Raw genomic sequence first — 576,716 nt, 5'->3', positions numbered from 1 at the left:
GTACACAACAGGATCCATTAGTAATGCTAGATACCTTACAAATGTGCAATTAGCACGAGGAAATGCTAAGCTTTTACTCCAGAAACCTTTCAAAGCATCAAACTGCACATAAGAGTTCCAACTCTTACAAACACAGACACAGTCAAGTTTGTGGGACTAAATTCATTTGCAATGAATGAAGCAGAGGAAAATGCACTAAAAATGATGACATTGTGTAACACGGGAGTAAACAGAGTCAAAAATCAAAACTTTAATGTTCCCTTTCAGTCGATTCACTCGGTACAACACATAAGTATGGGATATCACGCCCTCGCGTGTCCTGGCTGAAGAAACCTTTATTCACGCCTTTACGGCAGATGACGTGTGATGACACGCGCAAGGCCCCGCCCGCACATATAGCCGCTGCCATCACCGTCATCCCTCAGTTCTTACGCTCTTCACCTCGCTGAGAACACCTCTGCTGAGTTGGGCTAGCTAGCTACTGCTAGTTAGCTCCGTTGTCTGCCAACTTGAACCTAGCTTAACTGCCCCTGTTGGTGTTAGCCTCCACCGCCCAGCTGGTGCGTAGGCTGCCCGCGGAGCGCTATTTTCAAGTTTTTCTTGTGCAGCGTTTCGCTTTGCGTTTTGGGAATGGACTCCAAACCGAAGCGAGCAAAGCAGAAATCTTCTGTTCGCCCCTGTCCTCAGGGATGTGGTTTCTCTTTGCACGACAGCGACCAGCACGATGCCTGCCCTGTCTGCCTGGGGATCGTCCACGCTAGGAGAGCGTTGACGGAGCCCGAAGCTTGTGCGTTTTGTCGCCAGCTCCGACGCTCGACCCTGGAAAGACGGGTGACGTTTGTGGAAAGAGTGCTGGGACGCTCGGCTGTCGCACGGCATGACCCTCTTCTTTCCGAGTCTGGAGCCCCGGCTTCGTCCGAGTCCGAAGACGAAAATTTTCAGGTCGATGTCCCCGCGATTAGCTGGGCTGACCACATGGAATACGTTGACGGGTTAGCCGATGACGGACCGGAACCATGCAGGAGCGCTGACGGGCTTCAGCCTGGGTTGAAGCCCGCCAGCGCTCCCCAGGAAGACGATGACGTGCTGGACATCGGCCTGGACATCCATGGTTTGTCGGAGGATGAGCAGGAGAGCTCATTGTCGACCCAATATGCCGCCGCTGCTGCGCCGGTCGGCCACGATGACACCTCTCTTTTCTCCCTGTTTCGCCGTGCCGCTGAGAAGCTGCAGGTGGACTGGCCCTCTCCTCCACCAGCTCGGAAGCCGTCGCGGTTTGCGGGTTTTTTCCTTCCACCGGAGCCCGCAACGGCCAAAAACTGCCTCCCCATGTTCCCAGACTTTCTCTGCGAGCTAACAGCGTCATGGGACAAACCTCTGTCTACCCGCGTCACTGTGCCCGGCTATGGACAGTACATGGAATTGGACGGCGCCGAGGGAGCTGGTTTAGCTAACCCACCCCCTATGGAGCCGTCTCTGGCTGCTTATCTGGCCCCGTCCCATAACCATGGTGTCGGTGGCCCCGCAACTCTGCCGTCCAAGCACTGCAGATTCTCGGCCTCGCAGCTGGAGAAGATTTATCGGGCTCAGGCCGGCACCGCTCGAGCCATGAGCTCCGTCACCATGCTCCAGACGTACCAAGCAATGTGCCTGGCGGAGCTTGGATCGCTGGTTCCGGAGGACAGCCCGCTGTCACCTCTTCTTAACGAGGTTAGAGTCACCACGGATTACATCCTCCGTGCGTCTCGCTGTGCAGCGCTCTCCCTGGGCAGAGGGATGGCTTCGACAGTGGTGGCGCAGAGGCACCTGTGGCTGACCCTCTCCGACGTCCCTGATAGAGACAGAGCTGTGTATCTGGACGCACCAGTGTCTGCGGCTGGGTTATTCGGACATTCACTTGAAGCCATTCAGGCTAGATTCGATCTGAGGAAGAAGCAGACGGAAGCTCTGCGCGACATCATCCCCAGACGCCAGCCCCAGCCCAAGCCCACTGCTAGCTCTCACAGGCCCGCCGCTCCTCTGACAGCTGGCAAGAGACCGGCGCCCACTGCTGGAGTGGGAGGGCCGCCGGCGAGAGCACGTACTCCGGCCCGAGCTCCACGCCAGTCGGCCTGGGGCAAAGGCCCTCCCCCGGGCCCCCGACGGGACCCGACGCCCAGGAGGAAGAAGCCTCAGCCCTCCTAGCTGTGATTGCGAGTGGGGAAGGGATCCGGCAGCAGGGAGACGCTGCTCTTACCCCTCTGTTGCCGCACAAGAGGTGCCGCTTAAGTTCTGTTCAGGTTGTCAGCCCCAGAAGGCGCTGCACTTCCCTATCGCGGTCTCCCAAGCACATAACCCCTGCACACGGTTCAGATGTGTTGAATGTTCAAGCGGCCACATCGAGTGTTCCCGCTGTTTTTCATTGTTATGCCCCGGAAAAGGTGCACCCAACAAAATGTATAAATGTACATGTTCCCATGTTGCAATCAATAAAGAGTGTTGTTTACTCTCAAACAATCTCAAATGCTCAACCTGCAGGCGAAATGAGCCAGGTCAGGCAGGGGATGCAGTCCCCTGCAGACACACTGGGGGGCGACGGCGCCCCGCCGTCAGTGCTGCAGGCCAGCCGGCTGGCTGCTCACTTCCCTCAGTGGCGCGCTTGCGCCCCCTCTCCGTGGGTGCTGCAAACCGTTGCCATGGGTTACCGGTTGCAGTTCCGGGTCAAGCCGCCTCGTTTCCAAAGAGTCGTGAACACGATTGTCAACCCCGAGGCAGCCTTGGTACTCAGAGAGGAAATACAGGCGCTATTACAGAAGAGAGCAATACGGGTGGTCCCCGCTTCGGAGACGGACAAAGGTTGGTACAGCCGTTATTTTGTCATTCCGAAGAAAGGGGGAGGGCTTCGTCCCATCCTCGACCTGCGAGTCTTGAACACGTACCTGCGAACGTACAGGTTCAGGATGCTAACACTCAGACAGCTCCTGAGTGCAGTCGGCCCGGGAGATTGGTTTGCGACAATCGATCTAACAGATGCTTATTTTCATGTCGCTATACACCCGAAACACAGGCAGTTTCTGAGGTTTGCATTCGAGGGCGTAGCCTACGAATACCTAGTGCTGCCGTTCGGGCTGTCGCTCGCTCCCCGCACCTTTACGAAATGTGCCGAGGCAGCGCTAGCGCCCCTCAGGAAGAGGGGCATCCGCATCTTGGCCTACCTGGACGACTGGGCTCTCGTGGCTTGCTCCAGAGAACAGGCGGAGACGCAGCTGTCGCGGGTTCTGTCACACATTCAGACACTGGGGTTCTCTGTGAACTTTCAGAAGAGCTCGCTAATCCCAGGTCAACAGATCGCTTTTCTCGGTCTGGAAATATGCTCTCTTTCCAGCCGCGCACGGTTGTCAGAGCACAGAGTGGCCGCGTTTCATCGCTGCCTCGCTCAATTTCAGCTGGGACGCAGACTGCGTTTCCAGACGATATTGCGCTTGTTGGGCATGATGGCATCTATGATCGCCGTAGTGCCGCTTGGGCTGTTGAAAATGAGAGCGTTTCAACGCTGGACTCTCTCTCACCGTTTGTGTGCTTCGCGTCACCTCCGGAGGAGGCTGCCGGTGACTGCGTCTTGCATGCTAGCTCTCCGTCCTTGGAGGGAGCCCGGGCTACTGCACCAGGGCTCTCGGATTGGGAGGGTGTTGTTTCGCAAGGTGGTGTCCACAGATGCTTCCCTAAGTGGGTGGGGAGCGCTGTGCGAGGGTGCGTCAGTGAGAGGGATCTGGTCCGCGGCTCAGCGCCAGCTGCACATCAACCACTTAGAGCTGTTAGCAGTGTTCTTAGCTCTAAAGCGTTTCCGTCCAGTCCTGCAGGGCCAGCATGTCTTAGTCAGGACGGACAATTCAACAGTGGTGTCTTATATAAACAGGCAGGGAGGAACACGCTCTCTTCCCCTGTTGCAGCTGTCTCGCTCTCTGCTGTTATGGTGCAGTGTTCATTTTCTGACTCTAAGAGCCACCCATGTCCCGGGCCACCTGAACCTGGGGCCGGACCTTCTCTCCAGGGGGGGTCCTCTGGTGAGAGAATGGAGGTTACACCCTTCAATAGTGGCTCAGATTTGGGATCTATTTGGCGAGGCGCAAATAGATCTTTTTGCTTCCAGGGTGAATGCTCACTGCCCCCTGTACTTCTCCATAATCGACCACGATGCACCCTTGGGCTTGGACGCGCTAGCGCACCAATGGCCAGACGTGCTCCTGTATGCATTTCCCCCAGTGGAAATGATATCTCCAATTCTGGAGAGGGTGCGTCGGCATTCCCTCTCTCTGATCCTGGTGGCCCCTTGGTGGCCCGCGAAGTCGTGGTATGCAGAAATAATCAGCCTGCTTGCAGCAAGTCCTTGGCAGCTTCCTCTCCGCAGGGATCTCCTCTCTCAGGCGGGGGGGGAAGTGTTTCATCCGCGCCCGGATCTGTGGCACCTTCATGCTTACCTGCTGAGAGGTTAAACTTGGTTGCTAAGGGTCTGCCACCTAGTGTGGTAGCGACGATTCAGAGCGCCAGGGCCTCGTCTACTAGAGGCTTGTACGCTTACAAATGGCGAGCCTTCGAGCGATGGTGCCAGGACCGCCACACTCTCCCATTTCAGTGCTCTATTGTGGATGTTTTGACATTCCTGCAGGAGCTGTTGGATAAAGGCCTTTCGTTTTCGACGATCAAGGTTTATTTAGCGGCTATATCTGCTTGTCATATCGGTTTTGACGGGGTGACACCAGGTGCGCATCCCCTCGCCGTGCGTTTTCTGAAAGGGGTTCGCCGGCTGAGGCCCGTGCTTAAGTCCAGTGTCCCGGCTTGGGACTTGTCTTTGGTGCTGGAGGCCCTTTGTGGCCCTCCGTTTGAACCCGTTGAGTCGGTAGATATGAAACTTCTTTCGTATAAGACCGCATTACTTCTCGCTTTGGCCTCGGCGAAGCGAGTGGGGGACCTTCATGCGCTGTCTGTGCATCCTGCCTGCACACAGTTTTCTCCTGATGGCCGCAAGGTCGTATTGCGTCCGAATGCCGCCTATCTTCCCAAGGTCATGCCTGCATCTTATAGTTCAATGGAGTTTGAGTTGCTGAGCTTTTGCTCCCCTCCTTTTGAATCTGAGGAGCAGAGGAGGGTGCATTCTCTTTGTCCGGTGCGTGCGCTACGCACCTACATTGAGCGCACTCGGGATGTGCGTTTGTGTGACCAGTTGTTTGTCTGCTTCGCTAATCCGAATAGGGGTAGAGCTCTGTCCAGACAGAGGCTGTCCCACTGGATTGTAGAAGCTATCTCGCTGGCATACAGCACCGGAGGTTTTGCGTTGCCCCACGGGGTGGGAGCTCATTCCACCAGGGGGATGGCGACCTCATGGGCTCTTTTTAGAGGGGTGCCTGTGGCTGATATTTGTGCAGCGGCTAATTGGGCGTCGCCGCACACTTTTGTGCGGTTTTATCGGTTGGACGTTACAGCCCCTTCGGTGGCTCATGCTGTCCTTTCTGCTGGGTCTACCACTCACTAAGGATGTGGTGGTCCCGTTCCGGTTCGGTGGCTGCTCTGCGGGGCGTGTATATAGGTCCCATACTTATGTGTTGTACCGAGTGAATCGACTGAAAGGGAACGATTAGTTATGTCTATAACTTCTGTTCCCTGAAGGAGAGGAACGAGGTACAACACAGGGTGGCCCCACTGAGCAGTTGGCTCGGTGAAGAGCGGCTATCGAACTGAGGGATGACGGTGATGGCAGCGGCTATATGTGCGGGCGGGGCCTTGCGCGTGTCATCACACGTCATCTGCCGTAAAGGCGTGAATAAAGGTTTCTTCAGCCAGGACACGCGAGGGCGTGATATCCCATACTTATGTGTTGTACCTCGTTCCTCTCCTTCAGGGAACAGAAGTTATAGACATAACTAATCGATCATCACTGCCCTCCTCTGAGTTTAAAAAGGCATTACGGCTGAGAAGAACCCAAACTGTCACTTCCATTAATAAAAAGCTGCTAAATTAAGCCACTTTTGGGATTTTCATTTGCAGTCTACTGAAGGACAAACTCACCCACACACAGCTACAGAAGAGTCATTTATTACTCCATTAGAAGAAATACAAAGATGGCAGAGAAACTCTGATCACATTAGTCCTCTGAAAATACAGAAATACCGAATGCTGCTTCTTGCACGAGGAAAATCCCGTCATCGAGATGAATGGTGACTACTGCAGAGTAAAAGGAGAGGGGAGCCACCGATGGAGATAGCTGGCTAGTTTCAATTTCTAGATTCACATTTTAATTTGCTACAACCGGGCTATTGAAAACATGAGACACCAAAGTACTTCTCAAAGCAGGGCCAAAAAGTCCAGCACTTTGAGGTTCAGGGTCTTTATTGTCTTTCTGGACAACCGCACAGATGCTCTTGAGGCTACGTCACAATTCTCCTAGCAACCGTTGCCCATTTCCTCACCGGATGAGCGCTAATAATAGCCACATTCAAGACATAACAATTAGGTTACAGCACTTGTACTGGACACGTCAACAGGTGAATGAGACGATGACATAGTGTAGTCAGCTAATCAGCCTCGTCTTTCATTAAACAGTAAATCAACTCAATACCAATTGTTTCCTTTAGCTCTCTGGCCGTGAACCTGCCTTAGTTGCCCAACTTGAATTTGATAAGCTTAAATTTTAAGTTGCTTGTTGGTGTTCTGTGGACTCTGCTCTCTAGTATTGCTGGTTCTCCTCACTCCACAACCGGTAAATTTATATGACATGTGATTAAGTTAGCAGAGGTTGGGGGGAAAAAAAAACAGAAGCAAAGCATGGTGTACTAGTTGAATTTGCCCTGAGCTCCACCCACCACTGACAACAACAACTAGACAGCCTGTGACAGCTCTGGGCATGACAAGACCCAGAGGTGAAAACGAGCCTATCAATCCTGTCCACTAAGCAAAACCAAATCTCATAAATACTTTTATATTTCCTCCAGAGGATACAGTTTTCACTAATAAAGTAATCCACATTTGATATAAGACACATTCAAGTACTTCCATTTACTTTGAGGAACCGATATTTAATTCAGAAAGCCATGAGAGCTCCACGAGCGGTGCCTCATGATTTTTCAATGTGCTGTGTGTGAGCTGCAGAAGTGCTGAGGGTGTGTGTGCGAGTGTGTTTGTGTGTGAGCTGCAGAAGTGCTGGGTGTGTGTGTGTGTGTGTGTGTGTGTGTGTTTGGTAAAGTCCAGTCCTTGGTGCGTTTCTGTCCGGTCTACATTTGGCTGAGGAAATGAGCGCGTCCGTTGTCTTCCAGACGGCGGGTGAGGATCTCGCAGCCGGTTTCCGTCACCAGCAGGGTGTGTTCGAACTGAGCCGAGCGCTTCCCATCTCTGGTCACCGCCGTCCAGCCGTCTGGCCACGTCTCATCTTGCCAGCCACCTGAGACATTACACACACGCACACGATTTCTGACTTTGGCTTACACAAAGTCAATTTAGCAAAGTCGACAAAACAAAGCCTCTGAGCTATGCAATGACTCACTGTTTACCTGTGAGATAGTTAAAGGTTTTAAAGTGTAATGACCCATTTTGGAGCCTGGCTTTACACAATTTTACCCTGTAAGAACCTGTTAATAGTCTCAGCTTTGCTCAGTATATGCTCGACTGTGAAGGTGATTTCTGAAGGCAACTTGGTCATTTTGCTTTAGGATGAGCTGATTAGATAAAACAATTTGGTTTCTTCAAAGGCTTCTGTTCCTAAAAACCAAGCAAAACACCATTTATGGTGTATTATGAGAACTACACTGCAATAAAGCTGCAAACAGAAACAAGAATTCCAATGTTTAACTTGACATAGTATTCTAGTTTTAGTCGCTTGAACTATGTAGTTTGCAAATAGTCTAATTAAGGCAGTTTTCTAACATATTCATTTGATCTATTTCTGTAAAGATTATTATTCATACAAAGGTTACACTCACCTTCACATATCATGGGCTCAATGGTGAACACATGGCCAGGCTTCATAACACCAACTGCTTTGTTTTCTGGGAAATTAAGGAGAACATAAATCATGCACTTTTGAGTAATTAATGCTAACACATTCAGCGCTAACCGTGGGAGTTACTCACTGGCATAGTGCGGCACATTGGGAGCCGTGTGGAAAAGTCTGTGGATGCCGTGGCCGCAGTAGCTGCGCACCACGGAGAAGCCGTTGGCCTGAGCGTGCTTCTGGATGATGTTACCCAGCTCTCTGTAGCGAATGCCAGGCTTCACTGAGGAAGCAAACAACACAGGGCTTAGTTTATTTCCTGAACCACACACACTAATGTAACTATTTGACATGGAAAACGATGTTGTTTCTACGTCAATGTTTCAAAATGTAAAGTATTTTCCTATTTCAGGTTTACAAAGGTAATGTTGAGTTTGCCTTCAGCAGTCAATTGAATATCTTTGACTATTAACTGGACAAAACAAGACCTCTGAAGAGGCTGTGGGAAAAGAGGATCTGCTTTTATTTTTATTGCGCAGACCAGAAAATAAAATGTGATTAACTGATAATCTTCCATAATGCATGATGTTCCTCAGCAGATGGTGCATCCCAGTTGCCCCGCACATGTAGATAATCAGAATTTGCAACATCCTGGCCACTTTAAGGATTGCAGTTCACAAACTGATGGGTCACTGAGGAATGACCCATCAATTTCGACTTGCTCTGAAATGTAAGTGCTCTCTGGTGGCCGAACTCTGCTAATTCTTGTTATTCAATGACCTCAATATATTGATACCAATAATCCCAATAAGCTAATACTGGCTGATTTAGCCAAAGCTGTGTCTTTGATTAAACAAGGGTAGATAACATAACGTCCATCACATCAACACAAAACACCACCATCACTGTAAAATGTTAGAAAGACAGAAAGTGAGCCTACCAGAATCAATGGCTTGCATAAGGCATTCATACGTAGTCTGAACCAGTTTCTTTGCTCCTTCGTCCACCTCTCCAACAAAGAAGGTTTCGTTGAGGTCGCCATGGAAACCATTGTGGTACACAGTGATGTCCACTGCGTGAGCGTGGGAAGACAAATATGTCAGGACCATTGTATCAGATGACAAACTGAATTCTTTTATGTTTAACACAAAGGGAGCAATATTATGAATGACCTGCCAAGAGCAGTTAATAACAGGCGCTAGCAAGTTTTCAGAAAACACGTATCCATTTGCAAGGCAATACAAAATATCCTTTTATTAAAAAATTGCTGATAAAATTGGAAGTGCCAGTTTGCAAACTGGGACTTTTCCCCACTTGAGGAAAAATATAGACAGCAGAGAATCTGACTGGCAAAGCCCCACTGGTAGAGGTTAATGAAACTATTTGTCTTGTTGGGCCACGCAGCGAGAGATGAGTTGTTGGCAAGTACTCCATCAGACGCTCTGAGGGGAGTGGCGGATAGAAGACGTCGCCTTAGCAGAAATATTCATAAAGAGGCTAAAATTGGCCAAACTCCTGCTGATACCATTTCGGGATCTCGGTACAATCATTTGTCATCCCAATTCCCCTTCCCCCCCTCACCTCAAACATTTACCAGTATACAAACTCAAGCATTCACAGGACTTTGCTAGACATTGGGAATATGAATACATTTTTAAACACTGCAGTATTAAAGTTCCCTGGAGATTAAAGCACATGATGGCAGTAAAGCAGGAACAGATAAGAGAAGACATGTGAGGCAGTGAACGCACCATTGAGGATATCTCCTTCTTGCAGGGGTCTTCTGTCTGGGATGCCATGGCAGATGACTTCGTTAACAGATGTGCAGCAGGATTTGGGAAAATTGTAGTAGTTGAGAGGGGAGGGGTAGCAGTTCCTTGCTAAACAGGCCTGTCGGGACAAAGTGTGTATGTTACAGAGATGGCAGCAGTGCAACAACAGAGTACAAATGTAAATGTATGACAAATATCGAAGATCAATAATCCATTTTAAAGGAGTTCATTTGATATATTTAACAGTTCAAACCTAAGTGCTTACGTTGCTTACATGCCTGGCGCTGACATGTGGATGAACTATAATGAGCCATAATGCGAGTTTGTGTTTAGTGGATCCAAAAATGAGGCATTGTGTCTTGTTTCAAAACAACGCACCAGATGTACGGCGTGGTCAATTTCTTCTGTTGTAACGCCTGGTTTCACCATCACGGCTGCAATGTCCAGAACTTCTCTAGCCAGCTGCAAATAGCACACATGTCAAAATCGCACTGCAATAAAAGGTAAGCTAGAAATGCACGCCTTGAAAGCAGACAGTCAATACTGATTGCTACCTTGCATACAACTCTCATGCCCTCAATGTCCTCGGGGTAAAGAGTCTTGATCTGTGACGTCCCCTTCAAGAACTGCTCGGACTCAGACATCCCTACGGGACGGAAACAAGGACAGACAACTGGCATCACTCACACGTCAATACTCAGTGAAACTGATGAGCTCATTCAGCCAGGATCTTGCAATAGCAGCTGCTGTCAGTCTATCAATTTCCAGACTGTCACTGCTGGATTTACATTCTCCTGATTGATTTTGTTTTTCCATCACAAGTGACAACTAAATAAATCATCTGTTACTGAGAAGGCATTGTCATTCATACTATAATTTTAACAGTTACACTGCAATTGGTGCAACTGTAACTATTACCCCATGCAAGAATATAGATACTTAAATAAAGGCAATCATGTTAACCCATACTGTCCTATGAGCTTTACCTTCAGTTGTCTCTGACTCCTCGCAGCTTCAACAAGTTACAGTACACAATTAATCCACCTCTAGACCATCAGAAAACAGTGATTTAGTTTCAGTAAAAACCACTGTGTAAGAACAGGGAACATCTGGAAAAATAAATAAAACACTACTCTCTATAGCAGAAGGCAAATCTACTCTCAGAAAGCCATGGCTAAAGTCTAAGCCCAGGGTGCGCTCTCATGAGAAAAGTTTAATCACTACAAACAGGTATTCCTTGTTTTAGGACATGAACGTTGTTTTTGATATGTCAGAGGAATAGAACTACTGATGGTAGCACAGGAGTGCCACCTGGTTTAGTTTTGGTACTTTTAATGTGAAATCCTTGTGATGTTTAATTTTTTACTGCTTGTACAGCAGTATAAATCTGAAAAATAAACTCACCTCAGGTATGACCTCATGTATGATCATGAGGACCGATAGTATATTTAAATCCAGTACAAAACCAAACCATCTTTCTCACAATATCAACAAAAATCACAAGTGTAAAAGTAGAATTGCATCAGATTGCAGTCTGTCTATTAGTTTGCACTGGTGTTCTTAATAAAGAGTCATGAGTGCATATCAAGCTGAACTGTTTTGATATTTTGCCAGCTTCAGCCCTAAACATCTAACAAGCATCTTGTGCTGCTATGAATAACTAGCCACTCCTATAAAGACTACACTACAGCTTCAGCACCTGAGCAGAGGCATGACACTCACACCGTCGGCTCAGAAGAACAAAGCTCGGCAGCTTCTGTTATATGGAGAACAACAAAAGTGCAGGTCTCAGTGCAGCAGGTCAGCTTGGTAACGACCGATCCAACAAGAGCCCAACATTTTAATTGGACTGCAAAATGCATACAAATATCTGTTGGTCAAAGCACCCGTGTCATCAATAATTCGCTGGTCCATAATTTATTAACTCGACCAGATGAATGCTGGATGAACGTGAACAGTTGCCTAGCAACACAGACATGAGACAGATTAGTGTTTGAATCAAATGCTGGTGTCCTTTTGACCTGAAGAGGCCACAGTGTGACAATGGAAATCAATTGGACTTACTAACACTTTGATACACCTGTTCTGAGAAGAAGCGAAGTATGAGAAAAGGACCGTGTGTACATTATGTTTTCAGAATGAAAATCACTGCTGAAAATGCTTGTGTTCAGCCCTGAAGCGGGACCGAGCCTGAACTAATAAGAGGCCTCTATCAGGAATTTTTCGGCCTTTTCCTTTGGAATGTGCAGCTAGTTGATGTGTACCGGCTGATTTGAAGATGCTCACTGTCCACATTTGAGTTATTAAAGAATCCCTATTTACCAGTAATAATTTAAATCCATTGAAACACTGTCCTGAATCAATTGTACTTCACTCCCCGAATTGGCACCACAGGAGAATGAAAGGAGACTGTAACCATGACTACCTGAGTGTGGATCTATGCAGTCAGATGACACGGATGCAGAGGTTGCCATGGCTGCAAAAAAAGAATGACTTGCCCAGAGAAATAAATGTAAAATAAGGCAGGTTAGAGTAATCTCAGCTTGTGATAATTTACATAAAAGAAACAAACTGGTGATAAAAAAACACAGCGTGACAGCAGAGCTGTCAGCAGGTTGACTTTTCCCTGCAATAAATCCAACACCAACGAGGGAGAGAGATCACCGTGAGATATTACAGGGACATTAGAAAGAAGACTATTCAAGTCCGGTTTGAAACACCAGCTTAGAAATAAAAGGCATCAGTACAGATGTGCCTACATGATATTCACTGATTTCAAAGTGCTACATCTCCAAAAGCTGAACTGTGAAATTATATCCATATACTGTATGCAGCAGCTTTAAAACGAGCTGCACTAAGCACAATACTTTGCCCATGTAGATACATTTAAATCCAGATTTACTGATTGATCTTGACAAGATCATAACAAGAAATATCAGGTTCTGGATTTAAAAACAGTCCAGTGAGCGCTGTGGGAGAAGAAACGATTAATCTATCAGTGAATGTTTAAAGGTTTAGTCCACACTTTTTCAGCACCCCTAAGGAGTGACTACTGAGCAACACAGCAAATCAAGATGAGCTGCTCCTCTGTTCCACCCCACTCTTAAAATCCTGATGAAGTCAGTATGTTGGAAAGGCTAAACAACACCATCAGCTAAAAATAAGGTTAGAGTCTGGAGATGGACTTTAGGAAATGGTTTAGGAATCAGACTTACACCAACAAGGAAAATCTTTTAAAGAGCAAGGACAGAAGCAATACAGAATGAGAGTATAGCCATTGTATCTCAGGCTGATACTCACTGAGTCAACTCAACTCCACGTGTAACTGCAGGATTACATATTTCTTGTCAGCGAGTAGGGTCTACTTGTGAGTAACATGAATTTCATCATTAGAAGTTGAAAATGATGCACAAATCAAATGGTCTGTGCCCAACCACATCTGTACAATAAGGTTACTAAGTAGCTACAGCATGTAATGTAAAATGTGTTCTGCCCATGATGTAAGAAAAAGAACGTAGAGGCTCATATGTGAATTTATCCTTTGAGTGGACTTGAAAAGACTAGAAACAAGTAAGCAAACATAATCCTGGACAAACAGTGAGCACACATCTAATTCTGCATCTGAATATAAACCATGTGATATTAATTCTAATGCATGAGCTCAATCGTAAACTGGTTGTTGTGGCTGAACGCGGCACAGTTGCCTCACCATATTAAATATGCCCACTTAAGCAAAATTAAAAATGAACAGGTGACAAATATCTCGATAAACTGCTGAATTTCAATTATAGCACAAAACTTGCTGATGTGGCTCTTCATTACCCGCCTGTTCAGACTATCCTCTGTGTGTACAGATCTTTAGCTGACAGCACAAGACGTATCAGCTTATCTGTGCATTCATGCAAAAATGGCAGAACATGCATGCATGGATGAGTGCATTGTTCAGACAGAGACAGAGACGGGCCTTCAACAGGTAGCTCTCAATGCTCATGCATGCGTTACTAAATCTGTGCCATTAGTTTCTAACTCATTTATTGTGGTAATAATGAATGTGGTCTGGACTTTTTCCCCCACTTAGCTGATGTCAACACATACTTACGAAATGACATATTAGTAACTTATTTGCCACTAAAATACCAATGAACCCATCAGTTATGCAGGTCAAAGTCAGGTTAAATATTGTAATATTTTCAATTTATACCAAGACACCACAGCTTATGCTCATCATGTCCCATGCCCCAATTTGAGCTAGGGTTGATTTCTGATTTATCAAAAGTATGAAAGCCCTGAATGAATCCTCTTACTTGTACACAGTACCTCTGATGAACTGCACTTTCCTGCACAGTGTGACATGCCAAAAAGGATTTACAGCTTAAAATGAATAAATAAATAAAAAGATCACTTCTGCTGGAACAGAAAGAGATCGGGTTACCTCTGGGATGATCAGCATAGTCAGGTCTTTGGATGTCACCTGGCACAGGTCTCATGGGAGTCTACAGAAAAGGCCAGAAGAAAGACAGACAGGTTAACTCAGCGTGTCAGTGTTTATATAAGAGAATCCTTGAAGCAAGTAACAAAATGTAGCATTTCCTTTTAGTGTCTGTTTGATTTCCATTCATTTGAATAAGGTAAATACCATAAGATGATTCTTATCTTTATGCTTGAGCTTGTACCTGTTTCATGCTGTGTTATAAATCCAATGCACCCCACCACCACCAGCCCTTTTTTTTTTGATGCACCGTTCTGACATTAGTCGGATATTAGTCTGATCCTGATTCAAAAAGCTGGACCGGATATCAGTGTCAACGTACTGATGTATTCAGTTTAATTCTGGCTTTATGTGCATTTACTACACCTCGCATCAGTAGCAGTGGTACCAGAAGACCTAACACATCTCACGGGAAGCTAGCAGCAAAGGATCAGCAGTGTCTAGATTCTCAGATGTCCTAATCCAACAGCTTTTGTCTGTATGTTGGCAATAGTTTTTCACACAAACTGCAGCCAAGTGAGATGACACGACTGAAAAGTTCAGATGATGCTTTTCCTGTTGGCTTCGTTTATTCCCCTGATCTGTTACAATCTGTGAAATACTTGTTGGGATGATTTTATTACATGTAGATAACTCAATGTCATTTCACTTCACCTTTTATGTGTACACCTAGTTTATCTTGTCAGCAAGACAACTTTACACGCAATAACCAATGCAATGACCATCAACTAGGCTTAGTAGTGTACTGAAGCTGGGCTATCCATACCATGCCATGTTTGATCCCCAAAGTCCAGTTTGTTTGGCTAGTGCAGGTTAATGCAGTCCTATATAGTGGACTGTAGCTGTTCTGCCTGCCCGTTCATTTTTCATTACTTACCAGAGGGTAGTGAGGGCGTAGTTTTCCTGTGTAGCGGTACCCTGGCCATGGGTCTGTGTTGATCTCCTTCTCCACACAGTTCTTAGATTCATTTTGGTTCTTCTCTTCCTCTAAAATACAAAAGAATATACAACATACACATAAAACAACTCACAGGGTGTCTGAATCATCTGGCACAAAGTACAGAAAGAAGTTTCACCAACTCGTGACTCTAAAAGGACACGCATATGTAAGGGGTGCCACCTCTCAGCTTTCTGAGCTGCAATTTGATTGACAGAGGAGTCTTAAAAGGAAGCTGTGAATGATTTTGATCTGTGGTAATGGATATGTGCTGCCTTAGGCTACGTCCACACTAGCCCGGATAGATTTGAAAACGGCGTTTTCGTCTGAAAATGCTCTGCGTCCACACTAGTGTTTTCAGTCGTTTTCACAGAGTTGTGCGTTCACATTGAAACGACCGAAATCACTTACATTCCAGTCCTGCGCAAAAGCGAGTGAAAATTAAAGAATTTGAAGAAAAGCTAACAGGAGCATGTACAAACTTATATTAATCTTTTTTAGGTCTGTCAAAATTGAGACCAATCAAAACAACTGCTGTGCAATGCACTCAGCTATCTTTGTTTAATTGGTCACATGACTGCATCACATGACTAAAATGCATCATCATTTTAGGACGTCTGCGTTTATGAGCATCCACACTGCGAGGGGGCAGCTCAGTTTTGAAATGTATGCGTTTTCAAGACGCTGTGTTTTTCCTTGAGGAAAATGCCGTCTCAGTGTGGACGGGAGGCCAAAACGGAGAGAAAACACATTAGTGTGGACGTAGCCTTAGAGTTGGGTCATCTTGCCATGCGGGTGTTTCTTTTGACAGTCACGCTTCAGTGTGGTTACGAGTTTGATGAATGAATTTGCTGAGACTTAGATTTCATGTACGTGGGAAAATTAGCGATGCAGCGGGTATAATCAGCATTTTTTAGTTTTAGGTTTCTTTTGGTTCAGACCTGTTTCAAATTATGGTTATCAAATAGTGGTTTTTATTTTGTGTTGGAATTGTCTGGTTTTTGCAGTCACTAATTTGACCTTGTCCCACTGTCCTTTTTGATTTCCTTGTAGCTTTCATTTTAGTAGTAGCAGTAGTTACTGCATCTTGTAAGGACTAAATAACTTTTTATTTCCATTTTTAGAAAACCTCATTAGTTTGTTTTGTGCCACTTCCTTGTTTCAATCCACAGTATGTAATGTATAGCTCTAAATTCTTAACAGTACTTGTTTGTAGTGTGTGTACCCATGTCTGCACTGACTGCAGTGTTTTCAAAGTTATGGTGTGATCACTTGCAGTGCAGTGATATATTTACACTTTTCGGTTTTCCGGGTTTAGTTGCAGCTAGGATATTACAGGACCATATTTGAATGTAGTTAGTATAGTCTGTTATTATTATAAATGTGTTTCTTTTTGTTAGTCTCATTTTATGATTATAGTGTTACGTCATATAAGCTAAGCATCATGATAGCACAGTGGTAGACAGTGCCCAATTGCACCTACTTGCTTTTTTGTGCAGCAACTTGTGAGATGCCCAGCTTCCTTTAAAACATTCCTGCAAAGAAAAATTATTATCATTACTGTTACAGCACAAATTTTTCAGTGAAGTCCATATCAACAATATGCAACATTCACACGTGATCACAACCATATAACCCAATTATAGTCAGCTACAACTGAAATTTGGGTTACTTTACTTTGAGAAATAGCAGAAAAAGGATGGCCTGCTGCCATCGGTAAAGGTCATCTTATTCGCTGATTTGCAAACAGAAACCATCAAGGCCTATAAATCAGCGTGGACAGTTAATGGCACGGAGTGGAAAGCAGAGTCTGGCAGCAGAACCAAAACTGCACTCACAGCAGAGCCCTTTAGGGTCAAATACCTTTGCACTACAAGATCGTGTTGCTGACAGTGTTTATTACTAACTATTTATATTTTCAAAGCTTTTTCAGCTTTTCAAAGAAATCTTGAGAGATTTTACTCAAAATTCTACTGATCATTCTAATCCAGTGTATGCAGCTACAAAGGAAATATCCACGTGGTATAACTGGTAATTAAAACACAAATGGCGTACCAATGTGCTTGTCACTACTCTAAGCTGCCAAACTTCTGAAAGAAATGTGTTTGCATACTACATGTAGCTCTTCTGATTTCCAGCCAAGTAGGAGACCCAACGCATAAACACTCCATCTTTAAAATGACACATTTCCTACAGATGTTTGGTCTCGTGGGAACCAAAGAACCAGGATGATCTGTCGGGCTAGAGTTGCGTGACATATCACTTTACAACTCAAATGCAAGTGTGTGCAACATACTGCATCACTTTATGTGATTCCTACACAATAAATATGACTTCATAAACCGTTTTACGTTAGACAACTTAACACCAATTGGCCACAGCTATTATTTTGACAAGGGTCGTTACATGACTCATTTTAGCCATAAGTTAGCTAGCTAAGCGTTTGCCCTCGGCCTGGTGGTTAGCAGGTAGCACCAGTTACAATCACTGGTTGCATTATTTATCGCCACCAGTCTGTGTGCCACTATACAACTAATAAGCATCCGCAACGTTCACAAAAAGTTGCGCTTTACCAATAGATTCACGTACACACAGCTACCTAGCTTGTCAGTTAGCAACCTCGTGATAAAACAGAGGGCCCCGGCACGCGGCACCAGCTCACATTTAAAGCAGACAAACCGGGAAAGCAGAAGTACCTGCGAGCAGAAATAGGAACCTTGAATACCAAGCTTGATACATGTGGGGCACTGAAGTTTGGCGTCCTTACTGCAGCCCTCTGTCTCACACTCCCTTCTAGCCTCGGTGCTCGCCATGCCTGCTCCGTCTGCACAAGGGGTGGAGTCGACGACAAGCAGCCAGCCGGCGCAGCCAGCCAGTGGCAGCTGCATGCACGGCGCATGTCCGCAGCGGGACCGTCACGTTGCATAGTTCGGTCCAATCAACAGAAACTTTCCTAACAGAGAATTGTAAGATGGCGACCGCCGAACCGGTGAGTACTTTCTGTAAAGAACACATGAAAACATATGAGGGTCTTCTCGCTTCGATTACAGGGCGGTGTCAACCGTAAACTTCACGTACAACTCTTAACGTTAGCCCGTAAATGCTTAATGAGCGTTGTTGGGGCCGCACGTGTTGTTTTGAGTACTTCAAATTTGTCTTGGGTGCCACGAGCGAGGCGTAAAACAGGAATGCTTGTGTGTGGAAATCTCCCAACTTTCAAGCTGACGTTACTGCTACCAATCGAGGCAAGCACATTAACTCTCACCTGAAAACCAGTCACTTTTAGTGACGGACATTGCGCAGCGGTGAAGTGAACCTCCAAGAAATATGTGTTTATTAGAGGCACGTGAAATCATACCTTATATCCGAGGAGGACTTTATGTAAATAAAAATCCAGCTGTCAGAATGGTTCGACACATGACCTCTGCGGTCCGCCGTTAGCAGTGCTGTAAGCTGAGGTAAATGATGTAGAAGCACAGAGGGGATTCCTTATTTGTATTAAGTAATTTTATAGTTAATATTAGTTAGTCTTTGTCTCGCATCATAGTGAAATGTGTTCCAGATGTTCGTAATGGATTCCGTAAACATCTGCTTCCGTCACGGAATTTAAGTCGATCTAAGTTTCGTTTTAGGCTATAATATCAGTTTCTTTTTTTAAAAATGGGACTTCTACTAGTGGAAACAAGTAAACAAGAGGAAAAACCAGAACTCAAACATGTTGTTTTCAGTTTTATTGTATACCTTATATTAGTGTTGAGCCTCCATCTATTTTTTTTAGGAAACTAACCCAAGTCCTTCCCAGCCTGATGAAGATGGAGCTGAGCAGACCGGACAGGAGATTGTGAGCCCAGAGGCCTACATCAAACACCCGCTCCAGAACAGGTAGAGACCGCAGGTTTATGTAAAGCGACCCAAAGTTTTCCTTCAAGCAAGTCATGACACTTTTGGTAACACCTCAGGACGTTTATTTGATGAGCTGTTCTACAGCGTTATTTAAATTAACTTTAATTTCAGTGGTTACCAGTACATAAAACCTGCATGTTTATATACTAAAAAAAGAAAAAACCTAGAAAACCTGTTGAATGCCCCCACAAAGATTTCTGAAAACGTCTTAAAAACTCCCCCAGTCTCAAAATTTCTTTATCTCTCCAGATAAAAACCAAAGATCAGAATTACTCGTTTAAATTATTTTATGCCAACACTTGTTATCACATTATTGAATAGTAATTAATAGTATGGCTTGTCTGTTAAGGCCCAAATAATATATATATAATTGTTGCCTCACTTCCTATTACCAAATCGTGTCCAGTGTGTGTGAGTCATCTGTGTGATGTGTTTATAGGCCTGTAAATCAGTACTGCTTATCAGCTGAAGTTAAAAAGTCTGATAGTTTGTTCGCCTCCTTGCTTTGCATAACTGTTTGTTGTTATGCAAAGACTGTTATTAAAGTTTAAAATTGTATAATAAAGCCTTAATTACTATTTTTAGAATAGCAATTAGGCAGGCTTTGGTTTAATTCAACGGAATTAAAGTAATTTTTGTCTAAGTGGCTTGAAAATTGTGCTTTGGAGGCAAAACAAAACAAAAGCATTTCAGTTGCCATTCACATAGGACATGCCAGCATCTTATCACGGTCAGTAAGAGCGACCGCTTGTGTGTGGGAGTGGATAAATGTCAAGATGAAAAGTGCATCAAACTCCAGAGAAAAGACTGGTGACCTGTGTCAGACTCATGTTTGATCACAAGGCTCAGTTCGAGAACTGAATGACCGTTTCTCCTCATGGCCGAAGCAGCCGCTCATGCAGAAGTGAAAGAGAGACATGAATTGACCACTCACTGAAAACAATGAGTGCTGTGTTTACGGGAGGAAGAGGAGCCATTTACACAATTTGTCTGCATGATAGAAACATAAATAGAAGAACAAATGCAAATGTGTTTTGTTTCCAAGATAGATTTTGATGAGTTAAACCAATTTTCATCTTGATTGAAGACAGTGTCTAACAGACTTGGCAGTCATAAAATGTCATAAATACACATTTAATAATTAAAATATGAAGTTATCTCAAATGTGTTTTTGATGGATCTTCAGTGTTTTCATTGATATCGCACAGCTAGGATTTCCAGATCATATGACTCTGTCCCACTCAACCCCCACCAAACACACAATTAGATAATGCAGTGGAACCGCATCATTAAATCATTGTTTGTCATTTACTTTCATGCTGAGTTTATATGTACAAAAAATGGTAACAGCAGGACAGTTAGATGAGCTGATGTAACAGTTGTGGCTTCTGTTAAATGCAAGAGTACCCAGTGCTTAGGCTGGGGATCAGTTTTGGCCCTGCAGGCCCAGGGCTGCAGTACACTCGTGGAAAATCTCACAGAAACCTCCATCTTTGGAAAAGGAAAGATCAAACTGTAAAGCACCTTTTCGGGTTTTCTCCATTTATTTATTAAATGGTAAAAGGACTGGCTTATGTATCGCATTTTTACTCCAAGTGAGAACTCAAAGCAGTGCTTTATACTATGCCTGTCAGCGTGTTCTAACGATCACACTCATACACACACTGATGGATGGATCAGGGTAATTTGTGCTTCAGTATCTTTCCCAAGAAACACTTTGACATGCAGACTGGAGGAGCTGGGGATCAGTCTAGTATGAAACAGTTAAAAATCCAGCGTACAAGCGCCGGACATTAAATTGATGCTGCTTTGCTGATTAAAGTGGTATATCCCATGATATTGATGTTCAAAGTTCATTATTTAAAGAAAAAAAGTAATAAAAAGGTAAGATTTTGACTTTAGATTGTGACACTTTGAGTGGGTGTAAATTATTTACAGATTTTTAACAGAGCTTAAGCTTGTGTTTTTCCATCACTGAAAATTTAATGTGCGTAGCTCACGTAGGAATTCTAAAGGATCAAAAGACTGGGAAAAGTTAGGTGACTTAAAATGCCAGATTTCACCCCACCACCATGGACTTACTTTGTATGACTTCACTGGATAGTTGTTAAAGTTACCGTACCAAGAAAACCAGCTGATTCTGATGGGGTCGTGGGGTTCCACAGCCAGTTGTCTAAGTCTCAGAACAAGATTATTCATCTTCTTATTGTATTAATATGCACATTTGGACTTTTGTTGTGCATTTCATCACAAGTTTGGTCTTAAATTACCCCCTAACCTGTAGACAGGTTACCTGGTAACCTGGTAAATACACAGTATGTGACAGTAAATATAATTGATTGATTGCATTTTCTTAATTAAAATCTGGATGATTCATTGATAAAATGGAAAAACTCATATATAACTCTATATATATGAGTTTTATTAAATTGTACCTGTATCCATGTATTTATGCATGCAGAGCGTCGGATTCAAGCCTTTTTTTATTTCCCCACAGTAAGACTGTGATTGTCTGTGATGGCGTGGTGACCTGTCCAGGGGGGTTCAGTGTTTTTCCTCTCAATCCGTACTTGGATACTTTCCAAGTACCTTCTGTGCTGAATACAAATAAGCCGTGAATGAATATTTTATGCATATTTAAATTCCACAAGGGTCTTTATGTCCAAAAGGGTCAAATATAAAAGCCAAACTCGACTGAGATCCAGTCAGCTAAAAGAAAAGTTGGCTCCTAAACACTTTAGTGGTGTCTCACAGCTCATTTTGATGAGAAGGTAAATGCTAATGGCTAAATATCCCAAAATATTGACAGTGGCATAAAGCATCTGAAACGGATTAATGTTATTTGTATTGACAGTGATGTGCATTTCTCAGTTTTCTTAACTCCCACATTGTTTTCAGGGTCAAAGGGTGATTGAGCCTGTTGAAGTCCATGAGAGGGATCGTGTAATGTATTTGGCCTTAGATCATGGCCTATAACTAAACATTCAAATGTCTGATAAACAGGTTCACTAGAAAAATTCACACAACGTTCTAATTGCTCATCAAACACTCTGCTCTGTGGATTTAGTACAGCTGAAGATATTTGGCTTATTATTCAGACCTTATTTGGCTCATATTTGGACTGTGGGAGTCTGTCTGCTTTAATTCTTTATTAGTTTAATTTTTTTGCCAGCCTGTTGCTGAGTTATTAGAGAGTTTAGTGTTGAGCATTTGGGACAAGCATCATCTGCATCTCGTGCATCCATACGTTGCTCATTTGCCCAGAAGTTCTGTTTGCCTTTGTTTACATTGTGTGTGTAATAATAGGCCTATTATATTTATGCAAATTTTTGTTTTCTGCTTAAAACAACAGATGGTCTCTGTGGTTCTTCAAGAATGACAAGAGCAAAACATGGCAGGCCAACCTGCGACTCATCTCTAAATTTGACACAGTTGAAGATTTCTGGGCGTAAGGAACGATAAATGTCTGGGATTCTTCTGTGCTCTCACTGAGAAACAAGCTGTGAGATACCCTGACTATATAATATGTTGTGAAATAGGATTTTATTAATGCTTTTCTGTCTTTATTTCAGTCTCTACAACCATATCCAGTTGTCAAGCAACCTAATGTCAGGCTGTGATTACTCACTTTTCAAGGTATGTTTGATTCGTTTACCTTTTCTGGACAAAAGCAGTGAGTGTTGACTTTAAATGCACATACATTTAATTAAATTGGGATTTTTAGTGACCTTTGCTTGTCAGTGTCTTCTTTAACAGTCTGTATTTTAAGTAAAAGTCTTCCAATATTCTCAAAGTTACATGTAAAAAAAACTACATAGCATCTTTTTAAGCTGGTAAATGTCTTTACATAGATATGAGATATGGCATTTGTGCTAGTTTTAGTTGTTTTGAGATACTAAATAAGCAAATAAAAGGCCCGAGGCCTCGTCCACATTTGAAGTACAGGAATAGAGATCAGTTAAATGTTTTAAACTGATATCCTATTATTATTTTAGACATTGTAAAACAATATCAGTTACTCCTGTACTGAAATTGACTGCTTTGAGGGTCTGTCCCACAGCCCACATCATACCCCTCAAGGCAGTGGTAGTCCAAACACTGAACAGAAACAAATAAAGCTTCTGCAAACAGAACAATGCCTGACTGAACTGCCAAGACAAGAGTTCCAGTAAAAACAGCAGCATCATTGCTGGAGGGAAGGGAAACAAGAAAAAGCCAGCTCACAGCCAGGAGAGAGAGGATGAGTTAAAGTGGAAAAAGAGTACTGGACTCAAGCCTTTATGGAGGATCACACCAGTGATTATCAGTCATCATCTGTACAAATTTACATTAAGGAAATCTTCTGGGAAATAAAAACCTATCTGGAAATAGGTTGAAGGTGAATCTTTAAGAAAAAGGTGTTTCAGCACTCGCTGTATACACGCTGACTTTTGATATATTTTCGTTTTTCCGTCGCAAACATATAATGCCTAACTGTGGGAAAGATACATTGCTTGCAGGCAACGTTGAAACCTCGTTCTTAGAGGCTGCTCGGGATGTGTGCTGACAATTTGAACTATCGCTGCAGGATGGCATTGAACCCATGTGGGAGGATGAGAGGAACAAGCGTGGCGGGCGCTGGCTAGTTACACTCACCAAGCAGCAGAGGAGATTAGACCTGGACCGCTACTGGCTGGAAACTGTAGGTTTGACTGTGCTTGTGCTCTTCATCCCATTTCTTAAACCAGTGACAATAATAATCATTTCTCTAACCTCTCCCCAAAGCAGTACATTTATTACATGCTGGCAGCCATAATTAGTTACACCATGTTATCATTACACTTGTTGCCTGCAGAAAGGGGTGATTACAACTAAGCGTATCTTTCAGAGCTGAACCGAGCTCAGATTGATTTCATGTTCTTGGCAGCAAATGTGCGATTGCTGTGAGTGCGTGTTGAGCTGCAGGTTTGAGATCACAACCTGGTCAAATGAGAGCAATTGAAAATTGGTTTGCTTGCTTGGTGCTAACAGCGAGCGATGCTCAGCACAGATGCAGGAAAGAAAAGAAAAACATTTTCACAAGCTATAAAAAATATCACCGGGATGTTGGAACACTTATACTGTGTTGAATTAATACATATGGCCACCTGGGGCAGCAGTGAGCGCTACAATCAGCAAGTTACCACATATTATTTCTAGGCAGGTTTTTAAATGCGATAACTGAGAACAAGGTGACATATAGTCTTAAAATTCATACAATAGATGCAACTACTAAAATGTTGGTGAATTTGAATCTCAGTGATGTCGACCTGGAGGTTGAGGTGACTAAGATTCAAATCTCAAGGTCAACATCAGAGATCGTTTTCAGATAATCTTGTGACTTCAATAACTTAAGAAGGGCGTCGCCTAGGTGTAAAAGTTCACGAGTTTAAATATCAACGAGAACCAGGCAGCATTTTAAATCTCGCCTGATGAATGGCTACTGCCTATATGGCGCTGTTGGCAGTGCAGAGCCGATTCTTCCTTGGTGCCATTTCAGCAGGTTTTAAGATCTAATCTCACATAGCTCCACAAAATATAAAATTTGGGGTAATTTCAGTGGGAAGCCAGTTGCAGCGCACAGCATCTGCATTTTTTTTCTGCAGTTTTTTTGCAGTAGCCCCGCACACAGCCACATATTTAAACTGTTTCATCATTCAGTCTGCCTTCTTTTGGTTACCAAGTCCGTGCCTGCTTTTTGGCCATAGCACCCCTGTAGGTTGTAGATGGACCACTGACTCTGCATCTGTGGGAAAAGCGTAGTAGAGCCATCTCAGACCTGGCTCCCACACAATCGCTCGTGGTTAGCAGCAAATGTGTTTTGCAAGAATATTCTCCATTAGTCATTAAATTTGACAGGATCCTGTTATATATTATACAGGCCTGGATCAGGGCCAGCGGAGATCCAAATTCAATTTTTAAATTTCTTTGTAAGATAAAAAATATTTAAATACTAGTTTTAAAATTAACATTCTTTGTATCTTTAAATTTTTTTGCAGTTTAAATCCTGTAGGATATATTTATATATACCAGTGGTTCTCATAATTTTCACAATAAGTACCACCTCATAAAATATATGGCTCTTAATGTCGGTCATAAGGGTGGTACTTTAAAGTACAGTACTATAGGCCTGTTTAACACCCTATACAGTTTACACGAGACAATTTTCTTTCTTATATGAATGTTATTTATTTTAACTGTCATAAACGGGATGTGACAAGTGATAAAAATAACAACTGTACTGCAATAAAACATCCACAGCAGATGGGATATCCAATCTTTAAGTGATGATATGATGAAACCTGCTTCTGGGTCCAAACTACTCTGAGTTTATTAAGGCTGTTATGTTTTTAACACGTTTTAAAGCTTTGTATCTTGTTCTATTTAATCTCAACAAGCCCCTGAAAATAAGTCAGTGATCACTGTCGGCCTGTCTCGGTTTTTATCGTCACTATTCAAAGGCCTGTTTTTAAAACCTTACGATGTCACTAAACCTCAGTCATGCGGCAGTATATTAATGACAAACCTCGTATTGTGGATGGATTATCTCAGTTGTTCTCCTGACTGAAGTTTGGTCCGTTTACATCAATACGTCAATTTAACTTTTATTGAGTGGAAAAAAGTTAGCGTTCATCCTCCAGCTTCACTTTGGCTACGTTCACACTGCAGGCGAAAGCACATCAAATCAGATTTTTTTTTTTGACCCTATGCGACCCATATCCGATCATGGTATGAAAGTGTGAACGGCACAAATCCGATACTTTCAAATCCGATCTGGGTCACTTTCGTATGTGGTACTGAATCCGATACATATCTGATGTTTTAGAAAGCGACTACTGTTTGATGGTCATGTCGCATTAAATCCGTCTTTTACGTCACTGACACAAGACAGACGCCAATTATCAGCGCCAGAGAAGACATCGCGAACGCTTCCTGGCCATCCGGTGAAACTGCTGGGAAGACAACGTTGGAGAAACGTTAACATTTTATTTGTACTGCATAATCTGCAGATTCTGACAAATATCTGCAACTATCCTTTGAAGCACCGCTCCTCTAAAACAGCAATAAGGATAATTATTAGGTTATTTACATAATAATGTAAATAACAAAATAACTTAAAGCAAAAATTGGGGAAACGTGAAGTCCGAAGTCTTTATATTAACGGCCATCAGTCAAACAATATTGTTTGCTCTGGGTCTAAACAGAGCGAGTTGTGTGTGACGTCTTCTTTTGCGCATGCGGCCGCTTTGAGCGTTCACATTAGAGCGCGTTTGCTGTCGCATTTTATTTGTAGTGTGAACACGCAGACAAAAAAATCGGATTTGATCAAAAAATCGGAATTGAGCATTAAGACCTGCAGTGTGAACGTAGCCTTTGTTTATGTTATGCTAACCATAGCTGTGTAGCTAGCCACCACGTAGCACATCATTTTAAACCAGCTAGCCCAACTTCAGTAACCCTACAAACGTCACTGCTGTTTAGGTTTCTGGCTTCATTTATGTTGGACGTGATAGCAGAGCTGTACGTTTTAATTTTTCAGAAATCCCTCAATCAGAACATGGTATATTATTTAATCTTAAAAAAAATCTTTGAAGACTTCCCACGTATCACTAGAGGGAGCCCACGTGCCACCAGTGGTACACATACCACAGTTTCAGAACCACTGATATATAGGATAGGATTCACTTATAGTATATAGGGTGAATCAGTGGGTTATTCACATTACGATTTTATTTAATAGGATAAAAACAATTTCTTCTTCCAAAGCTGGAAGAACTCAACTCAGGTAAAAGTAAATTCTTACTAAATTTCTTGCTGTTCTGACCTGCCATTGATCCTGAACTTAACTGAAGTGAAATATCAGAAGATCGGTTAATGAAAAAACACCAAGAACCCTTTAATGTTCTGCTGTGATGATCAGGTTTGTGACTAAAGCTTTGGGTCGGCTGCAGAAGTTTTTCACATTCAAACAGGGCCGAGGCAGTCTGAAGATATCGAAGGTGTCAGAACAAAATGTGTTCAGATACTGCTGAAATATCACACTAGGATTAAGTAGTAACTTTGGAAATAATAATGTCAGCGTAAAATGCCACCAAATTCTATGTCGTGTCACTGATTTTGAAAAAGCAGAAATCCTTAAAAATGTCAGCTCCCCAGTAATGAATACGACAAGCCTCAACGACCTCACTGCCTTTTCTCTTGTCGCAAAGAATGAGGATTTCAAGTTGCTGTCAAAATAAAGATGTGATTCATTATGTCAAGACAACAGCTTTTCTTCCTCTGCATCCTCTCACCAGCTGCTGTGCTTAGTCGGAGAGGCCTTTGACGACTACAGCGATGATGTCTGCGGAGCCGTGGTCAACGTCCGCACAAAAGGGGATAAAATAGCCGTCTGGACGTCAGACTACGAGAACCGCGAAGCTGTAACGCACATAGGGTGAGGCAGATCAGATCGCGGTCTGTTTAAGTATTCTAAGCACTGAAGGCCTCCTCAGCATCTTACGTTGTCATTTCGTATTTCAACAGGAGAGTTTACAAGGAACGCTTGGGGCTTCCCGTGAAGATGACTATTGGTTACCAGTCTCATGCAGACACCGCTACCAAAAGCGGTTCAACCACCAAGAACAAATTTGTTGTTTGAGAAAGCCCTTATGTGCCTCTTTTCATTTTCTTGTCTTATTTTGTTGTTGGTGCACATGTTTACTTTGCTGCAAAAGACTCTGCGGAATGCAATCTGGAAGGAAATAAAGAGTTCATGCCAAATGTTGCCATAACCTGCCCAGGAACTTATACTATAAATGCTATGGAAAACAGATGAATGCAAAAACTTCCACAAACACTAATAATGAGAGGTATTAATAGTGGATGTCATTTAGAGTGCTTCATTTTGTACTAAACAAAATCGTTCTGATTTTATATTTTTATTTTGCGAATGGCAGGGAATCAGAAAATGTATATTTCTCACCTGTTTTACAGCATCGTTGGTTTGGCTGTAATCCTTATTTTTTTTTTTTTTTTCTTCTCTAATCCTTATTGACATTAAACTCTTTTAATTTATTATATTAATTTGCTTGCATATTATTAGAATGTTAGACCTTCGTTTTATGCTTTTTTTTTTCTTTTTTTTTTGCCTTGAGCCATTGCACGTAATCCACCTTTTTAAAGTGTTTCATGACATATATTCATTTGAGTGTTAATATAATTAAAACATTGGTTTTGCAATTATTAACTGTTAAATTGTGGATTATTTTGTTGCTTTCTGTAAGTGGTACATTCCTTGTTATAAACGCTTTACTAATTGACTTGTGGTGATGCTCTATTGATGGACACTGACTTTTTGAAGTTAATTTATCAGCAGTGGCGGGCAGATCAGCCGTAAAGTAAAAAGACTAATGTAGATATGATTATACTTAAGAAAAGAGCACTTGGTGTGAAATCTGGCTCTCCCTCGTTTTAAGATCCCTTAAAATGTCAGTAAAAAACACTTGTGAGAGAAAAGATTAGTTTGGGAAACGCGGCGTCAGTCCATTTCCACCAGAGCAGCTTTCAAATGTCACTTCGCCGTGACAAATATCATCACGTTCTCGGTGTTCTTCTAATAAAGCAGCAGGCGACGCTTCTACACGTAGATCCTTCTTGATCTGATGAAGCTTTAAGTGGTTCTTTAATGAGGTCCCTGCTGCAGTTCTGGTGGTAACCTTTAAAGCCCAGCTGTTTATTCATGTAAGATCCTTTACAAGCATGCACTTACATGATAAACACAGTAAGTAAAACATGTAATAATGTATTCTGTTTAGAGCAGATGCTTCAAAATACCTCGAATCAGTAATTCGTCTGCACCAGTGCAGCAAAATGCCACAGTAACTTGACAGATTTTTGTACTTTTAACTAATATGTAAGATTTCTATGCTAATAAAATGCTAAATAACTTAAAAAATCAGATACAGCAATTAAAAAAAAAAAATCTATTGTAAAGATTATACACAACCACAGTAAACGACCTTGGGGCAGATTCAAGTGATTAAATCTTTCAAAGAATAAATGAATAACAGAATTTACAGGTAGTTAGAATAAAAAAATGTCTGAAATGTGCTTCAACTGGCAAATTTGGGAGGAAAAAATAAAGACAAAGGTTAAAACTTGTTCTAACATAATTGAAGGGCTTTAAGTGTCATCGATCAACGGGACTGTAAGGTCTAATAAGCCTTTGGAAATCCATTCCAACAGACCGAGTCTTAATATGTTCTGCAAAAGCTGAAATCACTAAGAATTGATCAGCCTTTTAATACTGCATCGAGGCCAATAGTTGTTTTTTTTTTAAAATGTAAGAAACATCTTCCTAATTTCCTTTTGTCAAATTCAGATTTGCGGTGTCTCAGAGGTGCCTTAATGGAGGAGCTACACAGGGGGGATTAAACAGGAGATAATGGATTTCAGTCCGTCTTCAGTGTGCTGTGTGGAGTCTGCACTGAGCTTTTAAACACAGCTGCCATTAGTTGCTTATCAGCTGCAGTATAGCAGCTATAGAAAGCATTCAGACGTCTTCACATGCTGAAGAGGTCTATTGTGTTGTACATTTCATTTTAAGTAGAGAGAGTTGTATGTTTTCCTCTCGAGCTACGCTGAATAACCTTTTACCTTAAATGTAACTGAGTTGGAGTGGATCATTTTTGGCTCAGTTTTTCTTTCCCTTAGTTTAGTTTACCTGTTGTTGGTTCTGCACCCCGTAACATGGTGTTCCCACCATCTCCATCCTAAGGACTGTGATAACCAGATAATAAGCTTGAATTGGGCCAAACTATTCTTTCATTGTGCTCTGAATTCTTTAAATACTGTCTCTCAAATCCCAAAGTCCAACCTGGCTGTCATTTGCGTTTTGCTAAGAGTGGCTTCTGTCTAGCTGCTCTGACATAAAGTGATGAATTGAATGAAATGGTTTTCTTTCCAGCCCGTTTTCACATCCCTGCTGAGGACTTCTGAAGCTCGGTGAGTGACTTGTTCACCTTTCTGACCAAAGCCGCTCTTGTAAATTGCTTAATTTAGCCAGCTGCAGGAGGTCTGGTGGCTCCAAATTTCTTCAATTTCACAGGTTTTGTGGTAACAGTGCTCTTGGGAAAACCTTTAAAAGGATTTAAAACCCTCCCTGTGAGCTATGGCTCACCACGTGTTTGCCTACAGAGACTTGGATTTCATGGCTTTAATTTGTCCTGGCATACAGTGTGAGTTGTGGGACATTCACAGGTGTGTCGCCCATCTCTGTCCAATCAGTTTAGTTTGACACAGCTTCAGTCATGTTCTACACTCATCCCAACGATAGTTTGGTTTTTAGACATCATGGACATAGACAAATATAACACTTTTATTCTTTCTGTAGCAAATTGTAATAAAAGCAAGCCTGTAAACACAAGGCTACTGACATGGTCACTTTATTAAACGGGGTTACGGACTAACACTGGCGCCAATGAATGCAATCAATGTAGCAAATTGAATCGAGCATAATTTTCTCAGTCTCCAGTCTGCTGCAGGGGCCGCCGGGCCTTCCTGTTTCCCAATCAGCAGCACTTATCAAAATCCCAAAGCCCCCAATGTGAGACAAGGGTCACGTCAGTCAGACAGAAGATGTAGTCCAGGCGGGGAAATGTGAAATGAAGGCTGAAATGAGCAGATTTCAAAAAGGACAAAGCGATTTTGGAGCCAAAAGAGCAAAGAGCCAAAACATTAAATATTGTTACCGTGGAAATTTTACCTAGCTGATTTGTTTTACTGCGGCTCTGAGTATTCCACTTATGCCACGACTGCTGGCAGGTTTTAATAGGTAATCATTTCACTGCTGTCCATCACTTTACACTGGAGGGAGCTGCAGCCCCATTTAACTTTAAATTGGTGTTTGTAAGGCCAGTAGGCAGTGCAGGCAAGGATTTGTTTACAGCCCTAAGTCTACATTGTTTTAGCTTTCATCTTTAAAGGCAGTGGTTTAGGAGCTTACCGTCGTGTGGATTGCACTGCTGTCAGTCTGGGTGTTTCCTATCTCAGGCTTTGATGGCTGCAGCTCAATTCATAGGAAAAAAGAAATTAAGTTATGGCGCAACATGAGCTGAAAGAGGCATTGTGTTTGTGCAGAGGTGAAGAGGAAGTTTCAAAGAATGAGCAAAAGCAGAAAACATGAAAACACAACTTTTTCATCTGCTTGCAGGACTGTGAGTAAAAGCTCTCACGAGTAGACTCTCATAGTGGCTGAAAAGCAGTGCACAGAAACAAACGCCGTCCATAAGACTGAGCATTTAACATCAAAGAATTGTATGTTGCCAGAAGCTATAATTAGGACATAATACTGTGTAATACCCCACAGCTAAAGGATTCAAGGAAAAGCCATTTGTGAAGCTCAACTATTTATCAGCTTTCCATTCTCTAGACGGCTGATCAGTTTTCCCAAGGGCCCATTCGAGTCCCTCATTTATCTTCATGTATTGTAAGGATCAATGGCGGGATTTGTTAACCCAGATTAAATGAATGAAGGGGGTAATCAGACAGGCAGTTAGCCCACTTTGTGTGATCGAAAACACTTAGACTAAATTGAAATCCCAGGCGCATATATTTAAAATATATGTATCGGCACACTATCACAGAAGCACACAGGACACAGCCGTGCAGTGTAAAGCAGTTATTGCATTGCATCGTGAGGCATTTAGTATTGATCCAAATAACTCCCTGTGCACCTATTTGAGACCGAGTCCTGACAGCCCACTCAGAAGAAACAGCATATTATTTCCATGTAAGCTTCACTTTGCTGGTGCTGAATGCACTGTAGGATTGATTTGAACATTTCATTGATCACCTTTACGACACAGGTCTGAAGAGCGATTTTCCTTAACTTTCAAATATGAGATCCCGAGGCCTGAGGATGCTTACTGGTGCTCTGAGGAAACAGTGGGAAAATGTCCAAGATTTTCCAAACTTGGCCTGCCAGCAGGTCTTAAGGTGGGCTGGAATGGCCTTCTGTCACCTTCAGTTGATTAGTAATTCAATCTGGCAGGTGGTTAGATACAATGCAGGCCCTTACAGCTGATGTCATTCGGACAGTCAAGTCACCACATGGTCCCGCCTGCACACTCGCTTTTCTCTTCTTATCCTTCTCACGCGTGCAGATGTCAATATATTTGTTTGCGCTGCGCTTCAGCAGACGAATTCTACAGGGTGGCTTCTTTCAAGTAGCGGCTAATTTCAAAAGCAGTGTTTCAAACAGCTCAATATACACTCACTGGTCACTTCAAGGGGGTTGCACCCCCTTTTGCGCTCAGAACCGCTTTAATTTTTCATGTCATGGATTCAACTTTAAGATTTTGATCCATGTTGGCACATTTGCTGCAGATGCAGCTGTGTGATGCATGATGCCACATGATGCTGCGGGATCCACGATGCAAATCCCCTTTTCCACCACTTCCCAAAGCTGCTCTACTGCTGAGGCCGTTTGAGTACAGTGAATTCATTGTCGTGTTCAAGAAACCAGCTCGAGATGATTTTGTGCAGTTGCCAAACACTCACAGGAGGCTGTTTGTGTGGAGTCTGGCACACATCGAGCCTTGCTAGCAGAAGTTGCAGTATTTATCAGAAACAAACCAAAGTCAAACAAAACTTCACTCTGTGAGATCAAAGAGAACAGGAGAAGAAGATGTGTTGATGTGAGGTGTTGCTGAGAATTCTGGTTATTTCAAGAAAATATTTTATTTTAAGAAAAATGTCAGTACTGGGGTACAGTTTACAGTCACTTTCTGTGGATTTCTGTGGTCACAACTAGGTTAGGTCCTGGGTGAGAGCAGTGATAAGAGAGAGACGCTCTTTAAAAACTTATCTTGTGATGAAATCAGCAATTTTTTTTCTTTAATTTGACTGGATATTTTGTATTTGCACTTAATTCAAAATAAATTCCAAGATAGCTGACGAATGCCAGGACCTCTAGAAGGGATTTGGTAGAAATCATCAATTTGAACTCTCACTTGCCAAATTCCACCTTTATATCAGCTAGGAGTGGGAAAGCAGCCATAATGGCTTAGACTTGGAATGATGGCCAAATCTACAAAGAGCGGTGAACGTCAGAGCAGCAGCAGCAGCACAGGAGATGATTATAGCCTGTTCACAAAGAAAATACACGCTATTATGTGACACATTTCTATGTGCGTCATCAGCCTCTTTGTTGGTTAGTTTAATCATTTTTCACATGGCTGTTTTTCTGCAAGAACCTTTGCCCTTTTCTTCTTTACTTTGACATCTCTGATAATCAGTTTGCATTGTGTTAATTAACACTGATTTGTTTCTTTGATACAGTGGTTTGTCGGTGCTGTCCTCAGGACCCACGGAGCTCCTGGTCATCTATCTTACCAGTTGGTTAATTGCAGTTAATTGCATTCACCTGCCATCGCAGGTGTCAAATAATCGCTCATTAGATGCCTGGAATAAAAAACAGCAGGGTTGTGAAACTGCAGGATGGAAAAGTACTGGTTTGAAAGAAGTGAGGAAAAAAAACTTAAAAGGTTATTTCTTCTAAAAGAAGTGGGTCAGTCAATGAGCTCGAACACTTTCCAAACAACTTCAAAATAGCCAATCGATAGAAATTCTCATTAATTTCAGCCGTTCGTTCATCTAACTTTCAAAGGAAGGCAAGGGTTTCACACAAACAGGGGATAATTAATGCTGCCTTTTGTGAAGTGTTGTGGTGTTTGCACCAGCAGTTATGCATTAAATTGGCTGGTAATAATAACCCCTCGTGCACTGTCTGCATCATTCATCTGTGACAAATGAGCTCAAGAGATTCCGTGGTCATATTTCATTTGTTTTCTCAATCCAGTGAGGTGAATATTTTCTGTTTTAGCATTTAATTTCATAATGCTTTATTATACCCACCCACAGTCTCCTGGCATAACTGTGGCATGGCTGAGCTTCCTGCTGTCAGCTGAGTAAGTGTCGCTTTCAGCCACATGGGAAGAAAAGCAGGCAAAAGTCCGATTTGTTAATGCGACTCACGCTGCGTGCAGGTGCAGGAAGAGTTTAGTTTTCTATATATATACTGCGACCTAAGACAAAGTTTGATTTTCATAAAGGTCTCAAAAGCAGATAAAGAGAACCCAAACAGGCGAATTAAATGAAAATATTATACCCTGTCATTTATTCCATATATCAAATAATCAGATGTTACATATCTGTTGAAAGCTGAATTCAGAATGTGATGTTTTTCGGTCACACGGATTGCAATGGGCATCAGGGCTCTGACACCTACAGGAGCTGCCATGAAGTTCCCGGCATACAGTTCTGGTGCTGATGTTAATGCCAGAGGAGGTTTGGACCTCAGTGGTTAGTGAAGCAGAGCATTGCTGACTTTTACTCACTGGGCGCCGTTAGGACTCAGCAACCGTGCTCTGTAACTTTATGTGGTTTGATACTCTGTGGCTGAGCTGCTTTGGTTCCTCAACGCCTTTACAATAATAACACTTTCAGTTTACTGTACGATAGGAATGAAGAAATGTCATTAACTGACTTGTTGTGGGAGTGGCATCCTACGTATTACAATACTACTTTTACAGAGTGCATGGTTAGGTGCTTGATTTTATACACCTGGTAGCAGGATGGAAAAGATCTGAATTCAGAAATTAAGAGATGTGGCCCAACATATTGTCCATGCAGTGTATGGACAAATTTCAAAACTAAATTTAGAAGAGCTGAAGGCCTCTCTTCCATTGGCTAATCTTTCCTAATGTGTAACCAGGAGAGCACTAACCGTGAATAGTGCGCAGGGCAGGGCTGCAAGGAGAAAGTCACTGCTCGTCTACAAAGATCATGTGGACAAGCAAAAACCTCCCGTTTGGAAAAAGAAAACCACTGAATAGTAGCATGAGAACTATATTAGTGGACAGTTTATATCTGTTTTGATGCATCTATTTCTGGACTGGTCATCATCACTGATGGAGAAATGAATTCTGATTATACCAGCAAACTCTAAAGGTCAGTTGCAGGACATTTGTCTGTGAGCTGAATTATAAGATAAACTGGGTCATGCAGCAAACTGACAACGCTCAACACAGAAGGCTTCTACTCCGTGAAGAATGAATGGTATGGATTAAAACTATAAGATTATAACCCAAGAAGTACCTTAGGCAACATTTTCATGTGAGGAAATCCACCATCATCCACGAGCTGAAGCTGTTCTGAACCAAGGAATGAGTTTTTCCCCAAAGCGATGCACAGGACTGGTCAGCATTTACCACAAATGGCATTGTTCTTTAGATGCAAAGGTTAACATTGCTTTTTCCTCTTACAGAAATATTACAAAAGTAGCATCGGATAATATCCCTCAGTAAATCAATTTCAAAACACAAAACTGTCACAACCCTTTCAAACCAGAAGTCAGCACACTGAGTGTTTCTGCTCACTCATCACGCAGATAGAGAGCAACGTTAGCCCTAATTCAGTGTTTAATCTGCCACTCTCCTTTTACCTCTTATTACAGAATATTCAACTTTTTTTTTCCCATTGACCAGGCAAACTGTGAAAACGCAATCACCACATTTCGGATTTACATCTCAGTAGACTTTAAATAAAAGAGGACACCATCTTATATGCATTTCAAAGAATGACGCCCTCCTTGCACAAGTCGTGCACAAACAAGACATTTACAGACAGCAAACAAAGAGTTGTAGTGATACTTCAAAGCACTGACACTGTACTGCATACATGCAATAAAAAGGTGGAAAGTATATTATGTTGCCTGCAGCAGTCTTGGGGATTATATAATGTATAAGCCAATACTTCCCTTGCAAAGACTAACAATATCATTGCTGCTCTTGTAGAGAACAGAGATATCCTTCAAAATACACAGAGCTTTCTTTTTATAGATATGTGTAGTGGTATGTAGTATTTAGTAATATGACAGTAAGTGCTTCTGCCAGCCTGCATATTTATTATGAATACCCCTAAAACAAAGCCACAACCTTCACATCATTACACCGTGTCATCCTGGAGCTGTGTTTGCCTTTAGTGGATTAGTACACATTAATACACATTAAACACACATTTTATTCATAACACAATGCGCTGTGCAGTTATCTTGTACCGAGTCTCTTGATGCAGTGTTTGTTTAATAAGGACATTTACATTTTTAAAAAAATATATTCAAATTGCAGCTTTTCTGCTATTATTTTATGCTTCGAGGACTTTGCAGTCACTTGCTGCCTTTGTGTAGCACAAAGTGATGCAGCCTCCGACTATTCAACGCCCACCTCGGAGCCACTTGTCACTTCTTCGCGGCTGTTATCTCTCAGTAATTCCCAAACAAGTGCATTTGTGCAAGACTGTATAACGTTGTGAATTGACTGTGCATCATAAATCGGCTTTGTGATTTTGTTAATTGCTCCTCTTGGTTGTATGCAGCACAGAATTAAGCTTGAGTTACAAAACTACAGCTGGAACTATACAAATCAGGAGCTTGAACAGTTACAGTAACAGTAATCACTGTGGTACACGCACTAAAAATGGTAAATGGCCTGTATTTGTATAGCGCTTTGCTAGTCCCTAAGGACCCCAAAGCGCTTTACACAACCTGTCATCCACCCATTCACACACACATTCACACACTGGTGATGGCAAGCTACAGTGTAGCCACAGCCACCCTGGGGCGCACTGACAGAGGCGAGGCTGCCGGACACTGGTGCCACCGGGCCCTCTGACCACCATCAGTAGGCAACGGCTGAAGTGTCTTGCCCAAGCAGGCTAAAACCTCGGGGCACTAATGGCCCGTTTCTAGCTCTGTGGTCTGAATCCTCGTCCTCTCATTACTGCTTCCATATTCTCGTATACCAGGCATTGGTGGTAAAGTGATTTCATTACACACGCTGAACACTCTGCTGCTTGCTATTGCAGGAGGTTGCCAAGTATTTGCTACTCCCTCCTGCCCAATTTACCTCCCACATGTCAGTAAAGATGGAAGGAAGACTGCAGTGTTCCTTTCACACCCTGCTCTTAAGTCGCAGGGGGCTTCGGTGGTGATAAAGTGGTTAATATTCATGCCTACTGTGCAAACCACACATGAGCCCCTAAATTCAGACAACCTTCCCTTTTTGCAGATTCTGTATTAGTAAAAAATACAGTATCATAAGTGCTTTTTATAAAGTTATTTATTCTTCTATGTTTTTAAAGGATGGTCTTAAAACCTTGATGATGGTCTAAAGCATCTTTACATTTTTACATAGGTGTTCTTTTCATAGGGATTGAGATCTGAGGTGATGCTTCGTTCTGTGAGTGGAGAACTGGACTCAAACCGTGCAGGTAAAACGGTCCCACAGCATAACAGAGCTGTTGAATCTTCTCACTGTAGGAGTCAGTGATTTGGTTTTTTCCTTATTACATCATTTATCTGTATATGTCACCCTTAAGCTCTTTCCCCTAATGTTTCTTATTCATATTCAGAACAAGGGCACTTTTACATTAATGCCCATCACAGCTTCCTTATACCCCTCGCAGGGAATAAAGCAGGAGATCACCGCAGACTGTGACGTAGGTATGAGGAGTTTCATTAAGTCTCAGATCTGTCCTAGATGATCCTTATCACAGAAAAGTCTTTGTTGTTAAGTTGTGATATGAAAGCAAGTCCATAAAATTCTCATTTGAAATTTGATTAGTCTCACACTCAGGGTCATCATTTCATCCACTTCTGAACAATTTTGAAGATGTCTCTTGCGTCGGACCTCAAAAACCGCCATCCTTCAACTTGATTTTTATTCTCGGTGAGTGGACAAAGTTGACAGCAACCGCATCTGGAAAGCGTCCAGGTGATGCGATTGCACTTGTTCAAAAAGCTTCTCCACTTTCAGCGTGTTCTGAGCTAGGACGAGATGGCGAGTTGGCATGCACCACAGTTCAGATCATTTCCTCTTAATGTTGAGTCTCAGACACCTGAAGGCATTGCAGTCAAACCACAGATACAGTGTCGCCTTTGGGGAGCAATTCATGATGGATGCTGAGGTTGTAAATTGTGGCAGGGAGACATCCAAAGGTCAAATAATCCTACCAGCACAGTTTAAGATCACCCTTTTACATCTTGTGTATTTGAATCCAGTTTACTGGGGAGTAAATTGCTGGCATTATATCTTGGTTTGGTGCAGTTACTGTCTGGAGCCTCATTACACTCTTGTCTTTGTAATCTCTTGGCTCTGGCTTCCCTTTCACTGTAGAGACATAATGGTGTGATCCGTCTTCTCATCTTTACAGGTTAAGGCAATGTCCTAATGTCATTAACACCTCAACCTAAAACAGACGATGTACATCGGCCGTGTCCATTCCCATCTTCACTTTTTTTTTTTCAAACAGTAAGAGCACTACAATTTTAAAATACAATGAAGCCTATTACATGCTTCAGGTGAGAGTGTTTCCTGCTTTTAGGCTGCTCTCCTCTGCTCTCTGTTTCACCTCGTGTATGTGCTTGTGTGACACAGCAGTCAACTCTCACACGGAGATGAAATAAAAGAAGTTCACATAAGTTTAAATTATTTGGGAGGGACTGGCTGATCGTTGCCAAAGTGCTCTCTGCTAGCCCGTTTTTACTTTCACTCTCATCCCTTTAGACATTTATTTGCAAAACCAAAACCAGATAAACTTGGATTACAACACAGAAAGAGAGAGTGTGCCTGTGTTCATCGCCTACTAAAGACAAATTCACTTTACTGTATCTTTATATGGCAGATTTGTTTGCTGCTATAATGTTCAAACTCTCGCTTGTATAACCTTTAAAAGAGACCAAAAATAAATAAATAAAAGTTCTTCCCAAAATGTCAAAGTTAAAGAAAGTAACCACAAGGTCACTTCTGCACCCATTAAAACAATTTCTATGAGTCTACAGTATTTTGATGTTACTGAATGTCAAATAACATTGCTTTTTTTCTTCTTCTTTTTTCTTTTTTTACTCAGGAAAGTCCTATTAAGATCCAAAATATCTGTGTGTTGGGTGTTTACTTCAGACCGTGACCTTTAAGCAGTGGCAATGCACAAGCTGAGTCAGTCTCTGGGGAACTGCAACAACGGTGGCGCAGCACATCAGCTGGAGGTGCTGCTGTTTGTTTAAGGGTGACCTGTCACACAACCTAATATCTAAGGCCTTATGCAACCCCGCTGTAGTTCATATGATCACCTAGAGACTGGTCAGGCATGAGCTACCTCAGTGCAGGGCAGATGGACCTGTGGAAGGTGTAAAGTTTATATAACTGTCCCACTTCATGCCTCACTACATGCAGTTTGAGATTCGTGTTGACAGTTGCAAAATGTGCACCAGAGAAGGAATGAATTTCTCCCCGAAAAGTTTCTATGTTTAAAGCCGCCCAAGAAATGTTCACAGCACTGGTGTGCTCAAGCATGACCCTGTTTATACCACATGACATCCATGTACTCAGTACCCCATAATGACACCAACCTTGTACAAGCAGCCTGGTCCCAGGGCTGGCACAGACGCAGAATACCTTTGGCATGGCGAAGTCAAGACGGCGTGGTTGTTTTCTTTCAGGCCTCAGAGATGAGACCAAATGGTGTGCCTTCTGTCCCTGTTGTTTCTGCCTTTCTGCACAACCTCTGCATGAGTGCGGGCGACATTTATGATGTAAACCAGATGCTTGTGACCCTGAGGCTCCATTGCTACCAGGCTCTGGGACACGGGAAGAAGGCTGTGTTGAGAAAAAGGAAACATCCTGCACTTGGCGGTCACTTAGCCCCTTACATCTTTTAATAAGGTTTATTACTTTTATGCTTTTAAATTACACAAGAGGTACCAAGCTTTTTTTTTCTTAATCTCTCCCTTTAAATAATACAGTCCCCATCCTCCCAGTTTTTAACCATTTAGTTGTAACCAAAAAGCTGCCTTAATATATTCACTAAAATGCAATGTATTTTACTTAGTCCTACATTACATGAGTTTTTTGTGTCTTTTTAACTACTCTATAATGAGTTCTGGGCAGAACTGGAAAGCCAAACAAATTAGTATTAATTCAGAACAAATTAGACGATTGTGAAAGTGACTTTTACTTCATGATGCGTAATTAGTGTCATTCGGATCCAGCTGTGTCTGCTTGGCGTATATGAAATAGGTTGTCACCCTCAAATTAAGTTTACAATCTCCTCATCTGACCTTTTGAGTCAGATTAGAAAGAAAGAAAATTAAAATGTCACATTCCCTATGTTTTCATCACTGGGGATATTACAGTGGAAAAATATTTCCTATTTATTAATCAAAAATGTCAAAATGCAAATTGATTGTATTTACAGATTTATCTGCATTTGCTGGCTATTTTGTTAGATACACCTTGCTAGTACTGTGTTAAGCTCTCCTTTGATTTTAGCTGCCTTAACTCTTCATGAGATGGATTAAACAAGGTACTGAAAAGTTTACTTAGAGATTTCAGTCTATGTCGACATGATAGCATCACACAGTAATTGCAGATTTGTCAGCTGCACATATGAATCTGTCATATGACTCTAATTCATGACTGTGGAAGCAGAGTACGGTGAACTCATTTGTTCAAGAAAAGACTGAGATGATTTGAGCTCTGTGACATGGTGTGTCATCCTGCTGCAGGCATCCATCAGAGGATGGGTCTGCTGTGGTCACAAAGAGATCAACATGGTCAGCAACAGTAATGCTCGTCTGGTACTAAATGGCTCAAACAGCGCCAGTAAAATATTGGCCACACCATTACACCATCAGTATCCTAAATGGATGACAGGAGTCAGAATGGATCCACGCTTATATGTTGTTTAAATTTCTGCTATCCAAATTTTGAATCATAAATCAAGACTTTTTAGACCAGAAAAAGTTTCTTTTTCACTGAAGGAAGTCACACCCAGTATGGTCTCCTGCTGCTGAAGCCCATCTGCTTTAAGGTTTAACACGTCGTGCATGCAGATACACTCTTCTTCTTCTCTTACTGGATGTTTTCTCCTTTCAGATCATTCTCTTTAAACGTGCAGAAAAATCAGCGCTTTCTGAAAAACTCAGATCAGGCCATCAGCAACCATGCCAGGTTCAAAGTCACTTAAATCACCTTTCTTCCCCATGCTTGAACTTCAGCAGGTCATTGGATTGGCTGATTAGATATTTGCATTAATGAACAATTGAACAGGTGTACCTTAATAAAGAGCAAGTCTATTTGCTGTCAGTTAAAAACATATTCACAACATTTTTGAAGGATTCTGCAATGACATGAGTACACATTTATGAATATTTACCATGACAATGTTAAGTCTTTATTTATCATGTATTGATCAAGCAAGTTAAAACTTTCTGTTCAGTCTCTGCATGATACACAAACAAGTTTTATATGCAACATTTATAGTCTTTACTCTGCTACCTCATGCACAATTTATTGGAAATTTAGTCTTAAGGCAAAGCATTAAAAGCATTCTATACACACTGTTTACCTGTTTAATGTTTAATGTACAATATAGCTGTGTTTTCCCAAATGGGATCTGCCAAATGTTAGCATGACACAGACATAAAAATCTATTATTTAAATGGTTGCAAAAGGAATAAAAACCACTTACAATAAAGAGCACAGGCCTGGGGAAGCTTCTATGCTTGAACTAAATTATGTTGTCAGTGTGCTACATGCTCGCATTGATCAACAGGTTGATAATTGGTAGGTCATTTGTTAATTACCAATAAACACGGTAAGTGCAGCTCCGAGAGAGATGAGAACTTAAATGGATTTGTCATAAAAATGAACGTTTTATTTCTGGAGGGATGTTTGAACTTCAAATGAAACATGAATGACTCCAGCAGGGCAATCCAGTCTGATAGTTGGAAAGATATTTCCCTCCAAACCTGAAATGTCAACCTAATGGTGACTCTGAGTGAGTGAGTCTGCTCCATCCTCTGGGAACAATGCACGTCTGGACAAAAATGTCAAAGTAAGCACTCAAATAGTTGTTAAAACATTTCAGTTTGGACTGAAGTGTTGATCTGAGTGACTTACTCTGCTAACCATCCGCCCCCTATCATCCCCGGAGTCACGGTGATGGCATAAAAATATCAAAAACGAAAACACGGCAGCTTTTTGTTGAGGCTGTGCAAACAAAACGGAGGTCAAAACTGCAGAAGAAATGAATGTTCTATGAAAGCGAGAAAGACCATCAGCTCATTTATATAATGTATGCTACCATAACATACTGTATGCTTTAGAGCGCACTAACAAAGTGATAATGCTGCAGGCTTTAGACACATGGCAACACAGAGATAAAGGCAGCATAAATAAATACACAAGCTTAATCTGTATGAATTATTTCTGTGGGGAACAAACTGTCATAGTTGAAGCTGATTTAAATTCCTGGACCCTGCTATAAGCTCTTAAATCAAAGGACTGTCTTGAGAAACGCTAATGGAGGGATTACCGCCCTGTACTTAACATGATTGTTTTGTTTTTCCCTTTTTAATTGAGGTTCAGTGACAGAGCTCGCTAAATTAGAAGTTGGAAGTTAATGTAATTAAAGCTACTTTACGACAGAAAAAACTCAGAAATATTTCATGTTGACACCACGAGTAATGGAAGTGTAATAAATTATGGAGCAATAAAAAGTGTAAATGGCTCTAGACGTTTCAGATTGTGCTTTATTTCTTTTGAAGCATGGTTGCCATAGATGCCAGAACTGTGTCTGCTCCTCTTTGGTCTCCGGTTCTGTCTTTACTGTTTCTATTTTGGTCTCGCTCTCAGTCCAAAGTGTCAGGCGGCGCAGGAGGGAAGTAGCAAGCCAGTCTTTCACCACAGGGAGAGAAGTGGAGTGCTGGCTTGTCTCGCCGGTACCCCATAGAGACGTTAGCCCCACAGGTACATGCTAATGAAGACAGTGAAATCAATATTCCTGCCATCCTCCCCACAGCGACACACATGCATAAATTTGTATTTCTGTACTTGTGGGAACCTTCCATTGACTCCTGTTAGTCCCCATTTTCAGACCTGAAAGGTGAAATAGAACCTCGGGTAGATTGTGACTGTTCAGGGTTACTGCTTTCGGAGCGCCTCCAAAACTCAGCAATTCACTGGATGTTGAGCAAAACTTTCTTTTTTCACTTCTTTGTTTGCAAATTGAATTATTAATTTGTTCCTTTTTTATAAGCAGGTCAGGCTGTTTGTTTTTGCTAAGCTAACTCTTAGCAAAAACACTTGTTGCTAGAGAGAAGCCAAGCTGCCTCATGCTACAGTCACAGTCTTGATAACAGCGGTTGGAGACGGCTGACTTTTACATTGTTTCAAAGATGGGAAGCTGGTCGGTGACCACTCACAGACCAGGTGATTAAAATTGCATTAAGACATTTTATCTCAGACTGACTTCAAGTTAGCAATTCTATGCAGTCTGAAATGATGTGGCAATTTACTGTGATACACCAGCAAAAACTGAAAATGTGTCATCATCTGCATACACAGAAATACACATTAAGCAGAAATTCACATCGACTATTTGCATCTTTAGATCTGAAACCAAAATTCCTTCACAAATAGTGACAGAGTCGCTGCAGGACAGCAATGTAACTGCAAAATGACATAGGCGCTCGGCACCCCTGCTTTTATATAGGAATATAACCTGAATACAACCAGCTGTCAAGTTGAGTTGAATCCCCTACTGTAAAGAAATACATCACTGATGAGCTGCACTCATCTCTGTTGACTGACTCAGATTGATTGCAGAGTGTTTGCAGTCAGTCTGAAGCTGATTGCAGTCTCAGGGCAACCTGTGCAATTGCTTTGCAGTTGAAAGTAAGTAAAATAGCCACAGCGAGATATTGAAAAGAAATGAGGGTGTGAGCGAGGACCAGAAAAGCTTTTTTAATGAATGTATATGTAACATGATAATCATTTTAAACAGAGGTTTGATCACCTTTCGACGTGAAAAATCGTAAACATTTTTTCTTTTTGTTACTTTCGACTGTGCAACTTTGTATGTCAGGATGAAGATGTCTGTAAGAAGCACTGCTATATTAGGCTGACGCTTCAGCCACACTTTGACAGTTAAATATTGTGACTTTCACTTCATCTGAGCACACCTTTACAGACTGGGTCATCTGGATCATTCCATGTAAAGAATGAAAAAGTAGAAAAAAAGTTTCTACCTTCCCTCTTTTCTCCACTGATTGTTTTTATTTTTTGTGTAAAAGCAGAATGTTTAATTAATGTATGTCAGTTTTATTTTGGGGTTTTTTCCGGGGGGAAAAAAAGGTTACCCAGTCCAGCACCTGAAACCTGAGAAATGTCATAATTCATGCTTTTATTTCCTCTCAGTTTGATTATCGTAATGGTGTTTCAACAAATTTCAACCAAACTGCTCTACACTGACTCTACACTGGCTGACCATTTAATTTAGAGCTGATTTGAGGGTGTTACTGTCTGTAACACTGAGTCTGCGGCCCAGTGTTTTTGTGTGTTTTAGGTATATTCTTTGATTGTTGTTATTCATGGGTTTTGGTTCTGCTTGTTATAGATTTTGTTCTATGATTTTGGTTTCTGTTATTTTGCTTTTCTCATGTTCCTCCTCGTGTCATGTCTCGTCTCCTTGTTTCCTCTGTCTCTCTGGTCAGTCAGGTCTCTGTGTTATACTTCCTGTTTTACTTTGACGGTCCCTTGTCTCATGTCAATGTTTCTAGTTTTGCTTCTTTTGTCTTGTTATGTCTAATTAATCCCAGCTGTGTTCCCCTCCTGTCTCCCATTCCCTGATTACTCCAGCTGTATTTAAGCCCTGTGTTTTCCTTGCTCTGTGTTGCATTGAACCCTCACTGTTGTGTTGCTCTCTGCTTGGCCCTGGTTACTTTTCCTAATTCATGTTTCTTAGTTTCTAGTGTCCATATTCAGGTTTTGGTTTGCTTTTTGTGAAGTTTATTTCTTATGAAAACTTTGTCCAGCATTTAAGCTGCGCTTCGAGTTTATTCCTCCATCTGAGTGTCCTGCATTTGGGTCCTACATCCTGCATGCCACACAGCACCAACCATGACAGTTACCTCTTACTTTTCCTGACTGGACTCCAGAATATATATTAAAACTACTGTCCTAGACCAACCAGTGCACAGCCTGAGATCCTCCGGCACAAGTCTGCTCACTAGTCCTACCTCACACTTAAAGACAAAAGACAATAAAGTGTTTGCAGTTTGGGATGGAATGACCTGCATGAGGAGCTCCAACTCGCTTTATCAGTCTTCTCTCTTATATCATTGTTAAAGACTCATTTATATGGTAGCGCTTTCATATAAATTTTATTTTATATGTTTGACATTCTTAACTTTCCATCATTTTATTCTTTTACCTTTTTAAATTTGATGTTAAACTCTTGTTTTCTTAACCATTGAGTCACTTTGTTCTTATTCTTGTTTTATCGTTGAACTTGAGTCTTGCATGGCCTTTTGTAATTGCTATGCTAATACATAAAATGTAACCAATATAATGACTATTATTTTTAGATTCATGTTTTGCTAAAATTTAATTAACTATAAATGTAAAATTAAGTGAAGCTCAGCATTAAGTGAAGATAAATTACTTTATCTGGTCCTAAATATAATCTTTACTTTTAATGTACACCTGGGCCCAAAATAGTGACATATAATTTTTAAACAGTTTTTGTGGGAACATTTTGTCCTCGCAAGAATAGTAGTGTAAGAAAACACTCACAGTTATTTCATATCTTCATTATACCATCTGAGTCGGCGGGGTCCCCCGTGACTAAGCTACAGTGTGTCACAAAAGATTAAAATGAGGGAATGATAAGGGGAAATGTGGCGCGTATGAATAACAAAGGTAAAGGCATGAATGGATAGAAGGTGATTACAGATTAAAAGTCTCACAGGGCAAAGCAAAGAAAGAAGAAATGAGTGGAAAAGGGGGAAGCGGAGGTAGAAACACAGATCCCACAGGCGCTCCTCGTTTTCTCGTCCCATGCTGTGAGCTGCTGTTCTCTGGTAAAAGCAAAATGATTAACTTGGAAGACTAAAGTCCCACCATACCCAGCGGCAAGAAAGCGCAATATAAAATGGGACTTCCTGTAAAAACTTTCAAAATTAAATCATATGAGGAAAAAATTATTACTGTTCATTCCAGGTGTGAGGATCATCCAAGAGGCACGCTGTTGCTCTTGACTTCTTAAAACCCTGATAAGCTTATGTAGGAGTCTCAGCATCATCCACCTGTGATGTAAAGGTTTGTTTGCTTCAACAGAAATTGATTGGAGCATTGATTAGTGCCTGTTGTGTAGAAAGCTTTGGAGTTGATGCTAATGTGACATTCTGATCTGATTCATCAAGAATGAGTCATCATCATCGTCATCATCGTGCCTCTTCTTTTCCATCTTCTTCTGTTGAGTGCCCAAAGAATGAAATATTTGGATGAATTAATAAATCCTTCTTTAATTCTTCATATCATAAAATGTATTTTTACTATTTAAAAGCTGGAATCACAACATTTATTTTTAATACCTGATAATATCCTGGATTTATAAATGAGTCCAATTTTGATTTTAACCTCTAACATGACAGGTTGATGTTTAAGCATATTATATTGCATCATTACCACTATTATGTTTCACGTAAAAGAAAACAGATCGTAACATCTCACTTCCACCATAGCTTTGATAAGAAAAGCCCAGCTGATAGAAAGCAAAGAGCTTTTCCAAGTGTTTAAGCACTTTATCAATAATTCCCTCATTCAATGCATTATTTCAATTTGATCTTCTATGCTGGATAAGAGGATAAGTAAAGTGTTTTTTCTCTTTTAAGGTGGGAAACGGAGGGATGGGGGGGGGGGTTATCTGACATACACTGTTGTTTATAGCTTCCACAATCACTTCTTATTATAACTTCCTTGGAGTAGACAAATAGCTGCACATAGTAGTGTCTATATGATGGAAAACATACTGTCCTTTTCCATTATCCACTATGTGCATATCTTAGTCCACCTTAAGCCTTGTTTTAGCTTTTCAGAAGAGGCCTCCTCACCCTTTGAGACCACTAGGACACAGCATTCTTTTGACTTGACTTTTGCTGAATGGAGTCTCGCATTATTTATTAAAATATTCTTTATCTATCATGCCATCTTGTACAAGGCAACAGTTTCCACTTTGTGGGACTTCTTCTCACTAAACAAAGTTTAATTTGGTGCTGTGCTCTGTTTCATCTGCCTGATCTTGCTTTGAAAACAAAGTTGGAGTTTCCACCGTGTGCTTTATACCTCCATGCACTGCCTCCTTAAGTCTTGCACCCAGAATGGTAAATGGCCTGGTAAATGGCCTGTATTTATATAGCGCTTTACTAGTCCCTAAGGACCCCAAAGCGCTTTACATATCCAGTCATCCACCCATTCACACACTGGTGATGGCAGAAACATCCTCTGTGATTACCCAGATTATCATCTGGCCACTTAGCACTAATGCAATGCTTCCCGCCATCACAATGCTACTAAGTCAACTGTAAACGAGATCCATTTTAATAACAGCTGAACCAAGACTGCAAATTGGCTTTAGATGAACAAGATTAAAACCACCACAGGTTCAAATAAAAGCTGCTTCTTTGGAAGGACGTTGTAATAAAATCTGTCTTTTGTACATTGAATATGTACGTTCACTGGCCACTTTATTAGGTACAGCTGATTATGTTCTCAGTGGCAGAAACTAAATCGATTTAGTCATATAGACAAGGTCAAATCGAGCTGTTGAAATTCAAAGTGTGTATCAGACTGAGAAATAAAGATGATATACGTGACTTGGCCAAGCTGACAGGAAGGGATGAGTAAGTAAAATTATCATTTAGGACAACCAAGTCGTGCAGATGAGCACCTCTGAAGAACATGTCTTTGGCCCATTGGAGTTTTGTTGCATCCCTCAACACATCCCCATCTTATGAAAGTTCATTCAGGCAGTATATCTCTCCACGTCAAAAAGTTCAAATCATCCCAAACTGGTTCCTTGAACATGAAAATATAGAAAATGTCAAATGAGCATCTTTGGGATGGAATGGAATGGGAGATTTACATAATGTATATGCAAAGACAAACCTACCAAAACTCTGCAATGTCATCAATATGAACCAAAATGTTTCTGGCACCTTGTTGAAACCACATCACAAAAAATTTCAGCATTTTCAAAGACTGAAAAGGCTGAAAAGGTGTATCTAATAAACTATCCTGTACATTTTACTGATCCAGATCAATAACGATCTAAGTCGAGACTAAACTGCTTCAGATTGCTGACCTATAAATGTATTCACCATTCAGCCAAACTAAATGACAGCTGTTTGGCACAACTGTACATCAGAGAGCACTTTTCAGGCTTTTACTCTGAAGGCCAACATTTAATGCCACTCTGTACACGCTGCTGGCTTGACGCATCTCTCTCGCTCTCTCTCTCCGCGCGCCGTGATCCAGCGCGGTGCCGATGCTTCGTTAAACCTGGAGCCGACTTCAGAAACACTGAGCTGCGTGATAACCGGAGAGGAAACCACATTAAAAAAAACGAAAAAAAGTCTGCTATTTTAAGGTCGTTTTTCCATGGAAGCCAGAGTGGAAGGAGACCAACTCAGAGAGAGGATTGCATTCACAGTCTGTGCAAGTCTGTGTTAAGAGTGTGCGCGCCTCGGACTCCCACTCAGTGATGTAAAACGTGAAGGTGGATTTTGGCATGTGGCGGAGCAGGTAAAAGGTAAGACTCGTGATACTTCATCGACCATTAAATTGTTGTAACACTGATATATATATATATATATATATATATATATATATATATATAAGAGAGAGAGACATATATATTTATATTTTTTAAGCTCAAATTCATATTTCACTTCAATCCGTGACGGACATGAACAAAACCCTTCCCGACTCACTCATCAACTGGGCGATAACTCGCGAAAAAAAAGAAAAGATATTGACACTTGGTTTCATCAGCAGACTATAGGCGTAGTCCCTCTCCGGGCAGGAGGTGTGAGAATATTTTCAGGGGGGAAGGATGCAAGTTATTCAAATAAGTAAATAAATAAATGCGAACAGGAGAGCTGATGAGGTCCCCATGAGGTCTGTGGTGGTGAATGGAGATAAAAGCTCTGCCTCTGTTTTGGGAGGGATGTAGGTGTTGAGGGAAGAAAGGATGCTGGATTGTGATCACACTTTATGTATCATACCGTATGACTGAAAACTCAATATAAAATATAAAAAATATATATACATAAATTTTAAAAGACAATCCACCGCCTGCATGAATGGTGACGCCTGTGGATGTGACTTCTTTCCCCCCCACTTGAGATTGTTGCAGCAAAGAGATCGCATCTATACACTGTCTGACATGATGACACCAACACACTTGACAAGGTGGAGAGATAAAAACCCTCCTGTGCTGCACGGCGGGGGATGACACAAGCTCTGTATGAAGCTGGTGTTCTGCTGTGAGTCAGTGTGGCCCTGCAGCAGAGGAACGCACTGAGGAACACAGTTCTTTTTTTGTACCCCCCTCAGAGTGGACCAGGATCCCTAAAAGCCTGCGGGGATGAGATATAGTGTAGATATCCCTTCATGCGGATGAGTGTTTGCAAAAAACCCTCACTTTACACGCTCCTGTTCTGACCTTAAGTACGAGAAATAAGACTGAATTATAAATGAGTTATGCTCAGCCAAGGGACTCTCCAGCTACTGGCTCTTCTCTGACTTCCGTGGGCATTAATTGAGGATGGCATGGCTACAGTAATTGTGTGCAAATTGAATCTGGCCATTGTTATCTTCATAATAGAGAGCATAGTTCAGGGGAAATAACCAGAAATGCATTTGTAAGCCTTTTTTTAATTACTTTTTTTTTTTAAAAAGGGAACAATACTTTTGCGTTCCAAAATCCAAGGCCACAGCATGTAAGCATTTGTTCAGTGTGCTCACCAAAGTATGGTTTTTAGAAGTTTTCTTGTAACAAATGAATTTAGGTGCACGGAGGACTCTGCTGTACCTCAGGGCTTTCGGCCAGTGCTGCCCTGCTGTATCCAAGCAAGAGGGATGCTAATGGAGGGGTTGGAGGGGGGATACAGGCGTTACCGCTGCAAGATCGAGAGAGAGTGATGCTGAGCGTGTGTCTCTGAGAGAGAGAGAGTGTGGGTGAGTGTGTGGGCATTTGTGTGTGTGAGGCGTTTCCATGGCAACCTGTCAGGGGTGTGTTTGGTCCCGGGAGATAGAGAGAGGGAGAGAGAAAGATGAGACGAGGAGAAAACTATCCCTTGTTAAGGGTTGGGGGGGGAATGAGATAAGCTAATGGGGGGGGGGGGGGGGGGTAAGGTGGGATTGCCTCCGCCCCTCTGTCTTCCCCTACCACCCTATCAACCTTCTACTGTTTATTTTCTCCAACCCTGACAGGCTTCCTTTTCCCTTTCCCTTTCTCACATCTCTAACTCTGTTCCCTTGCAAGGAAATTTCAAGGCTTGCCGTGTCTGTGTCTTGTGTCACATGGGAGGATTTCTGGGTAATAACCAAGTGCACAAAACTCATCTGAGGAAATCACCGCGCCACCACCGTTTTCTCCTGACTTAACTCCCAATCAACCTTCACGCTGCCTCAATGTAATCCACAGCTGGTCATACTTACCATGACTGTATTCTTGACCTCCACAGCCTTACCAATCAAGCTCAGCCCCCCCTGTTTTTGTCCCTCATTGTGGGTGCGCAAACTAATGAGTTAACATCCCACCCGCGTAGCTGCACACAAACCGCCTGGCTGATTCTTGGCACCTTTATTTCCCTCAGATGGTGCCGATAATGGAGAAAAGCAATGCCAGTGTTTGGGTTTTATGCACTGACTGTTAAGCTCTGTCTTACATGTACTGATTCCCTTTATTGGCATTAGTTGGATTACATTAGAAATCCAACTTAAACCAAATGGAAGAATATAGGGATTGATTACATGCTGCTGCAACAAGTGTGACAAGGATTTTTTTCTGTTATTGTTTGTGATCTAACAGAAAATAAGAGAAACAAGATCTAAGGCAAGGCAAGACATAAAAGACATAAATAAAACATAAAAGGGATTTCAAAAAGGCAAAAAAAAGAAAAAGAAGCGCACATGCAAACCAAGGACAGAAGAAAAAACAAAATAAAATATAACATTAGAAACTAAAATAGATTACAGTGCAATCACAAAGTTACACCTACAGATATGATGTGGCTGATTTCCCTCCATCCTTAAGCATGCAAAAGTCAGCCCATTTTTCTTGATCCTCCAGATTTAAATGATGATAATAATTAAAAATGCATCTCACCATTTATTACCAAAACGTCTGTCTTAGTCTAAGTACAGGCGAAAAAATATTCTTTGGCATCATAAACATGAAGCAATAATTTTGAGAGAAATACAAGGAAGTGTATAAAATATTTATAAAGAGAGATATTTAAAAGTGAATATATATACCAATGAACGAATCAAGTAAATTTTATTTGACCAGATTCCATTAAAGCTCAAAATTAACAGTTGATTGAGAAGCAGTTTCATGGCCATGTGAGGCCATAAATTAAGTAGATTAAAATCTTATTATGATTTTAAATGTATTACTCGCATTTGGTAGCAACTTCATGCAAGCGGCCATAATTAGGCAAAAAAGTAATAAACTAAGCCCATCAGTGAGAAAGCAAAAAACATTCAGTGGCTGTTTTAAAAGTAGGGAATGAATTTGTCTTGATGCATGCTCAGTCATCCAGGAAAAGAAATTCCAAACACTCCTTTGATTGCAGCTATTCCACTGGCCACTGATCAATGGTCTTTGATCAGTGAGTGTTGATCAATTGTTATGACAATTTGCAATATAAATGATAAAGAAACTGACCTCACAGCCCTTTGTTTGCCAGTGATGCTAGTTTCAGTCATTGTGCAAATGACCTGCAGTCACTTGGATGAGTGACGAAATGCAATGAAAACGCTGCGACCAGATGAATCAACTTTTCGGGATAAGGAATGAATTGACCAGCTCACTAAAAAGCCTGAGAGCTTGGTGTGGCTGTAGCTGAGGAGGCAGAGCATGTGATCTATTAATTGCAGGTTTAATCCCTGACTGCTGCAGTCTGTATGCCAACTTGCTGACTGACGCATCACAGTTCTGAATGAAATTATTTTTACAGGTTAAACCGAGATTAATTTGTACCAGAATGATGGGAATTAAAAAGTGTGGAGATGGAAAGAAGCAGCTCATCATTCCAAGCATATTACATCATCGTTCAAACATGATGTTTGATTGATTTGATTTTATTGATTAGCATTCAAATATATCAATGAATACAGAACAAAAATCTACCACAAAGCAAGAAAGCATGAGACAAGGCTAATCAAAAGGTATTGGCTGAAGCATTTGCTTATTCAAGATGGCGTGAATGTTGTGTTAGCCTGCAAGGCTGACAGGGTCACAAATTTTTACTGATGATGTGACTGCTGATAAAAGTAGAAGGTACTCTATGTTCAGTGCAAATGGATAATAACTGAAAGCATGCCAAAGAAAAATCAGCCCAAGAGGCAAAGAAAGTGAATATTCTTCAATGACCACGTCAGTGACCTGACCTCAGCCCCATACAGCGGCTTTACAGTGACTGAACCACAAATAAGCAGGAAGTGAAGGTGGGTGCAGTAAAGGCCTGCCAGAGTATTTAAAAGAGGGGATTACAGAAGTTAGTAATGTCCACAGGTTTTAGACTTCAGGCAGTCATTAGCTACAAATGATTTTCATCCAATTATTAAATCCATATATTTAACATTATCTTAGTCTGGCCCATTACTTTGGTGCTTCTGTAATTCCTCCGCATTTATTGCAATACTTAATTAAACCACTTAAGGGTGAAAGTCTTCACTTTAATCACATCTTGGTTATATCGTTTAAAATCGACTGTGGAAAAATGACAAAAATTACGTCACTGACCATTTAGTTATGGACCTGTCTGCGGTTTCCAATGACATTTATACTAAAAATACTTTTATCTAATCAGTTATGGTTTCGATTATAGTTTAAAAATAATTTTTGCAGAAAAGGAGTTTTGGCATCACTGTTACACCAGATCTTTACGCCATACTTGGCTGATTTAGAAGGGGATGTATCGCACCTGCCTCCAAAAGCCACCAACTGTTCATCTGCACACAGATCAGTACCAGTTTTTGGATAAGTGCACTACAAAAATATACAAATATCCCTAATGGCAGGGCCTGTCTGTCTAATCTGGTTGCTAAAAGAAAAGTAGACAATTTGATTCATTATAGCAGGAATTTTTATGATTAGAAATATAATAACAGTGCACATGAATGTATAACTGGCATCATAAAAGAGGTCACTTGGTCAGTTGAAGGTCTAATGTGTTTTGTTCTCAAAATCTCTCATCATGGAGAAGCAGGAGATTTTTTTTTTTGTTTCATCTTGAATCTGAATTAAATATCATCCACGTGGAAGTTTAAATGTCATTTTCACCGAGAGCCCATTTATTGTACTTCCCAAAGTAACAATAACTCAGAGACTGAGCTGAATGAGAGTAAAATCATTTCCATTAGCAAAAACGTCTTTGCCCTTCCCATTGATGTGCTCTTTTAGAGATAATCCACAGTGATAAAAAAAAACCATTAAAAATTATATTCATTGTTATTATCCAGCTACCAGGTGATCTGTTACTGCGACGTGCTCAGGTTTCAACCTTTCCACAGCCAACCGGGTTACTATTGAGGAATTTTAAAGTAATTGTGTAGTTAATCACGGTGATTCTTAATGAGAGCCTGCAGTATGTGTACAGTTTGTCAGAAAATCAATACACCCCATAGGTGTCAAACACATTCTCAGGATATTAGTGCACGTTAAACTGATCATTCTGAAATAACCCATTATGACAACCTAAAGCAACAGATGGCTGCTGAAAGGCAACATTATTAATGCAAGGCAGATTTGCAGACAGAAACTTTAATTACTTAATAATTACCATGTGAATCAGTTTTATCTACACCATTAATAATTGATTAAATATTGTTCAGTTGCCACTTTTCAATCCCAGATGTCAGAGCCTCCAACTAACACACACATGAATTATATTAAGACTTTAAATTTCCAGGGTTTTACATGTAATAAGGTCAATAAGGTTTCCCAGTAACACTACAATAAAAAGCAAATGTTTCAGCTTCTGAATTGTCATATACAGAATGCTTATAGAAGAAGTTTCATGGACTTCAATAAATAATTCTTTTTATTTGAGTAATATAATTAACTTAGGTCCTTTTGTGCAGGTTGCTCTATAATGTTGGAGTTTGTTTCATGTTCACTGTGTTTCACAGTCAGGGAGGAAGACTCTCCTCTCACTTAATCTGACTGGAAAAGGAAGAAGATATGTCAAGTTAAATAAGTCTTCTTGCTGTTTTCTATTAATATCTTCATAGCAAAATATATTCTTAAATTTGAGTTTAAGCACTAACGTTTAGCCCCAGTGGCAAGATTATAAATCTAGAAAGGATAAAGCAACGTGGCATTTATGTTCATATCATTAATAATACAGTATATTTTAAAAGGGTGCCTAGCAGACGCAAAGGTGTAGAATATGAGAATTTTATGTAACTTTTCTTAAGAAAAAAAGGAAATGGCTATAACAAGTGGAAACCAGATAAAAGCCCCCAAATGTTTAGTCAGAGAGATGCGATAAAACACAAATTAGTTTACTTTTTTTTTTTTAACTACCCTGTGCTAAATGGCTCCATATCAGAAATAATCACACTCGATCTTAAAGTACTTTGAGAAGAACTAACTTTATTAAACGGTGTATAAAATAGTTGTCTAATCCAAGGAGTCCCAGATAAATCAGCGAATAATGACAAGAGCCATGACTTCCCACTCCTCTTCTGAATATAGATGTGTCCAAAGCAAGAGGACAGTGAGGACTCTTTTCATATTAAGCAACACATTAGCGATGCAGCGAGCTCCAGAGTGCTCGGTTGTTATTGGAGACGAATTTTTTGTTTGACAGGCAAGACGAGGCCAGTGTGTGGGGCCCTTTTGCTGGAGTGTGATTAGCATTGCAGATGCTGGTTTCTGTAGGCGTCAGTTTCAACAAACTCAAGGTTCCCCGTCTCCAGTGCACGATTAAAATGTAACAGTGATGCGTGGTTAATTCGCAGGAGCAGTATTATGCTGCAACACTCAAAGAGCCTATTTTTTGCTCAGGTGTATATTGCACCTCCTCCTGCATGGGCTTTTTTTGCACCTCCTCTTGCACATAAATACACACAAGGGCTGCAACCACACGAGTTTCTCTGTGCTGAAGTCTAATATGTCTCAAAGCTGCCAACAGCTATTACTTTCTGCAGGTATTCAATATCAAAAATTAATGTGTGAATATGAAAGGGAAATGAGGGGATTCGTGACTTTCCTCGAGAAACGAAGGTAAAGATGAATTAATTTTAGTATTAGAATTTAGCACAGAAAGCAAAAGTAATAAGAATAACCACTGGCATGATCATAATAACCGTAATAATAATTGGGATGATCCACAATAGTCAGTAATCCTCAGTCCTAATAAATAAAGGGATCATAAAAACATCATCTTCGTGTAATTTAGGTCCATTAAGGTTATGACCCTCCCACAGACAACCAGTGTAGTATTGATCAGCTTTAAAGTATGTGATCAATCAAACCGCATCATATCTGTTAGTGTAGACAACAGTAGAAGCTGATTCTTAATGAAAGCCTGCAGCATCGGGGCCATTTATCAGAAAATCAATATACACTATTGGTGTCAACCTACGCTGTATACACACAAACACACACAGTTGGACATGGGTCCAGCTTGTAGTGGGTGTTCTGTGTGTGCATGGGTTGCCATTAGTATAGGAAGTGCAGGCAAAAAAAAACATCATTGAGCTGTGCTGTGTGGCATTTTAAAGACTAATATATTATTCATGAAGAAATTTGATTGTCTGTAGTTTTTTATCCTCTTACACTTCATCATTATGTGTTCATTTGTTCATAGCGATATTAGCTTTGGGGTAGTTTTGGCATACAGCCGGTTTCTTCTGTTTAGATAAAAAACAACCTTTAGATTTACCTACTTTGTTAAACTGCTTTGAAACTCAAATATCCAACTGAATACACGAGTAAACTGGCACCAACTCAATGCTTTTACATATGTAGAATTGGTCAAAGTGACCAGAAGAGTTTCTAGGAGGATGTTGGAAACTCCATAACCACCTCTGGGGTTCACACAGGATGGCCCAGAAAAAGAAAAAATCATGTAAAGGTGTGTGGGATCGTTTCTTGGCACAAATTGGGCCTCTTAGGACCAACTAAGCATCATTTAAATGCCACAGCCTACCTGATTATTATTGTTGCTCATGTCTGCTATCTTGCAGGGGAATAACAGAACATGTCACTGAGTTAGGATCATTTCAAGGTGGTTTCTTTAACACGACATAGAGTTCACTGTACTAAGCAGTCCACACTCACAGTTTCCACATCCTAGTCTTAGATCTTATATAGCACCTTTGGGATTTTGGTGGGATTTGCATCATGAACGTGCCGCTGATACATCTGCAGCAGCCAAAAACCAAAATCTCTGAAGAATGTTTCCAACACCTTCTTGATTTTATGATACGAAGAATTTAAGCAGCTCTGGAAGAGAAAAGAGGGCCCAACCCAGTACTAACGATATGTACCTAATGAAGTGTCAGGTGAGTGTAATTTATAGCATCTTGGTAACCTTTTCACTACTGTAGTAATTGGGACTGTATAACTGTATTATTTAGGAAATTACTCAGAATACGTGGTGTGTAACATACGTTGTTGTGATTTGACAGCCCACGTTCTTCCAAGAGATTGTTCACTTATTAAACAAGACCTGCGTATAGGCACAACCTAAATAGGTATATACAAAAATGTTGCCATGGTGAGCTAGAAGATGCTACAAAGTTTTGTGACATACTGCATTCTGAATGTTGTAAGGGGTTAATTTAATACCAACTGTGAAGCTTTCAAGTAATTTCCATGCGCAAACTAGTGATGGGTAAAATTCAAGTTCCTCCTTTTCTACAGTGAAACATTTTCAGGAATGCTTACATAGTTTAAACCAGACAACAGGAACCAATAATCGATAGCTGTTCTTCCATTCATGCCAATAATGATCTCACTGTAGTTCCATCCTGCAAACTTAATGTATAATATTTTATTGCCTTAATGCAAGTCAGTGTATACTTTACACATATTGTAGCATTGCAGATTGTTGTGACGATTGAATGAAAACACCTCTGAGGTGCTAAAAGTCAAAATGTTTAGAAGTATCTGCCATTCTTGCTGCTATATATAAATGCGCTCAGCTCTCAGCAATGTCAGGAGCAAATAATGGTGCACATCCTTTCCATTGAGAAATGAGAAAACATTGCAACAGGCAGGTCTCTGGAGGACACTCTTGCAAGAGATGCCAGTAAAATTGGGGGGGAAAGCACAAAGAGTTCTTCAGGTTAGTGTGGGCAACCTTCCTCTGGCACTGTCACAAACACAGAGGGAGGCTGACATTAGACACTTCCACGATATGTATTCTCAGGGTTGGGACTAACGCGTTATTAAGTAACGCGTTACAGTAACTACGTTATTATTGTGGTAACGAGCACGGTAACTAGTTATTATGCCAAAATCAGGAACGCATTAGTCGTTACTGGGATTTAGATAGGGTCGTTACTCGTTACTTCGTGTGGTGGCTATCACGGAGCTTCCACAGATTCAGTAACATTAGCAAGTGGTGGAGGCCAGCAGGTGGATGAAGGAAAGGGGACGCAGAAGGAAAAGAGACCGCCGGTCCAAGTGTGAACTGAACTTCAGGTAAGAAGTTATGACCTGCAGTCTCTCTGGGTCAGATATAAACCAAGTTTAGGTGGAGTTTATTTTCGTTATTCTGACTTTTTCCGTACTGCGTGCTAGCTAGCATGACGGAGTTTCTATACAGCTGGGTGGTGCTATGACGTTAATGATGTTGAACTTTATTTTGTTCATAAGTTATTAGAGTTGCAACCGTCCCGCCTGGTATTCAGAGAAAATATTACGCGTTTCTTATTGAGGTGAAAAGGAACAGTTTGTCCCGTAATTCAGCTACAATGAAAAAGACACAAAGCTGGAGTTATTCTGTGTCTTTGCTGCACAGCTGCCTCTTCTTCTTTCATTCTCCCCCCTCCCTCTCCTGTTTCTACTTCAATCATGAAAACTGATCAATGATCAGCTGATCGGCTCTCTTGTTTGTTTATCGCTCACTTTGCGCCGAAAGAGGAAACCAGCCGATGTCGCGGTAAACAACAGCAGCACATTTAAGCTTGATCAGCTATTGTTAGAATTTATTTAATATTAATTTCTCGTATCAGCTGATGTTTGCTGGAGCCACAGCTGTAAACCTGCTGGTCATGATATGGTTTGGTTATCTGGTGAGAGGGAAACATGAAGATGAAACCAGGAGATGTCCTTACTGGATCATCAGAGCTGTGATGGAGAAACAGGTTTACCTTTTAGGTGACATGAATGAGTTGAAGGGAAGTTATGAACTGTTTCTGAGAGACAAATAACACCAGGATCCTTTTTTAGGTAGCTGACAGCTGGTAACTGTGCAGGTGCGGATCTAGCAAAGTGTTGCCAGGGGGGCATGTAGGGCATTAACAGGGAAAGGAGGGCACAAAGAAATACTTTTCTTTCTTATTCTCATTTAAAATGTCTAGCTTTTAAAAAATAATTATGAGTCTTACAACAAACGATTGACAGATTGATACATATATATACCATCAGAACAGTGTACATCACTGTCACAACAGTGTTTATTTTCATTCAAAGGCTTTATGATTTTTCCTATAATGGTGGGCCGGTCTCTAGTCAAAATGCCCGGGCCAATTTTCTGTCCCAGTCCAGCCCTGTATGCAGCTCATCTGCAGTCTGGTGTTGCCTACATCTTCCTATTCAGAAGGCAGAATTTCTGAGTTCTGAGTACAATCGAAAGCACCACGACTGCATTTTTTGTGTTGCATGTAAAAGGCGCACATGACTCTGTGACGTAGGCTAGAATCATGGCAGCAGTCAATGACGGTCCAGGCGTGGGATTTCTCTCGTGGAAATATGCATTATACATTATACATTATATTTTCCTTTCTATTGGTAGGTGGCACAGTGCACTTGTGGCAAGTAAGCAAGCTAGAAGACTGGCAAAGTTATGGAAGAAACACATTAACAAGAGAATTCTGAGTAAAACCAAAGTTACTTTCCCTAGGAACTAGTTACTTTGAAAGTAATGAGTAACTTGAAGTAACTGAGTTACTTTTGAGAGAAGTAACTAGTAATGTAACTAAGTTACTATTTTAAAGTAACTTACCCAACACTGTGTATTCTATATTGTTTATGAGCACAGTTTGTAGAAGCAGCTTTTTATAAAGTGGTGCGTTCATTTACACTTTAGTGCAAAGAGTGATATTTTCCTGCACCTGTGAATTTTTCCGAGCTTAGCTAATGAGAACTTATGAGAAGTTTCAGTATTCAGTGTTTCTCCTGGGTAGAAACAGCCTCAACATTATGTTGCACCATCCAAAGTTTTTAATTCTCTAAACTTGTTAGCTGCTTGTAGGTTAGTAGGAACTCAGTGAACCCTTTTAATTTTTAAAGTAACTTTAAATTCAATAAAAATTCAAGTGCCAAAATTCTGGACTACACTAACAATACACATGAGGCTTTTCTCAGAACCAAGTTAATCCCAACATTCCCAACAATAAAGCATGCCGTTTAATCACAGTGAATCATGCTAGCTGAGTTTACAAGCTGCTGCTGCTAGCATTAGCTCCTAAGCTTCAAACCACTGGGTCATGTTAAACAGCTACATTTTAATGGATGTGCCCATGTTATATACAATATAATTAATTTGTTAGCTAGTCTGCACAATCTCCACACCAAATAAAGATTTATTACCGGTGTGAACTGGCTCTATATACAACAGCAGACACTTTATTAGGCACAACTTGCTAGTATTGGGCTGCCTTCAGAAGTAGCTTAATTCTTTGTGTGAGAAATTCGAGAAGATGCTGAAAACAGTCCTCAGAGACTTTGGCATTGACACGATAACGTTGCAGTTGCTGCAGATTTGCATGTGCATGATGTGAATCTCCAGTTCCACCACAGCCTGTGCTCTGTTTGATTGAGATCTGATGCAGGAAACCAGATTTGAGCTTTGTGCACATTATCCAGCCATCAGCAGCCATCAGAAAATGGGTACTGTGTGGTCGTAAAGGGATGCAATAATACTCAGGTAGGCTGTGGTATTTAAATGATACCCAGTTGGTGCTAATGGGCCCAAAGAAAATATTTTTATTCCATTACACTGAACCCATCAGCCTGAACTGTTGATGCAAGACACGGTGGATCCACACTTTCATGTTGGTTACACCATCTGAGTGTTGCAGGGGACATTGAGACTCATCAGACCAGGTAATGGTTTTCCAGTCTTCTAATGTTGAATTTTGGTGAGCTCAATTTCCTGTTCTTGGCTGACGGAAGTGGCAACCGCTGTGGTTGTCTTCTGCTGCTGCAGCCCATCTACTTCAAGGTTTGACATTTAGAGATGCTCTCCTGCAAACCTTGGTTTCCAATGAGTTACATTTGCTTAATGGTCAGCAATGTGGCCATTTTTCTCTGGCGGCTGGCATCAAGAAAGTATTTTCTCACTAAGAAGTGCCGCTCACTGGATGTTTTCTCTTCTCCTCTCAGACCATTCTCTGTAAACCCTAGAGATGGTTCTTTGGGAAAATCCCAGTAGATTTCTGAGCTACCCAGACGAGCCCATTTAGCATCAACTGCCACACCACATTCAAAGTCACTTAAATCACCTTTGTGTCACATTCTGATGTTCAGTTTGAACTTCAGCAGGTCATCAACTAACACAGATGTTTTTATGCTTAAATGTTTTGCATTGCAACCATGTGATTGGCTGATGAGATATTTATGTTCTCGAACAGCTATACCTTATGAGTATAAATACAACTGGGTTAAAAATGAATTGAATTACTTTATAACACTTTTTAAACACTCTAGATTTTCATGATGACAGGATTCAAACTGATTAGATCATTTCACAGCTTTTTGAATTGACTTATTCCAGCAGGGACCAACAGGAGAGACGAGGAATTAAGTGTGACATAAGCCCACAGCCAGATTCGATATGAGAATATCAGACTGCCTGCGAGCCCTCCCACCCTCATCTCTTTTCATTCTCAACAGTGAGGTCCGTAACCCTGCATCTCCAGGAGTTCTTCCTGCATCTGGCCCATATTCTATCATTAGCTCCCCCGCCCCTTCTCCCCCACTGCCTCCCTCCATCTCTGTTACTGCAAATTCACTTTAGTCACATGTACAGTAAAAATGATAGAAATGCATTAGGGCAAAATAGATAGAACATTGTGCAGGTGATAGAGTATAAAGCCCAGAGGAGTCTTTGAAAGCAAAACAAAATGCAGCTGAAATGAGCAGAGATGGGTTCTAAAGACTTCACTGAAATGGACAACAGAGGGGAAGTGATGGCAAAGGGAGCAGCGCGGCAATGTCATTTCAGGTTGTCAAACTCTACAGCATGAAATTAAGCAAACCAGGTGGGGAGAATGAACGTTAGAGCAGTGGTAGGTGAGGGGGAGCTTGATTCAAATCAGAAGTTTGACTCTTTAATGCAAAGATAAACTGCCCTGAATTCAGGATTCAAAACACAAATGCAGCTATGAACGATGTGCAAAGCAAATGCTGAATCTTTTTGCTTTCATGTTGCATTTTCTGATGCTTTTGCAGCAGCCGGGAAAATAAATGAAACATCACCCTGTGAAGTAAGAATAACGCAGCATCTACACAGTGGATTTCTTTATGAAAGAGTTCAATGAATAGCAAAATAAAAGTCTGGTATAAAAAGACACTATTCACATTATGCTTCCCGAGCGTAATAAATGACACCAGGTGATAGGCAAACACAAATCAAACTGATTTCCTGACATCATATCCTCGGTAATAAAAACAGCTGCTGATTGCCTGTCATGTGTGATAGAGGGAACGAGACCGCCTGCTGTTGCACATTTCAGAACAAATATTGCTCCGGTCTCAGATGGTCAACATGGCTTTATCCACCTCTGTGACAGGACGCGAGATGGCTTTGCTTGAGCGCTCGGTAATAGCACAAATAAAAAACAGTAAGTGCTGATACAGAGAGGTTGTTTGTTCGGTGGTAGAGAACAGATCGGTGCTCCTGGGGAGCACCTGCTATACTGTAGTAACGACCCTGTCAATACGATTGGCCCACAGAGCTTCAGTCTTAATGCACTCACCCGCTTGTCATTATAAAGCACTTGAAAGAACAGAGAGGCCATTATATTCACAGTGTAGCACCAGTTGTGGAGCCCGTGGCCTCTCAGCTGTCCTGTTGCGTGGACACCAACGCTCTGGCTGATCCTCTGTCTGAGAGCACACTCCTTGCCGTGGGGGCTGTTTGGCTGGTTGACGGCCAAAGCCGCAGCTTCAGTGGCTTTTCAGGATGACAGCATTGGCACCACATGTCTGCAATAACTGTGTCCTTCTCTGCATCTAACGCAGAGATGTGCAGAGCTGCCTGTCAATTGGGATAATTATAAGTTTGGCTTGGTGATTTTTTGCTTTAGAAGTATGGGCTGTATTTAAAATATAGAAAAGGCCTTTGGCTCTGCAATCTTTCCAATCTCCAGCAGGAGGCCTTCCCCTTCTCAACTCATCACATTGTATGCAAGTCTATGAAAAAATTGCCCTACTAATCATTTGATTTATGAACTCAGTAGACATTTTCACAATGAATTTATGGTCTCAAAAACTAATTTTTACTTTTATTTAATACAGCACAATGTTCATTTTGTAAATTATGCTCCCATTTAGAGTAAATTTAGTGATAACTGCAAGCACATTCTAGCTATTTGTGACTGACAGCTGCTACCATGTGAGCATGTTTACCTCACTTATCACCTCCTTTAAAAATAAATGCACCCCAAGAGCCTCCAAAATGGGTGACATCTCTGTAGCTGCATCATGCACTTTTTTACAGTCTAGTGTAGCTATGTTCACACGTGCACTGCAGCGCTGAACTGAAAGTCTGTGTGATTCACTGATGTGCAAATAGGCGAATATATTCACAGCTAGCTTGTGGTCTTTCTGAGTGGTGCCTGCTGCACGTTCTGCCCAGGCAGCATCCTCACCTAAAAAAGTATTTTCAGTAGTGTAAACGCTCTGCAGACTTTGTGTAGTTTTCCTGTCTTTCTTCTCCCGACATTGTCTGGAGTTCACGTGTCAACCTTTATTTAGCAATAGATTTGTTTTATTTTTTCATTGAGTTTCCTCACCTGTAATATTTGTGCTCATACGGGGAGGAGTGCGTCTCAGAAACTTTTGTTGCTGAAGCAGTTCTTGTTACTGATGTGGGCCCGAATACATCAAAGATGCCAGTGACAACCACAGATAGCTTTTCATCAATAATTTTCACTTCATCCAACTGAGCAGAAAACTTATTTACAGTGGAAGACAGGCAGAGATGAGGATGACAAAGGAGCAGCGCAAGTAATTTCATTCGAATTCCGTTTGCCTCCGTTGTACCGCCGTGGTGGCAGAAATCTCAGCAGCAGACATCTCAAAGCCTCAGCAAAAAATATGAAAAGGTAGCCAAGCCATAGTGTGAGACAGTGAGTGATAGCGAGAAAGTTTGAACTGCCCTCTCTTAAAAATTCGGAGCCTGTTTTACATCAGAATGAGATCAAAAGTTTTCAGATTTTGGGGAAAATGTTGTCACAATGTGAGTTGTTTGTTTTTTTTAGTTACTGTTACTGCAATGAAGGCAAATTTAATTATGACGTCGTTGCAAATAAATACCACAACTGCAAGAAATTTTACTTTTAATGATTTCAGCTACGCGTTTAGGTGCACCAGGTCTGTCCAGCGTCTTCCCCCGCCACCTGATCCAACTCACCACCAGGTGGTGATCAGTTGACAGCTCAGCCCCTCTCTTTACCCGAGTGTCCAGAACATATGGTCGCAGATCTGCTGATACGATTACAAAATCGATCATCGACCTACGGCCTAGAGCGTCCTGGTGCCACGTGCACTTATGGACACTCTTATGTTCGAACAGGGTGTTCGTTATGGCCAAACTGTGATTAGCACAGAAGTCCAATAACAGAGCACCGCTCGGGTTCAGATCAGGGAGGCCGTTCCTCCCAATCACGCCCCTCCAGGTCTCGCTGTCGTTACCCACGTGAGCATTGAAGTCTCCCAGCAGGACAACAGAGTCTCCAGGTGGAGCACCCTCCAGCACCCCCCCCCCCCCCCCCCCCAGGGACTCTAAGAAGGCTGGGTACTCTGAACTGCCACTCGGCGCATAAGCGCAGATGACAGTCAGGACCCGTTCCCCGACCCTAAGGCGCAGGGAATAAACCCTCTCGTCCACCGGGAAAAACCCCAACGTACCGGCAGCAAGCCAAGGGGATATTAGGATACCCACCCCAGCCCGCCGCCTCTCACCAAGGGCAACTCCAGACTGAGACAGAGTCCAGCCCCTCTCCAGGAGACTGGTTCCAGAGCCCAAGCCATGTTTAGAGGTGAGCCCGACTATATCTAGCCGGTACCTCTCAACCTCACGCAGGAACTCAGGCTCCTTCCCCACCAGAGAGGTGACATTCCATGTCCCTATTGCCAGTCTTGGCAGCTGGGGGCCAGTCCGCCAGGGCCTCCGCTCCTGGCCGCCACCTGGCACACAATGCACCCGACCCCTATGGCGCCTCCTGCGGGTGGTGGGCCTGCGGGAGGATGGGCCCATGTCTCCTCTTCGGGCTGTGCCCGGCCGGGCCCCATGGACTAAGGCCCGGCCACCAGACGCTCGCCCTCGGGCACCCTCCCCAGGCCTGGCTCCAGGGCGAGGCCCCGGTAACCCTATCCCGGGCAGGGTAAACTGTTCCCTCGGTGTCCTTTTCATAAGGGTCTTAGTGAGGGTGTGCTGGGAACGTCTAGCAGAGGCCCCAGTCCGCGAGATCTTCAACGCACACCTCCGGCAGAGCTTCAACAGCATTCCGAGGGAGACTGGGGACATTGAGTCCGAATGGACCATGTTCAGCGTCTCCATTGCCGAAGCTGCTGCATTGAGCTGCGGCCGCAAGGTGGTTGGTGCCTGCCGTGGCGGTAATCCCCGAACCAAATGGTGGACACCAGAGGTGAAGGGAGCCACTAGGCTGAAGAAGGAGTCCTATCGGGCTTGGTTAGCCTGTGGGACTCCGGAGGCAGCCGACAGGTATCGACAGGCCAAGCGGAATGCGGCTTGGGCAGTGGCTGAAGCAAAAACTCGGGTGTGGGAGGAGTTCGGAGAGGCCATGGAAAAAGACTTTCGGACTGCCTCGAAGAGATTCTGGCAAACCGTCAGACGTCTCAGGAGGGGAAAGCGGTGCTCTACCTGCACTGTGTATAGTGCTGGCAGAGCGCTGCTGACGTCGACTGAGAAAATTGTCAGGCGGTGGAAGGAATACTTCGAGGTCCTCTTTAATCCCACTGACACGTCTTCCGAGGAGGAAGCAGAGTCTGGGGATGAGGGGAATGACCCGCCAATTTCCGGGGGCGAGGTCACTGAGGCAGTTAAACAACTCCTTGGTGGCAGAGCCCCTGGTGTTGATGAGGTCCGCCCCGAGTTCCTGAAGGCTCTGGACGTTGTAGGGCTGTCCTGGTTGACACGCCTCTGCAATGTTGCGTGGAGATCAGGGGCAGTACCTGTGGACTGGCAGACCAGGATGGTGGTCCCCATCTTTAAGAAAGGGGACCGGAGGGTGTGTTCCAACTACAGGGGGATCACACTCCTCAGCCTCCCTGGGAAAGTCTATGCCAGGGTGCTGGAAAGGAGAGTTCGTCCGTTAGTCGAACCTCGGATACAGGAGGAACAATGCAGTTTTCGTCCTGGTCGCGGAACACTGGACCAGCTCTTTATCCTCTCCAGGATACTTGAGGGTGCATGGGAGTTTGCCCAACCAGTCTACATGTGTTTTGTGGACTTGGAGAAGGCATTCGACCGTGTCCCTCGGGGTGTCCTGTGGGAGGTGTTGCGGGAATATGGGGTGTCTGGCCCATTGCTACGGGCCATTCGATCCCTATACAACCGTTGCAAGAGCTTGGTTCGCATTGCCGGCAATAAGTCGGACTCGTTCCCGGTGGGTGATGGGCTCCGCCAGGGCTGCCCTTTGTCTCCGGTTCTGTTCATAATTTTTATGGACAGGATTTCTAGGCGCAGCCAAGTGGCGGAGGGCTTTCGCTTTGGTGGCCTCAGAATCTCATCTCTGATTTTTGCAGATGATGTGGTTCTATTGGCTTCATCGGGTGAGGGCCTCCAGCTCGCACTGGAATGGTTCGCAGCCGAGTGTGAAGCAGCGGGAATGAGGATCAGCACCTCCAAATCTGAGGCCATGGTTCTCAGCCGGAAAAGGGTGGAGTGCCCACTCCGGGTCGGGGATGAGTTCCTGCCCCAAGTGGAGGAGTTCAAGTATCTCGGGGTCTTGTTCGCGAGTGATGGGAGAAGGGAGCCGGAGATCGACAGATGGATTGGGGCTGCAGCTGCAGTAATGCGGACGCTGCACCGGTCCGTCGTGGTGAAGAGGGAGCTGAGTGTAAAAGCGAAGCTCTCAATTTACCGGTCGATCTACGTCCCTACCCTCACCTATGGCCACGAGCTGTGGGTAGTGACCGAAAGAACGAGATCGCGGATACAAGCGGCAGAAATGAGCTTCCTCCGAAGGGTGGCTGGCCTCTCCCTTAGAGATAGGGTGAGAAGTTCGGCCATCCGGGAGGGGCTCAGAGTAGAGCAGCTGCTGCTCCACATCGAAAGGAGCCAGCTGAGGTGGTTCGGGCATCTGACAAGGATGCCCCCTGGGCGCCTCCTGGGTGAGGTGTTCCAGGCATGTCCCACCGGGAGGAGGCCCCGGGGCAGACCCAGGACACGCTGGAGAGATTATATCTCTCGGCTGGCCTGGGAATGCCTTGGTATTCCCCCGGATAAGCTGGAGGAGGTGGCTGGGGAGAGGGAGGTCTGGGCCTCTTTGCTTAGGCTGCTGCCCCCGCGACCCGGCCCCGGACAAAGCGGATGAAGATGGATGGATGGATGGATGGATGGATGATTTCAGCTACAAAATGCCTTTTGTAAATTTATGATTTTAAAGTCTTACGCAACTTTGCATTCACTTTACCGTCACTAAACTACTTCTGAATATTTTTTGTTATCAAATCAACAACGTTTTAAGATTTAGTTATGACATAATATCTAATTAGAAATTATAAAAATATTCCATGTTAGGGCAAATTGACTGTAAACACAGCAATCCTAGCCTTGCACACCAGATTCTGCAACACCACACTGAGATTTGAAGGGATAACATGGCTGAGTTTATGTATAAATTGCTGTGTGCAGCCTCAGAGCAAGCTCTGCTAATTTTTAGTAATTTGTTGTCTCTGCATGTTTGCCAAAATAAGTGCATTTGCTGTAATGCTGTAAGAGTCTTGCAATCCAGCTGGCAAACACACCGGAATAAATCTAAGCATTTCACCGTGTAATTGAGGAAGAGCACAGGGTGTCTGCTGAAAGACGGGTTTTCGGCAGAACAAATATTCCGGAGGTGTCTGAATGTTACACTTTGGAGCAGCTGAGTGAAGACGGAGCTGCTGTTGGGACAGTGACAATTTGATGAGAGAACATCCCGAGTTTGTTGCAATTTCCTAATCTCGCAAAATGTGTAAGCTTCCCTTCTCGCCGTGTTTGTCAGCTGCTTTGGGGGTTAATTAGCATAGCGGTGCTGGAAATGGATCCACTGCAGCAGAAGACTGTCCCTTATTTCACACAGTGGACAGACTTAACAATCTCACAGAGACAGCCCAAATTTCAGGAAACCATAAAAGTTATGTTTTGCTAAATACTGTGACTTACCTGCCTTTCTGTAAAATAACACTGTGAACCTCTCGGTTTTGTAACACCTAAATAAAATGAATAAATCCCACATAAAATCCAGGTGTTCAGAGAAAAACTGTATATGGTGTCATATTGTTGACATAATGAGTAAATGCTCTACCAGCTGGAATGAAATGACACTCATTTCTCGCCACTGTGGAGCTGAGAGTTTTGAATCAAAGCACAAGTAATGGCACGTTTTCATTTCAGCCTTATAAAGCTGTCAGCTTCTCTTTAACTCATTATTATTGCTTAAACCATGTGTTCCCTGAAACTCATTGCCCATACAAATGTAGCTACTTTATTACTCATTATTTCCTTTTACCTTGTATCTTCCTGTCACGGGGTCCCCTTCCAGACCTCTCCCGGACAAACACAGGCGTAGTCGGTAAGGTATTAGTGTGGATACTTTATTTGAAACGGCCTCCCCAGTGCCTAAAAAGATGGTTGCAAAGACATAAAACTGAGATCCGCGCTACACAGCCTGTATGTTACAACACACTCCCCTTCATATCCGGCTCGCCGTCTCTTATATCCCGTAACCCCTCCCCCTTGGCGTCACCACCAATTCTTTATTCTAACTTTAATCCCCGTCTCCCTCCCCCAGAATTTCTTTTTCATTATACACTCACAAAACATATACATTGATACAGGCTCTCAACTATTTCCCGGCAGTCTACCCGACTTCATATACCCATTAACGGCCCACGTAATGAGGCCATTCTCATGACGGTCCAGACACACGTGAACTCATTATTTAAACCCCACACCCCCATACCATCGGCTTGCGTCACCCTACACGATTGGCGATCCCCCCGCACGTCTCCCCGACCGACGCCCTTAACAAGTAAGTGGGAACCAAAATCTAGCCACCCCCGATGCGGCTCACAACTTGCTCCTCACCCCTTTTATTCCTCTACTCGGTCGTCAGAAAGATACGCCGCCCCGGGTGCCAAATCGAACTAATGGTGGCGATCTAATGGTGGCGGTGCCATACTCAGCGGACTCTGCCTTGAGACGGGTCACTCCGTCACATCATCCCCTTCCCCCCGGAGGTTGGCGATGTGCGGCAACCTAGAGAGGTAATCCGCCACCACATTGAGTGTACCTGGTCTGTGCCGGATGGTGAACCTGAAAGGTTGCAGTGAGAGGTACCAGCGTGTAAGTCGGCTATTATGATCCTTCATGGACTGGATCCAGGTAAGCGCCCGATGATCAGTCTCCAACACAAACTCTCTTCCCAGTAAGTAATACCGGAGTTTCTCCAGCGCCCACTTAATCGCCAGAGCCTCCTTCTCCACCGTCGAGTAATTGGTCTCCCGCGGCAGCAGCTTGCGGCTCAGATATAGGATCGGGTGCTCCTCGCCCGGGTCCCCTTGAACCAACACGGCTCCCAGGCCGCTCTTGGAGGCATCCACCTGGACCAAAAACTGCTTCTTAAAGTCCGGACTCCAGAGCACGGGGGTCGAACACAGGCAAGTTTTCAGTCCCTGGAACGCCTGTCCACATGCTGTGGTCCATATGACCGGATTTCGTTGGTTCTTCCCCAGTAATGTCGTCAGCGGCGCTGCCATTGTTGCAAACTGGGGCACAAACCTTCGGTACCAACCAACCAGTCCCAGGAAAGCCCGCACCTCCTTCTTGGTGCGAGGCCGAGGACAATTCTGGATAGCTTCCACCTTATCCAGCTGCGGTCGCACCTCTCCTCGTCCCACCTGGTAGCCCAAGTAGCGAGTCTCCTGCCGCGCCCATTCACACTTCGAGGGGTTCAGAGTCAGCCCGGCCTTATGAATTCTTCCCAAGACCTCCGACAAATGCTGCATATGCTCCTCCCACGTGTGGCTGAAGATGACGACATCATCCAGGTAGGCGGCGCTATAACCGTCACAGCCCTGTAACAACTTGTCCATCAGCCTTTGGAAGGTAGCCGGTGCCCCATGTAGGCCAAAGGGCATCACGGTAAACTGGAAGAGCCCGGCAGGGGTCCTGAAAGCAGTGTACGGCCTCGACGTCTCCTCCAGTGGCACCTGCCAGTAGCCTTTGCACAAGTCCAAAGTGGTGATATACTGGGCAGCCCCAATCTTCTCCAGTAAATCCTCAATTCGCGGCATGGGGTATGCATCAAACTCGGAGATGGCATTTAGCTTTCGAAAGTCGATGCAGATGCGTAAAGAGCCACCCTTTTTGAAGATAATGACCACCGGGCTGCACCATTCGGAGCAGCAATATAAATTTGCAAGGAAACCTTTTTCACTTTTTCATTATGGAGTATATAGTGTGTAGAATTTTGGGTTGAAAAATGAATTCAGTCCATTTTGGAATAAGGCTATAACATGACAAAATATGGAACAAGTGAAGTGCTGTGAATACTTTCCTACACTGTAGGTAGTTATTATAAGTAGTCCTGAAATTTCATTTTCCACAAGAGAGCAAGAAAAGGAAGACCGGTACTGGTTTAGCAGTTACAGATCGGAGCCCTTACAGTGACATTTAGACAGTATGGTTCAATATTTTTATAGTATTTTGTAAAAACTCTGGGTTTTATGTGGTGAATGATTGTATGACACAAAACAGGAAGCAGACTGTTTTCCCAAAAAAATACAGCAATTGTTTTTGGAAGGTTTCTCAATGGCATATGGTGCATCAAGTGAAAGCTAACAGAGAAATCCATTCAGAGTTTTTCTTCTATGAACTCTGAAGTAAAAATTCTAATTAAAACAAAATTGTTTAATGGCAAATGCAGTTTTACATTTATTACACCATTCCACTGATGAGATTGAAGCAACCTAAAACATCCCACTCCTGACACCACGATCACTCCAAGCTCCAGCATCTTCTCCACCTCCTGTCGCAGCTTCTCCACCAAGTGTTGCGGAACCCGATAGGGCCGTTGCCGGATGGGCTGTCCCTCTTTTAGCCGGATCACGTGTTCAACCAAGGTAGTCCGACCTGGGTTAACGGAACACAGCGAAGGCGTCTCCTGCAGAATTTTCAGTAGCTCCGCAGCCTGCTGTGAGGTCAGATGAGTCAATACCGGAGACCTTGGATCCGTAGCCTGCTCAGGTTCACTCTGTCCTCCTCCGTGCACCACCCTGGCCATCAGTGCCTCCCTCGGGGCCGAACGGGGCTGCTCCACCCATTCCTTCAGGAGGTTCACATGGTAGGTTTGTTTCGGTTTCTTTTTTTCCGGATGATGGATCTCATACGTCACTGGTCCCATTCGGCGAAGCACGATATAGGGCCCTTGCCATTTCGCCAGCAGTTTACTGTTGGAAGAAGGGAGAAGTAACAGCACCTTTTGTCCGGGCTGAAACTCACGTTGCCGGGCCTGTTGGTCATACCAGATCTTCTGGCTTCGTTGAGCATCCCGCAGATTGGCTTCGGCCTCGGCCTGGTACCGCTCCAACCGCTCTCTCATCTCCAGCACAAACTGCACCACCCCTTTCTCATTTGGAGCCACGGTCGAAGACTCCCACCCCTTTCGAACGAGATCAAGCGGCCCCTGTACCTCCCACCCATAGAGTAACTCAAAGGGGGAGAACCCCGTGGACGCCTGTGGAACCTCTCTATACGCGAACAAAAGAAAGGGTAACCACTGGTCCCAATCTTTTCCCGTGTCTGACACAAACTTCTGTAACATCCGTTTGAGAGTCTGATTAAACCTCTCCACCAACCCATCTGTCTGTGGATGGTACGGTGACGTCTTGATGGCCGAAACGCCTAACTGAGTGTGGAAGAGCTGCATTAACTTCGACGTAAAGTTAGTCCCTTGGTCGGTCAAAATCTCATCAGGTATCCCCACCCGAGAAAACAACTGTATCAGTGCGCGCAGAACATTAGGGGCTGTGATCGCTCGCAACGGAAACGCCTCTGGGAAACGGGTCGCGTAATCACACACCACCAATATGTACTGATAACCCCGACCACTTTTTACTAACGGACCCACAATGTCCATAGCTACCCTACGGAAGGGGATAGAGATGACCGGCAAGGGTTGTAACAGAGCCCGATCCGATTTGCGCGCTGGGCAAGTTTTCTGACACACAGGGCATGCACGACAGTACTTCTGTACATCCGTATACATTGACGGCCAAAAGAAACGCGTACTAACCCGTAAATAGGTTTTTTGGCGACCCAAATGGCCTGCCCAGGGGAGGGTATGAGCTAAATGCAGAATGAGAGGTCTACAACTAGCAGGGATCACAAGCCGCTGGTGGTCCCCATCAACTGCATACAACACATTTTTCTCAACCACAAACTTCTCTTTTCCTCCCCATTTCCCTGTTCCCCCTTCAGGCACATTAGCAAACAACACTTCCAACGTCTCATCCTCCCTTTGCAACACAGAAATATTTTCAGGTACATCCCATTTCATGTTCTTATTGCCCGGTCCCTGGGACCATAGCTGCTTCTCAAAGCGGCGTTGGCGACGAGATTTTCTCGGCCCTTTCGTGCCACCCTCGCACAGACTACTGTCCAAGTCTGGCAGGGGTTGGCATCCCGCCTTCGCCTGGGCCCTAGTGACCACTGGGCCTAACACCTTCATTTGAACATTCCCCGTTTCCCTCCCTTTTGTCTCTGTGTCCCGCTCTTCTTTTTCTTGCAACAAATCCATAAGCACCGGCACATCCATCCCCAGAATAACCTCTACCGGCAAATTCTGTACCACCCCAACAGACAATAAATATGGCTGGTCATTAATAGTCACTGTTATTTCCACCTTTGGGTAGGGATGTTTGTCACCATGCACACATAACACTTCTTCTTGTCGACTATAGTCCACACAGTTCACTGGTACCAAGCTTTGCTTAATTAATGACATAAAACTACCAGTGTCCAGCAAAGCAGTAACCTGCTGCCCATTTACCCTTACAGTTTTATAGCGTTGCCCCTCAGCTGGCTGGACCTTTGTTGGTTCCGCCTCCAGCCGAGGTGCATAGCAGGCCCCAGTGACTTTGGCCTTCCGGATGGGGCACACCGAGGCTTTATGGCCTGGCTGCTGGCAGTAATAACAAAGAAAGTCCTTACCCGCTCCTCGTAGAGTGGATACCTTGGGGGCCCCGGATGGCTCGGGGTTACTCTCCCGCTTCGGCAGACCCGCGGATTGCGGGGACGATCGCTGTGGCGTCCCAGCTGAGCGGACCGGGGCCGCTCCTCTCCGCGCATTGAAATACTGCGTCACCAACTTGGCTGCGGCCAGTCCGTCCGCGGGCTCATGCTCCCTCACCCAGGTCCTCACCTCCCCTGGAAGAACTCGAATTAGCTGCTCCAAAATAATCGCTTCTCCCATCTCGTCCTTCGTATGCTGCTCTGGTCGAAGCCAGCGCCGGTACAGTCCTTTCAGCCGGTAGTACGTCTCGGTGGGGCTCTCCCCAGGTGGAATAATATTAGAGCGAAACCGCTGCCGATACGTCTCCGGGGAAATGTCAAATTTAACTAACAAGGCAGCTTTTAAATCCTCATAACAGTGGGCTCTTTCTTCATCCATTGCGGTATAGGCCTCCAACGCCTTCCCCGCTAGCAACGGAACTAGCCGACAGGCCCATTCATTCTCCGGCCATCTCCAGGTTCTGGCCACTCGCTCAAAGCGCAACAAATAGTTCTCAATATCTTCCCCCATCTGGTACGGTGGAATCTTTGGCCCCTCCGATCGCCTCCACTCTCCGCCCGTCTGGTCGAGGCTGCTTGTCGTTGCCAGGGACTGGCGAGCCGGTTCCTCCAGTAACGACGGCCGGGATTCTCGCTGCCGGGCCGGGGTAGGCAGCACCATCCTGGGGCTACTCGCTGTTACCGTGCTCGGTGTAGCCGTAGCGGCCGTAGTGCTAGCTCCCGCTAACACTTGCCCTGAGCTCTGCTGACTAGCTGAATCCGCCGGCAACAGCGCATTAGGAGAGGGAACGGTCCTCAGCCCCCTGAGTTCTGCCAATAACACCGTCTCTCTCCTTTGCTGTCCCGCCAGGAAGTCCCTCATCATCGCAATCAGTTCTCCATCACGTGCTGCGGTCGAGGTTGTAGGCAACTCCGGACCAATCCTGCCGGAAATCTCCTCCTCCTCTGCTGAAGAAGATGACGCCGGCACTGTGTCCCACGCCAGCTCCTCTGCTGTCTTCTCCCCCGGAAGCTCATGCTGCTGGGACCGCAGCCCTGTGCGCTTCGCTGGGAGGCGCGTTTTCCTCTTCCGACTAGCCATCCCACTTCTGACACCATATGTCACGGGGTCCCCTTCCAGACCTCTCCCGGACAAACACAGGCGTAGTCGGTAAGGTATTAGTGTGGATACTTTATTTGAAACGGCCTCCCCAGTGCCTAAAAAGATGGTTGCAAAGACATAAAACTGAGATCCGCGCTACACAGCCTGTATGTTACAACACACTCCCCTTCATATCCGGCTCGCCGTCTCTTATATCCCGTAACCCCTCCCCCTTGGCGTCACCACCAATTCTTTATTCTAACTTTAATCCCCGTCTCCCTCCCCCAGAATTTCTTTTTCATTATACACTCACAAAACATATACATTGATACAGGCTCTCAACTATTTCCCGGCAGTCTACCCGACTTCATATACCCATTAACGGCCCACGTAATGAGGCCATTCTCATGACGGTCCAGACACACGTGAACTCATTATTTAAACCCCACACCCCCATACCATCGGCTTGCGTCACCCTACACGATTGGCGATCCCCCCGCACGTCTCCCCGACCGACGCCCTTAACAAGTAAGTGGGAACCAAAATCTAGCCACCCCCGATGCGGCTCACAACTTGCTCCTCACCCCTTTTATTCCTCTACTCGGTCGTCAGAAAGATACGCCGCCCCGGGTGCCAAATCGAACTAATGGTGGCGATCTAATGGTGGCGGTGCCATACTCAGCGGACTCTGCCTTGAGACGGGTCACTCCGTCACACTTCCCCAAAGTATCTCTTTGTTTGCTGTGCTTCACACTAGACCGTTTTTTTCTTTATATGATTTCAAGCCCAAAATATGCCTCAGTTTGCGTTAGCATCTCAGCTCTCCTCTCTCACTGTCTCTTTGTTTCGTGCTGTTGCAGGGCACAGTGTTCTTCATGGGGGTTTCCTTTAGAAAGCATTGAAATACTGTCCTTTCATATGCCTCGCTGATTTATTAATTACTCAACACAGCATTTTCACAGTCACAGTTGACATTGAGGATGCATTGGAGTTTCATGCTTGGGTGCAGTTAGCGGTCGCACTGTATGCATGTCGCCCCGGACATGTGCTGTACAACAGAGGGGTGCACCAGTTAGCGCTGTCACCCTAAAGCAAGAATGTTGCATATATGTCTCCCTGCTCGTCTTTGGAGTATCACCCACAGATACACATGTCACGTTAATGAGTGATTTCACAGTATATTAACATGAATGGCTTTCTCTCTCTCTATTTGGCCTGTGATTGACTGACAGCCTGTCCACGGTGCACTAAACCTTTCACTTTGTGACAATTAGAATAGGCCCCGCCCTCCCTGTGACCCTGAATCCATCCATTTGTCCATCATCCATCTGTTCATCATCAATATGCTGATTCCAAGATCAAAACTCCAAGAAATTTCAGATGTTGTAGGTAGCAGATCCATTTCTCCATTCTTTGGAGGCACAGTTTTTTCAGTAATTCACTATGGGAGTCATTAAAGGGAGGATAATTGCTGGAATATTTTACTTAAGAAGTTCTGGTGCTTCCGTTACATTTTCCTCAAGTCGCAGGTCTCACAAGAGAACAGTAAGCAGGCGCTCTGAGACATATGCAGGATTGTACAGTATCTCATTAATCTGTTGTAAAGCACATTAAGGGAAATCTTTTGTAACAAAGTATTTTAATTTCCTTTTTAGTTGCACCAGTTGCTGCTTTGTATTTCATGGTTTAAGCAGGTGACTTGTCTATGAGATAGAAAAGCCCTTCAGTTGTCTTTAACAGGAATATCAAATGAAGCTAAATTTCCCTTCATAGGGAAGAAAGGTTAGTATCATTTCTCCTTCTAAAAATAGGTCTTTGCGTGAGGCTGCCTCATTCTCATCTGCATGCTAGCTCTTGCCAAACCCACCATGTAACGCATGACCTGTTGATCTACAGAAGGCGAGAGAAAACGAATCAAGCTGTTTGCTCCTGATTGCTCTCTAAAACATAAAAATACTGTTTCTGTGAATGACAAAAGTCGCTTTAATGTTTCCGGCCACTTATCAGCCTTAATGGATCACTGAAGCGGAAGAGAACTATCAGGGTGCACTCTGGTTGCATGTGCTAAGTGCACTCAACATTTCTGCACTGATTTGCCATTCTTGGATAATAATTTGCAAAACTAGTTCTCTTTAGTACTTTTGACACAAAGCAATCAATACTCAGTTCTGTTGACTTCTCATATAATGCCAAGAACAGTCATATTTTTTTTCTTGGGGTGTTTTAGAGAAATAAACAGAGAAGTGTTTAAATGTATCCAGTACCGATGGCTAACAGTTATGCCACCCGATACCCAAATATTTCCAATATTTTTTTGATGAACTTTTGTTACTTAAACCTGAGTTATAGTACTGCATATTTTATATTTTGGTCTTATTATAAAAGGTCAAACCAAATTTTGGCATGAGGAAGACTTTGTCTGAGTTTGGGGATTTTATTTTGCTTCGGTGATCTGCCTCCTTGAGAAGTCTACGTGGTCATAAGTTTACTTGTAAAGTGCACTCAAAAGCATTTTGGCTCATAAAGAAAAGTCTAGTCTATTTGGCTCTACTTAATAAAACCATAAGACATTGTGTCTTTTCTTGACTTATAACTGAAAGCTGTACACAGACACTGAAAGAGACTCTCTGACAGAAACATGGCCACGGTCACTGATAAGTGAAGTTGTTTTCATGTTTCTGGGTCTTTGAGTGTTTTGTAGACTCATGATTTGTTCCTTTGGATTTAAGAGATGTTTTATGGTCAAGTTCTTTATTTCTGCACAAAGAATCCAAGGAACACTGCACACCCACATGGTTTCAACTAGCAGGTTGAGTGTAGGTCTGCTCTTTAGCATAACCTGCTTGATTGTCCTTTTTGACTCTAATTAAAAACATAATTTAAAATATAAGCATCAGGCTACATTTAGTAAAACATGAAAACGTATTAGAAAAATGTTTGCTGAGGTCAGAGATCAAGATAACCGAAGGGTTGTTTTCCAATAGAAATCTTTTCAGTAGTCGCCCCCTTCTGGTGATTAGATACAATGCAGATTTTAGGCGTCCCTGCACTGGCTTCACTTTGCAGACCTGGAGGCTGTGTTTATATTTTATTTGCAGTCAATGTGTATAACTAGCAGGCACTTACAGTCCTAGTTGTTGCACAATGACAAACTTCATAACATACTGTCCAAACCTGTTATCCCTTCATCTTTTTGTCTAAAACAACCTACTGTGTGATCTAAATTCAGGCCTAGAAAATTAAAAGGTAGACACTGAGTTGTGTCTGAGTTAGTTTGAGCAGCTGCGACTATTTATTCTGTTTCTTTTAGTTCCATTGATAGAAAATAGATAAGGTGCTAAGGGATGTGTGCCACCTGTAGTCCTCCATCCTGTGTAAAACATGGGCTTTGCTATAGAGGCCACTTTGTCTGCAGCTTTTTATATTGATTTTCTGGCATATACTTGCTTTTTCTGAATGGTGCAATTTGTAAGACTGCTAATGCTGAGACTGCTGAGCTCATGCAAACACCCAGAGTCCACCGAGGGACAGAAATGTGTGGCTTCAAGCTAAAAGATTTTCTCTGCATCTATCTCAGCTGTATGGTCTTTTTTTTACTAGCTTCCCAAGTGCTTTTTGGAATACCAGTCGTTTAAATGAGTACATGAATGAAACACTGTTTAAACATAAAATAGAAGCTCTATCCAAACACTCTGCCTTCAAGTCAGTATGAAGTCTAGCCACTGCATAGCAGTGGAAAATTTCCCTTCCCGCTTAGTAACAAGTCTTTCAAGTGGATATGAGACTTTGTGCAGTGTCTTTGGAATATTCATGCATGTGAATGTGTGCTAGCGAACATTTATGTGGCCCAAACCTGCTCCATTCCCCAAGGAGTTCACATTTCCCAGTCTCTAGCTATGTTTGCAGGCAGCCAATTATGCGGCAGGTGTAATATTGTGTGAAAGCATCCAGTGAGCTCACACAAACAATAATTTGATGCTCTTACATTAAGTCTGCGGATCCACTGTAAACAAATCACAGGAGAAGAGCTTCTCTTTCTGTCACAGGCAGCCTCGGGCTTCTGTCACTGTTGTGGTAAAAATCCACAAATAGTGCACAGCAGGAACGGTTTCACCTAAAGGAGAGACTGAAAGCAGGTAATCTTCTCGTGCTACTGCTAGCCAGTGTTAACTGTAGAACTGCAATCCTGAGGAGCCTGAATTAATGAGAAATCCATGCAGATTTCTAATAGGGCTGTAATTATTAGATAATTAGTCAGTCGTGTCAAGTTCAAATGAATATCTGCATTTTGTTCTGTTGGTGGGATAAATCCAATTTAAAAGATGCCACTGTTGGCACAAAAAAGATGTCGTTCGGTGTTTGTCTCTATTTTAAATGCACATCTATATAGCCATCTGTTGGTCCAGCCATACTTTTTCTTCTTCTTGGCTGAGCAGGAAGTTCCAGATGGAGTTATCCCCCGCCCCACTTTCCAGTTACTCCTGAGTGGTCCTGACACATTTGCAGGTCAGATTAGATATATATGACATCTACAGCAAGTTCGCGCTCTGCCCCAGGTTGCCTCCCAGGACCTGAAGAAGATGTCAAAGAGGCATTTTAATTGGATGCCTGAAGCACTTCAGCTGCCCCAGTCCCCACCAAATGTCCAAACAACAAACTCAACTGTTTGGTCTCATTCTTCTGGTTATTACCCAGAACATGTGGCCATAGGTGTGGGTTGGAATGAAAATCAACTGGTTAAACCAAAGCTTTGTCCTCAGGCTCTGCCTTCTCTGCACCACAGCGGTCCAGTTCAACGCTCAGATTACGCCCATTTCATGCTCCACCTCTGCGTCACTCGTGAAACCAGAGATCCTTAGATACTTAAACTTATTCACTTGGAGCAGTGACTCTCATTCAGCAGGTGAAAACCACTGTGAAAACAACGGCCTCAGATTTTGAGGCGCTGACTCTTTTCTAGACTGCTTCACAGGTTCAAACTACCCCACTCCGAGGTCAAGGTCATACTCAGATGACACCAGCACAACCATGTGATCTACAAAAAGCAGTTGGAAGCTATGCCATGAAATGACCACAAAAAGGTACCAGAGTTTGGAGAACTTTGAAAAAAGAAACCAGTTTACTCAGTCAAAGATCTGCTAGCTCACCTGACTGCTAACGCCCATGCTGTCAATTACCCATTCCCACTAAATGCCCGTGAAGGCTAAAATTGTCCATGCACAGCGCAGTGCCACACTCTGTCAGAGGGTTTGACGAAAATGACTCTTTCCCTTTCACTCCAATGTCACCTTGGCTGTCACACTGACTTGAATACGTTTAGAGCAGGAGTGAATTCTCTAGAGTGGCAGAGGAGATTGCTAATCCGTCAGACTGATTTGGTGACAGGCAAAAGTGCTAATCCTCCCATGTTATTCAATGCCAGTGAGGACTGCCTAATCCCTCACAGAGGGTCTGATGTAAAAAGAGATGACGCTAACTAAACGGCTCTCTAGGAAAATGATCGTAAGGTCTGGGAGCAAGTTCATGCTTCCGGTACTCACTGATATCAACACAGCCAATATTTACTGCTGCTCTGTGTATTTTGTCTAAGTATCGTTTGGATCCGAGCCAGAAGCGTATTAACGTCCTGACAGACAGCCTGTTCCTCAGGTGAAAAGAAATCATCTGAAGCATCGCTGGGATCAAAATCCTGCGAGAGCAGCTTTTCCAGAGTAACTGATTCACATTTAGGCTAATAGCATAACAAATACTGTGAACATGTGATCACCAAAAATCCACATTTCACCTTTTGCCGTGTAAACAGCAGTTAATGAAAAGGATGCTGCTGCGGCGTGTTCCTCTCTAACACTCACAGCCTAAATACAAACTGATCCGAAGCCAGTGAGAACATGCTGCAGCTTGGCACTAAACGTCCGCATGAGTTCAAACATCTGTCGGATAAACTAGCTTTTCAGCATTCGGGCTTTCATCTGATTTGTGTTATTAATAATTGCTAACAGGCAAAATTACTTCCTAGATATGAGGAGCTGAACACAGAGAAAATACCAGGTCCCATGCTGACATAGTTTGTAAGTGGAGGAGACATTCCAGGGAAGGAGGGGAGTGTAAGTTCCAAGACAAAAAAAAGAGGGATGAGAGCAAATTATAATCACAAACCCTCTGGCAGTGAAATGAAAATGAGGCTTTTTTTTAAAGCTATATTAATTATACAGCTGGCAGGAATGTCTTGCTTTGGCTTCAGATACCAAGTGTAAATACAGATGCTATTAGCTGAAATTATGTCTTCCTTAAGATATACTAAAGAAAATTGGGTATGCAGTCACTTAGAGGGACTGTGCTTACTGGAAAGGAAAACTTTCCGTTATCCCCACATCTTTGTATCTGAAAAACCTGCCCTTTAAAAAAAAATGCAACAGTTAATCATATTTTTTTTAGCAGTCTAATGCAACTATATCTTTGTCAGCTGCCGATCTTTATTCGCAAAGACTGAAGACTGAATCTGTGAGTGAATTAATCTTTGAAACCAGCCTCAAAAAAAAGTAAGAATGTTTTTAAGTGTAGTGCATGCAGGTGGGGACAGACCAAATCAAAGGAGCATGCCGACTTTGGCAAATTAGCTTTTTCTCTAAGAGGTATGTTAGAAAATCGATTCAGCTGTTGTGTAAAAATAATAAATACGAAGCTCTTAGCCTTTTGAAAGCCTCCCAGGATTTGGGGGTTTTATCTTTTCTGGCTAAAATTTGAGATTTGAAATAGAAAGGCCATCCATCCATCCATCCATCGTGGGTTCATGGCTACAGCCGCTGAAGCAGAGACCCTCAGACCCCCCTCTCCCCATGCACCTGGGGGAAACAGAGGTGTTCCCCAGACACCGTGAGACATAATATCTCCAGTGTGTCCTGGGTCTTCCCCCATGGGGACATGCCTGAAAAAAGTCACCTAGGAGGTGTCCAAGAGACATCTCACTCTGAACCCACCCTGAATGGACAAACACCTCATCCTATCTGTAAGGGAGAGCCCAGTCACATTTCAGAGGAAGCTCATTCCTGCCACTTTTATCCGTGATCTTACTCGTCACTGCCCACTGCTCGTGGCCACAGATAAGGTGGGAATGTGTATCGACCAGTGAAACGACAGCTCCTCAGCTCTTTTCTCCACAACAAACCTGTGCAACATCCTCATTACTGCAATCGCTGTATGAAGATCCCACGGTACTTGATCAGCTGACTTGTGGCCTTGATGGAGACCTTGGCGGTGTAGTCCCTGGCTGCATATACTGTTAAATAATCTTGCATATTTAATTTAAAGTGAGCCTTATGAGGGAGTGCATGCAGATTCATGTGTGCATTATTAGACACAGGATGGCTGAGCTAATAGTTCAACTGCATTCAAAGATTTTATTTTCAGATATTCAGCAAATATTCTTGAAACTGTGAAACATGGTAAGAATTACTTTTATAAACCGACACTTTACCAATTCCACAGTGAACAATGAAGGATGAGCTGAATTTAAATGGGCTGCTTCATTAGCATTCAGCCTTCAGTTTTGAAAGCTTTAGTGAACACAACAGAGACAAGGTGCAGCTTACTTCTTAAGGTAAATAAAAATGCCTTATTAAAGAGATGCCTTGCTGTTTTCAAATGAAAGAACTTTCCATTGTTCTCATTTCCTCTGAAATCCAAAGAAGCATCTGTTGAATCTTAAATTCAGCGACCGACTTGAATCAATACTTGGGATCGATACGGGCACCATATAATTGCAACAGGCCCCTACTAGGACAGTACAAATGCCTCCCATGAGTTTTGTGGCAAACATAAAGATGTTGACAACAAGAGACCATCTAACAACGATGGGCTCTTTTTCCCTCGTTATTTTTAGAGGTAAGCGATATGTGTAAGGTAAAACTTGACCTTTTAAAGTAGCAGCACCTCTCTGACGTAGTGGTTTAGTGTCATCTGGAATGAAAAGGATTGTAGATTTTCTCTGGTTGAGTAAAACCTGGAACTATATGTGATTCTTTTTAAATATGGTTGCTGGGATTGCGCACAAGTTTAACAGAAGAAAATCCGAACCTCTGCCCCAGCAGCAATAAGCCTCCATGCAAATGTGCCAAAACCTATCAGTAATATAGTCGTGAAACACATTACACAGGACTTGTTTGCAGGAGATAAGATGATTAGAATAGAGAGCAAAAACATTCTGGTGTAATATGTTAAGACAAATCTTCTTTCTGTGAATGAGGAAGGCCCCTATGAACCAGCAGTGGTATACGTCTACCATGAAAAATGGATGAGTTCTACCTCCCAAGACTAAAATTAGACAGAAACCTAATATGGTGAGTGTCCTTCAAGTAACACTCGGATTTATAAGCAACAAGGAAAGAGAGCGAGGGGGTGAGAAAAATCTACTACTCTACAAAACTCTTGCCAGGATAGGCAGGAGACAATAATGCCGGTGGACATGGCGTGGAAAATCAGATCATTATTTTGTTGGAAACCTAAGCAGTCATTGAAATGAAGCAATGAGATATTTGAAGCAATCACTTCTCACAGTATGATTACTGTCCTTCTGCGACGGAGGTAGAATATAAAATGGCTAGAGACTAACGCACAGACCAGTATGAATATTGATGTTACAGTACTATTAGTTACAGAATTGAGTGTCTGTGCGACACATTTGAAAAAGGAGATTTTAAACCGAATCACTTGGAAAGCAGCTAATAGATTGCCTACTTAACTATTTCATTATTTCAGGAAGGACCTTAATGGACTATTTGATCTTTTAGCATATGAGAGAAATCTTTGAGAATCAGTAGAAAAAACTACTTGTGAATGACTCATATTTAAAAGAGCAAGCTTAAGGGCTCGCTCATTTATCAAGTAAAGCTCTTCCATGTATCTGACATGTTTGACTGTACATTAGAAGGCTGAAAATGAACTGTTTTCAAAAGCAGAATGGAACTGCTTTCTGTCAGACGCGTCTGTTATACCAGATTGTTGTGTTATAGTTTTACTTAGATATGACAAGAGTCTGAAAGGTTATTATTCGGGACATTATGCAAATGGTCTGCTACTTATGTAGCGCTCTTCTACTTCAAATCCTCTTTAGGCATTTACACAAGCATCTTTTTGTGCATCTAAGTGCTTTTCTTCTAAACTCCAGTGGATGCATTGGGTCCAACTCGGGGTTCAATATCTTGCCTAAGGATACTTTGACATGCATACTAGAGAAGACACCAACATTTCCATTTGTAGCGACCTCTCTACCTCCTGAACCGCAGCTGCCTGATTGCTCAGTGATCAATTTTTAAGTATATTTTGCAATGGAAGCCTTCAGCCTCAGTCCGACCGGCCTAGAGACCAGTTGCGATCCCCTTGGCAACCACTTGCAATCAAAGCAAGGAGGTTTTTGATGCAGCAACTTTGCGACCAATTTCACTTAGCTGGCGACCACCGTTGAGTCAGACATATACATTGTTCCATATGGATGGATGTCTGCTGGATGTTGTTTCTAGGCTTGTGTCCCTGAAGCCTTGGCTAGTGATCACTGTTCCTCTCAGTCATAAATTTCATTTCTATTTCATGCAGATTATTCTTCTGCCAGAACAAATAATAACAGAAATCTGTGAGATAATTTATTGGCCACTTGGGGGCAGTGCAACCAACTGAAAAATAATAAAATAATAAAATTGAATTGTAAATTACTGTCCCATTTAGAGTTAAGATCCCTTACTACTACCTTATGAATGACAAGTAACCTCATTTGTGACATTTGGTTTCAAAATATCAAAATTAAGGTAGCAAAAGTGCTAAAATCCAGGCTTCACAAGTGGATTTTAATTAGCAATAGGTGAGGTCACAGTGACTACATCCATCTCCTTCATATATAACCAATGACAGCGAAAGCTTTTAAACATACAGCAAAAATACTGCAAAAAGCCTTTGGACCTTTATGACTAGGCTTTATCGGATAGTTGCTAACATTGTCTGTCTTTCATGATGAATAGGTAGCACAAACCTTTTCCTTATTTCCTTTTTTTTTTTTTTAGCATAATGCCAAAAAAATTAAAACAGAGGATGATGGCGACTAAATCACTGAATTTAATTATTTCATGTGAATGCTGAAAATCAAAAGGACTCTTAAATGATCTTAATAAGACAAAAGCAACATTCATACAATGCTACATACACTTTTACACAAAAATGACTTTCCAAGGATTAGACTGAAATGTAAATTTGATATATTTTCAAGAAGAAGCATATCTGAAAGTTGCTGTGCTCTATGATATGTCATCTAAAGAATATAAGAATATAAGAATATAAAGAGGCAGTATGGGAATCCGTTGCCCATCCACAGTTTATAAAAACCACAGCTCTTCCTTCAGTATTTGTCAGAATTTAATCAAATTTGCACGTAACGAGAATTCAGTTTTGACTAACATTTTACAAACAGGGTTTTTGTGTGTCATAGATGGCACGTCAGCCGGTGGAGGAACACAATGCTCACATTATTCATGTCCACAGCATGGACGCTGTGTTACAGCACATTACTGTTTGCATTTAGTCGCACTTCTAAAAGCTGTTGTGCAAAGGCTCTGCACACTCCCTCCCTCTGTCTATCAGTATGAGCAAACATTCACTAAGTATTAACTGGACAGTTCTAAATCCAGAGACTGTGGGGTAAAGCAACATCCCTCGTGAGCCTGCAGCACAGCAGACGCACAACAAGCCACATGGTGGAAGACAGGATACACTGGTGATGGCTCAACAAGCCACAGCTTCAGAGGAAACGTGGCCAGTGGTGCAGAAAGAAGCTGTTTAATTGGCAGAGTTTGGATGCACAGGCTCTAATTAGCCGAGAAGAACACGGTTCAACTTCCGAATCCTAACAGCACCCTGAAAGCTCTGCTGACATTTTGCACTCTGCAGGGTGGTCAGTGGGTGTGCAGAGTGACACAATTCCCAGAATAGAAAATGAATTTGGCTTGTTAGTATTTGTGGTGAATACACAGCGAATTATCATTAAATCGAGCTCCGGCTGCACCGAAGGCAGAAAGCATCAGTAATGCCTTTCTGCTGCTTTTGCTAAATCTCAGCTGTCCTCTAGCTCCCCTGTTTCTTTCTTTGTCTAACGGCATTAGTAGAATATGCAGTCCTAATATTTTGTTAATTCACTGTGTCACAGCATCGTTGCTTGTTGAATCATCATCACCATTTGCACGCACATTTGTTTGTGCATCAGATATGCACAAAAACGATGACTGGTTCGATGACATGTCCTCTCGGGTCAATTATCATGCAGAGTATGTTCCCGCTGATAATAATCGCCTACATGTGAACTCTCCCATGTGAAATAATTCCATTATTCATGCCACTCATACATCTGGAAATGAGCAAAGCAGAACATTTTATTATTTAAGCGAGAAAGCAAAAGGATGAATAGAAGCGCACAGTTTTTATGACTGGTGATCTAAAGTGACAAATGAAAACTTGAAAGAAATACAAGCTTTTTATAATGCAAAAGCAAGAGTAAAATCTGCATTAAAGTCCTTTGCAGGGGTTGTAGTGGGAAGAAAATGATAATGGCTTATTTCCAAGGAGCTGGCTGCAAAATAATTGCAGCCATGTAAATGAATTCAACAACAGACTCACGTTTGCAAGCCTGTGGGAGGAGGAGAGAGGATTTATAGTGGCGATTATTATGCACCGTAACCACAAAGACAACACATGCCTTTAATGTTATATAGCTACCTCTAGCCACACATACTGGCTTAACTGTGCAAACATCATTACCTCAAAGTTGCAGTCCTGCAAATGGTGCTTTTCACAAAACTGCAGCACAACACATTGATTTATTGCACACCTGAGGGCAAAAAGAAACGTGATGGACACGCTGTGTCAATAAAATGCATTATTAATCCACAGATAGTTTTGCAGCCACAGATATTGTATAAAATAAAATGTTTTGGTACGGTCCAATTAAGTCCCTCCCAGTGTAAATTGCGTTTGCTCTGCTCCTGTCAAAGGCCACAGATTTGGTAAGTGGTGCGATAATGAACAGGGATTTAATGGTGCTCATCTTGACAGATGAGCCCGCAGATTAAAATCAACATGTGCGCTGAACATTGCCTGAGTATTACTGAGATCTCGTGGAAGAGCTGCAATCAGTTTCTCCAGCTTCACGCAGTAAAAAGTACATTAGAAGTCACGGTCAGCTCAGGAAAACAAGGGTTTTCATCTAATCTTGTAAGCGTGGCTTTCCTTCACTTCTTCATGCATTTCTGCTTTATGTTCTTCTCTCCCCTCTCTCTCTTTTTTACCCTCTTCTTTCTTTCTCTCTCCATCTCACAGTGACTCATGCATCACCCTACAGCTCCTTTTCGGCTGTCAGATTTTCTACAGTTTCACTGTGACTCTAATCCAATTCAGAACCAAATCCCAAAACGTTCAACCCTGTAGGCTGCCCTTCTCAATGACCCGCCTTACTATTACAATTTACCCAGAATTCTATGGGCTTTTGTATATTTTGCATCTTGAACGTGACAGGGTTGGCTCCAACTCTTTCTAAAAATATTGTAAAGCTCAAAGTGAGAAGCTGCATCTATGGTACTGTATGTGTGCCACTGTATGTCAGCCTGGGTCAGGCTTGTCAGAGCCACAGATTTAAACAGGCCACTCGCAGTGTTGAGTCATATGTCAGTGATGTGCAGATTACTTCGACGCAGTAAATGCTTTCATATTATAGTTCTGGTCTCATTATGATTATAACAGAGGATAATAATCATCCCTTTAACCCTTTACATGCTGGAGGCTTCTGCACCGTGATGTGGCTGTCTCAGTAGCCCATTCAGTCAGGAGGTGGTCAGGTACAGCTGTGAGTCCAATGAGCGTTCCATTGTTTATTTTTTCTCTTTAAAATAAATCACATTTAGCACAGTTACAGCTGAGCACCCGTAGAATAAGTTCTGTGTCATCATGTTTAGTGACTCATTGTTATAAGACTATTTTTTACTCTCAAATGTATAATTAGGAATTTGTTGCTGTCGTTTTCCATCAGGATTATTGGATTTCAAAATTTGGTAATGGTAGAATTTTTTGAGTTGCTGAATTTTCATTAAATGTTTTCACAGTTTAAATATTCAGATTAACATCTGCGTGTACTTTAAAGCGAAAGTGCTTTCTTTCATTTTCCGTTCAATTCGTCCATAGTATTAAGTTAGTGTAGCTTAAAAGTTATGGGTTGGAAAATACTCCCTTTTCTCTTTTCCTTCTGAAAAAACGCAGGCTCGGTGTTACATTTTGTCTATCACATCCTGCACCTCTTCACTGTGGCGAGCTTAAAGTTCACTTTGCACCTCCATCCATCCATCTAACCATTATCTGAGTTCAGATCACAGACACAGCAGTGAACGCAGACACACCCAGACCACCCTCTCCTCGAGCACCTCCTCCTCAAGCTCACCCAAGTCAGCCAAGAGACCCAACCTCTCCAGTTTTTCTCCATAGTGTTTCTTATCTATCGGGACCAAGTTGTAACTGGCTGTATTTGGGAAAATGCAGAGTTTAGAGTTAATGCAACAAATCCACTAACATATTTATCCAGCCGATAAAAATTAAATACCAACAGTTCATTCTATGTATTGGTCTGCACAAATCCAGGTTGATATATATCTGACTCTTCAGTAACCTGGCTAAATTCTTCCGTGTGTGTGTGTGTGTGTGTGTGTGTGTGTGTGTGTGTGTGTGTGTGTGTGTGTGTGTGTGTGTGTGTGTGTGTGTGTGTGTGTGTGTTTATTAAGCCCATAAAGGAACAAGAAAAACTTTTCACACAAGCTGGGTGTTTTTTATAATTGCTTGAAAAAGCTTTAACAAAGATAATGAAACACTGAACTTTTATTCAGCAGTATCGGCCGTATAAATCCACCTGCGTAGTTAAACAACCGGCGTGTCCAGTTTACACTGTTGTTAGCAGGCTACTGCTCTTTTGAATGATGCCTCCAGACGGAAATTTCAACACTCCAACACCTGCAAATTCTAAACATGATCATCTTTTGCATCAGTATCAATATCTTTCGTTCCCTCCTCCCTGAGACACTGGCTTAGGGCAATGGGAAGAAGTAATAATCATCTGTGGGCTCTACTAAAGACCTGTTTTATATTATACATAAATATTCTTCACTGTTAATATAAAGATATTGGTGCTGTTTTAAAAGGTCATGAGCTCACGTTTTTAAATGTGCTGTTAGATGTGTAATAACTGGCAACTGAGTACAAATGTGTTCCTTTCAGTCTTGTTTGTATTTTTTCGTTTCTTCTTTTATTCCTCTGACTCTTTAACATGTTGGAAATGGGTTTTCTTTCCCATCTGCTTTTCACGCCCTCCACCACCTGTCATCGCCTGGAAGTCTGAAAAGCTTTTTGCTGGGAACACTGAGCCTTCATCACAACAAGCTAGTTAATCTCTGGTTAATTCGCACCAGGTGCTACTCAGTATAGAACAAAGTTGTTGCCGCAGAAAACACCATTGTTTCAGCAAAGGCCTCGCTTATTTTGATTAATTATGCCACAATGTTAAAAAGATGTGGGGTACAGTTACAGGATTTGCTGTATTTTTCTAAGAATTTTATCTGTGTGTCTTGGGTAAGTAAGTAAGCAAACTTAATTTAGCATTTTACAATATGTCTAAAAAACCATCGATGTTTTTAATGGTTAAAGGAGTCTGCAGAAGCAGTGCTATATCACAGTTGAAGTCCCACTAGAAATTGGTGTGGTGATCTGAGTGGCTGTGGAGTTACTCTGATAGAAGAAGCTTCTGTGACATAGAGGGCTTCGAATGTGATCTGGAGGTGGATAATGCAATTAACCAGTGAATGCTCTCTTGCAGTTTCACTTAAAAACAGTTACAGTGTCAAAGGTGATAAGAAACAAATCCACTGGTAATTTGTTTTCTTGTGTTTGTGTACGCAGTAGGGACTATATGCTCACAGACCACTTCATTAGTTACAGCTTGCTAGGAGCAGTTTGGACCCCATACAGTCATTAGAGCTTCCTTAATTCTTTGCGACACAGTTTCATGAACAAGGTGCTGGAAACATTACAGATTTTGGTCCCTATTGACGTAGTAGTACCGCACAGTTGCTGCAGATCTGTTAGCCGCATTATCCTGCTGGAAGGACTGGTACACTGAGGTCTGTGGGATGCACATAGTTAGCAAAATTATTCAGGGAGGCTCTGCTGTTAAATGAGACTTATTTGGTACTAAGCGGCCGAAAATGTGCCAAGAAAAAATCCCAGCTTGAACCTTCGATACAGGGCAGCTGGATACACATTTTCGTGCCATTTATGCCAAATTCTGACCCTCCCATTCAAATGTTGCAGTAAAAATCCAAACTCGGCAGAGCAGTCTTTTTAAGTTTTGTGTTGTCCTGTTTTAATAACCTCATATAAATTGTAGTCTGAGTGTCCAGCTTCCAGTGTGGTCTTCCGCTACAGTGGCCCATCTGCGTCAAGGTTGGACATGTTGTGTGTTCACAGATGCTCTTCTGCAAATCTTGGTTGTAACATGGTTATTTGAGTTACTGTTGCTTTCTTGCTGCCATGCAGTTGACTGATTGGATAATTGCATTCACAAGCAGCTGAATATATGCTATATGTAACGTAGAAGTCGGTGTGTGTGGAATGGCAATGTTTCAGAGTATGAATTTTTAATGCAATGGTCAATAGTCAGATCACTAAATGGATTTTGTATTTAAAGACTTCCACATTTTATCAAAGTATTTTCTGATCACTAAGTACATCCTCATCCATCTGCAGGCACTTCAGAGATTCACACACTTTGCCAGACATAACCAAACAATGAATAATGAGTGAGACTGATAATGACCACAGTCCTGTGATTTCTTTTTTAAACCTTTGTTTACCAGGATGTGAAACTCTTTTGTGAGAGTGCCCTGAGCTAAGAGAGGAACCATCACTACCCCCATCTACTCACACATACTTTTAAACATCAGTCACAACTTTTTCAATAGCCAAACAAAGTTTATGGTTGGTTTAAAAAACAACTTTTAACCAAGTTAAAAGTTAAAAATGATGAAAGTTTAATTTAACTTTTGTTTACTACTATTTACCCTTTTGCGATGATGGTTATTAGAAAGTGTGATCATTCTTATCAGTTATCCATTCAGCTATTCTGTGGAGATAAACTAGAACGGTGAGCGGCAGAGTGGTGTTGGGTGTGTGTGGGGGCATCAAACAGACTGCTGGTCTTTAGAAGAATCAAAGCTACATCAGTTTTCAAGGTTATGCGCTTGCACAAATGTTGAAATAGTATTTTAATCCAAGGACATGATTTGGAGTCTTGTGGGAATCACCTTTATTGCACCAGTGTCCGCATGGGAACCTGGACAGATTTTGATTCATGAAGCAATATAGCAACTGTACAGTTTTTTTTTTTCCACAATTTCTGCTTTAAAATGCATAAAACTTTCCTCTGCTTCATTTTTTAAAACCTTTTCTAACTGTGGAGAAATGAAAGCGTAAAACAACAGCTAGTTTACTCCTGATACAAGCTTTAATAACTGACGAGATGGTGCCGTTTCCGTTTGTAGGCTAACTCTCAGAGCAGAGCCGTGGCAGGACCGCCTGACACACGACTCATCAGCACATCACCAGGCCAGTTCCCCACTGCAGCAAAAGAGAAGTGGACTGTAATTATTAAACAGAGAAGCAGGGAGGAAGAGAAGCTGGCGGGTAAGGGCAGACTGATAAATACACAAAGAAAGAAGCAGGCATGTGGAAGGATAATAAGGTAGAGAGACATAGATAGTTACCAGAGCACCAGATGGATGGGAAACAAGACAGGCCGACAAATAGCGAGGCGCTCGGAATGACAGCTTGGAAACACCTTAAAGTGAGCTTGGCTCCACCAGCGGACCTGAATTTCTACCCATACATTCAAATAGTTTGTTGTCTCAATATGAAAACTAAATGAATATGGAAAAACATCACCCCCCGCCCTTACTCTATTCCTTCCTTTTTTCATTAATTTGATTGGCAGACAACACAGAGCGGATGGGAGTAAGGGTTTGTAGTTGCTGTGGCAACGGCCTGCTCTTTGTTAAAGGCTACATTCCTGGCATCTGATGTGTCTGCGCCGCGATCGATAAAAACCCAGCCTGCAGGGACTGATGAACGGACTGGGGCTTTTGCCAGGCAGGACCGCGGAGAGAAAAGGAGTTAGGTGGAAGATGTGTGAACAGGAGGATACGGAGATAAAACAGCAATAGAAAGAAAAGGGGAAAGAAAGGCAGAGATATGGAGATGCGAGCGGTGCGGCTGATGAGCTGAGCGGTGGGGTGAGTGCTGTAAGAAAGAGGATGAGTGAGTGTGCATGGCTCCTTCTGCCTCATCTCAGCTATTTTCTGAACGTCACTCACTTCACTATCAAAGTAAGGTACGTGTCTGTCTGTGTGCTCATCATCTGCTTACCTTGGCAGGATTTTGCTTTGCGAGCTCTGCAAGCAGTGGAAAAGCTTTTCTAAAGGCGCCTTTCATATTTCTCCCATTTTTCCTTGCCTTTATCACAGAGCATTCAAATTTCCACCACTCACAGATGTGCCTTACGTTTTGCACACCTAATTGGCAAAGATAGCCATGAGCAGAATGCAAATACTACTGGTAATGAGGCAATTATGGTCAGCCTCTCTGTCTACATAGCCATCTGTCAATTCAACAACCTGTGGCTGCTCACTGGTGGTTTTTTCTGTCAAAGTCTGTGTCTTTCCGAGCCATGGAGAGATTCGGCTCTTAGAGATAACATTTTACTGTTGAACTCTGCATCCGTCTCCTCATTACCCTGCTGTTATCTATGCTTCCTTTCCAGCCCTGCCTTTGCAGGAATGGAAATTAAGAGCCACATTTCGCAGGACAAATGAATAAAAATGCGTATTTAAATTCACTAAAGCAGCCTCTGAAAATTATTAGTGTGTAATCACCTCACCCGTGTGGGAAAAAAACTTGTGCAAGTGGCCACGTTTGCATTTGTCTCCTTAAACATAATTGAAAGAATTTGGTTTGAATTAACTCAAAATGATTTAACTGAAAACAGTTGCATGCACTGTTATGCAAAGCAGCAAATGTGGCCACGGTAAACACCTTTTGTATAATCGCGAGCTGAGAATAAATCACGTGCACGGCGAAACATGCACAGTGGCTGCAGAGGTGTTAGTCCACTGTGCTGCAAAAATAAAAATGTATTTTTCGAAATACAATAAGTATTGCTGGGTTATTTAAGCAGTACAAAGTGCAATACAAATGCATACACCATAACGAAAAAATAATAAGCACAGAAAAGAAAGAAGAGAAAGCATGTGAAACTGCCATTTGTCACAACATCTTAGTGAAAATTATAGAAACACACTGTGTTCAGTGCAATATTTAACAATAAGTGAGTTGACTCAATATGTCGATCGCTAAATAAAGAGTTGTATATAATATATACTTCCATTCATTGTGTTGGGGTTACATGTGCTGGCAAAACTCTGTAGATTTAATTATGGCAGCAAGCACACGCTGTCATTTCATTTTCTGTTTAGTCTGGATTTTAGTTTGAGCACCTGCCACATGTTCCACTTCCTAACCCACCCCCTCAGACACGCACGCTGCAAAACCAACTCACACACATGCAGCAACAACAAATCCACATGGGCATTCAGCCTCAGTGGACTCTAACGAGGGACATTTCTCGCCATTGGGCTGAAACATCTTCCATCCTCGTAAAACATCTCCAGTTAGCCTGCAACCTTTTGTGCTAACACAGTGATGAACGTTCACATTTTTCTGGGGCTGATATTTCTATTTCTTGCTGTGTCTCGCCCTGCTGGGAGTTTAATTCCCTCATATCCACCTCGCCAGGAAAAGGGACAGTTCATTAAAGGAGAACAGAGTTGGCAGCTTAAGTAGACATAAAGTGTAAAAGGTTGTAAAAGGTTGAAAAATGCACGAAGGCGGAGGAGGGGGTGCAGCCTGAGTGTAAGTGTAATTTAACACATTTCTTGTTCATGTCTTGCAGAGCTTGTTCGTGATGGTGCTCTGTATGCACAAGAAGCTGTGCCATGAAAGAGGGCATCGTGGGTAAAAGAGACATGCGACACCCAGCATCGCACCACTGCCACCTCTTTCTGGGCGGGGCCTTGCTGCTTCTCCTGGCCAGCTCGGTTCTGAGCTGCCCCGCCCGATGTGATTGCTCTGCTCCAAGCAAATCGGTCAGTTGCCACCGCAAGCGCCTCCTCACCATCCCTGAAGGCATCCCCATTGAGACACGTGTCCTAGACCTCAGTAAGAACAAGCTGCGCGTCATCACGCCGGACAACTTCTCTTCATTCCAGCAACTAGAAGACCTGGATCTCAGCGACAACCTCATCAGTGCGGTCGAGCCTGGTTCATTTCGTTCTCAGCTTGCTCTCCGCTCGCTCAACTTCCGCAGTAACCTTCTCCAACTGGTTCCTGTCGGTGTTCTGTCGGGCCTGACCAACCTCACCCGCCTTGATCTCAGCCACAACAGACTGGTGGTTCTTCTGGATCATGCCTTTCAAGATCTGCGTAGGTTGACATCACTGGAGGTGGGCGATAACGAGCTGGTTTTCATCTCTCAGCGGGCCTTTACTGGATTACTCGGACTTCAAAGCCTGACACTGGAACGTTCCAATTTGACGGTCGTACCTAGTGACGCTCTGGCACATCTGCACAGCCTGGTCGAGCTGCGCATGCGCTACCTGAGCATTAGTTTTCTTAAGCCTTTCTCTTTTAAGAGGTTATCTCGTCTCCGCCATTTAGAAATTGATTTCTGGCCCTGGCTGGACACACTGCCTCCCCTCTCGCTGCATGGCCTCAACCTCACAACATTGTTCATAACCAACACTAACCTGACTGCCTTCCCAGGCACAGCACTGCACAACCTACCCTACCTCACGCATCTCAACCTGTCCTACTGCCGCATCCAGCACATCCACCAGGGAGATCTGGGCCAACTCTCACACTTGCTGGAGCTCCGCCTCCAAGGGGCTCAGCTGGTTTCTATAGAGCCCTTTGCTTTTGCGGGCCTCAAATCTTTACAACTACTGGATGTGTCAGAGAACCGACTGGACTCTCTGGAGAAGGGAGTGTTCGCCTCTCTAGACAGCTTGAAGAGGCTTTGTTTGGGTGGAAACCCGTTAGTGTGCGACTGCAGATTGCTTTGGCTGCTCAACAGCCACAAGCCCCCTTCTCTGCAGATTTTGGATGTCCAGCCTAAGTGCAGCGCACCTCAGAACCTCATTGGGCAAACTCTCCAGGACCTCAAGGAGCCTCTGGTGTCCAAGTACATGACCTGCACCAAGCCACGGATTGGACCCAACACCACACAGCTGCTGATGGCTGACGAAGGCCAGCCCGCCCGTCTGAGCTGCATGGCAGAGGGAGCGCCACAGCCGTCTGTGGTCTGGATTACACCTCACAGACGCTATATCACAGCCAAAAGCCGTGGTAGGGTGGAGGTCCGACCAGATGGTACCCTTGAGATCAAGACAGCAGAGCTGCATGACCACGGGGTGTATAGGTGTATTGCCAGTAACCCCGCTGGCAATGCTAGCCTTTCGGCCTCTTTAGCTGTGAAGAGTCTGAGCATTGGGGATAGATCTCAATATAGCAACAGGAGCACAAATAATCTGACAGACTCCAACAGCACATCGGGGAATGGGACTGCACTGTACAACATGACAGACACATTAGACATTAAGACTATCATTATATCTACAGCCATGGGCTGCCTGTCCTTCCTAGGTGTGGTCATCTTCTGCTTCCTGTTTCTGTTTGCCTGGAGCCGAGGGAAAGGACGCCATAAGAGCAACTTTGATATGGAGTATGTCCCTCGCAAATCCAACGGGGCTTCAGCAGAGGCGACGGAAACAAGTGGCCCACGAAGGGTCAACATGAAAATGATCTGAAAACAACGCAGACTGGCACACACCATAACGGTGTTAACGGCACAGTGCACACATATCAGTTAGGGAAAAAAATAAAGTTTTTTCTATGACACAGTGGATTTGTGACAAATGAAAGTCATGTACATTTATAGTGGGTGTCGATATGACGGTGACGTTGTGACAAAGTGGACATGTGACCATAAAAGTGATATATGAAACCGTGGACGTGTTTATATGAAATAATGTTCTCATACAGTACACTGAATATAATACTATAACCAACATATCAATATGGGAGTGATATAGTGTTGCACTAGGCATGTGATTCAGTGGTGATGTGATGAGTAATGATGTTGTCGACTCACCGTGACATCAAGGTGAAGGAGGGAGCCGCCGGGACTGACAGGGGACGTCTTTGCGTGGCAGTAGAGCTATCATCGCTGCAACATGTCAGGACTAAATTGTCTAATACCCATCTTAGCTGCAGTGTGAAAGGTGTGCGTTGTGTTCATGTGTGCGTGCGTGCTTGTATGTGCGCGTGCATCTGTGTGCGCATGTTGCATTCGTGTGTTTCTTTGTGCATGTGCACGCATTGCCTTTCTTGTTGGGTGGAACAATTAAAGCGAATGATGGGGTCCAAAGCATTTTTCCAGGCCTTTTTCTTCTCGTTCGGTCATTGTAACGACACCAACGCCACTGTTGAGTAAAACAGAGGATTATATATGTTTGTATGCAAAATGACAATTAATATATTCAAAAGAGATGCTGCATAGCTACATTATGAAAAGGGGTCATTGTGCTCCTTGGAATGACTTCAACACTGGATAGTTTTTTCTAAACTTACAGAAATGTAGTTATAATGTGAGGCCAGAGCTTTGTCTTTCCCTTGGAGCTCACTTCCCAGCAAAACAAGACGCTTTTCCTGACAAACAGCAGTGGACAATTCTGTTATTGCTCTGGAAAGGCTTCTAGCCATAGAAATGGCATGTTAAACCCATTTTATAACATAATAAATCATTGGAGATTTTTCTGCCAGACAAATCCCCTGATATGATATAAAAGCTAGACACAATGGCAAAGATTTACTGGCCAGTGCCCTCTTTGGGACAAGACACAGTTGAGCTTCGCACATTTATGGGTTGAATTCCCCTTCCTCTCGCATTTTTCTTTGAGCGCATCACTTCAAGCTAGCGTGTCGGGATGCTTCCCAGGGGCTACCAAAAGGTCCTGGGTATTTAATAGATGGAAATTTTAAAGTTGTAGTGGATCTTGTACTGTTTAAGGGGGGGGTTTCCGTTGTTGTTGAAATTGTTCTAAATGTTTCGAGAAAACAAAAAAAAAAGTGACTCAATTAAGGGCAATTCTTTGTAATGCAGGGATGTGGGTGTTAACTTGTGTGATCCTGTTGTGATAAAATGTTCAAGGTTGTATAATTGTTTTCATATGACAAATTTATGGGTATATTTTCAAAAGGAAATAAATCTTAATCATACCCCTAAATCTGGAGTTGCTGTCTATAATATCACTTCTTCATAAGCAAGTAGGCATGATTTTATATGACTTAATTAATGTGATTTTTACTTATTTTATTAGTTTAATATTATAGGAACAGTGTGGCTGATATGTCATGGTGTCAAACATGCACATTTATGAGCTATTTTGGCTCAATTAATTGCACTCTAACATCAGGAATACCGCACAGTGCTCAGCATGGTGGCGGTTTTTCAAAGTTAAAACATGCCGCTTTAATATGCTATAGTTCAGTGCTATTTTTCACATCTGTAGTCAAGCTAGCTGCAGTTGGTAAACCACTTGGGTTTTGATAGTTAACACAAGTATCCATAGCCCCAAGGATCCCTATGGTTTTGCAGATCCTCAAACACGAAATCATTGACAATAAAATTAAAATGAAACAGTTGGATGAATTGTCATGAAGTTTGGTGTTTATGTTCCTTTTTTGACAATCACATTAAATTCCCTAACATTTTAACTTTTAATCCTCTCGAGGCAGGCGTTGCCAATTTGCAACAGTTAAAAACTAACAACCTGATTACCCCATATACAGGTGTCACGGCTGCCGAGGCGAGCCGTGTGGAATTAGAAGGAGGACCCAAGATGCAGGCAGTGGATAAGATGCCGGTGAGTTTATTTATACAGGAGTGAGAAGGCAAACAGGCAAGAGGGAAGACAAAACTAAAGACCTGAACTGGGAAAGCTAAATGACAAACCTGAGATGATACAAAAAGGGATGAGAGGCAGAGAGCCGAGCAGGACACCGAGTAACACAGACGGACACCCAGTAATACAGACAAACCGGCAACAGGCAGGAAAACACACAGGGCTTATATACACAGGGTAGTAACGGGGGAATCGGCAACAGGAGGGAGACACAGCTGGGAGAGATCAGGGCTAGCGAGACAGGGGGAACAAAGCTGCACATACTAACATCAGACAGGAACAAGAACCTTCAAAGTAAAACAGGAAACAAAACACACTTTACTAAGACACAGACTAGACAGAGACAGACTTGACACTGACCAAAGGCTACTAAATGATAATCATAATCACAACAGTATCAGATCATAAATCATAATATAGAAAAACACCAAGATAACTGAAACACCAAGTACCAGAGAAACATAAAGGAAAATCCATGATGCAAAAGTACCAAAACATAATGAACTCAAAATACTGGGTCCAACGGACCCAGAACCGTGACAACAGGGAGTGCAGAATTATTAGGCAAGTTGTATTTTTGAGGGATAATTTTATTATTGAACAACAACCATGTTCTCAATGAACCCAAAAAACTCATTAATATCAAAGCTGAATGTTTGTGGAAGTAGTTTTTAGTTTGTTTTTAGTTTTAGCTATTTTAGGGGGATATCTGTGTGTGCAGGTGACTATTACTGTGCATAATTATTAGGCAACTTAACAAAAAACAAATATATACCCATTTCAATTATTTATTTTTACCAGTGAAACCAATATAACATCTCCACATTCACAAATATACATTTCTGACATTCAAAAACAAAACAAAAACAAATCAGCGACCAATATAGCCACCTTTCTTTGCAAGGACACTCAAAAGCCTGCCATCCATGGATTCTGTCAGTGTTTTGATCTGTTCACCATCAACATTGTGTGCAGCAGCAACCACAGCCTCCCAGACACTGTTCAGAGAGGTGTACTGTTTTCCCTCCTTGTAAATCTCACATTTGATGATGGACCACAGGTTCTCAATGGGGTTCAGATCAGGTGAACAAGGTGGCCATGTCATTAGTTTTTCTTCTTTTATACCCTTTCTTGCCAGCCACGCTGTGGAGTACTTGGACGCGTGTGATGGAGCATTGTCCTGCATGAAAATCATGTTTTTCTTGAAGGATGCAGACTTCTTCCTGTACCACTGCTTGAAGAAGGTGTCTTCCAGAAACTGGCAGTAGGACTGGGAGTTGAGCTTGACTCCATCCTCAACCCGAAAAGGCCCCACAAGCTCATCTTTGATGATACCAGCCCAAACCAGTACTCCACCTCCACCTTGCTGGCGTCTGAGTCGGACTGGAGCTCTCTGCCCTTTACCAATCCAGCCACGGGCCCATCCATCTGGCCCATCAAGACTCACTCTCATTTCATCAGTCCATAAAACCTTAGAAAAACCAGTCTTGAGATATTTCTTGGCCCAGTCTTGATGTTTCAGCTTGTGTGTCTTGTTCAGTGGTGGTCGTCTTTCAGCTTTTCTTACCTTGGCCATGTCTCTGAGTATTGCACACCTTGTGCTTTTGGGCACTCCAGTGATGTTGCAGCTCTGAAATATGGCCAAACTGGTGGCAAGTGGCATCTTGGCAGCTGCACGCTTGACTTTTCTCAGTTCATGGGCAGTTATTTTGCGCCTTGGTTTTTCCACACGCTTCTTGCGACCCTGTTGACTATTTTGAATGAAACGCTTGATTGTTCGATGATCACGCTTCAGAAGCTTTGCAATTTTGAGACTGCTGCATCCCTCTGCAAGATATCTCACTATTTTTGACTTTTCTGGGCCTGTCAAGTCCTTCTTTTGACCCATTTTGCCAAAGGAAAGGACGTTGCCTAATAATTATGCACACCTGATATAGGGTGTTGATGTCATTAGACCACACCCCTTCTCATTACAGAGATGCACATCACCTAATATGCTTAATTGGTAGTAGGCTTTCGAGCCTATACAGCTTGGAGTAAGACAACATGCATGAAGAGGATGATGTGGACAAAATACTCATTTGCCTAATAATTCTGCACTCCCTGTACATATTTTATGAGGTTTTTTTACTCAGAAGTACCACTGCAGGACTTGGTTGTGCATTAGCAACAAAAAGTTAAATTTGAGCCTGAGAGGGTTAAGATCTTTGGTTAATGACGAAATCTAGCAAAACCAAGACGTGATGAAAATGTTAACTATGAAAATCTGTATGCTAACAGTCACATGATGATGCTAATATTTATTTGAGGTGATAAGTATGTCCCAATTCATAGGCCGCATCCTTCGGAGGACGATTATGTCACAGCCAAGCGTCCCAATTCGAAGGCTGCTCCAAATTGATTACCGTGGATTTGAAGGATAGATCAGGTGTATCCTTCGTGGCCCAACCTATCCCAGAATTCATAGCTTTTAGCTGAGGCTCTGTACCATACCTGACCATACCGTACCCTCAGTAAACATTACAGCATGATGTCAAACTAAGAAATATAAATACAGCCCATTTACATTAAGTGCATTACTTATCTAATTAATCTCTTTAACCTGGAGATCCCTGTCAAAGGGTGAGGATGTATCTTCAAATCACACTTTAAGAAGTTCTCACACTTTAATTCACAGCTTGAGTTTTTTGGGCTGCTGCCATTGGGGATATCATTTGTGCTCCTTTTAAAAAAATAAAATAAAATAAACTGTTAACACTTACATGTAAATAATATATATTTATGCCCATATCTATGAATGTTCACAGGTTGTTAAACTCAAATTTCTGACTTTTAGATCAGTTCAGATAGAAAATATTTAGTGTCCTGTTACAAGTAGAACATGCTCTGATAGGTATTTGGTGTTTTATATCCCATGCAGTTTTTGTTGCATCTGTCCCTGCTGTTTTCTGCATGGTGAGATCCAGCTAGCCTTTCTGCTTTACCAGCTGGAAGCCTTGTATTTACCTTCAACACTAGTTGATGCTGGCTTGTTTGTTATAAATTTCTCTACTAAAAATGTCGTCTCAGTGATTTTAAAAGAGAGATTTTACTGAATTAAGAGGAGGTCTGAAGTCCTGCTTTAGGGCAATTTACTGTAGCAATCTTTCTCAGATTGCTGGTTATTGACTAAATGCAAATCACTAGTCCTTATCATCAATCACCAGCTAGCTACAGTGCTAACAAAGTAATATTTCTGTGACCCCAAAATATTTTAAACAAATATACTAAATAAAAGGCTTCCAAAAAAAGAAAAGAAAATTCAACTCTGCTATTAAATTTCTTTCTCACATAGTTCACCTTGGACGTGTTCTGCTGCAGAGTGAATCTGAAGAAACCCCTACACATGACCATGTTTTCATATTCAAGCTGATCTGGTTGTGCAGCACACCTCTGTGTGGTCCAGACTGGAGCTGGAAAACTGCGACTCCATGCAGTTATTTTGCTGCTTACACTGATCAGAAAACATTAAAACTGGGCCACATGAAAGAAAAACATCAGAACTGGGACACTTTGAGCTGTAGCGTGTATGTATCCTAAAAAAGCCTGTAAATTCTGGGAACACGCCACATTACATGACCTGACTCTAAGGTAAGGCGATAACATACATAAGGTCATATCGCTGCTTTGTTGATAACAACAGCTGACATGTACACATCCTCACACTGACAAATGGGCAAAATGTACAAAGTAATGCCAGTTATGCTGCTCCAATAGAAAGCTCTGTGTGTGAAAGCTCACACAGAATATTCAGGCTGCGCTGAGTCCTTATGAAGGCAGGATCAAAGTCGCTCCAACAGGCTTTCATTGTTTCCATTGGAGTTTTCCTTTCACTGAACGATTGCTGTAAACAATGCCACGAAAATGCAATAAATCTGTTACTCCTTCCCTCTTTTCTTCTGCTCAGTAGAGGATTTCCAAATCAGTTCTTTAATGATCTGAGCTCATTACGAGCTGTTAACGGTGTAATTTATATTGTAAAAGATTCTCTTGCTTAGTGATCAGTCAAAGAAACACAGTGTTATTAGCTCCGTTTTACGCCTCTGATTAAAACCAGGGCCATCATTTTCTGCAGTAAATGTACGATGCCAGCATTTTAAGTGGATTAAAACACTTACAGAGTGTTTGGTGCCACTCAAGTAGAGGTTTTCACACGCAGAGCCATGCACTCTTAAATGAATTACTTCGCACATCATAATGGCTCTTTATAAAGAGTGTGTCACCACCTGCAGCTGTACCAAAAGAATGAATGAAATAGAGGTTTTCAAGAGTGGACGATCCAAATTATTGTACAATCTCTGACCTGTTAGCCAGTACTTGAAATAAAACTATTTGTCCCTCACTCATAGCTTTTTTTTGTTTTGTATTTTAGTTGAGAAGCAGATATGGAAGCAGATTGTCAGGCACTTGAAAAATGTTTAATTTAAACTTTCCAAACTTTATCTTTGTTGCTTATGTAGCTGTGAAGGGCTTGGGCTGACTTAATGAGCCATAACTCTGGGGAGAATTGCTTCCACACTCTGAAAAAGTATATTTTGCTTTCATTCAGTTTTAACTTGTAACCAAACTTGACAGGATACAGATTTTCTTTTTTTTTTTTTACTTATTTATTTTTTAAATTGTCCCTGCCTCGGTTGTGTAACCAATCATTATCCCTGCTACCTTTCACTGTCTGGTTCCTCCAGTCAGTTCCTCCTGTGCCGTTTTGATGCATGCTTCACAGTAACACAGATCAATAAGAAATCTGGAGTTTGGTGCACCAGCTCTCCCCAGTGCCTCGAAGCTCGCTGATGATGTACAGACGATAATGAAAGGTCAGTCGCTAATCGAGTCGGTCCGCAGAGATGGCAAGTTCGTGCCACGTCGGACCCCAGAAGACCCTCTGAGACAAAATGTAAAAGTATAACGTTATAGTTTTGATGGGACTAGCGTTGAACTCGTGTAATAGAAGCTGAGCCCTGTAGCTGAAAGAATCCAACTAACACAGCAAAGAAAAAAGAGTTGGAAACAGTTGGAAAACTGATACTTTTCAGGATGTTCAGACCAGAAGAAATTGTTCATTTAACTGAGTAAAACTTAGCTACGTAAAAGATGGAGCCCTAGATTTATAATTGTGTTTACAAGCTCCTAAAGCTGTAGCTTGGCATCTTTGAATGAGTTTAATTTGAGGTGTCCATGTATCTCTGAGGAGGAGGATAGCAGAAGGAAGTGAATATTATCTGATAAGAGGATGAAAACATTCACATGCTGTTTCTGTGACCTTTTAAAGAACAAATAACACATTCATATTCTAACAAACTAATCTTAATTTCATAAGATTTGCTTACCTTAATACGCTTCAGAGTTTACTACTGCAGCTGCTTGATTGTGTATGACCTGTAATTCACCATAATTTTAGTTTATCTTAATGAATTTCTGTTTTGCAGATACTATTTTGTCAAAGGTTGTAGTCCTAGACCACATTACACACAAAGACTGTATAGAAAAATGGATGTGGCTGCCATGGCAACACGCACTGGTACATGAAGTCATGTTTTAAAGCTCTGTCTTGATGATTTTGACAAATACCATGCTGGTATTTTGAAATCTGACTTTACAAGTGAGTGGTGGATCTGATTAAGAAATCTGGTTTACTGCACACTCTCACGGTTGCAACTTGTTGGTTACAAAATAGCTAAAACCTAAAGACTACTTCAAGCTTGCAATGGGCGTATATAACATCATCCTTACCCTAGTGAGACTAGGCATTCGAGAGGGGTTCAGAGTAGAGTCACTGCTCCTCACAATCAAAAGCAGGCTTTTGAGGTGGTTCAGGCATCTGAGTATGATACCTCCTGGATCCTCCGGTGTGATGTGAGGCAGGAATTTTCTACCAGGAGGAGGCAGGTAGAACTCGGAAAGACCCAGGATCTGCTGGAGCACATATATCTCTCCGCTGAGGTCTCAGTGTGGTGTTGTTCCTATATCATTGTAATTGGATCATGTTGGGCCTGGATCAACATCGCAACTGGCCAGTTGCTAGCTATTAAAAACTATCCCAGTAAATCCCCATAATACAGATGTTTTTACACGTCTATTGCTTGGAGTTTCTCAGTTGCTAACATGATGTCAGAGCACAAACTAATTTGCCGTTTTACACTGCTTATCAAAAAAAGTCATGAAAAGTAAATGTCATTTAAATTATTTCTGTTCATGGAGATAAACATGTTAAAATATTCTAGAGGAAATGACGTCAAGTTAAATCGTGAAGAACAGAATACGCGATGGACGTGGTTTTTACGTTGTTTCCTGTCATTTGTGACGAGAACATGCACATTGTGATTTATTTAACGAGTCTGTTTCCAGCGCACTTTCTCACATTTCCTTAAAATGATCAATCTTTTTAACCTCAGCCACAATAATTATTGCATTCTTTTTTTATTCCATGATTAGATTTTTTTCAAAACTCAAATTAAAAACAAGAATGTGATACAAGTGCCACCGTTTTTTGTGAAAATGTAATTATGCTTCATGCTTGAGATAAGGGCATTTTCGCTCAAACTGCAGTGATGGTGAAATCACGCTTAGCACCGGCCAACTCTCGTTTAACCCCGCTCTGGTCAGAGTCGAGCACCACTCATTTCATCTCGGTGGAATTGCCCCATTAAAACACAGCTTGTGGCAAGTGTCAGCGAGAGGTGCACTGTGAAAGATGAGAGCAATAACAGAAGAGAAGCACATCACATTGCGTCAGTAGTCAACCCTCCAGGGAGTGGACTAAATTGATACGTCGCCCAAAGCTCTGGGGGGTAGGAAATGTTCAGTGTGACGTCATTTAAAAGACGTTCTCACCTGAGTTGTTTAAAAGTAGGCAGGGGCGCTTATGAATGGGACACCTGCCCTGCAGGATATTACATGTGTATATAAAAATCACCACTGGGTGCCTGTAGGCATACAGTGAGATTTGCGCTGAGGCCATGGAGGATTACAGTCACATTAGAGATATCCTCTGGGCTTCACTTGTAACCTGTGTGAACACTACAGGTTACAGCTACTGTGAGTGCTCGAGCTGGCTTATACTGCAGTATTGCAGTAAAGCCTAAGCCATAACTTTATTTTAAAAGATAAAGGATGGTCCAAAAACATGACATTTACAAATCTTGTCAGCGCATGTTCACTATTTTTTTTTAACTGCAGTTTGCCAGAAAGTGAAACGAATGATTATAAATGATTAATTTGTGAGTTATGACTCTGTGCCCTGCTTCTTCCCGCTGACACTAAATCACAGAGGAAGAAAAGCAAAGCTAGGTGCTGATTAATTCAAACATTAATTCTCCTTTACAACAAGCCTTCCAGTCAGCTTTAAATAGGCCCATTGTTCAACTGAAATCACTAGACACAATTGTCTTTCCATAGCAGCGTGCTTGTCAATGAGTCACCAATTAATTGGGTGCATTCTGGAGGGCTGGCCAGTGGCAGCTAGTTTTACATCACTCACTTGTATTGCAGATCTGTTTAAGCACAAATATCTGGACTACATGCAGGTTACTGGACTTTTCCTGGTATACTAACAATAGATCTGATAAGTCATTAATTTTCCTGAGATATATCTCTTTAAACTGCAACAAACATCGGGGGCACGTATTTGTCCAGGAAGGATCCACACTGGTCGGCGCTGGTTGTCAGCCAGCAGTCAAAATGATGAGGCAGAAGTCAGCCTCTTCAGGATGAAGAGGTCACAGCCATGCTTAGAGGTTCAGGAGAGCTAATTAGACTGAATGAATGACAGGGGACCTGAGGGGGTAAATGCAATTATCAATAGATTGGACGACAGAGATTTCTGCTTATAAATGCTAACATGTTATAAACCCTCACCCACCTGAAGTTAAACTCAAATATATGTACTTCTTTGTCCGCAGAGTTGAGAAAGCAGGAAGCTTGCAGCACAAACAGCTCTTGGCTCATTACCACACTGCACACGCTCCAATGATAGTTAGTCCAATATGCTTCCTTTCTGTCAGGGAATTTATGGACAATATGACAGCTGCAGTAACTATTTGAAAATTGCCCGCTTGCTAAATGAAATGATAAGCCAAAAAGCTGCAGTGCATCGGGGTAACAAGGATCACCTGCTCCTAAATATATACAACTCTGCCTCAGCAGGTGCTGCAAGATGAGTCGGACTGTCACTTCAAGCATGTCTGCAGAAACAGTCTGAATAATCATTATAGTGTGTTCAGCTTTTTCCCAGAAAGGGAGCAATAACCAGAAGAGATACCGCTCCCGCATGTTTCATGTCTGATTGTTTGATCCGGGATAAAAGACGCACAGGAAACCCAGACGGCTGTCTCCGCTTGGCTTGCTTCCAAAAAAACGCAGTTGTTTGGAATCTACTGGGAGTCCCTTAATGTCTGAGCAGTGTATAGGAAGGATGTCTGGAGGAATTTAAATCTGAAGAAGAGCAGAGCTGACACTAGTGTCTGCAGGCACAATGGTGATAGAAGCAACAGGGGATGAACAAAACCCTAAAAAATTACAAAATAAAAATTAAAAACACATAACGCACGAATCGGTTTGAGAGCTAAAACACTTGTATAAACACAAGTAGGATTAAAGAGGTTGTGATTTAAATTAGTCTGAGATTTATTGCGGAATGAAATAAACTGAATAAATCTGTATAGATAGAGACAGAGATATTCTGCCGGAGGATTCTTCCTTTTAGAAGGGATTTTTTCTTCCCACTGTAGCCAAGTGCTTGCTCATATGAGGTCATGTGACCATTGGCGTTTTGGCTTTATTACTGTAGGGTTTACTTTACCTGGCAGTTTAAACTGAATTGAATTGAATTGGTTTGAGGAAAAATCTGTATTTCCTAACCAGTTGGTAGTTGTTCGGCTGCTCAGAGTCTCTTTCTTTCCTCCCCTCTGTATTGGTTTGTGTATGTGTGTGTCTTGGTGGGTGGGTGTGTTTTTATTTTTGAGAGGCGGAGCATGTTTGAGGTCTCCACCCTGCTTTTCACGCACCTGTGTGACACAGCAAGCTTGGCACAGGGTGCTGCACTAAAACCATTTTTGCGATTCCTTTCTTGCTAGTAGATTGCTGTGATTGCATGCAAACCACAGGTGCCTCTGGCTATCTGCTATCATAACCAAAACAACTGCAAGGTTTTTGGTGTTGCACACTTTTTGTGACCCATTTTTACCAAGGCTACTATTTTTCCCCCAGTTCTTGGTAGTTATTAACCACTCTCCTAGCCTTTTGTGACCAGAATCTGATGTAGGTTCTATCCTCATTCACCCCAACTTGACAGCAGAAATGCCTCAATAGCTGATTTGCTATTGCTAAGCTTCACCTTTGCTAATCCAGGCCACAGAAGAGAAGCTCTCAACTGCGTTTGTGGTGGTAAAGTATGTTTAATGCAATGATCTAACAAATAATGCGGCTTGTCATGCACTCAGATGTTCAAACAATCTGCCTTGTGTGCTACTTTACCAAGTGTCAGTGTGACCCAAGCAGTCGGGGAAGGGACTTTACTAATCATGGGGGCTGGCTTCATACTCCACCCTCATCCAAATATGGGTGGCTCCTGGCTCTAAAAAAGAAGTTGATGAATGCCTTAGATTACAGATTTAATAACAAATAACTGATGATGAAGTGGTGAAGGGCATTTTTGTTGCCACAGCACATTTATGATCACACACTGGTGACACATCAAGGGCACTTCTTATCTTGCACAGGGAGACTTCGTCTGGAGCACCTGGGGATCGAACCAAAAACTTTGTCTGTTCTACCTGAAAGCTAAACTTTAAAGAAAATGGCAAACAAACATATAAAAAGGAAGCAACTCTTTTTGTGTTGGGATTGGACACAAATTGAAAGTGAAGTAGGGGATGTATAATTATCCAAAAGATACGCAATTCTGTGTCTACCTAGTGCATTATACACAACAGTCGAATGCTGCTATTGTTGTCAGTTCTGTTTATGCTCTACTGCTGAGGTATTCTTTCTGAGAAAAGCAACTCCAAGTGCCACTGCCACTTAGAGGGAATTGGGAACAAGTTCAAAGCCATTGGGGAAACTTTGGTCTTGACCCCAGAAAATCTGCATGGGACAAACACCCTTGAAAACCAGCGGGGTGCAAGGAGAAGCAGTATATTCAGGAAGGGTGCAGCTAAAATAGATTTTCAAGTATAGACGTGTTGAACTGGGAAACAGTGCTTTGTTACTGAGCTCTGGGTGTCACAGGAAGCTATATTAAAAGCAACATGAAAGAGAGAAAGTTGGTTAAAGTACTGAAGAACACAAAATATTTCCCATTAAATTTTTGGTACTATAAATTTGCAATCATTCATGGCCAGTTTTAATAAGATTAGAAAGGAATATTTCAGATGGATAGCTCAGGTTTATCCGTTTGGAGACAGAGTGCTCAATGGCTGCCAATTGAAGGAAAAGAGGAAGACCACAGAGGAGGTTCATGGATGTAATCAAGGAGGACATGCAGAAGAACAGGATGAGATGGAGGCAGATGATCCACTGTGGCAAACCCTAAAGGAACTAGCCACAAGAAGAAGGTTCATTTCCAGTTTCCTATTGGCTGCTGCTGGGTTGGAGATTAACGGTCAGAGAAGAGAGCTTCAAAATCTGCTTAAAGAGGCACATACAGTGGGGCAAAAAAGTATTTAGTCAGCCACCGATTGTGCAAGTTCCCCCACCTAAAATGATGACAGAGGTCAGTAATTTGCACCAGAGGTACACTTCAACTGTGAGAGACAGAATGTGAAAAAAAAAAAAAAAAAATCCATGAATCCACATGGTAGGATTTGTAAAGAATTTATTCGTAAATCAGGGTGAAAAATAAGTATTTGGTCAATAACAAAAATACAACTCAATACTTTGTAACATAACCTTTGTTGGCAATAACAGAGGTCAAACGTTTACTATAGGTCTTTACCAGGTTTGCACACACAGTAACTGGTATTTTGGCCCATTCCTCCATGCAGATCTTCTCAAGAGCAGTGATGTTTTGGGGCTGTCGCCGAGCAACACGGACTTTCAACTCCCGCCACAGATTTTCTATGGGGTTGAGGTCTGGAGACTGGCTAGGCCACTCCAGGACTTTCAAATGCTTCTTACGGAGCCACTCCTTTGTTGCCCGGGCGGTGTGTTTTGGATCATTGTCATGTTGGAAGACCCAGCCTCGTTTCATCTTCAAAGTTCTCACTGATGGAAGGAGGTTTTGGCTCAAAATCTCACGATACATGGCCCCATTCATTCTGTCCTTAACACGGATCAGTCGTCCTGTCCCCTTGGCAGAAAAACAGCCCCATAGCATGATGTTTCCACCCCCATGCTTCACAGTAGGTATGGTGTTCTTGGGATGCAACTCAGTATTCTTCTTCCTCCAAACACGACGAGTTGAGTTTATACCAAAAAGTTCTACTTTGGTTTCATCTGACCACATGACATTCTCCCAATCCTCTGCTGTATCATCCATGTGCTCTCTGGCAAACTTCAGACGGGCCTGGACATGCACTGGCTTCAGCAGCGGAACACGTCTGGCACTGCGGGATTTGATTCCCTGCCGTTGTAGTGTGTTACTGACGGTGACCTTTGTTACTTTGGTCCCAGCTCTCTGCAGGTCATTCACCAGGTCCCCCCGTGTGGTTCTGGGATCTTTGCTCACCGTTCTCATGATCATTTTGACCCCACGGGATGAGATCTTGCGTGGAGCCCCAGATCGAGGGAGATTATCAGTGGTCTTGTATGTCTTCCATTTTCTGATGATTGCTCCCACAGTTGATTTTTTCACACCAAGCTGCTTGCCTATTGTAGATTCACTGTTCCCAGTCTGGTGCAGGTCTACAATACTTTTCCTGGTGTCCTTCGAAAGCTCTTTGGTCTTGGCCATGGCGGAGTTTGGAGTCTGACTGTTTGAGGCTGTGGACAGGTGTCTTTTATACAGATGATGAGTTCAAACAGGTGCCATTCATACAGGTAACGAGTGGGGGACAGAAAAGCTTCTTACAGAAGACGTTACAGGTCTGTGAGAGCCAGAGATTTTCCTTGTTTGAGGTGACCAAATACTTATTTTCCACCCTGATTTACGAATAAATTCTTTACAAATCCTACCATGTGGATTCATGTATTTTTTTTTCACATTCTGTCTCTCACAGTTGAAGTGTACCTCTGGTGCAAATTACTGACCTCTGTCATCATTTTAAGTGGGGGAACTTGCACAATCAGTGGCTGACTAAACACTTTTTTGCCCCACTGTACATGCCCTTCACATCATGCATCATCCCACCACCCAGTGAGACAGAATAAGCATGTAAGCAGCAGTCGGTCAACTCCTACGCAAATGCATGTTTGTAACTGAGCCTGTCCAATCACAAATTGTGTGATCACAGCAAAATGGTAGAGCAAGGGGCAGGTGTTTAAAGGGCTCACAGCTCGCGGCATGACAAATAAAGCTTAATGAGCACATGCGAGGCATGAAATCCCAGCACAAACATGGAGAAGAGGGAGGTGCCTTTATGCCAGACAAAAGTGCAGCAAAGATAAGATTCATAAAAATCTTTCCCCCCGCAGTAAATATCTGTGAATACATTTTGAAGCAAATCAATCAAACCTGAAGTGATGCATTTAAAATCAAAGAGGTACACAAGCTGTTCAAGGCTTTTAATTTTAACCCCCTGAACTTGCCCGTGTAATTCATCTCAGAAGTTGCCATTTAGAGAAACACTTATTGATTTGGTTCTTCTAAATACTTTTCTGGTGCTGGCCTTTGTATTGATCTCATTCAATGTTTTGGAAGTTCTGGCAGAATATCACGAGTGAAATCAAGCTTATCATAGCAAGATGATGTCAGAAATGAATGCCTGTGAAACCTCTCCATAACTTTTTATATAAATTGCACTTCCAACAACTTTCAACGTTTACACTTCAGCAAACCTTTGGTGAAATTCACTTTTATTCACCTGAAGTGGAACAAATTTTCTTTAAAGGCTTTCACATTAACAGAAGCCTTGAGCTCAGATTTATTATCCAGACTTTGTCGACATTTTATCGTCTTTCATCATTTGAATTTTAGGTAAATATGCTAGTGCTTTTCATTTTTGTTTGAATTTAGCATAACATGATCACTTCAGCGTTTTTTCCGTTTTTCCAGTAATACCAATACTTGATTCATACTAACATTTACTTTATTATTAGTAGAAGCAGTGTTCTTGTTTTTTACACTTAATTTTTAACTGACAGTTCAGCTGCTTTCAATATTTGTCTGTTTAAAGATTTCAGCTGTCTCTCTATTCTCTATTTTCATACTATAATACATGAGCTTTCTGTGTTCATTGTCTGGACCATCTTAATTTGTCATTTGGTGACTTCCTGTTTTACTCTGAAAGTTAGTTTTCCAATGAGCCTTATTGAGATTTTACTTCCTGCTTTTGTTTCTTGCCTTCCCTTGTAGTGGGTGCAATACTGTAAATGTTGGTAGTGAGCCAATACCAAGTAAATACAGAGACAGTACTGCTGATGCTTTTAACCTATAAAAGTTAAAAGTAGGGGAGAGCTACTACAGATAAGGGGACGGTCTGCTTGCCTTCACCCCGGAGAGAAGGGTTACATCGGTTTGCCCCTCTGGGGACGAGGGTACTTGGACCTGGGATATAGAGTATGTTTGGGGAGCTAGTTTATTGTGATGGTGTTGTATTTATTGTCTCTCTTTTTTGTTTGTTTTCTCTTCTGTTTTGTTTTCTTATCTCCATACAGGTGATCCGGGGTTTTGTTTTGGGTTTTTTTTTCCTCTTCCCCCCTTTCTCACCATCTCTTCTCCCCTCTATTTTTCTTTCTCTCCCTCTCTTTCTTTCATTCTTTCTTTCTCCCTGTCCTATTCCCCAGTCATGTCTGTCCCGTCTGTAACAACAGAAAAGAAAAGAAATACATAATTATAATAAAGGTCGATAAATGGGCCAATATGGCAACTCCATGATGATCCACTTGGTAAAGTAAATCCACTAGGCATCTTTCTTAGCCTTCAGACAACAGTTCTGATGGCTAAAGATCCAAACTGGACAGGCAGAAAAAGTAGGAAAAAAAGTAGGGGAGAGCTGTGTGTCATGATGGGGGAGGCAAGAGATTAATTTAGGGTGGCATGTGCAACCCCATACCACCAGTAGATCTGCCTCTGTTTACGACTGCATTTAAAAAAAAAAAAAAAAAGTTATGTTTGTTATTTAATCCAAATAGTAAATTTTTTAAAATGTATGTGCATTGCACATTAGTCAAATAACTCAAGCTTTTTTGTTTAATTTTGATTCTAATAACTTATAATTGATGAAAGTACAAATTAAGAGTCTCAAATTATTACCTAAGCTCGACCAAAAAAGGGATTACACAGAAATCTGTAACCTCTGAAAAGTATGTTTATTTATACAGTCGGTGCTTGGTTGAGGTTCCCTCATCATGAGTTACTGCATCAGCCATGGAGGCATCTTGCAGCAGTGCTGGGGGGTTATTGATTTGATAGTGGCCTTCATCTCATCTGTATTTTGGGGTTGGGAGGTTCTGATCTTCCTCTTGAGAATACCTAATTCCCTGCGGGGTCCAGATCAAGCGGGTTGGCTGGCCAATCAAGCCTAGTAACATTATTAGTTGTTCAAACTATTTGGTAGTAGTGTTGGCAAGCGTTCAGCAGATGGGAGCATAAAGTGCTCTAAAATCTCCTGGTAGACGCTGTGATGTACGTGATAAAACACTGATGCACCAGTAACACCAGCAGATGACACGGCATCCCGAATTACTGCAGACTGCAGAAACTTCACCCTGGACTTCAAACACCTTGGACTCTGTGCCTCTCCACACTCCAGGACCTTGAGTTCCTAATAAAATGCAAAATTTACTTTTAATCTGGAGAAGAACTTTGGACTTGCGATGTTCTCTCTGGCTCAGCAGTGCCTCAATATTAGGAATGTAACAGCTGTAGCATCTTTTGTGTTGACGTCTTTGCATGGTGGCTCTTGATGCACTGACTCTAGCCTTAGTCCACTCCCGTGAAGCTTCCCAGACTCTTGAAATGATTTTCCTTGATAATATTCCACATTTATTGCTACACCCTTTCCTCTCCAGCTACAACACATCATCGTCATTTTGTTTCTCATAAACGGCTGCGAATCTTCCCAAAGAGACACCAATGGAGCTTTTTCATATCTTCACACTATGTTAATTTCTCATAAATCAAACATCTTGTTATACCAAGAAAGAACAGAAAAGGTTTTACTTGCAAACATTGTCTAAACAAGCTCATTTTCTTTAGCTGTTAAAAATTTGATGTTCACGTGACATTTAGCAGCCTATTATTAATGCGGTTATTACTGGCAGTATTTAAAGCCCCTGTGTTTTGTTCATCATAGCATCTGATGATCAGTTTGAGACACTGTACAGTAGCTTGCAGTGCGAGTCTGCCTAGCTGTCTATTCCAGAATGCTTCTTTTTTTTCAAACTCATTATAACGATTGGCCTGTGGCAGCGAGCCACAGTGCAGCTGGGCAAGAGAAAATGAGTCTCTTTGAAGTTCCCTCTTTTGAATCGCAACACAGATCGTTGTTGTTGTCTTGTTTCAAACCTGGAGCCTGCATTGAAACCATACAAAGAGATTGCGCTTATTATAGCCCAGCAGCCTGTCCATACTTTGCTCTTTTTTAAAAAATTGAAATGTAATATGAATTGACAGGGTCACCCTTTAATAAATATAACAGATCCTCGTGGTCAAACCCGTGTGATTCATCCCTGTTATTTTTCTTCTTCTGCCCATAGTTGCAATGTCTGTTCGTGTCAGTGTTTCATGTTATCTGATCAGATATATGTCACTGTGCACAACACTGCATTCACTAAATATGTACATATTTTTTTTCCGTCTTTTTTTTAACCCAGTACATCTCAGGGAAAGATAGAAGAGCTGGGTTTCAGAATTGGGAAAGCTGGGATTCATGGAGGCCCCAGAGGCTGCTCTGAGGGCAGTTTTGGCCCATTTCTCATGGCCATATAGGTTAGCGAGGAAAGGGCTGATGTTAAACCGATCCTGATGGATGCTGGCGGTCGGCATCAGGCTGCCAGCCCGGACAGCAACAGGAGCCCATCTGTCTGTCTAATGTCAAATGAAAAGAGATGCTGTGCTGTCACTACTCTCAATCACGTCTCCCTGAGAAAAAACAGTGACACTAATGAAGTGAACCACAGATACACAGACACAACCACAGACCCCCCTAACCTCAGAGCTTTAGAACTGATCATTCCTCAGTTATGGTAAGTCCTCAAATAAGGAGGTATTTATTGTGCCTAACAGTGACTTACTGAGACGCCATTAAGAGACTAGATTACCTCCATCAAGGCTAGAAAATGAACACTTTTACCTTAAGGCTCACTTGACAGTAAGTAGATGTCATTTGTTTACATTTAAAATGAGAGTGAAAATATAATGCTCTATTTAGTGTTTTCACAAGACCTTTTTAAAGGAGGCTGCAGTTAAAAAGACATCTCAGTGGTGTTCTGTTTGAGATCTGGTGATTGTGGACACCATCTGAACTTTCTGTCATGCTCAAGAAACTGGTCTGGTTTTTAATGGTTTTTTAAATATGATTCATTATCCTGCTGAAAGCGACCGTGAGAACATGGGCACACTGTGTTCATAAAGCAGGATGGATCAGAGCTTTTATTTTGTTTGCACAATTTCTGACCATATCATCTGAATGATGCACCAGAAATCATGACTCATAACAGCTGGCAACATTTTTACAATCTTTTGCTGTCAAATTTTAGTAAGCGTGTGTGAACTGTAGCATCGGTTTCCTGTTCTTAGCTGACAGCAGTGGCTCCCGCTGTGGTCTTCTGCTGCAGTAGCTCATCTGCTTCAAGGCTTGATGTGCTGTGTGTTCCAAGATGCTCTTTGGGAAACCTTGGTTGTAAGGTGGTTATTTGAGTGACTGTTGCACTTCTATCAGTTCAAAAAACTCTGGCCATTCTCCTCAGACCTCTGCCATCAACAAGGCTTTACCCTCGAGACAACGGCTGCTCAATGGATATTTCATTCTCAGTAAACCCCAGAGGTTGCTTTGTGGGCAAATCCCAGTAGATCAACAGTTTCTCAGATACTCAGACCAGCCATAGCCTATTTTGCACCAATAAACATGCCACATTTAAAGTCACTTAAATCACCTTTTTTCACCATTTTGAACTTCAACAGGATACTTTGACCATATCTACATGCATTAAATTGCTGACACATAAATTGACTGATGTGATATTTGAACACATGTACCTTAAAAAAGTGTCTGTTTTATATTGATGCAAATGCAAAATAAAATGTAACTCCTTTAAAACGTACTAGGAGGCATTTCAAGAGGGCTACTAAGATGAGACTTGGTTCTAGAGTACTCTGGCAACTGAAGAGGTCTCTATCACATATATACTGTCTGTCTACTGTCCCTCATTTTAAATTCATACATAGTCATGTCTACAGTTGTACACAGTTACTGGGTCACCTCACAAAAGGGATCCAACCACTGCAAAAACTTGGGGGAAAAAATCTAAAACGCTAGTCTTGCTGTCAGAATGAAGTGATTTTCATCCATTACACTCTTTATGATATCAAATGACCGACTGTTGTGCATGACATCCATTTTTGGTCCCAATCCAAAGCCAGTGCCCTATGTCTTTGAGATCAGGACAATGTGCAGTCTGAACCTGGCGGGAAGCATCAGTGCAAATCACATTATCACATTTATCAGATTTCTTTCCTGATGGGAGTGATCTCGTCCAGGATGACAATGCCCCCATTCACAGCGTGCGAGGTGCCAGTGAGTAGTTCTATAGTACAAAAACAGTGTGATTCACATCCTACAGCCTTTACAGTGATCACATTTTAACTGAGTTGAATTGTAGATTTTGGGCCAGCATTTTAGAGAGACTTTGCTTTCCACCACCATCGCTGAAACACAAACGGAGGGAATATGATTTGAAAAATGGTGTGTAGCTCTCAACTGGTTTTCAATGACCTTACTTGTTTGTTTTGCCTTCATTTTTTTCACCTGCCTTTATGTTCATAATGATTAATGTAGTGGCGCTTTATCTTTAAATAAATGCCCGGTCAAATGTGGGATGCTCACACTATCATCAGCACAAGGGTCAGAGCATTTTGAACGGTTGGATAAACAACTTTGCTGCTAATAATGTGTGAAACTGTGAAATAGAGTGGTCCATGTTGTGAGTTTATTACGACACATTTAGATAATTGACTGGTGATTTTTTTTTTTCACACTCGTTAAACTGAGGTGTGATGGAGGGGAAAGGCATCACAGACGCATTTGCCTCTTACTCATTAGGGCACATACGGATCAAATGACAGCTGAAGACGACAGCGCTACTGCCTAAAAAGTCTGCTCGCCAAGTTGAGTGATGAGCTAAGATGAAAGAGGAGGCGTGTAAAACTTCAAATAAAGCCTTTCTACTGCCAAAAGACAACACAGTCTACACTGACAAAGCGCTAGTTCTTGCAAGAGCAGAAAAACTGAGGAAGATGGTAAAATGCTGTTTTCATAGACATATAAGATTGGTTAAGCCCTTGCATGAGACCTAACAAAGTGGCTGTTCAGTAGGTATACAACTGGAAACAATAGAATGCTGTGGATACAGTATTAACTGCAGGATAATATTTATATGTCTACTGGATATGTGGAAAAGAATGAATGTAAGGCAGCACGGTATACAGCCTGCGATTTCCCAACCATTACCATGTGATTCTTCTGAATTTATACTCAAAATATTGATACAAAGTATCCTAACCTTATTTAATTGTATAGTAATAATACACTATTAGAAGTGCAGGCTATATGCTTTTTATTTTATGGATATATAAAAAAAATTTGCCAAACATCAGCTTTAGTCTCATTTTTGTTAGCATTAGCCTTCACATAAATAACTGAATGTTTTAATTTCTCTGGAAAACATCAGTCATCTGATCAGATAATAATTAAATGTGTAATTTTTACATCTCTTTCTCTTTTTACAAAGTTAACACCAAAAGTAACATGTTTTTTTAAACTATTGGGCAGGTTCGGCATATTTCAGCGATCCAATGCTATGCTAATGTCTGTTACAAGTGTAATAGATTGGTATTAAATCTTCTCAGCTAATTCTGCTCAGGAAACCAATTAATTTTCTAACTCTATTGAAGGTTTTCCTTTAAAACTCAGCTGACATATAACCAGATCAATGCTTAGACAGAAGGACAAATTTTAACATTAATGGTAATCTAGTTTCTTTACAAAATATCGTAGGCAGAGAGTTATTGTCTTACATCTGCACACTTAGTGTAATGAGGATCAAATGTGAAATCAATGCTGAATCTGAAGCAGCTGGGATGTAACACCTCCTAGAGGAGCAATGTGGGCGACAAACACGATTTTCCAAACCTTGATCCTGGTGTAAGAAAACCTGCAAGTAGCAAAGTAATATTTTTGGGTAGTTGGAGTGCCTGTTTGCATCACTGCAAGGGCTACAATCAGAAAACACATAAAAAGCTCAATCTAATATGTACCATCATCACAGAAGGTGGCTGGCAAGTGGTAATAAGAAAGGCTTTTGTGGGAGACATAAAAAGCCAAACATTTCCCCAAGAACCTTCACATAGTTTGAAGATTAAAAGAATTATAACATGAAGGTAGAAGATCCTGAGGCTCTTCTATGTAAAGCACGGTGCTGAAGTACAGTGCATTAGCATCCTTTTAATTAGGCATAATTAGGGTCAAAAATGAAGGCGGCTCTTAACCTCACAGGTTCATCATCACAACAGAAGATGTTCTGATAACACTAGTTTCATTTATGGACAAAAAAAGATTTTGTATCAATATTAAAATGAAAACTACACATGTACAGCTGATAATCATTGAGAATTTTGTCTGTGAAAAATGAAAAGAGGGGACTGTTGCTCAGACTTAGACAGGAGCTGTTGCTGCAATGCTTTTCACAGACTGAAATCTCATCAGTATAGCAGCCAGGGGGGACACAATTTGGAAAGGCTGTTGATGGTCAGTGACCTTGAAAACTTCAGCTGGAGCCAACTTTTTTCTTTTTTTTTTTTAAAGCTGACTGCTTGGCTGACTGTCCACACATTGTCCAAGTCCGCTGTTGCTGAGCTCCACAGAAAAAGGGACTCTCAGCGATAGGCTTACTGCACACAGAGAGAAACTCTGTGACGGGCCACAACAGAAAGAAACTGACTTCACTGAAATAATATTCAATATTATTAGGGCCAGTTTGCATATATGCTATGCAAATTTATTCCAGCTAGAGGGTAATACAGTCACGACGGTGGGTCTTAACTCTGGCAAAATCAGATAAATTGTAACAGAAACATGGTTGCAAACAATTCTGTTGACTTTCATCAGCAATAAAATAAAGTGTGTTTTTAGTTTTACCTAATGTTTATTAAAATTCTATGTAGTGGAAAATAATAGGACACCAAAATGGCCAAAAACTGTAGCTGCTTTCTCCAAATGCTGCTGTAATAGCCTTGTTTTGTGACCACAAGGTATTCGTTTTATTCAGAAAGAACAAGGAAAATGACAGCTTGAAGACAATTGATCTGTGTAGTTCCACTGACTTCTAAGACATTTAAAAAATGAACAGTGTTAATTGAGCTTAACACTGTTCAGATGTTTAGAGAGGGGTGTTTGGACTGCAGCAAGGATTTTCATGTTTGATGTTACAACCTAAACTCTTCTTCTTTTCACTGTAACCTCACAATTATTGGACTGTAATGACTAAACTATTCCCTGTCAAGCTATTCCCTTCAGGACAGGGAACAGCTTGACTTTGAAAGGTGCAAGCCAGTGCAGAAAAGCTCGATAGACAAACTAGAGCAATTAGAGAGGCCAATGGTTATGAGGTAAAACACTTGAGATCCACTCCTCTATCGATCTGTTGTGACTTAAAATTTATCAGACTGTTTACTTTCGGGTTTTCACTGTGCATTGGGACACTACAGTATAATGTAAGGGAGGTTTATTATAGGATTAGGCTTGGATGAAGACAGCTGCTTACTATTTGTAGTTTGCCTATTACTAGTGTACCCTCTGAGATTTGCACTCCTGAATTGCAACAGAAAACAAGAGGCCACACAAGCAACTGAAAATAGTCTGACTGAGGTGGACACAGAGTATGAAAACTATTACTAGCCCAAGTAAGATAGAGGAATGCATATGGTTAGATGGTGATACGGCCATAGCATTTTAATCCTTAATTGGAATTGTAATTAGTGCTGACTGTTTTCAGGAGCAATTCAGTATCCTAGAGCCATTTAGAGCCAGCATCAGTTGTCCCATTAGAGTCGTGCAAAGACCATTTGGAATAATATTGTAAATTTGTGTGCTTACAGACAAGGATTAAGTGTGAAGGTATCTTGGTTGTACAGCATTCAAACAGATTCCTGTGATAGGGAGGGGTTAACTGGAAAACTGGTCTCTGGTTGTTTGAAGAAGAGAACCTCAGATTTTTAGCCTGCTCTGAAAGCAAACAAAGAATGAGGATGTTTAAAATAAATAATACAGCAATGTTAACATCGCCAGTTCAGCTTGTGGGGTTCTGCAGCTAGAAGATATTGTGCAGTTCACACATGTATAATGAAAGGGAGAAAAGAAGGAGTCAGTAACCATTATTTATAGTCAGCATTAGCCTTGGAGGATGAAATTAAAAGGCAAACACAATGTGTGGGGCCCGCAGCTACATCCATTTGTATGACCAGGCTCCATGTAAATGAATTAAAATAACTCATTTTCTGAAGGTAGCAGCCTGGAATAAAAATGACATCATTGACTCGCTGTAAACTGCCATGTACCGGTCGCTAGAGGTCGTCGTTTACCCCTACCAATGACGTAAGCCTGACGTAGTAGGAAGTGTGCTAACGATCATAACAAAATTGCAGCCAAGCTGCAACTGGCTAATCGTAGTTAATGTAAGCTATGGCACCAACAGGCAAAAATGCAATGACTTTTCATTAACACTGAACGTCTATCTTCTGGAACCGCTGTGGTGTGGCGTTTTCAACATCCAAAACACCGAAAAAGTAAGTTGTATTGATGTCGTTGGCTCACGCTAGTTAGCGGGTTAGCTTTAGTTAGCCTATAATCGAATAAACACTACCTGCATTTCGTTTCTTACGCTCTTATTCTTAAAGTTACACATATTAACTTCCAGTCAAAATGTACGTGGAGATTACAATCTGTGCGTCTGAAGTATAAGGTTGTTTACGTTCTTTTTAAATTGCTGTAACTATTAGACGCCAAACTCTGTTTTAAAAGCTTTTAATTTAAATGTAAATTTGATTGCTGTTGAAATGTACAACTATCTGGCAAAGTAATAACCTCAAGCCTCGAATAAGCTGACATTTCTTGTAAATTCGGCGTGCCTGTAATCAATATAATTCTTTATTTGGTGGGATAAGTTGGCTATATTTCACCTGACCTGTAATCAGTGGGGGATGGAAATGATGAGAACGAATGTTTTCTCTGAAATTAAATCCAAGTGCAAGCTGTACAATCCGAACTTCACAGAAGACCAGGAAGTCTCAGAGGCTTTTTTTGAGTGAGCTTGTAACGTGTGTAGTCTGCCAGAAATCTGAATATGAAATGACCCCTTCTTTTTACTGTTTTCATGAATGCCTGTAGAAAACATCTTTTTACTTTCGACATTGGTCAGAGAAGCAGAAGTTGCTTTGGGGCTGGTCTGTGAAGTGCAAACAAATTAGTTTCATTTCCACTCACACTTTTTTTTTTGTCCTGTACTTGTAACATAAACAAAGGGGTTTCTATGTTTCAGGTTAATTATAAGTGATCCTTGAAGACCTGTCCCAATGTCTTCCGGCTGTCCACCTCAATCACCTGCTGTGGCAAAGTCTGAAGTAGCGGTAGAGGGAGAATGCCCGCTCCTGGCTGCCACCTTTGCCTACTGGGACAATATTCTGGGACCACGGGTGCGCCACATCTGGGTACCAAAGGGTGACCAGTTGATGTTCCTCAGCGATGGAGAAGTAACATTTTTGGCTAATCACACACTCAATGGGGAGATTCTGCGTAGCGCAGAGTGCGGTGCCGTGGACGTGAAGTTCTTTGTGCTGGCAGAAAAGGGCGTCATCATCGTGTCTCTCATCTTTGATGGCGAGCTCAAGGGGGACAAGAACACATGTGCCTTGTCCATTATTCTGCCTCAAACAGAGCTGTCCTTCTACCTCCCCCTGCACACCATCTGTGTGGAGAGGCTGAAGCACGTTATCCGCAAGGGACGCATTTGGATGCAGAAGGTAGCCTTGACTTACAGGCATTTGGCCTTAGTGTGCACTGAAGAATAGGCAAATTATTATTCTTTATACTCATAAAACCTGCCTTTCAGCTTTAATTATTACATTTAAAGGAGTATTAACTTATCTGTCACATTTGTTGTACCCATTTGGGATTTCAGTAACATTGCCAGAATAATAAAATTGTATCCTCCAAACACAGAGGGGTTGCTTAGTTAATTAGGTCTGAGGGATCCTACAGGGGAAGCTAGTGAACAAGTAATAATAGCGTTGGATAGAATGATTTAACACACCAGTAACTGGGAGAGAAAAAAAAACGGCTTTAAAATGCATCACTGGAGTAAACATTCAGTTGGTTGGACCTTTCTTTTGGCTGATGCACTTGCTGTTTTTAGAGCTTTGAGGTTTCCTGGAATACTGAATGCACTGATAAAGTGCTAAAAGCAGTCAAAATCTGGTCAGATTTTTAACCTTGTGTGTCTTTCTATGTAGGTTGGAAACTTCTTGTTCTTTTCTCTCCTTTTTTTCTGTTAATTTTAGGGTTACAATATCATCTCAGTGCTGAGCTTAGAAATTGTCCCAATCATGGAGCTGCTGACCTCTATGAAGACACATAGTGTACAAGAAGATATAGATGTAAGTAACAATTTTTCAGTCTATTAATACCAACTGCACAGTAACTAAGAGACAGTGAAAGATGTCATTCATTTTGCATTAGAAAAACTGGTTGGCATTGTTGGCATCATTAAATTACATTTAAATAACAAAATCAAGACAGAGCCAGTAGTATTTTATCCTATATCATGTTGCCAGTAACTGAAAGGAGCTTGAATTCCAGCAAGTGAAATTAATTGACAAAACATGAGGAAATTGTTTGTCTTTTTGTGGTTTTTCTTGTTCAAATGACTTCTTTTTCCAAGAGGTTTAACTAAACAAGGTTCTCTCCCTGCCTAGATTACCACCCAGTGTGATTCAACACATTTGCTCCCTTTTAATATGCAAATGTAAAAGTACAAAGAAGCTCCCCAGAATCTTTCACTGTCTTTTTTTTTTTTAACCCTCCACTTTCATTACAATGGCTTGCAGATATGCCCGTCAGCACTTTTGTCTTTGTTGTAGGCCAATTTTTAAAATGACTCATTTGTTTCGCTCCTGCTGAGCAGATAAAAGACACGGTGCTAAATGATGATGACATCGGGGACAGCTGCCACGAGGATTTCCTACACAAGTAAGCAATCCGGTACAGGCAAATGGAGACAGATGATGAACAATGCCCATTTAACACCCATCAACCTTCAAATGATGAGTAATGGCTCTTCACTTAGCTGAAGTTATCTCCTGAGAAAGGACGAAAAGCTTAATCGCTCTTTAGTGTCGAGAGTCTACAAAGTCCATTCTAGCAATGAAGCGCCAAATTGCTCAGAGTTGAACAGGATTAGCTCAGTATCCTGTGACGACGACACGAGCATCTGGAAAGTGGAACTTATTTGCTGGGATCTGATATTTATAGCTCAGGCTTTAAGAAAGAACACACTCACTGTGTATTACTTGAAATAATCTCAGGTTTAGAAGTAATCCTTTTTTATGAGCAATCAAACAAGTCAATTCAAAAAGGCTGGAATGTGAGCCGAAGTCGATGAGTCAAAAGGTTTAAGGCCTCATATTTTTAGCGGGGAGGGATGCCGTTCCTTAGTCTCAGTTGTTATTCCTAAAAACTTTTCGTTTCTAATCAGAAGAATTCTAATGAAGCTAATTGGTGCTAATCTGCATGATGTTGTCTCTGTGTTTCAGGGCCATCAGCTCTCATCTGCAGACGTGTGGCTGTTCAATCGTGGTTGGAAGCAACCCGGAGAAAATAAACAAGGTAAATGTGCTGGATTAGTGGCTCCACACAGACGCAGCATCTACATAATTTTAAATGTTTTGAAGCTTGTTGTTATGTTTGTTTGTTAATGAGCCCCTCTTGCACTTCTTTTAGTTTCGCATCAGTATTTTGATTTTCAGTCGGGTTACTGCTTCAAGTCTGCTCTTTTCAGACTCTTTCAAGTTTTCCTCATCTTCCTGTGTTTCATACTCATCTGAAAATGAGCCTGCGTTTTATTTTTTCCCCTCGTCAGTCTCTGCAAAACACTTCAAAAACTGTTATTGCGGTGTGACGCCTAAAATCTATCAGTCGTCCTTGAGATGCTTTTACAGCTCAATTGGAGTCAAGTAGGGAGGCTCGCAGTTATCTAGAGAGGTCAAGATGATGTGTGAGAAAGCATTGTATCAACTTAGAGATTTCAGGGGGTACAAGGCTGTTTCTGCAACATTAAAAGGAACCGAGTGCGCTTTCGCTTCTATCATTCTTTTGTTATCATTGGTAGAGGTTTGTGACCATGACAGTCTTCTCAAATCTGGCCACTGAGCCAAACTCGACTATAAAGAACAGAAGGTAACCGAGAAACTAATTATCTCTGTAACTGAGATCTGGCTGTGCTTTGTTGAGAAGAGAGAGCTTTACTAAATGAAAACCATTATGAAGGTAGCGCTCAGCTACTACTTGATTCTGAGACCATAAGAAACAAAATCATCTAGTTTAATGAAATGAAGACTAAACTGTGCAGATGCTGAGCGTCACCTCATTATTATTGTCAAATGTGGTAGGAGCGTCTTATTGTGTGGATGGTTTCTCTATAAATATGGACGTTGAGAATAGTTGGGATAGAGGAAAGACACAGGCAGACAAATTCAGAGAAACCTGATCCAGAGTTCCCCTCAGGCTGTAGCAGAGGTTTACATTTCAAAACTGACCTGCAGCATAAAAGCATCTCTTGGGAGTGCTGAAAATGGCTGTGCACTCATCATCCAACCTAGGTGAGCTTGAACAATTCTGGCAAGAAGAAGAGTCTTTTTTTTTTTTTTTTTTTTTAAGTGAATTGATTCAAAAGTGAAACAAAGTGTGAAAAACTTAAAGTATGAAAACTTTCTCCATACAGTGTGTTTGAAAAACCACTTTAAATCTCCAGGTATCTGATTTAAAGAAAGATTAGTGGTGCACAAATATAGCAGCTCCAGTTTTTCCCAGTGAATATCAAAAGCACGCAATGCATTAATTTGTAGGTTTCTTGTCTCGAGGCCCAAACTGAACACCAATTAATTAAAGATAAAGCTTTTGTTGCATAAATTCTTCAGTAAATAATCAGACCCGGTTATCTTCAGGCCTCATTAGTTAGAAAGTCAGACTGTGGGTTGATAAATCTGACCGTCTTTTACAGATTGTGCGGACTCTCTGCCTCTTTCTCACTCCGGCTGAGAGGAAGTGCTCTCGCCTCTGCAGGGCCGACGACTCCTTCAAGTATGACACTGGCCTGTTTGTTCAGGGTCTGCTCAAGGTAGCCACCAGCTCTTTCTCATTATACAGTACACTGTGGTTAGAATTAGGATCTGGCTATTGTTTTGTTTTGTCTGCTGATTTGATGTCGCCCTTGTTTGTTGCTCTGACCTAATTTCTTTTTCATATCAGGGACGTAATTCAATAAGACTTTCCCTTTACACTGCATGAGATTCATCTGCTTTGAAACATACAACCAGTGTGACCATGCAAAGGAAAACATGGAGAAGCTACATATTTGGTCATAATTGTGACAGACACAATTTTAGGTTATGAAAGAACATATTCAAAAAGAAGCCTTTACTTAAATATTTCATTTATAATTGAAATGGTTCAGCTTCTCTGTAAGCTATAAAATTAAAGTTTTAGACTCTAAACATTCTTTTTTTTTTTTACTTTTTCTCTGCTCTTGGATCTATACGTCACTGACAATTCCAAATATGGTAATCTCAGGTATATCAGGTGTACCACCTACCTGCTGTTTCAATTTGTTGTTTTGTGTCAATCAGAAAAAGCTGGCTTTAAAAGAAGGAAGACGATTAAAGAAGCGCTACGATGGTTTGTTTCTGACAGAGGATGAACTGAGGGACTGCAGAAAGTCTTAGCATAAGATTAATGAGGATTATTTTGAAATGTGAATTGTGCAGAGCTATTCAAGTCCAAAAATAAAAATAAGGACTTGGAAATGAGTATAATAGATCTGCTTTTATGATAGTCCATGGAAAAGATTAAAGTTAAAGGCGCCAGACACATTTTAAAGCCGTTTTGTGCTCATTTTTTAATGTACAGAAAGTTTAAAAAAATACAAAAACCATCATAGTCATAAAGTCATGGAGGGTTGCTAATGTATATTGTAGAGCAAATGCAAAATCTGCATCTTATACATTACTGAAACTGACCGAGAGAAAAACGACTAAAGCTTCTGTGTTTCTAAAAGTTAAATTATGTATTAAAGCTGATCTGCATGTTGTATCTATGGATATGATTGTTCTTTACCAATGTTTTGCATTTTACTTTTATGTGCATCAGAATTTCTAATATAAAATTTTTTGCAAGCACCGAGTTTAGCTTTTGTGCTCACAGGTGCAAACAGGAGCAACTCTTTCACCTTTTTTCCGCTCTTAGGACTCGACCGGCAGCTTTGTTCTGCCCTTCCGCCAGGTACTCTACTCGCCCTACCCGACCACACACATCGACGTGGACATCAACACAGTGAAACAGATGCCGCCGTGCCATGAACACACATACAACCAGCGGCGCTACATGCGTTCTGAGCTAAGCGCGCTCTGGAAGACGGATAGCGAGGATGACATTCCTCCAGATACAGTCATTCATACTGACGAAACCTTTACACCTGACCTGTAAGTGATACTCATATATGTTGTGTTTTTACAGACGTACTCAGTTAGGCATCATATAAGCCTGAACCTGCCAGCTCTGTAATATAAAGACAGTTTAATTCCCACTACCATTGCGTCACAGATTTGCATTCTTACATGCTCCTTTTGGTGACAACTATAAATGTTCAGGGCTTGTGTGAAAACAAGCATGTAACATTTAAGTTGAAGCTTCCTTACACTATACTTAAAAACCTCTAAAATGAAAAGCACTAATGCGATAACCTCTGTGCTCTTTTTCTTAGGAATATATTTCAAGACGTCATGCATAAAGACGCTTTGGTCAAGTCATTTATAATTGAGGTAAGAATCTAACAAAAAAAATCATCTCTCATTATATATAAACTGCTTTAAGATGAAGATATTAAAGATGTCTGTCTTCGTGACATATTGATATAGTAGCCCCATTAGTAATGTCATAATTAAATGCAGAAAAGCAGTCCTTTCTTTGCTGTCATTTAAAATAAAATAGAAATAATGATCAAATAAGAAAAGGCTCCTGTGGTATGAAATGATTTTCGGTGACCGTATACATTGCTCCGTGCTTTATCTTTCCTAAGATGAACTCATTTGTGACTGATTGTTATATGAGCCAGTCTGCAAAATCTTTCCTGTAATTGCTTAAATAAATCACGTTTTTGCAGGTATGTGTCATCTGATTTTGACTCACAGTCAGCTCTGACTCACAGAGATGAAAATTCAGCTTTCACTCTCCAGCTGTTATGTAGGAGATTTGTACATGGCATCTACTTAAAATATCGGTGAATTTAACATTACACACAGTTTTTTTTGTTTTGTTTTTTTTTGTTTTTTTAAATAAACAATTAACACAGAAAAAATTTGGTTCAGTTTTAATTAGATTTGAGTCATAGAAATGTTCAAGCATTTCAGTTCATGAGCATGAAAACAGAGCAGTCATTGACTCAAACTTATAATTAGCAAAAGCGATGCTGAAGCAGATTTACGGTGTATGCTATTAATTAATACTTGTTTTCTAATCACTGAGTTGCTGGTTTTTAGAGGGTTGTTGTGTAATCACCAATTAGAAGATATTTTTGCAATTATGCCACAGCTTCACTCACAGATGGCTGCATGCAACCACCAGAGCATAGTTGTAATTTTACTGCTGTGTGTATTATTGTGAAGTTAAAAGTGGTCGAGTCACTGTCATAGCTGGTGAGAAAATCCAGATCAGATGTGTGCCCGGCTTTACGGCAAATATTTGAAAGCCGAGTGGTCACACCCCATCATTTGTTCACCTGAGAGTCATCTTAGAGCTGCTGTTAGGAATCTCCCCCCAAGACGGTAGCAACAGCATGATTGTTTCTCAAGGTTAGCACAAAGGAAGGGAGGAGTGTATTATTCTGCTCTTCCAGCAGAGCCGCGGATCCGACTACTAATTGACATCCTGTCTCGTACCCAGGTGTTCATGCTGAAGCCAGGCCTGTCCCTGCGGAGCACCTATCTGGCCCAGTTTCTGCTGCTGCTCCACAGGAAGGCCCTCACTCTGCTCAAGTACATCGAGGACGAAACGTAAGAGCTGTCACTAATAAGTCTTTAATCCAAATAAGAAAAGAGATTACCGTGTGGCACTCAGAGACACTGCACCACAGGAAGATTCAAGAAAATCCCCAAAAGGAGAGCTGATGATTTCCTTGTTTTTAGCCATTGTTTTTGATTCGACTTTGCATTCTAGCTGCTCACCTTGCTTTGACCCACCATCACCGCTGGGCATCCATAAAGCACACAGCAAGAGGTACCCTAAAGCCCTGTTATCAAAATAGTAGTTTCAGTTATTGTTGTCTCCAGGGTTTGGCTGTGCAGTAGTGAGGGTGCAGCAAGCTTGGAGGGACAAATTACCAGAAAGTGGATAATTAGGATCTACGACACATTTGATGAGTTTTAGTGAGGACCCAAATGAAACCAGTCTCAGGGCATGATCGGGTAGATGGACAGTTGGAGAGGAGAGACGGTACCACGATGAGCCCACACCCTCAGAGTACTAAACCAAAACTATACAGAAGGAGAAGTGTCCCTTTATCGGTGATGTTAGATTGAAAAACACAGGAATATAGGCAGCTCAGATTCAGCTGACTGCAGGTGTAAGCCTACACTTAAATCAAGATGAAGAGGAGTGTGTCAAGAAACGCGCAGAGTGGAACATAAGGTCAGGGGAACATGGGGGTTGGCTCTTTGCAGGAGAAGTAGTGCAAAGAATACAGACACTGTTCTGCTGAGCAGGAGGCAAAAAAACTCCTGTGATCAGATGAGTCATCCTTCACACTGGTCTCAACAAGCAGGCTATGATGCATTTCCCAAGGAATCTATAGGTCTGAGTGCTTGTTTTCCCCAAAGTGCTGCTTTTGGAGGGATTTTTTTTTCTACTATGCATTACGTTCACCCTTTTGCCCATGAGCAGAAAGCGCAAACATTGCTGCTGTTGGCTTAAGCGATTACATCTAGAACTCATCTGCATATTGTTATTCTACAACAGGCAGCAATATATATCCCCAGCTTTCAGGGGATACCAGATGCTAGTCAAAATAATGTATTTTGCAACCTTCTACCTAAGAGTGCTTATCTTCCTAATGTGTATTCGCAACATCTAACACATAAAACTGTACTAGTGACATCAGAAAACCTTCCTTAACAGCTGCTATCCTTTCCCCAGGACTGATAGAACATGGAGATTATGTTTTAATAACATAGTCACTAGTAATCTGTTTTCATAATCTGCCATTCTGTTTTGTTCATAGAGTCTGTATAAAGGATGGCTGTAGCAGCAGTGACATATCATCCAATAGTTTGTGAATTGCATGTAATGAAGATGAAGCTTGTCTGCGGACTGGAAACTTATGAGTTGTGTCATATCGTCAACCAAGGCACAAGCTTTACTTTGCAGGCAAATGTTTTCCGTTTCCAGTTTGCGTGGCACTTTCTCCAAGTTTAACTGCGGCTAAGTGATGCAAGTATATGATTAGTGTTTGCAGACAAGTCAGCGTCTTGCCTGTAAACTACTGGCGACTATGGCGACCTGCTAGCAACCGAAGCCAGGGGATCACTGACTGGTCTCTATGCCTAGCAATTCGTTTTGTTGCAACCACTTGCCAACCACTCAAGGAGTAATGATTGTTGCCTCTCGACCAGTAGTTGCTAGATGGTTGCTGACCGGTCTGTTGGCCCATGCGTCTTGGGCGTGAGCATCCATAAACCGTATGTTTTTTTTTTTTTTGTTTTTTTTTCTTTTTTTTCTTTCTTAAATGACATCAGAAACAGCAGTATGCGACATTACGTGATGGCAGAGCTTCAGTTCATCCTTTGTCATTTTTTTTTTTTTTTTTTTTTTAATAAATAGGACAGGGGGAATGAATGAGAGAGAGAGGGGGAGAGAAAGAAAGAAAACCAAAGGGGAGAAGAGACGGTGAGAAGGGGGGGGAAGAGAGACAAAAAAAAACAAAAAAACTCCTGGGTCACCTGTATGGAGAAAAACAAACAAACAAACAAACAAACAAAAACAAACAGAGGAGACAGCAAACAACAAAGAGCAACATAATAATAGAGAAAACAAAGCACCATCACAATAAACTAGCTAGTCATAGATATCAGTATTTACTAAGTAATAAACGATATTGTGCAGCACGCAAGATAGACAGCGCACAGTGTGCTTTGAGGCAGCAGCCAAGAAAGCTTTAGTCCGCGTCTGTGAATACCCATGTGTGCATACCTGTGTGGATCAGCATGCTTGCATTCCAAAGGTTTCTCCATGTAATGATCTGCTAGGGAGTGTGGGGGGGCCACAGCCCCGTCCTCCAGGGTGTGAAGCGGGTATGGAGGAGATCAAAACTCCAGACATCCAGAGGCCCCCAGAACACAAGAGACCATGGAAGACCAACAGAGGGGCAGCCGCGCCACTGTCCCAGTAAGAGCTGAGGAGAGTCCCAGATGAGGGCTCGCCCAGCAGCCGCGGAGCAGAAGTCAGGGGGAGTTGCAGTGACGCGCCCGTGAGCTCCGCCGGCCCCCAGCTGCGCCTGAGTGACCGAGCCCTAGGCCGAGAGGCCGGGGGCACCCCACCTCCAAAGGGGCCCGAGCGAGCCCCAGGCCCCAGGCCCCGACAAGCGGCCGCCAAGGAGTGAGCCGGTGTGTACCCGGACGCCCACCCCCAGACACAAAGAACCACCAACACACCGACACCTGAGGGAGTCCGCCACCGGCAGGGGAAGTGGTGGTGGGTGGAGATAGGCCTCCAAACCTTGGAGGGCCTGAGGTGTCCCCAGAGAGGTGGCATCTGATACCCAACCTGACATATAGACACAGACATACAGGCACACACAGACACAAACATCCATTCCCACCCTCATGCTCTCATATGCACTCACTCCACACTCAACCAACGTAGAGACAGACATAAAGAGACGCTGTACACACAATCACACTCCCCAAGCGTACTCTACAAACCGGGTCTAGGTACCCTTGCCCCTGGAGGGGGGAATTGCACCCAGACCCAGGTGGTGTTACCCTTTTCCCTGCGGTGGGGAGAGGCAGACCACCCCGACTCCGCAGCAGCAGGGAGGCCCCACACCCCAGACCGCAGTCGGACGGCCAACTCCTCCTACTAGCCCTCCCGCTCCAGCAGGCCGCAGAGAATGGGGGTGGGAGAAGACTGTATGTGTGCACAGCAATGGCACGGACACCTGTTAATTGAAATTTTGCTCAACAAACACAGAGCACAGATGTTTTGGACTAGAAAATAGGCAACATTATCTGTCTGATAGTTGGTTAAAAATGCTCCAAAAGATGCCACGAATACAACTGTGGGCAGCCTCCCTGCTCCGCAAAGCTTTCAGGCCTCCTAGTACTGTAATCTTTAAGCCTTTTAATTTCAAGCTAACCCCTGTATAGTTTACTGTTGTCATATAAAGGCCGTTATTGTTACTTTTATTTATGTATTTTTGTACCATGCTATAAACCCACCTATTTCTGCCTCATAAAGTTTGGCATTTAAATATTGAAAGATGGCCGTATCCACTGCGATGTGACGCTTCAAGCTGAGCATTTTCACTGTCGCCATCTTGTTTGTGAGACGAGTTTTTAAAACTAAGGATGCATCTGCATGTGAAAATGCGCTCTTATTGGCTAGTGACTTGTGACAAGTTGCTACTCTGGATAACCCTACATTGCTAATAAGAAGAAATGTGATAAGAACTTTACTCATCCTGAGGACAATTTTTGTGCCTTTTTAAATAAAAGCTGTAAAATATAAATAGAAAGGACAATTAAAAACAAGAGGCAGATTAAAGAAAAAGTGGAAATGTAAAAATGTGCTGTATCATAAATGCTTGGCTAGTGGTGTAAATGGGCAGAAAGTGACAGACTTTTCATAATATTGATGCTGTTAGCAGCAGATGGAGGTAAGAGATGGCAAAAAGCAGAAAAATGAGATAATTGTGTAATCCACCTATCCAGTAAAGAACAGATGAAACTGTCTAAACAGTGTAAAGTACTGTTGAGCACATGATGAGTTTCAAACTGTTTATAAATGTCCCCCCTACAGGATGGGGAGGAGTTAAGTAGTCTTAATAGCCACAGGCTGAAGAGATCTCCTGTAGCACTCGGTCCTGCACCTCGGGGCAATGAGCCTTTTACTGCTTCTGCTTCTGACACTTCTAATGACTGTAATTTACTAAATGAACTTCATGTTTTATTCAGTCTGACCTGAAATAACTGAGTGCATAAAGTCATCAGGAAAATATTTAAAGAGGAAAAGAGCTCAAGAATGTTTTCTGATTTTTATACAATTTGAAGTTTTATTTTCGGGGCTGTTTTTGGAAACCAGAGGAGTCACCCTCTATTGGCCTGAAAAAATGCAGGTTTAAGGCAGTTTTCAAACCCAGAACTTGGTACTACATCGTTTGTACTGTCTATGGTAGAAGTGTGTGAGGACTGGGCGCCAGTTTAGCTCACAGCATGAGCCGGCGACCATAGGCCACAAAGACCAAATGCAGTGGCCTGACCTTGATTTCAACCCTCGACCCTTTGCTACATGTCTTCCCCCGCTCTCTTTCCCCACCTTTCCAGTCAGCTCTCCACTGTGTTATCTGTTGGAGGCACTTTTGGGCCCATCTTTAAAACAACAGCCACTTATTGCTTTACATAAAACATTATTATCAGTGTTGAATTAGACATTTCTCATCTTTTCCAGTTATTTTCCAGAAAAGTTGGAAAGTTGTTCTGTATAACTGGTACCTTCACATTTACTTCACTCCATTTATATTTAAACAGTGGCCCAACTTTTTGAAAATTAGGTTATTTGGAAGCTGCTGAACACTGATGAGTTTGAATAACTTCCCATCTTCCATTTTTACCCCATATCTTCAAATAGTGTGCCTGTATGCGGTGGAGAGCACAACATGTTTGTCCTGTAGTTAAGCAGCAGTAAAATGTGTTTACATTGTGATAGCTCAGCTGAAGGAAAAAAAAAAGATTGATTCACTTTTGAGGCAATTTGTGCCCTTCCTTGAATATAGTGCATCAGAGCTTTAATGCAGATCCAACAAACTGTGACAAAGAGGGCTGAAACATGAATAGAATACATCTTATGCATTTAGAAACCAAAGATTCCTGCGGTGTACTACTCTTTACACCCTTGAAGACACAAATTTTAAGTGCTGCCACACAAGAGTGCGAAAAATGGTGAATGAAAAAATTTTATGACATCTGCACATATGTATCTGCTGGGGGCGGTTAGTAGAGATATGATCTTTTTTCTTCTGCTGAAGAAGTAATTTATCAGAAAGAATACTGAATGCTTGCTTGTGCCAGCCTTTCCAATATTAGCATTGGCTTTTCTCTGCAGAATGTGTTTTAAAAGAACATGATTTATTAATAAAGAGAGGAAAATAATTTCAGCTATAATATGTGTAAGGTGTAAGGAGGAAACTGGGGAGAGGCCGACTTTGTAGCCACACAGCGTGATAAATCTTCAGCATCCTCCCAGAAGGACAGCTTCCCCATCTATGTAGTGCATGAATAATGTTTTTGAGAGGAAATGGTGCAGACATTGCGTTACCTTCACAGGTTACCACAGCTAAACCTCTGAAAGGGCTCTGGAAATTGCATTTTCCTCCCATCATCATAATCAAAACACTAAATGATGTTTTTATGATCGCCATTTGATCCCTGAAAATAATTTCTCGTATCTCTTTTACCTCCCGGCCACAGAAATGTGACACTAGTCCAGGTTGCAAGGTGACCTGGTGGCTTATGGTGGCCTCGTTCCATACTAAAGCTTTAATTAAGGCAGCGCGTGTTTGAAACCAGTACTGAAGCGTTATGCTCACTATATGCTTTAATTACCTCCCCCTTTTGCTTGGTCAAGAAAATAAATAAATAAAAGGGGACATAATTGTATGTCCAGTCACACTCTGATCCCATCAGGCTTATTTCACCCATCTCTGGTTCGTGTCCAGAAGCGCCTTCTTAAGCCCTTCAATTCATCTGAGACTCTAAAGTCCACCATATTCCTCAGGCTCGCTGAATTGTTTCATGCCTCCCACCCGGTGGTGACCTGGTCATCGCTCCATCTGGGCTTGACTCATCTCCTTCTGTGCTCCACAACAGTTGACTGACCTTCCCCAACTCCCGTTGCTTCTACAAATAGTTACTTTGATTTTTGCTCCCCTCCTGTCCAAAATGCTTAAACTGAGTCCAAATGAATTATTTTGAAGCCTACTCCTTCCAATGCATAAAAACCGCCCAAACATATCTCACTCCAGAGACGACACTAACTACACAAGCAAAACCATAATTTGTGGGCTCGTGTGAAAGCATAAAACCGGTCTTGTTTATGGTGCCGTCGACAGCCTGAGGTCTAAGGGCATACTATTTTACAGGTGCCTTGACAAGGCTGTTTATGCTCAGGTAGCGTGCTTTAGCAGCATACATAATTCATCATGGCATGGCATTCCTGTGCACAGCTGCAGCCCGACTAAAGGCTAATGCAAGTCCCCCGACCCTGAGTTTTATAGGTTAACAGTTGCATTATACTTCAACGTGTCCACGTCTCTCTCCGCAGGCAAAAAGGGAAGAAGCCATTTCGGTCTTTGCGCAACTTAAAGACAGACCTGGATCTGATGGTGGAGGGAGACCTGAACATCGTGATGGCCTTCGCTGAGAAGCTGAGGGCCGGACTTCACTCGTTTGTGTTCGGGAAACCGTTCTACACGAGCATGCAGGAGCGAGATGTACTCACGAGCTTTTAACTTTCACTCGCACTTTGTATCGTTTTAGGTTGGTGACTTTGTTACATGAAAGCATGCGCGTTGATGCAAGGCTACCATCATGTGCTGTGTCTGTTTCTGCTTTACTGAAAGAAGTAGTCTTCGCCTTCCTTTTACGCCTTTATCAGACTGATTGTTGCTGCTGTTATGAGCCATCACTATTAAACTTGTGTTATATTATCTTGATCAAGAATACTGTCAGTATGTTTTCAGTAGGCTGTTTCTCTGTAGGATGGAGTATTAGTGTTTTCTCATCCTTCTGTTAATAGAAGATCTGCATTAAGTTATTGTTAGAATTGGCTTAGGTGTCCACCGGGATGTTTACAATTTAATTTAAAATGATATTTATTCAAACATGAGTTATTCGTTTCTTCCCTGCCTGCATCGTGCAACAGCCTCCGCTGACCTTTGAACCTCTGACACTTGCCTTTTTCTTTTTTTAATTATCTTTGTTCAATTAATGTGAGCGGTGTCGATTGCCTGACTTTACAGAAAGGTTATGTAATCAAGGCGCCCATATTTCAGTATGGACAAAGACAAAATGAAATCTCCTCGTAATCCCTCCTGACAGACTCAATGTGTGTGTTTAGTTGCCATTACTGAATCCATTTCCCAGTTGTATGTAAAATAGATTTTTTTTTTTTATTTCCTTCCACAGTAACTGCCTAGTTATTGGATTGTTGGAAATGCCCAGCTTTACTGCAACCCTAAATTTGCTTTTGTCTTAAAATCTTGTTTGCGTGGCTCTGTAATAAGCTTACTCGATGTTGCGCCATATTACATTTTTATTATATTTTTAATCTTAAACTTTCTTTGTACTTGCATATTGGAATTCTTTTTTTATTTGTCTAATTGTACATTAACTTGTGTACATTAGTTCATGAATAATAAAAACAGTAATAACAAATAAAGAAGTATCTGGTTGTAAATCTTTGCCCTTCCAAGTTCCTCAAAAATTAAGGTCTGAAAGCTGAAGGTCCCTGATAGGTTTAAAAGCTGAGATGTTTCGTTTTTCATGCTCCTTAACAAAAACAGCGTTAATAAGTTTCAGCAGTTTTTATGTCAATACTTTTGGTTAATTTTGCAAATGTGTATTTATGTCCAAATGTATTTTACAATGATTAGCTTATCGATATATTTTCATTTTCTATTTCATATTAACCTTTAAAGAGACAAAGAAATTAAACTCTTCTGCAACTGACTGGGTAAAAATCTGAAGCTGAAGCTTTTTAAGGTGTCTGTTCTTGCAGAGGACTTTATCAGCTTCTCATCATAAACTCGATGCTTCTCTTAGCTATGCTGTGCCGTGCCGGGCAACTACTAATATCTGCCAGACATATATATCCCATAAGCTTTAGTGTGGAATTTCACAAAATAGTGTGCAAACACCTGGTGTTCCCAGGAGATGAAGCTGGTGCATGTGCAGAGCCGGTTCTGTTTTGGCAGGATAGTGTGCAGCAGCAGACGTGATAATAAAAAAATAACAATCTGCAGGGTCCAATTATTACCTTTCTTAACCATGTATCAATTTCAGGGACATAGGGTGTGGGGGCCTTCAGTCTATCACAGCTTTGGGCACGAGGCAGGGTACACGCTGAAGAATTTGCTGAAGTCCATCACAGGGCCAATACAGAACGACCAAAAGCATTAATGATCATGTTCACACCTACAGCCAATTTAGATTCACCAGTTAACGAGACATGTATTTGGACTGTGGGAGGAAGCTCGAATACGCAGAAAGAAGCCACACAGACATAAAACGAACATGCAAACTCAACATAGAAAGCCCCCAGCTGACCTGCAGATTCAAACTCAGGACAGTGCACTGCAGGAGGTATCATTCCTGCAGGAGCCTCTTACACTTTGGGCCCTTTTTGTCATACTTTTCATTTATTGACTTTGCCTCAGTTTCTGCTGGAAAGTAGAACATTTGCAGTTCTTGGCATTATTGGATGGATAGTAATGAAATGTCTTGCAAAGTATTACGGCCCCCGATATGCTGGCACCATTAAAATATTGGATTATGACCAATGAGCTTGCAGCTGTACTTGTTTTTAGATCGTTTCCAAATGTGTGCATCATTGTTTTGTTTAAAGCAAAGCTGAATATAGCTGAGAGTGCAATCCCATCTATTGGGAATGTATATGCACCATTGATAGCTGGGGCCTCTCTCATCAGCAAGTTTTACAACTGTGCTTTTGGAAGTGCTCCCAAACATCACTATGATTTTTACTGGCAAGCTCAGTTTGACTGACTGATGACCACGAGAGTCCTCGATGTAACTGAGTGTGCCAAGTGTACTTTAGCCAGTCAGTAATTGATTTCCTGAGATGAAGTGGTTAATAAATCCAAGTTATAATATCAGGCAAAGTGTTCACAATGAAATCTGATACTCTGATGAGACCGAGTGGAGGTCTTCAGTATGCAAAGAGAGCCGCACCGGACCTAAGACCCTGAGAATACACATGGCTGATCAATCAAGCGGATACAGTAAACACCAGTGGGTCTGTGTGTTTCAAGATGTTCTTGCTGAATAACATTAATGACATTTGAATAATGCAAAACTGCTCAATGGTGTCAGAGAATGAGGCCTGAAGTGGAGGCCTTCGTAAGCTAAGTGCAGCTTCTTTTAGATTGGACCATCTTTAAAACTAAAAAAATCTGCTTTTTGTAAACCATTAGAGGGAAAAAAAAGACAATTTTGAAGTTCATAGCCTTTCTGTAATTGCCTCATGCAAGAAAAGTCTAATTACGTGTCCTCTAGAGAGCCTTGAACTGCTGCATGTTTAAAAACAAGAGGGTAATGAAGCAAAAGTGAAGGAGCTGTTAATTACTAATATAGTATTTGTAGCTGCGATACCACGGACATCCTTCAGGAATTCAGGTGAAATAACACTCACAAGACAGGAAAAAGGATTTGTGTGAGATGCGGGTTTCCGTTAAAGCTACGGCAAAAAATAGGCTGGTCTTGTGGGAAGGGCTTGATTGGCAGGGAAGAGCTTTGAACCTGATGTTTGCAAGCTTTGCGGTAAAGCGACTCCCACGTGTTCTTTGGGGAGGCTTTGTTGTTGTGACTGGAGGAAGGCTTGACAACATCCTCTTACATTAAACAATACCCAAGAGTTCAGGCAATTCCTGGAGATAACAAAGAGTTGTGGCCTGTACTGTTTTCTGGTGTTTTTGAATTTTTATTTTATTTTTTAATATAACAGGAATCAAATTGCTTCTTGTTTTTCTCTTTTAGTATTATTATTTTTATTATTGTTGTTCTTATGGCTCCCAGGCTAGAAGCATTTTCATCAACTTAAGGTTCAAATATTATTAACAATTTCATAATATTGGTTAAAATGGAGGAAGCAATTCTCCAAGAAGAAGTGAAGACCAGCATGGTTTAGTTATGGGAACGGAATCTGTCATTATTTCAAAACACTTTGCTACAAAATGATTTAATTTTGCCATGAAATTTTGAATAATATTCATGATCCCTACAGAAGCAAATGTATTTGAATAAAGTGATTACATTTTTGAATTGTTCTAATTTATTATATTTATTATAACTACTTTATAAACAATCTGCTAAACACATAGATTGACTGACACATAATGAACATCGGTATAAAAGTCTAACATGGGAACATGGCAGATTTCTTCGGACCTTCTAATTCACATTCAGAGTCCCTGGACAGGGTACATAAAGCTATACAATACAAGAAAGGTTAAATACATAAAAACATAAAAACAAAAATTCATCACACTAAATTGAATTCTCCCTTTTCAAAATTCTGCAGATACAAAGAAGGGGAAACAGTATAATCATTTAAACTAGCTCTTCATCATGTGAACTACCTGCTGCTTGCTTTTGCAATATTTTTCTTACATCCCCAAACTGCTCAAATGTCAGTCATTTTCTACTGTGCAGATATTGCCATAGTCTATAAGAGCAAAAATATCCAAAGTTAATATAACAACTTGGCAGAAAATTACATATATTCCTAGAGAATGTCTTACTTTAAACATTCTTTGTAAGTTTGTAACAGAAAAATGTTATAAAACCATTTTGGGACCATTTACAAATCTAACGAAGAGAATTGTTGAAAGGTCTGGAAGAATAAATATGAAGTTGTTATAATTCTTTTGACTAAAGTATTTCACCATCCCCAAGACACAGAATTAGCATAGAGGAGCTGTGCTGCTCAACACACTGTAATATAATTTAGAAAGAATTTCTTCAACCAAAAAATCTAATTAAGATTGTGGGACAGGCTGAATGTATAGTGTTGAAGTCTTGGCGTGATCAGCCTACACATTACACTTTCTGTTTTGATGAGATGCCAGGAAATAAAGTATTAGTATACTTCTCCGGAATAGCCTGCACTCAGCTGGCAGTGCACTATACCTGTTTATAACCATCTAACAATGTTCAAATGTTGACTAAAAACACAAGCAATGCTGTTAAAGGTAAATTCAAGTTGATTGTAGTCATATCAGCAACACAGCTGATAGGAAATTGTCTGCCAATTGTTGCCAACAACACACAACAAAGGGTGTAACACATCACTCCCTAGAAGCAGTGCAGTGTATCAGTGTACCTAACTTTAAAGTGCTTTTAGTGCAAGAAGGTAGAGCCCAGATTACAGAAGGAAACAACATAGTGCAAGAAGTGTAGTTAATATTGCAAATACATGATACATGAGTATATGTTTCATGGCATTCTGAAGCAATCTGTGCAGCTAAACTGAATTAGCAGGAGGTTCAGTGCATATTTAAATGCACTGAACAGCTTGAAGGTAGGTACCAATCGTGAAGAGTGATGTTCAAGTTATAGTTCACAAAAACAGAGGACTAGGCAACTGGAAAAATAAAAATACATTAAATTCAATATTGTATTATTATTATTATTATTATTATTATTATTATTATTATTATTATTATTATTATTATTATTATTGTTGTTGTTGTTGTTGTTGTTGTAGTGATTAAAAAATGAAGAACAAATTCAAGATAATGAAAACTAATCCGAAACCGACAAAAATAAAGTCATCATTTATGAAAAATATAAGCATCTCTGATCAGTATGTGCTCTTTGTTTAATACTCTAGCAACTCACAGAGTAATGTGTGTATTATTTTAATGCATGAAGTAATTTTTATGTTACGGTATATCGATTTTATGTAACCAATACGACGTCAAACACCATTGTCACAAATACAATCACGCTGGGAGGCAGGAAGAATGTCTGTCAGCTGTGTGTCACGCTCTCATCTAATTGGTCAGAAGCTGCCTTGGCTCTTTTTTCCTATTGGTAGTTTTTGTGGCCGGTCTCGTCACAACAGGAAGAGATGCTAACTGGTCGTCTGCCTGGCAGGTAAATAGTACACACCGGGGATGCTAGCTGTGGTCATTTCCGACACTACTAAAGGACAGAAACTCCGGGCTAACTGGAGCAAAGATGAAAGCCCATTCTTTACTGAGGATATTAAGGTATGTAAGGAACACCAGCTGTTTTGTTTTGACAGTTCAGAAAAGGAGAAGTTGGAGGGCGCGGCCTGCTGTCATTAGCATGCTAGCTAACCTCAGTGCTAACGTTATGATATTGAGCGGCTCTTAAATTAATGGCTTAATACGTCATTAGCAAAGAAGGAGGCTGACTGCAGAGGACAAATCAGTAACTCAGACTTTTGCTACGAATGTTTAAAAAGAAGATAGGAAGATAAGCTAAATTCAACAACAGTTTTTGTTTGTTGTAGGTAATGCTCAGGAAATTGCTCAAGACTTGGGATTAGCTAGGTGTGTGGTTAGTTTCAGGTGTCTCTGGATTCCAGATTACACTGAGCTGGAGTGAGTAATCGTTTCACACCTGGCCTTCTATAAAATGATGCAGCGATGTCCTTTTATGTATGTCATTACCTCTGTCAACAAAGGCAAACTGACAGACAACTTCCCCATTATTATTTTTTTTTTTTGCCACGTTCGGTTCATCTTGCAGTCCGACATTTATTTGGGTTAAACGTCTTAATTGCTCTTTGGTTACCTGTGTGCGCTAATATAATGCTGATAATCAAATTAATGCACATATTTTGGGGCTTTTAATCTGCCAGTCATCTTAGCTATGGATTCTCTGTATAGCCTTTTTCAACTACGGCAATGGGACAGTGCGCCTCGATTGTTTGTGTACCTTTGTTTTTTTTGTTGTCAGAATCCCAACCACAAGCTAGCATTTATAATCCCTCCTAAATAAAAATAATGATGTTAGGAACAGGTGCATCTGTGGCTGATAATTCATGCCCGCATGCTTATGAGTTACTTTTATATCAGTGAGTATTTTTTTTCAGTCTATTTAGAAGGTTTGAATTGGACATAAAAAAGTACTGTGTAGTTATAACAGGGTTTTGTACTTTTATTTATCCACTAGGATATGAAATTGTAATGAACGCTCAGTGACAGTAGACTCACTAAGTATAGAAAGAGACTTAAATTGCACTTATTTCTTAAGACATCCCAGTGTGTTGTACATTTGCTCATTGTGTAAAAATGTGTATATGTTTATAATGCACCTCTTTAATGAAGAATAGAAGGGTGTCGTCGTCCCCCCCCCCCCCCCCATGTACTGAATTATGCAGTAGTTCTGCTCAGTGTGCCCATTGAATGGTCGTTGGCATGAAAAAGTTAGTTAACATAATTGTTGTTTACAAACTAAAGACTGATGGGTGTTGTTTACTTCAGATGATGACTTCTTGCTGTAATCTAGTCACCATTATGAACCTAAAGTGAAAACACTGAGCTTGCAGAAAACAATTATGAGTCAGTGATTGCCAACGCTGATCTTTCCTGAAAGCCAGCATCTCATATCATGTGCTAGATTGTAAAACCTGAACTTGCCTTACAGGAATGGATACGTAGTCTGGGTATTTCCAGATTACAGTTTTGTTTTTGTTTTTTTGTTTTTTTTAGAAACATATGATTTAAACATCATGATGGCTGATGATCATTCAGACTTCTGTGTTAAATTAATGCTTCAGACAACCATGCAAAATGTGATTTACTCTTAACAGTGTAGAGTCTATGTTTTAGCTTTGCAAGTGGTTATATGTTCTGTGGTTTATCAAGTCAAGTTGATCCCTTTTTTTTTTCATTTGATTTTAAAAATAGCAGCGAAAGTCGTAGTTGTACTAGCTGGAAATGCATGTCAGAATATGGTGTGAGTTAAAGTATTTTAGAGAGGTTTGGCGTTTTAATGTATTAACACTTTGCTTTAACATGAGAGTGTAAATCTCACACCAGGAGTGATATGAAAAGATGAGAGGGGAGAAGAAGTGCTCAGTGCATCATCATAATGTAATGCTATGATGACTTTAATGTGATGGGAACACGATCATTGAGGAAATTGTATGTTAGAAGGAAATTTTTTTTAATATCACTTCTCGATTTAAAAGGGAGCCACTGAAGAGAAGCTAATATGAGAGAAATATAATCTCTCTTTCTGTTCGCTGTTAGTACTCTTTCTGTGTGTTTTGGATATACAGAAGAGTGAGGTAAGCTTTATGATAAGGAATCATGGTAGGCTAGCCAGGAAGTAAGATTCTGGAATGTGGGCAGGTTTGAACACAATGACCTAAAGGATCTTTTGCCCATTTCCTTATAATTTGCTTCAGAAGAGAAACCGACAGCCACAGCAGGATTAGCATCTAGCAGGTCCATGTGAGATCAGAAACGTCCGTTAATTTAAAGTCTGTCAAATGTGACAAGCAAACACATGTAGTTACATGTAGTATCTGTCAGAAAGAAACTTTTAGAAACTGTGTTTTCTGTTGGAAATTGTGCTGGGATTGTTTTCATCTCACTGGTTTTACAGCCAACAATGTTTGGGGTGGATTAGATGAGGATTTGTGTTTGTGTGTACAGTATTGAAGCCTTTAAGCATGGGGTGACTGAGATCACAGCATACACGGGCACACATGAGCCTTTCACCAGCCTCCTGTCACTAATAATCATTGAAGCAAATACAAATAACTGAACGAGCCACAACATGCAAAGTAGTTACGCATTTTCCTAATTATGATTGTGCGTCATGTTATGCATACTGTACTGTACTGTAATGTACTGGAAATATGCATTATGTGACTGGTTTGAAATCTTAAAAAAAAAACTTCACAGTAAGTTAACTATATACTAATAACTAATGCTAATTTTATTATTTTCATGCTTTGGGCTTGCCTGTCTGTACATGAGTCCCAATGGACTCAGACAGTTATGTTCTAATGTGTGAAAATGTCTGCTGCATCTTTGCTTCATGTCTACAGGGATGTGAACTATAACTTGGAGGGATATGACCACAGGATATAAGATGAAACAAGCAATGATCCTTTTGCCCGCCAATCTTGTTTATTATTTCTCTTTTACAGAATCATATTTGCAAATTAATCTGCCAGATTTTGTGATGCAAATTTTATGCCAAATATGATGCAGCCCTGCCAGTGTAGACATAGTGTAGTTCTAACATGTAACTTGCTGTGTCGATGCAGCAGTTTTGATAACGCACATTTATCATTATGTACGACACAGTTTGCAAAATAGTTAAGACACTATAAAATGGAAATAAAAGCAGAAAAGCAAAAAATTTTGACTTATTTAAACTCTATATTAAAGAATTTTAAAGGAAAACATATTAGAGCCAGAAACTTAATTATTATTGTTATTATTATCATCGGGTTTTTTTTTTGTTTTTTTTTAATCATTTTGAGTGTGGTGCAGTTGTGACAGACATATTTAGTGTTTTGCATTATTGCTGATTTTAGCAAGACTGTAAACAGGATCTTAGTTGCTCTTCAGGACTTCCTTTGTTGTTTTTTCACAATGAGTCTAAACTTTTCAGCTCTTAATAAGTCTAGGCATGCAGTTCAGACTCATAACATCTAGAATATAGTTTGAACAAGTTTCAAGCCATTGCCTACAAAAGACATCTGGATGCCAGTATTTCTTTAAAACTTCCAAAGCTTGTTCAGAATTTATTCTTCACGGATGTGCAAAATGTTCATGTAGTGACCACTAATACCATCCCGTGCTTCCACAGATGCTGGCTTTCAAATTGTGCACTGAGAAAGTGGAAGGCCCCTGTGGAAATCTGGAACTCTATGTACCAAAACAGTTCCTGTGATTTCCAAGAATAATTTTAAGTTGTTGACTCACCCCCCGAGGAGGCAGCTGTGCGGATGCAGAGACGTTTCTAAAGGGGAAAAAAAAAGTTTAATCTTGTATTTATCTGCATGATGGTTATAACAAGTCACTATTGATAGCATTTGTCTTTCTCTGCAGTGATGTAGTTCATTGCATACTTAAACATGTTCATGTGCCAGTGAAACTAATTTGACATTTGATCATTTCAGTTTTAGACACCTGACTGCGAGCCTGTAGCCATGGATGGACATGCTGCCAAAACCAATGAAAGCACCTTCCCCAGCTTTGTGGATCTGGATAATTTCCTTACCAAGCATGATTCCAACTTCATCTGGCTTCTTGTTGGTCAGTAGTTAAAATTTTTATGGAGACACTTAATTTGTATGTGTTCCAAATATTGGCTTTGCAGCAGTAAAATTATTTCAGTCAATGCATCTTTATGAGAGTGCAATTTAATTCACTTCACTGCACACGAAGGGCATTTTTTTGGCCTTTATACTCGGTGTTGAATGCATAGCAATGATTCAGCTCAGTTTACAGTACGTTTATGTGTTCTCTTGACATGTTGGACATTTTGCTGTACTGAGCTCTAGGACTGAGTATAGTCCTAGATAAATGTTTTAAAAGCAGGTGTCCTTTGAATTTAAGCTTAATCCATATCTGGATTCAGTCATTAAGGAATATATACCCCATCTTTTTATAGAGAAGAGCAGGTTCACCTGAATTTGCACTAAAGCAGGTGAAATGGAGTGTATATGAATTCCATCTGCATTACCAATTATAGTGCCTAAGGAAACAGAGTACTTTCAGGTGGGGTTCCTAATGTGTTACTAGTACTCATGCTGTGCTGTTGCAGAATTTGACCCAACAGAGATTAATCAAGCATTGTGATTATATTTGAAAGTGTTGGCCTACTAAATTGTTATGTTTACAAGCAGACAGAAGCTTCTGTAACTCTTAAAATTAATTTTACTGACTGAAATCATGTTCTTTCTTTCCCCTTTCAGCCACCATTCTGTCCTGTGGATGGATTATCTATTTAACTTATTACAACTCACGCAACATTGGCCTCATTCTCACCCTCATCATCAACAGACTCTACAAGGATGGCTACATTCACATCGGTGTGTTCATCAGGAGCTCTGTCGCACAGTGATGAATAGGGAGGAGGAAGCGTTCAGTTGAAGGCGTTAACTCAATCTGCTGAATATTTCATGATGAGCCAGGTTCTCTCAGTGATTATATCCACAGCATCTGAGCAAACAATACCAGACTTTCTAAACATGGGTGACACAATCCACAATCCAATGAAACCTTACTTAGTTTTTAGGATGTGAGCTTCTCTTTCAAAAACGCATATCAATTAAACACAAACTTGAACCTGACTGACAGCATGAATGAGAAATGCAAAATGACAACAAAGGCAGCATGAAAGTTTAATGAGAAGAGCAAGGCGTAGTTGACATCTCTTTGCCAACATATGCTGGTACAAACTGAGCAGTCACCCTTTTGTTTGCGATTGACTTTTCTATCCAGATAAAGAGAATGTATACTTTTTACTGACATATTTGTGTCAGGTGTTAAGCAGGTTCAAACATGCCTCAGGTGTGTTTCGCTATCATTTAGCTTCAACTCAATCCTGCATGAATTTACAGGAAGGCATTAGCCTTTGTGGTTCTGTGTGGATTTTTGGAGCGAGTTAGACATTGTCTCGTCAGTCAGTGGAGAGGAATTTCACCAGTGTGAGGAAGCTTTACATTGGATGATAATGCATGAAGCACTCAGGTGCTGTCGCTCTGTTTGCATGAAGTAATTGAAACTGAGAAAGACATGTTATGAGCCAAAAGAGATTATTAACAGGAAATCAAATTCATCCTTCTCACTCAGTGACAGACTCAGACCCACTTGCTGATTTAGATCGTAATTAAGATTGTTTTTGGGGTGTTTTTTCTCTCTCTCTTTGATAAGAGTGAAAGTGCGATTAAATATCCCAGCAACACCCATGCTGCTGTTATTGTACCAGAGCTTTTATAATTCTGTAATTGCAGTTTTGTAAGGCAAGGCAAGGCAAATTTATTTGTATAGCACAATTCAACAACAAGGTGATTCAAAGTGCTTTACAGAGACATTAGAAACGATTAGTTATGTCTATAACTTCTGTTCCCTGAAGGAGAGGAACGAGGTACAACACATAAGTATGGGATATCACGCCCTCGCGTGTCCTGGCTGAAGAAACCTTTATTCACGCCTTTACGGCAGATGACGTGTGATGACACGCGCAAGGCCCCGCCCGCACATATAGCCGCTGCCATCACCGTCATCCCTCAGTTCGATAGCCGCTCTTCACCGAGCCAACTGCTCAGTGGGGCCACCCTGTGTTGTACCTCGTTCCTCTCCTTCAGGGAACAGAAGTTATAGACATAACTAATCGTTCCCTTTCAGTCGATTCACTCGGTACAACACATAAGTATGGGACCTATATACACGCCCCGCAGAGCAGCCACCGAACCGGAACGGGACCACCACATCCTTAGTGAGTGGTAGACCCAGCAGAAAGGACAGCATGAGCCACCGAAGGGGCTGTAACGTCCAACCGATAAAACCGCACAAAAGTGTGCGGCGACGCCCAATTAGCCGCTGCACAAATATCAGCCACAGGCACCCCTCTAAAAAGAGCCCATGAGGTCGCCATCCCCCTGGTGGAATGAGCTCCCACCCCGTGGGGCAACGCAAAACCTCCGGTGCTGTATGCCAGCGAGATAGCTTCTACAATCCAGTGGGACAGCCTCTGTCTGGACAGAGCTCTACCCCTATTCGGATTAGCGAAGCAGACAAACAACTGGTCACACAAACGCACATCCCGAGTGCGCTCAATGTAGGTGCGTAGCGCACGCACCGGACAAAGAGAATGCACCCTCCTCTGCTCCTCAGATTCAAAAGGAGGGGAGCAAAAGCTCAGCAACTCAAACTCCATTGAACTATAAGATGCAGGCATGACCTTGGGAAGATAGGCGGCATTCGGACGCAATACGACCTTGCGGCCATCAGGAGAAAACTGTGTGCAGGCAGGATGCACAGACAGCGCATGAAGGTCCCCCACTCGCTTCGCCGAGGCCAAAGCGAGAAGTAATGCGGTCTTATACGAAAGAAGTTTCATATCTACCGACTCAACGGGTTCAAACGGAGGGCCACAAAGGGCCTCCAGCACCAAAGACAAGTCCCAAGCCGGGACACTGGACTTAAGCACGGGCCTCAGCCGGCGAACCCCTTTCAGAAAACGCACGGCGAGGGGATGCGCACCTGGTGTCACCCCGTCAAAACCGATATGACAAGCAGATATAGCCGCTAAATAAACCTTGATCGTCGAAAACGAAAGGCCTTTATCCAACAGCTCCTGCAGGAATGTTAAAACATCCACAATAGAGCACTGAAATGGGAGAGTGTGGCGGTCCTGGCACCATCGCTCGAAGGCTCGCCATTTGTAAGCGTACAAGCCCCTAGTAGACGAGGCCCTGGCGCTCTGAATCGTCGCTACCACACTAGGTGGCAGACCCTTAGCAACCAAGTTTAACCTCTCAGCAGGTAAGCATGAAGGTGCCACAGATCCGGGCGCGGATGAAACACTTCCCCCCCCGCCTGAGAGAGGAGATCCCTGCGGAGAGGAAGCTGCCAAGGACTTGCTGCAAGCAGGCTGATTATTTCTGCATACCACGACTTCGCGGGCCACCAAGGGGCCACCAGGATCAGAGAGAGGGAATGCCGACGCACCCTCTCCAGAATTGGAGATATCATTTCCACTGGGGGAAATGCATACAGGAGCACGTCTGGCCATTGGTGCGCTAGCGCGTCCAAGCCCAAGGGTGCATCGTGGTCGATTATGGAGAAGTACAGGGGGCAGTGAGCATTCACCCTGGAAGCAAAAAGATCTATTTGCGCCTCGCCAAATAGATCCCAAATCTGAGCCACTATTGAAGGGTGTAACCTCCATTCTCTCACCAGAGGACCCCCCCTGGAGAGAAGGTCCGGCCCCAGGTTCAGGTGGCCCGGGACATGGGTGGCTCTTAGAGTCAGAAAATGAACACTGCACCATAACAGCAGAGAGCGAGACAGCTGCAACAGGGGAAGAGAGCGTGTTCCTCCCTGCCTGTTTATATAAGACACCACTGTTGAATTGTCCGTCCTGACTAAGACATGCTGGCCCTGCAGGACTGGACGGAAACGCTTTAGAGCTAAGAACACTGCTAACAGCTCTAAGTGGTTGATGTGCAGCTGGCGCTGAGCCGCGGACCAGATCCCTCTCACTGACGCACCCTCGCACAGCGCTCCCCACCCACTTAGGGAAGCATCTGTGGACACCACCTTGCGAAACAACACCCTCCCAATCCGAGAGCCCTGGTGCAGTAGCCCGGGCTCCCTCCAAGGACGGAGAGCTAGCATGCAAGACGCAGTCACCGGCAGCCTCCTCCGGAGGTGACGCGAAGCACACAAACGGTGAGAGAGAGTCCAGCGTTGAAACGCTCTCATTTTCAACAGCCCAAGCGGCACTACGGCGATCATAGATGCCATCATGCCCAACAAGCGCAATATCGTCTGGAAACGCAGTCTGCGTCCCAGCTGAAATTGAGCGAGGCAGCGATGAAACGCGGCCACTCTGTGCTCTGACAACCGTGCGCGGCTGGAAAGAGAGCATATTTCCAGACCGAGAAAAGCGATCTGTTGACCTGGGATTAGCGAGCTCTTCTGAAAGTTCACAGAGAACCCCAGTGTCTGAATGTGTGACAGAACCCGCGACAGCTGCGTCTCCGCCTGTTCTCTGGAGCAAGCCACGAGAGCCCAGTCGTCCAGGTAGGCCAAGATGCGGATGCCCCTCTTCCTGAGGGGCGCTAGCGCTGCCTCGGCACATTTCGTAAAGGTGCGGGGAGCGAGCGACAGCCCGAACGGCAGCACTAGGTATTCGTAGGCTACGCCCTCGAATGCAAACCTCAGAAACTGCCTGTGTTTCGGGTGTATAGCGACATGAAAATAAGCATCTGTTAGATCGATTGTCGCAAACCAATCTCCCGGGCCGACTGCACTCAGGAGCTGTCTGAGTGTTAGCATCCTGAACCTGTACGTTCGCAGGTACGTGTTCAAGACTCGCAGGTCGAGGATGGGACGAAGCCCTCCCCCTTTCTTCGGAATGACAAAATGACGGCTGTACCAACCTTTGTCCGTCTCCGAAGCGGGGACCACCCGTATTGCTCTCTTCTGTAATAGCGCCTGTATTTCCTCTCTGAGTACCAAGGCTGCCTCGGGGTTGACAATCGTGTTCACGACTCTTTGGAAACGAGGCGGCTTGACCCGGAACTGCAACCGGTAACCCATGGCAACGGTTTGCAGCACCCACGGAGAGGGGGCGCAAGCGCGCCACTGAGGGAAGTGAGCAGCCAGCCGGCTGGCCTGCAGCACTGACGGCGGGGCGCCGTCGCCCCCCAGTGTGTCTGCAGGGGACTGCATCCCCTGCCTGACCTGGCTCATTTCGCCTGCAGGTTGAGCATTTGAGATTGTTTGAGAGTAAACAACACTCTTTATTGATTGCAACATGGGAACATGTACATTTATACATTTTGTTGGGTGCACCTTTTCCGGGGCATAACAATGAAAAACAGCGGGAACACTCGATGTGGTCGCTTGAACATTCAACACATCTGAACCGTGTGCAGGGGTTATGTGCTTGGGAGACCGCGATAGGGAAGTGCAGCGCCTTCTGGGGCTGACAACCTGAACAGAACTTAAGCGGCACCTCTTGTGCGGCAACAGAGGGGTAAGAGCAGCGTCTCCCTGCTGCCGGATCCCTTCCCCACTCGCAATCACAGCTAGGAGGGCTGAGGCTTCTTCCTCCTGGGCGTCGGGTCCCGTCGGGGGCCCGGGGGAGGGCCTTTGCCCCAGGCCGACTGGCGTGGAGCTCGGGCCGGAGTACGTGCTCTCGCCGGCGGCCCTCCCACTCCAGCAGTGGGCGCCGGTCTCTTGCCAGCTGTCAGAGGAGCGGCGGGCCTGTGAGAGCTAGCAGTGGGCTTGGGCTGGGGCTGGCGTCTGGGGATGATGTCGCGCAGAGCTTCCGTCTGCTTCTTCCTCAGATCGAATCTAGCCTGAATGGCTTCAAGTGAATGTCCGAATAACCCAGCCGCAGACACTGGTGCGTCCAGATACACAGCTCTGTCTCTATCAGGGACGTCGGAGAGGGTCAGCCACAGGTGCCTCTGCGCCACCACTGTCGAAGCCATCCCTCTGCCCAGGGAGAGCGCTGCACAGCGAGACGCACGGAGGATGTAATCCGTGGTGACTCTAACCTCGTTAAGAAGAGGTGACAGCGGGCTGTCCTCCGGAACCAGCGATCCAAGCTCCGCCAGGCACATTGCTTGGTATGTCTGGAGCATGGTGACGGAGCTCATGGCTCGAGCGGTGCCGGCCTGAGCCCGATAAATCTTCTCCAGCTGCGAGGCCGAGAATCTGCAGTGCTTGGACGGCAGAGTTGCGGGGCCACCGACACCATGGTTATGGGACGGGGCCAGATAAGCAGCCAGAGACGGCTCCATAGGAGGTGGGTTAGCTAAACCAGCTCCCTCGGCGCCGTCCAATTCCATGTACTGTCCATAGCCGGGCACAGTGACGCGGGTAGACAGAGGTTTGTCCCATGACGCTGTTAGCTCGCAGAGAAAGTCTGGGAACATGGGGAGGCAGTTTTTGGCCGTTGCGGGCTCCGGTGGAAGGAAAAAACCCGCAAACCGCGACGGCTTCCGAGCTGGTGGAGGAGAGGGCCAGTCCACCTGCAGCTTCTCAGCGGCACGGCGAAACAGGGAGAAAAGAGAGGTGTCATCGTGGCCGACCGGCGCAGCAGCGGCGGCATATTGGGTCGACAATGAGCTCTCCTGCTCATCCTCCGACAAACCATGGATGTCCAGGCCGATGTCCAGCACGTCATCGTCTTCCTGGGGAGCGCTGGCGGGCTTCAACCCAGGCTGAAGCCCGTCAGCGCTCCTGCATGGTTCCGGTCCGTCATCGGCTAACCCGTCAACGTATTCCATGTGGTCAGCCCAGCTAATCGCGGGGACATCGACCTGAAAATTTTCGTCGTCGGACTCGGACGAAGCCGGGGCTCCAGACTCGGAAAGAAGAGGGTCATGCCGTGCGACAGCCGAGCGTCCCAGCACTCTTTCCACAAACGTCACCCGTCTTTCCAGGGTCGAGCGTCGGAGCTGGCGACAAAACGCACAAGCTTCGGGCTCCGTCAACGCTCTCCTAGCGTGGACGATCCCCAGGCAGACAGGGCAGGCATCGTGCTGGTCGCTGTCGTGCAAAGAGAAACCACATCCCTGAGGACAGGGGCGAACAGAAGATTTCTGCTTTGCTCGCTTCGGTTTGGAGTCCATTCCCAAAACGCAAAGCGAAACGCTGCACAAGAAAAACTTGAAAATAGCGCTCCGCGGGCAGCCTACGCACCAGCTGGGCGGTGGAGGCTAACACCAACAGGGGCAGTTAAGCTAGGTTCAAGTTGGCAGACAACGGAGCTAACTAGCAGTAGCTAGCTAGCCCAACTCAGCAGAGGTGTTCTCAGCGAGGTGAAGAGCGTAAGAACTGAGGGATGACGGTGATGGCAGCGGCTATATGTGCGGGCGGGGCCTTGCGCGTGTCATCACACGTCATCTGCCGTAAAGGCGTGAATAAAGGTTTCTTCAGCCAGGACACGCGAGGGCGTGATATCCCATACTTATGTGTTGTACCGAGTGAATCGACTGAAAGGGAACAAAAACAAATAAAAAGCATGATTTAAAATTGATTAAAACAAACTAACTAACTAAACACACACATTTCACACCTGTTCGCGGGATCTGAACCCTTATCGTAAGGGGAGCTACCAGTCCTTCTGTGGATGAGCTACTTTCTATTTTAAATTCCCTGAATTTAAAATACTCTCTAGACCCAGTCTAGACCCAGTTGGGGAGCTACCCAGAGCTCTAATCCCACACCTGTAATGATTCATTTAACTGGTTAAGCTTGAATTGAAGACATTGCAATCAAATCCAAAGAAATTTGCAGGATGTTACTAGTACGGTTTAATAGTAAAACCAACACTCTATGTTGCCATTTTAAAACATGCTTACACTGTTCAACTTTGCCTTTGTGCACAGGCTCCTTCTCCTTCTCTGTTCTGTCAGGGAAGGTCATGTTCAGAGATGTCTACTACATCAACCAAGACATGTCTATCAGGTAATCTGACCGATGTTTCTGTTGTTGCTTCTCCTCCATCCATCCCACTCTTATCTTATAATTTGCATGCTGATTGTTGTTTGTGTGTGTTACAGGATACAGGATGGCTTTCTCATATTTCGTTGGTGGAAAATGTATAATCCAAAACAGAAACAACATGGTGAGTAGAGAAGTATTTGATGACTGCTTAGATTAAACTTTTAAATGCATATGTTAGTCCACCACAGAAAAAATATATGTATATATTGGAAATCTTGGGTTATCTATGTTTGACTATCAAGATGCAACTTTTCTAACTGAGTTAGTTTCATGTGGCAACATCACCTTGAGTTCTGAGTTGTCTCTGTTTTTGCATCAGATCCCAAGGCAGAGACGAGGCTTTACGTGACTGTCAACGGCTTTGAGTTCCATGTCTATAACCGGACTGACCTCTACGCACGACTGCAGGAGACCTTTGGACTGGAACCCACGCTTCAAAGGCCCAAAAAAGATGAAGAGAGGGGGCGAGAGGACAGAAACAAGACACTGGAAAGGTATAACTACGGCATCATCGGGCAACTTTGCTTTTTATCCAGTGTTAAAATTCTTTGTAAGACATGAGTCTTATTTGAAGTTTCTAAGTTGTTAATTGCTCTAGTTGTGTTACCTTAAAATGAAATAAAAATGTCTTTGGATGATTTGTCAGTTTTTAGCTATATCTGAAACAAAAAGAACACATGCAACAGTCTAAATGCTTGTTTACCTTTTAAAAAAAAAGTGTATATTTTGTTTTTTAATTGTGATAACATTTTTGGGAGTACAGCTTTTTATATTTTCTCAGCATGTCTGTATGGTTTCAGTTCAGCAGAACAGAAATGAGTGAAAGAGCACATTCAGTGGTTGTGAATGATAAACAGCTGCTGAAAAAGTTGCATAATGTCACACCCTTTTCTATCTGTTGTTACCAAGTGGATTAGAAGTGCAGACAGAACAGAGCTACTGTCGTTTCCTGCTGACAGTCAAATTAGTTGAACTGACTAGAATCACACCTCTACTTAAAGATTGTGAAACTGTCTTCTGTTTCTTGTGTAGTGTCAACATTAAAGCTGAAAGTCAGGATCCCTCATCATCTTGGCGGTCCCTCATTCCCGTCATCAAAGTTAACATCAGCACTGTAAGTACCTAAGAACATCTCAAAACCTTTTAGAGGCATGTAATACAATTTAATAAAAAAATAATGTGTGTTTGCTGTCTTGTAGGGCCGCTTAGCATTTGGGAACCACTACCTTCCACAGACTCTGTGCATGAACTTTGAGGATGCCTGCCTGACGTATGCCACCAAACCTCCCTCCAGCCACTTGGACCAGTACATGCACATTGTCAAAGGCTCACTGGAGAATGTGCGGGTCATGCTGGTTCCCAGTCCTCGCTACCTGGGCATGCAGAATGACGAGTGAGTTCAAGTCATCTAACAAAGATAAGCACATAAACAGTATTTCTCTGTTTACAGTGTTGTTGATAATAAAACTTTTTACCTCAAAGCATTTTTAGAGGAGTTGTAGCCCAAAAAATAACTCGGCTTGAAGAATATCCTATTTCTTTATTTCCACGTATTTCTTTAAGCATATTATAATGACTAGTGCTAGTTCTCCGTAGTGCTTCTCATCTATCCTGCCGCATGCATATCTATGGTGTGAATCTTAAGAACAGACAGGATGAGACTGGGTTTGTATTTTTCATCTAGTTTGTACAAAACACAAGTAGAAGATTTTTGTTACCTTGGAATAATTTTATTTTAATGACTGCTGTTTTTTACTCAATTACGCTGCCAAGTGAATGTCGCTCTTTCAAGTACACTGAGACTGAATTGCATTGCATTAAAGATCATGGGTTTACAGTATAGAAGAATAGGCCACAGAGTTCCAAGTCTCTGTTTAACATATTTGCCCCCGAATTGTCATTTTGTGAATTTCTCATCTAGACCCCCCAGACTGATGGGAGAGGGCTTTGTTGTGATGCAGTCCAATGATGTTGACATCTACTATTACCAAGATGAACCAGGTAAGCTCATGCATGCACACATCCGCTGAGATTTCTGTGCTAAGACATGAATAACTGATAGCTGCTGACACTAAATGTAAAATTTGCCAGCCAGTATGCTGTCTCTATTAAAGTATATTCTTGATTGTTTTTAGTGCAGTTGTGTATTTTTGTTCAGCCTTCTGCTGATACCCAGGTTTTGACGTTTTCACTGTGTATGTGTCCAGGTCTGGTTCCTGTCGAGCAGGAGAGTGGCGAGGAAGCAGAGACGAGCAGTGAGGATGATAAGCTGCAGGACCTGCCTCCTTGCTGGGGTCTGGACATCGTCTGTGGGAAAGGAACTGACTTCAACTATGGGCCCTGGGCAGACCGGCAGAGGTGAGCACAGATGGACAAAACAAAATCAGCATGAAACCTGAACTAATAGGTTTTTAGAGTACAAGCTGACAGTTGGAGGTATTAGTTTTAAAGACATCTCTGTTTTTAATTGTAGTTCATACAGGTCCTGCTCAGGATTTTGTCACTGTAATACCACAAACTTATTATTGCACACACAGAATTTCCTTGGGTGAGCTGCCCAGACATATTAATCCTGGCTCAGTTATACTTTCAAGCATATTTACAGTGATGTGGTATGAACTGGAGAACTGGAGCGTAACTCCTTTTCATGTGTTGTTGAGCTCACCAAGGCTACCGAGTAAAAGCGTCATCAGCTGCACACCAAGAAGTTGGAGATTGTCTGTGGAGGCCATCACAAAGTACTAGGCATTAAAAATGTCTGCAAGCAGTAGGCTGCGCACTGATGTTGTGTCCATCTCTTTATTGCCTTAAATCTCTGAACATTATGTGAAATCCTTACTGTTCCTGTGTACACATAAAAAGATCTTTGTTGCTTGGTTGCTGAAGTTGTTTTCAGGGTCGTTATGCACTTCCATATTTTAGATTTCATTCCAACTAAAACATGAATGAATGTGTTTGAGATGATGACCTATTGCTCACGAACCAGGAAAGAAATTAAATCCAGCTTCAGTATTTGTAGAGGGCTGGCTTCTGGAAGGCAGCCAATCAAAACTGATTGGGTTTGGTTTTGATTGATGACAGAAAGAAAACTCCTGATTTACTGGACAGTTTAGTTTAGAGATGTGCCAGTAGAAACTGGCTGAAGGGGGGGGTGTCATCAAGTCTTTTATTCTAACACCCCGATGGTATGATTAGTTCACACTTGTAAGTATTTAGACTTGGCTCTATAATATGATTTTACCTTCTTCAGGGACTGTCTGTGGAAGTTCTTCCTGCCTGCAGACTACCAGGCCATGAAGGCAACTGAGGTGGCACAGCCGGGAAAACCCAGGCAGATCCAGGCCTTCGAGCTTCGCATGAACATCATTGCTGACGCCACCATCGATCTGCTTTTCACCAAAAACAGGGTGACTCTTGCTCTCTCTCCTGTCTGCTTTTTTTCCCCCTGCCAAACTCTTTGATCTGTCTTCGTCTCCCTGCTGTTCTCCTCGTCTTTGTCTTTATATCTCACCATGTTTGAGCTATTGATATTGGTTCATGTTTTATGCTTTTTCATATTTTCTTCCTGGAGCAGTGCAGGGATCTTCACAAAGCATGTGAAGTGCATACTAAATAACACCATTAATACACGTTGAATAAAAGCCTAAAATTGCTTGAGTCAGGAAAGATTGTCATTTTATTACATCTTTTGAACACATTTCTCTTCAGATTAGGTGATGTTTTTCTTTCTTGTATTTTTATTCTCTGAAGCGCCCACTCATAATTTGACAGCATGTATGATATTGCTGCTTGCTTTCTCTCTCTTCTGATACATCTTCATCCCTGTTACTAGGAAACCAATGCCATTCATGTGAATGTAGGTGCAGGCTCTTACCTGGAAGTCAACATCCCCATGACTGTGGGAGAGAATGGTAAGTGTGTGTTTCACTGAAATAACAGCAGTAGACCAAAGTATGAGTGTTCACATCAGCAAATATCCCCCTGGCTCAAGGTCAGCCCTGGTTAATGTAGACGCACGCAGCAGTTTTCTCATCATGTAGTAATCATCTTTTACACTTAATAATGGCTGAACTGCTACTGTGATAAGCAGCTTTATCAGATCTCACTAGAAGTTCATTTAAGTGTACAGCGATGGATTCGTCAAGCTGCTTATAGTATGGCTAATGATGAAGATGAGGGTATCTCTGTTTTTATTATTATTTCAGATATTTATTACCATTGATATTCATCAAATTCATTTCTCAATAGGGCTGCCAGAAACGATTATTTTGATAGTCGACTAGTCACTGATTATTTTTGCGATTAGTCGACTAATCAGATCATGCATCTATTGGACATAAAACGTACAGCTTATTGCACCAGCATGCATCTGCTCTTATATAACTATCATTAGCTTACAGCTTTAAGTGTTTAAGGAATGTGCTAACTAAAAATAAAGACAAAATGATAGTTTATTAAATGTTAATTACATTTGCAGATTGTTTCGGTGGAGTTTAATAAACTGAGCCGTCTGCTCCTTGCGATCTAAAATATAACAGCACAGTATATTCTCGAGCATCTCACACTTCTGATAATCAGTTGTCTGCTTGACGTTTATTCAGCTGTGTAAAAACTACAACTTTAATCTCAGCCAAACCGATTTACTCAGGAACAAATAAAATACTGAAAAAAGCCAAACAATAACATTTGTAAGTTATCTAAGTGACATATATGTTTCACCTGAGTAGCGAAAGACGGCAGTGGGTTTGAAAACGATTTGCCGGGAGTCCGGTGTTTTCACTGGCTCTAGTGAGCCTTGAACCCCGGCTAGCTATCGAGCTGGTGGGTAACAGACATCTCCGAAAACGTCGGAGCGCTTTTGCAAATACGTGGTGTCTTGATAAACTGAGCAGATATTTGAGGTTTACACAGCTACATTCTCGCCTGAAAATATGTTAAACTTTACTTTGTGACCCAAAAAGAATAATAAGAGTAATATTAAAACTAACTAGCTGTCGCCATTGTTGACAACTGTTCTGGGCCGCGCTATGAATTATGGGACACAGCTTCTTCTTCGGGGTTTAACGGCAGCTGGCATCCTTGTACACGCAGTGCTGCCATCTTCTGTTTCAGTCAGTTATTACACTCTTAAATCCTACTACTCATTCCTGCATCTTTTGTGATCTTACAAAGCTTCAAACAACGCGTCGACTATTAAATTAGTCGTAGACGATTTTAATAGTCGACGTAATCGTGACTAGTCGACTAATCGTGGCAGCCCTATTTCTCAATAATGTTTAAGTGTGCTAAATTTAATTTTGCAGTTTCTGCTGGCAGTTATTTAATAAATCATAATTTACTTTTTTCCTAAACATGATTTTTTTCTTAAAGTGAACCAATGTAGTAAATTGTGCAACATCCTCCATATAATTTAAATTCAATTTAGGGGCTGTAATGATTTAAACTATTAAAATCTTTGGTACGTTAGTGTGTAGAGTGTAGGTTTACTATTATGGAAATCATTCTTATAAATTGCACTGTAAAAATTCTAAAATTACATTACGTGCACTTTTGTTTTGTGATATTACTCAGCTTACTAAGACCTAGAGATTGTTTTCTTTTCCTTTTTTCTGTAACTAAACTTTTAAATACAAAGTTTAGTTACATAATGCATCTTATTACAACACTAATCTTATGAATGATTTCACAAATATAAAAATAGTTTGAAAAACAAAATGAAGACATTTAAACGAGAGTAAATAACAGTTGTTTTAACTCAACTCCTGCTTCCTTATTTAGTAAATGACTAATCGCTTATTAAAGATTGCTGAATGATTGCCTAAAGTGATCACTTATTGGTGTATGTGAGGTTAACCATGCAATGCTAAGCTGCAACTACTCAGCTCCTCTCTTCTGTGCGTTGCACACAGACTGAGGCTTGCCAACATTTGTTAAGTCATGGCCTGTGAGGAACATTGTTAACAACTATTTGCTTTAGGACTTGTGTAACTGTAAAGTTAAGGTTTTATCATTCAGAATCATTGTTTTGTACTGAGTAAAAAGGACAATCAGACCTGGCCACGTTGAAATCGTAGAGTTGACCATGAACTCCTCTGTATACCAAAGTATTCTAGAGTCAAATGTGAGGCCATCAAACAGCTGGGTCATGCAATAGGACAGTCATTCCCACCACAGTTGTAAAACTACAAGTTAAAAAAGAAAAGAATCAAGGTTGCAACGGCCCAGTCAAAGTTCAGACCTCAGCACGACTGAAAAACTGCATAAACGAATGACAATGAACTAAAGCAACATTATAAAACTCCTCCACAGCCAAACCTTTGTCTCACCTTGAAAGCACCCATAGTTTTTGAGATGTAACGATTTGTCACACAGAGCAGATGAAATTATGTCAGTGCTCACCTCTGTTCCCAGAAGTTAACATAAGCAGCTTTGGTAAATAACAGTGTTTCCAAGAACTTAACCGTAGGTCTAGCTTTTGAAAGATGATTGCTTTTGCCTTCAGGATACTCTCCCACCATCAAAGGTCAGCTGCTTCATGTGGACACCACCAGCAGCATGCAGTACAGGACCCTTCTGGAGGCTGAGATGTTGGCTGTAAGTAGCAGGCAATCAGCAACGAAGCTTTTCATTTGACGTTTTGGAGAGATTCTCGAAAGTTATTACATTTCCTTCAGCATTCAAGGAGAGCGGAGCCAAAGCAGACACCAGTGTTGCATACACACAAGGCGCCTCAAAGGTTAAAATTTGTTTTGTCTTTCCCATTTTTTTATTTTTTAGTTCCACGTGATAGCCAGCTACCCCCGGGTATGGAACATGCCCCAGTCGTGGCAGTGTGAGATTGAGGTGTACAAGGCCACGTACCATTTCATCTACGCCCAGAAAAGCTTCTTCACTGGTGAGCAAGATTTCAGATTCTTTTATTTGGCCATGTGCGTATTGACACATCAGGAAATCCCAAACAATCTTGAAAGAAATGTGTCTACGAGAATCACTTTTTCTTTTCCCTTTCTTTTTTAGATTTGATCCAGGATTGGGCGAGTGACAGCGCCCCCGATATCTACTCTTTTGTGCCGTATTCCTGGAAGTTCAAGATCCTTTTCCACCAGTTTGAGATGATCTGGGCAGCAAACCAACACAACTGGATTGACTGTTCCACCAAACAACAGGAGAATGGTAAGACAGATCCACCGAACAGCTGATGTTCATTTTAAATGAAATGTTTTCAAGAAATCACTTTTAATTTGTTTAAAAAACATCTTGAGCAGTTGTGCTTTCTGGAGGTGCTGCAGCCATTGAGTAACTGTCACTTTACGGGTCGAGCATTCATTCTCGGCAAGTTAAAGTAGTTAAAATGAAATGAAAGGTACTGTACGGTTATAAAAAGATGAGATTGATAGGGCGTTTTAGATGCTTAATTAGATAAGCCTAGAAGTTTAAAAACCTCATACTGAATATTTAGTGCAAATGTGTTTAACGATGTCCTGTACCTTTCTGCGTGTGTCATTTTAAAGGAAGTTATGTGTATTTGAAATAACACAGAGCCTTTGTAATAACAGTGATACAGTTCTACAGTGTGTCAAATAAACCTGCTGTTTATGCTTGTCGTGTCTACGCTGTGAGATAAGTATAAGAAAAACATCCAGGTAGAGCACGAAGGCAATCGACGCTTTAGTACCTCTTTAACGTTGGCAGCTAATGTCCAAGGCATTTTAACTCTATTAAGTCATGATACATCTTACAGTATATGTATACTCTACTTAATCCTAGGAGGACAGCAAACTAATCAATTGCATTATTGATCTTCTATAGTGTACCTAGCAGCCTGCGGCGAGACGCTCAATATAGACTTCACTTTGCCTTTCAATGAGTTTGTTCCAACCACCTGCCATACCCGCTTCAGCTTAAAGGTGAGTGAATCGGTTTATAGTTTATTCCAAAAATAAATATCCAATAGAGAACTATTTTTTTTATGTAGTTGTAAAGGATTTTCTTGTTTAAAAAACATTTCAAAGCAGTATTTTATAGATACAGATTTATTTGCTCTTTACTCACAAATGTGACTCCAGAAGATGTGTAGGTGCATTAATGTTTGCGTACTTTGTCCTCCTCAGGCGGAAGATACAGACATGCGACTTTCCCTGCCAGAGTGCCATCCGAGCCGCTGCCCCCTGCTCACCCTGGCCAAAGACTACCAGAACATGAAGCTGCCCCCAGACATGTTCATGCCGGGGGAGAATCAAGGAGCTCCTCCTCCCAAAGCCGCCAAGTCGAGGTGGAGGAACATCACCCGCGCAGAGTGAGTTAAGGCCAGGAATCATTTCTCTCTAGTTGTGGGGGAACAAAGTGAGTGCGTTAGCAAAGAGTATGATGACTCACCACCGTAACATCTCTTACTTCTGAGGTAAAAAGATAGTAGGTGGTAATTTCAAGTAAGAGTAGCACTAACCTGCACTTTTCATGCTGTGGTCTGATCAGTTGTTGCTGCCATGTTGGTTTGAAGTGACATGAAGTAGACTTTGTTTTAATGGAGCTCGTTTCTACTCAGAAAAGGGACCTTTTGAGAAGCATGAATACATCTTATGCAAGATGAAGCTGCAGTTGTGTGCCATTTAAGTCAAAAGTAGTAAATACAGACATTAAAAATTAAAAATAAGCCTTGCACTGTTGCAGTCATATCTTGTTATTTCATGAACAGTAATTGTAAAAGCGTGGATAGCTTACAGATATCACATCTCGCAAACCCTCCGTTTTTTTTTTGTTTTGTTTTTTTTTTTGTTTTAACCCCCGAGGGTGTTTCTATTCTCGATTTAGGAAATATCACCACTCTTACTTGCATATCTCGTGTTCTGAGATATTTTAGGGTGTCTTGCATGCACATGTTTAAGGGCTGCACATCAAATTTTTAGTGATGTTCAAAGCAGAGTAATGCGCGGGCTGTTCCAAAAGCTTCAGTTTGTATTTCTTGAAGTAGGTGATGGGGGATTCTGAGGTCTCCTTTTTTTTCTTTTTATTTATTTATTTTAGTTTATTCACTGCATGAATTAAGATTTGAATCCAGAAATGGCGTGATACATGTTTTCCTTTTTGTTTTGTTTGCTGTGGAACAACCTCAAAGATTTTATACCCACATTTTTAAAAAGGCAGCAAACTGTTCTTGTCATCAACTGTTATCCTTTTCTCTCCCCACGGAGCTTTGTTTTAATACAGTGCCTCAATTCTTACCTGCATCTGGTCACAGCACTTGTTTCCAAAATGATTCTACCTTCTGTGCAGATGTTGTTTTCTTCTGATGACATAAAGAAGTGGGGTGCTGCTGCTGTACTATCTAAATGTTCTTATATGTGTAAGCCTTACCCAAGCATTGTACTGGTCTGAGGTGGAGAGGAGAGAGCGGAGCGGGAAAAGAGAAACTGCGATTAATGGTCAATCTATTGTTCCGTGTACGGCCACAAGCTGTGGTTAGTGACCGAAAGAAAGAAATTGCTGAAATGAGCTTTCACCAAAGGGTATCTGTGGCTCTCGGTTAGCAGTAAGGTGAAGAACTCGGTCATTCGAGAGGAGCTCAGAGTAGAGCAGCTGCTCTTCCACATCAAAAGGAGGCAGCTGAGGTGCTTCAGGTGTCTGAGTACTATGCCCACCAGATGAGGTATTTCAGTCGTGGCAAACCTGCCCAGGATACACTGGAGATATTGTCTCTTGGCTGTCATGGGAAAGTCTCTGTCCAGTTAGAGGGGTTGGTGCAGGTGACTGAGGAGACAAAGGTCTGGTTAGACTCCTAGCCCCACAAAGATGTATGTATGGATGTGTAGCAAGGTTTAAAAGCTAACTTACCTATTTATCAAGCTTCAAATTTATCTTGTATTGTGATATTTTGTACAGTAAATGCTTTACTTGTCAAAACTCATCAGGTTATGTGTTTTGCTCACATTAGAGCTGTGTGAGATTAGTGTTGACAAACTAGGAATTGAGCCTGGGCTTGTTATGCAAATGTGTAAACCACTCGGTCAGTGGGAGTTTAAAGAGATTGTAAAGATCCTTTGCTATTTAGGCAGCACATGCACATGCCTTGTGCACTGGGTACATGATAACCAACATCCAGATCATTTATTATACATGACCCACAGGCGCAGCACTGTCAGACACCCAATAACCCCCTGGGAGGTTACGATCGAATACTTTCTGAGCCGGCACGCTGTGTGCTACCGAGAAATCAGGCGTGACCTATTTGCTGCGTCTGCTGTGTCCTCGGATGAACGGGTCATGAAGCAAACGATAAAGTGTAAAATCCATCTGAAATGGTGATAAAGCATTATGACTGTGCTCTGAGTGTCCGTGTTTCTCGTCCTTACATCAGATCTGGTTGGGTAGATTGCTGGAGTGTGCCCAACTTTTTGCTTATCATTGACTACACCTGGCACCCCATTTATCCCCAGAAGGCTGATGAGCAACTCAAACAGTCATGTAAGCTAACTGCTCAGTATGAGTTCTTTAAAATCTGTCATCATTGTTTACATTCGTGTGTAGATACTGTTGTTTTACCTCGCTCTGATTATTTTCCCAGTTTCTGAGATGGAGGAATCCATGCTATCGGCTTTGCGGCCCCCAGAACACACCTCAGTGGCTCACACATCTGCTTCAGCGCCCCACAGTCGGGCAACCACTGATCCCTCAGAGCTGCCCCCTGACAGACTTCATGTGGAAATGGAAATGTCACCAGATTCTCAAATAATTCTCTATGGGCCTTTGCTCCGAGCTCTGATTTCCATCAAGGTACCGAAATTCTTACTATGACTTACTATGTAGTCACTGAACCAATTTATTAATAGACACTTCATAACATAAGCACCAAGTAAGCATAAGAGGAATGAAATCATGAAAAAGTTGCCCTTTTTTTTAAACAATTTTCTAATCCCCCTCATATTTTGTTCTCACAGGAAAATTATTTTGGCGAGGATGACATGTACACAGACTTCGAGGAAGCCGTGTCGAGCCCTGTGTTGTCCACTTCTACTTCCTCGGGCCTTGGCTGGTCTCCACTGGGAATGGAAGACAGCGAACATAAAGAAACCTCAGACATCCATCCCCTTGACCTGCGGCCCTGGGACATCACCGTGCTCATTAACCTCTACAAAGTTCACGGCCGGCTGCCAGTGGTAAGACTGATGACACAAGTAGTTGAGAACGAGGGGTGGGGAGCAGAGTTAGTGCACAGAATATGGTTATGAAGCATTTGCTCACTGCAGTGGGAAACAGTCAAGTGTAAGACGAACAAAATAAGCCATTTTTAAAGTATAGTAATCAGTTACTAAATATTGTGTTTTAATTGGTAAAAGAAAAATGGAAGAATGTAAATTTGCATCAGGTAGACAGATTGTATACCTTCGATAATATACATTAATTATCTTTGATCAGTAGGTTTCCATCAGTGTGTGTCTGTGCTGATGACTCAGTATGTTTGCTTACTGTATCTGGGCTCTACAGCACTGCAGCAGCGAGGGTCCCGAAGCTCCATCCGGCTTCTTGGAGCGGCTGTGTTTTGAGATGAAAAAGGGCTACAAGGAGACAAAGCTTCAGCTGCTCCTGTCCCCTGTTCACATCTTTGTCAGTGACAACTACCAGGTATTAGACTCACCTTCCTGCTGACGCTGGGCTCCTGTGATTTATGGAGTTTCCTAAATATATAAGTATTAGACTAGATTTGATTGGTCTTAGACACTTCTAGTCCCATCTTTGTGTATTTCCAGCAAACAATTCTTCTATTTCACTCCCTCTACGCCTTTCAGTGACGCAAGGCACCTGCATCTTAGTGCTACACTATTTTTGGACTCCCAGACCACATTCCTATTTAGAGGGCTGTCCTGCAGGAGAGCACAGAGTTACACTTTATCATGTTAATGCAGCTATAGTGAGTAAACATAAATGAATAACTGAAGTTAAAACAGCATTAGAGCACATCTGCTCAACTTCTCAGTATTTCAGCTGAACCTTCAGATTGTTTTTATACAAGCTAAGATTAAGTATCGTCACAACAGGCTAATTCGATACATTAAGTAGATCTTAATCACTGGTTGGTGAATACTATGCAACTCATGTCTACCTTTGTGGTTTTTAAAATATTTTAAAATATTTACAGAAAATTTATATCGTTATCGGGATGATAGATGTCTTATATTGGGATATGAGATTTTGGTCATATCGCACAGCCCTAGTGTCCACACACTTATTTGTTTTTTTGTTCTTGTTCTTGTTCTTGTTCTTGTTCTTCTTCTTGTTCTTCTTCTTCTTCTTCTTCTTCTTGTTCTTCTTCTTGTTCTTCTTCTTGTTCTTCTTCTTGTTCTTGTTCTTGTTCTTGTTCTTCTTCTTCTTCTTCTTCTTCTTCTTCTTGTTCTTGTTCTTGTTCTTCTTCTTCTTCTTCTTGTTCTTCTTCTTCTTGTTCTTCTTCTTCTTGTTCTTCTTCTTCTTCTTCTTCTTCTTCTACTTCTACTACTACTTCTACTACTACTTCTACTACTACTACAACAACATAGATATACAGCTTTAGTTTAAGAATCTCTGTCCTCATGAAAATCCAAACACCTTTGTCAAGTTCTGTCAAGGAAACAACAGGTGATGATATAACCCCTAAGAAATGTTGGCCTATTGGCAGCCTGATGGAGCAGTAACACAGTGCAAAGTCTGATGTCAGATAAGGAGAGGTGTAAGTCTTTGTTTGTCATGTCCACATGTAAATGCAGAAACTGAGTTTGTGAAAATCTCCACACTGGAAGGTGTTTTTCAAAAGCTGTTTACCCAAATGTGGACAATAAACTGAGACGTCCAGGGTGCTGGTGTAATTTACTTTTCTCATACTAATCACATTTGGCCAAAGTTCTTTAACTTAAGCAAATTCTGCCATTTCTTCACTCTTTCCTTTAAACTGACAGCAGTTGTGTTTTGTAGTATTTTCAGTGCAATTTTGCTATTAACTTGAATTTATTCAGATATTACTTGAAACCACTTAAGTCAAGCAACTATATGGCTTTGCATTTTAATTGAGTCAGCAATAAAAAAACAAACTGACTTTTTTTAAAAATTTAGGCTGAAAGGGCAATTCAGTCCTTCAAAAACCATAAAAGCTGCTGTAGATGTTGCATAATGTGAATCGCGCTTGCTATAGCCGCATATTTACATAAGCAGCTGCATATTGTGCAACTGCACAGAATTTGTAATCTTTAGCTGTGTTAGATCCTATTTGCTGCTGAGTTAATAACTTTCACTAATCCTCAACAGAGAATGTGTTTTCATCTCCCTCCCTTGGCTAGATAATATGCACTCTTTAAATCTGGAATACGGAAAATCTGGAGGCTTATTAAAGAACGTTGTCACAGGTTACACGTTAGGGGGAAAAAAAAGCATCGTGTCATATCAATTTATGATGGTTTTGTAAGTGCAAATCCTTTCTTTTGTGACAGCGTCCCACAGCTGATGGGGTGTTGAGAGACGGCCACCTGAGTCTGTCTGGCCTACAGATGAGGGCCCATGCCATGTTCTCCGCTCAGGGCCTTCCTCTGGGCAGTGACACACTGGAGTATGCATGGCTTATTGATATGCAGGCTGGGGGGCTCACTGGGAGGGTCACTGTTCCACAGGTGTGTGAGTCTGTTTTATTAACTGGAATTAAACACCAGTACAGTAGAAATCAAACCCGCGTTTGCAAATTTTAAAGAAATGTGCAAATTTTTACTTAAAAGCTTGTCAGAGTGTGCTGTGCTGTAATGTTTTTCATGTTTCAAACCCCCGTAATCACTGTATCTATTTTATTTTCTTGTTACTGTTTTTCGTGGTGATTATTTAGGTGGCCAGCATGATTGAGTGGGCTAAGACTTTCCTTTTCCACGTGTTCTCCCGGGAGTTCCAGCTAGAACAACCCAAGCCCTCTGTCATCTGCCAGCACGGTGTTGATCGTCGCATCTGCGATGCCAAGGTGCAGCCAGACAGCATACAATGAAATACTGCGTGATATTTGAGACTCATTTCTAAACACATTTTCACTTTCTCTGCTGTCAGGCTCCGGTTTGAACTAGTTAGCAGTCGTGTGTCTGAATTGCTTACTGGAAGCTGCTAAATTAGATCATTATGGCTGATGGCTGCTTTTTGTGAGATTTGAATGCTGGTCCGAGCTGTCCTTTGTGAAATGAAATGTTCAAATGAGACCAGAAAATAAACTGAGACCACTTTGAGCCTTTCTTTAATGATGCATGACTCAGAAAGTGCACTTTTTCTCACAGAAAAACAAAGTCTGAGAAAAAAGTCTAACCCGTATCTATTTATCTGCTTGGAACAGCTGTACATACACAGCACCATGATGTATAAAATGATGGAACATGTCTCACAAAGTGTCTTGTCTGTATACGAATACTAACAAGGATATTTTTGAAAATGCTGCCTAAAAGCCCTCATTAGTGTCTAAGCCACTGTGTCTACAGGCTGTGCAGCAGTATTTAAAGCATAGTCTAACACTAAACAGCAGCTTGGCTTTTAGTAAAGGTTCAAAAGTTTCTGCTACTAAATGATGGTTGTCTTTCAGTTGAGCTGCCTCCCCGGTCACTGTCGCACATCCGAGGAGCTGAAGTACACCATGACCCGCCTGGCCATGGATGGAGTTGACCTCTTCATTGTCGAGCATGGCTGTGCTGCCAGTATCAAGGTAATGAGCGTGAAAAAACCAAAACTCTGAAGCTATAACTGTTTAACTTCAGAATGTTTCTTTTTCTATACTTTTTGAGGATCTTCTCTGTTTTCTCTCTTCTTCCCCACCTCCAGACGGGCATTATTCGTGTAGCCAACTGTAACCTGCACAACCAGGCAGTGGGCGAGGGCATCAGCGCTGTGGTGCAGGATGTAAACATCCGGCAGTACATTGAACAACAACACGCTGAAGTGACCAGGCTGCAGCCGGCTGGACAGGGTCAAGGTCCGGGTCAGCCGTTGGGTCTCGGTCAGCCGCCTTTGCTGCGACGTTCTGTCTGGCTGGAGGCGGGTGCAGTCAACCTGAACCTCATCACGGCAGATATTGCCCTGGCTGCTGACCACCCAGCCAAATGTGAAGTGCAGAGGCAATTTCTGGAACTGCACGATGCTCAAACCAAAAGGTAGAAGAAAACAAATCTAAGCATTTTGTTTTCCAAGCCACTATTTAAAAAAAGAAAAAAGTTAAATTTGTTTTTTTTTATCTCAGCTTTCCAGCAGTGCGGTCACTAGCACCCATGAGATAAATGGGAGACCAGTAATAATTGCAGGTTTTGGAGAATGTAAAAGCTGACATTTCTTTTCAGAGGGGGACTGACTCACACTTTGAATCACACTCCTCTAGAATGTGTCACTGAGACAGTTGTGAAGCTATTCAACTCATTTACATGTTGTTCATTGTATTTCGTCATTTACAGTATCCTGACTCATTAAACATGATATCAGACTAGAGTTTTGGTCACTTGCTGTGATTCTGAATGGAATAATTAAGAATCTGTTAAGGAACCAGTGCTAGTGAAGTGCTTTGTTTTCAGTCTTATATTCCAGCATGTGTATTATTACTGTAGGTAAATGTTACAGGTACATTTTATTGTCAAGGTCCCAGTATGAATGACTGGATAAAATCAGGCGTACAGCAGGGAAAGAAACCCCCTTTTTTTTTTTTTTTTTTTTTTCAACTAAGAAAGAGAGCCCCAAAACTATTTTTCTTATTTACTCAATTTCTCTTATTTTATTCACTCCTCTTTTCCTCAGACTCTGGTTCCTGTGGCCAGAGGATGCCAGCATTCGGAACAAGCGAAACAGGAACCGCTGTGGCTGCCTCGGTGGCTGCAGGTTCTTTGGAGGTACCAACATGGGGCTGGACTTCTTCAAGCTAGAAGATCTGATGCCCTCCTCCTCATCTGCATTCTCTTCATCCAGCACCGAGTCAGACATGTGTTACGGCCAATCTTTGCTACAGCCTGGGGAGTGTATCATTACAAAGGAAACGCCCAAAGTGGATGGTAAGATTTATTCTTTATTTTCTACTATCAACAAGAGTGACTCTCCTTTTAAGGAAAAAAACAAAGAATAATTGCAATCTTTTTAATTCATAAGCAAACGAAATGGAACCTCTCTGACTAAACAAGACCCTGCAGGAAGAATGCGTTTCCTTTTCTGTCCAAGGTTCGATGACTGAGGGTGTTTTAGATAAGCAATATGTTGATGTACATACATTTTTTAATCCCTCTCATTTAGGAGGGAAGGCGGTTGGACTGAAAACAGACACACACTCTCCTTGTCTGCCTCCTGAGCTGCCTGAGAGACATGGTCAGCAACACCTGAGTCTCCAGGTGCCCCAACGATCCCACAGCTCGGCCTCTTCCTCTGAAGAAAACAGCTCCTCCAGTGCTGCCTTACCCTTACTGGCAGGAGAGAGAGATTCCCCCTCGCCAAGCACAGAGGAACGCGTGTTCCCCATGAATGGCAAAAGCCCTGCTGAGTGAGTAGCACATTCATGCAATTTACTGTGGTCCAAAAATTCTGAACCCCAAATATTGAACTCTTCTAGTTATGTTCATGTATTAGATATAAAGTGTTGAAGTTTTCCCTCTATATATTTCCTGTCATGCCTCCTGAATGCTGCATTTTCCCCGGTTTCTTTGCAGCACCCTAGGGGAAGTCCCAGAAGTATCACCGGTCTCACCCAACAGCTCCCAGGACCGCTCCTCAGTGCGCTCACCCCTCTGCTCTCCTCTCAAGCGTCAGTCCTCTGTGCACTCTGGTCGGCTGGGCAGCACCAAGAGCCTGTCGGCGGCCGTTTTCACAGATAAGCCGCCACCGGTGTTGTCTGGAGGCGTGCAGTTCAGCAGCGAGGTTTCCCGCAGCGATGAGAACGTCTTGGATTCCCCCCATCAGCGTAGAAGCTACGGCTCCTTTCCCTTCACGCCATCAGCGGACTCGAACACCTTCCATCAGTACCGCTCTGCCGACTCCAGCATGTCAGTGGCCGACAGCGAGGCCTACTTCTCCGCTGCTGAGGACTTTGAGCCAATCAGCAGCGCTGACGAGGGACCGGGGACTTACCCAGGACGCAAAAAGAAGAGGAGGCAGCAGATGCAGCAGCCTCAGCAGCCACCGTATCACATGGAGAACTACAGGTCAGATGAGATGATGACATACTTTAGAAAATGGAGCGTGCAATATTCTCCAAATGTCGCTAAGCCCCAGGGAAGCTTGCAAAAGTTCTCAAAGTTAAAGAGTTTGAAAATTTGAGAGCAAGAGCATGGTCAGATCATGTACAAGGTTAAGCATGGGGATTAAGGAGATGGTAGACTGAAGACAGCTCACAGTAACATCAAAGAGTCTCTCATTTCTCCTCTCTAAGAGCAGATGAATTAATGACCTGTTTAGAAAAGTTCTGACCTTGCTGCATTTCTTTCAAAGTGCTGCCCCTTTTAAATAATAATAATGAGCAGTTGTAAAGAATTTGTTTTAATATATATTGTACATGTTAAGATTCAAACTCTGTTGAAATACACCAAGAGAATGAGTGGTTTCACTTGAAGTTTGAAGGTAGCTGGAGTTGGAAGCAAATTCAGAGACCTTTTAAAAACAAGTAACTAGAAGACCTTCAATCTTTACAATGATTGTAAAATGGCTCGATTCAACTATGAGTTAGAATACTTGAACCGTGTTATGCAATTTTTATCTTTAATACCAAACTAGTTGCAAATATCAATGTGTAAAGCAACTTGGCCTGAAGCTGAATACGGTGCAGCTTTATTTTATTACTGCGATTCAATCATGCATGCACGGCTGAACGTCATGGAGGGGATTTGAACAAATGAGATGTTTGATCCACGGCAGCCACTCACTGCAGGTATGTTTCGCAAATTGGATTTCGCTCTCGTTCTGAAACTACCTCCTCATTTCTCTGCTGCCTTAAATTGCCCTCGCATTGATTTCAGCACGCTTTTTTTGATTGATACAGCGTCCACGAAAACATAAATAATCAATTCGCTCTCGTGAAAAGTTTCACTCGTGGAAACTATGAAAGCATAAAGCTGAATTCAAGAGCATAAAACTGCACACGGACGTTCTCAACATTTTGGTTCACAACTAAGCTTTCAAAGGATTTTTGCTTTTAGATGAAATGAAAGACCGTTTTGCACCAAAACACTGACATCTTTTTAATCACTTGACAAATTAATTTAAGTTCTTTTTATTCATATTTTGTCCTGCCACAGCCGAAGCTCCATCTACCACAGTGTTGAGGGTCCCCTCACGTACGTTCTCAATGGGGAGCTGATCACTGAACCACGTCCTCTGCCGATGCCTCCTACACTCCCTCCACTGCCGCCTCAGCCCCTGCCCAGCCACACATCTCAGGCCTCCTTTGTCTCAGCCCTGGCAATGGAGGAGGAAAGCTCAGTGGAGGCAGAAAAGATGGCGGAACCGGGCCCGGTAACTCGACAGCCTCACGTCATGGCGTGTTACCAGAACTACCTAGCCCACTACCAGGTAAATTCTGATGGAAAATTCATTCATCTATAGCCTGACATTATGATTTGATTATTATCCCTATATTTAACTTTACCTCTGCTAGGTCTCAAATTGGTCTGTCAAACAACCCACCAATAAAAGAACCTCAAAGTCTTCGCTGCATCGCCCCCTTGATCTGGACACGCCTACCAGCGAGGAGAGCTCTGGCTCTTTTGACCAGCTCTCCATCCCAAGCTTTAAGGTCTTTATCTTAATAGTATTAGTCTTCATGTAGTGAGATTACTGACTCAGTCCACATGTATTATTTCCTCTGTAATGCTGTTAATGCTGGCATTGTGCCTCTATGTCCATTATTCACTCAGACCATCAGTTTAAGAATGGGCCTGTTTCTTATACATTACAGGTAATAAAGCACGGCCTCTCAGCCAGCTTGCTGTTAGACAGAGGTGTTCAGCTGATGGGTGAGAACAACAGGTATTTGACCTTCATCATTATCAGTTGAAAAATTCTCATAGGAACGTGTGGGCTGTTTTTTTTTTTTTTTTTTTTTTTTTTTGGTTTTTTTTTGTTTGTTTTTTTTGCTTTAAAATCATAGATTTTTCCAATAACTTTTAATTATGAAGTTACTGTATTGCCGCTCAGCTTCATGGCATTGTTTTCTTTTTATCAGCCAGTAATGTGTCAGCCACCATTACTAATTATACTCTACAACACACAAGTTGCAGTCCTTTGAGGTTGCAGCTTCTTCTATGTTTGCTTTAAGCTTTCTTCATATCTCTACAGTACCCCGTATACACCCCTGGATAAGAGGGCCATGGAGAACACAGATGAGGACACAACCACAGATGACTGGTCTCTGGAGCAGCCCCTAGCTCAGACCAGAACCACTGCCATTGTGGAGGTGAAAGGAGCCATCAACGTGGTGCTCACACCTCTTGTGGCTGAATCCCTGGACAGGTAGTTACGACGCTTATCAGACAGAGTTAGCTGGCCTGGAACATTTCTGTTGTCAGGCTGCCTCATTAGCCACATCTCCTTTAGAAATGGGTTTTTAATACTGGTCTGAAAAACCAGATTATAAAGATAATCTCATGACTGCCAAAAAACTCTTTCTCACACTGCACTTTCTTAGTTTCCGGTTATTTTTAGCCTGAGGCTAAGATTTGACCTTAAGCCAGTTTAATCCCTCTGCACAATGAAACTTGGATCTAAAATTCTGCTGACAGAGCTTCAGAGTCTGGTTCTTTTCTTGATTGTTTAGCAGTGGGAATCTTTAGTTTGCCAGAGGCCAGCAGCACTGGGTTGGAAATGTTCTAAAAGACATTAATCACTTGTTCAGTTTGGAGCCTTTACAGTTTTTTGCAGATAGATAAAACTTGTATCAACTCTTTCTATAAAACTAGAAGTTTTCTAATAGCTCTGTGTACTTGGTTTGTTTCAGGTACATCGAGTCCATGGCCCACTTTGCAAGCATCCGACACCCAGCAGCTATTCTGGATGACCTGCACGGGAAAGTCCTCAATGAAGCCTATCAGATCAGCAAATCTACCGTCACTGAGTCTGTAAGTACAGCAAGTCACAGCGCAGAGCAACAACAGCTTAACATTTAAAATGTTGAGAGATTTAATAAAATCTCTGCCTTAGCTTAAAAGTGAGTAGAAGCGGAGTTTATTGCCTGTTGACTCTTGTCCCTCTATTTTGGGTCTGGATCCGCACAGAGCCAAACAGGCAAGCAGGAGCATAAGCTGTCCAAGACGGAGGGCACGACCCCTGGTTCCCTAAACATCTCCCATGGCCAGACAGACCTGTCCGTCAAACCAGATAATGTGAAAATCAAGGGCCTCCAAGCCAACGTGTCCATCCCCAAGGTGAGACCTGTGACCCAGAATAATGAGAGGCCAGTGGCTGTCCTAAAAAATATGCTCTAGCCACAAGGGGTCGGGAGCAAGCACAGAATCATGAGCACTACTAGATCCCTTTATACTGAAACAATGAATATGCAGTAGTTTCTGATTTTAATGTGGAGTATTTTAATAACAGCTTAGTGTTATTTAGCTGCTTGTTTATTATTTTCATTTTACTGTGGAGCTATAGATTTGGAAACATGGCCCTTTCCGAAGTTTCAGACGCCATTAGATTATACAAGCATTTTACAATTCCTCTGAATGGAATGTGTATGACTACTTAAATGACTACTATCATACTTTGTCTTGTTATTCTGGACACAAGTATTTCTGAATGTTTGATTTTGAAGAGCAATGTTTTTCCCACACAGCATTTAACTTCAAGTTGGATTTGTGTTTCTTTCTCTTGTTGTCTTTTATGTGCAGGTGAACCTTTGCCTCCTGCAGGCCTCTGTAGAGGAAGGGTCACCATCTTGCTCCAGTAAGAGTGTCACACATGTGTCTCTAGTGGCACTATGCTTTGACAGGATTGCCACCCAGTTCAGGATGAACAGGTAATGCCTCCAGCTCTTGTCATGACATTGTATGTGTTTGTGTGCTTACAGTCTTACAGTGACTAAGCTTTTTGGAGTGTGTATGCCCGGGGCAAATATCCTCGTTTGACACGCTCGGTTTGACACACTCCATCACGTTTGGTTGTTGGATTGCTTTTAAAAAATAAATAAATAAATAAATTTAAAAAAAAAAAAAGAAAAAAAAAAAATATATATATATATATATATATATATATATATATATATATATATATATATATATATATATATATATATATATATATATATATATATAAAAATTTTTTTATTTTTTTTATTTTTTATTTTTTAGGAGTGCTAGGTCAGTAAGATTTAAGAATTCAACCTAATTCAGATTTTTTTTGTTTGATTAAAAACAGGAGATGTGCAGAGTATGAAATCAACTAAATTTACATTATAAAGATTTTTAACATGCACATTTTCCGCTGGTGCTTTCAGGGGAATTGTAGAAGAGACTCCCAACACCACAGAGCATGGCCGACCCTCTGTCATGTTTGAGAAGTACGCTTCAGCCACTAAGATGCAGCCTCAGTCTTCGGGCTCTTTGCGCTCCAACGCTGGCATCGAGAAAGGCAAAGAGATTGCTGCAAGACTTAATATCCACCGAATCCACAGCCAGCTCCGAGGCCTGGACTCCACAGGTTGGCTTTGCAGAACAGAAGTCTTATTTGAACATCACTCCAACCTCTTTGTTACAACGCTGTGTAACGATGTGGAAAGATTTGCTCTTATTTGACCTTCGCTATCAAGATTCGCTGGATTTTAGCACATGTTGTTTTTATAAGGTTTGTAGCATTTTCTAATAGTTGTGTTACTTCTTCTTCAGCTGTAGATATTGGCACATGTGCTATCACAGCAATTCCTTTTGAGAAGTCCAAAGTTCTCTTTGGCCTGGAGGAAATGGAGGAGTTTTCACTGGTGGATGAAACTGATGCCCAGGCAACAGCAGGCGATCTGGGCCGTTCTGCCGCATCTCTGGAGAAATGGGGCTGGATCATGTTTGAATGTGGCATTGAGAATCTCACAGTCAAAGGTAAGTCAATGCAGGCTCCTTAAACATATATCCTGACTAAGTTTGCTCCTGGAAATCTGAATATTCTGATTTAGATGACGGCTTTTCTGTAGCCATTTATAAATGTGTTACACTTGTTTTGCAGGGGGCCGTCAGTCAGGAGCTATTCTTTACAATGCGTTCGGTGTGATGGGGCGCTCAGACGCAGGAGGGAAGACAGGAATGTCAAAGTCCAACGGTTCAACCGGCTCTCAGACAGGAAGCGGTTATAGTACTGATATGTCTGATGACAACCTCCCACATGATGCTGTCAGTCCAGCCTCTGATGTTAATGAGCACTCAGACTCAGACGACCAGGTGAGAAACCAGAAAGTCTTCTAACCTGTGAAGTGGCTAAAAAAATGAGCATAACTCTGATGGCTTTTTGGTTAGGGTGAAACGACTAATTGCCATGACAGTAAGATATAGGCCACTGCACAATAAAGAGTGATACCAAAGTGGTTCTGGTAATAAACAGCATAACAGGAAGTTTAACCAAAATCATAAACTGTAACAATAATGCATTTGTAAGGGGGTTGAAGGGCAGCTGCATTGAAAAGATGAGGTTACTGAAGAAGTGAGATATTCATCTAAAAGGCAGAAGTGTGAGAAACAGCAAGACACAACATGTTCATCTTGCTTGAGCAGGCAGGCAGAATTTTCACAGCCGACAGGTGTTTCCAGATGTGATGCTTAAATTTTTCTGCAGAAGCATGAAACAGCCCGAGGACCGAAAAGCGAGTGAAGCTGGCAAAAAACGCATCAGTCTGACTTTGCTTCAGAATCAAACACTGTTTTGCAGTGCCATCAGCTCCGATCTGGCAAAAAAATAAACCAAAAAAAGCAAACAGTAGGATCCTGTTGCACCGTTTCTTATGGAAGACTCGCAGGAACAAACAAATGCTGTGAAAAACATGTATCTACAGTTTGTCCCCCACGCTCTTGATGAAGAGGGAGTGGAGCACTGTGCAGGTTCCTCACAGGGGCTTTATTTCTGAAAATAGATTTCAGTCAGAATCATTTTAATGCTCCGAATCAAAGTCAGATAAGTGTTCATTTCCATATTCCTCGCAGGATATGTATCATCACTATAGAATTTATCCTGAACAACTAGGCAACAAGCTAACAGTGTCATAAAAAAGTGCAAAAGCTCTGCTGTCTTTAATGGACAACAGTCTGATTCAGATTTGTTTTGCTCACATGAAAGTTAAAACAATAAAATTAATGTTCAGATATGTGCAAAAAAAAAAAAAAAGTCAAACTTATTTCTCACCCACGAGAAAAAAAGATACAACAACCTTGCATACATTTTATTGAATCTGAAAAATGATCTGTGATAGGAAATGGAGCTCTACATGGAGGAGAGCCATAAATCCATTACCTCCTGTTAAATCCTCTTCACTTCTGCTCTGCAGGACGAAGGGGTCGAATCAGACGACCTGAAGAAAGACCTTCCTCTCATGCCCCCACCGCCTGACTCCAGCAGCATGAAACTGACCATTAGAGAGATCTGGTTCAGTTTTGCTGCTCCCACCAATGTGCGGTCCGCCTCACAGGCCATCTCCAGGTAGGGCTCTGTGATGCCTGTATGACTATACACTGTACAGAAAAGCTGTATTAAAATCACACCAGCTCTTTTCTTTACGTCAGCCACTTTTCATCATCGTCTGTCTGAAGCACGATAAACTGATTAGTCATTCTCTTTTAGTTTTAAGTTGAGTTGTGAATTTCCTCATTATTTAGCCTACTGTGCTTGGCATCTGCACTAGAAAATAAAGAAACAAAGCAATTCTTAACCACTTGCAGTTGCAGGCATATTAATTTAAATGCAGTGCCTTTTAACCTATAAACTTTGCAGAAGTCTGATTATATTTTTGGTTGTAATGAGCAGTGGTTATTAAGGTGACTGTTGTGTCTGTGTGTGTTTATAGGCAGTTGAATCTTCTCAGCACAGCCACACCTGCCATTGGCGCCTGGTTGGTTCCCATTGACCAACTCAAATCGTCACTTCGGAAACTGGACATGGAGGGCACGCTACGTGTTTGTGCAGTCATGGGCTGCATCATGACCGAGGCTCTGGAGGTTAGGAGCACATATGTGTATACATCAGGAGTGTAGGGTCTCCTGGTTGAATTGCTATTTCAAAACATTTTCTTAAGTGACCTTAATATAATGGAAAAAACATTTAAAACAGTTATAATTCCCAGCAACAGATGCTTTTATTTATTTATTTCTCAATCCCCAACAGAAAAAGAGCATCCACATCCCGATCAGGAGCAAGTACAACCGCGTGACCAAACGAGCCCGCTACCTCCACGAGAACCCCTCCTGCATGCTTTGTAACATCCTGCACCGCTACCTGCAACAAGCTGACTACTCCGTCATAGAGGAAGCTACTATGGTTAGTACGAGCCCTTCTCTTCTGTTGCACTGCTGCAGGATCATAACATGATCATGTGTAGTGTAGCCTCAAACGTCTCTTTTCTCTTGTCTTCTCTGCATTATTTAAATGAATCTGTTGTGAGTGTGAAACAGTGGCGCTGATCTCTCCTCTCCTTTTACCCCAGAATGATGGGGTTCCAGCCCTGGTCACTCTAAAGAAAGGTTTGGTAGCATTGGCCAGGCAGTGGATGAAATTCATCGTGGTAACTCAGGGTTTCAAGGCTATTGGTCTGATGAGGCCCAACCAGCTTACCAAACCCAAGGAGCCTCAGCAGAACCAGGGTGACACAATTTTGGGACTGGACAATGGAGCTGCTCTGCAGAGTGACACCAGCGCGGATGGAGCTGAATTTGAATTCGATGCAGGTGGGAAACTACAGCTTTCACAGTGCTAATAATATTGTGAGGCACCCATCTGTTGCCACAGATGGGCTGTGAAACTCTTGACCTTTACTTTGTCAGTGTTTGCAAAGATGTGTTATAGACTGATACCACTAGTTTGCTGAAAGGAGCTCTGGGGTTGAGTGACAGACTGTTCAACCTCTTTAAAGGATTTTTTTTTTCAGAGTTTTATTTTGTGTTGTTATTTTTAAGCCACAGTGAGTGAACACACGATGTTGCTGGAGGTAGCATGCAGCCGCCCCCCACCGAAGGAAGCCAACTCTGGTCCTGTGAGCGGAGTGGAGATCATGAGGAAACTTTCCAAGTCGCATACACACAACGAGTCTGTGCTCAGAATAAAGGTATGAGTTTCGGTTTTATGTCATGCATTCGTATACAAAGCAGGCTGTAAAGATGGACGATGCACAACTGATGGACGTACTTTCTTGTAATGAAAAAAATCTTCAGAGATTGTGGATTTCACACGTTTGGATTGTCGGTTGGATGAAATGAGGAATTTTAGGTTGTCGTGAGAGATTCAATGACTCTCTGAAGAGAGTCATTGTTTTTTGGTTTTATTTTTTCTGACATTTCAAAACCCAAGGTTGCATAATGATAGTCTGGTTTACATAAACACTTTGCAAAGGTAGTAGCTCTCCACTGCAGACTGATTGTGCTGTCTTGACTGTGGTATGAAGGTGATTCTGCTTTTGGAAAGCCAGGAGGGATTAGAGCTTAACACTGAGTGACGAGGTGACATTTTCCTCTCTCCTAAATTAAAGTGTGATGTGTTTATACAGTATTTTTTTTCTTTTTTAGACAACTCGGCTCTTTTGTCTAAAAAGTATTACCTCAGCTTTAGGTTCAGCCATGTTCATAATGTTGCCAGACGAAGTTTATCCCACCTGTCGCTGAACTAGAACGGGCTCTGGCAGCTTGAGGAAAAAATTATATAGTGTGAACACAAACTCCTCTCAGCAATCTGTACATTTGTCATACCCAGGGTTCGCATCCCTACCAGTCGCTGAGCTACACCAGCGGTGACACAGCAGCTGACTCACCCGCCCATGTGAGCCGCGCAGGCCTGCCAGCCAAGGACAGCCCCAGGAAGGAGAGCCTTCTGAGCAACCTGACGGGCAGCTTTCGGAGTCTGCACAATCTGCTGGAGGGCACGCCCCAGAGGAACGAGCCGTCTGCCGCCACCGCAACCAAGAGCAGCTCGCTCACTCGCACAGGTGCTCGCACTCGACTGCTATTTTGTTGTACCGCTGCTAACTGCAGTATGGGGAAGGTTCTGGTAAAAGTCGATCATTAGCTTGAACTTGATTTTCATCACAGCTTCAAACAATCTAGTTGCATTTCTGTTCCAACAGTGACCTCTGCTGTTCAGCAATGTCAGTAATGAATAAACTGCGGCGTGCTCTTAAATCCGCCACCAGCTCACTGTGAACAAATATGTAGAGAGAGAGAGATTTTCACTTAAACCCAAGAAGGACAAAGATGAGAAATAAAAGCTGTAAAAAATAGATTAGAATATGTTTTTAAGGTGTGAAAGTGGGAACATTGTGGAAACACCTCCTTATACGCATTATCCACGTGCTGACTGTAAAAGATGAATTATGCATGAACAGCAGTCAATCCAAGTGTAATGTCGAGGTTTTTGTAGTCTGTTCCGTGATGCAATATACTCTCAATCTCTCCTTGTTTAGGGACAGACATGCTGACTGAGCACCCGCTGCTGTCGGAGCCCTCCTCTGTCAGCTTTTACAACTGGATGTCCAACGCTGTGAGCAACAAGACGGGGGCTGGAGTCCAGGAGTCTCCGGTCAACCGCTCCCAGCACAACAGTCTACAGACAGGTGAGACACAATGAGCTTAATAGAGGATGATTTTGTTTTGCTATATAATGCTCTATTTTATGCATTTTTGTTATGATGATATTGGAATAGATAAAACAATTATTAACATATTCACTCTTGCGGTAACAGTTCAAAGTTTTCTGTAATGTTGTTTCAGTAGCCTCACTGGGTTCTTCTGTCAACCCCTGCTACCAGTACCAACCGCTGCCAGATAACAGTCCAGAAGGAGGTCAGGGCTAAGTAGTCACTGAGTGCTGTGCTGATGGTGTTGTTGAACTAATTAGCTGACTAGCAGCTAGTTTGTGATTTCCCCCCATTAGTTTGTTAGCCATCCAGACCACCTTCATATATACTAGAGAGATATTTTTGATTTATTGCAATGAAAGAAAATTGGAAATTGCATCCCCTTTTTGGTTTGCACGATTTGCAAAATTAGCACAAAAGTCTGCAAAATTCGTAAAAAAAAAAAGACAGAAACCAGTTTGTTTTACAAAAGTATGGCATGCTATTGGAGACTAAAATGAAATGAGAAAAGGCTCTACACAGTTTCTGAAGCCTCAGCTCTGAATTTCTGGCTGTTTGTTTTTTTGTTTGTTTTGTTTTGTCTTTTAGTTTTTTTAAGCCAGATGTGACCTATATTTGGATGAGGGTGGAAGACATGGCCTCCATGATCTTATATGTACGAGTCGTTGTTCTCTTAAAAACTCCATCAGGCTTTACTGTCTCTTGCCTCTCCAAAGTTGTGAATTCCCACCAATTAGAGTGATTAATTTAAATTCATCATGCTAGTCTCTTCTTGTGTTTAGTCTTGTTCTTATAAGCCTCTCAAACGGTTCTCACACCTGAATTCTGGATCGTATCAGAAAAACAAGGCGGGGCCCAGGCCCCTGTTGCCATTTCTTACATGTAGTACACAACAGATATCCAAGTCAAGTGTTCTCACTACTGGAAATGCTCTGTGTGGTTTAGATTAAAATGCTGCCTGGGCATGCAACATCCACTTGGTCAGTGTGAATTCATCATTGTCTCAAAGTGCAGAACACATGTAGGACTGAAATGTCAGTGATGCGACTAAAAAGCGTCCTCTGATGGATGTAGTAGGAGCCGGAGTAAAGATTTTTACTGAGGAAGGATGTAACGATGCCTCTGTTCGGGTAGATAAGGGGCTGTAATCAGGTGTGCCAAGATGAACCCGTATAACAGTTATATATAAGATACAGACAGACGCTCTGCCCCCAGTGTGTCTTGTCTTTTTACCTGTACCACTGGTGCTATTTCAGGTATTTTCAAAACCTTCACATTGGAAAGACCAAATTTCTCCTTGTGGGACAATTAAAGGATTATTATTACCAGAGGTGGGACCAAGTCATTGTTTTGCAAGTCTCAAGTAAGTCTCAAGTCTTTATCCTCAAGTCTCAAGTCAAGTCTCAAGTAATGTCAGGCAAGTCAGAGTCGAGTCTCAAGTCACTGGTGTAAAAGTCCGAGTCAAGTCACAAGTCTGAAACTTTGAATTTCAAGTCCTTTCGAGTCTTTAAAAAAAAACCGAAAAAAAGCATGTTGCAGTTATGCTAAATGTAAATATTAGACCATGTAATTTTAAAATCTGTGTTTTTCTCAACACATGACAAAATAGTGAACTTAGAAAATATACACAAATTGTGAAATTGCACCTCTTTAAAATGCAGCTCAATTAAACCTAGCTCCAAGAATAATTTTCACCGACAGTTCTGAGATAAGCTGCATGTTATTCTTGGATGCGGTTGTAGGACCGGCTTTAAAATCGCATGACAAAAATATCATACACATTAAAAAAAACTGTATCACCAACGTAGCCTGGACAACATTTGCTAGTTAGATGAAGTCAGCTATCTCATCTTAGCATATTTATATGCATATTTATAATTATACGGTTCTTGGAGTGAGTGCATACACTCATGAAGTTTAGTAACTTCAGGTCACTGCAACAAGCCCAGGTACAGTTTACCGACGGATGGGTGCAGGACCTTGAAATGCACCGTGTAGAACGAAAGACCATCGTACGTATCATAAGTTTACCAGTCTCACAAATCGTCGTCATAAATACACATTCCTTAACCGTTTATTAATAGGACCTTTGAGCTCAACGGTAATTAATTAGTAGTGGAAATAATTTCTGGTAGCGTTACAGAAATGTAGCAGTGACAACAATATTGTATGCTGTAATCACCGCACGGATAGGAGGCGGCTGGCTTGACCGCGGCTCACAAATGACGGCTCACTTTACCGCAGTCTGTAATCGCACTGGGCAATTAGTGATACAAAAAACCTGTTTTATCCTGTGAATAAAAGTATATGTTTTTGTCAATGTACCATAATAACAGAAGCGAAACGCAATATTGTGTCAGGACAATTCACTATTTATGCACAATAAATAAAGGAGCATAGCGCGACAATTTCTGTTCAGCGCCAGACTTGCTTGTAACCTATATCACTAATTATGTTATGAAAATGACGTATTAACTACTAAAAAACACTGACCTTCGTGTAAATGCTTGGAGCAGACTAACCTGTGAGCTGGAGTGTTCTGGGACGTTATATTTGATCTTTGAATGGCTGCAATCCAGGCCACCCGTTGCGTCTTTGTTACTTCGGAAACATGGCTCGAACAATTTCTCTTCAACGACGTAATCCGATAACAACCGATCTCTTTACCCGTCGGCTTCCCGTGGCTGTCATGCGACCGGCTATTGCAGTTAATAATACAACAGCTTCTTGACATTTTTGTGTTTCTTTTTATCGCTGTGTGACTGATTTTAATTGAAAGCCTGCGTGCCGCTTGCCACGAGTTCCCAGAATCCTTTGCGGTTCTACCCGTGAATGACGTCACATTTTCAATCTCTATATAATATGCATGTTAAATTTTATATTTGGGGTAAAATATCAAGTCTTTTCAAGTAAACCGGTTCAAGTCCAATTCAAGTCCCAAGTCATTGGTGTAAAAGTCCAAGTCAAGTCACAAGTCTTGCAACATTTTTTCAAGTCAAGTCTAAAGTCATAAAATTAATGACTCGAGTCTGACTCGAGTCCAAGTCATGTGACTCGAGTCCACACCTCTGATTATTACTATTCTATTTTTATGTGGTACTAGGACTCCTTTTTGTTTTGTGAGTCTTGAAGTCTATACACCTCAAGTCATGTGGTAGCCTGTTAGCCTCTCTCAGCGTGAAGCTGTGTAAGAAAAGCTCATGTTGTTTCCTCACTGGTACTTTCCTGCAAAACACACTCTCAGTTTAGTGACCTGAAATTTCTCTTATTCCTCACAACACCGCTCTATCCCTCGCTCTGTTACCCTGTACTCCCACTCATCTTCTAAGCTACAAACTGCAGCACTCTGCATTTTGTTTCACTCTCTCTTAATAGCAGTTTATTACTTGGAATCAGCCATGCAAATGACTGAAAAACATTTGTTACCTTCGCAATTGTGGATACATTTGTAAGTGTGTAATGATCGGATTTGTGCCAAAGATGATTAAGTTCGTCGTTATGTAGTCACCCAAGTGTGAGCCAATGACAGCACAGCAAATTAGCTGCAGCAGTTTCTCACAAACAAATTAAGTAAGTGTGATGTGGCTGTTTACAGTTGCAAATTGTGCATTAAATGGCTGTAAAGTTGCACTTAACGTTCTCTCTTGCTGTCTGTGTAATTCTTTCCAACATGTTTTTTATGAGGAGCTGGAGTGGTAAAGTGCTCTGCTCTCTCACTGCTGCTTGTACGTGTGCCGGCTTTTCTTAATCCACGTGGATCCTAAACCTGCGCTAAACACCCTCAGGTGGGACGTGTAACCTGCCCACCATCCCTTCGGCCTCAGATTTCAACACAGTGCTGTCCAGTGACCAGAACACCCTCGATGGGACCCACTCCCAGCATTCCCAGCACAGCACGAGCCAGGACGACATGGCCGACATTGAAGAGGGGAACCAGTGTCCAGCTGCTGTTCAGCTGGCTGATGCTCAGGTTTGTCTCTAAATCTGTTTTTACACTTTATAATTAGACATGAATTAGTCAGGTAGTTTGTGTGATATCTGCTGCTCACTGATAAGTTTTAGAACTGGTTCAGAAATTGGTTTTTAAATTAGGCTTTTTTATGTTGATGCCGTTAAAGCAGATAAAAGCTAATTCACACTGATTTGCAATTAGTCCGATTTGTTTATCGAGTTAGAAAAAGCTGAATATCGAGCGGGTCTGTTGATAAGGAATCATTCTGTGTTAATATAAATGTCACCTGTCTCATACCGTTCGGCATTCATTGGGCTTTCCATTTCCTTATTTCACCGTTTTATTTTAATTTCATACGCAGATGTCAGACGGATAGAAAGCTTTTAGTTAAGTGTCTACAAAAATATCTTCTTTTCTGTGCGTTGATCGTCTGTTTTCATCCCCTCAGGTTGTTTTTAAGCCTTTACTGAGCTACACAGGCATCCAGGCCCAAGATACCACTCCGCTTAGCTATAAGATGTATTTTGGAGAGCACCTGTCTTTTTCTGGCAACCTCGAGTGCCTCAGAGCAGACATTGCCGACTCTGATACCACCAAGGAGCGCAAAAACAAGCGATCCAGGAGGTAAAACTGTCCTAAAACACGACAGGCACATGTTGCATTACCCATCCCTGCTTTTTGGCTTTTTGAAGCCTTTTTCCTTGGTTTCTTCTCTTAATGAAATTATCTGCTAACCCTTTGTGCTTCTTCTATATTAAGGCAAGGCATGGTGAACCTGCCTCCCCTTGAGTTCAAGCCAGCGTTGCTGATTGAGACTTTCAGTGTGAATGCCGTGGTGATGGAGAAGTCAACCAGCGCTCCTCAGGGCCCCACCGCAGCCCCGCTCTCCTTCCACGACCTCAACCGCCGCCACTACAATACATTCCACTGTGACTTCACTACAGCCTGCCAGGCCATCAGCCAGCGCGTCGACATGGCCCTGGTGCGCCTCATCCACCAGTTCAGCACCATGATCGATGATATCAAGGCCACGCAGACCGACATCAAGCTGAGCCGCTACACCGCCGGCTCGGCCTCCCCGACACCCACCTTCAAGGCCCGGCCGTATCGCCACTTCAGGTCGTCGGACTTCAGCCGCAGCTCCCGTGGAAGCCTGAATGGGGCGGGCCGCAGCGGAACCCAGACTCTGAAGAGCAAGAGAGGAGTGGGTGGAGGATCAGGAGGGGGAGCCGCAAATGCTGGTGGTTTACCTCCAAACGGACCTCCATCGGGCATGGACACGCTGGGAAGAAGGGAACCGAGAGGACGCAGCTCCCTCGGACGCTCAGAAAGACGCACCTCCAAGGTAACGATGATCATGACAGGACAAGATGGGAAAATATCACAATGGATAGAAAGTAATGTGTATATTTTGAGGAGCCAAACATAATGAAGACTTTGCGCAGTAACTGTAAATGGTTGTGATGAAATTAAATGAAAACCTCTTGTGCCTTTTCAACGGCTCTGTGAGGCGCACCTGTCCAGACCAGTAGAATCACTAAATTCACTCAGCAGCTGACATTTCCTCCACACAAACCCTAGAGGGAGCCAGAAGATTATAGGATTTTCTCAGAACAGACAGTAGTATCTTAAACACATCTGTGATGTTTCAGTAAGAAATATTTTTTTGTTTTCAAAAAAACAAAAAAGTTTTTAACTTTAGAAATCTTCTTGCAAACATGTTTGACTTGGTGAAAGTTCTTTTGTTTCAGAAGTTGGAATATGAGCTTTGAAGTTTGAGGCACTAAGCACTTTTTAAATGAGATTTTTATTAAAGTAAATGATGTATGAGATACATTTGAAGTATTTTCCACTCTTGGGGAACTCTCCTGAAATAACTGAGTCACCTCCCTGACACTTATTTCACAAGTGTCTGTTTTTAGCTTTCATTAAGTGGCTCTGTCGTGACAGCTTACTGCATCATAACTATACTGTCAGAGTAAACAACGGGGTAATAAAATAAGGAATGAGTCAGCAGGCCTGTTTATTTACCCTTCAGCCCCACGATGCATATTGTGGCACGTCTACTTTCTGTTTCATAATCTGGAATATTGCGTAATGCCCTCAGGTGTCACGGAAAGGGTCCCGTGACGTGGCCGACCACATGGCGATCCAGATGGATGACTCGGACTCCATCACAGTGTCAGAGCAGAGCGAGCCATCAGCAGAATGTTGGCAGAACATGTACAAGCTGCTCAACTTCTACTCCCTCATCTCCGATCCCACTGGCATCCTGGAGAAAAGCTCCCCGGAGAACTGCCTTTCAGGTGGAAAAAAGCTTCCAGCACACATCCAATTCCACATTTCAGTTGTTTAGCTTAACTGTGTCTTTTTCATTATGCTTTACTCTTCGCTTTATTTTTAGAGGTTGTTACTGTTTTATAATCTGCACACTATGCTCTGCAAATCTGACTGACTTCCTTCATGATCACTGTTTTATAAACACCTTTTCATTCATTTCTCCTGTTTGTGACACGCCTATTTCAGTTTATCCTACTAGAATATTTTACTGCTGTAACAGAGGAGGCTATGAAGTAGTGACCATTCCTTCGGAGTGGGAGGATAAACTTTCCCAATTTAATAAAAAAAAAAAAAAAAAAGTGGTGCATCTGTCATCACCGATTTTATAAGTGAAAGTACAGAAGCAGTTTTTAATGTAACGTGTAAATCTAAATTCACAGAGACGGGACGTCACACCTCAGAGCCGTTCTGTAAAGTGATATTTGAGAATGAGCAGCAGGACCCCAACACGCCCAGCAAGCCTCCCGGTGCGGGTGGAAGGCGACGCAGCCTTGTGAGCTCCGAGCCTCAGCACGTCACGCTCATCGTGTTCGGCATCGGCATGGTGAACCGCACACACCTGGAGGCGGACATCGGCGGGCTGACCATGGAAGCAGAACTGAAGAAGATACATGGAAGTTTCACCCTGAAGGAGAAGATGAAAGGTTAGGCAGGGATTTTGACAGAGATAATGATTTTTCCATCTTTTTTTATGGTAGGAAAGATCCGATATGAAACTTTAGAAAGTCCCAAAGTAGATCGATGCAGGTGTGCAAAAAAAGGGAAGTTCCTGGTCAGTAGAAGTTTGGTTTGTTTGATCTGATCTCTTTTTTGGTGTTGTTGTGCCTGCAGATATTCTGCACCAGAAAATGACAGAGACGTGCGCATCGGCTCACATAGGAGGGGTAAACATCGTTCTGCTGGAGGGGATAACTCCTGACATTCAGTACGTGCAAACTCTCCTTCTGTTCAGCCTGTCGATTAAATATTTTAGCAGCTATTTAAAAAGAAACCAAGCGTTTTAATCGAAGTGCTTTGTTCCTGTCTGATCTTAACTGTATTGATCCTCACTCTCTCTCATTGTAATGTTTTTTTTTTCTTTTTTAATAATTCAGCAGGTGGTAGTGTTTTTCTTTTCTATTAGTTTGAATGTTTTCTTTAAAAATGTGTCTTTTTTTAATTCTTAATCACAATTTTGTAAAGTGAACAACTTTTGCAAAATGTACTCTTATCAAAACAGTTGATTGAGTGTTTAAGTATAAACTCCATAAACACCTTTAAAAGCCCTCTAAAACATGGTTGTGTTAGTGCTCAGTGAGAACTATTTACAGGCTCCTGTCCAGCCAGTTAATTTTATTATGTTTTCTTTTTACTGCAAGCAATTTCCTCAAAAGGTAGCCAACCTAATCAGGTTGCAAGCCTTGTATTTATGCTTTTAGACAGGCCAGTGTGTCTCCACACTGTTTTGATTCAGTTTATTACATAAATAGATGGCTTACTTAAGAAATCCTCCCACTGTGAAAATAAAACTGAGACCTAATACTGTTTCCATAATGTACCTGCACACTCTGCCTGTTTTTAAATTTATGTGGCCAAGACAGTAGCATTCTCGAGTTGTTACTGTGATTGCTTATTTTGGCTCTTGTCCTTTTGACTCAAGCAAAAACAGTGTGCGAAGACAGCAGGTCCCAGTGCAGAAGTAAAACAAAACAATGGTGTCTGACATATCAGTGGCTTGTCAGAAGTTGTTGTTTTAGTGTTGCCTCCTAGATGCAGTTTAATTACGAGTATGTTCAGCTGTGGTTCTCTGAGCTGCCTGAGCTCATCTTTGTGTTTTAACTGCTTTGTTAATCCAGAGCCTTATCATAAATAACGTCTGAACTTCTAAAACATTTTAACAGTACATTTAATGTGAAAAATTGCTCTGACCTTCAAGTTTCTCAAATTATTTTACACTTTCTTCTTCTTCTTCTTCTTCTTTTTAATTTGCTTTCTCTTCCAACTACTTGCCTAGACTGGAGGATTTCCCAACATCTCCCACCAGCACTGCTAAACAAGAGTTTCTGTATGTTTATGCTGCATTTTAGGGGACTCATTAAACCAAAAGCATAACTTCCTTAAATGTACATCCATCATTTGTTTCAGTCATCTGTTTACCACATCTGTTTTCAGTGAGCATTTACAATGATCTGTCCCCATTAATTTTGTGTAAATGAAGCAACTGCCACCTGTGGATTATTGTTGCTGACTTTTTTTCTTCTTCCCCAAAACATAAAATCATCTGATTTCTTTCTCATCTCACTTTTTTTCTTATAAAATGTCAGAAAAATAAAAGCGAGTCAGTGCAGTATCTCTTTGTACCAGTGAGAAGCAGAAAAACTAAATATTTGAGACGCTGAAGCCAAAAAATGGTGTCTCATTATCTATTCAACTTTCTTGTATTTGTTTACAGCATCCATGTTCTCTTCTAATGTCATCAATCTGATAAAAATCTGCAGTCTATTAATATTTAGTCGACACGATATCATTTTCCTTTAGCTGAGCCAGCCAGGCTTGCAGACCGTACATTCTTTGTTATTCATTCATAGCGTCACTACCATAACCGCTCATTACGTCCCTAAAAAAAACAAAAACCAAAAATGCACACACAAATAATTGCAGTCCTGAATTTGCATGGTGTTTCACTGTTTGGTGTCTAACCCCACCTTCATTCATAAGTCTACGTCTTCTCTATGATTGAGTTTTTTTTGCTCCGCTGCTTATTCCGGCTTCCTCTGTGTTTACAGAACGGTGGTCAAATGCAACATCGCCAAGTCTCAGGCCTTGTACAGCGCCCAGCGGGGTCTGAAGACCAACAACGCTGCTGTCTTCAAAGTGGGGGCCATCATGATCAACATTCCCCAACACCCGGCTACGCTGCACAGTATGATGGTCCGCAGCTCCCATCAGCTCTCCAAGCAAATCTCCGACCTCATCCGCCAGCCTTCTAATGCGTACGTCTGCTTCACCTATTCAGCTTTTCTCACAGCTTTTTTTTTCTCCCCACTTCAAAGTAATCAATTTCAAAATGTGCTCAACTTGAAACCATAAATGAATCCACCATCCAACACGTGCTGTCTCTGAAGTGTAATGTTTACTCATTCAGTTCGTAATGTCTACTAAACAGACACGTTACTACAGCAGGTCCACACTGTCGCCCGCCTTTAAAACCTGTGTGTGGTCTGTTTCCATGGTAATATGCTGAATTATGTTAATATATTTATAGAGTTGTAGGTGTGCTTTGGGTATTAAAGAACTTGTCTATAATTTGATTTTCGCTGGAATGGAAGTCAGTATCTGCAGAGTTGTGAAAAATAACACACACATAACTGAATCAAAGCATTAGCAGTGACTTTTCCATGTGCAGCTTCCTTCAACGCAGTTTACCTCATAAGGCTGGGTGGATAAATCGGAGGCGCTGCTTCCCAAATCCAGTCCAGACATTAACATATTACATCATCGCTTGAACATGTAACTATGTAGCACTTTTCTAGTCTCACTGACCAATCAGTGATTTCCACACACATTTATAAAACACTTTACTTTCTACTTAAGCACCGTATCTACCCACACACTGGCGGCCAATTTAGAATCATCAGTTTAATTAACATGGACATTTCTGACTGTGGGAGGAAACCCACACAGCCAGCCACCCTCCTGACAACACAGCACACATAATAATAAACATAAACTCTATCAGTATTCCACTTTTGAACAAAGTCTCATCCTATGGAAGTAATTAAATCATCTGAAAGAAAAACAGAAATATTAACAAGAGGAGATTATAAAAAGAATCAAACACGGTATTGGGGAACAAGGCGGCATTTATAAACACATAGCAAACATTCATTAACGGCTCGCAGTAAAAGAACGTTTAAGAAGGGATTTAAAAGGCGGTAAAGAAGTTGATGGATGTAAGTGGGATTAAGGCTATGTAATACTTTAAAAGCCAAAGTTGCGGCTAAAGTAGAAAGTCATGCAATCCTGACCTCATGAGTAATTGTTTTTATGTTTTTTAACAGCCAACCTCCTAATAGGGAGGACACCCCCACCCCGCAACCCTCTGACAAAGCATCCAGCATCAACCAGACCCCTGTCGAGGCCAACGAGTTCCCTCAGCTTCCCGAAGGCCTGGAGAAGAAGCCCATTGTCCTCAAGTTCAGCGCCATGATGGATGGCATCACCATTGGCGCAGCCCTGCTCCCATCACTGAAAGCAGAGTACAAGATGGGCCGCATGAAGAGCCACGGCATGACGGGTGTGTGAAAATATATCTGATACAAACTTCTGCAATATTTATTTAAAATAATCGTTTTCCTCCCAGCCTTTTGTACCAATTTGCTGAGGTTAATGAGTCATGATATTCCTTCTCTCACCAACTTGTCTTTAGGAGCACAAACCAGTTTCACGTTTGAGTTGCCGAACCACAAACTTTGCTTCCAATCAAAAGTGTCCCCGGTGGACATGTCCCAGCACACTATGTCGCCATCAGCCAGCCTCACGCTGCCGCCGGTTACAATGTCGGGAGAGTACATCATGGAGGATCACGATAGTCACTCAGACCAGGGCTGGGCACCAGACGACTTCCCAGCAAAACAAGGAAACTACCTGCAGGGCAACTACCTGCGATGTGTAGCTGAGGTAAAAAAGTTATAGCAGCAGGTGCTTTAAGTAAAGGCCTGTTGATTTACAATCTGCATTTTAAATCTTTAAAGTTTTGTTATTTGTAACATCTAACTGATCTTTGTGTTCACTGTCCTCTCTCGTACACAGATTGGCTCTTTTGAGCACAACCTGACCACAGACCTGCTCAACCACCTGGTCTTTCTGCAGAAGGTTTTCATGAAGGAAGTGAACGAGGTCATTCAGAAAGTGTCAGGTAATGTAACGTAAACCTTCTGGTTTTTCATTATTATTCTAATTATTATCCGGTCTTTTATCAGTTCCCAGAGTCAGAACCAGACACGGAGAAGCTGCATTCAGCTTTTATGCTCCTTATATCTGGAACAAACTCCCAGAAAGCCTCAGATCAGCTGAAACACTCAGTTTATTTAAATCCAGGTTGAAGACTCACCTGTTCTCAGCTGCATTTGAATAAAGCACCAAATCCACACTTTAAGCTTAAATTTCAAAACTTACATTTAACTACTGATTTTATCTAATGTTCTGATTTTATCTGTTTTGATTTTATATACTGTTGTTTGTTTGTTTGTTTGTTAATTAGTTAGTTAGTTTATTTGCTTGTTTTATTCAATTTTAAATCATGCTTTTTATTTGTTCTTGTTTCTAATGTCTCTGTAAAGCACTTTGAATCACCTTGTTGTTGAATTGTGCTATACAAATAAACTTGCCTTGCCTTGCCTTGCCTTTTACATTTTTAGAGACTTACCAGAATCACAAACACGTTACAGTACTGTATCCTCTATGTGCTGCTGCAGCAGCCGAGCTTTCCTCTTGGATCAATAAAGTTAATCTAATCTCAGACATCTGGCTTTTCCCCACAGCATTCTGTATCCTACAGCTGCTGCTTAAGTTGCTAAAAAAATCGTTTTTCCTCAAATATCAATGCCCGATGCACTGCTACAAATCCACCCTTGTTTATTTCCACATTATTGATAGTATTTTGTTAAGCTCACCAAGCTTGATAGTAGTAGTTTTTTTTTTTTTTTTTTTTTTTTTTTGCCATTTTAGAGAAAAGAATAACGATGGAGGCGCACATTAAAGAGGAAAAGCTGCAATTGAAGACTACAGCAGATTAATACTTGCACATCTGCCTCCGGTCCACATTGCCACAATTCAGCTATGTTTTATCCAGCTTGTGTGTGACCTGTAAGGTGTGTGTGTGTTCTGTTCTGCCAGGAGGAGAACAACCCATCCCACTCTGGAATGAGCACGACACCTCAACAGATGCAGACAAACCCAAAATCCTGCTTTATTCTCTCAGCCTCAGGTTCAAGGTATCTGATGTTCAGTTTGTTTCAGAAATGCAAAATTATTCTCTTTGGGAGAAGCTTTGTGTTGTTTTGAAGGGATGAAACCAGTTCAAGTTTTCTCTGTGGAGATTTTATTGTTGTCTTCGTGTTCACAGGGAATCCAGATGACAGCAACCACTCCCTCCATGCGAGCCGTGCGCTTTGAGACGGGCCTGATTGAGCTCGAGCTGTCCAACAGAATCCAGTGCAAGGCTCAGGCTGGAGGCAGCAGCAGTTACCTGAAACTCTTTGGAAAATGTCAAGTTGACCTCAACCTAGCCCTTGGACAGATTGTCAAGCACCAGGTACAAATGAAATCCTGCACGTATTCTCAAGCAGTTCGTCTTACTCAGCATACAGACACAGAATCCTCACTTCTTAACAGGTCCCGTTCATCCCGTGCTTTATCGTATCAGATGAAGTCAATTCAATTCAATTCAGTTTTATTTATATAGCACTAAATCACAACAACAGTCGCCTCAAGACGCTTTATATTGTACAGTAGATCCTACGATAATAGATGACTATTTGATTCCTTTTCTCACTTTCACTTTAAAGGTGTATGAAGAAGCTGGCTCGGATTTCCACCAAGTGGCATACTTCCAAACTCGGATTGGTCTGCGGAATGCTCTGCAGGAGGAAATCAGTGGATCCACTGACAAAGAGGCTGTTCTCATCACCCTCAACAGGCCAGTGGTTTTCGCTCAGCCCGTGGCATTCGACAGAGGTTAGGATTCCTTTTTTTTTTCTATCTTTGGTGTATAGGTCTTTTAAAACATGGGCTGCATGATATTTAATCTGTGTTTAAAGGTGATGATTTTTCTGACGTTCAAAGTTTCTCACAGCTTTCTTGACTGAAGCAGGATCAGAAGCCTCATTATGTACAATGCAGTACAGCGGGTGATACGTTATCCTTGAAGTCAGACTTTTCTTAACGTGGCAGCTTTATTGTTAAAGTTACTTTGGTAATTAGAGTGGGCATGTCCTTTATGAAAGTGTGTGTGTGTGTGTGTGTGTGTGTGTGTGTGTGTGTGTACACGTGTAATAAAGTTTGGTAAATGGATGTGACAGCTTAAAAGCTGTGACTATGTGAGGAAAGAACACAATGTAATGTGTTGTTGGATCCTTATCAAACCTGTCTGGGATAATTTGTTCCAAGTGATTACGTTTTTGCTTCTTTTCCATGTGTTTAAAAGTTGCTGCTACTAACTGATGTTGCAGTTAATGTAATAAACTCAAAACATCTACAGCTGGAAGCACCTGCTGAACTTCAGCTTCTGTTAACATTTTGTCAAACTCCCATTATACATTATTCATTGTTAGTGTGTCTGAATAATCTGACCCATCAAACACTTTGTAGAAATTTTAGAAACATGTCTGTCTGTTAAGATGACTCCGTCAGTCTTACTTAGTCTGGTTTAATAAGACTCAGACATGTAGCTGACATATTTAGGTGACATTACTGGAGAAAGACTTTCTGTTCCTATTAATGTTGTTGGGTAACACTGAACAATCAACAGTATAAAGTATAGGTTTTAATGTTTTTATACTGTGTAACATTATTTCACACTTTGATGCCAATTCCAACACTGGTGGGTAAAGTGGGCTGGGTGTGTGATTTTATTTAAGCTCTGGGAAAAACAGATTTTCCTTATTTAGATCCATATTTGGAGTTTTTGGTTCTTTAGCATCTCAAAATTTGATATAAATTACTTAAATGACATGTTAGATCTTATTTAATGTTTATTCATCCCACCACTGTGCTCTTCTGCAGCTGTGCTCTTCTGGTTAAACTACAAAGCTGCATATGACAACTGGAATGAGCAGCGTATGGCCCTCAACAAGGACATTCACGTGGCCACAAAAGAAGTGGTGGATAAGCTGCCAGGCATTCAACAGACCTCCGCCCAGGCATTCAGCACCCTCTTTCTGCAACTGACAGTCAATGACCTGGGTATTTGCCTGCCAATTACCAACACATCTCAGGTAATATGCTATGACTGAGTCTCCCAAGTGTCATTGGTCAATCCCTTTGAGCGTTAGATTGTTTTCTTATAAATAATCTTATATATTTTTAAGTTCGGTTTAGGATATAAAGTGCACAACTTATTTTGTTTTGTAAAAGTTTTAATATATGCTGACTTGAAATACACACTTTGAAAAGTTATAAAAAACAAAAATCCCCAACAAGGTGCTCTGCTTGTGGCTCTATGGCTTGCTTCCATCACTGCTGCTTTTTTCAGATCATCCAAATTTGAATGTACTGATGAATCTACTAGTATACTGATCGCTAGTAGATGCCACAATCTGCAGTAGTTTTCAACTACTACAAGTTTTGGAAGACATTGATTTCCTATGTCTGCAAATACTCACTCACCTAGTGTAGCAGTAGGTAAACTGGAAATGCAGACTGCTTGCCTTCAAAGTAAAACTAGTTTATGTTGAAACATGTTGGTTACAGTCATAAGACACTGTCTTTACTTTGAAGGCTGCTGATTCCACCAAGCAGCAGCCAGCAACTTGCAGCAAAAACACTTGCTAACTGGTTAGACAATCCACATTTTTCCCTGGCTTCGGGAGATTTCCAGCTCAACACCAACCAGTCTGCAGGCATGTGAGACTGATGCCAAACTAACAGCCTTAAGAACTGTTCAGTGATGTTGAGCTACTCTTATCAGATCTTATGTCAGTGCCTCCTCAACAATTGCTGTAAATCTGTATACAGTCCCAACAGACAGGCTTCCTCACAGTTACTTTAAGTCAACATGTGCATGTGCATATTGGGTGTCCTATTTTTTTTTTTTTTTTTTTTTTTCCTTTCTCTTTTTTTTGGAAGTGTGTCCTATATTTTATTGTACTCATTCATCATAGTTTGAATTATCCTTATTCTACTTTGCATGCTAGGATTGGAAAGATTTCAGATGCAGACAGTTATGTTACACTTATTTCCATAGAGAGGACAAGAACCAGTTACGGAGGGCACAAACTCTGAAGCTGGGGCCAGCTCTTCAGCAGGCCAGCAAAGAAATGCACGAAAAGTAACCAAAAGTTTATTACATCTCTTGGGATGGCTTGGTGTGAGGTGTTGACTGATACTGAGTGACGCTCTTCTATAAAACCTGTCACACTGCAGTATACTGCATCATAGGTGCTTTGTGGTTTTAAAAAAAAAAAAGCTTCTCTAACGGCGGCATAACAAGTAGTGAAGCTCGGGCTGGTGTTTGAGGTGTGTTTTCATAATAAAAGTTATGCCTGTTGGTATCCAGAGTATTGATTATGTGAGTGCTTTTAAGTTATGTACGTTTCTATATGCGAGACTAGATTAAGAATATAGTTAGGTGCAGTGTTGCACATGGTGGGCTCTCTCTACGCTTGTATGCATGTGGTATTTTGCATTGGCTTATATCTGGGATCTTGTAATAGCTGCCCCAAAATTGTGGTCTGATTATTTTCATCCAGCTGATTGAAATGGGCTAGTAAATAGTTCAGATACAGATATATGTATTTTCCTAATGATAATGATCAGACTGCTATTCTGGGACTAATGTCAGGTTAATCAAATTCATGTAATTTGGATGTGTGGGTTTCTGTTTGTTTGTTTTTTCTTCTTTAATCACTGATTTTCTGCATTTGAACTTGAAATGTACTGAAGAGCTTGGTAACACTTCACTCAGAGATAGATTTATGTCAGTAGCACTTAAACTTGTTCCCTCGAAGGTTTTAAAGTGGACCTGTCTTGTTAAGCTTTTGACTTATTTTCAGGTGGACTTGAATATTAAACATGCTAAAATCACAAACAAAAAAGTTTCAGACCTTTTGGATCTTTATGATGCCCAGTCTTTACGATACACAGTTCTGGCTCCACTCTTTCACCTGCCATTCAAACCTTCCGTTGGTGAGTTTTAGGCCATAAGAATAAAGATGCATTAAAGAGACGGTGCAAAGGGTGTTAAACCAGCTTGTGTGTGGAGACAGACTATACAGAGGCCAGAAAGATGTAAAAAGGATTATTTGTTTTGTACCGTGAATCATGTATAATCTAGAGTCCAAGCTAAAATGTTTAGAGCTGGAAATAAGCATAGCAAATCCCCTTTAATGTGCAATAATTTGCCATTGTGCTATTGTTCTTAATATTTGGTTAAGTTGATGACAGCTGTACAGAATGAAGTGTTGCCAACGCTTCCTTTTCCAAACAAATGGAGGTGGTTTGCCTTTCCTTGTACTCTCCCCCCTTCTCCTCTCTCCCTTGAGGCCAGAGTAACCTTTCTCCCTGCCATTCCACCAGGCCAATCACAGCATAGATTTTGACACGGGCTCTGCGCTGGTCCTGACCATCGAGAGCACACTGATCACCGCCTGCTCCTCCGAGTCCCTGGTGAGTAAAGGACACTTCAAAAATTTCTGCATCCGCTTTGCCGAGGGCTTCGAGACCTCCTGGGACGACTGGAAGCCTGAAGTCCGGGGAGACATCGTCATGAATGCTTGTGAGTGACACAGTTTATGCAAATGTTTTTATCTAAGTGTTGCAGAAAGCCATTTCAAATACAAATTCTGTACTGTGTGAGCCCGTTCACATTTGATTTGTGAGCTAGTGGGCAGAAGAAGACTGTCAGTGTGTCTCTATAGAGATCATGAAAGATATTTGTTTGTATGTACTTGTGTGCAGGTGTAGTCCCTGACGGTACATATGAAGTGTGTTCCAGGACTACAGGGCAGCCCTCTGCAGGCAAGTTCTTTTAACTGTGCTCTGGTCTATTAAATATAGATCACACCCTAGAGCTGCACAATGATATTGAGACTGTGTGGAAAATTTTATTATTTATTGCATTAATTTTCCCAACATCATCCACTGTTTTCCCTCTCACTCCTGGCTTCCTTTTCACCAAAACAGAAAGCAGCAGCGCTGGTACCTGGACTCTCAATGTGCTTTGGAAGATGTGTGGAATCGCCGTTCACATGGACCCCAATATCGGCAAGCGCCTCAACGCTCTGGGCAACACGCTGACGTCCCTGACGGGCGAGGAGGACATAGACGACATCGCCGATCTGAACTCTGTGAACATGGCAGACCTTTCAGATGAGGACGAAACCGACTCCATGTCACCCACCACGCACATGGTCAGACACCGCTCAGTTCGTTTTTTATTACAGTTTAGTTTGAATTCGGAAGATTGCTAAAGAGTAATTGTGTATTTCCGCCACAGCTGGATTCAGTCGTTCTTTCACAGCCTGACTTTAACGAGACCCGAGCAGCTGTTGCATCAGTCAGATCAGATGGTCTCCTTTAGAAGTTAGAAAGTTCTCAAGAAATATCTAAAAATATATATTTCCAGTGTTGAAAGTTGTGAAAAGAAAAACTCTAAACTGAAGTGGGAATATTCAGCTGTTGAGTTTACTGCCAGTCAGTATCGCAGGTTCAGAAGAAGTAGTTCAACATTTAGGGAAATGCATCTATTCTCTTATTTTGCAGCTGGTAATATGAGAAGATAAGTACCACTGTGGTGTATGTAAATTAGATAACAGACTGCAGCAGCAGCTGTTACCTTAGTTTGATGCAAAGACTGAAAACAGGGAATGTGTTGATAACTAAAGCTGCCTCTAAAACAAATTGGTTTGGGTTGTCTGGGGGGCTGTTATGAGTTTCTGCTGGTTTCCAGCAGCCTCACAAGATTGAGGTCACAGCTCCCAGCTAAGAAACACCCAGGCACGTAACCCCTCAGTAAAACAGCAAATTGCTGTTTTTTCTCCTCTTTGGTTTTTGCACAGATTAAACAAACTGATAAAATGTGTTAGTTTGGGTTCTTTAGGACTGCCTATATTCTCCTTCACTAAGCTAACCAGCTGCTGTTCATTGTGGTGTCGCAGGTAAGCTCTACGATATCTTCTCATCGTGCTGTCGACAGGATAGTGTTTGTGGATTTCTAAAATGTTGAACTATTCCTTTAATAATGCATCAGTCCGTTTGAACAAATCCTACCTGGCTTGCATTAAAAAAAAAAAAAAAAGCTTCAGAAGGCAAAGTCTGACCCAGGCTGTTCCACCTTTCCATTCACCTGTCCCTGCTGTTATTTACAGACTCCAGAGTTCAGCCCTCGGCTGACCTTAAGGAAGCGTCTGGTAAACCACATCCTGGGCCTCAGCCCCAGGCCTCAGAGCATATCTGTCCCCATCGACTACTTAAACTGTGCATCTCCTTGCCTACCAGGCAGTGGCAGAACCCAAAGACCCCTCTCCTGGGCTTGTGTATGTAGCCGCCCGCAGTGTTAAACTTTTCTCCAGGCTGGTTGAATCACTTACAAGGTCACATTTCAGGCACTTGCACTTAAGTGATGAAGGCTGTGGATTCCAAAATTCTGAGCTGTGTTATTTGCTTCCACTGCCCTCCTCATTAAGCTTCAATGATGGGTGAAAAGAAGTAGATTAGTGGCCCATAATTCCCTTTGGCAATAAAGCTTTGTTTCCTTCTTTCACTAGGAGTTGTGGTGGTGGTGGTGGTGTCTCTTATTTGTGACATGGCTCCTGGTGTGTGGATAATTCTACAGATAAACTTCTAATGATTGAATCACAAAAATGCACCTTTTAATCAGAAACTGGGACATCGGGACGATGGATTCTTATTGCACAATCTGTTGATCAGAAAGTTTGTCACAGTTGTCAGTCAGTTTAACCACATCTGTGTGTTTCCATGTGTGTTTGGTTTCCTGCTTTGGTGCAACAGGAGGCGGTTGACCCCAGAAGGCCCATGGTGTCAGGAAACCAGATAATTGATGCTCGTGGGAGGAAGTTCACAAAAAGGGTCATTGACATCCGAGAACTGAATGAGCAAGCCAAAGTCATCGATGACCTCAAGTAAGACTCCAGCTTTTTGTAACTGTTCTGTTTAAAGAGTTGCAACAACTAAGTGACTAGCCGTGTCCTCTTCTTACGAACGCAGGAAACTGGGGGCCAGCGAAGGAACCATCAATCAGGAGATTCAGCGCTATCAACAGCTGGAGTCTGTGGCCGTCAAAGACATCAGGAGAGATGTCAGAAAGAAGCTGCGTCGCTCCAGCATGAGGGTGAATCCCCCGTCTCTTTACCTTCCCCGAGTAGAAGTGCATTCGCCACAGCACCTTAACTTAAAATAGCATGAAATCATGCTAGGGTGTTAGTCATGTTTATCCTTTTATGGACCCGTTTGTAGCTGTGTTTGTTCTTTCCCAGGCGGCCTCTCTAAAGGATAAGTGGGGTCTTGGCTACAAACCAAGCTACAACCGCTCCAAAAGCATCTCAGCGGCAGCAGGCCGGCCACCTCTAAAAAGGATGGACAGACAAAGGTAACAAAGAAGGGCAGCAGGAGGCACCTTCCCTGGTATCAGAAATGACACCATTAAGGGAGCTTCACTGTAAACAAACAGGACCATGTGACCTCTGTCTCACTTCTCTGCTGCTGCTGCTGCTGCCATTATGTTTTTCAAACATTTTCCCATTATCTTGCTGACAAAGAGGGACAGAGTGACTCACAAATTAGAATGTAGTGAAGAGGAAGTGCTCATTGCATTTTGTTTATAGTAATTATGCAGATTATCTCAGGATTAATGTAGTATTGATATTCAGGCAGTTCAGACCTTTCACAGGAGAAAAATATTTACTCTGGAGGGGTCAACAAATGCTCAACAATGACTTGAAATGAATCGTACTAATAACAGGCCGGGCTTTGACAAGTGTTGGCTGATTAAATGCCATATGTTCTGAAACAAAATCAAATAAAAATGAGATCCTCACAATGTTGGCTTCAGTTCCAGAATCGGAGATGTGGATGCAGATTTCCCAGATATCCGTGTGGACGTGTCCTCTCCGGCACCACGGGTCACCTTCAACATCCAGGACACGGTAAGCCTGCCTTCTTCATGTGTCAGATATCCATTGCTGTAGCACATTAATAGATTGCATTGTACCTCTTAATTGATTTATTTATAAATTAAAGCATTTCCAAACAAATCAATATTCTGTTTTTTGTTTTTTTAGTTTTGTGCAATTTTATATGCGATCATCTGCATCTCATCCATCATTTACATGTTTGTTTGTTACCATAACTGATCTCTGTTACAGCTGATTTGTACAGTATGTTGCAGTAGAAACAGAGGGATGAACTCTTGTTTTAAAAATAACTCTTCTGTCCAATTAAAGATTAATAATCAGGCTTTGGAGTCTGCACCTGTCAGTCCAGGAGATATATTCAAGGTATATGGTCCAAGAATAAAATTTAAAAAATGAAAATGCATAACCAACGCTGATCAAAAACTTCTGTTTCCTCCTCTCCTCTGTGATTACCTTGACAGTGCTGACAGGATTTTGAATATGCAAAATCAAAACAGGATGATAAGACGGGAACTTTCGGCTATATGCAGTAGACATTCATTTGCATAATAAGTTAGATTTTGATTTATTACTGGTGCATGAGGATCATCCGGATTTATAATAAAACCTACTATTCCCTTAGCTGCTGAGTGTGAGAGTCAGCAATTCATCCCTGCTTTTATTTAGAATGACCTCAACCCAAGAAAGTTCTCAGAAAATCAATTGTTTGCAGAATAAAAACACTTTACAGTTGAATTGCTGCTTAATGAATTATAGTTTCACACCCCACACACACTCATCCTGTCTTGAAACTGCATAAAATAATCCAGCAGCTTTTTTCTTTTTTTTAACCTTAGTATATTGAGTGATTTCTAACAACTATGCATGGGTGGCCACTGAGTCACAGTCTGTCGGCTTTTGTTTGTCACAACAGCAGGTCCTTAATCGCCCCCAACAATACCAAAAACTTCACGAGGATAAAATAAATAATACGTTTAATATAAAGTCACCAGTTTACCTTTTAAAATGCCACAATCACAAATAATAACTCAGACATTCTGGGGAAAAGAATCCATTCTCTTTAACCCCACATCCCTGAAGCGGCATTTGTGGCTCATACTGTGAAGACGGCAGTCATGTGTGTTGAGGAGAATAATAACTATATAAGAAAACTTGCTTATTATTTGCGGGCGTGACTGCGAACATAAACTGCAAACAACTTTCATAACTGTGGCTCCCAAACCTTTTTCAGACAATCCTCTCTCTTCAGAAGCCACAAGAAAGTTCCCTCCCCCTACCCGACTGTTTTAATTACTTATTAACAATTTTTTTTAAAAAGTCCAAGTGAAATTTTAGGGTTAAACAGGTGGTCACAGGCATGTGTGAACGTCACATAATCCATCATAAAAGATGATTTTATTTAAAAAAAATCATTTATTTTTACTTAATTTTAACAAAACCAAGAGATTGAAGTCTTATAATGAAATGGTGACCTTATTATGTAGTTGCCAAGCAACCTGTAGCCACTTAAAATATTCGTCAATAGCGTAATCAAAATTCCTTTGATGACATGAGTTATTTAATCTCCCAAAGGAGCTTTCGTTGGGTTTATTTGCTCAGCACTGTAACTGAATGGTGATGAATCTGTTGTGCAGTTGTGTTATTTTCTTGGTGAGTGTAAATCTTTCTCTTTTTTTTTTTTTCAATAAAATCATTAACGGTGAAATTGATAACAATAATCCTGATATTAATTAAAAAATTATAGTAATCTCTAACTCTTTGATGAAAGAACAAGACTTGCTCAATAAATCAATACCACATTCATATAAAACTCTATATTGTCCTATAAGGAGTATTTGTGTCGCAGATGGATTATTTCTAATTTAACTGATGCTCACCTCTGTCAGTGTGTTTGGGATCTGTTGACCCTACACAAATGGGCTTTGTCCCTGGCTGTCATAAGGATACTTCTACACTTTCTTGGGCATTTTTCTGTTGTCACCATCTTGAGACGGGGTATGTCATCTACTCATCCTCATCTTCTTCCTTTGTTTCAAGCTGTCATTCCTCTTCACAGAAAGTGCATGACCTCTGAGCTCCTCGGTGAACCGTTGCAGGCAGTAGTGTTCTGCCTCTGGACCTGCAGAAGTAAAAGATTAAATTTGATTTGAGGAGTAAACACAAATTTCAGAACTGATCAGTTAAACTAATTAATAAGGTCCAGTCTACAGAACACTACTTCCTTTTTTGGGTGGATTTCTGCTGAAGACATCAGCTCCAGCTCTCAGATTCCCTGGATCGATGTCTCCACGTAGGAACAAATTTAGACAGACATTAAACCATTTCCTGTGTGAGTTTGACCTTTTGTCCTTTTCTAAAGTTCCCTGAGGAGTCAGAGGGGGACCTGTCGACAGTCTCCATTGACGATTCATCCCATCCTCATCACCTCCATCTCCATCCCCTATCTGTTGTCGATGGTCATCACTCAGTTTTCAGTGCCCCCGCCACCCCTGCTGTCTTCTCACCCACACTTCCCTTCCAGCATGACGACATAAGGCGCGATGACCTGTCCTCTTCCTCCTCGGAAGACTCGGACAAGGACGACTTCGAGCATGACAGACAGCAGAGCTATCGAAGGCCTGTGTGAGTTTATTGCGTTTGTCAGTGCAGGCGTACTTGTTATGACAGTTAGGAAAAGAAAGCGCCATTAATTTCTTTTTTGTCTAAAAAAGAAAAGCTTTTCAATTTTCAGCATTCACTAAACGGTGCTGTCCTCCCTGATTCTCAGCCAAACGTCTCAGAGAAAGTCCTCGGGCTTTTCTGCTGTGAGTCAGTTGTTCAGTGAGCGCTGGCCAGGCACTCCTGCCAACCGCAGCTTCAGTGGCCCAACGACAGAAAGAAACATCGACTTTGAGCTGGATGTCCGTGTGGAAATCGACAGCGGGAAGTGCGTCCTTCACCCTACTACTCAACAGCCCGAGCACGAGGATGTTTCTTTGAGGAGGTGCAGTAAAAAGTTCATTTCTCAATCTGGGAAATGCAAACTCCTATTTAAAGTTGGTCTCACATTTCCTCCCAAATGTAGTATTAAGCGTAGATTAAATCAGACTCTATATTAGCAGAAGTACCTGAACAGCTGTGATGATTTATCCTCACTGGACAGAAGAAATGAGACATTCTATATTCAGATCAGTAATTTGGGTTTTATAGGAGCTGTGAGCGCAGCCTCCGAAACCTGGACCAAGAATCTCCTCCCAAGAAGAAGAAGCTCCAGCCCAACTACCCCTCTTCCAGCCATCTCCTAGCTGGAAAGAAGTGTCCCTCCACTCTGCCGACCAAATCCAATGACTTGGAGACTACAGTTTTCTACATTCCAGGAGTGGACGTGAAGGTCAGATTCTCCTACATCATCCAAACTGCCAAGGGTTTCTTTTGTGCTTTAAATAATTATTTTTTCCTTTATTTTTCCCTGCAGTTGCACTACAACTCAAAGACCCTGAAGACGGAGTCACCCAACGCCTCGCGTGGATCCTCTCTCCCTCGCACTCTCTCCAAAGAGTCAAAGCTGTATGGTATGAAAGATAGCGGCCCTCCAAATCCTCCCAATGCTGTCCAAAGCAAGACTAACTCGCTCCTACCTCCCCCGCCCCCACCTATTCCATCAGGTACTGAGCATTCCCTCATTTAATTGCATGCCCTTCTACCATCCATAATCGCCGACACTAGAGTGCCACGCCTCTTCGATCCGATGATTTAAATCTACACGTGGACCGTCCAAATCAAATGCATGCGATTCCATCCCTTTTTATTTTTTTATTTTTTTAAAGGCATGGATCTAGAGGGCACCCTTTGATCAAACGGGTTCATGCATATTGATGCGCCCCACAGAGGGAGAGACTCAAAAAGACAGTTTAAAAGAACCTCTGTTAATATGATTCCAGTTTATTTGAAGTTCAAGAAACAAACTTCTGAAAGTGCTGTTAGAGTGTGGAGATGACTTTAACTTTCATGTGTCTTTGCAGCTAAAGGTAAGAGCAGTGGAGGGGTAAAGACGGCCAAGCTGTATGCCTGGGTGGCCCTCCAGACCCTGCCAGAGGAGATGGTGATCAGCCCTTGTCTGCTGGACTTTCTGGAAAAAGCACTTGAGACAATTCCTATCACTCCAGTGGACAGGAACTACACAGGTGTGTTTTTAAAACCAGTCCTTTGGGACAGTGTTCTTGGAGGAATTGTGTGTCTTGATATTCATAGTAAACTTCTTCTGATGCCTTTCCATCAGCTGTGGCATCCCAGGAGGAAGACATGGGTCAGTTTGATACAGTGGAACAGCTCGAGGAATCGACCACCTCCCTGGTTTCCTCTTCAACGTCGGCATACTCCTCCTTCCCCGTGGATGTGGTTGTCTACGTCAGAGTCCAGGTACTGATGAGCTGTCATTCGTGCAATTTCTTCAGAGCTGCTTTGGAATTTAAGTCGACTGTTTATATAAATAATAATTAATGTGTTACATGTAAGAAAAAACTAAAAGCACAAGGAAAGTATTATGACAAATAACAATTACAAGTCATAAATTTACACTAAAATGAGAATTTTAGTGTATGAAAACATCTACTGTCTTCTGTTTCCAGCCCTCTCAGATCCGCTTCAGCTGCCTGCCAATGTCCAGGGTGGAGTGTATGCTCAAACTGCCCTCGTTAGACCTGGTCTTCTCCTCTAACCGTGGAGAACTGGAGACCCCGACAGGAGCCCATGTGACAGACGGGTCACACCAGCCCTCCTCAACTCCACCCGGGCAGCATATCCCCAAACCACCTCCCAGCAAAGGTATCTAGAGCATGACTTCCCCGTTTATTTTGGCAGAATAATGGCGCTCTAATGTGTGCAGAGATACGTGAACGAAACAGTCTTTTAAAGTCTTTCGCACACCGTGAGAATATCTATTAGCTGCCACTCCATGGCATGTCTGAGCCCTGTGTGAGTTAATGTTGCTCGCAGCATGTTCTCCTGCATTCATTACTCTTCTCTCCAGTCTGTCTTTATGCCAGATGATGCATGTTAAGATGCATCTCAGGTCTTGGAAATCTGTGAGTCACTAAATGCACAGGTTTGATAGCTGGTAGCTCACTCCTTTCCATCCTGAAATTGTGTTAGTGCTAATGCATTAGAGGATGTTAGACTTATATATATCACAAGTGTATAGTGCTGTTAATGAGTGTGTGACTGGATGATTTCTTTTGTCTCTCCTGCCCCCTTCCAGCATCTCCGTTGTTGGGGAGCCCTCTGGGCAGAAGCCGTCACAGCAGCAGCCAGTCCGACCTCACCGGGCCCCCGAGTAACTCCTCGGGCCTCAGCTTTACAGCCTGCATGTCTGACTTCTCCCTCTACGTCTTCCACCCCTACGGCGCCGGAAAGCAGAAATCTGCAGTCACGGGGTTGCCTCCGGGCCAAGGGCCGTTAGGTATGCTAAACATTTGTGTTATTCTTATCTGTTAAAGATACAGGACTGCATTTTATCCACTAATAAATGCACCTCTTGTAGATAGGATTGATGTAAAACAATTACATGCCAGCTGATCCCATCACCCATATCTCCTCCCCCTCCCGAAGGTACCGTGGATGAGGAGTCGACTTCAGTGACAGGAAGGAAAGACTCTCTGAGCATCAACCTGGAGTTTGTGAAGGTCAGCTTATCGAGGATGAGGCGAACAGGAGGCCCCACTTTCATTGAGAGCTTTATTCCTCCTAAAGGGGGTAAAATGGACACCACCCTCATCAACATCTCAGGTACACGGTCGTCTCCAGAGAAAAACACCTGTCCATTAGACAGATAATAACAATATTGGGAAGTTGACACAATTCCTGCAAAAGTTGAGGTATATTTATCAAATATATGCTTTCTGTTATGCAGCACAAAGTTATACAAAGTAAAAAGTTGTCAGTTTATTTTTGGGTTTATAGAAGAGTTTGCAACAGCAAAGGAAGGTGTTTGTCAAAGTGCAATGTTCAGGGGGGGACTTGTTAAAAATGGATTTTAGGGCAGAATTATCAAAAGCTGATTTGACTTGTGATTATTTTCAGCATTTTTATGTTCTCATGACTGCCCACATAAATACACTGAGCCATTTTAAGATGGCTGCTGAGTCGTGAGGCCTGCTTCTTGAAGGACTTTGCTCCAGCATGGTGCTGTGTTGATTCTGCTTTGATACTGAACCACGCAGAGCTTTGAAGATCCATATCTTCATGTTGTATCTGTCGTCTGCTAACGTGGGGGGACTGTCAAATATACTGTATGTTGAACTACTGGAACTGAACACTGCTAAAGCTGAGGTTTGTGCTGTTGTCAGTCCTTTAGCTTAGTTATGGTGTATATATAGAACTGGTTTTGCTGTGTGTTTAAAAATGATTCACTCTTTGCACTCTGCTTTTCATCAGTGCTTCTTTTTTTTTTTTTTTGTTACTTTTTAAGCCCCGATTTTCAGCCCATCACCTTTTCTTCTACGTCACAGTGTTGGCTTGTTAGAGGATGACGCACAAGCGAGTCAGTGTTGCTAATCCGCTGGTTAAAATTCCCACAATCCTTCTCTGTGCACAGGGAGAGTGGTAGGGAAATGAACACTGACGCGGACCATAAATCAGCTTTTAAGTGCATCACTTAAATTGCTTTTAAGGTAAAACATCAATCATGCAGTTGGGGGTGACATTTGGTAAGCAGCTGCAGTTTTTTAGAAGGGTTAACTAAACCTAAATTAAATTCTGAAAATAGGCGTAAGGCAAAGAATTTTAGTTAACTGGAATAAATCCGGTTGCATGTGTCAGCACGCACAGCCTGAGGAGTCCTGGGCAGATGTGCTTAACAAGACTGGGACTCAGTGTTTTTGTTGGCCATCCTTTCTGTGAACTGTCTCAAAGTTGTCCCAGCTCAGCAGGAACTTTCACAACGTTGTGTTTTTTTGGAACTCCTGCATAGTGCTAAATATTTCATGTTCACTAAAAGTGGGAATCGAGAAGCTTGCCCCTTTCTTTCTCTCTGTAAAGCAGTCAGAAATACAGCCAGAGTATATGAAGTGGAAGTGACGTACAACAGATGCGAACCCTTTCAGAGAATCATCTTTAAGGGATATGAAACTCTGTGTTGAGTACTCAATCATATCAGCAGCACCGTGGGAATGTACTCCAGCACAGAAGCAGGCTGTTGTGACCCCAGCTCATCGGAGGGTAACTGCAGTAACACAAACAACCAGATGAAAACAGCTGAAGGCAAAAATGTTATCTTTTTATGAAAGTGATGAATACAAACAGTGAAGCCAAGCAAAGCACAAAGTAACAAAAGAAGTGGTGAAAGAGCCATGGGCAAATGGTGCTCGTCAGAACAAAGAAATAAAGGGCTCCGAACTTGAATTCCATTTAAAATTTACCAACTGATTAAAAAGAAAATTGGAAAAATAGCGAAAGAGCTTTACGCCATTAAACAGCCAGATTAAACCCAAACAGTTAGAACAAGCAACCTTAAAACCCGAGTGTCACTTTACAATAAAGTTATTCAACAAACCCTGTCCGGTCTCCAGTGCACAACCTTTGCAACATGCAGCTGCAGGTATGCACGATAAGGTGTCTGCAAACTAGTAAAGAGAAAATGAGCATCTGGAAGCACAAACTGCTGACAAGCAAGTTAATAAAAAGAGAGACAATGACGAGCTGCTCATACCAAATCAGCCTCCCTGACTGACAGATCACAGCCACTTTTCAGAGCAGGTGTTGGAAGGGCTGGTGCACAGGCCTGGGCACCAGTCCAGTCATTCAGAGGCGGGCCAGAAGCAGCAGAAAGGCAGGATGTATGGTGAGTGTAGGCACCGATCCTGGAGAGCCTGCGTGTTCAAAAAGAAACACTCCAAAACGGTTAGCCACACTGTAAAAAGAGAGTGGGAACATCAAGAGCTCTAACGCAGGGTTTGAAATAGGCATCTCACAGTGAGTGCTTGAGCTGCTGAATGGGACATTTTACAAGCACATAAATGAGACTGAAGAATACGTCTTTCCAATCTGTGAGAGTAAGTGCATACTTTTCCCCCTGTAGCTTTTAGAACTGTGGCCTTATCCTGTGCAGTCTTATAAAGAAGTCTTTCACATGCTCACTAATGTGATATTCTTCCGTCAGCTGTGTGTGACATCGGCTCGGCTTCCTTCAAGTACGACATGAGAAGACTGAGCGAGATCCTGGCCTTCCCGAGAGCCTGGTATCGTCGAAGTATCGCCAGACGCCTCTTCCTGGGGGACCAAACCATCAACCTCCCACGTGAGTGCTCAGCGGTTGCACTCGGGTGTTGTGATGGCCGTGTGTTGTTTACGTTGCCGGCTTTTAAGTTGTTGTAGAATTTCAGCTTTTATGTGGCATCTGACACAGGGAACAGTGAGCTTTTCCAGGCTTCTGTCAGTGCTGATCTTTATTTGAAATGATCAACAAACTGATGTGCTTTTACTAAAGCGAGATATTGTTGGCTTCTATATAAATCTCTGCACTGCCTCTCAGATGGGTTTCTAAAAACAAAATCTTTAACTCGGTGCAGAAATGAGTGAACATTTCTCCCCAAAAATTCTGATATGAGCACCAACATCCACCTGCTAACCTCTGTGCATTTAGCCTTTTTTCATTTTTAATATCCTGTCTCACTGGCAGTCCTTTAGCAAACATTTCCTGCAGTCACTTTACGTTGACATTTACAAAGGTGTCCTTTACTTACCTCTTCGAACCTTTACTTCGCTCCAGCTTCCGGCCCCGCCACTCCTGACTCAGCTGAAAACGTCACCCATCACCTGTCCCCCGAGTCCAGCCGGAAAGCTTACTGGAGAACGTGGGACGGCAGCACCGGGACGCAGCACGTGCCCCAGTCCCCCAACGTCTTTTCGGAGCACTCCACCGGAAGCAACATGTCCCCAGGCAGCCTGGGGCACCTCAAGTCCCCTGCACCTGGTCGCACCAGGAGCGTCTCTGACTCCTCCGCTCCAAGGAGAGGTAACGGGGAACATTAAATGCCTTTTGTTACCGGAGTACGAATCTTCACACCCAAAAATCCAGATAAGGAAGAAAAAATAACTGCAATTAATTTTTTCCTATTTTTTTTTCATTGTTTTTTAGATTCAGTCACAAAAACATCGACTCCTTCATTTGGTAAAAATGGGAAGGCAGCAGGTCAGCAGGGGTCGCCGTGGGAGACGCTGGTGGTGTTTGCCATCAACCTAAAGCTGCTCACCGTCCAAATGAACATGAGCAACGTGATGGGAAACAATACGTAAGTGCATCCAACGCTGTGCAAACACGTGCTAATAATTAGGATTTAATGGTTACTCTGGTAACTCAAACACAGAAGCGATTTAAAATTATTGACTATATTTTCATTTATAGAATATCTTGGCCACACTTGTCCAGTTTCACAAATCATGAAAAAAAAAAACATTAAAATCAAAAGAACATAAAAGAAACTTTAGGAAAACAAACACAAAATATCATTAAAAATGAATTAGCAGGGGGATTATGCACTAAAGGAAGAAAAACACTAATTAAATGGATGAGAGATAAAAATCTTTCATCTGAAAGTATCTCATGATTTTCAATCAAAGTATATTTTTTTGGCTGCCCCACTTTAACGCTTGTCGATGGCTACAACAGACTCTCATCTCATCTCAACAAGAATCAATTGCCAACAACATATAAGTGCCTCAGAAAAGCCAGGCATTTTCACAGCCACACATCAGACAAAATCAGGCCTATTTACAACTACAAGGGTCTGTATTTTCTTTAGTATCCTAACAGGTGATGCAATCATTGAAACCAGCCTTACACTTAAAGTTGCTTTCAATATAATCCTTAGTTATCTTATACCCGGCCCTGTTGCAGTCCCTCAGTTCATATGTGGTTTGAAACCAGCTGATTTAGTTCCCTCCTGAGAGCCTGAGATGTCCACATTATATTATCCTTTCCTATTATGGTATCATTAAGATCCAAGAGGAGAAAAGCTATTGGAAGCTCTCTTATAGATTGGTCTGAATCCTTAAGTTTTTTGCTCGCATGCTGATCTAATTGTAGCAATTTTTGCTAGTGTAAGATAATGACTTAAGTGAAAGATTCCACGCTTGAACAGTAAATTACTGACTGGAAAACACTCTTCATCATGCATTGTAGCTCTAAAAGCAAAACTAAAGTTATAAATTTAACTTAAGAATGTTACTGTCTAAATAAAACATAGCCAACATTGTTTATTTACCTTTTTACTGCAGTAAACAGCTGTTAAACTGGTGTACAGATGCCTCTGGGGTGCTTCTCCTGCACTTCTTATCACCCTTTATCGTCCACTCTTATGGGTTCAGTTTAACTCTACTGCACTGCTGGATTTTACCGTTCACCACAATATGGTGTCAGTACACCCCTGATCTCTACGGTTGAGGCTGAAGTGCAGAAAATGATGCTGAAGCAGTGGCAAACACAGCACCCTCATAACTAAGGCTGTACTGTTTTATGAGCTCTGGGTCTCCATAAAGTTAAAAAAATAACCCTCTTCCACAGTGGAAGTGTGTGGGCTCCACAAACAACACACACCTTCTGCTTCTTTCTCACCAAGGCAAGACAGTACACTTCTCCAGCTCTAATTAAATCATTTATGAGCTCAGGATATTCTTCCTTCATAAAAACTTTTATGCAAGGGTGCAGCCTGGATTTAAAGCGAGAATTGTATTGTCAAAATAGCTGCACTTGGATATAAGCAAAAAGGCAATAACACATCAAACTGATGAAGGTGAAACGCACAACGACACGTTAGAAAACACAGTTGACATGTTGACTTGTGAAAATGGGTTTAGCGCTCAGAACTGGCTGTTCGTTTCTTCCTCTGTTACCTGTGTTTATTCCTTGGAAACTTCTTGTGATGAGTCATTTATGTTTCATACAGAAGCCTTCTACATTATTCAGCAGCATTTCAGGAGCGCTCACAGTTGTTTGTCCCTGCAGCTGGACGACCAGCGGGCTGAAAAGTCAGGGCCGACTTTCTGTCGGAAGCAACCGAGACCGAGAGATCAGCATGTCTGTCGGCCTCGGCCGATCCAAGCTCGACTCCAAGGGCGGGGTGGTGGGTGGCAATATAGACGTGAACACCCTGGAGATGGTCTGTAAGTAAACAAGGCATCAGCTTTTCAAACATCTGGTGTTTTTCTCCAACTCGTTAGCAGCTTTTATTCTAACAGAGTGTAAAGTGTGGATGTGGAGCTGAGCCAAAGTTCAGTGCTAGAGTTCTTAAAACACTGGGAGCAGTAATGTAATATTATGCACATACAAAAATGTTTACTCTGCTAAATAGGCATAAAATGCATTTTATTTTATATATTACATTTAATGTTTAAATAGGCTAATATATAGATACAGCAGCCACTTGGAAGCTGGAAGCAACTCAGTGCATTTAGGCATGCAGACATAGTTAAGGCAACCTGCTGAAGTTGAACCTGAGCATCACAATGAGGATAAAAAGGGGATTTAAGTGACTTTGATGGTGGCTGGAGCATGGCTGTTGGTGTCAGACGGCCTGGTGTGAGTATTTCAGAAAAGGCTGATCTGCTGGGATTTTCCTAAACAACTGTGTTTTAGAAGTTTAGAAAGGCTGGTCTGAAAAAAGGAGAAAATATTGAATGATGAACATTTCTTTCAACAGGTCAAAGGAGAATAGTCAGACTGTTTCAAACTGACAGGAAGGCAACAGTATCTCAAATAAGCTTTGTTAAAAAATCAAAATGTGCAGATGAGCATATATTCTTAAAGCGCATGGAGTACAGCAGCAGAAGACCACACTGGGTGCGACTTCTTTCCGTTAAGAACGATAAACTGAGACTAAAATTCACTTTTGCACAATAGACGATTGGGAAAATGTTCCCTGGTGTGACCAGTCTCGATTTTGGGATAAAATCATAAAACGACCACTTTAAAAACAACAGTTGCGGCTGCTGGTGTAATGATGTGCAGGATATTTTGTTGGCACGCCATGGACCCCTTAATACAGCCTAAGCATCATTTCAGTGACACAGCCTGCCTGAGTGGCCACACTGTGCCCATATTCTGATGGCTATATCCAGCAGAATATTACAAAATGTTATAAAATGCAGCTCTAGCTTGTTCTTAAACTTGACAATAAATTTGTTGAACTCTAAACTGGAACACCTTTGGGATGTAGAGACTGAAATCATGGATGTAAAGATGACAAATCTGAAGCAGCTGTATGAGCCCATCATGTCAGTATGGACCAAAATCTCTGAGGGTCCAACATAGTCCTAGCAAAGTGTAACTAATGAAGTGATCAGTGATTGCATATTAGATCTTTGTTCATTGAGTTTAATATCTAAGCACTGATCACTGATGCTTCTGCTTGAGATGCAGTCAGCTAAAGAAATTACTTGTTGCCTGAAATCGTCCCTACTCGGTGTCCTCTCTAGATGAACTAAATCTGCCACAGTGTGTGTGAAGCACACGTCACCTTCTCGCCTGTTCACCTTCAATAGTTTATAAATAGACACAAAAGCGAATATTTACAGCAAAATAAATCATTTTAACTTTGGTATTTTAGACTAAAAACATAAGAACAAGGTGCTGAGCCATTTTTATCTGAGAGGAGGCTTCACAGTCAATCTCAGCATGTATTTAAAGACACTGAAGCCATGAAGCTGTGGCTGGATGTGTGTGACTTTATAAAACTATTATTAGACCAAACATATTGACATGTACCAGTTGTGGTTTGTACCTACCAGAAGCCTAAAGCGTTTTCATGAATGCCAGTTGAATATCTTAACACAGGTTAGCACCATTTTTAGATGATATGCCTTGTTGGTTGTGGAGCTGTGAATTTAAGCTTTCAGGGCTGTGGAGGAGGGCAATCATGCTCAGACACCATACAAAGCAGCCATGTGTAGTGTGAGTTCTGCTATGTATGGTTGCACCCTTGGTGTTGTGGTCCAGCAGCAATAAACAGGTAAACCAGAAGAAGAAGAAGTCAGTCCTTACTTACTAGAATCCACTGATTTTGATGTTGAGAGGTATGGGATTGCTTGTGCGCTCTCATTGGTAACTACTATCGTGTGGTTTGCAGCCCACATCTCAGAGCATCCAAACCAGCAGCCCAGCCACAAGATCCAGATTACCATGGGCTCCACAGAGGCGCGAGTGGACTACATGGGCTCCAGCATCCTAATGGGAGTGTTTAGTAATGCTGACCTGCAGCTGCAGGATGAATGGAAGGTCAACCTGTGTACAGTGGACACCAGCCTATCAGAGAAAAGGTGTGGTATGATGTCAGCGTGACTGCACTGTTCGGCACAACACGATCAATACAGCACTTTTAGATGAGTCATGTTTAGTGCCATTTATTCATTTCATTCTTGTGGCCATCAGAGATTAGCCTGCTTCACGTCTCCATGTCTCTGTACTTTGAAATGCAGATGTTTTCTCTACAAAGAGGTTTGTATTCAGTTTCTGAAGTGTTGAAACACAAAGCACACTAACTAGAGAGCACAATTTCAAAGCATCGCGGGTTATGAAGAAAAACAGACAATTTGCTGACATTTATTGCCCACGTTTCCGAATGCTCGGCAAGCCGAACAAAATTATGTCTGGACTCGAGGGTTTGTGTTTGTATCTAGTTTGAACACAAGAATACACAAATTACACGACATTATGTCGAGAATATATGCCATTTTCTTTCACCTGTGAGCCATTTATGCCTGCTCTCCTTTCCTTTGTTTCTTGCAACAACCTTTTTCACTCATCTGCTCCGTTTCCCTCCCCATCTTTTCTCCTTCCAGTGAGATCTTCATCCACGGAGACCTGCAGTGGGACATTTTCCAGGTGATCATTTCACGGTCCACCACACCAGACCTCATCAAGATCGGCATGAAGCTGCAGGAGTTTTTCACTCAGCAATTCGACACCAGCAAGCGGGCCCTCTCCACCTGGGGCCCTGGCCCCTACCTGCCCCCCAAAACCCCCGTCGTCAACACTGACAAAGGAGCTGCAGAGCTTTGTAAGCATGCCTCGTTCCATACTGCTGGGTGAATGTTGAGCACAGTCTGTAGCATAATAAGGCGCGCACAGCAAGCTGTGCTGCTTGCAGGAAGTGAAATGATTTGTAATTCTAATAAGCTTAATTTGTAAACAACTTTTTCAAATAGTTGAAAAGGTTGTTTAGCAACTGAATGTAATCAGCCTCGCTCATGAGATAATCAGTAACGAAACAGGCAGCATACATTTTAAAGATTGAGGGCTTTATAAGGACAAAAACAACATGACACACTAAATCTGATCCTGTTAGCGCCAGCAACAAGCCTCGTGTTCCAGTCAGAATTCATTTGTCCGCCTGCTTCTCATTTTCCCTCCTAACTGTCTTTGTCACGCAGACATGGATGCGGCCCATCACCGCCACTGGCCCGGGGTGCTGAAGGTAATCGCCGGCTGCCACATCTCCCTCTTCCAGACGCCCTTGCCTGAGGATGCCGTGCAGCTTGGCGGGTCGATGAGCCTCCATGGCAATCACATGACTCTGGCCTGCTTCCACGGGCCAAACTTCCGCTCCAAGTCGTGGGCCTTGTTCCACCTGGAAGAGCCCAACATCGCCTTCTGGACAGAGGCACAGAAAATCTGGGAGGATGGTGAGACTAAATGTTCTTTTTAGGGACTCGTGAATATTAATATTATTCAGTCGAGATGATGCTCAGTCCTGATGAACAGATCAAAACTAAATATATAAAGGTGCATCTCTTTATGAATTGTTTCTGTTACACACAGGCTCAAAAGACGACTCTACCTACATCGTGCAGACACTGGATTTCCATCTCGGCCACAACACGATGGTCACGAAGCCGTGTGGTGCTCTCGAAAGCCCAATGGCCACCATAACCAAAATCACACGACGGCGACATGAAAACCCTCCACATGGTGTTGCTACTGTCAAAGAATGGTTTAGCTACGTCACTGCAATGAGAAACGAAGGTAAACATTTCAGCAAAATTGTGTCATTCATGTGTGCCCATTTGTTTAGTGGAAAGCCTCGTCAGTGGGCCGTTGATGCTCGCTTATTTGGGATCGAAAGGCTTGAACGCGTATTTAAAAAGAAAATATTTGGGATTGGAAAATACAGGGAAACAGTTGAATCTGATTACTGTGGTTTGGTTTTGGAGCTGTCCAATCAGAGTCAGCGTGGGCTGATGGGGGACCTTAAATAGCCTGAGGCTGAACTTAAAGTATCGGATGGAGCTGGGCGATAGAACGATAACGATATGTGTTGCGAAATAACTTTTCCTCGATAGAAAAGTTAAACTATTGCGATAGACCTAGTCTCTCTTGTCCTCTTTTAAAAAAAAACAAAAAAACAACAACAAACAAACAAAAAAAACCCAACAACAGCCAATTCAAATTAAGTAGCGCAGAGCTGAACCAATCACAGACGCAGTGTCACGTCACGTGACTTGTTACGTACAGCACAAGTGCCAAGCCGCACATGTGTATTTGTTTGGGACGCAGCCAGCCGCCGTGCCGCCCGGTAATGGAGGAAATGAGTGCGCCGACTACAGAAAAATCAACCGAGAGCGTGAGCGAAGGTTACCGAAGAGAAAACAGATGATGGTTCCAATGCCGGAGAGATTGTCGAACGGAAGAGCCACAGAAGTTCTGTAGTGTGAAGGTATTTCGGCTATTTCAAGTCTGACAAAAAAAAGAGTAGCGTGCACTGTAAATGTGCCGAAAGCAAGTCTGGAAATACAATAAAGCGGTGCATGCTCAGTCTCTGACTGGAAGCGCTAATTCGTCATTCGCTTTTGTCAGACTAAAGTAACTGTTAAAAGTGTTTGAAAAGCTGAGCTATACAACAAGGAGAGATTGAGAATTTCCTTTTAGTTCTCAGTTTATTTGATATTGACAAAAGTTAGTCAGTTTTGTCTGTTCTTCTGTAAAACAAACTAAGATTTATTTTTAGAATTAATATTTTGTTTCTAAGTGGAATTGACAATTTAGTCTGTTTCGTTTGTTCTATTTTGAAACTTAAACGCTTTAGCGGCTGCCTTTTGTGTAGTTTGTAATATTTGCCTTTATCTGAAAAAGTCTCATGTTTCTTTAGTACATCTACCCTGTTGAACTTATTATGGGAAATAAATATTTTAATCAAAACAAGCTGCTGATTATTTCACATTTTACTTGTGAGCAACGGCACATTTAAATCTTACAAATATAGTTATTTGGCTTATATCGTGATAGATATCGTTATCGTCTGAAATGAAAAAAACATCAAGCATAACATCTTATATCGCCCAGCTCTAGTATCGGATCAATTTGGATCTGTAAATCATGCAGATTAATGCCAGTAAACCCCCAGATTTAAAATAACGACCTGGAAATGTGCAGGATATGTCCGCTTCAACTCTGTCATCAACTTGGCTCACGCTGTCCTTGGAATCTGATTATTCCATGAATATGGGAGCAGTTCCCTTTCAGTCGATTCACTCGGTACAACACATAAGTATGGGATATCACGCCCTCGCGTGTCCTGGCTGAAGAAACCTTTATTCACGCCTTTACGGCAGATGACGTGTGATGACACGCGCAAGGCCCCGCCCGCACATATAGCCGCTGCCATCACCGTCATCCCTCAGTTCTTACGCTCTTCACCTCGCTGAGAACACCTCTGCTGAGTTGGGCTAGCTAGCTACTGCTAGTTAGCTCCGTTGTCTGCCAACTTGAACCTAGCTTAACTGCCCCTGTTGGTGTTAGCCTCCACCGCCCAGCTGGTGCGTAGGCTGCCCGCGGAGCGCTATTTTCAAGTTTTTCTTGTGCAGCGTTTCGCTTTGCGTTTTGGGAATGGACTCCAAACCGAAGCGAGCAAAGCAGAAATCTTCTGTTCGCCCCTGTCCTCAGGGATGTGGTTTCTCTTTGCACGACAGCGACCAGCACGATGCCTGCCCTGTCTGCCTGGGGATCGTCCACGCTAGGAGAGCGTTGACGGAGCCCGAAGCTTGTGCGTTTTGTCGCCAGCTCCGACGCTCGACCCTGGAAAGACGGGTGACGTTTGTGGAAAGAGTGCTGGGACGCTCGGCTGTCGCACGGTATGACCCTCTTCTTTCCGAGTCTGGAGCCCCGGCTTCGTCCGAGTCCGACGACGAAAATTTTCAGGTCGATGTCCCCGCGATTAGCTGGGCTGACCACATGGAATACGTTGACGGGTTAGCCGATGACGGACCGGAACCATGCAGGAGCGCTGACGGGCTTCAGCCTGGGTTGAAGCCCGCCAGCGCTCCCCAGGAAGACGATGACGTGCTGGACATCGGCCTGGACATCCATGGTTTGTCGGAGGATGAGCAGGAGAGCTCATTGTCGACCCAATATGCCGCCGCTGCTGCGCCGGTCGGCCACGATGACACCTCTCTTTTCTCCCTGTTTCGCCGTGCCGCTGAGAAGCTGCAGGTGGACTGGCCCTCTCCTCCACCAGCTCGGAAGCCGTCGCGGTTTGCGGGTTTTTTCCTTCCACCGGAGCCCGCAACGGCCAAAAACTGCCTCCCCATGTTCCCAGACTTTCTCTGCGAGCTAACAGCGTCATGGGACAAACCTCTGTCTACCCGCGTCACTGTGCCCGGCTATGGACAGTACATGGAATTGGACGGCGCCGAGGGAGCTGGTTTAGCTAACCCACCCCCTATGGAGCCGTCTCTGGCTGCTTATCTGGCCCCGTCCCATAACCATGGTGTCGGTGGCCCCGCAACTCTGCCGTCCAAGCACTGCAGATTCTCGGCCTCGCAGCTGGAGAAGATTTATCGGGCTCAGGCCGGCACCGCTCGAGCCATGAGCTCCGTCACCATGCTCCAGACGTACCAAGCAATGTGCCTGGCGGAGCTTGGATCGCTGGTTCCGGAGGACAGCCCGCTGTCACCTCTTCTTAACGAGGTTAGAGTCACCACGGATTACATCCTCCGTGCGTCTCGCTGTGCAGCGCTCTCCCTGGGCAGAGGGATGGCTTCGACAGTGGTGGCGCAGAGGCACCTGTGGCTGACCCTCTCCGACGTCCCTGATAGAGACAGAGCTGTGTATCTGGACGCACCAGTGTCTGCGGCTGGGTTATTCGGACATTCACTTGAAGCCATTCAGGCTAGATTCGATCTGAGGAAGAAGCAGACGGAAGCTCTGCGCGACATCATCCCCAGACGCCAGCCCCAGCCCAAGCCCACTGCTAGCTCTCACAGGCCCGCCGCTCCTCTGACAGCTGGCAAGAGACCGGCGCCCACTGCTGGAGTGGGAGGGCCGCCGGCGAGAGCACGTACTCCGGCCCGAGCTCCACGCCAGTCGGCCTGGGGCAAAGGCCCTCCCCCGGGCCCCCGACGGGACCCGACGCCCAGGAGGAAGAAGCCTCAGCCCTCCTAGCTGTGATTGCGAGTGGGGAAGGGATCCGGCAGCAGGGAGACGCTGCTCTTACCCCTCTGTTGCCGCACAAGAGGTGCCGCTTAAGTTCTGTTCAGGTTGTCAGCCCCAGAAGGCGCTGCACTTCCCTATCGCGGTCTCCCAAGCACATAACCCCTGCACACGGTTCAGATGTGTTGAATGTTCAAGCGACCACATCGAGTGTTCCCGCTGTTTTTCATTGTTATGCCCCGGAAAAGGTGCACCCAACAAAATGTATAAATGTACATGTTCCCATGTTGCAATCAATAAAGAGTGTTGTTTACTCTCAAACAATCTCAAATGCTCAACCTGCAGGCGAAATGAGCCAGGTCAGGCAGGGGATGCAGTCCCCTGCAGACACACTGGGGGGCGACGGCGCCCCGCCGTCAGTGCTGCAGGCCAGCCGGCTGGCTGCTCACTTCCCTCAGTGGCGCGCTTGCGCCCCCTCTCCGTGGGTGCTGCAAACCGTTGCCATGGGTTACCGGTTGCAGTTCCGGGTCAAGCCGCCTCGTTTCCAAAGAGTCGTGAACACGATTGTCAACCCCGAGGCAGCCTTGGTACTCAGAGAGGAAATACAGGCGCTATTACAGAAGAGAGCAATACGGGTGGTCCCCGCTTCGGAGACGGACAAAGGTTGGTACAGCCGTTATTTTGTCATTCCGAAGAAAGGGGGAGGGCTTCGTCCCATCCTCGACCTGCGAGTCTTGAACACGTACCTGCGAACGTACAGGTTCAGGATGCTAACACTCAGACAGCTCCTGAGTGCAGTCGGCCCGGGAGATTGGTTTGCGACAATCGATCTAACAGATGCTTATTTTCATGTCGCTATACACCCGAAACACAGGCAGTTTCTGAGGTTTGCATTCGAGGGCGTAGCCTACGAATACCTAGTGCTGCCGTTCGGGCTGTCGCTCGCTCCCCGCACCTTTACGAAATGTGCCGAGGCAGCGCTAGCGCCCCTCAGGAAGAGGGGCATCCGCATCTTGGCCTACCTGGACGACTGGGCTCTCGTGGCTTGCTCCAGAGAACAGGCGGAGACGCAGCTGTCGCGGGTTCTGTCACACATTCAGACACTGGGGTTCTCTGTGAACTTTCAGAAGAGCTCGCTAATCCCAGGTCAACAGATCGCTTTTCTCGGTCTGGAAATATGCTCTCTTTCCAGCCGCGCACGGTTGTCAGAGCACAGAGTGGCCGCGTTTCATCGCTGCCTCGCTCAATTTCAGCTGGGACGCAGACTGCGTTTCCAGACGATATTGCGCTTGTTGGGCATGATGGCATCTATGATCGCCGTAGTGCCGCTTGGGCTGTTGAAAATGAGAGCGTTTCAACGCTGGACTCTCTCTCACCGTTTGTGTGCTTCGCGTCACCTCCGGAGGAGGCTGCCGGTGACTGCGTCTTGCATGCTAGCTCTCCGTCCTTGGAGGGAGCCCGGGCTACTGCACCAGGGCTCTCGGATTGGGAGGGTGTTGTTTCGCAAGGTGGTGTCCACAGATGCTTCCCTAAGTGGGTGGGGAGCGCTGTGCGAGGGTGCGTCAGTGAGAGGGATCTGGTCCGCGGCTCAGCGCCAGCTGCACATCAACCACTTAGAGCTGTTAGCAGTGTTCTTAGCTCTAAAGCGTTTCCGTCCAGTCCTGCAGGGCCAGCATGTCTTAGTCAGGACGGACAATTCAACAGTGGTGTCTTATATAAACAGGCAGGGAGGAACACGCTCTCTTCCCCTGTTGCAGCTGTCTCGCTCTCTGCTGTTATGGTGCAGTGTTCATTTTCTGACTCTAAGAGCCACCCATGTCCCGGGCCACCTGAACCTGGGGCCGGACCTTCTCTCCAGGGGGGGTCCTCTGGTGAGAGAATGGAGGTTACACCCTTCAATAGTGGCTCAGATTTGGGATCTATTTGGCGAGGCGCAAATAGATCTTTTTGCTTCCAGGGTGAATGCTCACTGCCCCCTGTACTTCTCCATAATCGACCACGATGCACCCTTGGGCTTGGACGCGCTAGCGCACCAATGGCCAGACGTGCTCCTGTATGCATTTCCCCCAGTGGAAATGATATCTCCAATTCTGGAGAGGGTGCGTCGGCATTCCCTCTCTCTGATCCTGGTGGCCCCTTGGTGGCCCGCGAAGTCGTGGTATGCAGAAATAATCAGCCTGCTTGCAGCAAGTCCTTGGCAGCTTCCTCTCCGCAGGGATCTCCTCTCTCAGGCGGGGGGGGAAGTGTTTCATCCGCGCCCGGATCTGTGGCACCTTCATGCTTACCTGCTGAGAGGTTAAACTTGGTTGCTAAGGGTCTGCCACCTAGTGTGGTAGCGACGATTCAGAGCGCCAGGGCCTCGTCTACTAGGGGCTTGTACGCTTACAAATGGCGAGCCTTCGAGCGATGGTGCCAGGACCGCCACACTCTCCCATTTCAGTGCTCTATTGTGGATGTTTTAACATTCCTGCAGGAGCTGTTGGATAAAGGCCTTTCGTTTTCGACGATCAAGGTTTATTTAGCGGCTATATCTGCTTGTCATATCGGTTTTGACGGGGTGACACCAGGTGCGCATCCCCTCGCCGTGCGTTTTCTGAAAGGGGTTCGCCGGCTGAGGCCCGTGCTTAAGTCCAGTGTCCCGGCTTGGGACTTGTCTTTGGTGCTGGAGGCCCTTTGTGGCCCTCCGTTTGAACCCGTTGAGTCGGTAGATATGAAACTTCTTTCGTATAAGACCGCATTACTTCTCGCTTTGGCCTCGGCGAAGCGAGTGGGGGACCTTCATGCGCTGTCTGTGCATCCTGCCTGCACACAGTTTTCTCCTGATGGCCGCAAGGTCGTATTGCGTCCGAATGCCGCCTATCTTCCCAAGGTCATGCCGGCATCTTATAGTTCAATGGAGTTTGAGTTGCTGAGCTTTTGCTCCCCTCCTTTTGAATCTGAGGAGCAGAGGAGGGTGCATTCTCTTTGTCCGGTGCGTGCGCTACGCACCTACATTGAGCGCACTCGGGATGTGCGTTTGTGTGACCAGTTGTTTGTCTGCTTCGCTAATCCGAATAGGGGTAGAGCTCTGTCCAGACAGAGGCTGTCCCACTGGATTGTAGAGGCTATCTCGCTGGCATACAGCACCGGAGGTTTTGCGTTGCCCCACGGGGTGGGAGCTCATTCCACCAGGGGGATGGCGACCTCATGGGCTCTTTTTAGAGGGGTGCCTGTGGCTGATATTTGTGCAGCGGCTAATTGGGCGTCGCCGCACACTTTTGTGCGGTTTTATCGGTTGGACGTTACAGCCCCTTCGGTGGCTCATGCTGTCCTTTCTGCTGGGTCTACCACTCACTAAGGATGTGGTGGTCCCGTTCCGGTTCGGTGGCTGCTCTGCGGGGCGTGTATATAGGTCCCATACTTATGTGTTGTACCGAGTGAATCGACTGAAAGGGAACGATTAGTTATGTCTATAACTTCTGTTCCCTGAAGGAGAGGAACGAGGTACAACACAGGGTGGCCCCACTGAGCAGTTGGCTCGGTGAAGAGCGGCTATCGAACTGAGGGATGACGGTGATGGCAGCGGCTATATGTGCGGGCGGGGCCTTGCGCGTGTCATCACACGTCATCTGCCGTAAAGGCGTGAATAAAGGTTTCTTCAGCCAGGACACGCGAGGGCGTGATATCCCATACTTATGTGTTGTACCTCGTTCCTCTCCTTCAGGGAACAGAAGTTATAGACATAACTAATCGTTTTCAGTTGGATATAATTGTGCCTTCTGTCTGTAGTAGCCAAGAAGAGATCCCTCCAAACTCAGTCACGACAATAGAAGAAAAGAGGAACAGAATCCAGAGTCATTGTTCTGTGCAAAAATGCATTCAGGTGTCTCTAAAACGAAGCTTTCACACTCTGAGTGAACCAAATCAAACGGGAATTTTCCAGGATCGCACCCTTTTTCTCACAGAATTGATGTGTTTGTGTTTATCTGTTTTAGTTCTGCAGGGAAACACAGTCTAGGTAAACAAAGCGAGAATCTCACTTCATACTTGGACTATAAGTTTAGAATATACTCACTCGATTAGTCTCACATCAAGTTCGGCTGCACAGAATTCATTTTTAGCCATTGGTCACATTAGGATTCTTGAGACCGAGTGAGAACAAAAAGATCAATTAATGGGACCAAATGCTGCTTTAATGTCATACGAGCATGCTGGGAGGGGGGGAAGAGCAACCACTTCAAATGTTGATGAAAGCCAGTTTGGGACTGTTGCAAATCAAACATCCTGTATTCTTTAATCAGTGACGTAAACCTAGTAGAAGATAAACCGAAAGGAAGGAAAAAATGAATTTCGTAGCCTTAAGTAGCTTCAGAACTGATTTACTAGGCTAGAAGTGTTAACTGGGGGTATCTGGGGAAGAAAAGATTGCTTCAGACTTTAACCTTTTCTTCACTCGAGACAGCTCAGACTAAAAGGAGAAATTTTCTCTTCTCTCCACCGCGCAGCAGCCGCGTCTTATCTTAAATGTAAAATAGGTGGAGATAGCATTTAACAAAGCGGAAAAGCAGAGCGTGAGCGTGACCTTAAACTCAGGAAAAGAGTTCCCACGTGTTTTATCTCCTGTCGCAGAGCTGAACTTGCTCAGGAACGTCGAGGCCAACAACCAAGAGAGCGGATCGGCTGCCAAGAGCTCCAGTCTGCTGAGCAGCTTCCGCAGCACATCCAGCTACAACCACGAAACAGAGACCATCTTTGCACTACCCAGAATGCAGCTGGACTTTAAGTCAATTCACGTACAAGATCCGGATGAACCTTCTCTAACGGGTAGGTGACAGTAACACCATAAAAACAATCTGCTAATGAATGAGCTTTTTGTGATGTTTTAGTTCACACAAGTCTGTAAATGAACTGTTGGGATCACACTCGGAGTATGGGAGTGTTTATAAAATTACCTGCGCTTCCTTAAATAAATTAATAAATCAACGAATAATCAGCTCCTCTTGTTTGGAGCATCTGCATCCCAGCTCCGCCTTGCACTGCAGGAAGTGACGGCAGCCCTTCGCTTTGCTCCGCGAGCCTCAGATTCCTGTGACCGTGAACCAGTTCTCGCCCTGCTGCAGGTTCTTGTTAGTGCCCGTCTAGCTTGCAAAGCAATTTCAGAGCAAAACCAGCGCAGTCTTGTGGCAGTGTTTTCTTTGTTTTTGTTTTTTTTAATAGTCGCAGCCCGAATCTGTTTATTCGTATTTCTGAACAAGAACTTAATTATTTCATCGTGTCTCTGGACATAATTTGTACTATTATTTGTATTTCATTTTTGTCCTTATCCACATTTGGAGGTTGGAGGGATTCATACCCGACTCAGTTATTAATTCTAAATGAATTACTTGGTTCAATTAAGACATTAAAACTTGGTTGAGATTAAGGATTAAAACCTCCCAGGTTAGTTTTAGGGGAAAACAACCAAGGTTTAGGTTCCTGCTGCTTCTTACACATCTGGTTTTTGTAGTTGCTATGGTGACATATCTCCCACTTTGCCTGGACAACACAAATTATACTCCCTACTGAAAAACATTACTTACAAATTCATGCTGACACAAAAAAAAAATCATAATTTTCTTTGTCAAAGAACAAAGAGTCAATCTGAGTAACACCGAGGACTCACACAGTCAGCAGCAATGGAAACTTCAAAATAAGAGCGAGGAGATTATCCCATTGAGTTGCATAATATTCTCAAGTATGTAGGAAACCAAAGGTCGTACTAACTCTACATCGATGTGTTTGCTGAAATTGATTTTCTTGGGTTTTTTTGTTTGTTTTTTAAAATATGACCTTACAAATCCAATCTCTGTGTTTTCATTTGTTCCAGACTCCAGCAGCAAACCCAAAGTGGAGTGCAGCGTGGTGACAGAGTTCACCGACCACATCTGCGTCACCATGGATGCCGAGCTCATCATGTTCCTGCACGACATGGTGTCGGCCTATCTAAAGGAGAAAGAGAAAGGTTTTGTTTTTTCCATGTTACTCATCGATGTTAGTCTTTCAGTGAATAGAAAAAAAAACCCCAACAACAATGTTTATTCATTTCAACTGCCCACAAATTTATGACTCAACTAGTCACGAAAAAAACACCCTCCAGAGTTCCAAGCATTGTACAGTCTGTCAAGAATATGAGTCATCAAGCCATCGGAGGAGAAGACCACAAGATTAAGCACATCTGTCTGTCTCTGTACTTGTGAAGCTGTCCGCGTGCTGTGGGACAAATTTTTGGGAGCAGCGTGACACGCTGTTACTTTCACACACAGCAGCCAGGTCAGGGAGCCCGACGCGCGCAGCATCCTAATGGGTTTCAAGTCGTCACAAAGGAACAAATTAGCACTCTTTATGCCGGCGACCTCGCTTTCATCACCACAATTAAAACAGCCGTGACTTTGTTCTGTTGATTCTGCAGCAAAGTAGAAAGAGAAGCACTGCGAGCGCTTCAGATTTTCACACGTTTGATTCATTCTGAATAATTGAAGTAGGACGCATCTATGTTGTGCTCTGATGTTGTTGTTCACGAATGTGCTAAAAGAGAAAACTGGAGCGTTTCAAAGCAGGGACCTGATTGCCTCTCTCCCTCGGTGTTCTCAGCTCTTTTTGCCCCGCGGATGTTCGCACCTCGGCCCGGCCAGAAGAGCCCCACCGCCCTGCACGATGAAAGCTCCGCGGATAAAGACAAGGACGACAGCATCAACTACACCACGGTGGACTGGAGGGAGTTCATGTGCAACACCTGGCACCTGGAGCCGACTCTCAGGTCAGCTCAGCATCTGTTTGTTATTATAAGATGCACACTTTCACATGATGAGCAGGAGTCCTAAAGCTCACTCAAAAATGTTAGAGGAGAAAATAAAAAGCATCTTTTTCTACGAGTTTGTTCTCAAAGCAAACATGATTGCACAAACCAACAAAAACAAACAATGCAGCAAAGGTTTAAAAAATTGCTTTCATTTTCTGTTTAGTTAGTGTTTGTGCTGGAAACCATCAAGAAATGATTGTGCCGTTTCACCAAGATGTGGAACAGCTGAGCCCCAATTATGGCCTAATTTTGTTCTGTTTGTTGGATTTTTGTGGGTTTTAGCATCTTGTAAAGACTCTTTGAATATTTTCGATTCCACAGAGATGCCGATGAGCTATTTAATGAGCCGGGTTGTAAAAAGTAAAAGTGCAATTAGCCCATTAAAAATGCAAGTTTTGAAATGAACAGAAAGATGCGCTGTCAGTGCTTGGTTATCTAAATGTTATATATCGATTTTTACTAATATTAGTAACTCTTCTATATGTGAGAAGCAATGTGTGATGCTAGTTTAGGTGGAGCCAGTTAAAAATTAGATTCACATCAATGAATTTATAGCTGTATGATTAATAGCCCCAGTAATACAGTAGGAAAAAGACAGTATCATAGAGAGAACCCGACTCACGAACAGACGACCTCTGAGAAGGCACTTGCAGGTGATTGCAGGAAGGAAGAACTCCTTTATCACAGGAAGAAATGTCCTGCAGAGGCAGGCTCAGGCAAGAAGAGGAAAAAATAAGGACCAAACTCAAACTTCAGGAGAGAGAAGACCAAAGTTAATGACATGCAGAAGTAGAGAAGAAATGCTCAGTGGGAAGTCTCCCAGCAGCCTGAGCCTGTAGCAGCGTAACTAAGGGATGGTTAAGGGTCACCCGATCAGCCCTAACGATAAGCTTTATCAAAAAATAATGAACAGAGGTATAATTTCACAAATGGCCTGTACAGGATGAGCAATAACTTTGCAGTGCAGTATCTCTTATTAACCCCCTTAGCCTTTTTCAGATGCTAGTTCATAATTACTAATCGTTAGTCTTTTGTGAATTTGTACAAATGCAGCACAAACACTAAATAAATGAAGCATCTTAGTCCCTTCACAAAGACTTTGCTTCATTAATCCAGGAAAGAACAAAGATTTTAATTTAAAAAAAAGAATATTTTTGAATCTTTATATGAAATATCTTTGTACAAAGCAACAGCTTCCCCTCTGAGATTCAAAAGGAAGAAGCAAATCCTTTAATGGAAAGAGACGTGCAGCAACAGGGAGTCTTTTCATGCACCTTTAGCAATGCTTAAACTTCACCTCTACCTTCAGGCTCATCTCCTGGACGGGTCGGAAGATCGACCCAGTTGGCGTGGACTACATCTTACAGAAACTGGGCTTCCACCATGCCAGGACTACAATTCCCAAATGGCTGCAGAGGGGTGTGATGGACCCACTGGACAAGGTGCTGTCAGTACTCATCAAGAAGCTGGGCACCGCTCTGCAAGACGAAAAGGAAAAGAGAGGCCGAGACAAAGAAGAACACTGAGGAACTCAGTCATGCCACTGGAATCAGAGCTGTGCAAAATGTTTCAACACTAGTTTTCTGTATTTAAAAGGCCACTACTTTACGATGTCCAGCATCCTGCATAGTTGTTTACTGTGGTGCTTGCCTCTAGGGGTTGCGACTGAAGCGTTTTGCACTGCTGTTTTTCGTTTTCTGTACATTTTGAACAAATTAGCAAATGCTAGCATTATTTGATTGCTTTATGGGTAAAACCCTGCCTCTCTTACCTGTTGTAAATGACCTTACTGAAACCGCTTCAAAGTTTATTTTAAGGCTTACCAGTCGTTCATGAGAAATGATTTCTTAAACCATTGCCTTTTTCTCTGTTTCCCATGGAACACATGGTGGGTATGCTTGATGTAATTTATAGCGCAGCTTCGCGATATTTAAGAGGAATTCAGTGACGTGTTCTTCATTCTTGACACGAACAAATAAATCCTGGGAGATTTTTCTTAAAATCATCCCCTCACTCATGAGGATGATATAAGCTTGTAATTATAATTTGATCATTATTTATGACTATGTGAAATTCAGCGTCTGTATGATGTATTAGCTTGATGTGTCAAGCTTCTTTGTCTTTTTTTTAATCCACACATTAGAACCAATGTATATAGTTAAATTTCTTAAATGTGTTGATTTCGTAACTTAATAAAACTATTGCCATGAAGTTTTAAAAAATAAAGCTCGAGTCTGTTCATTTTACACAGCTTAAAGGTAGGCTACCTGTTCCATGAGCTTTAGGAGTTTTGTTGTAAATCACAACCACCAGTCCTGAGAGAAAAAGTGAGTTTTCCCCAACTGGTTATGAGTGGTAGCTGGGAAACTGATTGCTAATGTCCCAGTAATCCAGGCCTACAGATCGCTCAGTGATTCCCTGTTAAACAGCTTTCATTGTATCCTCCATCCAATGTCCACATAATGTCACATGAGGCAGCTTAATAGAAGTCCATGGGAAAATATCCCTCAGCTCTAAAATCTTTAAACAGTTTCCAGATGACTTTATGGGTTCAGTCGCCGATATTTCATATCTTGTTTCAAGACCCCAAGATGCCAGCAGGACTTGATGGAGGGATGTCATTTCTGCTGTCTTTGGTGTCTAGACCTGCCTCTAGACGGACTGGTTCACAATTGGATCCAGTTTAAGAAACAAAGCCCTTTTTTTTTACCCTTTAAATCATAGATTACATTTGGCCCGCGAAGCCATACCAAATTACTATCAGAGCTGGCCTACTGGTATTATACAGCTAATATATATATTGTTTAGTATTAAGCTTTGCTTGTTCCATATTCAGTTTTTCAGCAAAACGTGTTTGAGTCCATAAGAAAAGATTCATTCTTATATCTGGAGGAATAAATATATTTCAATAAATATTGTCAGCCCACGACTTTGTTCCAGTTTTGAATTTTGGCCCACTGTGTATTTGAGTTTGACACCCCTGCTTTAAATGAAAGGGCAGCACTGCTTTTTTTTTTTTTTTTCCGTGTCTAAAAGCCACTGACTCACGAGCACTTCATTCTCAGATCTATGAAATGCATCTTTTGTGTTGATACTTTTCCAGGAAATGTCAGTCAGGTGTTACAGGAGCAGTGTCTGATGCTTTTAAGTGCTTCACATGGTTTAAATCAGAGCAGTAATGGTATCTGCATTAATACATTTCCTTTCTTGAGGCAGTAATTTGCTTCACCTCTGGATTTTTGGAGGAGGTAATGAGTGCTCCTGTAAGACTCTTTGTAATTGAACTCCTACTAGTTTCCACTGATGTCTGTGAGGGGGGAAAAAAAACCTCCCCACATGTCACCGGCTTTGCTCACCGCGGGGTTTTGTTAATACATTACTCTGACTGTAAGACCCCCTTCCCCACCTCTCCAGTGCTAATCTCTTCCTCCGTGCCTTTCCCCCCTCACCACGAGCCATGTTCCACTTTTGGTTCCATGCCATGCTTGTTGAATTTTTGATGGTGCGTTGGCGGGTGGAGCAGGGCACGCGGCAGCACAGCAAAGGGGGAAGAGAACTGCTGCGTTTCCTCTGTGATGTCTGCTGTGAGAATGCAGAAGTGTCACCTGAGGAAAGGCAGACCGCTCAGTATGAGAGCACACTCAAGTCTTTGGTCTCGCTCGCCAGGACCGGACATTATTTTTGATTTTTTATTCTGCCTACTCCACGCGCTCTCCTTTGAAGTGACTTCCGATTTGCATATCGTTACTGCATATTTCTTTTATTTCCTTCACTTCCTGGAGATACAGTATATACATATAAACATGAGAGCCAAGCAAATGACCAGTAGATGGAGTCAAAAGCCAGTCGTCCTACAAACTGAACACCTTAATGACACCTCCCTTTAGTGTACTGCTGTGTTCCTGAATTATAAAATAGAAACGGAATAGAAGACATTAAAAAGTCATGAAGTGGCCAGAGATGTCAAGCAGCTTATATTGGATCCGTCTGGCTCAGACGCTCTTTGCTGGAGTTACCAGGTCCAGGAAGACTAACAAAGACCATTAGGTCGCCTACATGTGATGACAACAATCTCCATTTGACAGATTAGTGTGCAAAACACCGTTCTGAAAAACTAATTGTAGAATTAATTTCAAAATCACTGCCAACTCTAAGTGCAAACTTGGTGGTGGTGCAGACCAGTCGCTCTGGTTTTCACCAAACTGAGCTGGACAAAAGCACCAGGGTTCCTTTTAACCTCACAAACTGGGTGAGAAACTACATGAAAGTCGTTAATTAGCATGTTTTTTTATATCTTCTGTGTTTGATCACAGCAAGAAAAAAAATGCAATTGCAAAAATTGCAAGTCATTGCCACATAGTAATGCCGGGCATCTCCGCATGAGAGCCACGCTCGAGTCTTTGTTGAGGTGCCAGAGTATGTCTTGAGTTTTGGGACAACAGGAGAGAATTCACCTAGACTAAAAGATGAAATGAGTTTTTAGCCTTGCTGTTGTTGTGCATCTCTTTAAGGTTATTAAGTCTCTTTGTTTCATTTTGTGTTACTTTGCACTGTTTTTCCATCTGTGCTCATTTTGTCTCTTTGAACCCATTTGTATTCATTTTGCAGCCTCATAATCGTTTGTAGTTACTTACCAAAAGATCTGGTGACTGTGGAGCACATTTGAGTACACTGCCGTGAACATTGCCATGTTCATGAGACAGTTTCAGTTTTATGACATTGTTCGTTGTCCTGCTGGAAGCAGCTGTCAGAAGATGTTCACCGTGGTCAGCAACAGTACTCAGGTAGGCTGTGATGCCCAGAGTGTGCCAGGATAATATCCCCCACCCCATTACAACACTAGCAGCAGCAGCAGCCTGACCCATTAATAAAAAGCAGTCCAGATCCATGCATTCCTGTCATTTATTCTTTAAAAAGAAACCTAATTTAAAGTTCAGGTTGGATACAAGCTTTTCAACGTGCGTTTCAAATTACATTTCGAATAGTAATACTTAAAATATTGTGACAATTTCAATTTCAGCCTCGAGTAGTTTTGACCTTGGGAAGATGAGATGGTAAAAAAAAATAAGCTGAAGCAAAAGCAGCATACAGAATACAAGTGAGAGCATAGCACTATAAAACAAGTATATCACCTTGAGCTAGTTCAAACAGCAGCAGCTTGACTTCTTGTTTATCAGATGTCATCACATCACCTCCGACATGACTGCTCTTTATTGGATCCTGCAAGGAAGACTTTACTGGTCATTTTTGGTCTCTTGCCCCGAGCTACACAGCAGAAAGCCTGGGTGTATGTGCTTACATAAAGGGGGGGTCTAAAATTTTGACGTCAGGGCCCTTGGACTTTAGGAGGGACCATAGATACATTCATGGACAGCAGCTGGATAGCGTAGTGGTAAGACTACACATCTTTGTAGTGGGAGTCACAAGTTCGATTCCTGCCTGGGGTGTCTGTATCCAGTAGGGTCCTAGACCTAGAAAGTGCTACATATGCTACGGCAAGGAGGAGTCAGGACGCCAGAACAGTGGGGGTAATATCACAACCCCCCCACTCAGAAGAACAAAGCGAGTCAGAAGATCTTTATCTTGGAGGAAGTCTAAGAAGCTGAAGATGGAACTGGAACCTACAAACCATCCTCCTGTTGTATCCCCCCTGTGGCTGTGCTCTAGCACCACTTCTCAGGCTCAGGTCACCCTATGGATTCAGGCAGTAACAATCAACTTTGGTGGAAGATGCAGAAGGTAGGTGTACTTGTTCATGTCTTGGCAGGAAACACGTGCTTTGACATGTCGTCACCTCCTTGGCTTAGGTAGTTTATCTTCTTGTGGTTAGAGTCCTGGTGATGTTTATGAGCACTATTGGTGTCCAGCTGATCTGAATAGCTAATATAAGTAACTTGCTTTAATCAAGCTGGGGGGGGGTGGTTGGTTTCTGGGTTTTTTTTTAACATAAATAAAATCAAGATTTTTAACCAAGTATGTTACTCAATAAGTTTGTGGCCAACAGAACAAAGAGCAAAAACCATGTTGAAAGCTTTATTTGACCTTCTTTGAGCAGGTACCAAAATCTGTCAGCATTCATGCACAAAATACTTCAACAAGCAACAGAGACTGCGATACCAACATTTTGAAGAAAGAAGCAAGTGAATACAGTGAAGAATGAAACACTGCAGCATTGCACTGTCTCTTTTCTTAGACGTGTTGACACGAAACGCTCCCCAGGTCCAAGGAGTCGGCTGCAGGTTTTTAAAAGAGATGTAAGTGTTACCAGCGTATGGATTTGGGAGCACAAAAAGGTAAAGGAGGGTTAGGCTGGGCACACATTAAGTTCTCTGCACACCTACCCTACAGATAAAACAGTGACTACAGCAGATTCAAGTCTAAGCAGACAGGGAAGGCTTTATCATTTGAAACCCACAATGCAGTAAGAGTAAAAGAAAAATAGAATAAGAAGCAAAGGATAAAAGCATGCTTTATAAACATTGATGAGATTATTCAAAATAGCAATATAAACATTAGTGACAATAATTATCAGGATCAGTTGTAAATGTTACCAGTTCAGTGTCACAACTTTTCCACAACTACACAAATAGTCCCTGAGAGCAGTGTGGGGTTGATCTTTGAAAAATACTCACAAGTTTCCCAGTAAAACTGGAAACGTACTTTTGCTTTAAATTGTGCTCGCTTCTTCTGTTGGTATGTTGTATTTGTTGTAACCTTTGCTTCCATGACGGCCAGGTCTCTCTTGGAAAATTAAATCTTGATGAGACTTTTACCTGGATCCATCAGCCCAAGCTGCGAAACACTGCAATTATAAGAAGACACCCATAAGTGATTACATCCAGGAAGTGGTTTTTTGTTGCACTTTTCTGTTTTTTTTTAAAATTACTGTAATTTTCATGTGCTAAGAATTTAATTTAACTGATTTAAGATCTCACTGCTTCTTACTTAAGGTTTTTTGTCTTTTTTGTGTACAAATAAATTCACATAGAAGGTTCAAACACACAGATCTGTTCATGCACACTACTGACTATCACAGCATGACCAATAACGAGCCTTTAAAATACACTAATTACAGAGTGTACACAGTCTCAGTGGGTACAGTGAGTCACAGGCTCCCAGGTGGTGTGTTTTGGTTGAAAAGCTGCTGCTGTGGCACACTTCTGGATCATCGCAACACTTAAACATTTTTTTTAATCAGTGTGTGATCAAATATGGAACTTTTCCATCTTTTAACTAGCCAGTACTGAGACATTTTTTTTGTAGTGTCTGTCCCAAATTACAGATCCTGATTCTCGTTGATGGTGAGAGAGACCAGTGAAATGTTCAGGCTTTTAATAGTTTCTCAAATATTCGTGTTCGAGCATTGCCTCAGATTTCAATGTGTGAAAAACAGGAAGTGTGTCAATAAACAACTTTTCAAAATAATCTATCTTGAAAACTATTTGATATATGAAGCCAAAATTTCACAGCAATCATAAATGTTCAAAATTATTTATGCAAATCGATGGTCAAGCAGAAGGCTTGGTTGATTTGAAATGGAACAACCCCCTCTGTCCAATAGAGGCCATGCCCCCGCCCGGAAGCAAAACTTTGTCACTGTGTCCTCTGACGGTGGTTATCAAACCCGTGCATGGAAGAAGACTCGTTTAAAGACGAAAAATACAGAAACAATGCATCAAAGTGCATTCTTCCAAGATTTATGCATTCACATGAGATGAATCCCTGTAAAACTCCACATCAAAGACGGCTCCTAGATTGCTGACCGTGTAGCTGGTCAAATTAGGAAAAGCATGAAGTAAGCAGCTCTGCAGTGCAGAGCAGTTAACTAAACTGTGTGGCCCAAACACAACATGCTTAGTGCTGCTGGTGTGGGAAACAACAGCTGGGATTATTCTCCCTGTTCTGTTCTTATGCCACAACATCTGCTTTCTGTGGTTTTTTTTGTTTGTTCACACAACATTTTATGAATAAAATAGCTCACCTGTCTCTCCTCCACTCCTCAGTAGTTCCTCCCCATGCACAGTGGAGTTTTTCACTCTCAAACAGCCACTGAAATTACAAGTTGAGGGGAAGATAAACAAGCGTCTCCATAAACGCAGTTGCATGAAGCTATCATTTATTCAGACCAACAGAAACACTATTCTTCTGATTTCTTTCATTTTGAGAAGAGAGAAAAACATGAAGAGTAAAATATTGAAATAACATTTGAACCAAATAAGTCACTTCCTGCCACTGGAAATGCCTCCAGTCACAACTGTTAGAAATCCCACAATGCACCTGTAAATTTACAGGTCAAATAAACTACCACAAGCGCCCAGAACTGCTGTTTGCAGATGTTACTGCATTTGTGAAATATAGCCTGATTACTGTAAAATAATATATTATTTTATATATATATTGACATCACATCCTTGATGCCACTTTAGAGCCACAAGACCTTGTCAAAGCAACACTAACAAAACTATATAGAGGAATACCCATATTCCCAGGCACACACACTCTCACACACCTTTTGACTAGGTTGTTTCTGTGCACATTAGCCCTTTTTTTGTTCTTAGAAAAACAAAATATGCAAGAAGGATGGAATGACGGCTGAATGAGCAGAATGCCAGGAAAATCTATTCAAATTCTGTTGAATTTGCCAGGGATGTACTTAAAAATGTAAAATCTGCCAATAGACTACAATTACAATGTCACAACTATTTTACAACATACTGACTTAAATGACACATCACCAACAAAAGGAGTTGGTATCTACAGCAGGAAAATATTGATCTTTAAAGATGAGTAAGAGGCAACAGGAAAGAAGTATGTTACCCTATTTTAAGGGGAGAGGGGGTCGGCTTACCTTATTTAAAGTGAAGATCACAACATCGAGTTTTCTGGGATGCAAACATGTTAATCACCCTGTCGTTGAAGTCAAACGACACCAAGTGCTTTAGAGTCTAAAGCAATGCGGTGTCCTTCATCCAGGTGGCAGGCGATGTTAACTTTACCCTATTTCCAATGTGACTTGTGCTTCATTCGTGTTTCCTAATTTTGTCAGATAAATGCTTCAAATCCACAATTCCTTGTTGAATTCAAGCTGTGTCTCCTCCAAAAAGCAGGCATGGGACACAGTAAAGTGAATTCCTGCTTTCCGTTAGCTAGTCCTTTCGTTGAAACCACATAACACAAACTTTACGATTCTGTCGTTTGTGTTATTTGAACATCGTTTCGATGATGTGGTCCCAGTCTCTTAACCTTTTCGTCCAAAGATATAGAAGAAAATATACAACTAAGTAAATAATCCACTTCGGTTATGCTAACGCTCGTCGCTGCCGCCATATTGATTTCGCTTCCCGTCACTCGTTCGCCAAAATTCCCGCCTCTGGGCTGAACAGCAAATTAAGGGGCCGTGACCTGACGCCTGTCACTCACTACTCCATGAAGATGAATGGTAGCTGATGCTGCGGTGCATATGCTTTGAGAATTGACTATGTGCACGAGACAATGCTAACTTCCTGAATTTTGTGTTTTTGTTGTTTCCTTTATCTTTTCTGAGTTCTCTCCTTGTTACGAGAAAATATTGTTCGTTTTCTTTAAGTACCCCATGCACAGGGCAAACGAATTTTATTTGATTAATTTATTGATATTATTGGCTAAATTTCATATACATAAGTCGAAATTTTCTAACGCAAAACCATCCTTTCGGTACTTTTTAAATGAAACCAGACAATATGTTAAAACCATACAACATTCTCAAAATCAAAAAGCTGTCAAAACCATAAACCTATGTTCCCTGTTCAATATCATGTGATTCTATAATTGACTGTCTATTTTGCTTTTTTATACGAACCCCCTGACATTGTGTTTGCTATTTTGTATTTGTATATCTGTATTTTGTGCTTTGTCAATAAAACGTATTAAAAAAACCAAAAAAAACCCAATGCTAACTTCCTGGTTTGAGACCGGATATGGGGTTGTGCATTTCCGGTAGCTTTACTTTGCGGTCAATGCTACTGCGAAGATATACTCCAAAATCATGTCCAAAACTCGAAAACGGAAAGATTGCGTTAAGTTACAAAGAGCAGAAGGTGGGAACACTCACCACTGCTGTGTCATAAAAAATCTAATGATCAATTTTGACGTTTAAAGCGTTTAGATCGATCAGTTGTTTACATCACTCAACACAAGCAGAACTGCATCACTGCAGCAGAAGACACATCGTCCACATTCAGAAGCACATCTCTGTATAGTGACTGGTCTCATGATCTAAACAGGCAAATGTTCAGCATTCAAACTACAGGTGAAGAATAGTCAAACCAGATGTTTCCCTGTTATGTCGATATCAGCTAGTCAAGTACACACCTACACAGCATGTTAACAAACCGTGAAAAAAGCTACACAAAAAATGAATGATTGCTGGTAAGGGTTTCTATACATTAGTATTTACGAAGGGTATGTTGTGGCTTACCTTAAAAATTACAGCGGTCCCTCGCTATAACGCGGTTCACCTTTCACCTCGCTGTTTCACAGATTTTTTTAGTGCAAGTTTGCATGCTTTTTTTTACATCACATTGTGTCCTGCGTCCTGATCGCTGCAGACGATCTCCTCCGTGACGTCTCTCCTGTACAGTACAGAATCGCTGCAGTGTGACTCTGAAGTGCAGTACTGTATGTCCACGATGTCCAGGAAACGTTTTGCACCGTCAAAAAATAAAATTGGCTACTTGATTTCACCTATCGCTGGTTATTTTTAGAACATAACACCCATGATAAACGACGGACAGCTGAGAAATATAACATTTGAATCCCTTTTCTCTTTTTCTCTGAGGCGCGGGGGAAAAATATCGACAAGTCGATGAACATCATTTACAGATATAATGGGTAAATGCCCGAGACATCTATAGACATGTAAATCGCCGCTTGATTCATTCATTTGCTTAACTTGTTTTAGACAGTAAACAGGGCGCGAATAGGACACCGGAAACAAAGCTCCCCACAGGAGTTTCCGCACCGGAAGTAGCATATGCTAACGTGCACACAGTCAATAAGCCAATGTAGCTAAATCCTGTGGGTTGTTTTTTTTCTTTTGACTATTTGGTGTTGTTGCTGCACTTCGTTACACCAGCGTTTAAGTAATCTGTTCTAAGATTATTTGAAATTTATATAAATATATTTATTTTTTATTGAAAAAGATAGGAGGGCTTAGCCCTGTCAGCCCATTCATACCAGCGGTCCCTGCCTGCATGTGTGGATAGCAGGGTGAACGGTGGCCTTGTCCCTTGCACACAGAGATTTCTTCCAATTTTCTGAATATTTTGATGTTATTGTAACATAAATGATTAAATAAAATTCTTCTCATAGTGATAAAACATTATTCTAAATTCATTCCAATATTTTTAGAGGCTATTTCTTTGATGCTCTTTTTTTATTCAGTCTTGTTTCTAAACCTAATTAGACTTGAGCTCTTCGTTTTCACAAAATATTGAATTTCTATGTTCTCTTGTGAATAAAAAATGGCCTTATTATAGTCACAGTTGCATTCTGTATTTATTTACAAGTTACGCAGCTTCACAACTGTTTTGGACCTGAGGTTGTGCCCTGCCAACAACACACGAGACCGCTTTGAACACCTTAAACTGACACAGATTTTTTTCTGTTAATAATTAGAGTTTTATTTATTTATTTCCCTCAGCCATTACTGAAAATTGCTTTCCAGGGGAAGAATATTTTTTCTTTACATCTTCAAATCATCATCTTGTTATGAGAGGCCTCATTAGCCTAATGATGGAAACAAAGAGCAAAGGCATGATACTTTCAAGGATATTGAAAACCTCTTCAAAGCTATCTTCTAAACCTTGCCCTACAGAACAAATGTGCCCACGTGGGACAATAAAGTCAGGTCCATTAAATTGAATACCAGAGAGCGCTGTTATGACGTACAGCTGCTAACCTGTTTTAATGCAAATGTGCAGATTGAGATTTGAGCGTCTTTTTGATTGAGTTTGTAATTGCTTGTTCCACCTCATTGGCTTTACCTGATTTAATAATTCATTATAACAATATGCCTCATAAACATTAGAAGGGGAAGTTGGTAGTTGATAGTCAGATGTGGCTTTTCTCAAGTGTTCACTTACTCATTCTCTGTTTGAGATGCGCACATGGTACCTCAGGGGCTTTCCTCACTCGGTGATGACCCCACTGACGACCGTGTTGTCTGAACTGAACCGCTATGAACATCTGCGCCAGCTGCCGCATCTCTTTCATGTAAGCTAGCTTGAATGTAATGCTTCTGTACTAACGCCAAGGAAATCTGCTTTCAGGCCAACTAGCTAGTAGCAGAGGTGTGGACTCGAGTCACATGACTTGGACTCGAGTCAGACTCGAGTCATTAATTTTATGACTTTAGACTTGACTTGAAAAAATGTTCTAAGACTTGTGACTTGACTTGGACTTTTACACCAATGACTTGGGACTTGAATTGGACTTGAACCGGTTTACTTGAAAAGACTTGATATTTTACCCCAAATACAAAATTTAACATGCATATTATATAGAGATTGAAAATGTGACGTCATTCACGGGTAGAACCGCAAAGGATTCTGGGAACTCGTGGCAAGCGGTACTAGCGCACGCAGGCTTTCAATTAAAATCAGTTATACAGCGATAAAAAGAAACACAAAAATGGCAAGAAGCTGTTGTATTATTAACTGCAATAGCCGGTCGCATGACAGCCACGGAAAGCCGACGGGTAAAGAGATCGGTTGTTATCGGATTACCTCGTTGAAGAGAAATTGTTCGAGCCATGTTTCCAAAGTAACAAAGAGGCGACGGGTGGCCTGGATTGCAGCCATTCAAAGGTCAAATATAATGTCCCAGAACCCTCCAGCTCACAGGTTAGTCTGCTCCAAGCATTTACACGAAGGTCAGTGTTTTTTAGTAGTTAATACGTCACTTTCATAACATAACTGGTGATATAGGTTACAAGCAAGTCTGTCGCTGAACAGAAATGGTCGCGCTATGCTCCTTTATTTATTGTGCATAAATAGTGAATTGTCCTGACACAATATTGCGTTTCGCTTCTGTTATTATGGTACATTGACAAAAACATATACTTTTATTCACAGGATAAAACAGGTTTTTTGTATCACTAATTGCCCAGTACGATTACAGCATACAGTATTATTGTCACTGCTACATTTCTGTAACGCTACCAGAAATTATTTCCACTACTAATTAATTACCGTTGAGCTCAAAGGTCCTATTAATAAACGGTTAATGAATGTGTATTTATGACGACGATTTGTGAGACTGGTAAACTTATGATACGTACGATGGTCTTTACTTTCTACACGGTGCATTTCAAGGTCCTGTACCCATCCGTCGGTAAACTGTACCTGGGCTTGTTGCAGTGACCTGAAGTTACTAAACTTCATGAGTGTATGCACTCACTCCAAGAACCGTATGATTATAAATATGCATATAAATATGCTACGATGAGATAGCTGACTTCATCTAACTAGCAAATGTTGTCCAGGCTACGTTGGTGATGCAGTTTTTTTAATGTGTATGATATTTTTGTCATGCGATTTTAAAGCTGGTCCTACAACCGCATCCAAGAATGACATGCAGCTTATCTCAGAACTGTCGGTGAAAATTATTCTTGGAGCTAGGTTTAATTGAGCTGCATTTTAAAGAGGTGCAATTTCACAATTTGTGTATATTTTCTAAGTTCACTATTTTGTCATGTGTTGAGAAAAACACAGATTTTAAAATTACATGGTCTAACATTTACATTTAGCATAACTGCAACATTATTTTTTCGTTGTTTTTTTTTTTTAAAGACTCGAAAGGACTTGAAATTCAAAGTTTCAGACTTGTGACTTGACTCGGACTTTTACACCAGTGACTTGAGACTCGACTCTGACTTGCCTGACATTACTTGAGACTTGACTTGAGACTTGAGGATAAAGACTTGAGACTTACTTGAGACTTGCAAAACAATGACTTGGTCCCACCTCTGGCTAGTAGTAGTAGTGGCTATCTTCTGTCCCACTTATGCCCCACTGGATTCACGGACACTTGGTTTGTGGCTTTGCTGTTAGTCCACTAATAATATGGTGCCAACAGCTTTTCTTAAAGCTGCACTAATAATGACTGTTTTTACATTAGAAGTTATAAAGTCTCTTACTGCATCGCTAAAGGGGATGATGTGGATGATGATTGTCCTCCTTCAGCCGGTCCCTTTAAGGGCCACCACAACAGATCATCTGCCTCCATCTCACCCTATTCCTAGCATCCTCTTCTGTCACACCACCACCTCTACATGTCCTCCTTCCCTACATCCATGAATCTCCTTTCTAGTCTTCCTCTTTTCCTCCTGTCTGCCAGCTCTATATTCAGCATCAATATAGCCACTGTCCCTCCTCTGCACATGTCCAAACCATCTCAGCCTTTCTTCTCTAACATTGTCTCCTAGTCGTTCACCCTGAGGTGTCCTTCTTATGTTCTGATCCTGTTCATTTTGGTCACTCCCAACAAAAATCTGAGCATCCTCACCTCCTGTCTTTTGCTCAGCACCGCCACCTCCAAACCATCCATCATAGCAAATCTCAATAACATATCGCAAGCCTTCCCTTTCACTCTTGCTTGTATCCTGTCACAAATCACCCTTGACACTCTTCTTCACCTTTCTTGTGCAATGTTTGTTGCTTTCATATTGTTGGCTCCAGGTATTTAAAGTCGTCGACCTTGACTATAAGTTGTGGATAACTTTAAGGCCTAAAATCCTCCTGAAAACTGAGGAAAATACTTTTTTTTGCGATGTCCTGCGACTTTAAACAGGTCATCCCCTTTCTATAATTTTAATGGGATTCACAGGGACTGAAAATATTTTGTAGCCTTAAGTGGCCACTCCAAAATTTGCTATTTTTGACACCTCGGTGCTAAGTACATTTTCAGTCTGAGGTTGCTGCTTGCTAAAGAAATTTCAGCGTTGTGTTTATGGGCTCATTTGATGCCTCCAAGTCAACAAAAAGGAACAAACCTACAGAGAATTATCACCCATCTCACAGACATCTCCTAGACGGGGGATAATTCACAGTCAAAGTTAACAACAGTGAGTAAGCTGCAGCCACACATTTACAGATATTTTCTGCAGGAATGAGTAGAGACCAAAGTAGCTGACGAAAGCACATTTTAACCACTGATATTAGCATTTCTGCTGCTCAGTGGACGTTATGAAAGAGCAGATGGACGTAGAGAATCTAGATCCTGCTAAGGTCAGTCCAGTGCAACTCTGAATGTCACAACACTCAGTACTAGCAGAAAATGTTTCAAACCAGTCAATTCTTTCAGGAAATTACACACCTTCAAGACCAGAAGGCATGTCAAGCCACTGACCGCTTTCTGTGGCACATGTCAGACTTATCTCTGGCAGCGAGAGATAAAGTCTGCAGGTTCATCCAGACAACCCACAGATGGCATTGACACAGCTTCATCATCTCAGGAACGCACACACACACACACACACGGGCTTGCATTGTTGTCTACAAAAGGCAATTTCAGCAGAGGTAGCCAGGGTGCTAAAGGGTGCACAACTCTTTGCTGGCAAATGTCATACGGGCAAGTTGATTCTGCTCATTCGTGTGAATCATTAATGAAATGAAGGTCTGTGGAGGGTAGGGGTGCACATCTTCACACTTTAGCTGCAGTTATAACCTTCCTCCCAAATCCTCTCTTTTTGCTGATTTCATCCAGACTGGTTGGTTTAGTTAAACATCTCTCAAGGCACAACATGAACTTTAGATATGTCTGCTATCACAGCTTGTTCCGTGACCCACGATTATTCAGATTTATGTAAAAGAGAACGTGAGATGTTTTATCCAAGGAGTATTTGCATTAAAAGCCTTATGGGCTAATCACCACTTCTTAAATAGTGGATATGAGCGATTAAGAGGGGAGACTCTTATACTCGATACTATCTCTGCAACTTCATTTAGTATTTTCGTCCGAGGAGTTCTGACAAATGTCCTTAGGAATCATTATCAAATATAGAGCTCTGCTGAGAACTCAAATTGTAATAGGTACTCCACGTGTAAGCAAAGGCCTTTAAAAACAAACAGTTTTGAGTAAATTAGATTATGAACCCAAGACACACAGGCAAGAGACTGCTAAGTCTTAATTCCTTTAGACCTTAGTGCACCCGTTCAGATTTGAGCATGAAATTTTAATGGACTCACTTAAGCACTAAGGTGGGTATCTGGCTCGGTGCAGTGCTGTCTCAGAGCCCATCTTTGTAACAGGCCGCTGATAATTTATCCTCTGGAGTCGCACGCTTCCTAAATTGTCCCAGAGAGCTCCGTCTCACGTTGTGTTGTTTTGTCCTGGTACAAACTCCCACATGGCAATAAAACTGATTAATTACATCTATACAGTTATCTTTGTGTATCTATCTATAAAGATATATATATACCTGCAGACAACATCTGAATATCTTTGACCTTTACTTTTGGCTGTGTGTTGTGATCATTGAAGATTTAAAGGTCATATCAAATAAATGTAACGTTGACCATTTGTTTCTTTAGAGTAGGGCACTGACCCCTTATTTATGTAGTATTAGCAATTGCACCAAGTCCATTTCGTCACTGTTTTAGACTTTAATTTGAACTTTTCTAACACCCATGGCTGACTTCCATTACACTTTTATTGACTTGGACCCCACAAGGGGGAATTGTATTTGGACTTCTCGGCGTATAAAACTTAAAATAATGACAAAATACACAGAAATGCTTCAGCTGGGGATGTTGGACACAAGGATTGTGTGCTTTCAAAGGTTATTTCTTGTGCCATCGAACAGTTTGGAAAAGGCAAGACAGATAGAGGGAGGCTGGCATATAACAAATCTCCCAGGGGAAAATTTTGAATTTAGAGCAGTATGAGTTCAGGGTTGCGTCTTAGCCAAGAGACTCAGCAGGACGCCACTTAATCCATCTCGGCTGACAAACACCTATCAATAATGAAAGTGCCGGAAAATGGAGTGGGTGATTCCTTTCGTCAACTGCCAGATGATCGAGACATTTGACTTAAGCAGGAAAATGGAGTGCGACACTCGTCTACATGCAATAAATGCATTTCCAGCTCTTCACATAAGCATTAGCTCAGGATCTGTCACTTTAAGTTTGTGGAGTCGGAATGCTTGTTTATTATCACTGTAATAACCCACTCCACCCAGCTTTCCTTTCAGCCTGATGTGTGGCGGGTCTCATCTGCAGGCATTGGAGAGGTGGTGTGGCTCATTTCCAATCAGTGACATTGGTAACACCTGAGTGCTCAGCGTGCCAGTGCTCTATAAAAGCTCTCAAAGCTCAGCTGCTGGGTGGCTTTCCTTCCTCAGACAACCCATTGAATTTTGTTTTAGGGTTTTCATTTTGAAAAACACATCCACATACAAAAAACCCCCAATGTTGAACCCTGTGAAGAACATGCAAGAGCAACAGATGGCAATATAAAACTAACTGTACAGAAATGTCATTCTAACAAAAAAAACCAACACGACACACAGTCTGACATCAGAAAAGGAAATGACGGTGAACAAATTTGACATTAAAAGGCAATTGCACAAATGTCCACATATAAATGCAGAGATGAAGTTTCTGAAAATGTTCACCTCTTAAAAAATTCATTTTCGTTGACCTAAAGCACTAGTTACAGTGTTGTGAAAAAGGATTGATCCCTTTCCTGATTTCTTACTCTTTTTTTCCCCCCCTCATATTTGTCGCACTTAATTGCTATCTAAACCTGCCTGGCCCTGTATGAAAAAGTAGTTGCCCCCTAAACCTAATAACTCGTTGTGTCACTCTTGGGAGCAAGAACTGCAATCAAGCGTCTGTGATAACAATGAGACTTTCACATCACTGTGGGGGAACTTTGGCCCAGTCTTCTTTTCAGAATTGTTTAAATTCAGCCACAGTCGAGCGTTCGTCCAGAAAGAATGGGCTGTTTAAAGTAAAAAGTAAGTAAGTAAAAGTTTATTCATATCACTTTTCACAGACATATGTCACAAAGTACTTCACAAGAAAGGTAACAAAACATAGTACAGACATAAATACATCATAAAAACTCTGGTCTAATTGAAAGCTTTTTGAAATGAAAATGGCCTTTTAAGGTCTCCACTGAGTCCAGACACCGTAGAAATAGAGGAAGTGCAGTCTTGGTGCAACAGCTTGGAAAGATCGGTCCCCTCGAGTTCTGAAACAAGTGTGGGGGACCACTAAAATAATAATGGATTGGATTTATATAGCGCTTTTCAAGGCACCCAAAGCGCTTTACAATACCACTATTCATTCACTCACTGGTGGAGGCAAGCTACGGTTGTAGCCACAGCTGCCCTGGGGCAGACTGACAGAAGCGAGGCTGCCATATCGCGCCATCGGCCCCTCTGGCCAACACCAGTAGGCGGTAGGGTAAAGTGTCTTGCCCAAGGACACAACGACCAGGACAGAGAGCCCGGGGATCGAACCGGCGACCTTCCGGTTACAGATACGCTTCCAAACCCCTGAGCCACGGTCGCAGTTGTGATTCGATGACCTCAAGTTACAAGAAGAGGTATGACTATGAATCAAATCAGCAATATACAGAGGGGCCTTTCCCTGTAGTGCTCTGAAGGTTAAAACTAAAATCTTCAAATGGAACCTAAATCTGATTGGTAGCCAATGTAGCAACTTTAAAACAGGAGTTATATGAGCTCCTTTTTCTGAGCAAGTCAGTAATCTGACAGTTTTGAACAACCTGGAGACGAGCCAGCCCTTTCTTGTTTAGACAGGTAAACACACTGTTACAATAGTCCAGTCTTGTAGAGACAAAAGCATGGATTATCAAAAAAAAAGCAGGTTACAGATTTAAGTTCTGCTCCAAAGAAAAAGCTTCATCAAAAATGACACCTAGATTTCTGAGGTTATGCCTCTGTGAGGGACCTAAATCACCCAGTCGCTGTTTAATATTGCACTGTCTGGTGCAATATTAAGCTGATTGTCATTAGCAAAAATATCAGGAAACTGCCGTATTATCTGGCCTAAAGGAAGAATGTAAATTAAGAACAAAATAGGTCCCAGCACAGAGCCCTGAGGAACTCCACACAGCAGCTCTGTATATTCAGACGTCATCTGGTTTGCAGACACACTAAAACTCCTAAAATCAACCCAGGTATCGTAATCATATTCAGTCCAGACTTTGACTAAACCACTTCAAAATGTTTTTTAGCCATTCAGAGGTGGGCTTGCTGGCATGCTGCATAACCCCAGTGTGCTTGAGTTTCATAGTACAAACTGATGGCCGGACATTCTCCCTTGGAATTTTCTGGTAGAGAGCAAAATTCATGATTTCATCAATTATGGTAAGCTGTCTAGATCCTGAAGCAGCCCCACACCATCACACTACCAACACCATGTTTGACTGTTCGTATGACGGTCTCTTTATGAAAGTTGTGTTAGTTTTACACCACTCAAACCTTCCAGAAAGTTGAGCTTTTATCTCATCACTCCACAGAGTTTTCCCCCAAAGTTTTGGGGCTCATGAAGACATTTTTTTTCTTAGCAAATATAAGACGATCCTTTGTGTTCTTTTTGATCAGTAGTGGTTTGCAAACTTTGCCCAGTCTTTTTCTAATTGTTGAATCAGGAAAACTGACCTTAACTGAAGTAAGTGATACCTGCAGGTCTCTAATGAAGTAGCTGGTGGGCATTTGTTCAGTGAGAGAGGTTTTCAGGAGTGTTGCTGAACCTATTAAGTTCCATCTGCTACACAGTTGTGTGTTTTTATGCAGTTGCAGCATTTCATATGTTGCCTTTGTAATATTTTGAATTAAAAATGTAGAAATTACTATGTTGTTTTTCCTTTACATTTCACACAGACATATGATTTTACAAGGTCTGTAGAATTTGTAGAGTTTGGACAGTAAACGCAATGCACTACATAGTTAAAACTGTAAAGACTGATTTAAACACAGCCTGGAGAAGGCTGGTCTTACCTATGAGAAAGCAGTTCTCGAGGAGTGACTTACTTTGGTGTACAGTGTTATGTAATCCATAACATTATGGGTTTCTGGATCAAAAGTTACTCCTAAAAGCAAGAAGGAACTGTAGAAAAAGAGATAAATGGTATGAATAGGAAGCCAGGAGAAATGCAAGAAAGCATTGGACCTTAGGGTGAACTTGGAGGAACCATGCCCCTCTTATTGTCTGCAGAGGATTACCGTCTGATTACTTTCCAATTTGAACAGAAAAGGTTTTACAGTACAGAAAAGATAGAAGCTGAACCAATTTACAGCAGATTCCTTAATGCCAAGCAGAGAATTCAGCCACACAAAGGCTGCCCTAAGATATGGAAGGATTAAAACAGCAGTTTCACCTAAATTCACTTACCTTTTAACATTGGATACCATAATCAGGGGAAAACTCAATTCTGGGTATTGTTAAAAAACAGATAGAAAAGTTTAAGAAATCCCTTACGTGTCAAAACAGCAAGTTCACCTCACCTGCTGCCCCTGGAGGAAAACTTTAAAACTTTGCAGACAGTGACATCTGAGATGTTCCAAGTTCACCCTGACAAACACCCCTTAGAGGGAACAAGAACAACACTTTGGGAACATGTGCATCATTACTCTACAGTCGCCAGGGACAAAGGAGGGTCAGGGTGAAAGAAAGTACCCCACCAGCAGCGATCAGTGATTTAGGCCAGGCATCTGAGCACAACTGGTTTTGGTGAAGTATTATTTTCAACACCAGAAATATGCCTACATTATAAACCTGTAATGTAAAATGCAAACTTAGGAAAATGAGCACAAAACTGTGGGAACATGTGCATCATTAGTCTCCAGTCAAAAGGGACAAAGAGTGGCAGAATCTAGCCTACTGGGAGCGATCACTGAATAGGGACAGGTTTTTGAACAAACTGGTTTTCATGGAGGATTATCTTCAACACCAGATATAAGACTAAAAAAAATATATCCGCAATATAAAAAACACAACCCGAGAAAAGCAACACTTTTAAATATAATATCAGAGGAAGAAAGTCACTTTGAAGCCTTGAATTAGGCTTTTTCAGCATCACAGAAGTTAAAGATGGAAGAGTGAGATCCAGCACGATGCGCTTGGATTGGAGAGCGCTTTAAAAATAACTGATTGATGGTTGGACGTCTATTTCCTTCTGCACTGTGGAGCTTTGACCAGATGTTAGGACTGCATCACACTTGGATGGAATTTTCCCTTCAATCTAAAAAATTTATTACATATCAAAGTTTAAAGTACTGAAATGTAGAGGTGACATACAGATACCTTAGTCTTATTAAAGTCTGAGCTACAGCTTTAACAAGACTCAACTCAGAAACAGTAGTAGATGTGAAGCCTGTCTGCCTGCTTTAGGTTGTGCTGTGCAGCCTGTCATTTGCTGTGTTGGGTTTCAGTCCCCTGCAGCCCCGAAATTTCAGTAAAACAATAGTAATACTACTGCTACTCAGTACTGATATTACTTTTAGATATTGGTTTCTGCTTGTTTTCTTTACACAGTACAGTTCTTTACACAACCTCTTAGTTCTAAGACCAAAAGGTGGAGAGCACCAGGTATTTAAACCCTAGTGGAGGTTGTCCATTAGGTGGTCGTTAATCATGTATTAATCATGTATTAACCTGTTACATGAGCCAAGGGGTGAAAAGGTGTGGAAAAAAGGTGTTGGTCATTACCACCTGAGTTTTCAGGTGAAAGCACTTTGACACCTATTATGTATGTTATCTGTTGAAGTCACCTGTGGGTGGGGGCTGAGGTGCCTGGGTAGGGACCTCAAGACTGTTGCTAGCTGGTGTTAGTGATGGTCGTTCACAGTGGAAATAGATGGCCTCTTTTACTCCTGTAACCATCTGTCTTCTCTGTCCAAGATGTGAGCATTGGCATCCTTGAAAGAGTGACCTTTATCCTTTTGGTGCAGATGTGCGGCTCAGTCTTGTCCTGTCGAGGAGGCTCTTCCAAATTGTGCCATGCGTTTCTGAAATGGCTGTTTGGTTTCGCCTTGGGATGAACCAGTTTTTGTCTAAGGAGCATGGCACGGTATTTGATTTGAGCCACTTCCACCCTAGTGCTCAATATCATCTTTGCTGGTCTTGTAATGTTGTAATGTTACCTGCAACAAATTCAACAAAGGTCCCAAATAGATACTGTTGCTTTAGTTACATGGTACCAGATGCATTTAATGCATCCCTGCAAAGTTGTGGAGCTTTTGCATATTTACTAACTGAAGGAAAACACCCTGTTATCCAGGTCAGTGCTAAATTTGATTATGATTAATTGTTTTAGAATTATAGGTTTTTGCACAGAGAAGGGAAAAGCTTCTTAACTCTTAAATACAATACTGTGCTTATTTCATTATTTATTTATTCAATGAAGTAAAGTACGTTTTTCTAATTCACGACATGGCCACCAAAGGGCGATACCGATGGCTGCATCAAGCCTTCTGTTTCTATTATGTGTATGAGATAACGGATCTTCTATAAACACTTTCTAGATGAGTGTTTAGGTTTAGTTACTACTTTCAGGTAGTACTGAATAAAACACTGAGTCCATTCTGTCGCTTTTTTCACTTTACCAACTGATATTTTGCCCGTCATCGCGCACCTGCTAATCTCTTCACGTGGCCCACCCAACAGCAAGACTCTATAGAATTCATCCAGGATTCATTTCTTCTTTCTATCTGCATTTGCGCTTTTCCTTCGTGACATTCAATCATGTCTCCTGAGGGAAAAAAAGAGGCCTATCCCGGGGTGCTCCGTGCTATTCTCGGGTTCTCTGTGGTCTGTCTTAGAGACGTGTTTCTTTTTTACTATTCCCTCTGAGAAAGAAAGTTTTTCGTGTTGTTTGTTTTGCCTCGACTTATTTTTGGAGTCCTATCAGTTTAGGTTGAGCACCAATAAATAGATAATGGTGCTCCAGTGGGCTTAAGTGGTAGTTCTTACTGAGGGCAGAGCTGCACGGGTTTTCTTTAATATAAAATACAGAAATGTATTTTAACATGTGAGCTGCTTCATCTATGCACAGCCTTTTGACCTTTGCAGTTCTGCCTCAAGAAATGTTTACCTGAAACTCAAGGCTGCACACTCAACTCCACAAGGCCTGCTGTATTTGCAGTAGCAGTAATAAGTTGGAAAGCAGATTTTTTTTTTCTCCTCCCCAAATCCATAACAGCCATAAAACATCAGATTTTGCAGGATGCTGAGTGGGAAGCCAGCCATTGAAGTATGAAGCTGAAGTAGCTTCCCTAACAATTGCACCTCTCCCAGTCCTCTGATGATACCTTTTCATACTCTGATGAAAGTGCTAGGCTGTAATATATTGCAATGGGGCGCTTCGTCATTGTTACTCTCCCAGATCCACATTAGCGCTCTAATCCGGAACATAAAAAAATACAAAACAAAAGTCTGTCACTGATTATAGGGCTGTAACCACACAGAATGAAACCCTCTCTCAGGTATTGTGTGCCCTTAGATAGTTGTGAGTCTATTTTTAACCTCTATTTCTCCTGGAAAAAAGAAAGATGGTTATTAGAAGAGGTATCATATTCTGTGTATAAAGCTGTCTATACCACTGAAATCCAACATGAGTCAGGCCGCATTGGCTGGATCCCTGAGGCCAGCTCTGAGGAGCCGGTGATAAGATTGACTTAAAAAAAAAAAAAAGCCCTTCTCTGACCCATCACCCTCCATCAGGAAGATGAGCCTTCTTTCCCTCAAGCGCGGCTTTGAGGATGCCACAGAAATTAATTTGTGCCAGTATCCATTAACAATTACCGTGCTCACACAGTCGGGGAGCCTTCACCTGGCCGCAAAGTTCAAGGACAATGTTGCTGTTTAGTGAACATAAATGTTGTTGATTGCAATATAGCCCATCATTAGAGGATCCGAGCACTAATTATGATAAATATGCATCCGTGATTTCTGCTGATTAAAATGCCTCCAGGACTCCAGCATCAGTGAACGGGTTAATGTGCTGTGGTTTGACGCAGGAATGGTTAATAGGAGGACAGGCAGCAGGTGGGGAGTCATGCAGACTGATGAGGAGCAGCAGCAGCAGCAGCAGAAGAAGCAGAGGAGCCGCTGTGTGCTGACAGTTGGGGCTGAGCCGGGGAGAAACGAGCAGCGACGGGCGCTCCTAGTTCGTCCCTGCAGCGGGCACCATCGTGGTCATCTCAGGATACGCACGGCTGTTTTCCTGTTTTTCCTTTTTCGAAGAACCCCCGAGCTTTTCAGGCATGCTTTCTCCTTCTGTCTTCGTGGGTAAGCGGGACGCCGGTGAATAACACTTCCCTTCAGCGGCTGGATAAATGACTTGAGAAACTCTCGTCGAAGTGAGCGGACAGAGAAAGCGGTTGTACGGGAGATGAATGTTACCGGGAAACAGCAACCTGAGCTGATCGAGCGACCCGCCAGCCTCCCGGTTCCAACTTCGGCAAGTAAACCCTTTCAGTCATTCCCTGTGAATGACTGAAATCTAACAGCAGTTTGCAGTTTCCGTGTTAGGGCACTCCGAAAGAGCACTCGGGCAGTTCGTCCGCTCATGTGGAAGGCAGCTCCAAGCTTCCTTTAAAATTATACTATTTATGCTTCTTTGCTTTTAACTGCTTGACGCTGAACAGGCTCGCGTTCAGGTGTCAATCGTTTCCAAAGCGTCATGAATAGCTGTACAGTTCGGCATACATCTAGAAAACTATCGCTCTCTTACTTAAAAAACAAACAAACGTTCAACTTTTCTAGATGGCGTTTTGCTGGTCATATAACGATAAATGATCTATTAGGCATGAGCTGCTGGTATCCAAGTGCTACAGGTTTAAGAACAATATCTATGGAAACATGGCTATTTTATGTATTATTTATTGTTGCATTAGCCGAATCCAGCAAAAGACTATACTAATGTCTTATTGCTGTTTATTACATTATTTGAACAGTGTAATTGAACAAACGAACGCGTAATCATTACATTGGCTAATTCCTAAATTAAGTCTGGTACGTAGTTTCTTCTCTATGATGAAACGGCGCGTTTGGTTAAATGATTATCCGGTATGATTTGATAGGTTGTAGCATTTATGTTGCAGGTGCACTAAGCAGCTTAGCTCTTATAGCTTGATATTATTTTTCACATTTAATTTAACTCTTTACAGTAACAATAATAAAAAACAAACAAACCAGTGTTCACGATTTGAGATGACAACAAAATAAGTTTAAATAAGTGACTGCTAATTGTTTCCGTTATAGCGCTCTCGAACCCCAGTTGTAATACAGCTATTATTATTATTATTATTGTTATAATTATTATTATTATTATTATCACCATCTTTTGTCGTGAGTTCACCGAGCTTCCTTCAGGGCTTCATATTTAGCAGGATATCATGTTTAGGCTACTTTAGCAAGAAAACAGATGACCTGACCTTTTACCAGACTTTCATATTCTGTGAGTCAGCTCTGTAAAGAAAAGTCCATCATAGGCTGCAGGACATATTACTTAACCAAGCACTGTCTTCAGAAATAGGGTTAAAATTATATATCACCACTTGCATCCACAGTTGATTTTTCATATGTGTCAGTAAGCATGTTTCCATGGATACCTTGCTGTAAAGTTTTAAGTTCTTGGTTCATTTAAAAGGACAGCTTCTGGCACATCTTTACCTACATTTGTCCTTTTGTCGCCTTCGCTGGGCGTCCAGCACCTTTAATTCAATTGAAGCCACTGCCTTGCTTTCACAAAGCCATTAAATACTGGATATCTGAGCCTCTGGGGACACACAAGTCTTGAGCTTAACTCTATTTAGAGTGCGTTCAGTTTCCACACACTTCCACTCTCCATTTACCACTGAGTAATGGCTAAGATTATACAGTAAGCACAAGTAAACAGTTGCAAATTGCAAGAGAATCTCCCATTCCACAACTCGTGTTTATGACAGTGCAATGTAAAGTTTCAGGCTGGTAAGCATGGACTTAATTGTGCCTGGAATTAACAAAATGTAGTTTGGCATGTCCTTCAGCAGTTTCAAATATCAGGGTAATCTGGCTTGAATTAATGCCAAAATGTGTTAATTATAGATGCTTTATTATATGCAGTTAGGCTGCTTGGAAGATTCCAGAGACGGATTCGAGTTTGCATCCAAAGTGCTTTACCATATTTCCCGTTTTTACTCCCCCCTCCCCAATTTATGTCATATATATTTGGATTATGTTGTTTTAAGGGGGTTTTTACTCAATCTTCCATCAAAGGGAATGTTAAACATGAAACCGCAATCATAAAATTTGGGTTTTTCAAACACGGAGATGCCCTGAATCTATCTGGGTGATTGGCAATCACTGATAAATTAGATGAAAGTGCTGGGAAGGCACACCTCTCCTATTTTTTCCCTTTGTTATTCCCATAGCACGCTGGGTGCATATCAACAAATATTTGATGCCCCCTAATGATGAAGCATCTGAGACGTGATTACTGTGAAGACTTGCGTAAACCAGGGTGTAGCAAAAGTAAGGAATAATTCAGGTTTGTATTGAATTGCCTGAAGGTGTTTGAAGAGTCAGTGGATACAGTAAACTGAGTCCTCCTGTCCAAATACAAGCAGCTCTCTGCCTACAGTGTGTGTGTGTGTGCATTAGTTTTGCCATGTTTGAATTGTATGTCACGGTATATTAGTGCTGTGATTGGCAGGCAGGGTGTTTTCCTGCCTCTGCACGCTGGGAGAGACTCCATCCCCGACTTAGTTCAAGCAGTATATTTGTGTGGTGAACACTTGAAAAATGTAACTCTTCCTACATAATTCTCTGCCTTTGCCTGGATTCTGGACTGTGTTTCAGCAGCTTATTGATGAACCCATCACTAAGATGTGCCAAAATTCATAATTACTGGATAGTTTTTGTGCCGTTTTGACTTCATAACAAATGAACTGTGGTCAGAAAGTTTAGCGAAAATCTAGAAAAGTTCAAACCATTCCTGATTTAATTTTAATAGAGCCACAGAGTCTTAATCAGATTCGGTCCGTAAACTGATCCTAGGGGAATAAATTCATGATGCAGAATGCTTAAGTAAACAACGGTCATGCTCACCCTCGTGCTGTGCCAGTTTTCTGTTTTCCAAGTTTTGGGTTTTTCTAGTGAATCGTAATGTTTGGTTTATGGGTTGTAGCCATATGTCCATGTATCAATTACCTTCCACTTATCCAAAGTTGAGTCACAGTGGAAATGAGCTAAGCACAGTAATCCAAAAAATCATTCTTCCTAGCACTTTCCAATTCTTCCTGGTAGACCTCAAGCCATTCCCCGACCAGCTGAAATCCAACCTCCTCAGTGTGTTCTGGGTCTACCCGGGATCCCCTCACTGATGGGCATGCTTGTAAAACCTTTTGAAGGGATGCACCTGCCCAGAAGGCATCTTAACCAGATGTCTGAAGCACTTCTTCATGTTGAAAAAAGGCAGTTGGAGCGGCTCGCTTCTGATATCAGCGTTTCTCACCCTACCGCTAAGCCCGACCCCAGCATTCTTACAGAAGAATCTCATCATGGCTCCTTGAGCTTGTGACCTCATTTACATTCATTCTGTTATTACGACTATAAGTGAGTAGTGGAACAGACTGGTAAAAATGAAAGCTTCACTTTTCAACTCAGCTCTCGACCTGCGTCTCCACCTCAAGAGCCTTGTATAATGTCTGCATTGTTGCTGATGCAGCACCAACCTGCCGTCCACCTGACGTTTCACCTTACCATGGCTTTATTTTTTAATCCATAGAGAACCATGACGTCAGTGTATGATGTTGGTGTAGCTATGTTTTGGATGTTGTTTCTGGAACTGGAAAATGAAGCCAAAGCACATCTGCCTTTGACCTGCAAGTCACAGAACTTTGACATCACAGCAACATGATTGGTCTGTTGCAGTGGTGGATCTGGAGTAACATTAACTGTGATCATGGAGGAAAACCATCAACGAGATATCTGATGCACTGAAATGTCTCGATGACGTTTTTCTTTTTCACAAGTACAGTATTGCAGTGACTGAATGAAGGGCATTCAAAACAATCCTCTGGATGTTTTCTGCCTTTTGCTCTGTTCTTGGTCGATAAAATGATCCCACACTGCTTCAAAAGGACAACTGTGTGTTTTTATGGTTTTACTGGATTGGCAATGTTTCTGAGATCATTTTTCACCAGCGTTCCCGGGGGTATTCCATGGTGGATCCAAATCTGATGTTGCTTTCATAATTAATTATGGCAAAATCCGTGAGATCACTGGCTGCAATGACAGAGACAGTTTTACAGATGGCCATAGACACTCACTGTTATACCTCTCTCCTGACCTCCTCCTGTCCATCCGCCAACAATCACAACCAAAAAATTAAGAAAAAAAAAGTTTGAGAACATTTCAGCAGATGGATCAACTAATGGACCAGATGCATCTCAAAGGCCCTGCGCCAGCTCTTTGTTGTTGTTTTTCCTGTTTCTTAAGGAATTGGCTTTAAGATACTGTTTGTCTGAGGTACTGTTGTTAGGCCTGCCACATCATTTTTTAACAACACAAGGTACACCATGCTGACAGATGCCAAATGTTTGGCTCTTTAGGATTCATCATGATGGTGCTAATGTACTACTTTTATGTGTTTCTAGTTGTTATGACTGGCATTTTTGGGGGAAATTCAACTAAAGAAATAAAAACAAATGTTTGGGTTTTTTGCCTAATTTTTTTTATTAGGTACTAAAATTGGCTTTGTCAGGTTGCCCCTTATAAGTAGAAACAGTATTGGTTCAGTAAGGTGCTTTTTGTGGCTGAATGATTCATAAGTCAGTGTTAAGTGGTTTAAAAAAATAAAATTTCTCTGAAAATGTTCATGTACAGGGATGACATTGAAAATGAATGAAAAAGCAGGAAATGTGAAGAAAAATCCCCTGAAATATATTCAGAAAACCTGGAGACGGCTTTAACAACTTAGAGGAAAGTCTGGATTCTTGGAAGAAAAATATAAAGGAATTAAAAGAACTTTTGCACAGTAAAAGTTCTTTTAATTTTAAGAAGACAAGATGGCGCCTGTGTTTCGCTTTGCCGCTTGTACAGCTCGCTGGTATAGTTTTATACTGGCCGCTATTGTCACTTGCAATATTATTTTTACCGTCCTATGTTTTGATTTTGTCTCTGCCACCAATACTTATGATCGGGGCATGATGTTGTATATCAAAGATTCAATGGAGAGCTACTGTGACAGCTGGGACAGTTACAGGAAATTTTTCCCTCCACCCTTTGTGTGTTCCTCACCTGACTGCATGTTACCGTACATATCGGTGGGATTTAACACGAAGAAAAGAAGAAGTAGGGGAACCAGGGCCGGTGTCCAGGTGCGACTGAGAAGGTACCGAAGATTAGCTTCTTGGATGTGGGAAGAATCCCGGTGCCTACGACCAATTCATCTATTGTCACCTGGTGCCGACGCTACACTGCAGTTCCCAGCTCGGAGTCTATGGTCTGATGGCCCCATGTTCACTTGGCGTCCCTCCTTCGACCGCCGTTTTGATGGCAGAGGTGATATACCACTATGGATATTAGCTTCTGCTAGCCCTGAAGTCCCCGCCCGGCGTAACAGGTGTAGAGGTGCGCACAGGTGTTTATTTCGAGTGCCACTGCAGTCAGCTGTTGACTGCACCAACCAAAAGTCTTCAATCAGGTTTGCCCTGCTCAACACTCGCTCAATCACAAACAAATCGTTTATTTTAAACGATCTTTTTATAAAGGAATCTCTCAACTTCTTGTGTTTAACTGAGACGTGGCAACAAAACATGGATTATATACATCTGAAGGAAATTTGTTCTACTGGCTGCTCCGTCATCGGAACTCCACGTCTTTCGGGACGTGGCGGAGGTCTCGCTGTTGTGCACCAGGACAGATTCACATGCAGACTGATGAACTCGGATTCTTTTACCTCATTTGAACTTCAGATGATCAAGGTCGGCTCTTTGCACACCTTTTATTGTATTTTAATCTACCGACCTCCTGGCCCTGTCGGAGTCTTTTTAACTGAATTTAACGACCTCCTATCATCCATTATTAAATTAGAGAAGGTGGTAATGTTGGGAGATTTTAACTTTCATATTGATGATGCATCCTGTAATATGGCTGCTGACTTCATGACTATCACAGAGTCTTTTAATTTTATGCAGCATGTTTCTGGCCCTACACATGTAAAGGGTCACACATTGGACCTTGTTTTCTCCTTGGGTTTAAATATAAATGACATTTGTGTGGAAAATGTCCATGTGAGTGACCATAGCTGCATATATTTTAACTTGTCGTTTCATTTGGATCCCCCGGCTCCCAAAATAACGATTGAAAGGCGAATCATAAACCTGAACGCCGGCAAAAGGTTCTCTGCCATGTTTGACGCTTAAATGACTTACAATGATTTGGACTCTCTTGTCTCATCCTTTAATAACCAGTGTACCTCTATTTTAGACATAGTGGCACCTCTGAAAAAAAGTACTGTCCTACGTTTGAAATCTCATCCTTGGCTAAATGAAAACATTCGTAATTTCAGAAGATATTGTCGCAAGCTAGAACGTTTGTGGAAGGCTTCCAAACTTGAGGTTTATAAGTTACACCTTAAAGAATCTATCCTCTTGCTAAATGACATGTGGAAAAATGCCAGAACAGAGTATTTTTCACACCTCATAGCTTCAAAAAAGAAAGATCCTAAATTCTTGTTTAAAACAATTAAGAGTATTGTTTCTCCTGATGCTCCTTGTGCACCAGTTCACTCAACGTCCGACTGCAATGAGTTTATGAACTATTTCAGAAATAAGGTCATTGCAACCAGGTCTAATATCTCTCCATCATCTTCTCAATATCAAACTTTTAACTTGCTCTCCTCTGATACTTGGTCGTCTTTTACTCCTGTTACATTACAAGACATCAGAGGCCTGCTTTGTCATATAAAACAGACTTCAAGCCCCCTTGATGTCCTTCCATCTTCATTTTTCACTAGTGTGTTTGATTCAATTGGCCCCTGTATTGTGGAAATGATAAATACTTCTCTTCATATTGGCTCAGTCCCCAGCTTCTTTAAACAAGCTATCGTCGAGCCAATATTAAAGAAACCCCAGCTGGATCCATCTCTTCCTAACAGTTATAGGCCAATATCCAAATTGCCTTTTATATCGAAAATTTTAGAAAAAGTAGTACTAGAACAACTTAACTATTTCCTGGATAAAAATGCTGTTATGGACACTTTCCAGTCTGGTTTTCGTAAATTGCATTCCACTGAAACGGCCTTACTTAGAGTATCTAGTGATATCTTGATGGCAGCAGACTCTGGAGAATACACAGTGCTGGTCCTGCTGGATCTCAGCTCTGCTTTTGACACTGTAGATCACAGTATCATGATAAACAGACTCGAGAACTTGTTTGGGATTACTGGTGTTGTTTTAAAATGGTTTATATCATATCTGTCTGAGAGATCTTTTACTGTTTGCATGAATCATGTCACATCAGAATCAACAGTTTTGCCGTGTGGGGTACCTCAGAGATCTGTCCTGGGTCCAATTCTCTTTTTACTTTATGTATTTCCCCTAGGCCAAATTATTAAGCGCTATAAATATATCTCCTATCATCTCTATGCTGACGACATCCAACTATACTGTTCCTTCAAAATGTCCGAGTTTTATAAATTGTCTAATTTAAGTAATTGTCTGACAGAAATCAACAAATGGTTATATGACAATTTTCTCCAACTAAACTCTGATAAAACAGAAACTCTAATTATTGCTCCAGACCATATGGTCCCAGAAATTAGACAGCATATCAGCTTCTTAGACCCTTACGTAAAATCAAGCCTTAGAAATCTCGGTGTCTTATTTGACAGCTCGATGTCGCTCGAGCAGCATTCTAAGCAGCTAGTCCGAAACTGTTTTTATCATTTACGGAATATTTCTAAACTCAGACTAATGGTATCAAAGCTTGAACTTGAGATGATTATTCATGCTTTTATTTCTTCTCGTTTAGACTATTGTAATGGCCTTTTTACTTGTTTTAACAAATCAGCCTTAAATCGTCTTCAGACTGTGCAGAATGCTGCAGCACGTCTCTTAACAGGCACCAAGAGAAGATCGCATATCACTCCAGTCTTGGCCTCCCTTCACTGGTTGCCTGTAAATTTTAGGTTTCAGTTTAAAATTTTAGTTCTAACCTTTAGGGCCCTGCATGGTCAGGCTCCTCAATATTTATCTGACCTGCTGAAATCACATACATCTTCTCGGGCTTTAAGGTCATTAGATCAGAGACTGTTGGTGGTACCACGCACTCGTTTTAAAACTCGTGGTGATCGGGCCTTTCAGACTGTGGCACCACGGTTGTGGAATTCTCTCCCACTGTCTCTTCGCTGCACGGACTCCATTGATTGTTTTAAGAAACAGCTGAAGACATTTTTATTTAGAAAAGCATTTGATTAATTTCTTCTTATGCTGTTTTTATAGTTTTATTGTTTTACATTGTTTTATTTACTGTTATATTGTTTTATATTCCCATTTTCTGTGTTGTAAAGCACTTTGTGATTTTTATCTGTGAAAAGCGCTATATAAATAAATTTTACTTACTTACTTACTTACTTACTAAACACCTTGGATCTTCTTGCACTACTGTATTTTTAGTTATTTTGGTTCAATAAAAACAAGTACAGTCACATTTTCAGAGTTCATTTAGTATCACATCTCTTGAGATGCTTTAGTTTGAACTGGCAAGTTGGAGCTTTCAGTACACTGGTTGCATCAGCTCTAAATGTAATTAAAACAGACTTTAATGAGCCATGTGTTTTGTGTGTTACAGTTTCTCATGCGCAGACTCCCCACAACAGATTCCCCCGTTGACACAATGCAAACACATTTACAAACACAGTATTGATGTTAAAATATTGACAGTGATGGAATAATTACGCACACACAGCCTTACAGGATTATACTCACCGTTAAGGATATTGACTTGCTGGTCAACATTAACATTTACAGAAGGGGAATGCTGCAAGGACAACCGAAAGCGGAGATCAGTGCAAATGGGATTAAAAAGAGGGTGACACAATGTTATTATCAGACAATCAAACCCAGGCTTGTCCCATTTTAAAAGCTAAAAAAAATAAGTGGCATTCATGTCACATAAAATTTCCAACCCCCTGTGGTCACCCGCTCGAGGGTTTCTCTTGGCAGGAACTGCAGAACCTTAATTATACCCCAGTGGAGTGTGAAAGTCTGCTTTTGTATTCAGGAAGTCAATCATATTTTAACCAAATCACTCCTGTTGGAGCATGAAACATGCATTCTCTTTAACTTTTCATTTTCCCAGAGCTACTCAGGTAATTGGAAAAGACAAAATAATCAGACTTGATATTTAAAAAAAATTAAATTCTATTTCTCTCTTTTCTTTTTTAAAGGTTATATTTAGTCTCTTTCATTGCCAGAACAATATTCAATTTTCCTCCTATCACTGCAGTCAGGCTCTTCAAAATGAATACAATAATTTAATGACCCTAGAGAGAGAATGCAAACATGTGGCACGTGTTGCTAGGACTGCTTCAGTCATTTCCACCTTATATTCTGTTTAGTAGGACTATACAAAATTGTTACACTGCGTGTAGATCCTTTCCTCTCAGATGGGTCCATGGTTTAATGTTAATCTCCTTATGGCATATGAGCTAATGGCAGGAACATGAGGATCCCATGAGGACTGTGAGATGGGCCAAAGGGCACACTCCAGCGTTATATCATAAATTAGTCCTTTTTTTAAGCATATAATTAATCCCTGTAGGAAGTGCAAAGATACATATATAACACACCATCATGCACAGCCATATTCCATTATTCAACTTAGTCCAAAGTCAGGCGTTAATTAAAGCTTTAATTAGACTGCGTTTTAATTTTTTAAATGTCAAGAGGATATGAAGTGTCATAAATCCTGATACATCAAAAACAAGTTGCGGCTGTCACTGTTTGTCTTGAAATGTTTCTTTAGCAAATAAAAGGAAACTCGTCCTCCACATTATTAATACCCACGGCGTTTCATTAGCATTTTTATTTAGATTCAGGGCAGGAAACTTATGCATTTTAATGTCCTCCACATTCATTTTCAAGCGAGATACGAAGAAATCTACCTCGTCTCCTCACCGGCTGACGGCGGATTGTCGTGGACATTTTACTCACCTCTTCGAGAGAAACTGCACTGAAAAAATGCAGCGAAAGAAACAGTAGCTGGGCGCCCGAGAGTCGCCCTTGAAATGGAAATAAATGAATTATGGTAATATAAACAGTCCTACATTAGTTCCTCAAAATATACATTCACCCTAGATTATTCCTCCCACAGTAGCAACATGAAAACTTTCCACTCAAACCAAACTTTCACTGCTTTGTTTACAATGCATTTCATATCTGTGCGCAGCTCTCTGTTTTTATTTATGACTAATGAAGATAAAAGAATAAATTATACTCTCATTACCAACAATTTAAAAACCTGAAGACCAGTTGCTCTTATTTTGGGGGGGGGGGGGGGGGCTGTACTATCTAACACAGTTGGACCGTGGTGCTGTTTGAGCAGTAAAGCTCCGTGAGAGGAGCCTTTTCAAACAACATATATATACAATAGAGAGGAAATGCATCAAGTGGGTCTGATTCCCCATGGAGGCACTCCGAGTGGAAGATTGAACAAAGATGATTGCAGAAGATACAACTCCACATTTCTGAGAGCTCTATTCATGTGAAGGCGGCTCCATCCTGGCTACAGCTTATTGACCCTCTAAGATACTGATACACAGTGAAGGCCTGATTTACTTAATATGCAAGCATTTTACCTACACAAACTAAGCTTAAACTTAGAAGTATCAACCAACTGAATGATGACATCAGATAGTTGCTTTCCTGCAGGTCCCTTCCCTTTCTTTTATTGCATATACTGTCACACAAAGGTTTGTGAAGTAAGGATTTTGGCTGCTGCTGTTTATTTTATTTTTTTATCTGGACAGGGCAAAGTGCTAAGCTCCCCGAGTGCCACCCACAGTGCAAGTCCAGCACATAAGCTGCAGAAGCAAAACAAGTTTCACTTTTCAAAAGTAGAAAACCTCCTGAACAACAGATACGGCTTTTCTCTTGGTTCTATTCATGAAACTCTGCTCTCTTTTCTTTTTCCTCAGTCTCTTCTTACTGTTCTTGAATGAAGTAATGGAGCCCGTTCCAGCTGTTATGCTGCCTGGCTAGCTAGCGCACAGCACTGCAGTGTGAATTTGTCCAATTATTAGTGTTTAGAATTTGTTAAACACAGACAAATTATATTATTTTGTGTCAGATTAGAACTACGAGTAAGAAGGAGTGACATTTAATACAGGTTCCCTAGCAACACACTCCACAACACTCCTGGCAGCCAATAATATAATACATTTACCCTAACACAACAACTTTTGAAATGTGCTTCATTTAGCTTTGACCAGGGCCCTATTTCAGGAAGCCGGTTTAGTGCAAACTCTGAGTAAGTATACCCTGAGTTAACGAAAACTCTGGGTTTTCAGTTTCACAAAGCGAGTTTAGATTAATTCTGAGCGAGTTACTATGACGACACACTCCGTGAAGCTAACCTGCCCCCTAGCAGGTTTACTTCAACTAACCCTGACTGTCCCCGCCTCTTTGTCGGAAACCTGACTGTAGGAAGTGTCAGACATGGCGTGCCCCTTCCTTGAAGAGCCAGTAGATGTTGAAGCCCAAATTCTCCGCAGAGCTCTCCGCCGGGAGAGAGTGATTAGAGTGCGTTCGGACATTTTATCATTTCCTGATGATTTCCTGTGTGAACGTTACCGTTTTTCAGCACAATCTATAATTTATTTGAATAACATCCTCAGGACTAATATTGCTCATGTGACACATCGCGGACATTCTCTCAGTTCTGTGCATATTATTTGTATTGCACTTCGGTTTTTTGCAAACGGGAGCTTTCTGTATAATATTGGTGACGCTGAGCACGTTTCCAAGGCTACCGTCTGTCGGGCAGTCAGGAATGTTACAGTTGCACTGAAACGTCTCCTGTACTCGTCTGTGGTGTTCCCCGGTCACAGACCCACAAGATTTATCAAAGAGGGATGCCACAAAATTGCAGGTATCAGGATGAACGAAACTTAATTCATGATGTGGTGATACTTGAACTACTACTTAAATTTTACATTTATTCTCACGGTTCCCAGGCGTGATTGGCTGTATAGATGGTACTCACATTCCAATCATTGCTCCTTCAGTAAATGAAGGAGACTATGTGAACAGGAAGTCTTTCCACAGCATCAATGTACAGGTACATAGTTCCCTGTAGCATTTCAAACTAACAAATTATTTCATTATAGTAATGGATGCTAATTTGTGTTCTCTGCACTGTGAAGATCATATGTGATGCTGCCAACATCATCACAAATGTGGAAGCCAACTGCTCAGCCTCTGTGAGTGGTGGTGGTGGAGGACCCCCACCTGTTTTTCGGGCCTCCGCTTTTTTTCTGTTGGCTATAACGGGTCACATTTGAGCATACAGAGTAAGCAAATATGTACTTGTAATGTGCTCAGATAATTTCAATAAGTGCTTACAGAGGGGAAATTAATGTAGCCTCTAACTGCAATTGATTTACATCGGACAAACAGACCAAGCACTATGGCTCATAATACAATTACACCTTACCTGGTTGGACTATATTTTTATATTTCATTTTTACTTGCTGCCAGGAACGTTTGGGGCCTGTTGGGTTGCACCTGCGCTCACATCACAAAATCAAATGTATAAAATAAAAAATAAAATAAAATATAATAAAATAACGTGTTAAATGGGTGGAAATCCCTAGATCAATGTTTAAATTAACACTCACGCATTGACTCTGTCGGCTATGTTTTGCCATGCATGCTCACTTTCTTTTGCAGCTGAGGCTGCGTTACTTTTTTCCCGTGGAATTTGCATGTTATCGGCATATGCTGCCATCAGAATTTCGGCCTCAAGCGCTGTAAAATACATTGACCGCGCCTTCTTTCCCTCCGTCTCCATGGTGACTCGCTTAATCTGTGCTCCACTAATCAGGGCTTTATGTATCCTCGTGCGCGCGCTTAACTTGGGGTTAAAGCAACTCCGCGTTGACTGAACTAATTGTTATCAGCCTTTCTGAAACCGAATATTCCGAGTTGGACAGTTCGGGGTTACCCCACCCTGAGTATCGTTTTTCACTCTGAGTTTTCTAAACTGGCTTCCTGAAATAGGGCCCAGGGGCCTAAATTAAGAAGCTCATTGCACATGTTGTTATTATTAATCTCTTCCAGTGTAATTTTCTCTCCCATTATCCCCTGTTACACCCCGGCCTAGGCAACCGGGGTGCAACGTAGAAAAACAAAGATAAGGAAAATAAAACCACGAAGGCTCTCCACCAAAATCCCAAAACGAAAATATCCCATGACGAAAGTATTAACAAACCCATTCACAACTATTTACAACAGACTATTTATTTACAACAAAACACCAAACTATTTACAACACGGGGGAGATCGCGACCATGACATACTGAAACACAAGGCTTAAATACATAGAAGGAGCAATCAGGGAATGGACCACAGGAGGGAAACACAGCTGGGGCAAATTAGAACTGACGAGACAAGGAAAATGTAAACTGAACACACTAAGATAACACAGATTTTCAAAGTAAAGCAGGAAATACATAAGTCATGCAAAAACAAAACACTGACACACCGAAACGTAACATTTCCCCCTACCCAAAAATCAAACATGTAACCCCAAGTGAAAAGTTTGATTCAGACAAACGAAGGCTAAAACGAAGGCAGACGAAGCTGATGGAGGCTGGAGCGGTCCCACTGACCCTCCAGCAGACGACGAAGGCTGGGGCGGTCCCTCGGACCCTCCAGCGAAGGCGGATGAAGGCTGGAGCGGTCCCACGGACCCTCCAGCGACGACAAAGGCTGGGGCGGTCCCACGGACCCTCCCCCCAGCGAAGGCGGATGAAGGCAGACGAAGCTGATGGAGGCTGGAGCGGTCCCACGGACCCTCCAGCAGACGACGAAGGCTGGTGCGGTCCCCTGGACCCTCCAGCAGAGGCGGATGAAGGCTGGAGCGGTCCCTCGGACGCTCCAGCGAAGGCGGATGAGCAGCTCACTAGCTGCACACACGGACACGCAGCCCACCAGCTGCACACACGGACACGCAGCCCACCAGCTGCACACACGGACACGCAGCCCACCAGCTGCAGAAGGCTGGAGCGGTCCCTCGGATCCTCCATCGAAGGCGGATGAAGGCTGGAGCGGTCCCTCGGATCCTCCAGCGAAGACAGACGAGCAGCTCACTAGCTGCACACATAGACACGCAGCCCACCAGCTGCACACACGGACACGCAGCCCACCAGCTGCACACACGGACACGCAGCCCACCAGCTGCAGAAGGCTGGAGCGGTCCCTCGGATCCTCCAGCGAAGGCGGATGAAGGCTGGAGCGGTCCCTCGGATCCTCCAGCGAAGGCGGATGAAGGCTGGAGCGGTCCCTCGGATCCTCCAGCGAAGACAGACGGAGGCTGAAGCGGTCCTCGGACCCTCCAGCGAAGACAGAAGGCCGAAGCTGTCCCTCCTTCGGACCCTCCACCGATCCCGGACGAGCCCCCATATGTTACACCCCGGCCTAGGCAACCGGGGTGCAACGTAGAAAAACAAAGATAAGGAAAATAAAACCACGAAGGCTCTCCACCAAAATCCCAAAACGAAAATATCCCATGACGAAAGTATTAACAAACCCATTCACAACTATTTACAACAGACTATTTATTTACAACAAAACACCAAACTATTTACAACACGGGGGAGATCGCGACCATGACATACTGAAACACAAGGCTTAAATACATAGAAGGAGCAATCAGGGAATGGACCACAGGAGGGAAACACAGCTGGGGCAAATTAGAACTGACGAGACAAGGAAAATGTAAACTGAACACACTAAGATAACACAGATTTTCAAAGTAAAGCAGGAAATACATAAGTCATGCAAAAACAAAACACTGACACACCGAAACGTAACACCCCATATGGTCATAACAGAAGGCTGCCCCTCACAGAGTTTCTTCCTGTTAAAAGGGAGTTTTTCCTTCCCACTGTCGCCAACTGCTTGCTTAAAGGGGTTGATTGTTAGGGTATCCTCTGTATTATTATTGGGTCTTACTTACAACATAAATATAAAGCTCCATGGGGCAACTATTCCTGTGATTTGGCGCTATATAAATAAAACTTAACTGAACATACTGGATTCACTTACCCTAAAATAGTTGATCAGAAATAAAAGGTCACACAACGCTGGTGATCAACTTTCTGAGTTTACCCAGGGTTTCTCCCAGGGTGGTGTCCGCAGCAACTGACCAATCTGAAAGGGGCGTTTCACAGATCATGTGAGTCTTCTTCCACTAAAAACACACCAAATGTTGATTAAAATCTACAACGAACGCAGAAAATATAAAAGTAAATTGCAACACTGTTGCAAAAGGACAAGAAATGATCATTAATGGGGTGATTAAGTGCACAGAGTGGTAAAATAAACATTTTAATTCCAGTTCATTATTTTATCACTGTGTGGCATTCAGTGCTGCCTTTTGCTTCTAAGATGACAGCTGCACATACTGCACTGCTATGAAACTTTAAACTGAATCCATTAAAGCTTGCTGCCTAATAAAGAAGACATGGAAATCACTGCTGTTTGACACAGATCCAAATGAAATCAATTTGATGGATTGAAATGGTATTCTTGTCGGTTCTGTGTTCCAGTAGCTGCAGTTACACTGGAGGAAAAGCGACTTAGCAGATTAGACTGGCGCATAAAACCATTTTAGACATTTTTAAATGACCAAATTAATACATGCACATTCTCGTGACAATGCAATGCAAAACATGCTCCAAATAAATGTGGCACTACAAGCCCTTTTGGGACTGTCCAGAGCTCAAGATCATTTCTTGCACCGGGCTGTAAACATGCTTTTTAATGCTGTAAAGTTGGGCATTTTAACATCAGAGTCTATAGGGATTGACTCCCTTTTACAGCCAGCCATGATTACATAATTACAATCGAGAGGTCTGGTTCAATGACTTGAATTAGTGGAGGTGAAGCTGAGCTGACAGCTGGTGGCATGTGGAGATGGAGAGAGGGGGATTTCAGCCACTCTTCCAGTCGATATAGGGGGAGACATTTGCTGTAGAGACCAAAACCAGTCCGTCACCCACGTTAATTTCTGCTGCAAAGCTGGGCTGCTTAACACGGTACTCTCATGATCGATTCACTTTGGAGCGAGTCTTAAGTGGCCACTCAGGGAACTGCAGTTTCTGGCACTCTGGTGTTGACTTCACTTTTCAGCCCCGGAGGTTGCTGCTTGTTGTTGCTTGAGATCTCTGAAATGTTCATTGGCATTTTGTTATTAGGCTTCTCTCAGCCTTGGCATCACAGCTTTGGGTTGTGCGTCGCAAACTTGGGAATTCACCTCATCAATGTTACATATACCCAAAAAAATCTTGTTCTATTTTCAAGTACTCATACAGTAAATATAAAAAGCCCCTTTCTCGTCCTTGCTTTAACTGTAACCCTTGAAGTAAACAGTGTTCAGCTCAAGAAAACTCACACTTTAGAAGCACTTGTGTATTTACTGTGGTTTAGCCAACATCTCTGAATCATCACCTCCTGCTGTGATCAAAGATGCATTCAAAACATGTTCAGACATGAGAATATGAATCTAATTTATCACCATAAACTGAATGAACTGAATGACTTTGCTATATAGCTCTCTAAAAAGGGACACAATCAGTGCTGAGGTATTTACGGAGACTTTGTTTTGCAGTAACATAATGTTTCACCGTTATGTAAGACTGCGTCTTGATTGAAAGAAGTGAAAATAGTTCCAGTAATGTGGTAATTAGCAGCGTTTAAAGCCATGTTAGGAGAAATTACCAAAGTTGTCTCATTTAAAATGATGGATTATGCTCATCAGTACAGCTGTATCTCTGGGCTGTGTTTAATGGATTTTTGGGGAGAAAAAATACACATTAAAATTTTTAATCTGTCTTTTGTTTTCTTTTTTAAAAACTACAAAGTTGCCAGGCAAATTGCATGCTGGTATTTGAAAACGAGAGGTAACTCTGCCACAGTTTTTGGCATCGTTTACAAAAAAAGGGCGAGCAAAAATACCATCCCAGTTAAAATGTGCGTTTGTTCTTTTGCAGCGGGGCCAGATTCCTCTGTGGCATGTGTTTGCAAATAAATGAGAATATTCTATTCTAAAATTCTATCCATCGACTTCTCCTCTTGGTTATAAATAACAGCAACTTGCAGCTCTCTGCTCGGATTTTAAAATTAACATGTTTTTTTAAAAGAGTTCCACGTTCTTGCGTGACTGAAGTTGTACAGCCACAGCCATTTCCCCGCTGACACAACCCCAGGGTAGTTTTAATTGACCTCAAAAAAACAGGGGAACGGGCTGAATAGAGAGCAGAGTTTTGCTTTTCATCTTCTGTTCTAAATTGTCTGATTTTTAAATACGAAGATCTTTTAAAGGATCCAGATGAAAGTGCTCGCCTTGACAATAGTAGTAACTGTGACACTTGTCAACATCATGGGTTCTTGTCACACACGCAGCTCAGTCATTTCTTTTTAAAAAAAGATATTCTTGTTTTCAGACGAGTCGCCGAGGCTGCGCGGATCCAGATATTTCTAATAGTTGTTAAGTTGGTTTTTCTTCATGCTGCTTACAGTTAAATGGTGTGAACTGCTGTGATGTGGGTGTTTTTGGGAACTTTCATGCATAACGTAGATTTTAATTTGATTTTTCAGCCAAGTAAATATTTCATATGCTAACAACACAACCTCTAGGTTCAGATGAATGTAGTTTATCGGTTCGTAGCCAGAGAGAGAATTAGGACTGGTGTCAGCTCGGGTAATCAAAACACATGAGTCATGGCTGAAAATGTATAGAGTCCATGATGAGGGTGTGTTAATGGTAAACGGAACTGATGGAACTAAAGTATGATTCACCGGGGAGTGCTGTGAGTGGATTAACTCAAAAATATTTCACCACATTTTGCACTGTACGTACAAGTCTGGAGGACTGTCTCAGGCATTATATGATTGATCTACACAAAAAAGGGCATCTGGTAAGTGTGTGTGTTGAACTCTGGCTGCTGGCTGTGTTTGTATCAACTATGCATGTGTGTGTGTGTTTGTGGTGCTTTTCAAGGTTATCAGTGTCTGGAAAGTTCTTCTTCCACCACAGCTAAAGTAAACTCAAATGTCATCTCCACATTAGAAAGGAAGCTTGGAGATAGCAGGACTGCCTGCTGTATTATTAATACATGCAGGGAAATCACTCTACAGACGTCAGCTATGATTGGTCTGGCACACAGCCAAGTAACCTCATTGGACAATACAAACTTAAAAGAGCAATTGTCTACTTTCTTAAAAGAGGGTTTTGGGTAATATCAACTCTTTGTAATCTTTATTAATAATCACCCAGCATTGCACTCTTACTTTTTCAAGTACTTCTGTTGACTTCATCTGGCATAAACTCGAGCTGTGAAGGAGCTAAGATGAAAGTCAGCAACTCCAACTCTACACTTCAGTTCTCTGCCAAAAAAAAGGTGGATTGCTCCCTCTGGGAGGAAAAGATGCTGCTCCAAGCAAGGGAATTTGAAGTATTTCAGGATCTTGTTCACAAGTGATTGAAATGGTGGAGCTTAAATGGAACAAGAAATTAATGTTGGGTCAGCATTACTGCTGCATTGTACCCGATCGTCAGCTGAGCCGAAGGTGAATGCTTTCGTTTGCTAGTTGATTTAAGTCCCCCTCCTCACACGTGGTAATGATGAAAGAATCAGATTGCAAATACAGCAGCTGAAAAGAGTTTTTTCCTTTTGAGATTTGGGCTTAACTGTTGCTCCTTCATGTCTAAAGGAGACAGCTGTGGACAGTCTAATCAAGATGCCTCTCGTGCATTTTCTCTTCACGTCTTTGGGGCATCCCCAACCGGGAGAAGATCCTAGGGTAGACCCACAACTCACTGGAGAGATTTTATAAGAAACCATTAATAAGAAAGATACCATTGCTGGGGAAAAACATCTGGATAAACCAACTTTAGATAATCAGGAAAAATGAGCAGATGGATAAAATGAAAAATAACTTTACATAAATGTTTGAGACAAAGCTCGACTTCCTCAAACACCGTGGTTCTGCGTGTTCACGTTAATATTAAAGTCTCAAAACTCATGTTGGTTGACTTGTCGGAGGCATTCCTGTCATCCAGGGTTAGCATTTCCTTGTGCCAGTCATTAGGATTTAATCCTCTGATTATTTTCTACACTTTTTGTCTATTTTCAATTTGGTTCACATATTCACTTGAGAATTTTTATTTTTTTATAAAGACTTAACCATCTGGTCAGATTTGGTTTGGTTCATGAATCAGTTATTGCAAAAATTAAATTACCATCTGGCTGAGACTTAGTTTGTGTTGCTGAATATTATCTGCCGAACATCAAGGTGCTTCCTTTCCCACGTGAGCATGCTTGCATACTGATGTTTGTGTGCTTGAACCTGCCGGGCAGCTGGAGTCGTGCCGTGCGTGTATTGATATTTTTTCCTCCCATGAGCCTATGTGGGTTTTCTTGGTGAACTTCAGCTTCTTGTTGGCCTGAAATGGACTAACAACCTCTCGAATAATGTACGGGATGTTCCCTACTTTTCCTTTCCCCTGAATATGAAAACTAGAAAATGGGTGGATGGAGCTAGAAAGATTCCTTGTTCCTCAAATTCTGGCTTTAAAGTGGGTTTGGCTTTTTGGAAGCTTATACCCAAAGGTTGAAACAGAAACTTCCTGTCCAATGTTACAAAGATTTGGAACAAAGGGCTTTCAGTGCAATCTCACATGTAGCTTGGACAAGCTAATTTGTCAATAAAACTGAAAGCTGTAACATTTTGTGGATAAACAAAATAATAATTTTAATGAATAAATGAGAAATAGCTTTTTAGACATGGTAGATTTTAAAGGTTTTTAAAACTTTTGATCTTCAGTATTCAGAGTAAGTACTTGTTATTTTTCACAGATATGAAATATTGATTAAATGTGTTTGATGAATTGAAATATTTTAAGCTCTGTCCTCATTTATGGAGCTGCAGGTTTTGAACATTAATTAGGCTGCGGCTAAAAACTTGTTTTGCATTCTCAGGCAACAAAAGCTGATTACAGATCTAAATTGAATCTTTGAGGTTCAGTTATTTATAACTATAGTTACCTGTGAATGGGGGAAAAAAAATCCTAATTACCTTTGATAAGGGATTTGAAAGGATTTGGATTCAACAAAAAGCTGAACCCCAACACCAGTTTTTCAAGACTGGCCTAAAGATTAGGCACATATTACAAATATGTTTTATTTGTAATTGAAATACTATAGCTCCACAGGGGTAGAAATACAACGGCCTAAATCTCAGCGCACTCATAGGATGATGATAGTATTTTGTTTCCGGTGAACAGGGAATGTGCCACCTACAGAAACGGTCGATAGCAGCAATTTTTTGCTAGAAAAAAAAAGGCATCCTGGTGCTCGTGATCCACTGAGCATATACGGTTACTTTTATGCTTCGTCTGCTTTCACTTCAGTTGTGCCAAGTACGATCTCACTCTGGTTCACTTCAAGTCTGAAAAGTGTACTTTACCCACTCCCAGTGGAGCCTGTACTGTGATACCCTGGTACAAACACCATAAACAGTTGAGATAATGGTTTAGACAGTTTGCAGCCTCGGTCTCACACAATTTAGAGGTGCTGTTTCTTCTAAAAAATGTGATATTTTTCTTGAACCCTGTTTCACAGTTTTTTCTTTTTGTAAAGCAACTGTTGTGCATTTGGTCTGGCAGAGCAGCAGTGTGCTTTTGTGTTTAAGAAGCATATTCCACAGATATTCCCTGATGTCTAGCGAGCTGTGCGCTTTATGAATTACATTGTGCAATCTACTAGTTTAAAACATCTACCAGACTAGGATACGTTGTTCCACAGTGGTTCCAGCAAAAGCTCCACACTCTTCATTGAACTAAGTGCTGTTGTATTGGCAGTGAGATTTTCAAAGGGCCATGCATTGATTTGTTCCTGAAATGATTCAAAATAAGTCTCTCCAGCACTGTGGCCAATTGTAAACGTGTACTTTAGTGGTTTAGTGCACAAAACCTGATTTAAGATGTTGATGCTGTATTCTCAGCAGTTGCAAATCTTCTGCTGCAGAGACGAAACTTTTAAAGCGGAAATGTGTGTCTTGTTATTTTGAGGTTTTCTAGACTAGCCTTTAGAGAGACCATGGTCCATAACTATAATACTCAGCATTGTTTTTTGCTTTCTGAAAATGGTTTAAATTATATCAAACTGCATTAGTGTCAAGCTCTAGGTGTTGTTAACCACCTACAGTGTTGGTGGACCAAATCATTGGATTGAATAAGATTGGATAAGCAGAAGAAATTTATAATTTATAAGAAAAATAAAGTTACAGTTAAAATACTGTAAAATGCAGCAATAAACTTCAAGGCTATAGCTTCCCTCTTGGGCATTTGGTTGTGAATATTTCAAGGACATTCACACTTGATTAAGTCATTCACTCCTAATTGGAGTTTTTAATGGTTTAAAGGCTTAATAAATAAATCCTGATGCTGACTACAGTGCAGGGCTCATAGAAGTCGTGATCTAATTCAGATTGTTGGTAGTCATTAATGTTTTAGGGCTCTGTGTCATAAAGAGCTTTGACATTTTCAGCCAAAGATATTAAAGTCAGTTTTATTTCCCGTATCTGCCTGGTCTTAAGTGATACAGTTATAGTCATCAAATCAAAATGAATCAAATGTGAACTCTGCCTCTCTTCAAGTGCATCACTGATGAGTTCATCGGCACTCCTCCTGACCAGTGTGACCAATCTGTTTAATGACCAATGTCATATCGCTCTCCGATTTATTTACCCCCGAGAGCATGAACCGAGTACACTAGGACAGCCGTCAAACGTTGACTAAAGCTCATTCTTGACCTTCTGTGAAACAACTTCTGTTCTTTCACTCCGACAGCCCTGCTGAGATTTTTTTTTCCTGTTTCGCCTCGTTTTACCTGAAGAAAAAAGAAAAACAACTATCAATAAAACGCTTAAAGACCTCTGTTGGGTAAAATCTCTAAAAAGCAAGTTGGTTGTGTTGATTTTTAAAAGTAAACCTATATATATTTCTTGCCCCCATGTAGTAATACATTTGAGCTGTTCTTTGAAAGTGTTATTCATAATTAATATCAGTGTCTTCAAATGAATTGTAGACAACTGAGATCTTATGCAATGTATCTGGTTGATGCTGTGATCTCAGATTTATCTCATCTTCTGTGTGTGAAGATCACCCCATCTAAACTAATGGATAATACATGTTCACCCTCTGGCAAATTCGTTCTTTCATTTCTATGCAGACAACTTTATAGAAGTTTACCTTTGATTTTTTTTTGCCCAATTTTCCTCATTCATTCGGTACTACTGAGAATATGGTGGCCTTACAAATCAAATCAAATACAGCATGGCTCTTCTGAACAACTACAGGCCGATCTCAAATCTCCTATTTTTAAGTAAAATCATTGAAAAAGCCGTTTCTCAACGTTTCTCTTTATGAAGAGTTTTGCCATGAATGTTAAAAAATGCTTTGTTTTATATTTGTTCAGCTTCATAGCTTTCAGAGTCCCCCAGTCATTATCACAGCTTGGATGTCGTAAAATGTACGATACTAGTAATCAAAGTAAATGTAACATGAATGCAGCGTTAGTGATAGAGCGTGAGGAAGACTCCCTGCCTGAACTGACTGAACTTAGTTTCAGTGTACTTCAAAGCCAGTTGACCAAACTCTGTATTTTTGCACAAAATTGCAAAAATTGGATACATTAATTATCTTTTCAAATATTGAATGATCATCATGCTGAAGTAAAAAAACAAACAAAAACCACTTGCATAGCTTTTTTGTTATTTAGGAACCACAAACAAGTATCTCAGTTTCTCATTTTTAAGTGGATTCAGATTCAATAAAATGTGTCTAAACCTTGAGATAATCCAGTAAAGAGACGACTTAGGTGTTGAACTCAACAACCCACTGAACCAATGAAGGCTTAATGTGAACGTCTTCTGATATGTGCTTTTAATCTAATTTGTCTACATTGTTAAGACTAGGTTGCTGTTAAGACTAGTCTCAAGTTTTCAAGCTTTTTAAAGAAAATATATTTGCCAGGCCTCCCCAACAATGTCTCTAAAATACCAAAAAGGAAGAAATAAAAGAAACTGCTTATTTTGCTTCACAAGCACAGACTTCATTGCAGGGCTGTTGTACTGGATTGTATTAGATGTCTGCTTCACTCTCACAGTTTTTATTTCAAAGGGGAAAGAGGACACAATTTGACCACAGTCAGCATGATGAATATGATATGCTGTCACAAGATTTTAACTCAATTCAGCTTTGAATATACTGCAAAGAAATGCGGTTTTGCAAAGCCTGCGTGATATGAATGTTGAAAGTAGTTTTCTTTCTCTGGATTAAAGACTTTCTGACAGACTGCCTAAAGAGAATATGCAACAAGCTTGCGGTGTCTTACAAGATTGTTTTGTGTACAGGTGTCCCACAGGGCCGTTTTCTTTTTATGCTCTATCGTTTTCAAGCTACACAATAAGCTGGCAAAACAGTACCGCAATAACCATAACAGACTGCATGATAACTTTATGATTGTATGGCAGGGCAAACCTTTGCAGTCATTATATGACACATACTTTTAAAATTCAGATTCAGAGGTTTGGAGCATTATAATGGTCTAAATAGTGATGGTCTGAGCTGCACTTTAATGGTCCCAAATGCCTTCACACAGTTCCTATTTCCCACACGTTTACCTACATCCTGGGGAAAAAGGTCCCCATCGCTAAATACTTTAATATGCAGTTAATCCATGTTCACCATAGGAATCCACAACATCCACTACTAGACTTAAAAAGTCAATGGATTGTGTTTTTTGTGCTTTTAAAAGGATAATTCACTATTAAGATCAGACTGTCAATCCAGTTAAGTACCTCATTTAGCAATACCCACAAGTTATTTTAGCATACAACCACGGCTCATTACATGCTGAGGCTTAAGAGCAATCACTCCGGCATATTTGTTACATCTTTACTATTTACAGCAATGCGACTTGGTGAGGATATGAAAATGCCACACAACGACAGCTCAACCTTTGTGCATCCTTCTTTTCACCAGTATGTTTGTGGAAATAGTGTCTGCGCTTTAATTCTTGATGACTTTTCCATAGCAGCACCAGCATACTCGGGATTATCTTCCTTTCTGAATCCAATAATTACCATAATTTACAAAACTAACTCCAGGAAAGTTTTTACTGTGATCAGAGTGCACTTGGAGTTGTCATCACCTGCTTGTCATGAAAAGCAACACACTTTTAAAGCGTTACTTTATCAGGTCTGCAGGATCTCTCCATGTCTATGGATTAGTTTAAGAAACTGGAAGCTCATCATTGATGGTGAATTTAGACCTGGTGGTAGGTACAGCCGTCTGAGCAGAGACACCCAGGCCTGTGAGAGAGAGCTTTTCCTACTGATAAAGACTTCTCACATGACCAATTATATTATACTAATATAGTTGTGATAGTTCTTCTTCTTCTTGTCCTTAGCGGGCGACCAGCGGCGGTGGTCTGCCGCGCAACCAGTACGCTGCTGTAGGTGCCGCAGGTTCTCTTGCTTGACCAACAATTATCTTCCACGCTTTTCGATCTAAGGCGATGGTTCTTGTCTGCTCGAGGTCAAGTCGAAGGCCCTTCAAATCATCCTGGATTTGTTTCATCCATGTCTTCTTTGGTGCATTTCGATGCACCCTCCAATCGGTGGGGCGGGTCAACTAGAGTAGGCCATGGGGGTAGCGGCTTGGGTCCATTCGACAAATGTGGCCAAACCAACAGAGTCGGCGGCGCTGGATTAGGTCGCTGATCGTCAGTTGGCTGCCGCAGCTGGTGAGGATGGTGTCATTCAAATGACGGTCGCGAAGGGAAATGCCGAGAACGCATCTAAGGCAATGCATTTGGAAAACTTCGAGCTTGCTCAGGTCGTTTTTGAGCATTGTCCACGTCTCCGTGCCATAAAGTAGAATGGGCAGGATCAGGGTTCGGTAAAGGCGGATCTTTGTCGCCAATGAGATGTTGTTCTTCTTCCAGATGCGCAGTTGTGATAGTTAAATTGTTAATGCTGGAAGAGTTCCTGTTTTTCACCATCTGATGGAGAAATTTGTATTTTTTTACAATGATTACAGAGTAAGAGAAAAAGCGTTTTTTGTCAATTAACATTGTTGCAATGACATGCCAGAGCTGCTTCTGTAATTTTGCACATTTATTTCTTACAATTTAAGTTCAAAGAGTCATCCTGACAGATTTGTTACATTTATTACAACAACATTTCATCATCATGTATAAAAACTGGCACATTAAACAGTTTTAAATGTCTCACAGATTAAACGTGTAGTTAAGTTTCTTTAAATCGACAGACAGAGAAGTTTCACTGGTCTGGCTCCCTTCAGTTCAAAGTAGGCTGTATGCGGCTCCATAATGTAAAAGGAGCTTGACATACCTGCTGGTCTCCTCCCAGCTGGCCCTAAACACGTCACCTAGCTGATGCCCACCCCATTTTATTTTTAAGGGAGAGCTCAGCCAGCCTATGAAAAAAGCTAATTTCTGCTGCTTGCGTCTGCGGTCTCAACCAGTAAACCGACAGTTTAGCTTTTATACTCTGCTCTCTTGAACATGACAGACTGGCACAGCGTCTGTTACTGCAGATACTTCTCTGATCTGTCAATCTCCCTCTTCCTCCTCCATTCCTGAACAAGACCCTGAGATTCTTGAACTCCTCCACTTGGGGCAGATACTCATTCCTAACCTTGAGTGGGCACACACATTAGCAATGAGTAAGCGTCAGTTAGCATAATGTAAAAGGACCCTTAGTTTTATCTTGTGGCCATTAGCATTGGAAGCCTTTTTGTCTGTTCTAAATGGACTGTTGCTTGCATAGCTCCTTTTTTCTGAGCAGTCAACGCTCGCTGAGCAAATAAAACCAGCGGGTCGAGGTTGTGTCAGCTGTCAGAATGGATTTCAACTTTCAATGGTACACTGCAGGAAAGCTGCACGGTGCAAATTATTAGTGCTGAAGATGTCAGATAATACATTTACTACCTCTGCAGTTCACCAGTGCCATTTAAATTCTTTCTTCATGATGATTTTAATTTGGTAAACAGGTTGGAGTGATAAAAGGATAATTAAGCCTCAGCTAAAAATATTCAATTTCACTTCTGAGAAGCGCTGCAGTGCATTAACACATAATGTTGAGATGGTGATTAGCATACATTGATTGGGCAGCTGTTTCCTGATACCTGAACTCTGAAGCCTGTTGTGTTTCGATCCTGTATCTACAGCTGAAGCACAAGCACTCTCTGGCAGCTGTTTCTTAAATCGTGCATAGATAGACTTGTAAAAGAAAATTGATATTTGTCACATGAATGTGTTGTGAACCTTGTACACACAGCTGCATGTGTTCAGCTTTAAACTCCTTTATTTATTGTCCCTGAAGTTTCCACACAATTACACACTATGCCGAGTTCTGTTTGCTCAAACCGACGCTCTGATATATTGCAGATTTCGTCCCTGCTGACTGATATATTTGCCAACGGCACGGTCTGATGTAATCTGGTATGTTCAAAGATAGCTTGTTGAAGAGCTGACAGACTTAAAAACAGGAGATTTCTTTGTTTCAGAAACAAAATAAACCACCAGTAGGTGGGGAAAAACAAACTGTATTTTCATTGGTTGAAGGCCAAGTTTGTATTCATTGAAACTTCACAATCTTTGTGTTCTTGTTTTCCACTAAAGTGAACTCAGCTGCAGTCTTCTTTATTTGAGTGGCATGCATGCGTGCCTTTTATGAGTTATACTCACCTAAATGATCTCTGATTTGTGAACTCTACTTATTTTCTTAGCGCCTGTGTGGATGTCTCCACATTTATTGTGATTGCACTGAGAGTTCCTTTTGCACATCTCTGCAAGGGCCATCTGCCTACACTTGATCGTCGATGCTTCTAAATTTATGCAGGATATTATAAAGATAAATCACCTTCTGTGTGTGGAAACTGTGATGTGCACAGGCTCCGGGTTGTTCATCGTTATTGTTCTTGTCTGGCTATCACATGCATCGTATTAGCATGAAGTTGATCCTTTAACTTCCTTCTGTAGTGTAGCTTGGCTCTTTGCTCAGCGGCACACAGCTGCCATTCAAAATGAAGAGCGGCTATAGCCCCATTTAAAGTTTGGATTTTCATTTTGGAAACTTGTAAATCTTTTGATTTAACAGTTTGTGTTTTGCTATATTAAAGCGCAAAATAACTAGTTTTTCATCATTTCTGTAATGTCAGCAGCAAAATAAAAACTATATTAGACGTCTTTGTTCCTATGAGACTCAGCGCCCTCAGAACAATTATGTAAAGTTTATGGAGTTGAAATTGTTTATGTTTGAATGTCATGTGTGATCTGCAGTTGACAAGACCAAATGCATTTTTTCTGTCAGTTTATTATACAGTGTTATTATTTAGAGTTTTACAGTGCTGTCATTCAACAAGAAACAATAAGGGCTGCACAAAGGGAGCTGCCTGAGAGGGTGGGCAGTGACAGAGTAGAAAGAAGCAAGAGGTGAAGCTGGTTTCCTTTGTCATTTCAGCAGCGACGCCGGCTTTAAATGTTTAGACTGTTTTTGTGTCTTTTGAATGTAGCCGCTGCTCTCCTGCTGCAGTGGCCGTATATTCTCGCAAAGCCTTCATTTATATTCCGTCTTCCTTAGAGGCAACTGAGCTCGACCTTCATTCTCAAGTCTCCCAGCAGAGAATTGGTTGACCCCACTCACATTGTGATTGTGAGCTTTTTTTTACCCACTCTGATCACTTAAGAGTGCATCATCTATGAAAAGGTGAATGTTATGCTCTACAGGAATTTGGGCATCACAGCAAAACAATCCAGCAGCACAGTGTCTATTTTGAATTTAATTTGTGTCTCACTTTTTAATGGGTCAAAGTCAAAAAGGACATAAAAATGATATGGTGCTGATTTAAAGGCACTTTTCCCAGTTCTCTGCTTATGATCATCATTGATGTGGGAGCCAATTGAAGCCTTAAATGTGCCGTTTTTGATCGGAGACTCATTGTAGTACAGGGTGGGCCATTTATATGGATACACCGTAATAATATGGGAATGGTTGGTGATATTAAAGTCCTGTTTGTGGCACATTAGTATATGTGAAGGGGCAAACTCCTCAAGATGGCTGGTGACCATGGTGGCCATTTAGAAGTCGGCCATCTTGGATACAACTTTTGTTTTTTTCAATAGGAAGAGGGCCATGTGACATCAAACGTATTGGTAATGTCACAATAAAAAAAACAATGGTGTGCTTGGTTTCAATGTAACTTTATTCGTTCATGAGTTATTTACAAGTTTCTTATAAAATGTGTTCAATGTACTGCCCATTGTGTTGGATTGTCAATGCAACCCTCTTCTCCCACTCCTCACACACTGATAGCAACGCCACAGGAGAAATGCCAGCACAGGCATCCAGTATCCGTAGTTTCAGGTGCTGCACATCTCGTATCTTCACACCATAGACAATTGCCTTCAGATGACCCCAAAGACAAAAGTCTAAGGGGGAGACCTTGGGGGCCATTCAATCGTGGGCCATTCAACTGGCCCACGATGACCAATCCACTTTCCAGGAAACTGTTCATCTAGGAATGCTCGGACCTGGCGCCCATAATGTGGTGGTGCACCATCTTGCTGGAAAAACTCAGGGAACGTGTCAGCTTTAATGCATAAAGAGGGAAACACATTATCATGTAGCAATTTCAAATATCCAGTGTCCTTGAGGTTTCCATTGATGAAGAATGGACCCACTATCGTTGTACCCCATATACCACACCAAACCATCACTTTTGTTGTTCCAACAGTCTTGGAGGGATCCATCCAATGTGGGTTAGTGTCAGACCAATAGCGGTGGTTTTGTTTGTTAACTTCACCATTTACATAAAAGTTTGCCTCATCACTGAACAAAATCTTCTGCGTGAACTGACGGTCCTGTTCCAATTTTTTTTTTGCCCATTCTGCAAATTCTGTGCACCGATCTGGGTCATCCTTGTTGAGATGCTGCAGTAGCTGGAGCTTGTAAGGGTGCCATTTGTGAGTAGCTAATATCCGCCGAAGGGATGTTCGACTAATGCCACTCTCCAGTGACATGCGGCGAGTGCTACGCTGTGGGCTCTTGCTGAATGAAGCTAGGACAGCCACTGATGTTTCTTCATTAGTGACAGTTTTCTTGCGTCCACATTTTGGCAAATCCAACACTGAACCATTTTCACGAAACTTAGCAAGCAGTTTGCTAACTGTAGCATGGGAGATGGGTGGTCTCGTAGGGTGTCTTGCATTGAAATCTGCTGCAATGACCCGGTTACTGCGTTCACCAGATATCAACACAATTTCGATCCGCTCCTCACGTGTTAACCTCTTCGACATGTCAATGGCTGTGAACAAAGAGAAACTTATAAATAACTCATGAAAGAATAAAGTTACGTTGAAACCAAGCACACCATTGTTTTTCTTGTGACATTACCAATAAGTTTGATGTGTCACATGGCCCTCTTCCTATTGAAAAAACAAAAGTTGTATCCAAGATGGCCGACTTCTAAATGGCCACCACGGTCACCAGCCATCTTGAGGAGTTTGCCCCCTCACATATACTAATGTGCCACAAACAGGACTTTAATATCACCAACCATTCCCATGTTATTACGGTGTATCCATATAAATGGCCCACCCTGTAGTTTGTGTTACTGCGTTTAGTCTTTGTGTGTAGAAAACTCTTACTTCACAGTCAGGTCACTTCAAAAACAGGCAATTGTTTTTCCATCAAATGTAGACCATTGTTTTTTCATTTGTTTATATGCCAGATCATCCATCAATCTTATTGACTCTCCTGGCTGAATTGTGATGAAGCTTTGGGAAGTAATGTAACTCACTCCATCAATTCAGCCCTTTCAAACAACCAATATGAGCGGGGAGGAGGTTTAGAGGGGGCATAATCGTTTGTCTATATGATGTCTTGCATCACAGATTATGAAATGTTATGACTAGACCTACAGGAACAATGTATTTCAGCCCTCTGTGGTACCATTTTCAAAATGATATAGATTGTTGGTGCTTTCATCAGAACGCAATGCTGTCTGGGCCCTTCTCTGGGGCATTTGCTAGGATTTTCTTGTTTCTCCAAATATGAAAAACATGTTGAGTTAATTCTTACACCATGACTGGCCGCCCATCCTAATACTTAGAATGTGTTTGGAATAAGAATTTTCCTGCACAGAGCTTCATTTTCCAAGAATTCGCTCAGTGTCACTGAAAGATGTAGAGGAGTTGAACTTATTTGAGAAGTAATGACGGTCACTGCAGGTAATGTGCACTTTATTCCAACGTTTACGGTGTTAGACCCAAAGCAATTCCCTAGTATCCCGTTTTCAGAACTGACTTGTATATGGACTGATGGGGCTGTTTTTATGGGTTTATAAAATGCTGTTGAAGCTTTAGTGTGTTTGAAGCTAAGCTTAGTTATAATTACTAACTTTAGTTTAAATGCACAGGTACCAAATTGCTTCTAGCTGAACTCTGGCATCGGCATGCAAACATGTTACCGCGCTGAAACACTGTCTTCCATTAGTCTCAGTAACTGCGTGTGGATGGATGCTTTTTGTTAAAGGGTTTGATTTTGGTTCAAAACTGAAATTACACCATCTACTGCCACAAAATGTTATTTCTGTATTTTCTGAATGCTTGCCAAGCAAACATTTTGAAGCTCAGTAACCCTGCTGTGATAGATTCTCAATATCTAGTTGTGGTTGAAAAAGAGTTCCAAAATGAAAGTTGTGAGGACGTCGATCCTCCCAGCAGCTCCTGATGTTTCCACCTTTCATGTCATTGCTGATGAAGATTCATATGTTGCTTCTTTGTGCTTGTCAATTTATTTTTCCCTTTGTGTCATTGTCTTGTGTTACATTTCCCAACAGGTTTCCTGTGGTCAGAGTTGCCAGGAGAGTTTCTCTTGATATTCACCTTTTTCTCTCCTTCCACTAGTTTGTTAGGGAGTTGAAGCGCAGGACTGTCACCTTTCTTTAGACAAAGTTTAAAGTTTGTTAGATGAAGGGGTTTTGTTTTGTGTTGGGGGTGCTGTTGTGTTGTCTTTGGCTCTCCCAGAAGCCAATTTATGCATAGTTTCTGACATTGTGGCAATAAATAATTTCCAAACGACCCAAACAGCCTCCTCAAGTTTCTCCATCTAGTATTCTGTTACTTTCCGTACCAACAGATCCATGTGGGGAATGTAACAATTTGCATCACAGGGTCAGTAATTCAGGTAAGTGAGGTCACTGTAACGGGCCAACGTGTAAAGTTCACCATGCAACAAATGAAACAGAATTTAGATGCACATAAATGTAACTAGTGTAACGGTGTTGTTTCCATTTAAAAATGCTAGTTTGTATACATGCAGACGTTGCAGGGCCGTCAGCTCACTTTGAATTTCCTGTTCTGTTCAATATTTCTGAATTTGTTAAGCAACACTTTATTCTACATCAAAATGTCGACACCTGCCTGTTATTTGTTTTTTCCGTCCATGCCATGACCAGCTTTGACCTTTGAACATTTGATGGAAATCAACAGACTGCCTGAATTTTCTGAATGAATGGTGAACGATTGGTGCAGAATTAGACATGGCTTTTGTCAAACCCAGACAGCGAGCTGATGAATTTTACAGTTAGTTTCCAACTGTATACTAATTCCAGTTATTGACCCATTATTGGGTCAAAACCTCTGCTTGTTTCAAAAATACTTATTTAGGCTCCTCATCTGTATTTTGTTAGTATTAATTATAAGTTGTTAGCATAAACTAAACCAAAGTGGCCAAAATTATTTTTTAATATTTCCTGGCTGCTAGTATCTTGGTCTAAACGTAGTTTGTGTTTCGAGATATAAACATAGTTTTTTACCATTTTTCAATCTCGTCATATGAGCCGTATCGTTTGAAGTGTTACAGAAGGTATTGTCTGACAGTCTTTTGCTTAATCAAAAAGGTGAATAATTTGAGATGGCTGCTTCTTTTATTTCTGTTGATATTTGCAGATAATGATACTGAACAGAAAGAGCGTTAAATTTGAGCTGCACTGCATTCAGTTTTCAGATGCTTGAAGGTTCTTCATCTACAAAGAAACAGAAAAAGCGTGAACTGTAACGTCTGTGCTTCTTTGATCTGGCTGACTGTTGTCATTTCTGTCCTCAAAGTTAGACTTTCTGGCACAACTGCCTGAACTTTTGTGTATCTCTGGTTTCATAAGGTAGAAACACTGAACTGAAAGAAAAAATCCTTACACTAAGGTTTCACAATGTCAGGCAAAACCAATTAACCCAAAACTAGACTAGTAGAACGGGGTGCACAAATGGCACGTTGAGAAAAGAGGATTAAAATGTTCATTGTCTACGTAATTGCTCTGCTTGGCAAAATGTCAATGTTCTTCTCAACTCCAACAGACAAAATCTGGAATTGCTTTGCTGTACAATGAGGAGACCAACAATACCTATGATGTCTGCCTGAAATTGACCAAAGAGGTATTAACCATACAGAAGCTGGATGTGGTTTGCACGAGTGGAAGTGAATCCCAAGTAAATGTAAGTGCACCCGAGGCCTCCAGGCTCGCTTTTTGTAATTCATGCCGCATAACTCCAGCATACTTTTCAATGTTCACAATATCCTTTTGCCAATAAGAAACTCCCACTTTCTAAAGCACAGAACTGTTGTACTGCGAAGACAAGCGACCGGCGGTCTGGGCTTAAGCATCAAAGTAAGCAGATAAGTTTTGAGACTACAGTGGAAATGAAAGGCTTTGGGTGGCAGAGATGGCTGTTTGAAAAAGCTGTTTTGGCAGCAAATTTTACCACCCATACTCAGAAATGCACATCCTCATCTTTCTCTCCTGCTTTTCAGGGAGGTGCAGAGCACAACGTGCCAGTGGTTATTTCAAAGATTTTTAAAGATCAAGTAGGTAAGAAAGCATTTCATCTCACTACTTTAATGTGGCTTTGGAAATGGTTTTCAGTGCATCGTTGAGTTTCACGGTTCAAAGTGATTACAGACATAATAAATTATTATTATATTGGTACTTAAATTGACAAGATTTGTCTGTAAGATTTAAAAAAGTCTTATAGTTTGATAGCATCCTTATACTTGAGCTGTTTTTACACATGCAGTGCTTTTGATGAACTTTTTTGTTTTTAGGAATTCACCAAAAGAGCTGCATGGGAAGAATGCAAAGCCCTGAGTGTGTGTGATGTTGGGTTTTGCTTGTTCAGTTCAGATAATTCCCAGCCATAAACCACTCTGTAGATATTTCCCGTAGTGCAAAGTGCCCAAAGTGGATTATTTCCTGCTGTGTGATCCATGTGAGGCAGGATAGTTGCGGAAAATACCCCCATCTGATTCTTAAAAAATTAGCTGCACAGCATGAGTTTGTACTGAGTTTTAATTTATCAGGACGCACTGCAGTACGTATAAAGCCATTTTCACATGTGAACGTCAGAGAAGTAAAACACAGACGCGAATAATCAGTTTGAAATCTGACACACAGAAAGTCATCTACAACACATTTAGGAAACGTTACAGAACATGTATGAGACAACTGCACAGCTTTTTGATTGTATGCACAGTTTTTACATGGTGCATAGACTGTATATAAAAGATGGATGCATAACTTGTTCTTGAAGCTTCAAGCTGTTGTTTTGGCTGTTTTTGTTTTTTTGTTTGTTTTAAAAAAGATGACAAAAAAGGTCAAATGCATTTCATGCCCATACAGTAGCACTTTGTCAATCACAAGGCAGCCATGCCTCCATCACACTGTATTTTCTAAACTACTCTAAATGGGACCATAACTTTAAAAGTGAATGCAGTGTTGTATTGAAGATGACTTGATGAGATAATGAACTTATTATGAATATGTTCACTGAGAAGCATGATCATTCTCCCCACAGAGTATAAAATCTGGCTTCTGTTTGTAAACAACCTCTAAGGTCGTGCAGATCTGAGGCGCCTCAGAACCAGCTTTGCTTCATTAGGACACTGCATCCAACGTTTTTATACAGTCTATGATAGGAGTGCATTAAGCCGTTTCAAAGTTTCCTGCAACTTTTTCCTGAATCTAAAAGTCTATCGTAGCCTCTGTTGTCATGTCAGATGAACCACCCTCCATGTGTCTGTAAGCGAAATAACAAAAACAGCTAAATTACTGGCTGATATGGACACAACTATTTCTTAACTGATGTTCCAGAACTGTGGCCTGCCGGGCTGCGATGGTAAAACACAGATGAGATGGTCACAGTTGCTGCATGTGTTTTTGTCTGGCTATAATGGTGTGAAAATGGAAATGGGACTGAAAATTTTATTTAGAAAGAGGTGAGAGGCAGAGCTGCCGATGCTTGCCGCCTCACCGTGCCGAGAAAGCGATTAGCAAATGTAAATAAATATTGGATTTTTGTTTTTGTTGTCAAGATTGTGGATTTTCGTAATTATTTTTTCTCTGTGTATTCAGTGACTTTTTTCCCCTTTCCCCCCGTGATCAGAAAAAATGAAAGCTCTGCCGGAAACCCCGTTGTCCCCGTTTACTGCACCCAGCTGCACGAAACACCCCCTAAAAACCGCAAACATCTGCTCTTTGATTGCTTTAAAAGGTTGTTAAAGTAAACTTGACATGACGGGTTTTTTCCTTTCGTTTCAATCGAATTCTCAGCAACTCTCAGAAAGAAAACATTTTTTATTTATGTGCACCTGCTGCGAGGCACAAAGTAAAAGATGAACTGTTGTAATCTCTCACAACAGCTCATCAGTCCAATAGGGCAGTTAATTGATGATAAGTGAGCATGAAGTGCTGTGGAGAAGTAAACCATCGCCAGATTGGAAGAGTAATATGATCATGCTGTTAACTAGATGGAAAATACTTTAATCATGTCTGTCAGTTAAATTTTAAGAATTGATGACCTCCAAGTTTCCCTGCGTGAAGCCATATTAGAGCATCATGTGAGCGAATCATTTCCCGGTAATTTTTCTTTTTGCCCACGCGCTTCCTAATACTTTTTCTGATGCGAGAAAATCATGTCTTGATATCCCGAGGACGTTAAGAGCCCTTTTCACACAGCTTTACGAATCTTTTCACAACACAGCTCTCATTGTTTCCTCCTGTGCTGCTGCAAATGAGTTTATTTCCTGATTAGTTTCGAATTTCATGCCTTCCTGTGTTCTTTCTGTGAGCTGTAGGATGTTGTCTGAGATTAGACGGTTGGGGGGGACACTGATTGCCATTTCCACCACATTACCGTGTATGAAATGAGCAATTATTTCATAATGTTTTCATTAACCTCTGACACTCGACGATTGACGCTCTGCAGCCGATCAGACGGGGAAGCTGTTCGTCGGGGACGCAGTGTTGCAGGTCAGTATCAGTTTCTGACTTATTTGCTTGGATGCTGGTTGGGGTCACGACCCAGCGGGGCGGCTCTTTGCATCTCAATTTCGCTCACATTTTAACGGTTATTAATTTGAAGGAATGGTAGCTGAATCTTTTGAGCTATATGATGTTTTTCAAATGAATCATTCAGCATGTGATTTAAAAAACAAAACACATCATTGCTACAGGAATCACTCAATGTATGTGTTTCTATATTTAAAAAAATATCACCAATGAATAATAGCTGATGGTCCTTAGAGTGGTAGTCATTAGTGTCTAGTGTTTAGTAATGCTATTCATTTAATCTTTTTAATAAGTTAATTTGAATCCGTCTGGCAGCTTTATTGGATCTGCTGTTTATCTGGAATATCAAGTAGGTTCAACGGACAGCAAAGCAATATTACCATTCATATTGAAAATGATTACGAATAATAATATGAATAGAACTGCCACTGCTTCCATCTCTCACCGCTGTTTCATATGTATTTGCAGTGGCTTATTTGAAGTGTCACATTGTAGAATATTGCATCTGTTTGCCTGGATGGCAGGAGACGAACAAATTAGGGGCTGGTGCGTAAACTTTGGGAGTCATGGGGAGGCTCAGGCTGGACGACTGTTTTTAGGGGAGATAATCTGTGAAATGAGTTTAGCTTAGATTTAAAAATAAATAAATGGGGAAAAAAGCTGAATAAAAAGATATATATTTATATATAAAGGTTGTTTCTCCAAATTGCAGCAGATTATGACAGACTTTTATAAACTTTAACACTGTGTCTCTGTGTCTTTTCCCGTCTTGTTGCAGTTTTTTGTATTTGTACTTACAGTTTTGCATTTTACGTTAAATATATTGATATTTGTAGGAATTCTGTTTGGTGATGATTGGTGTTTTTCTTTTTTTCCTGTCTTGGAGATAATTTCCATCTGCTTTTATTCTCTTTATAATGATTTAGCATCTTATTTTCACTTCATATTATTTTGCCTCTGTAGCTCAAGGCATTGTGTTTTGGGGTCAACTATACACTCACTGGCCACTTTGTTAGGTACACCTTTAGACGCTGAGAGAGAGAGAGAGAACACTCCTTGTTGAGGTCAGAGGAGAATGACAAGACTGCTTTAAGCTGATAGGAAGGTAACAGTAACTCAAACAAGCACTTGTTATAACCAAGCAGAAGATCACCTCAACATCAATGCTCAACATCTCCAGCCTTGAAGCAGATGGGCTACAGCAACAGAAGACCGCACTGGCAGTCCTCACTGGACTGGCTCACAAAAACTGGACAATAGATCTCTGGAAAAACATGAAAGCATGGATCCATCCTGCCTTGCATGAACGATTCAGGCTGATGCCAGTGAATGTACTCAAATGGACTCCAGTCACCAGATCTCAATCTAATAGAGCATCTGTGGATGTGCTGGTATGGGAGACTCGCATCATAAATACGGAGCTGTGTGATGCTGTCGTATCTATATGAACTAACATCGCTTAGGAATGCTTGCAGCACGTGGCTGAACATATGCAATGAAGAACTGAGGTAGCTGTGAAGGCAAAATTGGGTTCTAACATGGTGTACCTAACAAAGTGGCTGGTGAATTTATGTTCTGCTAACTTGGCCTGAACTGGGACTTAGAGAGCTGAAAGTCACCGTAGCCTTGCAAAACATTTTTTGGTCATAACTCAAGAAACTCCCAAAACACATAATTAGTTTGGATTATGAAAATGTTCTTCATACATAAATATTAATCACTTTAGTGCAGGAGCTGTTATTCTGGACCTGGTAGGCCTGTCCAGAACTACACCGAGGTGACTAAACAGCACATCACCCTGCGAGTCATATTCTAGAGATGGAGGCCTGTGACACCTCTGACCCTGTTAGTGAGAATACAAGTCCTTAATAGTCTTATGTTAAACTAAATGTTTGTGTTTCATCTCTGTTTGTTTCTTTAGGTCAATGGCATTAATGTAGAGCACTGTACTCACGAGGAAGTTGTGAGTATTTTTGTATTTGACTCTTGCAAAAAGCCAATACCCTGCTCCATCTGCCCATTACTCTTCCATCCATCCTCCAGGTGTAACACCAAATCCCGCTGTTTATCAACAGGGAGGTGCGCCTCAACAATCTGAGTTGTCATCTTGGCAGGAGGCTGTTTTTCTTTTCGTTTACACTGTGACAAATTGAAAAGCCTGAAAAAGAGTCGATTATTATCAAAGCCTGCACAGGAAGTGAGGGTGCCAGTATGCGGTGTTCCCCCCCCACCCCCCTTTCTTCTACATTCACAATTTCTTTCTTTTCATTTTGATCAGTTTCCCTCTGAAACAGCATCTTCCTTTTGTTAAATATCCCCTCTGCTGTTTGCGACCATCCCTCCATCTCACCCACGCACACGCACGCTCTTCCTGTCTGCCATATCTTTTTCCTCGTGCAGCCTCATACAGCTGTTCTCTACATTCACCTCCAGAGCGTCAAAACATATAATGAGCAGTTTCTGTTCAGAACGAAATCCAGCACATTTAATAGCAGCCTGTCACACTGTCGGCGCTGACAGATGCTTGGGCTCAAGTAAAAGGGCTAGCATATAATGCAGGAGAGGATGGCAGATATGCATCGAGGGCATGCACAAGTGACCTTGCGCTTTTCGTTCATGCGTCTCATTTGCTCAAATTTTTCATTTATTTCATCAGCTGCATGGAAGAAACAGATTTCATCGCATTAAACATATGTTTGCTGTGACTGCATCTCTGAGAACATGTCACTTACACATCAGATAATGAGACATTCAGAGCGTAATTACTTTGTCGTGTCAGCTGTCACTTTGCCACCGCCTGTCACGAGCGAAAAGCCGGCCTTCCAAATCTGCCTTTTGATGATTCAAGTGGAACCACTTCAGCCAGGCTTTAACTTCTGATTTAATATTCCTCACTCATCTCCCGCTACATTTCATTTGCTCAGGCAGCATACAGCTTGACATGAATGTGGCTTGTTTCATTTATATGAGATTAAGTTTTATCTCGCTGTATCACTCGCAATCTCTCCCCCTCGCTATCTGTATCAATCTCTCTCGCTCCCGCCAGGTTCACCTCTTGCGTACTGCGGGAGATGAGGTCACCATCACTGTTCGCTACCTGCGAGAAGTTCCATCATTTCTAAAACTGCCTCTAGGTAAGCGCACGCTGATCGACGCCGTTTAAACCGGCTATAAACTTTATTGCACTGAGCATTCTTAGCAAATGAGAAGCGAACCGCTTTTATGGAAAATTGTCTTTTTGCTCAACTTGGTGCTTTAAACCTGTTCGATAGACGAGCGTTCATTTCAGAGTAATAAATTGTCATGCTCGGTGGCCCGAGGCGAGCAGTAATGTCAGAAACACCCAGAGCTGCACTTACCTTCAGCAGCTTGAAAAGATGAAAACGGAGACACTAAAATCATCCAGGTGGAGCCGATAAAAGGTGTGGAGCGAAGGATGTAGGTGAGAGCGGTGAGAAAATGATGGCAAGGAAGAAAGCAACACAAACCAAGCCTCAAAGTAAAGTGTAAATTTGGCAATTTATTGGAACACTGTGCAATACTTTATCATATACTTAACATCAGAGTGAAGGCGGGTGAGAAATGTCTGAAAACATGTTTGAGTTCTAACGTTTCATTTAAAAACAAAAACAAAAAAACAAAGCATTGCATAATAATAATAATAATAATAATAATAATAATAATAATAATAATACATTTTATTTAAATAGCGCCTTTCAAAGCACCCAAGGACACTGTACAACAGATAAAAACTGGAAATATACACAATGATAAAAATAGAAGATAAAAGTTAAAACATACAGCATAAATGTCATTTTAAATGTTTTCATGTTATTAATATGACAGGCAGCATTTTAGTTTCCCACCAAATTACAGTAAATCATTATCTTAACTGCCTCCCCTTTGCTTTCATTTCTGATACCAGTCAAAAAACATGTTTTTACACAGAAGTTTACATTTGTTTTTTAGTGTGTCATAAGAAAATAAAGTAACAATATAGTAATTATAAATAGATGTTTTTCACATGTGAGGCCCATGTAGATGGCTAATGAAGTGCTGGACAACAGAGCGAAGAAAAAATACAGGCCTGCAAAAGTTTGGTTATTTTAGAATTTGTTTACTTACTAACAGATTCACTGTGTAAAACAGGAGAAATATGTGCAAGCGTCAGAGCTCAACACTACAAAAGTAAGATTGTCTGTTGTATATCAGGACCGTGTAGCTGTGGTTTGATCTAATTTCAAGGTGGGGCTGTGGTGATGTCATTACTGAAATTCAGAAAAGGCAATAAACAAACAAACAAACAAACAAACAAAAACAGAAGGGCTGTTGGTGGTTGGATTTTGTAGCGCTGAAAACAGAGCCAGCAGGGATGGCAGGAGTCTGACACAAAAAGCATTTTTTCTTGACCTCAGCTTTAATTGATTAGTACACCAACTCAACTTTGATTGCTAGTTTCTCTGATCGTTTTTTTGCTTTGCAAAATTCCCCAAACTGTGATAATTGGAAACTTCAGATATAATGGTTTGTTTTTTTGTTGGTTTCCTGTGCTAAAAATCTAAATAATCGAGTTTTGGATTGAATGGGGGAAACAAAGATCCCGTGACCTTCGTTTGGGTTCAAGTGACATTTGATGAGCACTTTGTCTGATGTTTTGTAGAGAAAGGATTTTTAAAATCGCCTGTCCCATTGACAGTTTCACTTCAGTTTTCACAACAAGTAAACAACCCACCAACTGCCATCACATTTAAAATTCAAATACTGCTGCTCATGTTTTTACTCTCACTTTCTTAAAAAAAAGGTAGTGATATTTTAGGGCATATGCTAATTCTCTTTCTTCCCCAGAATTGGATAAAAAGATTGATGCCACTCTGCAGGCTTTATACGCCAGACAAACAGCTGTTTCTGTTTGCTGTATATATTATGTGTTAAAGCACTTTATACCGTTGTTGCCGGTAGTTGGATTTTCTGATCTTCAGGCAAATTCAGGCTAGCTGTTTCAATCAGCTCTGCTGACTTATTGTTGGGGGTTTCAGGTGTGTTTACAAATGCAGATAATTTTAAAAAACTAATACAAATCAGATGGTCGTCGGTGGTTTTGAGATGCAGATCATCTAGTTGAAGGACTGATGAGCTCATGCCATCTGTTTACTGTTCACAGAAATCTCTACTCGACCAATCTGTGCTCAAGGTTGAGGTCACATTTGTTGTTTTATGGTCAATAAAATTTAAACAAGGAGTCTCGAACTCCAAGCCTCGAGGGCCGCTGTCCTGCAGGTTTTAGATGCATCCTTGTTCCAACACAGCTGATTTAAATGGCTAAATTGCCTCCTCAACATGTCTTGAAGTTCTCCAGAGGCCTGGTAATGAACTAATGACTTGGTTCAGGTGTGTTGAATCAGGGTGATATCTAAAACCTGCAGGACAACGGCCCTCGAGGTCTGGAGTTCGAAACCCCTGATCTAAACTGTGATAGATCATGAGCCGGATGACCTACTACAGGTGTGCCCAACTCCAGTCCTCGAGAGCTACTGTCCTGCAGATTAATGGCTTGCTATCATGCCTTTGCCAAACTTGATGGCACGCTGAAGAGGTAATCCAACCATTTGATTCAGCTGTGTTGGTGTAGGGATACATGTAAAAGCTGCAGGACAGTAGCTCTCGAGGACTGGACACCCCTGACCTACTATATCCTTTGACGGTCAGATTTTTGTGATTTATCTTTTAATCCTAAATTAGGCTAAACCTACCTAAGCTCTTGGTCCGTTTTAAAGGAAGGATAAGAAACTGGTACTGATTTTATCTCCTAACTCTTACAAATAAAGTTCTTTAACTGTAGTAAACACAGCTAATGCATCAATGTCACAGTCTGTAACTTCCTGCATTACATCTGGGCCTTTAGATGTTGACAGTTTTGTGTTTGCAGCGAACACTCAGACTGCTGAGCCGCTAATAATTGTTCTGCTATGAATTAGCTGTAAGCAAAATGAATGAATGAACCCCATGCAATACAAATGATTTCAGTCCCCACAGTAAACACAACAATCACTTTGTACAATTTATCTAATTACGAAGAGCACACAGATGTAGAAAAATAATTAATACTAACAGGCACGCATGAATATTTATAGCTCGATAAATCGCCACATTCTCCGGAAATCAAAGTGTGAGCGCTTTGAGAAATCCAACCTTTGTATCGTGCGGGTGTGTTAACATTCATGGGAAGGCTGCAGTGCAGAGATGCTCAGGTTTTTAGCTGTAGGCTGTTTGGCCCCGTGAATTGTGGTTTTTGTTGTCTGAGAGTGAAAAGGTTCAAGTTGTATTCTCTCTAAGCCGGCCTTTGTTGTACCATGGCACAAATGACAGGCAGGAAAGGCCAGGAGCTGCTTGCCACACTTTACAGAGTGTGACCGAATCAGAAGGCAGTTCCTCCAACGCCAAGCTAATATCATATCAACGAGCAGCATTTGTCTTTTTGGATTCTGCCTGTGATCTATGCTGCATGGCTAAAGGCAGGGCAGCAGAATAACGTCAATAATAACCCTTATAATTTAAGACTACGAGCTAGAACATGCTGTTTGAGGTTTATGTGCAACTCATGACTCGCCTTTGTTTCCAGATGAATTCAAATATTGATAGAAAAGGTGAGAAGTTGGATTAAATCTTTAACAGTGATTCTTCAAAAGATTTTTGTAAACATGAATCATTCTGCTGTTTGTTTCAGGGTCTCCGGGGCCAGATCACAGTCGAGTATCCTCCCCGCTGTTCGACAGTGGTGTACATTTAAATGGAAATGGAAACAACACAGTAAGAAACACCTTTTTGATGTTGCACATGAAAATGTGATTGGTTTGGGTTTGATCTCTTTCCTGCTTAGTGCCAGGGTCTTACCAGCTTCTTACAGGTAACTGATTCTTTCAAGTAAAGCTACAGGTTTAAAACACTAAAGAAAGTGAATTATCTGAGAGTAGTGCGGTGATTAACACTTGAAAGATGAGAGTGCTTTTGGATCTGTGCTTCTTTTGAGGTATCCCTTCAACTTTGGCTTACTTTAGACATGGGACGGTTACTGGTGTCAGACAAGCTGCCACACATGCCAGCTGAGAGCAGGAAACTGAGGCTCCATTTCACACGGGCTCAGCAAAATTGGGCAATAGAAGACTGGAAAAATGCTGCCTGGTCTGATGAGTCTCAATTTTTGCTGCGACATTCAGATGGTAGTGTCAGATTTTGGAGTAAGCAACATGAAAGGATGGACCCATCCTGCATTATCAGGCTGGTATTGGTGTAATGGTGTGGGGGGAAATTTCTTGCGGCACTTTGGGCTCCTTAGTACTATCTGGATATCATTTAAACGCCACAGCCCACTGAAGTAATGTTGTTGACCATGCTGCTAACTATCCTCACAGTGTACCAGTCTTCTGATGGGTGATCCCAGCTGGATAACGCAACAGGTCATAAAGTTCACATCATCTGAAACTAGTTTCTTAAATATATCAGTGAGTTATCAAATGCACTCAAATGGCCTCCATAGTCACCAGATCTCCAATAGAGCGCCTTTCGGGTGTTACAGAACAGCGGCATGAAGAATTAAAGCTTTTCTGAAGTTAAAAAGGAGTCCGACCTGATATTCCCAGTGTAACTAATAAAGTGGCCAGTGAGTGTAGCTTGTAATTTTCTATACCGCTGAGGCATTATGGCCATTAGCATTAGTAGCAGTTGAGACTATTAGCACTGCTAATATTGACATCTCCTCCCTGCTTCCTTCTGTTTGTGTACATTAGGGAAATCTGCATTGTTAGACTATCAGACTCTTCATCTCATCGAGACGTTGCCGGGATCACACCCAGCGATGGAGAACAGATAAATGTGTGCCGGAGCCATCTTGTTATTCCAATTAGAAAAATGAACATCTTGTGGATGTAACATTTTCATTTGATGGAGAAACGGTTTCTCAATATGCGACAGTAATGGAACCTTGATAGAAATTACACCTGAGCTTGTTTTCTGAAAAAGGTTAATCCCACATGCAATAACAAAACCCCAGTACGCCCACACGCTGTGGCTGATTTAGACCAGTTACAAAGGTCTGGTCGTGGGATGCTGGGATTTATGTGAGATCACCCAAGTGCATGCACATAACAACAATAAGAAAGGTGTAGGTTGTTAGTAGCAGTGAGCAGCTATAGGTTATCTCAGCTTTGCAAGTGTTCGATACGCAATCATTTTTTAAAATTCATTCATGAAGCGCAGGAGAAACAGGAGTTTTAATGAATACGAAGCCTCATAAAAGACTTCTGTCCTTGTTTGCGGTTAGAGGAGCCTTCATTGATGTCTCTTTGGAGGCGTATAATGAAAACGCTTTTTAAGTCTTAGAATTTAAACCTCCACTACTCCTTTTTTCTTTTTTTTGTGGGCTTTTGCTGGTCAAGAAGGTAAAAAGATATCAACTAAATCATATCATGATGAATTCTTGGCGACTAATTACTTTAAAAATATTTTTGCAATAGAGGTTTTCAGAAATGTTGTTAAGCAGGGGCAAATAACGCATCTAAATCTCAATATTTGTGCATTTCCCTGCCATCCTGTGAATATTGTGAGGTAAATCCAGGTTCTAAATTCTTGTTTCATTTTGTTAGAGTTACAGGTTTTGACAGTGAAGCTTTTGGATACGACTTCTTTATTTTTCCATGAATCGGAAGATTCAGTCAACAGACAGAGAAGTCAATTTCTGTTATGTTTCTGGAAATAAAATATTCCATCAGTCACTGAATGATATATGAACGAGTCCTCGGTGTAAAGCTTTAGATTACATAGAGGAATCCAAGTGGAAAGTTTGTAAGTGCTACTGAAGTGGAGATTTGTGGCTCAGAATATTAGAGGAAAGGGCATTTTGAAGAAAACAGCTGTTTGAAGAGGTGCTTGGGAAGAGTGTGCACGATATTGATATTTAAAAATCTAAGATAAATTAAATTTAAAGTAAATCTGAGGGTTTGCAAAATGTCTAACAAAGTGCAGACAAATCACACCAGAACGATTGTATTTGTTTGTGTTATTATTAATTCCTTGCTCTCTCCCACAGTGTCCTTTTTCCTTCCCCTCACCCCAAACTAGTTACATTAGATTGTGGCTCCGCCCTGAGCCTGGTTGTGCTGGAAGTTTCCTGTTAAAAGGGAGTTTTTCCTTCCCACATTCGCCAAGTGCTCGCTCATAGGGGCTCATCTGATTTTTGGGGTTTTCTTTGCATTATTGGACGGTCTTTATCTGACAATATAAAGTGCCTTAAAGTGACTGTTGTCGTGATTTGGAGTTATATAAATAAAATAGAATTAAAGTCTGAAAAAAATGCATTAGTATGGAAGTACAGTAGCGGCAGTGGAGTTACCATCCACTGGTAACTCCATCCAAGTTACCAGTGGATGGAGAAATGATCTTTTAATTTTCTTTCCTTTTGTCTCACTATTGGAGTACTCAACCCGTCACTTGATCTATTAACTGCCTCCGTTGAGCCTAGAATGGACAACTAGTAGGGGAAGAATGGCACTGATATTAGAAAACAGACACAGGAGGAGATTTTCTAAAACCATGAAGCTTCCTTCAATGAGGGCCCGACCGATATACTGCTGGGCTGATGATATCAACCGATATAAGCAATTGGCCAGTTAAGTTGACACTTATGACTAATAAATGAAAATGAAATGAAAATTAATCAAACATATCCATTCAATCTGAGCAGAGTTGGACAGAGCAAACATGAGTAAATAACTACCTTTATAACTGTTAGGGGTCATTATTAGTCTGATGAACAACTCTATTGGAGTTGTTCTTTAGAAAGAAAAAATATATATACTGGTTGCTTTATTGGAGTATCAGATTTTTAAATCCCAGTTTAACCTGTGGTTGAAACTCAAAGTTATAAAATAACAGCTTTTTAGGAAGCTTTGTTTCAACAACAGCAACAGGAGGAAACTCTGCTTCATTCAGCGACTATGAACTTATTACTCTAGGTAGCTCAGCAGGGCTGACCACTAGCATGGCAGCTGTTGTTCATACAAATCTCCTATGACTTTGATGTGTTATTAAATGTGAAGTAATCCATAACATCCTCTGCACACATATGCTAGGATGATGTTTTTTATTTTTTCCAGACTGCAGGTCCCAGATCTGAGAGTTGGCCCCTGGCAGAGAGAGGAGAATTAATTACCTCAGCTAGAGTCTCGCTGTTGTTTCCAACATTCATGTCAAAACAAAGATTTACTGGCTTCACTGATCAAGATTGTTTTAGCCTAAGAGTAATACCTGCAAAATCACCAAAACCTATTTGTTTTCATATTTTTAGGGGCAAATGTTGTATTAGCAGTTTAAAATATTGTGAAATTATATCACGTTAGTTTTGGTCATTTTTTTTAACCCCTACATATTGTGCCCGTGTATATATTTTTATGCTTAATCATAGGCTATGTTAAATCAAAAGTGGCTCTATTTTAATAGCTCTGTGGCAAAATAACAAAGTGTAATTTTCATTTCACAGCTGCAGAATCAGAGTGTGACTCTGCCCACAATAGCAACAGAGCCTGTTTGAGTTCATGAAGCAGATGAATCAATCTGCCATCACAGGGTAGGAAGGGTCAAAAAGAAAACAGACCCAAGTCATTCATTTAGGTCTGTCATTCTACAAAGCTGTTATTCGCTCATTGAGCTTTCTTGGTCTTCAGTGGTAATGGCTGTGATTACAGTGTACTGCTGGGATGCCGGATTGGGAGACGTTTCAGTGTAGAAGCAGCTGACTTCACAGAGGTGATACTTCAGTCTTACCAGAGGACAGCGTGATGCAGTTTGCTCATTACCTTCACTGACAACACCGGCTACCAAAAACGTGTGCATCAGTGCATCAAAGAGAAAGTGTTTTAGAGTTCTCCTGGATAAACAAAACTATTTACCTAAAGATAATATTTTGGTTTTAAGCTAAATCCTCAGATAATTCCATATTAATACATTCATTAATAATGGAAAGGGTCGCTTTAAAACAGTCTGGCTTGTCATTTCATATGCATTATTCAGAGTAATCATGAAGGACAGCAGGTGGTCATTTTAAGCTTTCATAGATTTAAAGTGTTTCCATTTAAAACTCTAGCAGGTGCTGGAGAAGCCCACGTCTCTGGACGGTCTGTGGACGATCTTACTATTTGCACAGAAAACCCTGACACATACCTGCCTATGCAAAAATAATTCTGGTACAAATCTGTAACAGATCAGCTGGCTCTGTATAAAGGGTCTTTACATAAAAATGTTTAGTTGTAAACCTGTCTGGCAACATGAGCAGTTTCCCGAGAACAGAAATAACATTTTTAAAAGCTGCAAAAATACAAAATGGAAAAAAAGAGGGCCTCTGGAGTGTTTTTGGTCACGTCAACGGAGATTGTGCTTGCCTCACAGAGGACTGTTATGTGAGTGATTGTTTTTGTTCTTTGAGTAGGCCTAATTGTGTGTTGTGTTTCAGATTTTTTAGTGCAGTACAAGGCATGATTTCACTTTCATGTTCACAGAATAATGATAGGAAGCCTCAAGATAGAGATTTAAGGAAAAGTAGGGCAGCACATAACTTAATGGCATGCAATGTCATTTGATTTTCTTTTTGGGGGGAAAATTAATTAACTCAGTAGCATCATATGAAATGGTTTGTAAAGGAAATGTTCTTTAAGCATGAGGTCGGCCTCAGATGAACTACACTACAAAGCAAATGCACACTCTGTCATGTGGTTTACATGACATTTTAACCTCTCTCAGTTCTGCTTAGACTTTACAAAACAGACCACTGACTAAAGCTGCTAAAGGTTCAGGTATTTCTGTTTACAGGAGGTGGACAACAAAACTGAGCTGAAAGTGCATACTAGACTTATTTAGTCAAATCCCCATATAGATTTCATCGTTTTTTTCAGGGTGCCTCCGTCTCACCCTATTCCTAGCAACCTCTTTTGTCACACCACCCCATCTGCATGTCCTTCTTCGTTACATCCAGGAACTCTGTCATCTTCCTTTTTACCTCCTGACTCACGGCTCCATATTCCGCATCGTTTGTCCATTATATCCACTAGCCTTCTGCTGCACGTGTCCCAAACCCTCAACCTTGCCTAACTATATATTCGACTTGAGCCGACTCCCTCATATACTAATTTCTAATCTTGTTCTCCAAAATGAATTGGAGAAAAAAAGCAATCGAGGGGGCCTACAGAAGTTATAGAAAAGATGCATCAATTTCAGAGCAATGCTATTGTGGAAAAAAGTGTTCGTAGCATGGGCACAAAAACGGTCTAACCCACCACTGGGACATTAATTTTACATTCCACATCATGTTTCTGTCCAATGTCATGGCCAAGCTAAGAGTGTGTATTTTATTTTCCTTTATTATGACAACCTTGATGCTTGATGACATCCATCAACGAAAGAGCAGTCTTAGACCTTTCGATAGTAAGAAAAAGGTATGAGCACCGTCACCATATGTTGTTTCAAAAGGGGACAATTTTCCAACAAAATTGATATTTTGTCACATAAACATTCCAAAGCACTAACAGGAAATGCTTTTGAGTCCCCCAGTTGTGAGAGAGGACTTTTATCTAGACTCACATTTTTCATTAACACTCAACAATCACACAGGGAGAAATGGTGGCGAGAGTTAGAGACTGCAATTTCTTCACTGACAGCACCCCCAATAAACCCAAATCCTGTGCAGCCACCAGGGGCACGGTGGGGTGAGGAGCATGCTGCTCCTATTTTCTTGTCAGAAAAGACATTGCCTTTATTTGAGTTCATATTGCTCTTTACTCTTACATTAAATGGCTGCATTCTGCTGAATTCACTGTCAAAACTCAGCCTGGAAATGTGGGAAAAGTTAAAATCGTGAAGCCAAGTTGAGGGAAAGTTGGTACACAAACAAATTCCTTACAGAGGAATTGCAATAATACGTGGCAATGATGAACACCAGCTCATTCTCCTTGTGGAACGATGTCACGTACGAGTCCATTATTTGTTTTAACAACAAAAACTTACCTTTTAATTTTTTTTTAAAAAACTACATAATTTGGCTTCAGCTGAAACTGATTTACAAGACTTTTTTTCAGTGCCTTGCTTCCAGCATTGTGCAGCAGTGCTGAGTCACTGATGCACATAATAATAATACCTTAAGCTACATTTTCTAGGATTGCTCTGTTTTATGGTTGGTGGTTCAGCCAATTCTCCATCAGTCCATCAGACTGAGTAAAATCAGCTCTTAGATTATTTTGAGACTAATTTTACTTGCTTTATGAAATCCCACTCATCGTTTCTTTATTTATATATTACCCCTCAGCCGGCCAGCATGGACAACCAGTTTTGTCAGTTAATTGGATAACTTGAATGAGGTGATGTAGGATTATCAAATTGAGACTTTGTGCATCTACTCAGAGACCGAGGGGTAGCACTGGTGGCCACCAGTATTTTATTAAATGATCTTAAGCAATAGTTCTCCAGGATTTCTGAAGAACTGTCTTTGGTCATTGACTGCTTTTACACACATTTATAGTCCAGTCCTTGTACCTTACAATTTCCAGAGCAATGTGGTTTGTTAAGCAACTTACCACTGAACTATTAATCATTCAAGCTGAAAAAAGCCACCCAACTCAGGGGACAAATCAGTAGTTTGTCTCTGAATGATGGAGAACTTGGCAAAAAACCACCTTTAAATTTTATCTTCAGGCGCTGAGTTATTACCGACCTGTCAGTAAAACACAGTTTGTTACCATTTCTTTAATTCAATCTATGAAAAGTGCTAAAGATAATGGCCTGAAAGGCATAAATTATTATTTCTGCACCAACAAGGTCAATCCCAAAAAGCTATTGGCCAAAAACTTGGCATTTCTAAGGATCGCGTGTGTCCTTGAGGACCTGAAGAAGTTTGTCCAGTAGATCTGCAGGAGTAGTAATATTTTGTGCTCATTAAAAATCTATTGTGCCATTCATTGTAGTTTTTAAGTCTGAGAAACTCACAAAAACCCATGTATCAAATATGATATGCTTGGCTTTAAAAGGTTAAGCCTGAAAGAATACAGAGGAAAGGCTGAGGTATCGCAGTTTACACAAGAACTGAAGTGAAAATCAGTGGCAAAAAGGATTTTTTAGGGACTGGTGAATCTGAGTTTTAAATGTATTCATTCAAATAGTCAGAGAGTTACAACAGATGGTGTCTACAAACATCTGTAAAACACAGTGGACACTCTGTCATTTTTTTTAGCTACATGTCAGGTAGTGATTTTGGGGCTCTCGTCAAAATTGATGGACTTATGAACACAGAAAAATACAGTCTGAATATAGTTGGTCTTACCAAATAATGCCATTCATCCTCATTAGAATTGCACAATTAGTGTTCTAAATTGCCCATAAGTGTTAGCATCTATGTGTTAGCGCTGCGATGGGCTGGTGAGCTCTCCAGGGTGTACCCCGCCTCTCATCCTATGGCAGCTGGGATATGTTGCAGAATAAGCCTAGAGAGCTACCAAAAAAATCATTACCAGTAAAACCTACTGGTTGGAAAAAGCCACACACAGGGAGAACATGCAAACTCCACACAGAAATCACTGCAGCACCCTTCTCCTTCCTCTTTTTTTAATTCATTGTTTTAGTAGAAGTATGGTTTAGACAGTCAAGACTCCTTCAGGATAATTTGCTGATTTTTGCGCCCTACATTGCTGTACATAAAATATTTTTCTGTACTAAAATGCTGATAATATATTTTAAGCTGAAAGGAGAGAGCTGTGCCTATATATTTTAGTAATGTCCTCTTAAATTTACTGAGCTTTGTCCTCACTAGCCTTTCCAATAATTATTCTCAGTTCATGACACTTCTCAAATATCAGTATCCGTGATGGAATGACTGGCTGTGGCTTTAGGTTCTGTTCCAGCTCCACAGAAGAGGCAGGTGCTTTGTCAGTGTAATCCATTCTGACAGCCTGATAGTTTTCCATTTCCTACCACCTCATCTACTCTCTGCAGAGCTCCACTTGAGAGTTAAGTAACATGTTGTTCGGGGTTGACATAATTGGAGCAGAGGATGATAATTTCTTTAGAAATGTTGCTATTACTGGTGGCGAGCTGACAGGGGTCTGCATGCGACATGTTGCAGTTCAGCAATGATGTGTCTCAATGTGCAAAGGTGGGCATTTTTTCCTCTGCCGTTCACTCTCGACTGCAGTCCACCTAGCGGCTATTTAAATGCTCCATCTTCAGCCATTTCAAAGTCAGAGGAAGGCAGGTAGGCGATTTGGTTTCTCGCATTGTGAACACAAGCCTTCCTTTACTGTGCATGCAATGATAAAGTGGGACTACATCAGATTATTTTTTGGAGTTTTGGGATTTTGTGCTGACGGATAATCTTTGGCTTCAGGAACGATTCACTGTTTGATGTTCACTCTGCTTCACTCAGTTGATCCTCAAGCTTGTAACTCTTTAGATAATGAAGAACAGATGGATTGCACATTAAGTATAGTGTGATTTGCATTTAAATGTGGCATACTTCCAACTGTCAAAGCTTTTGTCAACATTTTTTGCTGCAGGACTATTTAGAATAAATGACTGTTGGTGCAGCAGATCAGTCAGAAGCTCCATTAGAACTTGAAATTCTGAAACAATTTGAGGCACCATGAGGCCGACCCTCCTGGGTGATAAGTTAGCAGCGATGCAGGTGGATGCTTCTCTGGTGTCCTGGATTGTTGATTACCTGACAGGAAGACCACAATATGTACGTCTCCCACAGTGTGTGTCTGACAAGGTGATTAGCAACACAGGGGCACCACAGGGGACTGTCCTCTCCCCCTTCCTCTTCACCCTCTACACCACAGACTTCAGCCACTGCACAGAGACATGCCATCTTCAGAAGTTTTCTGATGACTCTGCGGTGGTTGGATGCATCAGCAGGGATGATGAGACAGAGTACCGGGCTGTGGTCGACTCCTTTGTCACGTGGTGTGAGCAGAATCATCTGCAGCTCAACGTGGCAAAGACCAAGGAACTGATCGTGGACTTCAGGAAGACCAGGAAACACTTGACCCCTGTTTCAATCCAGGGGGTCAGTGTTGACATTGTGGAGGACTATAAATACCTTGGAGTACACATTGACAATAAACTGGACTGGGCTAAAAACACCACAGCACTTTACAGGAAGGGCCAGAGTCGTCTCTATTTTTTGAGGCGACTGAGGTCCTTCAACATCTGCCAGAAAATGCTGAGGATTTTCTATGAGTCTGTTGTGGCCAGTGCGATCCTCTATGCTGTTGCATGCTGGGGGAGCAGGCTGAGGGTCGCAGATGCCAACAGACTTAATAAACTGATCCGTAAGGCCAGCAATGTTGTGGGGATGGAGCTGGACTCCCTCAAGGTGGTGTCGGAGAGGCGGATGCTGTCCAAGATAAAGACAATGTTGGATAACACCTCCCACCCACTCCATGACATGTTGGTCAGTCACAGGAGCTCGTTCAGTGAGAGACTGAGATTACCGAAAAGCACCACTGAACGACACAGGAAATCATTCCTGCCTGTGGCCATCTCCCTGTACAACGCATCCACTTAACACACTGTTTGCTGCTACAGCTACACATGTTTCTTTTCCAAATATTTATTTATAAGTGACTTATTTATGTATGTATGTATATATATGTATATATTGTACTATTCTTAGTTAGCGTATTGTCTGTCTTGTCTTAATGTTGGTTTAAAATGGAGCACTGTAACAAAAAATAATTTCCCCCAGGGATCAATAAAGTATTCTGATTCTGATTCTGATTTTAATTATGTTACAGTCTGGTGGTTTTTTTGCTGCAAAAGCACAATTCTTACTTGGATACCAATAGTAATGATAGACCAAAATTAAAAACATTAGGAAACATTTGCTTCAGCAATTTTGTCATAAGTGTTTGCATAAGATTAATATTCCTAAATTGTTACAAAATCTAGACTATACTTCAGACAACCCCAGAAGAACTGTTGAAAAGATGGCTTGAAACTGCACTGATCAGTATAGCCAATGAGTTCTTCAATGATCTAACGTCACACTGCACTGTGAATGGTGACATTGTTACCAAAAATTGAGACAAAGAACACAAAGAATTGTGTACGTTAATACTGATGTACCACAGGGATCTCTACTGAACCACTTTTGTTCTGGGAAATGCAGATCTCCATGCCAACAGCACACAAACAGTCTTCTCTTCTATTCCTCCTGACTCCTCCCATCTTATTGGCGAGTTGCTTGTCAGAATTTGTAACACTGCCCGCATTTAAAAATAAAGATCATATGTTTTATTTGACATAGTCACTATATATCAATGGTTCTATATTCATGACAGGAATTGGTGTTCAGTTGCTAGATTCCTTGCAAGCTTTTGTATGGACAAACTCCCACAAACATTGTTAGTTTCTTCCTCCAGTTAAGGGTTGTTTGGCTTTTTCATCTGTATTGATTTTTAACTGTTAATGGGAAATACATTTCCTTAAAACTCCCCAGACTTTATTAAGATTTTAAAATATGAAAGTTGGTGATCTTAAATTGCCCCTAAGTATGAATGTGCCTGTGTTAGGCCTGTGACAGACTGGCCTAGGGTGTGGGTCTAGGGTGTACCCTGCCACTCAGCTATACTTAATACATAGACTTGATATCAGCCTCTTGGCTGGGATAGGCTCCAGCCGTTCTGAGAGAAAATGCCTTGTCAGAGGTCTGACGAGATGGGCAAGACTGCTTCAAGCTGAAAGGACATCACTTGTTACAACGCGTATGCAGAAGAGCTTCTCTAAAGAACCAGAACCTTTAACCTTGAAGCTCGTGGGCTACAGAAGATAACACCAGGCGCCACTGCTGTTAGCTAAGAACAAGAAACGGAGGCTAAAAATTGACATAATTCAACAGCATACTGGAAAAATGTTGTTTGGTCTGATGAGCCTTGATTTCTGTTACAAAATACAGATGGTGGGGTCAGAATTTTGAGTAAACTATATACACAATATGAAAGCATGGATCCATCCTGGCTTGTACGAACAGCTCAGGCTGCTGGTGGTGATGGTGAAACCGCACCACCCAGTAACATAGCTGAGGAGTGCATTTCGTTATAGGTATAATGCTTCAAAGGTATGCGGTATACAGCAATCAGCCATCATCGTTTTTCCTTAAACTTTCGTCATATAGAAAACTTAAGCACAACTATTTTGAATACACATTTCATGCTCGTTCCTCTTCTGAACAGACTAATTCAGAGCGAGCTGCACTGACCATTATGGTAATGCTGAATTGCTCTGGAGTCCATTATAAAGTAATTTGAAGACTCGCCTAATGCCACGTTAAATGCCACCATCAACACGTATCCATAACACACATTTCCTTTTCATATTAACACATTGTATTATTGTTATACACCAGGCAGTTTTTAAACAGCAATTTTAGTTTTATTTGCCTAATTTTGCCTATGAATATCTAAATGCACTTCTGTATTTGCCAGAGGCTTGTATCCAAAAAATCCATTAAAGAGAGCTGAGAGAGACACGGTCAACATGACTGAAACCTATCAATTTAAATGGCAAGTGTATTTCCCCTGAAATTACTCCCTAACACCTCAACATTTTTATAAGAACTAATTTCATTCTGTCATTAATCAATGTCAACAGGACGTTTTTCTTTGATATGTGACCATTTTCTGCAGATCCACTTGTGTTTTTGAGTATGTGTGAGTGAGGTGACGTTTTTGTAACTTCTCTCTCTTGTAAACGATGCTGCACATTTCCATTAACACAGCTGTAATCAGTATTTATCTGGGCACACTGGGAAGACTAACCGTTTCCCAGGTGAATGCTAATAAGATGATAATAGAAACATACTTAATCTACTCCAGCTTCTTTTTAGACACCAAAGAATGGCTGTTACCTGATTTATCTAAACTTTGTATGTAGCCTGATTGGTAGAATGTCTGTTTGTCCTGTTTGCTCTGTTCCTAAACGAAATGAAGCTTTAACTCTTCAGATTTTATACCTGGTTTGTTTAGTTTTATCAGACTGTGCCATGTTCCTTTGTTGTCTGGAGTCATGCTGTGCTGCAGACCAATACAATTGGACAAAGATTCTTTTCCAGGAACAGTTTTTGGTTTAGTTACAAACTTTTTTTAAAACCCAACTACAAGGCACTCTTTGTTAGTTTCCTGTAATGCTGTGGTCTCTCTGAATCAAGGTCTGAGTGCACAAAGTTTGTTGCTTTCCATGTAACTGAAGAGAAACTTTTTTTAAACTTGTCATTTCCTCTCCAGGCACCGAAGAGACCAAACATGAGTATTTATACTCTCACCTGTGTGGCCTGTTAGAAAGTCCAGAATCCAGTCAGCAAGAACTTAACCAAGACTGATTACATCATGTGGTTTAATCGTGCTAAATGCCAAAGAAAAGCAGCAAGTTAAAAATAGTTTGCCGTCTTCCACTTATCTGTTGGGCCTATACAAACACTGTGGAGGGTCCTGTTCTCTTTAAATTGATGCCAACACCTGCTTAGTATTCCACAAAATCATTGACCACAAACACAATTGCTATACTCATAACAAAACAATTTCAAAGTGAATATTTTGAAATAAATGAAAGGTTTTTCTAACTGATTTATTCAGTTTCAGAACTGAAGGGAAGGATTTATGATGCGTGCTGAAGTCAGAACGTGGTTTCATTACAGAAGTGAGAGTGCAATATTTACTCCGTTAGCAAAATATGGACATTTTTAGGTTCTGCTGAGTGATTTTTTTAGTTTCAGTACAGTTATTCTAAACTTACTCACTGTGCACGTAGTTTACATGTAGAGTCTATACACAAGTTATTGATTATTTTCATCATGTTAACTGCAACAGCAGGTGATTTCCCTGATTACAGAGGAGATTTCTGTTAATATCTGGGGCACCAGATATACTTGCACCACTTACATTGAATAATTGGGTTTGATTTGGAAAGAAAAACTGTTGCTATTTGTATGTTTTTTAAGAAAACAGCTGGAGTCTGTAACTTCAGTATATTGAAGTTCAGACATGCTTGGCGTAAGCAGACAGTGAGAACTTCAGACAAAAATAGCTGATTAGCCCTGGTTGAGAAGGGAATTCTTTTGCATGTAAATGGTGCTTGTGTATCATCCATCAGTAATCAAAAGAATTTGGTCAACAGAAGCAGAAAGCTCACGCATCGTTCATGTATTCCACGCAGGCTCCATCACCCCCTTCGCCCTCAGCTAATGAACCAAAGTATGAGAAGCGCTGGCTGGATGCCGTCTCCCTGCCCTTGTTGATGGCCAGAGTCTCCAGATACAAAGCTGGCAAAGATAAATTAAGGTAAGGGTAATCCAGCATGATATAATTCACCTCCAAGGCGCACAGTTCACTGAGCGCAGTTGTTGGCTTAGCAAGCACTTTTCATTTAAGCGGGACGATGTTAATGCCAATATCTATGCACAGGCATAAACGGCTTAAAAGGTCACCGCAGCTACGAGGCTGTGGCTCAGAAGGTGCGACTGAGAGGACACTGGTCGAACTTGTAAAGGCTTTTGATTATTATACCCGTCCTTTTTTGTATTGATTTTCTTGTGCAATGTAATTTCACAACAGTTTTTTTCCCCACAGGCTTTTTCAATCAGGCTTTTCAGTCATTTCGAAACTGTAGTACAAAATAAACCTACGAGGCCTGTTGTTTGATATTGTTTCACATTTGACAGTCATAACCTATAGATCCCAAATGGCAGGCTTGTATAAACTGCTGAAATGCATTGATTTTTTTCCCCTTTGTGTAGCAACCATTTCTTTCAGTTCTCTTTGTGTTTCTGTGCGTTTTCTGTCATTTGAAGCACTGATTTATTTGGGTTTCTGTTTTTAGAGCCATCTCCTCTCATACAGTGGGGCAAAAAAGTATTTAGTCAGCCAGCGATTGTGCAAGTTCCCCCACTTAAAATGATGACAGAGGTCAGTAATTTGCACCAGAGGTACACTTCAACTGTGAGAGACAGAATGTGAAAAAAAAATCCATGAATCCACATGGTAGGATTTGTAAAGAATTTATTCGTAAATCAGGGTGGAAAATAAGTATTTGGTCACCTCAAACAAGGAAAATCTCTGGCTCTCACAGACCTGTAACGTCTTCTGTAAGAAGCTTTTCTGTCCCCCACTCGTTACCTATATGAATGGCACCTGTTTGAACTCATCATCTGTATAAAAGACACCTGTCCACAGCCTCAAACAGTCAGACTCCAAACTCCGCCATGGCCAAGACCAAAGAGCTTTCGAAGGACACCAGGAAAAGTATTGTAGACCTGCACCAGACTGGGAACAAAAATACAACTCAATACTTTGTAACATAACCTTTGTTGGCAATAACAGAGGTCAAACGTTTACTATAGGTCTTTACCAGGTTTGCACACACAGTAGCTGGTATTTTGGCCCATTCCTCCATGCTGATCTTCTCGAGAGCAGTGATGTTTTGGGGCTGTCGCCGAGCAACACGGACTTTCAACTCCCGCCACAGATTTTCTATGGGGTTGAGGTCTGGAGACTGGCTAGGCCACTCCAGGACTTTCAAATGCTTCTTAAGGAGCCACTCCTTTGTTGCCCGGGCGGTGTGTTTTGGATCATTGTCATGTTGGAAGACCCAGCCTCGTTTCATCTTCAAAGTTCTCACTGATGGAAGGAGGTTTTGGCTCAAAATCTCACGATACATGGCCCCATTCATTCTGTCCTTAACACAGATCAGTCGTCCTGTCCCCTTGGCAGAAAAACAGCCCCATAGCATGATGTTTCCACCCCCATGCTTCACAGTAGGTATGGTGTTCTTGGGATGCAACTCAGTATTCTTCTTCCTCCAAACACGACGAGTTGAGTTTATACCAAAAAGTTCTACTTTGGTTTCATCTGACCACATGACATTCTCCCAATCCTCTGCTGTATCATCCATGTGCTCTCTGGCAAACTTCAGACGGGCCTGGACATGCACTGGCTTCAGCAGCGGAACACGTCTGGCACTGCGGGATGTGATTCCCTGCCGTTGTAGTGTGTTACTGATGGTGACCTTTGTTACTTTGGTCCCAGCTCTCTGCAGGTCATTCACCAGGTCCCCCCGTGTGGTTCTGGGATCTTTGCTCACCGTTCTCATGATCATTTTGACCCCACGGGATGAGATCTTGCGTGGAGCCCCAGATCGAGGGAGATTATCAGTGGTCTTGTATGTCTTCCATTTTCTGATGATTGCTCCCACAGTTGATTTTTTCACACCAAGCTGCTTGCCTATTGTAGATTCACTCTTCCCAGTCTGGTGCAGGTCTACAATACTTTTCCTGGTGTCCTTCGAAAGCTCTTTGGTCTTGGCCATGGCGGAGTTTGGAGTCTGACTGTTTGAGGCTGTGGACAGGTGTCTTTTATACAGATGATGAGTTCAAACAGGTGCCATTCATACAGGTAACGTGTGGGGGACAGAAAAGCTTCTTACAGAAGACGTTACAGGTCTGTGAGAGCCAGAGATTTTCCTTGTTTGAGGTGACCAAATACTTATTTTCCACCCTAATTTACGAATAAATTCTTTACAAATCCTACCATGTGGATTCATGGATTTTTTTTTCACATTCTGTCTCTCACAGTTGAAGTGTACCTCTGGTGCAAATTACTGAGCTCTGTCATCATTTTAGGTGGGGGAACTTGCACAATCAGTGGCTGACTAAATACTTTTTTGCCCCACTGTATATGTAGAATATTTCTGCACTGGGGGAAAATTATCATTAGCATCTTCACAGTAATTAGGAAGTTGTATCGTGTTGAATTTTCAAGTATCTACCATAAATCCATTGTTAATATGAGAGACTTTTTTGGGAGTGTCCCCTATTTGTGTAAAGTGATGGGTGCAATTTGCATTTGCTGCTGCTCATTGCAGTCCCAGTCACGAGGACAGCAATCTAAGCAGAGATGCCAAACCTCCACCTCTCCAAGCCACCTACTCCAGCTATTCTTGTGGGACACCGAGATATTATTATGCCATCCGAGTGACACAATCTCTGGTGTGTCCTGTGTCCGCCCGGGGGCCTCCCCTCAGCAGGACATGTCTGAAGCACCTTACATAGAGGCATCCGGAAAGCATTCTGGTCAGATGCCCGAACCATCTTAACTGGATCCTTTCAGCATGCAGAAGTATCCCCTCGTCTGAGCCCCTCCTCTAGCATAGAGCTCAACACTCTGTGTCTAAAGAAAAGCCCAGACAGTCTTCGGACCAAGATCCTTTTTTCCTCTGCTTGTATCCATGATATAATTTTTTTCGGTCACTACCCACAGCGTGTGGCTGTAGATGATGGAACATGGATGCACCGGTAAATCAGCAGCTTCGGTTTAATGCCGAATTCTCTTAACATTCAGGCCGGTACAACATCTGCATCGCTGCACCAATCCATCTGTCAGTCTCCCCCTCCCTCAGTCCCTCACTCATGAACAAGATACTTGAACTCGTCCACTTGGGGCAGAAACTTGGTCCCAGCCCAGGATGCATTTACCACCTTTTACTGCCTGAAAATCATGACCATAGATTTGGAGGTGCTAATTTGCATTTCACTCAAATGCAAACCTCCCCATTGCAAACTGGAGGTCATCATCCATGTAAGGTAATTAACTAGCTTTAGCCACAGCAAAGTCTGGATATTTACATGCATCATATGCAGATATCCATATTATTTGTAGCCTGTAAGCAACAAATAATGTGAAACTGCCCATACAAACTTCTATTTCAAATCAATATAGCATCTATATCAATTTATCAAGCAATATATCAATTAGTATATTAGTGTAACATAGTGTCAAATCACAAATAAAATATTCACAGCCCTTTTTTGTGTTAGGTAAAAACAGCAGAGTCTATAAGTTTGAACAAGACAGTTGTCTATTTAAAGAATAAAATAACTGTCTGTTAAAATGATTATTAGAGATATTGATAAGAAATGAGCTGCTGTAGAAAATGCAGATACAAAGTTAGTCTGGTACCACGAGTTTAGGTGCTTGAGCTTGTGCTCTAAACAACTATTAGTTACCTTTTTCATGAACAGGAAGCTTAATAAAACCTCTAATTTCTTCCATTTAAATGGCTTTTCTTTCAAATTGGAAATTATTTACCTTAGTCCATTTTCCTTATCATTTCCTCCACTTGTGCTGAGCACTAGTCCCCACAGGGTGTGTCAAACTGCAGAATTCAGAAATTGCAGGTACTTAACGATAAATAAATGATGGGACTCTGCTCTGCTCAGTTAATTAAAAATGTTTATTAAACTTGTTTATGGGACTCCACATTGGTTATTATGTCGTTTCAAGCCTTAGGCAGCAGCGAGTGATAAGAAAATTATATAAAAGTGCTACACTGTGGTTTTTCCCTCCCTCATGTTCTCCCGTGTTACAGGAAGTGGTCGGCACATAGTTTAACAAAACTTTAGCTGGGCTGATTCTCACATAATTTAAAAAGAAAAAAAAAATCCTGCACTGGAAAACAAAAGCATGCTAAAGTAGTAACGGAAGCACTCGAAATGGACAACCGTATATTGAAAAGTATTGAAAAGTTTGAATAAAGTGTTTAGCATCTTTCCTAAATTACTTATTGAACATTGACCTAAATAGTCTCTAATGTCCTGTCAAGTTACTAATTCAGTGATTTCCAACATCTTTGTTTTTTTTTTACTCATCCTAACAGATATACTCAAGGTCGTCTCCATTAGCACCAAAAAGGTTCATATTTAAATGTGTAAACCTTATTTTTTTACAGAAGTGAAATAATTTAGATGACTAACTACTGTGAGTCTAAACTGCAGCACATAATTAATTCTAACCAAATAAGATGTCATCCATGATCTATGTAGTAACGCTTATCTAATCCATCCTTTTATATTGTAAGTCAGTATGAAGCTCTAGAAAAGGTGCCGCTCCTCCTCGTGTTAGAGCCACACCAGCTATCATGCCGACTACCCACAGACCTGTGGGGGCATTGTTAGGATCCGGAGTTGCTGCTGTTGGTCAAGTCCGAGTTCAGCAACACTAAAAAAATTGGGTCACCTGACTCCTGACTGAAGATCAGCAGTTTTTTTGCTTGCTGATGGCATAGATTCATGGCAGATTTCATCATCAGGCTCCAACTGTGACATTCAGGGAGACAAGTTTTTTTTTGAACACATGCCCACCACAGTCCAAACTGTAACCTCAGTGGCAATCTTTAGGATGTGCTGCTGAAGACTTTACTCAGTGGTTCATCTCTCCAATCATTATCAATACTTAAAAACTACTCGGCAAAAAAAACCTCAAACTGAAATAAATCTGACATTGGAGAGGCGAGTCAAGGAGGCCATTTATGTAAAAAGGAACAAGCCTCTCTAAGAGTACATCTTTCAGTGCAGTGATTGCAGCCATTTCCCAATTGTTTGTACTCATGGACATTGATTAATGGTCATGGCAGTTTGCATATCAACAACGATGAAATCTCAATGCTCATTGTTATGCAGCGGCGCTGGTTTGGATTGTTATGCATGTGTATTGTTTATAAGGCTGGGGAAACCTGCAGTCAGCTGGGACTGTATAAGTCACTTAGATGAGTGAGGAAATGTTTCCCCCCACTGAAAATGCTGCATCCAGATAAGCAGAATCAACTTTCTGGGATTGCATAAGCTTATTATAAACAATGCTACGGTGAATGCTCGCCTTTAGCTAAAGGCGGTCCACCAAAGTAGTCTTGTGTATGACTTCTTTTTTTTTTTTTTGGCCGGGCACTGTATATTGAGATCAATGCATTACAGTGTTAAAGGAGACAGATGTTTAAAAAAAAAAATCAATTCATCCATCTGCCCTGGTGGGAAGTCTCTGGGCTCCCTGTGAATGACCAAGCTCTTTTTCCTAAGGTGAGTTTAAACACTCCAGAGAAAGTTCATTTGTGGTATACACCAGAAATGGAGAATTATTTTGTCAAAGACATAACAAATATTATAATGAATTCATTTAAAGGAATGAGGACGCTTTCATATTTACACTGTAAATGTTGCATCTAAGATTTGTCTGTAAAAATCTTAAGGATGAAAGACAATTTGACATTTCAAAGTAAAAAATATTTTTGTAACTCTAAGATATCCTTATTAAATATATTCTTTATTGAAGTATCGCTTGATCAGTCCAAAGTACAGAATCTGCGGCACAGTTCGCAGCAGGAGGCGATGCGTCTGGAATTGCCCTTTACTCCTAAATTTTATATTTGGATGAAGCAACAGTCCTGCAATACTAAATCTGTCAAATGCTTAGTCCAATCAGCAGTCCAATGATTGGTAAGTAGGACCAAAGAAATGTATTGAGGAGATCTGGAGCTTGGTGACATTGAATGTAATAACCTGATGCTGATTCTGAAATACCAGAGTCCAGTCAATAGGGAACCCTGCAGGCAGTGAGCAGGTCAATATCAGAGTTTGCTCTGAAAAAAAATGTGGGTCTGTTAGAAAGCACAAATATAGATCGGATCAGTGTGGATGCGAGGGCCACAGCCATGCTTATATTATCCACCTCACATCTGACCTTATTATTCATTTACACACATTTACAACAATAAACATGCATATTGCTGTTTTTTATGTTAATCATTTGTTCCTATCAGTAATTATCATGGCCATGGAATAAAACACATTCAACAGCAGAGAGCTGACAGGGGTTCGATTTGAGTTAGTTTAGCTTTGTGCTTAGTTGCGTTTGCATTTTATTTACACCGTTTGTTTTATTGGGGTTAGTATGCGAGGTCTCTCAGGTCATTTTGACTGGATAGTTTGTGCCTCGTTGCCAAACTCCAGTCGATGATAAATAATAAAAGACTGACTACCAGTCTGGATCAGGATGTTAAAGTCAGCAAGTTCTCACTGGCCTGGTGACCCATTATACAGGGAGTGCAGAATTATTAGGCAAGTTGTATTTTTGAGGAATAATTTTATTATTGAACAACAACCATGTTCTCAATGAACCCAAAAAACTCATTAATATCAAAGCTGAATGTTTTTGGAAGTAGTTTTTAGTTTGTTTTTAGTTTTAGCTATTTTAGGGGGATACCTGTGTGTGCAGGTGACTATTACTGTGCATAATTATTAGGCAACTTAACAAAAAACAAATTTATACCCATTTCAATAATTTATTTTTACCAGTGAAACCAATATAACATCTCCACATTCACAAATATACATTTCTGACATTCAAAAACAAAACAAAAACAAATCAGCGACCAATATAGCCACCTTTCTTTGCAAGGACACTCAAAAGCCTGCCATCCATGGATTCTGTCAGTGTTTTGATCTGTTCACCATCAACATTGCGTGCAGCAGCAACCACAGCCTCCCAGACACTGTTCAGAGAGGTGTACTGTTTTCCCTCCTTGTAAATCTCACATTTGATGATGGACCACAGGTTCTCAATGGGGTTCAGATCAGGTGAACAAGGTGGCCATGTCATTAGTTTTTCTTCTTTTATACCCTTTCTTGCCAGCCACGCTGTGGAGTACTTGGACGCGTGTGATGGAGCATTGTCCTGCATGGAAATCATGTTTTTCTTGAAGGATGCAGACTTCTTCCTGTACCACTGCTTGAAGAAGGTGTCTTCCAGAAACTGGCAGTAGGACTGGGAGTTGAGCTTGACTCCATCCTCAACCCGAAAAGGCCTCACAAGCTCATCTTTGATGATACCAGCCCAAACCAGTACTCCACCTCCACCTTGCTGGCGTCTGAGTCGGACTGGAGCTCTCTGCCCTTTACCAATCCAGCCACGGGCCCATCCATCTGGCCCATCAAGACTCACTCTCATTTCATCAGTCCATAAAACCTTAGAAAAATCCGTCATGAGATATTTCTTGGCCCAGTCTTGACGTTTCAGCTTGTGTGTCTTGTTCAGTGGTGGTCGTCTTTCAGCCTTTCTTACCTTGGCCATGTCTCTGAGTATTGCACACCTTGTGCTTTTGGGCACTCCAGTGATGTTGCAGCTCTGAAATATGGCCAAACTGGTGGCAAGTGGCATCTTGGCAGCTGCACGCTGGACTTTTCTCAGTTCATGGGCAGTTATTTGGCGCCTTGGTTTTTCCACACGCTTCTTGCGACCCTGTTGACTATTTTGAATGAAACGCTTGATTGTTCGATGATCACGCTTCAGAAGCTTTGCAGTTTTGAGACTGCTGCATCCCTCTGCAAGATATCTCACTATTTTTGACTTTTCTGAGCCTGTCAAGTCCTTCTTTTGACCCATTTTGCCAAAGGAAAGGACGTTGCCTAATAATTATGCACACCTGATATGGGGTGTTGATGTCATTAGATCACACCCCTTCTCATTACAGAGACGCACATCACCTAATATGCTTAATTGGTAGTAGGCTTTCGAGCCTATACAGCTTGGAGTAAGACAACATGCATGAAGAGGATGATGTGGACAAAATACTCATTTGCCTAATAATTCTGCACTCCCTGTATAATTTTTTTAATGGTTACTTATTGTTTTTATTCCATCTAAGAGAACAGTGCCATCAGCTACGGATTGACTATTAAACATTCCTTGTATTATTATATTAAACGTTAACTGGCCAGGCTGCTAGTGTGGCCGTCTTCATTCAGCTGACAGATGCACACTGTAGCCCAGGATTAACACTTGCATATGAAAATGCACTGATAGGTCATTCATGTCTTTGAATCAAAAATCTGATTCAGGGTGAATTTCTAACTTGGTAAGTCGCTCTGATAACCAGTTTTTGAGTTTTACTGACGTCAGAAATCAGAATAAACTTTGCCCAAAAGTAAACTGTCAAACATCAGTAAAAACCTTTCAATGAGATTAAGAATGCTTTGTCCAGATCTCAGCTACCTCTTATTTCTGACTCTCTGAGCCCTCTACCACTCATAAATGTATTTTATTTTTAATTTAGCTGCACAAGTTTCACTGTGCAGAATGAAGTGCAGGTCATCCAAACAAGGTTGTTCTGTGCTTAACTAAAAGTTGTGTAACTACGAGCATAATGTGTTGGAGCCAATCATTGCTCAAAGGACATCTTGTAACCAACAGCTACAGTACACTGTGTACAGAGAGAGGTGTTCTGCACTTGCTAACATGAGTTCTTGCAGAAGAGCAAGACTTCCAATCAAAGCAGTTCTGTCCATTCGGTTTTTCTTTTTGTTTTGGGGTTTTTTGTTAGGCTTTTTTTTTGCTAGGTGTATGAGGAGTCAATAAAAACAGCGAAAAAGCTGCCAAATTCACAACAGTGAAGCGTGGTAATCACTGCTGTAAGCGAGAGAAATGTCAGGTGTCCAAGCCTTAAAAAAACAAATATCCAAATCCCCAAATTAAAAGCTGAATTAATTATCAGAAAATTAACATTTGATTTGATTAAATGAATAATAAGGTGCAGCACTCATTTTTCAGTTTGGCTCACACAGACCTGGATGGGGATAGCATATTTAATATTATCCTTATTATATTTTTACTTTGTTACATGCATATATCCTGTAATGCAAGAGTAGGTCCTGAGATGATTTCTATAAAGCTTTTCTAATATCTCATTCCCACTTGGAGGATTTTCCATTAGTGTTGATGGAAAGGTGTTGACTCATGGTCTCATTTAAAGTTGATGTGGACTCTGCACACTGCGGTCGATTTGTATCTGAAAGTTTAAACAATGCTCTAGTGGTCCTTGTTAGTACATGCTGTATGCTTCCAGTTGGTATGCCAGATACTTTTTCAAAGTTTTACTCTCAAATGCTAAATTTAATTCTACTCTTAACAAAATGTTAAGAGCAAAGAAGAGCAAGCCTTGTTTCTTTCTTTTTGAAAACATTTTTTCAGTAATACCGAGGTGTCAGAGATGTCCCTCATCGTGACGTAATGGCGTATTATCAGCCTTTTGTTTAAGCTATCAAAATGGATACATTTGAAAGGGAGGAGACCTTGCAGATTAGCAGGGCTTTGTCAGCCACACTTGTGTTAACAGCTGGGCTTTTTAAACAATTCTAAAAGCAAGCAATTATGTACTCAAAGTGTTACGCATCAAAGTTTCATCCTTGGCCAGTGTGAGTAAGTGCACTTAATAGGTTTGCAAACAGTTTTTGAGAAGGTACTCAGAAACATAACAGAAATAAAGGCAGTAACAAATATTACAGTGTTTTATGATATCATTTAGAAAATTTGCATGAATTGTCCCTTTTAATTCCTTACATGACATAAGAAGTGTTTATTTTCCAAAGAAAAGATGCCAAGCAGTGTGCAAACCTACTTTAGGGGCTCAGAAGCTAAATACAGGTGCAATTGAGTGACACTGATGCAAAGATGTGTAGTTTGTGTGTAGAGAATTGTTTAAGATCCTGATGACACAGCACCATTTGACAAGGCAAAAGTACAGGTAATTACAGCTACAGTTGTTTCCCTTACACTTACATATAAAAGAGTCAGTCAGATAGAAAGTTAATGCAAGATTATCTGGCACAGCTTCCTGGTGTTGCGCAGCAGACAACCATAAGAACAGCACGAGCTTGTGCAAACAGTGCACTCATGGGTGCTGGTGCTCACTGCTACTTGCTAATCAATGCAGAAACAGGCAATCGTGTGTCTGTACGGGGAAAGCAAGACCTCGTGGTGGAGGCGCAACTGCTCACTGTTTGGCATTAAACTTTTTGGCTAAGATTCTTCTTAGTAGTTTCCAAAGGGGAATGAAAGGTCACTCAGGTGAACTGAAGCTTAATGATCATTTCTGTGAGAGGGATTTCCAGCAACCACGCTGGGACGGCGTCTTTTTGCACATTGGAAATAAAAGATATCACTACTGAATACCCAAAATATCTCCAAGGTTCAGAAGTTCATAATAAAAAGGATGCACTAGACCAGCGGTCCCCAACCTTTTTTGCGCCACGGACCGGTTTATGCCTGACAAAATTTTCACAGACCGGCCTTTAAGGTGTCGCGGATAAATACAACAAAATAAAACTAGTACTGGTACCGAAAAAAAGAAGACTTATTCATAACACACGTGAAAAGACCAAGTTAACGATAAAAACGATAACAAAATAACGCTGAAAACCGATAAAAACCCTGAAAACCATACATTTCACACCCGAGCCTCAACTCTCGCGGCCCGGTACCAAACGACTCACGGACCGGTACCGGTCTGAGGCCCGGGGGTTGGGGACTGCTGCACTAGACCACCGTCTTACCCATGCAACACTGTAATGCACACGCCTGACACTGAGTACATAACCTTGTCTTTATCACATCACCAACATTAGTAGACTAAACATATTGCAAAACTACTATTAAACAAATGGATGGGCTCCAGTTGTTCAGTGAAAGTAAATCCAGCAGAAAATACATGCACCAAGTTAAAATTTTCATATATTTTTAAGCACCGTAGCTCAAGCTCAATTCCAAAGAGATGAATGTGTTCCCAGTATACTTTCAACTCTGTTATATGCTCACCGTTTGTGCAATTTACACTTTTAATATAGGGGCACACCAGCGAAAAGTAAGGCTACTGTTAATTAGATAAAATTGCCATGGATTTCATGCCTGCACGCTACCAAGAAAATGACTATGTAGCCAAATGACCACTAAACATATTGACTGGTAGTTGTGGGAATTAAACTGGGACAAAAATGGGGGGTTTAATTTCGTGAAAATCACAACTTTAATTAAAGGAATATTATATTGCACTTTAATGATTCAAGCTGGGTGTTTGATCAGTGTCATGGATTCAAAGTTGCACTCACATCTATGCATTTCTTGGTAAGAAATCAAAAGCAAACAAGTTTCTCTCATTCATTATGCCGAGAATGAAATGCCCCAAAGCCTGCTCATTTCCCTGCTTCACTAATCAGTAGCCATGGCACATTTCCCCTCTCTCTGCCACTTGTACTATATTGAAACTAATGGCTTGATTCCCCCAAAAACAGCTTCTTCCTGTATATTCTTCGTGTGTTATCCTGCGTGTTGACTGGGTGATATGTCCATGCTCTGTCTCAGCGGATTTATTACTGCCTAGTCAGCAGGCAAGACACAATAATTTGTGCCGCTGGGAATGGCGCAGATGTATGAAAAAACGCACTCTCCCTAGATCCCATCTCTCAGCAAGGATTTTTTTGTTCTGCTCAGTGAAGGTGGAAGGGCTTTAGCAGCTCCTCCTGACAGCGCTGTTCTCCCTACATTGAGCCGCCAGCTGTCCGTTCCTTTGATTAAGCTCTGCATTTTCAACTCCTCATTCACTGCCTTTTCTCTCTCGTATCTGCCCTTGTGCTGCATGGCCTCTAAAGTTTTACGTCATTTGAAAGAGATCTAATTGATATACTGTTTTATTTATTTATTTTTAAGGTGAGCTCATCAGCTGCTCATTTATCCATGCAGTACTCACTGAAATGCAACTAGATGCATTTGGCAATGCTTGCTCGAAAAACAAAGACTTTCTGAATATCCATTAGTGATGCTTCACAGTTACACAAACCACAACACAAGGCAAATTTGGGTCAGGCACTGGGACAGAAAGAATTTGCACCCTTGTTAAATCAAAAAAACCGACATTCCAGTCCAGCCAAAATCACCCCTGGAGAGTCACTGGGTCAGTACACAGGCAGCGGAACATACGATTTTAACAAGCCTGTTGCAGATACAGTATAACAGTCATGCTCAGAGGATTTGTTAGGAATGCTGACTTTGTATAATCTAACCTCGAGTAGCTGCTCTGTCTGTGCGTGAGGATGGAGTGTTTGGTTTAGGAGCTGCCTAAGAAGATTTCCCTCTTCACACTGTGCGTTGGAAGCATTTTATTGTTTCTGTGTTTATCAGCCTTCATCTCACGTACCTTAACAGCATCATACTGCTGCTGCTCAACACTTCTCAAAAATTCAGGTTTTTTTCCCCTTCTTTCTAATGTTGTAGATTCTCCACTGCAGTGCCTAAAATTGCTTAACCATCTCATATAACCGTTTTTCCATGGCAACCATCTCCGAAGCTAAAAGTATCAGCATCGTACGAATGCACTGAAATTAAGTGTCAAAGCTTTGCATTCTGCTGATGAGCGTGATTCGCCTCAGATGACCTCATCAGAACCCCATCAACAGAGAAACTTAATTGTATTTGTAAAAGAATGCCCTTGACTGCAAACCACTCCAAAGTAACAAAAGAGGTTTTAAATACAGGCCTAAATAAAGGAAAGGAAATGAAGGGACACGTGAAGCAAATTTTTACTGTTAATATTCTCACTTTACTCTGTAAATGGTTTGTGATTGGTGGCTTTCTCAACCTTAACTGCAGTATGTTACATTTTCACATCTATTAGCTGGTTGGCCGTCATGCCGGGTGCTCTCTTCATCCTCTGGAGTATATTTGGGTTGGGTAGCTGGTAATCTGTCCAGTAGACCAATTCCACAGCGGTCATTTGACAGAAAACCTGAGCCCTAATAATAATAATAATTATGATTAGTATTATGACTATTATTACTGTCAACACTCTTATCTCGTAAGGGCTGCTGTGAATAAAGCACATAAATATGAATCTACAGCTAGCTTGACTGATTTGGCAGAAGCAATGGGAAAATGGCACAAAGTTACCACTCCTAGCTAAGAAATAGCTGGGAATAAAATTTCTAACAAAATGAGGAAAAAAGTATTTTAAAAAAGAAGTCCGTTTTAGCAAAGTTTACAATGAAAATGGGTGATGGTCCTGGTGTTTGAATTTTACCTATGGACAGAGCCAGATTGGTACTTTGTGCCCATCTCCAGAAGGTTGTTTGTCCTCTGGGCAGCTTTCTCTTAGCGGACCTCTCACCTTTTCATATTGTAGCAGCTAGTAGCAGTTTCTTTAAACATGTCCATAAAAAGATAGCTGCTGCTTGCGTCACTCATTGGTTTTGAAGCTTTAACCTGAACATTACAGTCATCAACATTTTATTAAAGTTGGGCGTTTTTACATAGGAGCCATCAGATGATAACCCTCCACTACATGTAATAATGCATCTATTAAGGCTTACAGACTATAAATTCACAGTTTGACGACTCAAGCTTCACTTGTTCAGTATCAGCATTGATCCTCTCGTCTCTGTCTTTACTCTACCAGGTTCAACTGTTTTGAAGTTTTTGCCTTGGATGGAGCCAGCACCAATATTCTTCAATTTTGCACTGCAGCAGAAAGCACAGACTGGCTCCAAGCAATATCCACAAATATCAATGACTTGACGCAGGAGAATGTAAGTGCATTTCTAAACATTAGAGGCTTGGTTGGATCTTCCTCTGAGTGTGTACTAAAAATGAAGGTGAAAAGAGTGATTCGAATGCTCTCGTGTTTCCATAAAGTTTAAAATGAATGATTTACACATGCACATTAATAGTTTCACAACGGGAGGAAGGAAGGAATCACAAAACTTGACAAAATTCAGGTTGTGAATTATTTTCCACTTTTGATCTGCTCAGTAATAAAAGAACCCTTGAAACTGTTTTGCCCACAGTTGTTCCCCCCATCACACATTAAAGTAGTTTTAATAGACCCTTCCTGGCAAGCACTCATTGACTCACAGTGGCACCTCTCCCCCTCTACTGACAAAAAAAAAAAAAAAAAAAAAAAGATGCTCTTCGATACCTAATTAATGGCTGCTAAGTAGTCATTCGGCGCGTGCTCTGCTCGCTCTCATTTCCTCCTATTTCACTTTGATTATCACGCTGATGATGCGAATAGTTTTTGGTGAGGATGAAGACTTACTGTAAGCCCGTGCTCATCGATGGCACAGCTGCCTTTTTTAAAAAGTGTGATTAATTCATGCCTGCATTCACCTAATTACGGACGTGCAGCGTGATTGCTAAATGGCCAATCAGGATGTAATTGTGTTGCCACCTTGGGAGAGAGCGGAACTTTTGTTTTAATGACCTACAACCTTTAAATAGACTCTTTAACACTCTTGGGGTCCGTCGCAGACATGGTGGAAGACTATATGATGCTCTTTGATGTTCTTTTAGAGGAAATAGAGAAAAAAATATAAATATTTGGGCAGCAGCTTGCTGATATCTAATAATATGAAGATTTCAGGTGACGGTGAACTTTTCGAATGTAGCTCAGGTGGAACAAGCAAGTCGCGAGCCCCATGCTGATTGTGATATGCTGACACACCAGGTGTGCTTTCAGTGTGAAAATGCTTTGCTCTGGTTTGCAGCATTTTTCCTGCTGAGTGATAACCTCTGTGGCACATTTGGAAAATGCTTCTCTTTTTCTGGACCTATATTTTCTGAAGGTGGGCTTTAATTGACATGCACTGTCATCCAATGACTTTAAAATGGGTCTGCTATTTTGTGGATTGGTGGGGAGCCAACATGTCACTCCAGAGAGGCGTTTTTTCATTTTCCTTTATTTCACTGATTTCATTTATTGTGTCCATGAATTTATTAGATTCATTTGCAGGAAAGCATGTTTCCCAGGCAGTGCTGCCAACTTCAGATGTTTTTATTACCTCATTAATACTTTATAATACATTTATATTTGCTACTTAATTTACATTTGGTTTTTTTTGCTTTCCTGAGCAGTTTGTGTGGTGTGGTGGTGTTCACTGCCCTGCTAGAGAAGGCTACTGCCTTCATGTAGTTCAATGGGGCTACATGGACTTTAACAGTGTTTACGATGGCCATATGTGTCACAATAACATTTATATTAAAAGACTAAATGAGTCACTTAACCTGTGGTTTTAACAAACAAGCTGATTTGTTTATTTATAATAAGTTCTGTAGCATTTAAGTGGTTAGACCTTAGCTTCTCTTGACACGCAGAATGTAAATAGACATTTAAAACTGGTTAGAGTTTGTAAAAATGCACAAAAGCTTTTTAACTCTTTGATTCAAAGCTATTAAGGGTTCAGAATGTTTTTATGTAATCTGAAATGTAAATATGTTTTCTAACTGTATATCTGTTTAATTTCTGTTTCTTTTAATAGATAAAGATCATCAACAAGTACTGCTCTTCAGATGATCAAGTATGTCATTATTTGCCTAACTTGACACAAACACATCATTTTTGTATCTTTTTGAGAACAGGTGCTTAATTGCCAGAAGACCAACAGGCCAATTAAATTCCTTCTGACAGCACACCTTCAGACCACAAAAGAGGCGAAAATCAAACTGAAAATGCCGTCCAACTGCTTGGACGACACTATCAATGTGTATCCCTGCTCTATGAGCAGAAACCTGACATGTGTGAAATGGCCTGTTGAAGTTAACTCAAATATTTTCCACTGACCATATTCTGGGTGTGAATATCTATTTTAGTCTCTAAAGCAGAGGTCTCAACTGCAGACTGTAATGTTTTAGAAACGGCACTTCTAGCCATTACATTCATCTCACTTAACACTCGTCCAAAGCTCCTTTTGAACGGCCATAACAGCGTTTCTAGTTATTGTCGTGGCCTTTTTTTTTTTTTATTGTTGTCAAGTTTTCAATTGAGCACATTCCTAGGAGTATACCAATGTATCCCATGTTGGCAGTAACTTTATACACATGTCTATTTAAGTTTTTTGTGAGAAATGTTATAAATGTGTTTAAAATGGCATCGTCTGCATACGACTGCAGCTCTGTGCAAAATCATCAGGGCAATATGAAAATTCAATTCAATTTGTCAGGGGAAAAAAAAAGTAGAACTTGCTCACTCAAAACTTTACTGCAGGATGCTTTAGATAGAACGTATTGCCAGCAAACAGTCAAGGCCCGAACTTAGAAATCACTGGACGTTGTTAACCACAGGATACGGGAGTGTAGCTGATAAGCAGTGCTTGGGATTTTCTCTGCTTTCCTCTGCTTAGATGAGACTTCCAAGTCAATCTGGAGTAGATAAAAGGAAATTGTTGCAGTGCAGCTGAGACTGCAGAACTGTATTGAAAAGTAACGTTTTAAATGGATGTTTTCTGAGCTGCGTCATTGGGTCCCCCCCCCCCCATTCACTTACTTTGTCAGTGCACTGTAGACCATTCTTTTCCATTTTCGTAGTAAGAACATATTTTTCATTGTGTGTGTCTTTTTGTGTATTATCCATTTATTTATTTCAAATCAAATAATGAAAATGTATCCTTCTGAATCTCTGCAGATTGTTCACATGGGCTGGGCATGCGAATGCCCCGAGGGTAGCGCTCCCGGTCGATCTTCAACATTTGAGTTCCTGGCACTCCGAGGACCATATTTTTATATCTTCAAAAGTCCGCCGGTAATTAGTTTTTTCAATTTTCCTATTCAATATGGAGAGGAAATTGGTACATTTCTGTGGTGGGTCAGAAACCTGACTAGAGTTGGGCAGGTTTATAAATCATTTCTTCTAAAGTGAATCATAAACAAAATACATTTCTACAGCTGGCTTTTAGAAAGGAGGGGTTGTGGTATGGTGCATATGTTTGGTGTGGTACTGGATACATGTAATTAGCAAAGGCAACAGATTAAAAAATAAGAACTCTCGGTCCTCATGTTCTCAGTAGATGAAAAGCCTGAAGTTTTGAAACATAAGAAAACAATTTGCCCACATTTTGTGTTTAATATTGTTGTGAGACCTCTGTGTCATCGTGTAATGTTGATACTTACAGAATCTTTTTTTTTTATAATAAACATGTAATATCAGAATAACAGAAATGACAGTTGGCCATTATATTGTTTATAGTGCAATTCCTCTAGTAGTTTATATCGGAGGTACAGAATGGAGCATACGAGCTTTTATTCTGTCCTTCTCTGTACCAGAAGTTCTGTTCACTCGTTGGTATAAAAACCACTGGACACTAAAGTGTCTTTTGTCCTCCTTATATAATTTAGAAAGTGTTTCTGGTTAATCACAGTTATTCAGTGGTTTTTCTCCCGAGGTAGTGTGTGCACATTAATTGTGAGTTAAGTTTTCTTGGCCTTCCTGCTGGACTGTGTCTTTGTTACCCTTTACACAACTGTACACAGGAGAAGCTAATGTTCTCTTTGATGGTTCGTTAGTGTAGCAAACTTTGGTGTGCATGTATTTGCTCTGTTTAAATTCAGATTGTCAGAGACTTTTGATCTCTTCTTAGCTGCAGTTTGAGAACAGAATCCAAGCGTTTCCTGACCATTTTATGAGGAGGCACGAAATAATAATAATGACTATTGACGACAGTGGCTGTAGGTGAACAAATACAGTGCAGCATTTCTTCATAAATATTTTCATTTCAAATTGCTCATTATTGTGAAAGAGAAAAAATACTGTAAGAGGGGGGAAAAATTTTTGTAAAAAGCTTGTTTTAAGTCATAAAGAAAATTCTCTTGCTTGAACAAGTTGCAGCAAATTAAAGTTTTTCCAGGCTTGAAGTGTGCCAGGCAGGCACCTGTAAGTGCAAACGTCCCGAAAGGAACTCCAGATATTGCAAGCCTTAGGTCTGCTCACATCTACTTATTACAAATACTGGATAACATTTCAAACCCAGCAGACCAAAATAATATGAAGGGTCTTACAAGAGGGCGACCCCCATCACCAAGATCTGCAAAAGCAGATCTCGTATCTAATCTCGTATCTCGTATCTAATCTTGTGAAGCCATCTTACACTTCAACGGGCGATCGTGGCTCGAGAGTTGGGAGTTCGCCTTGTAATCGGAAGGTTGCCGGTTCGAGCCCCGGCTTGGACAGTCTCGGTTGTTGTGTCCTTGGGCAAGACACTTCACCCGTTGCCTACTGGTGGTGGTCAGAGGGCCCGGTGGCGCCAGTGTCCGGCAGCCTCGCCTCTGTCAGTGCGCCCCAGGGTGGCTGTGGCTACAATGTAGCTTGCCATCACCAGTGTGTGAATGTGTGCGTGAATGGGTGGATGACTGGATATGTAAAGCGCTTTGGGGTCCTTAGGGACTAGTAAAGCGCTATATAAATACAGGCCATTTACCATTCCTGAGAAAACAGCATGCGTGTTACCCAAAAGTGCAAAACCCCCCCCCAAAAAAAACATCTCATGCATGTTGAGTGCTGCTCTTTTATGATTGGTGAGGACCATTCCACATGTAAAATGCAGTGGTGAGTGAGAAAACAGTTATGATAAAAGCAGGTGGAGCAGCTTCAAGCTGAATAGCAAAGCAAATATAGAAAAATAATTATATTCAAGAGCAGATAAAACTGTAGATTCCTCAAATATCTTACATCTCGTAAAAGTGTGTTCTCAAAAACCAGTTTTAGACCGTTTTTCCTTGGTGGGTGTTCCACATTAATATTTAAAAATGAGTATAGCATTCAGCTGGGCTCCTAATAATATATATTAACAGTTTAAATGTTACAGCCATGAAGAAATTTGGATATGAATGGTGGGCTGAAGATTCTCTGGTGACTTTATTAATAGAATGCACCAGGTTTTATTTTAGTTTGGAGTTTAGTTTAATTAGAGATGTGTGAAATGTATCAAAAGCAGGCTGTAGATTTGCAAAGAAGATGTTAAGGAAAGAGGTAGTCGCATATAAAAGTAGCACCATCTGTGTTAACTTTAGTTTTTGGTGCCAGAGATAAATTTTATGGTGAATAAAAAAGGTCCAAGACTGGATTCCCTGCTGAACACCTGTGCAAACTACAAGGACATCTGGGCTGAAGTCTTTGGAGTACAAATTAAACATGGCCTGTTAATCTGCACTGACTGAGCAAAGCTTTTCTAGTAGAGTGTCACGATACTGAATTAAATGCTTTTGAGAAATCCACAGAATAAAACAAAGAACCTTTAAGATGGTTATTAGTCTTTATATACGCTTACCTACTGCAATTAACTTAAAAATGAGCTATAAGAAGAGCAGTTAGCCCAGCACAGAGGCAAAACAGGGAGAGGTCCAGTTTAAACTGACAACTTTACGACATATCTTATATCCGCTTATCAATCCAAAAAAAGAAGAAAACATTAGAACATATAGAATTAAAGATTTTATTGTTTTAAAATATCTTCGAATAAAATTAAATGATAATTGAAAGAATGGAAATCAGATTTAGCTTTTCTAATAAGTACAAGACAGTTTTTTCTTAGTAGCTGAAACTTTGCAGATAGAAGATTGTTAGATATTCAAAATCAGTCTGTTCTGCAATGAGAGCGTTGTGGAGGAGAACCAAGGATTATACACAGATATATTCTGAAAATTTTAAGGCGGCATGATTAAGTACATATTAAAATTTGTGACGTGATGAAAGGTAGGTCATGATTGGAAACGTTTTCAATTTAATTGAGGTCAGAGTGCTGCTGTTCCTTAAAAAAATAAATCTTTTCATTAAGATATTTAAAATTCAGTTTATTTATAAAATGTAGCAGGTTGTTAGTCTGAAGGTCAAACATTTTTCTGTCACATGTAGTTGGGCACTGGTAGCTGATGTATCCAGAAGAAATTGCACCAGTGGGTTATTTAAGTGGGTTATTTGTTCAAATATGATCTATCATGGTTGATCTAAAAGGAATGCATTTATTTGGACATGTAAGGCTACAAATCAATTATTATATAATAATCTCTTGTAATGTTGTTGTAATGTAGCAGAACGTTTAGAGAGCAAATCTAAATTCAAGTCACACTCAATAACTTCCTCAGAACTAACATGTAATGGCAATACTTCGGCAGTCTCTGACAGGGCTGAACTGCTTGCAGCAGGGAGATGATGAACTCCAGTAACAGTAAAATGTGCACTACCTCCAGGGGAGTCAATAACAATATATTCAGTAGTCTGGTAGCGAAGCAACATTAACAAGGCAAGCCTCTGTGTAGAGCCTTTGACACAGTCATACTGCACCTTGTTGTTTTCCTGTCAATGCCAAAGACATGTAGTAATCCAAATTTATGTCCACATGATTGACCTGGTTAGGCAAGTTTCAGTAAGGACAAAAATTCTCTTATGTCAACAAAATGCAATTTTTGGAATTGTAAGGGGCTTCTTATGTTTAGATGTAATATAGCTCACTGAACTGTACTGAGAGGTCATTTCAGTGGAGATGTGTTCTCTCTCTCGGGAGGCTGTGTATTGATCATTGAAAGATTATTTAATTTAACTATAGATAAGGTGGGTCAGAAGCTAGAGCGGATCAGGGTAGATGAGGATTCCTCCATTCTGCATGTCAAAGTATCCTTGAGTAAGGTCCTGGATCTATCAGAGTCGTGACTGGGTGAATGAGGCTTGTAGTAAAAAGTACTGTTAAACTAGGAAAAGTGCTAAAGAAGTACCAGTCCACTCATCTGGATTAATAACTACCTAACAGCATTTCACTTCAGTAATTTTGCAGGAACACTCATATCAGTTGCCTTTCTTCTGATATGCAGCCTTCTTCAGTGGCCAGCTGTATGGACAGTATGAGTCCTGCTAGCTTCCTTTTATTCCCCTTTTCCCGCCAACTGGTACTCAGCTGTATGAGACACTTTTCATATTTACAGCTAAATCAACAAGTAGGTCTGAGAGACCATTACCTGACCATGAGATGAGAAGCTTCTTCCTCCCACACGCTGAAGACATGCATGTAAGGTTATTTGGTGACTCTAAATTGGCTACATATGTGAGGTTGATGGAGTGAAATGTATAGAATAAAAGTGCTATATGAATGTATGCTTAAAGTTCTCTGAGGGGTCAGTAAGATGACAAAAGCATTGTATATATGTGGATATTACATAGCTCAACAGCCAGTATTGCTGCCTCTCTGTACTCATTAGCACACTGACAGCATTTCCATGTACTGAATATCTTAAAGAACTCTGCTAACCTTGCCCTTGCTACTTGACATCCCACTGTCCATTTGCATATGTGCAAGAAATTAAGCATTTCATCATCTATGCAGATGCTTTCTGCAACTCACGTAGGCACACTGTTGCATTCCTTTTGACTTCCATCCTCTGCTCGAGTCTCCAGACTGGCTCTGTTTCTGTGTCAGGTTACACGGCTGTCTGAACAGTGCATTTTTACAATTCCCTCTGCACACTGATGCTTTGTGTTAACATTAGTGATGGTCACCCCAGCTGTTTGTTGAAATGGCAGGAACAAGAGCCTGGCCTTGTTTAAACTACACTTGCTGATACCATCATTGTGCTTGAGACATCACTACAGGAAAAAGAATCATAACCATCAGAGATTTTTAGTAACACTGGGTGAGAGGCCTCTGGTCTGGTATACTCAACCACATACATAAGCTACAACATTAAAACTTAATCTGGCACAACCCCCCCATTCCCAAGAAAACAGATTTAACCTGGTAGGGCATGGACAAAGGACCTATGGGGGTGTCCTGTGAAGTTCTAGGATATTGGTTTGCGGGTTCTGCAGCTGGGTCGTACTCTTAGCGTGGGGGATTTTGCTTGGTCTTTAGAAGATTTGATGTCCATTAAATGGCAGAACCTAAAGTTTACCAGGAGAAGGTTATAATGTAATGAGATCATTAGCATTATTAACTTCACCTGTCAGTGCTGATAATATTTTGGCCAGTATAATTTTTAAACTGTTCTTTAAAGTGCTGCAGGACAGTCTTTTACAAAGAGTATGCCAGAGGCTAAAAAAAAAAATTTGTGACACAGAAATGGTGTTTTTGAAGGTGAGCTTAGGAAGAAAAAACCCCAAACCTTTTTGTAGCTTTTCGTAGTTTTTAAATAAAGAGAAAAAGCTACAGGCTGGGAGCAGGCGAGAACTGCAGTACACTACACACAACGCAGATCAGTTACAAAAATGAAAAGGGTTTTTTTGGTTAAGATATAGGCCAGTCATAGGACCAACAAATCATGTTTACAGGATGAGAGCAAAAGAAGTGAGCAGCTGTACTTTTAATGAACAATACTAATGGATGTATTGTGAAGTCACTGAAGTTATGGTTCCTTGAGCTAAAGACATTATGCAGCTGGTGGGCTGTGAAATGCCAGACGTGTCCCTCTAGCTTGTGTTGAAAAATGGTAGTAGCCAATATCCCAGAGGCCGAGAGGCCTTGAATATTCAGCAGTATGTTTTTATTAGTATCAATTATCATGTGTCAAAAAGAAGTCAACAGTAACAGCTCAGCAGAGTAAGAGAAAATTTACTTTAGTACTTCAACAATGTTAGCTGTTGGAAACCAAAAAAAGGCCTTATTTTTATTATTTTAAATCCAAAATTTTCCGCATATGGGATAAAACATGGCCGAATGAATATACCCAAACCAACAGTGTGTGATTTTGCACCACGACTGTCATTTCACCACCACGTCCATGACATGACGCCTGGCGCGAACAGTAAGGAGTCTTTAGGGATGTTTACGGCTGTCGCTACGTGTTATTCAGTCATTTAGATTTTTCATGCAAAGCTGATTTTGTATGGGATGTTTTGTTGTTTTGTTATTTATAGGACCAGTACAACACAACCTATCGTAAAGAAGACAAAGAGGCAGTAGACATTGTTCATTGTGATTAAATAAGTGGAAATACACTGAGGAACGATTTTAGAACAGTCCATTATCCTTTTCAGGGTCGCGGGGGGTGCTGGAGCCAATCCCAGCTGTCATAGGGCGAGAGGCGGGGTACACCCTGGACAGGTCGCCAGTCTGTCGCAAGGCCAACACACAAGGACAGACAACCATTCATACTCACATTCACTCACAGATTCACACCTAGTGGCAATTTGGATTATCCAATTAACCTATCCCCACAAACTGCATGTCTTTGGACGGTGGGAGGAAGCCGGAGTACCCGGAGGGAACCCACGCAGACACGGGGAGAACATGCAAACTCCACACAGAAAGACCCTGGCCTGATGGTGGAATTGAACTCAGGACCTTCTTGCTGTGTGGCAACAGTGCTAACCACCGTGCTGCCGTGCTGCCCATTTTAGAACAGTTTCACAACTAATTTTGTTTACCTGGGACATAATGGATCTTTCTTTGATCTTATTAGATGCTATCACACTGGAAAATTATTTTAAATACCTAAACAAAATCAATCAACAAATTAAGGATTTTCTTTATGCACAAGCAAACTGAATGTTGCAGAAGATGCAGCAGACATTTTCATGAATTCAGTAGTTTAGTTTATTAAGATCCCCGTTAGCTCCTGCAATAGCAGTACCTACTCTTCCTGGAGTGTGACGAAATTTAATAAAAAAAAAAAATTTCATACAAAAAAGACGTACTACATTAAAAGAAAAAAAAAGGCTCAAAAACAAGAGAACACCACAATTAAAACCAATAGCTCCACATTAAATATCTGTAAGAATCACAACTCACTTTTGCTTTTTAAATGATCAACTGACCAACATGCTCATCACACAGATGTCTGAAACCTAACAAAAAATAACCAATTCTACTGACTATTCCCGTGTAATTGTAATTTTTATATATATATATATATATATATATATATATAGTTTCAATTTTTTGCAAAAAGTTGTGTTAATTCCTAAGATCAAGAATAGTCCTCAGAGTAGTCATTTGAGGATGACTATTCTATCCAGTCTGTACTTTGGAGTCAGACGTATAAATATGTTTAAAATTTAAATGATAAAAGCTCCTTCTAGGATAATGCTGATTGTTTGTTGTTGTGAAACTAAACCAAACCAAACTAAACAAGGAGCTAAACTTAAGTTACATAAGATTATTTACTCAATTGTACAGTAACTCCTAACATAACTCTTGCATATGTGTCTCTGATTTCTAGGAGTTGGTCAGTTAGCTTGATGCTAACACCTAATGAAAGTACAAATCTAAGACTAGTCATGAAATTTAGTTAATAATGTTAAATATTAAATCATCAAAAATACTTACTTCAGGTAATTCTAAAGCTAATGTTGAAATAGCATAAAGAAAAAAAAGGATGGATTTTTGCTTACCAAAGAGGATTATAAACATCAACTACACTACAGATATTTAATATTATTAGCATACGTGTAACCTTTTCAGATGACTGATCATCAGGCTTATAGTGTCCACTTGGCAAAAAAAATCAAATGACCGCACTTTGTGGATAACATTGTATCTCAGTTTAAGCACACCCCAATTAAAGCTCCCAGCCTTGCGTTGGACATGCAGTAAGCCTGTATGTCTACTAAATTCAGCCGTCACTTTCATTTTAAATTTTTCTTTCTGTGGCCATAAAAAAATATTCTCAGTTGGATTTTTTACAAATCCCAATTTAAATCTGAGGGATTATTTAAAGTTGTTATTTGTGAAACAAAACCTGGAAGTCCTAGTTTTTAAAGGCTCTGGTTTATTTTGCTGTAGTCTTTGAAATCTACGCATTACTTTCATGATTTAAATGTTCTCCCCGTGCCGAGTGCAGCAGGATCAATCCATTTTGCTCCCTGACACTGGCAGTCATCCAGGGCTTCACAGAAAGCAACAAAGTGACCTGCCTAACTTTCATTTGCATTTATTATGTGGATGAGGAAGTGCTGCTAACAAGTGCAAAAAAGCTTGTTTGTATACGCTTCCTCTTCATCTCATCCTCCTTGATGTTTATTTCTCAGATCAGTGCTGCTGACTGGGGACAAGCTGAAACAACATATAACCTCTATGAGGTTCTTTTCAAGGTTCACAAGGTAAGTTATGAGAAGGATGCTGTGATGTGCATCAGGGCTGTTCAAATTTTGATCACCTCTTTGCTCTCTTTAAAGATGTCAGTTTTCCTCTTTGAGCATGTCGTATAGTGATTCAGGGAGCTGTCTAACCAAGGCATGTACACAGAGAAGGTTCATCTGTTTAATCTGCGAATATAGAGAAATACTAGTGATTCCTTCTACTTACATCAGCTGTAGAAAGTGAAATAACAGCGTACCTTTCCCCCAGTATGTAGTAATTACAAGCTTGCATTACAGCTGTGGATGGCAGAGGACTGCTGGCTCCAGGCAAGGCTCTACTTGGGACTGGAGCATTCTCCTGAGCAGGACACGGAGTCTCTGTGCTTCAGTATTCTGGTCGGCCACGGCCAGAGCCACACCTTCAGGGTAGAGCTGGCCACTGACCTGGCTATCTGGGAGAAGTCCTTCCAAAGGGCGGTCTTCTTGGAAGTGCAGCGAATACAAGTGAGTACTTTCATATAAAATGATCTCGGACCCTTTTTGGGTATTTTCTGTTTGAATATTAGTTCGAATGGAGTGCCTCTAAAATAAAGCACCTTTTTCTCAACTCAAAGGAGGAACGCGAAGTATTGAATGTTTGTGGAAATTAAGACCACAGCACAACTCTGTGTTTCCGTTGGGCTTTAGAGCCAGAAGGAAGATAAATAGCATCAATAATCTTGGATGATGACTAAAATGTACTCTTCCAAATGCAAACATGACAGTCTGAAAATGGAGCTTTATAATCCTTTAATACCAGTATTATTGCATAGGAACATTACAGCACAATTGCATTTGTGTGTAATATTCCTGTACAATCGTGCACTGGTCCATTTAACATAACAGAACAGCACAAAAATGTTAACATAAAATTTGAAAGCCATTTAAATCCTTCTGTAACACCTATATGATATAGCTATGGTTATTGTCATTGCACCTTTTGTTTTGAGGAAGTGACTTGCATTCATCATTTACTTCCTGTATTTATTAAAACTGTGTATATTATATTTGATACATGAGTTTTTGAACACCTCTTAAAGAAGAAGAAAAATCTGTGTTGATTGGTTAGATGGAGACAATGAGCTGGAAAGGATGTGCAGCAGGTTAGGATGATTAAAGACAGAGATAGAAATGGATGGAGTTAAGTTAGTGGAGTGCAGAGAATTAGTAAGGTGGAAGCGAGGGTAGCTGTGTAAAGGAATGAAGTGTGGAAAGCCGTGTTTATCCAGGTGGCATACCTGTGATGGTATGAAGATGTCTTGAAGAGAGGATGTGGTGTTTTTTAAACTCGAGTGTTTAACACAATCTTGGACAAAAACTGGTTCACCCGAAAGACAAAACGCCAAAACACAGACTTAACAATGTGGTGTATGCTGTACAGTGCAGCGAGGAATGCTCAGACCTCTACATTGGAGAGACCAAACAGCCACTTCACAAGCACATGGCACAACACAGAAGAGCCACCTCCACAGGACAAGACTCAGCTGTCCATCTGCATCTTAAGGATAAAGGACACTCTTTCGAGGATGCCAATGTTCACATTTTGGACAGAGAGGACAGATGGTTTGAAAGAGGAGTGAAAGAAGCCATCTATGTCCACTGCGAGCGACCATCTTTGAACAGAGGCGGGGGTTTACGACACCAACTCTCTGCCATCTATAATCCAGTTTTGAGATCCCTTCCCAGACGCCTTAACGCCCACTCACATCCTGGGCCATCTAACCTCAGGAATTCGCATGATAAGGTGGGGCCAGGTTTCACAATGAACACACCCGAAACTCTGGCGGATTGGGACCCACACCCAGTTTCACACCTTGGCTCAGGTGATTAGAGGATCATCAGGGGGTCCATTTGTCCCTCTGTGGGGGGTCACTCCCACTAGGTTTATATCTGGGACTCTCCACCATTTGACCTTAGAACTGAAGAAACTTCTCGGATGAGAGGTGAAACGTCTTCAAGCAACTTAAAGAAGTCCAGACGCTTTTCTTTGCAAGCTCCTTTGACAATCTTGGAGAAACTGCCAGAAGAGTAGAAGAATGAGACCAATTTTCAAGAACAGGGTTGATGTGCAGAGCTGTAGTAACTAGAAAGAGATGAGGCTGATTAGCCATGAAGAGTTGTTGAAGCTAGGTTAAGTGACACTCGGTGACATGCGTTAGGGCTTCATGCTGAGAATGAACACTACAGCTGTGATGTTTGCTTGATGTTTGATGATGGAGAAGAATAGAGACGATCAGACAGAGTTGCACTGTGCCTTTGTAGATCTAGAGAAAAGCTCTCTGAACCCCTTTTGTTTGCAGTGGTGATGGACAGGTTAACAGATGAGACGAGACAGCGGTCTCTGTGGACTTTTACAGATGACACTCATGAAATCTGTAGTGAGAGTAGGAATAGAATACATGTGTGTGAATGAGAGGTAGGCAGGTGGAAAGGTGAACATGCAAAGTTGGATGAATTTAAATACCTGTATTCAACCAGCTGAAACTATAGACAGTGCACAGGAGAGGTCAAGAAGAGAGTGCAGGCTGGGTGGAGCAGTTGGAGACAAGTCTCTGGGATGATTTGTGACAGAAGCCTAGCAGTGAGTCTAACAGCAGAAGGAGAAGGCCGAGTTGAAGATGTTAGGATTTTCATTGGATGTGACCAGAATGGACTGGATTAGAAATGAGTACATCAGAGGGACAGGTCAGGCCGAGCAGTTTAGAGGCTGAGATGGTTTGGACATATGCAGAGGAGGGATAGAGGATATACTGGACAAAGGATGCCAAAGATGGGCCTGCCAGGTACACCACAGAAGATTCATGGCTGTAATGAAGGAGGACACGGTAGAGGGTTGGTGTGACACAGGAGGGATAGGGGTGAGATGGAGGCAGATGATCCACTGTGGCAACCTCTAAAGGGAGCAGGCAGAAGAGAACATTTGGAAGACGTCTAAATCAGTAAAACAATCAGTACTTTTCTGTGATATAAAAATCTAACACATTATCTCCCCACTGGTGAATTACAGGCAATTACAGGCGCGTCTTTTCTTTTGACTAAGGAAACCTTTGTTAATTCCAGTTTTGTTATGAATAACCATTACTTGAAATCTGTCAAAAATGTCATATTTGTAAGTTTTGGTTTTTTTTTAGTTTCTGTTTAAATATACAAAGACATTTACAAACAGTTATTTTAATAATAGAATTTCACCAACATGATTTGGTGTGTCGGGTTTGACGCGGTGAGCAGTTAAGAGTTTTCGTGGCACAGATAGTGCAAATAAAATTAGAGATTGGATTTGGGTCTGAGGGAATCATTATTCAGTCGTATGGCTACACCAGGCTTAACATGCCACAACATTTTTGAATTCTCTGGTTACAGCTCAGAAAAATGCCAGAGGCCTTACCTGCTTCAGATGAATTTGTCTGGCTTGCAAATGGGGCTTAACTGGTCCCCTGACAGTTCCATCCAGCCCATTCCTCCTCTCAGTTTGACAAACATGCACTGAGTTTCGTATCTTTCCCTTGATTTAGGGTATCAAATAGACCGAAATCCCTTATGGAGGCTGGTTGTCATCAAAGTCTGAAAAAGTTGGTCTTTTAGTTTGTGTCCAACGAGCTACATGATCGTTACACATCGCAGGGCTTGGTGAACAAATGACAGCTGGGACAAAAAGCTTTAAAGGTTTTTGAACTGTGATTTCTTCTGATAATAATAAATAAATGTTTCCTTAATTCTTGCTAGGAGCAACGCTTGAATTTATTTTCTGACACGAGCAGTTTCTCTCGTATTTCAGGCCTGCTTATATTAATCACAGTGGTGTCTGCCTATGCAGCTACCCTTGGAAACTATTGTGATGATTGTCAAACCAGCGAATCACTTGTCTAGTTGACAGATGTGTAAAACACTTCTTAATTATAATAACAGATCAGTTCATTTTTTTGGCAACTTACAAGTATATGGATGTAGAGCTCATTGTAATTTGCTGTCTAGGCCAGCTGCCAATAGTTTGACTGCAACTTAAAATTAATAATTAAAATACATTCAGTTTAAATGTTTCATCCTTAACATACATAACAAAATGTTACAGCATACAGCAGGAAAACTCAAACCTTACTGTTTCAGACAAAGTGATATCACACAAAAGGGGAAAAAAAGGCTCAACCAGAAATACTTTGGGTGTAGGACCTGACAATGAGTCACACGAATTCTTTGTAGTGCATTTGAGCTGGCGCTATATAATGCTGCATCTTGGACACCTCCCAATGTTCAGACAAACCTCCCAGTGAAAGACACTTTATTTTCAGTCTTTTTTTGTTTTCGTAGATTTTATTGGCCTGCATGTTAATTTAACACTGATGTTTAGGAGTTTAAAGCCATCGCCAGGCCACAGAAGCTCTGTGTTTTTGTGCTCGTTCTGTAGTGAAATACTTCAGGGGCAACTTTTGATTTTTCAAACACCTGCTGGTGTTTTGTCGTTCTCTTTGTGGTCGGCTCTGCTTCATCAGAGGGCAGATGTTTGGAGGTTATTTCTTTGATGCTGGCTAACTAATGCCAACTGTGAGCCGCACTTCATATTTAAAGTGGATTCACTGAATACTAAACCCAGATCCAGAGAAAGCTGCAGCTACCTCAGGTGAGGGCTGAGCGCATTTGGTATTTGGGCTGATTTAGCAGGGAAATAATGTGTTTGTGTTGCCCTGAATGCATTTCCATGTGCCTACCAAAAATATATATATATACACTGCGTGTGTGGCAATGATGGAGAGAGGGAGCTCTTTGATATTAAAATTGTGCCGCTTTCATTATCTGACTGGATATAACCCAACCCAAACAAACTCTAGGCCCAACTGCTTTTTAATAAATCTTCTTACCGTACCCCTAAAATACTACTTCCATAATCAACACTGTGTGTTAAGTTACCTCAATATTTTCAGAGAAATGCATATTTCACCATGTGTTACAAAAAAAAGGGGGAAATTGGATAAAATCAGGGCAAAAGAAGAATCTGCAAACCTGAAAAAAGAAACTACCTGCTGTAGATGAATAGTATCTAAAAGTCATGTTTTTAAGAAATAGAAAAAAATAGAGATACAGCTGACCCTTCAGTTACTGTTAAATTATGTTGCTGTCATGAAGCCATTCCTATGAAAGGTATGCCAAACACAACAAGTGGACTGAAAAAACAGCCGTGAGGAATCCTGATTTGGAATTTTTGGTTCAAAATTGTCTTTCACAGTGAATTTCCAAAGGTTTCATTTCTCAGCTTAATACCAACACAGTGAAATCACGCCTGGGTAAAAAAAACCAGAGTGGAAAGTCATGGATTGTCTCCCCCAGAGTCCAGACCTCAACATTACTGAAGCAGTGTGGGATCATTTTGAAGCAGAATGGAACAAAAGGCAGCCAGCATGTAACCAAAGAGAAGCTTTGAATGTCCTTTGAGAAGCCTAGAGAACTGTTCCTGAAGACTACTTCAAGATATGAACAATAAAGGTTTCGGGCTGTATTCTTCAACACAGTGTAAGGTATTGACTTTGAAAGGTTAGAACTGTACAAACTTTTTTCTCTCATTCTGTATTTCCACGCATCTTTCTACACCTATTTCACATTTTCCAAGCAAAATACAAAGAAATGAGGGGCGGTTCATGACTTTTGCACTTTGCACTTTTTTGTCAAGCTTGTTCCAAAAGTGAGTCAGTCCCCATTGTTAAAATGCCCTTTGAATAGTCACGATCTTTAACAATAAAAAGCATTAAACAGCTTCACAAAAAGGAGTGTCCCCAAAATGACGATCAGTTGAAGTATTGACATAAATTAGCAGATTAAATATTAAATAAATGTAGCTAACTAGTTATTACAATGCAGCTTCAAAAGAATCCTAATTTGCATGAGGGTGCAATTTAATGTTTGCTTCAGACTTTTGTACCTGAGATCAAAACACAACACAGAAAAGCAGAGATGGGCTTTTAGCTTTTATGTGACACCGTTTATATGCACTTATATTGTCTTTGTTTTTTGTTTTTTTTTGAAAAAAAAAAATCCTTTTAATGTTGGCTCCTTTTTCACATGAACAAAAGTAAGTTAATCAATGAAGGTCAAATGAATAAAAAGCAATTAAGCCTAATATTTGTTTCTTGTGATAAATGTGCTGAAGCCTAAAAACTCATTGATAAACCTGAAGTCTCAGTTCAGTATTGTTAGCGTGTTTCTCTTTTCCCTCAGTCTTTTCAGAAGCTAATGTGCTCAGTCGGGTTTTATCCGTTGATGGCCAGTTCAAGAACCTTCAGTTTTTATTTCTATTAAAAGCTTTGTGTTTAGGATTGTTGTTATGTAGGGAGAACAAGGGCCAGCCAATGAGACAGAGTTATTAACAGCCAGGGTAAACTAGAAGTGAATAGAGCCTGTTGCTGTCATTATGTGCTATGAATCAACACTGGGAAACAAACTAATCCATGTACCCGAGCAGCCGTAAGGGGCCATGATGGGACGTGATTTGCTAAACATTTCATGTTTCACACGTCTGCTTCTAAAGCAGAAAAGTGAAGCCAACCCAGTTCTTCATCAGTGTTACACTGATGTCAGTGACTCGGTCCCCACTGACCCCCATGTTAAAGCGCCCAAACTCATAAGACAGACAAACATGAATATTTTAACAGGATGAGCAAGTTATCAGTTTAGTTTTGTTTTTCCTATGAAGTAACTAAAGTTATGGTGTTATATGATTACCTGGCACTGAATCTACCAAGGAAGATCACTTTTTTAAAAATAAATAAAAATACTGAAATTAAGGTTCAACGTCCGATCCACAGGCCAGTCGGTGACACCCCATTGCCTGTCTTGGTTTCACACCTGTTTTAATCATGGCCACTTCTCGTCTTTCTCCTCACTTTGACTTTCTACCGCTACATTTTGGTAAATGCCAATCCAGCCTATGGATTCCTCCTTGCTGATAAGAGATTTGCATCTTGCAGCCTCGTCTCTGGGAGTCTGCTGCCCGTTCTTTTGTCTTGATCTTGTGATATTTTCACACCTGTGCTTTCTAGACTGAGAGTGACGTCCTTGACTGTCGTTTTGAAGTTCTTCTTCACAGCTCCAGGGATTTTTCTGTCATCAGCTGAAGTTGTTCGCTATGGGCAACCTGTCCTGTGTTTATTTCAGAGTCTAGCACTGGGTACCTTTTCCTTCAGATCTTCCCACACTGCTGTTCTTTATATATTGTTATGATTCTGTCTTTTTTGCTTTCAGACGAGCTGTGTTTCTGTCAGTCAGGTTTCTGGTCGTGTTGTATGCCTTTGGCTTTAGCTGCAAGAAACTCATCTGCTTGTTGTTTTTAACGAACTTTCACTATTTTGTGAAATAGTAAAATGCATGGAAATCAAAAGTTGATAGTTTCTCCTGTACTGTCATTTTTGTTTTGATTTTAAAATCAAAACAATAATAAACAGAGTATGAAATGCTTTTCACCTTTTGAGGGCACTTTAGTTTTGAAGTTAGATTTTTTTTTTTCTGATCAACACCCTGGTGTTAGTCAACCACATTATGTGTTAAAAAAAAAAAGTTTAAAAAAAAAAATCAGCACTGCTCATTTCTGCCAATTTAATGCTTCAGCAGTGAGAAGTTATTTAAAAGTGATGAAGTTCAGTGTGATTTTCACTTAGTCTTATTAAGAAACTAATTGCTTCTAAAACAGAACGACTAGCCAGCACTCCGTTTTCCATAAATGTTATTGTTACTTTCAGCGCATTTATCACAAGGAACCTAAAGAATTAGTCTTCACATCAATGAGCCATTAAATTGCCTCTTAAGCAAAAATGTTTAAAGTGGAAAGCTCTTGTGGAGAGGGCTTTGTTAAGAAATCTGTGGTTGTAGCTGTTTCATGTCCATCAAGAGGTCTAAACATAAATACTCCACAGACAGCTTAAGAAGCCAGGAGTCACCCAGGACGCTCTTCCCCTGTTTTCTCAGTTATGTTAACTTTCATAATTTAGTTTAATTGGCTTCTAATTTTTTATCCAGTCAGCACGTGCGAGACCACATAGATCCCAAAAACATTTGACGCAGCACTTTGCCTTTCAATTTATTATGCCAGCATCTTATTTGTGTCCGCTCTCTCTAGTTTGTTTCACTGTAGGATCTTTACATTACAATATAAAGCACTTTGATGCAACTGTCCTTGTGATTTGATGCTATATAAATCAAATTCAGCTAAATTCAATTGCTGCATAGCTTTGTGTAATGTCCTATGTAGACTTTCTAATAGTTGTAAGTCAGATGGCTCAAATGTGGCATGCTAACAAAATGGGAACAGAGGACTTTGTAACTTTACAATATTACTTTTGAGAACAGGGCACCTTATTGGCACCAGTTCTCTGGTAAGTGTGGATTGAGCTGCACGCTGTTGGTCTGTGAGCAGATTTCCCACTAAAGGATGTCTGATATTTTAGTCAGAAACAGACTCCATGAGAAGCACGCTGGAGGTCATTCTGAATGACTTTGGCAGAGCTCGTCTTCACAGAAATGAGCCGATATGGGTCCTGCTGCTGGGTTGGTGCCCTACTATAGCTCTATCTAGCTTTTTCTGTGTAATGGGGCATTTCCTCCACATGCTTTAGACTGTGCTGGGAGACACAGCAGACACCCCTTACAACAGCATGTATGCATTTGCCATCCAGGAGGAGTGGGGCTACCTGTGCAACCTGAATGGGCAGGAGATACCATCTCATGCTACTAGTAGTGACAAGGACGCCAGCAAAGATAGAGAAAAATCAGTCAGGAGGGATAAGCAGAGAGCAATGGTCTGTGGACACCACCTGCTAAACCCTTTCTGAAGGTTGTCTGGTTGTTGCCTCTCCAGTGCACACTGTCACTTTCTTTTGCAGCAAAGCCGGTGTAAAAGGAAGTGACAGCAATAGCTCATACTTGCATTATACTCAACCGTATGTCGAATAATTGCACGGTGCCAAATTTTTGGGTTGCATAAAAATTCACCGTTTGTAATGAACAAATTGTCTGACACTAAATTTTCTGGCGAATAACAGATGCTTTGGGTGTAAATATTAACAAATGAATGTGTGAGGGATATAAGGATATTCCTCTGGGATTTATAGCGGCTGGAATTGTTTGGCCATTGGCGTCTTTGTGTTGGAGTATTTTAATTGTGTGAACTGTGGCAGGATTCAGTGTGATATCTGGCAGCAGCGCTGCGAGAAATTTCCATCTTTTGACACATAATTCATTTTAAAGTTTGAATTATTTAGCCAGTACCTATTCTCTTTCTTTTCTGTTCTCTGCTTTGATGTTCGAGCTGAAAATGAAAACGTGGCTTTTCCTTTTTTCCTGCATATTTGCGTAATTTTCTTTGTGTAAATGTCCGCTCCTTAAAAGTCAACAGCTGTCAGCTTCATCTTCAATCATGAATTCAGAAAGCTTCTAAAATGGGAGAATGTTGATTGAATATTAATGCGTTTGATGAGAATCAACTTTCTGATAAATAATAAAGAATCCAAAAAAGCATCTTATGAGATGACCTGCATCTATGGATTCTACTGTGGCCACTTGAAATGTTTACTTCTAGTGGGTTAGAAGCTGTGGATGAATTTAAATGGAGACCTTTTTTTATATATTTGGTCTCAGGAAAAAGACAGAATCAGCAAAACTAAACAAATTTAAAATCGTTATGTGGAACAACCATCAACAGCAACGTGAGCACAAAAAACGATAAATGGCTTCTTCCTTGAATCATACACAACATTTATTAAATGTGAATTTCATTTCTGTAAATGTGGAACTTCAAATAAATCATGAAAAGCAGATAAAAGACCTGAACAGGGGAAATAACTTCAGTAATGGCACAGTGAAGATGATAGTCTCAGGCAACACAGAGAGGGAGAGAGGACCCAAAGAAATCTTGAGATGCTGCAAAAAGGTATGTGCAAAAAGGGTTTGATGGTGTTGATGAAAGTAAAATGCGAACAAAGTACAATAAAAACAGTCTTAGCCTATAATTTAAACCTTCACTAAAGCTTCTGCTTCACTAGAGAAATTGACAAAATATATAATAAAATCAGGAAAAAAAGGAAATGCTGAATTTTTATATTCTTTTTCACCATTCAAAGTTAGATTAATGGGGGTTTTTTTCCCACCGAGTCAGACATCGCCTCCTTTCCAGTAGTTAAATGGGGCACAACTGGGAAGTTAGGGCCTCCAGGTGTTAGTACAGTAGTTTTTACTTAACAGTACTGGGTGAAAATGGGCGGGTTTTTTTTCCTTTTCTTTACATCTTTTATGATTCTGAATTTTGGCTTCGGGGCCCCATCGGCAGGGATTCTAACAGCACTGACTGAAGTCACACTGAACTGGACCTCCAGAACTTTTTGGAATATTTTTCATGGACTTGCCCGATAATACATACTAATAATACCTCTGATGACATTCTGTTTCTTAGTTTCTTACTTAGCATTAATTAGCAAATTTGTGTGCTTTGTAGCCACACAGTTTATGATTACAGCTTGCTTGAATCCTAAAAGTCACACTTGGCAACTACTGGCTTCAAAAACATAACATAGCACTGACCAAGCTTTAAAATATCGAGTCCTCTTGCTAGGCCATTGCAAAAAGACTGACATCAGACTCATGTATTTGTAATATAACTTGCACACCTCGGTGACATGTGCTTGATCAGGATTTAGTAAGGCAAATAAATCAAAGAATGTCACTGAAGTTTAACACATTAAACCAGCCGTATGCTTCTGCTCATTATTGAAAAGGAAAACAGTATTAATATTTAATTCAAATCCATCCACTCATCTGTACTTTTTAAGATGGAAATTGAGCTGCGGCTCTGAAAACATTCCTCACGTCGCAGAAAAGGAACGCAGGATGGAACGAGGCCACTTGTTCGTTTTCGTTTTCACCACAGTATAAAGCCCCTTCTGTGAATCCGTTTGTGCCGCATTAAATTCACAACTGAATTATCCGAGGACTCGCAGATTTTTCCCCATTTGAACATTATTACTACAGTAATTCCCAGTTTCTTTAATTCCAGCCTCAGATTGAGGAAGGGGGAAAGAACATTTGATTCACCTACTGCAATAAGCACAATCACAAGCACAGATGTCGAGTTCCTTGCTTAAAGCCAAAATGCAGTCGCCTCTGCCTGTATCATTTAGTTTCTCATGGAACTTTAAAATCTTCCACACAGCCATGTCCATTATACTCGAGAATTAAAAAAGTATGGCACATGTCAGGTCAGACTTTTCATGAAACGGCCAGCGGTGCCTTTAATTCTTCTACATTCCCACCCTTTCACCTCTGAAGTGCGGCCAGCCAAAGATAAAGGCTAAAAACACTATGAAGCCTTAGGGCTTTGGTGCGTGGGGCCCTTAAGTAGGGACATTTATAAATATTACAAAGCAGAGCACCTGTCAGAAGCCATTTAAATCACACAGTCATAATCTAAAATCCTTTCCGGGTCACCATGGGAACCAGGCATAATTAAATGGCATCTTATTTCACTTTTGAACAGCAAACCAATCGTGGGTATAATACCAGCAAGCAGCATCTTTGACTCGACAATCTGAAAGTCTTGGGAAGCATGTATAATCCTTTTATGTCCGGAGAGCTCATGTGGTCACTGAGAGTTTAGAGTCATAATTCCACAGGACTCAATTACATTCTCCAGTTAATTCGGCAGATGCTAATTCCTAAGTCCAAATCACTGTAGAAAACCGTCTTACATAGAGCAGCAGCATAACATTTTTATTCTGCACAAGGGAAGCTAAAATTACTAATGTCTCTAGCAGTTGTGCTGCTGTTTGCCAATATTCCCTTTTGGGAATGCGATGTGGTTTCTGTATCAAAGAACACCCTGGTAGCTAGGGCTGTAGTGTCGGGATCAGCTGGTCTGTAGGTTGATATGCTGCTATTTTTCCTTACAGAGAAAAAAGTAATACTATTACTAGTGCATCTCATCGAATTAGAATATTGTTCAAATTTCAGATAAATATATGTCCCAAGATCACAACTCAATAATTGTTTGTTGCTCCTTTACCATGGATTACTGCAGCATGCCATGGAGGTGATCGACTTGAGGCACTGCTGAGCTACAGCTCATCTGTCTTTTTGGGTCGGGGTTTCCTTGTTGATGATGGACAGCAAACCATTTGGTAGTAGTTTTGGTGCTGAGAGCAAGTCCTGCTGGAAAAGGAAATCAGCATCTCTTTAAGGATTGTTAGCAGATGGGCGCACGAGGTGGTCTAAAATCTGTTATCACTCTGCTGTGTTGGATTTGATAAAACACCAGGAGAGGACGTGGCACACTGGGTAAATTTTACCCTGGACTTCAAACACCTTGGATTCTGAGCCTCTCCCCCGTTTATCCGGTCCATCCGGCAAAATTTTCCCTGAAAAGGTGAAACTTTGGACCACTGAGTTCCTTTCCTCCTTAGCCCAGGTAAGACACCAATGAGGTCTGTGATTCAGGAGTGGTGAAGTTAGTAACAGTGTAGCACCTTTCCCGAAGGCATCTGTGTTATGATGGCTCCTGATTTACGGACACCTGTATCAGTTGTAAAACTCTTCCTTGTTCTTGAACTTTTCTCAACTATCCTCTTAAGGCTGCAGTCATCCTTTTGTTTTTTGTTTTTTTTAAAACCACACTTCTCTCTTCCATTAATATGCTTCGATACAGCGCTCTGAGCAAGCCAGCCTTTTCAGCAATGACCTTCTGTGGCTTACTCTCCTTGTGAAGGATGTCGATTGTCATCTGGACAACTGTCTAGTCAGCAAGCTTACCCAAGATTGTGGTTTCATGTATTGAACAAGAAGCACTCAGAGCACAAACCCTCAGCCAAGGCAGGTCAGTCTCTGGGCAGTATTTGCTTTTTAAGATTATAATGTTGTATTTTATATTCATTGTCCTTCTTTTGTTCTTTTTAAACACAGAAGTTTGTAGCGCAGTAAAAAGTGTAAGGTGACATTCAGTTCTTTCTCTTTTATTTTTTTGGACGCACTTTTGTGCTGTTGAGTGTAATCCATTATTTTTAGCACATCTTTAAATAGACTTTATGTCAAAGAAGCCAGTGGTGTACTTGTATTTTGTTAAAATGGGTGGCCAAGGAGTTGAGTGTAGCAGCTGCTTGAAAACAGAAATTCCTCTCATCAGTGAGATCTTAAGGGACATGGGCACAGTTTGATACACTGTGTCGCATTGTTGGTCCAAAGATAACGAGTTTGATGGCTCTGAGTGGATTTTTAAATAATAAGAGTGCAGATTTTGGCACTCAGTGTGATAATTTGTTTTTATTATTACAAACAGAAACAATCAGTTTTGTTTCATCATTTATTTAACAAAACAAGTTTTTATTATGCATATTTTTTCTTCAGAATAAAAAGGTCTCCTGAGGGTTGTAACAATCCCATTATGTAAGTATTGTGTAATCCATTTGCTTAGATACTGAATGTGAATGAGTGTTGAATGGGCAGGATCTAAACTACGTCTTTGATGGTTGTCAGAGGCAAAGGTAATTTCAGATTTCTTAAGACTTTGTTTCCTCGTATTTTCATAATGACTGATTTCCCTGCTTCTCTAGGTGAAAACGTCATGGGTTTAATTAAAATAAACCCTCTCACTGCGTTAACCATATGTTAGCAAAATGAAAAGGGAACCCCGAGTTCTCAGAATGACCAGTCCCACCCCTACAATTTGCCATGAAAATATAGCTAGCTCACACTTTAAGTGCCTTTGTAGTGAAGCAAAGTTTTCTCTGTGGACCAACATATTTTGCAGCGAGACAGGACTCTATACTTTTCACAAAGCCTTGAGGAGTTGAGGGAACTCTTCCCTTTAATTTATTTCAAGTCAAAAGGCTTTAACTTGGAACAGTGTAAAGAAATATACATTTTGGGTCAATAAGTTTTTGCCTTGCATTTCTACCTAGCTGAAATAACCTGAAATTTGACCCTAACAATGTTGATTCACAGCATAATGGACCGATGGCATTAACCACAGCAGCTTTGCAGGCTTATATGCTACTCTTTGTTCAGTGTCACCTCACACAAACCATACGCTCTGGGGTGTTACTTCTGAAACCGGTATTAGCTGGATAAACCACAAAGATGAGATTCATTTTTTTATCTATACAAGCATTTCGAAATGGGTTACTTCAGTTTTACAACAGAATACTTTGAACAATATGAACAAAATTGGTGGTTTGGCAAATCTGTGAGCTCTCTGAGCTGCACATCATGTTGCACCCCTAAGCCTTTCAGAAGGCTGCATCTGGACCGGTCTTCAAAACACTGGATCAGACGCTTCCAAGTAGAAAAACCCAGTTCAGTGCTCATGGCAGCCACCATGTGCTATCAGTCACAAAGAAGGGAATAAATGTATGGCATCAGGCCTTCAGCATGTATGCTGGGGGGGTGGGGGCATAAAATCAACTGCTCCAACCCAACAATGTTTGTATTTAACACTTTTTTGCACTTTCCATGTTCACATGTGCACGATTGGAGAGAGCGCTGAGTTAAAGCACTCTTGTGACCCCAAACACGCTGTCATTGTAACAGGGAGAATCACTGAACAAAATATTTAATTCATGCGTTTGACTTTGCTGCTACAGTTAGAAGATCAGAGCACACGGAGCTCATGCGAGGCTCTGTGGGCGCTGCACTATCCAAACAGGCCAGACTGTAATGTCTTCAGGCACTGTGCATCGCACAAAAAATAAAAAGCCAACAATCGAACCGTGGGAGATACAGACTGGCTCGGTTAGAGGCGGTTCACTGTGCTTTATAGAATATCGCGCTTAAAATCAACTTTAAAAGATATTGTATTACGATAAAATAATATCGCACTGTGCTGTTTTAAAACAGGCATGTGTTGTTAAAATTTGTTAAAAATAAAATCAATGCAACTATTTATAAATATGTTTCTGATAAAAAATAAAAAAAAACCCTTACAGTTGTTAGAATTATAGCTTTGCAGCAGTAGCTCATCCCTGGAGGCCAGTGTAAATCTTGCATTTCTCAGGCCACCTTGAGTCAACCTTTCTACAAACATAAAGGTCAGAGACGTTATTAGAGGTTTAAGTAGAGGGAGATAAGAGATAACAAAACTTATCTTATCTCTTATGGTTTAAACAGCACATTTATTGGCCCCATGTGTACCTAAAGTGTTGATCTAGTGTTACGTTTAAGACTTTTCTGCCTACACCACTTTGTGAAAGCGAGCTATGGAAACTATCAGAGTTTAGGATTATTTCTGTGGCACTCTGGACTTGCAAAACAAAATTCTTTGGAAGCTTGGTTACTGTTCTGCCTTTTATAACTTAAATCGGATATTATAGTTGTAAGCTGCCCTAGAGCTCCCTCTAGTGGCTGCTTTGTAATATGGGTTCGGTTACTTTGGGAAAGGAAAAAATGAGAACGTGAAGAAGAAATAAAAGATGGCGGAAAGTGATACCGTAATGTTATCGTTCTAAGCTGATACGGACCTTAAAATGTTGTTGCCTTGGACAAGATATGTCTGTAAGTATGAGTGTCGATAAAATAATTATTCTTTTGTTTTGTGTAAAAATGGTACGATAATTTGTACATTTGAAAGTTTTATCTTGTTAGCTTGCAGTAAGAGGGTAACAAGCTAGTTTACAATGTTAGTTAGCTAATACAGTATTTTGTACTTTCAGTTTTACGATGGTCAAAGAGAAGGCAATGGTCAGAGGCCATTCTTCAATAAATCAGCGCAAAAAGGAAAATAAGTCTGGTTATTGGAGCATCGTTATCTCGCTGTCTAGCTGGTGAAACTAAGAGACTCAGGGCGAGGACAGCATAGTAAAAAGACATTAGCGCAGCGGGCACAACCACGAGGAGCTATTTTCAGCACATCAGTTATGAGTCTACGGTCAGGAAAGCAATATCAACTGGATCTTCCAGAAGAGTAAGAAACACCAGACCAAAGAGAAACAAAACAAGTGCACAACGCAGAGGATATGGAGAACAAGGATAATGCAAGCAACGCAGACACACAGGCGGAGTCTAGACGCTCGCGTACATCCAAGCGTTCATCCACAAGTTCTGCAGCACTTAAAGCACGAGCAAAAGCAGAGGCTGCACGTGCACAGCTGGCGTATTCAGAAAGAGAAGCAGCTATAATGAAACAAAAAACTGAACTTGAGGCAAATTTACATGTTTTGAGCTGTCAAAAGGCTGTTGCAGTTGCAGAAGCAGAGGTTGCAGTTTATGAAGAAGAGGAGGAGGGACTCTCAAAAAGTGAACTGCGCTATCCATTGGTGGGACCACCCGCCAGTCCAAAACAACGCACAGCAGAGTATGTACAAAAACACTCAGATATTTGCCTTGAAGGATTCAAATTAAAAGTAGATCCACTTGCCTGTCACAAAGCTGCGCGTGAACAATGCGAAATGGCTATGAATGCAGATATAGACAATGACTGCTCACACAGTGCTCAAAAGGCTAATGTTAAAGTGGAACTCCAAACACAACAGAGAGAGAGACTGGATTCCCCCAAACCTTATCCGTACAACACTCTTCAAACATCAACAGAGACACAGGGTGTCCAGGATATTACAAGGTACCTGACACGGAGGGAAATGTTAAGTACTGGACTTTTGCAGTTTGATGACCACCCAGAAAACTACTGGGCGTGGAAGGCATCATTTCAAAGTGCTATTAAAGACTTGCACGTTACAGCTCAAGAGGAGCTAGATTTAATGGTCAAATGGCTTGGAGTTGAGTCTGGTCACCAGGCCAAAAGAATCCGATCAGTCCATGTCTTTAATCCAGCTGCAGCTCTCAACCTTGTGTGGCAAAGACTCGAGGAATGTTATGGATCTCCAGAAGTGGTAGAAAATGCACTGTTAAAAAAGATTGAACAGTTTCCCAAACTAAACAACAGAGACAACACAAAGTTAAGAGAGCTGGGTGACGTTCTGCAGGAAATAGAATGTGCAAAAGATGGAGGATATCTACCAGGCCTCTCATATTTGGACACAGCTCGCGGAGTCAACCCCATTGTGGAAAAGTTACCATATGGACTGCAGGAAAAATGGATTGCAACAGGAGCAAAGTACAAAGAAGAACATAAAGTTGTTTTCCCCCCTTTCAGTGTCTTTTCAAAGTTTGTAAGACAACAAGCCAAAATAAGAAACGACCCAAGCTTTGTCATCACACCTCCTGCCGACACAAGCTTCAAGAAGGAGAAAAGCTTCAGAGGCAGTAACAGGCAAGTGATTAGTGTACACAAAACGGACATTCCTACAGACACTAGTTCACCTCAAAATAGTTACAGCAAGCCTATAGAAAGCCCTGACAAGGTATGCCCAATACATAAGAAGCCTCACCCTCTTAAAAGGTGCAAGAGTTTTAGAGCAAAGCCCATAGATGAGCGCAAGTCATTTTTAAAAGAGAACAGAATCTGTTTTAAATGCTGTGGCTCTACTCAACATTTAGCAAGGGACTGCAGGGCTCAAATAAAATGCATGGACTGTGGTAGCGACAGGCATTTAGCAGTGCTACATCCAGGTCCACCCCCTGCTCCAGCTGAGAGCTCTGGCGCTGATAAAGATGATGGCGGGGAGACACAGGATAGTGCAAATGCCTCAGTTGTTTCCAAATGCACAGAAGTCTGTGGTGATGAAGATAGCCCACATTCATGCTCAAAAATAAGTCCTGTGTTAGTCTATCCAGAAGGCGAAAAAGAACAGGCTAGAAAGATGTATGCAGTGCTTGATGAACAAAGTAACAAGTCACTAGCTAAGTCGCAGTTTTTTGAGCTCTTTAATATTAAGACACGCTCAGAGACTTACAAGCTCAGAACATGCTCAGGACTGTCAGATAATGTCGGCAGAACAGCAGTAAACTTCATGATTGAGTCAATGGATGGTAAAGTAAAGCTCCCACTCCCAAACCTGATTGAATGTGACATGATTCCAGACGACAGGAGAGAGATTCCCTCTCCACAAGTGGCCATGAAGTTCTCACACTTACAGAAGATAGCTGAAAAAGTACCTCCTGTAGAAGAACAAGTACCTATTCTGTTGCTTTTGGGAAGAGACATTATACAGGTACACAAAGTCAGAGAGAGAATCAATGGGCCACACAATACACCTTATGCACAGCGTTTGGATTTAGGCTGGGTTATAGTTGGAGAAGCCTGCATGGGGAAGACGCATAAGCCCCCTAGTGTGAGTGTTCTCAAAACACATATTCTCCAGAATGGCCGTGCTTCTTACCTCTGCCCATGTCCTAACATGTTTCAAATCAAAGACCAGTTAAACACCACACCTAACCCCAAAAAGGACAGGGGAAACACAAACACCAATCAACTGGGAGAAACTGTTTTTGACAGGACAAAAGATGATGACAAACCAGCACTGTCAGTAGAGGACAAAGACTTCATTGACATCATGGAGAAGGAGGTGTATCAAAATGAATGTAACAGCTGGGTGGCGCCTTTGCCATTCCGCTCTCCAAGACCAGAGCTTCCGAGTAACAGAGAGCAAGCATTCAAGCGCCTCCAATCTCTCAGAAAGACATTAGACCGGAACCCTGAAATGAAAAGACAATATATCGAATTCATTCAAAACATGCTGGACAATGACCATGCAGAAGTCGCTCCACCTTTGGACTCAAACAAAGAACACTGGTACTTGCCATCCTTCGGTGTGTACCACCCACAAAAACCTAATCAGCTGAGAGTAGTCTTTGACTCAAGTGCAGAATTTGAAGGACAGTCCCTTAACAAAGTCTTATTAAGTGGACCCGACCTAAATAACACACTGCTGGGTGTCCTTATGCGTTTTAGGAAAGAGCCTGTAGCATTTTCAGCTGATGTGCAACAAATGTTTTATTGTTTTGAAGTGAGAGAGGATCATAGGGATTATCTGAGATTCCTTTGGTATAAAGATAATGATCCCGACCAAGGTATTTGTGACTATAGAATGAGGGTTCATGTTTTTGGGAATAGCCCTTCCCCAGCTGTGGCTATTTATTGTATGAGGCGTGCTGCAGTCGAGGGAGAAGAAAAGCACGGACATGATGCAAAGCAGTTTGTAATGAGACATTTTTACGTTGATGATGGTCTCGCATCCACAGCAACAGTGGAAGAAGCTGTTGAGACACTCACAAGCGCTCAAAAGATGCTGGCACAGTCAAACTTAAGGCTACATAAAATAGCCTCTAATGACCACAAAGTAGTGGAAGCGTTTCCTGCTGCCGAGAGAGCCAAGGATCTAAAAGACTTGGATTTAGAGTTGGACGACATACCCCTGCAAAGGAGCTTGGGGGTACTGTGGAATCTTAAAAAGGACTGTTTTACCTTTCACGTCACCACTGAACAAAAGCCGTTCACCAGGAGAGGTGTCTTGGCCACTGTTAACAGTCTGTATGACCCGCTGGGTTTCGTGTCACCCATCACAGTGCAGGGAAAAGCTCTTCTCCGTGAATTGACCTCAGAGCAAAAGGACTGGGATGAATCACTTCCTGCAGAAAAAGAAGATGAATGGAGCAGATGGAGAAGCTCATTGAAGGATCTTGAGCGGCTTCAGATACCGAGGTGCTACCTCTCGTTCTCCCAGGCCATTGCTGTGAAAAAAGAACTGTGCATATTTTCAGATGCCTCCACCATGGCCATAGGAGCAGTGGCATATCTGAGAGCTATTGATGGTGAAGGTCAGTGGCACACAGGTTTCATCATGGGCAAGTCCAAAGTAGCCCCAAGACCCGCCCACACTGTTCCTAGATTGGAGTTATGTGCAGCAGTGTTAGCTGTAGAGATGTACGAACTCATTAGAGATGAGATTGACATTGAAGCAGACACTGTCAGATTTTTCACAGACAGTAAAATTGTTCTTGGTTACATACACAACAACACAAAGAGGTTCTACACTTACGTGGCTAACCGAGTGATTAGAATCAGAAAGACTACACATCCAGCACAGTGGTTTTACATAGCCACTAGTGACAATCCAGCAGACACAGCCACTAGACCAATTGCAGCTTCTGCATTGGCTTCTACAAACTGGTTTAGTGGTCCTTCCTTTTTGACACAACACGACATAGAGAAGTCTCACTGTGATAGTTTCACACTGATCGATCCTGACACAGATGCAGAGATCAGACCTGATATAACAAGTTTTGTTACCAAAGCCTCAGTAACACAGCTAGAGCCATGCCGTTTTGAAAGATTCTCTCATTGGATGAGATTGTGTCGCACTATTGCATCACTAAAGCGTGTGGCAGTATCATTCAGGAAAACAAACACAGAAGGTAAAGGCTGGAAGTGTTTCAGTGAAACTAACACCACAGATGAAGTGTCTAAAGCAGCAAAGTTCATCATTCACACAGTACAAAGTGAAACGTTCAAAGAAGAGTACAGATGCATAAAAGAAAATCTGCCACTTCCAAAACAAAGCTGTCTTCAAAGGTTAAATCCAGTTATTGATGAAGATGGGCTCCTCAGACTAGGAGGTCGATTGGCACCTGCTAACCTAACAAAAGATGAGAAACATCCACTCATTATCCCAAATGCTCATCATATAGCCATCCTTCTTATTAGATACTATCATGAGAAGGTAGCGCATCAGGGGCGTCACCTAACAGAAGGAACGCTCAGAGGTGCTGGATTTTGGATTATTGGCAGTAAACGGCTCGTCTCTTCTGTTATTTACAAATGTGTTCTCTGTCGAAAGCTTCGAGGACGACTTCAGACCCAAAAGATGGCAGATTTACCTGTGGACAGGCTGACACCAACGCCACCGTTCACTAGTGTAGGACTGGATGTCTTTGGACCCTGGACGGTCACCACACGTCGCACCAGAGGAGGGAGTGCAGACAGTAAACGCTGGGCTGTGCTTTTCACCTGCATGTCCACGAGAGCTGTGCACATTGAGCTCATTGAAACAATGTCAACATCCAGCTTCATCAATGCGCTAAGGAGATTTTTCTGCATCCGTGGACCTGCTCAAATACTCAGATCTGATAGAGGTACAAATTTTGTTGGAGCATGCAATGAGTTGCAAATTGATCACAAGGACACAGAACTAAACTCATACCTGCAAGAGAAAGGATGCACATGGCTGTTTAATCCCCCACACTCGTCACACATGGGTGGCTCGTGGGAGAGACTTATTGGAGTAGCAAGGCGCATCCTAGATGGTATTCTGTTGAAAGCCGTACATGTCCAACTAACGCATGAAGTGTTAAGTACATTCATGGCAGAAGTAATGGCAATAATGAATGCAAGACCACTTGTACCAGTCTCAACAGATCCAGACAAACCAAACCTTCTCACTCCAGCAATGCTCCTTACACAAAAGGTCAATGCATTATCTGCACCAACAGGAAGCTTTGGACCGCCAGACCTCTACTCAAAGCAATGGAAGCAAGTACAGTGTTTGGCAGACTCTTTTTGGAAACAGTGGAAAAGTGAATATCTTTCAACACTACAGCAAAGGAGAAAATGGACTGATGATAAAACAAACATAAAAGTTGGTGATGTTGTGTTATTGAAAGATGCTCTCGCACACAGAAATGACTGGTCCATGGGAAAAGTTGTAAGAACATTTGAGAGCAAGGACAATAAGGTTCGAAAAGCAGAAGTAAAGACTGTGAAAGATGGAAATGAAAAAGTGTTTTTGAGACCCATCGCTGATATGGTTTTGCTTTTATCAAGTGATAAATAAGTGTTTGAAATAGCCCTAAACTGTTCAAAATGTTTATTAGAAAAGTTTGTTCTAGTGGCACAATTATATTGTACCAGGCGGGGAGTGTTCTGCCTTTTATAACTTAAATCGGATATTATAGTTGTAAGCTGCCCTAGAGCTCCCTCTAGTGGCTGCTTTGTAATATGGGTTCGGTTACTTTGGGAAAGGAAAAAATGAGAACGTGAAGAAGAAATAAAAGATGGCGGAAAGTGATACCGTAATGTTATCGTTCTAAGCTGATACGGACCTTAAAATGTTGTTGCCTTGGACAAGATATGTCTGTAAGTATGAGTGTCGATAAAATAATTATTCTTTTGTTTTGTGTAAAAATGGTACGATAATTTGTACATTTGAAAGTTTTATCTTGTTAGCTTGCAGTAAGAGGGTAACAAGCTAGTTTACAATGTTAGTTAGCTAATACAGTATTTTGTACTTTCAGTTTTACGATGGTCAAAGAGAAGGCAATGGTCAGAGGCCATTCTTCAATAAATCAGCGCAAAAAGGAAAATAAGTCTGGTTATTGGAGCATCGTTATCTCGCTGTCTAGCTGGTGAAACTAAGAGACTCAGGGCGAGGACAGCATAGTTACTGCTTTGCGTCTGTGGTTAGTCGGTTATTTGACATGACTGTGCTGCAAAGCTATTCAACGATGAAGGTAACAGTTTGATTGGCTGTTTACTGTTAAATTGAACCAGAGGACTGTTGAAAATACCATTTCAGAGGATGAGTCCTCAATGTCGATGTTATTTGTTGTGTACTGCTCATGTAGAACAAACCATTAGCTCCAAATTTAAGACCTGTTTTACAGGGTTTCTGTGCTGTGTTATCTGGAAATATTGTCTAATCTTGCGCATTAATCTCGAACAGATTCTATCTATATCCACGAAGACTGGCAGCAGCAAAAGAAATTAAAGAATGATTTAGCCTGCTGATTTCATCTTTACATACAAATATTTCTCATAAAAATAGAACTTTGTGCTGTGTAACCTTGTGTTATGTTCAGTTCTCAAACCTGGAGAAAGGCATCAGGCCAAGTCTGGCTCAGAAACGGGCACTGCAATGTTGAGAAAAAGATAATAGTCAGCCAGAGGCAGTTTTCAACCAACTCATGCAGATGTTATCTTTGCATTTTAAAAGCTTAAAAAAAAATCTACTTGTGAAAAGTATGTAATTACTGTCAAGAAATGTGAAGCTTGCGCTGTCTGCTTCTGTCTGAAATCAAGGATCCATTGTTTCAGAAGTAACTTGGACATAGAAATTGTAACTAAATAAGGAAGACGGCACTCACCAGGCAATTATTTGCATTGAAATAACGCATGCAGAGAACAGTGAATATTATATGCAGTAATCCAGAAGGGTCAATTACTGATCATTCATTCATGCATGTTAAAGATCCTGCTGTATGCAGCTGATAGTTGCCAAGTTTCAATAACATAATGGTCTAGTATATCATTATTATTATAAATAAGAATGTTAATGGCAGATGATTTGTGGGTGAAATGTGTCCTATTGAGTAGAGCCATACAAAGATTAAATTGTTAACTTGGCGGCGGGTGCTTAAGATGCAGGGCATTAATTTGATTGTCCAGGTTTCGTGTCCTCTATGCAGCCTGTGCTACATGATCGATGTGACCAGTACAGTAGGCTGACAAAGGGGTACACAAGCAAAGGGAAGACAGTCAGAAAGTTCTGTGAATGTTAATGTATTTTCTTGCATTCAACATCAAAAGGCATGGACACATTCGTACATTAACTGGCCGTGTTTTTCCAGCACAGAAGCAAACCCAAACTGCAGGACGGATGAAGAATAGACCTGATTTCATTCTCTCTTCTTTGCTTTAACAATATCCCGTTCCTCTGCTGTGCCAGACATTAGCTTCAAAGGGGAGCGATAATATGCAGGGGTGTTTGATGCTGCAGTCACACAGTCAGCTCTTTGCCAGCTAATGATTGGCTGAATCCACTCTTGATGTAACATCAGTGTCAATTGTCAAATTGCGAGTGACATTCAGGACAGCCTGAAATCCAGGCTAAACAACTAGACTGACACACATCTCTAACAATGCAATCTGATGTCAAACCGCTGATTGATGCCCAACATTTCTGCATGTATTTGAATGGCATTATGAATACAGGTAATCTCTCTTTGGCCGTTTGGACAGGGCATTGAAACACTTTATATACTCAATGCTTCTGACCAAGCTGAGGCTGCATGGGCAGTTTCCCTCCCTATTAGTATGAAACCAAACATAAATATGGTAATGTAGCATTTTTTCAGTCTTTAATGATGCAATTGTGGGACACTGTCCTTTGGGAAGCCAATGAAAGTGATGAAGGGTTTCAATTTGCCTGTGAATCTCTGTTCTCCAGCCAATTAGGCGAGCCTCCTGTGGTTTCTGAGGAGCACTCAGCAGAATCCAACGTATACTAACCTTCAAACTGACTGGATCAGGGCATTACATAAACACTGCTGATGGGTATGAGTACAGGGTATAACAGACAAAACTGCCCAGCGTGTGTCCTCTAACACATTTTTAATCTTTTGGTTATTTGGAGGTGATGAAACCCATCATGGCACCAATGGGGGTCTTTTAACTCAGGATTAGCAGTAAAGTTGTCATATTTCGGGCGATTGTGGCTCAAGTTGGGAGTTCGCCTTGTAATCGGAAGGTTGCCGGTTCGAGCCCCGGCTTGCACAGTCTCGGTCGTTGTGTCCTTCGGCAAGACACTTCACCCGTTGCCTACTGGTGGTGGTCAGAGGGCCCGCTGGCGCCAGTGTCCGGCAGCCTCGCCTCTGTCAGTGCGCCCCAGGGTGGCTGTGGCTACAATGTAGCTTTCCATCACCAGTGTGTGAATGGGTGGATGACTGGATATGTAAAGCACTTTGGGATCCTTAGGGACTAGTAAAGCGCTATATAAATACAGGCCATTTACCATTTACTATTTCACTTGTGCTGTATGGTATAAGCTGAAATATCACCAAGCATGTTAGAGTCATGGGTTATGCAGAACCTGTCTTGCTTTGGCCTGTCCACAAATACATGACTGTTTTGGTAAATATGGTGTTGAACAGGGTTTTTCAAAGGTTTTCTTTGGACATTGGCTGTTTGTTCCCTCATTTTCAGTCCACCTCTTGTACTTGACCATTTTTTGAGAAAAGTTTGTTTGTTTGTTTACTTGCCTGAGCTACTGAACCTCAAGCATAAAAAAGCAAAAACACAGTATTTTTCTCATTTCTTTACTTGACTATGCAAAAAAATGCCAACAATAACAGTTTGACAGGCACAAAATAGTAATTTTGCACCATCAGTGTTACTCCTAAAGCTCTATTAGCCGGAAACATGGCATATCTTGACATGATGTGAAGCGTTTCCTTAAAGAATGGCAGAAACTGGAAAAGTGGTCAGGCCTAAAAGAAACAAAACAAAAGAAACCCCAAAACATATGAACGACAGCAGATGAAGTTACGTCCCTAGGAAAAAATAAATAAATGGGAAAAGATAAAGCAAAGACCTGACACAGAATCTGTGAAATGCATCTGACCATTTACTTTTCACTGAAACTCATCAGAAATGCTTTAGTGTCGCTGTCAAGAAGGCTTTCTTAAGGAAAGGGAACAGGAAGAAAAAGGCGATGTATCCCAAATTACACAAGAAGTGGACTGAAAATCAGTGGCAACGGGAGTGATGCATCTAAATTTGAAATTTCGTGATTCAAACATCAGCATGTCTGAGGTCAAGAGAACAATACAACTCATTGTCTAGAAGGGGTAAAAAAACAAAACAAAAAACAACTTAAAGTTAAGTTTCCTTGCAGGTGATGAATATTGCAAACTGTGTTTCCCTGTAGGTGGTGCACTTGTCCTCTTTAAGTGCATTGTCTTTCATATTTTTTGTCTACCTGCTTCAAGAACTTTTCATCTGATCATAATTTCCACAATAATAACGGTAAAATTTTGGGGGACATTTTCTGTTGCCTGATATTAACCGATATCGGCCTGTTGACATAAACGATGTACAGCGGGGAGTTGACGACGTTTCTATATGGTCTCACGGCACTTTTATGTTGGCTGAATATTTAAAACATAAAGAGAGTTTGAAAGCAATAATTAAAAAAACCCAGAACAGCTGCACTGTATCAGCTGTTCAAATTTTACATTTGGGTAATGACCCAGGATTTGGCATTTCTGAATATTTTTATATTAAGCTATCAAGATAATCAAGTGTTACTTTAGGCACCTGATGTTGATGATAACTGATTTATACATTTTCTTTCTTAAAATCTTGTCAACTTGAGAAACATGTCACCGAGGATTTTCAAATTAACACTTTATGTGCAGCTACGACATTCAATACAGTCAAAGTGTTGGTGAATGTTACGAGTTACTTTCCTCAGTGTGGGGTTAAAAAAAAATGCTGCAGGTCACTGAAAAGTCTTTTTTAATGAGCATGAATTCTTAGAAAAATTTGTATTTTTGTTCTTAAAATATTTTTTGTTTACTTTCTGTTTGCAATTGCAGTGAAGTTTTACATGTTTATCTTCAGTTTGTGCATTTGCATGTTAACATTTGCTAATAAGCATCAAATAAAGCTAAGGCTTAATATCATTGAGTATATAGCCATAACCAATTAGTCATGAAAATCCACCCCCTTAACAGCCTTTATTGCAAATCCACTCATTGTTTAGATATGTTGTTCTAAAAGCCAACTAACCCAACCCGTTTCCCTTTTAAACAGTGGAAGTCTTTGAGAAGCAATAGGCAGTGACACATCACATAAGCAGCTTGACACCAGCCCATGTGCCTGGCTGTCGTCCAGCACGTGAAGTTCTTCTAGTCACTGATGTGTAGAGGGTGGGGTCAGTTCAGGGTGGATTCCATTTGTTTTGGTTACAATAGAAAACACCTGTCACCACCGCCTTAGCTCGGTAATTTATTTAACAGCTTCCTGTTAGAAGGCATGCAGCCATTGAATAAACAACTTCGTGTTCAGTTTCATATAATGTTAGAAAAGTTCATCTTGATTTAGTGTAAGTAGCAAATACATTTCATGCTCGTCAGCAAACATGGCAGTTTGTCCTGATGGTGTTCCAAATTCTCACAAGCTCAGACATTTTTAACATATCTGCTTGTGAGAACAGCTTGCGTCAACACAACCTGTTCTCCTCGATCTCTGTGTTGTACATTGTGTGAGGGCAGTAAACTGTGACATCTCTGTTAGGTGTGGTCACTTAAGTACACTTACCCTCACAGTGACACAGGGTGTGGTCAGATGTGAGCTAAACGTTGCCTCAGGCTGGAGCTGTTTGTGGTACGTATTTAGCACCTTTTCAGTGGTTAAGAAAGTGCATCTGCGTCCTTCACAGTCTTCGTTACCACCCTTCTTTTTCATCTCCTCGACACCCTTTATGATCAATTATGACAGACACAGCAGATCTTCACACTTGTGAGCGTTCCCTGTGTCCTGTGTTTTCTTTCCCTTCTACACACATGCTCCTACTTCTGTCAGACTTAAGGAGATTTTCTTTAAAAATATTTCATGTTGCTAATTCCCTCAGAAAAATCCTTTCCAATTAGTGAAGTGTAGTCACTGCTCACCGTGTCACAACAGAGTCTTACATTTGGTGACAGAAAGAACTTAGCAGCTGGCCTGCTACTGTGGGTTTCCTTTTTTCTTCATTTTTTCACCCCATTCCTTTCACAGCTGAATTCACGACACCACTAAAGACAGGGCGGTTGAGGTCTGTGAGCACAAAACACTTTCAGTAAAAGGACTGTACAGTCCCTTGCCACATTCTCTGCACACTGCACTGTATAATTAAAAACCACCATGCCCCTGCTGTCTGTGGACATAAAACGAAAATATAGCACAAATACAAAAATCAGAATACACTTCTTGCCATTCCAACTGAGTGGACCGCACAATCGAAAAATGAAGTCGTGAGGCAAGAGAAGCCTTTTGAGGCATAATGCTCCGCAGAGGCTGAAAAGCTTACACATCAGTGCTTTCAAAAGATTTGCGTGAAAAGAATTGGAAAACACATGCTTGTTTGTGTTCCAGCAGGAAAATGAATGTTAAAAATTTATACCTTTTAAAATAGATTTCCCGTGTCATGTGTCTTGACATTATCAGAACGCCGCACAGGATGCTGGGTGTGCCAACAGCTCAAGACCAAAATTAATAAATAAATACATTTCAAAAACAGATTTGCTCTTCTTATCAGATATTGCCAGCCTAACATGTCAGACTTTCACAAGAGCTCTACACATGGGAAATGCCTATGATGTATGACTGATGAAATATATAACCGTTTTATACTCACAATGAGTCCATCATACAATTAGAACATGCTGTTTGTATGAGGATCCAAATAACAGCAATGTTTCATTGGCGTACATCTGCTTGTTTTAACATTGTGAGTTTGAAAAAAGTCGATTAAATTACACTAAATGTATTTTTTCTCATACCCACATAATTCAAGGATCAAGAAAACCTTGCTTATAGTTCACTTTACTGCTGTAGACTCTTCACCTTACAGTATATACATTCAACGGCATAAATGTTTGTTAGGCATAACTGTTCAAATGCTTGTTACACAAATGAGCCAATCCATTGGCAGCAACTTGGTGTGTTTCTTTCAGAAACAGCTCATTTTCTGGGACTTTTCCCTACACAGCCATTCCTGTGTTTACAGAGAATGGTCCAAACAAACAAAAAGAGAAAAAAAGTCCCCCAAAAAGGAAATATCCAACAACCACTTGCTGCAACCCAGCCATGGTATGCAGAAGACCATCTAGGAATGAATAACACATCAAACTTTGAAGCAGATTGGCTGCAGCAGCAGAGGACCACACAAGGTGCCACTGCTGTTAGCTAAGAACAGGAAACCGAAGCTTCGATTCACACTGGCTCACCACAATTAGACAATAGAAGACTAGAAAAAGTAGTATAGTTAGTCAGTCATATAACTATAATCATATAGTTAGGGCTGGATCAGGTGTCCCTGAATCCTCCCTAATGTTGGGCATACACTGTGCAATTTTTGGATAATTTTTAGCCGATTTTTGAGTAGTGAGCCGTTTTGGTGATCGGCCCGAGTTTCGCCTTCATCGTGTATCGTGCATGGTGTAGTATACGTGGGGTAACGAGAAGCGATTAACACCTCACGACCAGCTCCCGATCATCAATCTTGGTCGTAAGAAAATCAAACCTGTTTGAAATCCTGTCGGCCGTCTTGAGGGTGTCACCGCAGCCTCTCACTCTGCGCACACGCAAACACAGAAATGAAAGTGAAGAGACGGAGCAGCACGGCAGTGCAGCATGTGATCTGGACACAAGTGATGGCGGCACAACTTTGGCAAGCTCATCTGAGCCTTTTCGATGTGGCCTCACAAAATTATCACGACCACAACAACCGTGAAAATAATTGGATGGACATTGCTACTCAATCACAGCTGCCTGATCAATGTTTTTCATTAGCAATTTTGCAAAGTTGATGGTGGTGGTGTGTGTGCGTCTGTGTGAGTGAAAGACAGAGGGAGAGCGAGCGACAGATTTTCTGTGTCCATAACATGAAGGTTACATGCACAGTGTGAGCACTCAGGTCGCATCAGAGCATCGGGCCGTATAGTGTGAGACCCTGCATCATGACCTACAAACGTCTAACCCCTGCGAGTCAATCGTGCAGTTTGAGTTTTGCTGAATGGAAAAAAACCCAAATTGCACAGTGTTTGCCCATCTTTAGTTATGATGCAATAGTTGTAGCCTTTTTGGGGATTCCCATGATGCATTGTGTATTTCTGCTTTAGTCACCTTTCTCACTCACTATGTGTTAATAGACCTCTCTGCATTGAATCATGCTTGTTATAAATCTCTGGCTCTCTTACACAGCATGTCTTTATCCTAGCCGCCCCTCCCTGAGCCTGGTTCTGCTGGAGGTTTCTTCCTGTTAAAAGGGAGTTTTTCCTTCCCACTGTTGCCAAAGTGCTTGCTCATAGGGCGTCATATGATTGCTGGGTTTTTCTCTGTCTGTATTATAGGGGTCTACCATATAAAGTGCCATGAGGCGACTGTTGTTGCGATTTGGCGCTGTAGAAGAAAAATGTTGAATGTTCCGATGAGTCTCGATTTCTGTTGCGGCAGGGTCAGAATTTGGATGCGGCCCATATCACAGGCACCAGATCTCAATCCAGTTGCACACATTGAGGTGTGGTGGAGCAGATTTGCTTCATGGAACATAAAAGTAAAAATTGTACTGACGTGATTGCTGTTGTCAGCTGACATCGAGAAAATAAAATTAAACTGAATCCATACTCTGAACTTTTATCAAATACTCTAACATTCTTGTACACATTTCTTACAGTGGACATTTTGGCATGTGACACTTGGGTGTAGTGAATGTCAGTGAATGCAACATTAACCTTGAACATGATCATTCTGGCACAGCTAAATGGAACACAGCCATTGCTAATTGGATTAGTTACACCTGTGCTTTTCAAAGCATAACAAATCAAAACAGCTGCTGGAAAGTAAAGCATACTTTGTGTTGTCATAAAAACAGTATAATGGAGGGTTTACACAGATGTATGGTGAATGCTAAGCAGGTTATTTATTTATCTATACTACAAATGTATTCAGGGTACTGCTGTGAATGCATGCAAGACTACCATTCCTCTCTGGGTTTGATGCAAGGCTGTGGATGCTAATGCAGAGTGGTACTAAGTACCTTTGTACAGCAATGTAATGCACAAAATGTGTCAGCCAGTTTGTTAATGGATGTCAATTCTCTCTCACCAGTCCAAAAGCTACATGTGCAGCAGCCAGGGGAATGTGCTGTGCTTCACCATAGATTTTGCATCAGGCTTCACCTGCTCTGAAAGCACTTCAAAGGTGACATTTTACCGAGTTCACAATTCTTGTTGGCATACTGCTTCAACTGTTCTTAGTTTTGAGATGACAGTTCAAAATCTCCTTACTGATGTTTGCTTAGGCTCTAATTGTAGCTATTTGAGGGGAAAAAAATGCTAAATTTAACATTTTGCACAAATTAATTTCTTCCATTAAGACCTTTATTTCTTCAAGAATAGTATGCTCTTATTAAAATGACAGTTTGAGTTTAATTTAGCAGCTCTGCACTGGTTAAAATCCATCATAAAATAACTTTAAAGATGGTCCGCTGTGTTTCCTCAACTGCACATTAAAATGACATTTCCTGATCATGCAGCCTGTTGTGCTCATTATTGAAACCCCTCTGCTGTGTTTTTTATCCTTCCCTTGTAGACAATACTGTGGCGATACAAGTTCTCTCAACTTAAAGGCTCCTCTGACGACGGGAAAACCAGGGTAAAGCTCCTTTTTAAGAATCCCGAAAGCAAGCAGATAGAAATGAAGGTAATAAAACATTTCTTGCCCCAATTTAATAAAATTAAATGTACTTGTTTAATTCTAGTTGGATTCTTTTACACTAGTTGTGACTCGAAGTGCGGGATTTCTAATTAGTCTCTGCCTCTGTAGCACCGTGCATAAATCAAATAGTCAAGATGTGATTAAACTGCAGACTTTTAGCTTTAAGTGGTTTAACTCAAATATTTTATTAACTGTTTAGGAGTTACGGCCATTTTTATACATGTGAAACTCTGAAAATGGGAGCCTAAGTAATTGGACAGACTTGTAAGGACTCAAGGATCCTTCTTCAATACTTGGATGAAAACTCTCTGAAGCCAGTGTCAGAAGTCTAGAACCCGTGAGCACAAACTGCTGTGTTTCCTGCAGCCACTTTTCGTCCGTCTAAAGGTTTTTTTTTTCAGAACCTTGCAGGTTCTTTTAGATGTTTTCTGACAAACTGTAATCTGGCCTTCTTGGTCTTGATTGTAGCCGGTGGTTTACACCTCTGTATTTACCTGAAAGTGTCTCTTGATTGCAGACTTTGACAAGAGTGAGAGCGCTCTTGTCATTCAGGTATTTCAGTGTTGCCAGTTGATTCCTTCGTTTTAACAGTGAACCAGATTGTTGATTTTTTTTTAAATGCATTATTGCCTTACATTTGTTAGACCTAAGCTGAATGACTGAACTTTAATCACATCAATCCACTCTAGTGAATTACCAGAAAAAAAAGTCATTGTCTAAATATGACCTGGCTGCATATAAATCATGCTGGAAGAAGCTAGTTACCCTGACATACACTGTTATCATTCTCTTGTGCAACTCCTAGTATTGTGACAGATGTGGAGAGTGCAGATAGCATCAGCCACAACTGCCAAATTAATTAATAAACCACAATTACCTGTTAACTTTTTTAAATACTGTGATTTGGATTGTGAACATAACGGACTAATCAGTGCGTCTCTTGTCCTTGACGTGTGCTTTTCAGGAGCTGGAGTTTGCTAATCTGACAGCCGTCCTCCACTGTATACATTCTTTTATCGCTGCCAAAGTGGCCTCCATGGACCCTCTCTTTATGTGCAGTCAAAGCTTCCTTGGAAATTACACGAACAGTTAAGAAGACACGTCCTCATCGTGATGTGCACCTGAGGCAAATCAGCAGTATTTTATGCACAGAGCCCATTGATATGTATATCTTGTTCTTGCTATTTTTGTATGGACTTCTGAAAAAGACATCTTTGTAAAAGACTCTTGAGGTGGGTAATGTCAGATCTACTGAAGGAAAGATGAGGTTTCACTTTTAGACAACTAGAGATATCCAGTGGGAAAAGATATACAGTTCTTCCATTCTTCTGTTTGCCCCCCCCCCATTTGATAATTATTCAGAGTGAAACTTAACACCTATGATAAAAAAATAAAAAGATGTAGCTGCCGCTGTGTTTAACAGAAAACCTAAAAATGAATTAAAAATAAAAGAAATTTCAGCTGGGTAAATGAAGCGGATATCGTCACAGGGGGATACAGGATTAAAACAGGCCTTTGACAGGGATATTTCCAACAATGATGAGAAAGCGTATTCTTTTTTTCTTGTTTTTTTTTTAAATCCCCCCAAACTTCCTGTGGTTTACCTAGTAATGTCATGTCTGAAAAGGTACCGCAAGCACCTTACAATAAAAAGCAAAAATAATAGCCTCCAAATAACCACCGAGTTGACTCGACAGCACTCTGATACGGGCCCAGACTAAAATTAAAGAAACTTCCCAAAGGCAGCGCTGGTGCCAGGCTTCAGTACTTCACTGGTTTGGAATAAATTGCAAGTTGTTTGTGTTACTGTTTCCATCTTTTGTATCAAATAAAAAGGCAAACGTCCAGAGTGTTGCATTTCTCTGGCAAACAACATTTTAAGCTTCACAGTATTGTTAGAGTCCTTTTTTTTTTTATTCTTTTTCTGAATCTCATCCTGATATGGTGAAAATACTGTGCATCTTCAACTTTCTGTAATGGTTTTAGTGTTAAATAACATGTTTGCTGTAGTTTCAATAAATCGCTTACAGAGTTCAACTTTGTCATCCAAGGCATGTTAAAGCTCCCTGTGGGTCTACATGTGTCTACTTTCACACTTTAGAATCTGCTAGCCCAGCTGCTGATTTCTGTCTTAATACTGCATTTGTGCGCCAAAAATACTTTTTCTGTCTTTTCCAAAAACAAAAAGAAAACGCTGCACAGGTAGCTGCGTTTTATTGGAAGAGCCTGTTCCACTACTTGTTTTCAACTGAACTGGGCTGCAGCACAGTCTCATTAAACTGAGTAGTTTAATTCTGTGAGTTAGTAACTTGGGTCTTTTCACCAAGAGGTCACTGATCAGAGAATACCAACAAGTACAAGGTCAACAGACAGCTGTTTACAAACTGTTCCTTTAGCCTGTGTCTCCTGGTCCTTGAACTTTAACTCGGTACAGTTGTCTTTGCTACCCACAATAAACCAGGGAATAGTAACCCAGACGTTTTTGTTTTGTTGGTTTTTCTTTCTTTTCTTGTTTATGTGAAGTTATCTGGAGTTCTCCAGCCAGCATATTAATTCATTAACGGGTTAATTGAATGATTTTTGTCATCTATGGGGCAGAGTTAATTATTCCCATTGTCCTTTTTGCTGTTCTGCTTCCACTGCTCAAACTGTCACACCACATCTCCAACTCCATACACATTGGTCGAAAGGTCACAAGCAGTTTGAACCCAACAGGATATGTTACTTGTGTGCCGTTGAAGAGAAAAGCTTGCACTGGCTTCTCACAGGTGAGTGATGACAGCACATGTACTTTTTTTCCCTTTCTTTGAAAAGAAAGAAAGAAAAAAAAGAACAGGTGGGGCCTGTCCTGGAGGCAATGCTGCGAGAGACTAAACCTTTCTATGTAGGTGTTCTTAGTCTAAAGTGGTTGAATTGAAGGCAGTTGGGCTTCTTTTAGTCTCTTTAAGGTTTTTCATCTCTTTTCCAAAAGGCCTTCAGTTTTCCACAGTGGTAGTCAGGACATGTCAGGTCATGTTTTTGTGCTGCTGCCCCACCCTTCCTTTTATGATAGTAAATAAACTGATTGTTGTTAGTGACTTTTGTGTTTTCATTGTGCATCATAACGACAAGGCTATGGGTGTGCTCTTGGGCATTTAGTTCCACAGTTCGCTTATTCTTAATTAACTGCAGGTGTGGCAAATATTTAATACATGTGGGCAGGATAATAATCATTTTTCTGTCATTTTCCTGGTACATCATCCTTGCCTCAATATTAACAACAGCCAGCAGCTACATTATAAAAACTAGCTTTCTGCTGCTGGAACGCAACTAGATATTCTTCTTTGTTGGAATTCCAAATATTGTGTCGTGTATGTATGACGTCTGTGTATTCCAGTTCAGTTGCAAGTGGATCATTATTTCATTTAACACTGCAGTGTTCAGTTTGATCATCAACGCAACGATCAACTTGAAATGCTGCATTCCTACGTAGGTTGTAGCAGCAGTCGCAGTGTGAGGACTTTCCCCAAATTTAATTAATAACCAATACAAAAGCCAACTTCCAAGATCTCCTACTACTGTGCTAGCACAGCAATGTAAAGACACGACAGGAAAGAAAATAAAATAGGTGGACAGATGCCTGTATGCAGGTTAAAGTGATTGTAACAAGGATAAAACACAATGTTGGAATGCCACATTACAGCTAGTTCTAGTGAAGTATTCCCATTTTTTTAACATGACACCCATTATGACACCTGTGTTGCAATATTTCATTCTAGCTAGCAAGACCTATAACAGCACAGGTTGTTCATGTAAATTTTTAAACAGATAGCCTCCAGGTAAGAAAATTCACAGTCAGCAAAACATCAAGCAGCAGAAAAAATTACAGTACATCCACAAAGTAAATTCCTTCTGTCAAAACCAGTTTTGTCCTTGAGAATTTCTGCAGTAACTCTGCACTTCCCACTGAGCATGTGCAGAGTAAGTAACAGTTAAACCCTTATATTCCAAGGCACAGAAGTGAGTGTTTAGGTTTGGGCCTCACAGTGTATGTCACACACTCATGTAATGATTCATACTTTTGGCCTGAGCTGGATTGACACAGATTGTTAGTTGATATTTTTTCCTGCGTTTTTAGATTATGGCAGTGATACCGGTGGTTGCGCTATACATTTTAAACCTGGTATCATATATTGTTTGATAAAATATTCAAAAGGACCCTATAATAAGAACTTTTAAAGGAGCAAATATTTATTATTTTTACTAACATACTACTAGATAATTACTAGAAAAAAAATCCAAGGTCCACACAGCAATCGATTAGATATTAACATCAAACTGTTTTAAACTGAATAAAATAAATAAATAATATTCGGTTTTACGAAGATGACACGAGAGATTTTCTATTATTATACAGAACTGAATGAAAAATGTACTTTCACTGGCCGTCTGTAACCTGTGGCTTGGGTAGGCTGCATACTGATGTATGCTGCTTCAGTTTTGACTGTCACCCTCTGTAAGTGTTTTATGTATACATGCAACTTACAGGTAAAAATAAACAAAAGGACTGAGTTTGTGCTTACTGCTGGACTTTTATTCTAAAAAGATGTGAAAGTGGAAACTGCAGAAAGCAACAGCGGTTAGAGATGGACCGTCAGTAAAACGGAATAAAAGATATTAAATGGGATATTTGCATGATAATACATCAGGCTATGGTGGAAGGAATGCACACGCTTCATCCTCTACAAGCTCTGATTTATTTAGTGAAAAGTTTGGGCTTAAACAGCTTGAAAGATAAAAGCAGCCACCGTGTTTAAAAAAAAAAAAAAAAAAAAAAAAAAGAAGAGGTGAGATGATCTCCAGCTCACTGCTGAAGTCACTAAACACATGTAGCGCCTCTACTCAGGACCAGTACACTCTCACTTCAAATAGAGACCCTAGACATCTTTCTAGGTTCAGGAGGAGGTTTTGTTTTGGAGACTCACAAAAGGAGTTGGCTTGGAAGTGAATAACTGGGACCTTTATTGCCTCAGTACCATTTATACACATATACAACACAATAACCCAAATTGCACGCTAATAGTGCATTTTTAAAGGTGAATACATGTAAAACAAAACAAAATAAAGACATTTAAATGGAAGATTTATACTGAACAGTATCAGAGCTCTTGGGAATGGATGAAACAGATTAAAGTGTTCCTGTTGTGAAGTTTGAATTGTCCAGTCTGAATTGTCCCTTAAAGTCGTTGAAAACCCAAACAGGTGTACTGTAGGGGAATTGTCAGTGTGCAAACCCTATTATCCGGGTAGGAAAAGTAGTGCATAGGGCTTATCTGTAATCCAGGGTTGCTTGAATCAGTTTCTCAGGCAAATCCCACAATCCGATCGCATGGCTGGCCACACCATTTCACGATCATCCAGGATCTCATTTGGGCTGTTCTCGCCGTCAGTGGTTCTCCAGAATCCTTCTAGTAGTTCAAAAAAACCAATCGGGATTTTCAGACACAAATAACTTGACAGACGTTATTCCCTTTGTGGTCAGAGTTCGGGGCCAAGATACTTTTTCCATGCGCTCCGACACGTACTTGACCGCCATCAGAGGGAAGATCTCACAGGAAGAGAGAGGTAATACTTCCTGCGCACTAGACGCAAGGTCGTCAGAACACAAGACTGCATCACAGCGCCCCCCTGTGACAATAACAGGCTATAGCCTTAGATTACAAAAAGGGATTTTGCAGCCCTGTATTTCACATGGGTTACACCCTCCCCCTTTGACCCAGCATGAGCCCCTTCATGCGTCACGCTGTGGTCTACAGATGAACTCTCATAGTCACCTATTGTATAAAGTGCTTGGTTAAAGCTCTCTATGAGGCTCTGCGCAAAGGAAATTAAGGGATTTCCCAACTCAGGATAATGGAAGCGCCTTGGTGGTCGACGTGTCCTTTCTGACTTACGAACATGGTCATTTTTTTCTCCACTGTCAACAGTTTCCTTATGCTCCAGAGCTACCTCAGGGGTTTGTGGGTTCAGATCAATGGTTTCCGTAGCTATAGGAGCCTCTACATCAATGGACGGTACATCAATGCTGTCTTCGGCCACAGCTGATTTTTGATTAGTCATAGTTGGTAAAGTTACATCGTCTTCAGTAGGGTGTTGCTCAGCCACAACATCTGGCTCCTCTCCTTCAGCTACTTCAGGAGGTACCCCTACAGGCTCTGCAGGCAGCAAAGGGGAGCTGCCTCTGCAAGGCTCATTCTGAGGCTGAGGGTTTACACAGTCTGCTGGCGTAGCTGGTATACAACTACCCTCCGGTACTGTTTTTCCGGTTTGCTGTCGTCTCTTCGGGATTTCAAACACCTGAACCAACTTTCCAGGAATGACAGAAGACTGCCTAGGATAGACAGGTGAGTCGTCTTCAGATTCTGATTGCTCCTCCAGTAACAGAGGCTGACTGCGCCTCGTTCTTGGCCTGCAACTCTTTGGCTTGACCTGGTCAACTTCCTCAGCTTCAGATAAGTCACCACAAGGGAGTAAGAGATCCCTGTGAAGAGTTCGAATAGGACCATCTCCATTCATAGGCTGTACAACATACACAGGTAGGTCTACCATCTTTTCCACCACTCTGTACATGGTTGACTCCCACTTATCTGCAAGTTTGTGTTTATTCCGAAGTCGCAGGTTCCGCACTAGTACTTGATCACCTTTCTCCAAAGTTGACTCCCTGACAGTTTTGTCAAAACGGCGTTTATTCCGTTCAGCAACCTTCTGAGAGTTTTTGGCAGCGATCTGATAGCTCTCTTGAAGGCGAGCCTTCAGAGCTCTCACATACTGAGAGTGAGATGTAGGAGAGCCATCTTTAACTGGCAGGCAGAATGCAATATCCACGGGAAGCCTCGGCTGGCGACCAAACATTAACTCGTATGGGCTAAACCCAGTGGTCTCGTTCTTGGTGCAATTATAGGCGTGAGTTAGTGGTTTCACATAATCGCGCCAATGAGTTTTCTCTTTGTCTTGTAGAGTTCCTAACATGCCAAGAAGAGTTCGGTTGAACCGTTCAACTGGGTTTCCCCGTGGATGATAAGGACTGGTGCGCACCTTCGTGATACCAGCTAGGGCACAGAGCTCTTTAATGAGTTGGGACTCAAAATCCCTGCCCTGATCACTAAGCAGGCGCTCAGGAAAACCATAATGCACCAGAAACTGCTCCCAAAGACACTTCGCAACTGTTGTAGCCTTTTGGTCTTTTGTTGGCATAGCAACAGCGTATTTGGTGAAATGATCAGTTATGACCAGAATGTCTTTGGTGTTGTGACTGTCAGGCTCCAAGGATAAATAGTCCATGCATACCAGTTCCATGGGACGGGTTGTTTGGATACTCACAAGAGGTGCTGCTCTTTCAGGAAGAGTCTTTCTTCTAACACAACGTCCGCAAGACTTAATCTTTCTCTCTACATCAGTTGCCATTTTAGGCCAATAAAATCTTGACCTAACCAAGTCGAGGGTTCTTTCAAAACCCATATGCCCCATGTCGTCATGAAGGCAAGTGAGAATGGTGGACCTTAAAGACTCAGGGACGACAAGCTGAAAGGTGACATTTTCACCTGATTTGCGGGTTCTGTAGAGGAGACCATTTTTCAGTTCCAAACGTTTCCACTCTTTGAGCATTAGTTTAAGCTCTAAGGATGCAGAGTTCGGATTGGAATTTGCTTCACCTCCATTTTCTAACATGTTGACCACATACCCAATAATTGGGTCAGACCTCTGATGTTGTTGGAGTTCTACCTCACTATAGGTAGGTATGACAGAACAACCTAATGTTCCATCATCTGCGTAGACGTCTGGCACCGCATCGGTATGTAGAGCAAGGGACTCTACCAAAGTGATAGAAGGTAGGCTATTGTCAGATTCACCTAAGAGATGACGGTGGCACAAGACACTGAATGTGTCAGCTGTCACATCTTGTCTGTTGGGAGATGAAGAGAGATGATGGGAAGCGAATTGTTTCATTCGCTCTTTTTCTTCAAGAGAAGCATAGTCATCATCCACAGTATCATGTGGCCGCCTAGAGAGGCCATCTGCATCTTGATTGCTCTTACCAGCACGATACTTAATATTAAAGTCGAAGGTGGAGAGAGCGGCCAACCAGCGATAGCTGGCAGCATCAAGCTTGGCTGACTTCAAAACATAGGTCAATGGGTTGTTGTCCGTTAAAACCGTGAATGTGTTCCCGTAGAGATAATCTTGGAACTTCTCTACAATGGACCACTTTAATGCAAGAAATTCCAGTTTATGAGCTGGATACCGCTTTTCACTGGGTGAAAGTCCTCTACTTGCGTAGGCAATAACCCTCACTTCACCATCCTGTTCTTGATACAAGGCTGCCCCTAACCCAGAGGTGCTCGCATCAGTATGGAGGACGTATGGTAATTTTGGGTTAGCATATCCAAGCACTGGAGCTGATGTCAGTTTCTCTATGATTACCTCAAAAGCTTCCTGACAAGCAGGTGTCCAACGGCTGGAAAGAGGCTCTTTAGGGTTCAAGTATCCGCTAGGACCGGGTGTCACCTTTCTGCCCTTCCTGTATGGTGGGTAGCCTTTGGTAAGATCATTCAGGGGTTTGACAATTTTTGAATAGTCCTTCACAAACCGTCGATAGTACCCTGCAAAGCCTAGGAAAGACTTGAGGTCACTGAGCGTCTGGGGTCTTGGCCAGGTTTTGAGAGCTCTGACCTTCTCAGGATCGGTCTCTACACCTTTGGTAGACACGATGTGTCCTAGGTATCGCACAGAACTTTGGAAGAAGGAGCACTTTTTGGGAGAAAGTTTCAACCCATATTCTCTCAGTTGCTGAAGGACACGTAGAAGCCTGGTTTCATGTTCCTCCAAAGTGCTGGAGAACACGATGATGTCATCTATGAACACCAGAACTTCTTTCAGATTGAGGCTGCCCATACACCGTTCCATTAAGCGCTGGAAGGTGCTGGGAGCGTTGGTGATCCCCTGGGGCATACGGTTAAACTCGTAAAATCCCAAGGGGCACACAAAAGCTGTCTTGGGCTTATCACATTCCTCCATCTCAATCTGGTAATAACCAGACTTGAGATCCATTACTGAAAACCATTTGGATCCAGCAAGGGCTGAGAAAGCCTCTTCAAGGTTTGGAAGTGCGTACGCATCTCGTATTGTTAACGCATTGAGCTTACGATAATCAATACAAAGACGGACCTCTCCATTCTTCTTTTTAACCACCACAATCGGTGAAGCATAAGGGGACTCTGATTCACGGATTACTCCTGCATCAAGGAGTGCTTGCAAGTGCTTCCTCACAGCTTCATAATCATTTGGGTGGATTGGCCTGGACTTTTGCTTAAAGGGTGCTTCTTCCTTTAAGTTTATGTGATGTTTCACTTTAGATACATGTCCAAGATCCAAATCATGCTGGGCAAAAACATCAGCATAGGCACTTAGACGCTGGGTAACCCTCTCTTTCCACTCCTGCGGGAGGGGAGAATTGCCAAAGTCAAATGTCAAATCTGGGTGAGCAGGTTCATCAACTGGCTGTGCAGTAACATTACAACATTTCACAGTGTCATCATTTTTGGTTGAAATGGGTGATTCGTCATATATCTTTGCAGGACTATGGAGCTCTGCAATGACACATCTAGAAGGCAGTGTTACGTCATGCTCAGTTTCATTTCTCACCCATATAGGTAACCTATGAGGATGCTTCTTGGGCAAAGTGACAAGACAGCACTCCACAAAAATTCCCCCTGGTAAGGTGGATGTCGTTGGCTGTTCAACAATGGCACATTCACCAGCACTGCTGGATCTGACACAGCCTTCAAGGAGGACCCTCCCTTGAGCTGGTACTACGTGTTGCACCTTGCCCTTAAGAGTTACAAAGCCATCGTTTCCGGCTAGGTTTATCTCTCTCCTGACCTTGAGTGTACGGAGGATCTGCCTGTAGCCATAGACCGACGACAAATCATTGGGATCTTTACCTTGACAATATTCGTCGTACAGAACATCAAGTGCATTTGTCCCAATCAGCACAGGCAAGTCACAGTTAGAGCGTAAGTCAGGTACTACTAAAGCAAGGCTAGAAACCTCAGGCTCAGTTTCAATAAAGCTTTTTGGAAACTTAAGGCTGATGGGTATGTATCCCAAGTAAGGAACATTTTGGCCACTAGCAGCCTCAACATCCAGGCCACTGATAGGCTGAATGGGATGTTCTGAAAGATTGGTGTTGTAAAATGAAGCGGACACTGTGGTCACTTGAGACCCAGTGTCAAGGAGACAACTGCAATTGACTCCCGACACGGTAACATTTGCTGTACATTTCTGTCCTACAAGTCCCTTGGGTAACCTAATCTGGGGTCGTGCTGCACGAGAGAGAGAAGATACTTTGCTCTGAGGTTCCGGTTTGGGACGTTCATGATTACTTTCAGTTCCTGGTAGTCCCTCCCCAGAAACTGATTTTAGTTTAAAGCTGACATATTCTGTTCCTCCCAGACTTGTAGTTTTTGGTTGAACTCCTTACGTTTCATTTCAACTAGTTCAGGGTTTGGTTCATTGCTGCAAGAGGGAGCAATATGACCATCCTCGCCGCACCTGAAGCAGTACCATGGGCGTGGCTTCTTAGTGGGCTTAGTCTCACTTGGGTCAGATTTCTCTTTAGGAAGAATCTTGAACTTAGGTTTGGTTTTCTTATTTGGCTTGTCAGAGTTCTGGCTTGAGCTGTCAATAGCTGATGCTCTCAGTGAAGCCACTTGGGCTTGTAGCTTTGCAAGTTTCCTTTCTAACTTATGTGCATCAAAAGGCACTAGCCTATCATTAACAGCTGATACGTCTGTATCATCAGTGACATACTCTCCTACTTCAAGGGAGTTCAAATGTGCCTTAGGTTTAGAAATGCCTAAGTGCTGTTTCATTCGGCTGGACTTTGCCGCTTGCCGGTCCTCCTCAGTACGTAGCATGAGGAGCAACTCTGGAAATGAAGGTGGCTTGTCCTTCTTCTGCTCAAGCTGCAAGGTTGTGATCAAGCTGTTGTTCCAGCAACCTCTACAAAACTGTTTAAGCAGTTGGCGATCTGAATCATTTGTAGTGATGCCACCTCTTTTAATGACTTTACTCAGGGTTATCTGCAACCGCTGTAAATAGGCAGAAGGCTTTTCACCTGAGTTCTGGTTTGTGCTCAGGAATTTGGCAAAAAGCTCATCCCCATCATCAACAGTACCATACGCTGAGTCAAGAAGGCTGAGATAGTCATGGGGAGAAGCGTTAGGACCAAGGTGCTTTACAATGTTAGCAGCTGGTGGAAGAAGGCTCTCAACTATTTTCCTTACCATATGTTTGTCAGATATGGTACAATCTATGAGGTGGAATTCAACATTGTTGCGCCACGTATCATAATCAGCTTCGAAAGTAGAGCAAGGGGTTTTCCCCGAGAAGGGCCTGAGCTTTGCATGACCTTGAGAAGGCATTTCATTGTTCTTAATGACATGCTCAACTACTACTCTCTGTACTTCAGGTGTAGTGAGCTGTTCAGGTGGTAAGTAGATAGTGGTTTTTCTGTGCGAGGGAGTCACTTCTACACTTGGAGAGGATGAGTGAGAGTCATGCTCAGGCAAGTGGGTTAAATCACTGCCCAGTTTAAGAGGACTTTGATGCTCTATGATGGCTGGTTCATCTTGGTCTGTGTCACTAGTGAGCTGCAGATTCTGATTAGGCACTGTTACATTTGGTCCAACTGCGGGATCACTCTCAGTGGACTTCTTCATTCTGGCCAGCTCATCTAGTAAAACCTTCTCAAAATCTGCACCACTCAGTTTAGCAAGCCCTTTCAGTTCAGTTAGGTAAGAATGGGTTAAACATGAACCCCTGTCTGCAGCATACAGCGCAGACAGAAGCTGGATATGATGGACAACACTTGGGTTACGGCTTTGTCTTTTGCAAGGCAAGCTATCCTTAAGGAACTGGACTGGTTCACCTGATTGGAACTCCACAATGGCTGTGTTTTTAAACTGTGCCTCTGTGCTAGTTACTTTGATTACTCTTCCAATAGAACCAAACTGCCCTAAGTAATCAATAACCTCATTGTCAACCTCATCGCCTGTTAACCCTCCTACTAGGACAGAGTTAGGTACTTTGACACCTTCACTTTGGATTACATCCATGTTGTCTTATTGCTCCAACCCAGAATGTCATGGACAATTGTAATGATTTGACCCAAAAGGCATGAAAGCACCAGTTGCTCAACTTCCAAAATAAAAGGAATTAAACCTCCTGGCTGGCTCGCCACGTTTTGTGTAGCGCCTCTACTCAGGACCAGTACACTCTCACTTCAAATAGAGACCCTAGACATCTTTCTAGGTTCAGGAGGAGGTTTTGTTTTGGAGACTCACAAAAGGAGTTGGCTTGGAAGTGAATAACTGGGACCTTTATTGCCTCAGTACCATTTATACACATATACAACACAATAACCCAAATTGCACGCTAATAGTGCATTTTTAAAGGTGAATACATGTAAAACAAAACAAAATAAAGACATTTAAATGGAAGATTTATACTGAACAGTATCAGAGCTCTTGGGAATGGATGAAACAGATTAAAGTGTTCCTGTTGTGAAGTTTGAATTGTCCAGTCTGAATTGTCCCTTAAAGTCGTTGAAAACCCAAACAGGTGTACTGTAGGGGAATTGTCAGTGTGCAAACCCTATTATCCGGGTAGGAAAAGTAGTGCATAGGGCTTATCTGTAATCCAGGGTTGCTTGAATCAGTTTCTCAGGCAAATCCCACAATCCGATCGCATGGCTGGCCACACCATTTCACGATCATCCAGGATCTCATTTGGGCTGTTCTCGCCGTCAGTGGTTCTCCAGAATCCTTCTAGTAGTTCAAAAAAACCAATCGGGATTTTCAGACACAAATAACTTGACAGACGTTATTCCCTTTGTGGTCAGAGTTCGGGGCCAAGATACTTTTTCCATGCGCTCCGACACGTACTTGACCGCCATCAGAGGGAAGATCTCACAGGAAGAGAGAGGTAATACTTCCTGCGCACTAGACGCAAGGTCGTCAGAACACAAGACTGCATCACAGCGCCCCCCTGTGACAATAACAGGCTATAGCCTTAGATTACAAAAAGGGATTTTGCAGCCCTGTATTTCACATGGGTTACACCCACAAACGGCATCACGGAGTTACATCAGCAACATGTCAAGCATGAATTTCTAGCACTGAGCTCAACTTTCAATGGGCCGTGACTCTCACAGTTGGCTCCACTTGCAGCATTGGAAACCGTGTGCTAACTGGAGTATTTGTGATGGAAAATTTTCTGGGAAATTTTGGAACTGCTGTCGTGACCTTTCTGTGTCACTGTTCCCTGCAGACGGAATATAAAACTGAAAATATACTCAGCAGGACGGAAGGAAAAAAGGAAGCAGGGCCGTATATCTGCCAAAAATGACTGCAGCTATTATTGTGTACTTTTTATTACAACAATAATGTTTCAGAAGAAAAAAAATAAATAAAAAGGTACTGACAAGCCCTCACATGTACGTAGATGACCTTAATATTGCGTTTCTGGAAGTCTGCTAGGTTGAATGTTGTTTAAGCAGCCAACACATTCAGCACAACAGCTTTGCATGGTATTTTAAAATATGGATTAAATGAATAGCATCATTGTAAAAATGTTTATGATATTAACAGCACGGATCTCTACTAAACTGCTAATTTTGGAAATTGAAACTCATTTTAGAGATCTTATTTAAATAAGTGGTTGTTATTGGGGTTCATATAGCCGAGTTTCACTTGCTTTTCTGTTTAAAGGTGCCCTGTGGAGCTGGCTTCATGAAAAAAGAGATGTGGATACATCCATTTATAATGGTTTAAACTATTTATCTTATATCTATATCCTCTTTCATGTTTAATTGGTGAGTTTATTAGTATATTAGGTTAGTAAATTAGTATAAGAAATAAATGATACAGAGTGCTCTACATTTTTAAAGTAAGTTGCAAACAGTTATTGGGCATTTTATCCATTGACTAATATAATCATATCTTTCTGCAAAAAGTGTAGTCACCCTCCAAAGTTTTTTAATTCAAAAATGTGCACTTCTTCATTTTTCACACCAAGAATGTAGAGACTGCCTCTGTGCACCACCACAATTGATTTTAAATCAAACAAAGATGTGGTTGAATTTTATTAATAAAAATTGAAAGAGGCTAAAAAGAAATCAGAAATTTGACTGACAAGGGGTTTCATGACAAGGCCTGTCACCCATTTCATGCCAAATAAAGTAGACTCTGTATCTGAAGTTGACTCGAGGTGTTGGATTTGCATTTGTACTTTTCAATTTAATTTTGAATATGAAGTCCAAAAAGAGGTCAGTACAAGGAAAGGAGGCTATCATTATCCCGAATAAAACAAAATAACCAGAGAGGGAGAGCAAAATCTTTATTAGTGGCCAAATCAAAAATCTTGTCTTCAAGAAAGAACGCAGTAAAAGGCCTGAAACATCACGGAAGTTAAGAAACAACTTCACAACATCTGGCCAAGCCAAGAAAAGAACACTCTCGGATATTATTGACAAGGTTTACAATGAAGAGATGCCTTCAAGAATGGAAATATAGAGAGTTTATAACAAGGTGCAAACCATTGCTTCCACTCAAGAACAGGAAGGCCAGAAAGATTTGTCATTAAACCTCTAAAAGAGTCTGCACAGTCCTGGAAAAATGCTGTAGACAAATAAAACCGCGGTTATCTTGTAGCAGAATGATGGGAGAGCAAGGAGCAAACCTGATTATGATCCACAGCATACCACCACATTATCTCTCAAACACAGTGTAGATACCGTTATGGCATGTGTATGCATGGCTATCAGTGGAAGCTGGTCACTGGTGTTTACTGATGATGTGACTACTGAAGCAGTGCAGGTGTATCCTCTCTGCTGAGATTCAACCAAACCATGCAAACCTGATTAGGAAGGCACTTCATGGTGCATGACCCAAAACAAACCCGAGTCTCTTGAGAAATGGGATACTGTTCAGCACCCAAGTCAGTGACCTGATCTCAACAAAATAGAACAACTTTTCAGTTATTATATACAAAACTGGTGGCAGGGAGACCCACAAAAAAGCAGCAACTGAAGGTCACTGCAGTAAAGGCCTGGCAGAGCATCTCAAGGGAGGAAACGTCAAACAGTCCCAGACTGCAAAAGATTTTCATAAATAATTAAAAATAATCCTTGTATTTAAAGTTCTATTAGTCAATTACTTTTGAGCAACGTCTCTAGCAGGAGAGTTTATCTTCACTTAAAATGAACACAAATCACTGAATTTTCAAGCCGTTTGTTACAAAAGATGTAAAAACAGAAAGAAAAGAAGAAAGGAGAAAAAAAATTTAAAAACACTTCAAGTGAGAACAAGAGAAACACCAAGTCTCTGAGTTACTCAAGTGTGAGCTGGTTTACTTAACCATGGCATTGGGCTCCCAGGTTTCTCAGTATACAAGTGCACGCTGCACCACAAACACAGCTCTCAGATCTTGGATTGTTGGTGACAGTAAGAATGGCATACTTTCATTGCCTTTGTCTTGTAATGATTTCCTGCATTTCTCTTCCAAGTTTTACAGCAGATGATGTCAAAACACTGACCGGTAAGTATATTTTTATTTGTGCATTTTATGTATTTGCTGAAACTGTCATGAAAAATATTGGATCATATATAAATATTAGATAAAATTCATGAATTGAACTGGAAGAACTGAAACGACTGATGTTCTTTTTGGGCACGGCTATAATGTACGTAATGGAATAAGAAAGCACATTTTATGCAGCTTTCAACTTCTTCAGCCTTACAATTAGAGTGAAACCTATAATCAACCAAGTATGATTTCAGGATAATTTCAGGATTTGGGGTATATGAAACCAGCTTCTTCTCACCCAGAAAATAGATTTCAGAATATAATTCATACTGCTCACTGGTGCAATACATTTATTATGAACCAGCCTGTGCAGAGATATTTTAGGCAGTGTCTCTAGTTATTACTGAGAACGAGGGTTAAATGATATCAGTATCAGGACATATTGTTACTTGGTACTGAAGTATAGTTCTTCAGATAAGAACACAGTGAACACTATCACTGGGTGGATAAATAGTCCTTGAGGGCTTCAGTGGATGCAAAGTAAATGGTGCTAAATTGTCAGGTCATTGTGCCCCAAAAGGCACCGCTAAGCCTGACCATGACTTGAGCTACATGGACTCTTTGGAATAACACAAGTTACTCAGAAATAGGTTCTTTGGTCTTTTAAGTGCCCTTAAATGAATTCTAAGGTCAGTGACTATGCAACAACATCAAAACATAGCTCTCAAGGATGGGATGCTACTTGGCCAGCATGGAGCTGGTTCAGTCCACGTTTCTATTATTTCCCCAGTCATCTCATTAAAAACCTCCATCCATACGTCTTTGTAACCTCTTATCTAATTCATTCGCTCAATGGACGAGAGGATTGACACCATCACAAGGCTAACCCAGAGATCCTTGAGAGGGAGCGTTCACACATCATCCCAAGAGTTTCATCTTGTTTTTACTTCTGAGAAATCATTTAAAGATTACTCCTCCCTTGGGGTCACTATCAGCTTTCTTTCACCAGAACTTTGTCTTCATGTAGCAAATTCTTTGTTGGTGCTGAAGTTGCTTTTCTCCCTCAGAGAAAAGAGCTGGATGTGTTGGATACAGTTGATCTGGTTAAATCAAAACTTTAGTAATGTGCCATGCACTGTCCTCTTAGAAGTTTCTATTCAAGCAATATCACAGTGCATGGCACGTTACTAAAGTTTTGATTTAACCAGATCTACTGTATCCAACACATTTTTCTTAAGAGAAAATTATTTTATTGTATTTTTTTCTTCAATTTTTTTCATGCACTGCTTAAATAAGTTGACTGGATACAGAAATATTTAGGATTCTGCACAGAGTCATTTACATTGTGGGCGACCGTGGCTCAGGGGGTTGGGAATCGCATCTGTAACCGGAAGGTCGCCGGTTCGATCCCTGGGCTCTCTGTCCTGGTCGTTGTGTCCTTGGGCAAGACACTTTACCCTACTTGCCTACTGGTGTTGGCCAGAGGGGCCGATGGCGCGATATGGCAGCCTCGCTTCTGTCAGTCTGCCCCAGGGCAGCTGTGGCTACAACTGTAGCTGCCTCCACCAGTGTGTGAATGTGAGAGTGAATGAATAGTGGTATTGTAAAGCGCTTTGGGTGCCTAGAAAAGCGCTATATAAATCCAATCCATTATTACATTAAAACAAACAATGTTTGTTCACAGTAAAGTTCAAGTGAACACTTTCACCTTTTGTTGCCTTATTTTAATCATTTAAAATCAAATGATTTAATGTGTATTTTAATATTTTGTTAATACCAACATTTTGAATGCTACGTTAATAATAAAAACTGCAAATACTGGACAAATTACTTGATTTAATATCCATCCATCCAGCTTCTGTTTGTCCTTTTAAGGGGCGCTGGAGCCTATCCCAGCTGTCTTAGGGCGAGAGGCAGGGTACACCCTGGACAGGTCGCCAGTCTGTCGCAGGGCTAACACTCACATTCCCACCTATGGGCAATTTAGTGTTTCCAATTAACCTATCCCCACTAACTGTCTTTGGGCTGTGGGAGGAGAGTACTGGGGGAGAACCCACGCAAACCACCAAATACCAGACAAATTACTTAATTTAATGTTCCAAAATGGCATCTATTTATTTTAAAGTAAGTTAGTTAAGTAAGTTAAGTATGTGAAAAGCAGTGAAAATTCACTTGTAACAACTAGAAATATCAACCTTTTTAAAAACACATGTGGATAGTTCTCAAGTTATCAATATTAAAATTTTGAAATATTAAAGTAAAGTACAGACTCAAATACCACATAATATTTAAAAAGTACTGTACATTAGTACAAAGCAGTGTGGCAGAAGTGAACAAAACAATTTGCTGTACTTTGTGGCTTGTGCTTTTATTATGTTTTTATTCTAATATGCATTTTATATTACCCCTGTGTATTAGTGGCATTGACCTGTGAGTATATTTGATACTTTGCTAAGGCCTTATAATACTCGTGTTACTTCTCTGTCTCTTATGTTAAGCACTTTGGTATAACGCTGGTTTTTAAATGTGCTCTTTAAATAAAGATTGTTGTTATTGTTGTTTAACTATATTTTGAAGACTGGCTGTAGCTTAACTACCTTCATATGTTGTTAGTGAGTCAAACAGTTTAGTTACTTTTTACTTGTGGTTGTTACTCAGATTACTATCGGTTTTGCACTGTAATAAGAAACTACAGATTTTCACTTGTACTTTACATTCCCCATCCTTGAAACCCCTTTGACCATTCCCCTTCCATTTTTTCTTTAATCCTGACCGCTGTGCAGGAACGCCCCGGTCATGCATTCGTCACTGAGCCACTTGAACTTTGTGCAGTGGAAAAGGACAAGTGTTGCTCGGTGCTTACGCAGCATTAACGTCATCGTGTTTTAATGCCCCAGATCTCTCCCAGAGATCTCCGTGTCTTTAGTCTGCTCACATAAATACATGATGCTTGAACAGTTTCACTGATAAACTGAAAATGAAACGTCACATGTGAATTGTCAATTTAATTATTGTTTTTGTTATTCCTTTTTCTAGTTTTAGTTCAAACAGTATATCTCCTTAGTCATGTTTTGGTGTTCAACTACTCCCAGTGTGAACTACTTTGTAGCATCTCAGAAACAAGTTACTTTGATCCATGTATATTTAATATCATCATTACAGAAAAAGAACATGATAGATGAAATGATATTTTTAAAATGTCTCATGCTGATCAAAAAATACATTTTCCAGCTTCATCCATCAAAGAATTACTTATTTCATCACATCAAGAAAGCCTTTATGATGTAGATGAAGACTTACTCGACGTCAGGCAACGGTAATACGCCTCAGTTTTACCTCAAATAATCTGTGCAGAAAAGGATCAAAGGAACTCTAACTGCCCTTTTATCTGTTTTTCTCGCTAGGTGGACCAAACCCTCAGCTTCCCAACACATGCTTAAATTTTTTCGGCAAGCCGACCCTGAGACGAAGCACATTTCTAGGGCTGCAGAGGTTTTCCAAAAGACTCTTCGTGTCCTAAAGAAGAAAGTGAAACAGAGATATAATCAGGAGCTCACAACACCCGGTAGAATTACTTTCTTTTAGGAAACTCGGTTTCACCTTGGATGGAACATTTAGAAAAGTTTTCATTACATTTTTAGTCAGACCACCTTTACTAGTTCTGTCATTGTAAAACAGTTTAACCGGCCACACATGATCAGCAACAGAATTTCAATAATGTTTGCTCAGATTTAAAAGTTTCATATCAATCAGTCCAACTCTGCCTGCTTTGTTACTCTAGCTCAAGAACAACTGTTGTCATGGAAACATTTGAAGCTGATTGCAGAGCTGTCAAAATGTCCTCCTACAAGTCCAGCCACCTGTCGGTACACCCATCTCTACAAGTATCGACTGATATCAGGACTCTGCAACAACAGGTAGTTAAAATGACATCTGAACAACCGTTTCCCCTAAATGAAAACTTCATTTCATATCCAATGTAAATTTTGTCTTAGCAAGCACATAATTAGGCCTCCAGGCAAAACTACAGTATGTCAGGATTAGAAAAGCCATTATCTGTTTTGATAGTTTCGATGCATACAGGTAGCAAATAAATGTATTAATAATCATCAGCATCATCTTAAACTTAATGAAATATATTTAGTTATGTTCACTTCACTGCATGCTGTTTTTAGTAAAGCATTTCTCAAACAATTAAAAATAAAAACTTCCTGAACTAGTCAACATTCTTGAATATTCAAGTACCTGTCAAGTTTCAAATGTTGATTCATCAATAATTTGTATATTCATAATTTCTCATTATTTTTAATTACTGAAATGCAACACGAGCCACGATCTCTTCCTCGCAGGGGAACAGGTGAACCTGCTTCCTAAGCTAAGCCCCTTCAAAAACTTCCACTCCTCCACTGCCCACTTGAGTCCGACTTCAAAAGCATGTGAAAGCCTATAGTTTGCCCATTTTAAAGACCCCACTTTACAGCTTTAAAGAGTATATTTTCTGCCTGGTGCAAGGCAGTCTTGCCCTCTGTGGGTAAACTCACCCTTTAGAACCCTTGCACAGGGGTTATTTAAAAATATAAAAAATAATTATTTTTTTTTATAATGGCCAAAAAAAAAAGGGGGGGGGGGGGTGACTCCTTGTTACTTTACTTTCCTAAAGAGATTGGTGTCAAATGCTAGTTTTCAGCCTTAATGTTGTCATAATGTTAAGTTTGTAAATTATGGTGATAAAGGAGGGCATGTTTTGCCTATGAGCATTTATTATCATTTGGTTTCTTCCCTCGCTTGTGATGTCTAATTAAAAGGAAAGTAGAAAATTCTCAAATCAAGAAGCTGGAACTATGAAATGTTTGTCAGCCGCCAGCTGATAAGTTATCTTGTTATCTTGTGTGTGTGTGTGTGCCAGCTGTTGACGAGGAGGCAAAAGGCAACAAAAAAATAAATACATGACAGGTTCTTGCAATCCTTTTTGGTTTTAAACAGTCATTTAAGAGCATAAAAATGATGCTGTTGCAATGATCCTAAGTCAATGTGCAGCAACGATGTTTCTCACAGGATCATAACCACAAACTAACCGTCAAAACAGATACTGTCATTTCTGTACATTTAATTTATATGAATGTACTGAATGCACCATTTTAAACCTTAATAATCCAGTAAACTGGATGATGCTTTCAGTAAGGGGTTATACAGTTTTGCATGGCAGTATTTTTGGACACACTTCATGTTTCTCTTTGTCAGGCAAAATCCTCGCTGGGGAGCAGCCAACACTGCCTTGGTCAGATGGCTACCAGCTGAATACGAAGACGGGGAGAGCGAACCAAAAGGCTGGAACCCAGAACGGCTCCATAATGGATTCCAACTTCCCCCGGTAATCTACAAAATACCGGTCCAACAGACACAAAAGTCTTGGTGGATAAATTACAGAAATGTAGAAATGAAGCCGGCTCGCCCTGCAAAACCCTGAGTTAATGTAGCATTTCATTTATTTTTCCTCACCTGTTTCACAGCAGATAACGTCCACAGCAATTTAGGAAGAGCACAGGAGAGTGTGAGATGACATAGATTAGAACCGCATTTATATATTGCATCTAGCGTATACACTACATCCATAACCTAAAAACAGTTGGTTTCTTATCATGTGGATAAACATAATTTCTTCCAAAAAAGCAGATGAAACCGTTTTGCTCACACTTGAATTCAATTTTAGTCCTAATTTATGCATTCATTACACAGAGTGAGGGCCTTTAGTTGGAGAACTCATCAAATATGCATCACTTGTATCCAGCCAACAGTTTACCACCATATCTGACTGCTGAAATTTACTACAGTGTTTCAGATAATAAATCAGAGTCCTAATATTCCATTTCTTATTGACTCACAGTGAGTGAACAACATCTTGATACTTCATGTGTTGCATTACTTGAGCACTACAAAATACAAATCCTGCTTTGTCTACAGGCCCGGACAGTCAGCAGGGAAATAATGACGAGTGCTTCTAAATGGAAAGATGATTCCTACTCTCAGCTGCTGGCGGACTGGGGCCAGTATATATCCCATGACATAACCCTGACGCCTCAAAGCACCAGCACCGATGGGTCAGATGTGGACTGTTTAAAAACGTGTGAAAATGTGCATCCGTGCTTTCCCATTAAGGTAAACAGAGAATCCATCATTTTCTTTATTTTTGTTGCTTGCACTTGTTTGTGTAAAAAATAAAAAAAAAATAAAAAATCCCTTTTTTCCTGGACTTTTGCACAATAGCAGCCCAGTGAAGCTCACCCAGTTTGATCCTGAGATAATCACATATTTAAATACATAAAATAACACAGTAATAGGTTCATTGTAGTACTTCCCAAAAAAACCCATTTACATTAAAAACAAACAAACTTTAAAATCTCTGTTGCTATGAACTCCCTGGTGGTGGTGATGGACAGAGCTGTGCATCCTTGTTTGAAAAGTTCAAGAGCATGGTGTTAATGTTTTTGTCACCAGGCCTGTTTGTACTATAGGACCCTCTGTACTTGTATGACAGCTAGCTTTAAACTATGGAAAAAATGGAAGCCATGGTAATCTGGAGACCGAGTGCATGAGAAAAATCTCACACCATGCATAGATGTTACAGCTAGCTAGATGACAAGCGGTCACCTGCCCAGAGTTATAAACTTCTCCAACTGCCTTTAGTTATTAGCAGGAGCCCAGTCAGTCCTTTTTAATCCTACTTTGCAGGTGACATCTGACAAAATGGCACCTTTCACTCTGGGATAAGGCATTGCTTTATATTACATACGTTTACTTTTCCAAATGTGAATTGGGCCTTCAAAATTCCATGACAAAGACGACAACAAATACATGTGGTAGATCAGCAGTAGTTTAAAGTTTACCGGAAGCACTAAATGATCAGTAAATGATTCTATCCTCTCTGCAGATGAATGATGGTCTACAAGGCTGTATGCCATTTTTTCGCTCCACATCAGACTGCTTTGTCAATTTTCAGTCTGGTATAAGACAAGCCCTGCAGCGACAACAGCTCAATGCCATGACTTCATTCATTGATGCTTCTGCTGTCTACGGCCACAATCAAAAGCTGGAGAGCTTCCTTCGTGACCTTCCTGGCCGTAATGGAAAACTTGCTGTCAATGCCCGATTCAAAGATCCAAAAGGAAGGCCTTATCTCCCATTTGTAACCAAGCTGCCATCAGCCTGCCACCAAGATCTGCAAGGGGAAAGAGTTGAATGCTTCAGTGCAGGAGACAACCGGGTCAGCGAAGGTCTGCCTCTGACTTCTTTGCACACGCTGTGGCTCAGAGAACACAATCGAATTGCAGAGGCACTGAAACACATCAACGGTCACTGGAGCCCAGAGATGATATACCAAGAGACTCGTAAGATCATAGGTGCACTGCACCAGGTAAGTGACAACCAAACCCAACTGAATCAGATGTAAAAAGTGACACAAAAAATTCAGTTTCAGTTGACATTTCATGTGATTCATGGAAAAAACTACTGAATTTAAAAGAAAGTATCCAAAATGTTAATTTACTAGCACTCAAGTAGGCACACAAAGGTAATTAGACTGATTAATTTGATGAATTCATTAGGCTAATATTTTGGATTCTGCTCAGATTCATTTATGCAAAGTCTGCAATCTGTCATTTCAGAATAAAAGTTGCACATTTTGAAATGTAGCAGCAATCTGCAGCAGAAAGGCAAAAAAGCTTTCAGCACTGTAAACTCTGTATTTCCAGGTTGCATCACACTTTTTCTCTTTCAAGTTTTCGCACTCTCAAGGCTACTTTGCAAGTACTTGCGATGAGTCAGCATCTCCCATGCAAACTGCAGTACTGTGCAAGTAACCAAAGCAGTCACCTTCTCTGTGACCAGATTCACCTGCCTTCACATGAGGTTGATAGTCAGCAGTTTCCAGCAGCCACTCGCCAACCGGTCAAGAAATACATTTTTCCTAGTTGACCAGTGGTTGCCAACCGTCTCCAGGCCTGTGTGACTTTTTATATTGCCAATTTTGTTTTTATTATAAACATCTCAAGTAGGCTAATAGTGATTTTAGTCATTTAAAACTAAATCTAAAATTTGTCAAACCCCTGTCCAATTCAATTTCAATTCAATTCAATTTCTTTATTGTCCCACAAGGGGAAATTAGTTTAGCAGCAGGAGGATAAGAACAAACAGCAGGAGGATAAGAACAAACACCCACCCTAAAGCTACTTTCAGTTTTGCATGCTTGGCCGCTCAAGGAAAACAAACATAATTCAATTTCTGCTATTTAATGTTTAACATTAACTGCCTAGTATTACCACAGAAGAAGCACCGTTTGCATTCACAGGCACGCTAACCTTTGAAAAAGCTTCAAAAGGGTACTAGATCAAATTTGAGAGGGATGGTTTAGAAATGAAACGAAATGCAGGTTGTGCTCCAATCTATGTGAAGGCAAGACCACTAAAGTTCTAATGGATTCACACGTAGTGGGGCGTTTTAGACTTTAAAATCTGGACATACCATCCTCTATCACCAGCGCTGTTAAATAAGCGTAGCTACGACACTAGACGCAGAATATGATGAAAATAAAAGCTACTGTGATTCGCAGCTATAAAGCTTCTGCCGAGTAACACAAATGATGCCTGAGGGGGAACAAACTAATCTAGCATTTATGAGCACAGTGATTTCAGAGTCTGCAGATGCGAGTGTGTCACAATTACGTGGGAGAGCTGATATGAATGAGATGTATAAAAGAAAAGAAGCGATTCTTTTCATTTGAAGTTACTCGAGGTTATAACAGCATTGACTGTATTGTGTCTGAAGCTGCTGTGCACATGGAAAACAAACTCTGGTATTTCTGTGATGCACAGAAATTGCAGGCATACAATAAAACAACACACAACATGTACGCTCTTGTGACAATCTACAAGTATAGAAACTTATATCCTATACACTTTTTAAAAATAAAAATCTTGTATCCCTAAAGCTGAGGCAGAAAAAGTGTCTTAGACAACATTGTCTCCATTTACTGTGTTTTTCACTTTATCATGTCATTTCATCTGACATTAAAAAGTGACACTGTAGGTACAATAGCAGTATGGGTCTGTAGCAGTGAGACTAAAGGATGGTTCAGGGTCGCCTGATACAGCCTCAACTATATGCTTCATCAAAAACGAAACCTTAAAAATAGAGAGGGTGTGTGTCTCCTGAAACCAAACTGGGAGCTGGTTCCACAGGAGAGAGGTCTGAAAGCTGAAGGCTCTGCCTCCCAGTCTGCATTTAGTGAACCACAGTCTAATTCAGGGGTCCCCAATCCCAGTCCACGAGGGCCGGTGTCCCTGCAGGTTTTAGATCTCACCCTGGGTCAACACACCTGAATCACATGATTAGTTCATTACCAGGCCTCTGGAGAACTGCAAGACATGTTGAGAAGGTAATTTATCCATTTAAATCAGCTGTGATGGATCAAGGACATCTAAAACCTGCAGGGACACCGGCCCTCCTGGACTGGGATTGGGGACCCCTGGTCTAATTATTCAAGACCTTACTGAAGAAGTAACAAAAGCACAAACTAGATTTTCAACATCACTTAGAGGATTTTCTCTTTTTCACTGATCAGATAAAAGAAAGCAGTCCTGCATTGTTTTCAAGATGAATGTTTTAGCACCATGTATAAGAATGACAGTTCCCTCTGCGAGCTGAGCGAGACATTATGAAGATAAACAGTGAAAAGCCTTCTCTATGGGGAAAGCTCTGCTGATTTAATGAATTCAGAAGTTGTCCGACCCTGACAGCTGCTGTTTTAAGTCTGATGACTGTGAGGATCAACCAGCCATGGAATTCCCTGCTTTGCTGTCATTGCTGGTGATGCTGCAGTTTTCATATCTGAAAACTGCAACTCCTAAGCCCATAAATTGGTATAAATTGGCTGCAGGGAACCATTTTATCTTAAACACTGTTCACATTAATATTATACATATTTGCAAGTCTCTGCTTGTAGTCGCTAGAGACAGAACAACAGAAAATTATCATGTGAATCACCTTATTTTTTTTCCAGTCAACACCTTTACCCAGCAGTTGTTTTAAAGCTTCCTCTAAGAATCTTGCCCAGCACCAAACAGCTAAGAAACCTAGCTACCATTAATTTGTGCAGAAACATGTCCCCAAATAATTACTGTTAATTATCTGCCTGATTTCAAATTGGAAACTGACGTATCCACTGAACTGGTCAGTGTATTTGTAGCACTGTGTCCCTCCAGTCCACAGAAACAGCCAGTAAATGCAAGCAGCTACATTTCCTCAGTTTTGCTCCAAACAAAACACGAGTCTGTTCTTTCTTTGTAGGTTCTTGATAATGAAGTAACAGATGGCATCACAGCTATGATGGCTCTCTCATTTTATTTATTTTTACGTGTCTTTATTATCCAATAGATACGCTTTTTACTACTGCTAAAGATGAGATCACACATTTTGTGGCAGGCCAGGCTTCAGAGCTTAGCAGAAACTGTTACCATCTCAGTGGTGTTGGGTGCAGGCACGTTGTGCACTACAATGACTGATTGGACTATTCCTTTCAGCTTCAGGCAGAGGGCGATTAATGATGAAGGAAGCGTGTGTACATTCTTCATGAAAAGTAACGAAGAAAATGTTTTATGATTGAATGCAAAGGATTTGTTGCTTATACCGAAGGGGAGCGGTGACCCTGGCGCTATCTTAAAGTTTCCCCAAACATTTTATTAGCAAGGGGAAAATAAGTCAGATTTTGTGTGCTGACATTTGACTACAGCAGTGGATTAGAAACTAGTATTTTCAGGTGACTCAGGGACAATGCTAGGGGAAAGAGATTTACAATATTAAAAAGAGATGGCCTAAGGTGGAAGGGTTCTTTAAATAATTTGGGAGGGTGAAGCATAAAAGGCAGGTAAAGGATTTACATACTGAAGCTATGACCAGCTTGGAAAATCCCCGTATTGGAAGCAGAGTGAAAAGTGAGGGACTATCTAGTCTGACCAGCCTGCAAACCAGCAGAATGTAACGTTATCTATTTTAACAAAAGGGGGAGGAAAAAAAAGAATTAAAGTAGTACAGAAGGGGGGGGGGGGAGTAAGAGAATTCAAAACTAAACTACAAGGCACTTTTTAATACATGACAGATTTGTTGACTGTTTTTAGCAAGGCCTGCAGACTAGGAGATCTGTTTTTTCAGATGTAGAAAATGTAATCCCACAAGCATTTGGAAAGTATGAGGCTTGACAGCAACAGCTTGATACTGATGGAGTAACTTTGAAGTAATTAAGGGCGACTGAGTAAATACCTGGTATGATAGTTTACTACTTGATGTAAACTGATGTTGGAGCAACCAGTGATGACTTAATGTTTGATTAATGTTCTCAGTGTTTGAATCAGAGAACGTACTTGTGAAGAAAGGTAGGATGAGATCATTATGAATTAATCATTGTCCAAATGAGTCACCATTACAGTATCTCCCAGCTCTAGTAAATATCATCATCCACCATCTAGTCCCGGATTAGGAGTCGCTAAGTTGTGATCGAATAATTATTTAAAGTGAAAGGAAACATGTAAAGGAAAATTCATACAGACTTCAGGGGATCGGGCTGCTTTTACACTCGACTGTATAATGCATGTATGAAACGTTCAGAAGATGGACTACAACATATGCATTTTTCCTTACAGCAACAGTTTTACCTGTTGTCCTCAAATATCACTTCATTCCAGAGATTGGACTAAAAAATGCAACATATGCCAGAAATAATAAACTAAAAACAATATGCTTATTTTTCATGATCTAATGCAACTCCATTCTCCTTTCCTTGTTTAAGATTTCTACAAACAATGTAAAATTATTTAGATCAATCACCTACCTCAGCTGATCTGAAGGGACATCAGAAGTGCAGAGGGAAGGTGAACTGACACTCTGAGAAGGGAGACTGAGACGTTGTACACACAGGAGGGTGACTGTGGTAGTGGACATGTGTGGGGGAAAATCACACAGCTGAACTGAATCTAACTGATGAGACAAGGGAAGCAAAACTGAACATAACAGAAGGGAGACTATCAAAATAAAACAGGAAGTAACAGAATGCAGGAATGCATACTTGAAAAAAAGATAGTGAGTGAAACGAACATAGTGACAAGAAAGACTTTATACAGAAGACAGAGCACAAAGATGAGACTAGAACAGACAGGATACGAAGGGAACGAAAGTCGTCAAATAAGGAACTGAAGAAAAGTTGAAGTCAGAATCACCAGGAGAAAATATTCTCAAAGGACTAAATAGAGAACTGCAAGAGATAAGACTCAGGACCGTGAAATAGATGAACTTCGATCAGTTAGTACGCTGTATATTCTGGATTTAGAGAACTTATTAACCACTACTTTCTTCATGCAAGGCAGCAACTGGACAAGTAGCAGATTTTATTACAGCAGCATCACGTTGGGTTTAACAGGATATTTTTGAAAATGGAAAACATATCAGCAGGTTATGGCATGAAACAGAAAACATGCTTATATTTAAGATTGACATGATCTGCACCACTTCATTTTGTTTACTGTTTTCATGAATTAGAGCAGTAATTATCTGCTTTCATTTCATAGGAAGGATAGTCCAGTGAATCTTTTGGTAAAAGATGTAATAAAGACCCACCTTTCCTTATTATTTAGAAATTTTGACCAGCTTTTAATTGTGAAACTTTCCTAAGCAAATCTGACTATTCATAGACATTCTCAGTTTTCAGGAACTGGTGTAGTTTTTGTGCCTTTTTCTGGTAAAAATGTTGACGGTTAATCAGGTTTTCAGTCTAATGAGTTGTTAATTAGAGAAAAAAAACAAACATGTTTGCTTTTTTTCCACAGTAGACATTTTCTGTGGAGCCAACAGAGAAAAAACACAGATGAAACTAATTTTGTTAACAGTGACTCATTTCCATTAAGCGTGAGCTCTTGTATGCAAAATAAAAATACTGGAACTTGATGTAGGCGTCGTTAACGTTGTCAATCACTGATCAGGTGAGAAAGAAACCAACCAAAATAAACAGATAGGAACTAAACAGGGTCACTCGAGATGCAAGAGTGTTCGAGAAACCATTCAGTAACACTTGTCTAAACAACTTACCTGCCACAGCTATTAACTTCTAATTCTTAATAATAATTGAGGCATACATAGCAGCGCCACTGAGAAGGATCTTTAATATCAGGACTGAAATGTCTTCCTGTAATGTGGAAGTTTGCTGTAATTGTGTCCCTCTGGGGGGAAAAGCATCTAACTGCAGTCCTTTCAGCAGCTATCAGCTCCTTGTTGTGCTTTTCGGTCCATATGGTTGAATCCCAACAGCTCTCACGAAGCCCTCCACCCCCTCCACCCCACTTTAAAATCCTCCTGCAGCTGTTCCCGACAAACAAGCTCACACGGGGTGAGTGTTTTTTAGAATGCTGTTTTCATTTTGCATTATTCTTGACAAGCTACTGTAAAAGCACAACTTTAATGCTTTAAATTATGCACTACATCAGTAATTGCTAACAGAAAAACCCACTTTCAGGCCAAAGGTACTGTAGGTAGCAATTAGGCTGGGAAGTGTTTTAAGGCGGATGCCAGTTGATGCATACCTGCAGACGTAGTATGTTTCTGTGGCTACACTGTTTATGTCAGAGTTATCAATCCAAAAATATTGGTCAGTTGCCCCCTCCATTCTAACTGTACTGGAATACTAATTATAAAAATCTAATTTAACTGATTGGCATAGAAATGGAGATTTGTTTTCTTCTGGTTGGACATTAACAGGAATGCGAGCAAATATGTTATCGAGCAAATAACAATGTTTACATTGTTTGACCGTGTGGCTGTCGTACTGCATTGCTCCTCCTACACCGGGTATGCTACAACACTAACAGAGACTGGGTGTGTTTAAAGTATATACAGAAAACATTTCTTTGAAGATTACACATTTTAGCATGGAGATAAAAATCAAAGCCAGAAATGCACACACTCACAACGTACTCTAATTAGAAGAAAACAGGTCACCATATGGAAACAACTTAATGAAAAGCTTTACACCCGAGTCAGCAAAAGGTTTGTGTTATTATTTTGTATCATTAAATATTCCCATGTACTAAAAAAGTAACATAAAATCTGCAGCTCAGGCTGTGAGTGAAAACAGTGGGGAGCAGGCAGGTGAAACTATCCGTACTTTGTTTCCAGTAGACTGTTTGTGGGCAGCCATTTCAAAACATCACTCTACAAGACTTGCAGAACAAACAGACTGAAAGGTCAGAAGCCATTTCAATACAGAGAGAAAGTCTATTATTTGCAGGAAACAAGAAATGATCAGCTAACAACATCTGGTTTCATTCTGACTTCAATCACAGTGCACAGTTGTGAAGGGCTTTTGCTTTTCCAGAAGTGTAGAGGCAATATCATTATGTTCTATTTAGTTGTAAAGTGGGAGAGACATAGCGGGAGAATTATTGTTAAAAAGAAAGGAGAAAAAAAACGATACAGTTTGAAGGGCCAGACCTGCTTTGCCTAAAGTGCTTCAGTCCATTAAGTAAGAGCCTCAGCTGTTGAACAGCATCACATTTATGAGCTTCATTATCTGAAAAATGCAATTCAACTGCAAATCATACAGCGTGCAATAACAATTAGAAAATAATTCTGTGAATTTACTTGTTATTTTATTAAAGGAGCTCTTTTAAAATTCCGTACTGCACTTTTATTAAGGTTTGGGGCTTTCTCCAAGCCAGAAAAATCAAAGGCCATCCCATGATAGCCTGGCTTTTAACCCCTAGTACAGTATGGATTACATTTCCAGGAGCCTTCTTCTTATAATGCAGCTGGGTGAATTAGAAGGTGAGGAATAAATTTCAAGCAAAAAAAAAAAAGCCTGGCATGTTGTAAAGGAGATAAAATGAAGTGTGTGAAAGGTTGAACACAAGCACAAGCTCATTAAATGGAATACTAAACCCAACACTCATCAGCCACAACATGAAAACCACCTGCATAAGATTGTATACGTGGCCTTCACGCTGCTAAAACAGCTTTGACCCACTGAGGCCTGGAAATGAGATCCATTAAGGTGTTTGACAGTTGGTCCTTTGCAACCTGTGAATTGTAAAGTGGGCCCTCTGTGGATTGAGGGTTCAAACCTTGGGATATTTCCTGTTTTTAAGTAATTATTTTGCAGTTTTGTGATGTATCTGCATGTGTCTGCAATGGAAGGCTGCCTGAGTCACCATGGAATGAGTAAACGGTTTGCATCAGTGTTACCAGCAGCACATTCCAGTTTAATATGATGATGAATTTTATTAACTTCACTTGTTGATAGTTTTAATGTAATGTCTGATCAGCCTGTCTGATCTGTAATTGGTGGACTACAATAGTCTAATATATGGTTTTGGTTACTATCCTGTAATATATGACTCACTGGGCTCCTGTACTTGGTAGATACTTCAGTTTCTTGTCTTGAACCTGAGGAAAGTTTTTTTTTCTCACTTTTCGGTCATGCTCAAAACCTCTTTGAATTGTTTTTCCAGGAGCCAAATTCCAGATGTGATGTGGCCTGAGTTCATAAAAAATCTTATATGAATTTGAGCTGATTTTCTGTCAGTTGTCACTGTGACTTTTCTCTGACTTTTCTTTTTTCCTCCTGTTTTTTTCTGTTTAGGCAGTACAGAGTTTAGACCTGCTAAACTCTGTATTGGTGAAGGTTGTGTGGGCCACATAAACCCTGAGGGGAATACCTGGTTTTTCCATCTTTCCCATTGTGCTCTAATCATTTCATCTAAAAAATGTGCATAAAATCCAAATTGGTTATTTTACTGTGTGTGGTTCCAGTGCTTCCTTTGCAATAAATAACTAACTGATGTAAAAATGATGGACGATATCTCACTAATGTATGTGTTGGCTTCCGTGCATTTTTGTGTGTGTGGGGTTGCACCCTTGTGACATGAGTCGAGATTCGGGTGCTGAAGTGAGGCATTTATAAATAGTGATGAGGACAGATGAAATTCTCTGCAGTAAACCGTGAGGAAACAAGCGTGCAATCACAGCCAGGGTTATTATACAAGTAGACATTTCACTGGTAATCCTACAGGGATTCCTTTAGCTGTATGTATATACACATTCACAGATATCATTTCAGGTATTCAAAGAGGATATTTTGTATTTATTTGTAAAGTATGCTTCTATTCAAACTCAGTATAGACTTTAGAATTTGGTGATAGACACATAAAATCTTTTGCGCTTTTTCCCTTTTTCTGATGTCCATCCGTTTTCTTTTTTGATTCCCAGATCATAACCCTAAGAGACTATGCTCCAAAAATCATTGGCCCAGAGTCCTTCAAACATTACATTGGTCCCTACAGGGGATACGATCCATCTGTGGACCCCTCTATCGCCAACGTGTTCGCCGCAGCCGCATTCAGGTTCGGCCATGCTACCATCTCCCCAATCCTCTGCAGACTGAATGAGAGCTTCCAGGAGGATGAGCGCTTCCCCCACTTGAGACTGCACAATACTTTATTCAGTCCATGGAGAATAGTCAAAGAAGGTCAGTGCACTCGTATGAGAATGGAAACCAATAACACATCCTACAAGCACAGTAAACACACCGAAAGAAAGGAGGAAGAAGAAAAATACTCTTTTTAGGTCAGCTCCAGAATCAGCTGCATACATGCAGTTTAAAAAAATTTACACAAGCAGGATCAGAATTTTTGTTTTCTATAAAAAACCCAGAAAATGAGCGATACAGAGTGCACCCATTCACAGGAAGAATAATCGATCGTACAGGCTGTAGGGACCTTTTTTTTATTCATTGCCACTTCATGTTTTAACCTATTCTTTAATTTGACCAGAACATTAAGGTTATACATTTTTCAGCAGAACATTTTGGTATTGTGACCATTATGATCAAACTAACTGAAAACCCAAACAGCAGCAAAGGGACACATGTATTAGTGAGTAGTGTCAAGTTTCCACTTGGACGTTTGGTCCAGCCGTGTAGCTTAGCTTTCCGACGTTTGCATATATTTTGTTTTGCCACATTTCTTTTATTCACTGTTTTCCTCAATATTAAATAACAGCAAGAAGACTGTAAATCATTCTGATGATTGTGATGGGTTATATGAGAGAGCAATTGTATGTATGTTAAGTCTTTAAATCTGAAAAAGAATAATATGCTTTGTCTAAATTATTAAGTAAAATTTTGCAACCAGCTTCTTTTCTAAGCCTACAACAATTATATTCATTCCCACCTGTATTCATGACCACTGGGGAATGTGGGTTCAGTGTTCATACTTGGATTAGAGCTCTCAAATTCTTCAGAAAATATGTTGTTTTCTAGCCACTAAATACTTCAGTGGTCAGCTTATTCAGGTTGAGGCTGTGTATACTTGTTTTTTTAGAGTTTTTTGCCTGCTGGGAATGAAAATGATACATCTCAACAAAATCAGAAATGCCACGCACAGTCTTTCTGCTGTTCTCTTCATGTCTGCATGCTACTCTGGCTTTCTCCAGTATCCCCCCCCCCAAATGCATAAGGTTAGGTTAACGACTGATTCTACATTGGTTGTAGATATGAGTCAGCGCATGACTCTCTGTGTTGATGCTGCAACAGACTGGCACCCCACCTCTTGCCCCCTTGATAGCTGGAATAGGCTCGACATGTAGCTCCCTTGTGATGTTGAAGTGGATAACCTGAAGTGGATGGATGGATCGATGAACAACTGTGACACACTCACCTTTTATCATATCCTAAAGATCAGAATTTCTGGGTCTGCTTACAAAAGTTTGAGGTGTTTTCATTTTTACTTTAAAATACTTTTCACTGTATTTCCATACAGTGAAAAGTATTTTAAGGTCATAGCTGTGTGCAAAGTGTGAAAAACAGATCCATAATAATTAGAACACTTACTTGGCTGAAATTCACATTGAAGATCATGTTCTCTGGCATGTGCAGACAGCCTCCAGCATTCCTGTACCATGCTTTTGGAAATACTGTTACAACCACATATGCTATATGGTGTGCAATTTTATCCTGGAAGTCAAACATTCTGTTCTGTTTCAAACTAGCTCAAATTTTGTGTGAAGGATCAATTTCCAAACCTAGATTGAGCACATCAGGTGAGTAGTGAGATCAAGAGTATGCTTGTTTATTTTCTTTCTTTCCCTTAGTCTTCATCAGGCTGTGCACCATAAATTCATCCCCCAGGGTGGGAATGCCGGTATCAAATTTGACTGTTATGTCCTGAGGGAGAGCATTCAGAAGAAACGATCTGAACTGCAGTGCTTGCCAGAAGGACATCTCATGCTGGCTCAGAGCTAACTGAAAACACAGGATGGTTTTTTTTTTTTTGCCCACACCAACAGAATCTTCGCTCACCACCTGGACCACTCGTCGGATTTGGCTCTCTGCAACTTAGTCCACTTCTTGAAAATGAAAAACAAGTTGATGGGTCACTGTTTGGACACACTGGAGGAGTATCACGGATGGAGCTTGATGCACTGACAGAATGCGACTGTGAAAAGTGTCATTTTTTCCCCACAGTGGCTCTGCGATCGACCTCCACTTGCCATCGCCATTCCATACGTCATCATTCATCGTCTTTTGAAGCAGTTAAAACGATCTTTTAGGTTGTCAGAACGTTGCAATTGGTTCTCATGAATCTCATTTGATATTTTGTAATATAAAAATAATGAGAGATATTTAATCCACTTTAAAACTTCAACATCCATTTTTGAAATAAAAAACAAACACAAAACAAATAGTTATATATTATAATATTCATACTATATTATATTATGGCCAATTCACAATAATATTTATAGTACATTAAAACCATACTGCACAAAAACCTATTAACAGCAATTCACTGACCCAGAAAACCTTGTGTTGCTTTTTCTTACTGGGACCCATAGTGAGCATCTCCACTGTGATGCTCACTATGGGTGCGTCACAGCAGAAAGACTGAGATGACATTTCTCAGCCTTTCTGCTGAGAAATGTCATCTGGGTAGATTGACTTTGTGGATCCTATTATTTCTACTGCCCTGACCCCATGACATTGTACAATAAAATGTGGTCTACTTAGCTCTTCACCAGCTGGTCTCACATTTAAATGGATTATGCTACCTCAAATATTATCTTAACACCAGTTGGGATGTTTTGCTGACCTCCAGTGGCTGAAGCTGTTACCTTGCTGCTTCCTTGCTGTGTTCAGTTGCCTTACAACTGAAAACCATGTTTATTACTTTTATAAAACTATAAAAATGTATTGTCATGATAACCAGCATGTTCATCCTCAACAGTCCATTCATTCTATTTGCTGAAAAGAAATGTTTGGACAATGGAGGGCCCCTGGGAAGTACCAAATCCAAGCCCGGGAGTGATTTCTGAGCAGCAACAATGAAAGCATCCAGTCCAGAGAAAACAGTACCTTCCAACCATATGTTGTTTTTCTTGTCATTGTGGTCAACCCCTGGATTATAGTCGGGCTGTATTCCAAAAAAAATCAATGAGGTTTTCACAGTTTAATAACATTGCAATATATTATCTTTTTAATAGAGAAAACAACAAAAAAGAAATACAAAGTCACAGTCTTAACAGCAACCCACAACAACACATGAACTATAAATAATAATTAATACTAATGACTCTGGAAAAATAAGTAATAGGCTTTTGTTTCTAGGGGGGATTGAACCAGTCCTGAGAGGCGTAATTGGATCTGCAGCGTCAGCTGTTAGCGCAGACATGCTGTTGGCTGATGAAGTAACAGAGAGGCTAGTGGTCCTTGATACACTGAAGCAGATGGACCTGGCTGCGCTGAACCTGCAGAGAGGACGAGATCACGGCCTCCCAGGTAAGATCTTGGCTGAGAGTCAGATCTGTCATTCAAATGCCATTAGATTATCCTCGTCAAATCAAAGCGACAGTAACCACTCCACACCCTGTTTAAAAAAACAAACAAAAAACCCCCACATCATTTGTCCTTCCCTTTGTCAACAAACTGTGTTTCTTAGTGACCATTGACAAACCATTGACATATTTAATGGGTGGTCATTAATATGAGTACTCTGTTGTTGCTTCCTGGTTCCTTACAGTGTGGACAATAAGGAATGAGCAGTGCTGTAATAAATTACTTTTTAGCTTGGAGCTATGTAGGCCCACAAGGACGAAGTAGATATAGAAGTGAAATTTTAAAACTAACAATACAAGAACAACATGAATTTTGGTATTTGTTTAAAAAGAAAAAGAAAAGAAGTGATCTGGCAAACAATCCTGCTTTTCTTGATTTGTTATTATAAAGCTGACAGATGAGTCATAAAGCCTGATAAGCACAAAAACATTATCTACGCTGATCCAAATCAAACACATCACTCCCCTGAGCATCCCAGAGCATTTCACACTGATTCTGGGACGCTATTTGTGTTCATTTAAAGGAATAATAACACAGTATGGGAATTAAATTTATTTAATCTCTCACCGAGCATGCAAACAACATGATCAGTGACTGATGTTGTCCTTTCTCCTCATTTCTGCGTTTTCTCTTCTTACCGTCTCTCCTGACACCAGGAGAATAAAAACCAAGGCAATCATAAAGCTCTATATCACCGGAAACACCTGTGCATTATTTACCCAAGCTTTCATGCCCAAGCCAGCTCTGCCTTCTGCTCCTGTCAATGATCTTGTTTCAGTTCTAAAGTTTTGACTGTATTAATGCCATTGCTCCCACAAAGATCAAAGTTATCCCTGAAAAGAAAAAAAGGCACCATGGAGGAACGCCAAGCTGGTAAAAGCTCAAAAAAGAGAGCAGACAGGCAGAACGCAGGTGGTGGAAAACAAAACTTCACGTTCATTATGACATGTATAAAAAAAGACTGCAGCTATAGCTTGAAAGTTAAGTCCCTTTTTTTCTGAGATTGGTAATCAATATAACACACACACGTCAATGCATGAAATAGCTGTGCATCTTTTTTAAAGTTGACAGTCTGTGAGGATAAAGTTTGTATTCATATACACTGGTGAAAATAACTATTTGAATTTGTAAGTTTGCCCACTTAGAAAAGAAAGAAATGAACTGTCTCTAATTTTATGGTAGTTCTATTTTAATGGAGAGAGTCATTGAATGAAATAAGCATTTAATCCCCAAACAAAACATACCTTACTCTACTACTTTGTGGGGAAACCCTTGTTGGCAAGCACTGCAGTGAACCCTTTGTTGTACTTTGCCACCATTTTTTTTTTACACAACTCGAAAGACACTCTGTAAAACTTTTAGGTTTCTTTGCTTCTGTTTGGCAACTCAAAGCTTCAGCTTCTTCCATAGGATCGTGTTCTAATAAAGTAAAGGAGGTTCTTGTCGATAATTATATGGTACATGGACCTGTCCACTGAAGCAGCAGAAAAACAACCCCAAAGCATAATGTTCCCGACTTTGTGCTTGATTGTGTGGGTGGTGCTCTTTGAGTCATACTCTCTTATGTCAAACGGGTCGAATTGATTGCAAAGAGCTCAATTTTAATTTATCTGACCAAAGCACTTTTCCCCAAGCCTTCTCTGTTCACTGGCAAACAGACAAACTTAAGATGGGCGTGTAGATATGGCTTCTTTAGCCAGGGGAACTTGTCGGCAGTGCCTTATCAGTGGTGTTCTTGGTGGTGACGGTGGTCCCAACTGCTTTCAGATTATGAACAAGCTCCTCCTGTGTAGTTTTGGGCTGATCCACCACCATCCTCAAAATTATGAAACAAGACCTTGCACGGAGTTCCAGATTAAGGTCTGTCGATGGCTGTTTTATATTTCTTCCATTTCCAAACAACTCCACCAACAGTTGTCATCTTCCCAACAAGCTTTTTGATGGTCTTGTTGCTTTGTGAGCATTTCTCTAAGTGAGCAAACTTGCAGATTCAAATAATCCCCTCACAAGAGGAGTCATGAGAAAGAAAGAAACCCCCCCCCCCCCCCAGAATATCACAAGAAAACGGCAATATAGAAAGTAGCACTGTGAAAGAATCCTATACAGCCAGGTGCGTTTGAAGCATTAGTGCAGAATGATAGATGAGTTCAATAGTGTCATAGCAGCTAGAGTCAGATTTAGGTTATTGTGTGCAGTTCTGTTCAGATCCCTTCATGTCTTAAGGGAAGTAAATGAGAGTATGGTGAGTCGGGTTAAGGTGGAAAGACTGGATTTGATCTCCTGATTTTTTTATTCTTAATGTCATGCCAAATTTCCACAGCCATTGCTAAATATGAAGAATGGTCACCTCTACTCAACAGGGGACACATCCATTATAATCACATGGGTGCCAGAAAAAACAAAAAAAAAGCAAAAAGTGTGGCATCCAGGCTGTGGTTGCACAGTTTGTTTATGGGGAAGAACTGTACCAAAGGGTGAGCTGTAATCAGCAAAAATGATCTTTTGATTCATTTTCCAGGTGAGAGAGCACTATCTGCATAGCTGTAGAGATCTGTTAGGGCTGCATATATACTGTATGGAAGAACTCGCATGAGTTTTTAGCCTTCTTTTATGCTGCTTGTTTTACAGCAATTTGATGTTCCAATTTAAAGTCACTGTCCACAGCAGCCCAGCAGTGGTTGATTGTGATAAGCACACGTTAACCAGGATCCACCCATCCATGAATGAACCAATCTACATAACATATATAGCTGTCATAGGGAGAGAGGCGGGGTACATCCTGGATAGGTTGCCAGTCACTGGCTTCCTGCATCTTGAGTTAATAAATAATTAAATCAGATAGGCAGTTTAATAATCATATCAATCAGGTGGATTTTACTTGCCCTGCAGTCTGGCATTTCTTCCAGCTTCCATGATGACACGAACTCAGGAAATCAGAAAGTAATATCACCTGATTCTCTCACCTGCACTCTACATGCTTCCCTTTTTTCTTTTCATTCGTTTTTGTCACAGTACTTTTCTTTAACATTTAGCAATGATGTTAAAGCTATAGAATGGGAAGCTAGCATCAACTTAGTTACGTTTTTACATGACAGGAAATCTCAAAGGGAAAATGACTGAAAATATGCACAGACTGAGTCTCCTGGAACACAATCTGTTATTCACTTAAAATACAACGTCTGTACTTGAGGGGAAAAAGTGATTTGCGATAACTTGAAAAGGGACTAAGATGAAAGTGAGAACAAATAATTTAAAAGGTATTAATTGCTTCACAAGTAATGTTTGACAAAATGGAAATTGAGCTATTCTTTTCAACATTTTCAACAGTTGATCTGTATATGACGTGTTCTCAAAGTTATCTGGTTATTTCATATTTCATGCCTTTGAAAAGAAACTGAATGCTAATTTTGTGATATAATGCTGCATGAGAATATATTTAAAGCTGTAAAAAGTGCTGGTTTAGATTCACAGAGCACCTATGCCTGTAGCAGGAAAGCCTGTGGCATTCGTGCTCACTCATAGGTCAACGTTTTTCTATTTTTTTGCAATGCATTCTATTGACTTTCCATGCAAGTTTAATCTTTTTTTACTGTACTTAAATCTTTTGAAGCATTTTGAATTGCCTTGTGTCTGAAAGGTGCCAAAATCTTGCATTGCCTAGTTTAACTCCACTGACTTTACACATCAGACTCTTGGGAATAGTTATTACCAATGTGAAAAAAGCTTTTTGCAGTTCCAGTGCAGCTGTGCTAAATCTCATATCCAAGGACCATGCCTTTTCCCTGGAACTTTTAGTAAAACGGTTATCAAGACTATCTTTTTCACTCTCTTTATTTGTATCTTTATATGTCTTTAACTTCTAGTCAATGACAGCATTAATTTAAGCAAAAGCTTTTTTAAAAAATATAAAAAAAATACGACATAAGAAAGACAACTTTGTGCACAACTAAAAACAAGACAGACCATCTTAGACTTTAGTTTTAAATCAATGGGTTGTTTTCATTTGGTCAAGCTCATATTTTTGTGTCAGAGAAATCAGAGAAACGATGCTGCAGTGAGCTCTAGCAGTTCTGCTGAATGGGTTTTATTTGGACAGCTGGCGTCCCATTTCTTCCTGTTTCTAGCTAAGCTTTAATAGCTTCCTGTACGTAGTCTTCATAAAGAGAACTCTTGACAAGACATCCAAATTTAAATGAATATATTCACTTTTAAATGACACTGTGCTAAAATTCCTTTTCAGGATACAACGATTGGAGGGAATTCTGTGGATTGCAGCGCATTAAGACATTGGATGATTTGTCACTGGCCGCGGGAGACTCCAGGGTTGCTAAGAGAATACTTGACATATACAAACATCCCGACAACATCGATGTATATCCAGGAGGACTTGTTGAAAGGCTTTTGCCTGGCTCAAGAACTGGTCCTCTCTTTGCTTGCCTGATTGGAAGGCAGATGAAAGTGCTCCGTGATGGTGACAGGTACGTAAGATTTGTCTAGGTTGAACATTCAAATGAAATCAAGGCTTCAGTGAAACTTGTGTATTTTTCATTTTCAGGTTTTGGTGGGAAGCTGATGGTGTGTTTACCCAGCAACAGAAGGAGGAACTTTTAAAATTTTCTCTATCCCATCTGATCTGTGATAATAGCGACATAGGAGAAGTTCCTCTTGATCCTTTCAGATTGGGGAAGTATCCATCTCATTATGTCTCCTGTGATCAGATACCCTCAATGAATTTGGAAGCTTGGAAAGACGAAATGGGCGAAGGTCAGCCTGTGAAATTTTTGGCAAATCTTTCGCCTATTATTTAAAAAATCATTGCCTTAAATTGGTTTCCTTTTTTCTGCCACATATTAACGAGAAACATTTACCCAATTCCAGACTTAAAACGGTGTGGCCTTCCTAAACAGATCAACAATGGAGATTATATCTTGTCCTCTACATCTCGAAAACTGGTTGCTCTATACTCTTGTTACCATGGTTTCACATTAAAGGGTGCCGCTGTCATAGTTTGCATGGGCAATCGATGGTGTAATCAACCTCCACAATGTAACAGGTATGTAAACTATTTATGAACTATCTACTTGATGTTTACCTGCAGTACTTTATGTGAGGGATTCACATTGAAATATACTTTATAATGCAGATCCACCTTTGTAGGATTTGGTTGAGCACCACAGACATTCCCCATTTTGCAGGGTGTATATGCTTGTGCAGAACTACTGTCTGAGTGGTGCTTTACTGCTATCTGCTGGTACTAAAGGAGAGTGAAGTGTTTTAGCAGGGTTTCTTCATAGTTTGAGCCATTTGCTAAAGATCACTGACTCAATACGCTTGTAAGCCTATACACACTTATTATTATGTTAAAAGTATAATCAGGTAATTACAAATAACAGGTGTTTAAAAATGATCTTGCAAACACTGCCTCTTTCAGGCTGTTACGGTAAACAAAATGTTTTCTCATTTTTTGTAAATCCGGTCATTGTTTTGGTTTTTTGTCTGTTTTTTAAAAAAGAAACAAACAAAAAAACTTCCTTCATGTTTTCAGGTATTTGTGGGAACACGATAAGAGAATTACTCACCACTAATAAAAACTTGGCAAGCACGTTGCACTCATTAAAGCATTTTTCTGTTCTGAAATCTTGTCTGTGCAGTTCGTAATTCTAGGAAGACAATTAAAATATTTGTATGTTTTTTTCTATGAACACATTCGTTTAATGCTGGGAAAATGTTTGTGTTTCTCAGAAGATGTTCTTACTATAAAATACGCAATAAGATACCATTATGAGAACTGCGTCAACATTAACCCTCAATGATCAAAAGGATTAATTTGATTGGAGGTTTACACTGATAGATTGTCAGTGTCAAAATGTAGGTGGGTCTCTCACTGTTATGTCAGCAATCTTAAACATTCAGGTTGTTCTCGCTTAGCTCATTTTTATTAAGCTGTTCTAGTGTATTCATGCATTGTTGACATAAAAAATGATGAATGGTTTCAGGTTGGTTTCCTCTTAAGTTGGCAACAGCTGATATCAAATAAACCTGGCTCCAATGACTCTTTCAAATAAAACCAACCTGTGAACAGATGTATAATAGTAGAATTTTGCTTGATCCCTTATAAGTATATCAATATAGACCATTTAAAAATATACACACTTATTATTATGCATGTAAACAGCATAAAACATTCTCATTTACATGAAGTCAGACTTATTAGGAAAATCTGAGTTACAGGAAAACTGTAGGATAAGTGACAGAACCCAAAACGCAGGGTTTTTGTGATTTAAACTTATACTTCTCCTTTTTCTATTTAGTGAATTCGAGGTCAGCAGCTCATTAATGTAGCCCAACAATTTTTTTCACAATATGTTGGGCTACATTTCTGCCCTCTAATTCAAATAAGGTGACTTCAGATTACAAACAAAACCAAACTAAACTGGTGGCTAAAATGACATAATGCTAAACTTGAACCTTTAAAACAGGACTTCACAAAGTAATGGAGAACATCCCAATGGCTGTGTCAATCATTATTTGATTGGCTGTTTCAATGTCATACTGTGAACCCTGTACTTGTGTTAAGATAACCAGTTGCCATCTGCTAATTTTTATAAGACTATGTTTTAGGCGTACAGTTTCTCCCCTAATGCTAAATAAAAGTACTTTTCCTGTTTCTCATTTATTAGTTTTCTTTTGTATACGTCTCATTTAAATATTTCAGATCATCAAACAAATTTTTATATCAGACAATGCCAAAGTGAGTAAATACAAAATGATTTAAATGTTGACTTCATTGATTAGGAGAAAAAAGGCTGTCCAAACCTACCAGGCACCGTGTGAAAAAGTAAATGACCAGCTAGTTAAATCACGAATCAACTGTGATCAACAATGTTTTTTAGAAAGCTGCATTAAGTTTCACTTGCCAGACCTACACCTGACAACTGCCAGACCTGGTAAACCAAGAAATCTTTTAAATAGAACAAAATGCAATATATCATTCCACGATCTGAAGAAGCTTAAAAACAGGTGAGAAATAAAATCACTGACATCTATCAGTCTGGAAAGGGTTACAAGAGTGCATTGATAACTTATCCATAAGGTCGCAAAAGAACCCAGAAAAACTAAAGAACTGCAGGCTCACGTCAAGTTCAGTGTTCCTGATACAACAAAATAAAAAAGAGACTCAAAAATGGCATCCATGAGCAGAACCAGGTAATAAGTTTAGGGGGCAATTACTTTTTCACATATGGCCAGGTACGTTTGGAAACATTTTTCACTTAATAAATTACATCTTCACTTAAAAGCTGCATTTTATTTTTATTTGAGTTACTTTTATCTAATATTAAAAACTTCCAAACAAATATAAAGTAAGAAATCAGTACAGAAGGATACTGTGTCACTGCGCTGTGTTGCCTTTCATGTTAAGCAAATGCTTTAACTAAAGTGGTTACGGGTGGGCTTAGGTCAAGTACAATAAACATCATCTCAATTTAATCTTAAGATAGCTTTACTCTAATCAAGGCAATGTGAATTTGATTTGATATGATTAAATTGATTAACATGACGAGATTTAAAACACAAGATAAAAATAAAATAATAATAAAGTACAGAACTTCTCCAAAGCAGTAATAGTGAGCATCTTAATGCACGAGTTCCTGGACAAAATTTCATATTGTGTTTGTCGGTACTTGAGACTCTGTCGATCAACTGAAAGAAATATTGCCTGTCACATTTTTCATAACTGTCAAGAAAGCGAACAATGCCATATGAGTTTCAGTTTACTCTGGTAAGTTGGGTGTGCACAGTAAAACAACACTTGTCTGTCTTAAAGTTATGCTAGCAGGGGTGTTTGCGTTTTGATTGACTGCAGTGATTTGGTTTCAGTATTATTCTGTGAGACAATAAAAATAACACCATGTTTTTGTTTTCCTTTACAGGGAATCACCCCTAAGATGTTAGCGATGCAACAGAATGGGAAATGCTACATGAGTTTATAATCAAGTTCACATGATTTTTCTTTGATTTTATTATCTGCAACATTTAACTTTGGAAAAAAATACTAATATTTATGTACTTATATATGTAAACATTTCTCTTCACGCATGTGATTTTTAATTTTTATTTCACAAAAGGTAAGAAAAAAAGTAAATTCTTGTATAGCTCTGTGATAATAAACGTCCACGCATACAGCGTTACACCTGTGGTGTTTTTTTCAATTTGCAGTCAAATTTCTGCAGCAGATTTTCAGTTGCCCTCATACCACACACAGATCTCTATTCAGGTCCCGGCAGCATACTTGAAAGGGAAGAATTCAGACACCACACCCTGAACACACTCTCCCAAGCACCTTTCAAGAAACATTACAAAGTGCTTCAAAACAAACTGCTAGAATGTAAAAACTAAAGCAAGTTCATAAAGATGAGTTTTTCGCTCAGAGGGAGAGAGTGCCAGTGTTGCAAAAGCTTTGTCTCCTTCGGTGTGATGCATAGCCAGTAGGGCCCTGATGACCATGCAGCACTCTAAAGGCCAACATCCAATTCCAAAAGTGGAGTCTGAATTTAAAGAAGACCCAGTGCAGCTGGAGTGTGACATGTGAGTATTTAAAAGAAGTCTCGCAGCAGAATTCTGAGCAACACTGCTAACACAGTGGATGCAAAACAGCCTTTTCCCGTAATGGGGAATAAAATACGATCCTTTTTTGAAATCTGTCCAAATGACTCATACAAGCCACCTGTTTCACGTACTGAGTGCCAAAAACGTGTTGGTTGCGCCGGTCTGCCTTATTGTGTGATGCCACTCAACACAGAAAACCCTTTGCATGCTACCTAGAAGTGCAAGAAACAAAGCTGTGAAAAGTTTTATTATTCTTTCTGTAACTCTCTTCATCGCGACCTCATCCAACATGCACAGAAAAGTCTTCTACATTTATAGAAAGTAACCAATATTGGAATTTTGACTGATATCTGGTTAAAATGTAGTAAGTTCAACTAAATATGTTGCACCAGAAAAACACCCACAGTTTAAGCAAAAGACAAAGACGTCCTGTATAATATAAACATTTACTATATATTTTATTTTTTTCTTTTATGTAACAAAAAGCCTGCTGAGCACAGCATAGTGCAGACATCTGCACTATGAAGAACATGCCAGGAATTATCTGAGTGGCATTTTACTTTAATGACAGTTTATCCTTCACATGATCAAGAATCATTAACTATGACTTCAGACATATGTATTTAAGTTTTTTTTGTTTTAATCAAGTATTTCTTACAGTTATTTTTAAAAAAGAGTTGGCCCATTCACATGGCAAGAACAAAGGCGCTGATGTTTTTGTTTTTTATAATATTACTAGTATTAAACTACATTTAAGTCCCCAACAGATAAGGATTGTATGAATGAATGTTCAAATGTTAAAATTAATGACAGCACAAGAAGGAAAAACACTGAACAAGCACAGCTCGGTTGGGAGGGTTGTCATGAGAAAGCTTCTCTGATACAATAAACATGGCAGCACTGCTTAGGTTTGTAAAGCAACATTTGATAAAACCACAAGACTTGAAGAGTAATCTTTTTTTACAGATGACACCAAATTGAGGATGTTTGGTCATAATACACAGCACCACATTTGGAGAAAGCCAAACACCATGCCAACTGTCAGCACAGTGCGTGGAGAAGTAATGATTTGGACCTGGGCATCACCTCGCAGTCATTGAGTTGACCAAAATCCCTCTGTATATAAAAGTAGCACAAGGTGACACTTTTGTGCCATTAGCTTAGCTAGTTTCAACAATGTATAATTCACAGCGATTTTCTTGGCACTTAACACCAACACTGCATTTTCTCTTCCATGGCTGCTGTGTCTGTTGGGATGGTGTTAGTTCTGTGTGGCAATGTCCTGATAACACAATGAGCTTGCATCAAGACGTTAGGCTAACTGCCCTTTCTAAATTGCCCATATGTGCAGATTCGAGTGTGCATCTCTGTCTCTCTATTATGGCCTTGTGACTAACTGGCAACCTGCCCAGTGTGTACTCCACCAATCACATTGCGTTACATGTGATACCTTTCAGACTCTCCCACAACTTCAAGAATAAGTGGTCACGAAAGTGGGAATAAAATAATTGGCACATAATTTGCCCTTTTCAGGTAATGAAGTTACAGGCAAGTCTTACTGATAACAATACAGGAGCTGTCTATATTCAGTTACCTTGCAGCCTCTATGAAATATTCTTAGCTTCGTCTACACCTCACACCTGATATCTGAGGGATCTCATGGTCAGTGAACAGTTATATTATTTCAATATTTGTTGCTGTTATAACCATTGTATCCTTCTTGGAGCTCTATTTTATTATTCTGTAAGCAACTTTGTAACTATATTTTGAAAAGCTTTACACAAAGCTTTTTAGTATATTAAGTTGTAGATCTCAAAGCCCACTAGGCCATAACTGTCTTCACAAATTATTAATCTCAGTGAGACCTACCTGAATAAATAAAGGATATAGATATTAATACTTTGACATTACTAGTGGTAACACTGATAGACTTTTTCACAACAGTTCATCAGGCAAAATCCCTTCTCTCAGATAAGGTATTTTGGACACTTTTGCCTACTGCTCTGCTTTCTGACTTTCATGGCTGCAGACACATAGTATAGACAGATGCCAGAGAAATACTTCAAGACCACCAATCAAATCTATTGATTGTGTTAGACAGCAGAGTTTCAGAGATTACTCTTTTGGGGAATATGCAATAAAAAATGAGAGACCTTGTGAAACAATCCTTATCATTTCTAAAGAGGTGGCGAACTTTTGTGGACTCCTCCTGTCTTATGTGACCATTTTTGTTTGTGTTATAAGTTCTGGTGTACTCCTAATGTAGGTATTTAAAACTTTCCTGAGGCTGCTATATGAGTCATCTTGTTGAGCCCCATCAAGGCAGGGTTTCAATTTAGAATTCCTAACAGCATCTGGTTCCAAGGATTTACCTCAGTAAGTAAAGACACAACACAACTTCCTTCAACTTCATTCGCTGACTTCATTAAACAATCAGAGTATAAAAATGTGCTGGGTGTGTGTGGGAACTAAAACACTGGTCTAAAAATAAACACTTAAACACTGGTGGAATTATTCTGCGAAATTATAACTACAAACAGGTCAAATGTGCAGTAGGAAACCTCCGTGGTACATCTTTCTTACTGATTTATATAAGTCTTATTTTCTGACACCAAGTGTGAAATATAGTGCCTTTGTCTAAATAGCTATGTTGCTGTAAGAATATCTACATTCCTCTGGTATTTTCTAAAAAAGTAAATTCTAAAGTAAAATGAGTGATTTTTTTTTCTGTCGTTGCTGTCATGTTAAAAAGAAAGTACAGCGCAACCAAAAAACATTCAAGAACATTCAATCCTCCTAGAAGTTTTTATCTCAGCAAATTCTTCCCAAGGTCAGACCATGCAGAGTGCAGATAATACGTAAGTTCAAGACTGTACTTTCCTCAGTTAGCATGATAAATGTTTGAGTTCATGACAGTACAATCAGAAAAAAGCCTGAGCAAGTATCGGAAGGCTCGCCAGGAGAAAGGAGGATTTAAGTTTCTAAAGTTGATAAACCACAAGACCTCTGTAAAAATTTTGTCTGGATAGCTGAGATGTTTGAAGAAAAACAAACATCCCATACTGTCTGTAAAACATGGTGGTGGAATGTCTGTTTTGTAGTCACAGGACCTGTACAGTCATAAAGTAGACCAAGAACTCCTACTGTAAGTATTTCAAAGAAAAACAAGCTTTTACTTGTACAGGTATGTTGGGAAAGTCAATGATATCCATTCAATTTATTCATATGACTGTAGCTAGAGTATAACACTGCTCCAGTAGGCAGTATTACAAAAACTCCTTGCAGCCGTCTCACTTTTCTGCATGGCACAACTGGTTTTGTCACATTACCCACAATGCATCATTGTTGCTTAACACTGAATACAGAACAGTGTGCAGTGGCCAATGCAATCTCTAGCCTTAATAAAGCTGTAGTTCTGCTTTAATCAGTTCATGACTTTCTTAAGTTTTAGCATCAAACCTCATTCCCTCACCCAGCATTAAAGTCAATGATTAGTTTCATGGACCTGCTTTGTTTTCCCAAACTAATGAATCAGTGATGAAAAAAATATCTCACATATGTAGTAAATACTCACATCAGTCAGTCATATGAGCATGCACATAATCCCATTTGGAGTTTATATGACATGCTTTCAAGAAAGCAAAAGATGGAAGATGTTTCCACCTTCATGCTGTAAGTATGAATAGGTGTCAGTTATTATCCATCGAGAGTTTACTGACTAAAACAGTCCACTGCAGATTGCAACTAACTGGTAAAGACGTACCTTTTTCTAGAACTTATAGAAGTTATTATATGAAATCTAGGTAGAGTTCACGCAGGATATTATTTAGATATCTATAGTGAAAGGCTTGCTCTCATTTTAAATAGATTGTTTTAAATAGATGTTTTTTTTTTAAATTTTCCTTTCCAGTCACCTTTCTCACTCACTATGTGTTAAAATACCTCTCTGCATTGAATCATATCTGTTATTAATCACTGGACGCCCCTCCCTGAGCCTGGTTCTGTCGGAGGTTTCTTCCTGTTAAAAGGGAGTTTTTCCTTCCCACTGTCGCCAAAGTGCTTGCTCATAGGGGGTCATATGATTGTTGGGTTTTTCTCTGTATCTACTGTACAATATAAAGCGCCTTGAGGCAACTTTTGTTGTGATTTGGCGCTATATAAATAAAATAAAATTGAATTGAATTGAAAATTCATCTAAATCCTTTACCTACTCTGATGCATGCTCATGTAGCTGAGCACTTGAACACAGTTGAGTGCCACTGCCAGAAAGATGGAAAAATACAGGAAATCTTTAACCTCTCATAGCACCAGCAGTAACTTTAGATTTAAGCTCCTTATTGTATCATATTTTATTGTATCATAATGTTCCATACAATATTGTATTTCATTTACTGAGCAATTTTGTTTTTCATATTTTTCACAACACAATATATACACAACACACAAAACAGTAATTTCCCAACATTGGCCATACAGGGAGTGCAGAATTATTAGGCAAATGAGTATTTTGTCCACATCGTCCTCTTCATGCATGTTGTCTTACTCCAAGCTGTATAGGCTCGAAAGCCTACTACCAATTAAGCATATTAGGTGATGTGCGTCTCTGTAATGAGAAGGGGTGTGGTCTAATGACATCAACACCCTATATCAGGTGTGCATAATTATTAGGCAACGTCCTTTCCTTTGGCAAAATGGGTCAAAAGAAGGACTTGACAGGCTCAGAAAAGTCAAAAATAGTGAGATATCTTGCAGAGGGATGCAGCAGTCTCAAAATTGCAAAGCTTCTGAAGCGTGATCATCGAACAATCAAGCGTTTCATGCAAAATAGTCAACAGGGTCGCAAGAAGCGTGTGGAAAAACCAAGGCGCCAAATAACTGCCGATGAACTGAGAAAAGTCAAGCGTGCAGCTGCCAAGATGCCACTTGCCACCAGTTTGGCCATATTTCAGAGCTGCAACATCACTGGAGTGCCCAAAAGCACAAGGTGTGCAATACTCAGAGACATGGCCAAGGTAAGAAAGGGTGAAAGACGACCACCACCGAACAAGACACACAAGCTGAAACGTCAAGACTGGGCCAAGAAATATCTCAAGACTGGTTTTTCTAAGGTTTTATGGACTGATGAAATGAGAGTGAGTCTTGATGGGCCAGATGGATGGGCCCGTGGCTGGATTGGTAAAGGGCAGAGAGCTCCAGTCCGACTCAGACGCCAGCAAGGTGGAGGTGGAGTACTGGTTTGGGCTGGTATCATCAAAGATGAGCTTGTGGGGCTTTTTCGGGTTGAGGATGGAGTCAAGCTCAACTCCCAGTCCTACTGCCAGTTTCTGGAAGACACCTTCTTCAAGCAGTGGTACAGGAAGAAGTCTGCATCCTTCAAGAAAAACATGATTTTCATGCAGGACAATGCTCCATCACACGCGTCCAAGTACTCCACAGCGTGGCTGGCAAGAAAGGGTATAAAAGAAGAAAAACTAATGACATGGCCACCTTGTTCACCTGATCTGAACCCCATTGAGAACCTGTGGTCCATCATCAAATGTGAGACTTACAAGGAGGGAAAACAGTACACCTCTCTGAACAGTGTCTGGGAGGCTGTGGTTGCTGCTGCACGCAATGTTGATGGTGAACAGATCAAAACACTGACAGAATCCATGGATGGCAGGCTTTTGAGTGTCCTTGCAAAGAAAGGTGGCTATATTGGTCGCTGATTTGTTTTTGTTTTGTTTTTGAATGTCAGAAATGTATATTTGTGAATGTGGAGATGTTATATTGGTGTTACTGGTAAAAATAAATAATTGAAATGGGTATATATTTGTTTTTTGTTAAGTTGCCTAATAATTATGCACAGTAATAGTCACCTGCACACACAGATACCCCCCTAAAATAGCTAAAACTAAAAACAAACTAAAAACTACTTCCAAAAACATTCAGCTTTGATATTAATGAGTTTTTTGGGTTCATTGAGAACATGGTTGTTGTTCAATAATAAAATTATTCCTCAAAAATACAACTTGCCTAATAATTCTGCACTCCCTGTAGATATTATCTTATCTTACCTTACCAATGACCGGCTTGTGCTTTGAAGATTGTGATAGCTTCTCCTTAGCTTTGTGCAGTCTTTCAGTGTGCATTTCAGTGAGCATTTGAAAAATGTAGTCTTTTGTAACGCTATTCCTGAAGGTTCTGCACAATAGATATAAACATCAAAACCCTCTCAAAATTTTCACAACTCTTTGCATCTCCTGGGCAACAAACGTTATCACTGAACATCTGATAACTATACGATATTAATAAGCGATGGCAATGCAAAATTTGTTTTTCTAGAATGTACCAAATTTTCAATGTCTTGATGCATGCTCAATCATCCAGGTGAGGAAATCCCAAAAACATTAATTCTGTTCATCTAGACGTAACGTTTTCAGCGGGAGAAATGTTTCTTCACTCCTCCAAGTTACTTCTTGAGTCTTAGCTCACTCGAGGTTTCCCCAACCTTATACACAGTACCTTTGCAAAATGACTGAAACTAGCACCACTGAATGAAACATGGGCAGTGAGGTCAGATTCTTGATCATTAATATGCAAATTGTCATAACCATTGATCAACAATAACGTCACAATATGACGTTTACAATTCTGGGTTCCAAAGATTATACTACCCCTTTTCCCTACTTCTTTTTAGACAATATGTGAAAATGTGTCACGGGGGTGAAGAACAGTAACACTTTCAATAATTTAGCAATGACACAACAGTAATTGCACCTGAAAAAACAAGTTTAACTGTGGTTTTGCTTTTTAGGCGTGTCCTATTTTAACACATTACAGTTACTGGCATCAAAGAATAAGTGCTACGTTGGAATGTTAATAGGTGAATATATCTGAAATGGTGTCACATTTTGTCACCACATAATACAACGCTGCATTTTCTGTACATGCTCTGGTCACGTGTCGGTGTCAGGGCCCTGGGACTGGGCGACCCAGGATCCCTGAGCAGTCATGTATTGTATTATATTATTATTATTATTATTATTGTTGTGTATTTTAGTGTTGCTCCCCCTTCCCTGTGCTTGTGTATATGTGTGTGTGGGTGGCTGAGCACTTGTTTATAGGCGGCGTCAGGCCTGGAGGGTGTGGCCCTGCAAGGGGACTGGCCACACCCGAAGCCACACACCTGCTGCTGATCAGGCCTCGTCGGGGGAGCTACTTAAGAGAGTCTTGGAGCTCCCACCGACGCGGGATCATTGCATTAGACTCCACGTTAGTCACACTGTCTAAGTTTAGTCAGAAAGTGTATGCCTGCCATTTCTGAGTGTCCTGACAGCTGCGCTATTGTTTCCCGCAGGAAGGGCGTGGAAGGCACGGAGAGCAGCGAGCACCGGGGGGTGCTGACACGGGAGCAGAGAGCACACGAACTATTCACGGGAGACACGACACGGGAGTCTGGGAGAACACGGGGATTTATTGTTACGTTGTTTTCACTCTGTAAATAAACACTGTTTGTACATAGAGCACCGCGCCTGGGTCCTCCTTCCCCATTCCTTCCACGGTGTGCCATGCCATACCGTGACAGTCAGATTGATTATTACAATTCTATCCTTCCAAACGTCTCTATAGACATCAACTGGTGTAAAATGCAGGTGCTCATCGTATTACCAGACCTTTCTATAGAAAATATTAATACTGTCTTTCAACAGGTTCACAGGCTTCCTGTAAAAATACTGCATAAATGTTAAGATTCTGTTTCTTACTTTCAAATCTCTCCATGATCTCGCACCTCCATATATCTCTGATCTTCTGCACATGGCCACTCGTTCTTGTACTCTGAGATTTTCCTTTTCGGTTGCTCTTGTTATATTCCCTGCTCGCCTGACTATCTGAACTATGAGCTTTCAGCCAAGTGGTGCCTCATATCTGGAACTCTTTCACACCACATTTGCATTATTGACCCCCTATCTCCAAAGCCAGTGTTAAAACACATCTTATGAAGCGTTCCTATTCTCTTTCATTCTGTATTGCTGACTTTTTAATTATATGATGTTTTCCAACTGTTGGAGCCCCTTAGAGATAAGGTGAGAAGTTCAGTCATCCAAGAGGGGCTCAGAGTAAAGCTGCTGCTTCCTCCACATCGAAAGGAGTAACAGTTTTAATAATTTAGTAATGACACAACAGTAATTGCACAGCTTCACTTTACTTTCGGTTGTAAAACCAAAACTTGACGATGTTACTGTTTTATTGTAAATTTTGTGAATGGTTTTGTTGGGATGTATCAGTATAACTTTCTGACCAGTTTTATAGTCAAAAATATAACAATGTCAACAACAGGTCCAAACGACACTGATGTAGCCTACGTAGATTTTGCATAACATTGAAACTCATCAACCCGGTTGTACTAGTGTTTGTTGAGCCCAGAAGCAAATTCTTTACGATCTTCCAACTACTACTAAACAACTACAGTGACTGGGCAGAAACAGTGATGTGTTTCAGCTTTTAAGGAGTATGTTTGGTCTCAAGAAAAGTAAAGCCAAAATTAAGGAAGGTGTTTTTGAAATCTTCTCCTAAAGTCCATGAACTAATGCTTAATGAAGAGTTCAAAAGAAAAAGCCAGCTGAATTAAAAGCTTAGGAAGCATTCAAGCAGATAGTCCAGAATTTTCATGCCAATTACAGAACAGAGATTTATGCTAGACTTGTGTATAAGATCCTAAAAGCATATAAGGTACCAAATCTGGGAAATGTCAGTGATAAGGACACAGAAATGAGGATGTTTTCAGGTAACGAGATTATTATTTGAGATGCATGAGATTTGCCTAGGTGCCTAGGTGAAGGAAGTGAAAAGCAATGGAGGCTAGATTGTATTCCCTGATTTGGTCTTCAAAGTTCATGCTTGCATCCAAATTATTGCCAGTACCACTACAGTATATGTAAACTCTAAAAGGTAACGATGGACTGCTTTCATAAGGGGTAACAATTTTATTACTCAGCAGTTGCTGAGTAATGTGAGACTGAGGTGGAAAAAAGGAGGTCTAGGTAACCCAAAATCATATCCTCTTTGTTTCCTTTTTAGCCATAAACATTGATTTTGCCAAACTTTATCCAAAATCATAACATTTCCTTTAACCCCGTTGTAGGTAGTTATAACCAAAGCATTTACATATCAACAGTCCTTAATCATATTTCGCAAATTCCATGTTCTGTTGACTGAATAATGATCATCTATCCAAAGTGTAGTCCATACTGTTTGTGCACAGTGTTTGGCAATGTGTTTACCCAATGGAATCTTTTAGAACATTCTCAGCATGTTTTGCTTCATCTGCTCTAATTTTCTTTTACTCCACCCAGTGTATACCTGCTTCACCACTAACAGCGATCTTCAGTCTTCTCTCACAGATTGAAGGAGTTCGAGAGGTGAGTTCAACCAGTTAAACATCTTTCTATGGCTTATCTCGCTTTCTGACATACTCTGTTATTAATTTATAATCACTGTACAGAAGTAAGAAATAATCCATACTATTTAATCTTGCTTTTAGCTTTGGAGGGATTAAAAAGAAAATGTATGCATTGTGTATGTATAACATGTCATTCAAACGTCATACTTTTATGTTCTTTACTGTTGAGTTTCTGTATCAAAAATTCTTAGATCTAATGCAGTGCAATAATTAAAATGCCCTTTTATCACTTCATTTTTCTTTTCCAGTATCACTTTACATCTTTATCTAAAATAAAAATTAAATAATCTGAAAATCAACTGAGGGGCAAAAAAAAAAAAGTGAGAACTGAGTTCTCACGATGGGTGGCATAAGAATGTCAGTGCAAGTTCTGCTACTGTCATCTATTGGCATTGGTAAGTATCTCTGAACATTCAATTAGTCATTTAATAGAATATATATCCTTATCTAACACTTTTCTTTTTTATAAAAAAAAAAAAATCTATAGTATGTATGTCAGGACTGGTCTCTGCAACTGTAAGTGTTTTTTTTTTCAAGATTAAATAATTAAATCAAAAACAATGAAATACAATGAAATACATGAATTAACATGTTCTTTTATAAATTTACAATACAGTCCAACACAACACAAGGTAAGTTTTTTTATACATATAAACCATATGCAATTTTATATGAATATAAAATAAAATGTCACCTTTTTCTTCTTTTAAAAGTTAATCCATTAACATAATTCTTATCCATGTTCCATTAATTATTAATTTGAAAATGTTAATACATGTGTTCATTCATTTTCTTTTTTGCATTTTATAGGACCAGGTTTATCTGAAAACAGGTAGGCATGCAAACTCAAATAACAGTTTGTAGACCTAATACATTCCAGGGATGTTATTTTAGTTAAAGATGACTTTATTATTCATTTCTGTTACCGTGTTTTTTCTTATTTAAGCAAAGCCACCACTCATACCAACGGTTTCCAGGAAACTTGCCATGCAGCAAATCTACAAGATGCCACTCAAAGAGTAAGCCTTTTGGAATTAATTTGAGTAAAAAATGATCAATTCATCGTTAAACCTTAAATTGTTAAATGTCCCCACAAAGCATTGTTGATAAATGACTCCCCCTTGTGCTAAGTTACTGACAGTAACCCAGTGCTTTCACCTGCTCTATGTGTTCTTAGAGCTCTGCTGCAGTGGACAAACTGACAGGCGAGTTATCCTGTAAAAGGGGTAAAAATGCAAGCTTAACAGATGAAAAGTCGAGGATGGTGGAACAAAATCTCAGGCAGATTGTAGAGTCGACTTTACAAGTGTTCTTTGACCTGGTAAATGAGCTAATGCTTTACTTCAGTATAGTGTAGGTGTAAAACATGTAACAGCTTTTAAGAATGGTAAATGGCAAATTTGTCTTGTAACAGAACAACAATGTCCCTGGATTTGATGTTCTGGATGTATTTGGAGTCCTGGACAGCCTTCGTTTGGGTAATGACAGTGACCCCGAATTCATCAGGCTGTGGTTCTCTGTGAAGATGATTCCTCTTTTGCCTTATGTCAATGGAAACTTCCTAAACCAGCTCAGCAAGTGGAACTTCAGCTGCACCTCTTTCCAAGAGATGTAAGTGAATAAATTCCATTTTACCAATTATTGCTGGTGACTGCTGTTAACTGCTTATGGAAATCATTAAAGACATAAACAATTTTAATTGAATATTCTAACATGTAACACATTTCTCACTGTGTATTGCATTGAATGTTGATGTCAGGGTCCCAAAGTCCACTGAAATCACTAAAAAAAGGAAGAAAGAAAAATGCGTATCACATAATTGTTAAATTACAAGTCAGACCAAACAAGTTATGACTGTGTGACCCAGCTGTTGTAAAAGAGGCATACACCTTAATATAAGGTGGTCGTTTGTGAAGGTGTTTCTTTAAAATAAGAATGTTATATAATGATTCAGAAATTATGTAATTGAAAATAAGTCAAAAGGAGAATTTCAACTGAAAATTGCTACTCACGATGTAAAACGCGGTTGGAAACTTTTCCAGACATGAAAAGACTGAGGTTAAAAGAGTTCACTATCCCATATTAGAATACCATATGAAATGATCAAATTATGAAAGGAAATGAAAATGTGGATGAATAAACGAAAGAAATATAGGTCTTATTCTGTGTAGAAGAGGTTGTGACAAAATGTACCAATTCGTTGATTACAATGTTTTAAAATATCAATGGGATTTAAGTTTGAAATGGTTGTGATTGAATTATGTTGAATTATGTTGAATTTTGAATATGTTATTTATTGAAAGCTTTCTCTCAAATGTAGCATTCAGGCATTTGGAAGGCAAAAGGCATCCATGAACAGAGACACACAGCAAGCAGTCTTCACTCACTTCATCAAACCGTTCTTGTCAAGAAATGACTCAACAGGTAAAAGGAGAAACTCAAGCTCACTTTGGTTTTTCCATGACAACATGTGGTATATTACCCTGTCAATAACTTTCTTGCTTTTTCTGCAGATCCTGGCTGTGTCTCATCTATCACGGGGAGCCAAGCGTGGCTAAAGGCAAACCTTGGCGACTTCTCTGATTTTGCAACTGTGCAGGACTTGGAAGCCTTCAATCCTAATTTGTCCGCTGTGAGTGCCAACTGCAGATGTACATCTTCCTGTAAACGGAATTCTTTTACCCAGAACATTTCCATGACTGCTGTCTGATATTATGCTGGTTCTCTTTTGTAGGCTGAATTGTTGTCAGTCCTCAGTCCTTCTCAGGTGGCACAGCTGGTACTGAGTTTGGGAGCCTCCAATAACACAGATTTGATTGATCGTGTGTTTGAGCGACTGCAAGAGGGCAACGCTCTAAAAAATGTGGATGGATTCCTCACACAACTGACAGCCAATGGACAGGTATGCTAGGCTTCTAAAAGGGTGAAGGAGGACAATCCTGGTGTTTTATTCCAGCAGGATAAGACAGAATAAGACATTTGCTAAACCGCTACACAAGTCTTCAAGGAGTCTATCATAGAAAAGAAATGCTTGCAGCGTTTGTACCATCTGTCAGTGTGCCCCAGAGTGGCTGTGGCTACAATGTAGCTTACCATCACCAGTGTGTGAATGTGTGCGTGAATGGGTGGATGACTGGATATGTAAAGCGCTTTGAGGTCCTTAGGGACTAGTAAAGCGCTATATAAATACAGGCCATTTACCATTTACCATGTTGTATGAGTACATTTACAACATGCAGTATCTGTATTGCTTAGCTTCTTTTCCACTTCAATTTCACAGATGACAATTTTCCAGCCTGTTGTGAGAGATCGGATCATGAATACGACCTTCATTATCATCAGTCCACATTTCTCCACTTTCATGACAAACAACTATGAACTTTGGTTCCATGTGAAACTGATTCCTATCCTTGCCAGTTTTACTCCAGAAATGCTCATAAACACAACCACAAACATCAGCTGCACGAACTACCAAGTCATGTGAGTAGTTTTCTTGGAGCAATCAAGATTTTGTTGCAAATGAAAATGACAATACTGACAAAGAACAGCATGAGAACGTTTTCTTTCAACTGTTGCAGTGTGAGTGGGTTGGCTTTAGTTATCCAGGAGATGCCACTGTACAGACGGCAAGAGATCACACATGGTCTGCTGGGCTATCTAAGAAATGCTGAAAATGCCATCAATGAGCCAGGTAGGGCAGACATAGGGTGCGTTATGTGTTTTCCAGTGTGAAATGTCTTGAAAAGCACTCAGACAAAAAACTTGCCCACATATTCTTTCATGTCTACCTGTCAAAAACCTTCCTAAATTTGGCACATCCTAACTTTTGTTTGTATGCCTTAGCTTGCAGGCAACAAAATGAGAGTGATGCCCAATGGGTTAAAGCAAATCTGGGTCCATTCATCCAATATACATCATACTCTGACCTCAAAGACTTCAACATCTCTACGGTAAGCCCTACATTGCACTTCTAGTCCTCCCTTAAGAACAGGAAAACAAAATTGTAGACTTAAGAAAACAAACACAGGAGTTTATTTTGCCATATCAAAAATACAAGCAAATCATAGAGCACACTTTCTTTGGTTGCAAACTCTATTCATTTACCCATAGCATTGGTCATTACTGCTGTCTGATATTATGTTGATTCCCTGTTGTAGGCTGGATTGTTGTCAACGCTCAATCCCTCTGAGGTGGCACAGCTGCTACTGAGCTCTGGAGCCTCAAATAACACAGATTTTATTGATCTTGTGTTTGAAAAACTTGAAGAGGGCAATGTTCTAAAAAATGTGGATGAATTCCTGACACAGCTGACAGCCAATGGACAGGTAGGCTAGCCTCCTAAAAGGGTGAAGGAGGACAATGCAGATATTTGATTCCAGAAGTAAACACAGAATAAAACATAGGTCTCAACCGCTACATCCATTGTTGGCTATTGTATCTTAGAAAACAAATGGTTACAGCTTTTGTACCATGTTGTATGGGTGTACTTCCAACATGCAATCTCACATTTGCTTATGTCTTTTTCCACTTTAATATGACAGAGCCCACATTTCCAGCCTGTTGTGAGAGATCGGATCATGAATACGACCTTCATTATCATCAGTCCACATTTCTCCACTTTCATGACAAACGACTATGAACTTTGGTTCCATGTGAAACTGATTCCTATCCTTGCCAGTTTTACTCCAGAAATGCTCATAAACACAACCACAAACATCAGCTGCATGAATTACCAAGTCATGTGAGTAGTTTTCTTGGAGCAATCAAGATTTTGTTGCAAATGAAAATGACAATACTGACAAAGAACAGCATGAGAACGTTTTCTTTCAACTGTTGCAGTGTGAGTGGGTTGGCTTCAGTTATCCAGGAGATGCCACTGTACAGACGGCAAGAGATCACACATGGTCTGCTGGGCTACCTAAGAAATGCTGAAAATGCCATCAATGAGCCAGGTAGGGCAGACATAGGGTGCGTTATGTGCTTTCCAGTGTGAAATGTCTTGAAAAGCACTCAGACAAAAAACTTAAATTCTTTCATGTCTACCAGTCACAAACCTTGCTAAATTGAGCACATCCTAACTTTTGTCTGCATGCCTTAGCTTGCAGGCAACAAAATGAGAGTGATGCCCAATGGGTTAAAGCAAATCTGGGTCCATTCGTCCAATATACATCATACTCTGACCTCAAAGACTTCAACATCTCTACGGTAAGCTTTACTCTTATTACTCTTCCTGTCTTTCTTGAGAATAGCAAAGCAAAATTCTGGAAATTATACAAAAGACATGCATTTCATGAATTCTACTTTTTTGTATCCATAGCTGGCAGTTCTGGACGTTCTTTCACCATCGCAAAAGGCTGATCTAATCCTAGATCCAAACAGTGGTGCTTTAAACGATGCACATGTTGTAAGGGAGGTGTTGACAAGCTTGACAGAGACCAGTGATTATGAGCAGCTCAACCAATTCTTCCAGGCTTTTGCAAACATCAACAAGCAGGTGAATTCTCATTGGTAACCTTACCTCAGCGCAAACATCAACAAATGTTAACAGTGTTCTTTCATAAACCTGCTCAAGTGTTTAACTGAAAATGATCCATTTCTGATATGCTTCATGCCTTGAGGCATCCCTGCTGTACAGAAGTACAAAGATTTAGTTTAGATAAGCTCCCCCTCATCTCCGCATTTCCACAAAGACTTCAGAACTTCCTCTCTGACCTTATTATGATCCCCTTCTCTTTTCAGAGAAATGTCACCCTCATCCAAAATCTAGATGTGCGAGACACCATTTTGAGCCTGACCTTGACAGCCCTTGCTCCTCAGCTTAAAGACTTTCAGCCAGAAGACTATCAACAGTGGTTCCAGGTTTATTTGGTTCCTGTGATGGCGAGCATCCTTCCTAGCAGCTTGCGGGTGATCCCCAGTAACATCACCTGTGAATCCTACCAGGCTGTGTAAGATATTTCTGATATCCACAGTTAGACATTTGGGTGTGCACAATGCCAAGCTGAGGCTCCTGACAAGTCACAATGAATTCTTTTCTTCCTTTAGATACGATGGTCTTGCGCAGAGTTTGGCAGCATTGCCACTGGACCTTTCACAGGGCGTGAGATCAAGCAAGCAGTACCTCCAGGACACATTCCCACGTATGTGGCAAATGGGCTTTCCTGACTAAACTTTTCCCAAAAGCCCAGTACCAGCACTGTAATGACTACTCCATTGATTTGTTTCCTTTCTTTTTCTTCTCAAACAGGCTGCTCAGTTCCAGCTTCCTTTGTGGTAAGATTAGTTTTTTGGGGGGTGGGTGGGTGGGTGTGGGGGGTGTCTTACATGGGTTATCCAATATTTGATCCAGGTTTGGCACACTAATTGGGCCAACTGTGACAAAGTCAAGGTATTTACACTTGAAGAAGATGTTTCCACTATACTAACACTCATATTCTCTTTGTCTTCAGTGCAAGGTGACCCCAGTTCATGGTAAGTCTGTCTAGAAGTACACATTTCAACTCTAAGGATATAAATGCATTCTGAAGGACTATTATCTGACACACAACCATTCTCTTTTCACAGTGAATCTCATTTGTAATGGAGTTGATGGGTGGGTGAAATGCCGTTTTGTTCAATGTTGATTCTGTCTAGGTAAAATTTGTTAACACAGTGTAATTAAGGGGACATTGGATTTCAATTTATTGTGTTTTTTCCACAGTTCAAAACTTGAGCAAATCCTGTCAGCTGGCAATTCCTCGGCAGCCCTGTGCAATTTCACCATCACAGAACATGCCTGTTCCTCTGTAAGATTCCTTTTTAAACTCCAAAAACAGAACATGGATTTTGCCCCATTATGGTCCTGAGACAAATCTCCATGAGCTCTGACAAAATGGCTGTATTCTTTGTCAATTTTCTTTTTCAAGGCTCCCTATCTCACATCCAGCAACTTGGTCACACTGCTGAACTGCACACTGAAAAGCCAAAACATATACCCAGTAGAAGTCTGGAAGCTTTTCTTCCAAAAAGCCTCTGCTGTACTGGACCAGGCCCTTGAGACATTTGCTAACATGGTAAGTACAAAATCACATTTTCACAATATTACCATTTCCCTGCGTGAAGTTTGGGTCCAGCTACAATTATTTTTCTGCCAATTCAAGGCCGTCAACAACACCTACCCGACCTCGTCAAATGTGCTCGAGGCTCTTGGAGAAGTGAGAATTGACAACTTCAGCCAGGCACAACTACAGAGTGAGGAGTTCATTACCAGCTGGTTCAAGACAAAGATCCGTCCGTTTCTGGCCGTTCCATCTTTCAACTTCCTATTTTGCCTTAGCTCCAAAAACTTCAGCTGCCAGACATACCAGACTGTGTAAGTAAATATGAGACATATAGCTCTGTTCTGCAAATGTGCAGTTGACTAGAAGTTTAGATGTTGAAAGCTTTCTCTCAAATGTAGCATTCAGGCATTTGGAAGCCAAAAGGCATCCATGGACAGAGACACACAGCAAGCAGTCTTCACTCACTTCATCAAACCGTTCTTGTCAAGAAATGACTCAACAGGTAAAAGGAGAAACTCAAGCTCACTTTGGTTTTTCCATGACAACATGTGGTATATTACCCTGTCAATAACTTTCTTGCTTTTTCTGCAGATCCTGGCTGTGTCTCATCTATCACGGGGAGCCAAGCGTGGCTAAAGGCAAACCTTGGCGACTTCTCTGATTTTGCAACTGTGCAGGACTTGGAAGCCTTCAATCCTAATTTGTCCGCTGTGAGTGCCAACTGCAGATGTACATCTTCCTGTAAACGGAATTCTTTTACCCAGAACATTTCCATGACTGCTGTCTGATATTATGCTGGTTCTCTTTTGTAGGCTGAATTGTTGTCAGTCCTCAGTCCTTCTCAGGTGGCACAGCTGGTACTGAGTTTGGGAGCCTCCAATAACACAGATTTGATTGATCGTGTGTTTGAGCGACTGCAAGAGGGCAACGCTCTAGAAAATGTGGATGGATTCCTCACACAACTGACAGCCAATGGACAGGTATGCTAGGCTTCTAAAAGGGTGAAGGAGGACAATCCTGGTGTTTTATTCCAGCAGGATAAGACAGAATAAGACATTTGCTAAACCGCTACACAACTCTTCAAGGAGTCTATCATAGAGAAGACTTGTTTGCAACCTTTGTGACATGTTGTATGAGTACATTTACAACATGCAGTCTCTGTATTGCTTAGCTTCTTTTCCACCTCAATTTCACAGATGCCAATTTTCCAGCCTGTTGTGAGAGATCGGATCATGAATGCGACCTTCATCGTCATCAGTCCACATTTCTCCACTTTCATGACAAACGACTATGAACTTTGGTTCCATGTGAAACTGATTCCTATCCTTGCCAGTTTTACTCCAGAAATGCTCATAAACACAATCACAAACATCAGCTGCATGAACTACCAAGTCATGTGAGTAGTTTTCTTGGAGCAATCAAGATTTTGTTGCAAATGAAAATGACAATAGAGACAAAGAACAGCATGAGAATGTTTTCTTTCAACTGTTGCAGTGTGAGTGGGTTGGTTTCAGTTATCCAGGAGATGCCACTGTACAGACGGCAAGAGATCACACATGGTCTGCTGGGCTACCTAAGAAATGCTGAAAATGCCATCAATGAGCCAGGTAGAGCAGACATAGGGTGCATTACGTGTTTTCCAGTGTGAAATGTCTTGAAAAGCACTCAGACAAAAAACTTAAATTCTTTCATGTCTACCAGTCACAAACCTTCCTAAATTGAGCACATCCTAACTTTTGTCTGCATGTCTTAGCTTGCAGGCAACAAAATGAGAGTGATGCCCAATGGGTTAAAGCAAATCTGGGTCCATTCATCCAATATACATCATACTCTGACCTCAAAGACTTCAACATCTCTACGGTAAGCCCTACATTGCACTTCTAGTCCTCCCTTAAGAACAGGAAAACAAAATTGTAGACTTAAGAAGACAAACACAGGAGTTTATTTTGCCATATCAAAAATACAAGCAAATCATAGAGCACACTTTCTTTGGTTGCAAACTCTATTCATTTACCCATAGCATTGGTCATTACTGTTGTCTGATATTATGTTGATTCCCTGTTGTAGGCTGGATTGTTGTCAACGCTCAATCCCTCTGAGGTGGCACAGCTGCTACTGAGCTCTGGAGCCTCAAATAACACAGATTTTATTGATCTTGTGTTTGAAAAACTTGAAGAGGGCAATGTTCTAAAAAATGTGGATGAATTCCTGACACAGCTGACAGCCAATGGACAGGTAGGCTAGCCTCCTAAAAGGGTGAAGGAGGACAATGTGGATATTTGATTCTAGAAGTAAACACAGAATAAGACATCGGTCTCAACCGCTACATCCATTGTTGGCTATTGTATCTTAGAAAACAAATGGTTACAGCCTTTGTACCATGTTGTATGGGTGTACTTCCAACATGCAATCTCACCTTTGCTTATGTCTTTTTCCACTTTAATATGACAGACCCCACATTTCCAGCCTGTTGTGAGAGATCGGATCATGAATACGACCTTCATCGTCATCAGTCCACATTTCTCCACTTTCACGACAAACGACTATGAACTTTGGTTCCATGTGAAACTGATTCCTATCCTTGCCAGTTTTACTCCAGAAATGCTCATAAACACAACCACAAACATCAGCTGCATGAATTACCAAGTCATGTGAGTAGTTTTCTTGGAGCAATCAAGATTTTGTTGCAAATGAAAATGACAATACTGACAAAGAACAGCATGAGAACGTTTTCTTTCAACTGTTGCAGTGTGAGTGGGTTGGCTTCAGTTATCCAGGAGATGCCACTGTACAGACGGCAAGAGATCACACATGGTCTGCTGGGCTACCTAAGAAATGCTGAAAATGCCAACAATGAGCCAGGTAGGGCAGACATAGGGTGCGTTATGTGCTTTCCAGTGTGAAATGTCTTGAAAAGCACTCAGACAAAAAACTTGCCCACATATTCTTTCATGTCTACCTGTCAAAAACCTTCCTAAATTTGGCACATCCTAACTTTTGTTTGTATGCCTTAGCTTGCAGGCAACAAAATGAGAGTGATGCCCAATGGGTTAAAGCAAATCTGGGTCCATTCGTCCAATATACATCATACTCTGACCTCAAAGACTTCAACATCTCTACGGTAAGCCCTACATTGCACTTCTAGTCCTCCCTTAAGAACAGGAAAACAAAATTGTAGACTTAAGAAAACAAACACAGGAGTTTATTTTGCCATATCAAAAATACAAGCAAATCATAGAGCACACTTTCTTTGGTTGCAAACTCTAATCCTTTACCCACAGCATTGGTCATTACTGTTGTCTGATATTATGTTGATTCCCTGTTGTAGGCTGGATTGTTGTCAACGCTCAATCCCTCTGAGGTGGCACAGCTGCTACTGAGCTCTGGAGCCTCAAATAACACAGATTTTATTGATCTTGTGTTTGAAAAGCTTGAAGAGGGCAATGTTCTAAAAAATGTGGATGAATTCCTGACACAGCTGACAGCCAATGGACAGGTAGGCTAGCCTCCTAAAAGGGTGAAGGAGGACAATGCAGATATTTGATTCCAGAAGTAAACACAGAATAAAACATAGGTCTCAACCGCTACATCCATTGTTGGCTATTGTATCTTAGAAAACAAATGGTTACAGCTTTTGTACCATGTTGTATGGGTGTACTTCCAACATGCAATCTCACCTTTGCTTATGTCTTTTTCCACTTTAATATGACAGACCCCACATTTCCAGCCTGTTGTGAGAGATCGGATCATGAATACGACCTTCATCATCATCAGTCCACATTTCTCCACTTTCACGACAAACGACTATGAACTTTGGTTCCATGTGAAACTGATTCCTATCCTTGCCAGTTTTACTCCAGAAATGCTCATAAACACAACCACAAACATCAGCTGCATGAATTACCAAGTCATGTGAGTAGTTTTCTTGGAGCAATCAAGATTTTGTTGCAAATGAAAATGACAATACTGACAAAGAACAGCATGAGAACGTTTTCTTTCAACTGTTGCAGTGTGAGTGGGTTGGCTTCAGTTATCCAGGAGATGCCACTGTACAGACGGCAAGAGATCACACATGGTCTGCTGGGCTACCTAAGAAATGCTGAAAATGCCAACAATGAGCCAGGTAGGGCAGACATAGGGTGCGTTATGTGTTTTCAAGTGTGAAATGTCTTGAAAAGCACTCAGACAAAAAACTTAAATTCTTTCATGTCTACCAGTCACAAACCTTGCTAAATTGAGCACATCCTAACTTTTGTCTGCATGCCTTAGCTTGCAGGCAACAAAATGAGAGTGATGCCCAATGGGTTAAAGCAAATCTGGGTCCATTCGTCCAATATACATCATACTCTGACCTCAAAGACTTCAACATCTCTACGGTAAGCTTTACTCTTATTACTCTTCCTGTCTTTCTTGAGAATAGCAAAGCAAAATTCTGGAAATTATACAAAAGACATGCATTTCATGAATTCTACTTTTTTGTATCCATAGCTGGCAGTTCTGGACGTTCTTTCACCATCGCAAAAGGCTGATCTAATCCTAGATCCAAACAGTGGTGCTTTAAACGATGCACATGTTGTAAGGGAGGTGTTGACAAGCTTGACAGAGACCAGTGATTATGAGCAGCTCAACCAATTCTTCCAGGCTTTTGCAAACATCAACAAGCAGGTGAATTCTCATTGGTAACCTTACCTCAGCGCAAACATCAACAAATGTTAACAGTGTTCTTTCATAAACCTGCTCAAGTGTTTAACTGAAAATGATCCATTTCTGATATGCTTCATGCCTTGAGGCATCCCTGCTGTACAGAAGTACAAAGATTTAGTTTAGATAAGCTCCCCCTCATCTCCGCATTTCCACAAAGACTTCAGAACTTCCTCTCTGACCTTATTATGATCCCCTTCTCTTTTCAGAGAAATGTCACCCTCATCCAAAATCCAGATGTGCGAGACACCATTTTGAGCCTGACCTTGACAGCCCTTGCTCCTCAGCTTAAAGACTTTCAGCCAGAAGACTATCAACAGTGGTTCCAGGTTTATTTGGTTCCTGTGATGGCGAGCATCCTTCCTAGCAGCTTGCGGGTGATCCCCAGTAACATCACCTGTGAATCCTACCAGGCTGTGTAAGATATTTCTGATATCCACAGTTAGACATTTGGGTGTGCACAATGCCAAGCTGAGGCTCCTGACAAGTCACAATGAATTCTTTTCTTCCTTTAGATACGATGGTCTTGCGCAGAGTTTGGCAGCATTGCCACTGGACCTTTCACAGGGCGTGAGATCAAGCAAGCAGTACCTCCAGGACACATTCCCACGTATGTGGCAAATGGGCTTTCCTGACTAAACTTTTCCCAAAAGCCCAGTACCAGCACTGTAATGACTACTCCATTGATTTGTTTCCTTTCTTTTTCTTCTCAAACAGGCTGCTCAGTTCCAGCTTCCTTTGTGGTAAGATTAGTTTTTTGGGGGGTGGGTGGGTGGGTGTGGGGGGTGTCTTACATGGGTTATCCAATATTTGATCCAGGTTTGGCACACTAATTGGGCCAACTGTGACAAAGTCAAGGTATTTACACTTGAAGAAGATGTTTCCACTATACTAACACTCATATTTTCTTTGTCTTCAGTGCAAGGTGACCCCAGTTCATGGTAAGTCTGTCTAGAAGTACACATTTCAACTCTAAGGATATAAATGCATTCTGAAGGACTATTATCTGACACACAACCATTCTCTTTTCACAGTGAATCTCATTTGTAATGGAGTTGATGGGTGGGTGAAATGCCGTTTTGTTCAATGTTGATTCTGTCTAGGTAAAATTTGTTAACACAGTGTAATTAAGGGGACATTGGATTTCAATTTATTGTGTTTTTTCCACAGTTCAAAACTTGAGCAAATCCTGTCAGCTGGCAATTCCTCGGCAGCCCTGTGCAATTTCACCATCACAGAACATGCCTGTTCCTCTGTAAGATTCCTTTTTAAACTCCAAAAACAGAACATGGATTTTGCCTCATTATGGTCCTGAGACAAATCTCCATGAGCTCTGACAAAATGGCTGTATTCTTTGTCAATTTTCTTTTTCAAGGCTCCCTATCTCACATCCAGCAACTTGGTCACACTGCTGAACTGCACACTGAAAAGCCAAAACATATACCCAGTAGAAGTCTGGAAGCTTTTCTTCCAAAAAGCCTCTGCTGTACTGGACCAGGCCCTTGAGACATTTGCTAACATGGTAAGTACAAAATCACATTTTCACAATATTACCATTTCCCTGCGTGAAGTTTGGGTCCAGCTACAATTATTTTTCTGCCAATTCAAGGCCGTCAACAACACCTACCCGACCTCGTCAAATGTGCTCGAGGCTCTTGGAGAAGTGAGAATTGACAACTTCAGCCAGGCACAACTACAGAGTGAGGAGTTCATTACCAGCTGGTTCAAGACAAAGATCCGTCCGTTTCTGGCCGTTCCATCTTTCAACTTCCTATTTTGCCTTAGCTCCAAAAACTTCAGCTGCCAGACATACCAGACTGTGTAAGTAAATATGAGACATATAGCTCTGTTCTGCAAATGTGCAGTTGACTAGAAGTTTAGATGTTGAAAGCTTTCTCTCAAATGTAGCATTCAGGCATTTGGAAGCCAAAAGGCATCCATGGACAGAGACACACAGCAAGCAGTCTTCACTCACTTCATCAAACCGTTCTTGTCAAGAAATGACTCAACAGGTAAAAGGAGAAACTCAAGCTCACTTTGGTTTTTCCATGACAACATGTGGTATATTACCCTGTCAATAACTTTCTTGCTTTTTCTGCAGATCCTGGCTGTGTCTCATCTATCACGGGGAGCCAAGCGTGGCTAAAGGCAAACCTTGGCGACTTCTCTGATTTTGCAACTGTGCAGGACTTGGAAGCCTTCAATCCTAATTTGTCCGCTGTGAGTGCCAACTGCAGATGTACATCTTCCTGTAAACGGAATTCTTTTACCCAGAACATTTCCATGACTGCTGTCTGATATTATGCTGGTTCTCTTTTGTAGGCTGAATTGTTGTCAGTCCTCAGTCCTTCTCAGGTGGCACAGCTGGTACTGAGTTTGGGAGCCTCCAATAACACAGATTTGATTGATCGTGTGTTTGAGCGACTGCAAGAGGGCAACGCTCTAGAAAATGTGGATGGATTCCTCACACAACTGACAGCCAATGGACAGGTATGCTAGGCTTCTAAAAGGGTGAAGGAGGACAATCCTGGTGTTTTATTCCAGCAGGATAAGACAGAATAAGACATTTGCTAAACCGCTACACAACTCTTCAAGGAGTCTATCATAGAGAAGACTTGTTTGCAACCTTTGTGACATGTTGTATGAGTACATTTACAACATGCAGTCTCTGTATTGCTTAGCTTCTTTTCCACCTCAATTTCACAGATGCCAATTTTCCAGCCTGTTGTGAGAGATCGGATCATGAATGCGACCTTCATCGTCATCAGTCCGCATTTCTCCTCTTTCACGACAAACGACTATGAACTTTGGTTCCATGTGAAACTGATTCCTATCCTTGCCAGTTTTACTCCAGAAATGCTCATAAACACAATCACAAACATCAGCTGCATGAACTACCAAGTCATGTGAGTAGTTTTCTTGGAGCAATCAAGATTTTGTTGCAAATGAAAATGACAATAGAGACAAAGAACAGCATGAGAATGTTTTCTTTCAACTGTTGCAGTGTGAGTGGGTTGGTTTCAGTTATCCAGGAGATGCCACTGTACAGACGGCAAGAGATCACACATGGTCTGCTGGGCTACCTAAGAAATGCTGAAAATGCCATCAATGAGCCAGGTAGAGCAGACATAGGGTGCATTACGTGTTTTCCAGTGTGAAATGTCTTGAAAAGCACTCAGACAAAAAACTTAAATTCTTTCATGTCTACCAGTCACAAACCTTCCTAAATTGAGCACATCCTAACTTTTGTCTGCATGTCTTAGCTTGCAGGCAACAAAATGAGAGTGATGCCCAATGGGTTAAAGCAAATCTGGGTCCATTCATCCAATATACATCATACTCTGACCTCAAAGACTTCAACATCTCTACGGTAAGCCCTACATTGCACTTCTAGTCCTCCCTTAAGAACAGGAAAACAAAATTGTAGACTTAAGAAAACAAACACAGGAGTTTATTTTGCCATATCAAAAATACAAGCAAATCATAGAGCACACTTTCTTTGGTTGCAAACTCTATTCATTTACCCATAGCATTGGTCATTACTGTTGTCTGATATTATGTTGATTCCCTGTTGTAGGCTGGATTGTTGTCAACGCTCAATCCCTCTGAGGTGGCACAGCTGCTACTGAGCTCTGGAGCCTCAAATAACACAGATTTTATTGATCTTGTGTTTGAAAAACTTGAAGAGGGCAATGTTCTAAAAAATGTGGATGAATTCCTGACACAGCTGACAGCCAATGGACAGGTAGGCTAGCCTCCTAAAAGGGTGAAGGAGGACAATGTGGATATTTGATTCTAGAAGTAAACACAGAATAAGACATCGGTCTCAACCGCTACATCCATTGTTGGCTATTGTATCTTAGAAAACAAATGGTTACAGCCTTTGTACCATGTTGTATGGGTGTACTTCCAACATGCAATCTCACCTTTGCTTATGTCTTTTTCCACTTTAATATGACAGACCCCACATTTCCAGCCTGTTGTGAGAGATCGGATCATGAATACGACCTTCATCGTCATCAGTCCACATTTCTCCACTTTCACGACAAACGACTATGAACTTTGGTTCCATGTGAAACTGATTCCTATCCTTGCCAGTTTTACTCCAGAAATGCTCATAAACACAACCACAAACATCAGCTGCATGAATTACCAAGTCATGTGAGTAGTTTTCTTGGAGCAATCAAGATTTTGTTGCAAATGAAAATGACAATACTGACAAAGAACAGCATGAGAACGTTTTCTTTCAACTGTTGCAGTGTGAGTGGGTTGGCTTCAGTTATCCAGGAGATGCCACTGTACAGACGGCAAGAGATCACACATGGTCTGCTGGGCTACCTAAGAAATGCTGAAAATGCCAACAATGAGCCAGGTAGGGCAGACATAGGGTGCGTTATGTGCTTTCCAGTGTGAAATGTCTTGAAAAGCACTCAGACAAAAAACTTGCCCACATATTCTTTCATGTCTACCTGTCAAAAACCTTCCTAAATTTGGCACATCCTAACTTTTGTTTGTATGCCTTAGCTTGCAGGCAACAAAATGAGAGTGATGCCCAATGGGTTAAAGCAAATCTGGGTCCATTCGTCCAATATACATCATACTCTGACCTCAAAGACTTCAACATCTCTACGGTAAGCCCTACATTGCACTTCTAGTCCTCCCTTAAGAACAGGAAAACAAAATTGTAGACTTAAGAAAACAAACACAGGAGTTTATTTTGCCATATCAAAAATACAAGCAAATCATAGAGCACACTTTCTTTGGTTGCAAACTCTAATCCTTTACCCACAGCATTGGTCATTACTGTTGTCTGATATTATGTTGATTCCCTGTTGTAGGCTGGATTGTTGTCAACGCTCAATCCCTCTGAGGTGGCACAGCTGCTACTGAGCTCTGGAGCCTCAAATAACACAGATTTTATTGATCTTGTGTTTGAAAAGCTTGAAGAGGGCAATGTTCTAAAAAATGTGGATGAATTCCTGACACAGCTGACAGCCAATGGACAGGTAGGCTAGCCTCCTAAAAGGGTGAAGGAGGACAATGCAGATATTTGATTCCAGAAGTAAACACAGAATAAAACATAGGTCTCAACCGCTACATCCATTGTTGGCTATTGTATCTTAGAAAACAAATGGTTACAGCTTTTGTACCATGTTGTATGGGTGTACTTCCAACATGCAATCTCACCTTTGCTTATGTCTTTTTCCACTTTAATATGACAGACCCCACATTTCCAGCCTGTTGTGAGAGATCGGATCATGAATACGACCTTCATCATCATCAGTTCACATTTCTCCACTTTCACGACAAACGACTATGAACTTTGGTTCCATGTGAAACTGATTCCTATCCTTGCCAGTTTTACTCCAGAAATGCTCATAAACACAACCACAAACATCAGCTGCATGAATTACCAAGTCATGTGAGTAGTTTTCTTGGAGCAATCAAGATTTTGTTGCAAATGAAAATGACAATACTGACAAAGAACAGCATGAGAACGTTTTCTTTCAACTGTTGCAGTGTGAGTGGGTTGGCTTCAGTTATCCAGGAGATGCCACTGTACAGACGGCAAGAGATCACACATGGTCTGCTGGGCTACCTAAGAAATGCTGAAAATGCCAACAATGAGCCAGGTAGGGCAGACATAGGGTGCGTTATGTGTTTTCAAGTGTGAAATGTCTTGAAAAGCACTCAGACAAAAAACTTAAATTCTTTCATGTCTACCAGTCACAAACCTTGCTAAATTGAGCACATCCTAACTTTTGTCTGCATGCCTTAGCTTGCAGGCAACAAAATGAGAGTGATGCCCAATGGGTTAAAGCAAATCTGGGTCCATTCGTCCAATATACATCATACTCTGACCTCAAAGACTTCAACATCTCTACGGTAAGCTTTACTCTTATTACTCTTCCTGTCTTTCTTGAGAATAGCAAAGCAAAATTCTGGAAATTATACAAAAGACATGCATTTCATGAATTCTACTTTTTTGTATCCATAGCTGGCAGTTCTGGACGTTCTTTCACCATCGCAAAAGGCTGATCTAATCCTAGATCCAAACAGTGGTGCTTTAAACGATGCACATGTTGTAAGGGAGGTGTTGACAAGCTTGACAGAGACCAGTGATTATGAGCAGCTCAACCAATTCTTCCAGGCTTTTGCAAACATCAACAAGCAGGTGAATTCTCATTGGTAACCTTACCTCAGCGCAAACATCAACAAATGTTAACAGTGTTCTTTCATAAACCTGCTCAAGTGTTTAACTGAAAATGATCCATTTCTGATATGCTTCATGCCTTGAGGCATCCCTGCTGTACAGAAGTACAAAGATTTAGTTTAGATAAGCTCCCCCTCATCTCCGCATTTCCACAAAGACTTCAGAACTTCCTCTCTGACCTTATTATGATCCCCTTCTCTTTTCAGAGAAATGTCACCCTCATCCAAAATCCAGATGTGCGAGACACCATTTTGAGCCTGACCTTGACAGCCCTTGCTCCTCAGCTTAAAGACTTTCAGCCAGAAGACTATCAACAGTGGTTCCAGGTTTATTTGGTTCCTGTGATGGCGAGCATCCTTCCTAGCAGCTTGCGGGTGATCCCCAGTAACATCACCTGTGAATCCTACCAGGCTGTGTAAGATATTTCTGATATCCACAGTTAGACATTTGGGTGTGCACAATGCCAAGCTGAGGCTCCTGACAAGTCACAATGAATTCTTTTCTTCCTTTAGATACGATGGTCTTGCGCAGAGTTTGGCAGCATTGCCACTGGACCTTTCACAGGGCGTGAGATCAAGCAAGCAGTACCTCCAGGACACATTCCCACGTATGTGGCAAATGGGCTTTCCTGACTAAACTTTTCCCAAAAGCCCAGTACCAGCACTGTAATGACTACTCCATTGATTTGTTTCCTTTCTTTTTCTTCTCAAACAGGCTGCTCAGTTCCAGCTTCCTTTGTGGTAAGATTAGTTTTTTGGGGGGTGGGTGGGTGGGTGTGGGGGGTGTCTTACATGGGTTATCCAATATTTGATCCAGGTTTGGCACACTAATTGGGCCAACTGTGACAAAGTCAAGGTATTTACACTTGAAGAAGATGTTTCCACTATACTAACACTCATATTTTCTTTGTCTTCAGTGCAAGGTGACCCCAGTTCATGGTAAGTCTGTCTAGAAGTACACATTTCAACTCTAAGGATATAAATGCATTCTGAAGGACTATTATCTGACACACAACCATTCTCTTTTCACAGTGAATCTCATTTGTAATGGAGTTGATGGGTGGGTGAAATGCCGTTTTGTTCAATGTTGATTCTGTCTAGGTAAAATTTGTTAACACAGTGTAATTAAGGGGACATTGGATTTCAATTTATTGTGTTTTTTCCACAGTTCAAAACTTGAGCAAATCCTGTCAGCTGGCAATTCCTCGGCAGCCCTGTGCAATTTCACCATCACAGAACATGCCTGTTCCTCTGTAAGATTCCTTTTTAAACTCCAAAAACAGAACATGGATTTTGCCTCATTATGGTCCTGAGACAAATCTCCATGAGCTCTGACAAAATGGCTGTATTCTTTGTCAATTTTCTTTTTCAAGGCTCCCTATCTCACATCCAGCAACTTGGTCACACTGCTGAACTGCACACTGAAAAGCCAAAACATATACCCAGTAGAAGTCTGGAAGCTTTTCTTCCAAAAAGCCTCTGCTGTACTGGACCAGGCCCTTGAGACATTTGCTAACATGGTAAGTACAAAATCACATTTTCACAATATTACCATTTCCCTGCGTGAAGTTTGGGTCCAGCTACAATTATTTTTCTGCCAATTCAAGGCCGTCAACAACACCTACCCGACCTCGTCAAATGTGCTCGAGGCTCTTGGAGAAGTGAGAATTGACAACTTCAGCCAGGCACAACTACAGAGTGAGGAGTTCATTACCAGCTGGTTCAAGACAAAGATCCGTCCGTTTCTGGCCGTTCCATCTTTCAACTTCCTATTTTGCCTTAGCTCCAAAAACTTCAGCTGCCAGACATACCAGACTGTGTAAGTAAATATGAGACATATAGCTCTGTTCTGCAAATGTGCAGTTGACTAGAAGTTTAGATGTTGAAAGCTTTCTCTCAAATGTAGCATTCAGGCATTTGGAAGCCAAAAGGCATCCATGGACAGAGACACACAGCAAGCAGTCTTCACTCACTTCATCAAACCGTTCTTGTCAAGAAATGACTCAACAGGTAAAAGGAGAAACTCAAGCTCACTTTGGTTTTTCCATGACAACATGTGGTATATTACCCTGTCAATAACTTTCTTGCTTTTTCTGCAGATCCTGGCTGTGTCTCATCTATCACGGGGAGCCAAGCGTGGCTAAAGGCAAACCTTGGCGACTTCTCTGATTTTGCAACTGTGCAGGACTTGGAAGCCTTCAATCCTAATTTGTCCGCTGTGAGTGCCAACTGCAGATGTACATCTTCCTGTAAACGGAATTCTTTTACCCAGAACATTTCCATGACTGCTGTCTGATATTATGCTGGTTCTCTTTTGTAGGCTGAATTGTTGTCAGTCCTCAGTCCTTCTCAGGTGGCACAGCTGGTACTGAGTTTGGGAGCCTCCAATAACACAGATTTGATTGATCGTGTGTTTGAGCGACTGCAAGAGGGCAACGCTCTAGAAAATGTGGATGGATTCCTCACACAACTGACAGCCAATGGACAGGTATGCTAGGCTTCTAAAAGGGTGAAGGAGGACAATCCTGGTGTTTTATTCCAGCAGGATAAGACAGAATAAGACATTTGCTAAACCGCTACACAACTCTTCAAGGAGTCTATCATAGAGAAGACTTGTTTGCAACCTTTGTGACATGTTGTATGAGTACATTTACAACATGCAGTCTCTGTATTGCTTAGCTTCTTTTCCACCTCAATTTCACAGATGCCAATTTTCCAGCCTGTTGTGAGAGATCGGATCATGAATGCGACCTTCATCGTCATCAGTCCGCATTTCTCCTCTTTCACGACAAACGACTATGAACTTTGGTTCCATGTGAAACTGATTCCTATCCTTGCCAGTTTTACTCCAGAAATGCTCATAAACACAATCACAAACATCAGCTGCATGAACTACCAAGTCATGTGAGTAGTTTTCTTGGAGCAATCAAGATTTTGTTGCAAATGAAAATGACAATAGAGACAAAGAACAGCATGAGAATGTTTTCTTTCAACTGTTGCAGTGTGAGTGGGTTGGTTTCAGTTATCCAGGAGATGCCACTGTACAGACGGCAAGAGATCACACATGGTCTGCTGGGCTACCTAAGAAATGCTGAAAATGCCATCAATGAGCCAGGTAGAGCAGACATAGGGTGCATTACGTGTTTTCCAGTGTGAAATGTCTTGAAAAGCACTCAGACAAAAAACTTAAATTCTTTCATGTCTACCAGTCACAAACCTTCCTAAATTGAGCACATCCTAACTTTTGTCTGCATGTCTTAGCTTGCAGGCAACAAAATGAGAGTGATGCCCAATGGGTTAAAGCAAATCTGGGTCCATTCATCCAATATACATCATACTCTGACCTCAAAGACTTCAACATCTCTACGGTAAGCCCTACATTGCACTTCTAGTCCTCCCTTAAGAACAGGAAAACAAAATTGTAGACTTAAGAAAACAAACACAGGAGTTTATTTTGCCATATCAAAAATACAAGCAAATCATAGAGCACACTTTCTTTGGTTGCAAACTCTATTCATTTACCCATAGCATTGGTCATTACTGTTGTCTGATATTATGTTGATTCCCTGTTGTAGGCTGGATTGTTGTCAACGCTCAATCCCTCTGAGGTGGCACAGCTGCTACTGAGCTCTGGAGCCTCAAATAACACAGATTTTATTGATCTTGTGTTTGAAAAACTTGAAGAGGGCAATGTTCTAAAAAATGTGGATGAATTCCTGACACAGCTGACAGCCAATGGACAGGTAGGCTAGCCTCCTAAAAGGGTGAAGGAGGACAATGTGGATATTTGATTCTAGAAGTAAACACAGAATAAGACATCGGTCTCAACCGCTACATCCATTGTTGGCTATTGTATCTTAGAAAACAAATGGTTACAGCCTTTGTACCATGTTGTATGGGTGTACTTCCAACATGCAATCTCACCTTTGCTTATGTCTTTTTCCACTTTAATATGACAGACCCCACATTTCCAGCCTGTTGTGAGAGATCGGATCATGAATACGACCTTCATCGTCATCAGTCCACATTTCTCCACTTTCACGACAAACGACTATGAACTTTGGTTCCATGTGAAACTGATTCCTATCCTTGCCAGTTTTACTCCAGAAATGCTCATAAACACAACCACAAACATCAGCTGCATGAATTACCAAGTCATGTGAGTAGTTTTCTTGGAGCAATCAAGATTTTGTTGCAAATGAAAATGACAATACTGACAAAGAACAGCATGAGAACGTTTTCTTTCAACTGTTGCAGTGTGAGTGGGTTGGCTTCAGTTATCCAGGAGATGCCACTGTACAGACGGCAAGAGATCACACATGGTCTGCTGGGCTACCTAAGAAATGCTGAAAATGCCAACAATGAGCCAGGTAGGGCAGACATAGGGTGCGTTATGTGCTTTCCAGTGTGAAATGTCTTGAAAAGCACTCAGACAAAAAACTTGCCCACATATTCTTTCATGTCTACCTGTCAAAAACCTTCCTAAATTTGGCACATCCTAACTTTTGTTTGTATGCCTTAGCTTGCAGGCAACAAAATGAGAGTGATGCCCAATGGGTTAAAGCAAATCTGGGTCCATTCGTCCAATATACATCATACTCTGACCTCAAAGACTTCAACATCTCTACGGTAAGCCCTACATTGCACTTCTAGTCCTCCCTTAAGAACAGGAAAACAAAATTGTAGACTTAAGAAAACAAACACAGGAGTTTATTTTGCCATATCAAAAATACAAGCAAATCATAGAGCACACTTTCTTTGGTTGCAAACTCTAATCCTTTACCCACAGCATTGGTCATTACTGTTGTCTGATATTATGTTGATTCCCTGTTGTAGGCTGGATTGTTGTCAACGCTCAATCCCTCTGAGGTGGCACAGCTGCTACTGAGCTCTGGAGCCTCAAATAACACAGATTTTATTGATCTTGTGTTTGAAAAGCTTGAAGAGGGCAATGTTCTAAAAAATGTGGATGAATTCCTGACACAGCTGACAGCCAATGGACAGGTAGGCTAGCCTCCTAAAAGGGTGAAGGAGGACAATGCAGATATTTGATTCCAGAAGTAAACACAGAATAAAACATAGGTCTCAACCGCTACATCCATTGTTGGCTATTGTATCTTAGAAAACAAATGGTTACAGCTTTTGTACCATGTTGTATGGGTGTACTTCCAACATGCAATCTCACCTTTGCTTATGTCTTTTTCCACTTTAATATGACAGACCCCACATTTCCAGCCTGTTGTGAGAGATCGGATCATGAATACGACCTTCATCATCATCAGTTCACATTTCTCCACTTTCACGACAAACGACTATGAACTTTGGTTCCATGTGAAACTGATTCCTATCCTTGCCAGTTTTACTCCAGAAATGCTCATAAACACAACCACAAACATCAGCTGCATGAATTACCAAGTCATGTGAGTAGTTTTCTTGGAGCAATCAAGATTTTGTTGCAAATGAAAATGACAATACTGACAAAGAACAGCATGAGAACGTTTTCTTTCAACTGTTGCAGTGTGAGTGGGTTGGCTTCAGTTATCCAGGAGATGCCACTGTACAGACGGCAAGAGATCACACATGGTCTGCTGGGCTACCTAAGAAATGCTGAAAATGCCAACAATGAGCCAGGTAGGGCAGACATAGGGTGCGTTATGTGTTTTCAAGTGTGAAATGTCTTGAAAAGCACTCAGACAAAAAACTTAAATTCTTTCATGTCTACCAGTCACAAACCTTGCTAAATTGAGCACATCCTAACTTTTGTCTGCATGCCTTAGCTTGCAGGCAACAAAATGAGAGTGATGCCCAATGGGTTAAAGCAAATCTGGGTCCATTCGTCCAATATACATCATACTCTGACCTCAAAGACTTCAACATCTCTACGGTAAGCTTTACTCTTATTACTCTTCCTGTCTTTCTTGAGAATAGCAAAGCAAAATTCTGGAAATTATACAAAAGACATGCATTTCATGAATTCTACTTTTTTGTATCCATAGCTGGCAGTTCTGGACGTTCTTTCACCATCGCAAAAGGCTGATCTAATCCTAGATCCAAACAGTGGTGCTTTAAACGATGCACATGTTGTAAGGGAGGTGTTGACAAGCTTGACAGAGACCAGTGATTATGAGCAGCTCAACCAATTCTTCCAGGCTTTTGCAAACATCAACAAGCAGGTGAATTCTCATTGGTAACCTTACCTCAGCGCAAACATCAACAAATGTTAACAGTGTTCTTTCATAAACCTGCTCAAGTGTTTAACTGAAAATGATCCATTTCTGATATGCTTCATGCCTTGAGGCATCCCTGCTGTACAGAAGTACAAAGATTTAGTTTAGATAAGCTCCCCCTCATCTCCGCATTTCCACAAAGACTTCAGAACTTCCTCTCTGACCTTATTATGATCCCCTTCTCTTTTCAGAGAAATGTCACCCTCATCCAAAATCCAGATGTGCGAGACACCATTTTGAGCCTGACCTTGACAGCCCTTGCTCCTCAGCTTAAAGACTTTCAGCCAGAAGACTATCAACAGTGGTTCCAGGTTTATTTGGTTCCTGTGATGGCGAGCATCCTTCCTAGCAGCTTGCGGGTGATCCCCAGTAACATCACCTGTGAATCCTACCAGGCTGTGTAAGATATTTCTGATATCCACAGTTAGACATTTGGGTGTGCACAATGCCAAGCTGAGGCTCCTGACAAGTCACAATGAATTCTTTTCTTCCTTTAGATACGATGGTCTTGCGCAGAGTTTGGCAGCATTGCCACTGGACCTTTCACAGGGCGTGAGATCAAGCAAGCAGTACCTCCAGGACACATTCCCACGTATGTGGCAAATGGGCTTTCCTGACTAAACTTTTCCCAAAAGCCCAGTACCAGCACTGTAATGACTACTCCATTGATTTGTTTCCTTTCTTTTTCTTCTCAAACAGGCTGCTCAGTTCCAGCTTCCTTTGTGGTAAGATTAGTTTTTTGGGGGGTGGGTGGGTGGGTGTGGGGGGTGTCTTACATGGGTTATCCAATATTTGATCCAGGTTTGGCACACTAATTGGGCCAACTGTGACAAAGTCAAGGTATTTACACTTGAAGAAGATGTTTCCACTATACTAACACTCATATTCTCTTTGTCTTCAGTGCAAGGTGACCCCAGTTCATGGTAAGTCTGTCTAGAAGTACACATTTCAACTCTAAGGATATAAATGCATTCTGAAGGACTATTATCTGACACACAACCATTCTCTTTTCACAGTGAATCTCATTTGTAATGGAGTTGATGGGTGGGTGAAATGCCGTTTTGTTCAATGTTGATTCTGTCTAGGTAAAATTTGTTAACACAGTGTAATTAAGGGGACATTGGATTTCAATTTATTGTGTTTTTTCCACAGTTCAAAACTTGAGCAAATCCTGTCAGCTGGCAATTCCTCGGCAGCCCTGTGCAATTTCACCATCACAGAACATGCCTGTTCCTCTGTAAGATTCCTTTTTAAACTCCAAAAACAGAACATGGATTTTGCCTCATTATGGTCCTGAGACAACTCTCCATGAGCTCTGACAAAATGGCTGTATTCTTTGTCAATTTTCTTTTTCAAGGCTCCCTATCTCACATCCAGCAACTTGGTCACACTGCTGAACTGCACACTGAAAAGCCAAAACATATACCCAGTAGAAGTCTGGAAGCTTTTCTTCCAAAAAGCCTCTGCTGTACTGGACCAGGCCCTTGAGACATTTGCTAACATGGTAAGTACAAAATCACATTTTCACAATATTACCATTTCCCTGCGTGAAGTTTGGGTCCAGCTACAATTATTTTTCTGCCAATTCAAGGCCGTCAACAACACCTACCCGACCTCGTCAAATGTGCTCGAGGCTCTTGGAGAAGTGAGAATTGACAACTTCAGCCAGGCACAACTACAGAGTGAGGAGTTCATTACCAGCTGGTTCAAGACAAAGATCCGTCCGTTTCTGGCCGTTCCATCTTTCAACTTCCTATTTTGCCTTAGCTCCAAAAACTTCAGCTGCCAGACATACCAGACTGTGTAAGTAAATATGAGACATATAGCTCTGTTCTGCAAATGTGCAGTTGACTAGAAGTTTAGATGTTGAAAGCTTTCTCTCAAATGTAGCATTCAGGCATTTGGAAGCCAAAAGGCATCCATGGACAGAGACACACAGCAAGCAGTCTTCACTCACTTCATCAAACCGTTCTTGTCAAGAAATGACTCAACAGGTAAAAGGAGAAACTCAAGCTCACTTTGGTTTTTCCATGACAACATGTGGTATATTACCCTGTCAATAACTTTCTTGCTTTTTCTGCAGATCCTGGCTGTGTCTCATCTATCACGGGGAGCCAAGCGTGGCTAAAGGCAAACCTTGGCGACTTCTCTGATTTTGCAACTGTGCAGGACTTGGAAGCCTTCAATCCTAATTTGTCCGCTGTGAGTGCCAACTGCAGATGTACATCTTCCTGTAAACGGAATTCTTTTACCCAGAACATTTCCATGACTGCTGTCTGATATTATGCTGGTTCTCTTTTGTAGGCTGAATTGTTGTCAGTCCTCAGTCCTTCTCAGGTGGCACAGCTGGTACTGAGTTTGGGAGCCTCCAATAACACAGATTTGATTGATCGTGTGTTTGAGCGACTGCAAGAGGGCAACGCTCTAGAAAATGTGGATGGATTCCTCACACAACTGACAGCCAATGGACAGGTATGCTAGGCTTCTAAAAGGGTGAAGGAGGACAATCCTGGTGTTTTATTCCAGCAGGATAAGACAGAATAAGACATTTGCTAAACCGCTACACAACTCTTCAAGGAGTCTATCATAGAGAAGACTTGTTTGCAACCTTTGTGACATGTTGTATGAGTACATTTACAACATGCAGTCTCTGTATTGCTTAGCTTCTTTTCCACCTCAATTTCACAGATGCCAATTTTCCAGCCTGTTGTGAGAGATCGGATCATGAATGCGACCTTCATCGTCATCAGTCCGCATTTCTCCTCTTTCACGACAAACGACTATGAACTTTGGTTCCATGTGAAACTGATTCCTATCCTTGCCAGTTTTACTCCAGAAATGCTCATAAACACAATCACAAACATCAGCTGCATGAACTACCAAGTCATGTGAGTAGTTTTCTTGGAGCAATCAAGATTTTGTTGCAAATGAAAATGACAATAGAGACAAAGAACAGCATGAGAATGTTTTCTTTCAACTGTTGCAGTGTGAGTGGGTTGGTTTCAGTTATCCAGGAGATGCCACTGTACAGACGGCAAGAGATCACACATGGTCTGCTGGGCTACCTAAGAAATGCTGAAAATGCCATCAATGAGCCAGGTAGAGCAGACATAGGGTGCATTACGTGTTTTCCAGTGTGAAATGTCTTGAAAAGCACTCAGACAAAAAACTTAAATTCTTTCATGTCTACCAGTCACAAACCTTCCTAAATTGAGCACATCCTAACTTTTGTCTGCATGTCTTAGCTTGCAGGCAACAAAATGAGAGTGATGCCCAATGGGTTAAAGCAAATCTGGGTCCATTCATCCAATATACATCATACTCTGACCTCAAAGACTTCAACATCTCTACGGTAAGCCCTACATTGCACTTCTAGTCCTCCCTTAAGAACAGGAAAACAAAATTGTAGACTTAAGAAAACAAACACAGGAGTTTATTTTGCCATATCAAAAATACAAGCAAATCATAGAGCACACTTTCTTTGGTTGCAAACTCTATTCATTTACCCATAGCATTGGTCATTACTGTTGTCTGATATTATGTTGATTCCCTGTTGTAGGCTGGATTGTTGTCAACGCTCAATCCCTCTGAGGTGGCACAGCTGCTACTGAGCTCTGGAGCCTCAAATAACACAGATTTTATTGATCTTGTGTTTGAAAAACTTGAAGAGGGCAATGTTCTAAAAAATGTGGATGAATTCCTGACACAGCTGACAGCCAATGGACAGGTAGGCTAGCCTCCTAAAAGGGTGAAGGAGGACAATGTGGATATTTGATTCTAGAAGTAAACACAGAATAAGACATCGGTCTCAACCGCTACATCCATTGTTGGCTATTGTATCTTAGAAAACAAATGGTTACAGCCTTTGTACCATGTTGTATGGGTGTACTTCCAACATGCAATCTCACCTTTGCTTATGTCTTTTTCCACTTTAATATGACAGACCCCACATTTCCAGCCTGTTGTGAGAGATCGGATCATGAATACGACCTTCATCGTCATCAGTCCACATTTCTCCACTTTCACGACAAACGACTATGAACTTTGGTTCCATGTGAAACTGATTCCTATCCTTGCCAGTTTTACTCCAGAAATGCTCATAAACACAACCACAAACATCAGCTGCATGAATTACCAAGTCATGTGAGTAGTTTTCTTGGAGCAATCAAGATTTTGTTGCAAATGAAAATGACAATACTGACAAAGAACAGCATGAGAACGTTTTCTTTCAACTGTTGCAGTGTGAGTGGGTTGGCTTCAGTTATCCAGGAGATGCCACTGTACAGACGGCAAGAGATCACACATGGTCTGCTGGGCTACCTAAGAAATGCTGAAAATGCCAACAATGAGCCAGGTAGGGCAGACATAGGGTGCGTTATGTGCTTTCCAGTGTGAAATGTCTTGAAAAGCACTCAGACAAAAAACTTGCCCACATATTCTTTCATGTCTACCTGTCAAAAACCTTCCTAAATTTGGCACATCCTAACTTTTGTTTGTATGCCTTAGCTTGCAGGCAACAAAATGAGAGTGATGCCCAATGGGTTAAAGCAAATCTGGGTCCATTCGTCCAATATACATCATACTCTGACCTCAAAGACTTCAACATCTCTACGGTAAGCCCTACATTGCACTTCTAGTCCTCCCTTAAGAACAGGAAAACAAAATTGTAGACTTAAGAAAACAAACACAGGAGTTTATTTTGCCATATCAAAAATACAAGCAAATCATAGAGCACACTTTCTTTGGTTGCAAACTCTAATCCTTTACCCACAGCATTGGTCATTACTGTTGTCTGATATTATGTTGATTCCCTGTTGTAGGCTGGATTGTTGTCAACGCTCAATCCCTCTGAGGTGGCACAGCTGCTACTGAGCTCTGGAGCCTCAAATAACACAGATTTTATTGATCTTGTGTTTGAAAAGCTTGAAGAGGGCAATGTTCTAAAAAATGTGGATGAATTCCTGACACAGCTGACAGCCAATGGACAGGTAGGCTAGCCTCCTAAAAGGGTGAAGGAGGACAATGCAGATATTTGATTCCAGAAGTAAACACAGAATAAAACATAGGTCTCAACCGCTACATCCATTGTTGGCTATTGTATCTTAGAAAACAAATGGTTACAGCTTTTGTACCATGTTGTATGGGTGTACTTCCAACATACAATCTCACCTTTGCTTATGTCTTTTTCCACTTTAATATGACAGACCCCACATTTCCAGCCTGTTGTGAGAGATCGGATCATGAATACGACCTTCATCATCATCAGTTCACATTTCTCCACTTTCACGACAAACGACTATGAACTTTGGTTCCATGTGAAACTGATTCCTATCCTTGCCAGTTTTACTCCAGAAATGCTCATAAACACAACCACAAACATCAGCTGCATGAATTACCAAGTCATGTGAGTAGTTTTCTTGGAGCAATCAAGATTTTGTTGCAAATGAAAATGACAATACTGACAAAGAACAGCATGAGAACGTTTTCTTTCAACTGTTGCAGTGTGAGTGGGTTGGCTTCAGTTATCCAGGAGATGCCACTGTACAGACGGCAAGAGATCACACATGGTCTGCTGGGCTACCTAAGAAATGCTGAAAATGCCAACAATGAGCCAGGTAGGGCAGACATAGGGTGCGTTATGTGTTTTCAAGTGTGAAATGTCTTGAAAAGCACTCAGACAAAAAACTTAAATTCTTTCATGTCTACCAGTCACAAACCTTGCTAAATTGAGCACATCCTAACTTTTGTCTGCATGCCTTAGCTTGCAGGCAACAAAATGAGAGTGATGCCCAATGGGTTAAAGCAAATCTGGGTCCATTCGTCCAATATACATCATACTCTGACCTCAAAGACTTCAACATCTCTACGGTAAGCTTTACTCTTATTACTCTTCCTGTCTTTCTTGAGAATAGCAAAGCAAAATTCTGGAAATTATACAAAAGACATGCATTTCATGAATTCTACTTTTTTGTATCCATAGCTGGCAGTTCTGGACGTTCTTTCACCATCGCAAAAGGCTGATCTAATCCTAGATCCAAACAGTGGTGCTTTAAACGATGCACATGTTGTAAGGGAGGTGTTGACAAGCTTGACAGAGACCAGTGATTATGAGCAGCTCAACCAATTCTTCCAGGCTTTTGCAAACATCAACAAGCAGGTGAATTCTCATTGGTAACCTTACCTCAGCGCAAACATCAACAAATGTTAACAGTGTTCTTTCATAAACCTGCTCAAGTGTTTAACTGAAAATGATCCATTTCTGATATGCTTCATGCCTTGAGGCATCCCTGCTGTACAGAAGTACAAAGATTTAGTTTAGATAAGCTCCCCCTCATCTCCGCATTTCCACAAAGACTTCAGAACTTCCTCTCTGACCTTATTATGATCCCCTTCTCTTTTCAGAGAAATGTCACCCTCATCCAAAATCCAGATGTGCGAGACACCATTTTGAGCCTGACCTTGACAGCCCTTGCTCCTCAGCTTAAAGACTTTCAGCCAGAAGACTATCAACAGTGGTTCCAGGTTTATTTGGTTCCTGTGATGGCGAGCATCCTTCCTAGCAGCTTGCGGGTGATCCCCAGTAACATCACCTGTGAATCCTACCAGGCTGTGTAAGATATTTCTGATATCCACAGTTAGACATTTGGGTGTGCACAATGCCAAGCTGAGGCTCCTGACAAGTCACAATGAATTCTTTTCTTCCTTTAGATACGATGGTCTTGCGCAGAGTTTGGCAGCATTGCCACTGGACCTTTCACAGGGCGTGAGATCAAGCAAGCAGTACCTCCAGGACACATTCCCACGTATGTGGCAAATGGGCTTTCCTGACTAAACTTTTCCCAAAAGCCCAGTACCAGCACTGTAATGACTACTCCATTGATTTGTTTCCTTTCTTTTTCTTCTCAAACAGGCTGCTCAGTTCCAGCTTCCTTTGTGGTAAGATTAGTTTTTTGGGGGGTGGGTGGGTGGGTGTGGGGGGTGTCTTACATGGGTTATCCAATATTTGATCCAGGTTTGGCACACTAATTGGGCCAACTGTGACAAAGTCAAGGTATTTACACTTGAAGAAGATGTTTCCACTATACTAACACTCATATTCTCTTTGTCTTCAGTGCAAGGTGACCCCAGTTCATGGTAAGTCTGTCTAGAAGTACACATTTCAACTCTAAGGATATAAATGCATTCTGAAGGACTATTATCTGACACACAACCATTCTCTTTTCACAGTGAATCTCATTTGTAATGGAGTTGATGGGTGGGTGAAATGCCGTTTTGTTCAATGTTGATTCTGTCTAGGTAAAATTTGTTAACACAGTGTAATTAAGGGGACATTGGATTTCAATTTATTGTGTTTTTTCCACAGTTCAAAACTTGAGCAAATCCTGTCAGCTGGCAATTCCTCGGCAGCCCTGTGCAATTTCACCATCACAGAACATGCCTGTTCCTCTGTAAGATTCCTTTTTAAACTCCAAAAACAGAACATGGATTTTGCCTCATTATGGTCCTGAGACAAATCTCCATGAGCTCTGACAAAATGGCTGTATTCTTTGTCAATTTTCTTTTTCAAGGCTCCCTATCTCACATCCAGCAACTTGGTCACACTGCTGAACTGCACACTGAAAAGCCAAAACATATACCCAGTAGAAGTCTGGAAGCTTTTCTTCCAAAAAGCCTCTGCTGTACTGGACCAGGCCCTTGAGACATTTGCTAACATGGTAAGTACAAAATCACATTTTCACAATATTACCATTTCCCTGCGTGAAGTTTGGGTCCAGCTACAATTATTTTTCTGCCAATTCAAGGCCGTCAACAACACCTACCCGACCTCGTCAAATGTGCTCGAGGCTCTTGGAGAAGTGAGAATTGACAACTTCAGCCAGGCACAACTACAGAGTGAGGAGTTCATTACCAGCTGGTTCAAGACAAAGATCCGTCCGTTTCTGGCCGTTCCATCTTTCAACTTCCTATTTTGCCTTAGCTCCAAAAACTTCAGCTGCCAGACATACCAGACTGTGTAAGTAAATATGAGACATATAGCTCTGTTCTGCAAATGTGCAGTTGACTAGAAGTTTAGATGTTGAAAGCTTTCTCTCAAATGTAGCATTCAGGCATTTGGAAGCCAAAAGGCATCCATGGACAGAGACACACAGCAAGCAGTCTTCACTCACTTCATCAAACCGTTCTTGTCAAGAAATGACTCAACAGGTAAAAGGAGAAACTCAAGCTCACTTTGGTTTTTCCATGACAACATGTGGTATATTACCCTGTCAATAACTTTCTTGCTTTTTCTGCAGATCCTGGCTGTGTTTCATCTATCACGGGGAGCCAAGCGTGGCTAAAGGCAAACCTTGGCGACTTCTCTGATTTTGCAACTGTGCAGGACTTGGAAGCCTTCAATCCTAATTTGTCCGCTGTGAGTGCCAACTGCAGATGTACATCTTCCTGTAAACGGAATTCTTTTACCCAGAACATTTCCATGACTGCTGTCTGATATTATGCTGGTTCTCTTTTGTAGGCTGAATTGTTGTCAGTCCTCAGTCCTTCTCAGGTGGCACAGCTGGTACTGAGTTTGGGAGCCTCCAATAACACAGATTTGATTGATCGTGTGTTTGAGCGACTGCAAGAGGGCAACGCTCTAGAAAATGTGGATGGATTCCTCACACAACTGACAGCCAATGGACAGGTATGCTAGGCTTCTAAAAGGGTGAAGGAGGACAATCCTGGTGTTTTATTCCAGCAGGATAAGAGAGAATAAGACATTTGCTAAACCGCTACACAACTCTTCAAGGAGTCTATCATAGAGAAGACTTGTTTGCAACCTTTGTGACATGTTGTATGAGTACATTTACAACATGCAGTCTCTGTATTGCTTAGCTTCTTTTCCACCTCAATTTCACAGATGCCAATTTTCCAGCCTGTTGTGAGAGATCGGATCATGAATGCGACCTTCATCGTCATCAGTCCGCATTTCTCCTCTTTCACGACAAACGACTATGAACTTTGGTTCCATGTGAAACTGATTCCTATCCTTGCCAGTTTTACTCCAGAAATGCTCATAAACACAACCACAAACATCAGCTGCATGAACTACCAAGTCATGTGAGTAGTTTTCTTGGAGCAATCAAGATTTTGTTGCAAATGAAAATGACAATAGAGACAAAGAACAGCATGAGAATGTTTTCTTTCAACTGTTGCAGTGTGAGTGGGTTGGTTTCAGTTATCCAGGAGATGCCACTGTACAGACGGCAAGAGATCACACATGGTCTGCTGGGCTACCTAAGAAATGCTGAAAATGCCATCAATGAGCCAGGTAGAGCAGACATAGGGTGCATTACGTGTTTTCCAGTGTGAAATGTCTTGAAAAGCACTCAGACAAAAAACTTAAATTCTTTCATGTCTACCAGTCACAAACCTTCCTAAATTGAGCACATCCTAACTTTTGTCTGCATGTCTTAGCTTGCAGGCAACAAAATGAGAGTGATGCCCAATGGGTTAAAGCAAATCTGGGTCCATTCATCCAATATACATCATACTCTGACCTCAAAGACTTCAACATCTCTACGGTAAGCCCTACATTGCACTTCTAGTCCTCCCTTAAGAACAGGAAAACAAAATTGTAGACTTAAGAAAACAAACACAGGAGTTTATTTTGCCATATCAAAAATACAAGCAAATCATAGAGCACACTTTCTTTGGTTGCAAACTCTATTCATTTACCCATAGCATTGGTCATTACTGTTGTCTGATATTATGTTGATTCCCTGTTGTAGGCTGGATTGTTGTCAACGCTCAATCCCTCTGAGGTGGCACAGCTGCTACTGAGCTCTGGAGCCTCAAATAACACAGATTTTATTGATCTTGTGTTTGAAAAACTTGAAGAGGGCAATGTTCTAAAAAATGTGGATGAATTCCTGACACAGCTGACAGCCAATGGACAGGTAGGCTAGCCTCCTAAAAGGGTGAAGGAGGACAATGTGGATATTTGATTCTAGAAGTAAACACAGAATAAGACATCGGTCTCAACCGCTACATCCATTGTTGGCTATTGTATCTTAGAAAACAAATGGTTACAGCCTTTGTACCATGTTGTATGGGTGTACTTCCAACATGCAATCTCACCTTTGCTTATGTCTTTTTCCACTTTAATATGACAGACCCCACATTTCCAGCCTGTTGTGAGAGATCGGATCATGAATACGACCTTCATCGTCATCAGTCCACATTTCTCCACTTTCACGACAAACGACTATGAACTTTGGTTCCATGTGAAACTGATTCCTATCCTTGCCAGTTTTACTCCAGAAATGCTCATAAACACAACCACAAACATCAGCTGCATGAATTACCAAGTCATGTGAGTAGATTTCTTGGAGCAATCAAGATTTTGTTGCAAATGAAAATGACAATACTGACAAAGAACAGCATGAGAACGTTTTCTTTCAACTGTTGCAGTGTGAGTGGGTTGGCTTCAGTTATCCAGGAGATGCCACTGTACAGACGGCAAGAGATCACACATGGTCTGCTGGGCTACCTAAGAAATGCTGAAAATGCCAACAATGAGCCAGGTAGGGCAGACATAGGGTGCGTTATGTGCTTTCCAGTGTGAAATGTCTTGAAAAGCACTCAGACAAAAAACTTGCCCACATATTCTTTCATGTCTACCTGTCAAAAACCTTCCTAAATTTGGCACATCCTAACTTTTGTTTGTATGCCTTAGCTTGCAGGCAACAAAATGAGAGTGATGCCCAATGGGTTAAAGCAAATCTGGGTCCATTCGTCCAATATACATCATACTCTGACCTCAAAGACTTCAACATCTCTACGGTAAGCCCTACATTGCACTTCTAGTCCTCCCTTAAGAACAGGAAAACAAAATTGTAGACTTAAGAAAACAAACACAGGAGTTTATTTTGCCATATCAAAAATACAAGCAAATCATAGAGCACACTTTCTTTGGTTGCAAACTCTAATCCTTTACCCACAGCATTGGTCATTACTGTTGTCTGATATTATGTTGATTCCCTGTTGTAGGCTGGATTGTTGTCAACGCTCAATCCCTCTGAGGTGGCACAGCTGCTACTGAGCTCTGGAGCCTCAAATAACACAGATTTTATTGATCTTGTGTTTGAAAAGCTTGAAGAGGGCAATGTTCTAAAAAATGTGGATGAATTCCTGACACAGCTGACAGCCAATGGACAGGTAGGCTAGCCTCCTAAAAGGGTGAAGGAGGACAATGCAGATATTTGATTCCAGAAGTAAACACAGAATAAAACATAGGTCTCAACCGCTACATCCATTGTTGGCTATTGTATCTTAGAAAACAAATGGTTACAGCTTTTGTACCATGTTGTATGGGTGTACTTCCAACATGCAATCTCACCTTTGCTTATGTCTTTTTCCACTTTAATATGACAGACCCCACATTTCCAGCCTGTTGTGAGAGATCGGATCATGAATACGACCTTCATCATCATCAGTCCACATTTCTCCACTTTCACGACAAACGACTATGAACTTTGGTTCCATGTGAAACTGATTCCTATCCTTGCCAGTTTTACTCCAGAAATGCTCATAAACACAACCACAAACATCAGCTGCATGAATTACCAAGTCATGTGAGTAGTTTTCTTGGAGCAATCAAGATTTTGTTGCAAATGAAAATGACAATACTGACAAAGAACAGCATGAGAACGTTTTCTTTCAACTGTTGCAGTGTGAGTGGGTTGGCTTCAGTTATCCAGGAGATGCCACTGTACAGACGGCAAGAGATCACACATGGTCTGCTGGGCTACCTAAGAAATGCTGAAAATGCCATCAATGAGCCAGGTAGGGCAGACATAGGGTGCGTTATGTGTTTTCAAGTGTGAAATGTCTTGAAAAGCACTCAGACAAAAAACTTAAATTCTTTCATGTCTACCAGTCACAAACCTTGCTAAATTGAGCACATCCTAACTTTTGTCTGCATGCCTTAGCTTGCAGGCAACAAAATGAGAGTGATGCCCAATGGGTTAAAGCAAATCTGGGTCCATTCGTCCAATATACATCATACTCTGACCTCAAAGACTTCAACATCTCTACGGTAAGCTTTACTCTTATTACTCTTCCTGTCTTTCTTGAGAATAGCAAAGCAAAATTCTGGAAATTATACAAAAGACATGCATTTCATGAATTCTACTTTTTTGTATCCATAGCTGGCAGTTCTGGACGTTCTTTCACCATCGCAAAAGGCTGATCTAATCCTAGATCCAAACAGTGGTGCTTTAAACGATGCACATGTTGTAAGGGAGGTGTTGACAAGCTTGACAGAGACCAGTGATTATGAGCAGCTCAACCAATTCTTCCAGGCTTTTGCAAACATCAACAAGCAGGTGAATTCTCATTGGTAACCTTACCTCAGCGCAAACATCAACAAATGTTAACAGTGTTCTTTCATAAACCTGCTCAAGTGTTTAACTGAAAATGATCCATTTCTGATATGCTTCATGCCTTGAGGCATCCCTGCTGTACAGAAGTACAAAGATTTAGTTTAGATAAGCTCCCCCTCATCTCCGCATTTCCACAAAGACTTCAGAACTTCCTCTCTGACCTTATTATGATCCCCTTCTCTTTTCAGAGAAATGTCACCCTCATCCAAAATCCAGATGTGCGAGACACCATTTTGAGCCTGACCTTGACAGCCCTTGCTCCTCAGCTTAAAGACTTTCAGCCAGAAGACTATCAACAGTGGTTCCAGGTTTATTTGGTTCCTGTGATGGCGAGCATCCTTCCTAGCAGCTTGCGGGTGATCCCCAGTAACATCACCTGTGAATCCTACCAGGCTGTGTAAGATATTTCTGATATCCACAGTTAGACATTTGGGTGTGCACAATGCCAAGCTGAGGCTCCTGACAAGTCACAATGAATTCTTTTCTTCCTTTAGATACGATGGTCTTGCGCAGAGTTTGGCAGCATTGCCACTGGACCTTTCACAGGGCGTGAGATCAAGCAAGCAGTACCTCCAGGACACATTCCCACGTATGTGGCAAATGGGCTTTCCTGACTAAACTTTTCCCAAAAGCCCAGTACCAGCACTGTAATGACTACTCCATTGATTTGATTCCTTTCTTTTTCTTCTCAAACAGGCTGCTCAGTTCCAGCTTCCTTTGTGGTAAGATTAGTTTTTTGGGGGGTGGGTGGGTGGGTGTGGGGGGTGTCTTACATGGGTTATCCAATATTTGATCCAGGTTTGGCACACTAATTGGGCCAACTGTGACAAAGTCAAGGTATTTACACTTGAAGAAGATGTTTCCACTATACTAACACTCATATTCTCTTTGTCTTCAGTGCAAGGTGACCCCAGTTCATGGTAAGTCTGTCTAGAAGTACACATTTCAACTCTAAGGATATAAATGCATTCTGAAGGACTATTATCTGACACACAACCATTCTCTTTTCACAGTGAATCTCATTTGTAATGGAGTTGATGGGTGGGTGAAATGCCGTTTTGTTCAATGTTGATTCTGTCTAGGTAAAATTTGTTAACACAGTGTAATTAAGGGGACATTGGATTTCAATTTATTGTGTTTTTTCCACAGTTCAAAACTTGAGCAAATCCTGTCAGCTGGCAATTCCTCGGCAGCCCTGTGCAATTTCACCATCACAGAACATGCCTGTTCCTCTGTAAGATTCCTTTTTAAACTCCAAAAACAGAACATGGATTTTGCCTCATTATGGTCCTGAGACAAATCTCCATGAGCTCTGACAAAATGGCTGTATTCTTTGTCAATTTTCTTTTTCAAGGCTCCCTATCTCACATCCAGCAACTTGGTCACACTGCTGAACTGCACACTGAAAAGCCAAAACATATACCCAGTAGAAGTCTGGAAGCTTTTCTTCCAAAAAGCCTCTGCTGTACTGGACCAGGCCCTTGAGACATTTGCTAACATGGTAAGTACAAAATCACATTTTCACAATATTACCATTTCCCTGCGTGAAGTTTGGGTCCAGCTACAATTATTTTTCTGCCAATTCAAGGCCGTCAACAACACCTACCCGACCTCGTCAAATGTGCTCGAGGCTCTTGGAGAAGTGAGAATTGACAACTTCAGCCAGGCACAACTACAGAGTGAGGAGTTCATTACCAGCTGGTTCAAGACAAAGATCCGTCCGTTTCTGGCCGTTCCATCTTTCAACTTCCTATTTTGCCTTAGCTCCAAAAACTTCAGCTGCCAGACATACCAGACTGTGTAAGTAAATATGAGACATATAGCTCTGTTCTGCAAATGTGCAGTTGACTAGAAGTTTAGATGTTGAAAGCTTTCTCTCAAATGTAGCATTCAGGCATTTGGAAGCCAAAAGGCATCCATGGACAGAGACACACAGCAAGCAGTCTTCACTCACTTCATCAAACCGTTCTTGTCAAGAAATGACTCAACAGGTAAAAGGAGAAACTCAAGCTCACTTTGGTTTTTCCATGACAACATGTGGTATATTACCCTGTCAATAACTTTCTTGCTTTTTCTGCAGATCCTGGCTGTGTCTCATCTATCACGGGGAGCCAAGCGTGGCTAAAGGCAAACCTTGGCGACTTCTCTGATTTTGCAACTGTGCAGGACTTGGAAGCCTTCAATCCTAATTTGTCCGCTGTGAGTGCCAACTGCAGATGTACATCTTCCTGTAAACGGAATTCTTTTACCCAGAACATTTCCATGACTGCTGTCTGATATTATGCTGGTTCTCTTTTGTAGGCTGAATTGTTGTCAGTCCTCAGTCCTTCTCAGGTGGCACAGCTGGTACTGAGTTTGGGAGCCTCCAATAACACAGATTTGATTGATCGTGTGTTTGAGCGACTGCAAGAGGGCAACGCTCTAGAAAATGTGGATGGATTCCTCACACAACTGACAGCCAATGGACAGGTATGCTAGGCTTCTAAAAGGGTGAAGGAGGACAATCCTGGTGTTTTATTCCAGCAGGATAAGACAGAATAAGACATTTGCTAAACCGCTACACAACTCTTCAAGGAGTCTATCATAGAGAAGACTTGTTTGCAACCTTTGTGACATGTTGTATGAGTACATTTACAACATGCAGTCTCTGTATTGCTTAGCTTCTTTTCCACCTCAATATGACAGACCCCACACTTCCAGCCTGTTGTGAGAGATCGGATCATGAATGCGACCTTCATCGTCATCAGTCCACATTTCTCCACTTTCACGACAAACGACTATGAACTTTGGTTCCATGTGAAACTGATTCCTATCCTTGCCAGTTTTACTCCAGAAATGCTCATAAACACAACCACAAACATCAGCTGCATGAACTACCAAGTCATGTGAGTAGTTTTCTTGGAGCAATCAAGATTTTGTTGCAAATGAAAATGACAATAGAGACAAAGAAGAGCATGAGAATGTTTTCTTTCAACTGTTGCAGTGTGAGTGGGTTGGCTTCAGTTATCCAGGAGATGCCACTGTACAGACGGCAAGAGATCACACATGGTCTGCTGGGCTACCTAAGAAATGCTGAAAATGCCAACAATGAGCCAGGTAGAGCAGACATAGGGTGCATTATGTGCTTTCCAGTGTGAAATGTCTTGAAAAGCACTCACACAAAAAACTTAAATTCTTTCATGTCTACCAGTCACAAACCTTGCTAAATTGAGCACATCCTAACTTTTGTCTGCATGCCTTAGCTTGCAGGCAACAAAATGAGAGTGATGCCCAATGGGTTAAAGCAAATCTGGGTCCATTCGTCCAATATACATCATACTCTGACCTCAAAGACTTCAACATCTCTACGGTAAGCCCTACATTGCACTTCTAGTCCTCCCTTAAGAACAGGAAAACAAAATTGTAGACTTAAGAAAACAAACACAGGAGTTTATTTTGCCATATCAAAAATACAAGCAAATCATAGAGCACACTTTCTTTGGTTGCAAACTCTATTCATTTACCCATAGCATTGGTCATTACTGCTGTCTGATATTATGTTGATTCCCTGTTGTAGGCTGGATTGTTGTCAACGCTCAATCCCTCTGAGGTGGCACAGCTGCTACTGAGCTCTGGAGCCTCAAATAACACAGATTTTATTGATCTTGTGTTTAAACAACTTGAACAGGGCAACGCTCTAAAAAATGTGGATGAATTCCTGACACAGCGGACAGCCAATGGACAGGTAGGCTAGCCTCCTAAAAGGGTGAAGGAGGACAATGCGGATATTTGATTCTAGAAGTAAACACAGAATAAGACATCGGTCTCAACCGCTACATCCATTGTTGGCTATTGTATCTTAGAAAACAAATGGTTACAGCCTTTGTACCATGTTGTATGGGTGTACTTCCAACATGCAATCTCACCTTTGCTTATGTCTTTTTCCACTTTAATATGACAGACCCCACACTTCCAGCCTGTTGTGAGAGATCGGATCATGAATGCGACCTTCATCGTCATCAGTCCACATTTCTCCACTTTCACGACAAACGACTATGAACTTTGGTTCCATGTGAAACTGATTCCTATCCTTGCCAGTTTTACTCCAGAAATGCTCATAAACACAACCACAAACATCAGCTGCATGAACTACCAAGTCATGTGAGTAGTTTTCTTGGAGCAATCAAGATTTTGTTGCAAATGAAAATGACAATAGAGACAAAGAACAGCGTGAGAATGTTTTCTTTCAACTGTTGCAGTGTGAGTGGGTTGGCTTCAGTTATCCAGGAGATGCCACTGTACAGACGGCAAGAGATCACACATGGTCTGCTGGGCTACCTAAGAAATGCTGAAAATGCCATCAATGAGCCAGGTAGGGCAGACATAGGGTGCATTATGTGCTTTCCAGTGTGAAATGTCTTGAAAAGCACTCAGACAAAAAACTTGCCCACATATTCTTTCATGTCTACCTGTCAAAAACCTTCCTAAATTTGGCACATCCTAACTTTTGTCTGCATGCCTTAGCTTGCAGGCAACAAAATGAGAGTGATGCCCAATGGGTTAAAGCAAATCTGGGTCCATTCGTCCAATATACATCATACTCTGACCTCAAAGACTTCAACATCTCTACGGTAAGCCCTACATTGCACTTCTAGTCCTCCCTTAAGAACAGGAAAACAAAATTGTAGACTTAAGAAGACAAACACAGGAGTTTATTTTGCCATATCAAAAATACAAGAAAATCATAGAGCACACTTTCTTTGGTTGCAAACTCTAATCCTTTACCCACAGCATTGGTCATTACTGTTGTCTGATAATATGTTGATTCCCTGTTGTAGGCTGGATTGTTGTCAACGCTCAATCCCTCTGAGGTGGCACAGCTGCTACTGAGCTCTGGAGCCTCAAATAACACAGATTTTATTGATCTTGTGTTTGAAAAACTTGAAGAGGGCAATGTTCTAAAAAATGTGGATGAATTCCTGACACAGCTGACAGCCAATGGACAGGTAGGCTAGCCTCCTAAAAGGGTGAAGGAGGACAATGCGGATATTTGATTCTAGAAGTAAACACAGAATAAGACATCGGTCTCAACCGCTACATCCATTGTTGGCTATTGTATCTTAGAAAACAAATGGTTACAGCCTTTGTACCATGTTGTATGGGTGTACTTCCAACATGCAATCTCACCTTTGCTTATGTCTTTTTCCACTTTAATATGACAGACCCCACACTTCCAGCCTGTTGTGAGAGATCGGATCATGAATGCGACCTTCATCGTCATCAGTCCACATTTCTCCACTTTCACGACAAACGACTATGAACTTTGGTTCCATGTGAAACTGATTCCTATCCTTGCCAGTTTTACTCCAGAAATGCTCATAAACACAACCACAAACATCAGCTGCATGAATTACCAAGTCATGTGAGTAGTTTTCGTGGAGCAATCAAGATTTTGTTGCAAATGAAAATGACAATACTGACAAAGAACAACATGAGAACGTTTTCTTTCAACTGTTGCAGTGTGAGTGGGTTGGCTTCAGTTATCCAGGAGATGCCACTGTCCAGACGGCAAGAGATCACACATGGTCTGCTGGGCTACCTAAGAAATGCTGAAAATGCCAACAATGAGCCAGGTAGGGCAGACATAGGGTGCGTTATGTGCTTTCCAGTGTGAAATGTCTTGAAAAGCACTCAGACAAAAAACTTGCCCACATATTCTTTCATGTCTACCTGTCAAAAACCTTCCTAAATTTGGCACATCCTAACTTTTGTTTGTATGCCTTAGCTTGCAGGCAACAAAATGAGAGTGATGCCCAATGGGTTAAAGCAAATCTGGGTCCATTCGTCCAATATACATCATACTCTGACCTCAAAGACTTCAACATCTCTACGGTAAGCTTTACTCTTATTACTCTTCCTGTCTTTCTTGAGAATAGCAAAGCAAAATTCTGGAAATTATACAAAAGACATGCATTTCATGAATTCTACTTTTTTGTATCCATAGCTGGCAGTTCTGGACGTTCTTTCACCATCGCAAAAGGCTGATCTAATCCTAGATCCAAACAGTGGTGCTTTAAACGATGCACATGTTGTAAGGGAGGTGTTGACAAGCTTGACAGAGACCAGTGATTATGAGCAGCTCAACCAATTCTTCCAGGCTTTTGCAAACATCAACAAGCAGGTGAATTCTCATTGGTAACCTTACCTCAGCGCAAACATCAACAAATGTTAACAGTGTTCTTTCATAAACCTGCTCAAGTGTTTAACTGAAAATGATCCATTTCTGATATGCTTCATGCCTTGAGGCATCCCTGCTGTACAGAAGTACAAAGATTTAGTTTAGATAAGCTCCCCCTCATCTCCGCATTTCCACAAAGACTTCAGAACTTCCTCTCTGACCTTATTATGATCCCCTTCTCTTTTCAGAGAAATGTCACCCTCATCCAAAATCCAGATGTGCGAGACACCATTTTGAGCCTGACCTTGACAGCCCTTGCTCCTCAGCTTAAAGACTTTCAGCCAGAAGACTATCAACAGTGGTTCCAGGTTTATTTGGTTCCTGTGATGGCGAGCATCCTTCCTAGCAGCTTGCGGGTGATCCCCAGTAACATCACCTGTGAATCCTACCAGGCTGTGTAAGATATTTCTGATATCCACAGTTAGACATTTGGGTGTGCACAATGCCAAGCTGAGGCTCCTGACAAGTCACAATGAATTCTTTTCTTCCTTTAGATACGATGGTCTTGCGCAGAGTTTGGCAGCATTGCCACTGGACCTTTCACAGGGCGTGAGATCAAGCAAGCAGTACCTCCAGGACACATTCCCACGTATGTGGCAAATGGGCTTTCCTGACTAAACTTTTCCCAAAAGCCCAGTACCAGCACTGTAATGACTACTCCATTGATTTGATTCCTTTCTTTTTCTTCTCAAACAGGCTGCTCAGTTCCAGCTTCCTTTGTGGTAAGATTAGTTTTTTGGGGGGTGGGTGGGTGGGTGTGGGGGGTGTCTTACATGGGTTATCCAATATTTGATCCAGGTTTGGCACACTAATTGGGCCAACTGTGACAAAGTCAAGGTATTTACACTTGAAGAAGATGTTTCCACTATACTAACACTCATATTTTCTTTGTCTTCAGTGCAAGGTGACCCCAGTTCATGGTAAGTCTGTCTAGAAGTACACATTTCAACTCTAAGGATATAAATGCACTCTGAAGGACTATTATCTGACACACAACCATTCTCTTTTCACAGTGAATCTCATTTGTAATGGAGTTGATGGGTGGGTGAAATGCCGTTTTGTTCAATGTTGATTCTGTCTAGGTAAAATTTGTTAACACAGTGTAATTAAGGGGACATTGGATTTCAATTTATTGTGTTTTTTCCACAGTTCAAAACTTGAGCAAATCCTGTCAGCTGGCAATTCCTCGGCAGCCCTGTGCAATTTCACCATCACAGAACATGCCTGTTCCTCTGTAAGATTCCTTTTTAAACTCCAAAAACAGAACATGGATTTTGCCTCATTATGGTCCTGAGACAAATCTCCATGAGCTCTGACAAAATGGCTGTATTCTTTGTCAATTTTCTTTTTCAAGGCTCCCTATCTCACATCCAGCAACTTGGTCACACTGCTGAACTGCACACTGAAAAGCCAAAACATATACCCAGTAGAAGTCTGGAAGCTTTTCTTCCAAAAAGCCTCTGCTGTACTGGACCAGGCCCTTGAGACATTTGCTAACATGGTAAGTACAAAATCACATTTTCACAATATTACCATTTCCCTGCGTGAAGTTTGGGTCCAGCTACAATTATTTTTCTGCCAATTCAAGGCCGTCAACAACACCTACCCGACCTCGTCAAATGTGCTCGAGGCTCTTGGAGAAGTGAGAATTGACAACTTCAGCCAGGCACAACTACAGAGTGAGGAGTTCATTACCAGCTGGTTCAAGACAAAGATCCGTCCGTTTCTGGCCGTTCCATCTTTCAACTTCCTATTTTGCCTTAGCTCCAAAAACTTCAGCTGCCAGACATACCAGACTGTGTAAGTAAATATGAGACATATAGCTCTGTTCTGCAAATGTGCAGTTGACTAGAAGTTTAGATGCTGAAAGCTTTCTCTCAAATGTAGCATTCAGGCATTTGGAAGCCAAAAGGCATCCATGGACAGAGACACACAGCAAGCAGTCTTCACTCACTTCATCAAACCGTTCTTGTCAAGAAATGACTCAACAGGTAAAAGGAGAAACTCAAGCTCACTTTGGTTTTTCCATGACAACATGTGGTATATTACCCTGTCAATAACTTTCTTGCTTTTTCTGCAGATCCTGGCTGTGTCTCATCTATCACGGGGAGCCAAGCGTGGCTAAAGGCAAACCTTGGCGACTTCTCTGATTTTGCAACTGTGCAGGACTTGGAAGCCTTCAATCCTAATTTGTCCGCTGTGAGTGCCAACTGCAGATGTACATCTTCCTGTAAACGGAATTCTTTTACCCAGAACATTTCCATGACTGCTGTCTGATATTATGCTGGTTCTCTTTTGTAGGCTGAATTGTTGTCAGTCCTCAGTCCTTCTCAGGTGGCACAGCTGGTACTGAGTTTGGGAGCCTCCAATAACACAGATTTGATTGATCGTGTGTTTGAGCGACTGCAAGAGGGCAACGCTCTAGAAAATGTGGATGGATTCCTCACACAACTGACAGCCAATGGACAGGTATGCTAGGCTTCTAAAAGGGTGAAGGAGGACAATCCTGGTGTTTTATTCCAGCAGGATAAGACAGAATAAGACATTTGCTAAACCGCTACACAACTCTTCAAGGAGTCTATCATAGAGAAGACTTGTTTGCAACCTTTGTGACATGTTGTATGAGTACATTTACAACATGCAGTCTCTGTATTGCTTAGCTTCTTTTCCACCTCAATTTCACAGATGCCAATTTTCCAGCCTGTTGTGAGAGATCGGATCATGAATGCGACCTTCATCGTCATCAGTCCACATTTCTCCACTTTCACGACAAACGACTATGAACTTTGGTTCCATGTGAAACTGATTCCTATCCTTGCCAGTTTTACTCCAGAAATGCTCATAAACACAACCACAAACATCAGCTGCATGAACTACCAAGTCATGTGAGTAGTTTTCTTGGAGCAATCAAGATTTTGTTGCAAATGAAAATGACAATAGAGACAAAGAACAGCATGAGAATGTTTTCTTTCAACTGTTGCAGTGTGAGTGGGTTGGCTTCAGTTATCCAGGAGATGCCACTGTACAGACGGCAAGAGATCACACATGGTCTGCTGGGCTACCTAAGAAATGCTGAAAATGCCATCAATGAGCCAGGTAGAGCAGACATAGGGTGCATTATGTGCTTTCCAGTGTGAAATGTCTTGAAAAGCACTCACACAAAAAACTTAAATTCTTTCATGTCTACCAGTCACAAACCTTGCTAAATTGAGCACATCCTAACTTTTGTCTGCATGCCTTAGCTTGCAGGCAACAAAATGAGAGTGATGCCCAATGGGTTAAAGCAAATCTGGGTCCATTCGTCCAATATACATCATACTCTGACCTCAAAGACTTCAACATCTCTACGGTAAGCCCTACATTGCACTTCTAGTCCTCCCTTAAGAACAGGAAAACAAAATTGTAGACTTAAGAAAACAAACACAGGAGTTTATTTTGCCATATCAAAAATACAAGCAAATCATAGAGCACACTTTCTTTGGTTGCAAACTCTATTCATTTACCCATAGCATTGGTCATTACTGCTGTCTGATATTATGTTGATTCCCTGTTGTAGGCTGGATTGTTGTCAACGCTCAATCCCTCTGAGGTGGCACAGCTGCTACTGAGCTCTGGAGCCTCAAATAACACAGATTTTATTGATCTTGTGTTTAAACAACTTGAACAGGGCAACGCTCTAAAAAATGTGGATGAATTCCTGACACAGCTGACAGCCAATGGACAGGTAGGCTAGCCTCCTAAAAGGGTGAAGGAGGACAATGCGGATATTTGATTCTAGAAGTAAACACAGAATAAGACATCGGTCTCAACCGCTACATCCATTGTTGGCTATTGTATCTTAGAAAACAAATGGTTACAGCCTTTGTACCATGTTGTATGGGTGTACTTCCAACATGCAATCTCACCTTTGCTTATGTCTTTTTCCACTTTAATATGACAGACCCCACACTTCCAGCCTGTTGTGAGAGATCGGATCATGAATGCGACCTTCATCGTCATCAGTCCACATTTCTCCACTTTCACGACAAACGACTATGAACTTTGGTTCCATGTGAAACTGATTCCTATCCTTGCCAGTTTTACTCCAGAAATGCTCATAAACACAACCACAAACATCAGCTGCATGAACTACCAAGTCATGTGAGTAGTTTTCTTGGAGCAATCAAGATTTTGTTGCAAATGAAAATGACAATAGAGACAAAGAACAGCGTGAGAATGTTTTCTTTCAACTGTTGCAGTGTGAGTGGGTTGGCTTCAGTTATCCAGGAGATGCCACTGTACAGACGGCAAGAGATCACACATGGTCTGCTGGGCTACCTAAGAAATGCTGAAAATGCCATCAATGAGCCAGGTAGGGCAGACATAGGGTGCATTATGTGCTTTCCAGTGTGAAATGTCTTGAAAAGCACTCAGACAAAAAACTTGCCCACGAATTCTTTCATGTCTACCTGTCAAAAACCTTCCTAAATTTGGCACATCCTAACTTTTGTCTGCATGCCTTAGCTTGCAGGCAACAAAATGAGAGTGATGCCCAATGGGTTAAAGCAAATCTGGGTCCATTCGTCCAATATACATCATACTCTGACCTCAAAGACTTCAACATCTCTACGGTAAGCCCTACATTGCACTTCTAGTCCTCCCTTAAGAACAGGAAAACAAAATTGTAGACTTAAGAAGACAAACACAGGAGTTTATTTTGCCATATCAAAAATACAAGAAAATCATAGAGCACACTTTCTTTGGTTGCAAACTCTAATCCTTTACCCACAGCATTGGTCATTACTGTTGTCTGATAATATGTTGATTCCCTGTTGTAGGCTGGATTGTTGTCAACGCTCAATCCCTCTGAGGTGGCACAGCTGCTACTGAGCTCTGGAGCCTCAAATAACACAGATTTTATTGATCTTGTGTTTGAAAAACTTGAAGAGGGCAATGTTCTAAAAAATGTGGATGAATTCCTGACACAGCTGACAGCCAATGGACAGGTAGGCTAGCCTCCTAAAAGGGTGAAGGAGGACAATGCGGATATTTGATTCTAGAAGTAAACACAGAATAAGACATCGGTCTCAACCGCTACATCCATTGTTGGCTATTGTATCTTAGAAAACAAATGGTTACAGCCTTTGTACCATGTTGTATGGGTGTACTTCCAACATGCAATCTCACCTTTGCTTATGTCTTTTTCCACTTTAATATGACAGACCCCACACTTCCAGCCTGTTGTGAGAGATCGGATCATGAATGCGACCTTCATCGTCATCAGTCCACATTTCTCCACTTTCACGACAAACGACTATGAACTTTGGTTCCATGTGAAACTGATTCCTATCCTTGCCAGTTTTACTCCAGAAATGCTCATAAACACAACCACAAACATCAGCTGCATGAATTACCAAGTCATGTGAGTAGTTTTCGTGGAGCAATCAAGATTTTGTTGCAAATGAAAATGACAATACTGACAAAGAACAACATGAGAACGTTTTCTTTCAACTGTTGCAGTGTGAGTGGGTTGGCTTCAGTTATCCAGGAGATGCCACTGTACAGACGGCAAGAGATCACACATGGTCTGCTGGGCTACCTAAGAAATGCTGAAAATGCCATCAATGAGCCAGGTAGGGCAGACATAGGGTGCGTTATGTGCTTTCCAGTGTGAAATGTCTTGAAAAGCACTCAGACAAAAAACTTGCCCACATATTCTTTCATGTCTACCTGTCAAAAACCTTCCTAAATTTGGCACATCCTAACTTTTGTTTGTATGCCTTAGCTTGCAGGCAACAAAATGAGAGTGATGCCCAATGGGTTAAAGCAAATATGGGTCCATTCGTCCAATATACATCATACTCTGACCTCAAAGACTTCAACATCTCTACGGTAAGCTTTACTCTTATTACTCTTCCTGTCTTTCTTGAGAATAGCAAAGCAAAATTCTGGAAATTATACAAAAGACATGCATTTCATGAATTCTACTTTTTTGTATCCATAGCTGGCAGTTCTGGACGTTCTTTCACCATCGCAAAAGGCTGATCTAATCCTAGATCCAAACAGTGGTGCTTTAAACGATGCACATGTTGTAAGGGAGGTGTTGACAAGCTTGACAGAGACCAGTGATTATGAGCAGCTCAACCAATTCTTCCAGGCTTTTGCAAACATCAACAAGCAGGTGAATTCTCATTGGTAACCTTACCTCAGCGCAAACATCAACAAATGTTAACAGTGTTCTTTCATAAACCTGCTCAAGTGTTTAACTGAAAATGATCCATTTCTGATATGCTTCATGCCTTGAGGCATCCCTGCTGTACAGAAGTACAAAGATTTAGTTTAGATAAGCTCCCCCTCATCTCCGCATTTCCACAAAGACTTCAGAACTTCCTCTCTGACCTTATTATGATCCCCTTCTCTTTTCAGAGAAATGTCACCCTCATCCAAAATCCAGATGTGCGAGACACCATTTTGAGCCTGACCTTGACAGCCCTTGCTCCTCAGCTTAAAGACTTTCAGCCAGAAGACTATCAACAGTGGTTCCAGGTTTATTTGGTTCCTGTGATGGCGAGCATCCTTCCTAGCAGCTTGCGGGTGATCCCCAGTAACATCACCTGTGAATCCTACCAGGCTGTGTAAGATATTTCTGATATCCACAGTTAGACATTTGGGTGTGCACAATGCCAAGCTGAGGCTCCTGACAAGTCACAATGAATTCTTTTCTTCCTTTAGATACGATGGTCTTGCGCAGAGTTTGGCAGCATTGCCACTGGACCTTTCACAGGGCGTGAGATCAAGCAAGCAGTACCTCCAGGACACATTCCCACGTATGTGGCAAATGGGCTTTCCTGACTAAACTTTTCCCAAAAGCCCAGTACCAGCACTGTAATGACTACTCCATTGATTTGTTTCCTTTCTTTTTCTTCTCAAACAGGCTGCTCAGTTCCAGCTTCCTTTGTGGTAAGATTAGTTTTTTGGGGGGTGGGTGGGTGGGTGTGGGGGGTGTCTTACATGGGTTATCCAATATTTGATCCAGGTTTGGCACACTAATTGGGCCAACTGTGACAAAGTCAAGGTATTTACACTTGAAGAAGATGTTTCCACTATACTAACACTCATATTTTCTTTGTCTTCAGTGCAAGGTGACCCCAGTTCATGGTAAGTCTGTCTAGAAGTACACATTTCAACTCTAAGGATATAAATGCATTCTGAAGGACTATTATCTGACACACAACCATTCTCTTTTCACAGTGAATCTCATTTGTAATGGAGTTGATGGGTGGGTGAAATGCCGTTTTGTTCAATGTTGATTCTGTCTAGGTAAAATTTGTTAACACAGTGTAATTAAGGGGACATTGGATTTCAATTTATTGTGTTTTTTCCACAGTTCAAAACTTGAGCAAATCCTGTCAGCTGGCAATTCCTCGGCAGCCCTGTGCAATTTCACCATCACAGAACATGCCTGTTCCTCTGTAAGATTCCTTTTTAAACTCCAAAAACAGAACATGGATTTTGCCTCATTATGGTCCTGAGACAAATCTCCATGAGCTCTGACAAAATGGCTGTATTCTTTGTCAATTTTCTTTTTCAAGGCTCCCTATCTCACATCCAGCAACTTGGTCACACTGCTGAACTGCACACTGAAAAGCCAAAACATATACCCAGTAGAAGTCTGGAAGCTTTTCTTCCAAAAAGCCTCTGCTGTACTGGACCAGGCCCTTGAGACATTTGCTAACATGGTAAGTACAAAATCACATTTTCACAATATTACCATTTCCCTGCGTGAAGTTTGGGTCCAGCTACAATTATTTTTCTGCCAATTCAAGGCCGTCAACAACACCTACCCGACCTCGTCAAATGTGCTCGAGGCTCTTGGAGAAGTGAGAATTGACAACTTCAGCCAGGCACAACTACAGAGTGAGGAGTTCATTACCAGCTGGTTCAAGACAAAGATCCGTCCGTTTCTGGCCGTTCCATCTTTCAACTTCCTATTTTGCCTTAGCTCCAAAAACTTCAGCTGCCAGACATACCAGACTGTGTAAGTAAATATGAGACATATAGCTCTGTTCTGCAAATGTGCAGTTGACTAGAAGTTTAGATGTTGAAAGCTTTCTCTCAAATGTAGCATTCAGGCATTTGGAAGCCAAAAGGCATCCATGGACAGAGACACACAGCAAGCAGTCTTCACTCACTTCATCAAACCGTTCTTGTCAAGAAATGACTCAACAGGTAAAAGGAGAAACTCAAGCTCACTTTGGTTTTTCCATGACAACATGTGGTATATTACCCTGTCAATAACTTTCTTGCTTTTTCTGCAGATCCTGGCTGTGTCTCATCTATCACGGGGAGCCAAGCGTGGCTAAAGGCAAACCTTGGCGACTTCTCTGATTTTGCAACTGTGCAGGACTTGGAAGCCTTCAATCCTAATTTGTCCGCTGTGAGTGCCAACTGCAGATGTACATCTTCCTGTAAACGGAATTCTTTTACCCAGAACATTTCCATGACTGCTGTCTGATATTATGCTGGTTCTCTTTTGTAGGCTGAATTGTTGTCAGTCCTCAGTCCTTCTCAGGTGGCACAGCTGGTACTGAGTTTGGGAGCCTCCAATAACACAGATTTGATTGATCGTGTGTTTGAGCGACTGCAAGAGGGCAACGCTCTAGAAAATGTGGATGGATTCCTCACACAACTGACAGCCAATGGACAGGTATGCTAGGCTTCTAAAAGGGTGAAGGAGGACAATCCTGGTGTTTTATTCCAGCAGGATAAGACAGAATAAGACATTTGCTAAACCGCTACACAACTCTTCAAGGAGTCTATCATAGAGAAGACTTGTTTGCAACCTTTGTGACATGTTGTATGAGTACATTTACAACATGCAGTCTCTGTATTGCTTAGCTTCTTTTCCACCTCAATTTCACAGATGCCAATTTTCCAGCCTGTTGTGAGAGATCGGATCATGAATGCGACCTTCATCGTCATCAGTCCACATTTCTCCACTTTCACGACAAACGACTATGAACTTTGGTTCCATGTGAAACTGATTCCTATCCTTGCCAGTTTTACTCCAGAAATGCTCATAAACACAACCACAAACATCAGCTGCATGAACTACCAAGTCATGTGAGTAGTTTTCTTGGAGCAATCAAGATTTTGTTGCAAATGAAAATGACAATAGAGACAAAGAACAGCATGAGAATGTTTTCTTTCAACTGTTGCAGTGTGAGTGGGTTGGCTTCAGTTATCCAGGAGATGCCACTGTACAGACGGCAAGAGATCACACATGGTCTGCTGGGCTACCTAAGAAATGCTGAAAATGCCATCAATGAGCCAGGTAGAGCAGACATAGGGTGCATTATGTGCTTTCCAGTGTGAAATGTCTTGAAAAGCACTCACACAAAAAACTTAAATTCTTTCATGTCTACCAGTCACAAACCTTGCTAAATTGAGCACATCCTAACTTTTGTCTGCATGCCTTAGCTTGCAGGCAACAAAATGAGAGTGATGCCCAATGGGTTAAAGCAAATCTGGGTCCATTCGTCCAATATACATCATACTCTGACCTCAAAGACTTCAACATCTCTACGGTAAGCCCTACATTGCACTTCTAGTCCTCCCTTAAGAACAGGAAAACAAAATTGTAGACTTAAGAAAACAAACACAGGAGTTTATTTTGCCATATCAAAAATACAAGCAAATCATAGAGCACACTTTCTTTGGTTGCAAACTCTATTCATTTACCCATAGCATTGGTCATTACTGCTGTCTGATATTATGTTGATTCCCTGTTGTAGGCTGGATTGTTGTCAACGCTCAATCCCTCTGAGGTGGCACAGCTGCTACTGAGCTCTGGAGCCTCAAATAACACAGATTTTATTGATCTTGTGTTTAAACAACTTGAACAGGGCAACGCTCTAAAAAATGTGGATGAATTCCTGACACAGCTGACAGCCAATGGACAGGTAGGCTAGCCTCCTAAAAGGGTGAAGGAGGACAATGCGGATATTTGATTCTAGAAGTAAACACAGAATAAGACATCGGTCTCAACCGCTACATCCATTGTTGGCTATTGTATCTTAGAAAACAAATGGTTACAGCCTTTGTACCATGTTGTATGGGTGTACTTCCAACATGCAATCTCACCTTTGCTTATGTCTTTTTCCACTTTAATATGACAGACCCCACACTTCCAGCCTGTTGTGAGAGATCGGATCATGAATGCGACCTTCATCGTCATCAGTCCACATTTCTCCACTTTCACGACAAACGACTATGAACTTTGGTTCCATGTGAAACTGATTCCTATCCTTGCCAGTTTTACTCCAGAAATGCTCATAAACACAACCACAAACATCAGCTGCATGAACTACCAAGTCATGTGAGTAGTTTTCTTGGAGCAATCAAGATTTTGTTGCAAATGAAAATGACAATAGAGACAAAGAACAGCGTGAGAATGTTTTCTTTCAACTGTTGCAGTGTGAGTGGGTTGGCTTCAGTTATCCAGGAGATGCCACTGTACAGACGGCAAGAGATCACACATGGTCTGCTGGGCTACCTAAGAAATGCTGAAAATGCCATCAATGAGCCAGGTAGGGCAGACATAGGGTGCATTATGTGCTTTCCAGTGTGAAATGTCTTGAAAAGCACTCAGACAAAAAACTTGCCCACGAATTCTTTCATGTCTACCTGTCAAAAACCTTCCTAAATTTGGCACATCCTAACTTTTGTCTGCATGCCTTAGCTTGCAGGCAACAAAATGAGAGTGATGCCCAATGGGTTAAAGCAAATCTGGGTCCATTCGTCCAATATACATCATACTCTGACCTCAAAGACTTCAACATCTCTACGGTAAGCCCTACATTGCACTTCTAGTCCTCCCTTAAGAACAGGAAAACAAAATTGTAGACTTAAGAAGACAAACACAGGAGTTTATTTTGCCATATCAAAAATACAAGAAAATCATAGAGCACACTTTCTTTGGTTGCAAACTCTAATCCTTTACCCACAGCATTGGTCATTACTGTTGTCTGATAATATGTTGATTCCCTGTTGTAGGCTGGATTGTTGTCAACGCTCAATCCCTCTGAGGTGGCACAGCTGCTACTGAGCTCTGGAGCCTCAAATAACACAGATTTTATTGATCTTGTGTTTGAAAAACTTGAAGAGGGCAATGTTCTAAAAAATGTGGATGAATTCCTGACACAGCTGACAGCCAATGGACAGGTAGGCTAGCCTCCTAAAAGGGTGAAGGAGGACAATGCGGATATTTGATTCTAGAAGTAAACACAGAATAAGACATCGGTCTCAACCGCTACATCCATTGTTGGCTATTGTATCTTAGAAAACAAATGGTTACAGCCTTTGTACCATGTTGTATGGGTGTACTTCCAACATGCAATCTCACCTTTGCTTATGTCTTTTTCCACTTTAATATGACAGACCCCACACTTCCAGCCTGTTGTGAGAGATCGGATCATGAATGCGACCTTCATCGTCATCAGTCCACATTTCTCCACTTTCACGACAAACGACTATGAACTTTGGTTCCATGTGAAACTGATTCCTATCCTTGCCAGTTTTACTCCAGAAATGCTCATAAACACAACCACAAACATCAGCTGCATGAATTACCAAGTCATGTGAGTAGTTTTCGTGGAGCAATCAAGATTTTGTTGCAAATGAAAATGACAATACTGACAAAGAACAACATGAGAACGTTTTCTTTCAACTGTTGCAGTGTGAGTGGGTTGGCTTCAGTTATCCAGGAGATGCCACTGTACAGACGGCAAGAGATCACACATGGTCTGCTGGGCTACCTAAGAAATGCTGAAAATGCCATCAATGAGCCAGGTAGGGCAGACATAGGGTGCGTTATGTGCTTTCCAGTGTGAAATGTCTTGAAAAGCACTCAGACAAAAAACTTGCCCACATATTCTTTCATGTCTACCTGTCAAAAACCTTCCTAAATTTGGCACATCCTAACTTTTGTTTGTATGCCTTAGCTTGCAGGCAACAAAATGAGAGTGATGCCCAATGGGTTAAAGCAAATCTGGGTCCATTCGTCCAATATACATCATACTCTGACCTCAAAGACTTCAACATCTCTACGGTAAGCTTTACTCTTATTACTCTTCCTGTCTTTCTTGAGAATAGCAAAGCAAAATTCTGGAAATTATACAAAAGACATGCATTTCATGAATTCTACTTTTTTGTATCCATAGCTGGCAGTTCTGGACGTTCTTTCACCATCGCAAAAGGCTGATCTAATCCTAGATCCAAACAGTGGTGCTTTAAACGATGCACATGTTGTAAGGGAGGTGTTGACAAGCTTGACAGAGACCAGTGATTATGAGCAGCTCAACCAATTCTTCCAGGCTTTTGCAAACATCAACAAGCAGGTGAATTCTCATTGGTAACCTTACCTCAGCGCAAACATCAACAAATGTTAACAGTGTTCTTTCATAAACCTGCTCAAGTGTTTAACTGAAAATGATCCATTTCTGATATGCTTCATGCCTTGAGGCATCCCTGCTGTACAGAAGTACAAAGATTTAGTTTAGATAAGCTCCCCCTCATCTCCGCATTTCCACAAAGACTTCAGAACTTCCTCTCTGACCTTATTATGATCCCCTTCTCTTTTCAGAGAAATGTCACCCTCATCCAAAATCCAGATGTGCGAGACACCATTTTGAGCCTGACCTTGACAGCCCTTGCTCCTCAGCTTAAAGACTTTCAGCCAGAAGACTATCAACAGTGGTTCCAGGTTTATTTGGTTCCTGTGATGGCGAGCATCCTTCCTAGCAGCTTGCGGGTGATCCCCAGTAACATCACCTGTGAATCCTACCAGGCTGTGTAAGATATTTCTGATATCCACAGTTAGACATTTGGGTGTGCACAATGCCAAGCTGAGGCTCCTGACAAGTCACAATGAATTCTTTTCTTCCTTTAGATACGATGGTCTTGCGCAGAGTTTGGCAGCATTGCCACTGGACCTTTCACAGGGCGTGAGATCAAGCAAGCAGTACCTCCAGGACACATTCCCACGTATGTGGCAAATGGGCTTTCCTGACTAAACTTTTCCCAAAAGCCCAGTACCAGCACTGTAATGACTACTCCATTGATTTGTTTCCTTTCTTTTTCTTCTCAAACAGGCTGCTCAGTTCCAGCTTCCTTTGTGGTAAGATTAGTTTTTTGGGGGGTGGGTGGGTGGGTGTGGGGGGTGTCTTACATGGGTTATCCAATATTTGATCCAGGTTTGGCACACTAATTGGGCCAACTGTGACAAAGTCAAGGTATTTACACTTGAAGAAGATGTTTCCACTATACTAACACTCATATTTTCTTTGTCTTCAGTGCAAGGTGACCCCAGTTCATGGTAAGTCTGTCTAGAAGTACACATTTCAACTCTAAGGATATAAATGCATTCTGAAGGACTATTATCTGACACACAACCATTCTCTTTTCACAGTGAATCTCATTTGTAATGGAGTTGATGGGTGGGTGAAATGCCGTTTTGTTCAATGTTGATTCTGTCTAGGTAAAATTTGTTAACACAGTGTAATTAAGGGGACATTGGATTTCAATTTATTGTGTTTTTTCCACAGTTCAAAACTTGAGCAAATCCTGTCAGCTGGCAATTCCTCGGCAGCCCTGTGCAATTTCACCATCACAGAACATGCCTGTTCCTCTGTAAGATTCCTTTTTAAACTCCAAAAACAGAACATGGATTTTGCCTCATTATGGTCCTGAGACAAATCTCCATGAGCTCTGACAAAATGGCTGTATTCTTTGTCAATTTTCTTTTTCAAGGCTCCCTATCTCACATCCAGCAACTTGGTCACACTGCTGAACTGCACACTGAAAAGCCAAAACATATACCCAGTAGAAGTCTGGAAGCTTTTCTTCCAAAAAGCCTCTGCTGTACTGGACCAGGCCCTTGAGACATTTGCTAACATGGTAAGTACAAAATCACATTTTCACAATATTACCATTTCCCTGCGTGAAGTTTGGGTCCAGCTACAATTATTTTTCTGCCAATTCAAGGCCGTCAACAACACCTACCCGACCTCGTCAAATGTGCTCGAGGCTCTTGGAGAAGTGAGAATTGACAACTTCAGCCAGGCACAACTACAGAGTGAGGAGTTCATTACCAGCTGGTTCAAGACAAAGATCCGTCCGTTTCTGGCCGTTCCATCTTTCAACTTCCTATTTTGCCTTAGCTCCAAAAACTTCAGCTGCCAGACATACCAGACTGTGTAAGTAAATATGAGACATATAGCTCTGTTCTGCAAATGTGCAGTTGACTAGAAGTTTAGATGTTGAAAGCTTTCTCTCAAATGTAGCATTCAGGCATTTGGAAGCCAAAAGGCATCCATGGACAGAGACACACAGCAAGCAGTCTTCACTCACTTCATCAAACCGTTCTTGTCAAGAAATGACTCAACAGGTAAAAGGAGAAACTCAAGCTCACTTTGGTTTTTCCATGACAACATGTGGTATATTACCCTGTCAATAACTTTCTTGCTTTTTCTGCAGATCCTGGCTGTGTCTCATCTATCACGGGGAGCCAAGCGTGGCTAAAGGCAAACCTTGGCGACTTCTCTGATTTTGCAACTGTGCAGGACTTGGAAGCCTTCAATCCTAATTTGTCCGCTGTGAGTGCCAACTGCAGATGTACATCTTCCTGTAAACGGAATTCTTTTACCCAGAACATTTCCATGACTGCTGTCTGATATTATGCTGGTTCTCTTTTGTAGGCTGAATTGTTGTCAGTCCTCAGTCCTTCTCAGGTGGCACAGCTGGTACTGAGTTTGGGAGCCTCCAATAACACAGATTTGATTGATCGTGTGTTTGAGCGACTGCAAGAGGGCAACGCTCTAGAAAATGTGGATGGATTCCTCACACAACTGACAGCCAATGGACAGGTATGCTAGGCTTCTAAAAGGGTGAAGGAGGACAATCCTGGTGTTTTATTCCAGCAGGATAAGACAGAATAAGACATTTGCTAAACCGCTACACAACTCTTCAAGGAGTCTATCATAGAGAAGACTTGTTTGCAACCTTTGTGACATGTTGTATGAGTACATTTACAACATGCAGTCTCTGTATTGCTTAGCTTCTTTTCCACCTCAATTTCACAGATGCCAATTTTCCAGCCTGTTGTGAGAGATCGGATCATGAATGCGACCTTCATCGTCATCAGTCCACATTTCTCCACTTTCACGACAAACGACTATGAACTTTGGTTCCATGTGAAACTGATTCCTATCCTTGCCAGTTTTACTCCAGAAATGCTCATAAACACAACCACAAACATCAGCTGCATGAACTACCAAGTCATGTGAGTAGTTTTCTTGGAGCAATCAAGATTTTGTTGCAAATGAAAATGACAATAGAGACAAAGAACAGCATGAGAATGTTTTCTTTCAACTGTTGCAGTGTGAGTGGGTTGGCTTCAGTTATCCAGGAGATGCCACTGTACAGACGGCAAGAGATCACACATGGTCTGCTGGGCTACCTAAGAAATGCTGAAAATGCCATCAATGAGCCAGGTAGAGCAGACATAGGGTGCATTATGTGCTTTCCAGTGTGAAATGTCTTGAAAAGCACTCACACAAAAAACTTAAATTCTTTCATGTCTACCAGTCACAAACCTTGCTAAATTGAGCACATCCTAACTTTTGTCTGCATGCCTTAGCTTGCAGGCAACAAAATGAGAGTGATGCCCAATGGGTTAAAGCAAATCTGGGTCCATTCGTCCAATATACATCATACTCTGACCTCAAAGACTTCAACATCTCTACGGTAAGCCCTACATTGCACTTCTAGTCCTCCCTTAAGAACAGGAAAACAAAATTGTAGACTTAAGAAAACAAACACAGGAGTTTATTTTGCCATATCAAAAATACAAGCAAATCATAGAGCACACTTTCTTTGGTTGCAAACTCTATTCATTTACCCATAGCATTGGTCATTACTGCTGTCTGATATTATGTTGATTCCCTGTTGTAGGCTGGATTGTTGTCAACGCTCAATCCCTCTGAGGTGGCACAGCTGCTACTGAGCTCTGGAGCCTCAAATAACACAGATTTTATTGATCTTGTGTTTAAACAACTTGAACAGGGCAACGCTCTAAAAAATGTGGATGAATTCCTGACACAGCTGACAGCCAATGGACAGGTAGGCTAGCCTCCTAAAAGGGTGAAGGAGGACAATGCGGATATTTGATTCTAGAAGTAAACACAGAATAAGACATCGGTCTCAACCGCTACATCCATTGTTGGCTATTGTATCTTAGAAAACAAATGGTTACAGCCTTTGTACCATGTTGTATGGGTGTACTTCCAACATGCAATCTCACCTTTGCTTATGTCTTTTTCCACTTTAATATGACAGACCCCACACTTCCAGCCTGTTGTGAGAGATCGGATCATGAATGCGACCTTCATCGTCATCAGTCCACATTTCTCCACTTTCACGACAAACGACTATGAACTTTGGTTCCATGTGAAACTGATTCCTATCCTTGCCAGTTTTACTCCAGAAATGCTCATAAACACAACCACAAACATCAGCTGCATGAACTACCAAGTCATGTGAGTAGTTTTCTTGGAGCAATCAAGATTTTGTTGCAAATGAAAATGACAATAGAGACAAAGAACAGCATGAGAATGTTTTCTTTCAACTGTTGCAGTGTGAGTGGGTTGGCTTCAGTTATCCAGGAGATGCCACTGTACAGACGGCAAGAGATCACACATGGTCTGCTGGGCTACCTAAGAAATGCTGAAAATGCCATCAATGAGCCAGGTAGGGCAGACATAGGGTGCATTATGTGCTTTCCAGTGTGAAATGTCTTGAAAAGCACTCAGACAAAAAACTTGCCCACGAATTCTTTCATGTCTACCTGTCAAAAACCTTCCTAAATTTGGCACATCCTAACTTTTGTCTGCATGCCTTAGCTTGCAGGCAACAAAATGAGAGTGATGCCCAATGGGTTAAAGCAAATCTGGGTCCATTCGTCCAATATACATCATACTCTGACCTCAAAGACTTCAACATCTCTACGGTAAGCCCTACATTGCACTTCTAGTCCTCCCTTAAGAACAGGAAAACAAAATTGTAGACTTAAGAAGACAAACACAGGAGTTTATTTTGCCATATCAAAAATACAAGAAAATCATAGAGCACACTTTCTTTGGTTGCAAACTCTAATCCTTTACCCACAGCATTGGTCATTACTGTTGTCTGATAATATGTTGATTCCCTGTTGTAGGCTGGATTGTTGTCAACGCTCAATCCCTCTGAGGTGGCACAGCTGCTACTGAGCTCTGGAGCCTCAAATAACACAGATTTTATTGATCTTGTGTTTGAAAAACTTGAAGAGGGCAATGTTCTAAAAAATGTGGATGAATTCCTGACACAGCTGACAGCCAATGGACAGGTAGGCTAGCCTCCTAAAAGGGTGAAGGAGGACAATGCGGATATTTGATTCTAGAAGTAAACACAGAATAAGACATCGGTCTCAACCGCTACATCCATTGTTGGCTATTGTATCTTAGAAAACAAATGGTTACAGCCTTTGTACCATGTTGTATGGGTGTACTTCCAACATGCAATCTCACCTTTGCTTATGTCTTTTTCCACTTTAATATGACAGACCCCACACTTCCAGCCTGTTGTGAGAGATCGGATCATGAATACGACCTTCATCATCATCAGTCCACATTTCTCCACTTTCACGACAAACGACTATGAACTTTGGTTCCATGTGAAACTGATTCCTATCCTTGCCAGTTTTACTCCAGAAATGCTCATAAACACAACCACAAACATCAGCTGCATGAATTACCAAGTCATGTGAGTAGTTTTCGTGGAGCAATCAAGATTTTGTTGCAAATGAAAATGACAATACTGACAAAGAACAGCATGAGAACGTTTTCTTTCAACTGTTGCAGTGTGAGTGGGTTGGCTTCAGTTATCCAGGAGATGCCACTGTACAGACGGCAAGAGATCACACATGGTCTGCTGGGCTATCTAAGAAATGCTGAAAATGCCATCAATGAGCCAGGTAGGGCAGACATAGGGTGCGTTATGTGCTTTCCAGAGTGAAATGTCTTGAAAAGCACTCAGACAAAAAACTTAAATTCTTTCATCTCTACCAGTCAAAAACCTTGCTAAATTGAGCACATCCTAACTTTTGTCTGCATGCCTTAGCTTGCAGGCAACAAAATGAGAGTGATGCCCAATGGGTTAAAGCAAATCTGGGTCTATTTGTCCAATATACATCATACTCTGACCTCAAAGACTTCAACATCTCCATGGTAAGCCATAAATTTTAGTTCTTGTCCTCCCTGAGAACAGTAAAACAACATTCTAGAATATTTTACGTCCAAAAAAATGTTTTGGGTGTGCAGCAATAATAGAGTGGGGTTACCCCCTATGATGAATTAACCTTAGAGGGTTAAAGGTAAATAAGTGAAAAACATATAGTGTCCCTCACAGTGAATTGAAGAAAACAAATGTAGGCATATGCCAACTTGTTTTTGTTTTCTTACTGAATTGCTGGTTGTATCTTCCAGGTGAATATAGCAGATCTGCTCACTTTTAGTCAGGTGGTCAACCTTGCAGCAACTCCTTCCCAGCTAAAGAGCAAGGAAGATGTTATGAACGTCATGGCAGTCATCAATCCTTTTGACTTTGGCGCTTTCTTTGATGAAGTCTCACCAGCTATTAAGGTAATCATCATAGTTTTCTTAGTTTTATGAATAAAGCTGGGGAATTTCCCCCAGGAAATAAACTACACTAAACTCAATAGAAAAGCTGCATTTTTTCAGGTTAATGCTGAAATTGTATAGAAACTGAAAATTAAAAACTGCCAGTGACATGACTATTGCTGTATAGTCATGCTGAAAGGTATACTTACTTACTATAAAGATTGACAGACCATGTGACTTTCGCGCATTGCATGCCGGGTACTCGTGGCAAAACAATCAAAGCAATGCATCAAACGTAAGCATTTGCAACACCGCAAAACATTCATTCTCCGGTTCCAATACCTTCTTGCTTTTTCTTTGCCCCCCAAAAAAGTTATGTACAAAACGAAGGAGAACAATGCCGGTCCGTACAAAGACAGACTTGATAAAAAGTCAAAGAAAAGATACGAGGAAAAAATCAAAGGAGTGAAAGGGTAAGACCCTTACGAGCACACAGAATGGACAAAATACGTTAGCGTGCTGCCCAACCTTCACCACGATCATATATATAATTATACGGTTCTTGGAGTGAGTGCATACACTCATGAAGTTTAGTAACAGGTACAGTTTACCGACGGATGGGTACAGGACCTTGAAATGCACCGTGTAGAACGAAAGACCATCGTACATATCATAAGTTTACCAGTCTCACAAATCGTCTTCATAAATACACATTCGTTAAACGTTTATTAATAGGACCTTTAAGCTCATTAGTAATTAATTAGTATTGGAAATAATTTCTGGTTCGCATTACAGAAATGTAGCAGTGACAATAATATTGTATGCTGTAATCGTACTGGGCAATTAGTGATACAAAAAAACCTTTTTTACCCTGTGAATAAAAGTATATGTTTTTGTCAATGTACCATGGTAATAACAAGCGAAACACAATATTGTGTCAGGACAATTCACTATTTATGCACAATAAACAAAGGAGCATAGCGCGACAATTTCTGTTTAGCACCAGACTTGCTTGTAACCTATATCACGAATGATGTTATGAAAAATGACGTATTAACTACAACAAAACACTTACCTTTGTGGAAATGCTTGGAGCAGACTAACATGTGAGCTGGAGTGTTCTGGGACGTTATATTTGGTCTTCGAATGGCTGCAATCCAGGCCATACGTTGGCTCTTTGTTACTTCGGAAACATGGCTTGAACAATTTCTCTTCAACGACATAATCCGATAACAACCGATCTCTTTACCCGTCGGCTTCCCGTGGCTGTCATGCGACCGGCTATTGCAGTTAATAATACAACAGCTTCTTGCAATTTTTTGTGTTTCTTTTTATCGCTGTGTAATGTAATTTCAATTGAAAGCCTGCGTGCGCTAGTACCTCTTGCCACGAGTTCCCAGAATCCTTTGCGGTTTTACCCCTGAATGACGCCACATTTTCAATCTCTATACTGCTGTGACACTTTGTTACTGCATTATTACTGGAAGTAATTTCAAACCATTAGCTTTTTTAATGGACACTTGCTTTTAATAGTGGCTAGCAAACGCCTACTATTAAAACAGTTAGCTTACCTATACATGGTAACATAAATGACTTAAAGGTAACACAAGGTAAGTGTTTTTGGGGACAGAATAAAGTGACGGAACAGTTGTGGAACTGACAATAGTCGTGTCCATATTCATGGGCTGCATCCTCCTGAGGACCCGGCGTTCGCGGTCTACGTGGGCCAGGTCCTCAGAAGGTCGGGTAGGCCGGAAGTAAACAGCTGTGAAATTGGACGGTCTAGCCTTCTGATTAGCATCACCGCTGTCTCGGTGGAGTTTAATAAACTTGGCCATCTGCTCCTTGCTATCTAAAATATAACAGGACACTGGTGTAAATTCTCGACCATCTCACACTTCTGTTTAGTCAGTTTTCTGTTTGACGTTTATTCAGCTGTGTGAAAACTAAGGAGGAACCCACCCGGGGGATTAATAAAGTTTTATTTTATCTAATCTAATCTAATAACTTTAATCTCAGCCAAACCGATTGACTCACGAACAAATAAAACACTGAAAAAAGCCAAACAATAAAATTTTTAGGTTGTCTAAGTGACTTATATATTACGTTTAACCTGAGTAGCGAAAGTCTGCAGTGATCTGAAAATGATGTGCCGGGAGTTGTGCCGTTCTCAGCGGCTTCAGTGACCCTCGAGCTCTCGGCTAGCTATCGAGCTGGTGGGTAACAGACGTCTCTAAAAACATCAAAGCACTTTTGCAAATATGCGATATCTTGATAAATCGAGCAGATATTTGAAGTTTACACACCCACATTCTCGCCTGAAAATATGTTAAAAGTTTATTTTGTGACCCATAAAGATTAATAGGAGTAATTTTAAAACTTAGTAGCGGCCGCCATTGCCGGAAACTGGAGTTTGGCTGGGCCACGCTATGAATTCTGGGATATGGTGGGCCACGAAGGAAACACCCGACCCATCCGTCAAATTCGGGGAAAAGGAGGTCACACTTGTTGGCTGCATTCGGAGGATTCTACGAATTTGGACAGCCTTCGGTGCGTCGCTGTGTCGTAATCGGTCTACAAATGCGTCCTCAGGAGGATGCAGCCCATGAATTTGGACACGACCAATCTAAGCAGAAACAGCTAATATCAAATATGTATCTGCAGTAGTGATGGTAAATTCGATTCTTTTTACTGAATCGAGTTTGAATGAGTTACTCACCAAAGTGAATCGAGTTTTTTGAGTCATTGAGTCACTGAGTCAGTTGACCAGAGAGTGCAAAATCAGAATCAGAATCAGAATACTTTATTGATCCCTGGGGGAAATTATTTTTTGTTACAGTGCTCCATTTTAAACCAACATTAATACAAGACAGACAATACGCTAACTAAGAATAGTACAATATATACATATATATACATACATACATACATAAGTCACTTATAAATAAATAGTTGGAAAAGAAACATGTGTAGCTGTAGCAGCAAACAGTGTGTTAAGTGGATGCGTTGTACAGGGAGATGGCCACAGGCAGGAATGATTTCCTGTGTCGTTCAGTGGTGCTTTTCGGTAATCTCAGTCTCTCACTGAACGAGCTCCTGTGACTGACCAACATGTCATGGAGTGGGTGGGAGGTGTTATCCAACATTGTCTTTATCTTGGACAGCATCCGCCTCTCCGACACCACCTTGAGGGAGTCCAGCTCCATCCCCACAACATTGCTGGCCTTACGGATCAGTTTATTAAGTCTGTTGGCATCTGCGACCCTCAGCCTGCTCCCCCAGCATGCAACAGCATAGAGGATCGCACTGGCCACAACAGACTCATAGAAAATCCTCAGCATTTTCTGGCAGATGTTGAAGGACCTCAGTCGCCTCAAAAAATAGAGACGACTCTGGCCCTTCCTGTAAAGTGCTGTGGTGTTTTTAGCCCAGTCCAGTTTATTGTCAATGTGTACTCCAAGGTATTTATAGTCCTCCACAATGTCAACACTGACCCCCTGGATTGAAACAGGGGTCAAGTGTTTCCTGGTCTTCCTGAAGTCCACGATCAGTTCCTTGGTCTTTGCCACGTTGAGCTGCAGATGATTCTGCTCACACCACGTGACAAAGGAGTCGACCACAGCCCGGTACTCTGTCTCATCATCCCTGCTGATGCATCCAACCACCGCAGAGTCATCAGAAAACTTCTGAAGATGGCAGGTCTCTGTGCAGTGGCTGAAGTCTGTGGTGTAGAGGGTGAAGAGGAAGGGGGAGAGGACAGTCCCCTGTGGTGCCCCTGTGTTGCTAATCACCTTGTCAGACACACACTGTGGGAGACGTACATATTGTGTCTTCCTGTCAGGTAATCAACAATCCAGGACACCAGAGAATCATCCACCTGCATCGCTGCTAACTTATCACCCAGGAGGGTCGGCCTGATGGTGTTGAAAGCACTGGAAAAGTCAAAAAACATGACCCTCACAGTGCTCGCCGGCTGGTCCAGATGGGTGTAGACACGATTGAGCAGGTAGATGATGGCGTCCTCTGTTCCGAGACGAGGCTGATAAGCGAACTGAAGGGGATCCAGATGTGGTCTTACTATGGGTCGCAGCTGGTCCAGGATGAGCCTTTCCAGGGTCTTCATGATGTGGGAGGTCAGTGCCACGGGCCTGTAATCCTGGGGGCCACTGGGACGAGGCGTCTTTGGTACAGGGACGAGGCATGATGTCTTCCACATCACCGGGACCCTCTGCAGACTCAGACTCAGCATAAACAGTTTATGAAAGACTCCACACAGCTGGGGGGCACAGGTCTTGAGGACAAGGGGACTCACTCCGTCTGGTCCAGCAGACTTGCCTGAGTGAAGTCTCCTCATTTGCATCTCAACCTGGTATTGAGTGAAGGTGATGGGTGGGGGAGGGGTGTCAGGAATCTCACAGGAGGCAACATGTGAAGAGAGAGGCTGGCACAGTGGTGTGGCTCTGGATTCCAGGCTGACTGCAGGTGAGGTTGTGGGGGTGGGAGCAGACACTGTGGTGTCGAATCTATTGAAAAACAGATTCAACTCGTCGGCTCTATTCTCACCTCCCTCAGCTCCCCTGCTGTTGGTTGGCCTGAATCCAGTGATGGTCTTCATGCCCCTCCACATCTCTCTCATGCTGTTCTGCTGGAGTTTCCACTCCAGCTTCCTCCTGTAATTGTCCTTAGCCTCTCTGATCTTGTCCTTTAGTAACACCTGGATCTTCCTCACCTCCTCTTTGTTGCCCCCTCTGAAAGCCCTCTTCTTGTTGTTGAGGAGGGCTTTGATGTCCTTAGTCACCCACGGCTTGTTATTTGGGTAACAATGAACAGTCTGAGCTGGAACAATGGAGTCGGTGCAGAAAGTTATGTAGCCTGTGATACACTCAGTAAGCCCATTGATGTCCTCGGCGTGAGGCTCACAGAGTGTTTCCCAGTCGGTCACCTCGAAACAGCCCTGTACATTAAAACATGTACATTTTCACTCAAACTTAATTTGTTTCTCTTTTCATGTAAATCCTACTGCTAAGATGAGTGATTGAAAAAGAAAAACAACTATTTTTATAGAGCAAAAAAAAGATATCTAAAGGGAACATTTATTTTATTCATTTTTATTTTATTTTATTAGTATTTTCCTCAAATGTGTCAAATATATATTTTCTCATCTAAATGTCCTCTGAGCTGTGTGCCAGGGGGCGGTAATGCTCCATAACATTGGTTGCCAACCAAGAAGAAGAAGCTGTGAGCCAGGAGGGAGGGGGTGAGTGAGTGAGTGATTCGTTCATGCTAAGATTCAGCACAGGAGGGAGAGGGTGAGTGAGTCCTGAGTGATTCGTTCATGCTACGATTCAGCGCAGGAAGGGAGGGGGTGAGTAACTCAAATGTGCTGTTAGCATGTTAGCAGAGCGATGCTACGGTGAACCAATGAGCTATTGTCTTGATGTGAGCTTTCTACCCAGGGTTTTTTCTTCCAGTTCAGAGCAGAAATGTTTTTGGCTGTTGTTTTTTTCCACACAATTTTAATTAAAAGCTAGATATATTTCTACTAATGAAATTAGTTTGCTAACAGCAACAGGGATGAGTCAGTGAGTCAGTTGGGCTTGTGAATCATGATTCACGAGTCAGTAAAGTGATTCTCGAGTATAGAACGATTCGTTCTTGATTCGCGCATTACTAATCTGCAGTAGTATATGACTCATGCGATCAAAACACAGATTTCCTTACATGTTTTTCTCCCTCGCAATAGTGAAGAATCCTCCTCTTCTTTTTAGTTCCCAGTTTTTTGTTTTGTTTTCTTTCACTTCCGCAGTTGTTCCGTCACCTTAAAGTCTCCCCCAAAACACTTCTGTTGTTTTTGAGAAATTTCTCTTGTGCTTTAACGTATTTTGTGTTTTAATTTTCTTTTATTGTCTTTTTTGTGCTTTTGTGGCTTGTGTCTATTTGTTATTGCTCTCTTAAGTTGCAGTACATTTGACCTCTCAGCCATCTCTAATTCTTACCTTTCTTGGCAGTTCGTTTAGATAGCTAGTTTTGACTTTCAATCTGGGTTTAGATAGGTTAAGGCAACGTTTTATTTATTTATTTATTTATTTGTTTTGTCATCCATTCATTCATTCATCCATTCATTGCAGCCTCAGGGAAGTGTTTTTGGTTGGTTTGTTTTTTGGGGGGCGGGGCTTAGGTTTGGGCAGCTAGGCTTTACATTTGTTCACAATTGTTAGAGTAAGTAGTTATTTCCGTCTGCTGCTTTATGGTTAGTGTAGGCATCAGTGTGCCTTTGTATCTTTAGTTTATATTTGTAGTTTAGGCAACACACATACTTGCTTTGGTTTAGGAATTAATTGTGAATATGTGATTAACTGTTCTGAAACCACTCTCAGAAAGACAGGCTTGGCACGACCATCAAGGAAGTTAAGGAGAAGGTTGTTTGTTTCTGTGGTCCTGACATATAATCTTTGAAATGTATATATCACAACTCTGTGTTAAAAGGTTATGATCATTTCTGTCAGACAGTGCTGTTCAGATATCAAAACAGGTTGTTTTAGTTAAAAAAAAAACTGATGCCATTTCTTCTGTGCAGCGTTTCCACACCATCTTTTGGTTGTAAGCTGCAGTTTAAGCTTTTGACTTGTAAACAGTTCTAAGCCAGACGTTGAAAGTTAAAAAAGTAATTCTGGATAACACAATGGGGAAAAACAGGTTATTAAAATTCAGCTGTGTTTCAAAACTAACAGCTGGATTATGGTTCAAATTCAAATACTTTTTACTTTCTTGTAAGCATTTTACTCATGCTATGTAATTTCACCCCAGGTCCACTCAGCTAACTACTCACAGGAAGCGAAGTCTGCATTCCTTGAAGCAGTTTTCAACAGAGGGAATCTGTCATCTCCAACTGTCAGTGATGGAGACTTCCTGCTATGGCTCAGAGTTCGCCTGAGTCCTCTCCTGACCAACCTCTCTTCCAGCCTGGTGACACCCTTATTCAGCATCGGGATAAAAAGGAGTTGTAACAGCAGCCAAGAGATGTAAGAATTTGTACACTCAGTTTTAGAAATTGCTGTATATTTGCTGTGATCAACAACACCTTGGGGTAAATGTTATGTGGAGGATTCTGGATCAAATGAAGTGGCGTTTGATCGATATTTCTATAATTGTTTTTTTCCAATTTGTCTGAATTTAGGTTTGCATTGCTGGACACATTGACCACAACACTCAGCAGCAGCACCCAAAGCGAGATCTACAAAAACATCATTGTCTTCCTTCAAGGTTTGTTAACTCAAAAGCTAATAATGAAAAACATCTGTGACATAAGTTACTGTTTTGTTTTCACTTGTTTGTTCTTCAGATGTGACATGTGTAACCAAATCAATGTTAGTTTAAAAAGTGATTTCCTTTGTGTTAAAAACAGGTCCACCACCACTCAAGTGTTACGGTGGTGGAAGCTTCTATGTCTATCTGAGGAACACTTTCCTCAGCTTTGGTTTTCCAGATTTGTCCACGTTAGTGTCACTTCTGCCACCAATGCGCAAATCAGAGGTAAAAAATAGATAAATAAGGAAATAAAATAGCACACACCTGTGCACTAATATAATATATTAAGTTATGTATTCTGTTTTGTTTTTTAATCTTTCTCCAGCTTCTGGATACCATCAGCACCTCAGAGCTTGGCCAGTTCCTTAGTCAGCCCAATGTGATTGGTAACAGTACTGACATCTGTGTCATCTTCAACAACTACAACAACACTTCTGCCTTCCTTGAGACTGTATGTCCCTTAAATACTGTCTACGTTTTACATACAACATTATTGGCTTCACAGAAAATGTATACTGACCTTAGCAGTATTCAAGCAAGAATACTGCTTGTCACTTAAATTGACAGTTATACTTCAGTTTGTCATTACATGTGAAAACGTATGTGTTATACCCTAGGAGGATGTTCAAGACAATGTAAAGAAGGTGATCCTCCCCTGTATTTGGCCTTCTGCGCTGAATAGCAGGAGCAGAGCTGAGGCTAATTTATGGTTTGACCTACGACTGAGGAACTATCTTAGATTCCTCAGCAAGAGCCTCATCAGCCCCGACGAAGTGCAGAACGCCTCATGTTTTGCCTTCCAGAAACTGTAAGTCTATTTTTCATTGTGTCTCAAGATAAGTGAATTAATTACATGATGACCACGTTTTTCATCATTTTCCTTTCAACAGGGTCTATGTGATGGGAAATAACTTCGCATACAACAGCTCTGAGTTTGAACAGCAGTACGTTTATACCACCATCAAGACCTACTTGAGTGCTGGTAAGATTTATTAATGATCAAAAGTGTTGTAAAAGCACTGTGTATGTATACATCTGTGTGTGGAATTCAAGGAATTTAAAAACTATGTCTGCTTGTCTTTTTTTTTTTTTCAAATTATATGAAATGGGTAAAAATTATTTTAAAAATATACTACCCGACTATTCACAAAGAGTTTGTAAAATGCACCTAGCTGCAACAATTTACATTTGTGGAAAAAGATCAGAATCTACTTCTAAGAGGGGGTTTACAGTTTATGTGGAATGATTACTGCAGTCATGTTTCCTCCTGGTTTGAATCTGCTTCAACATTTTGATCTATATACCATATTAAACACCTTCCTTCCTTACATACTTATTGCATTAGCGGATATGTGTAGGCATACATGTTCCACACAGCCCCAAAGGATAATAGCAACTGCCAGACAGAGAAGAAACATGTATGTGCTAACTTACTGGGACGAAACAGGTGGTGTAACATGCGTGGACCTTACCAAATATAAAGTGCACATAACACGCATCTGTTTGTCTTTTCTGGCTCATCTGAAGTCAGTGTGCTTGCTGAGTGAAAAGAGTAGGTGGTCTTAAATTTTGAGCCACGTAATGCCAAAACTGATGTCGATTCGTATAAGGGGAGATCGCTTAACAAGTTATTTATTGTCTGTGTGTTCTGCTTTTCTTGGTTCCACAGGTTCTGGAGCCAGATGCTACAATGCCAGTGATGCAGAACTGAACTCTACTGCCTGGTTTGTCAGTAACATCGGGAACTTTGTGACATTTATCACTCTGGATGACCTCACCACCTTTGTCTCCACCGCTCAGGTATTTCCAGAGATCACATATGCACAGTTAATAAAGCAAAATACAAAGTCCGTGATTTTGGTGGGAATGTTAACATGGTTAACAGAAATCAGTATTATCGACCTGTTTTGTTTCTTAATTTTTAAAGTTTCAAGTGTTCTTGAAGAACCAAGCCAACCTGGAACTCTTCAACAATAACGCAATCCCAGCAAATGTAACCAACTACTATGTCACACAGCTTTTTGCATTCGATCCGAACTTCAAGCCGGTCAAGTAAGTATTACCAGCCTGATAAAAACAGCAAACTGTGTTATGTGAACCATACACCGCATATAATTTAGCAGTTCAGTGGTAGTCATTCTGTATTTGTAGTTAAAAATCTGTTTTCATTCAGTCTCCCAGGCTTTTTCCTGTGCTCTTCTGCGGTGCCACCTTTGGCATATACTACTATGACTGAAGCTGAAACCATGGTTATCTTAGACAATCTGAAGACTTTCTGCAATGGCACCCAGGACCCTGAGGTACCAGCCCTAAAAACAAACAGAGTTGAATTGTTTCTAGCAAAAACCAACCATAAATCTCATTGTTGTAAATGCTGGTTTTGAGCTAAATGTTAACAAAAAAACCTGAACTCTGAACAGTATGCTCTCTCGCAAAGGCCATCTTAATTTTAACTCTGTTAAAATTAGTCCCTTATTAATAATATAACTCTGGTACTTAATAACTATGTTATCAGACATAATTCTCTTTGCAGTTACTCCTGTTTACACATGTTTTGATATTTTATTTGAAAGGTTTCTGCTGCTTTGGCATCCAACATCAAGACAATTACACCACAGATATTTACAGCTCTTGGAAGCTCCAGCGCAGGGCTGAGTAACAGCCAGATCAGTTCAGTTCCCTCATCAGTGCTCATCTCTTCTTTGTCCACCCTGGGCTCAATCAGTACCTGGAGCCAGGATCAGGCCTCAATAATCATCCAAACCCTTACTGCCTCAGGCTTCCAGGTAACGCCCTTCAGGTCCACTTAATATACCTGATATCCATGTTAGATCTTAAATGCATGTGCCTAACGATGTTATATATTAATCCAGTAAGGTTTTATAAAATACAAAATAACTCTAAGATGCTTACCACTTTAGAGAATGAGGCTTCAAAAACTTGAAATGTGTTAACAGATCAACAGCGAATCTTCCCTGGCATCCCTTGGCACGCTTGTTATTGGACTTCCTTCAGAAGCAATAGAAAACACCAGCGCTTCTGTGCTACTCAGCGTCTCAAAGAGCACCACCTTCGTTTCCAACATGCTGGCAGCCCCAAGTGTTGTCCAAATGACCTTCGTCAAAAAGGTACAACGTTAGCTTCCACAAGACAATATAAAGTAAATGCTATGATCTGGAGGACATCAACTTATTTATCTTTGGCATTATGATATTTAAATATTAGAATTACTTTGATATCAATATTAACTCTGTATTCCATGATATTATTACTCCACTCATTACATTTAATCCTAAATGCATTTACCTACCTGGTAGATCATTTCTCTGGACACAAATCCATCACAAGTGGTGCTGAATGTGCCAGATGCTATGGCAGTTGAGATCCCACCATCCCTGTTGGTGTTTTCTGACCAATCTGCAGACATCACCGTGCTCAATAGAAAAACCTGGACACCAGATCAGGTTAACATTTTGTTAAATACACACAATAGCATTATTAATCAAAAATGACTTTTTAAAGTCGATGTTACAGATAATAATACGAAACTTTTGTTCTTTTTTTGTTCTTTTAGGCTGCCATCTTTTTTGGGGTCCTTGACAACACAAACTTTGACATTGAGCAGTAAGTGAACAAGTCATATAACTATTTGGCCATGTAGGTTTATTTTGAAGAGGGGATTATTTATCATTTCTTCCTGGTGTTCATCAATCCTCCCCGCAGGCTTTCTCCCTCAGTGCTGCAAGGCTTCACTTGCACTTCTGCCCAGAAAATGACACAATTCAGGACCAAGGAGCTAATCAGGGCCTGTAGGCCCCGGTCAGGCCGAGCCAAAGTGCAGTTAAAGGAATCCCAGGTAACATCTGTTAGAAAGGAATTTAATAATATTACTATGACTCTTAAAATGAAGTTAACAATTAAGATGTGTATGTTATATGGATATAATATACCAGAAACATAAATCATCAGGTTGAGGATTTCTTTTTCTTTTGAAAGTTAGGATAATGCACGAATCATCAGTTTCAGTGTTAGAAACAGCTTACTTGCATATCACTGAGGAATCCTCTTTTTTCCCACACTGTTTTCTACAGCTAACCTGCATGCTCAACTTGCTGAGTGGAGAAATCTCACAAAACTTTACAGATTATCCATCAGACATGCTTCTCTACTTAAGGTGATTCGGTGTCTCCAAGCATTTTCTTGCACTCACCTTAAAATGCATCACTAATGTGAAGAATAATTACTGATTTTACCTTTCTTTTTTTTCTAAAAACAGCAGCAAAAATGTTAACAAAGGCAACTGCAGGTCATACTTTTCTGCACTGGGTGCGGCAGACTTCTCTGTGGCCTCCAAAATCTTGAATAAGGGCTCGCAGCTGTTCCGTGAAGCCACTGTGTGCTTGGTGAGTGATGGTTTTTTTTACATGTATATGTCTAAAGGTAATAAATGCATGAATTACACTCTGACACTGATAAGGTTGCATGCGTGCACAGTTTTTTAAATACAGCATTTTCCTGTTTTCTGTTTTCAGGGTATAAATGGCTTGAGCCTGAGCAGAGAGAATATAGAGATCTTGGGGAACATGGCTTGCACTCTGGATGGGTCTTACATACAGAACGCAGATCCTCTCATCCTGGAGAAACTTAAAGCCTGCAATGACTTCTCTGCCAGCCAGGTGGCAGCCATGGAGACATTGCTGCTGTCTGGAACAACACAATATGGGTACAATGATAAAAACAAGTCATTCTGTCAGGAGTTTAAAAAACACAACTAGTAGTGTTGTTAATGCTGTTGTGCATCATGCACACATCAAACATATCAAACATGGTGACAATTGTGTTCGTATTTGCAGTGTGATTGATTTGTTACTGAAAAGGAGAATATCTGAACATCTGAGGGGAAGCCATGAGCCAATCACAGTTTTGGCCGTGCCGATATTATACCTTCAACCACTCTGGGGAACAATGTTTCATAAAGTTTCCATGCTTAGAGGAGTTAGATAAGTTATATAACAGATTTGCAGTTTAATCTTGTATCTTGAGTCAGATTAAACTATATAATCCATTACATAATCCTCTGATTTAGCCTCTAAGGAAAACAGTTACATTTTGTGGCTTCCGGTATAGAGAGCTGGTGTAGACTGCAGAAGCGTTTGATTACAGATGTGGGGAGTTTTGTGCTTTAAGCTAGTTTAAGCTAAGTCATCGGCCTTTTGAAATTGGGCTAAGGAACTCTGAGCAGACAACAATTAGAAACCAAACAGCTCTCAAAGGAAATTCATAAGCAAACTTCAATAATTTTATTATGCAGAGATTAATTTGCACCAAAAGCACAACTCTGTAACTCAGTTATATTTTTTGTAGAGCTATCAGTTAGCTGCACCATAAAAGTTTAACTCCTACCTTATTTTTTTAAATGAAGTCATAAACCTTGATTCATTGGCACAAACTTGCCAGTTTCATTTTGAGGACTTTGTATATATAATACCTAGTAGCCATGCCACCAAATTTTGTAGCCCATACTACCTCTTTCAAGTTAGCACTGTAAGAAAATATCCTCTTCTATTTTCAGAAATGCCGCTTCCTGGAACAAGCAAACACTGGAGAACCTCGTACCCCTTCCACTCTACTTCACAAGAAATATCTGGAACCGGTTCGATTCTGTATGTTTTTTCTCGTTGCTTGATAGTATCTAGTCTAACAATATTCATTCAAATAACTTGTGTTAGAAATCAGTTTGGGTACCTTTGTGTTTTTTACAGACAACAAAGAAAATGTTCCTGAAGACCTTCATGCCCAAACTGAGGAAAGCAAACACAGAGAAAAGCAAGCTCAAGACGCTGTTCCAAGCGATCAGCGGCCGGACAACAAAACGAGGAGCAGGTGCGACCTTGCTCTTATTTGTTTTCACACCAGCTATTCAAACTGAAGCAAAAACAATTAGTCAGCGGGAGATTAATAATTGTATAACTGTATAACTTAAATAAATAGACAATGTAAATACTTTGCTTTAGTGGTACGAGTACAGATAGCAAAAGATTCAGTGAACTTAGAGAAGTCAGGTTTTAAAGTTAGACAGACTTGCACAATAACCCATATTTTATGCTCAAATGTTATATGACTTAATTATTATATTTGCTTTTATATATAAAGGCAACCGTAGCTTGCACAGCACTCTCATCTGCATCTCTAATTGTTCTTAAGGTTGTACCAAGGGCAACATCACCCAGGTGATAGTTAGCGACTCCGCCTTCCCCTTTGGCTATGATCTCACGCAGTTTGACCTCTGCCTGGATGTTCCCGTTCTGAAAGAAAACCTCAACTCCATCTGCAACAAAGTGGATGATAATGGTTTCCAGACTGTCATCCTAAAGAAACTCAATGAGGTATTTTGTGTGGGAATTTTGAAAAAGAGCCAAAATGTCATTCATTATGTTAGACGGACTTATTATTAAATGGCAGAATTTGCAAATGAGATATTGTTTCAAATTTGGGATTTAGCACATTAGCACATAGCATTACACATTCTCTATTGTTGCAGGCATTCCCGTCAGGGATTCCTGATCAGGATGTCCAGTTGCTTGGATCAGTGTCTCGTGTGGCATCACTTGACGATATATCCAAGTGGAACATAACCAAAATTGACACCCTTGCAGCTCTAATGAAAGCTGAAGATGGACCCTGGGAGGCAGCAAAGGTATAAGAGGTGGAATTCATTTCACTTTTATCCTTAATAGTCTTATTATTCTTACATGATACCTTTTCTTTAATGTCGCTTAGAGCAACAAAATCATCACTCAGTATCTGAGCACTTCTGGAAACTCGCTGGGCAGCACTGAGCTGACCATTATTGACTCCAACCTGTGCTCACTAAACACCAGTACACTGCAGACCATCAGCCCAGACAGCATCAGGTTGGTGTCAGATTGCAGCTCAACGATATAAAAACATTGCCAAATGTGAGTGGTCATGCACACGTAACACTGTATGTCTCTTTCTTCTTTCCCCTTGACAGAAATGCCAGCCCTCTGAATGTGTCATCATGTTCAGCTGAGCAGAAGCAAGTCCTGTATGGCATCAGTACCACTTCCTTCAGCTCACAACGGTCCAGCTCCAGTATCATTTACCAGTTGATTAAGCCCTATCTAGGTGAGAATACATTTTGTCTGTTTGCGTAGCTGTTTCTCTATTTCTCATAAAACTGCTTTCTAATTTCCTGTTTCATTTCCTTTCTTGATAGGTGGAGCACCTCTGCAGGATATAGTAACACTGTCAACACAAAACATCAGCATGGACATAAGCACTTTCAGCAGTCTGGACCCTGCTGTTATAGCTGTAAGAATAGTTGTTAAAGAAATGAAACGAAAACTTTTTGGACATCCGCCTACATCTAATTTTTATTGTGACTTTATTATATGTCTGACTTGTGCCTTGAAAACTATGATTTTCTTTTTAAATAGTTCTTATAAGAAATAGCTAAACTGCTGCTGATATATGTAAATGTCAACCAAGTTCCTGATTTAGGTGCTTTGGCAACATAAACCACCATATGTAGTCTTTCAAATTTCTCATGCTCTTTATTTAACATAATATGATAATATTTAAAAAGAAGGCATTTATATTTGGCTTCTTTGTCTTGTGTGTTAACAGCTTCAGACTAATTTTGTTTTCTGTTATTTATTTAAAATTCACAGAATTTGACTGTGAGCAACGTTAAAGGCCTCGTGGGTATGCACCTACCTGATCTGAAGCTGTTTGAGAATGATACTGTAGTTCAGACCTGGATCAACCTGCAGCTGCAGTCAGAGCTGGACACACTGAATCTGGGTCTGATCAGCAACAGAATCAGCCCAACTCCAGGCTCCAACAGCACCACCACTGCACCAGGCTCCAACAGCACCACCACTGCACCAGGCTCCAACAGCACCACCACTGCACCAGGGTCCAACAGCACCACCATTGCACCAGGCTCCAACAGCACCACCACTGCACCAGGCTCCAACAGCACCACCACTGCACCAGGGTCCAACAGCACCACCATTGCACCAGGCTCCAACAGCACCACCACTGCACCAGGGTCCAACAGCACCACCATTGCACCAGGCTCCAACAGCACCACCACTGCACCAGGCTCCAACAGCACCACCACTGCCTCTCTAACCAATGGGGAAGTGGAGCTTGGAAAATCCCAGACAACTATGATGCTGGGTGCTCTGCTAACAGCTGTACTACAAATGCTACTACAACCAGCCTAAAAACATACCTAGCTTTCACATTCTTATAATAATCAATAATCATGAATCAGTGATTTTTTTTAAATGTAGCTTGAGGGTGAATATTTTATTTATTTGTTTAATTTAATTCAAATTACCGTTCAAATGTTTAATTTCTGCTTCATCCATATGTCAAATAATTTAACTGATATGTAATCAAAACTATGATGTAATCTTTATTTTTTAATATATTTTAATAGTACTCTGGAATTTTAAAATGAAGAACTTCTAATAAATTCTAATAATCATTGGCAAATCTTTCTTAAAACTAAATTACATTATAATTTGAACCAAGAAATTTTCTGTTCTGTCATTATTTCAACTGTATTGCTATTGATAAAATCAATAAAAACATGGAAATAAATATCTGACGCCTATGTCTCTGCCTGTTGAACAATCAGAACGATCAGGCATCATATTTTTGAATAGTTTCTCGCTCTGTTGTAAATTCAAAACTTTAAACTCAAGCTTAAGAATGAAAGGTTTAGGGTTCAGAGCATTTTATCTGAGTGTTTTTTAAATGGCGGCCAAAGAATTGATTTGTGAATTCTCTGTTCAGTGAGGCTCAGTTTTTATGTCATGCTTTTCATTCATTTATTTTTTTCATCTAAAAAGGGGGTTTGTACGTGAAATTCTGATGCTTGTCGTAGCTGCTTGAATCATTTCTTTGTGTAGAAGCTGATAATAATATAAAAAAAAAAATCCATTCCAAGCTAAAAATTCAGTAACCCACTTAAAATGCTCTATCAGAAACACTTTTTACAGACATATCAGATATCCTGGCACCATAAGGCTGCACGTACAGGCACACATGGTCTCAGCTAAATAACAAAGTAAAGTTTCAACCAATTGATGGCACTAGATGAAAGGTTATCCAATCACAACAGTGAATACATTTTTTCCCGAGACATCAAATTTAATCTCACATCATCCAAAAGCTTTTTGCATATTTCAATGTGACTCTAGGTTGGGAGACAATCAAAAAAAACCCTCTTACGGTATCATAGCAGTGGAAAAGAAAATGCAGCAACCCACTTAAAAAGAACTTCAGTAACAGAAACATTTAGCAAAGGTGGAGTACATGGGCTATAAAGATTTGACACAAACTTTGTGCTTCTAAAGCACCACCACCTTTGAACTTTGAATTAGTTTTTGTAAAAAATGATTTCAGTGTAAAATAATCACAGATGCTTCACACTCACGGTTCTATCTGTTGTACTGTAAAGTTTCTACTCCTCACAGATTTGTAGTCTAACTCTGCTGCCCTGTTCATATACTGTAAACCTTCACCCAGTGGTTGCATATCATGATTTTTTTTTCATGCTGAAAAACTCTTTTTTGTTTATTTCTTCTTTGTTCTCATTCCTGCAGGTCATCTCCTCTGTCAGGTTAAGTGTACATTGCAATGTACATCCACTGCAATAAAAAATCATAGATTATTAATGTTTCATACCTTAAAATCTCGCGCATGCATGACATGATTCGTTAACTATTTTAAAATGAAGTGTAGTCACCTCTGTTTCCTGAAGAGTCATAGCCTTGCCATCAGACAACTGGTTGAAGATTTCTGTGGAGAAAGACATAAATCCTTATAGTTAAGAAAAAGTAGAAGTTTCACAACTTGTTCTGACTTCATCCTTTTGGTGTCCCGTCAGTGATGTAATGAGTATTTCTGAGTAATTTCTAATTGTAAAGAAAATAAAGAGAAAAGACAGATATTGCAGATATTCAAATCTAATTCAAGTTCCACAGTTGACAACTTTTAACCTTTGAAGAATATAAAATATGTCTACTGTAATTTTCTTCAGTTTTACTTACGATACATGCATTCAAAGCGGAGTACTAGACTGATGAAGCTCTCCAGAGTAATGTGCCCAGACGAGGTGCCGTAACGGAGAGCCATCAAATTCAGCATCTCATCGCTGATCTTCTTTCCTGACCAACATACAGTTCATAAGATGAAGTCAGTGGAGTGTGTATTAGGGCTGGTTGCTACCAGATACAAACAGACACGCTGCTAGACAGGTGGTTTGTGTAGAATATCAAAGCAAGTGCTAATACTTTACAAAAATACTATTTACATAACCTTCAGAACATATTAATACTGAATGTATGATTGCCATTACTGTCTTCATTGTAGAATTTAAGCTGGATCCTGATCTTTTCTCTGCTTTAATGCCTTACTTTGGTATTTTACTAACCTGAGGAATAATCATTTTGGCCACATAGAAGAAGCAGAGACATGTTGCAAATAAAAAACTTTAATATGACAATTTAATTAGTTGGTAACCAGTCATATAGCCCACTTATTTAGACTCTTTAAGCTTGGTTTTTGGTCTTTACCAGCTTCTGGGTGCCACATAGTGTGAGAGCCACTACTACAGAAAGTGACCAAAAATAAGCAGACAGCTAAACACTGAGCTAAAACCTGATACAGAGCTGCATGAAGGGAGAGATTTAAATAAATGATTGTTAGAGGGACCATTGTTTTCATGTTCATTTTGTTTTTCTAAAAATGTTAACTATACCATTGTTTTACATAGAAAATGTGAAAGACTCAATAATCACAGGATAGTTTTGTGTTCCAACAGTATCTTAAAATGGGTTTTAAAATTAAATGTCTACCTGAGGCTATCATAGCATTTCTCAGCTCGCTTAGTGACAGCGTCCCTGTTTTCGAAACATCACAGCGGGAGAAAATTTCCTGTGTGAAAAGCACATAATTAGCGATTATAATGTTAGAATATTTATAATAAGACGTTTGCATGGGTTAGAACCAGTGACCTTTTGCCCCTCAGCAGCACTGGGACATTTCCTGGTTTTAGTTTTTCCTTCCATGAGCAGTCAGCTTGACCACCAATAAAATAACGGAGAAACAGAACAGTGAGGGAGAGATTACAGACAAGCTTAAAAATGAAACAAATCCACTTCAGTTTGTGAAGTTTTGTTACTTTTGCTCGAAGACTGTATATAAAGTCTTGCTTGATAATGTAAGATAATCTTTGTTTAATTATTTTTTATGTCACATTTTCACATTGTGTGTGTGTGTGTGTGTGTGTATGTGTGTGTAGGGCTGTATTTGATATTTGAAAATCAATGGTTGACATGTTAAAAGACTTCATAGATAATTGTGTAATAACTACACGTAAATGCATTAGAACATCCGTCGTTATGGACTTAAAGTGATTTCTCTTTGTAGCATGATCAACTGTTGAATGAACTCTGACATTGAGACAATCCTAATATACACAATGGATTAGTCTACAAAAGGAGTAGTCTGGTGGTGTGGGTGAGATAAAGTCAACATCCTGATAATTGTGGCATCCTGAGTATTTTAAGGATCAAAAACAAGCCTCAGAATTCTTGTTGAAGTTTTTTAACGTGTGCTCCCACCTGATTTGGTTTTAAGGCGATATTTAGTTTCGCCAGTAGGTGGCAGACAAATGAGAGACTGGCAAAATAATCCCTTACAAAAGTAACGCGGGCCAGTTATTGTAATGGAAGCTGTCAGTGACACAGAACTGCTGTTTTGCTGTGTTTCAGGTGAGAGCAGTATACGAGAACTCTATACATTTATGTAAAGTTGATAGTTATTTAAAGTAACATGTTTGGAGTGTAATTCTTGTTTATAAGGCGTTTGATGTGACCAAAGAAGAGAGTTGATTCACGTTATCCGTGGCTAACGCTAGTAACCTTTGTGCGCTAAGTCAGCGGTCCCCAACCTTTTTTGCACCACGGACCGGTTTATGCCCGGCAATATTTTCATGGACCGGCCTTTAAGGTGTCGCGGATAAATACAACAAAATAAAACTAGTACCGGAAAAATTTTACCGAAAATTTTTTCATAACACACGTGAAAAGACCCAGGAAAACCGAGTAAACGATAAAAACGATAACAAAATAACGCTGAAAACCGATAAAAACCCTGAAAACTATACATTTCACACCTGAGCCTCAACTCTCGCGGCCCGGTACCGGTCCGAGGCCCGGGGGTTGGGGACCGCTGCGCTAAGTGATGTTAGTCTCCTGGGTTAAACTGTTTAACCGTGTTGTTCCATCAGAAATATGATAGAAAACAATTAGCTGGTTTCAGTAAAAGTTATAAGAAATGTTTTGATAAACCAGCCAGTACATCTTATGCTGTGTATTGTTCACTGGTCTGTCATTTGCTCTGTTTACTAAGGGCTGATTACTAAAGGGCCATTACACATAATACCTTACAAAAGTAACGCAGGCCAGTTATTGTAATGGAAGCCGTCAGTAACACAGAGTTGCTGTTTTGCTGTGTTTCAGAGCAATAAACCTCAATGTGCAACTGGATGAACATTATTTCTTGTGTGCTACAGCCTTCCTGATGTCATCACCAAATCTGAAATCATATGTTTCCCAGGTCGCTCCCTTTGTTCAGTGAGTTCTTATATGCAAATGTGACAGTTTGTGTTCAAACTAAATCCTGCTTTCACCTCTGATTACCTGTCAGGTAACCCTGCCTTTGTGTTGTGATGACATCTTTGACATTTACTATGTTTATCTTACCTGGTATGTGACAGCCTTCTTCCACAGACGAACAAATTCCTCATCATTCAGCTTTCCAGTCACAGATGTCTTTTTAAGGTACCATTAAGATATCAGAACTGTGCATTTTTGCATTATTGAGTAAAAGGGCAGGCAGGTTTTGACTTGTACACTGTTAATATGTTTTATGTAAGTGCAGTTATTGTAAGGGTTTGCTCCAGTAAGCAGCTGAAATGAAGCCAATATAAATGCACCCAAGTCAATATGACACTCGAGGATACATCCATCAGAGCTACCATGCTGCGACAGGCATCGATTGTGAATCCTCCAGATTTCAAGTCTCCTAAAAAAGAAAAAAGTAAATCATACTAGGACACTCGGCACCATCTACATGGGATTATTATTTTAACTGTGTAGCCTTTCACTTTTACTGTGCAAACCTTTTAGTATTTTTCCATTTAGGAGCCTCTTGAGCTGCTCTGCATCCACTTCTTCATACTGGAAAGTAATCAAAGCTTAATGTGATGGTTGGGTTACTTTTAAGCGTTTCTTATTATCTAACTCATTAAAAAAAAAGCAAATAGACATGTGTCCCCCCCCAAAAAAAGGAACTATTGTTACAAGACACAATCCTTTACCTTGTCAGAATGCTGACGGAACAGTGTCCTTTTACGTTCGTCATCCTCACTCTTTCCCACTGGTGTGTTCTGCAAAAGAGCGGTGCTCTAAGCATGTTTTTATCTCTATATTAATGATTAGACTGTGTCATTCAATCAATGTTAACAAAAAAAACAACAACAACCAAGGTTAAAAACTGACTGAGTATGGGGTCAGTATGGGGTCAGTTGTTCAGAATTAACTCTACCAAATACCAAGGGGTTATTTTCACTATTATTTGACAGTATATATTTCTACTGGATGATGTAACATGATCCATCTTATTCACCTCTTCCAATTCCATATATTCATGACCACTGGAGTTCTCACTGAGGACACAGGACAGATAAAAGGAATGAGTACAACTTTTTTTTCACCAGCAAGTAAAAGTAGTGTGCAGGATTGTCATTCGGGAGATCACAGGAGCAACAACTTTGTGATAGACCCTGAGGACGATACAGCCATGTGATACCTGAGCACCACAGCACTACAGGTCCACACAGACTGACAGGTCAGTGTACCAATGACACACATTTATAGAATTCCCCATTCAAAATTCCTTCCCACTTGCCCAGCTTTGCACACCCACATAGTAAGAATGCAAACTTTTAACAAATAACAATTAATGATTTTAAATCTCGCAGCATGGTGGCACGGTGGTTAGCACTGTTGCCGCACAGCAAGAAGGTCCTGAGTTCAATTCCACCATCAGGCCGGGGGCTTTCTGTGTGGAGTTTATATGTTCTCCCCGTGTTTGCGTGGGTTCTCTCCGGGTACTCTGGCTTACTCCCACCAAAGACATGCACTTATTGGGGATAGGTTAATTGATTAATCTAAATTGCCCATAGGTGTGAATGTGAGTGCGAATGGTTGTCTGTCCCTGTGTGTTAGCCCTGCGACAGACTGGCGACCTGTCCAGGGTGTACCCTGCCTCTCGCCCTATGACAGCTGGGATTGGCTCCAGCACCCCCCATGACCCTGAAAAGGATAAGTGGTAGCGAATGGATGGATTTTAAATCTATCAAAACAGCTCCGCCATAAGAACTCCATCTATCAGACTTTGCACTCGTATAATCAGTGACAGCACTGCTCAAACTCAGTCTTTTGGTAAAATCCTTCTGCTCTTCTCTCTCCAAAATGCCACTTCTTTACTTGCTTGCTAAACATCTTTTATAGTGCCAATAATACTCTTTACGACACTTAGACGCATAGTTGATGTCAAAAGTTCCCCAGGCAATTCCACAGATGATTGAGAGCATCATCAAAACCTTCCAAAAAAGGCACCTGCTTAAATCAGTGCAGTATAAACATATAGTAGAACTTTTGCAACTAGACACAGTCAAAACAGGTTGTATGATATGGATGGGCACCATTGCTTGTCATGTTGCCCGCGCCTCCTCTGCCCCACCCTTTCTGTCAAAAGTAATACCTTTGTTTGAGATTATGTTTATTTTTTAGCATTTACTACCCCAACTTTGAACATTACTTGTCACTACACTATTTTGCCAAAAGACTTGCTTGGAAAGAAAAGCTTCTGGACTTCTTTAAGTTTCCTTGAAGACGTTTCAACAGTCATCCAGCTTCTTTAGTTTCAGTTCACATCAGAGAACTGAAACTGAAGAAACATATATATACATTTAAATGTGTTAATAATGTGTGTTTAAACACTTTTCAGTATTTGCTCTAATTCATCCCAAAGGTGATCTGTCGGGACTCTGTGCAGGCCACTCAAGTTCTTCCACACCAAACTCACTCATCCACGTCTTTACGGACCTTGCTTTGTGCACTGGTATGCAGTTTTATTGGCACAGGAAGGGGTTATGTCCAAACTGGTCCCACAAAGTTGGAAGCATGTCAAAAATGCTTTGTTATGCTGAAGCATTAAGAGTTCCTTTCACTGCAACTAATGAGCCGAGCCCAACTCCTAAAAAACGGCCGCACACGATAATCCCGCAAGGAAATTTCACGGCTCGACTTGTTGCACAGATGTCATCCTATCGCCATGCTGGAAGTCACTGAGCTCCTGGGAATGACCTATTCTTTCACAAATGTTTGTAGAAGGAGTCTGCATGCCTAAGTACTTGATTTTATAACCATGAAAATGATTGGAACACCTGGATTAAATTATTTGGACGGGTGAGTGAATACTTTTGCCAGTGTAGTGTATAAGATTGCAAGTATCTTACTGCACGTGGGTCTCTGCCTTGGACACGATGGTCAGGATGAAGGAGGCTGTCTCATTGGGACTGAAGGTGGATGGCACAATCACGTATTCACCAGGCTTCAGCATCATTAACTCCATCACCTCACGGGCATTTATGTAGGATTTAGTGTAGGCAACAAGTTTGCTCGCACTGAAGAAAGAGGCTGGGAATTTCCCGCTGTGTGCCATGTACTGTAATATCAGTTTTAAACAGATATTTAATCTCTTCCGCTCTGTCTCGGTCCTGTTATTTGAAAATTGTGAAATGAAATGTTTGCTGTGGGAAAATACTCACGTTTTCAGGCACCTTAGAGGAAATCACAGAAAAAAAAATTAGATCACGTGAATTATGTCTTTATAAAAGCTAAATGGAAACTAATGATTTAGGAATTGAAGGGTTTTTTGTAAATGAGGCACAAAACTCCCACTTTTCATTAGTTTACTACATGACTTCTACACATGCAGTGCAGAGTACACCAATCTAACCAGTGTGATGGAAACAATAAAGGCTAATCTTTACCTCAAATACAGAAAATCCAATGTAGAGGTTCTGGACCAGGTGTCTATTCCTTTTATCTGGCTTTTGCATGAGAGACACCAGCATGTTGACTTCACCCTGTTTCCCAGCACATTCACTGGATAATTCATCAATCTTGACCCGATACTGTGGATTTGTCCAGAAGCTCTCTGAAAAGCAAAGAAGGAAATCATTTTGGAGTTTTCCATTAATCTATTATTATTATTATTATTATTATTATTAAGTAAACCTTAACAAGCAGCTACAAGATGATAGACTGACTCCACAGAAATATGACACTTTCTCTTCACAGTTCCCAAATTATTGCAATTATATTTAATGGCTCAGTCACACTAGAGTAAAAATAGCACTTCCTTGGCCTTGGCACCTCCAAGGTCATTGGATAGGCCACATGATATGTTAGGAAGTACCCTGTCTCCAAAAAAAATTATCCTCTGACTACAATCACTGCCAGACTCCTGTGCTTATCTCTGGTTACCATGTGATCATATTTATATGTTTTATTGGTATTTTGAAGCATCAAAGTCACTTTGAAGATGATAACTGACTGCTGGTGGTCACAGACCTGTTCCCGACTTCGAAGGAACCCTTTCAGAGTCAGTGAGATTGTATGGTCAGGATTTTGGTCACACTGTAGTCTACAAAGATTGATTATAGCGCAAAGGAAATAAATGATAGTTGCAATTAGTTTAGAATTGCTAAAAGGCATGTGGTGCTGTGCAAATGGATGTAGCAAAGAGATCATTTATTTCCATAACTAAGGCATTTAATGAGGCTTTAACTTATTAGAGCTTTTGAATATACCAGGGTTCTTCATGCAGCCTCCAGCAGTGGTTCCTGCAACCCATCGACCTTCATAAATGGAGGTTTTCCAGTGACAGGTAGAGTTTCCATCCAGGAAGTCAGGACACATGCAGCAGATGTCGAGCTCTGAATAGGTCTTACAGAAGTCTTTCAGACTCATCCTTGAAAACAGATATAAATTTAGGTAATAATGAGTTCTGGCAGTTTCGTGATAATGAACGATAACAAAAAATGAACAGAAATATAAAAAGCATGTATTCTGCAACAATTTGTTGATTTAATGGAATCTACACAAAAGCGTAGCAGCTTTTGTTTAGCAGCTTTCACTGGAAGTCAAATTCTAACTCTATAGACTCTTTTGCCCTTGAATAGCTATTCTATTATTTATATTATTCTATTATTCTATTATTCTATTATTCTATTAAACTATGTTCAAAGAAACTAACTATATAATCTAATTTAACTTTTAAGCATTTGAGCATAGAGATGTATAACACAAATACATTTGAGTACTTAGGGTTAGAAAGCATCTTTTTGTTCTTCTTTTGTTTAATTATGGTAAGAACTTATTATTGTGTAACTAATTACTGTGTTGCATTTGTCACATTTTGATTTTTCTTACCAAAACTCGCCGTCATCATAGACTGCTAGGCACATATCTCGATCTTGAGGACTCACAGTTTGCCACAGAGGTGACCTTTTTGGAAATTTTTCAGAGAAGGAAGAGGAGGCATATGAATACAATATTGTCATATTCTAAACTTTTCAAATTTAAGCTCATTCAAGCTACAACTACTCCTCTCTACTCATGTGGATGACGTGTGGGAAATTAGTGACCTTTGCAGTCAACAAAGAGTCTTTCAGAGCTGTCAGGAGACTTTTTCTTCTGCCTCGTGTGCAAGACAGACCTTGTTTCAATAGTTTCAAACAGAGCCATTAGAGAATGCCTCCAAACCACAAACCACACCTAAAATCATCAAGTATTTCAAAATAAGAAACTCTAGAATAAAACCTTCAAGTCCTGTCAAAACTTGCCATCTGTGGGGTTTTTTTCTTCACTTACATAAGAAGTTCATAATTAAGAGATTACGCTGATAAGAAACCAACACAAAAGCTTCTCATGGCTCTGATCCACATATCCTCAGCTATCCTCAGCCCTTCCTTGCATGCCTAAAAATGTATTTATAATAATGCATTTATATAGCGCTTTACAATTCCACTATTCATTCACTCACTGGTGGAGGCAAACTACAGTTGTAGCCACAGCTGCCCTGGGGCAGACTGACAGAAGCGAGGGTGCCATATCGCACCATCGGCCCCTCTGGCCATCACCAGTAGGTAGGTGAAGTGTCTTGCCCAAGGACACAATGACCGAGACTATCCGAGCCGGGGTTCGAACCGGCAGCCTTCCAGTTACAAGACGAACTGCCAACTCTTTGAGCCACGATCGCCCCTTAAGTTTATCACTGAGGAAATTACTAAAACAAAACACACAGGACTTCTTGATACTTCCCTGTGAGCATAATATATATATATATAATGCTATTCCACCACTGCTAAATTATCTCAGTATTTTTTCTCCTGAGGTACAAAACCAGAGAAATGGTGAGTGCAAGATGCTCTAACCGATCACTCCAGTCTCCATTCCACTCTCCGTGGCCCCAGGGATTCCACAAACGCACCAGGTTCACCATCTGCCCTCGGCTAATCATCTGCACACCAAAGGAAACCACATTTGTAGTTTCTTTAATAAAAAAAATACACTGCTTTACAGTAAATGCAAGCTCGGTACCTTTATTACCTTAAAATGAATGAAATTAATTGTTTGCTGAGGTAAACATCATTAGAAACTTAAAAACGTAACTCTTGCTAATAGAACGTTAACAACCACTCTATTTTAGTTTGCTGCATGTTGTATTAGCTTTTAAATAAATTCCAGACCTTACCTGTTTAACACCTGTGACAGCGTAAGCATGGCTTTGGACCAGCCCATTTGGTAGTACAATGTTTTCAGTTGTCTCCTACAAAGAATTAACACATGTAAACATTCCAAGTTCAGTTTAAATTAGCACAACTTAAGAAAAATATCATTTTGCTTTTGAGTCTTGCAGGTAATAAATAGTGAACACACAAGAACGAGCTGAGTTGGCTAATTGGCAAATTTTAAATGAAAACAAAATCATATTAGCAAACTTTGGCTTTTCAAAGTAGTAAAGAACCAGTATATTGTTGCTTATGTTAGCATTACTCGTGTGTCAGCAAATTAAATTTCATTTAATAATAATGGATTGGATTTATATAGCGCTTTTCAAGGCACCCAAAGCGCTTTACAATGCCACTATTCATTCACTCTCGCATTCACACACTGGTGGAGACAACCTACGGTTGTAGCTTGTTCAGACTGACAGAAGCGAGGCTGCCATATCGCGCCATCCCCCTCTGGCCAACACCAGTAGGCGGTAGGGTAAAAAGTGTCTTGCCCAAGGACACAACGACCAGGACAGAGAGCCCGGGGATCGAACCGGCAACCTTCCGGTTACAGATACGCTTCCCAACCCCCTGAGCCACGGTCGCCCCATGTATTTGCTCATACAGTAGGATATATCAACATTATTTGGAAAACAAACAGCTTCTTAAATTCTTGTGAAGGTTCAAACGGTGCAAGATTATCATACATCATATGAGACGTGCTTCTGCTGGATTAAGTGCTTTCACTCATCATGAGAGTAAACCATCTGGACAAGTATTTCAGAGTCTAATGTATCAGTAGCTCTCTCTGTCTGAAAAGACTTATCCGTGTAGTTACTGTTTGAGGGGCCAAACAAGATTCTGTGGAGCCACTTATGGGTCATTAATTAATTAAAATAAACTACATGATGAAAAAGGTGAAGATTCTTTCATACAAACAGAAATGCAACCCACAAAGTATTGGTACTGTTCTGCTGTAATTTAAGGTATTTAGAAAGATAATACATGCAAAACACTGATTATACTTTAATTTGAATTCTGATAAAAAATATCTCTAAAAACATGATCGTCAAAAACATTTACCAGTGTTTTCTTTTCACAACATACTATGGCTCTGAGAGTGGTTCACTCTTGCATTAACATGTACGGGATTTTCTTCATTCTATTAAACTGTACTGCTTTCTAGGTATTGCGCATAACTTCAGGGAAACAGGGCGGTGCTGTTTACTTTAATGTGACAGGTAGATTTCCAGCCGCTGTGAATGGGGGAGTTATCAAACCACTTTCTCAAAATGGAACAATCCCAACACAGTGTTTTTATTTTTCTGCTGGGAGAAGATAACTCTGAGCTAAGAGCTATTATTCTGAAGGTTCTTTTTTATCACCCGATCTTTCAGTAAGACAGACACCCCTGACTGTTTTCAAAACAAAGATTACAAGGCAGCATGTTGCTTTATGTGGTGTAAATCAATGCTTACACCCTGTGGTGTCCCACAACCCATCAGTGACTTGGATTGACCAGCTCGACACATCATTTCCCACAGGTCTGGAGGGGGCTTTGACAGATCAATATAAATGTGGACCCCACCAGTGAAGTCTACCAATGCCTCGGCAGGAGTTCCAGCATTCATATCTGTGTAGGAACCACACACCCTGAAAAAAAGTGGATATATTGTTATTTTTACTGACAAATAACTCCCACAAAGAGCACTGTAAACTGAGAAATAACACAGGGTTTTTACATACTTTGCATAGGCTTTTTCCAGCAAAGCTGGCCAAAATTCAGTTGGATCTCTGGAGTGGACAAAAATGAGTCTGCCATCAATTGTTGGTAGTTTGTCATCAATGATGACATCCACCCATTTTCCAAATCTCCAGAACTAAGCAGTTGAGAGAGAAGAGAAAGCGAAAAGGTTTTATGCATTGTTTAATGCAACCTGCTTTTAGATATTTATCTTTGGCAATGGCAGAATATCAAAACAAAAGACTCGTAATATTTCAAGTAATTCCTTAAACAACTTTAAAATGTACAGACAACATTTTACCACTGACTTTTCAATGGTATGAATGATATTATGGTACTGTATATACCCTGAAGTGGAACAGTCCACAGTAATCCTCGTGAAAGTTTTGCTCAAGTGGAACAACTTGTCCAAGGATGTGATTCTGAAATGTCAGAGCTCCAATAGAGGCAATAAACCAGCAGTTTTCTGTAAAAATATGTAGTTGAGTTGTCAGAATGATTTACTGTGCAGATATCGCAGTAGTAATTGTGCTGATTATGGTTAGATTGACACAAAGAAGTGAAAGAATAAGTATACTTACTAACCCAACCTTGACCAAAGTCGAACCTGGACACCCCGTCAGCAACAAACGATGGATTTGGAACAATTTTCTGAAATAACAAAACAAACTCTTATCTTTATGGATTATTGTTATTATTTCTTTATTATTATCATCATTATTATTATTGGGCTTACTGCAACAAAAGTTATAGAAGTTAAAGAAACATTAACAATCATTTGACAAATTAACAGTTGGTGTTTCATACAGTTTTGTCTTTGTTTCCCTTGAAGAAATACTTCATGCAGCTAAAATGTGCATCCTCGTTTGTGGTTGGTAAAGCATTCAGGCACACCATGAAACAAAGGTTCCAATAACCCAACGTACAAATGAATTAGCAGATTTCTATGCTTCATGAAGAGCCTTAACTATCTAGATTTGTAGATTGTTAGAGCATCGGCGTGGTGGGGGTATGGCCTTCGGCTCCACTGCAGAGGAGCTGCAGAGCTGGACCGATTGGTGTGATCAGTTACACTGGCACTGCCCACCAAACCCAATGCCCCACCACTCCTCTGCAGCAGAGCCACAGACCACACCCTCTCCTCAAACAGCTTTCATGATTATATGTACTTGCATTTGGGGTTTTCAGCCAATGCAACACTCACCCCTGGTCTCAGCCACACCACTCGGTCAAGGTCAGAAGGCGTCAGTATCCCATTGCCGATTGAATTTCTGTCAGGGGGAAACATCTCATCGATGTACCTTAGATGTTGGATGAGACAGTACTGTTTCAGCTGGTGGAAGTCTTGGTTTAGGAACCTCTCGGGGTTGGTGACAGTCCCGTAGCCATTTTTCATGTGGCGTGCACTGATGATGTTCATGCACACACCTGGAGGAGGCATAGCTGCAGGGTTTGAAAGCTGTTGAAAACAAACATTAAGAAGTGTAAAGATTAGCTTTAATTCTCATTACACAAACTCGTTTTTCTTCTTTGACGTGCCCAAAGGACATCACTAAGTAGGTGTACTCCTTTACACAAGAGTCTTTTACATAAGACTGTAAAGTATTTTTCAGCGTTAATAATGTAACAATACCAACACCACATAACTGTTACAAAAAGAGGTAAAAAAAAAAGTGTAAACCAAGCTGCTTAAGAATGTTTACAGTACGAGTACAGTACCTTGCCTTACCTCAAAAAGCTAGACAGCAGTGACTGTGGGTGGAGAGAAACTCTGCTGTTTTTATCATACCTGTAAATGCCCGAGGCTGCTTCTGTCAGCACGTAATAAGCCCTCCCTGATCTGTTTTTTTTTACTGGTACAGCTGTCTGTTGTTCACGAACGGAGAGAAGAATAGAAGAAATGCAGACATTTACATGATTAAAAGCTTCCAAGTCAGTCAACTCTGCAAATATGCAAGTATCAAGTCACAAAGCATGATTATTGTAATTCACTTTATTTTGGTCTCCACTCTACCTGTCACAGGCTGAGTTTTCTTTGTATTTTTTGATATGTTATTAGTTTGTGTTATTTCCTATTTGCCTTTAGTTTAGGCAGTTATTGTTCCTGGGTTTTCTATGTTTTGGGGTTTTCTATTTATTTCATCACGTATTAGGTCTGTTAAGTTGTGTTGTCATTTCCTGTTTTATTCTGACAATGTCATGTGTTCTTTGTTCATTGTATTTAGCTTTCCTCTCCTGGTCCTGTCATTAGGTTTATGTCTGTCAGCTGTTTTCCCCCATGTGTCGCCACTTCCCCTGATCACCTCATGTCTGTATTTAAGCCTTTTGTTTTCTTCATGCCATTGTCAGTTCGTCTGTTTATCTCACCAGAGTTACAGTCATAGTCATAGTCATAGTCTTAGCCTGTTTATTTTCCACCTCAATCATAGTTATAGTTTTTGGTCTTAGTACCTTTAGTGTTTTGTTTCTTAGTGTTTTGCCAGCTTAGTGTTTTGTTTCTTAGTGTTTTGCCTGTTTGCTTTGGTCTCTTGGTTCATTTCCTGTCGTCATCGCAATAAAGGTTCACTTTTCTGTTAATCATTACTATTCCTCGTCATCATCTGCTTCTGGGTCCTGTTTCCGCACACATCGGCGCACCCCGCCGTGACAGAACGAACTGACCAGTCATGGACCCAGCGGATTCTGCTCTCACCGAGTGTCTGGAGGAGACTGCTCGGATCCAAGCGATCCTCGACCGCATCTTTACAGCGCCCGATTTGAAGAGCAAGCTGGTAATGATTAACGTTGCTGAAGCTATTATGGAGAGGGATCCCCGCCTTCTCCAGCTCCCGGACTCACCTGCCATAGTTGATGCCTTTACGAGGATAAAGGAGATGCTGCAGGCCCAGGGACTGTCGAGTCAGGAAATGGCTTCCAGCACCCACCAGTCACAACAACCCCACAATCAGTCATCTCCATTGCTGCCTCCGGAACCTGAGTGTGTTCGTGTCGGTTCGCTGAGATTCGCCGCAGCGTCACCACCTCTCAGCTCACCAGTTTCCACACCCTCATCACAGTCTCGCCATACTCCTGTCACAGTTCAGCGCGAGGAAGCGCCGCACACCATAGACTTGGACGACGACGAGCGCCAGTCTATATTCTGCGCTCTCTTGGAGGAGGAGCTCCGGTGGAAGCCGTGGCTCATTCCGGAGCACGAGCACTCTTTCCGGGGAACTCGACTGGCTCTCGGGGGACCTCGGAGTTACCAGGGACTTCCACCCATCGCTCCGCCGTCTTCCACTCCTAAGAAAAAGCGGCGTGCGCGCCACCGACGCTCCGTATCACAAACGCAAGTGAGTGATTACATTTTGGCTCCTCATGTTTTCTCTCAGGAAGTTGTTGAAATTGACACTACTTTTCCGGTTAATAAGCCCGGCTATACCGAGACTGTTTGCCCTGGAAAAGCTAGCCATCAGGCTCAGCTAAGCTGCTGTGGGACTGCTATCCAGGCCGGTTTGGAGCCGGAGACGGAGGTACAGCTGGTGCAGCCAATTTCAGTGTCAGCCGGAGGGCCCGGGGAGCCCGTCTGGCCTCATGTTTCGTCTGCTGGAGGTTCAGGAGAACCCAGCCAGCTTCATGCTTCATTTGCTGGAGGTTCAGGAGAACCCAGCCAGCTTCATGCTTCGTCTGCTGGAGGTTCAGGAGAATCCAGCCAGCTTCAGGCTTCGTTTGCTGGAGGTTCAGGAGAATCCAGCCAGCTTCATGCTTCGTCTGCTGGAGGTTCAGGAGAATCCAGCCAGCTTCATGCTTCGTCTGCTGGAGGTTCAGGAGAACCACACCAGCCTCATGCCTCGTCAGCTGGAGGGCCCGAGGAGCCCATCCAGCCTCATGCCTCGTCAGCTGGAGGGCCCGGGGAGCCCATCCAGCCTCATGCCTCGTCAGCTGGAGGGCCCGAGGAGCCCATCCAGCCTCATGCCACGTCAGCTGGGGGTTCAGGAGAACCGCACCAGCCTCATGCCACGTCTGCTGGAGGGCCCGAGGAGCCCGTCCAGCCTCACGCCACGTCAGCTGGCGGGCCCGAGGAGCCCGTTCAGCCTCATGCTTCGTCAGCTGGAGGGCCTGAGGAGCCCGTCTGGCCACCTTCTGCTTCACCACCTGTGACTGCAGCGCCACCTCCTGCGGCTCCCGTGCCGCCGCCTGCAGGACCACCACCTGCTGCGCTACTGCTTGCTGCTTCTACGCCTCAGCCTGAGGACGACGCCTCACCTGGTTCTGCCACACCTCAGTCTGAGAACTCATACAAACTCATTTCACCCACTATAGACTGTGTGTTGCTGCAACTTGAAAAGCAACCTGCCTCGTCAGCTGGAGGGCCCGAGGAGCCCGTCCAGCCTCATGCCTCGTCAGCTGGAGGGTCCGAGGGGACCGTTCAGCCGCCATCTGCGGCCGCCTCGTCATCGGCTGGTCCAGCTTCAGCCTGTGCCTCGCCAGGCCCAGCCTCATCAGAGCCTTCAGCCTCGCCTGGTCCGGCCTCGTCAGAGTCTTCAGCCTCGTCTGGTCCGGCCTCGTCAGAGTCTTCAGCCTCGTCTGGTCCGGCCTCGTCAGAGTCTTCAGCCTCGTCGGTCCGTCCTCAGAGTCTTCAGCCTCGTCGGTCCGGCCTCAGAGTCTTCAGCCTCGTCGGGTCCGGCCTCTGCCTGTGCTTCTGCTACGCCTGGTCCGGCCTCTGCCTGTGCTTCTGCTACGCCTGGTCCGGCCTCTGCCTGTGCTTCTGCTACGCCTGGTCTGGCCTCTGCCTCTGCTTCTGATAGGCCTGGTCCGGCCTCAGCCTCTGCTTCAGCGTCGCCTGGGCCAGCCTCTGCTTCAGCGTCACCTGGTCCTGTGCCCTCCAAGCCTCGGCCGGTACGCCTGACACTTGGGCGCCGCTGCCGCCTTCCGCACGGCCGGCCCCCTGAACTGTTTCCGCCCCGTCGCCTTCCGCACGGCCGGCCCCCTGAACTGTTTCCACGTCACCGCCGTCGAGGTCGCCCCCTGAACCGTTTCCGTGTCGCCGCCGTTGCCGTCCGCACGGACGGCCGGCCCCCTGATCACATGAACCGTGGCTTTCTGGACCGTCACCCCCCGGGCCGGCCCCCTGATCACATGGACTATGACTTTCTGGACCGTCACCCTCCGGGTCGGTCCCCTGAGGAGTCATGAACTGTTCCCTGCGCTCCTGTGATTTTTGATGGACATTTTGTTTTTTTTTGGCCTTGTTTCCTGTTTTATTCTGACAATGTCATGTGTTCTTTGTTCATTGTATTTAGCTTTCCTCTCCTGGTCCTGTCATTAGGTTTATGTCTGTCAGCTGTTTTCCCCCATGTGTCGCCACTTCCCCTGATCACCTCATGTCTGTATTTAAGCCTTTTGTTTTCTTCATGCCATTGTCAGTTCGTCTGTTTATCTCACCAGAGTTACAGTCATAGTCATAGTCTTAGCCTGTTTATTTTCCACCTCAATCATAGTTATAGTTTTTGGTCTTAGTACCTTTAGTGTTTTGTTTCTTAGTGTTTTGCCAGCTTAGTGTTTTGTTTCTTAGTGTTTTGCCTGTTTGCTTTGGTCTCTTGGTTCATTTCCTGTCGTCATCGCAATAAAGGTTCACTTTTCTGTTAATCATTACTATTCCTCGTCATCATCTGCTTCTGGGTCCTGTTTCCGCACACATCGGCGCACCCCGCCGTGACACTACCCTTCTATGTAGATTACAGACAGTCCAGAATGCCGCTGCACGCATTCTAACTAAAACTAAGAAGTTTGCTCACATCACTCCCGTCCTTGCTGATCTGCACTGGTTGCCTGTGAAATTTCGTATTCAATTTAAAATTCTGTTGCTTACTTTTAAAATTACTAATAACACAGGACCAAGCTATCTTAAGGAACTCTTAAACTCATATGTTCCTGCGAGGGCTTTAAGATCATCCTCACAGTTATTGTTGGTTCAGCCCAGATCTCGTTTGAAGTCTAGAGGTGATCGAGCGTTTGCTCTAGCTGCACCTGAGCTGTGGAACAATCACCCGATTGGCATCCGGGCGTCTGATTCTATTCAATCTTTTAAATCACGGCTTAAAACATATCTGTTTGAACTTGCTTTTTCTACCAGTTAAATCCTGGCCTTGTTTGCAGTGAGTTATTCTATTAATTTTTCTGTTTGTCTTGCGTTGTCTTGCGTTGTCTATGTTCTCTATCACTGTGTTTGATGGTACAGCTTTACTTTGCTATAGCTATGTGCTATAGTTTACTCTTATTAGTGGTTTTTACCTGTGAACATAATTCCACACTTATATGACTCTGATGTTATAGTGTTAATTGTTCTATTCTTTTATTCTTTTATGTAAAGCACTTTGGCATCCCCTTGGCTTTTAAATGTGCTCTATAAATAAAGATTGTTGTTGTTGTCCAAGAATGATTAATGATAAATGCAAAACCTAATACGGCAAAGATGGGAAAATAGCTCGGTTTTGAATCCAGGGTTTGAGTTTTTGTGAGTGCATGGTTGCTTTTGTTTTGAATGATTCAAATATAAATCCACTTTTCACATAGTCTTTATGAAAAAAGATGACTAGCACATTCAAATCACCTTAAAACGTTGATTGATTGATTGATTGGTAATTTATTTCAACATGTGAACAATATACAAGTACATTTAGAAAAGAAATGAGAGAAAAAAAATATATACTATACAAATTACATACAAAAAAAACATTCTGATTAATTTACATGTTGAAAGGGAGTGGGAAGAAGTATACACTTATTTAATCCCACCCCTGTCCCATAAATTATCAGTGAATATTTAGTCAGCTTCCTTACTGATATAATTTGTAATAAAAATAGTGAACAGATTTCTGATATACTATATACTATAATATCACATCATGAATTTTTTGTTTGTGTGTTTTTAAATAGAGACATTCACTTAATTTAAATATTTTCCTTTTCTTTATAGATCGAGAAGATCATATTTTTATAACTCTTTTTGAACAGTTTTATGTTTGGACATTGCTTTAATTCCATATTCAGTTTGTTCCATAGTTTCACTCCTTGAACAGAAACACAAAAGCCTTTTCTTGTAGTACGTACCTTCATTGTTTTGAAGTTACAAAAACCCCTTAAATTATAACTTCCTTCTTTCAAAAAAAAACATACTCTGAATATTACCTGGCAGTTCTTTATTTTTTGCTTTGAATAGTATTTGTGCTGTTTGGAATTTCACTATATCGTCAATTTTCAATATTTCAGACTGCAAAAATAGTGAGTTTGTATGTTCCCTATAACCTGCATTGTGGATGATTCGAATTGCTTTCTTTTGAAGAGTAAAAAGTGAATGTAATGTGGTTTTATAGTTATTGCCCCAGACCTCTGCACAATAGCTTAAGTATGGTGAAACCAGTGAACAGTAGAGAATATGAAGTGATGTTCTGTCGAATACCTGTTTTGCCTTGTTTAGTACTGCAATGCTTCGTGATACTTTGGAATGAATATATCTTACGTGAGCTCTCCAGTTAAGTTTTTCATCTATTATTACCCCCAGAAATTTATTTTCACTGACTCTTTCAATATCAACACCATTTATTTGAATCTTTGCATTTGTATTTAAACTACTATTTCCAAATAACATAAGTTTAGATTTATTCAAATTTAATGATAATTTGTTTTTATCAAGCCAGAACTTCACTTTACTTATTTCATTAGTCATATCCTCCAATAGTTGTCTAAACAAAGTAATTTGACTGTTTTTTTGAGAGTCAAAATGTAGAAAGCAGATGTCGTCTGTTGTGCATCTGCCTTTGTGTTTTTAAGGTGTAGTTTCAGGGTGGAGCTCTCATGACAGACAGGTAACAGATTCCCTGTATTAAAGTCCAAAGATGACATTTTTAAACATGTTTTAAAATATGGGAGATTATAGTTGTTCTTTGCATGCTACCGTGCAGATGGTAGCACGCAAATGTACCCATCTCACATTAAAATAAATTATAACACATAATTAACATAATTAAGATTAACGGGTGATAATATTCAATATGAGTTAGTAAATACTTCTTATTCTATACCACAAACATTCAGTTATGACTTGAATTAAATTGTGAATGGATTGACAGATAATACACAGACCAATAGTAGCTGTATCTCAGCCTATATAATATTTTATTCCTTTCATTACCCTTTGAATCAACTTTGCTCATTAAAGTAGGCTGACGCTGCCCTTCTGGACTCAAGAAACTATTTTTAACCATATTTTTTCACTTTCTTTTTGAAAAAAGGTTAACTATAAATACAATATTGGTTCCTTTAGTATCTTCAGTCACAGAGAGTTCAGCTTGACTTGCCAGTGTAATGTCAGTTCAGTTGTTAAATTTGACCTATTAACTAAACAAGGCTTAGTGTCATGCGGCGGCTGTGTGAAGGCAAGAGAGGACCCAAATGCACGGCTCTAGACACACGGGGATGAACTCAAAGGCCGGTCTTTATTAACAGGAACATAAGAAGTCATATAAAACTATACTGGGAGCAACTAAAAGCTGAGGCGCTGGGAAGACACGGAAAATGCACACAACCTAGAGGGACGACGCAACACAGAACAAAGGGACACTCTGACATAAATACACAGAAGGTAACGAGGGAAGTGGGAACACACGGGGAACACAGCTGAAGACAATTACTCATGGCCGAGCAGGGAGGACACGAAACTGACGATACTGACACCAAGATGTGGACCTTAAACACAACACAGTACACAGAGATGAGCACGGAGAGAGAGAGGCAGAGAGAGAGGCAGAGAAGAAGGATGAATACGAGGGGATGAGGAGAACACAGAACACATAGGATGGGAACACGGTACCAGAGCAAACACCACAATAAAAACATGGACACAGAGGGAATCCAAATACCAAACCAAACAATCCAATGGACATAAGAAACAAAATACAAAACTACAGAAAAACTAAGAACACTGGGTCAAAATGACCCAGGACCATGACACTTAGCAGCACCAGAAAGCAACTGTGTGCCTGCTATTGTTTACACAGTGAATAATCATTAAGTCTAACGCTAATGGTGGCAGGTGTGTCATGGTAGTTGGCACACACCTTACATTAGCCTGGGATACGTCCAAGCCATGTGCTCAATTTATAAATTTCATGCTGCTGTTTAGGGCAGGACACTTTGCTTCAAACGTCTATATTTCATAGGATGTTTGTTCTAAAGCGACACATACGCTGACAGTTTACTGACCATGTGACTCCCAGTAACAGGTCTTATTAGGGGTTTTCTTTGTATGTTTGCTTAAAGGTAATTAACTAAGTAAATTGGGTCAGACGGGGTAAAGTGGCTCTTTGTCTGACAGGTGTGTGGGCACAAATTTGGTTTAGGATGGCTGTCACACAAATATAATATATGGGCTTTGTTTTAAGAAACAAAGAATGATTTCTTAAATGTGTTCAGCACGTCACTGTGTCTGCTGAGATCATCTCAAAATGGTGACTAATGTTGATTTTTTTTATGGCAACAGTTATTTATCAACTATAGAACTTTTGAGGTTCACACAAAGATATAAAAAACAGATTTCAGTCATACTGTGAGGACTGCAAATACTGGAAGCCAACAAGAAGCACAGCCATAGTGAGCAGGAGATGCTCTGTATCTCATTGTACATCTGTCTAGTGACAATAAAGGCACTCTATTCTATACTACTCTACTGCAAGCAGTGAGTACTTTCAATTTTACTGCTGACAGGCTAACCATTAACAGCAACTACTGTTCTCTAAACATGAAAGTGGATACCATAAACACATAAACGTATAAGACTGTGATACACATAAATATGGGCTAGTGGAGGGTCACTTGAATGAAGTGAAACTCTCTCTAGGCCCTCTCTCTTTTGGTCATACAGTAGCTTGCAGGAAGTAGATTATTATGAGCTACAGGTCAGCGCAGGCGTGGTTTGTTCAAAGGTGATTTTCATATCTGTGTTAGAAACATAAGGACAGCGTGCACAGCCTCAGGTGCTTAAATGCAGAGTCGAAGCTACTTGGTTCTCACCCACCGGTTCACCGCGACGCAACTACACCTTTTTCTGCACAGCTTTTCACTTTTGAGTAAGTGAGGTAAGACCTGCTTTTAAAACTTTAAACCAGATGATCCTTAATTTGCATTTGTATCAGTGTGGTCCTTCCTGCTGCTGTGAATGCAAACTATGGGCTTTGTAAGTTCAAATGTTATTACTGGTGCAGTTTGTTAGGTGGCAGCTGTGTGCGGACAGGGATAGGACCCAAGGTGCAGACTCCGGAGACAGTCGTGAACTCAAAATGGCTTTAATGTGATACTCAAAATATAACATAACTGGAAAAACTCAAAATAAACTTAAACTGGAGGAATGACAGAACACACAGCAAGGTAAACGGTAGATCGCGACACGGACACAGAGAAACACAGGGCTTAAATACACAGAAGGAGCAATCAGGGAATGAGTAACAGGAGGAAAACACAGCTGGGACAAATCAGAACTGACGAGACCAAAGAAGCGTAAACTGAACACACTGAGATAAGACACAGACCTTCAAAGTAAAACAGGAAACACATAACACAGACTCACATGCAGGCACTACAGAGGGAACAGAGATGTGGGACCAGGGCAGACACAAACACTGACTGAACACGGGGATATAGGAACTAAGGATACACAGAGACGCGAACTAGACAAGGGGATACAGGTGATAGAAAGACAGAGCAACTAAAGAAGACAGAGACATAAACCATAAGACAGAACTCAAAGAAACCAAAGACTAGAAAGTATAAATAATATAATAAACTCAAAAACCCTGGGTCAATGACCCAGGCATCCTAACAGTACCCCCCCCCCCCCCACCCCCCACCCCCTTAAGGGCTGGCTTCCAGACAGCCCAAACCAAAATACCAAAACAAAAAAAAAAACCAAAAACAACCCAACCAGGGTGGGCGGCGGGGGAAACAGGATGGAGGGCTCGAAACAAAACCAAACAAGGAGCCAGAAACAAAAAAAGAACAAACAATGGAGCCCGGAAAGCAACAGAACAAAACACAGGAACAAAGTCCAAAACAACAGCACCAAGGCCCAGGCATAGTCCAAAAGCAAACAAACAAAAGAGCTCACGAAAGGCGCAGAGGCCCCGGCAACAGTCTCAAAAAAGGTCAGGGGGCCGGCCCGGAGGCTGACAGTCCAAGAGCCCAGAAAACAGTTCAGGAGGCCGGCCGGGTGGGAGGCACCGGCGGCGGCGTAGTTCAGGGGGCCGTCCATGACGGCAACGACGTCCAGTCATCGGCCGGACAGGACGTGCAGGACGAGCAGGACGGGCAGGACGTGCAGGCCGGACGGGACGGGCAAGACGTGCAGGCCGGACGGGACGGGCAGGAACAGACAGCACGGAGACCTCAGGAGCAGACGAAGCTGAACACTCGGAGGCCGGACCAGGAGGCGGAGCTGCAGAGGCTGAGGCCGGACCAGGAGGCGGAGCTGCAGAGGCTGAGGCCGGACCAGGCGGAGGAGCCGGTGGTGGCTGAACGGCCACGCCAGAACCATCAGCAGACACTGGGACGTGCTGACTGGGTCCTCCCGAACCCCCAGCTGACGAGGCAAGAGGCTGAACGGGCCCCTCGGACCCTCCAGCAGGAAGAGATGGCCGAAGCGGTTCCTCGGACCCTCCAGCAGAGACAGGTGGCTGAACGGGCCCCTCGGACCCTCCAGAGACAGGTGGCTGAACGGGCCCCTCGGACCCTCCAGCGGAGTCGGGAGGCTGAGTAAACAACTGAGGCGGTAACTGAGCAGGTGACTGAGCCGATAGGTGAGCTAATGTTCGAGCTATGGACAGAAGTTTAAGTTGTATTGACTGTTGTAACGATGGCAGTAATGGTGGGTGAGGTGGTGGATGAGCACTAAGCTGAGCTATGTCTTCCGAGCCTACGGAAAACTGCTGGACGGGCTCACCCGAGCCTCCAGCGAGGACAGAAACCGGTGCAGGGGCCTGCTGGGCAGTAGCCGCTCCCACCCGCGGAATAGGCACGGGCGCAGAGACTAGCGGAGCCTCAGCTGGCCTGGAAAGTGGAGCAGGGACAAACTGGGCCCTAGCCCCCCCTCACCTGAGGAACTGATACAGGTGCAGGAGATGGCTGGACCGCAGTTGCCCTGGGCGAAGGAGCACCGGAAGGCAAAGGAGCAGGCACACTGGAAACTGGCTCATCAAAAACAGGTGACGACCCTTTCCCACCACGTTTAACAGTCTGTACAGTCTTAGGTTTAGCAGTGTTCACAATCTCAGAAAAAACAGACTCGGCAAACTCAGGTTTTAATTTGTTCCCACCCCAACGAGCAGACCTCGAACTAAAAATCTCAGACGAATGCTTATTGTGATGAACTAGCGCGGGAAGATTCAAACCAAAACTGGCCTCCCAATCCAAATCCTCGTCGAGAAAAGAAATCCCAAAAGTGTCTGAGGTGAGTTCATAATCTTTACTGATCAACGGCTCAGGTGGAGTTTGGAAAGTGTAGTCCTTTTGACTCACCACCGGAGGTTGTTCCGAAGTGTCCATATGATGGCGATGTGAGCGCCGTTTCCTTTGGGCAGAGGTAGCTGGCGGTGTGAGCAACTGAGCCTCTGGTGCACAGAACGGTGACGCTGAGGCTGGAGCGTGAACGCCTGAAGCCACATGGAGGACTCCCAACTGAAACGGCCGCATCTTGCGTGCTAGCGGAGCCACAGGTGGAGACTTCTGGCAGCTCCGGGGACCGCCGAGAGCCAGCCGAGTGCCATGGAAAATGCGCCCAACGTCAGGGGTGAGCCATGGCTTCCAGCGGAGTTCCTCCTCCAGCTGGGCAAAGGCTGCTCGGCGTCGCTCCTGGAGTTCAATGTCTGCTGGGTCCATGTTCTGGTCGCGATCTTCAGTTAGGTGGCGGCTGTGTGCGGACAGGGATAGGACTCAAGGTGCAGACTCCGGAGACAGTCGTGAACTCAAAATGGCTTTAATGTGATACTCAAAATATAACATAACTGGAAAAACTCAAAATAAACTTAAACTGGAGGAATGACAGAACACACAGCAAGGTAAACGGTAGATCGCGACACAGACACAGAGAAACACAGGGCTTAAATACACAGAAGGAGCAATCAGGGAATGAGTAACAGGAGGAAAACACAGCTGGGACAAATCAGAACTGACGAGACCAAAGAAGCGTAAACTGAACACACTGAGATAAGACATAGACCTTCAAAGTAAAACAGGAAACACATAACACAGACTCACATGCAGGCACTACAGAGGGAACAGAGATGTGGGACCAGGGCAGACACAAACACTGACTGAACACGGGGATATAGGAACTAAGGATACACAGAGACGCGAACTAGACAAGGGGATACAGGTGATAGAAAGACAGAGCAACTAAAGAAGACAGAGACATAAACCATAAGACAGAACTCAAAGAAACCAAAGACTAGAAAGTATAAATAATATAATAAACTCAAAAAACCTGGGTCAACGACCCAGGCATCCTAACACAGTTGACCTTACAAGGTATTGTTTATGCATGAAGATATTATATTTTTAAGACTATCATAAAAAAAGTGTTTATAGCAGAATTTGTTTACATTTTTAGACACTAACAAAAGAGAAGCCCCTGAAAAAGAATGAATGTTAAAGGTATACTTTTAAATTTTTCCATTCAGGGTGCAAATAAGGTCCAACATAATGAAAACCTTTACATTTTACATATATTTTTAATGTTTGGAACAATATAACATAATAATTAATATAAAAGCCTTTAACCTTGTTTTCCTGACAAAAAAGTTCTCAAAAATGCCTAATTATTATTAGTATTATAATGTTAATAATAATCTTGTTGTAAACTATGTTTCATAATAGTTGGGCGAACCGCAATTTGCAATAATTTCACATGAACTATCTAAAGTTTGAACTCATTTTTGCTCTTTTTCAGCGAGCTGCAAATATGATTTTATGCACCATAATGGAATTATCTTTTTCCATCATACTGTAGCTCATTATATTTATTTAAAATATGTATCATTTGTGTCATGACTTCCCATTTTGAAATGCCATTCCCACACCCTTGATCTATACCCAACCTAAATAGGTAGTGCTGCGTTCTTTAATCTCTTATATTTTCTGGATTTTTAATGCAAAATTCTTGTAAACAGTTCAAAAACTGCAGTGATGCCTCCTCCCGGTGTATGCTTGAACATCATAGAGGCCCGCTACAAGAAGGACGGTTTCGGAAAATTCACCAAGCCCCAGAAGTTCTTGGGCCAAGACTACGAGCAGTTGAAACAGTACTGCCTCACAAGAGGAGTAAGCTTCATTGATGAGACATTTCTACCTGACAGAAGGTCCATTGGTCAAGAGATACTACGCCATGGCATACTGAGCCCTTCTGAACTGGCCTGTGTGGAGTGGCGGCGACCAGCAGTGAGTGTAATTTTGTAAAGCTAAACTGCTCAGCTGATTATAAAAAGAGCAATTCAGTTTTAGTACTTTCACTGCATTTAGATTGAGTCTCACTACACGAAGAATTTCTTATTCTACGGTTCAAAAACAGCACAGTCAGGTTTCTGGTTTAGTTTGTCAGAGCTCGACACAGATACAGTGGGGCAAAAAAGTATTTAGTCAGCCACCGATTGTGCAAGTTCCCCCACCTAAAATGATGACAGAGGTCAGTAATTTGCACCAGAGGTACACTTCAACTGTGAGAGACAGAATGTGAAAAAAAAAAATCCATGAATCCACATGGTAGGATTTGTAAAGAATTTATTCGTAAATCAGGGTGGAAAATAAGTATTTGGTCAATAACAAAAATACAACTCAATACTTTGTAACATAACCTTTGTTGGCAATAACAGAGGTCAAACGTTTACTATAGGTCTTTACCAGGTTTGCACACACAGTAGCTGGTATTTTGGCCCATTCCTCCATGCAGATCTCGAGAGCAGTGATGTTTTGGGGCTGTCGCCGAGCAACACGGACTTTCAACTCCCGCCACAGATTTTCTATGGGGTTGAGGTCTGGAGACTGGCTAGGCCACTCCAGGACTTTCAAATGCTTCTTACGGAGCCACTCCTTTGTTGCCCGGGCGGTGTGTTTTGGATCATTGTCATGTTGGAAGACCCAGCCTCGTTTCATCTTCTCACTGATGGAAGGAGGTTTTGGCTCAAAATCTCACGATACATGGCCCCATTCATTCTGTCCTTAACACGGATCAGTCGTCCTGTCCCCTTGGCAGAAAAACAGCCCCATAGCATGATGTTTCCACCCCCATGCTACACAGTAGGTATGGTGTTCTTGGGATGCAACTCAGTATTCTTCTTCCTCCAAACACGACGAGTTGAGTTTATACCAAAAAGTTCTACTTTGGTTTCATCTGACCACATGACATTCTCCCAATCCTCTGCTGTATCATCCATGTGCTCTCTGGCAAACTTCAGACGGGCCTGGACATGCACTGGCTTCAGCAGCGGAACACGTCTGGCACTGCGGGATTTGATTCCCTGCCGTTGTAGTGTGTTACTGATGGTGACCTTTGTTACTTTGGTCCCAGCTCTCTGCAGGTCATTCACCAGGTCCCCCCGTGTGGTTCTGGGATCTTTGCTCACCGTTCTCATGATCATTTTGACCCCACGGGATGAGATCTTGTGTGGAGCCCCAGATCGAGGGAGATTATCAGTGGTCTTGTATGTCTTCCATTTTCTGATGATTGCTCCCACAGTTGATTTTTTCACACCAAGCTGCTTGCCTATTGTAGATTCACTCTTCCCAGTCTGGTGCAGGTCTACAATACTTTTCCTGGTGTCCTTCGAAAGCTCTTTGGTCTTGGCCATGACGGAGTTTGGAGTCTGACTGTTTGAGGCTGTGGACAGGTGTCTTTTATACAGATGATGAGTTCAAACAGGTGCCATTCATACAGGTAACGAGTGGGGGACAGAAAAGCTTCTTACAGAGGACGTTACAGGTCTGTGAGAGCCAGAGATTTTCCTTGTTTGAGGTGACCAAATACTTATTTTCCACCCTAATTTACGAATAAATTCTTTACAAATCCTACCATGTGAATTCATGGATTTTTTTTTCACATTCTGTCTCTCACAGTTGAAGTGTACCTCTAGTGCAAATTACTGACCTCTGTCATCATTTTAAGTGGGGGAACTTGCACAATCGGTGGCTGACTAAATACTTTTTTGCCCCACTGTATTTGATACACTGCAGCTTTAAGTACAAGTACCTTCTCTTATACTTTCCAAAAACAGATTTCAGGTATGCTTTTTTGTTTGGTTCAACGAAACAACAGTCTTCAACATGCTATTGTGACTCTTAAAATAATTGAAAGATTATTTCAGTGTGGATGAATAAATGCACATTTTTGTGAAGGATACACTAAAGGAAATGTGCATTCTTTCCTTTAACACTTCCAGAACTTTACTTCCTGATCAGCACTCTCCCTTTTTCAGGAAATTGTTCGTTTTCCAGTCTTAGTACTTGACGGAGTCTCCAGGTTTGATTTTGGTCAAGGGAAACTAGGTAGGGAAATGTCTTCATGAATATATTTATTGTTCTCCTCACCTGATTTCCTGTGGTAACCCTGAGAATATTTTTGAACAGGAAACTGCTGGTTTCTTGCGTCAATCGGAGCGCTGACGTTCCAGAAATCCATTTTCGCAGAAGTTGTCCCGCTTGAACAACGATTTGATGAGAACTACTGTGGGATTTTTCACTTCAGGGTAAACACCAACATGTAACAACACAAAATATTTTTATTGATCACTACTTGTGTTCAATAAAAACACACCTGTCAAAAATACTTAGTGATTTATTTAGTTATTTTTGAGATATTCCTTTTTGTTTGTATTTTAACCACAGCAGAATAAACTAGTTAAAAAGCATGTGCTATGGGTTTAAAATTTTTTTTACTGCTTATATTTTATTTTAACACATTTTCATGTTGAAACTAAACTGTGTGTAACGTAAATGCAGAATCCTGCAACTTTTAGGGTCACAGGAGAGGAAATAAATTGCTGGATATGCATTTTCCTAAATATCAGATTGGCCTGAAAGGGAACAAAATTCCCGGCCCGAATCATCTTTTCATCTATCATCACTTTTACAGACCGAGGTCGAGCGCCAACACGCTACAAGACTTTTTTTTTTTTAAATAATAAATCAAGAGTGACATGCTAGATTCTTTTTTCCCCCCAGTTCTGGAGATTTGGGCAGTGGGAGGATGTGGTCATTGATGACAAACTACCAACAATCAATGGCAGACTAATCTTTGTTCATTCCAAAAACCAAAATGAATTCTGGCCTGCTCTCCTGGAGAAAGCCTATGCTAAGTATGCAATCTTAATCTTAGACATAATGAGAGTTGAAGGTGTGATTTCTCTAAATATTAAAAAACTGTATTATCCTGTCAGGGTTTGTGGTTCCTACTCCGACATGATTGCTGGAACTCCTTCAGAGGCTATGATGGACTTCACCGGTGGCGTTCACATTAACATCGAGCTGTCACAACCGAGTCCAAGCCTGTGGGGGCTGATCTGCAGAGCTGGCAAATCAAACACACTGATGGGCTGTGGTACACCTCCCAGGGTAAGTAGAACTACACCACACAGAAGCACCAGCATTGGCTTAATGTCCCTGATACTTCTGCTGCCCTATACTCACTCATACAGGACTTGTTTTTATACTTTCATTTTGATCTCACTAAACACCTATAAAGTTTTATAACTGTATCCGGCGCAGTTTTGGTATCATTTTGTCAGAATCTACCTAGAGACAGAGGTTTAAACATCTGCCAAAGCAGCTAAAAAGACCTTAGTCATGGTTATAAGCTTTTATTACAGTCACTTTATAAATGCCGCTATAAAACGACTGTTTGTAACACTTATAACATGGTCTTGACATTACCCAAGGATAAAGTTCATTGGCAAGGCAGGGATGGCTCTGTGTGTGCTATAGACAGAGAATCAAGACTCAAATGCTGGAAAACCTTTGCTTACATGAGCCAGTTTGATATAAATGAATGGGTCCTGTTTTAAGACACCAAAGCTGCTTTTGTTCAGTTATTGTGCGTACTCATGCCAGTCTGACATTTAGTATATATTTAACTCTGCAAGGAAATAACATTTTGAAAAACATCTGAGCAAAGTAGTGTCGAATTTAGCCACAAGCAAACAATTTCACAGTCACTTGCACACGTAAAATGATTTATTGGCTTCATCATCATCAACAGAAGTTGATGTTCTTAATGTATAATATTCTACTTTACTAGTGGCAAATGCTTTTGTCTTGTAGGAGACATCTGGTAACGAAATATTACCAAATGGACTGGTTGCAGGCCATGCATACACTGTGACAGGTATCAAAGAGGTAAAGATTTGTACTGGAAATAGAAAAAAAATCAAATGATACTTAAAATTAACAAAAAAAAATGGTGGTTTGCGGTCAGATGATGAGTCGAGGAAAAATCGTATACCTTGTGCGTTTGTGGAATCCCTGGGGTAAAGGAGAGTGGAAAGGAGACTGGAGTGATCGGTAAGTCAGACTCACACTCATGGCTCTCAACTTAAAAGATGGAAAGCAAATCAATGTCAAAACCTATGTGGTAGCCTTCTATCTAGTGTAAAGATTATATTTCAAGTATGGCTGTGGACACATGCAGGAGAGCTTTTCTGAACTCCCTTTGAATATTCAAAAGAATTTTGAAAAGCTGTCTCTTTGTCTAAATAAAATGACAAATTTTCTTTGAGGTCTCCTCTGTGGCAAACTGTGAGTCCTGAAGACCGTGAAATGTGCCTTTCAGTGGCTGATGATGGAGAGTTTTGGTAAGAAAACTTGTGAAATTAAAAAACAAAAAACCAAACACAAAATACAAACACTTTTTGCATTGTACCCTAACAGCCCATCCAGATGTAAAACAAGTAATCTCAAAATTCATCTGATTTTTACAGGATGACCTTTGAAGATTTCTGTAAGTTCTACGCAGATATTGACATCTGCGGGCTGTCTCCTGACTTCTTTAATGAAAGTGACTCTAGTCAGTGGACGACCTCTGTGTATGAGGGCCGATGGGTTGCAGGAACCACTGCTGGAGGTTGCCTTAATTACAGAGGTATTAAATCTCATTGCAAATGCGTTGAAACATTAAATACATACAGTATCAGTTGAAAGTTTTAGAACACCCCAATTTTATTTATTTTTTGTGAAAATTATGCATTTTACTGTCTCATTGCACTCTGAAATGAAAACATTGTACAAATAAGCAGTTGGAGTTAAAAAAATAAATCATGGAATCAATTTAGAGACCAAAATGTACTATCAACTTTGACTCTTCAAAGTAGCCACCGTTGGCAGATACAAAGCGCTTTGAGTGCTCCAGGAGAGAAAAGCTCTATATAAGAATCAGTCCAATAACCATTTACCATAGAACAGCTGGACACACCTGTGTCATTCGTTCTACAATAGAAATCAAATATTATTCTGAAAGTTCTTCCCATATCTGTTGCAGAAGTTCCCATAAATGTGTGGCACTTGTAGGTTGCTTTGCTTTCACTCTTCTGTCCAGTTCATCCCAAACCAGCTCGATGGGATTTAATTCTGGAGACTGTGCTGGACACTCCATGTTTTCAAGCTTATCTTGTTCTTTTTTTCCTGAGGTAGTTGTGGCATAGCTTGGATTTATGTTTTGGTTCATTATCTTGCTGTAGGATGAACACCTGAACAACTAGGTGCATACTAGAGGGTATTGCATGGCGCTGCAGATTGCTTTGGTAGCTGTTTTGGTTTAGGGTGCCTCTCACTATGTACAAGTCACCCACCCTGGATCCAGCAAAACAGCCTGAGACCATCACACTTCCTCTTCCATGTTTGACAGTTGATGCCACACACTGTGGAACCATTCTTCCCCTACTTGAGTACAAAGATCCTGCATGGTGAACCGAAGAGTTCAAATTTTGATTCATCAGTCCACAATACCTTCTTCCAGTCTTCAGTAGTCCAGTGGCGATGTTTCATGGCCCAGGCAAGCCTCTTTGTCTTATTCTGATGTCTTAGCATTGTCCTGTCAAACCTGCAGCTCGAAGTCTTCTCTTCACAGTTGAAACTGAGACTTGCTTACTATGACCACTATTAAACTGTGCTTGAAGCTGTTGTCCTGTGAGCCACGTAGTTTCTCAGAAACGTGTCCTCTGAGTTATTTGAGGTGGCTGTAGCTCAGGTGGCAGAGCAGGTCAGCCACTAATCAGAAGGTCGGTGGTTCGATCCCAGATACTAACCATGTTTGCCTACTGGTGGTGGTCAGAGGGCCCGGTGGCGCCTGTGTCCGGCAGCCTTGCCTCTGTCAGTGTGCCCCAGGGCAGCTGTGGCTACAATGTAGCTTGCTATCGCCAGTGTGTGAATGGGTGAATGACTGAATGTAGTGTAAAGCGCTTTGGGGTCCTATGGGCTAGAAAAGCGCTATACAAATGCAGGCCATTTACCATTTGTGGCTTTGGGTCTGCCAGACCTCTTCCTGTCAGAGTTTGCTCCAGTTTCTGAGTGCCTTTTGATGGGGAAGAAAACAGTACTCACTGTCATGAAATGTTTCTCCGACTGAAAACGCTTCGTCCAGATGAACAGAATCAATTTTTCAGGATACATTTTTAAGCGTTATGATGGTCTGTCTCGCTTCCATTGTTAATTGCATTTTTCTGGCCATTTTTGTAGCAACGCAGTGCTTTCTGCAGTACAGTACTGTTCAACTGATCACAAGGGTATGGTACCACAGTGTGTTTTATACTGCTTTTATGCAGACAGAGGGGGTTGGAAGGAATCCAGAAAAGTTGGAACCCATGTAGGAATCAGTAATTGAAGTTTTCAAAGCTTGATCAACCTCCATTGTCCCAGCACAGCTTTTAATTGCTAACCCATTTTGTGTTCCATGAAAAAGGCCTTTGTGTATAATTCCAAAAATGTACATTAATTTGGGTAACCACGCCATTTAAAAAAAAATCTTATTTATTTATCTTTTTTACCTCCGGTAGTTCACTTACCTTTGTACCATTTCAAGCTATTCACTGGACTTGAATGACTTGAATTGCAATAAATAATTGGGAAAATTGGGATGTTCTAAAACTTTTGACCGAGAGTGTATACTAGAAAGAATGTACCGAAATAAGCACAAATTGGTAAAGCACGAACACATACATGTAGTGTTTGTGTGATTTTAATATTTAACAGATTCACATTTAAGATTTTTATGAACCTCGGTTTCTTTATCCATCTTATTATATTTGATGAAATAGACAATTAAAAGAGATAAAAGAGTCCTGAAGGTCATAGGTGCTATGTAGGAATTTATTTCAGCAATTATTAAATAAGATTATTCTTTTAGTCTTGATGCGGACCCTAAAATTAACAATGGGTCCAATAGGGCAACAAGTTCTTTAGTTAGTGTAGTTAGTATTAAGGTCATTGCTTATTTTTTTTTTAGTTTAACATAACTCTGTTATGTTAAACTAAAAAAAATGTGAATGCAAATTTCAGCTATTTTTTCCAAGTATTGTAGGTATTAAAATTCTGTAACCAGTAGTAAAAAATATGTTACAATATTAAAAGCCCAAATATGGTAACATAGATTTTTCTTGTGAATGGAAAGAATAAGTTGGACATCCATAACAATACAGACCCATAAACAGAGTTGTAAAGTCTTTTCCACAGTATATTATCTATATAGCTCATTTAATTGCATGACTTTGTCATTTATTAAACAAAAGTTCAGTGAACCTTTCACCCACCTGACCTGGACTATTTAACCAGCCTTGCTTTCAGGTTCATTTTTGAACTTTCATTTTTTTGTGTCCAGCAAATAAACCATGTTTTTTATTTGCTTTCTAGACAGTTTCTGGACTAATCCACAGTGTCGTTTCAAAATTTGCGGTGGATACTCAGAGAAAGACGGTGATAAAAACATAATGGTGTCTCTCATGCAAAAGCCCGAAAAAAGGAACAGACACCTGGCGCAAAACCTCCACATTGGGTTTTTCATATTTGAGGTAAACATTACTCTTTGCTGCCTAATATGGAAATGTCATGACACTTTTATGTTTTGAATCGTTTCCAAGTTGCAAAGGTATTGCACATCAGGATGGTGATAAGGATAACCTCAACTTGAAGGCTACACTGCTATTCCTTCAATGATTAAACCTTTGGCTCAGTTGTCATCATCTTTGAAGAGCATATAATCATTAGTAAAAGATGCATACAGATTTCATTAGGGTTGTATTCTGACACTAACTGAGTATATTTCTTATTCTGAACATGAACCAACTTGCACTGATTTCCTTCAAGGTGACTGAAAAAGTAAGAAACAGTTTGTATCCAGTTCCCATTTACAGATACAGCAGTCCCACTTTAAATGGTGTAAGATAACTGACATATCTACCTGCTATTTCAGTATAAGACACAGAGAGGGAAGTTTACAGAGGAGTTCTTCAAATCCCAGGCACCTGTTGCCCAAACTAAAACCTACCTGAATGCCCGTGAGGTGATGGAGTTCTTTATGTTAAAGCATGGGGAATACTTGATTGTGCCATCCACCTTCAATCCCAACGAGACAGCCTCCTTTATCCTGACCATCCACGCAAAATCAGAGACCAACTGCTAGTATGCACGCTCATTGTTTGTGCAAACACAACATTGCTAAATTGGAACAATCTGCATGAGATATATGCAAAACAGACAAGAACAAATAAATTGTGATTTTTTTCTTTCTCTGCAGTGATAATTCTGGTGATCACAAACATGAGCTTGATGAGAAGGTGGGTGTTCAACAATAAATCACGTCTGGTTGCGGTTGTGTTATATGCTAAATGATATGTAAATAGCTTTTTATTTAACACAGAATTTAATTTCTCTGTTTCAGGTCAAGGTAAAAAATCAACAAGATGATGAACAAAGGAGAGAGTTTTTCCATAAACACTCTGACAAGGTAACTTCCTGTTATTTTCTCACGAGCATACTTGACACTGTTGAGTTTACTATTTCTCTTATATAGACTGAGTTTTATCACACAGTGGAAACTTTTGTTTGTTTGATAAGATTTTTTTCATCTTTATCTAAAACTTATCTGTGAGAGGTTTGACTAACTATTATACTTCAGTGCACAAAATAAAACTGTTTGACTTCTGTATACAATGAACATAAAACGTGCTAACACGAAAGTTTAAATGCATTTCGTTACATTTGTTCTCAACTAAAAAAATCCACAACAGAACATCAGTTGTGTATAAAAGTGAGAAATTTTAAAGTGAAAGCTTAATCATCCTGATTAATTTTTTGGCTACTTTAAAGATGCACTTGTGGTTTAGTTGTCTTCTCACTGTTGGTTATTTAGTAGCAATTTAAGCTAGGATCAAAATATGCATATCTTGTATGACACATCATTATTGGGTCAGTAGGGTGAAGAAAGCTTAACTTACTGAAGAACTAAGTTGATATAAATAAGACAGAAATAAAATATGAAAATGGAAAAAGACTGTTTAAATATTAGCATTGTATAGCTCTAAATTACACATTTCTTTAAGACAAGTTCAGTGTCCATAGTAATAAAACCAAGGTACTTATAGACAAACTTTTTCTAATTTAGTGTCCTATGAAAAGTAGCAATATTTAACTGGCTAAGTAATGTTAGCCAGCTTTATTGGAAACTTTTTTTTTTTTAAATGGGTTTTAATCTGAGTTCAAATCTTTTTTGAAAGCACTTAGATGTTTCCAGACACGACAAAAATCAACGTGTAACTCACTTAATTATGAGAACTGTGAATAACAGTGGCCCTAGAATTGCACCCACATGCTGAACTAATAGCCATGCATTACTTCATGTATCCATCTTTTCCATCTAAAATAATTATTTCGGGGCAACTTGAAATAACTGGATTACAACTCGTAATATTTAGCTTGATGGGTTAGAGTTTTGCTAAAGCTAGCAAAGATTTTGTATTGTAAAAGAGAAATTACAGCAATACACAAATTAGTCAGAGTGTGTGTTTGCTAGTGTGTGTGGACAGTTTAATTTGGACGTTAACAAGTGACCGAGGCTCATAAACAGAAGTATAAGAGAAACCCTGTTTTCGTTTCCAGTATGAAGAAGTGGATGCTGAGCAGCTTCAGAGGCTTCTAAATGAAAACATCCTAAAAGGTTTGGACTTCAAGAGACTACAGCTTAAGAGCTCAAGATTTATATATTTCTGAAATATATATTTCTGTTTCATTTAGGAGACCTGAAATCTGGAGGCTTCAGTATTGACGCCTGTCGCAGCATGGTTGCATTAATGGATGTATCCTGTTGTGGTGCATGTGACATTTGTCATAGTCACTCAGACAATGCAAATAATAGATTTACATGTTCTCCACATTTTCAAACATTTGCATGCATGATCACAGCAAGTAATTTGAAAATAATATCAAAAAGTATCTTAAACAGAGTTAAACAGTCAACAATCCAGGTGAGGAAGTCCCAACAAATTCTGTTCATCTGGATGTAGCATTGAAGGATATCTCAGAGTTCTTGCCAAATAAAAGTCTTAATTTTATCTCATGTTTTTGGAAAAAGGCCAGTTAGAAAAGTCTTCACCTTGTCACTTTGAGGTTTTATGAGAGTTTCTTCATATGGTTAGCAGTCCTGTAGAGTTCACGCTTTAGTGGGTCAGCACCAGTGTTGGGAAGGTTACTTTTAAAATGTATTCCACTACAGATTACAGAATACATGCCCCAAATTGTATTTTGTAACGTATTCCGTTACGTTACTCAATGAGAGTAACGTATTCTGAATACTTTGGATTACTTAATATATTATCATGCTTTTTACAACTACATGAATGTACTATTGCAGTGCGAACTATTACTTTTACTGAAGGTTATTCACCATACTAATACCAACTAGATGTTTAAATCTTAATATAAAATGAGTAACACTAGGGTGGACATTAGGTAAGGCTGCACTTTTTGCAGCGATCTCGTATAGAAAACTATTCTGCGCTTATATAAAACAGGTCCGCGGCTCCGAACCGTAAAGGCGTAAAACCATAAAGGGACCTCTGGCTAATACGTCGGGTTCGTGTCGGGCTCGTAGCTGAAAACTAGCTTTACTTTGTTGTCTGGGTCAACTTTGCTAGTGAAAGACAGAGAGAGGCGTTGAAAGGCTGCTCCAAAGGAATTTATTGTTTCGGAGGAAAACACGAACACGATGTAAAGTCGAGTCTTAACAGCTTACTTACAGCTGGGCTCGTCAGGCACTCTTTTTGGCTGCAGTGGTTATTATTATATTTACATGCTTCCAGCTCCCGTTTCTGCTCGGTGACAGCTCGTACTTTTCCTTTTTCTTCCTCCCTCGCTCACAGACACATAACGGGTATGGCAGTCCATCCACCCTGCAGCACGGACTACACTGCCCATGAGGCTACATTCTTTAGAGTGATGACTGTAACACTCTCCCTATTGCCTTCATATTAAATCATTTTTGTGAATAATTTTTAAAAATATTTCTTCACGTCATTATGCGGGTTGCAAGTAGAGGTGACATGGACTGCGAGATTGAGACACAGACATTAGAGCCTCTTAATGCGTGTTTTGTTTGGGTTTCCACCAGCGTGGAAACCAAAAATAAAGAGGGCATAGCCTAACATATGAAACAGGAAAATACCCTCGCGTAATCCATTCATTTCGACCAAGTAACTGTATTCTGATAACACCTTTATAAACGGTAACTGTAACGGAATACAGTTAGTCATATTTTGCATTTTAAATATGTAACGGCGGTACATGTATTCCGTTACTCCCCAACACTGGTCAGCACAGCTTCTTGGCTTGTAGAGGAGCTACCCAGTTGGCCAGTACATGTTTTACTCGCACACATAGCTTTGTTGCCTTAATGTTGGGTAAAACAGACATCAATTACAGGAAAACTCAACAGTGAGGAATTTCTTCGTCTGTGGAACAAAGTTGTTACATTCAAGGTAAAGACAATGAAAATTAGGTTAAATATTTGATGCTGAAAAAAGTAAAAAAAAATTTGAACTACATGCACTGCTCTATAGTTAATTATGTATGGATAATACTTCTGCTACATTCCAATTGTGGCTTTTTTCTTTTTGTTTTCTAGGAAATTTTCTTCCGCACTGATGTTTCAAGAACCGGAACGCTGTCACTGAGAGAACTACGAAATGCATTCTTAGTTTCAGGTAGGCCTGCTTGGAATTCATTCATTCATTAATGTTCCTGAAACTACACTCTCCTGCAATCCTCTCACTGGACTTCCAAATGGCTAAGGCACACCACAACAAAAAATAGGACTGCTATTTCTTGTGACTGGGAAAAAACTTGGCAATTGATGCTTTGTGCTGGTCGTATGCAAGTAATTGCGATCACCAACTGATTGCCCAGAGCTTGCAACACCTTCAATCTCATGGCAAACATTTTCAATTGCAAAGAGATTGCTCATTTCACCTGGCGGAAGGCAACCTGTCTCCAAGGGATTATGGTGTACCTCAGATTGACTGCATCATTGTCTGACAGATTGGTGAAGGTTTGCAAATAACAGCCATGTTATTTATAAATGCAGATAAACTGCCAACAAGTTGCAATCAATCTGAGTCAGCCTCTGCTAATGACAGCAACTTGCTTTACTTTGAAAATGGACACTCGACTCAGCCGATGGCCATCTGGTTGTATTCTGGTTATCTTCCTATTAGTGCTGCCAGCGTCAATCTCGGAAAGAATAAGATAAAATATATAAATTAAAGTTAAAAAATAAAATAACTGTGCAACAAAATACACAATACACAGTATAGAACTATATAAGAATGTATGAAGAAATATAAATATATATATACACACAATAACAGCAGCTGTACAAGTATTAACTGGAAATAAAGAAATATAATGTCCAGTGTTGTGCAATCCACATTTGTAAGTGTCTTGTGCAGTGCAAATATGCCTAAAGTGATTAAGTGATGAAGTGAAAACAATGTCCAGAATGTCCAGTGTGTGTGTAAGAACTATATGTGTGGGTCAGTACTGTGTGGTGGTGTGATTGAGAGACCGTATCGCCTGCGGGAAGAAGCTCCTCCTCTGTCTCTCTGTGTTGGGCTTCAGGGAGCGGAATCGCTTTCCTGACCTCAACAGAGAGAACAGTCTGTTGTTGGGATGGCTGAGGTCCTTCACGATCTTCCTGGCCTTGGTCCAGCATCGCCTGCTGTAGATTGAGTGCAGGTCAGGGAGCTCGGAGCGGATGGTGCGCTCAGCTGACCGCACAACCCTCTGTAGAGCTCGTCTGTCCTGCATGGTGCTGTTCCCGAACCAGGTTAAGGTGTTTCCCGTCAGGATGCTCTCTATGGTGCACGAGTAAAAGTTCCTGAGCACCTTGGAGGGCAGTTGGAAGTCTCTCAAGAATCTGAGGTGGTAGAGACGCTGACGGGCCTTTTTCACCACGGTGTTGATGTGACAGGACCATGACAGGTCCTGCGTGATGTGAACTCCGAGGTATTTGAAGCTGTCCACTCTCTCCACTGGGCACTCGTTGATGACGGGGGTCTGGTAGTTCCTCTCCTGCTTAGTGCTGAAGTCCACTATCAGCTCCTTTGTCTTACTGACGTTTAGAAGGAGGTTGTTCCTCTGGCACCAGTTCTCCAGATTCCTAACCTCCTTCAGGTAGGCCGTCTCGTTGTTATCAGAGATCAGGCCCACGACGACGGTGTCGTCAGCAAACTTGATGATGGTGGTGGAGCTGGTAGTGGCCACACAGTCATGTGTACAGAGAGTACAGCAGGGGGCTCAGAACACACCCCTGGGGGCTCCAGTGCTGAGAGTGGTGTCCGCCCATCCTTACTGCCTGTGGTCTGCCAGTTAGGAAGTTGGAGATCCACTGACACATAGATGAGCTGAGTCCCAGATGCTCCAGCTTGGTGGTGAGTGTGGAGGGAATTATGGTATTAAATGCAGAGCTGTAGTCTATGAAGAGCATTTTAACATAATTCCCCCTTCTAGTGTCCAAGTGAGTGAGTGATGTGTGGAGGAGATGAGAGATGGCATCGTCTGTGGAACGATTTGGACGGTAAGCGAACTGTAGTGGGTCCAGTGTGTCTGGTAGTGAAGAAATGATGAAGTCTCTGACCAGGCGTTCAAAGCACTTCATCACTACTGAGGTGAGGGCTACAGGGCGATAGTCATTGAGAGAAGCAGGGTGGGGTTTCTTCGGGACAGGAACAATGATGGACTCTTTAAAGCATGTGGGGATCACCGACTGAGATAAAGAGATGTTGAATATCTCAGTGAACACAGGAGCTAGCTGGTATGCGCAGTCTCTGAGGATACGACCTGGGATGCCGTCTGGTCCTGCTGCTTTCCTGGTGTTCACTCTTGTTAAGGTTCAAAATATTGGGGATGGACACCAGAGGAAAAACCCACAATAACAACACTGGTCCGGTCGGGTTGAGTCAAACGATGATTTAATGATCACACACGTGGGAGATGGACACTGTATGCAGACAGTCTCAGATCTCATCTCAAAAAACACATCACCATAGTTTTATGAAATCAGGGTATTAGAACGCCCCCTCATGCGTAGTGACAGGTGTAATACAATCAATGTTGACAATTTTATTTAACACAAAGAATAACATTGTCTCCTTCCCGAGGGCAGACGCTGACTGCCCCCGTCTCCTGGAACCGTCTGTACCCTGCTAAGACACAACATGGCAGCTACAAGGACTCTTTCATTTGTTAAGACCATCAGTGTGTATTGCTCTAAATCAAGTATATAATATTAAATGAATATTGCTGGATCAGCTACTTCTACTTAAAACATATTAAAACATGACTAAGCACAAAATCACCAAGAATAACATCTTATAAGTGCTGTGTAAGCGCGTGCGGCCTTCCAAGCTCAAAGCCTTTGCCCTCCATAGATCAGCCAGACTCGCGCTGGCTGTAGCTTTTAACCTTTAATTACCTTGAGCACAACTCTAGAATAAGCAACAAACTGCAATGTGTATGGAATGATCATGGTTACATCTGCAATGGAAAATCATGTTATTATTCTGGTACCTGTAAGAAAAGATCAAACTAAAGTTATCACCATCACTGTAATGCAAAGAATAATGTAAGGTCAAAAACTTCAATTTATGCTTAATGCAAAGCTGGTTATATACTTCTAATGAACTAATAATGCCATATTAAAATAATGAATGAAAATGAGAAAAACATCCCCTCCTTATTTTACACTCTCTTGAAGGCTCTCCTTACTTCATGCTCGGAGATGACGAGCACGTTTCCGGTGCTGGCAGTATCTTCCTGTCTGCAGCCGTTAGCGCCGCTAGCACTAGCATTGTTGGAGTCCTTAGCTGCAGCCTCGAAGCGAGCATAGAAAGTGTTCAGCTCGTCTGTCAGAGTCACAGCCGCGTTCGTCATACCGGTTGTTGGTGCTTTATAGTCCGTTATTGTCCTTAGTCCCCACCACAGGCTCCTAGAGTCACTCTGTTGGAGTTGTGACTCTAGTTTCCTCCCGAAGCGCTGCTTCGCCTCTTTCACCGCCTTCCGCACGTTATATGATGCGGCTTTGTACGGGTCCATTTCCCCCGTCGTGAGTCCCGTATTGTAGGCAGCGGTGCGGGATCTCAGAGCGTCGCGGATGGTTTTATCCACCCACGGCTGCTGGTTGGGAAACGTTGTGATAGTCTTTGTCTCCACGGTATCATCCGCTAGTTTCCCAATGAATCCCACAACCGCTTCCGTAAACACGTTGACATCATCATCGGAGCTGTTTCTGAACATGTCCCAGTCTGCGTCGTCGAGTGCGTCCTGTAACGCGGCCACCGATTGATCCGTCCAGCGCGCGACCTTCCTCTGAACCGGAACTTCCTGTTTCAGCCTTTGTTTGTATTTTGGCATGAGGAAGATGGCGGCGTGATCGGATTTGCCAAACGGAGGGCGAGATTGTGCCTTGTAGCCGTCCTTGACCGTAGTGTAGCAGTGGTCCAGTGCCCTTTCACCTCGGGTGGGGCAGGTGATGTGTTGATAAAAGTTTGGCGCTGCACGTTTGAGGTTGGCACTATTAAAGTCCCCCGTCACAATAAGCGCAGCGTCCCGGTGTTGTGTCTGGTGCTGTGTGAGTGCCTCATGCAGCTCGCATAAGGCGGTGACCGTGTCCACTTGTGGTGGAATATAAACGGCACTTCAGAAGACCCCCATGAAAAGAATATCGAGGGAACAGTTTACCCTGCCCGGGATAGGGTTACCGGGGCCCCGCCCTGGAGCCAGGCCCGGGGAGGGTGCCCGAGGGCGAGCGTCTGGTGGCCGGGCCTTAGTCCATGGGGCCCGGCCGGGCACAGCCCGAAGAGGAGACATGGGCCCATCCTCCCGCAGGCCCACCACCCGCAGGAGGCGCCATAGGGGTCGGGTGCATTGTGAGCCGGGTGGCGGCCAGGAGCGGAGGCCCTGGCGGACCGACCCCCGGCTGCCAAGACTGGCAATAGGGACATGGAATGTCACCTCTCTGGTGGGGAAGGAGCCTGAGTTGGTGCGTGAGGTTGAGAGGTACCGGCTAGATATAGTTGGGCTCACCTCTACGCATTGTCTGGGCTCTGGAACCAGTCTCCTGGAGAGGGGCTGGACTCTGTCTCAGTCTGGAGTTGCCCCTGGTGAGAGGCGGCGGGCTGGGGTGGGTATTCTTATATCCCCTCGGCTTGCTGCCGGTACGTTGGGGTTTTTCCCGGTGGACGAGAGGGTTTGTTCCCTGCGCCTTAGGGTCGGGGAACGGGTCCTGACTGTCATCTGCGCTTATGCGCCGAGTGGCAGTTCGGAGTACCCAGCCTTCTTAGAGTCCCTGGGGGGGGTGCTGGAAGGTGCTCCACCTGGAGACTCTGTTGTCCTGCTGGGAGACTTCAATGCTCACGTGGGTAACGACAGCGAGACCTGGAGGGGCGTGATTGGGAGGAACAGCCTCCCTGATCTGAACCCGAGCGGTGCTTTGTTATTGGACTTCTGTGCTAATCACAGTTTGGCCATAACGAACACCCTGTTCGAACATAAGAGTGTCCATAAGTGCACGTGGCACCAGGATGCTCTAGGCCGTAGGTCGATGATCGATTTTGTAATCGTATCACCAGACCTGCGACCATATGTTCTGGACACTCGGGTAAAGAGAGGGGCTGAGCTGTCAACTGATCACCACCTGGTGGTGAGTTGGATCAGGTGGCGGGGGAGGACGCTGGACAGACCTGGTGCACCTAAACGCGTAGTGAGGGTGTGCTGGGAACGTCTAGCAGAGGCCCCAGTCCGCGAGATCTTCAACGCACACCTCTGGCAGAGCTTCAACAGCATTCCGAGGGAGACTGGGGACATTGAGTCCGAATGGACCATGTTCAGCGTCTCCATTGCCGAAGCTGCTGCATTGAGCTGCGGCCGCAAGGTGGTTGGTGCCTGCCGTGGTGGTAATCCCCGAACCAAATGGTGGACACCAGAGGTGAAGGGAGCCACCAGGCTGAAGAAGGAGGCCTATCGGGCTTGGTTAGCCTGTGGGACTCCGGAGGCAGCCGACAGGTATCGACAGGCCAAGCGGAATGCGGCTCGGGCAGTGGCTGAAGCAAAAACTCGGGTGTGGGAGGAGTTCGGAGAGGCCATGGAAAAAGACTTTCGGACTGCCTCGAAGAGATTCTGGCAAACCGTCAGGCGTCTCAGGAGGGGAAAGCGGTGCTCTACCTGCACTGTGTATAGTGCTGGCGGAGCGCTGTTGACGTCGACTGAGAAAATTGTCGGGCGGTGGAAGGAATACTTCGAGGACCTCCTTAATCCCACTGACACGTCTTCCGGGGAGGAAGCAGAGTCTGGGGATGAGGGGTGTGACCCACCGATTTCCGGGGGCGAGGTCACTGAGGCAGTTAAACAACTCCTTGGTGGCAGAGCCCCTGGTGTCGATGAGGTCCGCCCCGAGTTCCTGAAGGCTCTGGACGTTGTAGGGCTGTCTTGGTTGACACGTCTCTGCAATGTTGCGTGGAGATCAGGGGCAGTACCTGTGGACTGGCAGACCGGGGTGGTGGTCCCCATCTTCAAGAAGGGGGACCGGAGGGTGTGTTCCAACTACAGGGGGATCACACTCCTCAGCCTCCCCGGGAAAGTCTATGCCAGGGTGCTGGAGAGGAGGGTTCGTCCGCTAGTCGAACCTCGGATACAGGAGGAACAATGCGGTTTTCGTCCTGGTCGCGGAACACTGGACCAGCTCTTTGTCCTCTCGAGGATACTTGAGGGTGCATGGGAGTTTGCCCAACCAGTCTACATGTGTTTTGTGGACCTGGAGAAGGCATTCGACCGTGTCCCTCGGGGCGTCCTGTGGGAGGTGTTGCGCGAGTATGGGGTGTCTGGCCCATTGCTACGGGCCATTCAATCCCTATACAACCGTTGCAAGAGCTTGGTTCGCATTGCCGGCAATAAGTCGGACTCGTTCCCGGTGGGTGATGGGCTCCGCCAAGGCTGCCCTTTGTCTCCGGTTCTGTTCATAATTTTTATGGACAGGATTTCTAGGCGCAGCCAAGTGGCGGAGGGCTTTCGCTTTGGTGGCCTCAGAATCTCATCTCTGATTTTTGCGGATGATGTGGTTCTGTTGGCTTCATCGGGTGAGGGCCTCCAGCTCGCACTGGAGCGGTTCGCAGCCGAGTGTAACGCAGCGGGAATGAGGATCAGCACCTCCAAATCTGAGGCCATGGTTCTCAGCCGGAAAAGGGTGGAGTGCCCACTCCGGGTCGGGGATGAGTTCCTGCCCCAAGTGGAGGAGTTCAAGTATCTCGGGGTCTTGTTCGCGAGTGATGGGAGAAGGGAGCTGGAGATCGACAGACGGATTGGGGCTGCGGCTGCAGTAATGCGGACGCTGCACCGGTCAGTCGTGGTGAAGAGGGAGCTGAGTGTAAAAGCGAAGCTCTCAATTTACCGGTCGATCTACGTCCCTACCCTCACCTATGGCCACGAGCTGTGGGTAGTGACCGAAAGAACGAGATCGCGGATACAAGCGGCGGAAATGAGCTTCCTCCGAAGGGTGGCTGGCCTCTCCCTTAGAGATAGGGTGAGAAGTTCGGCCATCCGGGAGGGGCTTAGAGTAGAGCAGCTGCTGCTCCACATCGAAAGGAGCCAGCTGAGGTGGTTCGGGCATCTGGCAAGGATGCCCCCTGGGCGCCTCCTGGGCGAGGTGTTCCAGGCATGTCCCACCGGGAGGAGGCCCCGGGGCAGACCCAGGACACGCTGGAGAGATTATATCTCTCGGCTGGCCTGGGAACGCCTTGGTATTCCCCCGGACAAGCTGGAGGAGGTGGCTGGGGAGAGGGAGGTCTGGACCTCTTTGCTTAGGCTGCTACCCCCGCGACCCGACCTCGGATAAGCGGATGAAGATGGATGGATGGATGGACTTATAATGACCGATGTAAATTCCCGAGGTAGATAAAAAGGACGACACATGATGGACAGTAGTTCCAGATTTGGTGTGCAGGAGCGTGTGAGAGGAACAACGTTCGCACTGTTGCACCAGTTGTTGTTCACCATTAAACACACGCCGCCTCCCCTTGACTTCCCCGAGTCCCGTGTCCTGTCCATGCGGTGAACCGAGAAGAACTCGGCCGGCTGGATGGCGTGGTCCGGCACCGCTGGGTTCAGCCATGTCTCGGTGAAGCAGAGGAGATTGCAGTCCCGAATGTCTCTCTGGAACTGTATCCTGGCCCTGAGGTCGTCAAGCTTGTTCTCCAGTGACTGGACGTTGGCAAGCAGGATGCTAGGCAGAGGTGTGCGGTGTGCACGAGCTCTCAGCCTGTTCCTGATGCCGGCTCGCTTCCCTCTAAGCCGCCGCTTCCCTCTAGGCCTCCGCTTCCCTTTGTTCTCCCTCAAGATCTCGCTCGGCCAGCTCGGATCCGGAGTTAAAAACTTCGAATTGTGAGTACATTGTATACCAATAGAAACAAGAGTGTCACTGTCATACCTAATGTACCCAATGGTGATGATTTTGCCGATTTAGAGACGCTGAAAACTAACTTAAAAAACAAAGACAAAGAAAAGGTGGTCGGAGCAGTCGTGACGGCAGCCGACCTCACCAGCGCCATCTTGTTAACTTTGTTAGAATCTAAGAGTTTCTGACCGAAGTCTCAATGTAAGTCATTAATGTGAATTTGTGTGTTTAATGTGCTTGTCAGGAATAAGGGTGAGTGACGACATGCTGAATCTGATGGCTCTGCGCTACGGCGCCTCCTCTGGACACATGACGCTGGAGAGCTTCATCAGTCTCATCCTTCGCTTTGACTGCATGAACAGTAAGTGAAGACAAGTGGGACAAGCTATGATCTGTTTATTTCTGTTTGTGATTTATCTGAAGTAAGTCAATCAAAAAATACAACCTCACAATGGAAAACTTTAACCTTTTTGTTGTGGAAGACATTAATTTTATACGTATCTTTTAAGAGATTCAATTAATTTTTGCCCATCAACAGAAATCTTCAGACAGTTATCTGATGGAAAAGCAATGACTCTTCAAGAGTCTGAGGTAATAAAGCCAGCTTGTTCTCATTAGTACATTTTATAACACATGTTGATTCATTTTGAAGTTCAGAGGAAAGAAAAATACATTATTTTTAAAACTGAAAATAAATTTATATACTATTCATAAATTATTTTACACGAAAGGAAACAGTTGCATACTCCTTGTGCATACCTTGAGCTACTTTGTGACCAAGTAGGGCATGTCCGGGATTTTAAAACACGTTGGTAAGGTTAGACAGTTAGCAACTGTTAATGTGTTAAGGGCAAACTTAGATTGGCATTTGCTAAAAGTTCAACTGATTTCACTTATATCCCTCAAGTGCAGCTTTTTTGAATGTTGTTATGATTAAAGTTTTTGAGAGTTACAAATATAGCCATCAAAGAGGGATGAAAGATACTGAGCCTTTTATCTTGGCCAGCTTTTATAGTTCAGCAGTCCGAGGAGAGCTATGTCAGTTGAAGACTCTCCCATGTCAGCCAGTGATCAAGAAGAGTAGGCCAGGATGTCCTTGGAGATAGGTGGAGGGGCTGCACATACTGCACTAACAACCGGTCTCTCTTTATTTCCAGTGGATGTACATTTCGATGTACACTTAACGCAAAGGAATGGACGTTTGATGCACAGTTCATCTGCACGCACTGAAGAAGATATCCATGTATATTTTTCCTGCTAAGCTCTAAGTTGTCATTTAGATAATTGCCAAAATGCAAAATGCTTTCAAGATAACTTTTCTCAAAAAGTAGACATTTCTATTTTTAATTGTCATTTACTTGGCAATTTGTTTTTTACTGAGACAGACAGAGAAGACAGAAACTTATTGTAGAGGGAACAATCTGAGATATATAACGTGAATATAAATAATCAATGAAAATTAAATACTACAAGAATGTGCTTGCATGTAAAAGGCGGCTCTGAATTAGTAACTGTTCTAACAGAAAAACATGAAAAGGCTATAAAGGATGTTTTTTCCTTGTGCACTTTGAGCTCATTAAACACACATAGATTACTGTATGTGAGGGTGCAATGTTTGGCCATGATGCTTTATTGATTAATTCATCACTCATTATTGACACAACAGTGCAAGAAAGCACCAGTGTGGTTGGAATCAATATACTGTTGAAATGATTTTATATCGTTATTCAAATGCAGCTCTTTTTGATAAATGCATTATGCACATATGTATCTGGCTTTTTCTTATTTTCCCACTGTCAACTCCTCATTTCAGGTTCAGGTTACTTTTTACATATAAGGCTCAATCATTTGGAAAGCATTCAGGGCCATTATCAAAAACACTCAAAATCACTGGAAATTTTTCATGTAAATACATTTAAATAAAGAAAAAAGAAGAAGAAGAAGAAGTTTAGCAAATGAACCATGAATTCAAATTCTGGCACCAGAATCTGGAAGGTATTCATTGATTCAGCTGCAGCTCAGTGTTTGTAAACTGTAAGGGTATGTAGTAGAGGAAAAGCACCTAGGTATAGAGGCTAGCTCATCAAGCATCATGGGAAGTGGCACACTCCAACTCTTGATCGTGGCTCAAGAGTTGGGAGTTCGCCTTGTAATCGGAAGGTTGCCGGTTCGAGCCCCGGCTTGGACAGTCTCGGTCGTTGTGTCCTTCGGCAAGACACTTCACCCGTTGCCTACTGGTGGTGGTCAGAGGGCCCGGTGGCGCCAGTGTCCGGCAGCCTCGCCTCTGTCAGTGTGGCTGTGGCTACAATGTAGCTTGCCATCACCAGTGTGTGAATGGGTGGATGACTGGATGTGAAAGCGCTTTGGGGTCCTTAGGGACTAGTAAAAGCGCTATATAAATACAGGCCATTTACCATTTTCCTTGTGTAAAAACTCCCCAGTGAGCATGAGCTCAGTGAAACTCTAATAATTTCCAGCATAAATTTACTTACACCAGTAGCCTTGCTAAATGTTTGTAAATATTCCAAGACAGTACCAAGAGTTTCCCCTCTCAAGCATTTCAGAAGGTACAAAGGGAATGTTAATCCACAACACTGTAGTGAAATTAACAGGAAACACATATTCCCAGTATGTCAGCGTTTCTTCAATGGTTCCCTGTTAAATCTTGAGTTAAATTTTAAAAACTTTCACTTACATATAAAAGTCCTAAATACTCAAACCCTGTGATATCTTACACACCTCAAATACCATGTTAACTTAATAAAGAACTTTCATCCTCCACTGCAGACTTACTTGCTGCTTGTAGAGAAACTCTGTCTGCTTTTGAGATTAGTCTTATGCTGTTATAGGCTCAGGATTCTGCTGAGCTTCCCATGATGACGCTCTTAACATTTATTCTCACCTGTTTTCAACTCCCCAGACACTTACATACCACTGCTACATGTCATTAAAGTTTGTCTTTTCTCTCACATGGCATGCGAATGGTCTTTGTCTTCGTCCCTTATGCTTTCCTTTTTCTACACTCAGCAGTGGGCGATGACATTAAAAAGGAAGTTTTCCTTCCCACCTTTGCTACCTTTATCCATATTAGATCATCCTCTCAAATGGGCGGAGAGACCAGTCAATGGCCCACTGGTAACTGGCAGTTGCTAGGGAAAAGGGTGTATTCTGGCACCGGCTGGTGATAACATTGTTTGCAAAGAGATATATAACATTGCCAGAGGTGTGGACTCGAGTCACATGACTTGGACTCGAGTCAGACTCGAGTCCAAGACTCCTTTGTTTATTGTGCATAAATAGTGAATTGTCCTGACACAATATTGCGTTTCGCTTCTGTTATTATGGTACATTGACAAAAACATATACTTTTATTCACAGGATAAAACAGTTTTTTGTATCACTAATTGCCCAGTACGATTACAGCATACAATATTATTGTCACTGCTATATTTCTGTGATGCTACCAGAAATTATTTCCAGTACTAATTAATTACCATTGAGCTCAAAGGTCCTATTAATAAACGGTTAACGAATGTGTATTTATGAAGACGATTTGTGAGACTGGTAAACTTATGATACGTACGATGGTCTTTACTTTCTACACGGTGCATTTCAAGGTCCTGTACCCATCCGTCGGTAAACTGTACCTGGGCTTGTTGCAGTGACCTGAAGTTACTAAACTTTCATGAGTGTATGCACTCACTCCAAGAACCGTATAATTATAAATATGCATATAAATATGCTACAATGAGATAGCTGACTTCATCTAACTAGCAAATGTTGTCCAGGCTACGTTGGTGATGCAGTTTTTTTAATGTGTATGATATTCTTGTCATGCGATTTTAAAGCCGGTCCTACAACCGCATCCAAGAATAACATGCGGCTTATCTCAGAACTGTCGGTGAAAATTATTCTAGGAGCTAAGTTTGATTGAGCTGCATTTTATAGAGGTGCAATTTCACAATTTGTATATATTTTCTATGTTCACTATTTTGTCATGTGTTGAGAAAAACACAGATTTAAAAATTACATGGTCTAATATTTACATTTAGCATAACTGCAACATGCTTTTTTCGGGGTTTTTTTTTAAAGACTCGAAAGGACTTGAAATTCAAAATTTCAGACTTGTGACTTTACTCAGACTTTTACACCAGTGACTTGAGACTCGACTCTGACTTGCCTGACATTACTTGAGACTTGACTTGTGACTTGAGGATAAAGACTTGAGACTTACTTGAGACTTGCAAAACAATGACTTGGTCCCACCTCTGAACGTTGCACTGAAAATCTCCTTGTGATTGCTTTGATTGCTAGCAGGCTTCCACAAATACCAGTCATTTTCATGGAAGCAGCAGTGAAACTGTGAAAAAGGGGATTAGTGTTGGGGTTGTTATTCAAAGAATAATGTATTACACATTAGTCATTATCCTAAGTCTTGCTGCTGGGCTGGTCTCGGCATTGACTTAGTTTTATCATCACTTTGGATCCTTGGGTTACTTTGCGTTAGCATGCTAGTGTCCTATAGAGTCCTTTTGTGCAATAAAAATAAAAGTACTTTCTATACCATTTTCCTCCTGTAACACTTGGTTGTCCATTGGTTGCGGCAGCAGGATACAATTTTTATTTTGAAAAGTTGTATCCTACTGCTTTCTCTGTGTCCACTTTGGATTGGAATTTCTTGGACGTTTCTTATTACAGCTCAGAGAGTAAGTAGCGAGTTTCTGCAGACAAGTTGGCATCTTTTGTGCAAACTACCGGTGGCAACCTGCTTGTGAATAAAAGCATCACAAGTTTCTTCAAGTGCAACATAGAAAAAAAACCCATCAAACAGAAAAATAAAGGTTCTCGTTAGGGTCTCACATAATAATAAAGCAAGACTTCTCTCAGTTCAGAGGATAAATTCATCAAGTTACTGGCCCGAGAAAAAGCCAATTAATGGTACACAACATTAACATTTCCGAGTTCAAGCAGCAGACACAACTGAGCATCACCAGCTCTGAGATACATACAATCAAAGAAACCATTACTGAGGGAGACCAAGAAGGAGGATCAAACTGCTCTGTTAAACACACACACACACACACACACACACACACACACACACACACACACACAGATCCCAACAGTGTGTGAATGGATGTTTGCTTTACAGCATTTTCACTCACATCTGCTTTATAAATAGTGGAACAATTATTTGCTTCGCAGAAGGAACAAGACTTACAGCAAAACAAAGGCTCTGTGAGGGCTACTGGCCTGAAACACACCTTTTTTGGGTTGGGGTATAGCATGAAGGCAAATCCACTTCCTCCTGGGTTGTTGGAAAAACTCCAGGTGATGAGCTCATGAAGGTCCTGTAGAGAATAAACATGAATGAATGAGTTAAATGGTGGAGTACACCTTGGACTGGTCACCTGGCAAGAAACTTTTTATATATTTTTTAAATTTCGAAAGCATTCAAAGTGATAGAGGGAAGTAACCATAAAAGTGTCTAGGTAAGAAAAAAAAAGTTGTCAAAGAAGACTCAAAGAAGGCAAATCTACATATAAAATACGATTTTATTAAGAAAATGTAACTTTACAGGCAGCTATGCAGCTAAATATATAAAAACCCACAAGACAAATTATTTTTAAAGGTCCCAGCTGTTGGAAAAAAAGAGAATTGCTGAAGATCACAAAGAAAATGCTTTATTCAAAGAAGCAGAACGCAACCTCTCACTATTATCTTAGGATTGAAACTGACCCAATGAAGTTTGCTGCTTCCTTTCCCCAATATAAAAGGAATTTTAAAAAGCAGCTGAAATAGAAAAATACATATAAAAACAAATGTACAGTTAAATGTGACATTTTTTTCTTTGAATTTCCATTTTCCTAGATTTTTTAAAATTTATTTACTTATCAGTTTAATTTCCCATCCACTTCATTCATTTTTGATTCATACAGTAGTCCCATGTCATTCACTAACTTCTGTATTTTGTTTCTATTAAAACTAGAGATGGACCGATCTGATATTACGTATTGGTATCAGTCCAATACTGACCTAAATTACTGGATCGGATATCAGAGAGAAATCGGAGAGAAATCAAAAATGTAATCCGATCCATTAAATATCACGTAACTCAGCTCATAACCTTAGCACGTCGAGCAGTATGCGTGACGTGATAGAGTGGCTGTGGCGTGCGAGACCTCTCGGTGGTCTGGTTGAGTGTTTGGAGCCTCGCTACCAAACCAGCATTTCATCTCCAAGAAAGTTATCCCAGAGAGAAGTAAAGCAAGTGTGTAAATTCATCTCTGAATGTTTGTACAGCATTCCCATATTAAGCCCTGCCTCTTCTGCAGGGGCGGGTGTAGCAAAATTTAGCCAGGGGGGCCGATAGGGCATTAACAGGAAAAGGGGGGCACAAAAACATACTTTTCTTTCTTATTCTCAGTTAAAATGTCTAGCTTTTAATAAATAACTATCTGAATCTTACACCCAAAGTTTTAATCTGATGTAAAATGTATAAAATCCATTACTGTATATAGTAACTATTAAGTCTAATATACCCTAGGAAGCTACTTTTTTCCTTTGGGAAGGTTCCATCTGTGCAGTCTGCAAATTTGTTGAAGAAAGATGTTAAGCATCATGAGGTGGAGGGTGGGGGTGCTTCCCTTTTTTTTTTTTTTTTTTTTGCTGGGAGTTGGCAACCCTATTACCGTAGTTAGGTTGCTTAATATTTCCGCTAAGTGCTCTTTAAAATACCAGAATAAGGAGGATGGAGTAGGTTTAAGTTTATTAGATTGATCAGTTTTGCTGAACTATGAAATATTTTGGGTGCAGTGTATTTTTTGCATACAGGTTTAACAGAATAGCTTTATTTATTTATTTTTTTAAAACTTCAGTATGAACTTATACAAAACACAGCAAGATATTAAAACAGTTTTATTGATTAAAAAATACACTATATCGGATTCATATCGGTATCAGCAGATATCCAAATTTATGATATCGGTATCGGTATTGGACATACAAAAGTGGTATCGTGCCATCTCTAATTCAAACACAGATTGACAAGTTTGCAATACTATTTATAAATAAAAAGCAGTTATTCAGTCATTGACATAATATGCAGAGAGGCATATGGTTTACAGCTTTAAATGATAGTGTTTGTTATAGTTTCACATTATTGTGTTTAGTTGTTTCAAAGTAATAAAGTGTTATAGCTAATTCACAGAAAACAAGTTTTTGAAATATCTTCTTGTGTTTTCCAGATGAAACGTGCATCTGTCTTTCAGCTGGCTTAAGTGTACATGGAAACGTACATCCACTGAAAATAAGACAGAGATTATTTATTAATAACATTTAAGTATCACCATTTAAACGAATGCATTTTCTTTGTATAAATATTTATATTTATTTATTCGTTTGCTCTGTCAGCACTAAAGTGACTTTATTACCTCTGACTCCTTGAGATGAATGGATTTTCCATCAGACAACTGTTTGAAGATTTCTGTTGAAGAACACAACTTTGAGTTTAAACTGTACAAATCATGAACCTTAATCAAATCTTAGAAGCGAGAAAGATGTTTTCAACTGAAAAAACTTTTCATTCTCACTGCATGAGATTTATTTTCAGCTATCTACACATCTACTGTTGTTATTTCTTCTCGGCTTCACTTACTCTTCATGCAGTCCAAGCGAATCATGAGATTGATGAAGCACTCCAGTGCCATGTGTCCAGAGGAGGCGCCATAGCGCAGAGCCATCAGACTGAGCATGTCATCTGAAACCTTCATTCCTGAAGAACACACACAGTCAGACTTGAGGAGGAGTTTGCTTATCTATCCATCTATCTAATTGCATTATTAAGCTGGTATGAAATCCCATGCCATTTGTGAGGATGACAGACAGTAGTCACAATATTCAGCCATGTGCAAAGTCATAAGGATGACCTGACATCAAGAGTAAGTAAGTAGGATGTGGGCCAACAGCTGGACTCGGGATTATCTAATCTTGCCATCAGGCTTTAAATATGTTTGGAAAACAATCTCATCCAGCTCCAAAGGAGCTATTCAGGGCTTTGGTTGTTTCATGGGATGGGTAGTGTACAGGGAGGGAGGTTCTCTGGTTGAACCTGTCCTGTCTGGCTGATGCAAATAAAGCAGAAGTCACAGATAAAGGTATATTTTGCCTAACCAGATAATAAGGACAAGGGGGGCAGGTATTTGCAGATATTAGAAACCCTCATTTCCCCTCATCCAAATGCACCAGGAAGTGGTTTGTGTGCTTGTAACTTTATGATGATAATTTTTGTACAAACATTAACATGTTTACTGTGACGTTTACAATATCATCTATATAATGAATATATATTAATTATACAATACTATACTATAATTCTTGTATTTTTTCTAATGATAATTTATGCAGTTAAACTATAATCTAGAATTTTATTACATAATTTAATGTGATTCAGTGTTGCAGTATGAAGCACAGAAATTTTTTTTTGTTCATACTATTTATATTTGAACATATTACATTTATATTAAATATACTGAATCCTTGTCTGATATACCTGAAGCTACAAATGCGTTCCTCAGCTCACTCAGTGACAGCGTTCCTGTTTTTGAAACGTCGGTGAGGAAGAAAGTCTCCTGATAAGAGAAGAAAAAAAAAAGAAACTGTGATCAGGGAAAATCTTCACATCTATAGCAGATGTATTGATATATGTTTTAAGGCTGTTTTTTTCCCTTTACCTTGTACTTGGTGACCTTGTTCCACAGACGGACAAATTCCTCACTGTTTAGTTTGCCTGTGATTGATGTCTTTTAAAACCCACATTAAGGTAGCAAAGGGACAAATCTTAGTCTGGTCTTTCAGATGAGTAATGCTGGTTATATCAACAGAAGACCACTCAGGTTTGCTTACACATAGACTATTCTTCTGTTATGTACCTACAAAGATTCATTGTTACTTTTCAACAGCTCAGAAAGGCAAACTACAAAGTTTCTTAATCTGCTTTTTCTAGTATCACATGTATTATAACAGGATACATCAATTAGAGCCACCATGCTGCGACAGGCATCAAGGCTGAACCCTCCAGATTTCATTTCTCCTAAATAAAACAGAGTTGAATTAGCAAAGACAGTGTAGCACGATTGTCATCCACAGTATTCAGAGTCATAGACTGCATGTCGAAGTAGCCATGGCGATTAAGAAACTGAGGGTCTTGCACACCCTGCTGTATTACTGATGTTTACACTCATGTGGACCACAGTTAATTTTGTATTAATAAGTTAGAGTCATAGTCTCATAAACCAGAGTTTGCCAGAGTCCGATGAAGGCTTACAGGAAATAATACTGATTTATAAATTGGACGGGTCAGACCTGGAAACTACGCTATATGAACAAAAGTATTTACAGGGCTCCAAACCTCCTCTGGCAATAACATCAGCACAAAAACTGTGCACAAGGAGCTTCATGGAATGGGTTCCCATGGCCAAACAGCCATGTGTAGGTGGCCCAGTAAATTTAAATTGAGCTTGACAGACTTTTTAAAGGCCAAACCTTTCAGGATGTTTTCATTTAGAAGCCTCTGGAGCTGCTCAGCATCCACTTCTTCATACTGAAACATTAATTGATTTGGTTTACTACATGATACATTACACAGACGTTAGACACATAATGCTATATAAACTTGTAATATTGCAGTAATGCGGCTAATATTATTAGCAAAAAGATCTTTTTTAATTACCTTGTCAGAGTATTGACGGAAGAATGTTTTCTTGTTTTCTTCATCCTGATGGTTTTTTACTTTTGTGACCTGACGAGTCAACAGTTCACATTAATAACACATGAACAGCAAAATAACACGGACACAATTAAATGATTTGTTACAAACCTTTTCAACTGGCTCATATCTTTGCTCATTTGAATTTGAATTCTCACTGTGGGGAGACCAATATGCATTACTTTCATAGAAATCTTGGCTCCCAATAGAGGGAGCCAAGGGAGCCTTGGCTCATGTGATTAGGTAGAGGATCATCAGGGGGACCTTTTGTCCCTCTTTTGGGGGGATACTCCTACTGGGTTTAAATCTGGGACTCTCCACCATTTGACCTTAGAACTGAAGAAGCTTCTTGGATGAGAGGTGAAACGTCTTCAAGCAACTTAAAGAAGCCCAGACGCTTTTCTTTCCAAGCTCCTTAGATTACGATGATCTGGATGACTGAGAACCTTCACAGACATCTACAGACTGAAATCCTTGCCCATTCTTCTTTGCAAAACAGCTCCAGCTCAGTCAGATTAGATGGACAGCGTTTGTGAACAGCAGTTTTCAGATCTTGCCACAGATTCTGGATTGGATTTAGATCTGGACTTTGACTCAGCCATTCTAACACATGGATATGTTTTGTTTTAAACCAGTCCATTGTTGCCCTGGCTTTATGTTTAGGGTCGTTGTCCTGCTGGAAGGTGAACCTCCGCCCCAGTCTCAAGTCTTATGCAGACTCCAAGAGGTTTTCTTCCAAGATTGCCCTGTATTTGGCTCCATCCATCTTCCCATCAACTCTGACCAGCTTCCCTGTCCCTGCTGAAGAGAAGCACCCCCAGAGCATGATGCTGCCACCACCATATTTGACAGTGGGGATGGTGTGTTCAGAGTGATGTGCAGTGTTAGTTTTCCGCCACACACAGCGTTTTGCATTTTGGCCAAAAAGTTCCATTTTGGTCTCATCTGACCAGAGCAGCTTCTTCCACATGTTTGCTGTGTCCCCCACGTGGCTTGTGGCAAACTGCAAACAAGTCTTCTTATGGTTTCTGTTAACAATGGCTTTCTTCTTGCCACTCTTTATGCAAAGACCAACTTTGTGCAGTGCACGACTAATAGTTTTCCTATGGACAGATTCCCCCACCTGAGCTGTAGATCTCTGCAGCTCGTCCAGAGTCACCATGGGCCTCTTGGCTGCATTTCTGATCAGCGCTCTCCTTGTTCGGCCTGTGAGTTTAGGTGGACGGCCTTGTCTTGGTAGGTTTACAGTTGTGCCATACTCCTTCCATTTCTGAATGATTGCTTGAACAGTGCTCCGTGTGATGTTCAAGGCTTGGGAAATCTTTTTGTAGTCTAAGCCTGCTTTAAATTTCTCAATAACTTCATCCCTGACCTGTCTGGTGTGTTCTTTGGACTTCATGGTGTTGTTGCTCCCAATATTCTCTTAGACAACCTCTGAGGCCGTCACAGAGCAGCTGTTTTTGTACTGACATTAGATTACACACAGGTGCACTCTATTTAGTCATTAGCACTCATCAGGCAATGTCTATGGGCAACTGACTGCACTCAGACCAAAGGGGGCTGAATAATTACGCACACCCCACTTTGCAGTTATTTATTTGTAAAAAATGTTTGGAATCATGTATGATTTTCGTTCCCCTTCTCACGTGTACACCACTTTGTGTTGGTCTTTCACGTGGAATTCTAATAAAATTGATTCATGTTTGTGGCTGTAATGTGACAAAATGTGGGAAAGTTCAAGGGGGCCGAATACTTTTGCAAGCCACTGTATGTGTATTATAAACATGAAATAGAATAAATTAGCTTCTTACGTCTTTGGTCACCTTGAAGGACGTCAGGAATTTCATTCATGTTGGGAATAAATAATAATTCAGTTAGTCATTAGTTAGTTATTTCAACATGTGCACAGCCACTGTATGAATGTTTGGACAGCATATTAAAGCTTGGCTTGCTAACAAAATGTTTTCTAGCCCACAAATAATTTTTATGTTGTAGTTAATTTTTGATCTGTCATTTTCTGCATTTAAATGCCACATTATTATTGTTGTTTCCACATTACGATACAAATTCTGACAATGGTTAAATACATTTTCATGCTCTGAAAATGTCAACTTCAACATGGTTTTTATTTTCACCATAGTTAGTTTATGTTCTCTTTTGCATGCATTTTCTTTCCATATGTATGATAGATAGAGACAGAGAAATACTTACTAAATATACAGAAAAACCAATGTGGAGGTTCTACACCAGGCGTCTGTTCCTCTTGTCAGGCTTTTGCATGAGAGACACTAGGATGTTTTTCTCCCCATTGGACTCAGAGTTTTCACCTACGACCTTAATTCGATACTGTGGATTTGTCCAGAAAGTGTCTGGAGGACATAGAGGGAAAAATATGTTTTATTTACATGAATTGAAGATTAAAACATTATGTTTTTGCTGTATGTGGCGCTGGCCCTTTCCCTCATTCCTCTTATTTGTCAGAGCTCAGTGACAATCAGTTTCTGCATGTTTCTGTAAAATCTTATTTTCTTGCAAATGTTTTTCTGTATTATAGCAAAACATTAATATTGTTTTAATGTACAACAGAACATTTAAACACCTATATTCCAGTATATGCTATATAATTACCTCTGTTATTTATGCAGCCTCCAGCAGTAGTTCCAGCAACCCACCGACCCTCGTACACAGAGGTCTTCCACTGAGCAGAGGATTTTCCATCTATGAAGTCTGGTTTCAGGCCACAGATGTCAAGATCTGTGTAGAACTTACAGAGATCTTCAAATGCCATCCTGTTAATAAAATCAGGTAGATTCTCATTCCTAATTTATTTAGATGTGATGTCAAAGTATAAAACTCTAAGCTTATAACATAGTACAGAGTAAATAAAGCAAAAAAAGAGAAAACTACAACTTCTGGTGGTATTAATATAATACCGCCAGAGGTTGTAGTTTTCTTTTGACGAAATTTGCTTACCAAAACTCTCCATCATCAGCCACTGAAAGGCACTTTTGGCGGTCTTGAGAACTCAGTGGGACCTTAAAGACAGTATTTTAGGTAAGAGATGACACATTATGTTGTTAATTTTTATCTAGAGTTGCATGTATTGAAGAAAAAATATTCCCTAAGTAAATATAGGCAGTGTTTGGTAAGTTACTTTAAATTAGTAACTTAGTTACATTAATAGTTACTTCTATCAAAAGTAACTCTGTTACTTCAAGTTACTCGTTACTTTCAAAGTAACTAGTTACTAGGGAAAGTAACTTTGGTTTTACTCAGAATTCTCTTGTTAATGTGTTTCTTCCATAACTTTGCCAGTCTTCTAGCTTGCTTACTTTCCACAAGTGCACTGTGCTACCTTCCAACAGAAAGGAAAAAATAATGTGCATATTTCCACGAGAGAAATCCAACGCCTGGGCCGTCGTTGAGCACCCCCATGATTCTAGCCTACGTCACAGCGTCATGTGCGCTTCTTACATCCAACACAAAAACTGCAGTCGTGGTGCTTTGATTGTACTCAGAACTCGGAAATTCTGCCTTCTGAATAGGAAGATGTAGGTAACACCAGACTGCAGATGAGCTGCATACAGGGCTGGACTGGGACAAAAAATCAGCCCAGGCATTTTGACTAGAGAGCGGCCGCCATTATAGGAAAAATCATAAAGCCTTTGAATGAAAACAAACGCTGTTGTGACAGTGATATACACTGTTTTGATGGTATATATGTATCAATCTATCAATTGTTTGTTGTAAGATTGAGATAATTATTCATTAAAAGCTAGATATTTTAAATGAGAATAAGAAAGAAAAGTATTTCTTTGTGCCCCCCTCTCCCTGTTAATGCCCTACATGGCCCCCCCGGCAAAACTTAGCTAGACCCGCCCCTGCAGTTGCCAGCCGTCAGCTACGTAAAAAAGGATCCTGGGGTTATTTGTCTCTCAGAAACAGTTCATAACTTCCCTTCAACTCATTCATGTCACCTAAAAGGTAAACCTGTTTCTCCATCACCTGTTCAGCTCTGATGATTCAGTAAGGACATCTCCTGGTTTCATCTTCATGTTTCCCTCTCACCACATACCCAAACCGATATCATGACCAGCAGCTTTTACAGCTGTGGCTCCAGCAAACATCAGCTGATACTAGAAAGCATCTAAGTATTCTAACAACAGCTGATCAAGCTTAAATGTGCTGCTGTTGTTTAGCGCGACATCCGCTGGTTTCCTCTTTCGGCGCAAAGTGAGCGATAAACAAACGAGAGAGAAAATCCGATCAGCTGATCATTGATCAGTTTCATGATTGAAGTAGCAACAGGAGAGGGAGGGGTGAGAATGAGAGAAGAAGAGGCAGCTGTGCAGCAAAGACACAGAATAACTCCAGCTTTGTGTCTTTTTCATTCTAGCTGAAGTCCGGGACAAACTGTGTCCCTTTTCACCTCGATACGAAACGCTTGATATTTTCTCTGAATACAAGACAATTCCGTTTTTCATGGGTCATCCGACCGTCGGCCGCCTCTGGTCTCTGCTTCACCTGCTTCCCCTTTCCCCCATCCACCTGCTGGCCTCCTCCACTTGCTAATGTTACTGAATCTGTGGAAGCTCCACGATAGCCACCGCAAGAAGTAACGAATAACGACCCTATCTAAATCCCAGTAACGATTGAATCCTGATTTTGGCATAATAACTAGTTACCGTGCTCGTTACCACAATAATAACGTAGTTACTGTAACGCGTTAGTCCCAACACTCAATATAGGTTAAAAGGTTGTACTTTCACCTGCATTTTAAACTAAATATTACACCAGTTTGTTTAAGCAGTAACTGGAAAAAACAGTTCAGACTAAATTTCCCTTAAAGACCAGAACTACTTGAGTAACTGAGTCACTTTTAGAGCAGCAAGTACACAATGCAGATGTCAACATTTTTACAACATGTAATTTTATCCATCATGTCTTCATGAAACAGTACCAAAGCTGATTACTGCTTACCAATCACTCCAGTCTCCTTCCCACTCTCCTTTGCCCCAGGGGTTCCACAAACGGATCAGCTTCACAATTTTTCCTTGGCTAATAAGCTGGCAGCAGGCAACAGAAAAATCAGTTGTTATGGTATTTAAATGTATGCTCAAAGGTTTTTAAATCTCCCCTTTAACATATTTGTCCAATATGTCAGGAACCTGTTTTTGCTGTAATTCTTCCTAAACTGCATACTGTGGGAAATGTTATTACTGTAGATTCACTTCCAATAATAACTGTGATTACTGTCTAATTCTTTACCTCTTTAACCCCTGTTACAGTGTAGGCGTGCCCTTGGACCAGTCCATTTGGCAAAACTGTGTTAGCAGATGTTTCCTACAACCAAAGAACATTATTTTTATTTTTTACAATGACCAAAGACTTCTGATACAATAATATCATTAGGAAAAAGTGACTGCAAAATTTTTCGTTATGTTGATTTAAAGCAAATTTCAACATTTTGCGACACACTTATTTGTCTTCATAAAGCTACTTCTGGCAGTCGATTAACAAAAAAGTTCAAATCAAATCACTTTTATTGTCACATCACATGTGCAGGTACATTGGTACAGCACATGTGAGTGAAATTCTTGTGTGCGAGCTTCACAAGCAACAGAGTTGTGCAAAATACAATAATGTAAACAAGCAAAATACAAGAATGGCCACATCTGAAACTAATAAATATATGTACAATATATAATAGTATATGCATTTCTGGATGTGTATACTAAATATTTTTCTACGTGTGTGTGTGTGTGTGTGTGTGTGTGTGTGTGTGTGTGTGTGTGTGTGTGTGTGTGTACACATATTTTACAAATTAAATAGAGTAAGCAATAAATAAAAATATAGAAAATAAAATATACAGAGTGAGACATGTGCAAAACAGTGGCGTTACTGTACAGTATGGAGTGCATAATGTTAAAGTTCCAGTAGTGAAGCTGAGGTGTCTATGAAGTGTTCAGCAGTCTGATGGCCTGGTGGAAGAAGCTGTCTCTCAGTCTGCTGGTTCGGGACCGGATGCTGCAGAACCTCCTTCCTGATGGAAGCAGTCTGAACAGTTTATGGCTGGGGTGACTGGAGTCCTTGATGATCCTCCCCGCTTTCCTCAGGCACCGCTTCCTGTAGATGTCTTGGAGGGAGGGAAGCTCACCTCCAATTATCCGTTCACAGCACCGCACTACTCGCTGGAGAGTCTAGCTATCAACTCAAGTCACCCTCAATATAAGGATTCACAGATGCGGGAGACCAAAGTTACAAAAAAAATATTTCTTCTAAAATTAAAAAAAGGCTTTTGCCATGAAAATGATGGGTATAATCTATGTACATCATTCTCAGTTCATGTATGCATACAAAAAAAATCCACATCACAAGATGCTTGTGTTCAAGTATATTCACCATCTTCATCTCCATGATTTAGCATTCTCATCTTTCCATGAGAAGGCGGTGCTGTTGCCATACCAGGTGGTGATGCATCTAGTGAGGATGCTCTCAATGGCACAGTGATAGAAGGTCCTGAGGATGCAGGGACTCATGCCGAATCTTTTCAGTCTCCTGAGAAAGAAGAGGCGCTGCTGCGCCTTCTTCACTGTTTTGTTTGTGTGTACTGACCATGTAAGATCCTCAGCCAGGTGTACGCCAAGGAACCGGAAGCTGCTCACTCTCTCCACAGCAGCGCCGCTGATGGTGATGGGGGTGTGTACTTCTCTGCACCTCCGGAAGTCCACTATCAACTCCTTTGTCTTTGCGACGTCGAGGGTGAGATGGTTGTAAGTAAGTAAGTAAGTAAAATTTATTTATATAGCACTTTTTAAGACAAAAACGCTGTTACAAAGTGCTTCACATAAAAACATGTCAAACGAACAATATTAGAAGAAATATAAAAGCATATCAAACAGGCAATAGTACAATATAAATATAAAATAAGACAACATATTACCCAAATGCCTGTCTAAACAGATGAGTTTTAAGCTGTTTTTTAAAAGAGGCCACCGTGTCGATGGTGCGTAGTGAGGAGGGTAAACCGTTCCACAGTATTGGAGCCAGGGTTTGAAAAGCGTGATCCCCCTTTGTTTTCAGACGAGTCCGTGGAATAGATAGACGACCACTATCAGTGGATCTAAGAGTTCGCTTTGGAGAATAGGGTTTGAGAAGCTCCGAGATATAGATGGGGGCCTCACCTTGTAGAGACATAAACGTAAAGGTGAGGATTTTAAACTTATATCTATACCCAATCGGAAGCCAATGCAAGGATTTTAGTATAGGAGTGATATGGGAAAATTTATTGCTGTGGGTTAAAAGCCTTGCTGCAGCATTTTGAACCGCTTGGAGCCGATTTAGTGAGGCCTTAGATACACAGGAGAAAAGTGCATTACAATAGTCTAGCCGGGAGGAAATAAAGGTGTGGACAAGCATCTCCAGTTCGGTTGTGGAGACAATAGTCCTGAGTTTGGCAATATTTCTTAAGTGGAAAAAGCAGGAACGGGTCACGGATTTAATATGAACGTCAAAGGACAAAGATTGGTCAAAAATTATCCCAAGATTCCGAGCAGTGGCTTTTATCGTCGATGAAAAAGCACCCAGATGTTGACTAATTTGGGGCTTGATATTCTCTGGGGCAAGGATTAAGCACTCTGTCTTATCTGCGTTCAGTTGCAGGAAATTGTTTGTCATCCAAAGATTAATTTCCTTAAGACAGTCCATAAGAGTGGATAGCTTGTCTAATTCCCAAGATTTAAAAGAAATGTATAATTGGATGTCGTCTGCATACAAATGATAAGAAATATTTTTGAAACCGCTAATGATCCGGCCTAAGGGAAGAATATATAGTGAAAATAACAGGGGGCTTAAAACCGAACCTTGTGGAACTCCACATAGGAACTTCGCCACGTCTGATTGGAAGTTTCCCACTGAAACTAGAAGCGTCCTATCTTCCAGAAATGAGGTGAACCACTTTAGGACAGATCCAGATATCCCTACCATGCAATTTAAGCGATGGATTAAGATCTGATGGTCAACGGTATCAAAGGCTGAACTAAGGTCCAGAAGAACCAGGACTGAGCAATCACCCCTGTCTGCAGCCATCAAGAGGTCATTTGTGACTTTCAGCAGAGCTATTTCTGTAGAGTGTAACTTTCTAAAACCCGATTGGAATTTATCAAGAATGTTATGCTTCTCCAGCGCTTTCTTTACTTGTAGCCAAACAACTTTTTCTAAGATTTTAGAGATAAAAGGAAGTTTTGAGATGGGCCTGTAGCTTGACTGAAGTGTTGGATCCAGGTTAGGCTTTTTCAGCAGAGGTTGAATAACCCCCTGTTTAAAGCACCTGGGGACAGAGCCAGATAGCAATGAATGGTTTATCAGCGTGACCACAGAGGGCCCGATGGTCTCAAAAACTTTACAAAATAGATGAGTAGGTAAGACATCAGCTAAACTCGTTGAAGGATTCAATTGAGTCGGTGTTTCCAATAAATCCTCTAAAGAAACTGGGAGGAAAGATTCCATAATTATGGAGTGTGGACGATCATAGTTGGTGGGGTTACCTGAGGGAGTTATGTTACCTCTTAGGCAACTAATCTTATCTTGAAAAAATTTTAAAAATTCATTACAGTCTTTATCTGAAAAGACAGGTATACATGGCGTTGGGGGGGAGACGATGCTACTCACTGTATCAAAGACAACTTTCGGATTTCTTTTTCCTACTGCAAGTAGTTGAGAGAAGTAAGTGGTAAAATGGTAAATGGCCTGTATTTATATAGCGCTTTACTAGTCCCTAAGGACCCCAAAGCGCTTTACATATCCAGTCATCCACCCATTCACACACACATTCACACACTGGTGATGGCAAGCTACATTGTAGCCACAGCCACCCTGGGACGCACTGACAGAGGCGAGGCTGCCGGACACTGGCGCCACCGGGCCCTCTGACCACCACCAGTAGGCAACGGGTGAAGTGTCTTGCCCAAGGACACAACGACCGAGACTGTCCAAGCCGGGGCTCGAACCGGCAACCTTCCGATTACAAGGCGACCTCCCAACTCTTGAGCCACGATCGCCCCCAGTGGCTCTTGAGTCTGTCACCATGTCATTAAAGGTAGATAATAGTTCTTTTAAATGGAGCTTGTGAACCTCGAGTTTTGTGATTTTCCACAGGCGCTCGGTTTTTCGGCATATTCACCTAAAGCTGCGGATAGCTTCTGTAAACCAGGGCGGGCATTTAACAGTACTGCCTTTCCTGATTTTAAGAGGAGCCACTTTATCTAGAATTTTTTGACATTGTGAATTGAAGGAGGCCATCTGCTGATCTATATCATCTGTTTCAGATAAATTGTTATCAAACAATTCCATAAATTCTTCTACCGCTGAGTCGTTAATTAATCGTGAACGCTTCTCATAAACAGAGGGTAGAGTGTCATAAGTAAAAGAAAGGTCAAATAAAAGGTATTTATGATCACTAATAAAAATGTCTCTGCAATGGACTGGGCCAATATCCAAACCCAGTGATAATATCAGGTCCAGGGTGTGGCCACCACTGTGTGTTGGCCCAGTCACATGTTGGACAAGGTTAAAAGAGTCTAAGAGAGTGAGAAAATCCGAAGCAGCGTGACATGAACTGTCATCAACATGAAGATTAAAATCCCCCAGCAGAAGAATTCTTTCCAGCTTAATGGTGGAGGATAGAAAATCCCCAAACTCCACTAAGAAACTCCTAGCTAGTCCCGGTGGCCTATAGATTAAAATCACATAGAAGGGGTGAGTCCTATTGATCTTCATCATCTGGATTTCAAAGGAGTTAAAGGAGGGGGTCTTTACCAGCCGACAGAAAAAGGAGTTTCTAGAAATAACTGCCAACCCACCACCACGTCCTGAGAGACGCGGTGTGGTTAAGCACTTACAGTCTGCTGGACACAGTTCATTAAAATGGACAAATTCCATATTCCGCTGCCAGGTTTCAGTTAGGAACATAAAGTCCAAATTATTCCTAATGAAAAGGTCGTTGAGAACAAATGCCTTATTTGAGATCGAGCGGCAATTTAATAGAGCCATGTTAATCGGCGGTGCTGGAGCATCACTGTTTACACCCTGAGGGGCTTGGTGCAGGTTCGCACTGCATACTCCTCGGGGCTTTTTACCGTTTAGTATAATCCGTGGGACAATAGGACGGTCACTCACATGGTCTGGGAAGACTGTTCTCAGACACGGCGTCCTGATGAAGCCCAAGCGGGGAAGCTGTGTATTTAGCTGGAGGTCCGCCTTAGCAAAAACAGCCAATGTTGAGAGCTCCAAGCAGGACGTTAAATCAGCGGTACTCTTATATTTCCGTAATCTCACTTGGATGCCCGCTCTCCTTCCTCGTCTTCTCTGACGGTGATTTGTCCGGGAACGGCGGCTCCGGTTTTTCCCTGGCCCGGGCAAGCAAGGGACGTAATGGGCAACAGCTGATCGCCCGGAGGGTGGAGAGAAGCCTCGAAAATATTTCCAGGTTTCATCCATAGATTCCATAGTTGATTTAATCCGAAGTAAAGTGTGGCGATCGTAAACATAGGTAGCTGTAATCTTATCCACAGACAGCAGCAAAATCGGTAATGCAACATAAAACAGGAGAACACAGAGTTTGACAGCGGCATTGCCGATCACAGGCGCCATCTTGTCAAAAGAGTAGCATGATAAGACCCACTGGTGTCTTGACACCAGTGGGTCAGGGCGCTGACCTCCTCCCTGTAAGCTGTCTCATCACTGTTGGTGATAAGACCCACCACTGTAGTGTCGTCCGCAAACTTCACAATGATGTTGGAGTTGTTAGTGGCCGTCGTAGGTGTAGAGTGAGTACAGGAGAGGGCTCAGTACACACCCCTGTGGAGCACCAGTGTTCAGTGTGACGGGGGATGAGGTGATGCTGCCCAGTCTGACCACTTGGCGTCTGTCAGACAGGAAGCTAAGGATCCAGCTGCAGAGGGAGCTGCTCAGTCCTAGATCCTGCAGTTTCCTATCCAGCTTCGAGGGAACGATGGTATTGAATGCTGAGCTGTAATCTACAAACAGCATTCTCACATACGTGTCTCTCTTCTCCAGGTGTGACAGGGCAGTATGTAGTGTCAGGGCTATGGCATCATCAGTGGACCTGTTGTGGCGGTATGCAAACTGTAGAGGGTCCAGTGAGTCGGGTAGTGCAGAGCAGATGAAGTCCCTGACCAGCTTCTCGAAGCATTTGCTTACGATGGGGGTCAGGGCTACAGGTCGCCAGTCGTTCAATGAGGAGATGGTGGAGGATTTGGGTACAGGGACGATGGTGGCCATTTTGAAGCAGGCTGGGACTACAGACAGAGAGAGGGAAAGGTTGAAGATGTGCGTGAACACTCCAGCCAGCTGAGCCGCGCATGACTTGAGGACGCGGCCGGGAATCCCGTCCGGACCAGTAGCTTTGCGTGCGTTCACCTTCCTGAAGCACTTCCGCACATCCTCCTCAGACACAGTGTGCGCACTGACGTCATCCACGGTGCGCACACTGTCCGGTCTCATGGTGTTCGCTGTGTCGAATCTAGCGTAGAATACGTTTAGATCCTCACACAGAGAGGCCGTGGTCTGCAGTGTGCTGGTTTTCCCTCTAAAGTCTGTGATCGTGTTTAGTCCCTGCCACATACTCCGAGGGTTGTCAAACTGTTGCTCCACCCTGTCCCTGTACTCACGTTTGGCTGCTTTGATCGTCTTCCGGAGTTGGTAATGTGCGTGTTTGTAGTCCGATGTACTCTGAAAGTTTTGCAACTTTCAGAGTCAAATAGGTCAAAACTGTCTTCTAGTTCCAGAATCTACATTCCCAATTAAGCACATCCCAAAGTGCATGCTAACTTGGGTTGCATTTTTGCAGTATTGGTTGATTACTCCATAACTGTAACTTATCATTACATCATTGCTTTAGTTTTATATTTTTCGTGGAATATGTTACCAGTTTTATCAGTTGATAATGAAGTGCAGTCTGAGTGGAAAACACTCAACACATTTTAAATCTCACCATCTCTCATCCGCAAAACAAAATCATGATGTGGGAGACCAGGAAGTATTGGCTATCAAGCTCACTTCGGAGGAATGGAGGCACTGGCTGGAGAGCATGGCTCAACCATTTATTGTTTGGACAGACCACAAAAATCTGGCATATCTGCAATCAGCTAAACATCTAAATACTTGACAGAGACGCCCGTGAATATGTTATAGCCTGTTCGACCTGCGCTTGGAATAAGCACTGGAACCAACCACCTGCTGGTCGATTACAACCACTGCCTACTGCTCTCCAATGTGTTGCAACATCCAATCAATCTATCTGAAGCTAGCAGCTACCTTGGGTGGAGTACACAATAGCCTGACATCTCGGTGTGGTGGGGCATTGTCTGCTGGGCTGTGCGGACGCACCTGCAGGGCATCCGCAATCACGCCCGACGTGTTAAAACATGGCGACTCAAGGGTTGGTTTGTGTTGTGGCGAGAAGTGCTGAATAAAGATGGCTAAAATTCAAGATCTGTGGTCCCACCGTGCCTTATTCTCACCACACTGGTGCCGAAACCCAGGACGCGGCACAACAGAGCCAGGGCAGGGAGGGGCTGTCCCAGATGATGGCTGACTTGGCGGCTATCCAGCAGGAGCAGGTGGCAGAGGTACGCGTTAGGCACCTTAGCAGCCGGAGGTGGTAGACGAGGCAGGCAATAGTCCGCGCCGGCCGGAGGAGAGTAAGCGGCTGGGTGAAGGGCTGCTACTGCCAGGAGCAGTGGAGGAGCTGCTCCAGCCGAATGCGGCAGACAAGGCACGCTAGGTGTCTACACCTACTGGAGGTAGAGGAGCCACTGCGGGAAGGGCTGCTCAAGCCGGGAGTGGTGGAGGAGGCCCTCAAGCCGGAGGTGTACGAGGTGCGAGGGGGTCCATGCCTGCTGGGTGAGGAGCCGCTGCATGAGGGGTTGCTCCAGCCGGGAGTGGTAGAGGAGCCGCTGCAGCCAGAGAGGAATCAGGTGCACGAGGGTCCTGTCCAGCCGGGAGCAGTGGAGCAGCTGCTCCAGCCGGAGACAATGGAGGAGCCACGCAGGGAGACAGAGGTCCCCGTGTAAGGGGGACCTGCACGAACTGGGGCCAAGAGCAAGACGCAAGCTGTCCTGGAACAATGGACGAGTGTCCAACCGCCTTTGAGCAGGTGCTCACGGCTGTGCCTGCAGGGTCGTGCCGGTTCGCCAGGTATTCAACTGCCGGACCAGTGTCGCTGCTGGAGGCGTGGGCGGCCTCCGCAAGAGACACTGCCCTGTCATCAGGTTGGAGGCCGGTGGGCGGGAGTAGGTTCGGCCAGATGGCTCCCCGGCCTCAATCGGGCGATGGGTTGTATGTGGTGGGGGTATGTGGTGGGGTGTGGTCTGCGGTGCCGTGCGGACGCACCTGCAGGACATCCGCAATCACGCCCGCCGTGTTAAAACACAGGACTCAGGGGTTGATGTGTGTTGAGGTGAGAAGTGCTGAATAAAGATGGCTCAAATTCAAGATGGTCCCGCTGTGCCTTATTCTCGCCACACTCGGCTACTGCTCTGACTCTGTTTATTTGTGCTTACCCCTTGAGGTGTACCACAGCTCATCAATGTGTTGGATTTGCCAGCTCTGCATATCAGCCCCCACACGTCTGAACTGGCGTCCGACAGCTGGACGCACATGTGGACGCCACCGGTGAAATCCATCACAGCCTCTGAAGGAGTTCCAGAAGTCATGTCGGTGTAGGAACCACAAACCCTGACAGAGGTAGATAATATTTTTCACAGATCCCCCACATGTAACTTGTTCACTGTATATCGGATAAATCATATGTTTCTTTGCATACTTGGCATAAGCTTTCTCCAGCAGAGCAGGCCAGAACTCATTTGGATCTTTGGAGTGAACAAAGATTAGTCTGCCATTGATCGTCGGCAACTTGTCATCAATGACGACGTCCACCCACCGCCCGAATCTCCAGAACTAAAGTAAAGATACAATTGTTTTGTGAGCTTGTTGTGTTTCATGAAATTTGATCATTAGAGACAAAATAATCCAAACACTGTGAAATAAACAGCTTTTAAATTTTCGTTTAGTGGGGGAAAAAAACAGTTAAAGATAATAATTACTTCTCTATACTGATAGTTTAATGATGTTTACCCTGAAGTGAAAAATGCCACAGTAGTTCTCTTTGATTTTTTGGTCGAGCGGAACAACTTGTTCAAAAATGTGATTCTGGAAAGTCAGTGCGCCGATTGATGCAAGAAACCAGCAGTTTCCTGTTTAACAACAACAAAAAAAGAACAATCAGGACTGTAGGCAGATACAAGAGTGTAAATATTAGGAGTGAAGAAATGACCCTACCAAGTACACCTTGACCAAAGTCAAATCTGGAGACGCCATCAACCACAAATTCAGCATCAGGAGCAATTTGCTGTAAAACAGGGAGTATGCCCCAAATTTGAGAGGTTTGGGTCTCAGTTTGAAATATGAAACTCTTCCAGGGCCCTTAATTCACAACTTTTTTATATAACAGAAAATGAAATAAACTGAATAATTATCCTGAAAAGAAGCTCATGATCAAAAGTCAGTCAGAAAAAGAAAGAATAATCATAATTTTGTAAACTTGTGGCTTTGATTCTTTTCAGAATGTGAATATTTCATGTTATTTTTAAACTAGATTACAAACTAACTAATCAGGTTGTTTAGGATAACAGAATGCATTTTTAATAGAATATCTTTTATTTAATCCTTAAGGATTGATTTAATTCTTTTTCACAGCCACTAGAGGGCACTGTTATAGTCAAAATTTCACTTCTTGAGTCATGAGAAGATTTAGTTTCACAATCTCAAATATGGTAGGGCAAAGGTGGGAAAAAATTTTGCTTTGCAGTAATGTGATACTGCGTCTAATGTGCAGTTTAAACATCTTTAAATACTCACCGCAGGTCTTAGCCACTTCACGTGGGCCAGGTCGGAGGGCATCAGTATCCCCTGGCCAACAGACTTTGCATCAGGGGGGAACATGTCATCGAGGTACCTTACTCCTTTGGTTAGACAGTACTGTTTCAGGTTCTTGAAGTCTTGGTTAAAGAACTTCTCAGGGTTGGAGATGCTCCCATATCCCATCTGCTTGTGACGAGCCTCCATAATGTTCAGGCATGCACCAGGAGGAGGCATTGCTGCAGTGTTTGTCTCTGTTTTCAAGAAGTTGGCATGTAAATTTGACAGATTAGTATAATAAATGACACAGTACAAAAAAAACATGTCAGCTCAAATTATAATATATTAATATATATAAATAATGCAAACATTGTTTAGGTTATTTTCTTTCAAAAGAAAAAGAAAATAACTGCAACAAAAAAAGTATCAATGAAATGCCCATATAGTAAGAATATTTAAGAACTATTACTATGAAACTAATAAAAACAAAACAAAACCTAACACTAAAAATAAACAGAAAAAGAAAAACTATAATAACTTTGATTTGAGTCATTAGTCCTTAAATTGTTAAACAAACATTTTACCTGAACGAGTCACGAAAGAGGAAGCATGTTGTTTAGTAGATACGGAGCAGGTCTGCAGGTAAGAGTGGACAGGCTTCAGTCTTATATAATGCCCACAATCCCCTAAATCAGCCAGGACAGGTTGTGGCTCCTCCTTACCTTACTATGGAAATTTCACTTAAACTCCACCACTTTCCTTGGAATTACCCTTGAACCTGCAGGGTTAGTTTTATAGGTGTTTACACACAAGTGTTACGTTTGTAGTCCAAGCGAGTGAAAAAACGCAACACGAGGGTTAGCCCCCCCCACTCCCCACCCAAGTAAGTACACCGACAACAATACCGTTCAAGTGGTAAGCAGCCGTTTATTTTCGTCGGCAGTGAGCAATGCCAAAACAACAAACAAAACTCCCTAGTGATCCCTACGCTTCCCTACACCAAAATAAAAAGAAGCCAAACAAAAGACAAGTCGCTTACCTACCTTTCTAAGGGAAAAAACAGGAGAAAACGTGTTAAAAAAAAAAAACGGCTTCTCATGCCTACAAGGCTGCGGCAGTGACAGTGATATATCAGGCTATTTGACAATCTATTTACAATTATTTACAATATAATAGCCATCCCACCCAGATATACTATTTACACTATTTACAACCAAGTAGACATCCCAACCAGATATACACTCAAAACTCTACACTGCACTAACATAGATCATCACACAGGTTCTTGGTCGAGTGGTGGAGGCTCGGGGAGAGCTTCCAGGTGGCTGTCGTTAAGTCCTTAAGTACCGGAGGTGGTCCATCAATTATCCACACAGGATCCACACAGGACAGGCAGAGACTCCACCCGGATACCAAGCAGCCACGCCCAGGTTTCCACCTCCTAGGAGAGAAAAAGGGGAAAGATACCCACAGCCATCCCCCCCGTGGGAGGCATAACACAACACACACATCACTGGGTCGTAACAGTTCTCCCCCCCCAAAAAATCAAACATCCATCTCTACACAAAGATGTTTGATTCAAGACCGAGAGAGGGCATCAGCCATAACATTCTCTAAGCCCTTTTTGTAACGGATCTCAATGTTGAAGTCCTGTAAGAGTAAGGACCAGCGCATAAGGCGCTGGTTGCTATTCTGCATCCGAGACAGGAACTGGAGAGGGTTGTGGTCCGAGAATACGATGGTTGGAACAGGACTGGATCCAAGGTACACCTCAAAGTGCTGCAAGGCTAATAACAAGGCTAAGGCTTCCTTCTCGATCGTGCTGTAATGTAGTTGGTATTTTAGAAATTTCTTGGAAAAATAACAGACCGGATGGTCGATGCCATTTACATCCTCCTGCAAGAGCACTGCCCCAGCCCCCAAGGCACTCGCATCCACCTCAAGCTTGAATGGACGTGCGAAATCAGGGGCGGCCAACACAGGAGCACTGCAAAGGAGAGCTTTGACAGCTTCAAAAGCAAACTGACATGTCTCCGACCATGTGAATGGTGATTTTGGACTGGCAAGACTGGTCAACGGGGCTACTACCTTAGAGAAGTTCTTGCAGAAACCACGATAATAACCTGCCATGCCTAGAAACCGCCGCAGCTCCCGACGGGTCTGCGGAGCGGGAAAGTCCAGTATTGCCTGCACTTTCACCGCAACCGGGAGAACCTGACCCTGTCCGACTCGTTTCTCCAGGTAGGTTACCGCAGCCTTTCCAAACTCGCACTTAGCCAAATTTAGTGTCAGAGAGGCATCACGCAGGCGGTCAAATATTTCACTAAGGGTTTTGAGGTGTTCAGGCCAAGTGGAGGAATAGGCAACTATGTCATCCAGATACACTTCACAGTTTCTAACTCCATGCAGCACCGTGTTCATCAGCCGCTGGAAGGTAGCTGGGGCATTCCGTAGCCCAAACGGCATGACAGTATACTGTAAAAAATGGTCAGGCGTAACAAAAGCACGGAACCTGCCAGTATCCTTTTAGGAGGTCAAGCTTGGTCACAAAGGTGGCTGACCCAACACGGTCGACTAAGTCATCCATGCGGGGGAGTGGGAAGGAGTCTGGTTTCGTAACAGCGTTTACTTTTCGGAAGTCGTTACAGAACCGGGAGGTTTGATCGGGTTTTGGGACCAGAAGTGATGGTGAGCTCCAAGAGCTATTACTGGGAATCGCAAAACCATGGTCGAGGAGATACTGGGCTTCCTGCTGCATTACAGCACGCTTCGTGGGATTTACTCGGTATGCATGTTGCTTGATGGGTCTGTGATCGCCCACATCAATATCGTGGCTTAGCACATGAGTTTGAGTGGGGATATCACCGAACAGAGTCGGGTAGTTTGTAATGAGCTCACGGACATCAGATTTTTCGGGATCAGACAGATGAGCCAAACAGGCATCCAAGTCAGCCAAGATTTCAGAGTTTTTAAGACGCACCCCCGAAACAGAGCGGTGCCTATCGTCCAACCCATCATCACAGGGTTGAGAGACGGACACCGACACGATAGGTAACACAGACGGTGACCGGCGTTCGCGATCAATGTATTCCTTCAACATATTGATGTGACAGACGCGACTTTTCTTCTTACGATCAGGGGTTAACACCACGTAGACAGTTTCACTCAATTTGCGCTCAATGCCATAGGGGCCGGAAAACCTTGCCTGCAGGGGTGAACCAACGACAGGCAGGAGAACCAACACGCGATCCCCAGACTGGAACCTCCGCACTACCGACTTTCTATCAAAACGGGTTTTCATTCTGACCTGAGCCTTTTCTAGCGCGCCACGAGCAGTGTTGCAGGCATCATGCAGCCTCTCTTTAAATGAGCTAACATAGTCCAGAATGTTTTCTTCCGGATGATGTTTCTCTGAGAGAAATCTCTCTCTCAAAAGACGTAACGGGCCGCGCACCGTGTGGCCAAAAACTAACTCAGCAGGACTGAACCCCAAAGACTCCTGGCACGTCTCCCTGACGGCGAACAATAGCAGGGGCAACCCCTCATCCCACTCACGGCCAGACTCAGTGCAATGTTTGCGAAGCATGCTTTTCAGAGTTTGGTGGAACCTTTCCAATGCACCCTGACTCTCCGGGTGATATGCGCTGGAAGTGTGATGGGTGACACCGAGCTTGGTCATAACCTGGGCAAAAACTCTGGACATAAAGTTTGTGCCTTGATCCATCTGGATACGTTTAGGCAGTCCAAAGATAGAAAAGAACTTAACTAGGGCCTTCACAATCCCACGGGTTTTTAACGAGCGCAATGGGATAGCCTCAGGATAACGGGTGGCAATACACATCATGGTGAGTAGATATTGATTTCCGGACTTTGTTTTTGGAAGGGGACCAACACAATCAATGATAACATGTTCAAAAGGTTCCCCAACCACGGGGATGGGCTTTAACGGCGCAGTTGGAATCACCTGATTTGGTTTACCGGCAAGCTGACATGTGTGGCACGAGCGGCAAAATTTCACCACATCAGATTTAAGACCAGGCCAGAAAAAGTAACGGAGGACACGGTTGTATGTTTTTGTGATTCCCAGGTGACCGGACATAATGTGGTCATGGGCTAAGCTGAGGACCTGGGGACGGAGCGACTGCGGAACAACAATCTGCTGCACTCCCTCCCAGTAGGATTGAGCTGAGAACGGTAAAACCCCCTCACGAATGAACGACTGTTTCGCACCAGTGTCCCGCAAAATACTGACAGGAGCCCGCCGTTCATCTCCTATCAGCGATACAAAACCGTGTGACACAAACGGCTTAAACTCCTCATCTACTTTGTCATTCTGAAGTGTCGCCACCTCCTTTACAGCATGATTGTCGGTCTGTAGAAGGTTTACTGGGGAAGGAGATGCACCCTTCCCGGTCTGTTCTTTTCTTTTCAGAGCAGGACAGGCAGCAATAAGGTGTCCCTGCTCACGGCAAAAAAAAACACACTCGGTTTTCAAAGGATGAGGTGGGGGCGCGGCGGGTGCCCCTTGGAGACCAACTGTGCGGGCTGACAGAAGTCGGAGGGCTGTGAACAGGAACTGAAAACACCGCTTTGTGTGTCAACACAAACTCATCAGCCCGTACAGCAGCGGCGCCGAGAGTCGTAACCTTCTGCTCGTTTAAGTAGGTTACCACATTGTCTGGTATCTGACGTTTAAACTCCTCTAACGTCACCAACTCACGCAAATCATCTAAGGTCTTCACTTTTGTAGCATGACACCACTTATCAAACAGAGTCTTCTTTTCTCTGGCAAACTCCACATAGGTCTGGTTGGCAGTTTTTCTCCCATTTTTAAATCTTTGCCTGTAAGCCTCTGGCACCAACTCGTATGCACGCAGGACAGCAGCCTTCATAATATCATAATCAAAACTGTCCTCCAGAGAAAGAGCAGTGCATACCTCTTGAGCTTTCCCCACCAATCGGCATTGAAGTAAGAGAGACCATACATCTCTTTAGCTCCACTTCCCTTATGCACAGCGTTACCTGCAGCTCTTCCACAGAAGGACTAGGTAGAGAAGGGAGATTTTCCAGTGGGGTATGAATACCAGCAACAGCCTCTAGCTCGACGCCCCCTGCAGGACCCGACTCCCCAAACAAACCCCTCTCCGTCAGGTTAGCACCCAGAAGCTCCTTAAGCTCCTTTTTCTTCGCGTTCAATGGCACCGTTATGTCAAAAAAATTGGCAATTAGCATGAGGTCAGCCTTTTTACACCTGTCCAACTTCTCCGCAGATGGGCCCAGTGTGAAATCTTCCAACTTAAACTCCATCCCAACACACACACACACCCCCCACACAAGAAAAAACTGCCAACCAGAAAAGCAGAGCCAACCAAGAAAACAAACTACAAAAAACACACCCAAAAAAAGAACCAAAGAAATGACGAGCACCCAAATATGTTACGTTTGTAGTCCAGGCGAGTGAAAAAACGCAACACGAGGGTTAGCCCCCCCACTCCCCACCCAAGTAAGTACACCGACAACAATACCGTTCAAGTGGTAAGCAGCCGTTTATTTTCGTCGGCAGTGAGCAATGCCAAAACAACAAACAAAACTCCCTAGCGATCCCTACGCTTCCCTACACCAAATAAAAAAGAAGCCAAACAAAAGACAAGTCGCTTACCTACCTTTCTAAGGGAAAAAACAGGAGAAAACGTGTAAAAAAAAAAAAACGGCTTCTCACGCCTACAAGGCTGCGGCAGTGACAGTGATATATCAGGTGAACCAACCCGTGATCACTATTTGACAATCTATTTACAATTATTTACAACATAATAGCCATCCCACCCAGATATACTATTTACACTATTTACAACCAAGTAGACATCCCAACCAGATATACACTCAAAACTCTACACTGCACTAACATACAGTAGATCATCACACAGGTTCTTGGTCGAGTGGTGGAGGCTCGGGGAGAGCTTCCAGGTGGCTGTCGTTAAGTCCTTAAGTACCGGAGGTGGTCCATCAATTATCCACACAGGATCCACACAGGACAGGCAGAGACTCCACCCGGATACCCAGCAGCCACGCCCAGGTTCCCACCTCCTAGGAGAGAAAAAGGGGAAAGATACCCACAGCCATCCCCCCCGTGGGAGGCATAACACAACACACACATCACTGGGTCGTAACACAAGTCATGTTAGTCCCTTTCACTTCTGAATGTACAGGTGCAATGTTCTGTATACAGCTTTCTGTTTTTTATTAAAACATCACATGAATGAAAATAATCAGAAGGCAGAGCCAAACATTTTCAGCTCTCATGACCGTTACAGTGAGTGAATAATCCTTGATACTGAAAAGCAAGCAAGAGGAAAGAATAACCCAAAAGTTTTCTTGACTTCAGTGCAAATATGTAACTCTGTTGTTGTATGTTGTCTGCTAAATATAAAATGTTTTAGATATTTGAACAACCTTGAGTAAGTCTGATTACACTTACAGGACTGCCATGGTACCGGTAGTTGGCATTTATTTTGATAATGATAAGTAAAATATTTACTCACATAAAAACTGACTTCATCGGTTAACTGAAAAGGTAATTTGCTTGTGTACATGTGCAGTAAAAGATAGTGATGTTACTTGCTTAACAAAGCTTTACTACCATATTTTTTGCACTATAAAGCCCACTTCAAGTCCTTTAATCTTCTCAAAAATCAGTAATTGGGTTGATGCATTCTCAATCATCCAGAAAAGTAAATCTCCAAAAGTTGATTCTGTTCATCTGGACGTAGCGTTTTGTGGGAGAAACGTTTTGTCACTCATCCAAGTGACTTCTTCAGTCTTAGCTGACTGCAGGAGCAATTGAAGGAACAATGAAGGAACATTGAAAAATCAGTAATGCACCTGTATGAATTCAGGTTGTGCTTGCTGACCTCGAATCGATTTTATGTGGTATACGCGTTGCTGCTTTACCAGGTAACAATTAAGTTTAACATCCAGGCATCCATGAAAACCGAATGCATTAAATTTAATGCAGTTAAAACTTAGCGGGAAGTTAGCTCGCTAGTTTCCACCTACAAGACATCATAAACCACAGAGGCTGCGCTGTGTGCAGCTGGCAGAGGAAATAAACTGGCATGGTTCTGGGTCAATTTTGACCCAGCTTTTTCTTTTTCTGTTTTGTTTTGCTAAATATATGAATTATTTGGGTTTTTGAGTTGTGCTTGGTTGATTTTGTATTAAGGGTTATTCTTGGTTTTGTTCTCTTTACTTTATTTGGTGTTCTGGCCATTAGTTTAAGTCACTGTCTTCTCTGTTTCATGTGTCATATTCTTTCTGTCTATCTCTCTGTGTCAAGTTTGCGTTTTCGTGATTGAAACCAAAGAGGTCATTGTTGATTTCAGGAGGCACAGCACTTAGTCCTCCTCAGCATCAACAGGGAGTGTTTGGAGAGGGTCCACCTTTCGGTTCCTTGATAACACAGTTCCACCCCGCACTCCAAGGACTTCCCACTATTAACCACCACTATGTAATACTTATTTTTACATGCAATAACCAAAACTGTAAACACACAACATTATTTATTTGCATATTTATTTCCTTTTTTCTTTTTTTTCCTGGATTTGTATATCTGTACATTTCATATACACAGTATCTCACAAAAGTGAGTGCAACCCCCTACAATTTTTTGTAAATATTTTGTTATGTTTTCATGGGACAAAACTGAAGATATGACACTTTGGTACAATGTATTAAAGTATACAGCTTCTATAACTGTGTAAATTTGCTGTCCCGTTTAAATAACGCACACAGCCATTATTGCTTAAACCTCTGGCAACAAAAGTGAGCACACCCCTAAGTGAAAATGTCCAAATTGTGCCCAGTTAGCTATTTTCCTTTCCTGGCGTAATGCGACTCATGAGTGTTACAAGGTTCCAGGTGCAAATGGGAAATAGGTGTGTTGAATTTGCTACCACACTCTCTCATACTGGTCACTGGAAGTTTAACATGGCACACCATAGCAAAATCATGGGAAAAAAGAATTGTTACTTTACATAAAGATGGCTTAGGCAGTAAGAATCTTGCCAACACCCTGAAACCGAGCTGCAGCACGGAGACCAGTAGTGAGTGTTTTGAAAGTAGAGCTGATGGTTCACCTAAAATGTGAATATTAGGTGAAGTATATATCCTAATATTGTAAAATGTTACTAAAATGTTGAGCAAATTTTTTAAAAGAGCAATTCAGTTTTAGTACTTTCACTGCATTTAGATTGAGTCTCCCTACACGTAGAATTTCTTATTCCACGGTTCAAAAACAGCACAGTCAGGTTTCTGGTTTAGTTTGTCACAGCTGGAAACAGATATTTGATACACTGTTTCTAATACAAGCAATATCTTGTATTAGAAATACAAACAGATTTCAGGGATGTTTTTTAGTGTGGTTCAACCAAAACAGTCTTCAACATGCTATTGTGACTCTTATAACAATTGAAAGATTATTTCAGTGTGCATGAATATATGCACATTTTTGTGAAGGATACACTAACAAAGAAATTTGCATCCTTTCTTTTAAGACTTTCAGAGCTTTACTCTCTGATCAGCACTCTCCCTTTTTCAGGAAATTGTTTGTTTTCCAGCCTTTGTACTTGACGGAGTCTCCAGGTTTAATTTTGGTCAAGGAAACTTCATAGGTGAAATGTATTCGTGAATATATATGAATATATATTTATTGTTCTCCTCACATGATTTCCTCTAGTAACCATGAGAATATTTTTGAACAGGAAACTGCTGATGAGAATAACTGTGGGATTTTTCACTTCAGTGTAAATACCAACATCTAACAACACATCTGATTATAATTTTTTGACAGATATATTTTTATTGATCACTACTTGTGTTCAATAAAAACACACCTATCAAAAATACTCACCGATTTATTTATTTATTTATTTTTGAGATGTTGCTTTTTGTTTGTATTTTAACCACAGCAGAATGAACTAGCTAACAAGCATGTGCTACATGGTTTAAAATTCTTTTACTGCTTATATTTTATTTTAACACATTTTCATGTTAAAACTAAACTGTGTGTAATTGTAACCTCATAAATGACTGGTTTATGATACCAGAGGCCAGTAAGTCACAGTCCCCGCCTTTGCCTGCTGCCCATCCAACGTAAATGCAGAATCTCCAACTTTTAGGGCCAAAGGGAGGAAGTAACTTGCTATTTTGCTAAACACATCCCAATAAATAGATTGGCCTGAAAGGGAATAAAATCCCTGGCCTAAAACATCATTTCATCTATCATCACTTTTACAGACCGAGGTCGAGCCCCAACACGCTACAAGACATTTTTTGAATAATAAATCAAGAATGGCAAACTAGATTCATTCTTTTTTTTCCCCAGTTCTGGAGATTTGGGCAGTGGGAGGATGTGGTCATTGATGACAAACTACCAACAATCAATGGCAGACTAATCTTTTTCATTCCAAAAACCAAAATGAGTTCTGGCCTGCTCTCTTGGAGAAAGCCTATGCCAAGTATGCAGTCTTAATCTTAGACATAATGAGAGTTGAAGGTGTGATTTCTCTAAATATCTGTAAAAAAACAAACAAACTATTATTTTGTCAGGGTTTGTGGCTCCTACTCTGACATGATTGCTGGAACTCCTTCAGAGGCTATGATGGACTTCACCGGCGGCGTCCACATTAACATCGAGCTGTCACAACCGAGTCCAAGCCTGTGGAGGCTGATCTGCAGAACTGGCAAATCAAACACACTGATGGGCTGTGGTAAATTTGTTTTGTCACAGCAGGAAGTGGACAGTGCAAAAGTTATGAGGCAAAAATTAGAATACAATAAGAATAAATACAGTACACAACTGTACAGAATAGAATAAAATAAAATACTATATACAGCAGAATAAAATAAAATAAATATACAATAAGATAAAAATAGAATACAAATACAAATACTATATACAACTGAGTAAACACTGCTTGCATTAAAGAGTCCTGTATTTTGGGTCTTACTTCGCCACATACCCATGGTCTGCCACCACAGACCGTGACAGAATGATCCAGCCACACATGGACCCAGCGGACTCTGAGGAGACGCTCAGGAGGGAGATAATGGATAAAATTTACAACCTGTGTGATCTGTGGTGGAAGAACCCTGGGGATGGGTTGCGTCACGCCATAGAGAGGCGGCTGCAGTAAACACTTTTTAATTTTCCCAGGAAAGACAGTTTCTGGACCAAACCACAGTGTCGTTTCAAATTTTGCAGTGGCTCAGACAAAGATGGCGATAAAAACATAATGGTGTCACTCATTCAAAAGCCTGAAAAAAGGAACAGTCACCTGGTGCAAAACCTCCACATTGGGTTTTTCATATTTGAGGTAAACATTGCTCTTCACTGTCTAACATGGATATGTCATGACACCTTTATTTCTTGAATCTGACACTTGATTGTGCCATCTACCTTCAATCCCAGTGGCCTCTATCCTGACCATCCACCCAAAAGCAGAGACCAACTGCTAGTATGCACACTCATAAGTGCATACTAGCAGGGCTGAAGGACAAAATATGGCAATGCTAAATTGGAACAATCTTCATGATACATGTGCAAACACGGAAATGTTTTTCTGTGAAGAAGAAATATGCATCACAAACATGAGCTTGATGAGAACGTGGGTATTCAACAATAAATCATGTCTCATTGCTGTTGTGTTATTTGCTAAGTGATAATGTGAATACCTTTTTATTTAGGTCAAAGTCAAAAGTCCACAGGAAGATGAACATAAGAGACTTTTTCAATAAACACTCTGACAAGGTAACTTCTCACTGGCACACTTGACACTGTTGAGTTTACTATGTCTCCTATTTCTATTGAGTTTTATCACAAAGTAGAAACTTTACTTTAAAAATGATGCATATTGGTGTCAGAATGGTGATAAGAACTTTAAGGTAAACTTATCCATGAGAGGTTTGACTATTATACTTCAATAGACGTGATTAAACTGTTTGACTTCTGTATATAATGAACATGAAATGTGCTAAATTCTTTAGAAATGTAAAGAATGTTGGAAAATGGACATTTATTTGAATTTGTTCTAAACGAATAAAATTCATAACAGAACATCAGTTATGTATAAAAGGGAGAAATTTTAAATGGAAACCTCAATCATCCTGATCGTTCCTTATGTGTCTTTAAAGATGCACTTGTGGTTTAGCTTTCTTCTCACTGGTGATGATTTATCACAGTTGTTTAGTAGCAAATTCAGATAGGATCAAAATATGCATATTTGGTAGAAAGCATATTTTCCTGGCTCAGAATGATGAAAAAAGCTCAACTTATTTAATTTAAATAAGACATAGAAGAACTTTCCCTAATTTGGTATCCAATTAAAAGTAGCAATATTTAACCTAAAGCAATGTTAGTCATCTTTCCATCAATCTTCTTCTGCTTATCTGGGGCCAGGTCACGGGGGCAGCAGCATCAGCAGAGAAGCTCAGACCTCCCTCTCTCTAGCCATCTCCTCCAGCTTGTCCAGGGGAACACCAATACGTTCCCAGACCAGCCAAGAGATATAAACTCTCCAGTGTGCCCTGTGTCTGCCCTGGGGCCTCCTCCCAGTGGGACATGCCTGGAACACCTCACCCAGGAGGCATCCTTATGAGATGCCCTCACAGCCTCAACTGACTCCTTTCGATGTGGAGGAGCAGCGGCTCTACTTTGAGCCCCTCCTGGGTGGCCGAACTCCTCACCTTATCGCGAAGGGAGAGGCCAGCCACCCTTCAGAGGGAGCCATTTCCGCCGCTTGTATCTGCAATCTCGTTCGTTCGGTCACAACATCTCGTGACCATAGGTGAAGGTAGTAATCAATCGGTAGATCGAGAGCTTTGCTTTTATGCTCCGCTCTCTCTTCACCACGACGGACCAGAATAGTGTCTGCATCACTGCAGCCGCAGCACCAATACATCTGTTGATCTCCCATTCCTTTCTCCCATCACTTGGGAACAAGATACTTGAACTCCTCTACTTGGGGCAGGAACTCATCCATGACCCGGAGTGGGCACTCCACCCTTTTCCAGCTCAGGACCATGGCCTCAGATTTGGAGGTGCTGATTCTCATTTCCACCACTTTAAACTCAGCTGTGAACCTTTCCAGTGTGAGCTGGAAACCACCCCATAAAGCCAACAGAACCAGATGACCGCTATGGGCACCAAGCTCTTGCAATGGTTGTATAAGGATTGAATAGCCTGTAGCAATGGGCAAGACAATCAATACTACCAAAGCACCTCCCACACTCTGAGGGACACAGTCGAATGTCTTTTCCAAGTCCACAAAACACATGTGGACTAGTTGGACAAACTCCCATGCACCCCCAAGTATCCTTGAGAGGCTAAAGAGCTGGTCCAGTGTTACACTGTACAATGACAATAAATACATTTCTAAGTTGCAAGTTCTTCACGACCAGGACGAAAATCGCTTTGTTCCTCCTGTATTTAAGATTCGACTAACAAACGGACTCTTCTTTCCAACACTGGCATAGACTTTCCCAGGGAGGCTGAGGAGTGTGATCCCCCTATAGTTGGAATACACCCTCCGGTCCCCGTTCTTAAAGATGTGAACCACCACTCTGGTCTAGCAGTCCAGATGTACCGCCCCCGATCTCCATGGAACATTTGGAGGTGTGTCAACCAAGACTGCCCTACAACACCCAAAGCCCTTAGCAACTCAGGGCGATCCTCATCCACCCCAGGGGCCCTGCAACCAAGGAGTTGTTTTACTGCCTCAGTGACCTCACCCTCAAATATAAACGAGTTGTCCTCCTCTTCCCAACACTCTGCTTCCTCAGCAGAAGATGTGCCATTGATATTAAGGAGGTCCTCGAAGTATTCCTTCCACCACCCAACAATGTTCTCAGTTGAAGTCAGCTACGTTCCGCCTGCACTATACACAGTGCAGGTAGAGTATCGCTTTCCCCTCCCAAGTCGCTCAACAGTTTTCCATCAGTTTGAAAGTCTTTTTCAATGGCCTTTCCAAACTCCTCTCATACCCGAATTTTTGCTTCAGGCACTGCCCAAGCCATATTCTGCTTGGCCTGTTGGCACCTACTGGCTGCTTCCAAAGTCCCACGGGCTAACCAAGCCCAATAGGACTTCTCCTTCAGTCTGGTGGCTCCCTTCACCTCGGGTTTCCTCCATTTGGTTCGGGGGTTACCACCACAACAGGCACCAATCACCTTGCAGCCGCAGCGGCTTTAGCAATGGAGGCGCTGAACACGGTCCATTTGGACTCAGTGTCCCCCAATCTCCCTTGGAATGCTGTTGCAGCTCTGCCGGTGGTGTGAGTTGAAGATCTCGCGGACCAGGACCTTTGCTAAGCATTCCCAGCACACCCTCACTATACTGCTAGGTCTGTCCAGCATCATCTTCCACCACCTAATCCAACTCACAACTGATCAGTTGACAGCTCAGCCTGACCCTTCACCCTAGTGCTCAGAACATATGGCCACAGGTCTGGTGATACGTTAATAAAAATTGATCATTGACCTACTGCCTAGGGTGCCTCGGTGTCACCTGCATTTATAGACATCCTTATGTAAGCAAATGTCTAAATGCTTTAGACGTTTTTTAGTATGTCTAAAGCATTCAATGTAATAAAGGGAAGTATCTATAAAAGTGTCTGGGTAAAAGAAGATCTCTCAAAGAAAAATCAAAGACGGCAAATCTACAAAATAACACATGATTTTATTAAGAAAATGTAACTTTAACAGGCAATTATGCAGCTAAATATATCAAAACCCACAAAACAAATGATAAGATTAAAAAAAATCCCAGCTGCTGGAAAAAAGAAAATTGCTGAAGATCACAAAGGCAATGCTTCATTGAAAGGAGGAGAACGCAACCTCTCACTATTGAAACTGACCCACTGAAGTTTGGTACTTCCTTTCCCCAATATAAAAGGAATTTTAAAAAGCAGCTGATATAGAAAATTACATATAAAAACAAAGGTACTAGTTAAATTTGACATTTTCTTCCTTTGAATTTCCATTTTCCGAGTTTTTGTAGTTATCTTATCAGTTTAATTTCCCATCCACTTCATTCATTTTTGACTGATACAATAGTCCCATGTCATTCACGAACATCTGTATTATGTTTCTATTATAAAACACAGATTGACAAGTTTGCAGTACTAGTCACAAAAAAATGCAGTTATTCAGTCTTTGACATAATATGCAGAGAGGCATAAGGTTTACAGCTTTAAATGTTAGTGTTTGTTATAGTTTCACATTATTGTGTTTAGTTGTTTCAAAGTAATAAAGTGTTATAGCTAATTCACAGAAAACAAGTTTTTGAAATATCTTCTTGTGTTTTCCAGATGAAACGTGCATCTGTCTTTCAGCTGGCTTAAGTGTACATGGAAACGTACATCCACTGAAAATAAGACAGATTATTTATTAACATTTAAGTATCACTTAAACTGATGCGTTTTCTTTGTATAAATATTTATATTTATTTATTCGTTTGCTCTGTCAGCACTAAAGTGACTTTATTACCTCTGACTCCTTGAGATGAATGGATTTTCCATCAGACAACTGTTTGAAGATTTCTGTTGAAGAACACAACTTTGAGTTTAAACTGTACAAATCATGAACCTTAATCAAATCTTAGAAGCGAGAAAGATGTTTTCAACTGAAAAAACTTTTCATTCTCACTGCATGAGATTTATTTTCAGCTATCTACACATCTACTGTTGTTATTTCTTCTCGGCTTCACTTACTCTTCATGCAGTCCAAGCGAATCATGAGACTGATGAAGCACTCCAGTGCCATGTGTCCAGAGGAGGCGCCATAGCGCAGAGCCATCAGACTGAGCATGTCATCTGAAACCTTCATTCCTGAAGAACACACAGTCAGACTTCAGGAGGAGTTTGCTGAGATATATGTACATACATACATATACTAGTGCTGTCAGCGTTAATCTCGTTAAAATGATGTTAACGCGCCGTCCAGCTGCACGCACGGGTCAATCCGCGCTATCTTGCTAATGAAGATTTGCCGCGTTAATGTAGTTATGGCAGTGGTTCCCGAACTTTTTTTGCTGGGGCCCCCTTTGTTTTACAAGAAAAATGTTCGCCCCCCGCATGCACAAACACATCCTCCAGCCACACACGCCC

General features: G+C 41.5%; 20 protein-coding genes, 6 long non-coding RNA genes and 1 pseudogene across 46 annotated transcripts in view; 21 read left to right on the top strand and 6 right to left on the bottom strand.

Annotated features, from left to right (window-relative positions):
• Positions 1–6,053: 6,053 nt before the first annotated feature.
• On the bottom strand, positions 6,054–18,043 carry metap1 (methionyl aminopeptidase 1). Of its 2 annotated transcripts, XM_080293654.1 has the most exons (13): positions 17,855–18,042; positions 16,642–16,693; positions 15,099–15,208; positions 14,165–14,225; positions 11,455–11,488; positions 10,719–10,744; positions 10,287–10,378; positions 10,111–10,194; positions 9,712–9,850; positions 8,901–9,032; positions 8,100–8,243; positions 7,950–8,015; positions 6,054–7,411 (listed from the first exon to the last, which is right to left on the bottom strand). In XM_080293654.1, the coding sequence occupies exons 1-13, from the start codon at positions 17,969–17,971 to the stop codon at positions 7,245–7,247; spliced, it is 1,224 nt and encodes a 407-aa protein (XP_080149780.1). In that variant the 5' UTR covers positions 17,972–18,042; the 3' UTR covers positions 6,054–7,244. The 2 variants fall into 2 exon arrangements, with proteins under 2 accessions (XP_080149780.1, XP_026007427.2); XM_026151642.2 differs by lacking the exons at positions 10,719–10,744; positions 11,455–11,488 and having other exon boundaries at positions 17,855–18,043.
• Positions 18,013–28,304, top strand: eif4eb (eukaryotic translation initiation factor 4eb). 4 transcript variants are annotated; one of them, XM_026151644.2, is made up of 7 exons: positions 18,013–18,147; positions 18,937–19,040; positions 22,414–22,509; positions 22,634–22,697; positions 23,629–23,742; positions 27,377–27,516; positions 27,606–28,304. In XM_026151644.2, the coding sequence occupies exons 1-7, from the start codon at positions 18,130–18,132 to the stop codon at positions 27,718–27,720; spliced, it is 651 nt and encodes a 216-aa protein (XP_026007429.1). In that variant the 5' UTR covers positions 18,013–18,129; the 3' UTR covers positions 27,721–28,304. The 4 variants fall into 4 exon arrangements, with proteins under 4 accessions (XP_026007429.1, XP_080149782.1, XP_080149781.1 ...); XM_026151643.2 differs by lacking the exon at positions 18,013–18,147 and adding an exon at positions 18,207–18,403; XM_080293656.1 differs by lacking the exon at positions 23,629–23,742.
• Positions 28,305–48,405: 20,101 nt separating this feature from the next.
• On the top strand, positions 48,406–96,720 carry lingo2b (leucine rich repeat and Ig domain containing 2b). Of its 3 annotated transcripts, none has more exons than XM_026151981.2 (2): positions 48,406–48,770; positions 93,330–96,720. In XM_026151981.2, exon 2 carries the CDS (start codon positions 93,373–93,375, stop codon positions 95,239–95,241), a length of 1,869 nt encoding a protein of 622 aa, XP_026007766.2. In that variant the 5' UTR covers positions 48,406–48,770; positions 93,330–93,372; the 3' UTR covers positions 95,242–96,720. The 3 variants fall into 3 exon arrangements, with proteins under 3 accessions (XP_026007766.2, XP_080149777.1, XP_026007768.2); XM_080293651.1 differs by lacking the exon at positions 48,406–48,770 and adding an exon at positions 90,638–91,614; XM_026151983.2 differs by lacking the exon at positions 48,406–48,770 and adding an exon at positions 90,638–91,712.
• Positions 96,721–119,314: 22,594 nt separating this feature from the next.
• Positions 119,315–134,720, top strand: c9orf72 (C9orf72-SMCR8 complex subunit). The gene is made up of 10 exons (XM_026152379.2): positions 119,315–119,533; positions 120,286–120,766; positions 121,304–121,399; positions 121,927–121,991; positions 122,555–122,627; positions 124,021–124,137; positions 125,262–125,497; positions 125,779–125,836; positions 126,957–127,066; positions 133,605–134,720. The coding sequence occupies exons 2-10, from the start codon at positions 120,320–120,322 to the stop codon at positions 133,789–133,791; spliced, it is 1,389 nt and encodes a 462-aa protein (XP_026008164.1). The 5' UTR covers positions 119,315–119,533; positions 120,286–120,319; the 3' UTR covers positions 133,792–134,720.
• A 4,417-nt stretch (positions 134,721–139,137) lies between these two features.
• Positions 139,138–225,597, top strand: kiaa1109 (KIAA1109 ortholog). 11 transcript variants are annotated; one of them, XM_026152433.2, is made up of 92 exons: positions 139,138–139,290; positions 143,193–143,328; positions 143,991–144,107; positions 151,152–151,230; positions 151,326–151,390; positions 151,589–151,763; positions 152,302–152,383; positions 152,469–152,662; positions 153,191–153,270; positions 153,477–153,627; positions 154,520–154,676; positions 155,102–155,180; positions 157,772–157,863; positions 158,047–158,164; positions 158,287–158,442; positions 159,079–159,176; positions 159,381–159,565; positions 161,624–161,730; positions 161,831–162,039; positions 162,204–162,422; positions 162,751–162,888; positions 164,721–164,897; positions 165,104–165,232; positions 165,836–165,955; positions 166,072–166,400; positions 167,032–167,282; positions 167,518–167,761; positions 167,928–168,419; positions 169,509–169,782; positions 169,868–170,005; positions 170,168–170,238; positions 170,548–170,721; positions 171,206–171,326; positions 171,483–171,632; positions 172,095–172,222; positions 172,700–172,902; positions 173,088–173,294; positions 173,419–173,630; positions 174,728–174,879; positions 175,244–175,394; positions 175,561–175,713; positions 175,880–176,120; positions 176,349–176,497; positions 177,139–177,370; positions 177,845–177,994; positions 178,152–178,223; positions 181,804–181,988; positions 182,419–182,594; positions 182,730–183,315; positions 184,078–184,276; positions 184,691–184,954; positions 185,142–185,235; positions 186,304–186,354; positions 187,076–187,282; positions 188,351–188,586; positions 188,719–188,969; positions 189,102–189,207; positions 190,188–190,285; positions 190,417–190,605; positions 190,859–191,027; positions 192,075–192,286; positions 193,255–193,338; positions 194,586–194,784; positions 194,967–195,026; positions 195,192–195,418; positions 196,376–196,543; positions 197,019–197,149; positions 197,235–197,358; positions 197,504–197,616; positions 198,079–198,172; positions 198,470–198,523; positions 200,520–200,782; positions 200,928–201,143; positions 201,350–201,530; positions 201,615–201,804; positions 202,162–202,323; positions 202,419–202,558; positions 202,768–202,963; positions 203,397–203,597; positions 203,747–203,923; positions 206,295–206,432; positions 206,904–207,149; positions 207,273–207,426; positions 209,139–209,296; positions 211,258–211,447; positions 211,970–212,187; positions 212,561–212,812; positions 212,949–213,152; positions 221,163–221,357; positions 222,400–222,534; positions 223,164–223,329; positions 224,681–225,597. In XM_026152433.2, the coding sequence occupies exons 2-92, from the start codon at positions 143,223–143,225 to the stop codon at positions 224,895–224,897; spliced, it is 15,603 nt and encodes a 5,200-aa protein (XP_026008218.2). In that variant the 5' UTR covers positions 139,138–139,290; positions 143,193–143,222; the 3' UTR covers positions 224,898–225,597. The 11 variants fall into 11 exon arrangements, with proteins under 11 accessions (XP_026008218.2, XP_080149773.1, XP_026008222.2 ...); XM_080293647.1 differs by lacking the exon at positions 178,152–178,223 and having other exon boundaries at positions 176,355–176,497; XM_026152437.2 differs by lacking the exon at positions 178,152–178,223.
• Positions 225,598–229,333: 3,736 nt separating this feature from the next.
• LOC113012341 (uncharacterized) lies at positions 229,334–234,087 on the bottom strand. Its single transcript, XR_003270683.2, has 4 exons — positions 232,220–234,087; positions 231,353–231,420; positions 230,032–230,173; positions 229,334–229,604 (listed from the first exon to the last, which is right to left on the bottom strand). It is a non-coding gene; the product is annotated as an uncharacterized LOC113012341 (long non-coding RNA).
• Positions 234,088–247,434: 13,347 nt separating this feature from the next.
• Positions 247,435–364,562, top strand: sntg2 (syntrophin, gamma 2). The gene is made up of 17 exons (XM_026151094.2): positions 247,435–247,845; positions 280,108–280,245; positions 280,362–280,418; positions 280,562–280,619; positions 283,012–283,055; positions 285,016–285,057; positions 286,141–286,228; positions 289,819–289,901; positions 303,336–303,460; positions 317,223–317,352; positions 319,081–319,119; positions 320,223–320,339; positions 328,545–328,616; positions 328,893–329,099; positions 359,131–359,223; positions 359,614–359,724; positions 360,704–364,562. The coding sequence occupies exons 1-17, from the start codon at positions 247,777–247,779 to the stop codon at positions 360,830–360,832; spliced, it is 1,602 nt and encodes a 533-aa protein (XP_026006879.2). The 5' UTR covers positions 247,435–247,776; the 3' UTR covers positions 360,833–364,562.
• On the bottom strand, positions 339,150–387,386 carry LOC145422368 (uncharacterized). Its single transcript, XR_013903649.1, has 3 exons — positions 387,242–387,386; positions 340,666–340,811; positions 339,150–340,545 (listed from the first exon to the last, which is right to left on the bottom strand). It is a non-coding gene; the product is annotated as an uncharacterized LOC145422368 (long non-coding RNA).
• On the top strand, positions 343,925–344,368 carry LOC145422369 (uncharacterized). Its single transcript, XR_013903650.1, has 2 exons — positions 343,925–344,141; positions 344,300–344,368. It is a non-coding gene; the product is annotated as an uncharacterized LOC145422369 (long non-coding RNA).
• Positions 378,501–403,463, top strand: tpo (thyroid peroxidase). Its single transcript, XM_080293653.1, has 11 exons — positions 378,501–378,928; positions 379,151–379,280; positions 380,605–380,734; positions 381,325–381,519; positions 382,292–382,774; positions 391,663–391,921; positions 395,057–395,227; positions 399,525–399,762; positions 399,840–400,048; positions 400,163–400,337; positions 403,216–403,463. Exons 1-11 carry the CDS (start codon positions 378,796–378,798, stop codon positions 403,235–403,237), a joined length of 2,145 nt encoding a protein of 714 aa, XP_080149779.1. The 5' UTR covers positions 378,501–378,795; the 3' UTR covers positions 403,238–403,463.
• A 12,190-nt stretch (positions 403,464–415,653) lies between these two features.
• On the top strand, positions 415,654–416,181 carry LOC145422477 (uncharacterized). The gene is made up of 3 exons (XR_013903764.1): positions 415,654–415,757; positions 415,847–415,965; positions 416,068–416,181. It is a non-coding gene; the product is annotated as an uncharacterized LOC145422477 (long non-coding RNA).
• Positions 416,182–419,072: 2,891 nt separating this feature from the next.
• LOC145422476 (uncharacterized) lies at positions 419,073–419,625 on the top strand. Its single transcript, XR_013903763.1, has 3 exons — positions 419,073–419,281; positions 419,379–419,473; positions 419,581–419,625. It is a non-coding gene; the product is annotated as an uncharacterized LOC145422476 (long non-coding RNA).
• Positions 419,626–419,865: 240 nt separating this feature from the next.
• Positions 419,866–426,031, top strand: LOC145422627 (uncharacterized). The gene is made up of 22 exons (XM_080294171.1): positions 419,866–419,925; positions 420,034–420,118; positions 420,239–420,385; positions 420,473–420,684; positions 420,772–420,875; positions 420,965–421,083; positions 421,186–421,353; positions 421,570–421,769; positions 421,868–421,980; positions 422,127–422,233; positions 422,441–422,608; positions 422,825–423,024; positions 423,123–423,235; positions 423,388–423,494; positions 423,702–423,869; positions 424,086–424,285; positions 424,384–424,496; positions 424,643–424,749; positions 424,862–425,038; positions 425,284–425,492; positions 425,590–425,684; positions 425,792–426,031. Exons 3-22 carry the CDS (start codon positions 420,383–420,385, stop codon positions 425,905–425,907), a joined length of 2,799 nt encoding a protein of 932 aa, XP_080150297.1. The 5' UTR covers positions 419,866–419,925; positions 420,034–420,118; positions 420,239–420,382; the 3' UTR covers positions 425,908–426,031.
• Positions 426,032–426,076: 45 nt separating this feature from the next.
• LOC145422626 (uncharacterized) lies at positions 426,077–432,242 on the top strand. The gene is made up of 22 exons (XM_080294170.1): positions 426,077–426,136; positions 426,245–426,329; positions 426,450–426,596; positions 426,684–426,895; positions 426,983–427,086; positions 427,176–427,294; positions 427,397–427,564; positions 427,781–427,980; positions 428,079–428,191; positions 428,338–428,444; positions 428,652–428,819; positions 429,036–429,235; positions 429,334–429,446; positions 429,599–429,705; positions 429,913–430,080; positions 430,297–430,496; positions 430,595–430,707; positions 430,854–430,960; positions 431,073–431,249; positions 431,495–431,703; positions 431,801–431,895; positions 432,003–432,242. Exons 3-22 carry the CDS (start codon positions 426,594–426,596, stop codon positions 432,116–432,118), a joined length of 2,799 nt encoding a protein of 932 aa, XP_080150296.1. The 5' UTR covers positions 426,077–426,136; positions 426,245–426,329; positions 426,450–426,593; the 3' UTR covers positions 432,119–432,242.
• Positions 432,243–432,287: 45 nt separating this feature from the next.
• LOC145422625 (uncharacterized) lies at positions 432,288–438,446 on the top strand. The gene is made up of 22 exons (XM_080294169.1): positions 432,288–432,347; positions 432,456–432,540; positions 432,661–432,807; positions 432,895–433,106; positions 433,194–433,297; positions 433,387–433,505; positions 433,608–433,775; positions 433,992–434,191; positions 434,290–434,402; positions 434,549–434,655; positions 434,863–435,030; positions 435,247–435,446; positions 435,545–435,657; positions 435,810–435,916; positions 436,124–436,291; positions 436,508–436,707; positions 436,806–436,918; positions 437,065–437,171; positions 437,284–437,460; positions 437,706–437,914; positions 438,012–438,106; positions 438,214–438,446. Exons 3-22 carry the CDS (start codon positions 432,805–432,807, stop codon positions 438,327–438,329), a joined length of 2,799 nt encoding a protein of 932 aa, XP_080150295.1. The 5' UTR covers positions 432,288–432,347; positions 432,456–432,540; positions 432,661–432,804; the 3' UTR covers positions 438,330–438,446.
• A 52-nt stretch (positions 438,447–438,498) lies between these two features.
• On the top strand, positions 438,499–444,657 carry LOC145422624 (uncharacterized). The gene is made up of 22 exons (XM_080294168.1): positions 438,499–438,558; positions 438,667–438,751; positions 438,872–439,018; positions 439,106–439,317; positions 439,405–439,508; positions 439,598–439,716; positions 439,819–439,986; positions 440,203–440,402; positions 440,501–440,613; positions 440,760–440,866; positions 441,074–441,241; positions 441,458–441,657; positions 441,756–441,868; positions 442,021–442,127; positions 442,335–442,502; positions 442,719–442,918; positions 443,017–443,129; positions 443,276–443,382; positions 443,495–443,671; positions 443,917–444,125; positions 444,223–444,317; positions 444,425–444,657. Exons 3-22 carry the CDS (start codon positions 439,016–439,018, stop codon positions 444,538–444,540), a joined length of 2,799 nt encoding a protein of 932 aa, XP_080150294.1. The 5' UTR covers positions 438,499–438,558; positions 438,667–438,751; positions 438,872–439,015; the 3' UTR covers positions 444,541–444,657.
• Positions 444,658–445,822: 1,165 nt separating this feature from the next.
• Positions 445,823–446,478, top strand: LOC145422462 (uncharacterized). Its single transcript, XR_013903748.1, has 3 exons — positions 445,823–445,927; positions 446,030–446,197; positions 446,414–446,478. It is a non-coding gene; the product is annotated as an uncharacterized LOC145422462 (long non-coding RNA).
• A 264-nt stretch (positions 446,479–446,742) lies between these two features.
• LOC145422623 (uncharacterized) lies at positions 446,743–450,868 on the top strand. Its single transcript, XM_080294167.1, has 14 exons — positions 446,743–446,824; positions 446,971–447,077; positions 447,285–447,452; positions 447,669–447,868; positions 447,967–448,079; positions 448,232–448,338; positions 448,546–448,713; positions 448,930–449,129; positions 449,228–449,340; positions 449,487–449,593; positions 449,706–449,882; positions 450,128–450,336; positions 450,434–450,528; positions 450,636–450,868. Exons 1-14 carry the CDS (start codon positions 446,743–446,745, stop codon positions 450,749–450,751), a joined length of 1,962 nt encoding a protein of 653 aa, XP_080150293.1. The 3' UTR covers positions 450,752–450,868.
• A 52-nt stretch (positions 450,869–450,920) lies between these two features.
• LOC145422375 (uncharacterized) lies at positions 450,921–452,482 on the top strand. Its single transcript, XM_080293675.1, has 7 exons — positions 450,921–450,980; positions 451,089–451,173; positions 451,294–451,440; positions 451,528–451,739; positions 451,827–451,930; positions 452,020–452,138; positions 452,241–452,482. Exons 3-7 carry the CDS (start codon positions 451,438–451,440, stop codon positions 452,415–452,417), a joined length of 615 nt encoding a protein of 204 aa, XP_080149801.1. The 5' UTR covers positions 450,921–450,980; positions 451,089–451,173; positions 451,294–451,437; the 3' UTR covers positions 452,418–452,482.
• Positions 452,483–457,137: 4,655 nt separating this feature from the next.
• Positions 457,138–463,309, top strand: LOC145422622 (uncharacterized). The gene is made up of 22 exons (XM_080294165.1): positions 457,138–457,197; positions 457,306–457,390; positions 457,511–457,657; positions 457,745–457,956; positions 458,044–458,147; positions 458,237–458,355; positions 458,458–458,625; positions 458,842–459,041; positions 459,140–459,252; positions 459,399–459,505; positions 459,713–459,880; positions 460,097–460,296; positions 460,395–460,507; positions 460,660–460,766; positions 460,974–461,141; positions 461,358–461,557; positions 461,656–461,768; positions 461,921–462,027; positions 462,140–462,316; positions 462,562–462,770; positions 462,868–462,962; positions 463,070–463,309. Exons 3-22 carry the CDS (start codon positions 457,655–457,657, stop codon positions 463,183–463,185), a joined length of 2,799 nt encoding a protein of 932 aa, XP_080150291.1. The 5' UTR covers positions 457,138–457,197; positions 457,306–457,390; positions 457,511–457,654; the 3' UTR covers positions 463,186–463,309.
• Positions 463,310–463,354: 45 nt separating this feature from the next.
• Positions 463,355–469,526, top strand: LOC145422621 (uncharacterized). Its single transcript, XM_080294164.1, has 22 exons — positions 463,355–463,414; positions 463,523–463,607; positions 463,728–463,874; positions 463,962–464,173; positions 464,261–464,364; positions 464,454–464,572; positions 464,675–464,842; positions 465,059–465,258; positions 465,357–465,469; positions 465,616–465,722; positions 465,930–466,097; positions 466,314–466,513; positions 466,612–466,724; positions 466,877–466,983; positions 467,191–467,358; positions 467,575–467,774; positions 467,873–467,985; positions 468,138–468,244; positions 468,357–468,533; positions 468,779–468,987; positions 469,085–469,179; positions 469,287–469,526. Exons 3-22 carry the CDS (start codon positions 463,872–463,874, stop codon positions 469,400–469,402), a joined length of 2,799 nt encoding a protein of 932 aa, XP_080150290.1. The 5' UTR covers positions 463,355–463,414; positions 463,523–463,607; positions 463,728–463,871; the 3' UTR covers positions 469,403–469,526.
• Positions 469,527–469,571: 45 nt separating this feature from the next.
• On the top strand, positions 469,572–473,995 carry LOC145422620 (uncharacterized). Its single transcript, XM_080294163.1, has 16 exons — positions 469,572–469,631; positions 469,740–469,824; positions 469,945–470,091; positions 470,179–470,390; positions 470,478–470,581; positions 470,671–470,789; positions 470,892–471,059; positions 471,276–471,475; positions 471,574–471,686; positions 471,833–471,939; positions 472,147–472,314; positions 472,531–472,730; positions 472,829–472,941; positions 473,094–473,200; positions 473,408–473,575; positions 473,792–473,995. The coding sequence occupies exons 3-16, from the start codon at positions 470,089–470,091 to the stop codon at positions 473,993–473,995; spliced, it is 1,986 nt and encodes a 661-aa protein (XP_080150289.1). The 5' UTR covers positions 469,572–469,631; positions 469,740–469,824; positions 469,945–470,088.
• A 97-nt stretch (positions 473,996–474,092) lies between these two features.
• Positions 474,093–490,793, top strand: LOC113011958 (uncharacterized). 2 transcript variants are annotated; one of them, XM_026151851.2, is made up of 28 exons: positions 474,093–474,202; positions 474,349–474,455; positions 474,714–474,869; positions 481,656–481,870; positions 482,026–482,111; positions 482,254–482,381; positions 482,482–482,607; positions 482,774–482,964; positions 483,047–483,138; positions 483,826–483,956; positions 484,084–484,208; positions 484,330–484,456; positions 484,730–484,942; positions 485,114–485,284; positions 485,474–485,620; positions 485,731–485,780; positions 485,880–486,012; positions 486,248–486,330; positions 486,433–486,559; positions 486,689–486,879; positions 487,729–487,819; positions 487,919–488,039; positions 488,361–488,542; positions 488,698–488,853; positions 488,937–489,070; positions 489,172–489,305; positions 489,397–489,491; positions 489,851–490,793. In XM_026151851.2, the coding sequence occupies exons 1-28, from the start codon at positions 474,121–474,123 to the stop codon at positions 490,409–490,411; spliced, it is 4,155 nt and encodes a 1,384-aa protein (XP_026007636.2). In that variant the 5' UTR covers positions 474,093–474,120; the 3' UTR covers positions 490,412–490,793. The 2 variants fall into 2 exon arrangements, with proteins under 2 accessions (XP_026007636.2, XP_080149565.1); XM_080293439.1 differs by lacking the exons at positions 474,093–474,202; positions 474,349–474,455; positions 474,714–474,869 and adding an exon at positions 480,088–480,213.
• A 527-nt stretch (positions 490,794–491,320) lies between these two features.
• On the bottom strand, positions 491,321–504,631 carry LOC113011959 (calpain-1 catalytic subunit-like). 2 transcript variants are annotated; one of them, XM_026151854.2, is made up of 22 exons: positions 504,588–504,631; positions 504,063–504,317; positions 503,440–503,509; positions 503,206–503,324; positions 502,861–502,994; positions 502,593–502,767; positions 501,093–501,167; positions 500,773–500,858; positions 499,769–499,843; positions 499,147–499,307; positions 498,325–498,491; positions 498,100–498,111; positions 497,788–497,996; positions 495,891–495,930; positions 495,583–495,651; positions 495,385–495,442; positions 495,226–495,287; positions 494,966–495,034; positions 493,055–493,133; positions 492,248–492,364; positions 491,944–491,996; positions 491,321–491,845 (listed from the first exon to the last, which is right to left on the bottom strand). In XM_026151854.2, the coding sequence occupies exons 2-22, from the start codon at positions 504,297–504,299 to the stop codon at positions 491,819–491,821; spliced, it is 2,094 nt and encodes a 697-aa protein (XP_026007639.1). In that variant the 5' UTR covers positions 504,300–504,317; positions 504,588–504,631; the 3' UTR covers positions 491,321–491,818. The 2 variants fall into 2 exon arrangements, with proteins under 2 accessions (XP_026007639.1, XP_026007640.1); XM_026151855.2 differs by having other exon boundaries at positions 504,578–504,598.
• Positions 504,632–510,066: 5,435 nt separating this feature from the next.
• Positions 510,067–539,823, top strand: LOC113012482 (calpain-1 catalytic subunit-like). The gene is made up of 22 exons (XM_026152721.2): positions 510,067–512,973; positions 517,054–517,321; positions 519,352–519,421; positions 519,503–519,621; positions 520,097–520,230; positions 520,312–520,486; positions 521,192–521,266; positions 521,346–521,431; positions 521,647–521,721; positions 521,848–522,008; positions 524,771–524,928; positions 525,224–525,235; positions 525,330–525,538; positions 525,654–525,693; positions 525,798–525,863; positions 527,015–527,072; positions 527,150–527,211; positions 528,820–528,888; positions 529,035–529,113; positions 537,097–537,213; positions 537,391–537,443; positions 538,010–539,823. The coding sequence occupies exons 2-22, from the start codon at positions 517,070–517,072 to the stop codon at positions 538,034–538,036; spliced, it is 2,097 nt and encodes a 698-aa protein (XP_026008506.1). The 5' UTR covers positions 510,067–512,973; positions 517,054–517,069; the 3' UTR covers positions 538,037–539,823.
• A 3,485-nt stretch (positions 539,824–543,308) lies between these two features.
• LOC145422618 (calpain-1 catalytic subunit-like) lies at positions 543,309–562,688 on the bottom strand (annotated as a pseudogene). The gene is made up of 21 exons (XR_013903920.1): positions 561,559–562,688; positions 560,980–561,049; positions 560,776–560,894; positions 560,465–560,598; positions 560,202–560,376; positions 559,804–560,009; positions 559,438–559,595; positions 559,161–559,387; positions 558,955–559,026; positions 556,954–557,024; positions 549,247–549,407; positions 548,839–548,987; positions 546,730–546,843; positions 546,583–546,651; positions 546,396–546,453; positions 545,882–545,943; positions 545,585–545,653; positions 545,404–545,482; positions 544,510–544,626; positions 544,286–544,338; positions 543,309–544,155 (listed from the first exon to the last, which is right to left on the bottom strand). The product of XR_013903920.1 is annotated as a calpain-1 catalytic subunit-like (transcript).
• A 12,580-nt stretch (positions 562,689–575,268) lies between these two features.
• Positions 575,269–576,716, bottom strand: part of LOC113012184 (calpain-1 catalytic subunit-like) — a 10,030-nt gene continuing 8,582 nt past the window's right edge. For both annotated transcript variants that reach the window (XR_013903689.1, XM_080293755.1), the window contains exons 20-22: positions 576,321–576,437; positions 576,097–576,149; positions 575,269–575,974 (exon numbers count right to left, since the gene is read on the bottom strand). Coding sequence is in view for 1 of the 2 variants with exons in the window: in XM_080293755.1 (XP_080149881.1) it covers positions 575,948–575,974; positions 576,097–576,149; positions 576,321–576,437 (197 nt within the window). In the remaining variant the exon portion in view is untranslated. The remainder of the gene's footprint in view (positions 575,975–576,096; positions 576,150–576,320; positions 576,438–576,716) is intronic.

The sequence above is a fragment of the Astatotilapia calliptera genome, chromosome 19, assembly GCF_964374335.1.
Source record: "Astatotilapia calliptera chromosome 19, fAstCal68.1, whole genome shotgun sequence".
NCBI lineage: Eukaryota > Metazoa > Chordata > Actinopteri > Cichliformes > Cichlidae > Astatotilapia > Astatotilapia calliptera.
This window is presented reverse-complemented; position numbering and strand designations above follow the sequence as displayed.

Coding starts and splice junctions, on each gene's coding strand:
- tpo (XM_080293653.1), top strand. CDS start 378,796: ATGCTTAAATTTTTTCGGCAAGCCGACCCTGAGACGAAGCACATTTCT. Junction 399,763..399,839: donor GTGCTCCGTGATGGTGACAG/GTACGTAAGATT, acceptor TTTCATTTTCAG/GTTTTGGTGGGAAGCTGATG. Junction 400,049..400,162: donor GAAAGACGAAATGGGCGAAG/GTCAGCCTGTGA, acceptor ACCCAATTCCAG/ACTTAAAACGGTGTGGCCTT.
- LOC145422622 (XM_080294165.1), top strand. Junction 459,042..459,139: donor TGCATGAACTACCAAGTCAT/GTGAGTAGTTTT, acceptor CAACTGTTGCAG/TGTGAGTGGGTTGGCTTCAG. Junction 461,142..461,357: donor AGCTGACAGCCAATGGACAG/GTAGGCTAGCCT, acceptor TTAATATGACAG/ACCCCACACTTCCAGCCTGT.
- LOC145422624 (XM_080294168.1), top strand. Junction 441,658..441,755: donor TGCATGAATTACCAAGTCAT/GTGAGTAGTTTT, acceptor CAACTGTTGCAG/TGTGAGTGGGTTGGCTTCAG. Junction 442,503..442,718: donor AGCTGACAGCCAATGGACAG/GTAGGCTAGCCT, acceptor TTAATATGACAG/ACCCCACATTTCCAGCCTGT.
- LOC145422621 (XM_080294164.1), top strand. Junction 465,259..465,356: donor TGCATGAACTACCAAGTCAT/GTGAGTAGTTTT, acceptor CAACTGTTGCAG/TGTGAGTGGGTTGGCTTCAG. Junction 466,984..467,190: donor AAGACTTCAACATCTCTACG/GTAAGCCCTACA, acceptor TCCCTGTTGTAG/GCTGGATTGTTGTCAACGCT.
- LOC113012482 (XM_026152721.2), top strand. CDS start 517,070: ATGCCTCCTCCCGGTGTATGCTTGAACATCATAGAGGCCCGCTACAAG. Junction 520,231..520,311: donor CTGGAGAAAGCCTATGCTAA/GTATGCAATCTT, acceptor TTATCCTGTCAG/GGTTTGTGGTTCCTACTCCG. Junction 527,073..527,149: donor AAATGAAAACATCCTAAAAG/GTTTGGACTTCA, acceptor TGTTTCATTTAG/GAGACCTGAAATCTGGAGGC.
- eif4eb (XM_026151643.2), top strand. CDS start 18,266: ATGAGCGTTGTTGGGGCCGCACGTGTTGTTTTGAGTACTTCAAATTTG. Junction 19,041..22,413: donor AAACACCCGCTCCAGAACAG/GTAGAGACCGCA, acceptor TTAAAACAACAG/ATGGTCTCTGTGGTTCTTCA. Junction 22,698..23,628: donor GTGATTACTCACTTTTCAAG/GTATGTTTGATT, acceptor CTATCGCTGCAG/GATGGCATTGAACCCATGTG.
- LOC113011958 (XM_026151851.2), top strand. CDS start 474,121: ATGCCACTGTACAGACGGCAAGAGATCACACATGGTCTGCTGGGCTAT. Junction 482,382..482,481: donor CACCAATGCGCAAATCAGAG/GTAAAAAATAGA, acceptor ATCTTTCTCCAG/CTTCTGGATACCATCAGCAC. Junction 488,543..488,697: donor TCCTAAAGAAACTCAATGAG/GTATTTTGTGTG, acceptor CTATTGTTGCAG/GCATTCCCGTCAGGGATTCC.
- lingo2b (XM_026151981.2), top strand. CDS start 93,373: ATGAAAGAGGGCATCGTGGGTAAAAGAGACATGCGACACCCAGCATCG.
- metap1 (XM_080293654.1), bottom strand. CDS start 17,971: ATGGCGAGCACCGAGGCTAGAAGGGAGTGTGAGACAGAGGGCTGCAGT. Junction 10,379..10,718: donor GGAGTCAGAGACAACTGAAG/GTAAAGCTCATA, acceptor TCCGTCCCGTAG/GGATGTCTGAGTCCGAGCAG. Junction 10,195..10,286: donor GCATGAGAGTTGTATGCAAG/GTAGCAATCAGT, acceptor TGCTATTTGCAG/CTGGCTAGAGAAGTTCTGGA.
- kiaa1109 (XM_026152433.2), top strand. CDS start 143,223: ATGGATGGACATGCTGCCAAAACCAATGAAAGCACCTTCCCCAGCTTT. Junction 213,153..221,162: donor CACTGCAATGAGAAACGAAG/GTAAACATTTCA, acceptor CTCCTGTCGCAG/AGCTGAACTTGCTCAGGAAC. Junction 223,330..224,680: donor CACCTGGAGCCGACTCTCAG/GTCAGCTCAGCA, acceptor CTCTACCTTCAG/GCTCATCTCCTGGACGGGTC.
- LOC113011959 (XM_026151854.2), bottom strand. CDS start 504,299: ATGCCTCCTCCAGGTGTGTGCATGAACATCATCAGTGCACGCCACATG. Junction 499,844..500,772: donor AATGGAGACTGGAGTGATCG/GTTAGAGCATCT, acceptor ATTTCCAAAAAG/GTCACCTCTGTGGCAAACTG. Junction 492,365..493,054: donor AAATGCTATGATAGCCTCAG/GTAGACATTTAA, acceptor TATGTTGGTCAG/GAAAGAAGATCAGCGATGAG.
- c9orf72 (XM_026152379.2), top strand. CDS start 120,320: ATGTCTTCCGGCTGTCCACCTCAATCACCTGCTGTGGCAAAGTCTGAA. Junction 120,767..121,303: donor GACGCATTTGGATGCAGAAG/GTAGCCTTGACT, acceptor TGTTAATTTTAG/GGTTACAATATCATCTCAGT. Junction 125,837..126,956: donor TCAAGTCATTTATAATTGAG/GTAAGAATCTAA, acceptor TCTCGTACCCAG/GTGTTCATGCTGAAGCCAGG.
- LOC145422375 (XM_080293675.1), top strand. Junction 451,740..451,826: donor TGCCAGACATACCAGACTGT/GTAAGTAAATAT, acceptor TCTCAAATGTAG/CATTCAGGCATTTGGAAGCC. Junction 451,931..452,019: donor GTCAAGAAATGACTCAACAG/GTAAAAGGAGAA, acceptor CTTTTTCTGCAG/ATCCTGGCTGTGTCTCATCT.
- LOC145422627 (XM_080294171.1), top strand. Junction 421,084..421,185: donor TCAATCCTAATTTGTCCGCT/GTGAGTGCCAAC, acceptor TCTCTTTTGTAG/GCTGAATTGTTGTCAGTCCT. Junction 425,493..425,589: donor TGTGAATCCTACCAGGCTGT/GTAAGATATTTC, acceptor TTCTTCCTTTAG/ATACGATGGTCTTGCGCAGA.
- LOC145422626 (XM_080294170.1), top strand. Junction 430,081..430,296: donor AGCTGACAGCCAATGGACAG/GTAGGCTAGCCT, acceptor TTAATATGACAG/ACCCCACATTTCCAGCCTGT. Junction 430,708..430,853: donor AAATGCCAACAATGAGCCAG/GTAGGGCAGACA, acceptor TGCATGCCTTAG/CTTGCAGGCAACAAAATGAG.
- LOC145422623 (XM_080294167.1), top strand. CDS start 446,743: ATGCCACTGTACAGACGGCAAGAGATCACACATGGTCTGCTGGGCTAC. Junction 447,078..447,284: donor AAGACTTCAACATCTCTACG/GTAAGCCCTACA, acceptor TCCCTGTTGTAG/GCTGGATTGTTGTCAACGCT. Junction 449,594..449,705: donor AAGACTTCAACATCTCTACG/GTAAGCTTTACT, acceptor TTGTATCCATAG/CTGGCAGTTCTGGACGTTCT.
- LOC145422620 (XM_080294163.1), top strand. Junction 472,315..472,530: donor AGCTGACAGCCAATGGACAG/GTAGGCTAGCCT, acceptor TTAATATGACAG/ACCCCACACTTCCAGCCTGT. Junction 472,731..472,828: donor TGCATGAACTACCAAGTCAT/GTGAGTAGTTTT, acceptor CAACTGTTGCAG/TGTGAGTGGGTTGGCTTCAG.
- LOC145422625 (XM_080294169.1), top strand. Junction 433,776..433,991: donor AACTGACAGCCAATGGACAG/GTATGCTAGGCT, acceptor TCAATTTCACAG/ATGCCAATTTTCCAGCCTGT. Junction 436,919..437,064: donor AAATGCCAACAATGAGCCAG/GTAGGGCAGACA, acceptor TGCATGCCTTAG/CTTGCAGGCAACAAAATGAG.
- sntg2 (XM_026151094.2), top strand. CDS start 247,777: ATGAATGTTACCGGGAAACAGCAACCTGAGCTGATCGAGCGACCCGCC. Junction 285,058..286,140: donor ACTGTACTCACGAGGAAGTT/GTGAGTATTTTT, acceptor CGCTCCCGCCAG/GTTCACCTCTTGCGTACTGC. Junction 328,617..328,892: donor TTCTTTTCAAGGTTCACAAG/GTAAGTTATGAG, acceptor CTTGCATTACAG/CTGTGGATGGCAGAGGACTG.